Here is a 440,000-nt window from a genome sequence, read left to right on the forward strand (position 1 = left end):
AAACGGAGAAGAAAATTCTTAGCTATGCCCCCTTGCGTCTGAAGCAAAAACTACCCAATTTGGTCAAGCTATATATGCAAGATGTACACGATGAGTTTGATCGCCTGATGAAGATCTATAGCATGAAAAAAATTCTCGTCAAACCGGAAATGGAGCATGAAGATCCGGCAGACTTCCATTTGCCCAAGGCCGACTTTCGTTTCTCTTTGCCGGGGAAGACACAAAACTATCAGAAATACGTGACAAATCGGCGCAGAATTGGGCAGAGACTTTTGATTTTACAGGCACCGGTGAGATATGTCCTCAATTCTACCGAATTGGAATTCCCTGAGCTGTTGATAATCTTTGAGCCTCTGCAGATTACTGTGGGCCAGGCTGCCGCAGTGCAACTTGGCTTGGGTCAACGTGAGTGTATTTCGCATAAAGCTCTGCTTAAGTACTGCCGCACTTCCTTGGACAATTACAGCACTTTTTTGCGTTGGACTTGGTATCCCAAGATTATCAACATCATTCGCAGAATGCACAAGAAGCGAGCAGTTCCATCTAGACTATGGCCCCTGACGTTCCTATGTGTCGAAGGCCTCATCAATCGCCAGTTAAACAATTTGAAGCAACGAACCCTTAGTGAGTTGCTGAGGATTTGCTCGGATGGGCAGAAAATACCGATGCTACGCCTCAACCTCATTTGCTATGACGAGGGAGACGGCATCGATATAAGTCCTAGTTTCGAGGAAATTCAAGACACCTATGTGACCATAGTCAGAGAGATAGCAGAGGTGGGCAATCGCATGGAACCCATACAACCCCAAATAGATCCCTCCACTGTCAATCAAGCCGCTGAATATCTGCGAATAAATCTCAATGAGAATTTCCTCAACGAGTTCATAGAAGACCTAAAGGAAGTTATATATCGAACCTATCAGCCCATACAGGCCTACTTGGAAGCGTATCAGCGCAAATACTATGGTCTTTTTAGTCAGGAAGTAAGTGAGGATTTGGATCGTTTCCTTGCTGAGCCCAAAGCCTTCGAAGACTATTTCAAGAAAATCGACTCCTACTTCGAATACATCAACATGCTGCGCAGTGAGCCCAAACAGGACTTCTTTCTTTTGGCCATAGTGAACAATGAACAGTGTATAAAGCGGCTACGCCAAGTGGCAGATGGTCATATAGCCCGCATAACTGCCGAGATTACCAAGGAGCACATTAAAAACGAGCTATCCATATGTGCCGAGTTCGAAAGCATCAAGGAACGGGCTTTGGAAGTACCCAAAACCACCGAAGAACTTTTGACCAGCTCCGAATACATGATACACGTGAAGAAGGAGAAACTTTTCGAGATGCGCGATCGCATACAATACACCCTCCAAGTGGGCACCAATTTGGTGGAATTGTGCGAGATGTCCTCCTACCATTTTGACCTTACCATCACCACCATCAATTGGTTGAATGGCATCAACGAGATCTGCGATTATAACGCATCACAGCAGGAGAACTACAAAGCCCTGTTTGAGGAACATCTGCAGGAGGTCGTTAAGAAACTGAACGATGACATCGAGGAAATGATTCCCAAAATGGCTGTCATCAACGATATGAGTGATCCGCAAAAATTCAAATCGTACTACATAATGTTGCAGAATTTCATTGATCAATTGAAGACATTCGATGACTACGTGGCTTGGATCAATAAGGAGGAGAAGCTGTTTAAAATACCGCAAACCCAGTATCCGACCATGGATGTTTTGAAAACGTTCGTTTATCCCTTTGCAACACTTATGAAGTGAGTATTTTGTTACCTATGTTTATGTATTAGCATACAACTTTAGTGTGGAGCATGTACTTTTCTTTTTGTTTTGTTGCCTATTTCACACCCTAATGGTGTCAATTTTTGTTGACCACCAAGAACATTTATTACATTCTTAGTAGCCACTTTGTCGAACCACCCATAAAGTAAGTGAACGTTTATTCTATAGTTTATTGGAGTCTGCGGTGAAAATAGTCTATTTTATTTTTTGATACCTAAGAAGAGTGTAGACGAACTCTCTTCCATACTTCAAAATCGATCCCCGAGATTGTTGGGCCGATTTAGGCCAATTTTTGGTTATACCCTTGTAGTAATGTAAAACATTTGGGCTTATGTGTTACAGTACGAATCTGACAAATCTGAATCGTACACGAAGTCGTCCCCTTGGAAGATGGCCCCACTCCCCTTCCAATTAAAGTTTGGCGAAAGCCAAAAATAAACTTTCTAACATTTTGACTCTAAAGATAGACGTTTTATGCTGTGGTCCGAAAAAATTGATATAAAGAAGAAGCCCACGAAATGAAGTCTGGAAATCGGTTTATAAGACAGCTGTAAGGTGGATTTGGATCATATTTCGACTGAACACTACTGGGGCACCGTAGCTTAGGGGTAAGCATGTCCGTCTTTGACGCTAAATACCTAGTGTCAAATCCCGGCCAGAACATCAGAAAAAAATTCCAGCGGTGGTTTTTTCGTTGCGACATATCGGTCGGACTCTGCAATAAGATGAGTTCCCTTATCTTTGAGTTTAGACTTTTATCGGACAGCATTCATTGATTTGAGGGAAATATCCTCTCTGTTCCTTTATGTCATTTCATGGGAAATTTTGCAATTTTAACTACCGCGTATACTTCAATTTATTTTTATTTTAAATCTTGTTGAGTACTTTCGCGAAATATGTCACACAATTGGTTCACTAGTTAAATTAAAGCACCGTGACGAATCTAGAAATGTGTGAAAAGTGATACTAAAGATTGCCCATATTCAAAGCCTATGTCCTCTCTGATCCATAGTTGAAAAGCTATGGGTTTATTAACACCCTCTCTCTTGTGCTTTGGTCCACAAAACACACAAACAGTATCATACAGAAACCATTTATTCAAAAACTTTAAAACACCACTTCCTTTTTAAAAAAGTTCGTCAATTCCAGGCCGAATCTTATATACCCTCCACCATGGATCGCATTTGTCGAGTTCTTTTACCGGCATATCTTCTAAGAAAAAAAGGAGCTATTAGAGCGATATCAAGATATCGTCCGGTTCTGACCACAATTAAATTATATGCTGGAGACCTGTGTAAAATGTCAGCCAATTCGAATAAGAATTGCACCCTTTGGGGGCTCAAGAAGTAAAATAGAGAGATCGATTTATATGGGTGCTGTATCAGGCTATAGACCGATTCAGACCACAATAAACACGAATGTTGATGGTCATGAGAGAATCCGTCGTACAAAATTTCAGGCAAATCGGATAATAATTGCGACCTCTAGAGGCTCAAGCAGTCAAGATCCCAGATCAATTTATATGGCAGCTATATCAGGTTATGAACCGATTTGAACCTTATTTGGTACAGTTGTTGAAAGTCATAGCGAAACATGTCGTGCAAAATTTCATTCCGATCGGATAAGAGTTACACCCTCTAGGTTGAAAGTCATAGCGAAACACGTCGTGCAAAATTTCATTCCGATCGGATAAGAATTGCGCCCTCTAGAGGCTCAAGAAGTCAGGACCCAAGATCGGTTCATATGGGAGCTATATCAGGTACTGGATTGGTGGATTTGGACCTAGTTAAGCACAGTTGTTGGAAGTCATAGCGAAACATGTCGTGCAAAATATCATTCCGATCGGATAAAAATTGCGCCCTCTAGAGGCTCAAGAAGTCAAGACCCAAGATCGGTTTATATGGCAGCTTTATCAGGTTATGGACCGATATGGCCCATTTACAATCCCAACAGACCTGCACTAATAAGAATTATTTGTGCAAAGCGGGTAGCTTTACTCCTACGAAAGTTAGCGTGCTTTCGACCGACAGACGGACGGACATGGCTAGGTCTACCTAAAATGACATGACTATCAAGAACATATATACTTATGGGGTCTCAGACGAGTATTTCGAGTAGTTACAAACAGAATGACGAAATTAGTATACCCCCATCCTATGGTGGAGGATATGAAAATTCTTAGCGGTGGTTTTCCCCTCCTAATGCTGGCAACATTTGTGAGGTACTCTGCCATGTAAAACTTCTCTCCAAAGAGGTGTCGCACTGCGGTACGCCGTTCGGACTCGGCTATAAAAGGGAGGCCACTTATCGTTGAGCTTATACTTGAATCGGACAGCACTCATTGATATGTGAGAAGTTTCCCCCGTTCCTTATTTTAATGAGAAACCTGGACCCCCTTCCTAGTTTACTCCATGAGGGGGTCCATGATTCTGTTTCCACACAAAACGGACCTCAGATTCGAGTTCTGGGGTCAAACCACGTCTGCATACTAAATCTCGAAATTGTACAAAAGTGATATTCAAAACAAATTTAGTTCGTCACTACATGATAGGAATAACCATTAGTCAAATATTGATAAATTTTCAAAAAAATGTAATTTTTTTTAAGAAAGTGGTATTTAAAAGAAATTTCTTAAAATTAAATTTTCGTAGAAATGTTTCCACACAGTTTTAAATATTTCGTTGTTTTTTTTTCAAGATTATGCATCAATTGGCTACGCTACTACAATGTTTGGATGGATGGCCCCTTCGAATACTTAGAACCGAAATTTGTGGAATTTACAACGGACAACTACCTGAAAGAGTTTCAAAAAAACCAAAAGTATTATAGGCAAAAAATAAAACAGGATCTCATAGACAATCCCGTGTGCAAGTTCAAGGTAGGTGGGGCAATTCACGTGAGATGAGATACACAAATTTGTCACATTTATTGACAGGGCCAAACGGAAGATCCTGACCCCAACAATCACCCTGTACCACTGAGGTTGTGCAACAAGATGATTCAATCGATCAAGGATTTCACCACGGGCGTCTTCATTGTCAACAATATGTGTAATCCGGCATTAAGGAAACGCCATTGGAAGGAGATGTCCGAAATTGCCGAATTCGACATTACCCCAGATGCGGGTACAACGTTGAGGAAAATTCTTAACTATAATTTGGACTCGAAACTGGATCAATTCGAAATCATCAGTGTAAGTGCCAACAAGGAGCTGCAACTGTGGAATAGTTTACAGGCCATGATACATGAGTGGGACCAGAGAGTGTTTCCCATTGGGCCGTACAAGGAGACCGATGTACAAATTCTCTCCAACATGGATGATATTCAAGCTCTCTTGGATGATCATATACTGAAAACCCTGTCGATGCGTGGATCGGCTTTCATGAAACCCTGTGAGACCGAAGTGCTGGCCTGGTACGAGAAAATCAAGCGGGTTAATGAGACCCTGGATCAATGGGGCAAAGTACAGTCGAACTTTTTGTATCTTCTGCCCATATTCTCATCCAAGGACATTGTAAGTCAGATGCCCGAGGAGGGACGCCTATTTACAATCGTGGAGCAAACATTTACTCGCAACATGACCATGATCCTGAGGCAACCTTTGGTAATGGAAACAGCTCCTGCGCCCGGCTTGCTTGAGTCCTTGGTCAAGGCGGTCGAGCTATTGGATGACATTACCAATGGTGTCAATAACTATTTGGAAAAGAAGCGTTTGTATTTTCCACGTTTCTTCTTTCTCTCTAATGACGAAATGCTGGAAATCCTTTCGGAGACGAAAGATCCTTTGAGGGTCCTACCGCATTTGAGCAAATGTTTCGAAGGCATCAACAGTTTGGAATTCGATAGGCATAAGAGTGTGCTCTCCATGATCAGTTCAGAGATGGAAGTGGTCAAGTTTGTTGATAACGTTTCCACTGCAGCGGCGGGAGGAAGTGTTGAGAAATGGTTGTTGGGAGTGGAGGCGGAAATGCTGAAAGCTGTCCGCAAACAGATGGAATTATCCTACGAGCACTATCCCACCCTGGAGAGATTTGAGTGGGTCCTGCACTGGCCTCAAATGGTTATCTTGTGCATATCCCAGGTCTATTGGGCCAGTAATGTCCATGCAAATCTACGAAAGTCTCTGAGTGAGCCCCAAGCTCTGGGGAACTTTTTTGACGAGCTCAATACTGATTTGCGACAAATAGTTGATCTCGTCCGTTCGCCCGTCATTAGCAATCTTAATCGCATATCCATAAAATCCCTCATTGTCATTGATGTCCATGCCAAGGATGTGGTGGAGGAACTGATTCGTCTGAAGATTAGCAGCGAGTACGATTTTCAATGGATGTCCCAACTCCGCTACTATTGGGAGGATGATAACAGCTGGGTGAGGATCATCAATGCCACCATACCCTTCGCCAATGAATACTTGGGAAATTCCGATCGCTTGGTGATCACCCCACTAACAGATCGTTGTTATAGGACCCTGGTGGGGGCCTATCAGCTGCACTTGAATGGTGCCCCCGAGGGACCAGCAGGAACGGGAAAAACGGAAACCACCAAGGACTTGGCAAAAGCTTTGGCGGTTCAATGCAAGGTTTTCAATTGCTCCGATGGCCTGGACTACAAAGCCATGGGGAAATTCTTCAAAGGTTTGGCCTCCTGTGGAGCCTGGGCTTGTTTTGATGAATTCAATCGCATCGAATTGGAAGTGTTGTCTGTGGTGGCTCAACAGATCCTTTTGATCATTCAGGCCGTTCGGACCAAAGCTACCAAGTTTGTCTTCGAAAACACTGAACTTACTTTGAACCCGGCCTGCTATGTCTGTATCACCATGAATCCGGGCTATGCTGGACGATCAGAGTTGCCCGACAATCTAAAGGTTCTATTCCGCTCCGTGGCCATGATGGTGCCCGACTATGCCATGATCGGTGAAATTTCTCTATACTCCTATGGCTTTATAGATGCTCGCAAACTGGCCGTCAAAATAGTGACCACCTATCGTTTGTGCTCGGAACAGTTGTCCATGCAGAATCACTACGACTACGGAATGAGGGCCGTCAAAACTGTGCTCTCGGCCTGTGGCAACATTAAAAAGCAGTTTCCCAACGAGGTGGAGGACATTTTATTGTTGCGCTCCCTCATCGATGTGAATTTACCCAAGTTCATGTCTTTTGACATTCCACTCTTTGAGGGCATTATATCGGACATTTTTCCAGGCATACAATTGCCCTCCATTGACTACAGTCTGTTGGAAGCCGAATTCAAGAGCTTCTGCAACGAAATGGATTTGGAACCCGCAACGACTTTTTTGACTAAGGTCATACAAACCTTTGAGATGATCATTGTACGTCATGGCTTTATGCTGGTTGGGGAACCGCTGTCAGGCAAAAGTAAAACGCTCGAGATTTTAGCCAAGATCCTTTCGTCCCTAAAGCTTAAGGCTCCAGACAAGAGTCCCTACTATCAGCATGTGCAAATGGGCATTATGAATCCCAAGTCAATAACAATGAATCAGTTGTACGGCTCCTTCGATCCGGTCTCCTATGAGTGGACAGATGGCTTAGTGGCCCGAGTATTTCGAGAATTTGCTATGTCTCCCACGCCGGACCGGAAATGGGTGAGTAGATGGCTGGATGGACCTTTTCATTGAAAATTTGTTCATTTTGCCATGTTCTCAACAAATGCAGGTTGTATTTGATGGTCCCGTTGATGCAGTATGGATTGAAAATATGAATACAGTCTTGGACGACAATAAGAAGCTGTGCTTAACTTCGGGCGAAGTAATCACCATGACCAAGGAAATGTCAATGATTTTTGAAGTTATGGACCTATCCCAGGCATCTCCGGCAACTGTCTCGCGTTGTGGCATGATTTATATGGAACCCACATCACTCGGTTGGCAAGCTTTCGCCAAGTCTTGGCTGAAGCGTTCGGATAAACGTTGGGCTGAAGAGGAAAATTTTGCCTATGTTTTAGCATTGTTTTCATGGTTATTCGAGCCGGTAAGTAATCAAACGGATAAGCATATCCTACTTAGCATAAATCGTTAGTTTCCGGGTTAGGTTAGAATGGTAGACTCACTCCAACTACGAGCATTTCAGTCCTTTGTGATACCATAGAAGCGAGCCACGACCCCCGCACTGCTAATCCCAACACTTTTCCGATCGACCTTGTTCCTGGGTAATTATGGCAAAACTCAACAAGTTTAATAGACTGACAAAAATGTTTCGTAATTTTAATGATTTAAGCCAAAGATGATCAATTTTTCAACTTTTTAAGAAAACATTCCCTTTGGTGAAAAATATTTTAATTAATGTTAAGGACGGGCTCGCTCCGCTGCGCCTTCATTAGCTCTCTAATATCTTTTAAGGGTGGGGACACTTCGCCCTGAATGCGGATATCGAATTCGTGTCATTGTAGCCTATGACGCTGAACGCATAAAGCCATGACGTACAATCTTGGCGAGAACATCGAACAAAGCGGTGTTTATCTCCTCTTAATGTTGGCGACATTTGCGAGGTACATGCATGGTCATTTAAAAAATTTTCCCCAAAGAGGTGTCGCACTGCGGGACGCCGTTTGGGACTCGGCTATAAAAAAGCTCCCTTATCATTGAGTTTTAACTTGAATCGGAAAGCTTTCATTGATGTGTGAGAATTTGCCCCTTCTCGATTCCTGGTGGTAATGTTCTTCCTTAGGGTAATGTTCTCATTAGAGAAGGAATTGCACCTTAGACATTTCGACTCAAATATGGATATCAAATTCGTGCTGCACTTCCAAATCCCTTTAATTTGAGCCCCATATTGCCATGGCCGATAAATATGAACCCTTTGGAGGATGTTTTGGGGCTGGGGCGGCCACCGGCACTTTGCACTGAAAATAGATATCAAATTCGTTCTTTATTCCCAACGGAAATGAAGTTCAGTTTAGGGGGGGCTTTAGGGCGTACCGTTCTTTTGGGCTCGCTGGGTACTTGGAACCAAATTTTAATACCACATTCGTTTACTGGTATCCTTTCATTTGATACCCTTTCTGTGCCCATCGGACCACTTTGAGTTATGGGTGGCGTTTTTGGAGTAAATGGGAGGGTCCGTCTCCACCCGTTATCTACAAATTAATTGGACAGTCATCTGTGAAGTAAAATAAGAATCAATCAGCGATCAAAATTTGACACGTGGTGGTCATGTGCAATAGCAAATAAGGAAATTTTTAAGGTTTGGCTATTTGGCTCGTTTTCATTACTAAAATCTTACGAATAAGGAAAAAAAAATCTAGGACGATCTGGCCATGTCGGTCCGTCTGTCTGTTGAAATCACGCTACAGTCTTTAAAAATAGAGATATTGAGCTGAAATTTTGCACAGATTCTTTTTTTGTCCATAAGCAAGTTAAGTTCGAAGATGAGCAATATCGGACTATATCTATTGTCCGATGTCGCCTAAATTTGGGACATTTATTGTCCGATGTCGCCTAAATTTGGGACAGTGAGTTGTGTTGAGCCCTTCGACATTCTTCTTTACTTTGGATCAGATCGGTCCAGATTTGGATATAGCTGTCATATAGAACGATATCTCGATTTAAAGTCTTGGCCCCATAAAAGGCGCATTTATAATCCGATTTTTCTGAAATTTGACACAGTGACTTATGTAAGGCTTTTCGACATCCATGTCGTATATGGTTCAGATCGGTTTATTTTTCGATATAGCTACTAAAAAGACCAATATTTTGTTTTACATAATTGAACAATGATTTGTACTTATAAGTATTTGGTCCAAATCGGAATATATTTCGATATATGTAGCTGCTATGGGGCATGAGGTATGGATTTTTCACCGGATTTTGACGAAAGGTGATTTACATATATACCCGAGGTGGTGGGTATCCAAAGTTTTGCCCGGCCGAACTTAACGCCTTATTACTTGTTTTTTTATACCCTCCACCATAGGATGGGGGGTATACTAATTTCGTCATTCTGTTTGTAACTACTCGAAATATTCGTCTGAGACCCCATAAAGTATATAAATTCTTGATCGTCGCGGCATTTTATGTCGATCTAGCCATTTCCGTCCGTCTGTATAGCTGCCATATAAACCGATATTGGGTCTTGACTTCTTGAGCCTCTAAAGGGTGTAATTCTTATCCGATTAGAATAATATTTTGCACGACGTGTTTTGTTATGATATCCAATAACTGTGCCAAGTATTGTTTAAATCGGTTCATAACCTGATATAGCTGTCATATAAACCGATCTCGGGTCTTGACTTCTTGAGCCTCTAAAAGGCGTAATTCTTATCCGATTTGAATGAATTTTTGCACGAAGTTTTTTGTTATGATATCCAACAACTGTACTGAGTATGGTTCAAATCGGTTCATAACCTGATATAGCTGTCATATAAACAGATCTGGGAACTTGACTTCTTGAGCTTCTAGAGGGCGCAATTCCTATCCGATTTAGCTGAAATATTGCATGACGTGTTTTGTTATGACTTCCAACAACAGTATTAAGAATGGTTCAACTCGGTTCATAACCTGCTATAGCTGCCATAAAAACCGATTTGGGATCTTGACTTCTTGAGCCTCTAGAGGTCGCAATTATTATCCGATTTGCCTGAAATTTTGTACGACAGATCCTCTCATGACCATCAACATACGTGTTTATTATGGTCTGAATCGGTCTATAGCCCGATACAGCTACCATATAAATTGGTCTCTCTATTTTACTTCTTAAGCCCCTAAAGGGCGCAATTCTTATTCGAATTGGCTGACATTTTGCACAGGCCTCCAACATATAATTTAATTGTGGTCCAAGCCGGACCATATCTTGATATCGCTCTAATAGCAGAGCAAATCTTTTCTTATATCCTTTTTTGCCTAAGAAGAGATGCCGGGAAAAGAACTCGACAAATGCGATCCATGGTGGAGGGTATATAAAATTCGGCCCGGCCAACCTTAGCACGCTTTTACTTGTTTTTTTTTTTTTTTAATTTTCGCAGAGGCGTGTCTCTTAATTTGTTGTGTGTTGGTGAATCGCAAAGCAAACAAAAATTGGTAGGGGATGGCCTAATCAGAAGGCTCGCGAATAGGGCTTAGGCTCGCTCCAATCTATACATTTCATAAAGATGTCATTTTTGATTGAATTGACATTAAAAAATGACGATTGATTTTCACTTCTTTTAAGTCTTTCGAGGCCGTCATTTGTCGAGAATGTTTTGGGTAGACATGTTTGCCCATATTATAAAATATTTCGTATATCAAAAATATATATGCGTGTATTTCTAAGAACAAAATGTCCAAGCTTAAATCATAATATTAAATGTTGGCCGGATTATTTAGGTAAAACACAAAATGATCCCAAAATTTACACATTTTTGGAAAGCAAAATTCAAATCGAGATTATCGTAAAACCAAAACCAATAAAGATAGCAACCTAGTTTTTCAGTGTTTTGTGAGCAAGTATCTCCTCAAACAAATAAGTATGAATTTTATCCACATTTCTTAACAAAAATACCCAAAATGCCCATGCTAGGGAAGCCCGACCAATGGGCCCCCGGGCCTTGTAGGGCCCTGAAATTTTGCACATAGTTTGGATAACACCTCAGTTATAACCATATTTAACTTCTTGAAGATATCGTTATCCGTTCAAAAATTGCAAACTTATTTCCACCAATTTTTCCCACCCAAAGAGAGTTTAAGTGCTGTAATTTTAATCCCACTTTTTTGTATGTCATCTTTCTGTGCAGCATACTACAGAAGTTAGTCAAATCTAATTTTTCCAGAGAACAGCATAGAATCAATGCAACATTTATATCGACCTTTCTCAGAGACCGCACTATACGAGTTGTTGCAGAAGGATTTTCATCAGATGAGTATACATTGACCACAGGTGTGGCACAAGGCTCGCTCCTTTCCCCTTCCCTTTTTATTGTTTTCATTGACGATCTATTGGGTCAGACTTCGAATCCAGTCTACTCATTTGCTGATGACAGTAGTCTGTGTCATTCATATCCATTCGACCATAAGCCCAGTCCTCAAGAAATTATGAACAGGGGGCGCATTATGGAAGAGACGCTCTCCCAGGATTTGTTGGCAAGGCATATACCCTTGTTCATGTTCTTGGCATGAAGATACAATGTGATGTCCGCTGGTCAAAACCGGTATTCGAAGTGTCCAAAGAAGCATTCAAGTGTTTGGGCTTTGTTAAGTGGTGCAAGAAATATTTAACCTCTTCTGTTCTTTTCAATATCTATACTACCTTCATCAGGCCGAGGATGGAATATAACTCTCATATATGGGCAGAGGGCTCCAAAATCATCCTTGGAGCTACTTGACCGAGTTCAACGGAGAGCGATGGTGTTGATTGGGGACACTAGGGTATCCAACTCTATTGCTTCTTTTGGACATCGTCGGAATGTGGGTAGCGTTGTATTGCTCTATCGTTATTTTCATGGCGCATGTCCCAGGGATATTCGTCATCTTATGGATCGTTAGGATGTTCACCAGGAATACAAGACTTGACAGGAACTTACACCCGTTTGTAATCGATTGGCCAGTCGACGGAACCATGCATTACCGAGATAATTCATTTTTCGCCCGAACCATTCGTATGTGGAACCGACTTGCGGCTTATGTCTTTCCCACCGATATTGACGTTCAGAAATTTAAGACTAATATCAATAAACACTACTCCCTCTTTCCCCCCTCCAACACTTAACTTCCCTAATTGCCAACGCAATACACTGCATATATAGGGGACATCCCCTGCGTGTATTTCTAAGAACAAAATGTCCAAGCTTAAATCATAATATTAAATGTTGGCCGGATTATTTAGGTAAAACACAAAATGATCCCAAAATTTACACATTTTTGGAAAGCAAAATTCAAATCGAGATTATCGTAAAACCAAAACCAATAAAGATAGCAACCTAGTTTTTCAGTGTTTTGTGAGCAAGTATCTCCTCAAACAAATAAGTATGAATTTTATCCACATTTCTTAACAAAAATACCCAAAATGCCCATGCTAGGGAAGCCCGACCAATGGGCCCCCGGGCCTTGTAGGGCCCTGAAATTTTGCACATAGTTTGGATAACACCTCAGTTATAACCATATTTAACTTCTTGAAGATATCGTTATCCGTTCAAAAATTGCAAACTTATTTCCACCAATTTTTCCCACCCAAAGAGAGTTTAAGTGCTGTAATTTTAATCCCACTTTTTTGTATGTCATCTTTCTGTGCAGCATACTACAGAAGTTAGTCAAATCTAATTTTTCCAGAGAACAGCATAGAATCAATGCAACATTTATATCGACCTTTCTCAGAGACCGCACTATACGAGTTGTTGCAGAAGGATTTTCATCAGATGAGTATACATTGACCACAGGTGTGGCACAAGGCTCGCTCCTTTCCCCTTCCCTTTTTATTGTTTTCATTGACGATCTATTGGGTCAGACTTCGAATCCAGTCTACTCATTTGCTGATGACAGTAGTCTGTGTCATTCATATCCATTCGACCATAAGCCCAGTCCTCAAGAAATTATGAACAGGGGGCGCATTATGGAAGAGACGCTCTCCCAGGATTTGTTGGCAAGGCATATACCCTTGTTCATGTTCTTGGCATGAAGATACAATGTGATGTCCGCTGGTCAAAACCGGTATTCGAAGTGTCCAAAGAAGCATTCAAGTGTTTGGGCTTTGTTAAGTGGTGCAAGAAATATTTAACCTCTTCTGTTCTTTTCAATATCTATACTACCTTCATCAGGCCGAGGATGGAATATAACTCTCATATATGGGCAGAGGGCTCCAAAATCATCCTTGGAGCTACTTGACCGAGTTCAACGGAGAGCGATGGTGTTGATTGGGGACACTAGGGTATCCAACTCTATTGCTTCTTTTGGACATCGTCGGAATGTGGGTAGCGTTGTATTGCTCTATCGTTATTTTCATGGCGCATGTCCCAGGGATATTCGTCATCTTATGGATCGTTAGGATGTTCACCAGGAATACAAGACTTGACAGGAACTTACACCCGTTTGTAATCGATTGGCCAGTCGACGGAACCATGCATTACCGAGATAATTCATTTTTCGCCCGAACCATTCGTATGTGGAACCGACTTGCGGCTTATGTCTTTCCCACCGATATTGACGTTCAGAAATTTAAGACTAATATCAATAAACACTACTCCCTCTTTCCCCCCTCCAACACTTAACTTCCCTAATTGCCAACGCAATACACTGCATATATAGGGGACATCCCCTGCGTGTTGGTTACGTGAAAAAAAACATGTCTTCTCTCAATGGTGGCACCTTTGTTCTTCTTTTCCACATAGTGCTTGGACTTCATACGGAAACATTGCAAACAGTATTTGCATCCAGGAGAATATAATCGCCTCCAAACTACATTCGACATTTTCGACATGTGCCTAAGTGAAGCCATAGAGGAAAATCCCGATGATTATCAAAAATATTTGCCCATGTATTTTCAAGCTGCCATCACATTTGGCCTGGTTTGGGGAGTCGCAGGTATTATTGATTCCAGTTCTCGTGAGAAATTTGATAAATTTTATAGAGAAGTAAGTATGTCTCACACACCCCCCTTAAAGATTTTCTTTAATCATTGCTTTTATCACCCATTCGCATGGTTAGCTGTGGACCTCAGAGGAGAGTATACCGGAAACCATTGGGAAAATAGACATATCAATGCCTGCAGAAGGATTACTGGTAGACTATTTCTACATCTTCAAACAGAGGGGATCGTGGCGTTCATGGCAAGATGTTGCCAAACGTCTCGACGTCGAGGAGACTTCCCTGGGGGTTCAAGTGCCCACCATCGATACTGTGCGCTACATGCATTTGCTAAAATTGCACATTGATGTAAGTTCGCTCTTTGGCTAAACTAATAAGAAAGAAATTATCCCAAACTGTTGTTCGACAGCACAAGAAGCGAATTTTATTGGTGGGGCCAACGGGGACGGGTAAAAGTATTTACATCCAAAACTATCTCATGAACAAACTTGACAATGAAACTTGCGAATCGGCTTTTGTTACATTCACCGTCATGATCTCAGCAAATCAAACCCAGGAACTCTTGATATCGAAGGTAAGCAGATAGTAGTTATTTGCATAAAATTAAAGATGGTTTGTTTTGTTGTGCACATTCACACAAATCGAGGAATAAAAACCAAGAGACAGAGATAAAGTGAACCAGTTGACCACTTTATGAAGTGAAGAACTCGGTTTTTTTTAATTCCCTTTGCGGCACTTTATTACATTCTAATCCTATGTTTCTACGATTACTGTGCTGTCTGTTTTGTTAACTTGTAAACAGAATTACTTCAATTTTGCTGCTTTGTCTCCATGACAATCAACGAGTCATCGATATACAGCGATATAAGGAATAAGATCCAGCCAGCCAGCCAGTGTTGTTAAACGACAACACTCACTGCAGTGAACCACGGCTGCCCGTGAAAAGCTCGCCTAACGCTGAGCTTTGGATATTCACCCCATGGGGTTATTGTGCATCCCAAGAGTGACAGGACAAGGAGGAGAGCCATTTGCCGTATTCGTGGTCTCCGAGCCGATGAACAGCCATCACAATTTACCATGGGTGAAGTTAGGAATGTCATCCGTGGCGCCAAATCATCTAAGGCGTTGGGCCCCGACGGAATCTCTACATTGATGTTGAAGAATCTGGATTCATCTGGAGTTGAGTACCTTACTATTGTCCTCAACCTGTCTTTGAACACTCTTATAGTTCCCGATGCCTGGAAAAAGGGCAGAGTTATCACGCTACTGAAACCTGGAAAGGACCCGAGTTTGGGGGAGTCGTATAGACCGATCTCCCTTCTCTCACCTGTGGCAAAGATGCTTGAGGCATTACTCCTCCCGAGCCTCATAGGAGAATTTCCATTCGCCGAGCATCAACATGGATTTCGATGACTGCATATCATTACAATAGCTGTGCATGCCATCACCACACACATTTGCCGTGGCTTCAATCAGCCCAGGCCATGTGGTAGGACGGTCCTCGTGGCACTGGACCTATCGAAGGCATTCGACACGGTCAGTCATGCCAAATTATTTAAGGACATCGCCAACACGTCCCTCCAGCCAGGCTTGAAATGCTGGGTCGCAAATTATCTGTGTGGTCGCCAGTCATTTGTGGAATTTTGGGATAAGAAGTCGAAGCAACGCAGAGTGAAACAGGGATTCCCCAAGGTGGGGTGATATCTCTGGCACTGTTTAACCTCTACCTATCCTCCATTCCACCCCCTCCAAATGGCATGGAGATCGTATCATGTGCGGACGATTGTACGATCATGGCATCAGGCCCCCCACCCATTGATGACATCTGCGATAGGTTGAACGTCTACCTCAACGAACTTGCCTCATATTTCGCTGCAAGAAATCTGTAGATAACTATCACCAAATCTTCAGCCACATTGTTCATTACAAATAAGGCGTGAGGTGAATACTGAGCTCACTGTGATGGTCGATGGAGAAATGATTCCGATCATCAAGTGTCCCAAAATACTTGGCGTCACATTTGACAGCTCTTACACATTCTCCCCACATGCCACAGCAATTTGCGATAAAGTCAAAAGTAGAAACAAGGTCCTCAAGTCACTTGCTGGCAGCACTTGTGGTGCAGACAAAGATACCTTGTTGACCACATACAAAGCAATTGGCCGGTTTGTGGTAAGTTATGACACGCAGCTTCTTCATCCACTCTGACAGCATGACCTAGCCAACGCAGCCGTTGTATTTTGGTGCTTGTAACTATGCTATCGCCGTCATACAGTTCGCAGTTCATACGTCGCCTATATTCTCCATTAACGCAAACTGGTCCATATATCTTACGAAGAATCTTTCTCTCTAATACTCCAAGCACTGCCTCATCTGTTTTTACAAGTACTCATGCTTCAGAACCATAAAACAGAACGGGTAGTATCAGTGTCTAGTATAGTGTAATCTTCGTCTGTCGAGAGGTGGCCTTGTTTCTAAACTGCTTACTTAGTCCAAAGTAGCATCTGTTTGGCAGTATTATTCTTCGCTTTATCTCAAAACTAATGTCATCCGTTTCGGTTGCGGCGGTGCCGAGGTAGATAAAGTTACTGACTCAAAATTGTGGTTCCCAACTTTCTCCATTTTCTTTATCTGCGCGCTTGTATAGGGTGTTTTGGGAGTTGAAACCATCCATTTTGTCTTATTTCCATTTACTGCCAGACCCATTTTCACTGACTCTTTTTCGATTCTTTCAAAGGCAGCAGCTACTACTTTCGGTGACCGACCTATGATGTCGATGTCGTCGGCATAGGCGAGTAGCATGTGTTCTCTTGTGATTAGTGTGCCACATCTATTCACATCTGCATCTCGTATAATCTTCTTCAGCAGGATATTAAAGAGATCACACGATAGGCTGTCTCCTTGATTGAAATCTCGTTTGGTACTATATGGTTCGGAGATATTCTTTCCTATTCTTACTGAGGAACGCGTATCAGCAAGTGTAATCCTGCAGAGTGAATAAAGCTACATAGCTACTATTTATTGATGTAGGAAAAGTTAAGACATCTTAAATCTTAAAGCCGACTCACTTAAAAAATTTTTGACATTGTGATATGACAGATCCTCTAGTGTTTATACAATCTACGACCCCTTGTAGATGATCCAAGCGCCCTTCTGCCTTATTTATACAAGTCAATCGAAATTGCCAAAGGACCTACAATTACATTTTTCATTCTGAGCCCTATAAGCCTTAATTTTTTAGATTAGCTGAAAATTAGTATACAAAGTACGCTAATGTCCTCCACCAGATAATGTCCGGATAAGTCCATAACTAGATATAGCCCCCCGGCCGACACGGAATAGCTATGAGCACCACACAGGCTGGAACTTTGAGCTTCTACTTGTGTGGTGTCCATGTTTGGTTACCACGGGAAGCTTAGCTGAAAGCTACCGGGCGCGTCCACAGGTTGCAGATGGTGGAAAGCTCCGTTTTTATGCGGAGTAGTTGCAAATGCGGCCGCCGGCAGTCGGCGATTTTCGAGAGCAGTCAGGTGGCACTGGCTCTTAATTAAATGCTGAGTGCCAATGATACCTGGGATGACAAGTCGAGTTAATGGCGTCTTCAAATAACCAATGACCAGATCTTAAAGCAAGCGGCTCGCCACAACGAGGGCGATTCCACAAAACCCATGCGGTTGGGGTGCTGTGCCAGTAACCTGCCCCCGGAAAACTATGAGAACTACAATGAGAAACGAAGGAATAGTAAAAACGGTCCCGCCCAACGTTGACGACCCATGCAAATGAACAAACGACCATGATATGCGGATCTTCACCTGGAATGTCCGCATTCTTTAGAGAGAGAGGCTATAGAAAGGAGGTTCCTTATCATTGAGCTTAAAATTGAATCGAACAGCACCCATTGATTTGCGGTAAGCTTGTTGATGCCCTATGTCTAAATGTTTACCAGTTCAGTACTTTTTCCCAGGGTAGTAGAAAGCTGCAATTGCTGAAATTCGGCAAAATCCAATAAAAATACGCAAAAATGCATATAGGGATTTCTGACTATATGTAAAATCATATTGATAGGCCTAATATAGATCACAAATTAAAATAGTATAACAATTAGGCTATTTATAAGCATCAGAAGTCCATTCGGGAGATCGGTCTACGTAAGGGTAATATGTATACCTAGTCCAATACAGTCTCTCATCGAACTAGATCCACCTAGGGGGTATATTCATTTAGTCATTCCGTTTGCAACACATCGAAATATCAATTTCCGACCCTACAAAGTATATATATTTCGGATCGTCGTAAAATTCTAAGACAGTTTCTAAGACAGTGTCTGTGTGTCTCTCCGTCCGTCCGTCCGTCTGTTGTAATCACTCTACAGCCTTCAAAAATGGAGATACTGATCTGAAATTTGGCACAGATACGTCTTTTCGATGCACGCTGGTTAAGTTCTTGAACGGGCCAAATCGGACCATATTTGGATATAGCTGCTATATAGACCGATTTTCCATAGTTGGATATAGCTCCTATATAGACCGATTTTCCGATTAAGGGTATAATGCCCATAAAAACTTTATTTTTCATCCGATTTTGCTGATATTTGAAATAGTGAGTAGTTTATGGCTTTCCGACAACTGGCCCAAATATGGTTCAGATCAGACAATATTTAGATATAGCTGCCATATAGACCGATTTCCCGATAAAGGGTCTGAAGACCATAAAAGCTTTATTTATTACCCGATTTCGCTTAAACAGTAGGTTATTTTAAGCCTCCCGACATCTGACCTGAATTTGGATTAGATCGGTCCATATTTAGATATAGTGGCTATATAGACCGATTTTCCGATAATGGGTCTAATAAAAACTTTATTTTTCATCCGATTTTGCTGAAATTTGAAACAGTGAGTAGTTTATGGCTTTCCGACAACTGACCCAAATATGGTTGAGATCGGATTAAATTTAGATACAGCTGCCACATAGACCGATCTCCCGATAATGGGTCTGAAGCCCACAAAAGCTTTATTTATTGCCCGAAACTTTATTTTTCATCCGATTTTGCTGAAATTGGAAACAGTGAGTAGTTTAAGGCTTTCCGACAACTGACCCAAATATGGGTCAGATCGGACTAAATTTAGATACAGCTGCCATATAGAAGGGTCTGAAACCCATAAAAGCTTTATTTTTACCCGATTTCGTTGAAATTTTTAACAGTGGGTTATTTTAAGCCTCCCGATATTTGACCCAAATATGGTTCAGATCGGACTAAATTTAGATACAGCTACCATATAGACCGATCTCCCTATGAAGGGTCTGAAATAGTGAGTTATTTTTAGCCTCCTGACACCGGATCTTAATATGGTGCAAATGAACTATATTTAGATATAGCCGCCATATAGACCGATCTGCCGATTACGGGTCTGAAGCCAATAAAAGCTTTATTACCTGATTTCGGTGAAATTTGAGACAGTTAGTAGGTTAAGACCTCCCCACATCCGACCTTAATATGGTTCTGATCGGACTATATTTAGATATATCTGCCATATAGACCGATCAGCCGATAAGGGGACTAAAGCCCATAAAAGATTTATTTATTACCAGATTTTACTGTAATTTGAAACAGTGAGTTTTTCTGAGCCTCACGATATCCGACCTTAATATGGTTCAGATCGGTTTATAATTGGATATATCTGCCGAATTTGGGTCCTTAAGTTATCCAATTTTCACCGGATTTTGACGAAAGGTGGTTTACATATATACCCGAGGTGGTGGGTATCCTAAGTTCGGCCCGGCCGAACTTAACGCCATTTTACTTGTTTATATATGTGTATATTTAATTTGGTAGAAAATACAATGGCAATCAGCGAAAAAATGTATCTGTCATGTTTTTCTTTTAAGCTTCAAAAATGGAAACGTGGCATTTATGGACCTCCAAAGGGTAAACAGCTGGTTATTTTCGTGGATGACATGAATATGCCCATCAAAGAGGAGTACGGTGCTCAGCCACCTTTGGAATTATTGAGGCAGTATTTCGATTATGGTCATGTGTACGATTTGAAGGACAGCTCCAAGATCTTTATAAACAATGTGACCATTGTGAGCGCTTGCGGTTTGCCTGGAGGCAGTCGCCAAGATGTGTATGCTCGCTTTTTGAGCCACTTCAATGTCTTCTCGATTGACACATTCAGCGACGACACCATGAATCGTATTTTTGTCAATGTCCTGCTCAATGGCTTTCGTAAGACGGGCCATGGCAGCGATGTCTTTGCCATGGCCAATGCCATTGTCACAGCCACCCAGCAAATTTATAAGCTGGTGCAAGCGGAAATGAGAGCCACACCAGCCAAGAGCCATTACATTTTCAATTTGCGCGACATATCTCGAGTGGTGACCGGCTGCTCGCTTTTGCGCAAGGAGTCGGTGAGTGACAAGAAGATATTCATTCGTTTGTGGTATCACGAGGCTATGCGAGTATTCTACGATCGCTTGATCGATGATGGTGACCGCCAATGGATGTTCACAAAATTGAATGAGTGTGTGCGCATGAATTTCAGAGACAAAACGGAATCGGCCTTTGACAATTACTTTACCGAGTTGGAGACGGGAGAACGCATTTTCACCATGGACGGTGCCAATTGCATATTTTTTGGTGTCTATTTCGACGAAGACTCTGTGGTAGACGAAAGACGCTACGAAGAGATTCCCAATATGGAGACCCTGTACAAATTTGCCGTCAGCAGCCTGGAGGACTATAACTCAACAAGGAGAACTAAAATGGATATTACCCTCTTTACCTTTGCACTGCAGCACTTGAATCGCATCTGCCGCATCATTTCCATAAATGGAGCCAGTGCCCTTCTCATAGGCTTGGGTGGATCGGGGCGTCAGTCATTGACCAAACTGGCCACCAATATGGTGCAGACTTCCTTCTTTCAGCCGGAGATAACTAAGAACTATGGACCCAATGACTGGCATGACGACTTGAAAACTGTTCTTAAGGAGGCTGGCGGAATGGACAAACACACAGTTTTCCTAGTCACGGAGAATCAAATCAAAATGGAGCTGTTCCTGCAAGATATCGACTGTCTGCTGAACCAGGGAGAAGTTCCCAACATCTATGCCATTGACGAAAAGCAGGAGATCTTGGAATTGGTGCGACTGGCTGCCCAAGGGGGCAATCGCAATATTGACATATCTCCCGTGCAGGTCTTTTCATACTTCGTCAATCGTTGCAAGAGAAAGTTGCACATAGTTCTGTGCCTGTCGCCCATCGGTGATAGCCTAAGGACTCGTGTGCGCCTGTACCCTTCGCTAGTAAATTGCTGTACAATCGACTGGTACCAGAGTTGGCCCGAGGAAGCTTTGCAAATGATTGCCAAGATTTCCTTGGAAAAAGTCAATGTACCCACCGAGGAGATAAAACAGTCGATTGTGGAGACTTGCCAATATTTCCACACCACAGCGAGTAATGTGTGTGGGAATTTCTGTGAACTCACCGGCAGACACATCTATCTCACGAATGCTTCATTTTTGGAACTCATTCAATCGTATCAGTCCCTTATGGATCGCAAGCAGAAAGAGGTCATGGGTGCCAAGATGCGTTACATAGGAGGCCTGGACACCTTGGCCAGTGCTGCGGCTGCCATTTCTGTCATGCAAAAAGAGTTGAACGCTTTGCAGCCCAAACTTCTGAGTATGGCCGACAAATCGCGACAGATGATGTTGGAAATCAATACCGAGACCATAGCAGCCCAAGCAGCAGCGGAACAAGTGAAGAAGGACGAGGCCGTGGCCGCTGTGCAGGCAGAAGCGGCTCAGGTACTGAAAGGTGAGTGTGAGAAGGATTTGGCGCAGGCCATTCCGGTGCTGGAAGAAGCTCTGCAGGCCCTCAACACCCTCAAACCTGCCGATATAACGTTGGTCAAGTCTATGAAAAATCCACCCTCTGTCATAAAACTCGTAATGGCAGCCGTGTGTGTTATCAAAGGCATTCCATCCGATCGCATTGCTGACCCGGCCTCCGGCAAAATGGTCAACGACTATTGGGGTCCTAGTAAACGCATACTGGGAGATCTGAATTTCTTGCAAACCCTCAAGGATTTTGATAAGGACAACATAAATGCGGATATCATGAAGAAAATACGCAAGGACTACATACCGCACAAGGATTTCAATCCCAATATTGTGGCGAAGGCTTCAAGTGCCGCCAAAGGACTGTGTCAATGGATTATCGCCATGGACCTGTACGATAATGTGGCCAAAATTGTTGCACCCAAAAAGGCCAAGTTGGCAGCAGCCGAAAAGGAGTATGCCGATACCATGACCTACCTCAATGAGAAAAGGGAGCTAACAGCTGCCTTGGAGGCCAAAGTGGCCAGGCTGAATGAGGACTTGGAAAAGGCCAACATAGAAATGAGGAGAACCCAAGATGAGGCCGATTTGTGCCAGGAAAAATTAACAAGAGCCAAATCCCTCATTGATGGCCTGGGAGGAGAGAAGTCTCGCTGGACCAAAGCGGCTGACAACCTGCAGGTCCTCCATGACCATCTGCCGGGAGACATACTGCTCTCGTGTGGCGTCATAGCCTACCTCTCGGCAGTCAACTTCAAATTCCGTGCACAGTGTGTGGATGATTGGTATGAAAAGTGTGTCCGCCTGCGAATACCTGTTTCAGAAGGTTACACTATAACCAAGGCCTTAGGGGTAGAAATTAAAATACAGCACTGGAACATCAACGGCTTACCCAACGATGTCTTTTCCACCGAAAATGCCATAATATCGGCGAATTCCAGTCGCTACAGCCTCTTCATCGATCCCCAAGGTCAAGCCAATTATTGGATAAAAAACATGGAACGGAAAAACCGTCTCAGTTCCGTGAAATTTAACCAGGCCAATTATATGAAGGTCATAGCCGAATCCATGGAGTATGGTTATCCGGTGATTATCGAAAATGTTCTGGAGGAGCTTGAAGTTCCCCTGGATCCCATACTATTGAGGAGAACCTTTTTACAGGGTGGTCAGAAACACATCAGCCTGGGCGATAACATTGTACCCCTCAACGATAACTTTCGTCTATATATGACCAGCAATCTAAGAAATCCCCACTTCCTTCCGGAAACCTTCAACAAAGTGACCATTATAAACTTTGCTTTGACCCAAAATGCCCTAGAAGATCAGTTGCTGAGCATAGTGGTGGCCAAAGAGAGGCCTGATTTGCAGGAGCTGCGCATGACCCTGACGGCGGAAGCGGCCAAGAATAAAACTGCCCTAATCGAAGCGGAAAACATGATTTTAAAAACCTTGACCACTTCCGAAGGAGACATTCTGGAAAATGAGGGAGCCATCCAAATTCTGGGAGAATCCCAAACCTTGTCCACTGAAATAGCCGCCAAACAGGAGGCTTCCAAGGAGACAACAGCCAAAATTGAAGCATTCCGCCTCAACTATAAACCTGTAGCCATCCACTCCTCCATACTGTACTACTCTATAACGGATATGCCCAACATTGATCCCATGTATCAGTTTTCCCTGAGTTGGTACATCAACTTGTACATGTACTCCATCGAAACGGCCAACAAATCCAAGGAGTTGCCGCGACGCATCAAATTCCTTGTCGATGCTGTAAGCAGGAATCTCTACAACAACGTCTGCCGATCCATATTTGAGAAGGACAAGTTGCTGTTTTCCTTCATACTCTGCGCCCGCATTCTACTGGGCAACAATCAAATTCAAATGAGGCATTTGGCTCATCTACTCACGGCAGCCAAAGAAAGTCGCCAAGGTTCCAGTAATCCTGATTCCTCGTGGATCTCAGAAGGGATTTGGGCCAATGTGGTGCGTTTAGAAGAGTTCCATGAATTGAAAGGCATTGTCGACTCATTCCGCAATAACACGGCAGCTTGGAAGAAAATCTACGACCATGCAGAACCTGAAGTGCAGCCACTGCCGGATGGCTGGCAAAACAAAACGACCCGCTTCGAGAAGATTTTAGTTTTGAAATGTCTAAGGCCCGACAAGGTCTTTTTGGCCATTCGCAACTTTATTTCGGCCGAACTTGGCTCACAGTTCGTAACACCGCCAGAGTTTGACATCAGCAAGTCGTTCACAGAATCAACGGCATTGACGCCCCTCATATTCATTCTGTCGCCTGGAGCCGATCCCTTGGGATCTCTATTGTCGTTTGCCGAAAAAATGGGTCACGATGAAACCTTCCAGAGTATATCGTTAGGTCAAGGCCAAGGTCCCATAGCTCAGCATCTTATCAAAGGGGCCCAAGAAATGGGCTATTGGGTGTGTTTGCAAAATTGCCACTTGGCCGCCTCTTGGATGCCCAAATTGGAATATCTTTGGGAAAACATGGATACATTTAATACCTCACGTAAGTACATAGGCAATGCAAATTTGCCCTTAGTACGTAGGTAGTTTTCTTTTCATTATTCATTTACGGTTAGCGGAAATATGTTTTAAAAATATTTCCGCTAGAAAATGTAATTCAACGATAACTCGGTAGATATGGTCTATATGTAGGGTAAACTAGGGACTAAGCAACTATATATTGGTTGCCCAAAAAGTAATTGCGGATTTTTCATATAGTCGGCGTTGACAAATTTTTTCACAGCTTGTGGCTTTGTAATTGCATTCTTTCTTCTGTCAGTTTTCAGCTGTTACTTTTAGCTTGCTTTAGAAAAAAAGTATAAAAAAAGTATATTTGATTAAAGTTCATTTTAAGTTTTATTAAAAACGCATTTACTTTCTTTAAAAAAAATCCGCAATTACTTTTTGGGCAACACAATATGTCGATACATTGTTGTTGCGCCATATTTGCCTGCGGGGTAGCAATACTCGTCAAGCTTCTGTTGGTGAGCAAGGTTGTTCCGGTCTATAGGACCTATCGTTGCGGCACCAATAACGTGTCCTATCGACCATCATAGGCACTCGATGTGAACTTCCTGAATGTTCACAATACCCAGGCTGTGGTTATAAGGCTTACTACATTGATTTCATTACTATGAATTTTGAGTAAATTCTTAAAAATCATTTACACATACATATTGTGTATGTACTTTTTAGGAACACAATAAGATTTACCGAAGGAGACATGTCGACATTTTATTAAAATTATATTTTTTTTCTGAAAAAGTTTCTATTGTGGTATCACAATGGATAAAAATTGTCTTAGTGATTCTGATTTAAGACTGCCTCTATTACCTAACCTAACCTAGCCAACCTTAACCTTTTTCCTAACCTAACCTAAATTCAGCTAACTAAAAGCTAGAAACAATGCAATCTAAGAAACAATGAAAATCCATCAGGATTTTCAAACCAAATAAAAGAATACGCAAAATAAAAATAATAACAATAATACGAGGGCTGCGATATAAGTTTCTGACGTAGACAACATATTCTCTAGCATAGTCGTACTCAGAACGTTTTGACGTACGACCATCATTAGTGTTGTTTGCAGTGACTTCAATTTGACAAAAAAAAATGGGATTAACTCGTGAACGTTTTCGTGCGACCATTTTTCACAACTTTCGACATGGATTATCACGACAAGATTTAATTGATGAACTTCAATCTTTGTATGGCGACGAAGAACCATCCTATGGCATTGTGAAAAACTGGTATAATGAATTCAGTCGGGGCCGACGCTCGCTCAAATTCAAATCCCGTCGAGGTCGCCCAAAAACGGTCGTTGTATAAACTTATAATGCTAGATCGTCATGTGACATACCATGATATAGACACATATTTGGGCACAATACATTCGATATTCCACGAACGCCTTGTTGTTAAAAAGGTTTGTTCTGCATTGCATTCCGCAAAATTTGTCAATCGCTCAAAAAAAGGCTCGTGTCGATTGGTGCGAAGAAATGTTTGAAAAAATATATTCCCAGTGCTTCATAATACGATTTCAAGATCGTCACAGGTGGCGAATCGTGAATCAAACGAAACCAAACAACAATCGACCCTGTGACTCTTCGAAGTCGAGCCAAATGCAACGAAAGTTGTTCCTGGAAGCAGCAGTTCGAAACAAATGGTCTGCTTTTTCTTTGCCAAAACTGGTCATGTGGTGACTGTTGCGCTTGAACAACATAGGACGGCCAATTCTGAGTGGTACATCACAATTTGATTGCATCAAGTCTTGGAAGAAATTCGCAAAACGAAATTCGCAAAACTAAAACAATGCTAGCTCTCACACATCGGCTCGAACCAGTGCCATTTTAACCAACCAAAACGTTGAATTGATGGGTCATCCGCCGTACAGTCCTTAATGACCTTTTTGTATTCCCGCACCCTAAGATAAAGATGGGTGGTCAATGATCTTTGTCGCCAGATAATTGCGTATCAATCGGAGTGGAAAAAGTGATTCGACAATTGGTATGAGCGCATGCAAAAGTGTAAAAATCATGCTGGAGAAAACTTTGAAAAGCCATAAAACCAATTTTAATGACAAAAATTTGCATTTCCATTATTAGACCAGAAATTTATATAGCGGCCTTCGTAATTCTAAAACGCAAACTGTTTTATCCAAGGCGTATTTATAAGGTGGCCGCATCGGCGAATAGCTACAACAAAGCAACTTTTTATGGGAACTTGATATGTCAAAATTTGTATACAGAGCGAAAAAATTCAATTCGCCGTGACATTAAAAATGCACGGCAAATTTGCTTCGTCCAATTAGAGCAAAAAGAAAGAAGTTTGTTAATATCAGAGTGTCAAGCAAGAAAAAACAAATTATAAAATTTTCAAAATTCCCATTAGCTCCAGAGGCCTGACCCACAAAACCACCAAGATGGCAGGTTTACATAATTTTCACTAGGTTATTGTAGCGATAAAAAAAAGGCTACCAAGGGCAGACCAGGATAGTTCTGGCACAATTGGGCTGGAACTGTTTCCAACATCATAGGTGTGTGTCACATCTGATGTGACACACACCTATTATTTCCAATCCGGTGAAGAAAACTAGGACGTAATGCACGAATATATGGTTTCGGCAGTCTTAAGGATCTATTACACGGTATGTAGTTGTCTTTTGACATGTCAAATTTAGCACATGTTGAGTTGTACATGTCGTGTGATACAAACGAAACTAACATATGAAAATCACTTTTTAAAATAGCACATGTGACTTTTTTCGATTAGAGCGTGTTCTATTCCTTCTGACAAAAACATAAAGGAATCAGCTGTTTTTGCTGTCAGTCGAATGAAAGCAACCCTAAATTATATTGTTTTCACAAATTTATGATTTAACCAGCTTTCTTACAACTTTAGCAATTATTACACATAAAAAAATTAGCTTATGCTCAAACTTTTGTGGTTATGTCATACGAAACTAACATACTGGTGTGATAGCAAAAATGATGAATGGTATGTCAATTAACAATTTTGACAAACATTTTCAATTACATCTATATGCCGTGTAATAGCGCCTTTAGCTGCCAATACGTGGAAGCTTTTCTTTTTGTTGTAAACGTTATAGAGAAGTTGGACTGTAGAGGTAAAATAAAACTCAGTTAATGATATGATGTCGAATCTCTACAAGTAGGTGGTTTTAAGAGGTTAATGACCTTTTCTACTTTTTATACAAGTATATGACATATAGACCGATCCGCCGATTTAGGGTCTTGGGCCCATAAAAGCCACATTTATTATCCGATTATGCTGAAATTTGGGACAGTGAGTTGTGTTATGCTTTGGGCCCATAAAAGGCCCATTCGTTGTCCGATTTTGCCAAAATTTGAGGCAGTGAGTTGTGTTAGGCCCTTCGAAAACCTTATTTAATTAGGCCCAGATCGATTCAGATTTGGATATAGCTGCCATAGCCCGATCGCTCGATTTAAGGTTTTGGGCCCATAAAAGGCCCATTTATTGTCCGATGTTGCCGAAATTTGGGACAGTGAGTTAAGTTACGCCCCTTGACATACTTCTGCAATAAGGCGTAGATTGGTTTAGATTTTGATATAGACCGATCTCTCGATTTAAAGTTTTGGGGCCATAAAAGGCGAATTTATTGTCCGATTTTGCCGAAATTTGACACGGTGACTTATGTTCAAGTTCAAAAAATCCACTTACAGTTTATAGCTCTTTTAAAGTTGTGGTCTCTCCTGACCTCGTACGCTCAACAATGTAAACAAAATATTCGCCTATCCTAGGATTAAATAGTAGCTTAATAAATACTGACTTACGTCTAATTATTAAAGACAAAGGAAATATACTTTGGAAAAGGGATAATAGTGTACCATCTTAACTGGGAGTCATTTGTAAGAAAAATTAAATTCAGTTAGTGGGCAAAATTTCGAGAAAGAATTGTGTCCGCTAAACATAAGACATAAATTTAAAGATTAGATCCCTGTTGTAAAGCACCCGATACAAGAGTTCTTCGATCATGAAATCTATCTTAAATTTTTAGTAATATATTTTTGTTTTTATTTTAATATTTTCTCCTTACAGCATCTTTTCGATTGTGGCTAACAAGTTATCCCACATCGCAATTTCCAGTGGCCCTTTTACAAAATGGGGTAAAAATGACCAATGAACCTCCCACCGGCCTAAAAGAGAATATTATGCGTTCATACAATTCGGAGCCAATCAACGAACCCACATTCTATACAGGTGTGGCCAAACAGGATCGGGCATTCACCCGCTTACTCTTTGGCATATGTTTCTTTCATGCTGTGGTGCAAGAAAGACGTAAATATGGTCCTCTGGGTTGGAATATTGCCTATGGGTTCAATGAGTCCGATCTACAAATCTCTGTGCTACAATTGAGTGTAAGTACCAGACCAAACATACAAATCCCCTGGTGTGAGACAGAGAATGTTTGTTCACATTTCAGATGCTGCTTAACCAATACGATCATGTACCATACGATGCAATTGGATATCTGACGGCGGAATGTAATTACGGTGGTCGTGTTACTGATACTTGGGATCGCCGAGCCATTACCACCATTCTAGCCGATTATGTCAATAACGATGTGGTCACCGATAATCGTTATAAATTTGCTGCCGAAGATCGCTTTACAGTACCACGCAAAACAGAACATCGGGAAATTCTGCGATATGTCAGCGAAAATTATCCCAGCTTAGCAACTCCTGATGCCTATGGCCTGCATGAGAACTCTGGTATCACGCGTGATTTGCAAACTACCAAAACCCTGACGGATGCCATGGTCCTTATACTGGGCAGTGAGGTCACATCAAATGTGGGCGAAGGACACAGTGCTGATCAGCAGTTGTTGGATACAGTGATGCAAATTGTGGCTGGCATGCCGGCCAACATGGATGTTGAGGATGCCAAGAAGAAATACCCTGTGGACTACAATGAGTCCATGAACACTGTCATTAGTCAGGAAATGGAACGTTTTCTAAAGTTGCAACTTGAAATACGCTCATCGTGCCATGACATTGAGAATGCGGTGCATGGCATTATCGTTATGACACCAGAATTGGAGGCTGTTATAAATGCCATCAAATTGAATCGCGTGCCAAGCCAATGGATGAAGAAATCTTATCCAAGTTTAAAGCCATTGGCATCCTATATACAAGATTTCTATAGGAGGTTAAACTGGCTTCATCATTGGTAAGTTATGAATTGAAAACTAATCCAACTACCACACACTGGAATAGCATATTTTCCACCAATGGAATGGGGGATCACTAACATGGTCATTCCCTTTGTAACAATTCGATAACTAACTAACATCCTCATCCTATGGCATTCTAATTCCTTCCAAATAACCCCAATCGATCCAAGTTCCTTCCGATTTACTTCTTCAGCCCGCCTTTATAGACCGCTATTCTGGCTGAACATGGACACACGGAGAAACAGTGAGAACCGTTGCCATAACGTTGGAAGCCATCAATACAACTTGCAACAGATGCACAAAATCATGTGGGAACAGGGTGGCCATTGGTTATTTAGGCACTCAGTGAGACTCTCCGCTCGATACCGCTGATTGTCCGCAACTGCCGTATGAAGCATTCCACTATCCGCAACCTGTGGACGCCCGGTAGCTCGCAACTCAGCTTCTCGTGACCGCAATGAGCACCACACAGATCGGACCTCAATGTTCCAGCCTGTGTGGTGCTCACAGCTATCCCGAACCGGAATAGACAGAGTTGTCGAGCGTGGTTAATTTGGTATTTATATCATAGAGGCGTTTTCGCAATAAATTCGGTTTAAGTACCACATACAAACGTGCGGCCCTTGAAGGCTTCACACCTAATATGGCTGATGAGAAATTGTAACCAAATTAGTGGTTGGTGTGTGTTGCGATCTCTGGCTTTCCTTTTCCATTTGCAAAGAAAATCTCTGATCTTTGAGCTCGAAAGGGAAACATATACAAGTCCTGAAATGAAAGGATTACGAGTAATTGTAAGCTGAATATTCATTAGAATGTCCAGAAGGGGGGAATTTCTCCCCTCTTGTTTAGTTATATTTCGATGGAAAAAAAGAAGACACGTTTATCGGAAAGTTTACGATACACGTGTCTTCTTTTTTTGCCTCCTCTTTCATAATCGGTGCGATTTTTCTTGTTATTTTTAGTTCTGTTTCCCAGTGTCATTCTAGACACCTACCGACAACTTTTGGATTAGTTAACCATAATGTACTATGCTTAACTCTGAAGCATTATTTTAACTTTTCTGACCTGATGAGTTGTTAGCTAACAACAACCTCTGCCAAGGAAATGAGCCTGTTTGTAATTGAGAATGTAATGCCCAATTCTCTGCAATCGAATAAAGGTGTACCACAGGGTTCGATTTTGGGACCACTCTTTTTCTCCATGTACATAAACGACTTATCACCTCGGGTTACATACTCTTCCATACATATCTTATATATAAAATTCAATATGTGTTTGTTTGTTTGTATATTTGTCTGTCGGTTTGTTTGTGTGTTTGTCTGTGTGTTCCTTATAGATTCAGAAACGGCTAAACCGATTACCTTAAAATGTTCGCAGATTGTGTACGTTGGTCTGGAAGGAAACAGGCTATATAATTTTTTGATATGGGAAGTGGGGCGGACCCTCCCCCTTAACCCAAAAGTACTACCCAAAAATAAAAGTGGACCGATCGGGACTATATGGGATTCAAATGAAATGTATTCAAGAGAAGAGTACGAATTTCTTAACAAAAGTTGGGTCCAAGTACCTGGGGGCCGCCCCAGCCCCAAAACCCCTTAAAATAGGTTTATTTGACGATCATGACAATTAAAGATATTCGGGAGTAGATTATGAATATGGTCAGGAACTAGGAATAGGCTTTATAATTTATAGATAACGGAAGGGACGGACCCTCCACCGTTACAAAAAAAACACCTCCCAAAATCTAAAGAGGACCGATAAGGACAATATGGGTATCAAATTAAAATTATGCGGGAGTAGATAACAAATCTGGCAAACAAATTCTTGTCGACATATTGGGGGTCACCTAACCCCACAAAAAGCCCAAAATGGGCACATTAGCCAATCACGAATACATGGGACTCGGTTTGTTTGTTCCATATAGACTGAAAAACGGCAGAACCTATTTTCTTGAAATTTTCGCTTATTGTGTAAGTTGGTCTGGAAGGAAACATAGACTACATAATTTTTCGGTATCGGAAGGGGGACGGACCCTCCCCCTTATGCCAAAAACACAACCCAAAATCAAAAGTGGACCGATTAGGACAGTATACGTATCAAACGAAAGGAATTGGAAAGTAGAATACGAATATATGTCTAAGTATCTCAACCCCAAAACTACCTCAAACAGACATATTGGACGTTCATTTCAATATGGGGTTCAAATGAAAGGTATCCGGGAGTAGATTTCGAATCTCGCATACAAAATCAGATCAAAGTATAGGGGGTCACGCCAACCCCAAAAACACCATTACACACATTATGACTGTATGATACTTGGTTGAACCGATTTTCTTAAAATTTTAACAGATTGTGTAAGTTTGTCTGGAAGGAAATATAGGCTTTATAATTTTTAGATATCGGATGGGGGCGGTCCCTTCCCCTTACGCCCAAAACGCCACACCAAACAAAGTGAACCGATGGGCACAATATGGTTATCAAATCAAAGGTATAGGAGACTATAAAACGGGTATCGTATTAAAATTTTGGTCCAAGTAGCCAGCGGGCCGCCCCAACCCCAAAACTCCTCTAAACAGATATATTCAAAGTTTATGTCAATATAGGACTCAAATGAAAAGTATTAGGCAAGATATTACAAATATGGGATAAAAAATTAGGTCCAAGTAATGGAAGGTCGCACCACCCCCAAATGGGCATATTAGCCGACCATGGCTATATGAGACTCAAATGAAAGGTATTTGGGAGTAGATTACAATATGACATTAAAATTTGCGTTCACGTCGAGGTGTCGCTTTTCCTCCTAAAAATACTTTAAATAGGTTAATTGACCCATTATGACAATATGGGATTCAAATGAAGGGTATTTGAGAGTAGAAAACGAATTTTGGAGCCATGTGATTGGGGGGATATGAAGTTCAGTTTAGGGGTGCTGTAAGGCGTCACCCCAGTTTAGGGGGTGCTGTAGGGCGTCACCCCAGTTTAGGGGGTGCTTTAGGGCGTCACCCCCTAAACCCCTAGAGCTCAAATCAACGGTTTTTGGGGGTAAAGAACGAATTTGATAACTATTTTCAGGGCAAAGTACCGGTGGCCGCCCCGGCCTCTAAACACCCTCCAAACTGTTCATATTTACCGACCAATGGCAATATGGGGCTCAAATTAAATGGATTTGGGAGTTTTGCACGAATTTGATATCCATATTTGAGTCGAAATGTCTGAGCTGCCATCGCTCCCCTAAAAAGCACTTGTCATTACCCTAATTTTCAAAAACACCAGATCTCGGAGATTGGTGATGCGAGTCCTTCGAATTTTGTTTGCATTCTTAGAGTCACCAAGGAGTGTAAGAAGGAGATTAAAGCCCTCTCTGAGGATGGCACAATCCGCATCGTTTGGATGCCGGGCTATAAAGGAGTAAGGGGGAATGAAAGGGCAGACGATTTCACATTGAAGGCCAGAGGACTACTGTCCATAAACTTGGTTAACCCGAAGCAACAACAACAACAGAAGTCCTCTAGTAATTTTCATTGATCGATGTTAAGTACACGTTTGACAATACAAAGTAATTTTCGATATTAAAAACGTCGCATTTTTTTTTTTGCACGACACTGTATGAAATTTAACGTTTTTTTTTGATTAATTAATATTTTTAATGTCACTATTTGTTAATTATTTTTTACCTTTGTTATAAAGGGTGATTTTTTTGAGGTTAGGATTTTCATGCATTAGTATTTGACAGATCACGTGGGATTTCAGACATGGTGTCAAAGAGAAACACATTTCGAACAGAACACTGATTTTGGTAATAAAATTCAATGATTTGCAAGCGTTGCTCGTTAGTAAGTCTATTCATGATGAAATGTCAAAGCATACTCTTTCTCTTTCTCTTCTCTTTCTCTTTGACACCATGTCTGAAATCCCACGTGATCTGTCAAATACTAATGCATGAAAATCCTAACCTCAAAAAAATCACCCTTTATTTTACCTATTTTTATTAGCGTTGATTGGCATCTCACATACTGTAATTGTAAGATCTTTGTTATCTTGTTGTATGTAAAAATACATCTTATCGGCCAATATTAGTAACCAACTCTCCATATACGCTTTTGTGGGTTTTTTTCAGGCACCAACACAATAAACCGTCCACATTTTGGATATCCGGCTTCTTTTTTACGCAAGCATTTCTCACTGGAGCCATGCAAAATTATGCACGCAAATATAAAATACCCATTGATACGTTAACTTTTGACCACCAAGTACTGGACGTGGACGACAAAGACCAACCACCTGCAGATGGCGTCTATGTAAATGGCCTCTTTTTGGAGGGAGCTCGTTGGAATTGGGAAGAGAACGTTATGGACGAGCAACTGCCTAAAGTTCTGATATATCCCATGCCGGCCATATATTTGAGGCCAACAACCATACTGGAACTAAAAGAAGCAGCTCGCTATAAAAGTCCCTTGTACAAGACAGCCGAGCGCAAAGGCACTTTATCCACAACAGGTCACTCGACGAACTATGTGATACCAATATTTTTGAATACAAAAGTCAAGGCTTCTCACTGGGTGAAGCGAAGTGCGGCATTGATATGTCAGACGAGCGACTGAAACAAATTATTTTATTTATGATACATAACATTTTATTAATTCAATGTAATTATTTTATAAATTCATAAATAAATAGATGTATATATTTGTTTTGTTTTCTTCTTCCTATTTCTATGGTTATTATTTTTCATTTCTTTTCTTGTTGCTTGTGATTAACAGATAACCGATTTAAAACTCTAAAAACCTATGTTTCGTATTTTATGAGGGTTCTTTTTTTATCAACTTTGCAGATGACTGCTTTATTTAAAAGAAAAAGGAAAAAAAAACAAGTGATTCCCTACTCGTTTAAGTGCAACAAAAAGGAAATCCATCTTTCGGATGAATGACATCCCTGCAAACCATATATGTATGTATGTATGTATAAGTAATATGTACAGATGAAAGGGTTACGAAAACAAAATTAGAGAAAAAACAAAACAAACTTATTGCCAAGTACAAGTACGCCAGAGCTAAGAAACAAAATTTGAAAGCCAAACTAAAATTTGAAATTCTTTAATCTCATTTAAAATCATACCAAAACAAAACAAAACAGATGCAATGTTGCAATAATATTAATAAAATTATTTAAAAATATGCTAAAAACAATATGGATGCAATGTTTCAAGTTGCCTTAAAGGTCCGTCTCCTCCGGGCCAACCAAAGAAACATAAAAACTTGACATCATTTACATACTATTTCATACAGACTTAGTAACTAAAAATGAGAAAAATTACAGTCTCATGTATTTAATATGTCACCACCTACTCGCCGCTCAGTTAAGCTTTCAATAGCGACATCTATTGAGTAGCACAGTTGAGACGTCGCAAATTGGATACCTCGTCGTCTGAGTCATCATTTTCGCTCTCTAAATCAAGGGGCGATGAGGAATCACTCTCGTCATCGTCATCATCACTGCCATCCTGGCGGTTGGGATCGCGATTGGCGCGATTCCTATTACGATTTCGGTGACGGCACAAGATTTGCCTTATGAAATATTGCAATTGACTATTGTCAAATTCGAGGGCCTCATCCATGACAGTGCGTCGCAAATTGCGACGAACGCATTGCGTCAATTTAGTCAAATCAGGTGGATGCTATAAGTGAACCAAAGTGAAAGAGAAAACCTTAACTCGCTGCATCGTTCCTACATACCTTTTCGGCACTTGGTGTCCATATCTTGATGTGGTGATCAAGACCTGATGTGGCAAGTATGGGGGTAGTTGGATGTGGTTCCAAACAATTAACCTATAAGCATATATTTTAAAGATAAATTATTGTTTGTAAAAATAATTATGGACCGTAGAACAAGACAACAACATAGTAAAGAAAAAAATTAGTGATTAAATAAAATTACATGGCAAGTGATTTTTGCCCCTTTATTGTCCGTATATTCAGAATGGCGGTGATTGATAACACATTGGGTCTTGTGTATAAATTCATATTTCTCGCATTTGGTGTCGGTAATGGCTTCATTCGATTTATTTCGCGCTTTCTCTGAGATCGCACTGTTCGAGTCGTTATAGATGGGTTCTCATCCAATGAGCATAAATTGACTGCAGGTGTACCCAAGGGCTCTGTTCTTTCTCTTTCTCCTTCTCTTTTTTCTTTTTTTCATCAACGATCTGTTGGGTCAGACATCGAATCCGATCTACTCATTAGCGGATGACAGCAATCTCTGTCATTCGTATTCATTCGACCATAGGCCGAGTCTTCAAGAGATTGAGGACAAGAGGCGGGTTATGGGCGATACACTCTGCCAGGATTTGCTGGCCATTTCTGGGTGGGGTCGAATGAATCGGGTAGATTTTAATGCACGGGAGACTCAGTGCTGCTTGTTGTCACACAAACGATTTGCTGGACCATTACGATCATCTTTGTCTATCAACGGTGTAGATGTTCTGGGCATGAAAATACAAAGTGAAGTCCGTTGGAAGTGTCGAAATAAGCATTCAAGTGTTTAGGCTTCCTTAAACGGTGTAAGAATTACTTCATTCCGTCTGATCTATAATCTACACCACTTTCATTAGGCCCAAAATGGAGTACAACTCACATGTATGGGCTGGAGCTTCAAAATTGTAATGGAGCTACTGGACCGTGTACAGAGGAGAGCGATGACGTTGATTACGGATATCCTACACTATTACCTCCCTTCATCATCGTCGCAATGTGGGTTGTTTGGCGCTGTTCTATCGATACTTTCATGGTGTGTGTTCGTCTGATATTCGTTTTCTTATTCCAGATGTAAGAATGTATTGGGTTGCCCAAAAAGTAATTGCGGATTTTTTAAAAGAAAATAAATGCATTTTTAATAAAACTTAGAATGAACTTTAATCAAATATACTTTTTTTTACACTTTTTTTCTAAAGCAAGCTAAAAGTAACACCTGATAACTGACAGAAGAAAGAATGCAATTACGGAGTCACAAGCCGTTGAAAAAAATTGTCAACGCCGACTATATGAAAAATCCGCAATTACTTTTTGGGCAACCCAATATGTCAGGTATACTAGACATTCCAGGAACTCACACCTGTTTGTAATTGATTGGCCAGCGAACCGCACAATGCATTATAGAGAGAATTCTTATTTCGCCCGAATCGTTCGTATGTGGAATCGACTTCCGGCTAATTTTTTTCCACCTACTTTGACATCCAAAGATTTAAGACAATGTCAATACGTGCTGGTAAGGGGATAACCACCGCCAAACATTTTTTCTGATGTTCACGCCGGCATTTGAATCCACTCGTTCGGCGGCGTCATTGGGGGACATGCTAAACTCGGCGCAACGGTGGTCTCCAATTTGAATTTTGATAACAAGTAAAGACTTCCACACACACGCAGCATTGCAAATTGCAAATTTGCTCATGAACTTTCCATTAAAGAACAGGGGCACATATTTCATATATCAATGAGTGTTGTCCGGCTCAAGTTTTAAGCTCAATGATAAGGGGCCTACTTTCTATAGCCGAGTCCGAACGGCGTGCCGCAGTACGACAACTCTCTAGGGAGAAGTTGTTTACATGGCTTAGTAGTACCACACAAATGTCGCCAGCATTAGAAGAGGATAACCACGGCTGGAAAAATGTTTTCATGATGTTCACGCCAGCATTCGAATCGAGGCGTTCAGCATCACAGACGGACCTTCTAAACTTTATTGATATTTTTCCAAGTGAAACTTTCAAAACGATTATTCCTAAAGACAAAGTTCGTTGAAATTTTCATTAAAGACTAAAGACTAGGTTAGGTTAGGTTGAAAACAGGGTGCAGATATTAATCCGCCCCATGCCACTATGGACATACACCTAAGCCAGTAATCGGCTTGTTGTGCGCTCTAAGAACTATAAAGTAACCTCTAAAAAGAAAATTTTAAGTTGTTTTCAATACCACTCCTAAGTTGGTTCATGTCTGGTATTGTGTCTCCACCTAAGTGCCGGTATCTGTTAGACGCGAAAGCCGGGCAATGACAAAGGAAATACTCCAACGTCTCATCATCTTCCCCGCATGCTCTACACATGCTACCACTTGCCGCACCGATTTTACATAAGTGAGCTCGTAGTCCTATGTGTCCCGTTATGATACCAATAGCTATATTGACCACCTTCTTGCTTCCTTTCAGTAATAGCCTCGTCTTCTCACGATCTGGATCCCCCCATAGGATTTTCGGCGTCCTACCGACCGTTTCGCTGTTCCACAATGTTGCATGCGCAACATTATTTTTTCTAAAGACAAAATTTTGATCAGATTTTCTCCAAAGAAAAAAATGTCGATCAAATTTTTCTCGAGACAACATTTTAATGAAATTTTTCTAAAGACAAAATGTCAATAAAATTTTTATAAAGGCAAAATTTTAACTAAACTTTTCCTAAAGACAAAACTTTAATCAAATTTTATCTGAAAACAAATTTTAAATGAAATTTCATAGTTTCAATAAAATTTTTTCTAAAGACAAAATTTCTAAATAATATTTTAATGAAATTTTGCTAGAGCTAAAATTTCAATGATAAAATTTAAAGACAAAATTTTAATGAAATTTTTTCTAAAAAAAAACAAAAAAAAATGTCGATCAAATTTTTCTAAAGACAAAATTTTAATGAAATTTTTCTAAAGACAAAATTTCAATAAAAAGTTTCTAAAGGCAAAATTGTAACTAAACTTTTCCTAAAGACAAAACTTTAATCAAATTTTATCTGAAAACAAACTTTAAATGAAATTTTGTTAAAAACAATGAAATTGTATCTAATGAGATAATTTCAAAAAAAAAAATTTTCTAAAAACAATTTTGTACAGATTGTTTTATTATGCACCTGAACACCTTTGCTGAAGTCCACCAAAGTCGATTAAGATTAAAATATAGCGTTGATACAATGTTATCGCCAAACTAGCACCATTTTTTTACCTTCCTCTGCTCGTTTTATTTCAAAATCGCATTCTACACCCTTGTACCTTTCAATTAATTCAGATACTTGACTTCAAATTAAAATATCCGATTTTTGTTTTTTCGGTTAAAGTTATATAAAAAGGGCCTAAAAAAGTTTGGGCTTAAAACTCTTTCGAGGTTTTGCATTCCTACTTCAAATTTCCAACCCACACACCATGAATGTTTATAGACCTTAAATTGTTCCTTAAATTGCACAAAAAATAAAACAACAATTACGCACACTCGAAATGATTGCGTGTGGAAAAGAGAAAAAAATTAATTAATCGCATGGCAGCCGGTTGTGTGTACCGGATTGACCTGATGGAGTCTTTCAACGGCAAGAGCTGCCGCATCAGTGTACAACACACTGCTACAACAACAACAACCTGATGGATTGTTTCATCGGCAAGGGCTCGGCCGCCTCGGTGTACAATACACTGCTATAACAACAGACGACAAGACAGACAGAAATTAAATACTTACCACACCCGCGGTATCGCCTGGCATAAAATTGAGTATGGCTTCGGTATTTTTATCCCAATAGAATATGTTCCCACAATCACTGCCGCTGATAATGTACTCACAGTTGGGACCGAAGAAATTCACACCTTTGATGGTCTTTTGATTACTGTAATTAAATAAATTTCAAACAATACTCTAATTGATGCGATAATTGGCAAAGATTTAAAGGTCAAACTTACTAATGGCCCTTGTAACAATGGAGATATTCTCCGGATACATAGTTCTTATTGTTAAACAAGTAAATATTCTCTTCGCTATATGAGGCCAAAATCTCGTTACCGGTATTATTGTAGACACAACAAGTGACATTTGGGGTGCAGGCCTAGAATAATAAGAGTGCGTTTAAAGATTTATTGGCAAATTAAGCACATTAAACTTACTTCTTGAATATGTTCGGGGCACATCGTATGGACTGGTTCCTTCATGGATCTTTTATCGTAGACACGGACAAAGCTATCACTACCGCTCACACAAATTTCTGGTGCAAAGGGGTGATGGGAAATACTAAATAAGCGTACAATTTTTGATTTCTTTTTCGTAGACATAACTCGCAGCATGTTAACTTTGTTGTTTTCTTCTCTCAAATCTTTGCTGCAGATGTAACCGTCTTCGCCCACACTTAAGATTTCCCAGGGATTATCGGGACAGATTACCAATTTGTGAATCGGACCTTGATGTATGTATAGATTTGAGGATAGCACTTTGCCTCCTGCCGATGGAACTATCGAACGTCTAACACGGCCGTCTCGTGCTGCTGATATAATATCAAGACAAGCGGACGTTGGCACAAATTTTGACTGGAATATATTGGAGCTATGTCCAGACTTCCAAATATGTTTAACCTTATTTCCTGCCCAGTCCCAGATTATGAGACGAGCATCATCTGACCCAGTAACAAGGAGATCGCCACTCTTATTAAAATTCAAACAGTTAACACACCCATTGTGCTTTCTGAGGACATGTGATAATTTCATACGTTCCACAATATGACGCGAAGCATAAAAACGATTGTTGAAGCCATAGGTGAAACCATTGCGTAGAGATGTTCTACCATCGCCACTAAGTCCGTGTTCACGACGCCTTAGCTCATAAGTAGCATTCCATGTGTATGAAGGTTTCGGTTTATTCAACAGCTTGTTAACTTCTTCGTCTTTCTCCTTTATGCGGGCTGAGTCCGTTGAGTCTGGAGATAAGTAGTCGGGACTTTGTCTATCACCAAATATCGGCGAAAAATCTGTGTCGTCGTCATCATCGCTATCACCATCAGGTGAGCTGAGCTCTGAACTCTCACTTGGACTGCTTATATCTCGAACTTCAACATCAACGCTCTAAAGAAAACAAAATATATAACAATTTTAACAACCGTTATAAATGAAACTTGTATTGCGTTAAATTGACGACCTACAGAAAATGTTTTAACGATAAAATAAGAGAGTAGTCTGCCATTAAACTGTTTGCATCTTTTAATATAGCTCAACATAGTATTAAATTTGTATTAAATACTCCCGTAATGTTTATTAAATTATTATTGTTAATGGATGGCAAAAGTTGCATTTTTAAAGATGTGGTATGTTCCAATTTTAATGGGCCATGTATAGTATGGAAAACATTACAACACAATATATTATATACAATAGCAACATTGTTCAAAAAATTGTTGTCCTTTTCATTTTTTCCATCTTGTTTGGAACTTACTATGACTGTGAACGCACCAGCGTAGTAAGAAAGTCCTTAAAGGGCATCAACAAGTATTCAATAAATCATTTTGTTATTCAAAAGACAAAAATTCGCTAAAAAGGGTTGACCCTTTCTTTTTCTCATTTAGGGTTTTGAGGTAACTTTAGATTTAGATTTAGATTTAGAATATCCAAAACGAATATAAACAAGTTTTAGTGAGTTTTGTGTCAAGCAATCATGGGCTCAACCTATTGCCTAATTCTCCCCCATTAAATTATTATTATGAAATATTTTCTTCATTCAAAACATATATTCTATTCAGAATACCTAGCATACAAAACTTACCACGCTACTGTCTCTGCTTTCAGGAGTGGAGTGGAAAACATGCGAAGGAGATAAACCTTCGGCATCTGTACGAACTTCTTCAGTTTTAGCTGGAGCTGCCTGCGTTGCTGTATCCTGGGCAACCGCTTCTTCCCCGTTCAACGAGTGGGAAGATGAAGCTGAAGAAGACCGATCAGCGGAACGATAATTGCGAGATCGATTACGCTTAAAACTTTTAATCATATTGGAAGAGCAAGGAGTTTCAACCTCCCCAAGTGAATTTGTATTGTCTTCTTTAGTGCCTAGGCTTTCCATACTTTCTTCTTGGGGTATACAGCCACTACTAACAGTTGATATCGTTCCATCCGTTCCATTGATGTTGCTGTCGACAGTCATAATCATATCGGAAGATTCTTCCATCTTAAGACTCATACCACTATCACTAATGTTGTTGTTGTTATTGTTGAGAGCATTATTCTCTCTGTTGTCACATGGACTGGCGGCGAAAAGAGAGCCAAAGGACACAATACAAATATCAACACACAAATCAATAAATAAAAACTGATGAATTTTCAAGGAACCCACCTTTGGGGATCACTGCTACAGCTGGAAGAGGGAATGTCCTTCAATTCGTCATTAGAACGACTGCGCTTAGGTGCCGATATTCCAGAGGCTATCTCATTTTCAGCATTCTCCTCCATCTTCAACGACAGCTGGAAAGTGGCTGGACTATAAAAGTGGCAAGGTAATTTTCCTTTCAACAAACCAAAAACAACGTCACAAAAGAAAAGTTTCAAGCTTTTTCTACGTTGCCTAATGACAGTAACATCAGTCCCAATTATGATTTTAATCGATTTCTCTCAGTACTTTTTTACGGTAAAATCTATTTTATATATTGCAAAAAGATATCTTATTATATGAAGACAATTTAAACGCAATATTAATATTTTAATTAATTTTCTGGTTGTCCAATTGTCAAAAGTTAGTGATTTGACAAATATCGATATAAGCTGATGGACGTCGGCCGCCGATGAATAATATCGAACAAAACCTTAATGGGGACTTTACATGGCACATCATAATGCGTGGTAATTGTAAAGCTGGTAAATTAGTAAATTATAAATTGTATAGTGGATAACATGCGCAGCACTCACACATACTTTAGCAATCTAGTGCTCCCACATGCGCTCTTTTGGTTGAGTTATATAAAAAATTTCTAAAAATCAGCTTATTTATGTCAGTTCCAAAGTTAATTTCAATGAAAATTGGCAATGATGTGGTTTATTATGATTTTAATAAAAGTTTCTCCAATATACGGATTGCAAAATAATTTTTGAACAGTAAACATATTCAAATCATATGTTCTGCGCCCTGAAACACGTTGAAAGTTAAGAGTTGGTTAACTTATTCCATCCGATGCGTGCGTGCATTTGTTGCGTAACTCACACAATACAAACCAACCTATTTTAATATTTTCTGACATGTACACAGGATGCACTTATAATATGGCGAAACAATTAAAGGTGGTTTCATTTGTACAACAACCACAAATCATATGGTGCAATTCGCCATCTTGTCATCAAGCTGATCGACGTTTTGCCAACACACACAAAGAAATTGGTGTACGTGTGCGTACATGGGCAGAGAATATGCGAAAAAGAAGATGACAACAAAGAGAATGCAAACAAAAATTTTACATCTTAATATCGTCAAACCTGGCTGGCTCTTAACAGCTTTTCGCATGAGACCACCTTTTTAAATCCGGCTTGACACATGCCGTAGAAGTGGTACTGGGTTCTATGAGCAAAATAATAGCGATATGCTCTTACATCAGGATAAATTTCGTACAATTTTAATTGCAAATGTAATTAAATGCTCACGAAATGGGCCGAATCAACTCTGCTTCATTACTATTGTCTTCGTTGTGTGTTGTTGTTTGACTTTTTTTTGTGTTCTGACAAAGAAAATGATCGGTCGGATCTTGAAATTATTTAATAGGCATTTTCGCTGTAAATAAAGTCAGTACTAGGCTTAAAAGCGATCATCATTTTGTGTTGCAACACTTGAAGTAGTATTTTTTCGTGTCATAGTAAAGAAATGTTTGACTTTTGCGAGTCGCTTTTTTGACTTCCTTTTACAGAGTTGCATTTTACAGCACGACGCTCCCCAACGCTGTTTAGGCCTTTATGAAATCTGTTTCCTTAAAGGCCTAAACAAAGTGACTGCACATATCGTGTGATAGCATCTTTGCACTTGATGCCTCTTTAAAGTGTCACATGAGCCATCTACTATTCATGTATTGGCTGTGGTTCGATTATAGAACACGTATAATTTTGACATTTCTAATCAGCTGTTTTCATCGAGCCAGAGACCTAGCCGAAAATTCTAAGTTTTGTGAATTTCTAGATTGTAATAATTAAATACCTTAAATTAATATATGGTATCTCGCTCAGCAATATTTTGGTTCAAATAGCATCAATCAACAGTGAGATAAGTTTATACAGAAGCGGGAGTTTGTTTGAGGATTGTGGTGGTTGTAAGTGCGATTGACGTTGAAAATTATTTTATAATTAATTTTTTTCCATCTTGTTTACAATTCAGGAATACTTAAGCCTAAATAGGTGCCGCTAGGCGTCAAGCGTACTATGTACTGTCTACAATGCTTGCTGCCTGTTTTGCTGCTTCCGAAGCCAAACAACAATGCGCTTATGGAAACGCATGTGATGTTCATTGTCTTGTATTTGATAGGATTCTTCTTGGAACGAAAACCATGCACCATATGTAGTCTGGTATTCCTGACGGCTGTCTTTTTAATATGTTACAGTGGAGTTGGCAACTGCATATTTTGGGGCAGCTGTGAAGGCAACCAATGCGAAAATGGCTAAGATAACAAACCAATTGTGATCTATGTATGAAAGAATGAGGAAAGATAAGGAGGGATCTTGACGAAAACTTTCTTACCAGGCATTACTAATTTTTTTTAACAACTGGTAATTTATTCTTGTGTAAGTATAAAACTTTGCATAAAAATTTTAGTCAATTTGTTATTATAAAGTTGTAAACAGCACTGTTTCATTGGTTAGGTAATTGTTGCAGTGTGTTGTTGTAGTTGTAAACACATATTCATGTGGAGGTGGCGATCCTCGTCAATCTCTTGTAGGTGACGGCTCAAATGACCGATCGCCGCGGGAACCATGTGGCCATTAGTTATTTAAAGGCGCCAATAACTCGACCTGTCATATCGAGCATCATAGGCACTCAGTATTTGTGCAAGAGCCGGTGCCGCCCGACCTCTTACTGAGTCCGCGACTGCCGTTGCAGCTACTCCATATGGAGTGTTCCACTATCCGCAACCTGTGGACGCGCCCGGTAGCTCGCAGCTAAGCTTCTCGTGATAACAAAGAACACCACACAGATCGGACCTCAATGTTCCGGGCTGTGTGGTGCTGACAGCTATCCCTTGCTGAGGTTGTACAGTGAGGCAGGCGGCAGTCCTTGCCGATAAAGGGCTGCATCGGGTCAATCCGGTACGTACAACCAGCTGCCATGGGATTGTTTCATTCGTTTTTTAAAAAATTTGTGACAAAATTTTGTATCTAGTTTAAATATGGATACCAGATCCATCTTTGTATGCTTGATACATGCGTACTTATATTATTAACCCTTCATAAATCTAACTTGAGTTAACAGACTCAATTAGATAAGAGTCCATTCGCACTTTTAGCACAATAACAAAAAAACGTAAAAATATTAGAAATGTTGTGTTCACATAAATGTTATTCCAACATCTGAGCAAATGTTGTATGCAGGTTAATGTTATTTGTCTAATTTTGTAGTTATCTAATGTTTTGATAAGATAGGTTGGGTTTTGTGGTATCTCAGTATTTGTTCAAGAGCCTGTGCCGTACGGCCCCTCACTGAGACTCCGCTCGATACTGCTGAGTGTCTGCGACTGGTTTTGCAGCTACTCCGTATGAAGCTTTCCACCATCCGCAACATGTGGACGCGACCGGTAGCTAGCAGCTAATCTTTTCGTAACAGCAATGAACACCACACAAAAATTTTATAATAAATGTTTTCAATGAAACGAGCGGAGTTGATACCTTTGAATTGTGATTTTTTGGTATTGTTGTGTGTTGTACACTGAGGCGTCAGCCCTTGCAGATGAAGGAATCCATCGGGTCAATCCTATACGTACAACCGGCTGCCATGGGATTGATTTTTTTTTGTATTTGAAGAGTAATGTGTTAAAAAGTCCTTAAAATCAATTTGTTCAAGTAATTTTTCAGTGGCTTCAACTGACAATATCCGAAATTACAGTTATATTTATTTAAATTTAAAATTTAATTTATTTAAAATTTATCGCGCAAATTTTTGTTTTTGAATAATCAATTTGTATGAAATTAAAATCGCAATTTCTAAAACAAGTTTATCTAAACACAAATTTTCGCTCAAATTTGCCTAAAAAAATCAAATTATCAAGACAAAATTTTCACGAACATTTTCTTAAGATCTTCAAAAGAAAAAATGTTGAAAATCGAAAAATAGACAGAATATTTTAAAGACAAAATTTCGATGAAAATTTTCCAAAGAAAATTTTTAATTAAATTTTCTCTAAAGAGAAAATTCGATCAAATTCTCTTTATAGGAAAAATGTCGTTGGAATTTCCCTAAAGACAGAAGATATATATTTTTCGAAGCCTTTCCCTCTAGAGGGCAAACGCAAAAAATAGTTCAAAGACAAAATTTTAATGAAAAAAGAAATTGATAGTTATCACAAAATATGGTTAGAAATGAACCATTTATAATAAATAGGTAGTTTTTGGCAAGAACCCGGTTTCTCAAAATCCCGAAAAATTATAATTTTCAAGAAACCGATTAGTATATTCTGCCCAAAAAACCGGTTTTTAAAAACCAAACAAAAACCAAACTGATCACCCTATATACATGTGGTTGTAGTGTGTTGTTTACTGAGGCGGCAGTACTTGCCGATGAAGGACTTCGTCGGGTCAACCCGGTACGCACAACTGGCTACCTCTCTCTCCATCTGAGAGAGAGAGGTTGGTAGTTCACGAAAGCGGCGATTGGTGAATTCTCCGGTCATTCTATCGGCTTTAGTAAAACTGTCAAAGCCATGCTTCCTCTAATTACTACCATGGAGAGAATGTCATAACTCGACCATTAGATCTGGTCGGCCCGGATGGGGCCAACACATTGCATTGCTCTAACTTGACAGTTTCAAACTTGACGGGCCACCATTTCGGGTGCGATCTGTACGTAGCACACTGTAACCGTGTAACCTAATTCTCAGCAATCATTGTATTCTTCTAACTCATAAAATCTGCAATCTTGACACATATACCACATATATGCAAACTCTTTGCTTTTTCTTTTGCTGCTGCACCTATTGCAGCGTGGGAGAAGTTGGAGAGGTCACAATCAATGTTGCGTTTTTGGTAGGTTCCTACCAAAATTGGTAGGTCTTTCATTTTCTTGGTAGGTTGGTAGTCTGACCTCAATTAGGTTTTTCCATCATATACCAAGTAAATTACTGAAAAAAGTCGTCGATAACAACTCAAAATTCGTTTCCTGTAATCGTTAAGACTGCATAAAAGAGAAAACCATGGATGTCGAGGGGCGAAATACTGTTAATTACTGTTAGTGGTCTAACTGCTTCAAATTTAAACGTAACCAGTAAGGAAAGGCAAAATTCGGGCGGTGCCGACTATATAATACCCCATACCACCTAGTGTATGTGTTACTTTATATAAGTAGAACTTATCTCAAAATCTAGTCAGACTTTAATTTGGATACCAATTGAAATAGAAATTAGGACCTTGTAAGATTTTCCTACCATAGGACAAAAGATTTGAATTTCCACATCTTTAAATAGCCATATCCGAGAAAAGATTATATGGGAGATATATCGAAACCTGTGCCAATTTTATTGACATATACTGGGACATGAAATAGAACATCTCACGCCCTATTTTGTAGAGATGTGACCAAAATTGTGGATTTTACTGCCTTTAAAGTCCATATCGGATGAAACGTAGACATTGGAGCTATATATTAATTCGGACCGATTTTAATGAAATTTTGCGCACGTATTGGAACGTCAATTTAAACTTCTCATGCAAAATCGGACGAAAATTGTGGATTAAACAGCCTTAAAAGGCCATATCAGATGAACGATATATTTATATGGGAGCTATATCTTAATCTAGACCAAATTTTTATGAAATTTTGCACACATAGGAAGACGTCAAATAAAGCACCTCATGCAACATTTTATAAAGATCGGAACAAAATTGTGGCTTCTACAGCCTTAAAAGGCCATATCGGATAAAAGTTATATATGGGAGCTATATCTTAATCTGAACCGATTTTTATGAAATTTTGCACACATATGATGACGTTAAATAAAACATCCCATGCTAAATTTTCTTACGATCGGACAAAAGTGTGGCAAAATATATATGGCAGATATATCTAAATCTGATCCGATTTTGATTAAATTTTTTATATACATTGAGACTTCACAAAAACGACTCCACGCCAAATTTGGTGAAGATCGGAACAAAATTGTGGCTTCTACAGCCTTAATAGTTAAAATCGGATGAAAGATATATATGGGAGCTATATCTAAATCTGAACCGATTTTGATGAAATTTTCCAGATATGTTCAAATCAGTAATAAACCGTCCGTGTCAAATTTTGTGCATATCGGTTCAAAATTTGAGCTACTACGGCCATTTAAGTGCAAATCGGCCGATACATATATAAGGGAGCTATATCCAAATCTAGACCGATTTTTATGAAATTTTGCACACATATGGAGATGTCAAATTAAACACCCTATGCCAAATTTTGTAAAGATCGGTAGAAAATTGTGGCTTCTACAGCCTTCAACGGCCATATCGGATGAAAGATGTATATGGGATCTATATCTAAATCCGGACCGATTTTCATGAAATTTTTCACACATATTAGGACGTCAAATAAAACACCTCGCACAAAATATTTTAAAGATCGGACTTAAAATGTGGCTTCTACAGCATTAAAAGTCCATAACGGATGAAAGATATATATGGGAGCTACATCTAAATCTGGACCGATTTTTATGAAACTTCGCACACATATGTAGACCTAAAATAAATACACAATGCCAAATTTTGTAAAAATCGGACGAAAATTGTGGCTTCTACAGCCTTAAAAAGCCATATCGGATGAAAGATATATATGGGAGCTATACCTAAATCTAAACCGATTTGTTTCAAATTCAATAGCGTTTGTTCTTGAGCCAAAAAAGTGACATATGCAAAATTTCGTGACAATCGGAAAACAAATACGACCTGCACTTTGATTAAATCGAATCAGATAGTGATTTTGAGTCGATCGGTATACTTAGCAATGGGTCTAGCTCTTCTCCTTCTTAGCGTTGCAAACAAATGCACAAATCTATAATACCCTGTACCACAGTGGTGGTGTTGGGTATAAAAACGCCGTAAATTCTGATATTGACTGTAACTGGTGCGAATATTAAGGGACTTCTTCCAAACATCGTAAATTCTGGGTAGAAAATTCGGTTTTTGTGCGTTGAATGCCTTCAATTGGTAATCAAAGCTATGTGGCAGCTGCATGCAAATATGGTCAGATATAGTCCATACTCAGATATGGAGGGTAGTAAAGCGAATTTTTGGGCTAAAACATTTAAATCGTTTTTCTTTGAAATCGGGGCAAAACTACGACTACGGATTTTTTATCGGGAGATCGCTATAAAGGGTGCTCTATAAAGATATAGGCCATCTTTGAACGTAAGGCTATAGAGTGATTTCGACAAAATGACGTACGAACATGTCTCGATCCTATATGAATAACTATGACCTAGTACTTTGTGGCGTTGAAAAAATGGCTAACTCTCCAGTGTTGGGTATAAATACATGCCACTTTTTGGCTTGTAAAACATTTGGTAGGTTTTGGTCGGGTTTGGTAGGATTTTTCTTCAAATTTGGTAGGAAATAATTTTCTTGAGTGGCAACACTGATCACAATAATTAATACGAGAACATTAATCAATATCTCATCTTAAAACAAAGGTGGCGAGACATTTCCAAATGTGTATTAATTTGTGTATATGTTTTAACAATCAGTTATCATGTGTCTTTATTTTTTACATACACAATTTAATGAATATTTATATCATTTTTCATGTCTTTTCAGATAAACAGTGTGCCCTCCTTTCCCGACTCAACAAATATTTTAACTTCTCCGAATGTAAAATGAATTGGCTTTCCTTTAATTCTACCAAATATTTAATTTAAGTCGCTTATAACACGTTATAACATAAATATATTAACAAACAAAAACAATACAATGCAAACAATTAACAAATCATGTTCAAGGATTTCCAACAGATTCTATCGCTAAGTAAGGAATCAAAATGCCTGGTACGAGTATTGGCCTTAGATTCATCAATACTTTTAACAGAAACAAAAACGAGAAAAGAGTGGTTGTTTTAATGTAACGAATTACATATAATAATATCAGTAATAGAAAAAAAACAAAATGATTTTCAATTAACGACAGCAAATTCAATTCAAAACAAAATGCTATATATATACATATATTCAATAAGGGCTTTTATGTTTATATATTTATTTATTATAATTCGATCACACATATGTAAATACATGCTAGTTTGTATAATTAATGTTTAATATACTTTTTTTTATTTTACAAGTAGGTAATTATTGTCATTTGTATTATGAAATCAGAGAAACATAGAGAAACAAATTCAAAAATAAAATACATCACACAATAACTATGGAAGATATTTTTTATATTACAACGATTCTTTACAAAAAGCTAAATTTAATTCCGAAAGTGTTAGGACAATTTCCCTAAAACTATATATATATTTTTTATATCCACCATCGTAGGATAGGGGGTATATTCATTTAGTCATTCCGTTTGCAACACATTTAACGATGTCCGTGTGTCTTTTCGTCCGTCTGTTGTAATCACTCTAGAGCCTTCAAAAATTGAAATATTGAGCTGAAATTCGGCACAGATACGTCTTTTTGGTGCACGCTGGTTAAGTTCTTGAACGGGCCAAATCAGACCATATTTGGATATAGCTGCTATATAGACAGATTTTTCGATAAAGGTTCTAAGGCCCATAAAAACTTTTTTCATCCGATTTTGAAACAGTGAGTAGTTTAAGGCTCCCGACATCTGACATAAATATGGATTAGAACGGTACATATTTAGCTGCCATATAGACCGATCTCCCGATAAAAGGTCCGAAGCCCATAAAAGCTTTATTTACTACCTGATTTCGCTTAAATTTAAAACAGTGGGTTATATTAAGCCTCCCGACATCTGACCCAAATATGAGTTAGATCGGACTATATTTAGATATAGCTGTCATATAGACCGATCTGCCGATAAAGGGTTCGAAGCCCATAAAAGCTTTATTTTTTAACCGATTTCGCTAAAATTTTAAACATTGAGTAGGTTAAGACCTCCCAACATCCGACCCTAATATGGTTCAGATCGGACTATATTTAGATATACCTGTCATGTTGACCGATCTTCCGATAAAGGGTCTGAAGAACATTAAAGCTTTATTTATTACCTGATTTCGCTGAAATTTGCAACAGTGGGTTATTTTAAGCCTCCCGACTTTTGACTTAAATATGGATTCGTTCGGCCCATATTTAGACCCAGCTGTCATATAGACAGATCTCCGATAAACGGTCTGAACATCATAAGAGCTTTATTTTTTAACCGAAATTTTAAACAGTGAGTTTTCTTTAGCCTCCTTATACGCGACCTAAATATGGTTCAGATCGGTCAATATTTAGATATAGCTGTCATATAGACTGATCTGCCGATAAGGGGACTGAATCCCATAAAAGCTTTATTTATTACCAGATTTCGATGTAATTTGAAACAGTGAGTTTTTCTGAGCCTTACGATATCCGACCTTCAAATGGCCTAGATCGGTTTGTAATTGGATATATCTGCCAAAGAGACCAATATTTTGTTCTACAAAATTGAATAGTGACATATATATTAAACCACTCAATGTTCATGCCGAATTTGAATGCTTAAGTTATCCAATTTTCATCGGATTGTGACGAAATGGGATTTACATATATATCCGAGGTGGTGGGTATCCAAAGTTCAGCCCCGCCGAACTTAATGTCTTTTTACTTGTTATTTTCACTCATTTCCTTTTTCTTCTCTGTTGAGATGACTCATACGAAATACGTCAGATTTCTAATCGTTGCACCTAGAAGCCTTTTTTTTGGAGAGGAAATAAGAATCTAATGTCTTTGATTCACATTGTAGCCACATATTTACATGTGAAAGTAGCGATACCCGTCAAGGTCTATAGGTGACCAAGATCGATCTGGTCCATGGGATCGATCGCCGCGGGAACATTATCGCCATTGGTAATTTTAAGGCGTCAATAACTGGTCTTGTCATATCGAGGATCACGGGCACTCAGTATTTAATCAAGAGCGGGCGCCTACCGATCTCCCACTGAGATATTCACTCGATGCCGCTAATTGTCCATGGTAAATGCAATCGTGCATGATCGTGATTGAATTAAAATTCTTCGTGAGTGTGTGAAATCATGCTCACGACTCACGATACGCACACGACTCACAAGACACACACGACCAACGAAACACTCACGACTCATGAGACAAAAAAAAGAACACTACATTTTTCGCATGCTCTTAAATCACACGGTATTTTAAAGTATGAATTTGAATACAGATGCATAAAAAGGGAAATAAGTGGTTATGCAGTACGTACGTATGCTCAAATGCTGTATGATTTGAGACACATGGAATAAAAATTTTTATTCGCTTCATGCTTCTCCCGAGTCGTGCGTGAGTACATTTTTTTTCGTGAGTCGTGCATGAACATGATTCGATATAAAAAAGGTTGAGTACCATACGACGCATTAAAATGCATTTTTGCAAACGAATTCCACAAAAGCAACGCGCAAAACTTAAATATTTTGTAACTTTGACGGTTAAACTCGACCTTCATTCTCTGTTGCCATACGTGAAGTAGTGTTTTTGCAGGCATCAAAGTTAAAAATTGTTTGACTTTTGCGCTTTGCTTTTGTGGGATAAGTTTGCAGAGTCGCATTTTTAATGCGCGCGTATAGTCATGGCGAAATAATTATGGTGCAATCCGCCATCTTGTCATCAAGCTGATCGACGTTTTTCCAACACAAACAAAGAATTTTGTTTACGCGTGTGTATACGTGTGCGTACATGAGCAGAGAATATGCGACAAAGAAGATAACAACAAAGAGAATGCCAACAAAAATCTGACATCTAAATCTGTCAAATCTGACCGGCTGTTAACAGCTGCTCGCTTGAGACCATCTTTTTAAATCCGCCTTGACGTATAGTATGCAACTCCATCTAGAGACGTGCGTGAGTAACATTTTTTTTTCCAGTGAGCGGAGTGAAAAATCACTCACGCGTACATCTTTACTCAAAGTTATTCCGAGCCCGGGAAATATTCGGGTTATTTGTACTCCGTTTTATATTTTCTGGAGAAATTCGTTTATTCATATTGGAAGCTTTTTATATTGAAATATCCTATTATTCTGTTTGGGAATGTTGAATAATAAATACCTAGATACTTATACCAATAGTTTTCACAAATCTTTAACTTCCCACAATTTCAGTATCATGACTCACAATTTCTGTAACGGTTTCTGGACTTATTTTCATTAGAACATTTCTTGCACCCTCGCCATATTGCCAATGCCCCTAAATTCTATTTACCAGTCATCCGTTGTCTCCTCAACTTACCGTTCGCCAGCTGACAATGCCCTAGCTCCGTAATTATACCAAAGCAAATCAGAAGAAATAATTCTTATTAACCACAACAGCAGCAGAGCCACTACCACAGAAAACCCACAATCAACGAAACTACACACCGACCATTTGCTCAGTCAAGCAAAACCAAAAGTCAAAATGTCTGCAACAAAAGCAGCAGCAACAATAATAACAACACTCAAAACTTGTCTTACCAATGTGGGGAAGACTGGCAACCAGACAGACAGACATACAAAAAATTAACTTTTACAGAAACTGTCTCATCGTAAAGAATGGAAAATAATGGATAAATAAGGTGGAAGAGACTCTCGTCGACGACTGGTTCGTCATATTTGTTTTGCTGAAACCTGACTCTTAACTTTGCACGAATGGCAACTCTCGCGGTCTTAGAGAATAATGAATAAGCCAAGAGCCAAGCCATCAAAGTGGTTTTGCTGAAAGACTACCCTGCCAATACTACACTCAAAGTAAATTGTGTTATGTGTACGAAGTATCCATTGTGCGTAATTGTTATGTGCATTCAACACCGTAGGTTGGGAGTGTTCAGAACTTCGTCTTCCGTTTGTAACTCGTCGAAATATTGACGCTATTCTTGATCGTCTGGACCTTGATATAACGAAGAGGTAGCATACAGGAAACAACTGAGTACAATTTTTTCTCGCGAAGTGCACCATCTGTCAACGAGTTTTCATAATACTTAGTTGTGTGTGTGCATTATAGCTGAGAACCATATCATAGACACACACAACGAAAAATGGCGCGAACTAGTAATATATTCCTCCAAACATTTGTCTCTGAATTGACACAATTTAGATAAATTTTAAAGACAGTTGGTAGATATATCATGATTTATACATTGCTATCGGCATTCTATCATTCATGTTTCGCTAAATAGTTTCATAACATCGACTCCCTACACGCAAGTGAATGCATGTTAACTTAGCTTCCTATTATCAAGAAAGGCGTGTAGCTCACCTAGGGCAGCCGTCCCTCCCCCAAAACCCACCAAATATATATTTAGACCAACGCCGACAATATGCGACTTAAATGAAAGGTAATTAGGATAAGAAAACGTATCTGATATCCAATTGTTGGACCAAGTGTTAGGGGGACCACCCCAACCCGAAAAACACCCCTAAATCGGACATATTTTCCTACCATGGCAATATGGGACTCAAATTAAAAGTATTTGCGAGTAGAATACGAATCTGATATCCAAATATGGGACCAAGTTTCTGGGGTCCACCCCTTCCCCAAAATACCCCCCAAACAGGACTTATTTACTGACCATGGCAATATGGGGCTTAAATAAAAGTTATTTGAGTGTAGAATACGAATCGGTTACACCAATGTAGAGCCAAATGTTTGGGGGGCCGCCCTTCCCAAAACACCCCCAAAGAGGACAAATTTGCGACCATAGCAATATGGGGCTCAAATGAAAGGTCTTTCGAAGTAAAGTACGAATTTGATATCATTATTCGGGAAAGGGTGTCTATGGGGCCCCCGACCTCCATAACTCAACCCATATAGGACGTATTTGCTGACCATTGCAATATGGGGCTCAAATAAGAGGTATTTTAAATTAGAACAAATCTGATATATATTTTCAGGGCCAAGATACTGAATACCAGCCATACCCAAAACACCCCCAAACCTGTCATGTTTGCCTACTATGGAAATATGGGGCTCAAATGAAAGGTATTTGGGAGTAGACCACGAATTTGATATCAACAGTCAGGACCAACTGCCAAGCGGACGTCCCACCTTCATAACAACCCCCAAATAGGACGTATTTGCTCACCATGATAATTTGTGTATTAAAGGGTGTGGATATTGATAGCTTATAGGGCCAATACCACAAACCGGACATATATGCTGTTTTTTGCAATAAGGGTTTAAATTAAAGAAATTTGAGATTAGAAAACGAATTTGATATGCAATTATGAGGCCAATAGCAATTAATGATATTTGAGAGAGGAGCACGATGGTGATATATTTTCAGTGCTAAGTCTTTGGGAGACCATCCCACTCCCCAAATCAGACATTATAAGAATATTGGGCTGAAATAAATAATTTTAAGAATGGAGAACACCTTACATTCAAACTTAAATTCGTAGACCAATAAAGATCATATGAGATTCAGATAAAGGCACTTATATTTTATATTATTTTCGTAGCATGGAATTTCACTTAAAGCTCTTTAATTGTCGAAAATAAATGTTCAAAGGCAGAGCGGGCACGGTTGAGCTAGTATGAATATAGGTTTTAGTTGGTAAAAAACATTTCATGTAATTATGTTTAAAAAAATTATAATATTTTGTTAAAATTTTTCTTAAAAATTCCGAAGGCAGAGCGGGCACGGTTGAGCTAGTATGAATATAGGATTTAGTTGGTAAAAAACATTTCATGTAATTATGTTTAAAAAAATTATAATATTTTGTTAAAATTTTTCTTAAAAATTCCGATAGCTGAACAGCGCGCATAGAAAAAATTTGCTGAAAATTGCAAACACTGTCTGCTGAATATTAGTAGTCAATTTTGCTGCTCTGCTATTACAGCAGTAGTACTGTAATTTCAGTATAGCAGGATTACTGCTAAAAAGTCTGTTGTTTGCTGAAAATAACTGCTGCTTAATTATGAAGGGGATGTTAGAAGTAAAAATAGAACACGCATGTAAATGTGTGTCTCAGTGGATGTTTATAATCACCACAGAAAGTATACTTTCCATAACTTTTTTTCTTTAAATCTAGATACAAATCACAAAAAATGCGAGTTAGCTCAGCCACATTTCGAATTGTATCCAATGGATGAATCAGGTAGCTTCTTTACAGTAATATTCCACAAACTGAAATTATCTCTTCCAACAAAATTTCTAAAAAATGCCTATTGTAATCAAACAAGTAACAGTCAACCATAAAAAGTAGCATGCAAGTTTTTTTCAGCAGACTTGTGTACTCAAAATAGTAGATTTTGTTAGTTGTGTGGTGTGCGTACTAGCGAATAGTAGACAGCCAGCGCCATTTGATGGCTAGAATTCGCCTCATGCCAATGAAAGAGACAGCCACCTGACACGAACTGACAACTATGGCTACCACCATATCTTTTGTTGTTTGATGATGGAGGCGTATTCAAGCCAAGCCGGCTTGGATTTTTTTAAATTGGATTGATTTAAATTCGGATTTAAATTGGATTTTCACTTAGGTCTTGCGTTTTTGGGGAATCCCAACTAATCCCAACTAATAGCCGACTTGATAGCGTGCTCGCATTGCCAGAGCGGGGGTCGTGAGTTTGTCGATTCCCATCAGAGGCCGTGGTTTTTCGCTACACAGAAAATATAGACCTATATTTGACCGATTAAATGTGGTATTGACCTATGAAAAACTTGTCAAACAAGGTGTTTATTTGCTTTAATAATTTTCGATACACAAATTTCATTTTCTTTTGTATCATGGCAAGCGATTGGTAAACAAGGCACACGTTGAACGAATTAAATTTTAATAGCGTGAATTAAATTGTTATTTAATAGTATAAATTGTACATTGATCAAGTTTATATTGTGTTCCCTTTCGCTTATTGCCAATGGATATCCAAAGTTTTGGAATTCGGCAAGAAATTGACAAATGAGCAGAGATTTTTCCTTGAGCTTAAATCAATCGCATGGTTATGCTTGGCGAATGCATGGCCAATACTGGCAACTTCAGTTTATGGTTGAAGAGCGCCGGTGACACTTGGTACTTGGTTGGAGCGCCAAAGTCAAACCATATAGCGTACTACAAAACATAAATTGAGCGTTTTTTTTTAATGAATGCCACATAAATTAAAAGCTGGAAAAACAACAACCTAGTCGTCATTGCTCAGTGCTCAGTAAATATATCGTTTCCCCAGTCTTGTGGAATAAAAAAAAAATAAATAAAAATCTACCTCAAAAGTAAGTTTCGAATGAATTAATAAAAGTGCAAATAGTGGCGGTGAATCCAATAACAATATCAGCGTCACAAATTAGATCATTTGCGCATGCGCAAACAGACGGCTTCCGCAATATCAGTGGTAATGTGTATGCGTGCGTATGTGTGGTGTATTCCTCAATGGAGAGAAAAAGTGATGAAACGGAAAGTTTTTTGGGTTGTATAGCAAATAAACGCAAAAGGAGTGCAAGTCTAAGATATTGGAATGGCTAGCGGCTCGAATGTTTGCATTTTAGACTTTCGTCTATTTTTGCCAGCCAAAAAACGAGTCATTAATTTAAGAGCAAACACAGAAAAGATGTGAAAAAAGTAAAATTGTTTATGAGTTGAATTCATTCCGGTTTTGTGAACAACATCGAACAACGCTTCTTTGCTACACTTGGCCATTGTGTGTGAAATTTTGTTTCAAGTGGGGCTTACTTACTTCAATTCTCAGTGGCTGGCTGGCTCTTGTGGTTGGCTAGCATCCGCGACTTGTTTTTGTTGTTATCAAAGTGAAGACGAGGAAGAGGGAGCTTGGTGCCTAACAATTTCAGCAAAAACCCAGATTCCGATACGATGCCGTACAACGTAAGAATAATCAATGTTTTAGTCATTCATCGAGTGGACAAGAAAAGAAAATCACACCATTATGCCTGCAATGAATTCTTCCAGGCATTTTCCCTTCGAGAGTTCCCTCACACATATGTGGGCAAAACGAAACTTTCATTTTAGACATTTCGTTGGCTTTTCGTGTGACTGTAATTTTGATTGAGGTGTGGTTACTTTTCTGTGCATTTCAATTAACTCTGCACTCAAGCTTCTGTTCGGTTGGAAGTTTAACTACAAGAGACGCTAGCTTTGAAAAGTTCTGGTCTTTCAATGGAATTTCGTGATTGGCATATTTAATTACAAAAAAAAACGACATTCTCCAATAAAAAAATCGAATGAAACAAGCTCCTAAAAGTGATAGTAAATCGTTTAAAGTAAACATCAGAATGTCTGGAACTTGGATGCGATGGCAAGTGGTTTTGTTCGACCTAATTAATAATCTTCGCAGAAATAGTTTGCTCAAGTTTAATACTAAATGAGTCATGAGAGCAGTTAGTAGTAAATAATAAAAACAGATTCCTTGCTCATATGGAGGTTCATATGGGCAATAACGGAATATACCGATATACATATATATTTGTATTAGGACCAAATAAATCGATCTCCTGCAAAATACCTAAATCATGAATCCTAAGAACCCAACTTTGCTGATATTTGAAACTTTTTACTGTATCCGTTTAAAATCGGTCCCTATTTGAATAAAGCTAATGCACCGATTTCTTGATTCTTATGTAGGTTTCATTCTTGATAAGTTTGACGTTCTGAATCGATCTAGCCATGGCAGTCCATCCCTCTGTCCGCCCGCCAAATGCAAATCACAATAGCGTCTTAACGAATAAAGCAAATATCTTTTAATTTTGTAAATTGCCAAAATCGGCCTATGTAAATATAAATCCCATATAAAGCTAATTCCCAACTCGACTTCTTGATCTCTAGAGGCTCAAGACGCCAAGACCCAATATCGGTTTATATGGCAGCTTTATCAAAACAATGACCGATTTGAACCATACTTCGCGCAGCTGTTGGAAGTGATACCTAAACACCATTCGAAATTTGGATACTAAATTTTTGTTTGTAGGTTGCTATAAGAGAGCACACAACATTTCGCTTAAATCGCACCACTCATCCCCGAGATCTGGCGTTTCTGAAAATTAGGGCAAGGGGGGCGGACGCTCAGGTATCAAAAAATTTAGTACCCTATTTTCACCACGGTATCATTATGCACCATCGGTGAAAATTTCAAGAAAAAAATTTCAAACAAACCTATAAACAACACACAAATTGTTTTTTATATATAAGATTTTTTAGAGATGCGTAAAGACGTATGTAAAGAAGCGAACTAACTAAAAATCTTGCTCACAAAAGTATTGGTCGGTAAATTTGTCACAATGTTAGGATTATATGTTGATCGTATTTAGTTATTTGTATCGTAATTCTTGTTGAATTGAGAAGAGCTGATTTTATAGAGGGAAAACAGGTGTTTTCACTAACTTGGGGAACGAATCGGGTGGCAAAAAGAAAAAGAAGCTAGTGTTCTACGCCGTTATTGTTTAATTTAAAAAGATACAATTTTAAATCACATTTTATACGATTTTTTTTTTAAGATTCAATTAATAAATGATTGAATCAATTAATTTTTCAATAGAAAAATTTCAATCACGATCGTATTTGAAAAAAGTTCAGATTTAATTAAAAAAATGATTGAATCAATTAAATTTTTAGTTGAAAATGACAAACATTTCAATAACAATCAATAAAAAAAATTCAGATCAGACGATCATAATTGAAAAATAAATCTGGATTCAATTAAAAAATGATTGATTCAATTATTTTTTTTTTTTAAATTAAATCTTTAATCGAAAGCATTTTTGTGATAGTTTTTTCTGTGTACATTGTTACGTCGGCATTATGTAGATGACGAAAAAAAACAACAAACTTTCCAGAAATATGGAATATCAGCAAAGTGACACAATTTTCGGCGCCGTCTCTATAAAGTGTAAAATGAGGAAAATATTTTTATATTGAAATAAATCGTAATAGATACCAACCTTAGCAATTCGCGTATAATATTGAAGTTTTGATCCACATGGAGATAATTTAGGCATTACACCTATTATAATATGTCTAAATTATCTCCATGCACATAGTCCTTTAGCCAATCTTGACAATTATAGCTTTAAATGACAGATTAGAGGGAACTCTCCTGTCCCCCTGGCCGCCGTTTTGTCATGCATGTTGGCTTCTTCATTCAAATGATTGACTTATCTGAGTTCTTCGACGCTTTTTTTAATCTTTTTAGGGGCGACACAAGGGACCTAAGGTCCTTGAGTGAAGTCAAAACATATATATTCTAAGTTTAAGAATCATAACAGCAGTAAACACAAAAATCAATTTAAAAAATATTTATGTTGAAGTTTTATTTTTGTAAGGCGAATTCAAAAATGAATTGACATATCATATCAGCTGGGTTGATGCTCCCACCTGATAAATACGCCTGTGTCAATATCATGTTTGATTGGTAAAATTTAAGTCAATACTTTTTCTGTGTTCCTTTATGAATTGTGCAATTCAATTTTTTCTCTTTCGTTCCTGGGGCGAAAAACGTGACATGTTCAAAATTTTATCGTAATCGGACAACTAATGAGACCTCTATCTTGATTTCAAACACAGACATTCTAAATACTAAATAGCATTAGTAAGGGAATAAGCACCGCTGAAAAATTTTGTAATGTTAACGCTGGAATTTGAACCCAGGCGTCATAGGCGGATATGCTAATCTCTACGCCACGGTGGCACATGCATATCAGGAAGTAATTCTTAGCTGATCGGTATACTTAACAATGGGTGATGACAATTTTTCTTCTTAGGCTTAGGGAGTAGAAACAGGCATTGATACAATGATGGACGCACTAACACTGTTGAAAAAACCGAATTGTGTTTTTTGTGGGAGTATCTTTAGCTTTGGCAACATCCGTTTTCTTTTTCGGTAGCTTTCATTCAGATTAGTTTTTACTTTCTTACATTCAATTTAAATTATTTGGATAATGAGTAGCACACATAAATGATGAACAGGGCAGATTTTTTAAATGGGTTGCCTTGTTTACACGCACAATTTTCACATTGGCCCATTGCAAACAATTCTAAGTGGGGATGTTTTCTTTTAGCAGCTAAAATAGCCATGTCCATTGTTCCATGTCGTTGTTTTTCCTAAAGCGCAAAGAGCTTTGTTCAATTTAATAGGCATCTTTGGGGGTATGTTTAGGTTAAATAGTCGCTAATTGCTGAACAATTGCACTGTTTGAATTTTGAATAAATAAGTCATTAAGCAACAGACCCTATTGTCAATTGACCGCATTGTTTAAACTTTCTGTTTGCCCAGTGAAACAAAGATTTGTAAAAGAGGACTGACAAAGTAAACAGTGTTGTTTGAAATAATTTTGTAATTGGTTTTATTAGAATTTTAAAGTAGCACATCTATCTACTAAAGGTGCCATCACACTACATGTTTTTGTCTTGTCTCATATCAAATTTTGTTATTGTCAAAGTTGCACTCATAGTGTGATACAAATGAAACTAACACATGAAAATCACTTTTCACTGTATTATTATTTTTTATACCCTACACCATAGTTAGGGGGTATACTAATTTTGTCATTCTGTTTGTAACACCTCGAGATATGCGCCTGAGACCCCATAAAGTATATATTTTCTTGATCGTCATGTCATTTTAAGTCGATCTAGTCATGTCCGTCCGTCTGTCTGTCGAAAGCACGCTAACTTTCGAAGGAGTAAAGCTAACCGCTTGAAATTTTTATATGGCAAATACTTTTTGTTAGTGTAGATCGGTTGGGATTGTAAATGGGCCAAAAGTCTTGACTTCTTGAGCCTCTAGAGGGAGCAATTCTCGTCCGATTTGACTGAAATTTTGCACGTTGTGTTTAGGTATCACTTCCAACAGCTGCGCGAAGTATGGTTCAAATCGGTCATTGTTTGGATAAAGCTGCCATATAAACCTATATTGGGTCTTGACTTCTTGAGCCTCTAGAGGGCGCAATTCTCGTCCGATTTGACTGAAATTTTGCGCGTAGTGTTTTGGTATCACTTCCAATAGCTGCGCTAAATATGGTTCAAATCGGTTCATAATCTGGTATAGCTGTCAAGCAAACCGATTTTGGAACTTGACTTCTTGAGCTTCTAGAGGGCGCAATTCTCGTCCGATTTGCCTGAAATTTTGCACATAGTATGGGATACCTAGGGGGGGTCGCCCCACCGTAAAACCTACCAAATATATATATACACCAATCACGATAATATGGGACTCCAATTAAAAGTAATTAAGATTATAAATCGTATCTGATATCCAATTGTCGGACCAAGTGTTTGGGGGACCTCCCCAACCCCCAAAACCCCCCTAAATCGGACATATTTACCGACCATGTCAATATGGGACTCAAATGAAAGGTATGTGCGAGTAAAATACGAATCTGATATCCAAATGTGGGACAAAGTTTCAGGGGGTCCACCTCTTCCCCAAAACACCTCCCAAAAAGATTTACGACCATAGCAATATGGTCACGAAACTGATATATATTTTATATTTTCATATATTTTCAAAGCCAAGTCACTAAACGGCCGCCCCATCCCCCGAAACACCTCCCAAACCGTTGATGTTTGCGGAGCTCAAATGAAAGGTATTTGGGGGTAGACCATTGATCTGACATCAACCTTCGGGAGCAACTGTCTAGGGAACGTCCCACCACCATAACAACACCAAGTAGGACGTATTTGCTCACCAAGACAATTTGGGTCTTCAAGACAGTGGAGCTCGATATTCATAGTTTTTAGGGCCCATATCCCAAACCGACCATATTTGCTGGCAATAAGGCGTTTAAGTGAATGGCATTTGAGATTAGAAAACGAATTTGATATCAAATTTTGAGACCAAAGGCAATATGGGGTTCAAATATATGAGAATAGAGCACGTTGCTGATATATTTTCAGGGCTTAGTGATTGGGGGACCACCCCACTCCCCAAAACACCCTTCAATCGGGCATATTTACCGACCAAGTCAATGTGGGGATTAAATGAAAGGAATTGGGGGTAGAGCAAGAATTGGTACCCACTTTCGGGACCAATTTTCTGGGGGTCTACCCCTTTCCCAAAATACCCCACAAACAGCTATTTTTTACTGACCATCGCAATATGGGGCTTAAATAAAGGTATTTGGGAGTAGAATACAAATTTGATATTTAAATGTAGGACCATGGATTTAAGGCATCACCCCTTCCCCAAAACACCCCCCAGATGGTAAACATTTTTCGACCATGCCAATATGTGCCTCAAATGAAAGGTATTTGAGATTAGAAAACGAATTTGATTTTTGTCCCAAACAATTTTGGGACCATGTGTTTGGGGGACGCCTCATGCTGTAAACTCCCCTTAAACCAATGGCAATATGGGGTTTAAATAAATGGTATTTGAGAGAATAGTACGATGCAGATATTTTTTCACCCCGGAAACACCCCTAAATCAGACATCATGAGAATATCGGACTGAAATAAAGCATTTTAAGAATGGAGTACACCTTACATTCAAACTTAAATTCGTAGACCAACAAAGATCATATGGGATTCAGATAAAAGCACATATATTCTTAAACTGTTTGTCAAGCGTTAAACTATTTTCGTAGCATGGTATATCACTTAAAGCTCTTTCATTGTCGAAAATAAATATTCCAAGGAAAATTTTGTTCCATATAAAGTAAAATAAGGCGCAGCGGAGCGGGCCCGGTCCAGCTAGTCTAATATATTTGAAGAAAACAGGATGACGAATGCTCATGTGAGCCACTGTATATGTTGATATCTGAAATAGGTATACCCAAAATATTTTTCAAAATTATTTAAGCCTATTTATATCAAAGTATACAAAGTAAACGCAATTTTTATACCCTCCACCATAGAATGAGGGTATACTAATTTCGTCATTCCGTTTGTAATACATTGAGATATTTATCTGAGACCCAAAATAGTATATATGTGTATATTCTTGATCGTCTTGACATTCTGAGTCGATTTAGTCATGTCCGTGCGTCTGTCTGTCGAAAAGCTTGCTAACTTTCGAACGAGTAATTCTAGGCGCTTGAAATTTTGTGTAGGTCGGTTGGTATTGTAAATGGGCCATACGGGCCCATGGTTTGATAAAGCTGCCGAACCGATCTCAGATCTTGACTTCTTGAGACTCTAGGGGGCGCAATTCTCATACGATTTGTCTGAAATTTAGCATGAGGTGTTTTTTTTTAAGTATGGTACAAAACGGTCTATAATCTGATATAGCTCCCATATAAACCGATCTTCAGATTTGACTTTTTAGGCATACCCTAAAACTCTTGGCTCCAAAATTGGATATCAAATTCGTTTTCTACTTTCAAATACCTTTCATTTGAGTCCCATATTGTCATAATGGGTCAAATAACCCATTTAACGTATCTTTAGGAGGAAAAGCGCCACATAGATTTGAGCGCAAATTTTAATGTCATATTCGTAATATACTCCCTAATACCTTTCATTTGAGTCCCATATTGCCATTGTCGGCTTGGAATTTATGTTTTATGCCATATTTGTAATCTATTGCTTAATACTTTTCATTTGAGTCCCATATTGACATGAATTGACACGAATATATCTGTTTGGAGAAGTTTTGGGGTTGGGGGGAGGGGGGACCGCTGGGTACTTGCAACCAAATTTTAATACTATATTCGTTTTCTGATCTCCAATATCTTTCATTTGATTCTTTTATAGTGCCCATCGGACCACTTTCGGATATGGGTGGCGATTTTGGGGTAAGGGGGAGGGTCCGCCTCCACCCGATATCTAAAAACTATACAGCCTATGTTTCCTCCCAGGCAAAAGTACACAATCTATGAAAATTTTAAGAAAATCGGTTCAGCCATGTATCATATAGTTATAATGGGTCTAATGGCGTTTTTGGGGGTTGGCGTGACCCCCTATACTTTGATCTGATTTTGTATGCCAGATTCGAAATCTACTCCCGAATACCTTTCATTTGAGTCCCATATTCGTGTTCTACTCTCCAATACCTTTTCATTTGATACCTATATTGTCCCGATCGGTTCACTTTTGATTTTGGTTTGTGTTTTGGCATAAGGGGGAGGGTCCGTCCCCCTTCCGATACCGAAAAAATATATAGCCTATGTTTCCTTCCAGACCAACCCACAAAATATGTGAAAATTTCGAGAAAATCGGTTCTGCCGCTTTTCAGTCTATACAGAACTAACAAACCGAGTGCCATATATTCGTGATTGGTTAATGTGCCCATTTTGGGCGTTTTTTTTGGGGGTGGGGTGACCCCCTATACTTCGACATGAATTTGTATGCCAGATTCGTTATCTACTCCTGCATACTTTTCATTTGATACCCATATTGTCCTTATCGGTACACTTTAGATTTTGGGTGGTGTTTTTTTGGTAACCGTGGAGGGTCCGCCCCCTTCCGTTATCAATAAATTATAAAGCCTATTCCTACTTCCTGACCATATTTGTAATCTACTCCCGAATACCTTTCATTGTCATGATCGTCAAATAAAACTATTTTAAGGGGTTTTGGGACTGGGGTGGCCCCCAGGTTCTTGGACCCAACTTTTATTACGAAATACGTACTCTTCTCTTAAATACCTTTCATTTGAATCCCATATTATCTCGATCGGTCCACTTTTATTTTTGGGTAGTACTTTTGTGGCTAGGGGGAGGTTCCGCCCCCATCCCGATATCAAAAAATTATATAGCCTATGTTCCCTCCCTATGTTGGAGGGTATATAAGATTATGCCAAACTTAACGCGCTTTTACTTGTTTTTATTACTCCTTGAGATTTGAAAAATTCCAATATCACCTTTGAAAGGTTCTTCCAATTGGTGTTTTTTTAACTAATATTTCACATGCATTCTTTTTTACAGATGACCTGGCAACACATCTGCACAGGAAACAGGTTGTTCTTTGTACTTTTAGTGGTTTCCTCTGTTGGTATAATTATGGAGACTATGGCAAAAACCGGTAAATATCAATGAAGAAGATGAAATTAATACAACAAGTAAAGCAAACCAAAAAAAAAAACAGAAAAAAAAACAAGCAATAACAACAGTGTTTGGAATATGAGAAAGGGTGTTTCTTATCGCATGGGGACAAAGGAAGACATGCAAATGTCTCCCGACCTTTCAATGTCACAAAAGAAACAACAAGATTGAATATCATTAATCGATACGTGTGTGAGTAATACATTTTCATTGTAGGACCTACGCATGGCAAAGTGGTGGTGTGTTACATATCAACTTGGGCAGTTTATCGGCCAGGACATGGTGCTTATTCCATAGACAATTTCGATGCCAGTCTATGTACACATGCGGTTTATGCTTTTGCGGGATTGGATCCTGATCAATCTGCCATCAAGTCATTGGGTATGGAAGGGTTTGCTTACAACCAATGAGACCATTAAAAATTGATGTTTTTTTCAGATCCTTGGCAGGACCTCAAAGAAGATTATGGAAAAGCCGGCTACGAACGCTTGACTGGTCTCAAACGCACCCATCCCCATTTAAAGGTCAGTTTGGCCATTGGTGGCTGGAATGAGGGTTCCAAGAATTACTCGAGATTGGCTGCTGATCCAATTGCCCGGGGGAAGTTTGTTAAACAAGTCACTTCTTTTATTAGAAAGTACAATTTCGATGGTCTCGACTTGGATTGGGAGTACCCCACACAACGTGATGGCAATCCGATTCTTGATCGCGAGAACTTTGTTCTGCTTTGCAAGGAACTGCGCGAACAATTCAATCCTCACAATTTGTTACTGACATCGGCCATAGGGGCTGCCAAGAATGTTATCGACATGGCCTACGATGTGCGACAGATATCGAGATATTTGGACTTTCTACATATCATGTGTTATGATTACCATGGAAGTTGGGATCGTAAAATTGGCTATAATGCCCCATTAACCGCCCCAAATGGAGATGTCCTGAGTGTGGTAAGTTTTTGGGTATAATTAAATCTTTGGTTTAATTTGGTACGAATTGTTTAATAACCCCATATGAACACCTCTGCTAAATTCCATTAAAATCGGTTCAGACACGATTCACTTTTTTAAATACAGTTTTCCCACAAACTGAGCAAAATTTGGTATGGATCGTTTTTTCCCCCATCTGAATAACCCTAGTAAATGGATAGGTTACGATTCGGATATGGCTCCAATATCGGTTGATTCACACTTATAAGGGTGTAGCAACTAAACAAAAACCAATTACGGGACTAGAGGTTTTTGGAGTGAAATTGGAAATCACCTATCAATGAGTGCAGTCCGATTCAAGTTTAAGCTCAATGGTAAGAGGCTCCTTTTTATAGCCGAGTCCGAACGGCGTGCCGCAGTGCGACACCTCTTCGGAGAGAAGTTTTACGTGGCATATTACCTCACAAATGTTGCCAGCATTAGGAGGGGAAAGCCACCGCTGAAAATGTTTTCTGATGGTCTCGCCAGTATTCGAACCCAGGCGTTCAGGGCCATATGCGGACATGCTAACCTCTGCGCTACGATGACCTCCTGAGGGGGTTTTGAGTATATGCAAATAATGAGGATAAAGGCTTGCATATAAGGGCGTTATTTTTATACCCACCACCCTAGGTTGGACGTTCTTTATCTATCCAGTTGTGTCCGTCCGTCTATCGAAACTACAATGGTGGTCAAACGAATGAAAATATCCGCTTGAAATTTTGTACAGATACTTCTGATTGATGTAGGTCGTTGGGGATGGGAATTGAGCCATATCGCTTCACATTTGCTTACAGCGATTTGGCATATGAAGAACATTTATATACTCCTACACCAACACTAAATCTCGGCCAGATAGGCCCATAAATAGATATAGCCGTCATATAAATCTATTCCCCGATTTCACTTCGTTAGTCCCTAGAAGGCACAATTTTTGTTCGATTTGACCGAAATTTAGTTTGAGAGATCCGTTTATGCCTCCCAACACCCATACTAAGTTCCGCCGTGATAGTCCATAAATAAACGACCCCCTATTTGACTTCTTGAATATCTACAATAAATTTTTTGCTCTCATGTAAAGCGATCACCAACGGACCAACCAAATACACTCCCGCTAGTTTCATAGGTAGATATAGCCCCAATATAAATTCATTTTCCGATTTGACCTCTTAAAAGCCTTTCATTTTTATAGGTTTACGCCCGGCCAAACGCATTTTTTTACTTGTTAATAATATATTTTATTTCTCTACTGTTTTCTCTCGTTCTTTGCAGCAATATACCATAGATTATCTATTGAAATTGGGGGCACCGGCAGAGAAAATCGTTTTGGGTGTACCATTTTATGGGCGAACATTCAAAACTCCCTATGATGGAAATATTGATGATGAAACTGATGGCACTGCCTTTCAGGGGCCTTATACGCGTGAAGATGGCTTCTTGGGGTACAATGAAATTTGCCAGATTTTGAAGAACAAAACTTCTGGCTGGACGACTTTGTGGGATCCGGAAACATCTCAAGTACTGGCCCGTTCCGAAAAGGATGTCTTCACGGGTCTTGTACAGGCTGTTACCTTTGACAACTCCCGCTCCATAGCTAACAAGGTGAAATTCGCCATGGATCGTAAATTGGCTGGCATTATGATTTGGTCTATTGACACCGATGACTTTCTGGGTGAATGTGAAATTGAAGAAGACATCTACGAAGATTACAGGCATTTGAAACATTCCGGTCTGCGTCTTCCCAGCAGGTTACACAACAATTACCCTTTGCTGAGGACCATCAATGAAGCTATGCCGCTAGCCATTGAGGAGATCAAGAATAAACATCACCATCCCGAGGAGATGGAAGATCATGATGACCATCATGTGGAAGACAACGAGATACCCCACGGCTCTGTGGAAGATCGTAAGGGTGAAAGTAATACGGCACTCCGATGCATTCACAATTCACTTTTCACTGTTCTTTTGTTACTTGTTGCTATCGATAGATTTTTCTAAGTAAATGTTTTGCCTTCCTGTAAAACTTGGTTATCATTTGCTTTGGACTTTTCAATCTCATTTAAAATCATTTCATTGTTAATAAGTGATTGAAATTAATGAAATTTTTTGCTCTAATATGTCATCAGTTTAAGATAGTTTTTAAAAAATTCGGATTAGAAATGAAATTCTAATAAAATGTATAAATAGTTTAGTATTAAAGGACCCTAGTAGCATTTGTTTTGTGGGAAAAAGCACAGATACGGTTGATGAAATGATTCTAGATTTGTGGTATTTATTTACACCATAGGCGGATTTTCTCGTTTATTTTAGGTCTGTTCGGGTACTTTTCCAGTAAAAATTTGCAGGAGAGCAAAAGCCATTTTACACTCTTTAAAAAAAATTGCAAGCAAAAGTCCGCGAACGACTTCCAGTAAAAAATTGCAGAAAGCAGCTGATTTTTGTTTTGGTTTTTTATTTATTTGCTCGCTTGGAAAACAGTTTTTTTGGAAGGTATTTTCCTAAAATGAACTTCAATTTATTGGCCCGAGAGTGAAAAGGCTTGAAGGTGAGCCATTTGTATATCCGTGCCGCTGGACAGCCATCACAAATTACCGTGCAATCCCATTGCAGTCGGTTGTACGTACCGTATTGACACAATGGAGTCTTTCGTTGGCCCGATGGAGTATTTCAGTGTACAACATACTGCTACAACAACAACAACCGTGCATCATCTGTGGCGCAAAGTCGCGAAAGCGCTGGTTCCAGACAGAATCTCTACACTGATGATGAAAAATCTGGATCTGCCTGGAGTCGATTACCTTACAACTGTCCTCAGCCTATCTGAACACAATCATAGTACCCGATGTTTGGAAGATGGAGTCTGATCCCGCTATCGAAACCTGAAAAGGACACAAGCAAGGGGGAGTCGTACAGACTGATCTCTCTTCTCTCATCAGTAGCCAAGGCGCATGATGGTCTACTCCTCCCACTCCTTACGTTGGATAATTTCCATTCGACGAGCACCAGCATGCATTTCGAAGGTTGCATAGGAATACAACTGCTTTACATGCCATCACCGTATACAAAAGTACACTTGTCCTGACAAAGATACTTTGGACTAACCATCTAATGCTTTTGGATATTGCTACGACCACTGATGTGAGGCTAAGGTCATGTGACGGCTACGGACACTTTGTTATCATTGAAGATATCTGTATCCGTTCACAATTGACAGACTAATTTGCACTATTTTTTTCTAATCCCACTGTGCGTCACTTGTTTAACTGACCAGCTGGACCCACTCAATCCTATGGCAGCATCTACCCTCCTTAACAAATTCAAAGGAACGGTGTTGGTTTCATCATAGCTCTCCGATGAGAATAATACTATCAAAACACTTAAGAAACCGAAAATTGCTCTATTCTTGGTGTCTGGTCTGATTTTCCAAATAATTCCGCATATTTTGCACTGACATTCTACTTTATTTGGCGAGCTCTCTGTACCTGAACACTAGCTGCTGCCTTGATTCTTCATTAAAAGTAAATAATAGTGAAACAGATGTTATAATTACCAATAAACAATATTTTTATTTTTTACTTACCTCTGCCTTTTTGATACATTTTGGTGTTAGCTTTTGGATTTTCATGTAACGGCTGCTTTTCATAAAACCGCTGACCTTTACAAAACATCTGTTCAAAGTTGCAAATTTCTGCTGGCAAAAAAGTCCCAGTAGAAATTTTCAGGTTCTCTATTTTCTAACTGTCAAAATTTGCTCTCTCTCTCGCGCTCTCTTCGCGAACGACTTCCAATAAAAATTGTGCAAATTTGCACAAAATTTTTGAGTTCCCGAACACAGCTTTTGTACGAAGAAAATGCTTACCAAGCCGTTTATCTTATCCCCTTCTATTATCAACCTCATTCAAAGTACCGTTATTCTTAATTTCTGTGGAAGGGTGTGTGCCGATTGATAGCAGTTGTAAAAATATGACATTAAGTGTGGTGAATAAATTTTGAGTAGCCCAGGGGCTAGTAAAATTTTTGACAGAAGCAAAGCAAATTTTGACACTTATGAAATAGAGTTCCATGTTGCTGGTTTTGAATAGATACGCAGATGTAATTCAATTTACGAGCGGCGATTACTGGCCGCATACACACTCATATTTATTTTTTAATGATTTATTGATGATTTCGATAAAAATATTATATATTTTCACATTCACATTGGAAAATTGATGATAAATGCTACACTGTTGAAATAAATTGGCAAAACAAAAAATTTGAGACATTTGCAACCTCTTGACGGCGTCGGCATCATCAATCATTCGGCTTTTACATGTTAATAAAATTTTGATTCAATAAAATCAAAAAAAGACTTTTATCTGTGAACAATGCCCAAGTATTTAATAGTTTTTATTGCATGTTTACTAAACAATTGTTTTAAGCATCATGGGTAATTTTCAATAAATTGTGTAAATTGTAAACCATAATGATCTTCGCCCTAAAAGGCAAAAAATTTTAAAAAATTAAAAAAAAAAATCGGCAGAGCCTGGCCGGGATTTGAACCTGGACACACGGAGCAACAGCGAGCGAAGCCATCAATACAACTTTCAACAGATGCACAGAATCATGTATACCACGAAAGTAGTGTAATTGCTACAGAAAAAAAGTCTGTCATTATAAAAAAAAAACAACATGCATTGGGAAAAAGTACAGCTAATAGAGCGTGGGTTGTCGAGCGTGGTTAATGTGGTAATTGTATCATAGAGGCGTTTTCGCAATTAATACGATTCAAATACAACATACCAACGCACGGCCCTTGAAGTCATCACACCTAATATGGTGGAAAAGTCTTCTAACCAAAGATGTAACGCGTCCTATAGTGGTTGGTGTGTGTTGCTATCTCCGGCTTTCCTTTTCCATTTGCAATTTCGATCATTGAACTAGTCTCGAAAGAGAAACAAACAAAAATTTTAAAATTTAATGATCTTCGCCCTAACAGGAAAAAAATTTTACGGTATTTAGATGTCAGATTTTTGTTTGCATTCTCTTTGTTGTTGTCTTCTTTCTCACATATTCTCTGCTCATATACGCACACGTATAGACACACTCACACAATTTTCTTTGTGTGAGTTGGCAAAACGTAGATCGGCTTGATGACAAGATGGCGCATTGAACCATATGATTTGTGCTTGTTGTACAAATGAGACCACCTTTGTTTCGCCATGCTCACCACAGGTGATTGCTACCGAATGGGACACGCTAGAAGTTTGAAATTTCTAAAGAAAATATTTATAAGTGCATTGGTAAAAATTTATGTTTAAGGAGCTAGGAAAGTCAACAATTTCCAATTTTTTACTGTGAAATATCTAGCAGTTGGTGAGAATCAACCCACTTTTTAAAAAAAAATTGGAAATTTATAATTTTTTTCGGATTTTTGATGAAAAATGCCACGTGAAGACAAATTTTCGGCTGTGGGGAGCGGAATGTTTATTGAAATGAGATAAGTTGCTAAAAGAAAAGTGGAAATTACAGTGCCGTTAATCATAAATCAAATGGCCTATACCTTGATATAAAACCCTGATTATACTGATCTCCCGATGAGAAATCTTAAGTTCATGAAGTCGTATGTCTGCCCCAATTTCAATGAACAATCGTGATGAGTTTGGATAAATCGATCACCAGATTTATGTGTTTGAGACCAGAAAGGCGCCATTTTCGCCGTTACACCGAGTCGAATGGAACATAAGTTTGGACCAGATTTTGCCATATTATATGCAGTTGCCACAGATTTCTACACAGACTTACGAAATTTAGAAGAGATTCCTTAACACTCTCTAAAGTTATAGTCATTATCAAAACTGGCGCCCTTTTCCTGAAAATTGAAGCAGTGACAGTAACAGTAACATCCATGATATTATTCTACACTCTTAACGAGTACACAGAAACGACATGAGGCGAATTAGTTTTGAGTTATTCCCGGCGATTTTTTCAGTAAATAATTTTACGTATATGTATGATGGAAAAACCTACCAAAAGTTGGTAGGTCAACACTGGTTACGATATAATCTTTGCCCGATTCAGTTGTAGACTTCTATTCGATGATGTAACTATTTATTTGGGAGAACAAAACTCATTTTGGCATAATTTTTATAAATATTTTATATTTTTCTTTTTAATTTTTGTTATTTTTGAATATTAAACAATTTTCACTAGATTTAAATGTATAATTCTTATAATGACGTTTTGTTTTGTTTGTAATAAACACTCAATAAACTTAGTTACATGTTATGTGTATGCATACATTAAAGCCAACTTGTGTATGTGTGTGTTTTATGTGTACGTATGTCTATTGTATTTATATACGATTGAGCCATCATAATACACTATCGTTAATATATTTGTATTTGTATTTGTATTGTTGAAATTTTAGTATGTCCTTCTAATTATTAAATATTTATTGTACGATTACAAATATTAATTAACTATAAATAGAACATAACTACATAAATATATCTCTAAATATTTTTCGGAGTTTTTTTTTTGTTATTTTTAACATTTATATAACTAAATGGACTAAGTTTATGTTTCATATATATGCATGTATAAGTATATAGTTGAGTTCTCCTCGTCATCATTTACATGATCCATGTATATGTTGGTATGTCTTTTGTAAATATCATTGTATTTTTTGTATATAATCTGTGTATGTTCTTTTTTTTATATATAAATATTTGTATATATTTCAAAGTGAGTGTGAAGTGTATGTATATATTGATGAGTCAATTAAAAGAAAAATGTGATTAGGCCTTCATTTGTGAATGGACGATTCATTTGTGACATGCACTCTATAGGTGAACCTATGTACTGAGATGTATGAATGCAATTACTTTAAACATGTATGTATGTATTTACTTATGAATAACGAGTTGGACATAGGATATCATGGAAATAAACGAACTCCGACTTAAACGAATTCGTTTTATGCCCATTATCCTTCATATCTACTGACACTTGAATCTGCAAAAAGGAAACTATTATAAAACAAGTAAGAGCGTGCTAAGTTTGGCCAGGCCGAATCTTATATACCCTCCCTCAATGAGTTCTATGCGAGGTATCGCTTTATATCAAGTTATAGTCCGATTCGGATCATAAATGAATGCTGAACATTGTAGAAGTCATTGTGTAATATTTCAATTCATTCGGATAAGAATTGCGCCATGTAGGGGCTGAAGAAGCAAAATCGGGAGATCGGTTTATATGGGAGTTGTATCAAGCTGTTGATCGATTCAGACCATATTAGACATGTATGTTGAAGGTCATGAGAGAAGCCGTTGTACATAATTTGTTCCAAATCGGATGAGAATTTCGCCCTGTAGAGGCTCAAGAAGTCAAGATCCAAGATCGGTTTATATGGCAGTTCTTTCATGTTAGGTATTGATTTGCGCCATACTTAGCACAGTTATTGGAAAACATAACAAAACACTACGTGCAAAATTTCAGTCAAATCGGATGAGAATTGCGCCCTCTAGAGGCTCAAAAAGTCAAGACCCAAGATCGGTTTATACGGCAACTATGTATATCAAAACATTGACCGATTTGGCCCATTTACAATCCCAACCGACCTACACCAATATAAAGTAAAGCTTTACTCCTTCGAAAATTAGCGTGCTTTCGACAGACGGACGGACGGACGGACATGGCTAGATCGACTTAAAATGACACGACGATCAAGAATATATATATACTTTATGGGGTCTTAGACGCATATTTCGAGGTGTTACAAACAGAATGTCGAAATTAGTATACCCCCATCCTATGGTGGAGGATATAAAAATTTTCATGTTTGATGTTAGGCTTTCATACTATTGTACAACATATGATAACATTGTGGAAGATTTATCATATGGGCCAAAGGCTTAAGCTTACAAGGCAGACAGCAACTGGATAGTTTTAAAACCGGTGACTAAATTTCAGTTTTGCAAATGAATGGGTATTGATGGGATTAAAATGAATACCAAAAATCTTCTTATATATAAAATTCAATTTGTGTTTGTTTGTTTGTTCCGTATAGACTCAAAAACGGCTAATCCGATTACCTTGAAATTTTCACAGATTGTGTAGGTTGTTCTGGAAGGAAATATAATTTTTTGATATCGGGAGGGGGCGGACCCTCCCCCTTACCCCAAAAGTACTACGCAAAAATAAAATTGAACCGATCGGGACAATATGGAATTCAAATGAAAGGTATTCAAGAGTAGAGTACGAATTTCATAATAAAAGTTGGGTCCAAGTACCTGGGGGCCGCCCCAGCACCAAAACCCATTAAAATAGGTTTATTTGACGATAATGACAATATGGGACTCAAATTAAAGGTATTTGGGAGTAGATTACGAATATGATCAGGGTGTAGGCGCGGATGTAGGAATAGGCTTCATACTTTATTGATAACGAAAGGGGGTGGACCCTCCACCGTTACCCCAAAAACACCAGCCAAACTCAAAAGTGGACCGATAAGGACAATATGGGTATCAAATGAAAAGTATGCAGGAGTAGATAACGAATCTGTCATACAAATTCATGTTGAAGAATAGGGGGTCACCCCACCCCCTCAAAAATGCCCAAACTGGGCATATTTGCCAATCACGAATATATGGGACTCGGTTTGATTGTTCCGTATAGACTGAAAAACGGCAGAAGCGATTTTCTCGAAATGTTCGCATATTGTGTAGGTTGGTCTGAAAGGAAACATAGGCTATATAATTTTCGGTATCCCTCCTATCCTTATGCCAATTTGCAGCACGATTTGATATCCATATTTGAGTCGCAATGTCTGAGGTGCCATCCCTCACCTAATGAAAACATTACCACCTGGAATCGAGAAGGGGCAAGTTTAAACTCAATGACAAGTGACCTTTTTTAAAGAAGGCGCAGCGGAGCGGGCTCCGTTCAGCTAGTTATATATAAAATGATCTCTATCTGCGAAGCAAATATTCTGTCGCTAAACGTCATTGAATAGACAAAAATTCGATTAGATGAACTTGGTACTCTCCGCTGAACCGCTCTGTCTTTTTTAAAACACGCGGGACAATTTTTCGATGGTATATCGCATGTAAATCTACTTTTCGATATTACATAAATAAAAAAAAATCAGAACACTTGACTACCAATAAGGAAGTCAAATTTAAACCCACAAATGAATTGAATTTTATTCCCACAATGTACCAATTGGTCTGTGTTTATGGTCTATGGAGTACAGTTGTCTCCAAATTTTGGTGTTAAAAAACAACCTTCTTGTCCTATACGGTATACATGTCCTCTCGGAGTGGTTTTGGGCATGGTCGGCCTCACCTCTCATATAAACTCCGACCTATCCTCTTCGGATTACATGTCATAGATATGAAGGATAATGGGGTGATGCGAAAAACAAAGTAACAAAGTAAGGGAAAACATTTTTGCCAACTTAAACGAAGACCTCATTTCATAATCGGTGGCGATCGCTGTTGCTTGCATCTGACCATTCGCGGTCACTGTTGTCCTTTCTTTCGCGCAGCGAAGGTTTCATGGGAGTTTTAGGCTTATTGGCCGAACGGGCCATGTTTCGTCCCATCTGTAAAGGCCCATTGGAATTGGTAATTTGTTGTGCTTGTTGAGAATCCTGCTGATCGTCGATTACTTCGTAGTGAGCCTCTGTCAGATTTTTCGTCGAACGCCGATGAGCTTCAAGACTTTGTGACTCTGAAGAGTAGGGAGGATACGACGCTACGAAATTGGTAGGCGTGGTCTGACCCTGATTCTGACCCAATTCGGCAAAATCATTCAACTGATTTAGTTTCTGGCCACAAGGCGTCATGGGAGAGAGATCGGTGAATTCAGTCTTTGCCTCGGATTCCACGGAACACATACTCTGGCATGAGGGATCTTTTGGTATATGACCATGGCCATGGTTGGGAGTATTATCTTTATTGGGCCCCCCTAAGATTTTTAGATTCTCCACAAAGCCATCGGTTGTGGCATGAGTACTTTGAGGGAATGGAAGACGACTACGTATGGAATTTTCGCGGGGACCAAAACGCTGTGCCAAATAATCCTCATTAGTGCTGCTGCTACTGCAATTGCTTAGCTGATGCTGGTGATGGTGACCTGCGTGGCCATGAGAGTGTAAGTGATGTGGTTGGGACTGTGCCTGTCCCGGCTGTTGCTGGCTGGTGGGAGGTATTAATGTTCTCTGCGATGCCCGGGTATCTTCATAGTAGTGGTCATTCTTCACGGACATATTGCAGCAGCTGCTAACATCGGCAAAGTAGACTTCCGATTCGGTGGGATCACTGCTTTCGCCCATTTGCTGATCCATATTCTGGAGCCCAACATTGGTAGATTCGCAACTGCTTTGAAATGCCGAGTTCTCAACGCCACATTTAGTGAGCTGTGCCTGCTGCTGCTGCTGATTGGTCAGAATGTCCTCAGCCAATATCTGAGGTTCATGATATTCCTGCTCTTCGGCGCTGCCGGTAGTACCATTGGCAGCAAATACCTGTTGTACATTGACCCGCTGCACACTTTGCGAATTGGGTCCAATACTTTTATTGCCAGGATCCAAACGTTTCTTAATCTTGCGGGTGGGCAAGGTATTGGAGAAACGATCTCTATCTCTTAGGTTACTGCCACAATCGCTGTCCGAAGGTGTGTTCTCATACTCCCCCTTTGACTTAAAGTTACTCACACTGCCCACTGTGGAGGCGGTAGACCGTGCTATAGAATTTTGTTGGCAGCAATTTGAGGCAGCGGGCTGCTCCAAAAATCCTCCACCATTATTAGACTCTGTGATGTTGGCATTAAGGGCTAAGGGGGTGCCGCCAAGCTGGTTGCCACCAACAATGGCCCCATTTGTATTGGCATGATGATGAGGTGGTTGTATGTACTGGTAATATCCCCTCCGGGCTGGACTGTTGGGGTCACTGTACGGCGGCGGAGGACCCCAGACACCATAGGGCAGATTTCCAGGCAAGACATTAAATTGCTGAGTCACAACATTGCCATTGGCCACAGCGGTGACATCTTCGGCCAATGTGTTGGCATTACTATTTGAGAAGCCATATTGCGAATCGGGACTTGAAGGAGTTTGTCGGAATCGTGAATTGGGGTCGGGTGAGCTACGCTGCCACCAGCGATTCCAACTCCAGCCACTTCCTCTGCCACGAGCGGTGGTCATTTCGTGTCTACGGCAAGTATTGGTCATGCCCATTAAATCCTCACCGCCAGGATTGGGCGAATAGAAGTTTCCCGGCGGTTGTGTGGACCAGAAACGAGGCTCACTGCTCTCATCCCAGGGATAAGCTGCCGCCTGCAGGGGTACTTGCCGATGGGCATGACATTGCTCACAACAACGACAACCATGGGGCGCAGCAGCGGTAGCCATATTTTGCGGTGGCATTTGGGGACGAGTATACAAAGAGCGACAACGCAGTTCCAATTGTTCCCAATACATTTTCTTGCGTTCATGGCTGCAAGGATACAAGATTTAATGGCATGAGATTAAGTGTGAGAGAGAGACAGAGTAGAGAGTTATACGATACCTTAACAGTTGGTAGACCAACATGCAACTGAAGACGGCTACAAGAACGCCGGCAACAGATAGACCGAAGATTGCCCTTAAGCAAGAATACAAGGAGCCATGAACGACTCCACAATCTGAAAGCGAGTCAAACACCAGACGCACACCCTCTGATAGAGAAAGGAAACATTAAGAAACCCGTGACCTTAGTCTTACTCCAGCTTACCTTTGTCCACACGGTCCACCTGAGACTCAATCATGTCGGAGTAACAGGTGCAGGTGCGAGTCTTCTGGGCGTATTCACATTCACGCAAAGCTTGCAAGCGGCTCATGTGCAAGACCGTTGTGGTCACTGTGACCAAAGCACAGGTTAGAGCCGAGATGAGGCCGCAGGCCCCAGACAGTTTTATCAGGTAACTGTATCGGTTACGTCTTCGCGCCAGGCTCATCACACAAAGACCGGTGAGTATCAACTAAAATTCAAAAAGTTCTATTTCAGTTTACTCCTTACGCCCTAAACCATTTTCCAATACTTACCAATGTGGCGGGAACAAATGTGGGAACTGTTTCGAAATTACCCACTGTTATTGTGTAAGAGTGTAGCAGGAAATAAACACCCAGAAACAGCAAACCGAGTATGCAAGAGAAGCCTCCGCAAACCAAGCACCAGACCACATACTTTTTTATCACCATACCCGAGCGTCCACGAGCAGCTGTAATTACAAATCCAAAAAAAACATCAGTTATGGACAATCCTTCCATTCCTACAAATCCCATAAATCTAACTTAGAGGATAACCGCCATGCACTGCTGCTGCGTCACGTACTAGACCCCTGTGGTGGGTATTTTGTTGCTGCGGCATCCATTGGCAGGTGGAAGGTGGCATGCTGTACTGCATGAATTGCATTACGGGATATCCATGCATTTTGCCAGACTCGGATTCAGACAGTTTCTAAAAACGCTTCTAAACCCCTTCTTCAAATCACCATAAACTTCATTGTCTTTTCCCACTCTATCACTTGTGACACTTTGTTGCAAAATTTTACACAAAGTTTTCATTCATTTTTATTTCATTTCCTGTATTTTTCTAAATTTTTCCATTCACTCTGTATCTATCCTTCAGTGTTCTGCCGTGGAATTTTTTTTTCGCTGATGGGAATAGTGAAGATACAAAATTCCTACACTCTATTGCGAGAGCATCTCCTTTATCTTTCATCCCCATCGTCCCCCTTAAGGCCAAGGAAGCTTTTAAAGTTGTATTTCTGCCAGTTTGACCTTATGCCCACACATGTCGGAGTACCTTCAGGAAGTCAAAGCTTAATGCTAAGTAAGCTTTCGAAAAGCTCCACTAGTTAACATGGCAATTTGGTTCTAAAGGAGAGCGGCGGGAGGATATACAAATACATGTAGGCCTAGGGACTTGAGTGCGCATGTACGGAAGTGGTGTTTGTTTTCTCTGTTACGTTTCTCTCTATCTTTTTTAATGGAGAGAAACCTAACTTCATAGTTATTGGCGGTGAAATATTTTCTTAAGTCAACCATAGATTATGTGAATGTTTGAGTAATGGCATCCAAAAAATTTGCAGACCAAAGCAAACGCCATTTCTTACAGACCAAAAGTTAAATCTGGGGATCGGTAACAAATATCTTCAAAATCGTATACAACTGGCGCCTACAATGGGTTAGAGATATTAAGATATTAAGTCCAGGATGCACTTAAAGGTGAGGTCATGCGAACAGCTGAGTACAATTTTTTTTGTTTTAATATTGTAGTAAATCTAAATGTCAAAGGCTTGTTAACACAGCCGTGATTTTTACTCTAAAATCTTAAAAAAAAATTCTAGTTGATTCGATATTCCACACATAAGCAACAAAACACACACTTGAAGAAAAAAGTTGTAAAACAAAGTTTATTTCTTAAACCACTTTGACATTTCAATTCACGGCATTTGCCACTCAAGGTAGTTTCGTTGAGGGTAGATTTTTGTCATTGTGATAATGAAACTACCTCTGAATTGTACCAAGTATTAAATCCATCAATATTGGGGATACACATACAAAAAAATGTGTTTCTTGATGGGAACACTGCCTACTGTATTTTTAGTATAAAATGTTTTATCTAAATTATGTTGTTATTGTTGACCTCAGATTTTTATTTTAGCTAATTGCATTCTGTTTTTGCCTTTACCTTGGCCAACTCCAGGATTCACTAACATAAAGTGGATAGGCCCCATGAACATCATTAAGGTTGTCCAATCTGCCGATTGTAAATGCCATCAAGTAGGAGAAAACGTAAACAAAGAATGAATGTAAAAAGAGAACAAGATGACATCCTCAATGCCAAATACTGCCGCAAATTAAAACAGGTAAAAAGGCATTAAGTTCGGCCGGACCGATCTTTGGCAACCCACCACCTCGGGTATATATCACCCTTTTGTCAAAATCCGGTGAAAATTGGATAACTTATGCACCCAAATTCGGCACGGACATTGAGTGGTCTAATAAATATAAGTCACTGTTGAATTTTATATTTTAAATTTCAACAAAATCGGGTAATAAATAAAGCTTTTGTGAGCTTCAGACCCTTAATCGGCATATCGGTCTATATGGCAGCTATATCTAAATACAGTTCGATCTGGACCACATTTAGGTCGGATGTTAGAAGGCGTAAAACTACTCACTGTTTCAAATTTCATCGAAATCGGGTTAAAAATAAAGCTTTTAAGGGCTTCAGAACCCTTATCGGCAGATCGGTCTGTATGGCAGCTATATCTTAATATAGACCGATCCGAATCATATTTGGAACAGATATCGGGAGTGCTAAACTTACTCTCTGTTTCAAATTTCAGCGAAATCGGGTAATAAATAGAGCTTTTATGGGCTTCAGACCCTTTATCGGCAGATCGGTCTATATGGCAGCTATATCTAAATAGAGTCCGATCTGAACCATATTTGGGTCCTATGTTAGGAGGCGTAAAACTACTCACTGTTTAAAATTTCAGCAAAATCGGTTAAACCATTTATCTGGAGATCGGTCTATATGGCAGCTTGATCCATATTTAGGTCAGATATCAGGAGGCTTAAGATAACCCTGTGTTTTAAATTTCAGCGAATTCGGGTAATAAATACAGCTATTATAGGCTTCAGACCCTTTATCGGCTGATCGGTCTATATGGCAGCTATATCTAAATATAGTCCGATCTAAACCATATTTGGGTCCTATGTTAGGCGAAAAACTATTTATTATTTCAAATTTCAGCGAAATCGGTTAAACAATAAAGCTTTTACGGGCTTTAGACCCTTTATCTGGAGATCGGTCTATATGGCAGCTATACCTAAATATAGCCCGATTTGATCCATATTTAGGTCAGATATCAGGAGGCTTACGATAACCCTGAGTTTCAAGTTTCAAATCGGGTAATAAATAAAGCTTTTATTGGCTTCAGACCCTTTTTTGGCCGATCGGTCTATATCTATATATAGTCCGATCTGAACCATTTGGGTCAGATGTCGGGAGGCCTAAAACTACTCACTTTTTTAAATTTCATCCAAATCGGATGAAAAATAAAGCATTTGTGGGCATTATACCCTTTATCGGAAAATCGGTCTATATAGCAGCTATATCCAAATAGGTCCGATTTGATCCGTTCAAGAACTTAACCAGAATGCATCAATAAGACGTATCTGTGCCAAATTTCAGCTCAATATCTCAATTTGTAAGGCTGTAGAGTGATTACAACAAACGGACAGACACACGGACATCGTTAAATCGTCTTAGAATTTTACGACGATTGGAAATATATATACTTTGTAGGGTCGGAAATTGATATTTCGATGTGTGGCAAACGAAATTACTAAATGAATATACCCCCTATCCTACGGTGGTGGGTTTAAAATGGTATGACGGTTGATCGCTTGGCTTAACCTTATTCAGTAAATCCTGGGCCAAATCTTAGGTACAAATTTTGCCCATGAACATTCCACTAAGTAACAGGGGCAAACTTCTCACATATCAATGAGTGTAGTCCGATTCAAGTTTTAAGCTCAAATGATTAGGGGCCTCCTTTTTATAGCCGAGTCCGAACGGCGTGCCGAAGTGCGACACCTCTTTGGAGAGAAGTTATACATGGCATAATACCTCACAAATGCTGCCAGCATTAGGAGGGGAATACCACCGCTGAGAACTTTTTCTGATGGTCTCGCCTGGATTCGTATTCAGCGTCTATTTACACTTTACTCATAGCGAATTATTATAGAAGTCTACTACACTGATAGAAACATGGAAGATTGTTCAAGGTGTGAGCGAAACATGGCTTAAGAACGATAAACACTAATGCAGTTAAAATGTCTGGCTAATCTTCACTAAGAAATGATCACCCTCTTCGTTGCGTTGTTTATTTCGAGAAAACTTTCTGCTAAGGTTGTGTATTCGGGTCTGAACTACGGTGTTGTAGAATGCCAGTTCGTAGAAGTGTTGGTAGAGCGAAAGTGAATATTGTTTGGTGTACTTTATCTTCCAAATGGGGATTTCGAGTTCATTGAATCAGAAATTTCCGATCTACTTGTTGGCGACTCTTATTTTGTTATAATGGGCGACTTTAATAATAACTTATCTGAAGATGCCAAGATGCTTTTTGTGCAATTCTCTACAAACGCACTATGAGGCACTTCATTATTCGTCTTCATTTATTGACTATTTCTTTATATTCTGCCCTGAGCGTTAACGTATTGGAGGTCAATTCATTTCGCCTGATATCTTTAAACATGCTTTCATTTTTATATCTATGCATTTTTTTGTTCCGCGGTATCAGGACTATTATTTATGATTCCTACGACAACCTAAATTATGGTGAAAATTTGTTGTCTGTTGAATACAGCAGATGTTGATATACAGTTGCTCATTGAGACAGTTCATGCTGTTTTTCCAAGGAAGAAAACTAGGTTGTATACCAATAATTGTGATGCTCCTACTGTTCGTCATTATAAATTATTAGCTGATATAGCTTATAGGGCTTATCTTTGGGACAAGAGTCAGTAGAATTGGTCGGCATATTGTAGGGCAAGGAATCAGGCTATGACTGTTAAATGAGTCTCAAACGTAAGTGCCACTCTGCTTTGGTTGATAGAAGTGGGAATCCCAAAATCCTTTGGAATATTATTAGAAATAATGGAATAATCGGGAGTAGGATGTCCAATATTGACGATTTCAACCAAAGATTTGAAAATAACCAGCTGGATGTTATATGTGACATAAGTTATATTTGTCTTCTTTACCGGGTAAAGAAGGTTTTACCTTTAAATTTCTAACCAGTGAGGTCCTAGTTTTTGAATTTTCATCCATAAAATCAAATCCCCCAGAAATTATGGATTTCCTCTTAATTTTACAGAATAGTATTACATTTCATTTCTAGCCATTTTCTTCATCTAGTTAACACTCACATTATAACATGCAGGTTCCCTAATGAATGGAAAACTGATAGGAATAATCCTATAAGTAAAAAAGCCGAATTCCGACGATTATAGGTCCATCATGCTATATTTTGTACGTTTTGGTACTTAAATGTACGAATTTCGAAAAATCACCTTGTCCCCCGATTTATACTGTCAAAGATTATAAGAGCTGTAGGTCAATCTGTTAAGAAAGTGTCATTTTGTACGGTTTAGTACCTTAATGTACGAATTTCAAGAAAGTCTTCTAGTCGGCCCGTATATACTCTGAAGGTTTACCTGCATCCCAAATATCCTAAATGAACGAATTAAAAAAAATCTCCTAGCCTTCAATATATACTGCTAAGGTGTGCCTGCATCCCAAATTTCAGAGCTCCACCCGTAAAGAAAGTACCATTTTGTACGTTTAAGGTACCGAATTTAAAAACAATCTTCTTGTTCCCCGATCTATACTGTCAAGGAGTAACTGCATCCCGGTTTTGAGAACTGTAGCTCAACCTGTTAAGAAAGTACCATTTTGTTATTTTTAGTACTTAATGTACGAATTTCAAAAAATCTTCCAGCCGTCCAATATATTCTGCCAAGTGTCATGGCATCCTAATTTTGAGAGCTTTAGCTCAATCCGTAATAAAAGGTTCCATTTTGTACGTTAAAGTACCTAAATGCACTAATATCAAAAAAATCTCCTAGTCGCCCGATATATACTGCCAAGGTTTTTCTGCATCCTTAATTTCAGAGCTCCATCTCAATCCGTAAAGAAAGTACTATTTTGAACGTTTAAGTTCCTAAATGTTCAAATTTCAAAAAAAAACTCCTTGCACCCGATATATACTATCAAGAAGTAACTGCATCCCGATTTTGAGAACTGTAGCACAATCTGTGAAGAAAGTTCCATATTGCACGTACCCGAATGAACGAATTCGAACAAATTCTTCTGGTCGGCCGAATATACTCTCAAGGTGCACATGTATCCTAAATTTTAGAGCTCTAGCTCAGTTCGGATAGAAAGTGCCAAATGTAACCAATGTAACCCAATTTTGAGAGTTTGAGCTCAAACCGTAATAAAAAGTACAATTTTGTACGTTATAGTACCTAAACGTACTCATTTCAAATTTCAGAGCTCCATCTCCTAAATGTTGTCTTCTTGTTCGCCGATATATACTGTCAAGGAGTAACTGCATCCCGATTTCGAGAACTGTAGCTCAATCTCTTAAGAATGTATCATTTTATACGTTTTAATACATGAATGTACGATTTTGAAAAAATTCTTCTAGTAGGCCAAATATACTGTCAATGTGCACCTGAATCCTAAATGTCAAAATTCTAGCTCTATTTAGTAACTAAATAGACGAAATGTGTGCACATTGAAGAGGGCGAACGGATAGAAATAGAATTTTGAAAATCTGCTTAAAGAATCATGTTGCGTAAAATTGTGGTTGGGAAACAAATGTAGAGAGTTGTTCTCAAAACGACAGAAAACGTACGTTTAGTACCGCATTTGGCACAATTTGGTACTTTTTTTATGGATAGAGTTAGAGCTCTGTAATTTAGCATGTACTTACAACTAGGAAATGTATGAAGGGTGACTAAATGTTCTTTTCAAAATTCGTACATTTTGGTACCAAAAAGGATAAAATAGTGCGAAAGAGCTTTCTTCGTCCACGAGGAAATTATCGTGATCTTGAAAAAATTAATAATATTAGATAACAAATAGTACCGGAAGTGGAAGATAAAGTACTATAGTGCTGTAATTGGTACTATTTGGTACGTTCTTTATGATTGAGCTAAAGCTATTGGGCAATTGGAGATTTTTTCCTAGTTGCCCAATAGTAAGGCACCTACAGAAAGACTCTTTTAGAATCTTGATATTGCACAAGGTTTGTTGAAACTCACCATTGATTGAACCCGACGCCGTTTTAGGTCTGGGTGGTGGGCGTGGAGGTAGAGGTGGCCTTAAGTCGGAATTCGTACCAGGCATGCCATTCGTCTCCTTCAGACAAGCTTCGGTAATGGCTTCCGCATCGCCATCACTGTAAATATCGATGTTATTGGCATTGTGATAGTTCAGATCATCTGCGATTGAGGAACTTTTATGGGAAATGCCGCAAGATGATTTTCTACAAAAACAAAGACAGACAGAAGACATTATTAAGTCTTTGTTTGCGTGGGGCGTTACGACGATTGGCATACTTATTTTTATTGCGTTCACAGCGCTTCACTGTACTACTGTTATTGTCCGATTCGCTGACGGTAATTTCATCTGCGGTCAACATGGCTTCCGACAGAACGAATTGCTTTAGCTGATCTTTTCGATTGGGAGAGGAGTTAATGTCTTCACTATCGGCTGGGGTGGGAATGCCACCACCGCCTGCCCCACATTTACATTCCAAGTCACAGTCACAACTGGAGGCCGATTGGGATTTCAGCATTTTGGGTGAGGAATTATCCAACAAATTGTCCCTCAGTGATTCGGTCATTTTCAGAGCCTGATAGGAGTGATTGAGCAACAACGAGGTCTCTGACTGCGATTTTTGAGGCAAGTCTGTGGTGGTCGTGGCAGTGGGAGGATCCGAACTACTATTGCTGCTCGCCTGGCGATGAACTATAACCGCCGCATCGATACTGTTCTGATGGGAATGCAAACCTCCTCCACCCCCTCGATTTGCCATGACCGCGGCCGTATGAGAGGACTTATTTGGCGATTGCTGCACATGTGGGGGATACTGATGTAGCTGCTGCTGCTGCAGTTGGGCTGTTCCACAGGAACAGCTACATTGGCAGGTGGGTTGTATGGTGGGATTTGCATATTGATTGATGGCCGGCTGCTGGTAATACTGGATGTAGTGGTATTGATGCGAGGGGGGGTAGATAATGTTCTCCACTGTGCTGCTAGCCAGCGAGGGATTGAGAGAGGATCGTTTCAGGGCATTTGGCACATTCATGGGCTTCCGTTCCGCTATAGAGTTTTCAACTTCCATGTTGTACAACAACATTCACAAAGACAAAATAGACTTGGCCTATTTGATTAATACACTTTTAACACGCACATTCGCATTCACACTCACTCATATTTATTTTTTCTACTTTAAATTTTCTCTTTCACAGCGGCGAAATTTTGTAGGGGGGACTATCGAGCGAATGAACGAAACATTTCCTGGAGTTATATTCCGTGTTTGAAATCTCAAATTATGGGAGTTTGTTTTTTTTTTCATCCCAAAGCTGCACACATTTGATGTGGCTGTTGTTGAGTTGTGGGATAGGCTCTAAATGTGATGTGAGTTTGTTGGTTCTTTTGTCCAAGACCACGAAGAGTTGTAGAAAGAGGCTGTTAAACCGGTTTCTCACTCCCTTTGGAAGCGTTTCTTGAAATGACGATAATGAATTGTAAAGCCACAGCGAATTTTAACATATCATCGACGAGTATCTTGGTGGGCTCCTACAACCAACCTCCTCCGTCCGTCGCCTCCTCACAAGCAACGACTTGTCCTCACACTCTTCGTTAGCATTCTTCCCAAGAAGAAAATATGCAAGCCACACATGCACAAGCATTCATTCATTCGCACGCATACACATCACAATTGTTTGTTAGGCGATCCCCTCCACGAAGGAAATAAACAAATAACAAATTATGCAGTAGGTATGTTTTTTTTTTTTTTTTAATTTATTTCATAATTAATGTTAATTGGTTGTGCCATTCATTCATTGATAAACTCCGATGTTGACTAATTTTTCGTATATATTTTTCTTAAGCCATTTGTCACATTCGTCCGATGATCGACGCCTTGTTTGTTATGTATTACATTTTTATGCTCTGCTTTTACTTCTTTCTTACATCCAGAAGATACTTTTTGAGATGAAAACAAAACAAAAGAAAAAAAAACAAGAAAAACGATCGATTCACCGTTTCACGATCACAACACGCCGAGTACACAAACACAACTCTTGGGCAACTGACTTAGCAAACATTCCACCTAACCCAACGACGTAATCGTTCACTCGCTGAGCGCAACACTACGACCATCAATTCTTAATGGTTTACATTCGCTCTGCTCTCTCTCAGTATTTTGAAGATAGTTTGCGATTGCTCTTTGCACTGAAAAAAATAAAAATCGTTTTCAATCACGATACGAGTACGTATAATTGCAATCACATTTTGTTGAAAAAGGTGATTGAAAAGAAATTTCAATTAAAAATAATTACATATTATTTAAAAAAAATATTGAAAATTCCATTTAGTTTTTTAATTGATGCAATTAGAAAAATTATTGAAATTTTCAATTAATTTTTTATTTGTATCAATTATAAGGTTGGCGAAAGACTGTTTGTGTGGGAGTTTTCTCTTACATATAGAAAGTATTTATCACAATTTCGAGCAGGTAGATACTTTCAAAAACGGACGGTCACAAAAATGCTCATGGGTTTAAACAAAAATCCGATTCAATTAAAAAAATAACTTATTGTTCAATTGTAAAGAGATTCAATTTTCAATCACATTTTAAATTTGAAAAATTAATTTTTATACCCTCCACCATAGGATGGGGGTATACTAATTTCGTCATACTGTTTGTAACTACTCGATATATTCGTCTGAGACCCCATAAAGTATATATATTCTTGATCGTCATGACATTTTATGTCGATCTACCAATGTCCGTCCGTCCGTCTGTCTGTCGAAAGCACGCTAACTTTCGAAGGAGTAAAGCTAGCCGCTTGAAATGTTGCACAAATACTAATTAGTGTAGGTCGGTTGGGATTGTAGATGCGCCATAATGGTCCATGTTTTGATATAGCTGCCATATAAACCGATCTTGGATCTTGATTTCTTGAGCCTCTAGAGGGCGCAATTCTTATCCGATAGGAACTAAATTTTGCACCACGTATTTCACTATGACTTCCAATAACTGCTCCAAGTATGGTTCAAATCGATTCATAACCTGATATACCTGCCATATAAACCGATCTTGAGTCTTGACTTCTTGAGCCTCTAGAGGGCGCAATTCTTATCCGATTGGAATGAAATTTTGCACGACGTGTTTCGCTATAACTTCCAACAACTGTGCTAAGTGTGGTTTAAATCGGTCAATATCCTGATATAGCTGCCATATAAACCGATCTTGAATCTTGAGCCACTAGAGGGCGCAATTCTTATCCGATTTGAATGAAATTTAGCACGAAGTATTTTGTTATGACTTCCAACAACTGTGTCAAATAATGTTCGAATCGGTTCATAGCCTGATATAGCTGCCATATAAACCGATCTGGGGTCTTGACTTCTTGAGCTTCTAGAATGCGCAATTCCTACCCGAATTGGCTGAAATATTGCACGACGTGTTTTGTTATGACTTCCAACAACTGTATTAAGAATAGTTCAAATCGGTTCATAACCTGATATAGCTGCCATAAAAACTGATCTGGGGTCTTGACTTCTTGAGCTTCTAGAATGTGCAATTCCTATCCGAATTGGCTGAAATATTGCACGACGTGTTTTGTTATGACTTTCAACAACTGTAATAAGAATAGTTCAAATCGGTTCATAACCTGATATAGCTGCCATATATAAACCTATCTGGGATCTTGACTTCTTGATCCCCCAGAGGTCGCAACTATTATCCGATTTGCCTGAAATTTTGTACAACGGATCCTCTCATGACCATCAATATACGTGTTTATAAGAGTCTGAATCTGTATATAGCCTGCTATAGACAGATATATTGAGCCCCCAAAGGGCGCAATTCTTATTCGAATTGGCTGACATTTTACACAGGTCTCCAACATATAATTTATTTGTGGTCCGAACCGGACCATATCTTGATATCGCTCTTATAGCAGAGCAAATCTTTTTTCTTTTATTCTTTTTTTGCCTAAGAAGAGATGCCGGGAAAAGAACTTGACAAATGCGATCCATGGTGGAGGGTATATAAAATTCGGCCCGGCTGAACTAAGCACGCTTTTACTTGTTTTAATTGAAGATGACAAACACTTCAATCATGATAGCAATTGAAAAAAGGGTTTAAAAAACTATTGAATCAATTTTTTTAATAGCAAATGGTAAAAATTTCAATCACCATCGTAAAGGGTGATTTTTTTGAGGTTAGGATTTTCATGCATTAGTATTTGACAGATCACGTGGGATTTCAGACATGGTGTCAAAGAGAAAGATGCTCAGTATGCTTTGACATTTCATCATGAATAGACTTACTAACGAGCAACGCTTGCAAATCATTGAATTTTATTACCAAAATCAGTGTTCGGTTCGAAATGTGTTCATTCACCGTAACGTTGCGTCCAACAGCATCTTTGAAAAAATACGGCCCAATGATTCCACCAGCGTACAAACCACACCAAACAGTGCATTTTTCGGGATGCATGGGCAGTTCTTGAACGGCTTCTGGTTGCTCTTCACTCCAAATGCGGCAATTTTGCTTATTTACGTAGCCATTCAACCAGAAATGAGCCTCATCGCTGAACGGTGAATGAACACATTTCGAACCGAACACTGATTTTGGTAATAAAATTCAATGATTTGCAAGCGTTGCTCGTTAGTAAGTCTATTCATGATGAAATGTCAAAGCATACTGAGCATCTTTCTCTTTGACACCATGTCTGAAATCCCACGTGATCTGTCAAATACTAATGCATGAAAATCCTAACCTCAAAAAAATCACCCTTTAATTAAGAAAAAATTCAGATTCTATTAAAAAATGATTGAATCAATTAATTTTTAATAGAAAATTGCTTAAATTGAAAAAATGCTGATTTGATAAAAACAATGAAAATTATTTTCAATTAAATGTTTAATTGAAAAAAATTTTGTGATATTTTTTTCTGTATGGAAGAGAATCACTCTTTTAGCTTATTAAAGAGAGCATTGTAAAACAGGCATAGAGCAAGAGTTCAGCATGAAGTTATTCATGCCGCATGGTAATTACGAGGAAAGTATGCAAATTATGCTTGCTATGCACACCTGTTTTGTGGCAGGTAACACAGTAGTTAATATTGACAGCCATCATAACAGTTCCGCTGTGTGGGATTTCCAAAATTTAAAATTCTATTGAACTATTTTTGTTGTAATTAATTTTTTTTGGAGAATAATTTTTTTTTTCGAAAAACCATTTAAAGTTTATAAACATTAAAGAATTCGTTATTTTTAACTAATCAAGCCGCTTTTTAATGCAAATGCAAATTTTGCCCATGAACGTTCCACTAAGGAACAGGGGCAAACTTCTCACATATCAATGAGTGCAGTCCGATTGAAGTTTTAAGCTCAATGATAAGGAGGATCGCTTTTATAGGCGAGTCCGAACGGCGTAACAGCGCGCGACACCTCTTTGGAGAGAAGTTTTACATGGCGTAGTACCTCACAAATGCTGCCAGCATTAGGAGGGAAAAACCACCATTTGAATTTTTTTTTGGTGGACCCGCCAGGATTCGAACCCAGGTGTTTTTTTTCGAAAAACCATTTAAAGTTTTTAAACATTAAAGAATTCGTTATTTTTAACTAATCAAGCCGCTTTTTAATGCAAATGCTAATTTTGCCCATGAACGTTCCACTAAGGAACAGGGGCAAACTTCTCACATCAATGAGTGCAGTCCGATTGAAGTATTAAGCTCAATGATAAGGAGGATCGCTTTTATAGGCGAGTCCGAACGGCGTAACAGCGCGCGACACCTCTTTGGAGAGAAGTTTTACATGGCGTAGTACCTCACAAATGCTGCCAGCATTAGGAGGGAAAAACCACCATTTGAATTTTTTTTTGGTGGACTCGCCAGGATTCGAACCCAGGTGTTCAGCGTCATAGGCGGGCATGCTAACCTCTGCGCTACGGTGGTCTCTAGCCGCTTTTTAATAAGAAATAAAAAAAAGCTGCGCTTTAGAGGACCTGTATATCCTTGTTTCAGTTTCTGAATTTCGATTGGGAATAGGAATTGAGGATAAACTTAAAAAACAATGACATTTTCTGCAAAGATCTTTTTACAAATAGCAAAGAAAAATTCTCAAAGGACAACATTTCAAACCAATTTTCTCAAACAAAAAAAAATATAATATAAAAATTTTTCGAAAGTGACAAAATCAAAAAAAATTTCCCCCTAGAAACAAATTTCAAAGGGAGTTTCTCAAACCAAATTTTCTAAGAGATAAAAATTTTATGGCAATATTTTAAAGAAATTTTCACTCTTCATCTTACCCGTCCTGGTAAGGTCATGCATAGCCTAGATTCCTTTATGAAGGATGGGACGATCGGCCTTCTTTGCATGGTTGAAGGAAAGAGTAGACGAAAACCGGAGGATTGTCGTGAATAAACTTTATTTATCCAAAGACTTTCGGGGCGAGGCAGTACGAGTTAAGGACATGGGCGATGAAGGAATGCTCCTGGAATGCACTGTGAAACAGTCGTTAGGGCTACGAAAATCCTATTCGATCGTGAGAAGACGAGGTTATTACTGAAAGGAACATAGAGGACCGCGAGCGCACTTGTGCAGAATAGGTGGGGCAAGTGAGACGTTGAAACATTTCCAATGTCATTGCTCGGCTTTCGCGATTAATAGACATCGTCTCTTAGGTGGGGATACAATACCAGACTTGAATCAAATTAGGTGTGTGGAATGGCGAACAATTAGGGATTTTGTAAGTACACGGCTTAGCTTAACTTAGATTTTTTTCAAATTTAGTTTCTAGTATTAAGAGCGGGCAACAATCTGATTACTGCCTTATGTCTATAGTAGCATGGGCCGGATAAATATACGCACCCTCTTTTTAACCAACCTAGACCTAATCTGCGTCTCGCCGTTTAAACTCGGCTATTCAAAAGAGGCCCTTACTCATTAATAACAAATAACTTTTTGATATGCGACAAATCTTTTCTCAGGACCAAAAAAATATCCATTCGCTACATTCCCCTATTTTTGCTACCTCGGCATTGTGTTTGAGGGGTCTTAAGCGAATGACACTTGGTATTAGTGTCTCAAAAACTTTCATTTAGGTCTGGTTGAAAAGAGGGTGCAGATATTAATCCGCCCCATGCCACTATGGACATACACCTAAGCCAGTAATCGGCTTGTTGTGCGCTCTAAAAACTAAAAAGTAACCTCTAAAAAGAAAATTTTAAGTTAGGAATTCCGTGCTACTTAACAAATTCTTAATTGTTTTCAATACCACTCCCCTAAGTTGGTTCATGTCTGGTATTGTGGCTCCACCTAAGTGCCTGTATCTGTTAGACGCGAAAGCCGGACAATGACAAAGAAAATGGTCCAACGTCGTATTATCTTCCCCACATGCTATCACTTGCCGCACCGATTTTACATAAGTGAGCTCGTAGTCCTATGTGTTCCGTTATGATACCAATAGCTATACTGACCTCCTTCTTGCTTCCTTTCAGTAATAGCCTCGTCTTCCCACGATCTGGATCCCCCCCATAGGATTTTAGACATCCTACCGACCGTTTCGATGTTCCACAATGTTGCATGCGCATTCATCGCCCACTCCCTTAACTCAGACTGCGTCGACCCGAAAGGCTTCGGGTTGAACAAGTTTATTGACGACAGTCCTCTGGCCTTCACTGCCAAATCGTCGGCCCTTTCATTTTCCCTTACTCCGTTATGGCCCGGCACCCAAACGTTGGGTATTTTTCCATCCTCAGAGATGCCGTTAATCTCCTTCTTACACTGCAAGACTGTTCGTGACCATACCGTCCTGGTTGTTATTGGCCTTATGGCAATTTTACTGTCGGTAATGATGGACACACTCGACATCCTCGCGTTAGCACCACACCATTTCACGCATTCCGTAATCGCCCGGATCTTCGCCTGCAGGACCGTATTATGGTCAGGCAGCCTAAAACAGATCTCAAACCCTGGGTTCTCAATGTAAACCCCCAGGCCCACTCTGTCCTCTAGCTTTAATCGGTGTAACATGATGTTCCATATGGCAATTCTAGGGTTCCGTCAATCCAAGACTATGTGCTTGGCAGCAGTGCCTCACACTCGACCTCAAGGTTCATCTCAGGTATCCGATCGGAAACCTCGTCCCTTTCTTACAGGTTTCCTATCGCCGCCTCGATTATAACGCGATAGTATGAGCTGCTCCCATCCTCAATCCATTCTCACATCGCCTTAAGTTTCATAGCCGCAGTGGCTGCCTCACACTTAATCTGTATGTCAATGGTTCGGATATCTAGAATAGTCTCCAGTGTCCTAGTGGGGGTGGTCCTCATCGCTCCACCTATGCCAAGACAACATGTTCTCTGAACCTAATGTATGGTCCATATGTTGTACTTTTTCTCCATAGCAGTCCACCAAACTACTGAGGCGTAAGTAAGTATTGGTCTAATCAAGTTCCTGTGACTTTCATTTAAGTCCCATATTTCCATGATTGGCATTTACATGTACCCTGTTCGGGTATGGTTTGTGGACAGGACGGCCCCTCAAACATTTAGGCCCGAGTGTGGAAGTGAAATTTGTGCTCTTTTCCTAAATACCCTTCTTTTCAGCCCATATTGCCATTGTCGCTAAATATGTCCTTGGGATGGTTTGGGGTTAAGGTGGTCACCCGAACACTTGAACCTGAAAGTAGATATACGATTCGTGCTCTACTATAAAATACCTTTTATTTGACCCCCACACAACCATATTAAGTAAATAAGTAGTGTTTGACAATGGGGTGGGGACTCTCAGAGACTTTGTCCTCAAAAGTGGATATCAATTTCGTGCACTGCTCCCAAATAGCTTTGCTCTGAGCCCCATATTGTCATGGTCGGCAAATTTTTTTTCGGAATGGGCCGGCAGCCCAAACACTTGGCCCACAATGTGGAATCAGATTAATTTTCTACTTTCAAATGTCATTCATTTGAGTCCCATATAGTTATGATTGGTCCATATATTCGTTTGGCGGGTGTGGGGGTGAAGCGACCCCCTAGGAACCCCAAATTTCGAATAAAATTCTTGTTTGCAGGTTAATTTAAGAGTTCAAATAAAATTTCGCTTTAATAGCCCCATCCTCGTCCGACATCTGGCGTCTGTGAAAATAGTGGAAAGGGAGTGGACCGCTCCTTACAAGTAAAACTGACTACTGTTCAATGAACAGTAGAAAGACTGTACGAACAGTGTTCATACATGAGTATGTTTTCTGTAAGCGAAGCTTAAACCTCAATGGCATAAATGGGCGTTTGGGGCATAATAAATCGAAGGCCATGATTCAACGAATCCTTAGATTTTATGGATCATATCTGATAACATTTTTACAAACATTGTAACAACCTGTAAGTGTTCTGATTATGGGACCGAATCACCTGAAATTTGAAATATTGCCAAATTTATAGTTCGGACCTCGTCAATTTGTAGCACTTTACAAATCCATTCATTCACCTTCAGTGCAGAGTTGCCTCTAGGTGGAGAGGAGAGCTGAAATTTCTTCCATGTGGGTTCTCTGTTCCGGTTTCTTGTGTTTTATTCAACACACTCACCACCTTTGTCTTGAAGAGTGGTGGACACAGTAGTAGAAGCATCGGTTTATTTTTCTGTTGCTTAATTTAACCGTCGGTTAGTTTTTGAAGGAAAAATTTTTTGTTTTGGCCTGCAATGCAACGAAGAGAGGACACTTGTTGGGCCAGGTAGCAAAATCCGTGCCTCGTCCTTTTTCTTTACAGTCCTCTTTAGCAGCATCATTCTCAACCTTTGGCTCATAAGTCCAACCTGTGTTAATGCCCATCCTCCATCTTCTACTTCTACGAACTGCATGTGTTTGTGTTGCTTTTCGGCAATGTGTTGTTGGGTTTTAAGCCAGCATTGATTACCTGTGTGCCCAGCCGCAGCAGTCGCCAGGTATGGATTTTCGACATACACAAGCGTGAGATTTGTAGTGCGCCGCTCTGAAATGTGTTGTTATATGTAGCATTTTTCAATTTGAAACAATCGATTTGTATTCTAATAATGTTTGTTCACTTTTTAATGGCATTAAGGTCTTGCATATTGATAAGGTCTCTCTCTCTGTTTGGAGTTCTTCTTTGGTCGCAAACGAAAGGAACGCCTGCATGTAAATGTAATGCTGTAAATGCTGGGTTGTGAGCCATCGTTAATGGCCATTTTAAGTACATATCAAACCGTTTAAAGACCTTTAAGTGTTCTCCAGAAATCACACCACATAAATACCGCTCGATTCGTTGTCAGTGCTGATAGTAATGCCACATAGAAACATTTCATGGTATTTCCCAGCTTGAGATTAAACAATCACACCCACCACCCGCATCAAGATCAACATGCTGGGAAAATCTTTAAAGCTCTATCTCTCAATAAAATTCAGTTAATCGTAACAGGTGACTGTTTTTATGAGAGATTTCGATTTTCACCTTTAGGTCCATCACATTTCTTATTCAAATTTACCCGAGTGCTGTAATAAACCATAATCATGTCAGCAATATGCTAAACATAACCCATCATAAAGATTTCATATGAAAAAGTGAAAACGGTGCATTTTCATGAAAATGATGTGAGTGAAAGCAATCTCAGATGTATTTAAAAATAAGAGGCAATTCATTTGACAATAGGATGTAAACTTAAACTATTGAATTGAGGTGAACGGGACAAAATTTGTATTCCGTTAAAAGTAAGTTAATGTATATATTGACGAGATGATTTTTAATTACCAATAATAACCAGACTGCTCTTGAGATTTTTTTATACCCTCCACCATAGGATGGGGGTATACTAATTTCGTCATTCTGTTTGTAACAGCACGCTTACTTTCGAATCTCGTCCGATTTGATTGATTGTTTTGATATCACTTCCAACAAATGTGCTAAGTATGGTTCAAATCGGTCTATGTTTTGATATAGCTGCCAAATTAACCGATCCTGGATCTTGACTTCATGAGCATCTAGAGAGCGCAATTCTCGTCCGATTTGACTAAAATTTCCCATGAGGTGTTTTGTTATGGCTTTCAACAGATGTGCTAAGAATAGTTCAAATCGGTCCATAACCTGATATAGTTCCCATATAAACCGATCTTGGGTCTTGACTTCTGGAGCCACTATAGGGCACAATTATTATCCGATTTAGCTGAAATTTTGCATGAGGTGTTCTGTTATGACTTCCAACAACTGTGCTAAGTATGGTTCAAATCGGTCCATGTTTTGATATAGCTTCCATATAAACCGATCTGGGGTCTTGACTTCTTGAGTCACTAGAAGGCGCAATTCTTATCCGATTTGGCTTAAATTTTGCATGAGATGTTTTGTTCTGACTTTCAACAGATGTGCTACGAATAGTTGAAATTGGTCCATAACCTGATATAGCTGCCATATAAACCGACCTGGAATGTTGACTTCTTCAGTCTCTAAAGGGCATTGCGCCCTTTAGGGGCGATTTTAGCTGAAATTTTGTACAACGACTTCTCCCATGAACTTTAACATACGTGTCGAATATGGTCTGAATCGGTTTATAGCCTAATACAGCTTCCCTATAAACCGATCTAACTATTTACTTCTTCAGCCCTAAAGGGTGCCATGCTTACTAGATTTGGCTGAAATTTTACACAATGACTTCTACTATGGTGGCCACCGTAGCGCAGAGGTTAGCATGTCCGCCTATGGCGCTAAACGCCTGGGTTCAAATCCTGGCGAGATCATCAGAAAAAATTTCAATGGTGGTTTTCCCCTCCTAGAAGTGTCGCACAGCGGCACGCCGTTCGGACTCGGCTATAAAAAGGAGGCCCCTTATCATTGAGCTTAAAACTTGAATCCGACTGCACTCATTGTTATGTGAGAAGTTTGCCCCTGTTCCTTAGTGGAATGTTCATGGGCAACATAAGTTGTTTTTTTGTAATTACGTGGGTGGCCGCCCCAAATTGTATACTCCTCAAACTGGACATATTTTAGGATTATGGCAAAAAGGCGCTCAAATCTGTATCTGTTTCATGGCCAAGTGTTTCAGGGACTCCTCACCTCATAAACTCTCCCTAAACCACACATATATACCGACTTTAGCAATATGTAGCTCCAATGTAATTTTCGAGAGTGGAGTATGCTTGTAGTCTTATGTGTCCCGTTATGACACCAAAAGCTATACGTGAACTCCTTCTTACTTCCTTTCAGTAATAGCCTCGTCTTCTCACGATCCGGATCACCCCATAAGATTTTCACTGTTCTACGTTTGTCGCTCTCGCGCTTAAACCGGACTGCGTCGACCCGAGAGGCTTCGGGTTAACGAAGTTTATCGACGGCAGTTCTCTGGCCTTCACTTCCAAATCGTCTGCCCTTTCATTTACCCTTACTACGTTATGGCCCGACACCCGAATTGTGCCATCCGCGGAGAAGGCTTTACACTTCTTACTCTCCTTGGTGACTGCAATAATGCAAAAAAAATTTAAACGAATCGCATCACCAATCTCCAAAATCTGGTGTTTTTTAAAATTAGGGTAATGAGAAGTGCTTTTTAGGGGAGCGAAGGCAGCTCAGACATTTCGACTCAAATACGGATATCAAATTCGTGCAGCACTCTAAAATCCCTTTAATTTGAGCTGCATATTGCCATGGTCGGTAAATATGAACCGTTGGGAGGGTGTTTTGGGGCTGGGGCGGCCACCGGTACGTTGCCCAGAAAATAGATATGAAATTCGTTCTTTACCCCCAAATACCGTTGATTTGAGCTCCAATTTGCCATAGTCGGATATGAAGTTCAATTTAGGGGGTGAAGCCCTAAAGCACCTCCTAAACTGAACCTAATATCCCTCCAAACACTTGGCTCCCAAATTAGATATTGAACTCGTTTTCTATTCTCAAATAGGATTCGTTTGAGTCCCATATTGTCATAGTGGGCCAATTAACCTATTTGACGCATTTTTAGGAGAAAAAACGCCACCTGGACTTGAATGCAAATTTTGATGTCATATTCGTAATCTACTCCCAAATATCTTTCATTTGAGTCTCATATAGCCATGGTCGGCTAATATGCCCATTTTGGGGTATCTGGGGGTGGGGCGACCTCCCATTACTTGGACCTAATTTTGTATACCATAATTGTAATCTAATTCCGAATACTTTTCATTTGAGTCCCATATTGTCGAATATATCGTTTAGGGGAGTTTTGGGGTTGGGGCGGCCCGCTGGGTACTTGGACCAAAATTTTAATACGATATTCGTTTTCTAGTCTCCAATACCTTTGATTTGATAACCATATTGTGCCCATCTGAGCACTTTTGGTTTTGGTTGGCGTTTTTGAGGTAAGGGGGGAGGGACCGCCCCCATCCGATATCTAAAAATTGTATAGCCTATATTTCCTTCCATACAAACTAACACAATCTGTGAAAATTTTAAGAAAATCGGTTCAGCCGTTTTTGATTCTACGGAACAAACAAAAAAAACCGAGTCCCATATAGTCATGATGGGTCATATGCCCATTTAAGGCATTTTTGGGAGGTAGGGTGACCCCCTTCAAACTGATTTTGTATGCCAGATTCGTAATCTATTCCCGAATACCTTTCATTCAAGGCCCATATTGACATGAACGTCTAATATGTCTGTTTGGGGGAATTTTGGGGTTGGGCGGCTCGATGGGTACTTACATCCAAATTTGAATACCATATTCTTTTCTATTTTCCACTACCTTTCATTTGGTACCCAAATTGTCCCAATCGGTCTACTTTTGATTTTGGGTGGTGTTTTTGGGTAAAGGAGGGTCGGCCCCCTTCAGAAATCAACAAATTATAAAGCCTATTTCTCCTTCCTGTCCAATTCGTAATACCTTTCATTTGAGTCCCATATTGTCATGATCGTCCATAAACCCTATTTTAGGGGGCTTTGGGGTTGGGGCGGCCCCCCACCCCAGGTACTTGGACCCAATTTTTAATATGAAATTCGTACTCTACTCCTGAATGACATTCATTTGAGTCCCATATTGTGCCAATCTGTCGACTTTTATTTTTGGATAGTACTTTGGGGTAAGGGGGAGGGTCCGCCCCCCTTCCGATATCAAAAAATTATATCGCCTGTGTTTACTTCCAGACCAACCTAAACAATCTGTTAAAATTTCAAGGTAATCGGTAGCAAGAGTTCAATTCAAGGATTTGCAGTTGTTGGTTGTTTGTAATTTTCTATATGACAAAATTGAAGAGTATACTAAATACTTTCATTATCACAGATGACAATCGTGTTCAAATTATCAGCAGGCATTGCCGCCTTGAAAAACTTAATCCATTAAAAAAAATCACTTAATCAATAATGAAATCTGTATATTGAGATAACTCCAAATGAAAGACATATTTGATTCAATCATAAAAATACAATTTTATTTAAACAACAAAATTTGTTAGGTTTTAACTATATGGTATGGTACTTTCTAAATAGTTTTGGTTTTTTGTTTTATTTTTCTCATTCCGCGAAAACAAATATTTCACGCAAATTTTGAAAATGGCTAAAAGAGCTTTTATTACTTGCCAACACAATATATCTATAAGTAGGTTTGTTTGCCAATTTCTTTTTATTATGAATTGTTTGAGTAGTGTAAGTTGGGTGAGAGACTGACTGACCCACCCATTTTCATTTGTTCTTCTAATTTATAATTTGAGTATCTTGGAGTTGGTTGTAATTGAATTCATATATTTTCAGAGTTTAACGGTGTGATTAATTTGTTTATATCTTGGTTAATTCATATATATTTTTAATTCCGAATCACAACGCTATTACTTTTTTTCTCCAAATAAATGAAAGTGAAAACAAAAGAATATTCTACATAGATAACTATAATTTTGTTTTCAAATTTAATTTTAAGTCTTTTATTGTTTAATATTAGCTGTTAATTTTGGTAAATTTTCAATGAAAGTTGAGCCACTATTTTCCTTTGATTAAACTACAATACAAACTACCGTAACAAACAAACACAAAAAAAATACCGATGAAGAAATTTCGAATTATTTTTGTTGGGAAATTTTTGCTTCGCTGGTACATATTATAACCCAAGGTATTTTCATTTACAGGTAGAGGCAGTTGCCCAACAACAAAAGTATTGAGTGCACTATCTGTCAAAATCAATGATTAGTGTAATTCTGATTTTGTGTGTGTAACTAGTTCGCGCCACTTTTCGTTGCTTGTGTGTGTGTGTGTGGTTCTTAACTATAATACACACAAACAACCAAAACTCTTTGACAGATAAGGCACTTTGCGAGAAAAAATTGTACTCTGCTGTTTACGGTACACTACCTGGTAATTATGTCATGTTATCACCTACGACTCTGAAAATGTGGCGGATATTGTACAATTTAGTCCATATTTGGATAGAGGTTCAATACAGATCTGTAACCGAGGCATATATTTATATATTAAATTGGTTCTAGGTCGCAAACGGTACGCATATAACAGCTCTTTCTAAAGGCCTATCAAACGGCTAGAACAAAGTTTTATGCTCGCATAAATAGCTCATTATTTGTGAATCTATTCAAACATTTTGGATCAATGTATGGAGAACGATTATTACAAATTCTTTAAATTACTAAAATAATTTTGTTTTGAACTTATTCTATATACCAGCAAGCAATGATTTCTATATCAGTATGATTAGTTTTATGATTAATGATGGATGTTCTGTAGTGTGTGTGTGTGTGTAGATGCTCTCATTATAGGCATAATATCTATGTATGTATATTCAAAAACAAAGTATTTCGCATTAAAGACTTGTCTACGTTAGTTAGACTTGGGAGTAACATATCAGGATATGGTGTACGCATGACGTTGGTTGAAAAACGAAGCTTTCGAATTGAACAAAATTTTAAAAAAATAGTTTTCCAAATAGACTTTTTTTAAATGATGGCCAAAAGCCTTTGAATTTTTTCCACATGCAAGAAGTATTGGCATCACATTACATGTAAATTGATCAGTGGTAATATGACAAAAATCAAGTAGATAGGTCTACTCTACAATGGCTGCTTCTCTTCTTCATGTGGCAAACGAATAGGCCCAGTTGATGGTTTCTTTTAAACTTTGGTATTTCTCTTCAGCATTTATTGAGTTCGCTTAAACTTAACTGACATTGAGAAATCAGATTTAGTCAAAGGTTTTAGATCATTGTGATAGAATAATAATGTGAGGAGTCAATAGGTCTAGTGTCAGATTCCAATTCAAGATCCTGAACTGACGGCCAGTTACCAACTGTTACTAAAGGGCTCTAAAAGGGAAGGGATTTTATAACATGATTTTAAAACCAGTAAGGAAAGGCAAAAGTCGGGCCGTGCCGACTATATAATAACCTACACCATCTAGTGTATGTTGTACTTTTTATATGTAGAACTTATCTCGAAATCTAGTCAGACTTTAATTTGGATACCTATTGGAATAGCAATTTAGAACCTTGTAAGATTTTCCTACCATAGAACAAAAGATTTGGATTTCAACATCTTTAAAAGTCCATATCGGGTGAAAGATTATATGGGAGTTATATCGAAACCTGTGCCAATTTTAATGACACATACTGGGACATGAAATAGAACATCTCCAGCCCTTTATTGTAGAGATGTGACCAAAAGTGTGGATTTAACTGCCTTGAAAGTCCATATCGGATGAAATATACACATTGAAGCTATATCTAAGCTAGGACCGATTTAAATGAAATTTTGCGCACGTATTGGAACGTCAATTTAAACGTCTCATGCAATTGTGGACTCTAAAGCCTTAAAAGGCCATATCGGATGAATAATATATGTGGAAGCTATATCTAAATCTAAACCAATTTTTATGAAATTTTGCATATAAAATACCCAACGTAAAGATCGGACGAAAATTGTGGCTTCTACAGCCTTAAAAAGCCATATCGGATGAAAGATATATATGGAAGCTATATCGAAATCTGAACCGATTTTTTCAAAATCAATACCGTTTGTCCTTGGGCCAAAAAAGTGGCATGTGCAAAATTTCGTGACAATCGGACAACAAATACGACCTGCACTTTGATTACAAGAATACATGGACTCACAGACGGACAGACGGACATGGCTAAAAGGAATCAGAAAGTGATTCTGAGTCGACCGGCATACTTATCAATGGGACCAGCTCTTCTCCCTCTTAGCGTTGCAAACAAATGCACAAATCTATAATACCCTGTACCACAGTGTTGGTGTAGGGTATGAGAAGAATATTCTTATTGTGAAATGTTTTTCGTTCTTAATTCAAAGCATTGTTACGTTTCCACAAATGCAACTCCCAAGTCCTTTTGTTTTTTTCTTTTATTAAAATTATGTGCTCTGAATAATTGTTTGTTTTGTGCCTAAACTGTGAAACTCCTAATTTTTGGCAAAGTATCTTTCAAACATTTGTTGCTAGTTGTTTTTTTTTAAGTTTAACATAAATTAGCTGTAATGCTGCAATTTGTAAAGTATGTTAGTAGTTGTTAGTTAGTTGTCAATATTTTCCGTTAATTGGTAGTATATTTCTTTATTCCATCATACTTAGCTAATATCAATAAAATATTCTGTAATATTTACATATATCTAGGGTCCCCTCATTAGGGCAAGGAGGGTCCACATATAATTTTGGATTGGGATACTTGGGGAGGGGGATTGGGGAATTTGAAAAGCTAAAAATACTGTCAATTTTGTAGAGTTTCTTTGAAGAAGGAGTTGGAGGGAGGGGGAGGGGTCTTATCGCTTCTGGCTTTCCTAATAAATTCATTGGACGTTTTTTTGTTATTTGATTTTGTAAAATAATTTCAATGTTTAAATTTTAATTGGCATTTATGTCTTCACGCTGTTGTGAGGTTTGTTGTTGCTGCTGCAGCTGACGCTCTGGCTGCTGTTGTGAATCGAATTCAGGCAAAAGCTGCGTCCAATTAGCATTGATTTTAACTGCTTCGAGATCCTTGCGCAGTTGCTGTAGCTCGGGATTATCACTAATTAATTGGCGCGGACTGGAATCCAATACCTTGGAAACATTCTCCAATTGGTTGGCATAGATGCGCACGCGTTCATTAAGGCTGTCATTACTGGGGTGGTTGTCATAGTGATTACTCATTGTGGCCTATGGATAAATTATAAAAACAATGACAATAACAATATACAATGGTGTGCAGAAATTGTAGAATTGGGAAAATTCAAAGTATCTAAGTTTGTTAGCAAATTTTTGCATCACAAAACTGTCTTCAATATTTAAAACTGTGGTTTCGGCTTACTTAATGTTATCAAAATCAAATGACAAATGCGCCTTCTATGTCGTAAAGAAGACAATTCAAGATAATGGTTTGTTAAAGTCGGAGGCCACGTTAGGGCAGAGGTTAGAATGTCCGCCTATAACGCTGAACACCTGAGGTTAGAATGTCCGCCTATGATGCTGAACACTGACGCTGACGGTTCGAATCCTGGCGAGACCATCAAAGAAAAATTTTCAGCGGTGGTTTTCCCCTGCTAATGCTGGCAACATTTGTGACGTACCATGCCATGTAAAACTTCTCTGCAAAGAGGTGTCGCACTGCGGCACGCCATTCGGACTCGGCTTTAAAATGTAGGCCCATTATCATTGAGCTTTAACTTGAATCGGACTGCACTCATTGATATGTGAGAAGTTTGTCCCTGTTCCTTAGTGGAATGTTCATGGGCAAAATTTGCATTTGGTATGTTAAAGTGGCTTTAATTGGTTTTAAAAAGTCAAAATGTAAAATTTCCGTATTGGGGCTTCATCGAAACACTTTTTTTAAGCAAAAAATTCAAGAAATGGTTTTGGTAGTTAGAAGTTCTATGTAAACTTTCACCCGTCATATCAGGGATATCGGACAACAACGGCCTGTTAATGGAACCCTATGTCCTGCTCCAAAAATGTCTATTCTACTTCTCCACATAAAACGAAGAAACGAATGGCGTAAGATAACGTCAAACCAAGTAATAGATCAATATGCTCGTATATTTCTTTGTTGAAATCCGATGAAAAAGGAGCCTTAAAAAAAACAAGAAGTTTATGGGGTAGATCGATCTATGTGAAATTCTGTTCCGATCGAGACCAAATTCGACAAGAAATAAATACGCAGTTTAGAATACTACACACTGTAGCAAATTGACACGAAATCGGATTCCAAATATACACCTTTATTAGGGATACCGGTCTATAAGGTAGATATAACTAAATATGGTTCGATCTGAACCATGTTCATCAAGGAAGGTAAGGTTAGGGTCTTATACAATTCAATGTATGGTCTATACATTTTTTTGTCTTAAAGACCTTACATCAGGAGATGCCTCTATATGGAGACTACCATAGTGCAGAGGTTAGCATGTCCGCCTATGAAGCTGAACAACTGGGTTAAAATCCTGAACATCAGAACAATTGTTCAGCGATGGCTCCTAATGGCTCCTGGTCGCATTTGTGAGATACTTCGCCATGTTAAAACTTCTCCGCAAAGAGGTGCCGTACTGCGGCATGCCGTTCGGACTCCGCCATTAATAGAAGGACCATTATCATTGAAAGGTCTATACATCTTTTATGGTATTAAGAACTTACATCAGGAGATACCTCTATATGGAGACCACCCTAGTGCCGAGGTTAGCATGTCTGCCTATGAAGCTGAACGCCTTGTTTCGAATCCTGAACATCAGAAACATTTTCAGCGATGTCTCCCAATGGCTCCTGGCAGCATTGTGAGATACTTTGCCATGCTAAAACTTCTCCGCAAAGAGGTTAAAGAATGACAATTATATTGCTTTATTTCTGAAAATCGGACGAACATATATATGGGAGCTATATCCAAATCGGAACCGATTTTTTCCAATTTCAATAGGCTTCGTCTTTAGGCCGAAAAACATGCTTGTACCAAATTTTAAGACGATCGGATGAAAACTGCGTCCTGTACTTTGTACACAAATTAACATAGACAGACGGACGGACAGACAGACAGACGGACATAGCTAAATCGAGTGATTCTGAGTCGATCGGTATACTTATCAATGGGTCTTTCTCTCTTCCTTCGGGGTGTTACAAACAAATGCACAAAGTTTTAATACTCTGTACCACAGTAGTGGTGTAGGGTATAATGATAAAAACGTAGAACCATTTGGAAGGTGATGCGAAATAATCCCGCTTTTTGTGAAGACAATACCGTATGGTATGGGTAATCGCTTTGTTATTGTTTTCACAAAAAATCGGCGTTAATTCGCTATCAATACCTATGAAATCAAGTTTTTTACAAAAATTTTAATAATACCAGTGAACATTGTTCACCAATGGCTCATAAATATTAGCACTTACATTTATTTGTAGAATTCCCTTCATGTACTGTTGCACGCGGGTATCCTTTAATTGGCCATCGGACTGCCACATCTTTAACAAGTTCAAAATGCCACTTATGTCATCGTGATTGTCGACAACCTCGCTGTTCAAGTTCAGATTTAAAGCCGGAAACGGCGGCATTTCCGTGCAGGGCGATAACTTCCGGTAGTTGATGCACAGTGTGCTCAGATTACAGATGTCCTCGGTTAAACGCTGTGCGTATTTGAAGGGTTGATTAAGTTTAGTATTTAGTTTTGTGTTCATTTTAAACTCGTTTTCATTTTTGTTTTGGGGTATAAACTTCAAGAGAGTGTTGTAGTTTAACTACAGGCATATGTATTTCAAATGGTTACGATTATGGTTAGTTGATGTTATTAACAATGGATTAGCTTGGTTGGGTAAATGAGTTGATTTTATTTTTTTTTTATTAAACGTGGTGGATTTCTCATTATTTATTTAATGAAAATAGTGATTTTTTGGTCTATTTTTGTTTTGATTAGCGGTTCATGGTATGGGTGTTGGTGTGTGTTATTTTCAATACAATTTTAGTGAAGATGGTGATGTTGTTGGTAGGCGTTGAGAGTGGTGAGAGTGTAATATAAGGAGAGTTAAAAAAACATACAATTAATGAGTAATGGGTCATGAGTGTGTAGTGGTGCATGCATTGCAATACAATGCAAAGAATTGTAAACATAACGGCAAAATGATAAATTTGTATTTTAATATGATATTGGTGATGATGCGAATTTGGTGTTGATAGATAAGTCATGGGTTTTTAGATGTGTGGTGGGTTGTTTTATAGATTAAACGACCAATTGATTTGTTTGTCCAATGAAGATGAATTAGTGAAGGTATTTGGTTTTAGAGACATGGGTATGGCAATGTATGCATTGCATTAGCGTTTCGTCGATTAGAGATTCACATTCGTGTTCCGATTTCATGGTGATTGTATTGTTAATGATGATGGTGATGATGATGATGACGAGATGATGATGTTGATGGATATGGATATTAAGAAGAGGGGTTATTTTATTGATGATTTTTATTCAATTATTGAATTTGATTGAACACACAATACAACAATGATGAGTTAGTAAGGCGGCTGGGTTTAGCTACTTGACTGTACGAGATGAATTGTTTTGTTTCGTACAAACATTTATTGCGTTATAAAGTTTTTTAGTAATGTTAGCTATTTGTACAGAAATACAACAAGATAATAAAGGATCAAACACCAAACATTAAAAAAAAGTCATGTATATAGCAACAGAGGAAACACAAATCCTATGAAATTTTAAATGTAATTGAGAACTATCAAATACAGTCATTGGCATAAACAATTTGAAAAACTAATTTAAAATAAAATTAAAATTTGCTAATATGACTAAAAGTAGTCATTTCTATTTTTATTCATACTTTATTTCGAATAAGTATTTTGACATTTAATTTTATTATAAGAATAAATAAAATATAATTAATTTTATGATCAAATTAATGGAAAAACCAGTAAGGAAAGGCAGAAGTCGGGCGAAGCCGACTATATAATACTCTACACCTACAATTATAAATTCGGGCAATTTTAAAATATACATTTATATGAGGACTATATCTAAATCTGAACCGACTTTTAAACAGATCGTTTGAAAATGTTTGTTACTATGGCCATATAAGTGCAAATCCGGCGATAAATATATATGGGTGCAACATCCAAATTTGAGCCAATTTTGATGAAATCTCGTCGATAAAAACAATCCGTGCCAAATTTTGTGTAGATCGGTTACAAATTGTATTTATTACAGCCTTATAAGTGTAAGTCGGGCGATACATATATATGGGAGCTTTATCCAAATCTGAACCGATTTTGGTAAAATCTCGCAGATATGTTAAGTTCAGTAGCACAACAATCCGTGCCAAGTTTGGTGCAGATCGGTTAAAAATTAGAGATACTACGTTCATCGGGCGATACATATATATGGGAGCTATATCTAAATCTGACCAGATTTTAATGAAACCTTGTAGATGTATACAGATCAGCAAAACAATCTGTACCAAATTTTGTGCAGATCGGGGGAAAATTGTGGCTACTAATGCCATTTAAGTGCAAATCGGGCGATACATATATATGGGAGCTATATCCAAATAAGAACCGGTTTTGATGGAATTGTGCAGACATGTTAAGATCAGCACGAAAACAATCCATGCCAAATTTTGTGCAGGTCGGTTGAAAATTGTTGTTACTACGGCCATTTAAGTGCAAATCGGGCGATACATATACATGGTAGCTATATCTAAATCTGAAGCGATTTTGATAATATTTTGCAAATATGTTAGGATCAGCAAAAAAACAATTCGTGCCAAATTTTATGCAGATTGGTGGAAAAGTTTAGTTACTACGGTCATTTAAGTGCAAATCGTGCGATACATATATATGGGAGCTATATCCGAACCGATTTTGATGAAATCTTCCAGATATATTATGATCAGTTACAGAACATTTCGTGCCACATTTTGTGCAGATCGGGGGAAAATTGTAGCTACTACGGCCATTTAAGTGCAAATCGGGCGATACATATATATGGGAGCTATATCTGAATCTGAACCGATTTTATAGAAATCATGCAGATATGTTAAGATCAGCAAGGAAACAATCTATGCCAAATTTTGTGCATTGTAGCTACTACGGCCATTTAAGTGCAAATCGGGGGATACATATATATTCGAGAGCTATATCTTAATCTGAACCGATTATTACCTAAATCAATAGCGTTCGTCCTTGGGCCAAAAAAGAGATATGTGCAAAATTTCGTGATGATTGGACAACAAATACGACCTTCACTTTGATTACAAGGATACATGGACTCACAGACGAACATGGCTAAATCGAATCAGAAATTGGTGTAGGGTATACAAATAGAGTGGGTGTGACTTTTGGAGTGGATTTTTCTATAGTTTTATTAAAACAAATTGCGATATTTTATCGTAAGACATCAATTTCCGCCATCGTATCTTCTTATATAAAAGAAAGCGAAACATTTAAATGCACTATGCCAAAATGCCTATGCCCAACATTGGACTGTGGTCGGACTTGTATTAAAAGAGTGGCCAAAAATACATAATTTGGAACGGTGAGTTGTACTATGCCTACCGATGTCCGAACCGAATATGGAGATTCTTTCGTTATAGCTGCCACATAGACCGAACTGACGATTTTTAGCCAACATTTATTACCCGATTTCGCTGAAATTTGGAACGGTGAGTTGTACTAAGCCTACCGAAGTCCAAACCGAATATGGTCCATAGGACTATATTTCGATATAGCTGTCATATAGACCGATCTGCCGATTTGCAATCTAAAGCCCATAGTTGCCGCATTTATTACCCGATTTCGCTGAAATTTGGAACGGTGAGTTGTATTGAGCCTACCGAAGTCCAAACCGAATATGCCATATAGACCGATCTGCCGAGACCATTTTCAGTTGTTCATAGTAATATATCAATATTTTCATGAAAAATTTGCACATTCACAAGGCCAAAACTGCCGGAAGAAGCGTTTCAATGCTTTTGCGATGTACTAGAGAGTTCTTGGATCGAAAATCTCAATGTTTGGCTGTAATAAGCCATAATATCAAAAAAAAAAACGTGACAAAACTCAGAGAAATCGAAATCTGGAGGCTTGATTTTCACTGTAGACATATGGTCTTGTGGAGTGTTTTACTCAGTACAATCTCAAAAATCAGAAACGCGAAGGGCCTATTAAGAGTTTTTTCCATACTAATCGCCCCAACCTAGTATTTGTATAAAAAAATCCGAAACTGAAGGTCTCTCTAGTATTTTGGTCGAAACTTCCAAGGTTGCAAAAAGTTGCAGCTAAAATTTTGCATGTTGCATCGTAAGACCACCATTGACATTGGTGGTCTTCGTCAATAAAGACTTCGAAGGGGAACATAACTAAAAACTTTCTTGAAGTTCAATCATACTGGCGAGATGACATTACAAAACATACAAATAAACTAAGTTGTGAAAAACTTAACATACACAAAACGACATAAAACTCAAGTTGATACCTTTCTTTCACATATCCGTTATAAATTTTGTCAATATAAATTTGATTAATTTTTTATACCCACTACCGAAGGATGGGGGTATGTTCATTTTGTCATTCCGTTTGCAAAACATATATATTCTTGATCAGAGTAAAAATCTAAGACGATGTAGCCATATCCGTCCGTCCGTCCGTATGTTCGAAGATGGGCTACATCGGACTATATCTTGATATAGCCCCCATATAGACCGATCCGCCGATTTAGGGTCTTAGGCCTATAAAAACCAATTGTGCTGAAATTTGGAACTGTGAGTTGTGTTAGGCCCTTCGAAATCCTTCTGCAATATGGCACAGATCGGTCCAGATTTGGATATAGCTGTCATATAGACCGATCTCTCGATTTAAGGTCTTGGGCCCATAAAAGCCGCATTTATTGTCCCATGTCGCCGAAATTTGAGACTGTAACTTGTGTTGGACACTTCAACATTTGTCTTCAATTTGGCTCATATCGGTCTAGATTTGAATATAGCTACATATAGACCGATCTCCTGATTTAAGGTCTTGGGCCCATAAAAGGCGCAATTATTGTCCGATTTCGCCGAAATTTCGGACAGTGAGTTGTGTTAGGCCCTTCGACATTCTTCGTCAATTTGGGCCGAATCGGTCCAGATTTAGATATAGCTGCTATATAGACCGATATCTCGATTTAAAGTCTTGACCCCATAAAAGGCACATTTATAATCCGATTTCACTGAAATTTGACACAGTTACTTATGTTTGGCTTTTCGACGTCCGTATCGTATATGGTTCAGATCGGTTTATTTTTAGATATGGCTACTAAAAACACCAATATTTTGTTATACACAATTGAACAATGACTTGCACTTATTAGTATTTGGTTCAAATCGGAAAATATTTCGATATAGCTGCTGTGGGGCATAAGGTATGCATTTTTCACCGGATTTTGACGAAAGGTGGTTTGCATATATACCCGAGCTAGTGGGTATCCTAAGTTCGGCCCGGCCAAACTTAACGCCTTTTAAATTGTTGGAAAACACTGCAACATTGACTATGTTTAGTTTTGTGTCCATATCGCTATCCGTTCAAAAGGTCTTAAATTATTTCCAAGATTTTTTCGATTTGGTAACACTGTGCGGTGGTCACCTCACATCAAGAAGATGCTTTGTTTAGGTTTTACTTTCCTTTCACCCCTTGAAACATGCAACATAATTTTTTACTATATAAGGTTTGTTTAAGAGAACCAAAGGTTTGTTTAAGAGAACCAAAGATTTGTTTAATACAACCAAAGAAATTTTCCACCGCAAGGAATTTATGTCAGCATTTTCATAACATGATACTAATGAAAGAGAGGAAAGGACAGATGAATTTCGATTCTGGAGCTTTATACAAATGCAAATTGGATGAGAGTAGTTCCCATTTGGTCCGAATAAAGTATTCGTGGAAAATAAACATTTATGAGCCCGGAAACAGTATACGCCAATAACCTCAGAATATAGCGCAAGATAGTTATAATCTTGCAATAATGCTTCAAACCTACTTCGTACAAAATTATAATGCAAACATAAAAAATAATAAAGAAAGTTTTTTTTATGAAATTAAAACGTTTTATTTAAAAAGTTGGCAAAAAATATGTATGTGCATAAATATCCGTAGTAAACAATTATAAGTATTGTACAAATGATAAGAGCAGTATAAATTCTATAGAGACGAAAAAAGTAAAAGAAATCATAATAGCTTACATGGCTAAAGGAAATGATGAGTATCGTCGTTGCATTTTGCAATTATTTTGAAAATGTAAATCTAACAGTTCATAATGTGAAGACAATGAAAATGATGCGCTTAGTGAGTTGAGACCAACGACAGAGATACTATATCTTAAGGACTACCGGTATATGGAGTAGGAAAACGAAAGGAATTTATAGCAAAAAAGAAAATTACAAGAAGTTGCTAAAAATAAAGTCTCCTCTTTAATTACAAAATAAAAAATATCATAAATAACAAAATCACCACCACCCCCCGAGGAGGGTGGGTGGTGCAATGAATGTACTTTAAGGGCGAGGAAAGGAATTCTCGCAACAATCAATCGTTACAATATGTTCACTATTTTCTACTACTTTTAGCCTAAACAGAAAAAAAATCAATGTTATGTCAATGCTCTTGGTTGTGCTTTGTGGCGTAGGTATGAAAGGAATAAAAAAAAACAAAAATACAAACAAGCATTTCTAGGAGAAACATTGCATTTTGTTAAAATCTCACATCGATTTCATTGCGATGTCGTTGAATCTCGGCTTTGGTATTGGACAAGTCATTGTTCTTCAGCATTAATTCCTGGGTGGCATCCATGAGTTCATCCTGCAGCTTAACATTGACATCCTGCAGATCCTTGATCTTCTCCAACATGTCCTCCTTATTCTGTTGCAGTTTGTTTCTGTAGAAGAAGCAAAGCTTAGTTTGCGAATTTGAAAAGAGAAATAGCAAATAGCCTACTTGTCAACAATCAGTTGTTGTATGCAATTGTCATTGTCCAATTGTATGAGACGCAAGACCTTCAATAACTTTGTAATTAGCGTATCCACTTCGATGACCTGATCTACTACAGCCTGAGTGGCTGAATATTCGACCAGAGAAGGCATTTCGGCAACGGAATCATGACAACTGAGCTCATCATTGCAACTGCTATCACTGCAAGGGAAGAACAAATTGACTTGTCACATTTCTCTCAGGCCCTTTGAAACCCTGAAGGGCTACTCACTTGATTGGCAAATTCATTTTGTTGCTATTCAGGGCACCGACTTGTGACTCCACATTCTGGCGGTTGACAATGGCTTGGGACAGATTGTGCAGAGAATCATCTCCGGTGCTGACGTTCATCAATTCCGAAGGTATATCGATCTGTGAGATCATACCAGTGCATGAGGAAACCATATTATGAGAGTGTGAATCGGGCATGTTAACATCCTCCAAGACATTGTCCATCATGAGACAGGGTTCGGTTTCGGAATCCAACATTTCTGTAGAATCAGAATCATCTGCAAAAGAAATAATGCGAAAGAGAGTAAACACATTGAGAATCCAATAACCAAGGGAAGTGCATTCAAATTTCACTGTCTGCTTTTAAGAAACGATAAAAACCCTTACACGGATTTTTAAATCCGAAGAATTTTTCGACTTACCTCCATTATGTTGTTCACTATGTGCGTGTTGTTGATGGTGATGTGATTGTTGCTGCACTGGTTGATGATGCTGTTGTTGGGTATTATTGTTATGACCATTCAAATTGTGATGTGATCCCGCACTGTGACGTTTGTTGTGTCGCACCAACAAACGTTTGCCCGAATGCGTGGTGGCGTTGCGTATGGCACTGATAACAGCTGCAATGAACGATTGATTCCTTTGGGGCGACAAGGAACCATCACTGGCCGAATTCAATTGGAATTGTGAATTGGAAGCTGGGTTAAATTGTAGAGATTGTGGATGAGGCATTACATCATGACCATTGAGCGTCAGTTTCAATGATGTGGATTCGCAATCCAAAGATGTTTCACCGCTAGCATTAATGTTTGCTTGGGCATCGGCTTGGAAGCCAATATCCTAAAACAGAGCGAAGAAGTACAGATTAGCGATCTCTTTTAATGCCAACTAATTCAGAGTTAATAATAAGCCAAAAGTTATATGCCTAGATTTTGTTGTTGTTTTTTTTTTATATAGGTACGTATTTATTTTTAACAAAAACAGACCAATTTTGTGTATTGAAGGGTAGTCTAAATATAGTTATAATTTTAATACAAGAACATATTATGCTACTACTTTCTTCGATTTTGGTTCCCAATGAATGGCATGCAAATTGATTTGATCATATCTTTAATAATTGATTTTTTTCTTTTTGATTTTCTTAGTCTCATTAATTATAGAGCTCCAATTCGGTTCTAATTTCAAGCTTAGAAGAGAACTGCGCTTTGGTTTTAAAGAAACATTTTGAAAAATGCCACCCACCCTACTTAAACGTAAGGTACATTGTCAGTGTAAAACTTGATCATCTTCACTACTGCTTTGCTGCTGGAAAAATATGATAGGAAATACAAATTGATAAATGAATAATTGCATGTAAATATTGAAAAATGTTCTCTTTAAATATTTTACATTGTTTCTTTTTTCCTCTAAACATCAAACGAATAAATCAAATAACAACAAATTTTCATTGAGAGTTTTCATAGCTTTAATTGTTTTGATCATATGTGCAAAATTGTATCCTTTTCATAGATTGTTTCATGTTTAAATATTTAAAGGTATTGAAAATAAATAGACCTCAGAAAAAATACGTTGTTAAGTTCAGCGCTTATAAATTGGAGTTCCAGAGGACTACTACATACCCTTTGAGAAGATAGAAGAAAAGGAAAATAAATTATCCCTAAAAGTATGCTACAAATTATGCTACGCTGAATAAGCTTCACAAGAGGCTTTAAAATGTATTGGGAGGAAAACGAAAAATTTGAATTGAAAGATTCTCAACAGAACCACACTGCTGGAAAAATATGATAGGAAATACAAATTGATAAATGAATAATTGCATGTAAATATTGAAGGTTTTGCTCTTAAAATATTTTACGTTTTTTTTATCTTCTAAACATTAAACGAATAATTCAAATAAAAACATACTTTCATTGAGAGTTTGCGTAGCATAAATTATTTTGATCGTATGTGCAAAATTTTATTTTTTTTCATAGATTATTTCAAATATTTAAAGGTATTGAAAATAAATGAACCTCAGAAAAAATATGTTAAATTGGAGTTCCAGAACACTACTACATATCCTCGTAGACTATAGAAAAAAAGGAAAATAAATTATCCCTTAAAGTATGCTACAAGTTATGCTACACTAAATAAACTTCACAAGAGAGGGGCTTAAAAATGTATTGGGAGGAAAACGAAAAATTTGATTTGAAATATTCTTAACAGAAGCACACTGAGAAGAAATAAAAGAAATGGAAATTATTACGTAATTTTTCAGAACAGTTAGAAAATTTTTATGGGCAATTTCATTGCAAAGGGTGTTACACTTTTACTTAAACATACGCATATGTCTTCTGGCTTTTTTGGGGTAAAGGGTATAGCCTATGTTTCCTACCAGACAAACGTACACAATCTATGAAAATTTTAAGAAAATTGGTTCAGCCATGTCTCATATAGTCATAATGGGTCTAATGGTGTCTTTGAGGGGTGGCGTGACCACCTATACTTCGATCTGATTTTGTATGCCAGATTCGAAATCTACTCCCGAATACCTTTCATTTGAGCCCCATATTGAAATGAACTTCGAATATATCTGTTTAGAGGAGTTTTGGGGTTGGGGTGGCCTAATGGGTACTTAGACTCAAAATTTAATAGCATGTTCGTTTTCTACTCTCCAATACCTTCCATTTGATACCTATATTGTCCCGATCGGTCTATTTTTGATTTTGGGTTGTGTTTTTGGCATAAGGGGGAGGGTCCGTCCCCCTTCCGCTCTTGAAAAATTATATAGACTATGTTTTCTTCCAGACCAACCTGCACAATATGCGAAAATTTCGAGAAAATCGGTTCTGCCGTTTTTCAGTCTATATGGAACAAACAAACCGAGTCCCGTATATCCGTGATTGGCTAATGTGCCCATTTTGGGCGTTTTTGGGGGGGTGGGTTGACCCCCTATACTTAGACATGAATTTCTATGCCAGATTCGTTATCTACTCCCTCATACTTTTCATTTGATACCCATATTGTCCTTATCGGTCCACTTTTGATTTTGGGTGGTGTTTTTAAGGTAACGCTGGAGGGTCCGCTCCCTTCCGATATCAACAAATTATAAAGCCTATTCCTACTTCCTGACCGTATTCGTAATCTACTCCTGAATACCTTTCATTTCAGTCCCATATTGTCATGATCGTCAAATAAACCTATTTTAAGGGGTTTTGGGACCGAGGCGGTCCCCAGGCACTTGGACCCAACTTTTATTATGAAATTCGTACACTATCTTGAATATCTTTCATTTGAATCCCATATTGTCCCGATCGGTCCACTTTTATTTTTGGATAGTACTTTTGGGGTACGGGGGAGGGTCCGCCCCCTTCCCGATATCAAAAAATTCTATAGCCTATGTTTCCTTCCAGACCAACCTAAACAATCTGTGAAAGTTTCAAGGAAATCGGTTCAACCGTTTTTGAGTCTATACGGAACAAACAAACAAACGCAAATTGAATTTTATATAAAGGGTGATTTTTTTGAGGTTAGGATTTTCATGCATTAGTATTTGACAGATCACGTGGGATTTCAGACATGGTGTCAAAGAGAAAGATGCTCAGTATGCTTTGACATTTCATCATGAATAGACTTACTAACGAGCAACGCTTGCAAATCATTGAATTTTATTACCAAAATCAGTGTTCGGTTCGAAATGTGTTCATTCACCGTAACGTTGCGTCCAACAGCATCTTTGAAAAAATACGGTCCAATGATTCCACCAGCGTACAAACCACACCAAACAGTGCATTTTTCGGGATGCATGGGCAGTTCTTGAACGGCTTCTGGTTGCTCTTCACTCCAAATGCGGCAATTTTGCTTATTTACGTAGCCATTCAACCAGAAATGAGCCTCATCGCTGAACAAAATTTGTCAAAATTTGAACACATTTCGAACCGAACACTGATTTTGGTAATAAAATTCAATGATTTGCAAGCGTTGCTCGTTAGTAAGTCTATTCATGATGAAATGTCAAAGCATACTGAGCATCTTTCTCTTTGACACCATGTCTGAAATCCCACGTGATCTGTCAAATACTAATGCATGAAAATCCTAACCTCAAAAAAATCACCCTTTATAAGAAGAAGACGATTTGTGCAATTTCTTCCCTTTAGCGAACCATCAATTCGAAACTTGCGTAATAGACGTAATGTCTATTCGCAACAATTAGCGAAATTTGCAAGCCTTTCAACAATCTTTTGATTGCTAAAAATTTTTAAACCCCGTTTACACTGCTCATTTAGTCGGCTCTCGTCAGCTGATTGTATCAAGGCAAAACAGATGATCGAGCTATTAAATCCGGATTTAAAGAGCAGAGTAAACGGGGTTTTATGTAAACATCATTCAATAGTTTCTGACATGAAACTTAACATAATTTTCTTTCACCTGGTGTATATTTTTCAACGAATGCATATTCTAAGTCAAAATTAATTCAATGATTTGTAAAAGACCCTCGGTACCTGCAAGGTTAGATCAGACCATATTTGGATATAGCTGCCAAGCGGTCTGATCTTCCAAATATCGGTCTTGAATTTATTCTTTATATATGTAAGGATAATACAACAAAAACAAAACAAAGTAATAAATTCAAGAAAAATATTTCGGTCATTTGAATAAAACATCCTAATTTAAATAAGTACAGACATGAAAGTTACAGCCAAATATTATTATAGTATTGAGAACGAAGTTTTTTCAACATATTCCATAAGTAATACTTTTTATCCTGTTTAAGGATCCATTGTCTTATCTTGTTTGATGTAAAATCTTGTAACTTCCTTAGAAAATCGGCTTTTATGCTGAACCAGGATTATTTTCCTCTCAAAGAGTTATTTTCTTATTAAAGAAGACTATTTTCGCGACTTGAAAAATGTTAGTGCCAACAATCCCCATAATCATTATATAATATTTAAATTCGGAGAAAATTGTGGTCACTTTAGGACCTCAACGTTTCGGTGTTAAATCCTTGATTTGACTAGTAAAGCCCTATGAAAAGAAGCACTTTATACCCTCCACCATAGGATGGGGGTGAACAAATTTTGTCGTTCTGTTTGTAACAACTCGAAATATGAGTTTAAGACCCCATAAAGTACATATATTCTTGATCGTCGTGACATTTTAAGTCGAAATAGCCATGTCCGTCCGTCTCTCCCTCTGTCTGTCGAAAGCACGCCAACTTTCGAAGGAGTGAATCTAGGCGCTTGAAATTTTGCTCAAATACTTCTTATCGGGGTAGGTAGGTTGGGATTGTAAATGGGCCAAATCGGTCCATGTTTTGATATAGCTGCCATATAAACCGACCTTGGTTCTTGACTTCTTGAGCCTCTAGAGGGCGCAATTCTCGTCCAATTTGAATGACATTTTGCACGTAGTTTTGATATCACTTCCAACAACTGTGCTAAATATGGTTCAAATCGGTTCATAATCTGGTGTAGTTGTCATATAAACCGTTCCTGGATCTTGACTTCTTGAGCCTCTAGAGGGCGCAATTCTCATCAGATTTGTCTGAAATTTTGCACGTGGTGTTTTGGTATCACTTCCAACATTTGTGCGAAGTATGTTCCAAATCGGCCCATAACCTGGTATAGGTGGCTATAAACCGATCTTGGATCTTAACTTATTGAGCCGCTAGAGGTCGCAATTCTCATCCGGATTGGCTAAAAATTAGCTTGATATAACTCTTCCTTCTACTCCGTTCTTATTCATTATTTTTTGTTTGCCTAAAAAGAGATACTGCGCAAAGAACTCGACAAATGCGATCCATGGTGGAGGGTACATAAGATTCAGCCCGGCCGAACTTAGCACGCTCTTAATTGTTTATGCTGAAATATCCACCGCAAGTCTCCAAAACATGTTTTTGAGTTTGAAAAAGTTCCTCTCTGGCGCCCCTTTATGTCAGAAATAAAAATCAACAGCACCTAAATAGGTAATGACTCCCCATACCATGACAGTACCTTAGTGGCTGTAAAAACGATTTATAAAGTGATTTTTCTTCCGGCGATTACGGGCGTAATAACCCTTTGAAGTAATATTTTAAGGCTCAAAAATATAAACAGTTAGAATCCTCTTGTCCATATCATTTCGACAAGACAAAAAATCGAAGATGATCAAAGGAAAGATGATCTAGGGGTGACTTATCATTTATTACCGGGCGCCTCTTGGCAGGCCCTCAGAGTTGGTCACCTCGCCGTTTCTTCCATTAAATGAATAAATAGACAGATAACTTTTCAAACGAAAAACGGATATTTTAATATGCCTCAAAAACTTGCTGAGCTTGGGAGAAATTTTGGTTGGCACTTTTATAAAAAAAAAAACCTAAGCAATTTCATATATCTACATACCTCCAAATCCTGCTCGGAGATATTATAGGAAAATACCAACTGCTCAACTAGGTTATCCAGGCGAGCATGCAGACCGGACAAGGCTGCAGTGGCGCCAGATACCGAGGCATTCTGCTGCATGGTCAATTCCTTTGATTTGGACTCCATGGCGGTATATTTGGTCTGTAACATGCGGTTCTCTTGCCTACAAGAAGAAAGGACATTATGAACTATCTGTGAATGCTACTCAAATGAACACTGACCTTCTCTGTTCGTTGAGACGCACTAAATGACGACACTCATCACGCAACACTTTGATCTCCTCATCTTTATTGGCCATCTGTTGTTGACATTGCTGGTATTCATTTTCCAGATCCTTCAATGCATCACACATTGCAGCCTTCTCGTGCTGCAAGAAATCTTGCAGTTCATTTGACTCCTGCTCCAGGGCTGTTTTTTCTTGCAGCAAGCATGCTTGTTGCATTATGGACCTTTCCATTTCGGCTTGCAGCGATCTACACAATTTTCGTAGATGACCAACTTCTTGCTGGCGCTCCAGCAGCTCATGTCCACTCAGCTGGATTTGGGATTCCAGCATGAGTAAGCTGTCTTGGTTGCTCTCTCCTTCGTCGGAGGTGGGAGTGCTGATGTCTAGAATTTTTCCATTGCCTGCCACTCGTGCCAGATTCAGTAGTCCCATAACCCTCTCCGTATTCAGGTGTAACTCTCTTTGCATGCCCAGTTTCTCATCACGTTCCCGCTTAAGTTTGGCCATTAGCTCCTGTTCGCGTTGAGCCAGGTGACGTACCTCATCCCTAAGGCGTTCCAATTCCTGATCTCTAATATCGGTTTGGCTCTCTTCATCCTTTTGCTCCACACTGTCCACGGGTCGCGGTGCGGGCGCAACCCCGGCAAAGGCCTTTACCAAATCAGCACTCGTTAAGGCAGTCTGGGAGCCAGTTTCGTGGTAGATCCTGGTTTTGCATACCGCGGGTGGCTGAACTTTGTTTCTGGTGCTCGAAGAGGCGTTCGATGATGACTGCTTAGTCAGGGACATGGAAGCGGCAACTGATTTGCTTTGGGTGGGAGTACTGCTTTGCGAGTTCATGGCGTATGTGGTGGAAAGGCTCTTGCGTGAGGTCATTATAACTGAGGAGGTCATACGGGATTCGCGGCTTATTGAACTGCTTCTCGAATTGCGACCTGTCAAGTCTTCAACACTTTTCTGCTTGCGTCGTCTTGGCATTGTGCCATAGGGACTGGAGGCACTCGACTTAATTTCCATACTGGCCATCATGCTGGAACGCATTTTTAAAGAGCCCAGATCTGGTGTAACCGAGAGGCCTCTACGACTTTGATTAGCTCGTGTGGAGCCCACACCAGGCCAACGGCCATCGTCGGGCGTGCTGGGGGTACGAGCCCGACTTAAAGAGGGGGTACGCTGTATCAGCCGCTGCATGCTCATAGAGGTGGTGCGACTCAATTGGCTGGGTAATGTGTCGGGCTTCTGAGGCCTCTGCGAAGCTGGCGTTGGAGTACGAGATTGTATGCTAGGTTGGCGGAAGGGTGTTAAGCAGCTGTTTGAGGCTTTGGGGTTGGCGTGCATCTTCTCGTTCAGGCGTTCTCTAACTTGCTGGTGATGGCTGCCTTGACTGGGCCTGGGCAAAGAGACTGCCCTCTTCAGACCACTTAAACGTGATTTTGTAGACGGTTGGGGAGCGGTTGTCCCATTAGTCGGACTCTTTGCCGATGTATCCTTAGCAGAGGATTTTCCATTGCTCTTCGTGGCCAGACTCTCATGCATGGAGGGTTCAAACATGGCCACCTTTTTCTTAACATTATTGTGATTTGGCACGCGACGCACAGTCATGCTGGTGGGACCGGCCACCGAACTACTCTCACTGCCATTCTCGCTGCAACACTCATAACTATTTAAGGAGGAACGGCAGCCATTCATCGCTGTCGTCGTCGCCGTGGTGGCCACCATGACACTATTGCCCGATTTCACATCGCAAACGTCCGAGCTGCAACTGATCATACTCGAGTTGCAAGACAAATTGACACCAGGCGTCGGATCATCTAGGCCACCCTGGCTGCTGGCATAGCCGCCGCTTTGGCTGCTTAGAGCCCTCTGTAGAGTGACATTAACATTGCTGGCAATTTCAACACCGCTGTCACTGCCATCGCAGTAGTTGTGCTGGGGATTGTTGTGATTTAAGAGGGACACATCGCCGTCCTCATTGTCCATGTCAACCTCTATGCCATGAATTTGTAGGCCATTCATTTTACTGCCCAGAATATCTTCATAGATGGCTGTGGAGCAGGAATTCTCTAATTTCGTTGAGGAATCCGCTACCAGGCCTTCATGGTGGAAACGGTTCAGATCCCCACTAGAATTGGCAACGCCCAGAACTTTTAAGTGATCCAAGTTACAATCACGCTCGTCTTGACTGAAGAGTATCGCGGACATGTTGTGTGACGCTGATTAGGATGGCTTTGGCTCTTCTGTGGCGACTTCTGGGGTCACTTCAGAACACTGTTTTCATCCGTTGCATCTGGAATGAGAACAAAAATGTGCGAAATTTAAAAATAGTTTTCTATGACTAAAAATACAATTGAAAATGCATAGAGCAAAGTTTCTGTATGCAAACTAATAGTTGCAATTGCAAAATTTTGAAAATGTACAAAAATCACAAAAAGACGAAGAAATGTCATCTTAGAAGATGACAGAAAAAAGTTTTCCGAAAAATACACGCAGAAATGTTTGGCCAAAAGCATCGACGGGAATGTGAAATGTTCAAGTTTAGTTTGTGAATAAAACAACAACAATAGCATTAAGCCGAATCTGTGTATTTCCATGTTTTGCAATGCCATTGTCCTAAGGTCGTATGCTTAATTTATTATGAATGATTCTGACACTCATACGCCACAAGAAATATCAAATAAAAGGCTTTTTTCCAAAGATACAACCTTCTTTTTTTGTTAGGGATAATACACTGTACAAAAGTCAATCTTGGGGAGGGTGGGAAAGATAGGGTAAATGTACTGGGTCAAAAGGATTTGACGTTCTGAGGGCAATTCTTTGAACCCTTCATGTTACATGTAGAAGTCATGAATCGCTGAATCTTTTTTCTAACACAAAAACCACAACCTGGAAAATAATTGGGTGAAGAAACTGGGGGAACGCTACTCTCCTACGTTTCATATTAAAGTTATACTGTGAAGAATGAATTCAATTTTTCTGTCTGTATAAAAAATATGCAGCTCATTGCTCATCAAATGCACACTTGGTCGCGATTTGCAACAAATCAAAATAAACAACAGTAAGGAAAAACTACAACCCGCAATATTAAACACAGAAATGCTCACACACGTTCACATAAATAAATGAAATGACTGTTTTCTGTGCAACCACGCACTTTTCCCCAAAAACATTTAAAGAACTCTCTGATGTTTGCTACAAGCGGTGGCCAAACGTAATGCAAATTGCAAGCATGGCAAATGCGGACGCATATGTTTGGATCTAGAGATGTGCGTGTGAGTTATTTTCCACTCACGCCAACGAGAAAAAAAATTTACTCACACACGACTCTTTTATGTCGACTCACCTTCACACACGCTCACGAGACGAACATTTTACATACGCGCGACAAGACACTCACGAAATACTCACGAAACCCGAGAAAATCACGACTCATGAGAAACTCACGAGAACCCACCAGTCACGGTTAATACATTTGAACGTACGAAAATTAATGCATAAAATGTATTAGCCCTGCATAACCAGTTATTTATTGCTCTCAGCATGCAACATATTTCGTTTTTCGTTATATTTTTAAACTTTTAGCTTAAAACTGATTTAGACTTTTCTCCCGAACCAAACGCATTTTAAATAAAATGTTGACGAAGAAAATGCGAACACATTCGGTTGAAGTGATACTGAGTTCTAAAGCAAAATCGTAGCGACATGTCGCTGCGCCAATACAAATTGCGTTTCAAATTTATTGCCAATGTAATTAAATGCTCACGAACTGAGGACCAATCAACTCTATTTCAAAGATGATGTCTTTTTTGTGCGTTGTTGTTGTTTGAATTTTGTTTGTGTTGTGGTAAAGATCCGTACGATTTCATAATAATTTAACAGGCATTTTCAGCGCGAATGAAGTCAGTATTAGTGTTGGGAGCATGATTTCACTCACTCATGCTCCCGCACGATCACGCTCAACCACGGTCACACACGATCACGTTTAAACCCACGACTCACGTGCTCACCTCTATTTTGCTCATTACAGATTGCATTAGTCGTCATAGATACCGGCAGTCGACCGAAAAAACCAGGAGAGCGTTGTCAAAGAAAGCACTTCAATCAGAGATGGAAAATACAAATTTTGAAATGGTACTAAAAATGTGCCTTTTGGACCGAGGGAGTACTTTTCAGTTTTACATAAACATTTAAAAAAATTTCGAGTGAAGAAATCAAGCCTACTTTGTTTAAAATAAAATTATTTCACGTGGATTGCAAAATGGTTAAGACACCACAATTTGCTTCTTTTGAGCCCATCGATATCCCATTGAGGGGAATGTGGGACGGCACAAAAAGACTTCGCGTAGCCAATTTCAATGGAAATTTCGATAGTATTTGAGCGTTTTAGAGGATCAAAAAGTCAAATACGTTGATCCAAGTATGTACATATATTTAAACATGGGTCGATATTTGCTCACTTTCAATCCCCAAATGACATGCATAACGCAAATTCGACAGTAGAACGGACATGACTAGATCGAATAGCAAATGAATAAATCTTTTTACCGTAGTGGCTTTCGTAGAGTGAGAACTACTCGCCCGTAAAGTTCATATTGAAAAACATCCAAATTGTTTCAACAATTCGTTGAGCTTGAAAAGTACTAAATCGGTCGTGGGTCGAAAATGAACTGAAAAAGTACTTTAGTACTGACTTTTCCATCCCTGCCTCCAATATAGAAGTTCTAGAAAAACAGACGACCAACAATAATTCTATGCACTTAAAGAAGGGAGAGTTGAGTTTACAAATGAGGTGGCGAACACGATCGCCCACAGAAATGTGTAAGGAATGTCCGAGCATTGGCCAACTGGCCGCATGCCCAGCTAAATGTTGTTTGCATTTTGCGGTCAAGTTAGATGATGAGTCGCTAATCATCATTAGGTCAGGTCGTTGATATCTGCATCAATTTTCGCTGCTGATGCTGCAGTGGTGGCGGCATGTTTTGACAATTATCTCAGCGTAGATGAAGAATTAAAGTGAAACACTAACATTTACAACAACAACTCAAACAAAAACAAAGCAGCCCCAAAAAGTGCAAACTAGTGACCGCAAAACAGAAACAGGGCCTAACGTTTAAACAAAAACAAAACACAAAAACAACATTAATAACACCACGGCTACAAGCCAAAAAGGCTGAACTCAATTAGACTGTCTGACGTTCGGTCCAAATGTCTGGCGATGGGACGGTTTCTTGCTATTGTACAACAAAGACTTTGTAAATGGTGGCGGCGGTGTTCCCTTCGCTTTTTATTATGTTTTTTTTGTCGTCTCTGTGTTTTGTTTAGACAAGTCGACTTGAATTTTGTTGAGTCTGAATGACATTAATGGTCGAGTAATGCTTTCCGAAACAGCAGTAGATTCACATAAAGTATGTTTGTGTGTAGCACATGGGTATGTATGTTTGCATCACTTGTGGGTTAGAAAATTTGTTTATCCATAGATATGTCCAGATGTGTGAATGTTTACTGTGGGACCTTTAATACAAAAACAAATTTAAATCAATTGCAATTGTAAACTCTCCAAAGTGAGTGATATTGGAGAGTAGGTGTGTTCTGGGCTCTCCCTCTCTATGCAAATCTTCATTTATTGCAGCAGCTTAAGGCGCTATTACACAGCATGTGGATGTCTTATGATATGTCACATGTAATTAAAAGTGTTTGTCGAAATTGTCAATTTACATACGATTCATCATTTTTGCTATCACACCTGTATGTTATTTACGTATGACATAACCTAAAAATTTTAGCAAAAGCTAATTTTTTATGCGTAAAAATTTTTAAAGTTGTGAGAAAGTTGGTTAAATCAAAAATGTGTGCAAAAATTTAATTTGGGGTTGCTTTCATTCGACTGACAACAATAACAGCTGATTTCTTTATTTTTTAATGGTACTCTACTCGCAATTTTCCATATTGTTTTTGGTTTGGAGATGGAGCGATTCTCTTCAGGCACTTGACCACAAATATTTACGTCAGAGCCTTACCCTTCTCTCAAATAAATATCAAGTGAGTCTCCATTGCCCTACTTGCTCCATAGATAGATTTCATTCTATTTGGCCAAACTTCCAGATACACCCTAATAACTTTTATTTGAGTATCATACACCAAGAGAATTTTTCGTCATAAATGTAATGATCGGGTTTCATAAACTTTTGCTCATACAAATTTTGACAAGTTTTATTTTCTATTAATGACAAGTCATAAATAATAAGAAAATCTTGGGATGAATTTCAATCACTCTCTTACATGGTCCGACCATATTATTACGACTACTGGAAAAATACTTGGTATGCAAAGGAACCCATACGTCTCCTTCTGACGAAATCGTTTTTACTGCCTGTACCCTGCTATAGAAGTAAACTGTTTAGTAACTGTGAATCTGGGACCACTAAACGGTTGGAATCAACTGACAATGCTATTTTAAAATATGTTCATGGATCAAATCGAAACGAGAGTTTCCATAAAATTATCAACGACTAATGCCCTGACCTGTATCAAAAGCTAAAATTTCGGAGAACAATTCGCAGGATATTAATAGAATAGAAACGCAATCCATTTATGAAACTCTTCACCCCTTCAACAATCCAATGAATTGGCAACGCAAATTCATTTAAAAGAGCTAAATTTTTATACCCTCCACCCTAGGATGGGGGTATACTAATTTTGTCATTTTGTTTGTAACACCTCGGACTATGCGTTTATATATTCTTGATTGTCATTTTATGTCAATCTAGCCATGTCCGTCCGTCTGTCGAAAGCACGCTAACTTTCGAAGGAGTAAAGCTAGCCGCTAGAGTAGGTCGGTTGGGATTGTAAATGGCCCAAATTGGTCCATGTTTTGATATAGCTGCCATATAAACTGATCTTGGGTCTTGACTTCTTGAGCCTCTAGAGGGCGCAATTCCAGTCCGATTTGACTTAAATTTTGCACGTAGTGTTTTGGTATCACTTCCACTAAATGTGGAAGTGATACCGGTTCATAATCTGGTCTAGCTGTCATATAAACCGTTCCTGGATCTTGACTTCTTGAGCCAATAGAGCGCGCAATTCTCATTCGATCTGGCAGACATTTTGGTGAAAATCGGTACATAACCTGATATAGCTGCCATATAAACCGATCTGGGATCTTGACTTCTTGAACCTTTAGAGGGCGCAATTCTCATCCGATTTGGCTGAAATTTTGTACCAAGGCTTCTCTCATGACCTTCAACATACGTGTCTAATATAGTCTGATTCAATGAATAGCTTGAAACAGCTCCCATATAAACCTATCTCCCGATTTTGCTTCTTGAGCCCCTATAAGACGCAATTCTTATCCGAATGAAATGAAATATTACACAATGACTTCTACAATATTCAGCATTCATTTATGGTCCGAATCGGACTATAACTTGATATAGCTCCAATAGCATAACAGTTCTTATTCATTATTCTTTGTTTACCTAAAAAAAAATACCAAGCACAGAACTCGACAAATGCGATCAATGGTGGAGGGTATATAAGATTCGGCCCAGCGAATCTTATATACCCTCCATAAGTGTTATAAAAAAATTTCATTGGGATGAAATTACAATATCATCAGCGTTTTTCTTTCCGTGTATTGCTCGGATCGGTCTGCATGTCAGCTAGTGATGGGTGATGTGAATGTATTTGTAGTAGTTTTTTCCTATTGATGAGTTCAGAATCATTTAAAATGATTTCTTCTTTCTTTCAATCTGTTAGATGTTGCAAGGCAGTCCTCCTGGAGCATCATTTAAGAGGGCACACGAGCCTTCTATGGGAAGGCCTTGAAGCGCCTGATAGCAGGCCTGATTTATGCAGGCCTTACTAGTTTTCCCACCGGGTAACGGCTAAACTATGCAGGTTCCACTATATCAACACATCATTATCCCTGCATTTGTCGCATCCAAAAGTGTGAGACAGAGCTATTGCGAGATGGTTTTTAGTTAATATGGCACTATGTTTTGTTTTGTTTTGTTTTGCCGTTGCTTGTTAAGGTAAATTACCAAACTGCTAACGTACATACATACACATGTGTGTACAAACAAACTCAGACACTCGTGGATATTCAGCACTTACACAAATCGCTTACATTCAAATTCATTTTCATGTGCAAAGCTCTCAAGGTACGGAGGGACAGAAACAACAATGAAATCAGGTTGGTGTGCTTTTTCACAAATCGAGTTCATGTCGAGATTAGGTTTTTCTTCTTCAATTGCCATTATTGTGTGATGCGGTAAGTGGCGCTACCTCCTCCCCTCGCTCGCAGCATATTCGCTCAACGTGGTTAAAGGCCAGTCAGTCTGCCAGCCCGCCAGCTAGCCAACAATGGATGATGGTATTGCTCTGTTTTGATTATTTCTATGTTCGAAATCTTCTTATTTTTTCGTACCTACATTAATTACACACATGTTACAACAACAACAACAACAATACAATTATGTGCCTTCATAACACACATAAATAATCATTTGCACACAGTACAAATTTGCCAATACGAAAATCAGATTAAGTTTCCCATAAATAGAAATTCAATTCAAATTTCAGCTAACCTGGGTGGATGGAAGTCGAGTCGTTGGCCACAGTCAGTCATAGTCACAGTTACCGTTTCAGTTGCAGCTGTAGTTGGTGGTCCTATTCCACAATGCATCGATTTGTGGGGAGTCTGATGATGGTGGCGATAATGACTATAACAATGGAGTTTGCGTTCCAGTGGTGGGTGTGGTGCAGGTGGGCCTTCAGATGAGGTTGGTCGACTGACTTTCTTTTCTCTTGTCTGTCACGTGACCGTATGGGGGTGGAGTAAGATTGTCATTCGTTTAATTTGTGTTATTTGGGACAAATGTCATGTGGATGGCTGGATTGGTGTGTTTGTGTTGAATTGGAATATATTTCACTTTTACTACATTTATTTCAAGTCAGGCCAACAACGGTACTTGGTGATGGGAGTAGAAAGCCAACTAATAAGAAGATACATAGTTAGCGAGAGTGCTATTTCGAGAAAGGTGATGTCAGTTGAAATGCTGTCAAATAACCGGACAATGCTATTGGAATTGCGGCCAACTTCGTTTGTAATTTTGAAAATTGTGGTGATTTCATTTTCCAAAGTCAGAAGGAAGTCCACCCGCGCATTTGTATAAAATTTATAGAAATGTTAAAAAATATTATACGATAATAATTAATTTTATATACGCATTAGGTTTCACCCACTGGCCTACAACAGGAAATTTATCATTTGGCCCCTTGCAACCACCTATGCTATGGTAGATTTGTTAGACACACTTTCTTGTAGATAGACACACTTTGTACACAGAAAAAAAACGTTGGCCGAAATTTTATGATTTTTCATTATTTGTATCCGTTTAGCAATGAAAACAAGCCAAAGAATCCAAATTTTAGAATAAAGATACTAACTTTAAATCTAATTTCCCATTAACTAAGAGAAACGAGCATCCTTTTCAGCGACCGCTGATTGATTCTTATTTTACTTCACAGATGACCGACCAGTTATTATTTTTTGAAAAATTCTTTGCTTGAACTTAGCATCTTTACGAAGCACTATCTCTAGTCTGCTTAAATTATGTTGCTAATTTCTTCTTCGAACGTAAATAAAACTGATCGAAAGTATATGGCTGCAATTTGCATCATGTCTTTAAAGTCCTAAAGTTTACCTTATTTATTGGTGATAAAATAAGGAAAAGGTGGTAGAACTAAAAATCAGAAATACGAAGAAATTTCTACCTTATTGCAGCTGTAAATTTGTTCTTGCTTTGCCCGCTAATTGATGTCAAATGACCTAGCGGCAAATGTAAGTGTAATAAAAAACTTGCTCCCATAGATAAAACTCTGCTGACTATTACTGTGTTAAGACGTTTCCTCACTTAAGGTGGATACAAAGTTTGTAGGCTTAGCAAATAAAAAAAAAAATTATTAAAAAATTTTTAAAATTCAAAATATTTAAAAACAAGTAAAAAGGTGTTAAGATCGGCCGGGCCGAACTTTGGATACCAACCACCTCGGATATACATGCGAACCACCTTTCATCAAAATCCGGTGAAAATTGCATACCTTATGTCCCAAAGCAGTTATATCGAAATATGTACCGATTTGGACCAAATACTAATAAGTACAGTAGCTATATCTAAAAATAAACCGATCTGAACCATAGCGACATGAGGTCGAAAATCCTAACATAAGGTCTACATGGCAGCTATATCCAAATCTGGACAGATTTGGGCCAAGTTGCAGAAAAATGTCGAAGAGCCTAACACAAAGTAATCGGACAATAAATGCGCCTTTTATGGGCACAAGACCTTAAATCGAGAGATCGGTGTATATGACAGCTATATCCAAATCTGGGCCAAATTAATGAAGGATATCGAAGGACCTAACACAACTCACTGTACCAAATTTCAGCAGAATCGGATAATAAATGTGGGTTTTATGGGCCTAAGACCCTAAATCGGCGGATCGGTCTATATGGGGGCTATATCAAGATATAGTCCGATATAGCCCATCTTCGAACTTAACCTGCTTATGGACGAAAAAAGAATCTGGTGAAAGTTTCAGCCCAATATGTCTATTTTTAAGACTGTAGCGTGATTTCAACAGACAGACAGACGGACGGACATGTCTAGATCGTCTTAGATTTTTACGCTGATCAAGAATATATATACTTTATAGGGTCGGAAATGGATATTTCGATGTGTTGCAAACGAAATGACAAAATGAATATACTCCCATCCTTCGGTGGTGGGTAAAAAAATGGCTGCGTCTATATAAGTTCTTTAAATTATGAATATAAATATAAAATTTCATAGCTGCCATATAAACCGATCTTGGATCTTGACTTCTTGAGACACTAGAGAGCGCAATCCTTATCCGATTTGGCTGAAATTTGGCATAACGTGTTTTGTTATGACTTCCAAGCTATAGTTCGTTTCGGACCATAAATGAATTGAATGTTGAAGACCATATTAGAACTTATTAATCCATTCAGATAAGAATTGCGCCTAGTAGGGGCTCAAGAAGCATAATCGGGAGATCGGTTTATATGGGAGCTGTATTAGGTTATAGATCGATTCAGACCATATTGGACACGTATGTTGAAAGTCATGGGTGAAGCCGTTGTACAAAATTTCAGCCAAATCGGATAAGAATAGCGCCCTCTAGAGGCTAAAGCAGTCTATTAGGGAGATCGGTTTATATGGGGGCTATATCAGGTTATGGACTGATAAGACTATACTTGGCACAAATGTTGGAAGTCATACCAGAACACTTCACGCAAAATGTCAGCCAAATCGGATAAGAAATGAGCCCTTTAGATGCTCTAGAAGTCAAGACCCAAGGTCGGTTTATATGGCTGCTATATCAGGTTACTAATCGATTTAGACCATACCTGGCACAGTTGTCGGATGTGATACCAAAACACCACGTGCAAAATTTCAACGTATATTGAAAATACAAAATTTCAGTCAAATCGGATAAGAATTACGCCCTCTAGAGGCTCAAGCAGTCTATTCGGGAGTTCGGTTTATATGGCGGCTATGTCAAGTTATGGACTGATATAGACTATAGCTTACACAAATGTTGGAAGTAATACCAAAACACCACGTGCAAACTTCAGCCAAATCGGATAAGAATTGAGCCCTATAGAAGCTCAAGAAGTCAAGACCCAAGATCGGTTTATATGGCAGCTATATCAAAACATGGACCATTTACAATCCCAACTGACCTGCACTAATAAGAAGTATTTGTGCAAAATTTCAAGTAACTAGCATTACTCCTTCAAAAGTTAGCGTGCTTTCGACAGACGGACGGACGGACATAGCTAGATCGACTTAAAATGTCATGACGATCAAGAATATATATATGGGTCTTGGACGCATATTTCAAGGTCTTACAAACGGAATGACGAAATTAGTATACCCCCCATTCTATGGTGGAGGGTATAAAAATCTACCTTAATTTTATTTACATCAACCATCAATAAAGATGTACGTTCGCCCAAACAGCAGGAAATTAATCATTGACCCCTTCCAAAATTTAGTAGTCTGCTATTAAGGTTCCATGCCAACCAGACAAGAAAGGTAGTTAAAAAAATCATCGAATTAATGAACGGAAAAACAGGTATGACAAGCCCAATGACACTTTAATCTAACATGTTTTAACCACCTGCCGCTGAGACACAATTAATTATAACAATAGAATCCTGTCGCAACTGTATAAGCAATGCTACGAACACTGCTTCATCTCAATACAACAACTAACTAATTAATAGCACTTCTTTTTCCATAGAAAGTTTGTAATAGTAGAAAAGAATTTGTTAAGCGTTTGGATGTAAGAAAAGTGCGTTATCTTTAAATTGTTTGAAATCTTAATTTTGGGTTCATTTTTTTCTGTACCCTATACCACTACCATAGTACTATAAGTACTACAACATGGCTTATGAAGAACAGCTACATCTAGTTTTTACCCATCGTCTGGGTACCACTACATGTGGTATGGGTACCATAACAATGATTTAAATTAAACCAGATCCAATTGTCTGTATGTCCATGTAATCTTAAGACAAGATATAGGTCGTTTTCAGGTTCTCATTAAATGATGGCTTCTCCGCATTTTTGGGTCAAGGACGAACTTAATTGGTTTTGAGGGATCACTTCAGATTTAAGGCCTGCAAATGCCATATATCGAAAAAGCTTCATTGTTCAATGTTCTAAAACGAATTGGTATACAATACTATGTATGTTGTAAGAAAGAAATCACTATCTTATACGTTGACGCCGGACTCTCAATACATGTGTTGCTATTCTGTGTCTTTAACTAAGGTACAATGTGGTCTTGTTCCAAAGTCAATTTAGAAGCATTCAACAATATTTGACCTTTATAAAAAAATGTTTGTCTTAGAATTAAAAACACAAAATTAATGATCTAATAAACTTTTATTGAGGAAAAAAAATTTTAATATCAAGTAAACAACTCTTTCACCAAAGTAAATGTTTTCTTAAAATGTTTGAAAACTGAACATCTTTACGTTATCTTTGGCTTCTTAAATGTTTTCTTAAAATGTTTGAAAACTGAACATCTTTACGTTATCTTTGGCTCAAACCGTTTTGTTGGATACTTCCAGAGGTTTAAGCTATTATATAGTAGACCTCCATGGTCTTTAACTTTTCTATTGTTTCTTTGAATTTTTCTAATTTTTAATTTAATTGACTCCAGTGTTTTTTAGAAAACGTTTAGAATATTTAACTTTTCCTTTAGTCTAGAAACCCCTATTTCCGTTTTTTTTCTCAAAAAAGTACGAAGCCCAAAGTCTGTAGTTAAAATTCACGATCACATAATTTAACAAATCAATTTGTGGCTGACACATGTTGCTTTTCTGGAAAAGAGAAAATCCATTCAAAAAGAGACGGACAAAAAAATATAGAAAAAAAAAGAAATTTAATAAAAAAGGCTGTTTGATGTGAGGGTTGTCCAATATCTTGGCGACCGACCACTGCATTCTTGTGCTAAAAACAAAACTAAAACATTGAAGCCTTCATAAGCATGTATGTAAGTTAATGCTTGCACATATTCATACCCTGCAAACATTTTTGATCGCCAAATAATCTTCTGAGTATCTTGTAGATGAGGATTTTTATCGCAGACGTACTGTTTAAGAGTCGTAGATGATTCATCAGTCGTGAGGAGTTGTGTCCTGAAGACGACTCTTGTGGATGAGTGTTCTACGAATCTTTCATATGAGTTGCTAACGAGTAAGAGTGTTAGAAGACCTTAGAATCGCTCAAAAATCGTGTGGACGAGTAACAAATGAGTGTTTCGGAGGATTTATAAAATACTAGCTGGTCCGGTGCGCTTCGCTACAACCTAGAATGTCTTTTTGAAAATGGAATTTTCCTTGAGCATTTTGGAGTTGACGATCTAGATATTCAGGGCTATGGGCTTATTTCAGTTCCACACTAATTTATTTGTTTATTGCATTGGTTATCTTCTTTCTAAATCGTATTACAAACTACCACCTGGGATACAACATGTTCAAAGATCCGCAGATCCTTCTTGTGTCAACTCAAATTTGAGTGCAAAAATTGTACTCTACGACAAAGACCGCTCCCGCAGGGCCGCTCCACCCCAAAAAACAACCCAAAAATAACATATCTACCGATTGGAATAGAGTACGAATATGGTGTAAGAATTTAATCAAATGTGTCTACGGAAACTTCCGAATGCCAAAAACCCCCCAACCCGGGCATGTATGCCCAACATCACAAAATGGGTATCGAATTAAAGGTCTTAGGAATTAGATAATGAATCTGGTATAACATTTAGAACAATGAGTCTGGGGACCGTCCACTCACTAAATACCCCTCATTACGACATATAGATCGTTGGGGACAATATGGAATTTAAAAGGAAAGTCTAGAACAGAAGAGTACGAATCTGATATCTATATATAAACATCCTGTTCTGATATGTATATAAGAACAGATTTCGACACCAATGAAAATCTGTTCTTATATACATATCTGAACTGGATGCTTATATATAGATATCAGATTCTTACTCTACTGTTCTAGACTTTCCTTTTAAATTCCATATTGTCCCCAACGATCTATATGTCGTAATGAGGGGTATTTAGTGAGTGGACGGTCCCCAGACTCATTGTTCTAAATGTTATACCAGATTCATTATCTAATTCCTAAGACCTTTAATTCGATACCCATTTTGTGATGTTGGGCATACATGCCCGGGTTGGGGGGTTTTTGGCATTCGGAAGTTTCCGTAGACACATTTGATTAAATTCTTACACCATATTCGTACTCTATTCCAAGCGGTAGATATGTGATTTTTGGGATGGGGCGGCCCGGCACTTGTTGTCAAATGTTTACATCAAGTTTTATTCTACTCTACTCGGTAAAAATGTCCGTTTGGATGAGTTTTGGGGAGGGTTGTCCCCCCAGGTTATTTGCCCCCAAAGATTTATACCAATTTTGTTTTCCTGGATTACCATAAGGTGGCATGCAAAATTTTGACTAAATCGGTGCACACATCTCGTTTTTGAAAATTGGGGTAAGTGTTCCCCCGGATATCGAAAAATGAAGTACGCTTTTTTCAACGGGGCCCAAAGTCTACCATCTGCGAAAATTTCATGAAAATCGGTTCATCGGTTTTTGAGTCTATACGGAACAGACAAACAAAGCACAATAATTTCATTTGTATAAAATAGGCACTCTTTAAGAGTTGGACTTTGGAGGCCACCATAGCGCAAATGTTAGATTGTCCACCTGGGTTCGAATCCTGGCGAGAACATCAGATACATTTTTCAGCAGAGTTTATCAACTCCTTATGCTGGCGGCACTTTGCCATGTAAAAACTGCTCCACAAAGAGGTGTCGCACTGCCGCACGCCGTTCGGACTCGGTTATAAAAAGGAGGCCCCTTATCACTGAGCTAAAAACTTGAATCAGACTGCACTCATTGATACGTGAGAAGTTTGCCCCTGTTCCTTAATTCATTTGCAAGAGTTGCGCATTACTCGCTTGGACGAGTAACAAAAAAAGGTTTGGGAATATTTATTAAATATTGTTCTGAAAGAATTGCGCCATATTCGCTTGGAAGATCTAAAAATGTTGTTAATCCAAAACGTAAGAACTATGAAATCGTCGCGAAGAATTGCTAAAACTGCCACACGCGCAATAGATTGTCCAATTATATCCTAAACAAGTAAGATCGTGCAATGTTCGGCCGGGCCGATTCTTATATACCCTCCACCATGGATCGCATTTGTCGAGTTCTATGCGCAGTATCTCTTTTTAGGCAAACAAAGAATATTGAATAAGAATATGCTTTGTGTAGTATTTCAGTTCATTCGGATAAGAATTGCACCTTGTAGGGGCTCAAGAAGCAAAATCGCTATTGATCGATTTAGACCATATTAGACACGTATGTTGAAGGTCATGAGAGAAGCCGTTGTACAAAATTTCTTCCAAATTGTATGAGAATTGCGCCCTCTAGAGGTCCTAGAAGTCAAGATCCCAGATAGACGGACGGGCATGGCTAGATCGACTCAAAATGACATGACGACCAAGAATATGTATACTTTATGGGGTCTCAGAAGCATATTTCGAGGTGACGAAATGACGAAATTAGTATACCCCCATCCTATGGTGGAGGGTATAAAAAATGTTTATCGACTGGATATGGAAGAACAGTAAAAATCTTTCGGAAGGTTGTTTTATTCATCGCGGGGATGAATACATTTCCAAAATTATGAAAAATGTTTGTAGGGTATGATAGTTTTTATGTATTTGGTGGAACTCTACACACACATGCGATTCAGTCCACATGTCCACCCGTTTGTCCGTCCTTGCAACTACTTCAGTTGATAAGTGAAACCAGGCACAGTGTCTCCAAAACCATTTTCCAGCATTATCGATTTGAAATAACGCTAAAGCATTTAAAACACCTTGAATGAGACTGTCACTTGAAAGTTTTTCCCATCAAGTCTTTCTATCTGTAGATGACAACGAAGTTCGCTGTTGATAACTTTTTCCATTACATATTTCAAACCACTTCGAACAAATTACAGCCCATTTGGTTGATTCTAAAAATAATTATAATTTGAACAAGTAAGAGCGTGCCAACTTCGGCCGGGCCGAATCTTTTATACCCTCTACCATGGTCACATCTGTCGAGTTCTTTGCGCATTATCTCTTCTTAGGCAAACAAATAATGAATAAGGACGGAGGGGGAGCTATATCAAGTTATAGTCCGATTCGGGGCTCAAGAAGCGAAATCGGGAGATCGGTTTATGTGGGAGCTGTATCAAGCTATAGATCGATTCTGTCCATATTGCACATGTATGTTGAAGGCAATGGGGGGAGTCGTTTGTGCCAAATCGGACGAGAATTGCGCCATCTTGAGGCTCAAGAAGTCAAGTCCCCAGATCAGGGTATTATAACTTAGTGCATTTGTTTGTACCACCCAAAAGGAAGAGAGATAGACCCATTGATAAGTAGACCGATCGACTCAGAATCACTTTCTGATTCGATTTAGCTATGTCCGTCTGTCCATATTAATTTGTGTACAAACTACAGGTCCCAATTTTCATCCGATCGTCTTAAAATTTGGTACAGGCATGTTTTTTGGCCTAGAGACGAAGCCTATTGAAATTGGAAAAAATCGGATCAGATTTGGATATAGCTCCCATATATATGTTCGTGCGATTTGCAGTAATAATGCAATAAAAAGGTAATTTGTTAACCGATTCTCTCGGACTTTGGCAGGAAGAATTTTCTCATGATTCTCGACATTATTGGTGAATTTCTAGAAATCGGTTTAGATTTAGATATAGCTCTCATATATATATCGCCCGATTTTCACTCCTAGAACCATTGCAAGCGCATTTATCGTCCAATCTTCCCAAAATTTTGTACAACACCTTCTTCGACGACTACCACAATATCTGAGAAGTTTGCTTGAAATCGGTTCAGATTTGGATATAGCTCCCATATATATGTTCGTCCGATTTTCAGTAATACTGCAATCAAATGGTCATTTGTTAACCGATTCTCTCGAAATTTGGAAAAAGTGATTTTCTTATGCCTCTCGATATTACTGGTGAATTTCATAGAAATCGGTTCAGATTTGGATATAGCCTTTATATATATGCTCGTCCGATTTGTAGAAATAATGCAATAAAATTGTCATTTGTTAACAGATTCTCTCGAAATTTGGCAGAAGGGATTTTCTTATGACTCTCAACATTACTGGTGAATTTCATAGAAATCGGTTCAGCTTTAGATATAGCTCTCATATATATATCGCCCGATTTTCACTCCTACAGCCATTGCAAGCGCATTTATTAACCAGTGTTCCTAAAACTTTGTACAACGCCTTGCTCGACGACTACCACATTATCTAAGAAGTTTGCTCGACATCAGTTCAGAATTAGTTATAGCTCTCATATACATGTTCGTCAGATTTTGGGCAATTTGCTATAATGTTGTCATTTGTCAACCGTAGTTGTTACAGTTTGAACATATTTGGTCGCCGAGGTCCATCAAAATTGGTTCAGAATTAGATATAGCTCCCACATTATACCTATAGAGTAGGTGTAGGGTATTATACATTGGGCACGGCCGACTTTTGCCCTTACTTACTGGTTTTTATTCTGTTGCATGCAACAAGTCAAACATTTTTGGTCGGTTTGCATTAAACACTGTGCCATAAGTCATCCATCGTCTTGCATGCGTAAAAGCACAAGGCGAGTGAGTAAGCAAATCATGCCGGCGTGCATGTGACAAAAAGTGGAGGGCTTAAAGATTTATTTTCCACTTCGAAAAAGACGACGACTATTTGTTTGGTTTCCTACATTCAGACAAACCACTGAGTGTAGAGAGTCTTCTAAGGCCAGACCATTCAAAACTTTTCCCATCTGCTCCATGACACTTTGGTTGGGCTGTCTCAGTCGTGCGCTACAACACCAAGGCAGACGTAGAATTTTAAAGTGGGTCGGTCATACCGGCTTTTAGCAATCAACACATACACTCACATAGACGACGTGAATTCGCATTTACTGGCTTTTCCTGCATATCGGTAGCAGTTGTTGTCTTTGTTGCTTCAGTGGCAAAATACAACAGCAATTCATATTGGATTTGTCTGTAAGAAGAGGAAGAGGATGGAGAAGCTCTGGAAACAGAAACAGCTTCCAGCAACAGGAAAAAGAAACAAGTCTGCAACATTCACAACTACTCAACAACATGTCCGTCTGTCAGTTAGTCATTCAATCGCTCATCGCTTGTATGACTTTCAAGTTCATGGATACATTCGCCGTCCTCAAAGGAGCAAAATCATGGCAGGGGCTTAAAGCAATAGAGATAAAGGAAGAGAGCGGGGGAGAGGGGGCGAGAACCAGTAGAGAGTCCATACCACTGGGACATGATATACGAAAAGAATGAACACAAAAACAATGTTTCGACGCATAAAGTCAACAACATAATCACCACCAACTAACACAATCGGAACCAGAGCCACGCCACGCCATGCCACACTCTGACTGGAGATTGCATTGTATCGGTTGGCGCAAAGTGGAGTGGAGTTGTACATTCATTATTAACGGCGAGGTGGCATATGCCATAATTTACATATGTACATACATTGGGTGGGGAAAATAGCCTTGCATATTGAATTGGGTCGGATTCCATGTGAGAACATTTTATTTTGACATCACTACAGCTACAATAAGAACGACTATTACGTGAAGGGTGGCAAATATATTTGTATGACTTGCAAACAAAATGGAGACTTGAAATATTCTTAAGGGTAAACAATTTTGTTTAATTATGTCACAATTAGACTGCTAAAGTACAATTAACTAAGCCATCGTACCGTACCTATCAAAACACCCAGGGAACCCTTATAGCCTATCGCATTGGAAATGAACGATCTTGGAAGCATTATACAAGATAATGTCAGGAGCCACAAGTCTTTGTTCAATTTTGAAGAGCAAAATATTGGTCTTTTTGGTAGCCATATTTAAATATAGACTGATCTGAATCACATAAGACACGGATTTGTCAAATTTCGGCGACATCGGACAATAAATGTGCTTTTTATGGGGCCAAAACCTTAAATCGAAAGATCGGTCTATATGACAGCTATATCCAAATCTGGACCGATCTGGCCCAAATTGAAGAAAGTTGTTGAAGCTTAACACAACTCACTATCCCAAATTTCGGCGCCATCGGACAATAAATGTGCATCTTATGGCCACATGACTTTAAATCGAGAGATCGGTCTATACGGTAGCTATATCCAAATCTGGACCAAAATGAAAAAGGATGTCCAGCGGCCTAACAATAACTGCGCCTTTTATGGCCCAAAACCTTAAATCGAGAGATCGGTCTATATGGCAGCTATATCCAAATCTGAACGGATCTGGCCCAAATTGAAGAAGTATGTCCAGTTGCCTAACACAACTCACTGTCCCAATTTTCTGCGAAATCGGACAATAAATACGACTTTTATGGGCACATGACCTTAAATCGAGAGATCGGTCTATATGGCAGCTATATCCAAATCTGGACCGATCTGTGCCATATTGCAGAAAGATGTCGAGGAGCCTAATACAACTCATTGTTCCACATTTCGGTGACATCGAACAATAATCTTAATAAAGCTGCCATATAAACCGATCTCCCGATTAGACTTCTTGAACTTCTAGAGGGCGCAATTCTTATCCGATTTGGCTGAAATTTTGCACATATCGTTTTGGTATGACTTCCAACAGCTGTATGGTCCAAATCAGTTCATATCCTAATAAAGCTGCCATATACACCGATCTCCCGATTAGATTTGTTAAACTTATAGAGGGCGCAATTCTTATCCGAATTGGCTGAGATGTTGCACAACTTTTTCTTGAATGACCTTCAACATATGTGTTAAATATAATTTCGAATCCTGGCGAGAAGATTTAACAAAAATTTCAGAAGTGGTTATCCCCTCCTAATGATCGCGACATTTGTAAGGTACTTTGTCATGTAAAAACTTCTCTCCAAAGAGCACGTCGGCACGCCGTTCGAACTCGTCTATAAAAAGGAGGTATCTTTTCATTGAGCTTTAACTTGAATCGAACAGCACTATTGGCATGAGAGAAGTTTGCCCCTGCTCCTTAATGGAAGGTTCATGGGCAAATTTGCGCAAGCCTTTCACACGACTATTTGTACGTTGAAAAATCCCAGCCTACACGTTGAGCGAAAACCTAATTTTTTAACACCGGAGGAATAGGCCCAAGAAATACAAGTCGTTACGGGAGATGGGTGACTTTCCACTCACTGCTCACGCACGACTCTTTTATGTCAACCCCAGTTCAAGCACGTACATGAGACAAACATTTTACTCACGCACCACTCACGCACCAATATCATGAAACAATAAATGTTTATACCCTCCACCATAGGATGGGGGTATACTATTGTAATTTCGTCATTCTGTTTGTAACACCTCGAAATATGCGTCTGAGACCCCATAAAGTTTATATATTCTTGATCGTCATGTCATTTTAAGTCGATCTAGCCATGTCCATCCGTTCGTCTGTCTGTCGAAAGCACGCTAACATTCAAAGGAGTAAAGGTAGCCGCTTGAAATTTCGCACAAATATTTTTTATTAGTGTAGGTCGGGTGGGATTGTAAATGGGCCAAATCGTTCCATGTTTTGATATAGCTGCCATATAAACCGATCTTGGGTCGTGACTTCTTGAGCTTCTAGAGGGCGCAATTCTCATCCGATTGAAATGAAATTTTGCACGACGTGTTTTTTATGATATCCAACAACTGTGCCAGGTATGGTTCAAATCGGTCCATAACCTGATGTAGCTGTCATATAAACCGATCTTGGGTCTTGAATTCTCGAGCCTCTAGAAGACGCAATTCTCGACCGATTTGACTGAAATTTTCCACATAGTGTCTTGGTATCCCTTCCAACAACTGTGTTAAGAATTATTCAAATCGGTTCATAATCTGGGATAGCTGTCATATAAACCGATCTTGGATCTTGACTTCTTGAGCCAATAGAGCGTGCATTTCTCATCCGATTTGGCTGAAATTTTGCATGAGGTGTTTTGTTATGACTTCCAATAATTGTGCTAAGTATGGCGCAAATCGGTACATAACCTGATATAGCCGCCATATAAACCGATCTGGGATCTTGACTTCTTGAGCCTCTAGAGGGCGCAATTCTCGTCCGATTTGACTGAAATTTTCCTCATAGTGTCTTGGTATCACTTCCAACAACTGTGTTAAGAATGATTCAAATCGGTTCATAATCTGGTATAGCTGTCATATAAACCGATCTTGGATCTTGACTTCTTGAGCAAATAGAGCGTGCATTTCTCATCCGATTTGGCTGAAATTTTGCATGAGGTGTTTTGTTATGACTTCCAATAACTGTGCTAAGTATGGCGCAAATCGGTACATAACCTGATATAGCCGCCATATAATCCGATCTGGGATCTTGACTTCTTGAGCCTCTAGAAGGCGCAATTCTCATCCGATTTGGAAAAAATTTTGTACAACGGCTTCTCTCATCACCTTCAACATACGTGTCTATTATGGTCTAAATCGATCAATAGCTTGATACAGCTTTCATATAAACCTATCTCCCGATCATTAGTTCATTCTTCCGAATGAACTGAAATATTACACAATAACTTCTACAATGTTCAGCATTCATTTATGGTTCGAATCGGACCATAACTTGATATAGCTCCAATAGCATAACAGTTCTTTTTCAATATTCTTTGTTTGCCTAAAAAGAGATACCGCGCATAGAACTCGACAAATGGGATCCAAGGGGGAGGGTATATAAGATTCGGCCCGGCCGAACTTTGCACGCTTTTATTTTCTCGAGAGTCGTGAATGTCTCTTCGTGTTTTCTCGTGAGTCGTGAGCATGATTTCACTCTCTCACGATGAATTTTAATTCCATTACGTCACGCACGATCACATGATTGGATTTGGATTTCACGAATCACGTGACTCACGCTAGAAACGACAACTCGATACGATGATATCCCTTTTCATTGATTAAAAAGAGACAATTTACAGAGCCCTATACATGGGAAAGTGTTTGAAGCTTTGTATTGGGTTGCCCAAAAAGTAATTGCGGATTTTTTAAAAGAAAGTAAATGCATTTTTAATAAAACTTAGAATGAACTTTAATCAAATATACTTTTTTTACACTTTTTTTCTAAAGCAAGCTAAAAGTAACAGCTGATAACTGACAGAAGAAAGAATGCAATTACAGAGTCACAAGCTGTGAAAAAATTTGTCAACGTCGACTATATGAAAAATCCGCAATTACTTTTTGGGCAACCCAATATATAGCCATGTCAATTTAGTACTAAATTGACATGGCGATATAACGCAGGGCGACTGAGTTGTTGCTGGATTAACTTATCAATAATTAATCTATCCTTCAGATAATTATCTAATCAATTTGACCCCTATAAATCTTTACTTTACCGATCCTTAGAAGCAAACCTAAATAATCTTGGTTTAAAATTATCATGGTTTAAAATTAACGCGAAATATCCTTCCCAATTATTACAAGTTTTTATTGTAACATAAGTTTGGATCACCTATTCTTCCGACCCATTCTTATAGTATTTTACAGATGTATGTTTTGTTTTTTTTTATTTTATCCAAGAATACATTCAGATATCGACCATATACGGTATGCCATTAATTTTTGTATTGGGATATTTGCTTTATCAGTAAATAAATAAAAGTTTACCAAGTAGAATACCCCATGGTACGTCCACAAATATTAATTTCAAATTTGTGAGCGAAAATTGTCGTGCGAACAGAGTAACGGCAAAACCGCAAATCCAGCGCTGGATAAACGGAGTGCAGCCAACATGGCTCCGATAAACATGACTAGAAGGAAAGCAAGCATGGGTTGACAGGGGGCAAACAATATGCCTTTAACCAGTGGGTTAAAGCGAAGGGCGTTATATGCAAAATAACCTTTCTCCACCAACACGAAGAAGGGCTTAACTTTGCCGCATAAAATTGTAAATGAGCATTTTATTTATTAAAAAATCATTTCTCATGGTTCTACGTTCACATTGTATATGGGGGAATTGAGTATACATGCAATGGAACTCATTTTTCAGCTACGATGGCCTTTTCACACAAATTGGAGTGTTTTCTGATGGTTCATTACATGCGTTTGTATGCGAAAGGAAAAACATAAAATAAACATTCGCAGCTCTTTATGAAAGTTAAAGGCGGAAATGCATATTTTCCTAATAAACTTTGAAACATGTGCAGCTCTCTACACTGCATTGAGCCCATACGGCACATTAGACACCGCCATAAAGTTCAGAAATTTCAAATGACCACTGAAAAAAAAGGAAAATTATGTGGTTTTTACAGTGGGCTTTTTTTTTTGAATGCAGGTATTAACTAGACTAGTGTGACTAGATTTAAATATTTCCGTTTCAAGACAATCAATGGACAAAGATGATAAAGCTAAGTACCAGTATCTAAAGACAACTTAAATGATTAATGTTACGATTGTTTAATCGTAATCGTATTACAAAAAAATATTTCACCTTTTAACTAATTTCGAAGTAGTGTTCAAATATATCTTTACCGTTACTCTGCTATTGTACGTAGTGTAATTCATAATCAATTTACTTAGATTTAATTTCTGCATCAATTGAGCCAGGTCTGTCTGCTTACCCAAATATTTCGACTAAGAAAGTATGAATTGTAACAAATCCCTTCATTCAGTCAGTTAAAAATGTTAATCGATATTGGACGGCCCATGAATACATCCTCGACCTCAAAATCTCAATTTTTTAGCTTGGCAAACCATCTGCGAGACATGAAGAAGACCTTTCCAACTTCACTATTTTATTCGGATCATCTTGACATTTTAAACAGACGTATTAACGCCCACCGTAGTGCAAAGATTCCAATACAGCCGAGAGCATTAGAAAATTTATCAGCGGTGGATATCGCCCAAAGAGGTGTAGCATGGCGGCACGTTCGGACTCGGCTTTAATAAGTAGGTCACTTATCATTGAGCTTTTATCGGACACCACTCATTGATATGTAAGAATTTTGCCTTGTTTGCCCACGTTCCTAAATGGAATGCAAATGCAAATTTGGCCATGAACATTCCATTAAGGAACTGGGGCAAACTTCTCACAAATCAATGAGTGCTGTCCGATTCAAGTTTTTTAAGCTCAATGATAAGGGGCCTCCTTTTTATAGCCGAGTCCGAAGGGAGTGTCGCAGTGCGACACCTATTGGGGAGACGCTTTTACATGGCAAAGTAAAGTACCTCACAAATGTCGCCAGCATTAGGGGGGGTAACCTCCGCTGAAATTTTTTTTTCTGATGTTGTCGCCACGATTCGAATCCAGGCGTTCAGCGTCATAGGCGGACATGCTAACCTCTGCGCTACGGTGGCCTCCAAGGAATGTTGATGGTCATATTTCCATTTTACGCCCAAATGATGTAAGGGATTAACATAGATAAGTCGAATGTGGTATGGCAAAACCCAAACTAATAATGACACGTTTTTTGCTTGCAGCTGTATGTCACTTGTAATTTTTATAAATACCTGTGCGCTCGCTGAAATCGATGTTGATGATGTTCATATCGAACTCGGACTCGATTCTAAAATTAGATGCTACTGCAACTAGGCTCTGTAAAATGAGAACACAACGAGTTTTACCAAATGGGACAAAATGATACTCAAAAAAAAACCTAAAACCGAGAGATCGGTCTATATGGCAGCTATATCCAAATCTGGACCGATCTGTGCCATATTGGAGAAGTATGTCAAGAGGCTTAACTTAACTTACTGTCCCAAATTTCGACAGTCCAAACTGTCCCAAACAAAACCGAGAGATCGGTCCATATGGCAGCTATATCCAAATCTGGACCAATCTGTGCCATATTGGAGAAGTATGTCAAGGGGCTTAACTTAACTTACTGTCCCAAATTTCGGCGACATCGGACAATAAATGCGCCATTTATGGGCCCAAAACCTTAAATCGAGGAATCGGTCCATATGGCAGCTATATCCAAATCTGGACCAATCTGTGCCATATTGGAGAAGTATGTCAAGGGGCTTAACTTAACTTACTGTCCCAAATTTCGGCGACATCGGACAATAAATGCGCCATTTATGGGCCCAAAACCTTAAATCGAGGAATCGGTCTATATGGCAGCTATATCCAAATCTGATCCGATCTGTTCCAAATTAAATAAAGATTTTAACACAACTAATTGTCCCAAATTCAGCAAAATCGGATAATAAATGTGGCTTTTATGAGCTTTTATTGACGAAGGATGTCGACTGGCCCAACGCAACACACCGTCCCAAATTTCGGCAAAATCGGATAATAAATGCGGCCTTTATGGGCCTAAGACCCTAAATCGGAGGATCGGTCTATATGGCAGATATAACCAAATTTGGACCGACCAAGGCCAAGGATAATGAGAGATCAATCAAAAAGTCCCATGGAGTTTCCTACACCACCACTGTGGTATTATAGATTTGTGCATTTATTTGCAACGCTAAGAAGGAGAAAAGCTAGACCCATCGAAAAGTATACGGATCGGCTTAGAATCACTTCCTGATTCGATTTAGCTATGTGAAAAAATTTGTCAACGCCGACTTTTGAAAAATCCGCAATTACTTTTTGGGCAACCCAATATATATCCATGTATTCTTGTAATCAAGGTACAGATCGCATTTGTTGTCCGATTTTCACAAAATTTTGCTCAAGTGTCTTTTTTGGTCCAAAGACGAACGCTATTGATTTTGAAAAATAATCGGTCCAGATTTAGATATAGCTCCCATATATATCTTTCATCCGAAATGACCTTTTAAAGCTGCAGAAGCCACAATTTTGGTGAGATCTCTACCAAATTTGGTACGAAGTGCTCCTTGTGACGTCCCAATATGTGTGCATAGCTCCCACATATAACTTTCGTCCGATGTGACCTATTAAGGCTGTAGAAGGCACAATTTTGATCCGATTTTTACAAAATTTCGCACGAAGTGCTTTTTGTGACGTCCCAATATGTGTGCAAAATTTCATATAAATCGGTTCAGATTTAGATATAGCTTCCATATATATCTTTCATCCGATATGGTCTTTTAAGGCTGTAGCAGGCACAATTTTGGTCCGAGCTTTACAAAATTTGGCATGGAGCGTTTTATTCAACGTTTTCATATGAGTGCAAAGTTCCATAAAAATCGGTCCAGATTTAGATATAGCTCCCATATATATTTTTCATCCGATATGGCCTTTTAAGGCTGTAAAAGCCACAATTTTGGTCCGATCTTTACAAAATTTGGCATGGGCCGCTTTATTCAACGTCCTCATATGTGTGCAAAGTTCCATAACAATCGGTCCAGATTTAGATATAGCTTCCATATATATTTTTCATCCGATATGGCCTTTTAAGGCTGTAGAAACCACAATTTTGGTTCGATCTCTATAAAATTTTTCCTGAGATGGTTTAATTGACATCCCAATATGTGTGCAAAATTTCATCAAAATCGATTTAGATAAAACTCCCCTATATATATATATCTTTTATGAGTTTCGACTTTTAAGGCTGTAGAAGCGACAATTTTCGTACCATCGTAAGAAAATCGTACCATCTTAAGAAAAAGTTCTATTCGATATTTCAATAGGTATGCAAAATTAAAGTCTGACTACATTTGGATATAAGTGCTATCTATTAAAAGTATTACGTATGCTCGATGGTGTAGGGTATTATATAGTCGGCTCCGCCCGACTTTTGCCTTTCCTTACTGGTTTTTGTTTTTTTTTTTTGGGATAAGAAATGTTTTCAAATCGAGAAATCGACTTCGTTCTTGAGATGGAGCGATATTCACAAAAAAACTTCTCAAAGAGAATAAAATTCCACTAACACCTCCAATGTTGATATAAAATTTCCCTTTAACTGACCAAAGTGTTGACAACACTCTTCGATGTTTTAGCTTCTGTACAAAGGAATTTCTTTAAGTGTTGCTCATGATTCCACTCCATAGCTTTGCTGGAAAATAGTGTATACGGGAATTAAGTTTTTTTACCTTTCAATCTTTTAGCAAATAATTCCCATTCGGCAATCGTTTTCCAACCGGATGGTCGATTTACAAATATGTTCTTGCCAACCATGCCATTGGAGCCAATCAATTTTCATGGCCTACACGGGATCTCCGATAGATTTTGTCTCCAGAGCTGACAGAAATGACTACCCTAGTAAACCAAACATAAATCAATTTTCAATAAAGCCAAAAGGTCAAAGACATGGAAAAAAAGGCAGACTTGAGAATTTTTTTATTTATTTCTTTTTTTTTTCTAAACAACATTGGCAGCTTAACTGAATCTAATTTGTCATTGCGAAAAAGTGACAATTTGCAAATTTATCACCGCATCGTATCCGCACAAATCTGCCTAAAGAAGGAGAGCACAAGTTTACATGGAAAATTACTTTTGTGAGTTCTTGTGCTACCCACGACCAAAGCCCACTGTCGATAGTAGTACAACGTGCCATCATCCTCCATTCTTTATACGAAACAAGTCAACAAAAACAGTCGGCCAACGCAGATGTATTGTGGCACTTCCAATTCCTCAAATTGACGGCAGACCCAGCATACGCTACAAAGTACCACAACACAGCACACACACCACACCATTCGAAATTAGACACATTTGCTTCATGCTGCAGCCAATTAGGGAACAAGTGTATGGAAATAGGAATGGGACTGGCAATGATGATAGTGATGAATGTGGCACGACGATCGACATCAGATTCCCCCTTCCCAATTTGTCCCGCTCCCACATTGAGATGTAGCTGCAATTGGAGGTTCTTCATGCTACACATTTTTCTCTGCTGGTGTTTTATTTCATTTAGGCGGAAAATCATTTGATTTTCAAATAACCAACTCATGCTCTTGGAAATGCATAAAAGCCAGAGCATAATGCACTCACACGGTGGTGGAGCCCTGCCTTGGTTTGTATGCCCGCTTATAAAAAAGGAGTTTTATGTGTTTTGAACTGTTTTTTGTTTTTCTTTTTTCATAATGAAATAAAACGGCTACAATTGGAGAGCAGCATCGGCAGACATTGTCTGTCCATGATTAAACTGCAATAATGGCAAATGAAATGAAGTTTTCAATGTAATATGGTGGTGGTGTACATGCCTACCCTTTTCATATCAAATCTTGCACAATGGGTTAGATTGAGCGGAAAGGGAGAAAATTAATTTCCGGGTCGATATGACAAGTTCTTTCAAATTGCATAATAGATCCATACATAAACGAGTAAAATAGATTCGCTCATGTGTTTCATAAAGTTACAAAATTCCCTCCCATGTGGAGTTGTTCTAATTTTACGAATAGCAGCAGGAGAGTTAACAAATTTAATTTTTAGTTTACCGGGCCAAGTTTTTGTATTCTTTGACTTACCCAATGCATTTATCGCCACTCCTATGGGTGACCACCATAAATGGCCTATTGCGGACGGATTTGAACCAGTCTGCTACGCAGACGGTGTTATAATACTTCTAAGGGGTAAGGATCCGAACGAACTATGCAGAAGGGCCGAAAGGGTTTTGCCTATGAAATATGACTGAGCTGGACCCAGAGGTCTCAATGTTAACCCAGAAAAGACTGAAATATGCCTGTTCACGAGGAAGACGAAGGTGGGCCGCACCACATTGCCTCAATAAAACGATTTCGATATCTGACAAGGTCAAATACTTAGGTGTGATCTTGGACAGGAAACTGAATTGGAAGTGTCACATTCAGGAGCGTACTGAGAAGGCCCACAGATGTTGGGCACTATGTAGATGGGTCGTAGGCTCGAAATGGGACCTGAATCCTAGGATAGTCCACTGGCTCTACAGGAGCGTGATTAGACCAATACTTACTTACGCCTCATTAGTTGACTCCTATGGAAAAAAAAGTGCAACATAAGGACCATACAACGGATTCAGAAAACATGTTGTCTTGGCATAGGCGAGGCGATGAGGACCACGCCCACTAGAGCTCTGGAGACTATTCTAGATATCCGACCAATTGACATACAGATTAAGTGTGGGGCAGCCTATGCGGCTATGAGACTTAAGGCGATGGGAAAATGTTGCGCATGCAACATTGTGGAATAGCGAAACGGTCGGTAGGACGGCGAAAATCCTATGGGGGATCCAGATCGAGAAAAGATGAGGCTATTACTGAAGAAGTTCAGTATAGCTATTGGTATCATAACGGGACACATAGGACTACGAGCTCACTTATGTAAAATCGGTGCGGCAGTGATAGAATTTGTAGGGCGTTCGGGGAAGATGATGAGACGTTGGAGCATTTCCTTTGCCATTGCCCAGCTTTCGCTTTTAACAGATACCGGCGTTTAGGTGGAGACACAATACCAGACATGAACTAACTTGGGGGAGTGGTATTGAAAACAATTAAGGATTTTGTAAGTAGCACGGAATTCCTAGCTTGAAATTTTCTTTTTCGAGGTTACTTTATGGTTTTGAAAGCGCCCAACAAACCGATTACTGGCTTAGGTGTATGTCCATAGTGGCATGGTTCGGATTAATATATGCATCCTCTTTTCAACGTAACCTAACCTATATACAATACAATATGAAGGTGGAGTTATTTCCATTGCATTTGGAATGGTACTGGTTTAAGCAGGGCTAAATAATTTTGAGTGATTACAAAAAACAAATAGGCATCCATAGAGAGATGGCTAGATCGTATGAAAATTTCACGGTGATCAAGAATATATAAATATTTCAATTACAATATGAGTACTCCCCAACCTATGGTGGTAGATATGAAACACGTTCTGTGTCCTTAGGAGATGAAATCGGATAATTGGTTAAGGCTCTACCACACGGCATGTATTGGGTTGCCCAAAAAGTAATTGCGGATTTTTCATATAGTCGGCGTTGACAAATTTTTTCACAGCTTGTGACTCTGTAATTGCATTCTTTCTTCTGTCAGTTATCAGCTCTTAGCTTGCTTTAGAAAAAAAGTGTAAAAAAAGTATATTTGATTAAAGTTCAATCTAAGTTTTATTAAAAATGCATTTACTTTCTTTTAAAAAATCCGCAAATACTTTTTGGGCAACCCAATATATACTTTGTAGGGTCGGAAATCGATATTTCGATGTATTGCAAACGGAATGACTAAATGAATATACCCCTATCCTACGGTGGTGGGTAAAATAAATCCTTACTTCTGCAACATATATTACTTTTAATTATTTTTTATCCCATTGTGCAACATGCACTCAACTTTATTTAGAGTTAATGCCATTTAAAAATGTTGCACTTTGGCATTTTCCCCTTGATATTTCGTAGCCATCGTCGTTGTTTTGGTTGTTGCTGCTGGCGGCATTTGGTTCCTATTTGCTGCCTTTTTCACTTTCAGCTTCAATATTATGTTTAGATTTGAATCTAGAGAGGCTGTTGATACAACCAAGACCAAACCAAGCCCCCAACCAACGAAATGAGGAAAAAATTAAAAAAAATGGTGCATAAAATTCGAGGGATTTCTTGAAAACAAAAAACTAAATTCAAACAGTGCTCTGTCCATTTGGGCATGGGAAGAAGGACGGTCCAAGTGAATAGTGAATGGTTGGGTAGTAGAGGTGACTAGCTAGGTTGTGACTGTAGCAGACTACGACTGTGGTTTTTATTTTTCCTTTTGATTTTCTTTTATGTAGTTTTTTTTTTCAATTTAATTTAATTACAATTGAAACAACGTCTATTAAGAAATATGCTCTCATGTGGGAAGTAGAGTCGCAAAGATAGATTTGTGCAACATGCAACAAGTTTATACTATAGCTCGCGCTGACGCAGTGAAGGCGTTGAAGGGAAAACATAAACTTAAGGTTTGAACAAACATTTGTCGTCGTTGGTCGTGCAACTATGACTGATTAGAAACAACAACAAAACCAATTACAATGTACAATTAAGACAACAATGAAGTGTTACAAATTCGGTAATTATTTCATTCATTTATCACTTGTTCAAATGTCCAATGACAATCTCATGGTTGCTGGAAATTTATGTGTTTTTTTCTTATTTCTTATTATAGCCCCCATATAGATCGATCTGCCTGCCTTAAGGTCTAATAGACCCAAAAAAAAAACACATTTATTATCCGATTCTGCTGAAATTTAGGAGAGTGAGTTGTGTTGGCACACTCGACATCGTACTTCAATTTGGCCCAGATCGATCCAGATTCGGATATAGCTGCCATATAGACCGGTCCCTCGATTTAATGTCTTGGGCCTACAAAAGGTGCATTTATTGTCCGATTTCGCCTAGATTTGGGACTTGTGGGATGGGATTTGTGTTAGGCCCATCGACATTTTTTTCAATTTGGTTCAGATCGGTTCAGGTTTGAATACAGCTGCGATATATACCCATCTACCGATTTAAGGTCTTGGGCCTATAAAAGGTGCATTTATTGCCTGATTTCGCGGAAATTTGGGACAGTCTGTTAAGCCCCTTGACATATTTCTGCCATTTGGTCTAGATCGATTAAGATTTGCATATAGCTGTCATATAGCCCGATCTCTGAATTTAAGGTTTTGGACCCATAAAAAGCGCATTTGGGAGAGTGAGTTGTGTTAGGCTCTTCGACATTTTTCTGCAACTTGGCCCGAATCGGTCCAGATTCGTATATAGCTGCCTTATAGACCTATCTCTCGTAGTAGAGTCTTGGCCCCATAAAAGTCGCTTTTATTATCCGATTTCGCTGAAATTTGACACAGTCACTAATGTTAGGCTTTACGGTTTACATATATACCCGAGGTGATGGGTATCCAATGTTCGGCCCGGTCGATCTTAATGCCGTTTAACTTGTTTTGAAGTGTAACTATCCTACACCAAAGGAGGCATATTATTGTTCTACACTAAATTTTTTTTTGTGCCATATTGTCCATATTCGGCACCATTGCTTCAGAGAAAGGTAAGGTAAGATAGACATTGGGTTGCCCTGGCCCAAGCCCCGAGCCATAAAACACACCTTCTATGGTGTTTCTGTTAGTATTGGGTTGCCCAAAAAGTAATTGTCGGTAATATAGTAGTAATATAGTCGGCGGTGACAAATTTTTTCAACGGCTTGTGACTCTTTAATTGCATTCTTTCTTCTGTCAGTTATCAGCTGTTTCTTTTAGCTTGCTTTAGAAAAAAAAGTGAGCGAAATTTTGTTTACATTTGATTGTTTGGCGTCAATTTTAATATGGGTACCACATGTATTGAAAGAAATTCATTTAACAAACCGAATCAACGCTGTGCACCTTATGCACCTTAAACGCAATGAATTCGATCCGTTTTTAAAACGAATCATAACTGGAGATGAAAAATGGAATGTTTACAATAACGTTAGTCGAAAACGATCATGGTCCAAGCATGGTGAACCAGCTCAAACCACTTCAAAGGCTGATATCCACCAAAAGAAGGTTATGCTGTCTGTTTGGTGGGATTGGTAGGCTGTGGTATATTTTGAGCTGCTTCCAAGGAACCAAACGATTAATTCGGATGTTTACTGTCAACAATTGGACAAATTGAATACAGCCATCAAGGAGAAGCGACCAGAATTGGTCAATCGTAAAGGTGTCATATTCCACCAGGACAACGCTAGACCGCACACATTCTTGGTCACTCGCCAAAAACTGAGTGAGCTTGGCTGGGAACTTTTGATGCATCCACCATATAGCCCTGACCTTGCACCATCAGACTACCATTTATTTCGATCTCTGCAGAACTCCTTGAATGGTAAAACATTCGGCAATGATGAGGCTATAAAATAGCACTTGGTTCAGTTTTTTGCAGATAAAGGCCAGAAGTTCTATGAGCGTGGAATACTAAATTTGCCAGGAAGATGGCAAAAGGTTATCGAACAAAATGGCAATTATATATTTGATTAAAGTTCATTCTAAGTTCTATTAAAAATGCATTTACTTTCTTTTTAAAAATCCGCAATTACTTTTTAGGCAACCCAAAATTTTGAGGGAGTGGGTGTATAAAAAATTCAAGTATTTTTGTTAATTGTTCCTGAAAATTCCATTCTGTCGATCTGTTTAGGTAGCTAAAGGAAATATGGTCTGATTTGTTCGACTTAAAATTCCAACCAGCCCACAATAATATTATAAGCCCGACGTTATAAGTTAGTGTCGAGCTCAGATTACCAGTGAAGGTTGTGTCTTCGGATTTCCTTCAAAGCCTATAGGCTAATATTTCAACATGTTCCGAATGGAATCAGAAAGTTTATAAATTATAAAGTTAATGTTTTAAGTTTCATTTGTTATAAAACAAAATAACACAACCACATACCTCAGCAACAGCTATCCAAATATCCAATATTTTGAGTTCTTCAGTGGATAGGAGAAAATATGTTTATCTGAAAAAATAATTATAAATTTAATTTTAGTTTTCGTTGTAAGGTTAAAAAAATTAATAAAACACCAAGAACAAAAATTGGTACACTCATAGAAAAAAGTTTACAGAAAATAGCAAACACTATCTGCTGAATATTAGTAGTTAATTTTGCTGCTATTGTAGCAGTAGTTCTGCTATTACAGCAAGTAGTACTGCAATTCATAGTAGCAGACTTACTGCTGAAAAGTCTTTTGTTTGCTAAAAATGACTGCTACTTAATAATGAAGGGGATGTTAGAATAAAAAAACAGAAATGGCTACACTCATAGAAAAAAGTTAGCTGAAAATAGCAAACACTGTCTGCTGAATATTAGTAGTTATTTTTGCTGCAACTGTAGCAGTAGTTCTGCTATTACAGCAGTAGTACTGCTATTTCAGAGTAGCAGGCTTGCTGCTGAAAAGTCAGTTGTTTGTTGAAAATGACTGCTGATTAATTACTAAGGGGATGTTAGAATAAATAAAAAACAGAACCCATATGTAAATGTGAATGTTTATAATCACCACTAAATATATACTTTCCATAATCTTTTTTCTTTAAATTTCGATACAAAAGGCCATGCCAGTCATGTGCACATTAGTAGAGCAATAACACAAAATGCGAGCTAGCTCAGCCACATTTCAAAATGGATACCAATGGATGGATCAGGTAGCTTGTTTACAGTAATATTCCACAAATTAAAATCATCTTTTCCAACAAAATTTCTAAAAAATGCTTAAAAAGTAACAGGCAACCATTAAAAGTGGCATACGGTTTTTTTTTTCAGCAGACTTGTGTATTCAAAACAGCGGATTTTGTTAGTTGAAATATCAGTTTGCTAATACAGCAACCCTATGTTTGCTGAAACAGCAGAAATATCTTTTTTCTCACTTTCACCAGACAAAAACTGCTGTTTTAGCAAACATTTTTGCATTTTCCAAAGGGGCAGTTTTATGTGTTACAATCAAATTCACTTCGCAGAACATCCTGTACCATAGTGGTAAGGTACAACAATTATATTTTTTCTCCGTCCAAAGAATGTCGCCCTCATATTCTATTCTAACTCATTGCATTCCTTATCAGCTCTTTATGTTTTGGGAAAACCCAAATTGAATCGATTGAAATAAATTAAAATTAATTTTCTCACACTCAAATCCTTTCGCATTGAAACTCTAATCCCTTTATTGATTTGTTGCGCCTCATTCTTTTCCAATTACCAAAATCCCCACAAACGAATGCATATCACGCAAAAACAACCTTTTTGGTTACCATGGATGGCGGTGGCGATGAAAACCAAAACAACAATAATAAAAGGGAAATAAAAATAAACTTAATAATATTGCACGATTTACTGATAAGACAGAATGAAGAAAATCAAGAAACAAAAAAAAATTCCAAAAGTGATTTTCTGGTTAGAGTTTTCAGATTTACATTTATGACATGCAAATGAATTATGGTCTTGGCTGCTCCGAAGACCCACCATGAGCCAACAGACAACGACAGACGTTCGCCAAGTATGGTCAAATATGTATAGTGAAGGGAATCGATTGAGAATGGGATTTGACATTGCGTGGTTTTGGGTAGTATTGCCTCCCAACACTTAAGCGAATAGCTTGCACGAATGGGATGGGTACGTGATCGGCGAAGATATTTGAATTTGGTTATAATTTAATGGCAACAACAACGATTATAATAAGAACATTAACAACAACAGCAACATTATTAGACATAGAAACAATTCCATGACAATGAATTTTTAAGATTTCTGTCCAAGAAAGGCAAATGACATGAAGCGGTCGAAGTAGAAGGAGGACAATGGCTGCCCTGTCAGCACTTTTTATGTTCCATGGTCTACTATGGCTTTTAATTGGTAACTAGAACGCTTTTGATTGTTATTTAGGCCCATTACAATGTCACACTCATGTCGTGCTGTATATGGGCATTTCCATAACAATAATACAATTCAAATATAATTGCTTACTATGCGCGTGAATTCTCCCTGGATGTCTGGAAATTAAAGAAGGGCTTCATATATCGGATTTAAATTGGACCCTTATATGCTCCAGAAGTGAAATTGGACCATAGGTTTATATGGAAACTATATCAAAAGAGAGATACGTTTTGCTCAGTAACTGTCCCATCTAGCCTACATCAAGAAGAAATATTGTTCAAAACTTCAAACGAGTAGCAAACTTAGTCGATCGGACGTCTAAACTGAATGCCAAAATAAGTTTGTAAAAGTTTTTCCACTTTATCGATGGTATGGTAAGGCCCGCTAAAACTTTTTTTATTGAGAATCACTTCCTGATTCTATTAAGCAAAAATATCAGCTCAGATTAAGATATAGCTTTAGCAGTATTAATTACAGTTCTCTGTCGATCAACACGAATATTGGTACCTATCTAAGAACTTATGTTTTTATACCCACCACCGAAGGATGGGGGTGCATTAATTTTGTCATTACGTTTGCAACACATCGATATATCCATTTCCCACCCTATAAAGTATATATATTCTTGATCAGAGTAAAAATCGAAGACGACCTAGTCATGTACGTCCGTCTGTCTTTTGAAATCAAGCTACAGTCTTTAAAAATAGAGATATTGAGCTGAAACTTTGCACAGATTCTTTTTTTGTCCATAAGCAGGTTTAAAGCAGGTTAAGTTCGAAGATGGGCTATATCGGACTATATCTTGATATAGCCCCCATATAGACCGATCCGCCGATTAAGGGCCTCAGGCTCATAAAAGCCACATTTCTTATCCGATCTCGCCGAAATTTGAGACAGTGAGTTGTGTTAGGCCCTTCGACATCGTTCTTCAAGTTGGCCCAGATCGGTCCAGATTTAGATATAGCTGCCATATAGACCGATCTCTCGATTTAAGGTTTTGGGCCCATAAAAGGCGCATTTATTATCCGATCTCGCCGAAATTTGAGCCAGTGAGTTGTGTTAGGCCAGTCAATATCCTTCTTCAATTTAGCCCAGATAGGTTCAGATTTTGATATAGCTGCCGTATAGACCGATCTCTCGATTTAAGGTCTTAAGCACATAAAAGACGCATTTATTGTCCAATTTCGCCGAAACTTGGGACAGTGAGTTGCGTTAGGTCCTTCAACATTCTTCTTTAATTTGGCTCAGATCAGTCCAGATTTGGATATAGCTGCCATATAGAACGATCTCTCGATATAAGGTTTTTGGCCCATAAAGACGCATTAATTGTCCGATCTCGCTGAAATTTGGGACAGTGGGTTGCGTTAGGCCCTTCGAAATCCCTCTTGAATTTGGCACATATCAGTTCAGATTTGGATATAGCTGCCATATAGATCGATCTCTCGATTTAAAGTCTTAGGCCCATAAAACCCGCATTTATTGTTCAATTTCGCCGAATATTGGGACAGTGAGTTGTGTTAGGCCCCTCGACAGCTCTCTTCAATTTGGCTCAGATCGGTTCAGATTTGAATAAAGCTGCCATATAGAACGATCTCTCCATTTAAAGTCTTGGTCACATAAAAGGCACATTTGTAATTCGATTCCGCTGAAATTTGACACAGTGACTTATGTTAGGCTTTTCGACATCCGTGTCGTTTATGGTTTAGATCAGTCTATATTTGGATATGGCTACCACAAAGACCAATATTTTGTTCTACAAAATTGAACAATGACTTGAACCTCAATATCCGTGTCGAATTTGGTCCAAATCGGACCATATTTCGATAAAGCTGTAATGGAGACATAAATTATGCATTTTTCACCGGATTATGACAAAGGGTGGTTTGTCGCCTTCTTACTTATTTTTCATTAAAATCGTTTTCGATTTTTATTTTTGAGCTAAAACATGCCCAATCCATACATGCTTTTATTTATATGTGTAGTCAACCAAAGTGTCTTCTGGCCGTATTTAACTATTGTGCATTCTTATAGATTTAGCTATACGATGGTATTTTTTAAGATTTTTTAAATCTTCCATCATTTGCTGAATCAGCAACAACTTAGGCCTGCCTCGATTTTGTTGTTGTGGATATGTTTTGTACTACCATGCATTCTAGTGCAACCAACGGACACGGCAATGGGAAACTGTCCATGAGGCATATCTTAAATCGCACAAGCAGCATTTTTACATTACAATTTTGGTATAAAATTAAATTAATTTAGATATACAAAAATCACATATACAACATTATCATATGCAAAAAATTCCCTAGAAGTTGTAATAAAAATCATGGAAGGTCACAAAAATTACGTTTTTGTTTGGTTTGTTTCCAAAAACAGTACTACACTCACAAAAAAAGTTCAAGTTAAAGAAACTAAATTTGTTGAAAGAAATTGCAATGACAGTAAATTTAATTTCAAAATTTCCCAAAAATCAAAAAAGCAAAGATCCAAACATAGAGTAGTGGAAAAATACATAAACTCATAGAAAAAAGTTTGCTGAAAAAAGCAAACACTGTCTGCGGAATATTAGTAGTTAATTTTGCTGCTATTGTAGCAGTAGTTCTGCTATTACCGCAGTTGTACTTCAATTTAGAGTGGCAGGCTTACTGCTGACTTTCTGTTGTTTGCTGAAAATGACTGGTTCACAATTATGAAGGGGATGTTAGAAGAACCAAGTAAAAAGGCATTAAGTTCGGCTGGGCCGAACTTAAGATACCCACCACCTCGGGTATATATGTAAACCCCGCTTCGTCGAAATCCGATGAAAATCCGGCACGGCCATTGAGGGTCTTATAAATATAAGTTACTGTTGAATTTTGTCGGGTAATAAATAAAGCTTTTATGAGTTGCAGACCCTTAATCGGTATATTGGTCTATATGACAGTTATATCTAAATACAGTCCGATCCGAACTATATTTGGGACGGATATCGGGAGACCTAAAACTATACACTGTTTCAAATTTGAGCGAAATCGGTAAAAAATTAAGATTTTATGGGCTTCAGAACCATTTATCGGGAGATCGGTCTATATGACAGCTATATCTAAATATAGTCCGACCGCAACAATATTAAACTCGGATATAGGGAGGCTTAAAATAACTCACTGTTTCAAATTTCAGCGAAATCGGGTAATAAATAAAGCTTTTATAGGCTTCAGACCCTTTATCGGCAGATCGGTTTATATGGCAGCTATATCTCAATATAGTTCGATATGAACCATATTTGGGTCCTATGTTGGGGGGCACAAAACTAATCGCTGTTTGAAATTTCAGCGAAATCGGGTTTTAAATAAAGCTTTAATGGGCTTCAGACCCCTAATCGACAGATCGGGTCCTATTTGGGTCCTGTTTCAAATTTCAGCGAAATCGGTTAAAAAGTTATGCTTTTATGGGCTTCATACCCTTTATTTGGAGATCGATGTATATGACAGCTATATTTGAATATAGTCCTATTTGAACCATATATGGGTCGTATGTTACGAGACCTAAAATTACTCACCTTTTCAAATTTCAGCGAAATCGGTTAAAAAATAAAGCTTTTATAGGCTTCAGATCCTTAATCGGGAAATCGGTCTATATGGCAGCTATATCTAAATATAGTCCGATCTAAACCATTTGGGTCAGATGTCGTGGGATACCTTAAGCTACTCACTGTTTAAAATTTCAGCGAAATCGGATGGAGCATTATGGGCATTAGACCCTTTATTGGCAGATCGGTCTATATAGCAGCTATATCCAAATATAGGCCGATTTGGCCCGTTCAAGAAAAAAAGTATCTGTGGCAAATTTCAGCTCAATATTTCAATTTTTGAAGGATGTAGAGTGATTACAAAAGACGGACGGACAGACACACTGACATCGTTAAATCGTCTTAGAATTTTACGACGATCCGAAGTATATATACTTTGTGAAGTCGGAAATTGATATTTCGATGTGTTGCAAACGGAATGACTAAATGAATATACCCCCAATCCTACGGTGGTGGGTATAAAAATAGTTCCAATATAAAAACTAGCCAAAAAAGTTATGAGACAAGAAGTTCTCATAACTTTTTTGGCTAGTTTTTATACCCTCCACCATAGGATGGGGTATACTAATTTCGTCATTCTATTTGTAACTTCTCTAAATATTCGTCTAAGACCCCATAAAATATATATATTCTTGATCGTCATGATTTTTTAAGTCGAACAAGCCATGCCGTCCGTCCGTCCGTTTGTCTGTCGAAAGCGCTCTAACTTTCGAAGGAGTAAAACTAGCCGCTCGAAATTTTGCACAAATACTTCATATTAGTGTAGGTAAGATGGGATTGTAAATGGGCTACATCGGTCAACGTTTTGATATAGCTGCCTTAAAAACCGATCTGGGATTTTGCCTTCTTGAACCGCTAGAGGGCACATTTCCTATCCGATTTGGCTGAAATTTTGCATGAGGTGTTTTATTATGACTTCCATCAACTGTGCTGAGTATGGTTTAAATCGGTCCATAACCTGATATAGCTGTCATATAAACCTTTTTGGGGTCTTGACTTCTTGAGCGTCTAGAGTGTGCAATTCTTATCCGATTTGGCTGAAATTTGGCACGACGTGTTTTGTTATGACTTCCAACAACTATGTTAAGATGTTAGTTCAAATCGGTCCATAACCTGATATAGCTGCCATATAAACCGATCTGGGGTCTTGACTTCTTGAGCCTCTGCAGGGAGCAATTCCTATCCAATTTGGCTCAAATATTGGATGACGTGTTTTGTTTTGACTTCCGACAACTGTATTAAGAATAGTTCAAATCGGTCCATAGCCTGTTATAGCTGCCATAAAAACCGATCTGGGGTCTTGACTTTCTGAGCCACTAGAGGGCGCAATTATTATCCGATTTAGCTGAAATTTTGCATGAGGTGTGTTCCTTCACTATAAGTGAGTACCCAGCACCTCTGTTAGTTTTTCCACTTTTCGCTTTGGACTTTTTGGTGTTGTAGATTTGTCCCTTATGCATTTTTTACTTTGCTAGATGATTTTTTTTACAAAATTCGCAATGTTTGTGGTCCTTTAAGTGCTCTTGTTCTCGTTTCTTCTGATTTTTTTTTTTAATTTTATTTTTCGATCTTTTCTGTTAAAATGTTGCATTGCTCTGCTAAGCTCGTAACAGGGTGCTGCTAATTGAATGGGTTTGTGTCTCTGCTAGTTAAAGTTAACTTTATCTTCACGGACATTATATTTGAATTTATTTTTAACTTGATTCCATGTGACAAACTAGAAAATACATTCCAAAAAAAATCTTTATCAACATGTTGAAGTACCATAGCGTGAAATGTCTATGAAAGTTATAAAAGTGGAAAAAATGTCTCTACAAATTTGCGGTAATGCCTGGATAACGCCAACGATAATAATATTTGTTTTTTTTTTTGTCATATATGGACTCTAGAAAATATTCCTTTTCATTTCAACACCATGTCGTAAACTATGCGCAAGATTACTTTTATGACTTATCTTCACCATATTCGAGTTCAACGCAACATTTCCTTTCATTTAAGTACCATTATTCACGTTGGTGGGGACGGGAGCCTCCAGTACCAAGCTCCCCCAAAAAAAAACTTTGAATTCCTCTTCCTAGGATTGGGGGCGTGCAAACTATGAAATTTTTTTAACTTTTCCCTCATAAATTGCACTTATGCCGGAATTTTTACAGAAATATTCAGTGGATTGCTTCTAATTATTACGCTTCCTGCTTTTAATAGTTTTTACTGACAAATAAATTTCCTTTTTTGCTAGAGATTGTTCTAGTGACATATTTTTTGAGTGTAAACTTTGCAAGGTGCCTATCGCAAAATTCTGTTAGACAATCACCACCAACTTGGATACCCACTATGCTGCGAAGCATGAAAAAGAGAATGATATCTAGTCATTCTTTTGTTGTTGTTTTCTTGCAGAGTTGAAGCAGCAGTTTAGGAGTTTCGATTGCCTTACTCCTAGCACTGCCTTGTAGCCTAATCTGGTTTCATTTTACCGCAGTATTTCTTGAACTAATTTGGTTTTGTTTTTATCTTCAATTCCAAAAGAATTGTCTCAAGGCATTTTGTTGCTGTGTTTAAATTTCGCTCTTTGCGCTTCGACTAAATTTACACCTCGTTTTGGAAGCGATGAAGTTTTTCGCCCTGGGAATGTTACAGCTGGAAGAATATGCCATTCTCCAATGGTAATCCATCGTATTACATGTGCATATGATAGGACAGAGCACATGTGACGTTGGGCCTATTTTGAGGCCTTTGCTACACTCATAGAAATTTGTTAGTAAAAAAAGCAAAAATGTTTGCTGAAACAGCAGAAAGTCTGCTGAAAATGGTACGGCAGTAATTTGTTGCTAAAACAGCAAACCATTCCTGCTGTTTTCAAATTTTGAAAAGCTAAATATATCAAACATATTACATCTTATTTTTCAATTTTACAACCATGTAAATTAAAATTTTTTAAAATTGTCTAAAATTTGCTTATTTTTGATCGAATTTAAATAACAGCAGACAAAATAACTACTACTGTTTAACAAATGCTTTTGAACAAAAAATTAACGGCCAAAATTCCCATTTTTTTACTAATATATAACAAGTGCCTCAATTTTTGTTTCAAAGTTCAAAAATGTTTAATGGATTTATTCAAAATTTTTCACTTAATATCAGCAGACAGTGTTTGCTGACAATTTGCTAGAAGCCCTCTCTCTTAGATATATGCGCAAAGACAATATTGTTACGCTTTATAAAAATGATTTTTGGTATGTAATTTAAGCGTTTTCCCAATGCCCCTTTTTGAAAAGGCCTCGCATTGCATGTCCCTCGCCGAAGAAGCAATTCCATATACGGTGCAGCGAGATTTTCTTTCTGTCGGCAAATTGTCTGAGATTCAATTGGGGGGACCGCCAACTGACTGGGCGCACTCATACATTTGAATTCTTTTGTGATTGTATGCTATATTTCTCTATTTGTGTTTATTTATAATTTTTCTTTTTATTACAAAAATATAACAACATCCACCGTTTGGAATGCACATCGATGGCGGCGGCTGAGCTTTCACAACACTTCGAATTATTCCAAGTTGCTGTGGTATGGCGAGAGTTTCGTGTGTTCATCATTGGGGGGAATTTGGTGTTGAAGTTGTTTGGAATTTTTCTGTTCTTCTCTTCTTTCGTTTTCTTCCACTTATTTCTGCTTTATGAAAATAATTACGAAAATTGGAAAAAATAGCAAATATTTGGCCAATTTATTAGCAAACAACTAAGCCGCATTTTGTGGAAGCCAATCAAACAATACTTGTGATTGGAAGGGCACTAAATAAACTGGCAACCATAAACCATAATTTAGTATTTAAAAACAGTGGAGGTGGTAATTTCATTTCTGCAGCCATCAATTCCGAAGGAGCTTATGGTTTACCGGCGTTTCATTTAGACTCTAATTGCTAATTTTGCCACAAGTACCCCATTAAGAAACAGAAGGAGGTCTTCCCACTAAACAACCGTACAGATAATTAACAATTTTTTTCTTTGATCGAAGAATTCCCGTAAAGAGTGCGAGCCATTAGAGCGAATCAATTCAAGTTCATTTCACAGAAAACACACAAATTCAATTTTTTTTAAAATTCCAATGTGTAAACATATTTTTTCTAATTTTAAAAGTTAAAGGCACTCCTATTTGTAAGGTGTTAACGTAACCCTTGTTCAATAGTCATTTTCCTAAACCATCAACGACCTTCATTAAAAGATAGTTGTCGCAAAGTTAATAATTTTATATATAAAATTCAATTTGTGTTTGTTTGTATGTTTGTTGCGCGGACCCTCCCCCTTACCCCAAAAGTCCAACCCAAAAATAAAAGTGGACCGATCGGGACAATATGGGATTCAAATTAAAGGTATTCAAGAGTAGAGTACGAATTTCATAATAAAAGTTGGGTTCAAGTACCTAGGGGGTCGCCCAGCCCCAAAACCCCTTAAAATAGGTTTATTTGACAATCATGACAAAATAGGACTGAAATGAAAGTTATTCGAATATGGTCATGAAGTAGCTAGAGGCTTTACAATTTCTCGAAATTCGTCATGCAAAATTTCAGCTAAATCGGGTAATAATTGCGCCCTCTAGTGGCTCAAGAAGTCAGGACCCCAGATCGATTTATATGGCAGCTATATCAGGGGTTGGACCGATTTGAACCATTCTTAATACAGTTATTGGAAGTCGTAACAAAACACGTTGTGCAAAATTTCAGCCCGATCGGATAGGAATTGCTCCCTGTAGAGGCTCAAGAAATCAAGACTCCAGATCGGTTTATATGGCTGCTATATCAAGTTATGGATCGATTTGAACTACTCTTAGCACAGTTGTTGAAAGTAGTAACAAAACACCACGTGCAAAATTACAGTCAAAACGATCGGTTTATATGGCAGCTATATCAAAACGTGGACCGATATAGCCCATTTACAATCCCAACCGACCTACACCAATAAGAAGTATTTGTGCAAAATTTCAAGCGGCTAGCTTTACTTCTTCGAAAGTTAACGTGATATCGACAGACAGACGGACGAACGGACATGGATTGTTGGATTTAAAATGTCATGACGATCAAGAATATGTATACTTTATGTGGTCTTAGACGAATATTTCGAGGAGTTACAAACAGAATGACGAAATTAGTATACCCCCATCCTATGGTGAAGGCTATAAAAATTCAAGTTAATTTCCTTTATTTTTTTTATGTGGCTACTTTTGGAACCGACTGTGAACTCCACTTACCTCAAGGTACTGCTAAATAAAATACCGTTAAGTCCTGATAGTATTGCTGCACCGTAATATATATCTGCTGCAAAGTCTACGATCTAATATAGACAATCCTTTTCATTTTAGCAATTGGCCTTATCCAAATGAATTCGAAAATATTTTAAACGTGGGTTAAAACCATATTTAAAACAATTATTTACAAAATATCATGTCTCCTTCGCACATTAACCTTTCCGAAATCTCAGACATATACTAAATAATCATCTCTAAAGTAGACGAAAAGTGGAAACTTTATCATTTGGATTTCAATTTGCCTGGCTTGACTTACTACCAACCATGGTGACAATAACCCTATTAGTAATTCGATATTTTTGTTCAAACTCAGCGCGACTGCACTGAAGTACTGCCAAGCGTCGCTTATCGGCAGAGAAAAACGTTTTTACGATTGGTCTTTGGTGTCTTTGATCGGCGGCAGTTGGCTCAGTTCACTGGTTGTTGACTAGTTTTTCAATGCTGCCCATCGCCTGCCTTCTGTCCCTTCTGTGCCGCCACCTTAAGGTCACTTGTGGTTTTGTGATGGCGCTTTGGAAAAATGCCGGGTTAAATTAATACTCGTGGTGGCCGGGCCAAGTGGCAATGTAATATGTAATGCACCCACTAGTCTCTCTCCTCACCCACCCCATATCAGCCCCTAAACACATGTTCAACGAACTTAGTTTTATATTTTAGTCTGCATTACAGCGAAAAACGTTAAGTGTCATTGAATCATTTATTCAATATGTAGTAAAAGCGTCATCCGATTATAAAACTACTGCATGCCGGGTATTAATACACAACTAAATAAATGTAATTTCTTGGCATTGAATAATTCAATTAAGCGAAATGAATTGATTTATGTTTTGGACTGATTTCAATTAAAGCCATCATCATCGTAGTTGCATATCATCCATGATGGCCTATCATCGTGATGGATACATTTTCACTTGGCCCACATTGTAGGAAACAGTTTAAACACTCGTAGCCAATTCCTGCAAAGCGTTTTACGTAAAACATTAAAAAAAATGGCAGAAAATTTTGTGAAAAAATTTTGTTGCTATAATGGCTATGTAAAAAAGAAAAGGTTATTGCTTTAATTGTGTTCGATAACTTTTTTTAATATTTTATTGGCTTCTTTGGACTAAATTTTCATCATAAATCAAGAGGCCTAGGTTGTCGCTGACAAACGAAAAACAAGTAAAAAGGCCGGGCCGAACTTTGGATACCCACCATCTCGGGTATATAAGCGAACCACCTTTCGTCAAAATCCTGTGAGAAATGCATACCAAAGCAGCTATATTGAAATATGTTTCGATTTCGACCAAATACTAATAAGTACAAGTCGTTGTTCAATTGTTTATAACAAAATATTGGTCTTTTTAGTAGCTAAATCTAAATATAAACCGATATACGACACGGATGTCGAAAAGCCTAACATAAATCACTGTGTCAAATATCAGTGAAATCGCATAATAAATGCGCCTTTTATGGGGCCAAGACTTTAAATCGAGACATCGGTTTATATGGCAGCTATATTCAAATCTGGATCGATTTGGGCCAAATTGCAGAAAAATGTCGAAGAGCCTTATACAACTCACTGTCCCAAATTTCGTCGATATCGAACTAAAAAAGCGCCTTATATGGCCACAAATCCTTAAATCGAGAGGTCGCTCTATATGGAAGCTATATCCAAATTGAAGACTAATGTCGAAGGGCCTAACACAACTCACTGTCCCAAATTTCGGCCACATCGGACAATAAATGCGCCTTTTATGGGCCCAAAACCTTAAATCGAGACATCGGTCTATATGGCAGCTATATCTGAACCGATCTGTGCCATATTGCAGAAGTATATTGAGGGGCTTAACTTAACTCACTATACCAAATTTCGGCGACATCGGACAATAAATGCGTTTTTTTTTTTTGGGCCCAAAACCTTAAATCGAGAGGTCGGTCTATATAGCAGCTATATCCAAATCTGAACCGATCTGAGCCAAATTGATGAAGAATGTCGAAGGGCCCAAAACAACTAAATTTTAGCAAAATCTGATAATAAATGTGGATTTTATGGGCCTAAATCGGCGGATCGGTCTATATGGGGGCTATATCAAGATATAGTCCGAAATAGCCCATCTTCGAACTTCGAACTGCTTATGGACAAAAAAAGGAATTTGTGCAAAGTTTCAGCTCAATATCTCAATTTTTAAAGACTGTAGAGTGATTTAAACAGACAGACGTACAGACGGACGGACATGGCTAGATCGTCTTAGATTTTTACGCTGATCAAGAATATATGTACCCTATAGGGTCCGAAATGGATATTTCGATGTGTTGCAAACGGAATGACAAACAGAATATACCCCATCCTTCGGTGGTGGGTAAAACAAATCAAAGGATTTTATATTTTGAAAAATGTTAGGTTTAAGTAGCAGTCTGTCAGCAGACCCACTTGGACGTTTTCGTCCATTGTGATACCTCAGGAACAAGAGAAGGAAGATGTCTTCTAGTTCCTTACGTTGAAACATCCAGTTCTTATGTTCTTATGGAAGTCCTTCAGACTGCCAGTGGGACACACACACACAGCAAATGTTCTATAGTCTCTTCTTCCTCGAAGTTCTTACTGCTTCTGCAGAAGTCGTTAATGCAACCTTCAGTCTGTCAACATGTTTTCCAATTTGACAGAGACCCGTCACAATGTCTTTTCTAGTCAGTGACGGCAGAACGATAGACCTTTTGAAGTCTAGATTGCAAATTGCTAATTTTGCCCATGAACATTCCACTAAAGAACAGGGGCAAACTTCTCATATATCAACGAATGCAGTCCGATTAAAGTTTAAGCTCAATGATAAGGGGCCTCCTTTTTATAGCCGAGTCCGAACGGGGTGCCGCAGTGCGACACTTCTTTGGAGAGAAGTTTTACATGGCATAGTACCTGACACATGTTGTCAGCATTAGGAGGGGAAAACCACCACTGAAAATTTTTTCTGATGGTCTCGCCAGGATTCGAACGCAGGCGTTCAGCGTCATAGGCGGACATGCTAACCTCTGCGCTACGGTGGCCTCCTCAAGTCTAGATTAGGTGTTTGAAGTGTTCACAACCCCCCCTTTGCAACCATCTATCATTCCTTGCCCTTTGGGCCTGATCCTAAGATCTAACTTATATGTCGCCAGAGGCATTCCAGTTTGCATGGATATGCCGCAGGACAGTTCCTATCTCGCAAGCTCGTCTGATCTACCCTGCGGTATATCTCTGTGGCCTGGCACCCAGAACAGGTGAATTTTTGACTGTTCAGCCATCTCGTTGAGAGATGGCAGTTTTTAAATTCAAAGAAGATATTTATGTCAATCGTCGTTATCATATTCCCTCTTATTCCAGTTGGCTATGGCGTAGTCGAATGTCGAATTTTAGAAGACGAAAATTCGTTTACATTTTTGGTGTCACATAAACCGAATTCAACTGTGAAATTTGCCGAAAATGATCGATATATAAGTTAATTGCATTCTTAACTACATCGCGCTTGTTTGCCGAGAAAGAATGGAACCTACTTTTATTTTTATACCCTCCTTCATAGGATGGGGGTATACTAATTTCGTCATTCTGTTTGTAACACCTCGAAATATGCGTCTAAGACCCCATAAAGTATATATATTCTTGATCGTCGTGACATTTTAAGTCGATCTAGCTTTGTCCGTCTGTCTGTCGAAAGCACGCTAACTTTTGAAGGAGTAAAGCTAGCCGCTTAAAATTTTGCACAAATACTTTTTTGGTTGGGATTGTAAATGGCCCAAATCGGTTCATGTTTTGTATAGCTGTCATATAAACCGATCTTGGGTCTTGAATTTTGAGCCTCTAGAGGGCGCAATTCTCGTCCTATTTGGCTGAAATTTTGCATGACGTGTTTCGATATGACTTCCAACAACTGTGCCGAGTATGGTTTCTATTGGTCCATAACCTGATAAAGCTGCCATATAAACCGATCTCCCGGTAAAGGGTCTGAAGCCCATAAAAGCTTTATTTATTACCCGATTTCGCCAACATTTGAAACAGTGGGTTATTTTAAGCCTCCCGACAACTGATCTAAATATGGTTCTGATGGGACTATATTTAAATATAGCTGCCATATAGACCGATCTCCCGATAAAGGGTCTGCATACCATAAAATCTTTATTTATTACCCGATTTCGCTGAAATTTTAAACGGTGGGTTATTTTAAGCCTCCTGACATCTCACTTTAATATGATTCAGATCGGACTATATGTAGATATAGCTGTCATATTAACCGATCTGCCGAAAAAGGGTCTGAAGCCCATAAAAGCTTTATTTATTACCCGATTTCGCTAAAACTTGAAACAGGGAGTTGATTAAGGCCTCCCAACATCCAACCTAAATATGTTTCAGATCGTACTATATTTAGATATAGCTGTCATATAGACCGATCTGCTAATAAGGGGACTGAAGCCCATAAAAGTTTTATTCATTGCCCGATTTCGTTGAAATTTGAAATAGTGAGTTTTTCTAAACCTCCCGATATCCTACCTGAATATGGTTCAGATCGGTTTACAATTGGATATATCTGCCAAAAAGACCAATATTTTGTTTTACAAAATTGAATAGTGACATATATATTAGACCACTCAATGTCCGTGCTGGATTTGGGAGCTATGCAATTTTCACCGGATTGTGACGAAAGGGGGTTTACATTTATACCCGAGGTTGTGGTTTTCTATAAATTTTTATAAAAACGGAATATTGCAGTAATATTTTCTTAAATACAATAACATTTTGTCATATTTTGTTATAAGAATTTTATTGATGACTGGTATAATGGCGTTTGACATTTTAAACTTTTTAAATCGATGGTAAATTACATTACCAATATGTCCGTGGCTTCACTCCCACTGTGCCCTTTTAAGTTATATTAACAAGCGCCAACACAAATTTAGTTTGGAAGAATTCAATGGGTGGTTCGTTGGTTGAAAGTCAGCTTGTCTGCCGCTTGACAAATGGACGGAGTTCATAGACTTTTCACTTCTTCTACCTCAAAGCCGACGGTGGTAATGAAGCGTAAAGTTCTTTAGCATTGCGGGACACATGATTATGGCACCATTTTCTTATATCTCAGTCTTCTGTGCTGTTGTACAAAGTTCAGTTCATTTTGCAGTGACTTCACAAAATGTTTTCTAAGTTGATTTGTTTGTTTAGATTATTCGGTATTTATTTGTCAGTTTAGAGGGAATGGGAGTTATTTTTGTTTTTAAAAATATTTTACGGTTACTCTAATGGAGTCAACCATTCGTAACTGACTTTTTTGGTCATCCAACAACAATAGAGACAGGAAATAAAATAAAATTAAAAATTCGAAAAACATTGACTGTTTTTGCTATTGTTTCATGCCCCCTAAGTCAAATGTCTCACACACAACTAATAGACCATAAACTAAATCCTATGAATTTTATGAAAAGGTGGCATTGTTTGGGTGCATGTTCGATTGATTACACATGTCGCCTCATATTTTGTGTTTAATCATCCGATTTTATTGGCTTCCCCAAAAAGTAAAAGAGTTCGTTGAAAATGATTTTGTGGGGAACGGGCACCATCTGTTTGCTCACCTCTGTTGGGGTTAAATTGAATAATTTTTTTGTTTTCGCTTCAATCATTTATCCATAATTGGCGTAATCACTTTACAGCAAATGGGAAGTCATAACATTTATATTAGCCTTTATAGTTGAGGTTGTTTTATTGTTCTAAAATAAATGGGATGCTTAAATCTTTATTGGATGATATGATGAAGATTGATGATGCTTAGGTTAACAGCCCACTCTCAGAAAACTCAGAAAAATTTTAAAACCGTATTTACCCACAACGTGTGGTAAAATAAAATAATATGAAATTTCTGCTTCCATTAGAAGATGGTTCTTTAACATAACATATCAAATCCCATTTAGAACACAACTCACATCAATATTCCATATAGCCACAGTATATATCCTCCTCATTAAACACATGTACATTATTAACCTAGGCAATCTTCTCTAACTTACTTTCACATTTGACAATATATTTGATCATTTAATTAAGGTATTGAACGTCTTTGTAAGCCTCCATAAGTAAATTTGTAAACAAATCCTTGTTAAACTAATACTTAACACAAAATTGTTTACATTCGAGAATTTCAAAACGCAAATTGCTCCCAGGACATTCATAATAATAAAGTGATTCACTTAATTGTGTGTGCGTAGTTAAAGTAAACATAAATTGTTCCAAGTTGTTCTCCTTCTCGTCTCATTACATTTTTTTTGTGTTTTTGGCAACATTTTGCAATTTGTCCTTAATAGAGTATTGCTGTCTGACTAATTACCATAAAACACACAACAAAGAAGCCTTACAACAACAACGACAAATATCAAATAGTATAGACACACATGAGATACTTTCAATTTCTAGTCTACACACAGATATATGTATGAGTTTAACACACACATGTAAATTTGAGACAAAATAATATGTTATAGAGAAGAAGAACATGTTCATTACCACCACTATGTCATGGGGTGTATACTAACACAGAAAAAAATAAAAATCTGTATCAATCACAAAATTAATTGATATAATTAATATTTTAATTGAAACTGCTTCAATCACGGAAATGATAATATCAATCAAAGTTTTTGAAATTATTTTCAATTAAAAAAATTGCATATTCAATTAAAACAAGTAAAAAGGCGTTAAGTTCAGCCGGGCCGACCTTTTGTCAAAATCCGGTGAAAAAAATCATACCTTATGTCCCATAGCAGCTATATCGAAAAATGTTCCGATTTCGACCAAATACTAATAAGTACAGGTCATTGCTCAATTGTGTATAACAAAATATTGGTCTTTTAAGTAGCTTTATCTAAAAATAAACCAATCTGAACCATATACGACAAGGATATCGATAAGAAAACCTTAAATCGAGAGTTCGGTCTATATAACAGCTATATCCAAATCTGGACTGATCTGTGCCGTTTTGCAGAAGTATGTCGAGGGGGTAAACTTTACTCACTGTCCCAAATTTCGGCGACATCAGACAATAAATGCGCCTTTTATGGGCCCAAAACCTTAAGTCGAGAGATCGGTCCATTAGCAGTTATATACAAATGTGGACCGATCTGGGCCAAATTGAAGAAGGCTGTCGAAAGGCCAAACACAACTCACTGTCCAAATTTCAGCAAAATCGGATAATAAATGTGGCTTTTATGGGCCTAAGACCCTAAATCGGCGGATCGGTCTATAAGACAGCTATATCCAAATCTGGACCGATCTGTGCCATATTGCAGAAGTATGTCAAGGGGCTTAACCTAACTCACTATCGGACAATAAATGAGCCTTTTATGGGCCCAACATCTTAAATCGAGAGATGGGTCTATATGGCAGCTATATCCAAATCTGAACCGATCGAGGCCAAATTGATGAAGGATGTCGAAGGGCCTAACACAACTCACTGTTCCAAATTTCAGTTAAATCTGATTACAAATGTGGCTTTTATGGGCCTAAGATCCTAAATCGGCGGATCGGTCTACATGGGGGCTATATCAAGATATAGACCGATGTAGCTATATTTTCTATCTTAACCTGCATATGGACAAAAAAATCTGTGCAAAGTTTCAGCCCAATATCTCTATGCTTAAAGTAGCTTGATTTCAACAGACAGACGGACGTATATGGCTAGATCGTCTTAGATTTTTATGCTGATCAAGAATATATATACTTTATAGGGTCGGAAATGGATATTTCGATGTGTTGCAAACGGAATGATAAAATGAATATACCCCTAACCTTCGGTGGTAGATATATAAATGATTGACATTTTTCTTAAATTTTCAATTAACTTTTTTATTTGATCCAATTAAAGATTGAAATTATTTTTTTTTATTTTTTAATTGATGCAATTAAAAAAATATTTAAAATTTACGATATTGCCAATTAATTTTTAATTGGTTCAATTACAAATTTTATTGAAAATATGCAAATGTTATATTAAAAAAGCGTGCTATTTGGGGACCCCGTCGATTTCGATGCAACATGGTTCACATATGTAAAATTTCGGGAACACGAATTGGAGGTTTATGTTTTGGTGCATGATCCCTCCTTAGAAACAAAACACCTCAGTGGATTTTTCTAAAGATGGAACGGAAAACAATGTTTCCCAAAGTAGCGAGGCAGAAACTTTATGAAGTGCAATCATTGGGGAAGTAAACCCAACAGATAATAGCTGTTATGCCATTAGTATACATTTAAGAGATACAATTTTCAATTGCTTTATATACATATCTCCAATCTTTACGATTTAATTAAAAAAATTGAAATTAAAAAAAAAAATTCAATCAAGGCAGTAAAAAAAGTTCGAATTCAATTAAAAAATCACTTAATCAATTAATTTTTTAATTGAACATGACCAAAGTTTCAATAACGATCGTAATTAAAAAAAAAAGTTCAGATTCAATTAAAAAACATTATTGAATCAATTAATTTTTTAATTGAAAATTGTCTAAATTTGAATTACGATCGTAATTGAAAAAAATCTGTATTTAATTAAAAAATGGTTGATTAAATAAGTTTTTTAATTGGAAATATTTTTATTTTTAATTGAAAAAATTTTCGTTATATTTTTTTCTGTGAATGTCGTTTTTAACATCTTGATATATCTTTCCCATAAAGTATATATGTATGTATATATATAGGTAGTACATAGGAGGTTTTATTTTGGTATTCACAGAAAAAAAATATATTTTGAGACAAACGATCGGATGTTTATTTTATATAAAGAGGAAGGAAGGTATGCCGTTAATAAAAAAAGTGACATCAGCCAAATGGCCCATACGACTATGAAATTTTTCATAATCAAATCGACGCTGGGCTGTTGGCGTAAACCCTATCTTTCATGTGGCCCCAAAGAAAGAAGTCAAAAGGTGCTAAATCAGAATATCTTGGTGGCCAGTTGTGATAACCTCTTTCAGACATAACACTAACCTCTTTCAGACACTATTGAAAGAAAATGTTATCGAGATCAATACAAATGCAAATTTTGCCCTTGAGCATTTCACTAAGGAACCGGGGCAAGGTATTGATCTCGATGTTGTCCAGATCAATGCCTTCCAACTCCGACCATAAAAAATCATTGATCATTTGTTAACACCTCAAAATAAGCGTGTGAGACCCCATAAAGTGTTATATTCATGTCATTTTAAGTAGATCTAGCCATGTCCGCCCGTCCGTCTGTCTGTCGAAAGCACGCTTACTTTCGAAGGGGTAAAGCTAGCCGCTTAAATTTTGCACAAATACTTTATATTAGTGTAGGTCGGTTGGGATTGTAAATGGGCCAAATCGGTCCATGTTTTGTATAGCTGCCATATAAACCGATCTTTGGTCTTGACTTCTTGAGCCTCCAGAGGGCTCAATTCTCGCCCGATTTGATTGAAATTTTGCACGTAGTATTTTGTTATGACTTTCAATAACTGTGCTAAGTATGACGCAAATCGGTACATAACCTGATATAGCTGCCATATAAACCGATCTGGGAACTTGACTTCTTAAGCCTCTAGAGGGCGTAATTCTCATTCGATTTGGAAGAAATTTTGTACAACGGCTTCTCTCATGACCTTCAACATACGTTTATAATATAGTCTGAATCGATCAATAGCTTGATACAGCTCCCATTTAAAACGATCTCCCAATTTTGCTTCTTGAGCCCCTACAAGGGGCAATTCATATCCGCAACCCAGCATAATTACTTGCTCCCAAATCGCAAATATTCGATTGAAGCAAACGCATCACAACCATTACACTGTCTATTCCAAATTTTAATTCTCTCTTATATTCCAATATGGCAATATTTTGTTACACAATGTATAAAAAATATGTTTATAATTTTTAAATTACATTTTAATATTTAATTGTTTCAATAACACGACTTTCGTTTCAACTGAGCTAATCACATGTTTTGAGTTGTTGCCGTGTTTATTAGTTGCCTGTGTTTTAAGGTATTTCGGGAACTATCTAACGTCTTTAATAGCTTCTTGATGTTGAAAATTTGCTATTACAAAAGTTAAGTAATACTCATTGAAATACAATCCTTTTGCAAAAATATGGAAATATGATCACGCAAAGTTTTGACGTTATAAGAAAGGCCAGAGAGACGAAACCAGCAACCATCCAGGCTGTCCGTCAGCAAGCCAGCCAACCAGTCATCCAGTTAAAAGATATGTCTTCTTCGTTGCACATGAAAGCCATGTGGTTGAATGGAAATGATGAGCGCCATCTTACACCGTCTTGCTCGCTCGCCTGAACGTTTGAATGGCTTTAAATGCGCTCAAGATACACTTCATGCATTTCCATACAGAGCAAAAATGTAAGTTAATGGCTAAATTGGATTTTTAATGTTGCGCGAATAAAATTGTAAACATTGTAAAGTTGGAGCTCCACCAACGCCCCAGCAAGCTTACCAACATCGTCATCATTGAGGTTTCGTATCGAATTTCCACAACTACTTCTCCTCCGCTGGCCTAAGACCAAACAATGTCTCGTTAAAATATCCTTCTTTAATTCGCATTGCATGGACGATTGGTTTTATTGCGAGAGAAATGAAACCACAATTGCAAATACTTGTAGGCTTTAAGACGACCACAGACTATAAACTCGTCCATAACTATTTCTAACAGTGTATGCTTCATTAATCACCCCATTGCAAATAGTATCGCCATGCAGATACTCGTATATAAATAGTTAATGCAAATATTTAAAATAAACCACGTCGATTTTCTTTGTTAAACTTCAGTATGCAGAACATCAGGGTATGATGCATGGCAGATTTCTTGGGGGTAAAGTTTTCATTTCCAGCTGTGATTTGAAACCAGATAAAAACCACAAATACGCAAGATGGCACAAAGAAGTTTTAAAGTTTCTTATAAATAAATAATTATCTGTGGAACTTACAGAAGTTTGTAATTAATACATAGAAAAAATAACCACCGACTACCGGGGTGGGGTATTTCTATTGTTTTGTCAGTTTCGTTTATCCAACGCCATAAAAGGTGGTGAAATACCAGACACGTCACTCAGTTTGTAATCCAATCAACATAACTAGTGAACTAAGTGATCCAACTTAACGAACTAGTCCAGTGAGCCGAATAGAAGAAGCTGTCCAGCACTAGTAAATATATTCTTGATTGCCTTAACATTTAAAATTCATCCAGCCACGATCGTTCGTCGGTCTGCCGGTCGGAATCACAATTACTTACAAAAGTATTGAGTTTTATGTATGAAATTAAGCAGAGACTTCCTATGATGTTGGTCGTTGGGAATTGCAATTACCTATCACCCGCCTTGACTTGGATAGTGTTGAATATTCTCAAATTTGTTTATACATCTTGATTTATAGTTTTGGCCTTCAAATTCAATCGAGTTTAGGAAGAAGTGAGATAGTCACACAAAAAGAATTATCATACGACATGTATTTTCCATTTAAGCTGCACAACTTAGCATCATGCTGACATATAAGAATAAACATGCAGATACATAAGCATAAACATAAACAAGTAAACGAGCGTTATGTGAGACCGAGTCGAATCATATGTACCCCCATCATGGATTAAATTCGCCATGTTCTTCCTTGGACTATATATAGGTATAAGATAAACTAAACAAGTAAAAAGACATTAAGTTCGGCCGGACCGAACTATGTATACCTACCACCTCGGGTATATATGTAAACCACCTTTCGTCAGCTATATCCAAATATAGACCGATCTGAACCATATAGGACATAGGTGTCGAAACGCCTTACACAAGTCACTGTGACAAATTTCAGCGAAATCGGATTATAAATTTGATTGTTACGATGATCAATAATATATGTACTTTATAGGGTCAGAAATGGATATTCCGAAATGAATATACCTTCATCCTTCGGTGGAGGGAATAAAATCAAAATAGGGTAATGGTTGCAACCTCCAAAAGAACTCAAACAGGGCGATCGGTGTATGTTTCTACACCCACCACCGAAGGATGGAGGTATATTCATTTTGTCATTCCGTTTGCAACACATGAAATATCCATTTCCGACCCTATAAAGTATATATATTCTTGATCAGCGTAAAAATCTAAGACGATCTAGCAATGTCCGTCCATCTGTCTGTTGAAATCACGCTACAGTCTTTAAAAATAGAGATATTGAGCTGAAACTTTGCACAGATTCTTTTTTTTGCCCATAAGCAGGTTTAGTTCGGAGATGGGCTATATCGGACTATATCTTGACATAGCCCCCATATAGACCGATCCGCCGATTTAGGGTCTTAGGCCCATAAAACCCATATTTATTATCAGATTTTGCTGAAATTTGGGACAGTGAGTTGTGTTAGGCCCTTCGATATATTTCTTGAATTTGGACCAGATCGGCCCAGATTTGGATACAGCTGCCATATAGACCGATCCGCCGATTTTGGGTCTTAGGCCCATAAAAGCCACGTTTATTATCCGATTTTGGCGAAATATCGGACAGTGAGTTGTGTTAGGCCATTCGAAATATTTCTTGAATTTCGACCAGATCGGCCCAGATTTGGATATAGCTGTCATGTAGACCGATCACTCGATTTAAGGTTTTGGGCCTATAAAAGGCGCATTTATTGTCCAATGTCGCCGAAATTTGGGACAGTGAGTTGCATTAAGCCCTTTAATATTCTTCTCCAATTTAGTTCAGATCAGTCCAGATTTGGATATAGCTGCCATATAGACCGATCACTCGATTTAGGGTCTTAGACCCATAAAAGGCGCATTTGTTCTCCGATGTCGATGAAATTTGGGACAGTGAGTTGTGTTAGGTCATTCGATATATTTCTTGAATGTCGACCAGATCGGCCCAGATTTGGATATAGCTGCCATATAGACCGATCTCTCGATTTAAGGTTTTGGGCCCATAAAAGGCGCATTTATTGTCCGATGTCCCCGAAATTTGGGACATTGAGTTGCGTTAGGCCCTCCGACAACTTTCTGCAATTTCACTTAGATCGGTTGAGATTTGGATATAGCTGCCATATAGACCGATCTCTCGATTTAAGATCTTAGGCCTATTAAAGGCGCATTTATTCTCCGATGTCGCCGAAATTTTGGACAGAGAGTTGTGTTAGGCCCTTTGATATTCCTCCCCAATTTGGCCCAAATCGGTCCAGATTTGGATATAGGTGCCAATAAACCGATCTCTTGATTTAAAGTTTTAGTCCCATAAAAAGCGTATTTATTGTCCGATGCCGCCGAAATTTGGGACAGTGAGTTTTGTTAGGCCCTAATATTCTTCTCCAATTTGGCTCAGATCGGTTCAGATTTGGATATAGCTGCCATATAGACCGATCTCTCGATTTAAGGTTTTGGGCCCATAAAAGGCGCATTTATTGTCCGATGTCCCCGAAATTTGGGACATTGAGTTGCGTTAGGCCCTCCGACAACTTTCTGCAATTTCACTTAGATCGGTTGAGATTTGGATATAGCTGCCATATAGACCGATCTCTCGATTTAAGATCTTAGGCCTATTAAAGGCGCATTTATTCTCCGATGTCGCCGAAATTTTGGACAGAGAGTTGTGTTAGGCCCTTTGATATTCCTCCCCAATTTGGCCCAAATCGGTCCAGATTTGGATATAGGTGCCAATAAACCGATCTCTTGATTTAAAGTTTTAGTCCCATAAAAAGCGTATTTATTGTTCGATGCCGCCGAAATTTGGGACAGTGAGTTTTGTTAGGCCCTTAATATTCTTCTCCAATTTGGCTCAGATCGGTTCAGATTTGGATATAGCTGCCATACAGACCGATGTCTCCATTTAAGGTTTTGGGCCCATAAAAAGCGCAATTATTGTCCGATGTCGCCAAAATAGATTTGGAGGAGTTCTAGACTCAGACTGGACAAATTTTCGTTGTATTATTTTAAGATGAGAACGAAATTGGTTTGAAGTCCTTTTCGCTCAACTGCAGGGCAATTATATTACTGAAGCATAAGCTAATTTAACATAAGATTGTAAAGCTAAAACAAGGTTTTAATTTGGTTCAAATCAAATTCATTACGCGCCACTACTCCTTAAATGCATGCCGTATCTTGGGCATTATTCACATGACACAATGTCGATCACATCCTCATTGGAGTGAATCTGAGTTATGGCTGGTTGGTCTTTGTGATCTCAGATTTTGGGCTTTAATTCAAGTTTCTTGCCGGATATGCTAATGAGTAAATAATACAAATGAACACAATAACAATGATGATTTGGAATATTTGCCATTATTTTTAATTGTCTTTAAAATTTGTTTTAGTCAGGGACGGAAAACGAATAGCGTGAGTATTTTGGAAATATAAGATAACAAAAACAAATATTTTTTTATTAAGAATTAGTAAATTTTTAGCTACTCGTGGTAGGGCTAAAATTACACAGATAAAAATAATTTAGAAAAAAAACAACTTTGGTCGAAAAAACAACTACGAAAGTTGTTAATTTTCCTGCAACAATTTATTTTGATTCTCAACGACCCAAACCACAAATTTGCTGTTGAAAGGCACTCTTTGCAAGCCAACATATAACAACAACAATAATATATCCGTATACAAGGCAAAAAACCTTTTAACCAGCCAACGCATGTGCTTTGTTCGGGTGGTGGTGTTTTTGTTCTGCTCGCCCTGCTTTGTCTCATTCGTTTTACTGCTGCTCTCGGGTTTTCCTCTGATAATTTAATTTTAATAAATTTGGTCTTGAACTCATAATCTTCTTTATGATGAAATAAATCGTGCAGTACTTCTGCACGGTAATAAGTGACTCAATTAATTAAATTAAAAAAAAAATTAAAAACTCCTCTAAAAACTTTTTTCATATTTTTCTTATGCCGAAATTTCTAAAATAAGTTTAATGAAAAAAAAAATAAATTTTTTTTTGTCCGACCGGGGGACTCGAGCCTGGGAGTTTTGTGCTCTGCATGGTAGTACGCCTATTTCTACAACTACCTCAACTAAAGAACTTGTTGAAAGTCAACCAAATTTCAAAAATTTTGTCTATCCAGCCTCTTGTAGAGACTTATTTACCTACTACTTCAACACAGAAAGTCTTCGATTTAAAGCTAAAATTCGTTGAGAATTGTTTCACATAAAAATTTTGTAGTTATCGATATATAGTCCAAATTTTGTAGTTGGTTTTTTCTACGAGCTATTTTTTTCTGTGTATGTTTCATTTATCCAATTAAAAAAGAATCTTTTAATTTTATAAATTAAAATGTGCAAAAAAAAAAACAAATAAGTTTGTCAACCGACCTCTATCACCATGAAGTATTTGCGCAAAGATATATAGGAATAGATTTATTCTTTCCGTGGCGCCAAGGTAAGCATGTCCGCCTATGACGCTAAACGCCTGGGTTCGGATTATGCAGTAAACACTAGCAAACTTTTCAGCGGTGGTTACCCCCTCATAATGCAAACTATATTTGTGAAGTACCCTGACATGTTAATAACATAACAGTCATGGAAAAACTTCTGCCCAAAGAGGTGTGCCCTGCGGCATGCCGTTTGGACTCGTCAATAAAAAGAAGATCCCTTTTTAATGTGCTTCATCAAGGTGGTCTTACGCGAACAGCTGTTAACAGTCGGCCAGGTTTGACGGTATAAAGAGGTCAGATTTTTGTTTGTTTGTTTCTCTTGGTTGTCATCTTTTTTCTCGCATGTCTTCTGCTCATTTAGGAACACGTGTACACACACACATACAAATTTCTTTGTGTGTGTTGGCAAAACGTCAATCAGCTTGTTGACAAGATGACGGATTGCACCATATGATTTGTGGTTATTGTACAAATGAGACCACCTTTAGTTGTTTCGCCATGGTGCTTCAACTTGAATCGGACACCACTCATTTATATGTGAGAAGTTTGTCCCCTGTTTTAAGTTTCCAAAATGCAGTAACTATTAGAGCAGCTCCCTACTTCTGATGAGTCCCTTAGACGGTATAAGATTCACTTTTGGATATTTCCTCGTCCTGAGGCCAAATTACCGCATACGTCATCGAGTGCGCTTTCGTTTCGAATGAAATTTCATCTCGTGCTTAATGAGTGTTGTACCATTCGCGTTCTTAAATTTCGAAAATTCCCGTTCAATAAATAGATAAATAGATAATTCACAATAGAAAGATTTCGAATGATTTTACTCGTTCACGTATGCGGTAATTTTTTTTCCTGATTATTCACTTCTGCTTAGGCTCGGTTTGCTTTTGAATAACAAATTACCTTTTACTCGACGATACCAAATACAACGAGAAGGCACGTTCCAAATATCACTCACTTATCTCTCCACATATCGGCAAGCAATCATTGATAAAAACAAATGACTTGGTTCACATCTGATGATACTTATTCTTAAGTATTGTTGTACGGAAATATTGAAAGTTTGTTGGTTATAGTCGATTTCTAAAATATTCTAATGTTCTTAAAATGATTTCCTTAGTTGGATTAGTAAAGGTATCAAGTTTTATGCTAAGGTATAAAACGTTTGTACCCCATTTTTGAGAACTGAATATCATTTTAAGAAAAATTGCTAAAGATAATGTCCATCAATTTCTAATTCCCATCTCTGTCGTACAAAGTCATGTCGATCCGGTCATTAATTTAATTTATTCCTTTACATACTCGTACTTATTTTAGCAATTATAAACGTATACGGACCATATACTCTTTTTTTTAAATTAATTTTTGAGATAAAATAACAATTTACAAAACCAAAGCAAACCAAACAGGAATTAAGACATAAATCATCATTATAAAGATTTTGCCGATGTTTGAGCACATTCGAAATGTGTACCTGGGACGTAATATCCACTCTATACAAGATTCAACTCATTGACAGTCAAAACGATTCTGCTCTTTTGAAGGTCGAACTGTTGTAATCCCTACTTTCCCAAAATTGCAAAAGAACTGCTAGGGGATATTAAATGCTTTCCATATCTCATGTGGATTGGCTATCATATCGCAAATTCAAACCATCAACATTGACATTTTAACAACACTCTAAGTTGCTGCCTTTGTTGTTTCATTCATTCAATACCACACACTTGGCGTTTTTATCATTTCGGTATGCGCTAAGGCACTTGATGTCGATTTGCTTATCTTTTAGTACGAATTTTATGTAAATACGACTATGATAAGTGAGTGGTGCACTGCTAATCAAACAAGTGGAAGAGAACCTCTTCCCTCCATCCGCAAACACTTTTGAAATTGAAAACATTGGCTTACCGCGTAATTTCTCTTCCAATGGTAACGAACAAGTGAAAAAAAAACAACAAAAAATTTATATAACCGCCCAGCGATACATTTGCAGTGTCAGTCACGTGAAATATCATAAAACGAAATTTGCAGTTCAGTGATATTTCGTTTCTAAACCCTCCACCATAGGAGGGGGGTATACTAATTTCGTCTTTCTGACCTTAAACATACGTCTCAAATATGGTCTGAATCGATCAATAGCTTGATACAGCTCCAATATAAACCGATCTCCCGGTTTTGCTTTTTTAGCCCCTACAAGGCGCAATTCTTATCCGAATGAACTAAAAATTACACAATGACTTCTACCATGTTCAGCATCCTTTTATGGTCCGAATCGGTCTATAACTTGATATAGCTCCAATAGCATAACAGTCCTTATTCATTATTCTTTGTTTACCTAAAAAGAGATACCGCGTATAGAACTCGACAAATGCGATCCATGGTGGAGGGTATATAAGATTCGGCCCGGCCGAACTTAGCACGCTCTTACTTGTTTTATTTATTTTTTTACAAAATGGTTGTTGATGTATACGGTGCATTTGTTTTAGACAATCATAAATCAATATATCAGGGGTATAAATTATGGAGATTAAAACTGAACCCATAACTTTTACATAAAATTTAATTAACAGAGAAACTTCTAGAGCTCAAAAATTACAAATTGGCCGGGCGCCTCTCTTAATTTCAATAGCACAGAGCAAAGTAATACAATGTAACTTAATCGGACCTTAAAAAGTTAAAGTCAGAAAAGTGTGTACATGGAATTTTTATTAATCTATACAATCTACTAACTAGTCATCCCATTTGCACCACCTCGAAATATTGCTATAATAACCTAAAATGACATTCAGAACCAATCCGATCATATCTCATAAAACTATCCACTCAAAACTCTCTCAGATTTGCCTTGTTGAATCCGAAATACTACAACTACTTAATTTCCCATGAACATTCCATTAAAGAACAGGGATACTTCTCTCATATCAAATGAGTACAGTCCGATTAAAGTTTAAGCTCAATGATAAGGGACTTCCATTTTTATGCCGAGTTCGACCGACGTGCCGCATAGCGACACCACTTGGTAGAGAAGTTTTAACATGACAGGATAGCCAGCATTGATAAGGGGATAACCACCGCTGAACAAATTTTTGATGTTCACGCCAGGATTTGAACCCAGACGTTCGGCGTCATAGGCGGACATGCTAACCTAAGTGCCTCTAGTCCGAAATCGACGATTTTTTGTGGACTTCTGTTCTAACACACCACATTTATATCAACTAAATGGTGAAAGTGGAGTATAATATTTAGCCCGGAACAATGCGGGGCTCAAATGCAAGGTTGTTCAAAGAAGAGTGCAAATCGTATATTACAATTTACGATTTATCCTCAAATACATCTGTTCGAAAATTTCATAAGACGCAAAAAAGTATTTGGGGTAGAGTACTGAGCTGACATCAGTATTTGTTATTCTATATATATTTGGATTCCGTGAGGAGTTTCCATGCTACTTCTCCCATCGGACGCCTATCCGGTTGGTGGAAAGGGGAATAGGAGAAAATAGATATGACGGGTATTGCAGAAATAAAAAAATGCAGATGAACCAAAAAGTTAGCACAAGCAGGGGGTGTCCCGCTTGCACGGATACGAAGGAAACGTGCAATAGGGTCGGTAGCGGATGAACCAAAGGAATGGCCAACGATGGCACTTGTAGATCTTCAGAAGATTTACCATAAAAACAACCCGGCCTAGAGGGTTGCTGGCAGCCTCAGCACCTGATACGATTACAAAAAACATCAAGCAATAATGGAACTGACACCCCCGATGACGACCTATGGATTCAAAACACGGTTTATGATTGGAACATGGAAAATGAAAAATATTTTTTTTAAATTTGCTGCATAACGGGGTTTTATGTCGCTAACATAATTTTTTGCGGTCACGCTGTAAGGCTAGCAGTTTCAGCATCCTATAACATTAAAGTACAGTTAGCATTTTTGATCCGTTTTTTATACGTACCACAGAAGGATGGGTATATTCATTTTGTTATTCCATTTGCAAAACATCGAAATATCCATTTTCGACCCTATAAAGCATATATATTCTTGATCAGCGTAAAAATCTGAGACGATCTAGCCATGTCCGTCCGTCTGTCTGTTGAAATCACGCTACATTCTTTAAAAATGGAGATATTGAGCTTCGACGTCCATCTTCAATTTGGCTCAGATCGGTCCAGATTTGGATATAGCTGCCATAGAGAGCGATCTCTTAATTTAAGGTTTGGGGCCCATAAAAGTCGCATTTATTGTCCGATTAGGCCATAATTTGGGACGGTGAGTTATTTTAGGCCCTTCGACGCTCATCTTCAATTTGGCTCAGATCTGTCCAGATTTGGATATAGCTGCTATATAGACTAATCTCTCGATTTAAGGTCTTGGGCCTATTTATTGTCCGATTTAGCGAAAATTAGGGACAGTGAGTTGTGATTGGCCCTTCGACATCTTTCTGCAATATGGCACAGATCGAATCAGATTTGGATATAGCTGTTATATAGACCGATCTCTCGATTTAAGGTCTTGGGCCCATAAAGGCGCAGTTATTGTCCGATTTCGCCGAAATTTGGGACAGTGAGTTGCGTTTGGCCCTCCGACAACTTTCTGCAATATGGCCCACATCAGTCCAGATTTAGATATAGCTACCATATAGACCGATCTCTCGATTTAAGGTTTTGGCTCCATAATCCGATTTCGCTGAAATTTGACACATCCGTATCGTACATGGTTCAGATCGGTCTATATTTGGATATGGCTACCAAAAAGACCAATATTTTGTTCTACAAAATTGAACAATGACTTGTACTTAGTTACCACTCAATGTCCGTGTCGAATTTCGTCCAAATCGGACCATTTTTCGGGATAGCTGCTATGGTGCCATAAATTATACACTTTTCACCGAATTATGATGAAAGATGGTTTACATATATACCCGAGGTGGTGGGTATCCAAAGTTCGGCCCGGCCGAATTTAACGCCTTTTTACTTGTATTGTTTTACATTTAAACTGTAGGGCGATTTTTTAAGAGCTATAGGAAAGATTTTCAAAAAAAAACATAAAATTCAGAAAAATTCATGAAATCTTTAATTGAATCGATAGTGCGGTCCATATAATTTAATGTTTGAAGATTATTTCATGCATATGTTGACGGTGACTGCGCCTCAAATGGTCCATCTGCTTAGTCCAATTGTGGCATACTCTTTCCAACATTTCGGCTGGTATCTTACGAATAAATGCTTCAATGTTGTCTTCCGAATTTGGTTAAATTTTGATTGCAAATGCAAATTCCAAATTTGAATTTCCCGTGAACATTTCACTAAGGAACAGGGGCAAACTTCTCACATATCAATGAGTGCAGTCCGATTCAAGTTTAAGCTCAATGATAAGGGGCCTTCTTTTTATAGCCGAATCCGAACGGCGTGCCACAGTGCGACCCCTCTTTGGAGAGAAGTTTTATTGGCATATCATTTCACAAATGTTGCCAGCATTAGAAGGGGAAAACCACCGCTGAAAATTTTTTCTGATGGTCTTGCCAGGATTCGAACCCAGGCGTTCAGCGTCATAGGCGCACATTCTAACCTCTGCGCTACGGTGGCCTCCAAAATTTGGATTAAAACAAGGTAAAATAAAAATTTTTAGTATGTAGTATGTTTTAGTATGTTTGTAACAGAGATTTTGAATTTGAATTTTAGATTTTGTAACAGAGATGATTAAATCTATTCTTCTTAGTCATATCAAACATAGCTTTAATGCAATTAGAAAAATGTTTTTTAAACACGTTGTTTGTCAGCCATACAATAATCGCATAATTAAAAACTTTGTTACTTCACTTTGTATTGGATAAATAGATCCATGTAAGAAACCCTCCGCCTTTTACATTTTTCCCTATTTACCTGGGCTGTGCTGTTAAGCACCATGCACATGTGCCGTCAGCAAAAAGGTGTCAGTAACACCCACACACAGTTAAAATCTAAAAACCATGTAAGCTCTTCCCGTGACGCACAAACATATGACAACGCTCAGTCTGATGTACGCTTTTTTCAAGAAAGGTCGTGGCCGGTAGCAAGAAACAAAATAAAAAATGCAAAAATATGAAATAAATTGGGTGAGTAACGACATCCATCTCTTCTCTCTGTTCATATAATATTTTCCCATCTTGTCTCAGAATATAATTACAGGAAGAAACGTCCTGAAATTTGGGTAAGCAATAGCAATTAAAAAAACAATAATTTTTCTGTTGTTTGACTGATCTTTATTGAACTTTGTTTGCAGGAACTTTTAAAATTGAAATGCGATTTACGATTTGTTCAGCGATGGAATATTTTAACGCAAATGATTTTGGAAAGGATTTATACTACTAACTACAGAGGACGTACACCTTTGATGGTAAGTATTAGATTGAAAACTAAAAACTACGTATCAATACTCAACACTTTCATTTCTCGTTTAACAGTCAATAAAATATTGCATATATGGCGTAAGGGACCTTCTGGGAAAATATGGTGCTCCTATAAGACATATTTAGAAGTTCTTCCAAAGCCATTGAAAACTAAATGTGTTAACGTTTTTATTTTAATAGTTAATATATACGAAACTTATATTCCCAATGTGCAAATTTTAAGTGTTTGTAATGACATAAATTAACATAAAACCAAGGATTAAAATGGGAATAAATAATACATCTACTATTAAATGAATTATTTCATGCGCATTGGTTAAATCTGAACGGAATAGAAGCCTAGATTTTGCCAACATTTTGTTCAGATGTTTTACCATACAACAAATGGTATTTTTTTCCCTGAATTGTGTTGATTTCAGTTCAACATATCTTTCACGATTGTTCATCATATACACTGTTTAAGAATATTTTAGTTTCATTTATTTAACGTTGAACAATGACGAAGTTCATTTGACGTAATTATATTTTGGATCTATATTAGAACTATTGGTAGATCCCATGGCAGCCGATTGTACGTACCGGATTGACCCGATGAAGTCCTTCATCGGCAAGGGCTGCCGCTCAGAGTACAATACACTGCTAAAACAACAACAACAACTATTGATTGGTAATTAGTATAAGTTAAGATATCAACTCATCACTTTGCAAGCAAGATTTAGTCTTAGTTGATGGTATTGTTTCCAAACCTGAGCCAATTGATATATAGCATGTAAAATTGTTATTTCATTCGATTATTCGTTTTTTATATTATTTATTAACAAAATAGATATTTAAAAAAAATGTCTTTATTTTCTTATTTTATATTATTTATTGTTTAGATATTTAGTATCATACTTTCTGCGCTCTATGTATGTATATATATTTTACTTCTATCTTGGTCTAATTTCATATTTCTAATGCTTTTGCAAATATGCAGCTTTATTACCTATTCCTTTGTTCATTTGCTTTTTTTTTTTTGAACAGTCAAAGTTCTTAAAAGATCGATTGATTAAAAAACAAAAGAAGAATACAAAAAACTGGTTCAAATTTGGGTTTAAATGCTTTTTGACACATCAAATATAGGGTAGAGACATATGCTTCACGTTTTTAACGATCGCTTTATGCAAATGATAGAAAATTATGCTCGGAGACATATCAACAATGAAACTACACACAAAAAAAATAAAACGTTAGGAATATCTTTAGAACTATCAAATCTGTTTTATTGGGGAAGTACTATTTTTATAGTAACTGCGTCGAGGAAGAAGAGACTACAGAACATCTGTTGTGTGTGTGTCCCGCACTGGCAGTCAGAAGGAGTTCCACTTTAGTTTTCTTTGAAAAGTTGCCTGATTTAGCGGATGTGAACACTCGCAAGTTGTTAGAGTTTTTAAAGCGATCTGGATGGTTCAACGGTAGGAACTAGAAGGTATCTTCCTTCTCCTGTTTCTGTGGTATCACAATCACAGCTACATATATCAAAGCATGGACCGATTTGATCCATTTGCCATCCAAACAGACCTACACTCATAAGAAGTATTTTTGCAAAATTTCAAACGCCTACACGCAAAATAATACAACGTTTAAGACATTTTTACGAGAAAAAAAATACTTTTATTACGAAGTTTTTCCTTTATGTTAACTATACAACATTTCGCTTCAGCATATCAATTGTTACCCATAAACGTAAAGGGTGATTTTTATGAGCTATAGTAGTTTTTCAAAAAAAAAAAAACAACACATAAAATTCAGAAAAATGTATGAAATCTTTTTGGGAATCAACGGTACGGTCCATATAATTTAATCTTTGAAGATTATTTCTTGCAAATGTTGACCGCCACTGCGCCTCAAATGGTCCATCCGCTTAGTCCATTTTTGGCGTACTCTTTCAACATTTCGGTCTATATCTCAGGAATAAATGCTTCAATCTTGTCTTCCAATGCGTCGATTGAAGTGGGTTTATCTTTATAGACATGAGTATTGACATAGCCCATAAAAATAGTCTAAAGCGTTAAATTTTACGATCTAGGCGGCCAATTGACCAGTTCCGAATGTTCACCGAACTCGACTCTCAATAAGTCCATTGTTCACGTGCTGTGGGGCATGTGGCACCGTCTTGTTGAAACCACATATCATGCATTTTGGGCAAAAAAGTTGGATATCATCTCACGGAAACGCTCACCATTCACAGTTACGCTACGATTCGCATCATCTTTGAAGAAGTACGGTTCAATGATGCCACCAGCCCATAAACAGCACCAAACTGTGACTTTTTCTGAATGCATTGGTAACTCGTACAATGTTTCTGTCTGCTCTTCACTCCAAAATTGACAATTCTGCTTTTTTACCTACCCATTGAGCCAAAAATTAGCTTCGTCATAAAATGGAAGAAGTGCGCGATGAACTTACTCAACAGAGCACGCTTTTTGATAATAAAATTCAATGATTTGCAAGCGTTCTTCAATTCATGGTTAAATTATAGACCAAACTGAAGATGTTTGGCAGTGAAACAAAACACGAAACGTGTGTGAGCTGTTTACACTAGTGTTGCCAAAAAGATAATAGCTAAAAAATCACCCTTTAGTAATATTGAATGTAACTAACTTTGTAAAAGTACATTTCTTTTGTTGTAAAACCATAAACTCTTTAATAGCAAATGTGTTTCGATAGCCGCAACGATTAATAATTGTTCTATTGTGTCTCTCCTACTAGAGGGAGAGAGAAAAGGGCTGAGTAATTAACTGTATAGACCAGCGATGAATAAAAGATGAGGGGCGAATGGTAAACTCGGAAATTGACATATTTGAAAGTTTCGCCGTATGAATGATGGAAGAATTTTAATGTAATTGTGTATAACATCGAAATAGATCCCAATATGTTCTGGAAGAGTTTGAATCTACTTATATCTACTTATAATTGGTAAATTTGAGTTAGAATTGTGTTACAACATTAAATTAAACCTGATAGCCTTTTCAATATTCACAATCTATAAATCTAAGTTCGGCCGGGCCGAATCTTATATACCCTCCACCATGGATCTCATTTGTATGCGCAGTATCTCTTTTTAGGCAAACAATGAATAAGAACTGTTATGCTATTGGAACGATATCATGTTATAGTCCGATTCGGACCATAAATGAATGTTGAACATTGTAAAAGTTATTGTGTAATATTTCAGCTCATTCAGATAAGAATTGCGCCTTGTAAGGGGTCAAGAAGAGAAATCGGGGAATCGGTTTATATGGGAGCTGTATCAAGCTTTTGATCGATTCAGACCATATTAGACACGTATGTTGAAGGTCATGAGAGAGGCCGTTATACAAAATGTCTTCCAAATAGGATGAGTACTGCGCCCTCTAGAGGCTTAAAAAGTCAAGATCCCGGATCGGGTTATATAGCAGCTATATCAGGTTATGTACCGATTTGCGCCATACTTAACACAGTTATTGGAAGTCATAATAAAACACCTCATGCAAAATTTCAGCCAAATCGAATCAGTATTGGGCGCTCTATTGGCTCAAAAATCAAGATCCAAGATCGGTTTATATGACAGCTATACCAAATTATGAACCGATTTGAATCACACTAAACACAGTTGTTAGAAGTGATACCAAAATACTACGTGTAAAATTTCAAATCGGATAAGAATTGCGCCCTCTAGAGGCTCAAGAAGTTAAGACCCAAGATCGGTTTATATGGCAGCTACATCAAAACATGGACCGATTTGAATCATACTAAACACAATTGTTGGAAGAGATACCAACAACACTACGCGCAAAATTTCAGTCAAATCGGATAAGAATTGCGCCCTCTAGAGGCTCAAGAAATCAAGACCCAAGATCGGTTTATAGGGCAGCTATATCAAAACATGGACCGATTTGAATCATACCTAGCGCAGTTGTGATACCAAAACATCACGTGCAAAATTTCAGTCAAATCGGACGAGAATTGCGCCCTCTAGAGGCTCAAGAAGTCAAGACCCAAACATAAACCGATTTGGACCATTTACAATCCCAACCCACCTACACTAATAAAAAGTATTTGTGCAAAATTTCAAGCGGCTAGCTTTACTCCTTCGAAAGTTTGCATGCTTTCGACAGACAAACGGACAGACATGGCTAAATCGACTTAAAATGTCATGGCGATCAAGAATATATAAACTTTACGGGGTCTCAGACGGAATGACAGACGGAAACAGAATGACGAAATTAGTATACCCCCATCCTCCCTATGGTGGAGGGTATAAAAAGAATATACATACACATAAGAATGACGTTAAATTAATTTATAAGTAAAGAAAAACTAGTTGACGCCCGAAAAACGTTTTATGTATCAAGAATTGTTAGTGTTAAAAAAAACTTAATATTTGCCACAAATTCTTGCAAGAATTTATCGCAAAAACATATACTTTTATCGTAACCAAAATCCAACGTTTTTCAGAAAAGAAGTTTACTTGGCGAAATTTTATTTTATGTGAAACGAATTATTTTTTGCGTGTACCTTTACGCCTTCGAAAGTTAGCGTGCTTTCGACTGACAGACGGACGGACATGGCTAGATGGACTTAAAATATCATGACGATCTTGAAGCATTACGAACGGAGTGACGAAATTAGTATACCCCAATCCTATGGTAGAGGGTACAAAAAGTAGTGTAGCTTACATACCGACATGGGCCGTTATTTTCGTTAAATTGAAATAATTACGTTGACTGGGTGGGTTTAGAAAGGGATATTGCAACTAAAGTCATATACAAAAAAATTTTAAAGAAACAAATCACCATTCCTCAAAATTTCTTGCACTAGTGAAAGAAACCAGCCTCAGTTTTCCTAGCCTGTACTCACTCATTTTTTGCTGCAAAAGCTTGTGAGACAGGGTCTTCCCAAACATCCATGGGGAATCATTACTCTGCCTTTTTAGGTCATATTAAATGTTAGCCATTGACTCATCTCCTAAATTTTCCATGAACATTCCATAAAGGAAAAGGGGATACTGCTCTCATATCAATGAGTGCAGTCCGATTAATGTTAAAGCTTAATGATAAGGAGCCTCCTTTCATATGCCGAGTCCGAACGGCGTGCGGCATGCGACACCACTTGGTAGAGAAGTTTTAACATGGCAGGATACCTTACAAATGTAGCCAGCATTAGTAAGGGGATAACTACCGCTGAAGTTTTCATTGATGTTCACGCCAGAATTTGAACCCAGGCGTTCGGCGTCATAGGCGGACATGCTAATCGCTGCGCCACAGTGGCCTCCAGCCATTGACTCAACTCTCACCTCTTTTCGGGACTCAGCCATAATTCATTTTAATATTAAGAAAATGTAAGAAGAAAACAATATTCATAGATGGGGGATGTTCTAGGTTAATAAAATAGTCCAACAATTTCTAGAACCCTCCCCATTTTAGGGAGTCAGTTGAACACAATGGAAAATGATGATATCTCTCACAAGACAAAACATGACATCTTTTTTGCTCCCTTCCAGATATTTAATAACAATGAAAAGAAGAGCACACGTTGCTTGATTAGTGTTCGAAACAAACTTCAATGGAAATTGAATGAGTTGTCATTAGACGAAAAATTCTGGTGATAAGATACTGAAAGGGAGCCGAAATGTTGTGGGGTACATACACAGCACCACCGCACAATGACGTTAGCAAAGAACTAGGGAGTAGCACAACACACAACAACATCGACGACGACGACGACGACGGCAGCTTCATAATCAAAATGGGGATGAATTGGGAGGAAACTGCAGGTGGATAGACACAATTTGCCCAAAATATCACCACCATGCAGGACAAAATAGAAATTTATATAAACCCAATGCAGGTTCATAATGGTAGGTGAAATGGTACTGGGCAGACATGATTTCGTTCGTATTTCACCAACCCTCACCACCCACCTCTGACAACACTGTGGGTTTTTTCAATCCCTTTTATTGCGACGTTCGTTCTTTGTGGCAGAGGACTGCAGCTTCCACTGATAAGTATTCAAAACATTGTGGCAACTCTCTGTGTACTCAGATGAGGGTCGTTCGTTCTTCATTGCATATTTTTTTCCCTACCGCCGTGGCAGCACATTGCAAAAACAACAATAATGCATGCCACTTTTATGCTGCTAAAGCATTGAACAATTATCACATACACGCGTTCGCTCACACATACAGATTGTGTGTGTGTGTACGATGGGTCAGGCTGGCAGGCGGCAATGTGTGGCGCACATACACTGTTAGTTAAACACGCATCACCATTCTGGCTTTCATTATTCGAGAGGGTCTGAGCAAGCGAGCGAGTCCCAAACAAAGGGAACAAAACCGACAGCTGCTTGTAGAAACGTCAGGATATGAATAAAATACTCTTAGAGGCTGTTGCTGTTGGCTGCTGATCCTGAACTTGATCCTGCATGCGGGCAACACATGCACAAAGCGACATAAAACACTTATTTGTTGTTGGGTCAATCCGTATAACCGGCTGCCATGGGTTTGAAACACTAATTTCCCTTCTACTTGCTCAAGACGACTAAATATCCTGCACACGACCCTGTTGGTCGCCAAAGAAATAGTTAAGCGACTGTGTTGGTCCCCATTATTATAGCAAAAGATTGCTTACTTTTTTGTTTGTTATTCCTTTTTTATTGCAGTGGACTTCCTTTGATATTGCTTTTCTTCCTTTTCTTCTTCGGTTAAATGACACAGGCACACACACACACACATTAACACGCAGTGTCTCTAGAGGGAAAAATCAATTTTCGCCTATAACAATTTTTTTTCACTTCTTTAGATTTCTGTATCAGCAAATTTCGAATTTTAGTTCTATGCCCACTTGCAATTATTATTTATTTCTTTTGTCGCCTTGGATGCACTTTCTTTTCAGAACTTTTACCAATTATTGTTTACAAACAAATAAATATATTAATTGCTTCCGCAAAAGAAAACATTCACTCTACACCCCCGAAAAATGGACGAGTTGCCGAATTGTCATATCCGCTTCCGTTTGTTAAATCGGGAATTCATAACGAATTCATTTATATTTTCCGAATAACCACAATATAACACTAAAAAAACAAATAAACCGTGAAGAAACACAATCGACAAATAGTTAAAATGTTAGCTGCGTTGGTTGTTCTGTTGTTCTACAAAAAAAAAAACCGCGCGGCGAGTTGTCCGTATGTTGTTCGTTCTTTCGTTGTCCCGACTACTTTAACAACGACGATGGTCTTCAATTGAGTTACTTCATATACTTTCTCACACTGGAGTTTAAACGCAACCAAAGAGACAGCAGTCAACGTCGACGAAAATCAAGAGCGGCAAAGCGTCACTAGAATTAGTGAGTTATGAAATCTGTTGATTTTAAAATGTATGAAAAGAATAAGTGGCATTGGCTGATGACCTTTAATAATTATAAAATATACGATTAAATCGCTGCTTGTACAACCGGTGAAGAGCGGAAAAAAAGAGAAACTCTGACGTATTGTTAATGTTTGTCTGTACTAATTTTTGGTTATTTATCCACCGCCAAATCGCCTGTAGCCGTACATTTCCATATCACATAAAACGCTTGACTCTTTGATTGGGTGTGCACTCCTCTTTTTCACCATTTTGTGGTGAAAATTACCTTGTTTAACTGTGGTGAGTATTTGGATTATATAAAAGTAGGTCTGTTCGTAAAAGTTTTTCAAGTTAATTTGTTTAATTTTTAATTTAAAAACAAGTAAAAACGGGCTAAAATTAACTCAGTTTTAATACTAAATGCCCATGAACATTCCATTAGGGAACAGGGGATACTTCCCTCACACCAATGAGTACAGTTCGATTAAAGTTTAAGCTCAATGATAAGGGGCCAGGATTCACTAATAGAAGGTTAGATCAAGATATATTCATTTACAGGTAGTGGCAGCCCAACAACAAAATATTGAGTGCCCTATCTGTCAAAATCAGTGATTAGTGCAACTCTGATTTTGATTATGTTGCGCCATTTTTCGTTGTTTGTGTGTGTTATGGTTCTTAACTTGAATGCACACACACAACCAAAACTCGTTGCACTTCGCGAGAAACATTGTACTCAGCTGCTTACGTTACATTACCTGGTAATTATGTCATGCGTTAGGCCCCATGAACATTATTAAGGATGTCAAATCTGCCGATTGTAAAGGTCATCATATAGGAGAAAACATAAACAAAGAATGAATGTTAAACCAGAACAAGTTGACATCCTCAATGCCAAGTATTACCAAACATTAAAAAAAAATTGTATGTCGGCTGGTCGCTTGGCTTAACCTTATTCAGTGGATCCCGGTAAGGGGCCTTATTTTATATTATCCACTCTTAAAGGCTGGTGCTATCTGTTCTTTTTTCGCGACTTAAAATCAATATTTTATAGCGATTACTTTTTGAGATAATCGTGTTGAAGCAAAAAACTTGATTTCATTCAGCAATTCATTGAGTAATGAGGAAATGTTCTACTAGATCAAATAAGTTTTTTTTTGGTTCGACAATTATTGCCTAAAAAAACGGGAATAAATACTAATTTTCGTCACGAAAAGCGATCATAATCCAGCCTTCAGAAATCAAAACAGGTAGTAATTGATGCGTCTATTGGGTATGATTCTTATGGGGTCTATTAAAAATATGAACATTTGGTCGAGATTTGGTGTGATTGTTAGAGGGAATAACTGTACATGTAACAAATTTTAGTCATATCGTTTATTTCGACTATTTCGTTTTTGACTTTCTTGTTAGCTTTGTTTTGTTAATAAACTTGTGTTTTTCGACAGTTTTCATGTTCCTCCAATTCTTTTTTCTCCTCTCTTGGGTAAGTCAAAAGGCGGATTTAAAAGTTGGTCTCATTTGTACAATATCCACAAGACATTTGGTTCAATCCGTCATCAAGATGTCATATCTGAAATTACATTGTTCCGCAACACAACCAGAGAAACTTGCGTACGTGCATCTTACGTATAGGTCAAATTAAGCCGCCATTAGACATGTCATATGTTATTTCAAATATAGCAACTCTGCAAGTTGTAAACATCGTGTGAAACATACGATAATTTAACATGACAAATGGATTTTGAAATAAATTTGCAACTTTTTCGATTAAATCGAGCTTTGATTTCATCGAAAATTCATGTAAATACATGTCTATAAAAAAAGTACAATACATATGAGAATACATACCGTTTAGAGCGCACTCTATTCGTATTGGACGCACATAAAGCAAGTCTTATGAGTAAAGAAACACAGTACCAGCCATTACTTATGAAAAAATCTTCATAAAAATAATATGTTTTCATTGAGATTTTTGTAGTGTTTCCAAAAAAGTATCCGTGAAAAATGTGTGGCGGATTCTTAAATCCGCCTTGGTACCAACCATAAAGGCTGGTACTATATTCGGTTTTCGCGGTGAAACTCCATATACAAAAATGAGCGGAAAATAACAAAACCCCCAAAAACAGCAAAACCACTGTCGCTGCGCTACAGGTCGTTTTTTTACTTAAAATAAACGCGATCGCCATACTTTTATTGTAACTAAGTGTTTGTTAGCGTTAGTGATCTTGCCCACATTTATTTACTCGAGGTGGGAAAAAAAGATTATTTGTGGATGCATAAATAAGAAACTATTTGTATAAAAGTATAAATAAATATACTTCTAAAATAAATAAATAACAAACTATTGTAATAAATCTGTACGAAGAAATAACGATTGTGAAAGAAATTTGAGTACGATCCACACACTCACATTTGTGTGCATGCATGTACGAAAGCAGCTGATAAATTGCTTGGTGCCATATTATTTTTTATATGTAAATGGCAACATTTTGTTCAAAGAATCCCAAAAAAATCAAATGTGGTAACCTTGTCAAACCACTGAAAGAACGATTAAGGGAAATTTTCCCCCAAAAAAACGCAGTACCAGCCTTAACTTGTAAAATTTTAATAAAATAGTTATTTTATCATTGTTATTTATGTAGTGTTTCAAAAAAGTAAGCTCGAAAAACATGTGTTTTAAACGGTTAAAAAGGGACATAGTACCAGCTATTAATGCGGGAATGTCCTACTGAATGAAATCAAAACGTTTATTTGCTTTAAAATCGATTATCAAAAAACGAAAAGTGAACATAGTATCAGGCTTTATATGGAAAGTGACAATTAACAGAATAAACTCTTTAACCTATCCCTAAACTGCTTACAACAGCCGAAATAAATGGTTCTATATTAAAATATAACGTTCAAACAAATAGCGAAACAGTAATAAAACTGGTTTTATGTGACGTATGGCAATACGTTGTTACGTCGTTACGTATGTTATGTTCCATACTAATTAAGTTTTTATTCATTGGTTGAGTTGGCAACACACATTAAATTCTATTTTTAGCATTTACTTGGTATGGCAATGCTTAGTGCCACAGCAGATGTATTTTGCACGGGTAACCCATATCAACGTTTTGTTCCACGTCCATCGACTGGAAGGTTGGCATCTTCTGTAATCGCGCTTCTGCGAGGTCTGATTGTGGGATGTTCTGAGGCTGGGGGTCCTGTGTGGTGGATTTCCTCATGTTGACGGAACGTCCGCACTAAGCTTGCCGTCAATATGGGTGCCATGGAGGAGTCCGAGGCATTCAGGTTGGCTAAGGAGGGGTGTACCGGGCCAGGGGTGAAAACCAGCAGCCAAGAGTCCCCGCGGTAAGCAGTAGTGGGATAGCGTACCTGAGTAAGGTGCCATCACCAGCTCAGCCAATACGGTTGGACCACAATCTTTTTTGTTGGAAAAATAAAATATTTATTTTTTATTATCTAACTATCCACAGTAACAGGAGTTCAAACCTCAGCTGGTGAAAAGAGTTTTTTTATGTTCTAATTTATTGTATTTATTTTTGTTGCTCCTTCAGGTTGCGGCTGTGTAACCGCATAACTGTAGTGTAAATAAACCCACTGTATATAAACATCGGAGAACTTCTAATCAAACCAAAAATATGAATATAGTTTTTGAAAATAATTAATGTGATAATATATAACCAGTCAGTTTTCCAATATAACTTGGCAAATAGCCATCATCCAACTATCTAACTGAAAATTTAAATAGACAATGTTCAGAGCTGCTGAGATTTTAACCCGCGTCACTTATACTTGCACTAAATGGGAGTAGTAAATGGCCATCACCAGCTCAGCCAATACGGTTGTACCACAATCTCTGTTGTTGGAAAAATTAAATATTTTTTTAGTTAATATCCACATAGTAATCTAACTATCCACAGTTACTATCTGCTCTGGTGAACAAAAGTTTTTTTTGTTCTAATTTCGTTTTTTGCCTTTTCTCACACAATCGCAACCGCATAACTGTAGTGTAAATGAACCCCGCTGTATATAAACATCAGAGTATAATCAAACCAAAAATATGCTTTAGTTTTTGAAAATAATTAATGTGAAAATATATAACCAGTCAGAATTCTAAAATAATTTGGCATATAACCATCATATCGAATAAAAATGGTATAACTGAAAAATAAAATAGACAATTTTCAGAGCTGCTGGGATTTGAACCCGCGTCACTTGCAGTTGGACTAAACGTGAGAAGTAAATGTATGTCGTATAGGCATTATAAGATTGCATGTAAAATCATAGCAAAAAACTGAAGTTTTAAACCAAAAAGATTGTGGTCCAATCGTATTGGCTGAGCTGGTGATGGCACCTTACTCAGGTACGCTATCCCACTACTGCTTACCGCGGGGACTCTTGGCTGCTGGTTTTCACCCCTGGCCCGGTACACCCCTCCTTAGCCAACCTGAATGCCTCGGACTCCTCCATGGCACCCATATTGACGGCAAGCTTAGTGCGGACGTTCCGTCAACATGAGGAAATCCACCACACAGGACCCCCAGCCTCAGAACATCCCACAATCAGACCTCGCAGAAGCGCGATTACAGAAGATGCTAACCTTCCAGTCGATGACTGTGGAACAAAACGTTGATATGGGTTACCCATTCAAATTACATCTGCTATGGCATTAATTATTTTCAAAAACAATAAACTTTTATTTTTGTTTGATTCGAAGTTTTTACTCCGATGTTTATATACAGTGGGTTTATTTACACTACAGTTATGCGGTTACGCAGTCCCAACCTGAAGAAAAAGCAAAAAAAAAGAAACTAAAACATAAAAAACAACTCTTCACCAGCTGGGGTTTGAACTCCTGTTACTGTGGATAGGTAGATAACAAAAAAAAAAAGAATAATTTATTTTTCCAACAAAAAAGATTGTGGTCCAACCGTATTGGCTGAGCTGGTGATGGCACCTTACTCAGGTACGCTATCCCACTACTGCTTGCCGCGGGGACTCTTGGCTGCTGGTTTTCACCCCTGGCCCGGTACACCCCTCCTTAGCCAGCCTGAATGCCTCGGACTCCTCCATGGCACCCATATTGACGGCAAGCTTAGTGCGGACGTTCCGTCAACATGAGGAAATCCACCACACAGGACCCCCAGCCTCAGAACATCCCACAATCAGACCTCGCAGAAGCGCGATTACAGAAGATGCCAACCTTCCAGTTAGCAATGTTAACGCAATTCATAATATTAAGCTACACTGAAGGAGCGGCCACTAAAATCTAAAGCAAGTAACAAAAACAGCAGAAGTAAGATAAACTCTGAAGTGTCCCCACTTTTATTTATAGGTAGGTACCTATGTGTGCTATATATTTATTTACATTGTCATAAATTCATTGATTCTGCTGATTCACGTAAAATTGAAAATGAGAACTAAGCTAAAAATAGGGTTTTGTGGGCCTAAGCATTGGGCCATAGCTGCAACGGCAGTCGCGACAATCAGAGCTATCGAGCGCAGAGTCTGAACGAGAGGTCAGGCTGCACTAGCTTTTGCATAAATACTAAGTGTCTAAGATGCTCGTTATGACAAGGCGGTTTATTGGGGCCTGAAATTACAAATGGCCAGCCACCCTGTTCCCTCGGCTATCGGTCCTTTGAACCAGAACGAGCTTGCTCACCTACAGGAGCTTGACAAGGATCACCACTTCCACATGGAAATATGGATACAACAACAAAAAGAGCGACTTACGGCTTTACACATAAACAGACTGGTCTCAATATTCGTGGCCAAAGAAGAAGCCGTTCGACACTCGAAGTGCTACTTTAATAAAATTCCCATTTTAACTTCTAGGAACTTACTATGTATTATTCATATTTTTATCACAATACCTTTCCAGTTTCTTCGTATTTGTATGCGATCCCATAAAAAATGGAAGGGAAAAGGAAAAACCATCGTTCATGCTTTTGGTTAGTTTTATTCCTAACTCCTGTTAAAAATGTAGGAGTCGAGTTTTTGATGCCGGAGTCGGAGTCTGGTCCGGAGTTGAGCACGCTTACCCCGACTCCGGCTTAATAATCCGACTTAGACTCCGCAGCCCTGATTGAAATAGTGCGTTGTGTCTTCATCCCTAATTCCCTTGCTAGTTATTTTAAATATACTGATTCAAGAACTCTGCGTCTTGGCGTCAAGTGGTATTGGTTGAACAAACGAGCAAGTGTTGTGAGGTCTCAGGTAACAAGCGGGCATCAATTCTAGCAGTAGGAATTGAATTGAATGTATCTGACACCACGTGGTTGAGCCAGAACTACTTTAATTTGCCGATAGAAGTTAATCTCTTCAGATGCTTTAACTGGCGATTAGTCTCCAAAAACGGAATTCACATGGAAGCTGTTCGCCGCTTCCCATTGCGCTGCTTGATCTATGGCCTGTTGTAGCACTGAACATCTCGCTATAGATCATATAAAAATGTTACTTTGTTTTCTTTCTTGAAAAAAAAAAAACACAATATTCACAATTATTTATGTATATATATATTAATATATATTGTTTATTATGTATTTCTGCTAGGATTAAAAGTTTTTTGTCATCTTAAGGAAAAAACGAATAGCGAAACTTAATATGAATATCCTCTAGGATTGTGTTCACTTACATTTAATACTAACTTCACCTAAATACGTAAACATTATAATGGAAGTGTAATGAATTAAGTGATCAATGCATCTATTTATTCCTTCCTCTGTGTACTTCTCCTGTTTTCTTTGCTGTGTATGGTTGTGGGTGTGTGTGTTGTGTGTTATACTGCTTATGTTAAATACAAGCGATGATAATCGTTGGCACCAAACGCACAATTACACTTGGGACACTTGCGCTGTCGTGTCTCATAACGAGTACGCAGGCAATCGTAACAGAAGACGTGAAAGCATTTCGAGAGCACGGCATCTTTGCGTTTAACTTTACACGAAGGACAAGTGAGCGTCTCTTTATATTCTCGAATCTCTTCCAGCATAACCTCATCAATGGTGGTGCCAGCCATCTCAATTTTCTTCATGCGTTCCGCCTTCCGCTTGAATTGAGCCAGTTCCTCCTGCAGACGTTTGGTTTTATAGGCCTCTGCTTCCAGAGAGCTGGTCTTCTCAGCCACCACCTGTTGAGCCTCTTTCATTTGGGCATGGTACTTTTCTAAATGTAGCTTGAGATCGGCCGCCGACTGGGCGGACTCTATGGCTTTGCGTTTATGCATTTCCATTGCTTGCTGCCGCAGCACCAGTTCCTTTTCTATTGACGCCACGGTGGCTTGCAGACTACGCTCTTTCTCTTCTAGCTTACGTAACACTATATGCATTGCTTCTATCTGTGTATCTCTAGTGGCCATTTGATCTTCCAGTATTTGCTTTTCTTCTCTGAGCAGCTTGTGCATTTGGTTGGCTTTTATACGCTCGGACATAAGCTTGAAATTTGCATCATCTTTCTCCCGCAGTTGCTGAATGAGTCTTGAGTTCTGTTCCTGCATATCTTCGAAGGCTTGGCCTGTGACTTCCATCTCATTAAGCAGCGCTTCTTCCTCATGAGATCCCACAAAAGGACGAGCATAATTTGGACCCCCAGGACCCCAATTGTTGTCCGGTGGTTTCTGACTGGCAACTTGCTTTTGAAGTTCATACTTTTGTTCTTCAAGTTGCTTGATTTTTCGCAAAGCTTCCTCATCTGCCAATTTCTTACGCTCTTCGCGTTTGCTTTCCTGAATTTTCTTTAGCTGCTGCCGCAGATCTTCTATTTCTGATCTCAATTTCTTCTCTGTTGCCATTAACTGCACTTTGTCTCGTTGATCCTTCGAGACACCTTTGTACATGTCGAGCAACAGCTTCATTTCCTTTTGATCGTTTAGAGCTTTTCTGTATTTGGAAACAGACAAAATGAGTAACTACTAAATTTTTTTTTGCTTTTTCATTGGTACTTACTTTAGTTGTGCTTTCAAGTCTCGCACCATTTCGGACTCTTGCACTTTGACTTCTTTTGCTTTTTGAACATCCTTGGCATCTTTTTCCTGCTTAACAGCCCCGGCTCCACCCGCTCCTGTGGGGGTTGAACCTGCAGCAGTAGCGGCCGCCTGTTCTTTCTTTTCGGGTCCACCTGGTGATGACTGCTCCTTCTTGATGCCCTCTTTTTGGTCTTTCGATATGTCATCATCCATTGTTTCATCTTCAGATTTTACGGGAGCGCTTCCCTCATCTTTAACGCTTTGACCCTCGCTCAAGGCCGTCGTACTGCCAACGGCGCCACTCGATGTACCCGGATATTCCTCTTTAACAGCAGAGCATCCTTCTTGTTTAACGTCATCGCCATTTGTGCCCTGGCTGGGAGTACTTTGTTGTTTATTTCCCTCCAATTTTGCTACTGCCTCCTCTAACTCTCTACGCAATTTTACATTGTCTGCAGATGCATCTTTGTACTTACGTTTATAGCGATAACCCTCGCCCTTCAACTGGGCATTGTGATTCTGTAAGGAAGTTATAAGATGTCGCATTTCCCGATTGATAGGTGCCGTCTGTTCATTAGCAGCCATATTTTGCTCATACTCTATGCGTAAAGCCTCATATTCTTTACGAATTTGAGCTAGGACATCTTCCATTTGAATCATTTCACTGCGCACCTTTTTCTGGGCAATCAACTCTTCACTTTCCATTACTTCGATTTGTCGCAGATGTTGATTCTTGCTGGTTTGCAATTGGTTTCTAGTTTCATCCAACATCGTCTTGATTTGCATGGACTCATTGTAAAGTACAGAAAATTGGGATTGCAGACATTTGTATTCCGTAGTTTCCACAATAACAGATTCCGGCAATTGACGAATCTATAAAAGGTAACATAAATTAAAATAAAATAAATATTTAAACCAATATGTATACCTCTACTATATATAATTGTATTGAATGTGCCTTTGCATAGGAAAGACTAAATTCTTTCAGCTATGTCCCAGACTATTTTGCCTTGTTCTAAGTTGTTGCGCCAAAAGCCTTCTAAATATAAAGCTTAGCAGTATGTTGTATACTATATGATAATGATGAACCCGTCCAATCGAACCCCCATGGTAAAAAGATATATATCATCGGATTAAACACTTTTCTCCTAAGGACACAACAAACAAGGAACGATAAAAATCTGACGTGTAGGCTGACCATACCATTGCGTTACAATGACATTCGTGAACTATTCACCCTTATACCCGTTGTCGAAGGCCAAAAATCGGAATAAGGGGAGGTTGTCTGCCTTTCCCTACACAATGAAATACTACTTCTACTACTGAGAAGTTCCATTCGGGGATGAGTATATATGGGTCCAATATAAATTATTCCAAATTCCCATGAAATCTTATAAAACATCATGGCACTAATAATATATAGTTCCATGTAGCCCATCATCAAAATTGCCAACTTGTACGTTGATACCTATTTATTTTGAGACCGTAGCTTGTTACACCATTCTGATCATTGCTAAATCTTACAAGATTTTGACGGCAGTCCAGAACATATAGGGCCAGAGATGAATATCTTGTATTGATGATGATTGATGTGATTATATAAAAGGAATGACAAAGTTAATCTTATCCACAATCCCATTGTGGTGGGTACAAAAATAACACTTTCCCTTGAAATGTTTGCCATAAATCATTTTTAACGATTCTAGCATTAAAATGCGAATGTTAATTTTGATGTGAAGGAATACTGATATTCACTTGCATTTATAAATGTAAAAATTAACTGCCCGGCACGGGATATCTGTGAGCACCATACATGCTGGAACTTTGAGATCCGATCTATGTGGTGCTCATAGCTGTCAGGATAAGCTTAACTGCGAGCAACCCGACTCGTCCACAGGGTGCGGATAGTGGAATGCTTCATCCGGAGTAGCTGTAACTGCATTGGCGGACAATCAGCGGTATCGAGCGGAAAGTCTCAGTGAGAGGTCGGGCGCCACCAGCTCTTGCACAAATACTGAGTGCCTATGATGTTCGATATCACAAGGCGAGTCATTGGCGACCTTAAATAACAAATGACCACCGTGTTTCCGTAACGAGCTTGCCCAGCTACAGGAGATTGACAAGGATCGCCACCTCCACATGCAAATGTGGCTACAACGACATTAACTGTCATCAGAAAAGAAATAATTTTTGTGAAATTTAACTCTAAAAGTGGGCTTTCGTTTGTCTATGTTTAAGTCTAACGCCTTCCTTATGAAATATAAAAAATAAATCTAATTAATAAAAAAATCTAAAATAAAATAAATACAGGTAAAAAAATTATTAAAAAAGTAAAATGTTCTTTACATAGTCCTTTGTTTTGTTAACTTACATCCATCTTGAGTTTCTCAACCTCCTTTAGGGTCTCCCTATGGGTGGCATGTAGCTTATCCAGTTCCTGCAAACGATTGTTTGCCAATTCTCGATACTCTTCTAGTTCCTTTTGCAAATCTTCCACCTGATGGCTACTGACGTGGGTATGTCCAGACCCTTTCGACGTAGAGGAACTTTTATTGGGATCGCCATGCATTTGGTGGTATGCCTTTAACTTCTCTATAGCTTCCGCTAAGTGATTTTCCAACTTATCGTTACGACAATGAATTTTCTCCAAATCGTATTGAAGTTCATCTATCTGATTTTTTAATTCGGCATTTTCAGTCTCCTTTGCAGTTAAAGCATCCTGGTACTCTTTCATTTTCAATGACATTGTATGGAATTTTTCATGTAGCGACGTATTGAGATTTTGTAAATTGCGATTCTCGGTCATAATCTCAATGTGGTTTTGTTTGAGGGTTTCCTCGATGTTGGGCAAAGTGTTATTAGTTGAGGAATCGGTTTGGGATTCTTCGCCGGCACTTTCGCCTGATGTCCCAGCACCAGCTGGCGCCGTCGATGGGACTTCGCCCTTTAGAGCCATTGTGATTTTTTCATTTCTTTGCATTACGCGGTCAATGACTTGCACAACTTTGGCTACAGCTCGCTTTGATACCTGTACACGATTGGCCAATTTATCGTCCAGCTCCTCTTTGTCCCACGTAGACAACTGAGTTAAGAACGAAGTCGTGACCTCATTTTCATTGCGATTCTCCAATTCATCTGCCGTTTCGGCATCAAACCTTTGAAGTAAGACACGTATGTCCTCATTCAACTGATTCCAATAGCGATTTACAACATTGAGGACAGCATCGTCTTGCGTCTGCCTCTTCTCTAGCTGTTCAATGCGATGCCTCAGTTCGGCCTCGGTGCGCATACGTTGCTCTATACGCTGAGCCAATTTCTTGTTTTGAAATTCCAAAACCTTTATGTCCATCTCTTCCAAAGTGGACACAGGTCCTATCAAATGAGGCTCGAAATGAACCTTCTTAATTGGTGGCTGGCCAAGATTCGTGTTGGCAGAGGCACCACCACCTCCGCTGTTGTCGTCAGCAGCGCGTTTAGACATGTTGCTGGATAAAAATACAAAATGTTTCGTAAACTACAATGTGTAAAAGCAAAGAGTTTAATGCATTTGTAAATTTAAAGTTCCAAAATTGTGCATAATTGTTTTTTTTTTAATGATAATTGAATTGTGTTTTACTTACATTTCCAACAAGCCGACAAAAAATATGTATAAGATTATGTCGATTTTTTTTGGATAAAAATCGAAAATGCAAATAGCAATACCATTTGACGATTTATCGATTTTTTCACTCTCAGAAAAAAAATCGATCCGAGAGGTTACCACTGTTTTAAAAAACCGCAGAACACAGATTTTTTTCTTGACCCATTTTAGACAAGTGTTGCGTGTTATTATATTAGACATGACATAATTACCAGTTAGTGTATCGTAAAACAGTACAATTTTTTCTCGCAAAGTGCACTCACTATCTGTCAACGAGTTTTGGTTGTGTATGTGTGTGTGTATTATAGTTTAGAACCATGACACACACAAACAACGAAAAATGGCGCAAACATACTCAAAATCATAGTTGCACTAATCACTGATTTTGACTGATGTGCGATCAATATTTAGTTGTTGGGCAACTGCCACTATCTGTAAATGAATATACCTTGTTTAGACAATTAATGAACAAGTGCAAATTGAAAAGATGGACGAAGCAAATTAAGGGAAGAGAACATTTTAAAAGAACTGTGAATGAACAATGTATATCTGATTACATAGTTTTCGACCGATTGTAGAAATATTTTTACTTTATATATTTTTTTATTATATTTACTTGTGTTTTTCTACAGTTATTATTATGGCGAAATAATTAAAGGTGGTCTCATTTGTACAACAATCATAAATCACATGCTGCCATCCGCCATCTTGCCATCAAGCTGATCGACGTTTTACCAACACACACAAAAAAAATTTGTGTGTATACGTGTGTGTACATGAACAGATAATATTCGAGAAAGAAAGATGACAACAAAGAGAATGCAAACAAAAATCTGACATCCTAATACCGTCAAACCTATCCGGCTGTTAACAGCTGTTCGAGAGACCACCTTTTTAGTGCTCGGAATCGACTTCGAAGTTGGAGTCGAGAACTTTTCCCGTAGTCGGAATCTGCAGCACTGTTAAGAAAAAGACCATTTTAGATATTGCTTCCGATTTAAGGTCTTACGCCCATCAAAGGCGCATAAATCAACTGATTTTGCTCGACATCCGCGAGGATAGATTCTCTAAAGTGTCATCATTAATGAGAATTTGGGTTTTGGTTACCATATAGACATTATTCATTATTCATTATGGTTCATTGCATGTCCATTAATTGTCTTACAACGTTCATTAGAAGTAGTTTCAGGAATTTTTCTATTTCTTAAGAAATTGAAACGAATCATGAATATTGTGGTGAAATTTGTGTACAATGTTCGTCTTCATGACAATATTTCGAGATATGTTAATGATGACATTCTAAGCTGATTTAGCGATGTCTGTCTGTTTTCCAAAACGCAATTTAACTTTCAAACAAGTACTGCAATAGGTCGGTTAGCATATTAATGGTTTGATTCGGTCCACGTTTGAATATAGCTCTCCTATAAAACGATTTGGCTCCTGAGTACCTGGAGAGCCCAATTTTTATCCGACTTGTCAGAAGTATGACATGTTGTGTTCTGTCATGATATAGTACATCCGTGTCAAGTATGGTCAAAATCGATCTATAAACGATCATCAAATTTTACTGTTAAAGCCCAAGTCTTATACGATTTGGCTATAAATAATTTCGTATTTTAAATTTTATTATGATTTAAAACCCGTGCACTAAGTATGGTCGAAATCGGACTTGAATATGAAATAACTCCTATATGAACATCTGGTAGGCGCAATTCTTATCCGACTTGCAATGTTCATACGAATGTTTATATGTATGGTCTAAATAGGTACATAACGTGATTTAATTGCTTCTTGAGACCCTTTAAAACGCAATACTTATCAGATTTGGGTAAAATTTTGTATATATTGGGTTGCCCAAAAAGTAATTGCGGATTTTTTAAAAGAAAGTCAATGGATTTTTAATAGAACTTAGAATGAACTTTAATCAAATATACATTTTTTACACTTTTTTTCTAAAGCAAGCTAAAAGTAACAGCTGATAACTGACAGAAGAAATAATGCAATTACAGAGTCACAAGCTGTGAAAAAATTTGTCAACGCCGACTATATGAAAAACCCGCAATTACTTTTTGGGCAACCCAATAGATATCTTTAATGACGTTAAAGTAAGCTCCGTATAAGGCGATTTTTGGCAAGTAAATAAACCTTGATTGCCATCACAATTGACACATTGAACATTGGAAAAAGATGACAACATATCATGGCAGAAAATGTGTTCAGTAAATAAAAGAGTAAGTGTTGAGTAATCGATTGCAAATTTTAACATTTATTATTTTTTTTGTCCATCCACTGACCATCATTAAAAATCTAATGAGTGCGTGCTATGGGATTATTTAAAACGATTGGTATTTTAATGCCTGACGTATTGTCATGCAATCCACCTCATCAATTTTAATCGAATTTGCCTTAATGTTAATTTCCTCTTCCTGCATAACTTGGACGTGCATCAAGTAACGCAATGATGCCTTATTCTCCTGCACCTTATTGTTTAATTTGCATAGAGAAGCCTTCAAAGCTTCCAACTCGTGGTAGAGAGCATCTTGAACTTCGTCACAAGTCAACTCAACGCCAGGACGTGTAGCACGATTGCCCAAGCGAGCCAAACACAATTGTTGAGCTCTATTCTTATCACACAGCTCCTTGTCGAGCATTTGAAGATTCTGTTGTACTTCATGGATGTGGTTCATGGTGTCACTATGCTTGTTCTCCAAACAATTCTTCACATGTCTCTGCTCTGCGATGCGTCGAGCAAAGGCTTCGTTGGTGCGATCTGTTTGATTTTGCATATCCTCGCAGACTTGTTTAAGTAACAAATCGACATAGGCTCTTAGTTGAGCAGCGGAGTTCAACTCCCTGGCATTATTTTCCAAATTTTTGTAAGTTGTATGTTGCCATTCACTCAGAGAATATTGGCTAAAAATGGAGAAGAAAATTATAAAAAGTATTAATTTCACGGCTTTCCTGCACTCATAGAAAAAAGTCTGCTGAAAATAGCAAACACTGTCTGCTGACTGTTAGTAGTTAATTTTTCTGCTATTACAGCAGTAGTTCTACTATAACAGCAATAGTTATAAAATGAAAATGAATGGGTTTATTAGAAGAAATAAAATGAAAGAGATTTTTGGAAAGAAAATGGGAAAAGGGTTCGGGTTGCACACCCACACTGCACACACACTGATGTTATCCTTTTGTTGTTATAGCAGTGTGTTGTAAACCGAGGAGGCAGCCCTTGTAGATGAAGGATTCCATCGGGTCATTCCGGCACGTACAACCGGCTTCTATGTTGATGTTGTTTATTGCACACGCTGCTTGTAAAGGGTGATTTTTTTGAGGTTAGGATTTTCATGCATTAGTATTTGACAGATCACGTGGGATTTCAGACATGGTGTCAAAGAGAAAGATGCTCAGTATGCTTTGACATTTCATCATGAATAGACTTACTAACGAGCAACGCTTGCAAATCATTGAATTTTATTACCAAAATCAGTGTTCGGTTCGAAATGTGTTCATTCACCGTTCAGCGATGAGGCTCATTTCTGGTTGAATGGCTACGTAAATAAGCAAAATTGCCGCATTTGGAGTGAATGATTTGCAAGCGTTGCTCGTTAGTAAGTCTATTCATGATGAAATGTCAAAGCATACTGAGCATCTTTCTCTTTGACACCATGTCTGAAATCCCACGTGATCTGTCAAATACTAATGCATGAAAATCCTAACCTCAAAAAAATCACCCTATAAAAGAGTTTTGAGTACAGGCGCATGTGCGCTAGAGCTGACAAACTATCGATAATCGCAACATTAGATGTTTTCAATAGTTTTAATAATAAATATCGATAGTATCGATACTATCGTTATTTTCCCATTTTCTATATTTCAAACGAAAATGAGAACTAAAAATCAGGAGATCGATTTATATAGAAGTATCAATATCAATGCACCAAAGACCAAATAAAACCGTGAATAATAAAATCGGTTGGAAGTCTTGCGAGAAATCATTATACAAAATGTTAGCCTTATCGGATCTATAGCCGCAATGCATCTTAAAGGATACATTTAGTGTCGCATCGCCTATTTTTGTTTAATTTTGCAAAACATTTAACTTTTCCGATAATATCTATCGGAAAAATATCAATCGATATTCAGTCAAAAAAAATATCGATAGTGCCATCGATATTTCGCCAGTTCTAATGTGCGCTTCGTTTTATGTCACAGTAAAAGAGTCACCGTTATTGTAAACAATACGCAGCACACATGCGTCATAAGCATCTAGTAGGTATGAAGCGGCATTCCCCTGTTGAGAATGCCTTTGCAATGATGTTGTTCTTCTTTACTGAACACGAGAGATGGATTAGTGTTGATGTTGTGTTAAAAGGCAAAATATCAGAAAATCCAAACAAGTCGGTTTCCTCGCAGAAACGCGTTGGTAGTCAAAAAAAAATGCTGTCACAAACACATTTAAGGAAGTTTCTTGAATGAAATGTTGACCTGCGCAAATGTGTGTTTCTGAAGGAAGTTCTTGATTGAGGTATTGACCAGTAGGCAAATGGAGATGTGTGCTTCAGTGCCTGGTTTTTTCATAAAATATCGATATAAGTAGAAATGAGCTACAGAGCCAGTAGCCACAACAGTGTGGGCATTAGTAGAGCAATAAAACTAACGAGAAAATGTTCACCACCTTTCGAAATGAATACCAACGGGTGCAATATATGTGTATCTAGGATCTGTTGATCAGGTAAATTCTTTTCAGTAATATTGCATAAATTAGAATATTCTCTCCCAACATAATTTGTTGTTGTAGTTGTAGCAGTTTATTGAGTTCTATCTTTCGTTTGCCTGATTCTGTTGAATATTCAGATCCAGGAACTCTGGGGCTAAGATGGGGTGCCTCCAGAGAGTCTGAGTTGTGTGGGTGAGGCTGGGCATTTTAACAGGTGACGTGAGGTCCCTGTTCACATTTGGGACATATGCCCTACACGTCGCCATTAATCCCTGCTCTGTAGGAGTTAAGGTGACTGCATCTACCTGATGGTAATTAAGCTATAACTACTCTGGTTTTCTTCAGGTGCAATGGGAGGCGGTCATTCTCCAAGGACTTCATTCACCCAGTAGTTATTAACCACAACCGTTACCATGTCTATATGAATGTTATCTAGTTCCACTTGACTAGAGGTAGCGCTGAACCTCACGCTCTATATCATGTGGGTCTACCTAAAGGCTTCTGGGCGGTGGATACCTATTCATGAGATGATGATTTGAATGGTCTCTGCGATAACAGCCCAAAAGGTGCTGCTTAGTCAGCTTGTATTACCGTCTTCGCACGGGTAGGATCTTTGTCGCCTGATGGAAGTGGTACATATGAGAAATGAGGAGACAGCCCGTCGCAGTTCGAAGAGCGGAATTCTGACATATCTGAATATTATTCTGACATATCTGAATATTATACTGCGTGTCACAGAGCGGACGAGACCACATCGGCGCTGCATAACTTACCACAGATCGGGCAATTGCTTTGTACGTGTTCAATAAGGTTTCTTTGTCAGCACTCCTAGTGCTGCCGTCAAATGATTTGAGGACTTTGTTTCTACTTTTGGGGCATAGGTAGAGGTTAAACAGTGCCGGAGATATCACCCAGCCTTGGAAACTCCAAGTTTCACCGACGGTGCTTCGACTTCTTATCCCTAAATTCCACAAATTGCCGCAAAGATAATTCGCGACCCAGTATTTCAGTCCTGGTTGGAGGGACGTGTTTGCGATGTCCTCAAATAGTTTGGCATGGTTGATCGTTTCGAATACCTTCGATAGGTCTAATGCCACGTGCACCGTCCTATCACATGGCCTGGGCTAGTTGAAGCCACGGAAAATGTGTGCGGTGATGGCATGCAAAGCAGTTGTTGTGCTATGCAGTCTTCGAAATCCATGCTGATGCTCGACTCGATTTGTAAAAAATGCCCAAAGAAATCAAAACACACGACCAGTCGTAAAATGCAAACAAAAATAATAGCAAATAAAAAGCAAAATCTTTTTTCATTTCATCATATTTCTTTTCAATCTTTTTCCAATATTTCAGCAAATTTTTGTATTTAATACAGCAGATCAGCTAATTTTGTTAGTTGATATAGCCATATGTATTGATAAAACTGGAGCACTATGTTTGCTAAAACAGCAGCACTATGTTTGCTGCAAAGAAAAACTGTTTTTGCAGCACATTTTTGTTGCTTTGAATAACAAATTTCGTTGAGTGTGAAACGATATGTAAGACCATTTGAGAAGGTGATACATATTTAGGTATTTTTTTGTACATAAAAGCCCCTTTCGTTTAGATTACGGAGCCTGTTCAATCGAAAGGATGCGTTTGTGATCCCATTGCCAAACTGTTGTTTTAGAATACGCCTATGACTATAGACATTATTCTCTGTCTACTTTCTCTAAGTTTAGAATTGTTAGAAATTTCAAACTTGCAGCAAAATTTTTCTTCTTTTTTACAATGGTTTTGAGAATTTTATTGAGAACTTACCAATGATGATGAGCCAGTTCGCCACCACCCACATCTCGTTGGTTTCCTCTTAAGGTCAAATTTTTCTCATCGATTAATAGAGACCGATCCTTTTGCGCCAGATCTTTGTCTAACAAATACATGGTGGCCCGCAATTTTCGCAATTGCTCATTGGTTTCTTTCAGAGCTTTGTCCATCAGACACTGGCAGCCTTTGATAACCTTCAATTCGCAGCGTAGAGAGCGATCGACCTCATCCTCGCAAAGATCTACACCAAGACGGCCCTCGCGTAATACCAAGCAGCGTTGACAAATGGCCAACGATTTCTCCTTAAGAAATCCGATGGCATTCAAAATCCGCATGCGGTATGTATTCAAAGCTTCATCCTCCAGCAGAGCAGTTTTTTTCTGCTTATTCAGTTCGTCTAGAAGGAAACGAATTTCGCTCGCTCTTTCCCGCATCTGATGTTCAACCTCTCGTTGCCAATTCCGGGTGGTATCATTGACATCATCCATCACACGACGCGATTCCCTGAAATGGGCATGGCTTGAAAGGATATTCAGGAAGTCTAAATTTCAACTTACTCCATTATGCGTTCGGCCATTCGTTCCTGATCACATGTTATGCGAAGCTTGACCTTATTATTGAAGTCCCAATCTTCATCGGAATATTTGGGTGGTAATCTGGCCATCGGGCCAAGGCTGGTCCCGGTCAAGTGCAGACCGTTCATACGCTTTGCCCTCATATTGTTCAACATTATGGCCAAGTGTCTGCTTTTCCAAAATTTCTGTACAATGCCAGCGAATATGCGATGTTTTCTTCACGAACGTCTTCTCTCCAATCCGGAAGAATCAAAACTCAATTCGATTGTTAGTTTTCAATTCATAATGTCACCATAACTACCTGCCCCGTATCAAAGGAACCAATCCAAAAACAGAACAGTGGAGCATGGTTGTGTCGGTGGGTGCTGGCCAATTTACATTCCTTTTTTGAGGGTGGTTTGATTGGATTGTAGGCGCAAAGAATAGCTATAACTACAAACATACATATGAAAATGTTTGCAACATTTTCTTAACCTCTTTCGAACTGAGCATAAGTTGGGCCATAGGGACCTATTTATAGTAAGCGAAAACTCTTGGCATACGAATCAATTAGAAAATGTCGTCAAAGTGTTCCATAAACATTGAGTGTAAAAATTGCCCTATTCGACTGATTAAAGGAGACCACCGTAGCGCAGAGGTTAGCATGTCCGCCTATGACGCTGAATACCTGGGTTCGAATCCTAGCGAGACTATCAGAAAAGTTTTTCAGCGGTGGTGTTCCCCTCCTAATGCTGGCAACATTTGTGAGGTACTATGCCATATAAAACTACTCTCCAAAAAAGATGTGGCACTGCAGCACGCCGTTCGGACTCGGCTTTAAAAAAGAGGCCCCTTATCATTGAGCTTTAACTTGAATCGGACTGCACTCATTGATATGTGAGAAGTTTGCCCCTGTTCCTTAGTGGAACGTTCATGGGCAAAATTCGTATTACATTCCGTTAAAGAACAGAAAAAATTGCATTCAGCTGTTTACGGTACACTACCTGCCACAAAAAATAGTCTTAAGGCGTTAAATCGCACGATCTATGCGGCCAATTGACCCGTTCCGAACTTGAAATAAAATGTTCACCGAACTCGCCCCTCAATAAGGCCATTGTTAGGCGTGCTGGGCGGCATGTGGCACCTTCTTGTTGAAACCACATGTCATGCAAGTCAAGCTCTTGCATTTCGGGCGAAAAAAGTTGGATATCATCTCACGATAGCGCTCACCCATGACATATTCATTTACAGGTAGTGGCAGTTGCCCAACAACAAAATGTTGAGTGCACTATCTGTTCGCGCCATTTTCGTTGTTTGTGTGTTTTGGTTCTTAACTATAATACACATACACAACCAAAACACGTCGACAGATAGTGCACTTCGCGAGAAAAAAATTGTACTCAGATTTTTACGGTACACTATCTGGTAATTATGTCATGGCGCTCACCATTCACTGTTACGTTACGATTCGCGTCATCTTTGAAGAAGAATTTGCAAGCGTAATTCGTTTGTAAGACGATTTAGAGTTAAATTATAGAACTAACTGTAGATGTTTGACAGTGAAACAAAACACGACGACAGTGAAACACAACAACGTGTGTGAGCTGTTTAAACTAATGTTGTCAAAAAGATAATAGCTAAAAATCACCCTCTAAATTGTATTAGATTTGGAATATTATCCATATGCCACAGAAAGGGGCAGATAGATTGGAAAATGTCTTTACATAGGTATCTTTTTGTAGAGCCTACCCGGTAGTTATTCAAGGTCCTGGTAAGTCATCTTTGCTACCAATCTATCGAGTCTAAGCCACACCAATGCCAATTTGTGAATATGTTTTCACGACGAAGAGTACAGATATTGAAATGTGGCACTTATAGTACTTTTTTCAAAAATTTGGTCTACTGTCCACAATGGGTTAAAGTGTTATTGATCATACAACATAACTTTTTGTTGGTTGCCAGGATAGATTATGATTTGTTTATGCTGCCATACCTGTATCGTTATGGTTATGCAGCTATTGTGCCTTGAATTCTCATTAATCGGGTGACATGCGGCGATTTATGTTTCATGGTAAAATGTGAGTGAACAATGTATTGTACATTCCATACATTTCATTGAGAGCGTAAGCGAACTATAATAGAGTTTAGCAAAATGTTAGCGAATGCTGATGTGATTTTCCGTTATAGTATATTTGAACGGACTTCAATGAAGTTTTCTTAGGTAACAATATCACATTAAGACATTTTGATCGCGTCAGTTCTTAGTTTGAAGGAGAGGTTGGTTAGGTTTCAGTATATTGGCATTTTTGCCCTCTGCTAGCATTGTTAGATTTTATATACTATCATTTATTTGTAGCGGAAAATGTATAAGACATGTGATATGGTGTTTAATCCACTTTTGCAATAAACGCATTATTCATGTTTTCCTTTTTCTCCCCAACATGCGCCATATTTATGTGTTGGTACTGAATAAATAATATAAAAGAGTTAGAGAAGCCAGTAAATAATCTAATCATATCCACATTTTTGTATAGATATAAACTTTTTTTTTTTTTAAATTTTTACAATATAATATGGTTAAATATTTATTTATTAAGCTTATAGTAAATATAAACATAATAGCATTGGCTAGTAACCATCAGCTAGAGTAAATAATTTGAAATCATAATAAGGCATTCATACTTTAAATTCCGCAACTTGTGGAAATTCCAACGAAATTGGCATCCCTTAAAGTTAACAATAGGTCGTATCGGATTAAGCTATTGGAAACATTTTCACGAAAGAAATTTTTTAATAAAATAACACCTTATAGTTATTCTAAATACAAATTATGTATATACCTTAGTTATTCTTGACGTTAATGTATGAACCCCAAAGGGGGTTGATGGAGTTATTGACCAAAAATATGAGATTGTTATCAGAATTTTTTTTTTGTAAAAGTTTGCCCCTGAGTTTAAATAGCGATAACGCCCAAATGGGCCATATCGATTCATATTTGGATTTAGCTCCATTGTAAATAATTCCACGGGTGTGACTTAACTCATTAACGCCTGACCCTCGATTTCCTTGTCCCACTTTAATGTAGTTTCATACATTCATTATTTAAAGCTGTTCGTGAGTTTTTAATACAACCCAATGTGTGAAAAACTACACAAACAACCACTCAAAAATAAACACCGATATTCGATGGTTATATTTACCCCCGCTAAATTTGTGTACCCACCACCGAAGGATGGGGGTATATTCATTTTGTCATCCCGTTTGCAACACATCGAAATATACATTTCCGACCCTATAAATATATATATATATAAAGATATTGTGGGCTGAAACTTTGCACAGATTTTTTTTTTCGTCCATAGGCAGGTTAAGTTCTAAAATAGGCTATATCGAACTATATCTTGATATAGCCACCATATAGACCGATCCGCCGATTGAGGGTCTTTGGCCTTTAAAAGTTACATTTATTATCCGATTTTGCTGAAATTTGGGACAGTGAGTTGTGTTAGGCCCTTCGACATCCCTCTTTAATTTGCTCCAGATCGGTCCAGATTTGAATATAGCTGCCATATAGACCGATCTCTCGATTTAAGGTCTTGCGCCCATAAAAGGCGCATTTATTGTCCGATGTCGCCGAAATTTGGGACAGTGAGTTGTGTTAGGCCACTCGACATCCTTCGTTAATTTTGTCCAGATCGGTCCAGATTCGAATATAGCTGCTATATAGACCGATCTCTCGATTTAAGGTTTTGGGCCCATAAAAGGCGCAGTTATTGCCCGATGTCGCCGAAATTTGAGAGAGTGAGTTGTGTTGGAAAGTTCGATATCCTTCTTCAATTCGGCTCAGATCGGTCCAGATTTGGATATAGCTGCTGTATAGACCGATCTCTCGATTTAAGGTTTTGGTCCCTTGACGCCTTTTTACTTCTTTTAATATAGAAACCAGCGAGTGCAGCAAGACACTAAAACGGCTTTTCTACCCATTCGGCGTTAAAGCGCTTCTACGTATAGAAAACATTGGAATATAACAAAGCTCTGATAGGATAGGGTGTTTCGGTCTCTGCTATTAAAGTTATGCAGACAAGGGAATTAGTACTTCAATTTTGTATAAGATTTCCATAAGGTTTTATCCTCTCATCTCCTGGAAGAGCCAAAAATGATAACGTCATTACGACCTAATGTTCAAATATATGCTTTTATTACGCCAATATTGAGGTAAAATTTGTACACATAGTATATGAAATACTATTGGGTTGCCCAAAAAGTAATTGCGGATTTTTCATATAGTCGGCGTTGACAAATTTTTTCACAGCTTGTGACTCTGTAATTGCATTCTTTCTTCTGTCAGTTATCAGCTGTTACTTTTAGCTTGCTTTAGAAAAAAAGTGTAAAAAAAGTATATTTGATTAAAGTTCATTCTAAGTTTTATTAAAAATGCATTTACTTTCTTTTAAAAAATCCGCAATTACTTTTTGGGCAACCCAATATAAACATTATGAATGAACATGGTATGAAAAGAATAATCATAGTCGATAGCAATAAATAATTTGAATATTAAGCAGGAAAAAACTTTTGTAATGTCTATTTCAAGGACAATACATTTTGTTTCATTTAGTATGCAACCCAATAATATAGATAAATCACAACCAACTACGTAATTGGTCCTATTTTTAATTTTAAACAGCTTTCGAGCAGCATATAGGGATACGTATAACCTCCAAGTTTTTTCCTTTCGATCCCAATAACCAATATCTATACGAAATATTATGGGGCGTTTTTTGGGGACGTTTTTGGCACACCATTTCAGATCCCATTAAGCAATACCTATACGAAATGTTATGGGGACGTTTTTGGCACACCATTTCAGAGCCCATGGGTTTATGTTTTTGTGCAAGTACATATAAATAATAAGATGTGATAGTGTGTGTGTATTTTTCCACCACTGGTCTAAAATCAAAATTCCGCGTTCAAAAATTCATAATATTAGAACCAATACTAGAACCCTTGACATAATTAGTAGTGTACCGAAAACAGCTGAGTAAAATTTTTCTCGTGTCTGTCAACGAGTTTTGGTTGTGTATGTGTGTGTATTATAGTTAAGAACCATACACACAAACAACGAAAAATGGTGCGAACTTGTAACATACTTAAAATCAGAGTTGCATTTCGCTCCTGAAAAAAAAATTTCGTATCTTGGAATAGGTACTACCTATTAAAATTTTAAAGCCTTTTTGGAGTAGACTCAAAATGGACTCCAAATACCCAATAGCTGCGGTGGAAGCGTCAGACAGCGACAGTATCAATTAAACAGTCATCGCAGCCGAATCGAGAGATGTGGGTTGCGCGATGACGGCAGAAGTGAGCGATGGCTTTGCTAAGCTCTCAAGCAAACCGAGAAAGCGATCCGGGGCACGACGAAGGAGACAGAGGCGTATGTATCGGCAGCGCAAACGGGAGAAAGTGCAGGATGCTGGAAGCGATAGATGCATTCATCAAGGGCAAGCAAAAAAAACAAGGTTTGGTCGCAGAGAAGTGGCAGATCTTCCACTGAGAGAAGAAGGAGGAGAGAAGAAGGAGGAAGGAACTCTCCTTGTGCTTTGCATTGATCAAGTATCCCTGACAAGTTTGGCTAAAACTAAAGACATGGCCCACTACGGGAGCAAGGCTGTCTTTTTCAAGATTGGGAAGTCTAGGATAGGAATTTATTATTTATGAAAACGGCCAGCAAATGGTGCTAATTTTCCAACATAGCATAAACGGGCGCAGCAGAGCGGGCCGGGCTCGGCTAGTTTTTTATAAAATATGTTAGCATTTTTAAGAAGAAAATAAAGTGAGTCTCAATAAAGAAAACTTCAATCGATTAGATTTTTTGCTTAGATACATTTTTATTTTTCAATCAATTTCTTAATTGGATTTTTTTTTGGTGAATCTGTAAACTGTGTATATTTTGACTGATTATTTTTGGACATCTCACATCTACGAAACGATTGCCTTACTTACAACAATTGTATAACTCAAAATCAAAACAATAAGGATAACGAAATATTGGTTCATGAAATTGCATTTATTTCGGATTTGTATGTGGCTTTTTGCAGTTCTTGAATTTGTTTTGGTTTCTATCGATAATGTCCTCAATAACATGGAGTACAATCGTTCTGGCTTGTTTGAATTCATTTGTTTTGCTAAATTTCTTACATATTGGTGTTTTTTTTCGAAGAGTTTCTATTGGTTTTTCTTAGCTTCGTTTTATTTTCGTTTACTTTAAGGGGATGGGGGGGGGCTTCTCTAATTTTCGAGTCGTTTGTTTTTATTTTTTATAAATTAGGCAGTGTATATTTTTTTATCATTTGTTGTTTTTTTGTTACAATTTCATATTTTTGTCAGTTTTAGATTTCTTAATCAGTTCATTTCAGTTTGTTACGGCTTCAAAATGTGTCGATGCATTAAAAATGAAATTAACAAATAACACAAAAATTCACACAAAAAATATGATTTTATCTGGCGAAATACATTTTAGAGACTATTTTAAACCAAAAAAATATGTTGTTGTTCTGGTTGTTGTTGTTGTTATACTAAATTGTTCTATTTTGTTGATTTTGAGGTAATTTTTTTTCTTGTTATTTTAATCAGTAGTTTGCTTCTTCAGTATGTTGCAGCATTCGTTAAGGTGTTTTTAATATTTTTTTTTTACTTTTTTCAAGTTCCGGGCTTTAATTTTATATTTTTCGTTTTGTTTTGTTTCGTTTTTTTTCACTTTGTTTAAATCTTATAACATTGTAAAAAAGTAGTTCAGTCGCTTTAGCTTTTATATATAAAAACAAAAAAACAAAAAAAAAGACTTGCATTTTTTTTTGTATGGCCAAAACAACTGTTCGGGGAATGAAATGACATGCGGATTTGAATGAAAAATATCTATGTATATTGCTTTGGATTTTGTATTGTGTTGCTTCCAGTGTCAGGGTATAAGGTACGCAAGCTGAAGTTTTGTTTTGTTAAGTTTTTTATTGTAAAAAAATAAAAATATAGGTATTTTGTGTTTAAATGTCAACATAAATTTTTGTGCAAAGGCCTGGTTATGTTCCCGTGAATATACCGTAAATGTAGGAAAACGTGTCAGCTGTTTTGTTTTACTTTATGAAAACACATGCAACGATTAACGAACGTTTGTCGACCGTAACCGGAAAGTAGAATTCAGCAAGATATTGGGTTGCCCAAAAAGTAATTGCGGATTTTTTAAAAGAAAGTAAATGCATTTTTAATAAAACTTAGAATGAACTTTAATCAAATATACTTTTTTTTACAATTTTTTTCTAAAGCAAGCTAAAAGTAACAGCTGATAACTGACAGAAGAAAGAATGCAATTACAGAGTCACAAGCTGTGAAAAAATTTTTCAATACCGACTATATGAAAAATCCGCAATTACTTTTTGGGCAACCCAATATATTCATTTACAGGTAATGACAGTTGTCCAATGGAGTGCACTATCTGTCAAAATCAGTGATTGGTGCAACTCTGATTTTTGTGTATGTAACTATTGGGTTGCCCAAAAAGTAATTGCGGATTTTTCATATAGTCGGCGTTGACAAATTTTTTCACAGCTTGTGACTCTGTAATTGCATTCTTTCTTCTGTCAGTTATCAGCTGTTACTTTTAGCTTGCTTTAGAAAAAAAGTGTAAAAAAAGTATATTTGATTAAAGTTCATTCTAAGTTTTATTAAAAATGCATTTACTTTCTTTTAAAAAATCCGCAATTACTTTTTGGGCAACCCAATAGTTCGCGCCTTTTTTCGTTGGTTGTGTGTGGACATTTATGATAACAAGAAGACATGAGGGTGTAAGCGCCAATATGGCGCTGTCGTGTCGGCTATCCATTTTAGCACTATGTCGTGAAACTGGGGTCTATTCAGGGATTCCACATACTGCGCCAGGCGCTTCGACCTCACTGTACTAGAGCCCACGGCTTGAGGGCCGCCATATACGCATATTGATTTAGACCCGGCACGGGATGATTATAAGCACCACATCAGTTGAAACTCTGAGCTCCAAATTGTTTGTCATTACGAGAAACTCAACCGAGAGCTAATGGGCGAGTCCACAGGTTGCGGTTAGTGAAAGGCTTCGCATACGGAGTAGCTACAATTGCAGTCGCGGACAATCAGCGGTATCAAAGGAAGAGTCTCCGTGAGAGGCCGGGCGGCAACGGCTCTTGCGTAAATACTGAGTTCTTGTGATACTCGATGTGACAAGGCAATCTATTGGCGTCTTTTAATAACCAATGGCAATAACTTTCCCGCGACGATCGGTGACCGGAACGGGTTTGATGAGAATCGAGGTAGCGATGCAAATGTGGCTACAACATCAGCAACAACAACTGATTTCGAAAACTGTGAATCCATTCCCAGAATTTCTTTTGCGTCTATCGTCATGGCACATAGCTCTGCCTGAAATGTTGAGTGTGTCCTGAAACCCTCCTCAGTCTGCCCATCGCATTCATAGTGTCCAGAAGGGCCGTATTCTGTCTACCTATGCGGCTCAGAGCGGTGACTGTCGACCCATCTCCTCGTTGTTAAATGCCTTCATAGTGTCCAGAAGGGAAACTTGGCCGTAATCTGTCTACCGCGGCTCAGAGCGGTGACTGTCGACCCATCTCCTCGTTGTGAAATGCCCTCTCAATATTAGAGAAGAACGCCATCGCGTACTCTTTCAGTTGGAAAGACGTCTCCACTGCGTGGAGGGCCGTCTTCTCCGCCCTGCCCTTGTTCTTCGACGTCAGACCCCTCTCACCTTCAAGTCTTTTTGGTTAAAACAATTGTTTTGATTAAAATGTCATATGATACGTTTTGTAATGAGCATTATTGCCTCGTTACATTTACGATTCATTTGTTCAACATTTACGAGAGCATAAACAGGCCTTAAGCCCTAATAACCCAGTACGAATCACTAGATTGGCATTTTCCTCACAAAAAAAAGAAACATTTCCAAATATCAATTCGACTCCAAAGAATGATATGAAGACGACACAGGATTCTTTTTCAAGTAAATTTTTGTACCCTGCACCACTTATGGAGGCCACCGTAGCTCAAAGGTTAGCATCTCCGCATATGACTCTGAACGATTGGGTTCGATTCATGGCGAGGACATCAGAAAAATCTTTCAGCGGTGGTTATGACCTCCTAATGCTGTCGACATTTGTGAGGAACTATGCCGTTTGAAAAAATGGTATGACAGCCATGTAAAAACTTCTCTGCAAAGAGGTGTCGCACTGCGGCACGCCGTTTGCACTCGGCTATGAAAAGGAGGTCCTTTATCATTGGGCTTAAACTTAAATAGGACACCACTCATTGATATGTGAGATGCTTGACCGATGTTCCTTCAAATTTAAGCTCAATGATAAGAGACCTCTTTTTTATAGCCGTGTCCGAACGGCTTACCGCATTGCAACCGACACCTCTTTGAGGAGAAGTTTTTACATTGCATAGCATCCATGTCGAAACAAAATTAAGGAGTTCTCATTTGTACAACAATCACAAATCATATGGTACAATCCGCCATCTCTTCAACAAGATGTAATTTCAAAATTGACATTGTTCTCAACACAACCAATGAAACTTCCTTCCCATCGTGTGTGTACGTGTGCAAGTAAAATGCGAGAAAGAGAAACACAAACAAAGAGAACGTGCAAAAAGAATGTGGTGGTTTGTTATGAATATAAACACAGAACTGACATCTCAATACCGTCAAACTGACCGGCTGTTTTCAGCTGTTCGCGTGAGATCACTTTTATTTATCCACCTTGCATAGTACCTCACAGATAAGAATTTCTTCAGATGGTATGGTCAGCGGTGAACGCTCTCGAATCAAAATGAATGCTTTTAATTATCGGTAAAATCTTATTCTCGGTAAAACATTTTGCAAACTGCTTTGGAGCCGTGGGCGCTCAAAAATTTTCTTCAGTTTACCATGGACGTACCAACAAGACTCGCCACCGTCACTGAAGCACATATAAACCAAGAATGGCAAAAAACCACGTTTCGCACTTCATTTCGTCTACACAGTGGATTTTTTAATCGCCAGATGACAATCCGATGGACTTTTCGGTTTGGCCCTTTTTAGAGAGGACAAGGAAAGGTCTAAACAAGAAGAACGTCCTAAGTTAGGCCGGGCCGAATATACCCTCCATCATGGATGGCGTTTGTCAAATTCTTTGCCCGGTATCTCTTTATAAGTAAAACAACTAAAAAGGCGTTAAGTTCGGCCCAGCCGAACTTTGGAAAGAACTATTGGAAAGAATCTCTCCGAACCAAACGAGGTTCCAGACAAGGAGGCAGCCTATAGTGTGATCTATTAAATATCCTGCTGGAGAAGATTATATGAGATGCAGATGTGAACAGATATGGCACACTACTTTCAAGATAACACATGCTACTCGCCTATGCCGACGACATCGACACCATAGTTCGGTCACCGGCAGTAGTAACTGCTGCCTTTGAAAGAATCGACAGGGAGTCAGTGAAAATGGGTCTGGCAGTTAATGGAGATAAGACGAAATGGATGGTTTCAACTACCAGAACACCTTGTACAACCGAGCAGATAAAGAAAATGGAGAAAATTGGGAACCACAACTTTGAGATAGTCAGTAACTTTATCCACCTCGGCACCGCCGTAACCGAAGCGAATGACACCAGTTGTAAGATTAAGCGAAGAATAATACTGGCAAACAGATGCTACTTTGGACTAAGTAAACAGTTTAGAAACAAGGCCACCTCTCGACAGACGAAGATTACACTATACTAGACACTGATACTACCCGTGCTGTTTTATGGTTCTGAAGCATGGGTACTTGTAAAGCAGATGAGACAGTGCTTGGAGTATTTCAGAGAAAGATTCTTCGTAAAATATATGGACCAGTTTGCGTTAATGGAGAATATAGGCGATGTATGAACCACGAGCTGTATGAGCTGTATGACGACGATAGCATAGTTATACGCATCAAAATACAACGGCTGCGTTGGCTAGGTCATGTTGTCAGAATGGATGAAGAAGCTCCAGCAAAGAAGTCTTTTGAAAGCAAACACGTTCGTACACGCAAACCAGGAAGACCAAAAGCCCGATGGAAAGATCAAGTGGGGGGAGACCCTTCGAAACTTGATGTCAGAGATTTTAGAATGAGCGCAGAAGATAGAGGCGCTTGGAACACTATTCTACATTCGGCTAGTTGTTGTTGTTGTTGTAGCAGTTTATTGTTTACTATCTTTCGTCTGCTTGATTCTGCGACTAAGATGGGGTGCGTCCACAGGGATCTGGGTCTGAGTCGAGTGGGTCTGACCAGGCAGTTAAACAGGTGACGTTTATCGTTCGTTTCCTGGTTACAATCGGGGCATACATCTAGCACGTCGGCATCAATCCTTGCTCTGTAGGAGTTGAGGCGGCTGCATCTGCCGGAACGTAATTGAGCCAGAACTACTCTGGTTTGCCGGGGGAGGTCAATTTCTTCAGGTGCAATGGGAGGCGATCGTTCGTTTACCGCATCTGCTACCGGGTCTTTCTGAATGTTGTTTAGACCTGCTTGATCTAGAGGTTCTCTCTTGTAGCGCTGAACCTCACGCTCTAGATCATGTAGATCTACCTTAAGGCTTCTGGGCGGTGGATATCTATCTACTAGATGATGTTTTCGATGGTCTGTGCGATAAGAACCCAAAAGGTATTGCTTAGACAGCATGTAGTTATGTCTTCGCACTGGTAGGATCTTTGTCTCCTGGTGGAGGTGGTCCACATGAGAACTGAGCGGACAGCCCATCGCAGTTCGGAGGGCGGCATTCTGACAGATCTGAATATTATTCCACTACGTGTCGGCTAGTGGAATGCAAATATTCTGTCAGAGCCAATTAAAGAGGAAAGAAAGAAGACCAAACACTAAATAGAGAAGAGTGCAAATGAAAATTTGCCCATGAACATTTCATTAAGGAACAGGGGCAAACTTCTCACATATCAATGAGTGCAGTCCGATTCAAGTTTTTAAGCTCAATGATAAGGGGGCTCCTTTTTATAGCCGAGTCCGAACGGCGTGCCGCAGTGCGACACCTCTTTTGAGGAGAAGTTTTTACATGGCAAAGTATCTCACAAATGTCGCCAGCATTAGGAGGGGCAAACCACCTGTGAAAATTTAATGATGGTCTCGCCAGGATTCGAGCGCAGAAGATTGAGGCGCTTGGAACAATATTCTATGTTCGGCAAGTGGAACAAATGTTCTGTCAGAGCCAATTAAAGAGAAAAGAAAGAAGACCAAACACTAAATAGAGAAGAGTGCAAATGCAAATTTGCCCATGAACATTTCATTAATGAACTGGGGCAAACTTCTCACATATCAATGAGTGCAGTCCGATTCAAGTTTTAAGCTCAATGATAAGGAGCCTCCTTTTTATAGCCGAGTCCGAACGGCTGCCGCAGTGCGACACCTCTTTTGAGGAGAAGATTTTACATGACAAATGTCGCCAGCATAAGGAGGGGATAACCACCTGTGAAAATTTAATGATGGTCTAGCCAGGATTCCAACCCAGGCGTTCAGCGTCATAGGCGGACATGCTCTGCGCTACGGTGTAATTGTAGAAATTTGTTGCGTTCGTCCATGGAATCGCAGAAAATGATTTTGTTCGTCAACCTATGGCTATTTCCATATTGTTTTACAAATAACAACTGACTGAAGATTCACCTTTTGTACAACGTGACTGGACATCTTAAGTAACCATGGCTCACAATCTTACCAAACGCAAGAGAGGAAAAAAAGGGCAAATAAAAAGCAATGTTTGTATTTTTCGTGTGTGTTTTTATAATAACAAAAAATTTAAGATAGAAAGTTTTTTTTTTCGAAAATTAAAACAAAAGTAAATGTAAAAAAAGATCATTAACGAAGAGAAATGTTACAAGAAAAAAGTATTTATGGTAGGTATGGTTGTTTCACTTATGTTTCTTTTTTTCTGTTTTTGTTATTTAAATATTTGTAAATATTTTAAAAAACAAATGTTCAAGTAGTTCTTTTTTACAGAAAATAATTTGTTTGTGTACATTTACAAAATTGTATTTTGTTTCATTTCTGCTGCTTTTCTTTTTCGCATTACTGACTTATAAGATAATAAATGTTTACTTTATTTTCAGTTTGAATTGTTTTAACAATGGACACAATATATAACATAAAAGTTAATTAAAAAAAAAAAAGTAAACAAAACATTTTCGAAATTGTATATTCTGTTGTTTCTCCCCTCTCTTTACTTCGCTACAATATAAATATTCTCACTTAACGTACAAGGATGAATAAAGGGCTGTTCTGTTTAGAATTGAAAATGTTGGTTGTTGTTGGTTTGTTTGTTGTATTTAGTTAAGAAAATTTTACTATGTTTTGCTTTTTTGTTTTGTTTTGTTTTGTTTTTATCATTACTATTAAATGTAGTTTAGTTTATGTAGTTCTTGTTTATTACTAGTATAAGTGTTTGTGTGTCTGTGTATGTGTATGTGGTATGCAAGGTTATTTTGTTGTTGTTGGTTTATTATACAAGTGATATTTCATTAAAGTTAACAGCAGTTTAGGAGCTTTTTTGTTGGTTTGTTTGTTTTATTTTTGGTAATGTAAATAACTATGAGGAGTTTCCATTTGTAAGTGTGTGTGTGTGTGGCAATTATTACACGCGAACCGACGCATGCGCCTTTCGCCTTGTTAATTTCATGCGAACATGTACAACATCGAATGGGTTGACGACACCTCAAAAGAATCTTCCATTACTCGGCCAGCTTTTACATTTCGTTTCTCATGCTCTGATTTCCATAAATTTTGGATTTTTCCGTTTTTTTTTTTTTTGTTTTTAATTTTTCTTTTTAAATAATAATAACATTAACATTCTGTTCTATTTTTTTCCACTTTTTGCCTAAACGCCACACTCAATCGTTAATCAATCAATTTCTTTTATTATTATCATTATATAAATATTTTGAATACGTTTTGTTTAGTTTTTGTGGTTGGGGGGGGGACTGTTTGTTTTGACGGGGATTTCTTAATTCGTAAAATTTCTTTCTGATAATAGTTAACATTACTTTTAGTATAATTTGTTTTTGTTTTTCTTGTTTTGTTTTGTTTTCTTCTCCTATATAATATGGTCGATTAGCATTTCAAACGCTTTTATGTTTCATGTGTTCTTCCTTCTCTGGGATCTTCTTTAGCTTTTTTCTCTCACCTCTAACCCTTGCCTTTGATAATGTTATGATGGCTGCCGTTTTTGCGGCTTTGGTTGTTATTGGCTGTTGTTGTGGTTGTTGTTGTTGTTGCAGTAGTAGTAGTTGTTGTTGTTGTTTTTGCAGTGGAGTTGCAGTTGCAGCTGCCTTTATGCTCGCACTACGACATGGAGACCCCTTGCACATCCATCATCTCGTCTTGGGGCGATGGACGTGGCGGGAAAGCCTGCAGATGTGGTGGTGTCGCTCTGGCATACATGCCTCTGGCATGGGCCGCTGCAGCCATGGGAAATTGTAAGCGATAGGAACCATCATGTGCTTGTCTTGGATTGCGTCGGGGCGAACGGGCCGGCATACGGTTAGCTCTATGCATTTCTTCCAATATAGATGGCGCCACATATGTAAAACCCTGTAAAGATTCACAAACAATTCCATTAAATTAATCATCTCAGTCAACACAATTCATTTGCTTTTAAAAGCAAATCCACGTTCACGGCTAGCCGCCTTTTTTTCTTTTTGGTGAATTGCCTTGAGAGTTAACAGTCTGCTTGTCTGTCTGTCTACAGCTGGGGTTAGGGTCTTTTATTGTTTGTTTCGATTTACGAATTAATTCAAGGTTTACGCTTGACTGAAACCTCGTGCACGTAGTATTGACTGCTGTTTGGAAGTTATTTTGAACAAACACTTTTTTTTTATCAATTATTTATGAACTTTAGAGTTCGGACAACAATCAGAAATACGGAATATCAATTAATTGTGTTTTTCTTTACTGTTTTTTACAGATCCCTATTCATGGTTAAAACAAAAACCAAAAACATCAAAAAAAAGAAAAATTTCCAATAAAATCATGACAATTCCCTTAATTAAAATTTCATTAAAATTTTTTTCTTGTTATGTTCACTAGCTGAAACTCATTTCCGATATGTGGGAGGTTTCGTCCACTTTGTGATGGCAAGGAATCAAATTTCCTAGCTTTAATCACAAGAACCTAACACACCTCACTGTCCCAAATTTTGGCAAAATCGGACAATAAATGCGCCTTTTATGGGCCCAAAACCTTAAATCGAGAGATCGGTCTATATGGCAGCTATATGCAAATCTTGATCGTTCTAGGTCAAATGGCAGAAATATGTCGAGGGGCTTAAATTAACTCATTGTCCCAAATTTCGACTACATTAGACAATAAATGGGCCCTTTATGGGCCCAAAACCTTAAATCGAGAGATCGGTCTATATGGCAGTTATATGTAAATCTTGATCGATCTAGGCCAAATGGCAGAAATATGTCGAGGGGCTTAACTTAACCATTGTCCCAAATTTCGACTACATTGGACAATAAATGGGACCTTTATGGGCCCAAAACCTTAAATCCAGAGATCGGTCTATATGGCAGCTATATCCAAATCTGGGCCGATCTAGGCAAATTAAAAAAAATATGTCGAAGAGCCTAACACAACTCACTGTCCCAAATTTCGGCGAAATCGGACAATAAATACGTCGTTTATGGGCCCAAAACCTTAAATCGAGAGATCGGTCTATATGGCAGCTATATGCAAATTTTGATCGATCTGAAACAAATTGAAGAAAGATGTCGAAGAGCCTAACACAACTCCCTGTCCCAAATTTTGGCAAAATCGGACAATAAATGGGTCTTTTATGGGCCCAAGACCTTAAATCTAGAGATCGGTCTATAGGCAGCTATATCCAAATCTGGTCCGATTTGAGCCAAATTGTGGAAGAATGTTGAATGCCTAATACAACTCACTGTTCCAAATTTCGGCGACATCAAACAATAAACGCGCCTTTTATGGGCCCAAGACCTTAAATCTAGAGATCGGCCTATAAGCTATATCCAAATCGGAACCGATCGGGGCGAAATTGAAGAAGGATGTCGAAGGGCCTAACACAACTCACTGTCCCAAATTTCAGCAAAATCTGATAATGTGGCTTTTATGAGCCCAAAGCCCTAAATCGGCGGATCGCTATATATGGGGGCTATATCAATATTTAGTCCGATATATCCCATCTTCGAACTTAACCTGCTTATGGACAAAGCAAAGAATCTGTGCAAAGTTTCAGCTCAATATCTCTATTTTTAAAGGCTGTAGCGTGATTTCAACAGACAGACGGATGGACATGGCTAGATCGTCTTAGATTTTTACGCTGATCAAGAATATATATACTTTATAGGGTCGGAAATGGATATATCGATGTGTTGCAAACGTAATGACAAAATGAATATACCTTCGATGGAGAGTATAAAAAAATATACATTTATATGCGGGAAAGTCTTGTCTTAGTTTTTTATTTAAATTTTTGAGATTAGTATACAAAAAAAAATTGGTCTAAACTTGATATTTATAGAAATTAAGAAGAAATTGCACAAAGACTATGCCAAACGGAGTAAATTGCTGCCCACCTGTAATATTTTATTTTGTGCACATCATTTGATCTATTTTTAAAATTATTACATTGCTTACGAAAAAATTCGCACGACTGCAAATTGATGGAGATAAACCCATATGGTAAGCAACATGAAATCTTTCTCCACCCTCGATACGATGAATATACCGTGCAAATGGCTTTACATAAAGCCAAAACTTGTTGCGTACCTTGCCTGCTCAGCCAGATGACAATAATTTGTCGTTGGTGTAAACGCAATGAAATTAAATTTTTATTTCCACCAGCACTCCCCGCTAACAAACAGCAGTAAGCCTAACGCATAGCAAATGTCTTTATTACGAGTATCTGTGCTAAACCTGAATCGTTATAACAACAGACCAGAGGAAGACTAAAAACAAATGTGGACAATGAAGGAATTTACATAATGTCACGATATCATAAAGCGTTACAAGCTCCAACAACAATTGGCAACGAGCTTTAATCCAAGCCCAGTGGCTATCAAGCATATTCCCGAAATTTATAAACAAAAGAATTATTTGTGTTTTCTCTGTTATTGCGAACAGCAGGGAGAGAGTGAGAGAGAGAGCAAACAGCAATTTTTTGTATCGAAACCGAAGCAATGTGTTTTTACATTGACAATTCGCCGAATTCGAGTAGACATCCCATATAATTAGCTATGGAAACAAAAATTTTGACGAAATTTTCCATCAAAATCACATCTGATACTTTAAGAGTATCCCAGCTTAAAATTTAGAAAAAGAAAAAAATTTGCTGACAAGGCAGACATTCATTGACTGATATCTTCTTTTGTATTCGTCTTTTTACACCCTCCACCATAGGATGGGGGTATACTAATTTCGTCATTCTGTTTGTAACTACTCGAAATATTCGTCTGAGACCCCATAACGTATATATATTCTTGATCGTCGTGACATTTTATGTCGATCTAGCCATGTCCGTCCGTCTGTCCATCGGTACGTCCGTCTGTCTGTCGAAATCACGCTAACATTCGAAGGAGTAAAGCTCACCGCTTGAAATTTTACACACATACTTCTTATTAGTGTAGGTCGGCTGGGATTGCAAATATGCCATATAAACCGATCTTGGGTCTTGACTTCTTGAGCCTCTAGAGGGCGAAATTCTTATCCGATTGGAATAAAATGTTGCACGCCGTGTTTTGTTATGATATCCAACAACTGTGCCAAGTATGGTTCAAATCGGTCCATAACCTGATATAGCTGCCATATAAACCGATCTTGGGTTTTGACTTCTTGAGCCTCTAGAGGGCGCAATTCTTATGCGATTGGTATGAAATTTTGCACGACGTGTTTCGGTTCAAATCGGTCAATATCCTGATATAGTTGCCATATAAACCGACAAATACTTCTTATTAGTGTAGGTCGGTTGGGATTGTAAATGAGCCATATCGGTCTATGTTTTGATATAGCTGCCATATAAACCGATCTTGGGTCTTGACTTCTTGAGCCTCTAGAAGGAGCAATTCTTATCCGATTGGAATGAAAAGTTGCACGACGTGTTTTGTTATGATATCCAACAACTGTGCCAAGTATGGTTCAAATCGGTGCATAACCTGATATAGCTGCCATATAAACCGATCTTGAATCTTGACTTCTGGAGCCACTAGAGAGCGCAATTCTTGACTTTCGAAGGAGTAAAGCTAGCCGCTTGAAATTTTGCACAAATACTTTTTATTAGTGTAAGTTGGTAGTGTTGGGATTCTAAATGGGCCATATCGGTCATGTTTGGATATAGCTGTCGTATAAACCGATCTGGGGACTTGACTTCTTGAGCTTTTAGATGGCGCAATTCCTATCCGATTTGGCTGAAATTTTGCATGACGTATTTTATTTTATTTTTATTTATTTCAATAACTGTGTCAAATAAGGTTCAAATCGGTTCATAACCTGATATAGCTGCCTTTAAAACCGATCTGGGATCTTGACTTCTTGAGCCTCTAGAGGTCGCAATTATTATCCGATTTGCCTGAAATTTTGTATGACGGATCCTCTCATGACCATCAACATACGTGCTTACTATGGTCTGAATCGGTCTATAGCCTGATACAGCCCCTATATAAATCGATCTCTCTATTTTACTTCTTAATCCCCAAAGGGCGCAATTCTTATTCGAATTGGCTGACATTTTACACAGATCTCCAACATATAATTTAATTGTGGTCCGAACCGCACCATATCTTGACATCGCTCTAATAGCAGAGCAAATCTTTTCTTTTATCCTTTGTTGGCCTAAGAAAAGATGCCGGGAAAAGAACTCGACAATGCGATCCACGGTGGAGGGTATATAAGATAATCGGGAGATCTGTTTGTATGGGAGATATATTACAATTCAGCCCGTATTTGCGCCGCCTCAGGACTCAAGAAGTGCAATGAGGAGATCCGTGTATATGGGGTTCTTGACCGATTCAGGTCATTCTTGGCATTGTGCAAAATTTCAGCCAAATCGGATAAGCTTGCTCCATAGAGGCTCAAGAAGAACATTCGGGAGATCGGTTTATATGGGAGCTATATCAAAACATGGAGCGATATGGCCCATTTCAAGCACCTAGCTTTACTTCTTTGAAAGTTTGCGTGCTTTCCACCGACAGACAGGCCGACGGACGGACAAGGCAAGATCGACTTAAAATATCATGGCGATCAATATTTTGATGCGTTACAAACGGAATGACGAAGTTAGTATAAACCCATCCTATGGTGGAGGGTATACAAATTATCTGAATAACCACTTACATTTCCCTTTTTCCAATGTAAAAATGGCATAAACAACACACAGAGCGAAGTAAGTTCCCTTATTATGCTATATCAACTGATGTGTTGACCGATTCGGCGAATGAATGTCTTGAGTTTATAAAATACTCATTTTTAAACCAATTTCGACGAAAACTGGAAAGGTAGTATATTCAGGTGTTGAATATCCAAAGGATGGAAAGAATGGAGGCCACCGTAGTGCAGAGGTTAGCATGTCCGCCTATGACGCTGAACACCTGGGTTCGAACCCTGGCGAGACCAGAAATAATTTTTAACGGTGGTTTTCCCCTCCTAATGCTGGCAACATTTGTGAGGTACTATGCCATGTAAAACTTCTCTCCAAAGAGGTGTCGCACTGCGCCACGCCGTTCGGGCTCGTCTATAAAAAGGAGGCCCCTTACCATTGAGCTTAAAACTTGAATCGGACTGTACTCATTGGTATGCGAGAAGTTTTTGTTTTGTAAATCCAAATTTCAATTGATTAATGAAATAATCTATCAAGTACTTGAATTACTTTATTCGATGTTATAAATTCTTTAATGCAACAAACGTTGCTTATCTTTGTTATTCAATATTATTTCGAACAAACACCGAATAATGCATTTTCGAATATTCGGCGGTATTGTTATTCATGTGAGAAGACCTAGCGTCACTATAGTTGTCGTACTTTAAGTCTTTGGGGGGAAAATATACCTAATGTAAATAGCTTAGAAGAAAATTTGCCATCAAACCTTACAACAAGCATGAGCTCCACTTCACGATTTGTTTGCTTTCAAATACAAAGAGAGGTTCATGGCTAATAAAGTCGGATTCATCACTTCAGTCGCGTATTTGTTTCCAAAGTGGTCGGTAGTAACAGTGCGCATGCGCAACGGCTCCTCTTAGCATACACAATAACGGATTAACTACTCATTGATAAACGGCAATATACGCGTACAAATAGCGCAGAGAAAGAAAGAAATCAAAATAGCCTCTCCATCTCCATGCACAAACATTGAAAAAGTGAATAAACCAGCATGTGCTTCATCGGCTTTCTTGATTCCAGCTGTGGTGTGGGGCATTAAGCGCCCATACCTCAAAATATTTTGTTAATACAATAGTTTGTGTGTGTGTGTGTACTGCCTGTGGCCAAAGAGAGTTGCAGAGTTTTAATAACACTCTCTACTTCTTCTTCTTGCCATTCTGAGCTAAGAAAAAGAGGTCGACTACGAACGTGAGTTTAAGAATACGTTACAGTCATGCTGGAAAACTTTCCAAAATACGGAACGAGCCCACATGGAAAATAAACAAGAGATATACACTTAGCACACAATTGCTATTTTTCTGTTTTGCTTCAATTGATGAGGGTTTGGGCCACAAACGTGTTTTGCGTTGAAAGTGCAATTTCTTTCGATACCAAACCAAGATCTGCTATCGCCACACCTTTTGTGTTGACGACGGACGGTCAAGCGGCACTAACAGTGACCAACTTGAAATTCATTGATCCCCTATGATAAAGTCTTTCGTTTTTATAAAACTACTATTTGTTTGATGACTTTCAGAAATTAAAGAAGAAGCGGCACAACCATTTATTCGGCCAAGTAGGCATCATTATGACATTCCGCTGTCATTATGTAATCTAATACAATCCAGAGCATTGTTTTTGAATACCCCTGACAAAGAAAGCAACAACAGCGAAAAACAACAAAATTATAAAAATATATGTAAAGAAACTCAAACAGGTGGCGTGTGTGTTAAAAAAAAATAAATAGCATAAAAAATATACATATGTGAATGAAACTGAAAAAACTATAAATATTTTATTTGTGAATTCCTCCTCCAAAGCAAATGCCTTACTAAAAAATCATGTCCACTTCAAAAGACTGCACTTGCCAAGAGCGCCACCCATGTGACGGCGGTGGTGGTGGTAGTTTTCCAGTATTTTCCAACAGGCGGCCCAGAGTGTGTGACGTCGGTACCCCAAGAAACAACAGTTGGATGCTTTGCTGGTGTTTAATAGCTGCACAAATATTTATTGCCAATATAGGCTGTTCGGCTCAGCCGATCGGCAATGACATAGCATACCGGCAGACAAATACTATAAACGTGCCCCACGTCCGAGAAATGGATGTGCAACTCTCTGGCGAAGACTTTGAAGAAAATGTCAATCAAGCAACACCGCAAAATCAAGGACGTCGCCAGTATGCATCGCTTCCAGACATTAATAAAGAAGTAGGTATGATTTGGTATCCAAACTCCAACTGCAAACGAAACACTAGCACCAGCACTAGCGCTAGCCGAGACAGCAAATGGTCACATTAGGTGACCGAAAATGTATATGGGATACCCAAATTTGCCATACAACACAAAAGTTGTCTACAATGCGTGAAAGTGAAATTTCGCTTTATGTTTATGTTTTTGTTATTATTTTCATTTTCGTTTCATACTTTTTTGCATGACTCGATTTCCACAAAATACAGAGAGTTGGTATTTCGGGGTTTTTGCGGTAATGTGTTCGTTGAAACTCAATAGCATCATCAACATAAGCGACGCCACATAAACTTAGCCTAAATTCAAATCTAATAGACAAATAAAATGGAGGATTACCCTCATGAATCAAACTCAAATGGTAATAGGACAGGTTTTGAAAGCCTTCTCGTTAAAACACTGAATTTTGTTTATGCTTATTTTGAATATACATATATGTATGCACATAAAGACCTCACTAAAGATTAAAATACGCATGTGCGCGAATAGCGAATAATGAAAGATGGATAGCCTTTAAAATATCTCATGTTGCACTCAATTCATAGAAACAAACTGTCTTTATAACCCAACCACTGGCTGCATACGATACCATGACACATTTCACATCAAAAGACGGCCAAGGAGTGTGTGTGCATGTGTATGTGTGTGTGCGTGTGTCTTAAGTTAAACTTCAAGTGAATAGTAAAATGCAAACTTATCATATAATCAGCGCAAAATTAATTTTGATCACATCCATCTGCCATGGCACATTTTGCGAGCTGCTGTTAGAGTCAATTAGGCAGTTTTCTTGGCTAATGCCAAAAATTGAGCAAAATTTCAAGTGGGTTTTCGAAAACACTTCCTTCACTGAAATGCCGTTTGAAACAAATGGTTAACAACGCGATTATTACAAAGGATGGGCGATTAAAGGCATATGAGATGCTTTTCAATAGTGGTAAAATAATTTTTTTTTTTCAAAATTGGTCAATTTTGGGACAATCCTCTTCTTTACTCACACGACCATTCCGGTTGTCGTTATTGTTGTGGCATGTGGAAGTATCGATCCTCGATCTAGCCATGTCGTTCGTCAGTCTGTTAAAATCACGCTACAGTCTTTAAAAATAGAGATATTGAGCTGAAATTTGCACTGATTCTTTTTTTGTCCATAAAGGTGGTCTATATCGGACTATAACCTCATATAGCCCCCATATAGACCGATCCGCCGATTTAGGGTCTAAGGTCCATAAAAGCCACATTAATTATCCGATTTTGATGACATTTTGGGCAGGGAGTTGTGTTAGGCCCTTCGATATCCTTCTTCAATTTGGTCCAGATCGGTCCAGATTTGGATAAAACTGCCATATAGACCGATCTCTCGATTTGAGGTTTTGGGCCGATAAAAGGCGCATTTGTTGACCGACGTTTCCGAAATTTGGGAGAGTGAGTTAAGTTAAGCCCCTCGGCATACTTTTACAATATGGCCCAGATCGGTGCAGATTTGAATAAAGCTGCCATATAGACCGAACTCCCGATAGAAGGTTTTGGGGCCGTAAAAGGCGCATTTATTGTCCGATTTCGCCGAAATTTGGGACAGTGAGTTGTGTCAGGCCGTTCAACATTTTTCTGAATCTTTGCGCAAATCAGTCCAGATTTGGATATAGCTTTCATATATCAGATTTTCAGTAATATTGCCATAAAATGGTCTTTCGTTAACCGATTCTCTCGAAATTTGGCAGAAATCGCCCGATTTCAACTTCAAGAGTCACAGAGAGTGCATTTATTGACTTGCCATCTTGCCAACATTTTGCAAAACGCTTTCCTCGATGACTGCCACAATATCTGAGAAGTTTGCCCGAAATCGGTTCAGATTAAGATATAGCTCCCATATATATTTTAGTCCGATTTTGAAAAATATAGCAAGAAAGTGCTCATTTTATAACCAATTCTCTCGAAATTTTGCAGGAAGAATTTTTATATGACTCTAGATATTACTAATGAATTTCATTGAAATCGGTCGAGATTTAGATATAGCTGTCATATATGTATAACGCTAGACTTTCACGCCCAGAGCCACTGCAAGCGCATTGTTTCACCAATCTTGTCAAACGCTTTCCTCGACGACTACCAAATTATCTGAGAAATTTGCTCGAAATCGGTTCAGAATTAGGTATAGCTCCCATATATAAGTTCGTCAGATTTTTATTTATTTAATACAATGTAATTTACAACAATGTTGTAATTTTTCAACCGTAGATATTACAGTTTGAACATAATTGCTCGAAATTTTATAGGGATTGTTTAATAACGCTTCTGAAAAACATCCGCCGAGGTCTATCAAAATTGGATCAGAATTGGATATAGCTCTCACATTGTACTTATAGGGTAGGTGTAGGGTACCGTCACCGCCCGACTTTTGTTCTTCCTTACTGGTTTTACAATTAAATGGTGACCAGTAAGCGATTTAAAAAAACATTTTTTATGAAATTTAAAATTTAAAGGAACGATATGGCGGAAGTGCGCCTAATATAGATGAATCTGTTTCATTTTCAACATAAATTGAACGGGCACATTGTTAAGATTTGTCTCAATCAGTTGTAAAAGTAAAAATATTTGTCCCGTTAACGTATCATCTGCTGCTGCTTTTTACCTGCCACTTCTGCTTTTTAGACGCATTTTCAATTTTTTCCATTATTGTTAGTAAACAAGTGATAGCATGTGTAGGACAAGCGGGGAAGATGATCAGACATTGGAGCATTTCCTTTCTTATATGCACTAATGGGTTCTTGAGCCTCTAGAGGGCGCAATTCTCGTCCGATTTGACTGAAATTTTGCAAGTAGTGTTTTGGTGTCACTTGTAAAAACTGTGTTACGTATGATTTAAATCGGTTCATAATCTGGTGTAGCTGTGATATAAACCGATCTTGGACTTGACTTCTTGAGCTCATATAGCGCGCAATTATCACCCGATTTGAAATTTTGCATGAGGTGTTTTGTTATGACTTCTAATAACTGTGCTAAGTATGGCACAAATCGGTACATAACCTGATATATCTGCCATATAAACCGATATGGGATCTTGACTTCTTAAGCCTCTAGGGGGCGCAATTCTCATCCGATTTGGCACAAATTTGGTACAACGCCTTCTCTCATGACAATCAACATACGTGTCTAATATGGTCTGAATTTGATACAGCTCCCATATAAACCGATCTCCCGATTTTGCTTCTTGAGCCCCTACAAAGCGCAATCCATATCCGAATGAACTGAAATATTACACAATGACTTCTACAATGTTCAGCATTCATTTATGGTCCGAATCGGACTATAACTTGATATAGCCCCAAAGGCACAACAGTTCTTATTAAATATTCTTTGTTTGCCTAAGAAGAGCTACTGTGCATAGAACTCGACAAATGCGATCCAAGATTCGGCCCGTCCGAACTTAGCACGCTCTTACTTGTTAGTTTATATTAAGTTATTATGTGTTCATTATGGAGCAGTTTTGCACGAATTGTTATTGCAAGTAGTTCGCGTACTTCGCGAGCAAAATTTTGAGTTTGGTAATTGAGAGCTTGCAATTTTATACTGGAGGTTTTTTCCCAGCATAAATTTGCAGCATCGAACATCTGTTTCATGAAACATCTGTTTTATGAAAACCAGCTCACGAAAATTTTCAACGGATTTGCATGAAATTTGGTCTGGAGTGTTATACTACTTATCTGAAAGCATCTTATCAGTCGGCAGTCGTGGAGTTTCAGCGGTATCGAGGGGAGAGTCTCAGTAAAAGGTCGGTCGGCACCGGCTCTTGCATAAATACTGCCCCTGGTGCTCGATATGACAAAGCGAGTTATTGGTGCCTTCAAATAACCAATGGCCACCTTGTTCCGCGGCGATCGGTCCTTTGCACCGAAACGAGCTTGCTCACCTACAGGGGCTTAATGAGAATCGCCACCCCAACATGAGAATGCGGCTACAACAACAACATTATCTAACTCGTTTCAGATTTGGATATAGTTCCCATTATATAGTTTTCAACCTACAGAAACAGTCCAATGCTACTATCTTTATATGGGAGATATATCTAAATCTGAAGCGATTTTGATGAAATTTAGCAGAGGTTTCCAGATGAGTAGTAAAACACTTTGAGCGAAACATATACATATATGGGACCTATATCTAAATCTGAACCTATTTTCACCAAAATTAACAAAATCGTTTGAATAACAAATGCTACCTGTAACTTGATAACAAAACGCGGATTAGTGCCCAGACAGCCATGGCTAAATCGAACTGGGAAGTAATTCAGAGTCGAGCGAAACACTATTAACTGCCAAAATAGTTCTAGTTCTAGTTGTAACTTGGGTTCAGTAAAAGGTTCAGACGAATAAACAATGCAAACTTGGAAATAATTCATCAGCTGTGGCAAATATAACAAAGTTGTCTGACTTAAGGCTCTATTACACGGCATGTAGTTGTCTTATGACATGTCATATTTACCACACGTTGAGTTGTACATTTCGTGTGATACAGACGAAACTAACATATGAAAATCACTTTTCAAAATAGCACATGTAAATTTTTTCGATTAGAGCATGCTCTATTCCTTCTGACAAAAACATAAAGAAATCATCTGTTTTTGTTGTCAGTCGAATGAAAGTAACCCCAAATTAAATTGTTTTCACAAAATTTATTATTAAACTAGCTTTCTCAAAAATTTAACAATTTTTACGCAAAAAAAATCATCTTTTGCTCAAATTTTAGGCTATGTCATACGAAAAAATAACATACAGGTGTGATAACAAAATGTATGAATCGTATGTAAATTGACAATTTTGACAAACATTTTTAATGATATGTGAATACAAAAAGTGACATATCATAAAACATGTACATGCCGTGTAATAGCGCCTTTACGGCTTTTTCATGAAGCTGAGAGACTTATGGGTCGATTATGGATAGCAACCAACGTTCAGTTGAGTGATTGTCTGACAATGCAACCAAAATAAAAAATTGTATTGCGTTGCCCAAAAAGTAATTGCGGATTTTATTAAAAGAAAGTAAATGCATTTTTGATAAAACTTAGAATGAACTTTAATCAAATATACTTTTTTTAAACTTTTTTTCTAAAGCAAGCTAAAAGTAACAGCTGATAACTGACAGAAGAAAGAATGCAATTACAGAGTCATAAGCTGTGAAAAAAATTGTCAACGCCGACTACATGAAAAATCCGCAATTACTTTTTGGGCAACCCAATAGCTGCTATATATTGGGTTGCCCAACAAGTAATTGCGGATTTTCATATAGTCGGCGTTGACAAATTTTTTCACAGCTTGTGACTCTGTAATTGCATTTTTTCTTCTGTCAGTTATCAGCTGTGACATTTAGCTTGTTTTAGAAAAAAAGTGTAAAAAAAGTAAATTTGATTAAAGTTCATTCTAAGTTTTATTAAAAATGCATTTACTTTCTTTTAAAAAATCCGCAATTACTTTTTGGGCAACCCAATAGACTGATTTTCCAAAAAAGGGTCTAATGCCCATTAAAGCCTTATTTTTCTCCCGATTTTGCTGAAATTTGAAACAGTGAGTAGTTTAAGGCTTCCCGACAACTGACCGAAATATGGTTCGGATCGGATTATATTTAGATATAGCTACCACATAAACCGATCACCCGATAAAGGGTCTGAAGATCATAAAAGCTTCATTTATTACCCGATTTCGCTGAAATTTGCAACAAGGAGTTATTTTAAGCCTCCCGACATCTGACCTAAATATGGTTCCAATCGGATTATATTTAGATTTAACTGCCATATAGACCGATCTCCCGAAAAGGGGTCTGAAGGCCATAAAAGCTTTATTTCGCTGAAATTTGGAATAGTGGGCTGTTTTAAGTCTCTCTACATCCGACAAAAATATGGTACAGATCGGACTATATGTAGATATAGCTGCCATATTGACCGATCTGCTGATAAAGTGTCTGAAGCCCATAAAAGCTCTATTTATTATCCAATTTAGTTGAAATTTTAAACAGTGGCTAGTTTTAGGTCTCCCGACGTTCGTCCCAAATATGGTTTGTATCGGACAATATTTAGATATAGCTTCCATACAGAGCGATCTGCCGAAAAAGGGTCTGAAGCCCATAAAAGCTTTATTTTTATCCAATTTCGCTGAAATTTTAAATACAAAATTCAACAGTGACTTATATTGATTAGACCACTTAATGTCCGTGCCGAATTTGGGAGCATAAGTTATCCAATTTTCAGCAGATTGTGGCGAAAGGGGGTTTACATATACACCCGAGGTGGTGGGTATCCAAAGTTCGGCCCGGCCGCACTTTATGCATTTTTACTTGTTTTTCTTCGTTTATTATTCATTTTTTCTTTGCTTTAAAATCTTCTCACACTATCAACTATTCTTCGGAAGTGCCCGGGCTTCATTTGCGTTTGCCTCCATTGTTGAAAGTTGCCAATACGGATGACAAATTTGTCAACTGACAATGCAAGAGAACTAAGGTTTCCATTCATAATCACCCAACACATGCCCTGCGCAGAGGTTAGAATGTCCGCCGATGACGCTGGACGCTTGGGTTCGAATCCTGGCGAGACCATCAGAAAAATATGTTCAGCGGTGGTTTTCCCCTCCTAATGCTGGCAACATTTGTGAGGTACTATGCCATGTAAAAATTCTCTCCAAGAGGTGTCGCACTGCGGCACGACGTTCGGACTCCGCCCCGTCCCATTATCATTGGGCTTAAACTTAAATCGCACTGCACTCATTGATAGGTGAGAAGTTTGTCCCTGTTCCTTAGTGGAATGTTCATGGGCAAAATTTGCAATAATGTTCTGAAATAGGACATACCATTGGGTGGATATCCAATTCTTGTAAACAAATATGGCTCTTTTTTTCTTAGCATAGTGCTGCAATTTAGTCCTTACAGTGTCATTTAATTTTGCTGTCAACATTTGATATGATCTGCTGGTTTGAGCAGATGAATGTTCTCTTAGGCATGAAATCGGAAACGTAAAATTTTAGCAAAAATTCATTTTTATCGCAACTGATTTGATGAATACATACATACATATCTTAAATGTTAATTTCTTTGTGGTTTTATAAACACAGCCGCATGTTATTTGTTAAAAAAAACCCCCGACTACAACGCTAAAACTTTCTTTTTGTTTTCATTGTCCCATTGCATGACAAAAGTGGAGCGTCTTATTAAACAATGGGCTCCAGTTGTGTGGTTGGCACCGGAAGAGAAATTTATGCCACTGGGAGTAGAGGAATTTTTGGCACATGTTCATCCCGAAAATAAAGATGCGAAATTTACACCTGGCGTGCCCTTCGGAGATAATTCGGAGAAATCGTATTTGGTAACCAATGCGGAGATAGGTAAGGATAAACAAGCATTGAGTTAAGGATGCAATGTAAGTTGTGATTTTATATTCCAAACTTTACAGATCAGCTATTGGAAAATGAAACGTCATTTATTTATGGACGCAACCCTAACGTATCACCTGTGCCTATATATGCTGTAGTTACACTATGTAGTACTGAACAACCCTTGCCCTTGCCACAAGGTCACCGTGAGCATTCGGCAAATACCGCAATCATACATCGTCCGCAATCCATACAAATGCAGAATTATCCCCAGCCTCAGGTTCAAATTGCTCCAGTTATGGAACACAGATTTATGGTTCCACAACTTGAATTAACAAAGGCTACGAGAGGGCCTTATATCCCGGTAACCTTGGATCCACAAGATCAACTGAATAATACTGTAAGACGCTCTTCCCGTCTATATCCAGGATTTCAAAGAGTGAAACGAGACATGAACCAACCATATGCTCAAAATATACCAACGCCACCACCTCGTCTACCATATGCTCCATTTGAGTTGGTGATGGGAGAAAGTGCTCCGGCATCCGAAATGATAATACCAACGAGTGGACCCATGCCCGTTGATAGCACGGAACCTGAGGCGGGCGAAAATGAACACACCAAAAATTTCATTGCCAATCTGTCGGATAATGTCAAATTCAGCATACCTAACAACGAGCAGGAGAATTTTTTGACCAACGAAAATGCGAAACAAACATTCACTTATAAAGAAGGTACTCCGATTCCATCGTTTCACGTGACTTACTGGATGTTTTATCCCTATAGCCAGGGCAAGAATATGTGCACTCTAAAATTGGGGCCATTTGGTCGGATACCCTTCCCTGCTGTATATGGATACTGTTTGGGGCGAAAAAAGGATATCGGAAGTCATATTGGCGATTGGGAACACATGACTTTATACTTTACAGGCGCCGCAGAACCTGAAGCTATGTATGTGTCCGCCCATGATGCGGGAGCTTTTTACACATACAATCACCTAACCGGCTCTTTCGAATTCAAACGACAAGAAACTAGGAAAGGCATATTGCAGAGACCAAATTTTCCAAAAACGGTTACAACCTTCAACGACCATCCGGTACTTTTTGCAGCAAAGGTAGAAGGCCACAGCATATGAATATCCGAATTTCGTACAATAAATAATTTGTCTTCTTAGGGCTCGCATGGTCTGTGGACAGCACCCGGAAAACATCGATTCGTTAAAGTGGCTCGACTATACGATATAAATGGATTTGGAACTCCATGGAACACTTGGAAGAGTGTTACAATAACATATGAAAATCTAAAGTCATATGGTAAGGAAATATATAACAAAGCTTTACTAATTTATAAATGGCTCATGGCTATGCATATTTGTTTTTAGGACGATCGTTGGCTCCCACTTGGCTTTCGTTCAAAGGCAAGTGGGGCAATCCAAAGAGTAAGTGTCATCCTCTAAGGCGTATTGGACTGAATTTTTGCGAATTCACAGATGGGCCCACCGGCATACCTTTAAAAGAACCACACTTTCAGTGTGGCCAATCCTATAGACGATAAGGAAAAGCGGCGCGCAATGGGCTCATCTGCAGTATTCTATGTTTTGTATTACATTTTTGTTGTATTTATTTGTTAATTACGATAGCTTATCCATGTCATAAATCGATTTTGGAAAAGTTGCCAAAATAAAAATGTTACTGAGTAGATTTTAATTGAATGTTTTTTTTCTTATCCATAATATGATGTAAAAAAGATGACGAATATTCGACAAACATTCCAACGAAATGAGCAGCTAATGAAATTCTACGGTTACTTTGTTCATAAATAAATCATAAAAAATAATTATTATTCATAATCTTAACATTATGAAATGAATAATCAAGCTCGTGGTTGTTAATAAACTTGTGTCCCAACACGGCATAGCTGTGAGCACCAGACAGCTTGGACCATTGAACTCCAATTTGTGTGGTGTTCATTGCCGTCACAAGAAGCTGCGAGCTACCGGCCGCCTCCGCAAGTTGCGGATAGCGGAATGCTCCATACGGAGTAGCTGCAACGGCAGTCGAGGACTTTCAGCGGACGGGCGGCACCGGCTCTTGCATAAATACTGAGTGCCTATGATGCTCAATATGACAAAGCGTGTTATTGGTGCCTTTAAATAACCAATGACCACTCTGTCCCCGCGGCGATTTGCGGCTAACCTACAGGAGCTTGATGAGGATCGCCATCTTCACATGAAAATGTGGCTACAACGACAACAAAAAACTTGTGCCATAATCTTATATTATTGGGTTGCCCAAAAAGTAATTGCGGATTTTTCATATAGTCGGCGTTGACAAATTTGGCAAAAATTGTCGATGGGTATTCTAATTACGCCTGGTTTTAAAAAGGGCATTGTGCCTGCTTCAAATCAAATTGGAGGTCATTTCCGGAGACCTGTTTGGTAACAGCCTTCAAGGAATATCGGCAAGTCACAAATGAATTCTTTCCGATTTTGCATTGTTTATTCATCCTTAGCACCACAGGAATATAACAATCCAATCTAAACCTTTAATTAAATTGTTTTTCTTTTAGCGAAATGATTATGTTCTCAATTATCCCGATTGCACGAAGTGTTTTCGCGCACATTATTTGAAAAAAGGAGGAGTTTAATTTTTTTTTTTAATAAATAACAAACGAGTCTAAAGGTTCATACTTCCTTGCAAATATTAAGTGGAAAATAAGACAAATTGTTTTCCCAAGATGGGGTGATATCTCTGGCACATTTTAACCTCGACCTATCCTCCATTCCACCCCCTCCAGACGGCATAGAGATCTTATCATATGCGGGCGATTGTACGTCCGCATGGCATCAGGCCCCCCACCCATTGTTGACATCTGCGATAGGTTGAACGTCTACCTCAACGAACTTACCTCATGTTTCGCTGCAAGAATTCCGAAGATATCTGCCATCAAATCTTCAGCCACATTGTTCACTACAAATACGCGTGAGGTGAATACTGAGCTGACTGTGATGGTCGATGGAGAAATGATTCCGACCATTAATAGTCAAAAGTAGAAACATGGTCCTCAAGTCACTTGCCGACAGCTCTTGGGGTGCTGACAAAGAAACCTTGTTGACTACGTACAAAGCGCAATTGGCCGGTCTGTGGTAAGTTATGCAGCGCCAGTGTGGTCTCGTCAACTTTGTGACACGCAATGGAATAATATTCAGATCTGTCAGAATGCCGCCATCCGAACTGCGAAGGATTGTCTCCTCATTTCTCATACCAGTGCGAAGACATAACTCGATACATGATGTCTAAGCAATACCTTTTGGGCTGTTATCGCAGAGACCATCCAAATCATCATCTTATGGATAGATATCTACCGCCCAGAAGCCTTAAGGTAGAGATCTACATGATCTACAGCGTGAGGTTCAACGCTACAAGAGAGAACCTCTAGATCAAGCGGCATATCAAACAGGTCTAGACGACATTCATCATGCAGACACGGTAGCAGATGCGGTAAATAGCTACCGGGTGAATGTTGTCCGCCTCCCATTGCACCTGAAGAAATTGACCTCCCACGGCAGAACGCACTGTGGAGCCCACAAAGGAGCATTATCGTCATATTTTACTTTATTATTTCCGTAAAGGAAAAAACGCGGAGCAGGTTTCTAAAAAGTTACGAGATGTGTATGGTGATATAGCCTTAAAAGGAAGACAGTGTAAAAATTGGTTTCGCAAATTCCGTTCTGGAGATTTTTCACTTAAAGATGAGCCACGTTCAGGTCGGCCAATTGAAGTTGATGATGACCAAATCAAAGCATTAATCGAATTGGATCGTCATGTAACTGAGCGTGAGATAGGAGAGAAGTTAAATATACCAAAATCAACCGTTCATTATCACATAAAAAGTATTGGACTGGTGAAAAAGCTTGATATTTGGGTACCACATGTATTGAAAGAAATTCATTTAACAAACCGAATCAATGCTTGTGGTATGCACCTTAAACGCAATGAATTCGATCCGTTTTTAAAACGAATCATAACTGGAAATGAAAAATGGATTGTTTACAACGAGAATTGATCAATCGTAAAGGTGTCATATTCCACCAGGACAACGCTAGACCGCACACATCTTTGGTCACTCGCCAAAAACTGAGTGAGCTTGGCTAGGAACATTTGATGCATCCACCATATAGCCCTGACCTTGCACCATCAGACTACCATTTATTTCGATCTTTGCAGAACTCCTTAAATGGTAAAACTTTCGGCAATGATGAGGCTATAAAATCGCACTTGGTTCAGTTTTTTGCAGATAAAGGCCAGAAGTTCTATGAGCGTGGAATACTAAATTAGCCAGGAAGATGGCAAAAGGTTATCGAACAAAATGGCAATTATAGATTTGATTAAAGTTCATTCTAAGTTTTATTAAAAATGCATTTACTTTCTTTTAAAAAAATCCGCAATTACTTATTGGGCAACCCAATATATAACTTTAACTGCTGAATTTCCCTTCAAAAGAAGATTATTTATGGCATAATTAGCGCCTCAAGTTGTTGTTATTCTTGTTGTAGCCACATTTGTATGTGGAGGGTAGTGATCCTCGTCAAGCTGATACCGGTCCATGGGACCGATCGCCGACGGCATTGGTTATATAAAGGCACCAATACCTCGCCTTGTCATATCGAGTATCACAGGCACTCAGTTTAAAGCAAAAGGCGGTGCCGTCCGGGCTCTCATTGAGACTTCCCACTCGATTTCGCTGATTGTCGGCGACTGCAATTGCAGCTACTCCGTCTACGAAGCATTCTACTACCCGCCACCTATGGACGTGCCCGGTAGCTCTTAGCTGAGCTTCTGGTAATGACGATGAACACCACACATATCGGAGCCCAGAGTTCCAACCCGTGTGGTGCCACAGTCATCCCATTCCGGAACCCATAGTGGAAAGCGTGCGCAGGTTGTGTGCTCGATTCCCACCACAAACGTTGCCTTTTCACTATTGTCGTATACAAATGAGTCTGCAACGAATTGCCACGTATTGTAGATTATCGTGACATCAAAAGCAAGTAAGAGCGTGCTAAGTTCGGCCGGGCCGAATCTTATATACCCTCCACCATGGTCGCATCTGTTGAGTTCTTTGTGCAGTATCTCTTTTTAGACAAACAAAGAATAATGAATAAGGACGGAGGAGGAGCTATATCAAGTTTTAGTCCGATTCAGGGCTCAAGAAGCAAAATCGGGAGATCGGTTTATATGGGAGCTGTATCAAGCTGAAGGCCATGGGAGGAGCCGTTGTACAAAATTTGTGCCAAATCGGATGAGAATTGCGCTCTCTAGAGGCTCAGGAAATCAAGATCCCAGATAGGTTTATATGGCAGCTATATCAGAATATGAACCAATTTCGAAGTGATATCAAACAACTATGTGCAAAATTTCTGTCAAACCGGATAAGAATTGCGCCTTCTAAAAGCTCAAGTCAAGTCAAGACCCAAGATCGGTTTATATGGCAGCTACATCAGATTATGAACCGATTTGAACCATACTTAACACAGTTGTTGGAAGTTGTTGATATCGATACTATATGTGCAAAATTTCGGTCAAATCGGACGAGAATTTCGCCCTCTAGAGGCTCAAGAAGACAAGACCCAAAATCGGTTTATATGACAGCTATATCAAAACATGGACCGATTTGGCCCATATACAATCCCAACCGACCTACACTAATAAGAAGTATTTGTGCAAAATTTCAAGCGGCTAGCTTTACTCCTTCGAAAGTTGGCGCGCTTTCGACAGACGGACGGACGGACAGACATGGCTAGTTCGACGCGAGGTCAAATCGGACGAGAATTTCGCCCTCTAGAGGCTCAAGAAGTCAAGACCCAAGATCGGTTTATATGACAGCTATATAAAAACATGCACCGATTTGGCCCATTTACAATCTCAACCGACCTACACTTATAAGAAGTATTTTTGCAAAATTTCAAGTGGCTAGCTTTACTCCTTCGAAAGTTAGCGCGCTTTCGACAGACGGACGGACGGACAGACATGGCTAGTTCGACTTAAAATGTCACGAATATCAAGAATATATATACTTTATGGGGTCTTAGACGCATATTTCGAGATGTTACAAACAGAATGACGAAATAAGTATACCCCCCATCCTATGGTGGAGGGTATAAAAATGTTGACAAGCACTAGCCCAATTAATTTTCTAATTAATACATGGAAATAATAGTTAAATGTGAATCTCGTTTTCCGACATCTTAAAGACCACTTATGACCCCTTAAATTAGGAAATATATAAATATGTATTGGGTTGCCCAAAAAGTAATTGCGGATTTTTTAAAATAAAGTAAATGCATTTTTAATAAAACTTAGAATGAACTTTAATCAAATATACTTTTTTTACACTTTTTTCTAAAGCAGGCTAAAAGTAACAGCTGAAAACTGACAGAAGAAAAAATGCAATTACAGAGTCACAAGCTGTGAAAAAATTTGTCAACACCGACTATATGAAAAATCCGCAATTACTTTTTGGGCAACCATATTATATGTTATATATAAGTCATAATAACCTCAATATGTTTGCAAATTAATTTGCAATAAATACACAAAAAATAAAAAAAAATAATAAGTTATTACTTACTTGGAAAATTAAATTGACACTTTCACTAAGAGTTGTTTCATCTGGTGAATCTACGGGTATTTCTTTTGTAAATCGGGTATCAAATTGTGACACATCATCTTCGCTACGCTGTTATTAGAAGATAAAGAGACATGAAGTGAATTTTTGATGGACACATCTTTGTGAAATATTGTAGTATAAGATACATACCAACAATGGTTTAATTGGAGGATCTAAACGTCTAGCCAGTACATCATCCCAATTGACATGTTTGAAGAAGGGATGTGCTTGAACGGCCGCAGCATCTTCTGGACCACTACCTAAACGTTGTGACTCCTGACGTTTCATCAAACGGCGTACTAAATCTCTAGCTTCAGGAGTTAAATAGCCTGGCAGATTTAATTTGGCTTTAAGAATAGTTTCTATAGTCTTTTTGCGATCGTCAGCAGTGAAGGGGGGCTAAAAAAAAAGTAAAAAAAAAATGTTTTTTGTGTTTGTATATAAATTTGAAGGTTAGAAGAACTTACAAGGCCAGTTAACATATCGAACATAAGAGCACCTAGTGACCACCAATCTACCGCTTTACCATGGCCTCTGCGCGTCAGGATTTCCGGTGCCCTACAATTGCAATGGAAAATGTTTATGTTTTTTCGTTTCATTATTCTCTGCCTTTGGCTTTTCTTACATATATTCGATTGTGCCACAGAACGTGTGTGTCACAATGCCCTCTTGAATATGTTCCTTGCATAGACCGAAATCTGTTAGTTTAACGTGACCCTGGGCATCTAATAAAATGTTTTCAGGCTTCAAGTCACGATATATAATCCCTAGTTTATGCAAATGGCCCAACGCCATTATAATTTCACTTAAATAAAAGCTGAAATGGAATTCATTGTTGAAAGGGTTATTCTTCTTGTTCGTCATGTTTGCTTCATTCTCAAGTAGCTCACCATGTGGTATCTTCCAGGAATATACCTTCACGTTCTAAATGCATAAATAATTCGCCACCGCTTAAATATTCTAAAATCAAATATAATTTGCCATCTGTTTGGAAAGCATATACTAATTCTACAATGAATGGATGTTTGACAGCTTCTAAGATGTTACGCTCGGCACGAGTGTGTGCCGTATCTTTTTGATTTGTGACTATGGAGGCCTTCTTCAACACTTTCATGGCAAAGTATTTATTAGCATCGCGTCCTGACGTTTTACGCACCTGAAATACATAAAGAAGAGTAGTAACAATTATTCCATAATCGAGACAATGGTCAATCATATGAGAGTGAATTACCTGGAACACTTTGCCGTAGCCACCTTTGCCCAAAACTTTTTTTAGTTCGAAATCTTTTGGTCCTAGTTTTATTTTGCCCGGATTCACATTTTCTTCGGAAAGTTGTATGGTTTCCTGCCCTTCAGTTCTGAAAAATAAAAATAATAAAAATTTTACTTCAATAAGGAGCAGCTATAAAATATTTTATTCTCAATGTTCTTTATTAAAATTGTTATAAGAAAGTAGCTTTAACATCTATGTAGATAATCTTGCAATTTATGTTTATATGGGCCATCTGATGACTACAAATTACATTTAATCACAATAAAATCAATGTTGCCTGTGTCGACCGAAACCAGTTAAGAGTTGTAATTAAATATTCTGTATTTTTAACGCTGAAACATTGATCGCAAACCCCATTTAAAGTTCTCGGACCCTTCTTGCATGCCACAAATACAACAAATACAGGCCAATGAGGTCATTAATTAGGTATAGTGCCCATATAAACCAGCCTCCAAACGTTGGAGTAATGTGGTAAGGTTATACACGGCTGCATTGATCCCATGCCGCCAGCAGTAGTGAAAGAAAAACCACCTAGGTTAACATTCAGGCAACCGGTAACAATACTGTGGCAGCCGGTTGTACGTACCGGATGGACCCGATGGAGTCCTTCATCGGCAAGGGCTGTCGCCTCAGTGTATAACACACTATCCGGTGAAAATTGGATAACTTAAGCAAATTCGGCACGGACATTAAGTGGTCTAATATATATGTCACTATTAAATTTTGTAGAACAAAATATTGATCTTTTGGAGGCTCAGAAAAACTCACTTTTTCAAATTTCAGTGAAATCGGGTAAAAAATAAAGCTTTTATGGGCATCAGACCCCTTATCGGCAGATCGGACTATACGGCAGCTATATCTAAACGTAGTCCGATCAGAACCATATAGGTCAGATTTAGGTTAACCTTCTGACTGTTCCAAATTTCAGCGAAATCGAATAAAAAATAACGTTTTTATGGCCTTCAGACCCTTTATCGGGAGATCGGTCTGTATGGCAGCTATCCACTCCGAACCATATTTAGGTCAGATGTCGGAAGGCTTTAAATAACCCACTGTTTCAAATTTCAGCGAAATCGGGTGATAAATAAAGCTTTAATGGGCTTCAGACTCTTTATCGGCAGATCGGTCTATATGACAGCTATACCTAATATAGTCCGATCTGATCCATATTTAGGTAAGATGTTGAGAGGCTTAAAATAACCCACTATTGCAAATTTCAGCGAAATCGGGAAATAAAGCTTTTATGGTCCTCAGACCCTTTATCGAGAGATCAGTCTATATGGCAACTATATCTAAATATAAATCCGGATCTGCACCATATTTGGGTTAGTTGTCGGGAAGTCTTAAACTACTCACTGTTTCAAATTTCAGTGAAATCGGATAAAAAATAAAGCATTTATGGCATTAGACCCTTCATCAGCAGATCGGACTATATAGCAGCTATATCCAAGTATGGTCCAATTTGACCCGTTCAAAAACTTAACCAGCGTGCATCAAAAAGACGCTTCTGTGCCAAATTTTAGCTCAATATCTTAATTTTTGAAGGCTCTAGAGTGATTACAACAGACGGACGGACAGACACACGGACGGATCGTCTTAGAACTTTTGGTGTTGATTTAGTTATATGTTTATATATTTTCTCGCTGCCGGACTGCCAAAACACCACACATACTGGAACTTTGGGCTCCGATCTGTGTGGTGATCATAGTTACCACTAGAAGTTCAGCTGAGAGCTACCAGGTGCGTCCACAGGCTGCGGATAGTGGAATACTTCATATACGGAGTAACGGTAACTGCAGTCGCGGACAATCACCACTATCGAGTGGGAAGTCTCAGTAAGAGACAGGGCGGCACCAGCTCTTGCTTAAATACTGAGTGCGTATGATGCTCGATATGACAAGGCGAGTTTTTGGCGCCTTTAAATAACCAGTGGCCATCACGTTCCTGCAGCGATCGGTCCTGTGGATCGGAACGAGCTTACTCATCTTTAGCCCAAAACACCCCTCCAAACCGAAACCAAATTTACCAACCCTGATTATAAAGGGCTCAAAAAAAGCCTATATGGGAGAGGAGCAAGAATTGCATATCGACATTAGATATCCACGAAACGACTGAAGGGCCGGGAATTATTTATCGACCATGGCCATGGTCATAGGGCTCAAATAAAACGTACAAAAAGTAAAAGAAGACCCAGAGGAGCGTGCCGGTTTAGCTAGTAAAATTAAAAAACTTAAATTGCAGATTTGCGGATGGTGGCTGCTTTTGGCCAGTAATGTCCCCCGTTCCGCTCTAATATCCTATTTTAGCGGTATGGTGTTATGTGGTAGCGATTCTATCCAATCGCTGTAGAACCACTTCCTAATCAAAAGATTTTCAATGGGATGTAGTTTTGATTTCTTTAATTGATTTTATGCTAGTAATCTTTTCCTAATTTCTCATTCGGATCAAGTACAATGTCCCTACGTTTCATTTTAATTTTCAGCAACCCCCTGAGTGTTTCGAGTTTCGTGACTGCGAAAATATTGATTGGGTTGGCTTGGTTGGCTTGGTTGTCTTTTTGTAAGATTTCGGCGCCAGGGATGTTGACACTTAATGCTCACTAGTTTCCTCTCTCCTTGATAGTTTGTTCTCTTTTATTCCCACAGTCAAGAAAAGGATACGTGAGCGTAATGACAGGTGGACGAAATCTAGGGAGATGCTAGGTCTCTAAAGGATTTGTCTTATTCTGCATTCCTATCTTGTAGATCTCATGAGAATTGGAGGACGTATTGCAAGTAAAGAAATACGGCGAAGTCCGTAATTCGACAAATAAAACGGAACCATTTTTTTTTTTACTTTTTTGGGGTCTCGATGCGACTGGTATGTGGAATGTCCTCAAACATTCTGGATGTGTTGGTGATGATAACTTCAAAGCTGACTTTGATGTAAACACACAATAAAAGTTCTCAATTTCCAAGTGATGGAGAGACTTACACTTCCCGAATCCCAGGATAGTCCACTGGCTCTACAGGAACGTGATTAGACCAATATTCACTTACGTCTCAGTAGTTTGGTGGATTGCCATGGAGAAAAAGTGCAACATAAGGACCATACAACAGGTTCAGAGAACATGTTGTCTTGGCAACAGAGGAGCGATGAGGACCACGCCCACTAGGGCACTGGAGACTATTCTAGATAGCCGACCCTTTGACATACAGATTAAGTGTGAGGCAACCACTGCGGCTATAAGACTTAAGGCGATGGGAGAATGGATTGAGGATGGGAGCAGCTCATACCATCGCGGTATAATCGAAGCGACGATAGGAAAACTGGAGGAAGGGAAGAGATTTTCGATAGGATACCTGAGATGAACCTTGAAGTCGAGTGCGTGGCATTGCTGCCATCGGCACAGTCTTCGATTAACGGAACCCTAGTATTGCCATCTGGAAGATCATGTTACACGGACAGAGTGGCCCTGGGGTCTACATTGAGAACCCAGGGACTGAGATCTGCTTTAGACTGCCTGACCATAATACGAATCTGCAAGCGGAGATTCGGGCGATCACGGAATGCGTGAGGTGGTGTGGTGCGAACGCGAGGACGTCGAGTGTGAACATCTTTACCGACAGTAAAATTGCCATAAGGCCAAAAACAACCAGGACGGTAAGGTCACGAACAGTCTTGCAGTGTAAGAAGGAGATAACGCCTTCTCTGAGTATGACAAAATCCGCATCGTTTGGGTGCCGGGCCATAATGGAGTTAGGGGAAATGAAAGGGCAGACGATTTGGCGGTGAAGGCCTGAGGACTGCCGACAATAAACTTGGTTAACCCGAAGCCTTTCGGGTCGACGCATTCCGAGTTAAGGGAGTGGGCGACGAATGTGCATACAACATTGTGGAACAGCGAAACGGTCGGTAGGATGGCGAAAATCCTATGGGGAGATCTAGATCGTGAGAATACGAGGCTATTACAAAAAGGAAGGAGATCATTATAGTTATTGGTATCACAAAGGGACACATAGGACTACGAGCTTACTTATGTAAAATCGTTACGGCAAGAGATAGCATGTGTAGGGCATGCGTGGAAGATGATGAGACGTTGGAGCATTTCCTTTGTCATTGCCCGGCTTTCGCGTCTAACAGATACCAGCACTTAGGTCGAGACACAATACCAGGCATGAACCAACAGGGGAGTGGTATTAAAAACAATTAAGAATTCCATCTGGACTAGAATTAAGAGTTATCTTTAGTGACCTTAAATTTTTAAGTACTACGTTTTCGCCAATTCCAGTCACGTCTATAAAAGCTGAATTGCTGATTGTGTATGGATATGTTCTACATAAATAACATGCGACCATCTATTATTCGTTGCCCTTTGGGCCTGATCCTGAAGATTTGACTTATATGACACTAGAGGCATATGCACAGATTTCAGTTCCCCAGTAATGTGTTACTTGGCAGTTCCTATTTTCGCAAGGTCGTCTCTTCTAAAATTCCCTGGTATATCTCTGTGGCCTGGCAACCAGAACAGGGGTATATTGAAACGTTCAACCATCTCGTTGAGAGATGTTCAGCAATCGTCGTTATGACATCCCTTCCACCACTTCCTTAATTTCAAAGATCTCCGCTTGATACACACTACAATGGTCGGCTAATCTTCTTGATATGACGTAGTTCTTCACAGTACACCCCAAAGACCACCTAGTTGTCTATGAAGTTTGGATTCATCCGTATAGAAGAACTTCTATTGTTTCATATCGTATCCGTATTGTAAATTTGTCAACTGACAACGCAAAATAGCTAAGGTCGCCAAGAATAGTCAACTCATGGGCATATCAAGCCCATGGCAGCCCGGAATGGCCCGGCGGAGTATTTCATCGCCAAGGGCTGGCGTCCCAGTGTACGACACACTACTACAATAATAACAACGTAAACTTATCGCGACGCCACAGTCAATTCCAAAAATATAACAAAGGCCTTAACTAATACTGTTGATGTCTACATTTTGTTGTTGGTGTTGTTGTAGTAGCGGAGGCCACCGTAGCGCAGAGGTTAGCATGTCCGCCTATGACGCTGAACGCCTGGGTTCGAAACCCGGCGAGACCATCAGAAAAAATTTTCAGCGGTTGTTTTCCCCTCCTAATGCTGGCAACATTTGTGAGGTACTATGTCATGTAAAGCTTCTCACCAAAGAGGTGTAGCACCGCGGCACGCCTTTCGGACTCGGCTATAAAAAGGAGGCCCCTTATCATTGAGCTTAAACTTGAATCGCACTGCACTCATTGATATGTGAGAAGTTTGCCCCTGTTCCTTAGTGGAATTTGCATTTGCATTTGCATTTTTGTTGTTGTTGCAGCAATGTGTTGTATACCGAGGCGGCAGCCCATAGACACCATCGGGCTAATCCGGTACGTACAACCAGCTGCCATGGGATTGACGTCAACATTTTTGAAAAGTTCTGCAAAACTTCTATTAAATGACATTTGACTTGGATTAAGACAGAAGACCTCCTTTAAAATCGAGTAGAACAGAAGAATATAGGCGTCTTATGAACCAAGAGCTATGTGACAACGGTTGCGTTTACTAGGTCATGTTGTCAAAATGGATGAAGAAGCTTCAGCAAAGAAGTCTTTTAGGCGACCATAAAAGAAAACGCAAAGGGGGGAAGACCAAAACTCCCCTACTGCCACTACAACAACCAATCCCATGGCAGCCGGTTGTATGTACCGGATTGACCCGAGGAATTCCTTCATCGGCAAGGGCTGACGCCCCAGGTATCACACACTGCTACTACAACAACCAAAACTCTGCAATACCTTGGCAGCCGTTTGTGCGTACCGGATTGACCTGAGGGCTGCCGCTTTGGTGCACAACACACTGCTACAGCAACAACCAAAAACCAAGTGGAGAGCGACATTTCGAAACTGCATGTCATAGATTGGAGAAGAAGCGCAAAGATCGAGACGCTTGGACATCTTTTTAACGTTCGGCTAGAGGAATACATTTTCTGTAATGGCAATTTAAGGTAAGAACGTAAGTAAAGAACGAGACTCAGCTTTTTCTTCAATTTCATCAGAATTGTAATTTTGGCCAAAGGAACATTGAAGGGCCCCCAGAACAAAATGATACAGTTAAGAGCTGATGGGAGAATGAAATTTAATCTACAAAATATGAATTTATGTAGAAAAAATTAGAACGTTAACACTTAAAACACATTCCTACTCATACTAGAAACAAGTATTTCGTTTATTTACCCCTTGTCTAACTAATATTAACACTTGCTCGTGTACTTACTCATGTTGTAAATTAATGCTTAATTCCGGTTCTAGATCAACCTGAAATGAAAACAAACAAAAAAGACCACAAATGTATTAGCAAATATATTTATAGGTAGTATTGTAGATAAATGCATGACCATAAATACTCCACTGAGTAGAGCGATAAAAATATTCCAGTATTTCTTTCCCATTTGAACAAAATGTCTGATGGCGTCAAGAATATTCAGCGCGGCCGCAGATGCACTGCTGAAATGTCCATTTTTGCGAATTTGCAGAATGCCAACGACATTGTCGGTCTGAAATATAATGTCATTAGTCGGTCCATGTTCAATTGCGACGAATCCGTACAGGGCATCACAACAGTTCAACTTCAATACTCGTGCGTTATATTAAACATTGTTAGATGATGCCCCACCAATCGGTACACATGGTAAAATTTATGTTATCATATTTTATTGTAATAGTTGTCCGACTGACTATAGTCTTAAAATTACAACAATCAACTTATTTTTATGATTTACTGTTTATTATATATTTTATTACAAAACTACCTTCAACCGACAATGGCCATAAATAAGATTGACAAACTATTTCAGGCAAAAGTAAGTGAACCCCCATGGGTTTGCCACTTTCAAAAAGATAAACACAGCTCTAATTAACATTGTGATTATAATTTATATAGTCTACAGTCTTGATGCGTACATACAGACCAAAAATAAAACATCTATGTATTGGATTGCACAAAAAGTAATTGCGGATTTTTCATATAGTCGGCGTTGACAAATTTTTTCACAGCTTGTGACTCTGTTATTGCATTCTTTCTTCTGTCAGTTATCAGCTGTTACTTTTAGCTTGCTTTAGAAAAAAAGTGTAAAAAAAGTATATTTGATTAAAGTTCATTCTAAGCTTCATAAAAAATGCATTTACTTTCTTTTAAAAAATCCGCAATTACTTCTTGGGCAACCCAATACATACGAGGGCTGCTATATAAGTATTAGGTGTTTTTCAAATATTCTCCGCTTAAACAAATTCTCTAAGCACTTCTTCCACTCCGATTGAGACAACTCTACAACATGGTTATTGAACGCTTCAACAGCATATTCGGGAAACCAAAAATCATTGATGACGCATTTTTATCTTAATGTGCGGGAAGAAAAAAAATCAATGGGTGCCATTGATTCAGGACTGTATGGCGGATGACCCATCAATTTGATGTTTTGGCCGGTCAAAATGCGCTGGTTTGAGACGATGCTTGAGAGCTCGCATTGTCATACAGAACAATGATTCTTCTTCTCTTGCTTGTTTTTCGAATTTTTTTGTTGATAGTTTTGGCCTGTAACACCATTGAGATTTTCGATCCGATTCTAAGACACAATAGTTAATAACTCTCTCGTATCTCGCAAAAGCATTGGAACGCTCCTTCAGTCAGTTTTACCATTGTGAAAGAGCAAATTTTTAATGAAAATATTTATATATTGGGTTGCCCAAAAAGTAATTGCGGATTTTTTAAAAGAAATTAAATGCATGCATAAACTTAGAATGAACTTTAATCAAATATACTTTTTTTCTAAAGCAAGCTAAAAGTAACAGCTGATAACTGGCAGAAGAAAGAATGCAATTACAAAGTCACAAGCTGTGAAAAAATTTGTCAACGCCGACTACAGCGGTCAAAAAAAGTATTCATCATTCAATGTTTTTTTTTAATAAGTCTACAAAAGACAATTGGAATAAAAACATATTAAACTAATGATGCAGTAGTGCTTGTGTGATATATATGTACACAATTTCATTGTTTTTAAAGAAAAAAATAGTATTTATTGGAACAAAAAGGGCCATTTTACAGCTGAACACAAAAAATTAAACAAAAAAGTATTCATCATTGCAAAAAAAACAAAAAAATAAATAACATAATTTAAAAAAATTAATACTTTGTTATTCGACCACCGCGTCTTATAACTTCTTTTAAACGGTTTGACATCGATTGGACTAATTTAGCGGTTATATTTTGGTCTATATTAGTCCATTTCTCCATTATCACCTGTTGCATTTGACTCTTGCTCGAAAAATTGCGCGTTCTCAATTTGCGTTCGAGATGTTCCCAAAGATGTTCAATTGGGTTCAAGTCGGGACTTTGAGGAGGAGTTTTAATGACTTTGGGGCAGTTATACAGCATCCACATCTTGGTATTTAAAGCAGAATGTTTGGGGTCATTATCTTGATAATATTGAAAGTTATTACTAAGCCCAAGTTTTACAGCACTATCTTTTAAATTCCTCTTTAAAATGTCAATGTAATACTTATGATCCATTACTCCATTAATAATTTCAAGATTTCCCGCTCCTGAAGCCGCCATACACCCCCAAACCATTAAACCACCTCCACCATGTTTTACAGTAGCAACTGTGTTTCGTTCTTCAAGCTCTGTATTTGGTTTTCTGTACACTATGACCTTTCCATCGCACCCAAAAAGATTAAACTTGCTCTCGTCTGCAAAAATGACTGTTTTCCAAAATGATTCGGGCTGTTTTACATAAATTTTTGCGAAGTTTAGCCTTTTCACTCGGTTTATTTTATTTATAAAGGGCTTCTTACGTGCAGTTCTTCCTCTGTAACTATGCCTTTTGAGTGTATTTCGAATTGTTTGTGTAGTAACTTCCTTCCCTAAATATTCCATAGTGTTTTTACGAAGAATGGTCGCATTTGTCTTCGGAGTTTTCTGAACTTGCCGCACTAGCCAACGCACATCTCCAACTGAAAGTGCTTTTGGTCGACCAGATCTTGGTTTATTGTCAACAGTTTTCGTTTCTGTCCACTTTGTGATGATGGATTGTATAGTAGATCGTGGTCTATTTAATATTTCACTGATAGTTTTTTGAGTTAAACCATTCCTGTGGTGTTTTATTATCAAAACTTTTACCTCATCAGAAACCTCGTTTTGCTTACGACCCATTTTGACAAAAACTATATTTTCAATGAAATTAAATATTTGCTGTCAAGGGCAAAGCCTCCTTTACTAAATAAAACAGAAAAGGGGGATTCCCAAATAATATTTGAATTTGACTTTGATGATAGCACATCAATGATGAATACTTTTTTTGTTCTGTTTTTGGTGTTATTATATAAAATTGCATTTTTTGCGCTAATTAAATTTATTTTTTGAATTTATTTTAAAACATATTACGAAAAATAAACTATTGCATAAAACTGCATTATTTGTTTACTTTAAATTTTCTTCAATTACCCAAAATAAGTGAATTTATTATCAATTTTGCTAATGATGAATACTTTTTTTGACCGCTGTATATGAAAAATCCGCAATTACTTTTTGGGCAACCCAGTATTACTATGAACAACTAAAAATGGTATACAATGCCATGGCAGCCGGTTGTACGTACCGGATTGACCCGATGAATTCCTTCATCGGCAAGGGCTGCCGCCTCAGTATACCACATACTGGTACTACAACAGCTACTACAACAACAAAAATGGTATTTTATCAATACTTTCACAAAAAATTTGCACTTCCACAAGGCAAAAATTTTTGTCGTAGTATTGGATCGTAAACCTCAATGGTTTGCCTGTTTCAGGCCAAAATATAAAAAAAAAAAACATGACAAAAGTTAGAGAAAAAAGTCAAAATCTGGAGGCTCGATTTTCACAGAAACCGTTAACATTTTTTTTCCTTCTATATTAATCGCCCCAGCCCAAACTACACGGTCGATTGTTGTTTTGCTTCGAGCCCACGATTCGCCACCTGTAACGATCTTGAAAACTTATTTTGAACCATCAATATCGTTTTTTTTTTAACTTTCTTTGCAATCGCCGTCAACCTTTTTTCAGCGATTCTCACGGCAAAACAAATCTCTTTTTACGCAAGGTGTTCATGCAATATCAAATGCATGCTAGTGGAAAATATGCCCAAGAATGCCACTATCTCACGGTATGTCAAATGACGAACTTACAATCCCATGGCAGCCGGCTGTACGTACCGGATTGACCCGATGGAGTCCTTCATCGGCAATGACTGCCGCCTCAGCGTGCAACACACAGCTACAACAACAATAGCGAACTTGCATTATAAGTTCACGCACGGCAACAATGTTCTCTGATACAACGGCGTTTTTGGACAACCTTCGCGGAATTCGACTATGAGCGAGAGTCGGCCACGACTGAAATCATTCTACCAGTTTTTCACAATGCTATAGAATGGCGCTTAATCAACACACTCTTATCGCGCTAATCCACGCCGAAAGTTTGTGAAAAATGTTTCCGAGTTAATTCCATTTTTTTTTTGTCAAAATAATTGTTTCAAGTCACTATAAACAACACAAATGATGACCGTACGTCCAAACGTTCCTCTTACGATTTTGCTGGAAAATGTCAAATTTTCCAATGGAAATGTCAGATAGCACCATGGCAACACTTGGTGAGGCCTAGGCATAGAAAAATTCTGAAGTAGCCCTCGAAAAATGTCATAAATAGGAAAAATGCAACGGTTAAATGGCCAAGGTCAGAAACTTATATAGCAGCCCTCGTAATATGTCATCAATAGGAAAATGCAATAGTTATATGGAAACCTAGGCATAGAATATGAACAAATATAAAGATGAATGAAAAGTCAGCTTGAAAGGAATAAGAGACCAGTAAAATCATCGTCTATCGATATTTCCTTAAAATAAGATTTTTGAGGCATTCACAAAACAAGGAAAATAAGGGTCAGCGGGAAGACTTGTCGATCCAAAATAAATGTTGTATGCTTCGAATTTTAGCAAAATGATAAAAAAATCCTTTATTTGAAGCCATGTCCATACAGTGCAACAATTCGTAGAGAAGGGGTTTTGCATGACTAAGGGACTCACAGATGTCGCCAACATAAGTGAGGGAATAACCATCGTTACAAATTTAGAAACTAGAAGAACGAAACCTGTACTACTAATATTGTGAAATATATGAAAATTCGTAAAGATGTAGAACGTTAACAGATCCTTGCTTGAAAACAATAAAAACTACAAAAACTAGAGAGTGGTCATTTTGTGGTTTGTTGTGTTCTATCTCTCGTCCGCTTGATTCTGCTGAGTGTCCAGACCCAGGAACTCTGCGACTAAGATGGGGTGCATCCACAGGGATCTGGGTCTGAGTCAAGTGGGTCTGGCTGGGCAGTTAAACAGGTGTATCGTGTGTGCCTGGTTACTATCGGGACATACATCTTGCACGTCGGCATCAACCCTTGCTCGGTAGGAGATGAGGCGGCTGCATCTGCCGTAAAATATTTGAGCCAGAACTACTCTGTTTTGCCGGGGGAAGACAATTTCTTCAGGTACAATGGGAGGCGGTCGTTCTCCAAGGACAACATTCACCTGGTAGCTATTTACCGCATCTGCTACCTTGTCTGCATGAATGTCGTCTAGACCTGTTTGATATGCCGCTTGATCTAGAGGTTCTCTTTTGTAGCGTTGAACCTTACGCTCTAGATCATGTAGATCTACCTTAAGGCTTCTGGGCGGTGGAAATCTATCCGCAAGATGATGATTTGGATGGTCTCTCCGATAACAGCCCAAAAGATATTGCTTAGACAGCATGTAGTTATGTCTTCGCACTGGTAGGATCTTTGTCTCCTGATGGAGGTGGTCCACATGAGAACTGAGGATCAGAAAATTATTCCACTGCTTATCACAAAGCTGACAAGACCACACTGGCGCTGAAAAACTTACCACAGGCCGTGCAATTGCTTTGTACGTGGTCAACAAGGTTTCTTTGTCTATACCCCAAGTGCTGGCGGCAAGTGACTTGAGGACCTTGTTTCTATTTTTGACTTTATCGCAAATTGCTGTGGCATGTGGGGAGAATGCGTAAGAGCTGTCAAAATACTCACACCCGTTTGTAATTGATTGGCCAGTCGACCAAACCAAGACTAATATCATCCCTCTTTCCCCCCTCCAATCCCTTAAATTTCCTAGTTGCCACCGCAATGCACTGCATATATATGGGACATACCGCGCGTGTTGGTTACGTGAAAATAAATTTTGCTGAAATTTTGCATATAGTGTTGTGTAATGACTTCCAACAACTGTGCCAAATAGGGTAAAAATCGGTCTATAACCTGATATAGCTTCCATATAAACCGATCTTCCGATTTGACTTCTTGAGCCCCTGGCAGCCTCTATTTTCATCCGATTTGTCTGAAATTTTGCACATAGTGTTCTGTCACGACTTCCAACAACTGTGTCAGGTACGGTCTAAATCGGTCTATAACCTGATATAGCTCCCATATAAATCGATCTTCCGATTTGACTTCTTGATACCATGACCGTACTATCGTCCGCATATGATACGATCTCTATGCCGTCTGGAGGGGGTGGAATTGAGGATAGGTAGATGATGACTGGCGACCACACAGATAATTCGCAACCCAGCGTTTCAGGCCTGGCTGGCGGGACGTGTTGGCGATGTCCGCAAATAGTTTGGCATGGCTGAACGTGTCGAATGCCTTCGATGGGTCCAGTGCCAGGAGGACCGTCCTATCACATGGTCTGGGCTGATTGAAGCCACGGCAAATGTGTGCGGTGATGGCATGCAAAGCAGTTGTTGTGCTATGCAGTCTTCGAAATCCATATTAATGCTCGGCGAATGGAAATTCTCCTACGAGGCTCGGGAGGAGTAACGCCTCAAGCGTCTTTGCTACTGGTGAGAGAAGGGAGATCGGTCTGTGCGACTCCCCCAAACTCGGGTCCTTTCCAGACTTCAGTAGCGGGATCACTCTGCCCATTTTCCTGACATCGGGAACTATAAGAGTGTTCAAAGACAGGTTGAGCACAGTAGTAAGGTACTCAACTCCAGGTAAATAGATGATTTGGAGCCACTTGGATGTTTGACATTCGTAACTTCGCCCACGGTAAATTGTGATGGCTGTCCATCGGCTCGGAGACCACGGATACCGCGAATGGCTGTCCTCTTTCCTCTGTCACTTTCGGGATGCACAACCTGGCGCATCTCTACGGATCCATCACGGTTACATCGCCAAAAGTGACTAAGGCTGTGATTGATGTCCATCGGCTCAGAGTCCACGGATACGGCGAATAGCTCTCCTCCTTGCCCTGTCACTATCGGGATGCACAATAAATTGACGGTTAAAAGACCTGGCGCATCTCTTCGGATCAGTCGCGGTTACGTCGCCAAAAGTGACTGAGGTCCTGCCATCCCGTCTACCGGGGTTCGAGAGTGACTTAACAGTAGACCACAGGCGTAGAGTACGAATTTCATAATAAATGTTGGGTCCAAGTACCTGTGGGACGCCGCAGCCCCAAAAAACCCTAAAATAGGTTTATTTGACGATCAAGACAATATGGGACTCAAATGAAAGGTATTCGGGAGTAGATTACGAATATGGTCAGGAAGGAGAAATAGACTTTATAATTTGTTGATTTCGGAAGGGGGTGGACCCTCTCCCTTATGCCACAAACACAACCCAACCTCAAAGGTGGATCTATCGGGACAATATATTGTAGGTATCAAATGAAAGGTATTGGAGAGTAGAATACGAATATGGTATTAAAATTTGAGTCAAAGTACCCATCGGGCCGCCCCAAACACAAAACTCTCTCAAACAGACATAATGGATGTTCATTTCAATATGGGGCTCAAATGAAAGGTATTCGGGAGTAGATTTCAAATCTGGCATACCAAATCAGATCAAAGTATAGGGGGTCACACCACTCCCTCAAAAACGCCTTTAGACCCATTATGACAATATAAGTCTTAGCTGAACCGATTTTCTTAAAATTTTCATAGATTGTGTGCAAGGAAACATAGGCTATATAATTTTTAGTTATCGTGTGGAGGCGGACCCTCCCCCTTACCCCAAAAACGCCACCCATATCCGAAAGTAATTCGATGGGCACAATAAGGGTATCAAGTGAAAGATATTGGAGACCAGAAAACGAATTTGGTATTAAAGTTTGGGTCCAAGTACACAGCGGGCTCCCCCAACCCCAAAACTCCTCTAAACAGATATATTCGAAGTTCATGTCAATATGGGACTCAAATGAAAAGTACTAAGCTGTAGATTACAAATATGGCATTAAACTTTAGGTCCAAGTAATGGGAGGTCGCCCACCCCCAAATACCCCCAAATGAGCATATTAGCCGACCATGGCTATATGGGACTCAAATGAAAGGTATTTGGGAGAAGATTACGAATATGACATTGAAATTTGCGTTAAGTTCAAGGTGGCGTTTTTCCTCCTAAAAATACGTCACATGGGTTATTTGACCCATTATGACAATATGGGACTCAAATGAAAAGTACTAGGCAGTAGATTACAAATATGGCATAAAACATTAGGTCCAAGTAATGGGAGGTCGCCCACCCCCAAATGGGGATATTAGCCGACCATGGCTATATGGGACTCAAATGAAAGGTATTTGAGAGTAGAAAACGAATTTGATATCCAATTTTAGAGCCAAGTGTTTTGGGGTACACCCTAAAGCACCCCCTAAACTGAACTTAATTTCCTTTGGGAATAAAGAACGATTTTATATCTATTTTCAGTGCAAAGAAAACACCCTCCAACGGTTCACATTTACCGGCCATGGCAATATGGGGCTCAAATAAAAGATATTTGGAAGTGCAGCACGAATTTGATATCCATATTTGAATCGACATGTCTGAGGTGCCATACCTCCCCTAATGAGAACATTACCCTAAGGAAGAACATAACGACCAAGAACCGAGAAGGGGCAAATTCTCACACATAAATGAGTGCTTTCCGATTCAAGTTTAAACTCAATGATAAGGGACCTTTTTTATAGCTGAGTCGAACCGCGTCCCGCAGTGCGACACCTCTTTGGAGAAAATTTTTTAAATGACCATGCATGGCATTGTACCTAGCAAATGTCGCCAACATTAAGAGGGGATAAACACAGCTTTGTCCAATGTTCTCGCCAGCGTCATAGGCTACAATGGCAAGAATTCGATATCCGCATTCAAGGCGAAGTGTCCCCACCTAAAAAGGGTATTAGAGAGTTAAAGAAGGCGCAGCGGAGCGAGACCGGTTCGGCTATACCTTCTATATAAATCGATCTCCCAATTTTAATTCAGGGGAAACTGAACATAATCTTTGAGTATCTGCTAATCAATAAAAAAAAAACTTTCAATTGTTATGCATGTTAGAGAGTACATAAGATTCGGCTTAGTAAAATTTAACCTGATTTCTTTCGCTTGTTAAAGGCTGTAGAGCGATAACTACAGACGCAGGGACGGATGGATATGCGTACATCACTCAATCGTATTACAATAGAATTTTACAACGATGGAGAATATATACTCAATGGAGAATATATACTCGATGGAGAATATATTCAAATGGAATGACAAAATGGCAACCAACTTTGAGGCCAATGCCAACAAATTTATATTAACTTTGTGTTCCCTCAGCCTTTTGCAATTTCCAAGTTGTGCTTAACAACTTTAGAAAGCGTGGCAAAAAATTCCAATCTAGGTTTTTGTTACCTTTTTCTGTAGGAAATCTATGACAAATTCATATTCGTATTATTAGCACCGGTCAAAAGAGAATATAAACAACATTATCAGAGGAAATAAAAGGGAATGAATTAAAAACAATTTCTTATCAATTATTGCCCATCAAAAATGCTTCATGTTCCACAGAGACGGAAAACTCTGATAAGATTCTAAGCATTGGAGAGGCAGCAAAATACAATACAAATTTGTTAATAGCTCTTCATATTTGTAAATATTTTAACAAAATACAGATTTGCGAGAGGTGCTATAACAAATTAAATTAGTCGTGTAGTCGTAGTATGGACAACAACTAACAGAAACCCTCATATTTAACTCCATGTGTGCACACTTTACCTATTCTAATCGTACTTAAAATGACATTTGCAGTTAAGCACATATTACGTTGACTGTGCCGACTCGTATTGATAGCAAAATGTAGATTTCTGTTTTTTAACTACCGTTGGAGAAGCTGATGCTTGAAAGTGGCGGCGGGGGTGGTGGTGGTAGAGGTGGTGGTGGTGCCGCTGCTTCTGCCGTCTGTCCATACGTAATCAAATTTGTTTTATTTATATTTATAATAAGCACCCCAACATCACATCAAACATGCTAATACACCCAGACACACTTGTTCATCAATACTCAGCGCTAAGCAGAGTATCAACACCTCAGCTGAACAAATTGATAGGCCGATTTGATAGGGCCGTCTTATCAGCAAGCGAAAGGATTCAAATATTGTAGATATTAATTTAGCTCTGTTCGAACAAATGTGTTCTCATATGATAAAACACATAAAATGGTAATTATTTCGTGGGAAAATAAAACAACATTTGTAGTACATAGTACTGATTTATAAGCAACTCCCATTGCCTCAGATGGATTGATTACCATGTGCAAAATTTGACAGAGAATTAAAAAAAAAAATCCACAAAGTAATATGTCGACCGGTAGTTTCCTGCAAAAAAAAGCTGTTATCGATCATAGTTTTATGATGAGTGATATGAGGCTTAAGATGAGTGATAGGTGGCTGCCAGCCAGATGGATATAACCAAGTACGCATTTCATTGTATTTGGGAGACAATAGTTGTCTAATTCGATATGTTTATATATGGCAAACTTAAAATATAGACATACTTATGATTAATAATCTAACATTTAATAAAAGAAATGTTTGAACTCCTACTGTGGCGCAGGATACTACGACTTATTCCTTTTGCTTTGTAACATCCAGACATAAGAGAGATGGACTCATTGATAGTTATACCGATCGAATCAGAATCACTATCTGATTCGAGCCATGTCGATCGATCTATGTCCGCCTGTCTGTCCCTGTTAAATTGTAATCAAAATACAGAACGAATTTTTCATTCACTCATCTTGAAAATTGGCACAGACTTCTTTTTTGGGCCAGAGACGAAATCTATTGGACTTAGAAGAGATCGTTTTAGACACAGCTCCCACATATACTTATGCTTGTGGTAATTTGTTAACAGATCTTCAGGAAATTTGGCAGGCAGGATTCTCTTATGACTTTTCAATTATCACGAAGTTTCATAGAAATCGATTCAGATTTAGATATAGCTCCCGTATATATGCATCGCCCAATATTCACTTCTGAAACCATTGGAATCGCATTTATAAAAGACCTTTTCAAAACTTTGCTCAATGAAATCGGTTAAGATTTGGATATAGCTCCCGTTTATGAAGAAAAATATTTTAAAAATGATCTTGGACTACAGGAAAAAGTAAAAAACTCAGCTACGGCTACATAATATTGGTTTTGATTCTAATGCACCTATATATATGAAGGAAAATTTAACTTCAACGAATTTTAAAAACCTTAAAAAACGTCTAATTTATTTCAACTGCCTACTCATATCGTGGTTTGATCTATATAAAGTCAGAAGTAAATTCTAATCTCGTTTCGATAGAAAATATTGAATCAGTTTTTTTCAGGCAGCAGCTAATGAGAATAATTACATTTAATATTAAACTAACCGAACGAGGCCCGCTCCGCTGCGCCTTCTTTAGATCTCTAATATCTTATCGAATTCGTTCCATTGTAGCCAATGACGCTGAACGCTTTCGAATCCTGGAGAAAACATCGGACAAAGCGGTGATTATCCCCTCTTAATGTTGGCGACACTTGCGAGGTAAAATTTTCCCAAAGAGGTGTCGCATTGCGGGACGCCGTTCGGACTTAGCTATAAAAAAAAGGTCCATTATCATTGAAATTGAACTTGAATCGGAAAGCACTCATTGATGTTTGCTTTCTCGGTTCCTGCTGGTGATGTTCTTCCTTAAGGTAATGTTCTCAATACGGGAGGGATGGCACCTCAGACATTTCGACTCAAATATGGATATCAAAATCGTGCTGCACTTCCAAATCCCATTAATTTTAGCCCCATATTGCCTTGGCCGGTAAACATGAACCGTTTGGAGCCGTTTTGGGGCTGGGGAGGCCACCGCCACTTTGCACTGAAAATAGATTTAAAACTCGTTCTTTATTCCCAACGCAAATGAAACTATGTTTAGGGGGTACCCCAAAACACTTGTCTCCAAAATTGGATATCAAATTCGTTTTCTACTCTCGAATACCTTTCAATTGAGTCCCATATTGTCATGATTGTCAAATAAAACTATTTTAAGGGGTTTTGGGGCTGGTACTTGGACTCGTACTCCCAGGTACTTGGACCCATTTGACGCATCTTTAGGAGGAAAATCGCCACCTAGACTTGAACGCAAATTTTAATGTCATATTCATAATCTACTCCCAAATACCTTTCATTTGAGTCCCATATAGCCATGGTCGGCTAATATGCCCATTTGGGGGTGGGCAACCTCCCATTACTAAAGTTTTATGCCAGATTTGTAATCTACTTCCTAATAATTTTCATTTATTTATTTATTTCATTTCATGCAATGCGAAGCCATCAGGCGTATAAATAATTACACTATGCATAAGACGTACTTTTTCTAACATAAGTTAAAAAACTACTCAATTAAGGGGGTTTGAGTCCTATATTGACATGAATTTCGAATATATCTGTTTAGAGAAGTTTTGGGGTTGGGGGCCGCTGGGTACTTGTACCAATACCTTTCATTTGATACCCTAATTGTGCCCATCGGACCACTTTCGGATATGGGTGGCGTTTTTGGGGTAAGGGGGAGGGTCCGCCTCCACTCGATATCTAAAATTATAGATATCAGACAAACGTACACAATCTATGAAAATTTTAAGAAAATCGGTTCAGCCAAGTATCATATGGTCATAATGGGTCTAATGGCGTTTTTGAGGGGTGGCATGATCCCCCAAAACTTCGATCTAATTTTATATGCCAGATTCGAAATCTACTCCCGAATTACCTTTCATTTGAGCCCCATATGGAAATGAACGTCCAATATGTCTGTTTGGGGGAGTTTTGGGGTTGGGTCGGCCCGATGGGTACTTAGACTCAAATTTTAATACCATATCCGTATTCTACTCTCCATTTGATTCATTTGATACCTATATTGTCCCGATCGGTCCACTTTTGATTTTGGGTTGTGTTTTTGGCATAATGGGGAGGGTCCGTCCCCCTTCCGATACCGAAATATTATATAGCCTATGTTTCCTTGATTTTGGGCGGTGTTTTTGGGATAACGGTAGAGGGCACGCCCCCTTCCGTTATCAATAATATATAAAGCCTATTCCTACTTCCTGACCATATTCGTAATCTACTCCCGAGTCATTTGAGTCCCATATCGTCATTATTGTCAAATAAACCTATTTTAAGGGGTTTTGGGGCTGGTACTTGGACTCGTACTCTACTCTTGAATACCTTTCATTTGAATTCCATATTGTCCCAATCGGTCCACTTTTATTTTTGGGAAGTACGTTTGGGGTAAGGGGGAGGGCTTGTCTGTATAGACATGAGCGGGCTTGTCTGTATAGATATGAACTGTAACATAGCCCCACAATAGACTAAAGGCGTTAAATCGCACAATCTAGTCGGCCAATTGACCGGTCCCGAACGTGAAATAAAATGTCCAACGAACTCGCCTCTCAATAAGTCATTTTTACGCATGCTGTGTGGCATGTGGCACCGTCTTGTTGAAACCACATGTCAAAAAAAGTTGGATATCATCTCACGCTAGCGCTCACCTTTCCCAGTTACGTTACGATTCGCACCATCTTTGAAAAAGTACGGTCAAATGATGACCCAACAGTTTTATTTCCCATACATCTGTTTGAGCATATTTTCATTTTGTATTTGGGTTGTAATTTCCTGGAACCAAACTTCATACCGCCTATATTGCCATGGTCGGTAAATAAGTCCTTGGGGGTATTTTGGGGTAGGGAATGAATCAATTCCGCGCTCCACTTTCAAATACCTTTCATTTGAGACCCATATTGTCATGAAGATGGGACAATATATGCTGTTGCTGAATGAATGCAAGTCAAAAGCAACAAACTAATGGATGCAAAACAAACGTAAATGGTTTTATGCTGTTCTCTTTTATAAACCTCTAATAAACAATCAAATTCTGTGAGCTTAGAAAGTATATGAGGTCGTTCCGGTGCATAGGGGAACATCTTACATTCTTCTTCAACCTAACCTAACCGCTATATATGATAAAACACTTTTCAGATTTTGAAAATGAGCCCTTTAAAAACCTTTCAGGGTCTTTATCCTGAAACCCCGAGGAACACAATATGGGAAGTATATGTAACCTTTTGAAAATTACGAATGTGCAAAAGTAGTTTCAATAGAGATCAGGAAAGGTCTTTCGAAAAGGACGAAGTATCTTTAAATTGATTTGCCTTGAGTATTTGAAACCAAAAAATACTTTTGTAGAGATGTAGAAGTTAGTCTGGTAACTCAAAAGCCGTCAAGTCAAAAATTGCAAATTTATCAATGAACATTCCATTTGTTCCAGGCACTTCTGAATTGCATTCAAAAAACAATGCTTCAAACTTTAAAGCATAGGTCTGAATATTGGGACCTTTCGCGCGAGTTATGTAAAGTTGCTATCACACGATAAGTATTTGCAAATCTGAAAGTTATACACATCGTGTGATGCACACGAAAAATTTAAATGAAAAATGGATTATTAATTTACTTCGACTAAATAAAGCTCTTATTTCAAAGAACATACATGTAGACAGACACATGTCTACAAAAAAAAGGAATACATATGAGAAAACATACCGATAAGACCATGCTCTATTCGTATTTGGCGTACATAAGGAACGTCTTATGAATGCATCACATATGTTACGCACATATAGGGTGATAACAGCTTAAGTTTCAATTATAGTTATCCCATGGTTCGAATACATTTCAACACGATTCATAAAGGCTCTATTGATGCGCTATTACACAGCATGTAAATGTTTTATGACATGTCACATTTTGCATTCACATGTAATTGCAGATATTAGTCAAAATTGTCAATTTACATACAATTCATCATTTTTGCTTTCACACCTGTATGTTATTTTCGTATGACATAACCTTAAAATTTGATCAAAAACTGATTTGTTTAAGTTTTTTTGCCTGTTAGGGCGAAGATCATTAAATTTTACAATCTTTGTTTTTTTCTCTTTTGAGGCGAGCTCAATGATCGGAGATGCAAATGGAAAAGGAAAGCCAAAGGTAGCAACACACACACCAACCACTATGGGACGCGTTTGGTTAGAAAACTTGGTTAGAAGTCTCCTAACACCAACCCATAGTGGTTGGTGTTTGTTCCCGTTTTTTTATACATCATAATAGTCGAAGTTGCGATAAAGCTGGTTTAATCATAAATTTTTGAAAACAAAAAATTTGGGGTTGCTTCCATTCGACTGTCAACAAAAACAGCTGATTTCTTTGTGTTTTTGTCAGAAGGAATAGAGCACGCTCTAGCTTTAATCGAAAAAAAAAACAAATGAAAATCACTTTTCAAAATAGCACAAGTGACGAGTTTTGCAGAAGCTGTGACTACCTCGAGGAAGAAAGACTATAGAACATCTGATGTGTGTGTGTCCCGCACTGGCAGACAAAAGGAGTTCCACTTTAGGTTCTCATTTCTTTGAGAACTTGTCTGATTTAGCGGATGTAAACTTTCACAAGTTTTTGGGGGTTTTAAAGCGATCTGGATGGTTCAGCGGTAGGAACTAGAAGGCATATTTCTTCTCCTGTTCCTGTGGCATCACAATGGACAATACCGTCCAAGTGAGTTTGATATTAGATCGTCACTTAAACTTGAATCCAACCTACACTACGGATGACAACTGTCAAATGAAACTGACAATGTCAGTTGCTAAAAAATTGATTTTTTCGTCAACCATTATTTTACCGTTCCTTTTTTGGTTCTGACAAGAACAAAGAAATCAGCTGTTTTCGCCGCCAATAACATACAGGTGTGATAGTAAAAAAATGACGAATCGCATGTATTTTTTTGGCAAACATTTTTAATTACATGTGAATACAAAAAGTGGCATGTCATAGGACAACTACATGCCGTATAATAGAGCCTTACGTAGGATAACTATATTTCAATGAAATGAGATGCTTCTGGAAGCCGAATCAATAGCTGAAACTCTAAAAAATGTCTTTGGTTTAGTTAAGGAATGTTTTTAAAGTTCTCATCCGGGTTGAAACCAAGATGACAATGCCCACGTCGGTTTCCCAATAAATCAGTAATGTCAATTGTCTATTGACTCTAATCTATACTTATCTGAAAATGATGGAGTTTTGACCGTTTGACTCAATAATATATGTTTGGGGTTTACGTTTTTTTAACCAAAACAAACCACTTACAATAAAAGAAAAACATTCTCAGCATTGGGATTGTAAACAATTAGGTATGTATGGTTTGGCTGCATTTGTTTTCCTTGCTTGCAAGAGTACCATTGCATATGCACGTTTTACGTTTGTCAATCATTGTGTAATATTCCACTACAATGTGAGTGAAACAACTTACTGAATCAGATCGTTCTATACTACCAAAGCGTCTAAATGGCATTCTCTCATTGAATATTTGATTGAAAATTGTTTTACAACTGATGAAAATCCATCCCACCAAATGCACACACCGAAAGAATGCACATTCTATAATTCTTATGCGAATGCCTGACATTCACAAAGTGATCAAGTTTTTTCCGCTGTTACTTTTTAGTGGTCCGTCTACTAAAGAGCGTGTGCTATGCGTCGACGTCGTCGTCATTGTCGTTGTCGCGGTCACCGTCTTTGTCGCAGCAGAGAGGTAGATTATTATTGTACAAAATACGTAATTAAGAAACGACAGAGCAGCGTGCTTTTCTTAGCATGTCTTCTTGGTCTTGTTACAATTGTTGGCTGGCTTGTGCGGGTGGCAGAATGGGGAGTGGATATGTTATTGTTTTGTAGGTACTTACATCGTCCAATTCAATTTTGTCATCATCCGAGTCGCGGGGATTTTCGTCCTCGTGGAGTTCGAGAACAAAGAGTTCATTGGGGTCACTCACGTCAGCCATTTGTTACACTGCACTGCACTTGCACCAAATATTTTGAGTGAGCAAAATAACGTGGAAGCGATGATAGCAGCTCAGCAGTAATGAACCTCGCCGTGAATCGGCGTGGTATTGGTGATGAAACAAAGCACAACACACAACACCAATCGCCCTCAACAAAGAAATTTTGAAATTCTCGCAACGACTATCGTTCTCCTCCTCCTCCTCGCCTACTTCTTCCACAATGTTTTTCTTGTTGTTGTTGTTGGCTACTTTATTTCAATGCCAGTCACCACAGTGAGTGATCCAATCCAAAAACAACTGAATTTTTATTATTTCCGATTTTCTATTTTCTTTTAATGCGTGCGTGCGCAACTAAAAAGACCAGACTTCAAGACCTTGAGGTGTCTCATCAGAATGTCTCTGTCTTTTAAAATGCATCGACGACGACTTTGTCTGAAGATAAGCAGCACCAGATGTCCACAAATGACTTCCACAATGTCTACGAAATTACGTGTTGGCCAGTCTTTGTCCAATTAATAGCACTGGATGATGAATGAATGTCCCGGAGCAGCGCTCGTGGCTCGTGGCAGACAACAGACACTTAGACACACAATACACACACAAAAAGCCAAGAATATGGTTGTCCCACTATGGATTGACTTGCTCAGCGATTTGTTTTCTCCGTACTTAGGCAAGAAGTAAATTTGGACTCCTTGGCCAATACTTGCATGCGTTTGTCGACTTAACGTTTGTTTTTTCCAAGATTCCGAGAAAAAATATTTTGTGTTGTTGGTTGTTGTAAATCACGAACACGAAACACGAGGAGATTGTATTGTTGCCAGACCTATTTACCATCTGCATTGCAAAACAAATCCCAAAAAATTCACATAAATCACCTGTCTCATGAAAAACATTCAGAATAAAGTTTTTTTTTTGTTGTGAGCAGAATACTAAACATTTATGAGATTTTTAGTAAAATATTAATAAATATGCAACTTTTGAAATCTCACAATTTGATATAAACACAAAAGGAGCAATAACAAAAACCAAAATTGGAATGGGGAAAATTTCGCATGGCTGGTAGCACTACACTTATTTTCGATATTTATCGAATATTCACAGGACAATCGAAACACAAATTAATCGATACTCAAAAATATGGGACGTTTACATGTTTTACAAGAAATTCGGATTAAAGGATGGTATGCACCACAAACGAAAGTTTCGTTGCCATAAAAAATGCATTGACATATCCACAGACAGTAAACAAACCCCGACTCTTTTAAGAAGCACCAAGTACAAGGGTGAGAAATAACGAAGAAAATTAAGAGAACTTCAACAGAACTGTGTATGAACAATGAACCTGATTTAGCTAGTTTTCATTCGATTGTGGACACTTTTCGCTTTTAAGGTTGGTACTATATTCGTTTTTTGCGATATTTTTCGCCGATTACATTTTTTAGATAATAGATTTTAAATTTCATTCACCGAGACATGCTCTCTTTACCTACGGTACAATTTTATTAAAATTTTTATTTAATCATTGATATTTGTGGGTTTTCAGGGGTGAAAAACGAACATAGTACCAGCCTTAAACTTGCATTATTTTTACAAAAAATTTTTTAACTTTCTTGTTAGCTTTTTTTAATTAACTTGTGTTTTTCCACCGTTTTTATGTTCCCCCAATTCTTTTTTCTCTCCTCTCTTAAGGCTGGTACTACTTTTTTTTTGGGGAAAAATTTCCTTAAATCTTTCTTTCGGTGGTTTGACAAAGTTACCATTTTTGATTTTTTTTGTTGGTTTCTTTGGCCAAAATGTTGTCATTTCCATACATATATATAATACAGTCGTCGGCGTACAAGATTATCTGCGAATTTCAACTGGGAAATCATAGAGGAGAATATTAAATAAAAAAGGCGCTAGAACATTCCCCTTAGGATCTTCACGCTTTCTCTGAGAATGGCAAAATCTTCAATGCCACAACGGAGTAAGGGGGAATGAAAGGGCAGACGATTTAGCGGTGAAGGCCAGAGGACTGCTGTCAATAAACTTGGTTAAACCAAAGCCTTTCGGGACGACGTAGTCCAAGTTAAGGGCGTGGGCGAGAAATGCGCATGCAACCCTGTGGAACAGCGATACGGGCAGTAGGACGACGAAAATCTTATGGGGAGATCCAGATCGTCAGAAGACGAGGCTATTACTGAAAGGAAGCAAGAAGGAGGTCAGTATAGCTATTGGTATCATTGGACACATAGGACTACGAGCTCATTATGTAAAATCGGTGCAGCAAGTGATAGCATGTGTAAGGCATGCGGGGATGATGAGACGTTAAAGCAATTTCTTTGTCATTGCCAGGCTTTCGGTGGACGGATTTAACAAGGTGGTCTCACGCGAACAGCTGTTAACAGCCGGCCAGATTTAACGGTATTAAAATGTCAGATTTTTGTTAGCATTCTCTTTGTCGACATCTTTCTTGCACGTATACACACACGCACACAAATTTCTCTTTGTATGTTGGCAAACCGTCGATCAGCTTGATTGATGGCGGATTGCACCATATGATTTGTGGTTGTTGTACAAATGAGACCACCTTTAATTATTTCGCCATGATATAGTACCAGCCTTGAAATGGAAAACTAGTCGTTTGTTCAAAACAGCTTTAGTCTGAACGTGGTATTAGTTTACTCACAGCTTAAAACTAAGTTTGTATTGGCTACTACAATAATTCCGGCTTTATGGCCTTTTCGAGATATAAGTTCTAAATCCTGTATTTTTTGCAGGTTTTACGATACAAAAATAAATCCGATTTTTGCAGGATTTATTTTTAAATCCCAAATAAATCCGATTTCATGGCTGAATAGTCGATAAAAAGTTCCAAAATATGCGATTGTGTATGAATGTGTGTAATATGCATATTAATGTATACGCATGTACGCTTGTATATGTCATTTAAATCCCCAAAAACCCAGTGTAAACGGACAGGATTTGTTTTTGGATTAAGTTATATAAATCATAAAAATTTTAATGTAAATCATGGCGAAACAATTAAAGGTGGTCTTAATTGTAAAACAACCAAAAATCATATGGTGCAATCCGGCATTTTATCATTAAACTGATCTACGTTTTGCCAGCACACACAAAAAAAATTGTGTGCGTACATGAGCAGAGAATATGTGAGAAACAAGGTAACAACAAAGAGAACACAAACAAAAATCTGACATCTTTTACCGGCAAACCTGGCCGGCTGTTAACAGCTGTTAATGTGAGACCACTTTTTTTAAATCCGCCTTGAATGTAAACGTGCTTTAATATTCTGGCGCCAGTAGCTGAAAACGATTGATATTTCCGTACTTTCTGCACTTTTTTATGTTTGTGTCACCCTGTATTACTGCCATCATCTGTGTTATCGATGGTAACTTCTCGCAGGTTTGAATTGATATAATTTGGCACACCACCATATCTAGACTTCATAATCGTTTATTCGATTAAACTTTTAAAGTCTAATAATCGATTAGTTGAATTTTCGACTTTTATATGAGACACCGGATTCATATAACCCTCCACTACTCCACTAATAAACAAATAATATATTTTTTTTTATCTGTGAGAAAGATAAAGCAAAGTATATTAAATTGAACGAATTCGGACGAAAATTTTCAACATGGAAGAGATTACACCTGTTAATGACAATGATTTAAAAGATTTGAAAGAGCGCATGAATTTGATTGCCCAAGCTGACCCCAAACAGTACCACAACGATTTCTCCCTAAAGCGTTTTCTGAGAGCCTTCAAAACAGTTGACGATGCATTCCAGGTAAAAGCCTATAAGCAAGTGTTAAAGTATACTATTGTCGAACTCATGTCTCCGATTTTAGGCCATATTGAAGACTAACAAATGGCGAGAGCAATATGGTGTGGAGACATTGGACAGTGTCGCCGCTTTGGAGCAATATAAGGACAAAGCCAGAGTTCTACGCCATAGGGACTGCTTTGGACGACCAGTTGTATATATACCAGCCAAGAACCATAATTCCAGCGAGCGTGATATTGATGAGATGACAAAGTTTATTGTCAAGTGTCTGGAAGAAGCATGCAAGAAATGCTTCGAAGAAGTCACGGACAGACTTTGCATTGTTTTTGATTTGGCCGAGTTTAATATCAATTGCATGGACATGCAGTTGGTCAAAAATTTGATATGGCTGCTGAGCAAACACTATCCCGAACGTCTCGGAGTGTGCCTCATTATCAACTCCCCCGGAATATTCTCCACAGTTTGGCCGCTAATAAGACAGTTAATTGACGACAATACCGCCAAAAAGGTGGTCTTTGTTAACGACGAAACTGAGTTATGTAAATATCTTATACCTGACATCCTGCCCACCGACATGTAAAAATGTCACGACGGATCGATACATACAAACAAGGCCATTGTTTTCTTATCAAAATCAATGGGCAAACAAATGTACCTTACAAAGATGCTATAGAAAATTTACTCAGTCGGTCCTAATAAGTGAAAACATTCCTTACAAATGATCCATATGTCCATAATCTTAGTTAAAAAAAAAAAATAGAAGCTGTGTGTAGTACTAACATAGTGGACTGTAGTATGTATATGTACCTTGGGTATTGATTTCAAAAATGTATTGTAAATGTGTATTATTTTTGCGAATGTGTCTTTATCATACATGTAATTACGTATTGTCTATGTATTATATGAAATTTTTATGTTTGCCAGCTGTTACAATGTTTTCGTTCAGTTCTGAACATGAAACCCCACGTTTCAAGGAAGAAAATGTAATTGTGTAAACTTGTAGTAACAACCATATACAATATATATACCTACCTACCTACCTACCTACTAAACGCTAAGCGGGATGATGTTAATAAATGTAAATCTAACCAAATATACATATATATATATATATATATATATGTATGTACGAGTATGTGCTAGTTGTGTATTTGATTTGGTTCTTTTATGGTTATAGCAAAATTTGTTATCATAACCAAAAGTGACTAATATGACGTGTCATAGCTTTAAAATTGACGAATGGTTTGAGCAGACCATGCAATCAGATATCACATAAACATGTATTGTGCTTGGCCTATAGATTCAGTAGAATTATGATTGTACGTACGTTGGTGGTGAAGGGTTTTCATATTTATTTTGATTCTCAAAACAGAATAATTTCACTGAGTAATGCTGCATGTTGTGCACTTCATGGGTCGAAGTGAAAGCGGTGGGGTGGTGGATAGTAAATAAATCTAAAATGTTTGTTGATTCAATCTTTCGAAAGTACGTGGGGGCTAAAGCTACAGGTCAATTATGAGGAATATACAGTTACAAAAGAAAAATGGCTCTGCCAGTGGTGTGATATATGTGTCCTGTTTTTCTTGAGTCTGGTTATTTATTTTTTTTACTCATAAAAAGCCGATTACTGGCTTAGGTGTATGTCCATAGTGGCATGGGGCGGATTAATATCTGCACCCTCTTTTCGACCTAACCTAACCTACTCATAAAACATTTTTCCCCTTCCTTAGAACATTGTTGTGGTCATTAAAGCCCAAATGAGTCGGTTATATTTGTATATTTTTGTTTTTTACGTTAGTTGCCCCAAAGCGGGTTGATCGAGCCAAGAAGAAGAGATTGTTTCTGTGAACATTGAAGAATGAAATTATTATACCACACCACTGGTGGGCGCGTTTCAATAATGTCTATAGAGAAAGCTAGTGTCGTATCTCTACGTAGATCATAAGAGATGAACCTGCTCGTAATTACGTTTCAAACAAGTCCAATTATCCAATAGTGACGAGCTTTGCCTAACTACCACAACAATTCATCCACCCAAGTGTGAGTGTTGGTTGAGTGAAACGAACTTTTTGTTTTATTTTTAGAATCAGACGAAAAATGCTCGTAGTAATTGGAAAATATACAAAAGGAGACGAAATGCTTTAAATAAAGCTTCGACAAAATTTTACTCTGGAATAAATTTCGAAAATTGGCCAATATATAAAAGTGAGGATAAAATCTTCCACTCATTAAACTCCTCAAATAAAAAGCCAATAGGACATTGAAATGAAAAGGTATTTGGGAAGTAGAATACGAGTCTATCAAACCTATTTGGGGGAAAACAAAAGGGCAGCACAAGCAAAAATTTAATAATAGGTGATTTGTGTGGCAACAAGACATTGGTATGTTGCGCTGTAGTACACTTCGTGTCAGCTACCCTGTAGTTCACAATGGTATAGCTGTCAGCTAGAAATGACAGCTATTTGTTAATTTCTCTTTGGAGATGAGCTAAATGATCGAAAATTTTATACAATGGAAAAGTAAAAGCCACAGGAGATACACCACATCAACCATGATTTGATACATTTCGGCCCCTTGGTAAGAGGGGTCATCATCAGAAATCTGAGGACTTCAAAGGTCTTACATTGCTTTATTGTATTTATCTCGAAGAAATTGCGAAAGAACCTCTATGACATGCATGCAACACACTAACTAGTCCCTACACTTTGCCCTACTGGCTGTGTCACTTTTTCAATGCATGGGTGTTTGTGTTTATTTTATTGCAGCGTGGATTTCTTTTCCATATCCTAAAATTGTTTTCCCACGGTAAACACATTGTTTTTGTGCATGATATTTCTTTTATTAAGGGCTCGATATATTTTCAAGCCACCAAAAGCATTTGTCTCTGAGTTTAGTTTAAAAGAGAGTCATTCGTGATGCAGTTCAAGTGTAATAGTTGGATTGCGTTATATTGGGCTGGAAAATCACACCGGGTTTTGTTTTCGAACTCAAACATTTCAAAGTAAACAAAATTTTAGAAATAATGGTACTGGTAGCGTTGTAAAAAACATCAACAAGACAGATAGGTCGGCGAGTGTAGGCTTGAATTCAATGAAATCCAGTTCGTGAAGGCAATCAAATGGCTACAAATTTGAAAATATCCCGTGGAAGGATGCAGCATATATATGGAAAAAAGAGGCCAAGCCTCACAATATTCAAAAGGCTACCGGGTGCCTTTGTCTTACACCAGGACAAAAAGAAAATTATTCTCGAAGAAGCAAAGGCGCTGCTGCGCTTGCACGAACGTGTTGAATGCACCAATTCATAAACTCCGGCCGCCCAAAGTAATTTCTCCGCATCAGTGACGAACAATTCCATCAAGACAATTTCAATACAATAACCAAAATATTAATTAATAAACTTTACGACGAAATAAAACGCAAACTAAACAGCACTTATGGCAACCCTACAACGAATGAAGCAACCAAACGATATTGTAGCTTCAAATACATCCCTGGATTAACAGATAACAAAAGCTTAAGAACTTTAATGAACAAAACAGACAACATAAAATATGCGTAACAAACAAACAAAACAAAATATTTTCCAACGTCAAAACTCCAATCGACAAACAACAACAAAGCAATAGAATGTAAGGGAACTGACGAACCAAGCTGTGACTTAGTATATATAGGAAACTAACGCTGCAAACAAGACTGGGAGAACACAGAGCTGACATTGAAAAAGGAACACAGAAAATAGCTTTGGCGCAACATATTTTGAAAATAGAACATAGGGCAGACTTAGAAAATGTCAAAATATAAGATAAAGAAAACAAAGAGAGAAAGAAATACACTTTAGAAAGCTTAAGAATACAACAAAAAAATAGATAGGACGATGAACTTGAAAGAGGACTAAAACAATATTAGTATAAGTTACTGAGTTGCAATAAAAAGGGAACTGACGAACCAAGCTGTGACTTAGTATATATAGGAAACGAACGCTGCAAACAAGAATGGGAGAACACAGAGCTGACATTGAAAAAGGAACACAGAAAACAGCTTTGGCGCAACATATTTTGAAAAGAGGACATAGGGCAGACTTAGAAAATGTCAAAATATAAGATAAAGAAAACAAAGAGAGAAAGAAATACACTTTAGAAAGCTTAAGAATACAACAAAAAAATAGATAGGACGATGAACTTGAAAGAGGACTAAAACAATATTAGTATAAGTTACCGAGTTGCAATAAAAAGATCTGCGATATTAAAATTTAAGTTGTCTCCAATGTTGTTTTGTAAGTTAGTTATATTTTCATAAAGATTTGAAATAAATGTAATGTTTTAATTAAATAGACGTATCCTCTGAAGATGTCAACAAAAATTTACGAAACGTTGGGACAAATGAATTAAAAAGGAATTTTTACGGAACTTAGGTTAAAGAGTTTAAGATAAAATTAAATTTTTTTTTTAGGCTAACGACTTAAAAGTTGCAATTGGGCACAATTAATTCTAGTTTAATGTGATGGCAGGATTGTGTTGGTGAAGAAAATTAGCCGTAACTCAAATTGCGTTGCCATTTGACAAATTTGCATTACGAATGGCAACTTTCAACTGAAGTTGCCAGTGGCAGTTGCTAAAAATGGGATTTTTCGGCAACCGCTTTTTTAGTTACTTTTGTTAGTTAATAAGCAGTGAAATTAAAAGGAAATATTTTTTTTTGCCCAAATTGTTCATTTGCTTGTTTATTACAAATGTGTTGGTTAAAATACATACAAATTAACAACTCTTGGTGTTAGAAACATTAGAGGCAATCGCAAATGCAGCCAGGGATGTGCGCTTGCAAAAAAACATTACCGCGAACTTCCGAAGAATTGTTGATAGTGTGAAAAGATTTTAAAGCAAAGAAAAAAAATGAAACTGCCGGGAAAGGTAAATTCATTAACAGATAGGAGCAGTTGGCCAACAACAAAAAAAAAAAACCGAGGACACTATCTGTCAAAATCAGTGTTTGGTGCAACTCAGATATGGGTATGTAACTAGCTCACGTCATTTTTCGTTGTTTGTGTGTGTTATGGCTCTTAACTGTAATGCACACACACAATCGAACGTTATGAAAAGTAATTGGCAGATAGAGTACTCCGCGAAATAGACCTGTACTCGAATGATACTAAATGAATTTATCTTGCTGGCGGGTAATAAAAGAAGAAAATAGGATTCACATGCCGTCGGCCACCGCCAGGAGTGTTATTTCGCTGAAACAATTTTTAAAATACACCACTAGTTATTGTGGTTGTGTGTTGTACACTGAGGCCGCAGCCCTTACCGATGAGGGACTCCATCCCGGTATGGTATAACTGCACACAGGCTGAAACTTTGAGCTTCGATCTGTGTGGTATTCATTGTTTTCAAAAGAATCTTAGCTGGGAGTTACCGTCCACAGGTTGCGGATAGTGGAATGCTCCATACGAAAAAGCTGCAATTGCAGTTTCGGACAATCAGCGGTATCGAGCGGAGAGTCTCAATGAGAGGCCGAGTTAAATAACCAATGACCATCATGTTCCCGTGGCGATCACATAGTCATGTTGTTTTGCAATATGGTTTTGGGTGGCATGGCATGGTTCTTTAAAAATTATGCACATGCACAAATGTTTTTAATAAAATTTCCACAAAGTCGCCTCAAAGAAAGATTATGATTGGCATATATTTTCAACATTTATTTTATAGATTGATTTTGTTGTTGTTTTTGTTTTTATTGTATAGCATTCTGAATAATAGTGGTATTGAATATTTTGTATACGCCATTGTTTTTGGGAAAGACTCTAAAGGACTCGGTTTGTTCTTATAATGCATGTAAAATACAATAACCAGGTAAACTGAATATCAGAGGGGGGGCGTTGACACTATGTTGCATGTAATATGTATGTATAATAATTTGATATAAAAATTTGTTTTTAAATCATTGAATTACACAGTGGAAAAAAAATCTAATTACTTGTATACCGGAAAAGAACATACGAGGAGTTAAGCAATAACATTTGGGAGAAAATTTAAAGCTAATTTTTAATTAAAAAGACTATATAAAATATAATTGCATGTTGCAAAGCCATTGTTCCATGTCGAAGCGAATGTTTCTTTGAAAGAAAGAAAAGTTGTCGACAGTTCGATAATTTCGAGAGTTAAAATCAAAAATATCCTTATGTACAGTGCAAAAAAGAAAAGAATCCAACCGAATAGTGGAGAACTTTGCAGGTAGGATTTTTGTTTGCCTCGAAAGTGAAGGAAGTTAACAATTTCATAGCACCTTAAAAACAGTATTGACGATGATCTTGTTAACCAAAAAGATTTATAGGACATGGAATGACCGTTGGCTCAGAGATTATTTTTTGTTTCAGAAACATTGACATTTTTTTTTCATCTATTTAACTTTTTGTTTGCTAGGTCGTAGGTATATGTGTGGTGTTTGTATTTAAATCTGCAATTAAACACATTTTCAGTAGGTCGATGTAATACATTTTCGTCTATTCTTTTGCATTTTCTCAATGTTCTCCTTTATGGGAGTTCGGGTCTTGAAACCTTTATAGATGGATCTAATGGTGAGGACAGTGGCTATAAACTGATTGATCGATATCTCCCAGCAGTCGTCGTAGGCATCAGAACTGTTGTTACTGCTGGAGTTTTTGCTGGCCTTTTGGCTTGTGGACGTTGTCGTTTCTCCTCGAGCTTGTCGCAACTCCTCTTCTAGATCCAGAAAAAGTTTTGTTGTGCTGGGCGGTTCACAGGGTGTTGTGGGGTTACCATTCGAATCGGGCTAGAAATATATAATTGGAAAATGTTCAATCAACTAAAACAATGAAGGATGTGTTGTTACCTCTTCATTCGCAGCCAGGTTCAATTGAGTAAAACTTTCGAGGCTGGAATCCCTTTTTAAATTGCAATTGCCTAGTTCCAGAAGGTTTTCATCTGTATGGTAGAAACGCATTATTGTCTATTTGAGTAATGTGCAAACACCACACATCTATACTTACAGGCCATGGTCATATCACTGTCTGTTTTTCCAAGTATTTCATGTATACTCCTCCAGAGTATTTGGAAATTGGCTTTTTTCATATTGGGTATGTTTCTCTGGTGCGAACCACCACCATCTGGCTGATCCAGAAGAGCCCGTAAACTCCCAAGACTTTTGGTATCTGTATTGGAGTCTGTGCGTTCCATTTTTCCAACATTTGAGGGCAAACACAAATCACTTATTTGAGAGAAATTCGATATGGTCTCGACATTCAGCTGAGGAGGTGTCACTTTGGCCACACCTAGATCCGAAATATCCGAGAAGGTGTCAATGGACTCGAAGCGACCCTGCTGTTGCAAGGGCGAGAGGGCCGCCGCTGCGGATCCATTGTGCGAACTTGCTCCGCCGCCCACTGTGGCAGCGCCATTGCCACCCATACCTCCGCTTACGCCGGGTATGCTTATTTCATCTTCCGACAGATCAACGTAAAATGTCGAGGTTCTGGCATTTACCGCCATTGAAGATGCATTCGAGTTACCAGATGTGTTATTGGGTGGCCGCAAAATGTCCATGAAAGTGCTTCCCGATATACCCACCATCGAGTGCAACCTTTGCGTGGCTGTTATTAAGGCATAATCGTTCTCATCGAAGTTGTTGTCCGTAGGAGAAGGCAGTGCTTCAATGGATTCGGAAGCTTCTTCCTCAAAGAAGTCCTCCGCCTCTATGGCCTCCTCAGCATCGTCTTTAGTTTTGGTTTTGGGCTTACGAACTTGTTCGATCTCAACCTTGGACAAAAGAGGCGGTAAATGCAGGATATATAGGAGTTTGAGTTTCTCAGTGTATTTGGTGGAGCACACCAAACCCAAGGCATTTATAAATTGTGCAAATTCCAGGGTGCCGGTGCTCTTCTTATCTGTCAGCTGAAAAGTAATGAATTGTACTACTCAACTCTCACTAAGAAGGGAGGTCAAACCTACTCTGAATAGCTTTTCGGCCAGATCCACAGTCACACAGGTATTCCAGGGTGTAAGTTCGTAAAAGAGTACTCGGAATGTGTCGAAATCTACACCGTAGGCCTCGGAACGGCTGCAATTGCCTTCACTGAAACCCAGCCGGTGGTGGGAGGGAGAAGCGGACGGCAACAAAATGGGAGATTCTCCCACCTGTGCTTGCAATTTCTGTAAATGGGCTTTGCGAAAGGCCATCTTCTCTTCGCGTATAATACCCAACAGAAGTCGCAGTTCGTCCTTTTCGAAGTAAGGATTCCCCGCATGGAACTTGACAATCGTGTTCTCGTTATCCAAATCAAACTTGCGCATTGTCAAACGACGATGCTTATTTCGCAGCTCCTCAATTTTTTGCAAGGTTATGTCTCCAAATTTCGTATAGGCTTCATGGATCAGAGTTTGAACTGTCTGTGTGCGTCTACACTTTCCCTTTTCATAATGCGGCGGGGAAGGATAATCTGGATTGTAGATTCCTTGTAAGAATTTCGACAGCAATATCATAGATTCACCATCATCATGGCAGTCCAAAAGTAGGTCCCTATTCCATTCGAGAATTTGTAAAGCAACTATGAAAATAATCTTAGCGCCATCCACGAAGAAACAATCAATGATGTGCAGAGAGCTTTCATATGAAATCACACTGATGAATATCGTAAGGAACCAGGATATTGTGATCATTTTGATTGTGCCCAAGTTATCCAAATGCTCGTGTAGCTCGGGCAAATACATCTTAATCAGTTCATTGAGGACCCGTTGATCGATCTAAACAGTGACACACAAAGCCAAGGAAACTAAATACCGCAATACCCATGCAAATATCACAATGACTCACCTGGGCTCCGACCACATTACCCTTGTAGTAATCGGGAACTAGACTTTCGCACAAGCTGGCTAGCAGCCAAAAGGCATTTTCCTCATCGCAAAACAGCAAAAATACAGAGGTTATTATATTCAGGCCCTGTGTATAACCCACCTGGGGATTGCGCAAAGCGTACGCCTGCAGAACCCGCTTCAATGCACCCAGGCCCTCTTCACTCTGAAAGGCAGCGTGTTCGGGCAGGGAGCGTTTTAAGTCTCGCTCAATTTCATCATGAGTCCCTGATTGCTTAATACAGGCGGCCTTTTCCACCAAGTCCTCATACAAACCCGGATGCATATCCCTCTCGTGTATGGCACCCGAAAATATCAACCAGATTTCCTGACGCAGTTTATCCGGTATACCATCGACTATAAGATTGATCACATCTGTCGTACGGAACATGGAAATGCCGCGCCCATAATCCCGAAAATGTGATTCCCAACGGGATAGTTTCTGGTCTTGTTGTTGTTGCATTGCCGTTGAAAACTGCGTTTTGAATGTATTGATCAATGCTGACTGCTTGGTCCACGATATATCGTATTTTGGGCGTTCACGATTATTGGGACTAATAGAAAGTGACATCAGAGGTAAATTTTGTTAGGAAAACTCGAAATCTTTGATAAAACATACAATTCGTGCATAATGATAGAATTCAAATACAATAGTTTATAGTGCTAAGTATGTGGGAGTAATTTTTAATAGTTCATTGAGCCGGATAAACCACGTCAATGCTTTTGCAAAGATCAGAACTTTGTGGCTAACTCATTCTTTTACACCCAACGACATTCGTTGCTTATTGGCTAAGACTGGGAGCTAAGAACTGGAATTGTTATATGGTTGTGAAATTTTCGCAGAGTCGACAGAAATAAAATGTGGCGTTTAAAAATATTGTACGTTACGTCTATGGCTTGGGTAGAACACAGCATATTTCCCAGCTGCAAATTCCTTTTGGTCAACATGAGAGCCTTGCACTATCTGCACAGGATTATCACTACACGCAAAACAAATTATCATTGCCAAAGAGTTACACTTGCAAGGTCTAACAGAGGGAGAAAATACCCTTAAGACGGAAAAGCCTTGTTTTGGACTGGCACCATACGTCTCCGAAGTACCTCTACCACTCGACATACAGGGTGGCAAGCGTAAGCTAGAAAACTATTGATTGGGAACTTATCATGACTGGATAAAATCTTTTAATAACTCAATGTCCAATATAAATTTGCCAAAGCAAATTTTTTGCTAAGAACATTCCCTTAAGGAACAGGGGCAAATTTCTCACATATCAATCAATGAGTGTTGCCCCTTTTTTATTGACGAGTCCGAACGATGTGCCGCAGTGCGACACCTCTTTGCAAAGAAGTTTTCATGACCATCGCTGAAAATTTTTTTCAGCGTTTAGCATCATAGTCGGACATGGTGCGCTACGGTGGCCTACGGTATTATTTATTTTCTTTCAATTATTGACCATTTAAACTCCTATTTTTATACCACCACCTCCGTAGGAACAACATCGACGTAAAATTCTAAGACGATTTAACGACGTCCGTGTGTCTGTCCGTCCGTCTGTGGACGGACTCTAGACCCTTCAAAATATGAGATATTGATGATATTTTTGATGCATGCTGGTTAAGTTCTTTAACGGGCCAAATCGGACCGTATTTGGATATAGCTGCTATATAGACCGATTTTCCGATAAAGGGTCTAATGCCCTTAAAGACTTTATTTTTCATCCGATTTTGCTGAAATTTGAAACAGAGAGTAGCTTAAGGCTTCCCGACCCACTGACCCAAATATGGTTCAGATAGGACTATATTTAGATACAGCTACCATATAGACCGATCTCCCGATAAAGGGTCTGAAGACCATAAAAGCTTTATTTGCAACAGTGGGTTCTTTTAAGGCTCCCGACATCTAACCTAATATGGATTAGATCGGTCCATATTTAGATATAGCTGGCATACAGAACCGATCTGCCGATAAGGGGTCTGAAGCCAATAAAAGCTTTATTTCGTAACCGATTTCGCTGAAATTTGAAACAGTTAGTAGGTTAAGACCTCCCAACATCCGACCTAAATATGGTTCTGAATGGGGACTGAAACCTATAAAAGCTTTATTTATTACCCGATTTCGCTTAAATTTGAAACAGTGAGTTTTTTTGAGCTTCACGATGTCCGACCTTAATATGGTTCAGATCGGTTTATAATTGGATATATCTGCCAAAAAGATCAATATTTTGTTCTACAAAATTGAATAGTGACATATATATTCGACCATTCAATGTCCGTGACAAATTTGGGTGCTTAAGTTATCCAATTTTTAACGGACTGTGACGAAATGGGGCTTACATATACACCCGAGGTTGTGGGTATCCAAAGTTCGGTCCGGCCGAACTTAATGACTTTTTTAACTTGTTCTCTTTTAGAAATTTTTCACAAATCTATTCAATCACGGCTGTAATCTAAAAATTTCCTCGTTTTTATGAAAGTGAATTGTGTGTTTTTTCGGTTATGTACATTTTTTCATTATATTGGGTTGCCCAAAAAGTAATTGCGGATTTTTCATATAGTCGGCGTTGACAAATTTTTTCACAGCTTGTGACTCTGTAATTGCATTCTTTCTTCTGTCAGTTATCAGCTGTTACTTTTAGCTTGCTTTAGAAAAAAAGTGTAAAAAAAGTATATTTGATTAAAGTTCATTCTAAGTTTTATTAAAAATGCATTTACTTTCTTTTAAAAAATCCGCAATTACTTTTTGGGCAACCCAATATAAAATCCAATAGATTAAGACCGATTTATAACAAATCAAAATTTACCATCTTGTTTGTACTTACACATGAAATTTGGATAGTAGACTTGTGATTTTTGTTATTAAAACATCACGATCCACAATTTGAGCAAACACAAAGGGTACATTCTCGGACGATGTTATAACAATTTGATTTTCGTAACGATGACCACCATCGTCTTTCTTCTCAACACTCTGAAAAAGGTCATAAAACAAAAACACATAGTAATTCTAAAATTTTCTTGCCCGCATTTTTTTGTATGATATTTAACTAAACCTACCTTGATCACTTTCAGGGGTATAACGACACTGACGAATCCTCTGGTATCACTGGCAAAACAAAAGAAATTGGTTGACAGATATATATTGCCGGGTACATAGCGTTTTGCATATGGCGTCCATAAATTTGCTGTATTGAAGAAAACAAAAATTCAATTAGTTTCCAAACCAAAAAAACAGCAAAAAAAAACTTAAAAAATATTTCTAGGTGTTACGGTAGACCTAACAAGGTTCTCAAATGTATAATAATCTGGCAACTACACACACGCTGATTCGAGTTGCTGTCATCAACCAAGGCTGACTTTCAAAATGTTAGTTGCTTTGTATTCGAACATAGTGTCACGATACTAAATTTTTATATTGTATATTATTTCAAAATTTATCGGTAAAAAAGGTTTTGAAGTAACAAAAAAGCAAGCATTGTTGATGCCTTAACTATTTTGTTTTTGCACATACAATGGATAACAAAAGACGAAGAAAAATGGTTGGGTAAGAAATTATTTGATTTTTTTTTACATATTTTATGAAAATAAACTATGTATTGCATTCAGTATGTTTCATATCGTACACGTAAACAAGGTCCACCCTCTTTAGGATAATTTCATCGTCCTAACTAATTAACCTTTTTGTTTTTTCATCAATCTTTTTATTAATCGACCATGTCGCAAGAACATAAAAGAAGGAAAAATATTTTTGAAGGAACATCCATTCTCTGAATAATGGAGGCTTTTAATCATATGCCCATCTATATCCGTACATGCTCAAAAACTAACAAAAACCTTACCTAATTCAGAATCATGTAAGAGGAAACGGGTAAAGGAGTGCTAAGTTAGGCCGGGCCGAATTTTATATATCCTCCACCATGGATCGCATTTGTCGAGTTCTTTTCCCGGCATCTCTTCTTAGGCAAAACAAAAAGATATAAGAAAAAGATTTGCTCTGCTATTAGAGCGATATTAAGATATGGTCCGGATTGGACCAGATTATTAAATTATAAATTATATTAAATTATATGTTGGAGACCTGTGTAAAATGTCAGCCAATTCGAATAAAAATTGCGCCCTTTGGGGGCTCATTGCGCACTCTAGAGGCTCAAGAAGTCAAGACCCAAGATCGGTTTATATGACAGCTATATCAGGTTATGGACCGATTTGAACCATACTTGGCAGTTATTGGATATCATAACAAAACACGTCGTGCAAAATTTCATTCCAATCGGATAAGTATTGCGAACTCTAGAGGCTCAAGAAGTCAAGACCCAAGATCGGTATGTATGACAGCTATATCAGGTTATCAACCGATTTGAGCCATACTTGGCACAGTTCATCTTATGGTGGAGGGTATAAAAATATGATTACCTCTTTGTGCTCAAGGGTAAATAAAACGTTTTTGTGTTAAAAAAATAAGATATCCATTATTCCGGCTATCGAAGGCGTAGTCGAATTTCGACACTTTTACAGTATTAATAAACTTTTCGACGAAATAAAACGCAAACTAAACAGCACTTATGGCAACCCTACAACGAATGAAGAAACCAAACGATATTGCAACTTCAAATACATCCCTGGATTAACAGATAACAAAAGCTTAAGAACTTTAATGAACAAAACAAACAACATAAAATATGCATACAGAGCGAATCAAACAAACAACAAAATATTCTCCAACGTCAAAACCAAAGAGCGTAAGATAATCAAGAGAGAGTTTCTGCTTTGTCTTCCCCGTACCGTAAAATAACTCGCGTTAAAGATACAACATTTTTATTGTATTCCAATTGGATTCACATTGAGGGCTGCAACATTTTCGGGTTATTCTGTTTTGATTCGAGCTTTCGTTCGAACATTTTTTCGTATTTTGCTTTGTTTCTTTGCAACCGAAAGTTGCAATAAAGGAAAAACGAAATATCGTGAGCAATTCAAATATGTTGTGTCTTTAAATTTTGTCACTCGTCATCACGTATTGCCCTCTAACGCCAGCTCTTATCTTTCTTACGCTCTTTGGTCGAAACTCCAATCGACAAACAACAACAAAGCAATGTTGTTTACGAAATAGAATGTAAGGAAATAGACGAACAACGCTGTTGACTTAGTATATGTAGGAAACGAACGCTGCAAACAAGAATGGGAGAACACAGAGCTGACATTGAAAAAGGAACACAGAAAACAGCTTTGGCACAACATAATTTAAAAAGTGGACATAGGGCAGACTTAGAAAATGCCAAAATATTAGATAAAGAAACGAGATACACTTTAGAAAGCTAAAGAATAGAACAAAAAATAGATAGGACGATGATCTTGAAAGGGGACACAAACAATATTAGTACAAATTTCCATGTTGCAATATAAAGATCTGTGATGTTAAAATTTAAATATAATTAATGTCGTGTTGTTAATGAATGTGCTTTTGACAAAAAAATTCATGTGAATATATCCTAATCCATTGTAAGTTAATTATATTTTCATGAAGATTTGAAATTAATGTAATGTTTTAAATAAAAAGACGTATCCCCTGAAGATGCCAACAAAAATTGACGAAACGTTGGGACAAATAAAGAGCTTAAGATAAAATTTAATAAAACGATATTATGGTGGGTCTACTAATTGTGCCCAGAATTACAACAAAAAAAGTAGTACTAAAAATTAAAATGAACAAGTAAGAGCGTGTTAAGTTCGGCCGGGCCGAATCTTATATACCCTCCACCATGAATCGCATTTATCCAGTTCTTTGCACGTTATCTCTTTTTACACAAACAAAGAATAATGAATAAGAACTGTTATGCTATTGGAGCTATATGAAATTGTAGTCCGGTTCGGACCATAAATGAATTGAATGCTGAACATTGTAGAAGTCATTGTGTAATATTTCAGTTCATTCAGATAAGAATTGCACCTTGTAGGGGCTCAAGAAGTAAAATCGGAAGATCGGTTTATATGGGAGCTGTATTGATTCAGACCATATTTCACATGTATATTGAAGGTCTTGGGAGAAGCCGTTGTACAAAATTTAAACCAAATTGGTTAATAACTGCGCCCTCTAGAGGCTCAAAAAGTCAAGATCCAAGATCGGTTTATATGGCAGCTATATCAGGTTATGTACCGATTTGCACCAAACTAAACACAGTTGTTAGAAGTCATAACAAAACATCTCATGCAAAATGTTATCCAAATCGGATGAGAATTGCACCCTCTAGCGGTTCATGAAGTCAAGATAGCCTGAAGTCTTGCGGCTCGATGCAGTCCGAGTTAATGGCATGGGCGACAAATGCGCATGTAACCCTGTGGAAGAGCGAAACGGTCGGTAGGATGGCGAAAATCCAATGGGGAGGTCCATATCGTGAGAAGACGAGGCTATTACTCAAAGGAAGTAAGAAGATGGTCAGTATAGCTTTCGGTATCATAAAGGGACACATAGGACTACGAGCTCACTTATGTAAAATCGGTGCAGCAGTGATAGCATATGGCGGGGAGATGATGAGACGTTTGAGCATTTCCTTTGTCATTACCCGGCTTTCGCGTCGAACAAATACAGGCGCTTAGGTGGAGACACAATATCAAACAAGAACCAACTTAGGGGCGTGGCATGGCAAACAAGGATCTTGGAGGTAGCACGGAATAAAATTTTCTTCGGTTAGAGTTTACTTTATAGTTTTTAGAGCGCACAAAAAGCCGATTACTGGCTTAGATGTATGTCCATAGTTGCATGGGGCGAATTAATATCTGCACCCTCTTTTCAACCTAACCCTAATTTTTTTCGTCTTTAATATTTTGAAAGATTCACATAGCACTAGCCCTAATTTGCAATATGTGAAATTCTGTTTGGCCAACCTTTTATTGTTCCATCTATTATTTCCGTTTGTGGCAATCGAAAGAACATGCGATACTCTTCGGATTTTTGACGGGCAGTCAGGTCACGGCATAAAATCGGTTTTTTCGATGAGTTCCGTCCAAATCGGTGCAATAGCGAGGACTCATGATCAATAATGGGGCTATCGGGATCCTAAAGAACAAAAGGAAACTGATACTCAACGCTTTGAACTGCTATCGAAGAGAGATACCTGAATAATGCGTTGAATGGCCATTTTATTCAATTGCTCGATCAGCTCATAGGCCTCCACATGGCCTGACAAGACGATGAAATTATATTGCATTTTATTGTTCGTCTTCAAGAATATGGTATTGCCATAACGAGACAGCTCTTCCAATTCGGTAAATCGTATGCTTATCTTGGTCTCTTGGCCCAGCATGTAGGAATAAAAGCTCACATGATTTAGGGAGATATACAAATGACCTTGACGGGGTATTTTATTCTTGATGTATCTGCAAAGAAAGGTGTTTATCAATAGCCAGTTTTAATGTTGACAGACCCCATCATGGTTGATGCAAACACTTACGTGCAGGTATAGTAATTCACCAATTGTTCCTCCTCAGGCATATTGAAATATTGTCGAAATTTCGATTGATTGATTTTAAAGTCAGCTGAATCGCCCGACTCATCTTGGTTATTTTGAGTGTATAACGACTTTATTTTGCAGATGGTGAAGTTTGTTATCTCTTCTTCGCATTCCATTTCCTCGTTTAAGACTTTGAAAAGATTTTTCGACAACCAGTCCCAATCTTTGTATATCTCTTCTTCGGTGACCCCAATTGCAATTTCTGTAAGGAATTAATTGTTGTAATTATTTTAAACTTTTTGTTTCCATTTCCAAGCAAAATGGTGTTGATCGACAAGGTTAACAAACTCTTTGTTCATTATTAGTTATGTTTAATGCAATTAATAGAGGCCATCACCAGTACCCCAGAGTAGTTGTGCGTCTAGTCACAGCAGTGTTTTGTCTTATCAAACTGGAACACCCTGCACATGGCAGAGGGGCCAGCAATGCGTACAATGAAATTGAAATAAGGAAATGCTTAGCAAATAAATTGTGCAATTGAAAAAGATTTGCTGTAAAGGCCATTCGTGTTGTTTCCGAGAAAAGTCTATAGCTGCGATGGGCACACTAATGCAGTTGCACACTACTTCCAAATCCATGTACAATAGATAGACAATAAGAAGTCAAATCTGAAGTGACCTACTTCAATAGGAATGATTTAGGCAAACTTTGGAGCTATAAGCTTTTTTCTTTCGTAAGATATCATGCATTCGAATAACGGACGGATATGTTTAGATCGACTTGGAACGTCATACCCATACATTTTTTTGATACCTAAAAGGCTCTTAGATCAATATTTGGGGGAGTTACAAAGACAATGGTAGGAGTTACAAAGACAATGGTAGGAGCATAAAACATGTAAGGTATAGGAATTCTGAACTGAAAAAACTTGCCATCAATAAATGATAACATGGAGCTGCATTCGTCTAAAAAGTCTATACAATGCAATCGCCAGATACGTGGTGTAATAACATTTAAGGAAAACAAGAAAGAAGCCATAAAGTTCGGCTTTGGATACCCACCACCTCGGGTATATATGTAAACCCCCTTTCGTCACAATCCGGTGAATATTGGATAACTTTAGCACCCAAATTCGGCACGGACATTGAGTGGTCTTATACATAAAAATCAATTTGTGTTTGTTAGTTTGTGTGTTCCTTATAGACTCAGAAACGGCTGAACCGATTTTCTTGAAATTTACACAGATGGTGCATAATAATCCCGTGGTGAAAATAGGGTACTACATTTTTTGATATCATATGCCCATTTAGGAAGTTTTTAGGGGATGGGGTGACCCCCTACACTTCGATCTGATTTTGTATGCCAGATTCGTGATTTTTGGGCTAACAGGAAGGGTCCACCCCCCTCCCGATATCAAAAAATTATACAGCCATGTTTCCTTCCAGACCAACCTACACAATCTGTGAAAATTTCAACATAATCGGTTCAGCCGTTTTTGAGTCTATACGAAACTAAAACGTAGACGTATCTGATATCATCATTAGGGGCCAACTGTCTAGCGGACGTCCCACCACCATAACAAACCCTAAATAGGACGTATTTGCTCTCCATGACAATTTGGGTCTTAAAGTGAGTGGAACTAAATATTCATAGTTTTTAGGGTCAATACCCCAAACCGGACATATTGCTGACTTTTGCAATAAGGAGTTTAAATGAGATTAGAAAACGAATTTGATATCCAATTTTGAGGGCAATGGCAATAGGGGTTCAAATAAATGATATATAGATATATGAGAATAGAGCACGTTGCTGATATATTTTCCGGGCTTAGTGTTTGGGAGACCATCCCAATCCCCAAAACACCCATGTCAATGTGGAGCTTAAATGAAAGGTATTGGGGGGTAGAGCAAGAATTTATACCCATACCCCACAAACAGCAATTTTTTAGGGACCATCGTAATATGGGGCTCAAATAAAGGTATTTGGGAGTAGAGTACGAATTTGATATCCAAATGTAGGACCATGTATTTAGGGCATCACCCCTTCCCCAAAACACCCCCCAAAGGGTAAATATTTTTCGACCATGCCTATATGTGGTTCAAATGAAAGGTGTTTGAGATTAGAAAACGAATTTGATAACCTATTTTAGGGCCATGTGTTTGGCGGACGCCTCATCCTGTAAACTCCTCTTAAGCCAATGGCAATAAGGGGAATTAAATAAATGGTATTTGAGAGACGAGCACGATGCTGATATTTTTTCGGGCCAAGTATCTGGGGACCATCTCTCCCTCGAAAACACCACTAAATCAGACATCATGAGAATATCGAGCTGAAATGAAGTATTTTAAGAATGGATCCAAACTTAAATTCGTAGACCAATAAAGATCATATGGGATTCAGATAAAGGCACTTATATTGTTAAACTCTTAGACAAGTTAGCATGGTATTTCACTAAAAGATCTTTAATTGTCGAAAATAAATATTCCAAGGAAACTTTTGTTCCATATAAAGTAAAAGAACGCGCAGCGGAGGAGGGCCCGGGTCAGCTAGTATAAGATCTTTTTCAATCGACCCATAATTCCGCCTTGTAGAGTTTCTTTGGGTGTCCCCAAATTTGGATATGACCTTCGTATTTTACTTCCAAACGCCTTTTATTTGCGTCCCATATTGTCCCGGATGACCAATATGGCTCTACTGGTGACCACTGTACTTTCAAAGACTATAAATTTGTTGTCCAGTATTGTCCCGGTCGGCCAATACTTCTCTTGGGCGGTTTGCTCAAGGGTGGGACTCCCCTCTGATACTTACCCCTACTTTTAAACAACCGATTCGTACTCTACTTACAAATATAAAACGTTTCAGTATAATAACTTACACATTTTTTGCAATTATTGCTTAATTTGTTTGAGGTATTTGTGTCGGGCGAAAATAATTTAAGTGCCCTTCGCTGTCACGAAAACTAAAATGGCACTTACATTAACATTTTGTTGTTGTTGTAAAATCATAACGATAAACTAGAAGCTAAAATCATCCGGTAGGAAATGTCAATAGTAAATCTATACTGACTTTCAATTGACTTTGTCACCAGAACTACAGATAAATTGTACTGTACGACACGGGATAGCTGTGAGCACCACCCAGGGTGGAACATTGAGGTCCGATTTGTGTGGTGTTTATTGCTGTCGCCAGAAGTTTAGCTGCGTCCACAGGTTGTGGATAGTGGAATGCTCCATACGGAGTAGCTGCAACGGCAGTCGCGGACAATCAGCGGTATCGAGCGTAGAGTCTCAGGGAGAGGTCGGGCGGCACCGGCTCTTGTGGCAAATACTGAGTTCCTATGATTTTCGATATAACAAGGAGAGCTATTGGTACTTTGGACCGAAAAGAGCTTGCTCACCTACAGGAGCTTGACGAGGATCGCCACGTCAAAATTAAAAGGTAAGAGGGGTGCCAGCAATGATACCTTAGGAACATCACTCCTTAGAGGCAAAGTTGTAGAGCAAATAAATTGCATTCACAGATCCTTATGCCTCCCTTTCTTTGGTGCAGGGTAAGGAACAAAAAAAATAGAAATGGTTTTGTTTAGCGGATCCTTTCTTTGGAGAACAACTAGGAGTAAAAGAACGCATTTAATAAAAAATCCGCAAATTGGTAGTACTGCAATCCCGCAGCTATTGTTCTCAATAGCTTGTATGATTCATTGACAAATAATTGTACAAAATAAACACAAAGCAATAAAATATGAATTACACTGGGCCATTTTGTTTTCATTTATCAATAATGATTACACACACACACACACACACATATGTGCATATCCCTAAAGCAGATGTAGCAGATATGCGTTGCAAAGTTTTGCATTTCAAATGACTTTATCGTTTTGATTGTTAACGAGTTCTTACCATAAAACACTTCAGAGTTGGGCGTCTGGTGTACAATGCGGTATGGTGCGGGTTTGGTATCGAACACACTGTCAAAGGTGTTCACCAGCAAAGATCCAAAGCCACGTGTTTCGCCATGTCCACGCCGCTTTTGTAGGACGAAATATTTGGAGCGTTTTTCGACAATCCTGAAAATAAATAAAACTGTAAATTGTAATATCATCTAAAATTTGATTAAAACAAGTAAAAGCGTGTAAAAGTTCGGCCGGGCCGAATCTAATATACCCTCCACCATGGATCGCATTTGTCGAGTTCTTTTCCCGGCATCTCTTCTTAGGCAAAAAAGGATATAAGAAAAGATTTGCTCTGCTATTAGAGCGATATCAAGATATGGTCCGGTTTGGACCACAATTAAATTATATATTAGAGACCTGTGTAAAATGTCACCCAATTCGAATAAGAGTTGAGCCCTTTGGGGGCTCAAGAAGTAAAATAGAGAGATCGATTTATATGGGGGCTGTACCAGGCTATAGACCGATTCAGTCCATAATAAACACATATATTGATGGTCAATATAGGATCCGTCATACAAAATTTCAGGCAAATCGGATAATAATAGCGACCTCTAGAAGCTCAAGAAGTCAAGTCCCAAGGTCTGTTAATATGGCAGCTATATCAGGTTATGAACCGATTGAAACCTTATTTGACACAGCTGTTGAAAGTAAAAATACAATGCGTAATGCAAAATTTCAGCCAAATCGGATAGGAATTGCGCCCTCTAGAAGCTCAAGAAGTCAAGTCCCAAGGCCTGTTAATATGGCAGCTATATCAGGTTATGAACCGATTTGAACCATACTTGGCACAGTTATTGGATATCATAACATTGGTTATCGTGCACAAATTCATTCAAATCGGATAAGAATTGCGCACTCTATAGGCTCAAGAAGTCAAGACCCAAGATCGGTTTATATGGCAACTATATCAAAACATGGACCGATTTAAACCATACTCAGCACAGTTGTTGGAAGTCATAGTAATACATCTCATGCAAAATGTTAGCCAAATCGGATAAGAATTGCGCCATCTAGCGGCTAAAGAAGTCAAGATCCCAGATCGGTTTATATGGCAGCTATATCAAAACATGGACCGATATGGCCCATTAACAATCCCAACCGACCTACACAATCCCATGGCAGCCGGTTGTACGTACCGGATTGACCCGATGGAGATCTTCATCGGCAAGGGCTGCCGCCTCAGTGTATAACACCCTGCTACAACAACAACAACAACCTACACTAATAAGAAGTATTTGTGCAGAATTTCAAGCTGCTAGCTTTACTCCTTCGTAAGTTAGCGTGCTTTCGACAGACGGACGGACATGGCTAGATTGACATAAATAGTCATGACGATCAAGAATATATATACTTTATGGGGTCTCAGACGAATATTTCGAGTAGTTACAAACAAATCTTTGGGCAGACAAAACGGTTAAACCAATCATGGAATTTTGCACGACAGTCATCCTTGGTGCGAAGGGGCAAGCTAAGGCCTACGAAAATGAGAAGTTCATTTTGTGATTGTAGCTTCTAAGTCATTACGATATGCATAATGACCAAGATAGCCTTCAGTGGTGCAGGAGATATGACAATTCTTGCTAATGAAAGGGCAGATGAAGTGGCCAAATATGCTTTAAAACTATACTAAGCTCTCCGGATAATCAATACTTTAAACTTGTAGAGTAAATCCAATACTTTTTACGGAAAATTAAATGTGACCCTACCAGATCCTAGTACATTCCCCACCCCAAAAGAGGCGATTGCATTCTTGAGGCAGAACATCGTGGACAAGAATAAAGAAATCTTAACAAAAAAAATTTAAATTGTACAACTAGCGAACGCACTTATTACTCTGGAATATTATGAACCTTTTTGGTATGCGTAGGAACAGCAAGCATTTGTTTTATTCCAGGTACATGGTTGTAGCTAAATGCTGACCAACTTATAAATTTGCATGCAAATTTGTTCGATATACATAATTTAATGGAAACAAATTTTTATCCGCCTCTTATGTCACTTAGATATATATCCATAATGTCTGGATTGAGATACACCACCTGCCGACGTCTAGGTGCAGGTTGTATATGCGGCAGACGTAGGCCTCTCATAACGTTAATGCCTTTTGTATTTTCATCATCATTTGTTTCCCGATGGTCCCTTCTTTTACGTTTTGCTGTCGCTTGATGGCTTGTAGTTGGTTCATTACTATCCTCAGTGGAGAAAGAGGACGCATGTTGAACCTGTTGAATTGTAACTGAAGGTAGGCCATCTATTAGACTCAGCAGGGAATCATCTCCAGTGCTCTCTTTCGATGCTGAAGGCGATGAAACATCTGACAGCGATTTGGAATTCTTCAGCTGCAGCGCCCTTTGATACTTTACGTTGTACATGTATTCCATATGATTCCTGCAATCCTTGCATACTTTTTCGGCACTACGAAAATCTGGAAAAATTTTCTTTACGAAACTAATATGGCGTGGATTTGTTATGAGAACACCAGGAGATTTTAAAGCATGATGTCCTAGAGGACATGCCATGCCTTTGAATGACATTGGGTTTTTTTGTCTTAAAAAAGCGACGAAAATTGTTGATACTATATATGATAGGTACATATGTAGTATCTTTTGAATGTTACGCCAGGAGCGACTACTTTCAAAAATACATATAAATCAAATTATGACATGTCTATTGCATTGAGATCTGCACAGTGGTTTCGGTTTGGACTCTTCTCATATGTAAAATTGGTTCAAATTTTGCATTTTGACTACTGTTATGACTTTCGACCAATCAATCTCATCTTAATTAAATCCCATTGCAGATGGTTGCACGCATGACATAATGACCAGGTTGTGTACCGTAAACAGCTGAGTACAATTTTTTCTCGCTGAGTACACTATATGTTAACGAGTTTTGGTTGTGTGTGTGTATTATAGTTAAGAGCCATAACACATCAAAAACAACGAAAAATGGAGCGAACAAGTAACACACACAAAATCAGAGTTGCACTAATCACTGATTTTGACAGATAGTGCACTCAATATTTTGTTGTTGGGCAACTGCCACTACCTGTAAATGAATATATCTTGGTTGCACGTATCGGATTGATAAAATGGATTACTTCATCAGTAAGGGCTGCCACCTCAGTGTAGAACACACTGTTGCAACAACAACAAGTTTATATAAAGAACTTATAGATAGCGCAGTTCGTTGTGTGATTACAACCACATTTCCTTATGAGGAGACAGCGATCATCGTCAAGCTCCAAGGTTAGCAAGCTCGTTGCGGTCCATGGAACCGATCGCCGCGGGAACGTCATAAATATTGGTTATTTAAAGGCGACAATAACACGCCCTGTCATATCAATGAAAAACTTTAACAAAATATTCTAATCTACGTTAACATATGTATTTACGGCAAATTTGCTGCACCAAAACAATCCTGCCATCATACTACTCTAGGATTAATTGTGCCTAATTGCTACTTTTGAGTCATAAGCCTCAAAAAAAAAAAAACATTTTAGTTTTTCACACACATTTCATTTACAATTTTTTTATATGCATTTTGACAGTTGACGTGAGAAACGGAATAGAGTAGCAACCCACAATGATTTATGGTGTGATGCACAAACATCTGATGTGTTGAGTTCGCCAACAAAAGCTGGTTGTGATTTTCCATCCAAATATGAAGCAATCCCACAATCAGCGTTACCGTTGGACATTTTCAAATAGTGGCACAAAAAGTGTCATTTCTAAAAAAAAAGAGGCATTTTATTTTTTGACGAACAGACTTCGCAAAATCTACGATCTACAGAACATGTATTTGCAGGCTTTAGAATAAATGTTTAGACGAGTTGTGGTGGTGGGTATTTAAATACTTAAGTGATATATTTCACAAACATAAAAAAACCTTTTTTTTTGTTTTGTCCAGTTGCTCTCGTTCAGCTCAAAAATTTTAAATTTTCGAAAAATTTAACATTTATATGCGATTTGTTGGACGACAAGCAATACATAATCGCTACACAGTTGTATTTTTGAACAAGTGGCACAAATAGATGGCGCAAAATGTTAAAAGTATGACATTTAGTATAGAAATGAAAAAGTGGCACGCAAGTAGCATCGTCCGAAAAAAATTTCAAATTTGATATTAAAGTGGCACAACGGTAACGCTGCCCACAATAACTTCAAACTCTCTTTTAAAATAAACTTAGAATTAAACGATCTTTGTGGCTTGTAAACAATATAAGCTGTCATTAAAACATATGTGTATCGTAAAGCTGTCATTTCAAGTTATGGATGGTACTATGTTCGTTTTCACCGTTGAAAACCCATGTTTTTATGGTTACTTTTTTTAAACACTACACATATAGCAATGATCAAATAACAATTTTGTTAAAATTTTACCATAAGTACCAGTTTTAAAATGTAAACCCCCCTAGGGACCAAAAAAACCCCTTGGGGAGAAGTAGTCCAACCTAGGCAATATGGTTATCAAATGAAAGGTATTAATTAGTAGATTACTAATAGGGTCCAAAATTTTGACCCGGGAAGGACCTACGGCGTCTTGAGTGTTTGGAACCTTCTTAAACCTAGGCAATATGGGTATTAAATTAAAGGTATGAACGAGAAAATTACGAATATGCAGGAAATTAAACTCTTGAAGGATTATAAATTAAAACAAATACACATTTACAAAAAAATTACAAATTTCTCAAAAAAGTCGCGCTTTTTTTTACAAAAAAACTTTGCAAGACAAATAGTTTTGTTTAAAAACTTTTGCTATTTCCCACTGTTGGACATATGAAGGAGGAGAAAATTTCAAAACCGTCCGAAGGACGGCAAATTTTTCCCACTTTGGAAGGAAAATAGAGTTTTATTTAAAATAACAATTTCATAAATTTTCCAAATAGGGTAAAAATTCTCAAGACCCCATAGGTCATTCCTGAGTCAAAAACCATATGATTGCATTTTCGTAATCTACTAATCAATACTTTAAAATCGGGCTTTATTTACAAAAAAGCTTTGCAAGCAAATAGTTTTATTTAAAATACTTTTGCTATTTCCCACCGTTGGACATATAAAGGAGGAGAAAATCTTAAACACGACCGAAGGACTGCAATTTTTTCCAACATCGAAAGGCAAATAGAGTTTTATTTAAAATAACAATTTAGTGAATTTTCCAAATAGGGGTTAAAATTCTCAAGACCCCATAGGTCCTTCCCGAGTCAAAAACATATTCGTAATCTACTAATCAATATTTTTCATTTGATAACCATATTGCGTAGGTTGGACTCTATCCCCCCCAAGGGGTTTTTTTGGCCTTAGGGGTCCACAGCCCCGAGCCCCAAAAACGGACTTCATATTCGGGTTCCTGGGGTCAAAATTAGGGGGTAGGCAAAAAATTAGATTTTTTTCGCGAACTACCCCGTAAAATACAGTTTTGCCCGAACATAGTACCAGCCTTTAGACAGATATACAAGTGTACAACTTAGTAACACTTCACGTCATCTACCCTGTAGGGAATTTGTTGAGACCAAAGAAAAACTTTTTTTTGGTGGAGCTATAAAAAAATGGTAACAATAAATCTCTGTGTGTAAACGATACTTAAGAAAACAAGTCTTTTGTTTTCTTCTACATATAATAGAAGATGCAAAATCAACAAAAAAAATACAGCTTTTTATACATATTTCATTAAAACGAAATAAAGTACCCAGGGGAATTCCCATATTTGCTTTTTGCATAATTATGAAATATTTTATCTGCCAATTGCAATCGCCAGGAACTATATTTTTAATCAGTGTTTAATTAAATCAATTAAATACTTATTGTCGTGAGCACGCACACACACACACACATTCGCTGTACTATCACAAATGATATATAGTATTTTTACGCCCAAAAATGTTTTATTAACTTACCAAAATGCAGAAGGCATTAAAAGTTCTTTCGGTTCTATCCACATTTTTGCATGTATATCTCTTTACTGTGGTATCAATGGGAGAAATGAACTGTTCGTAGTACCCCCACACAAAGGGCAACTTGGAGTCTTAGATTTTTTTTGTTGTTAAATTAAACCTTTTCACGCAGCACACACTTTAACACACACTTTTGCAGAACAATTTAATATTCTTCTCTTAGCAAATTTCTAGATTAGATTTTAATGTTTCCTTTCAATCATACCAGAAAAAAAACACTTATGGACATGGATAGTTGTAGTTGTGAATTGAGAGGCAATTGTAATAATGGTTTTGCCTACTTAATGTTTTTGCTTTGAACATATTTTTGTTCTGAACCTCAATAGGGTTTTTCTCAATGTCTCAATGAGTTTTAATCGAAGAATAAAGAAGAATCCTTTAATCCTTTTTTGAGATTTTCAATTGCGTTGCGTTGTAAATTCCACCGTACAATATGATGATTATTTTCACTCTGGTTGGTTGTGGAATCTAGTATCGCACTGGGCTGCCACACTTTTCATTCTTTGTGGTTAAATACCCGAAAAATCATCCAACCCAAACTTCTCAAATATCCGTATAATGCATACTATATAACGACTTTATCCGATTTGGTTTAGGCTATCCGAGGATAGCTAAATCTAACGATCCTCAGCATATGATAGTCATTTATAAGGCCAGATGTTTATGGCAAAACCAAGTACTAACCAGACAATGTCAAAAATATATGTACATATAACTAAGAGAACAGATCTTGCGTACAAAAGAAAAAGTAAATCAGACCTGTAAGTCGCCACATTTCTCGTTGGAAAGTGATAAAAAATTATTTAAAATTTTATCGAATGCGATGAAATAAGAAATATGGCAACACTCCTATCTTCCACATTCCACCTATATATTTTTTTTGTTTGTTTTCATTTTGTTTTTATGTCATCAGCTGGTTTTTTGTCATCAGTTGTGAATGGCTATATATGGTTGCCAAATGTCATGTACTGAATTGCAGACCAGTTATGTGTTTGAGGCTCTTTACATTTAATAATTAATCGAAGGATTGCCAAGATATAATAATTTCAGGATTCACTGAATAAGGTTAAGCCAAGCGATCAGCCGATATACTTTTTTTTTTAATATTTGACAGTACTTGGCATTGAGGATGTCAACTTGTTCTCTTTTTACATTCATTCTTTGTTTACGTTTTCTCCTATATGATGACATTTTCAATCGTCAGATTTGACATCCTTAATGATGTTTATGGGGCCTATCCACTTTATGTTTTTACATGTGACCTAACCTTCTATTAGTGAATCCTGTAATAATTTATTGACAAAACAAAATATTGAGTGCACTATCTGTCAAAACCAGTGATTAGGCGACTCTGATCATGTGTATGTTACTAGATCGCGCCATTTTTCGTTGTTTGTGTGTGTATTATCTATACAATACACACGCACACAACCAAAACTCTTTGACAGATAGTGCACTTCACGAGAAAAAATTGTACTCAGCTGTTTACGGTACACTACCTGGTAATTATGTCATATATGGACACAAGATATATTCATGTACAGGTAGTGGCAGTTACCCAACAACAAAATATTGAGTGCACTTTCTGTCAAAATCAGTGATTAGTGCAACTCTGATTTTGAGTATGTTACTAGTTAGCGCCATTTTTCGTTGTTTTTGATGTGTTATGGTTCTAAACTATAATACACAGACACAACCAGAACTCTTTGACAGATAGTGCACTTCGCGAGAAAAATTATACTCTGCTGTTTACGGTACACTACCTGGTAATTATGTCATATATGGACATGAGCTTTAACATAGCCCCACAAAAACTAGTCTGAAGGCTTAAAATCGCACGATTTAGCGGCCAATTGACCGGTCCCGAATGTGAAATAAAATGTTCAAAAGACGCAGTGGAAGACAACATTGTAGCATTTATTCGTGAGATACCAGCCGAAATGTTGGAAAGAGTATGGTAAAATTGGACTAAGCAGATGGACCATTTGAGGCGCAGTCACGGTAAACATTTGCACGAAATAATCTTCAAACATTAAATTATATGGACCGTACTATCAATTCAAATAAAGAAGTCATGCATTCTTCTGGATTTTATGTGTTTTTTTTGCAAAACTTTCCTATAGCTCTTAAAAAATCGCCCTTTATAAGAACGCCAAAGGAAATGGGCGTTGTGTCCCCATGTCAGGGCCTTATTACCGCTATATGGGCGGTCTTTACGTCCAATTTCATTTTAGGCTATATGTCCGCGGTATCGGTGGTCATAACGCGCAAAATTGATTTTCGGCCTTATGGCCGTCGTAATATAAAATCAAGCATGGACGAATTTAACATATTTTGAACAAAAATGATAAACCAAATTATTGGGTTGCCCAAAAAGTAATTGCGGATTTTTCATATAGTCGGCGTTGACAAATTTTTTCACAGCTTGTGACTCTGTAATTGCATTCTTTCTTCTTTCAGTTATCAGCTGTTACTTTTAGCTTGCTTTAGAAAAAAAGAGTAAAAAAGTATATTTGATTAAAGTTCATTCTAAGTTTTATTAAAAATGCATTTATTGGGTTGCCCAAAAAGTAATTGCGGATTTTTATCAAATCAAATCAATCAAATATACTTTTTTACACTTTTTTTCTAAAGCAAGCTAAAAGTAACAGCTGATAACTGACAGAAGAATGAATGCAATTACAGAGTCACAAGCTGTGAAAAAATTTTTCAACGCCGACTATATGAAAAATCCGCAATTACTTTTTGGGCAACCCAATACTTTCTTTAAAAATACTCAATTACTTATTTGACTAATCTGAGTCATGGCGAAAGAATTAAAGGTGGTTTAATTTGTACAACAACCACAAATCATATGGGACAATTGCCATCAAGCTGATCCACCAACACACACAAAGAAATTTGTGTACATGTGTGTATACGTATGCAAGTGATAACATGTGTAGGGCATGCGGGGAAGATGATGAGACGTGTGAGCATTTCCTTTGTCATTGCCCGGTTTTCGCGTCCAACAGATACCGGTAGTTAGGTGGAGACACAATATCAGACATGAACCAACTTAGGGGAGTGGTATTGGAAATAATTAAGGATTTTGTAAGTAGCACGGAAAAAAAGTTCTTTTTAGAGGTTACTTTATAGTTTTTAGAGCGCACAACAAGCCGATTGCTGGCTTAGGTGTATGTCCATAGTGGCATGGGGCGGATTAATATCTGCACCCTCTTTTCAACCTAACCTAATATAGCTGCCATATAAGTCGGTCTCCCAATTTGACTTTCTGAGCCTCTGGAGGGCGCAATTATTACTCGAATTGTCTGCAATTTTGGAGGTGGTATTTTTCTATGACTTCTAATGTGGCTGCGTGACAAGTACGGTCTATAACGGTCAATAACTTGACAATGCGATCCATGGGAGAGGGTAAACAAGATTCGGCCCGGCCGAACTTTGCACGCTTTTACTTGTTTTAACTTAAAATAGGCCTCAGTCCGTCAAATTTCCCTGCACTTGTTTCAACTTTTCCAAAACGATCGATGTACATTTGAATTATTTGTAAAAAAAATTCAATTCGAATTAAAGAAGAAAAAAATAAGTGAAACAATTTTGCAAACTTTTTAAATTAAGGCATATGTCTACCTATTTTGAGTCCAAACAAGAGAAACAAAATTTAACAAAATGTATAAAAAATTTGTTCCACTTAATTCAACAAAAAGTCCAACGAAAAATCCGTATGAAGTGCGCACATTTATGGGTGAGCCACTACAAGCTCCACGTCCCGAGTGGCGATCTGAAAACTGCGGATCCGAGAGTATGTGCAGGGGGCTAAATCAAAATTCAGTCATTGGCAAAGTTTTGACATTGGAAGAAGAAGTACGAAAATTCCACCATAGACCTCAGCCAAATGCATTCGCCAGACGTGGCCACAGCAAGTGCAAAAAAGACGATTCCCTTCTAGCCTGTGTTGTGCCACAAAGAAGTCCAGAACATTTGAAACTTCACGCAAGATTGCGTGAAAACTATCTAAAAGCGCAAAGTGTTATGAGTGAATACTCGCATGCCCATGATATGAATGGCATTTATTCGCACCATTCAGCTGCGATCAAATTGGATAGCCCTCCTGGTGGTTCAGAGGACGATAATGAAGGCGATGGAGATAATGTTAACTGCCACCTGGAATTGGCAAGTCCAGAATGTAGTAGGGAAATGTTTTATGTGCCCACACCGAGAATTGTAAGTAGCCTTTGTTTATGTTTTCCCATTGTCCAGAAAATGTTGGTCTGAAATCATATTTGGGAGTAGAGTACACATTTCGAATCAGAATCAACCCAACGAACGTATAAGGACCAGGACAATATTGGACTCTAAAAAAAGAGTTTGGGAGTAGATTAGAAATGAGAATAAGGTTGGGCAATGTGAAATAGAAATGACGGGTATTTGGGATAAGAGTATTGGTTTAGTGTTAGTGAATGAATTTGTATTGTCCTTTTTGGGCATTCTCTAGGACATGGCTTTTTTGTATTGTTGGTTGGCATTATCTAGTTTCGGCAGTTCCAATTCTGAATCTGGCTGAAGGTCACATTGGATGCTTGTGGCTGATACAAAATTTTGTTTCGATTAAGATTTTCAATAAAATGACATTTATTCTCCGTGTATTCATTTCATATCCTTATGAGTTAAAATACGAACTTATCAATTATTCATTCAATCATTTCATCAACATAATGAAAACAAAAAAGGCGTAACTCTTACAATAAGGCTTTATCATTACTTACATACTATAACTATAATAAATACATCACGTTTAAGTAGAAAAGTTGTGGTGGTGGGAAGGTGTGTGTGTGTGTGGTTAAGTATTACTACTGTGGGAATGTGTACTAAAAGCAAAGAGTGATGCTTCGCTAAGGCTTCATTCACTCAATCAACACAATATCATCGATGTCGGGATAGACGATATCTCCAGAGACATCTACGTCTGCTGGATCCATACCATTAGCAGTTGATGTCGCCAGCGACAATTGCTTGTAGGCACCTTCGGCGGCTTGAGTTTGCATGTGGACCCCCAGTTGGGAGATTAGCTCCAAGGCTTTAACATCCGAATTGAGTAAGGCAAACTGGTGGATGACAGCTAAATGGGGGAATATGCTGTGCAAAAGGGCAGCAGAGCCCGCAGTCATCATGGAAAATTCCTGGCTGGAAGTGTCTGCTTTTTTAGCCAAGTACGTCTCATCGTCTGGATTCTGAACCTTAGATCCTGTTTCAGTACTGTCTGCATTGGGCGTATTTATTTCAATCACTTCTTCATCACTGTGCTTTTCTTTGGTGTCATTTGTGTCTTCCTCATCATCGTCTTCGGATATTTCAAACTCGTCTATGCTGTTGTTGTCATTATCTTTTCCGGATGCCAGTATTTCGATTCGGGGTTTTATTAACTCATTTGGAGGTCCCAGAAGCGAATCATTTGCGGATGAGGTGATGGCTGATATTTCCTTTTGCATAAAACTTGGCAAAGAGTCCTTGTACTCGATAATAATGTCTTCAACGGACAATTCTCCAGCCACAGTGCCCACACCATTGCCGGCCCCCAGATCCTCATCATTGTACTTGTATTTGCCTCGGAAACGGTTCAGCCACCTATAGGATGGTCGAAACGCAGGCAAATTTAAAATGGCCGCCATTTTCACGGCAGTGTCCTTTAACGTTTCATTGGTTATACTTTTGCGTAGGCGCATTTGACGGCACCTCTCCACCCACTGATGCAAAATGAAACTGATGGCACTCATTTCAAATTTACGACGTTTTCGTGTCATCTCTTCGATGATTATCGAAGCATCGGCCTCACTTAGGGTTGCCAGTTGCTGCATGAGCTCCTGTTTGCGTTCAAGTATGCGACGTATTTGAGTGGCACAGCAATGGAACATTTTGGCCAAACTATTCCGCGAGATATTCGTATCATCATAGTAGCGTATCACGGCAATTTTCTCATAGAAGGTAAGAATGTTGCGTTCATTGCGTCTTTTGGGCTGGAATGTGAAAAGAAAGTAAAAATGTGAAAAAAGTTTGAACTGAAAATGCATCTCAACCTTTTCCAAGAAAAGGCCAGAATTTCTGTAAGTTTTTGAGCCTAAATTGAAAGCAAATCATTTGGAAAATGTGAGTGACATATATGGGACTGCTATTATTAATAGGTAGGTATTCCTCAGAACATAGTTCAAATATGTTTTGCTCTGAGGAACTCTATGTGATAGTGTCATTAGTAATACCAACAAATGGCAAAGCCTTTCATATTTCTCCCGTTTTAGGGATAGACGATTCCCCAGATAGTTTGTCTCGCATATTACTATCACATTAATGCTTCTCTCCCATATTGTCTCTATCGACTTAGAGTCTAAACCCAATCAAAGATTCAAGAGTCAGCGTCAAGTTGTTGTTTATATGGGAATGCAAAAAACCACCGCGACCAAAGTCACAGTCTAGCGTCATGACGCTGAAATAGAATCTATTATATTTTGGCAGCGTCACTCTCAATGTTCTCTTCTCATTGCATATTTCTCACCGAAAATGTTGCCACATTTTCATGAAAATTCGCTACGTTGACAACAACTTGCATAGAATTTTACTAAAAGTATGGTAACCTAACATGAAAAAATTTGCATAGAGCGTGGGTCGAATGATAGCAATCTCCTATGGTGAGATGTAAAAATGACGTAGGGCGTCGTGAGAAAAAATTGACAAATTTTGACGTTTATCAAAAATCAAAAGTAAACCAGATGTGCGCGCCACATAATAATACAGGGAAAAGTCAGAAAATAATAATTGTTTGCGTAACGAAAATTTTTCAAAAATATTTTCCATTACTGCGAACCTTGCAATATGGAGATATGGATATGGAGATATGGATATGGAGATGTTTTTACATGAAAATGATGAACAAAACTCATGCCAGGTAAACAAACTATTGACGCCGTTATGGAAAAATAACTAAACGGCGGAACCATCATTTCAATAAACTACAAACACAAAATTCAAGATACATTCATTTACAGGTAGTGGCAGCTGCCCAACAACAAAATATTGAGTGCACTATCAGTCAAAATCAGTGATTAGTGCAACTCTGATTATGAGTATGTTTCTAGTTTGCGCCATTTTTCGATGTTTGTGTGTGTCATGGTTCTTACTTAACTTATTTTATGCGAAATAAGTCATTTAAATTTAGTGACGTCTGCCCACAATGTAGGCGGCTAAGTAAAGCCGCACGCAAGATGGTGACCAAAACGCAAATGAATTTACAATTACTGACATGGGACTTTGCTCTGTGAAACGTCAAAATTTACTGTGCTGTCAAAAATCTTACTAGTACCTGGACTACTCAAAAATTATTCACCACACTTAACATCATATTTTTACCACCCCTGCAACCTTGCTACCATTCGACACACAGCCTGAGACACACATTTAGATATGTGCTATATTTTTTTCTACTAACATCCCCTTCATAATGAAGCAGCAGTCATTTTCAGCAAACAACATACTTTTCAGCAGTAAGCCTGCTACTCTGAAATTGCAGTACTACTGCTGTAATAGCAGAACTACTGATACAATAGCAGCAAAATAAACTGCTAATATTCAGCAGACAGTGTTTGCTATTTTCATCAAACTTTTTTCTATGAGTGTATAAAATGAGAGTCAAAATATCGTTGATAATTAGGAAATTGACTTTGGCACAAGACACAGTGCAGCAAGATATATTCATTTACAGGTAGGTGCAGTTGCCCAACAACAAAGTATTGAGTGCACTATCTGTCAAAATCAGTGATAAGGGCAACTCTGATTTTGTGTATGTTAGTTGTTCGCGGCATTTTTCGTACACAGCCTGGTAATGATGTCATGCTATTTACCGCAGTGGCAACAGGTACAGGTACACAATAAATCAATTACGGAACTAGTTTGTTGGAATACGCGGAAGTACAGCTTCCAGGGTAAATTTGTTACTCCAATAACAAACCCATGTTAAATTCAGCAGTTGTTTACAATGAAAATAAACAAAAGTGAAACTAGTCCAGATTGCTTTGGAACTAGTGAACAAATAGGTTTGGAACTGGTAGCCTGGACTACTGGGTATAGCGAAGAAGGCCTGATATGCATTCGCATAAAATGCGAAGTTGGCAGTTCTAAGCTCGCGCAACACTCGCACACCCGTAAGTATATTGGCCGCATATACAATAGAGATGTTCTATGTAATGCCTATAGAGATTGCTGGGCGAGTCATCGGTCTTGTAAGCCAAGATCTATGCGATTACGACAGCCGCAATTGGAATCAGCGTTGAATTGGTAGACATTAAAACGGAAGCGCTCATCCTCGCTGGGTGAACCGGTCAGGTCTTTGTATACGCGATATTTGTCAAACTACCAAAACTAGTAGAGGGATCGATAATGGAAAGGTCGTGGTTTGGATTGGAAGTCTATACATGGATGCCATATTACCAAAATTATATGGCCTATTGACGCCCAGAGAAGGAGGGATGAATTGCTTGCTGTCGATAATAGGTCACTGAGCACTTTGGCAGGAATCATAAACGGGCACTGTGGCGGGGCACATGTCACACAAATATCTATGAGAGGTCCAGTGCTAGACACACACCAAATAAACTCTTAAGTGGGTGGACGATTTATCTATGATTTTCCTTATTTAACAATGAAAACGAGCCAACGAACCAAAACTTTAAAATAAAGATGCTATCTTTAAATTTAATTGCCTAATTACTTACGGAAAAGATCTTTCGTTTCCAATTTCAATCGCTCATAGATTCTTATTTTTCTTCACAGGCGACTGTCCAATTATTATTTTTAGAAAAATTCTTTTTTTAAACTTAACATCTTCACAAAAAAAAAATCATCAAAAGACGCACCTTTTTCTAAGGCTTATTGCTTACTAACTACACTGCATGACATAATTACCAGGTAGTGTACCGTAAACAGCTGAGCACAATTTTTTTCGCGAATCTGTTAACGAGTTTTGGGTGTGTGTGTGTGTGTATTATATTTAAGAATCATAACACACAAATAATGAACAATGGCGCGAACTAGTAACATATACAAATTCAAGGATGCACTAATCACTGATCTTGACAGATAATGCCCTCAATATTTTCTTGTTGGGCAACTGCCACTACCTGTTAATGAATATATCTTGTTATAAACTCTCCCCCATGAATCGTATTTGTCGAGTTCTTTTCCCGGTATCTCTTTTTTAGCCAAACAAAGAATAAAAGAAAAGAATTGCTATTCTATTGGAGCTATATCAAGTTATGGCCCGATTGCGATCGAATCGTATAAGAACTGAACCCTTTAGGGGTTAGAAGTAAATTGGGAAGATCGGTTTATGGGCGAGCTGTATCAGGCTATAGACCGATTCAGACCATATTTGTACAAAATCGCCAAATCGGATAATAATTGCGCCCTCTAGAGGCTCAAGAAGTCAAGATCTCAGATCAGTTTATATGACAGCTTTATCAGGTTATTAACCGATTTGAAGCATATTTGGCACAATTGTTCGAAGTCATAACAAAACAAGACATGCAAAATTTCAGCCAAATCGGATAAGAATTGCACCCCCTATTGGCTCAGGAAGTCAGGATATGTTTATATGGATATAGACCGATTCGAACCATACTTTGCACAGCTGTACTTTCGCAAAGGCTATATATTTCACAAACGCTTTTTCTTGTATGGTCTATGGTCTGGTCTTATATTCCATCCATTTGCAGTCGGCATAGGAAAGCTCACTTGCTTACTCTTCACAACCCGTTTTAAAGAGACATGCATGCAATACAATTGCATGCTTTTCAATGAGTACCTCTTTTCTTTCTTTGCCAGCTTGTCTCAAAAACGACGGACAATAGTTGTGAAATTCGCTTTGCAGTTGATTTGCGTAACAAGTATTTATTTACACGCCTACACATGCAGACGTTAGTACAGCCACACACGAAAGTGCACTTAAGAGTTAATTTTTACATGTGTATGAGTGTTTGATTTGAATAAGCAGCGAATGTGCCATAACGACTAGTCTTAATAGCACGCTTTTCCATTAGTTTGTGTGTGCCTGTGTCAGCTTCAGCATAAGGGTTAATATGTATGCATATGCATACGTATGTGCGTGTGTTAGTTGAAGAAAAAGTCTTATTGCCATAAGAACAGTGGAAAGTGTGTTTCAAAAATCATTCAATTCATTTTTACTTTTTCGCAGAGAAGCATCAGATTACAAAGTGGCTAGTATAGCGAACTTGTTGAAGGTTATAATTGCTATAATACAATAGTACATGTGTAATAATAATATGTAAAACAGGAGTTTTGCCTACTGAAAATGGGAAAGCAGACATTACTGCTGTATTAGCAAACGTTTCGGTCAGCTAAATCAGCAAACTAAATCTGCTGTTTTAAGTACAAAAATCTGCGGAAAAAATGTTTTCCTATTTTTTCCCTTTGCCTGTTATTTATTATACCCACCACCGGAGGATAGGGGCTATATTCATTCACTCATTCCGTTTGCAACACATCGAAATATCAATTTCCGACCCTACAAAGTATATATATTTCGGATCGTGTGTCTGTCCGTCCGTCTGTTGTAATCGCTCTAGAGTCTTCAAAAATTTAAATATTGAGCTGAAATTTGGCACATATACGTATTTTGGATGCACGCTTAATTTCTAGAACGGGCCAAATCGCACCATATTTGGATATAGCTGCTTTATAGACTGATTTTTCGATAAAGGGTCTAATGCCCAAAAAACTTATTTTTCATCCGATTTTGCTGAAATTTGAAACAGTGAGTAGTTTAAGGCTTCCCGATAACTAACATGAATATGGTTAAGATCGGACTATATTTAGATATAGCTACCATATTGACCGGTTTCCTGATAAAGGGTCTAAAGATCATAAATGCTTTATTTATTACCCGATTTCGTTGAAATTTGCAACAGTGGGTTATTTTAAGCCTCCCAACATCTGACGTAAATTTGGATTAGATCGGTCCAAATTTAGACATAGCTGCCATATAGACCGATCTTCCGATAAAAGTTCTGAAGCCCATAAAAACCTTTATTTAGTACCCGATTTCGCTGAAATTAAAAAAAAAACAGTTGGCTATTTAAAGCCTCCCGACATCTAACGTAAATATGGTTCAGATCGGACTATATTTAGATATACATCTCCTGATAAAGGGTCTGAAGACCATAAAAGCTTTATTTATTACCCGATTTTGCTGAAATTTGCAACAGTGGGTTATTTTAAACCTCCCGTCATCTGACGTAAATTATATCGGTCCAAATTCAGACATAGCTGCCATTAGACCGATCTCCCGATAAAGGTTCTGAAGCCCATAAAAGTTATTACCCGATTTCGCTGAAGTAAAAAAAAAATGTTGATTATTTTAAGCCTCCCGACATCTGAAGTAAATATGGTACAGATCGGACTATATTTAGATATAGCTGTCATATAGACCGATCTGCCGATAAAGGGCCTGAAGGCCATAGAAGCTTTATTTTCTAACCGATTTCGCTAAAATTTGAAACAGTGAGTTATTTGTAGCCTTCTGACACCGGGCCTTAATATGGTTCAGTTCGGACTATATGTAGATATAGCTACCATATAGACCGATCTGCCGATAAGAGGTCTGAAGCCATTAAAAGCTTTATTAATTACCCGATTTCGCTGAAATTTGAAACAGTGAGTAGGTTCAGACCTCCCAACATCCGACCTAAATATGGTTCTGATAGTACTATATTTAGATATAGCTGCCATATAGACCAATCTGCCGCTAAGGGGACTGAAGCCCATAAAAGCTTTATTTATTACCCGAATTCGCTAAAATTTGAAATAGTGAGTTTTTCTGAGCCTCACGATATCCGACCTTAATATGGTTCCGATCGGTTTATAATTGGATATATAGTGAGATATATATTAGACCACTCCATGCCCGTGCCGAATTTGGGTGCATAAGTTATCCAATTTTCACCGGATTGTGACGAAATGTGGTTTTACATATATACCCGAGGTGGTGAGTATCCAAATTTCGGCCCGGCCGAACTTAATGCCTTTTAAGATTGTTTTGATTACCTTAGGCATTTTGTTGGCAGAGATATTTTAATTTGTGGAATGTTACTGTAAAGAAGCTATCCATGGACACACATTTCAAAATGCGACTAAGCTCGCTCGCATTATTTTTTATATATACACTCGTAGCAAAAAGTTTGCTGAAAATAACAAGTCATTAACGAAAACAGCTGATTTAAATCATTTCGATTATCGTTTGAAGTAACGACTGGACACCAAAATCGTCTGTTATCGCTTTTTAACTAAACGATTTTTGTTCCAATAATTTACAGAATCCCACTACAGTAGTGGAAAAGAAAAGTTAACGAACTTGGTATTCAGTAGCCACTTTTAACGATATTCGAAGTTTTTAAAATCCGCTGTTTTCGCTAACCAATAGAAAATCGTCAAATACACGACGGCCAATTATTTGGTGTTTACTTAACGGGGACAAATAAAAATTATTATTTACACTAGCTTTGGAGTATTTTTCTCTTGTTTTAGTAATAAGACAATAGCATAATCGTTAGTGCTCGCTTTGCTCGTTTTTTGTCGCTAAATTTAACTTAACGATTTTCGTTATAAGTTGCAGAATTGCAACTCTACCCTAAAATACGAATAGCTTGAAATGCTTTTTATTTTAATTTAAAAACACCAAAAATGTAAGTAAAATTTACACAATTATTTAGGAAAAGTGCTATCAATACCAATTAATTCATAAAAAACTTTTGCGGCTTTTTTCATATAACGAAAAGCAAGTGTGTGGTGATCTCTGGGTTTCCTTTTCCATTGCTCGTCTCGAAAGAGAAACACATGAACAATTGTGAAATAAAATTCGCCCTAACAGGCAAATAGAAAAAACTTTAAGAAAGAAAAGCAAGGTTATTAATTGATTGTGCACACATATCCGAAATATTTGAAGAAAAATACTTAAAAGCCACTGTAAATAATTATTTTTTCTTCTCGTTAAAGTAAACACCAACAAATTTTCCGTCTTTCGGAAAAACGATTTTCTATGTATTAACAAAAACAGCTGATTTGTATGATGCCGATAATCGTTAAAAGTGGCTACTGAATACCAAAATCGTTATTACTTTTCCTTTTATCACTTTTTAACTCAATGATTTTCGTTGTCTCCTCCTAGACTACTGCGTATGAATATTCGTACAGAATACACGTGTACACTCGTATATTTCAACACACAACAGCTGACTGTCATATAAATGATCACAAACGCAGTATAAACGATATGGATTTGTTAGTTTTATTTATACTTCTCAAATACTACACTGATAGAAAAATGACGGTACTTTGCCAATACCGCCTGGTATTATTTTATTCGCGTCATTGGCAAAGATTTTTAATACTACTTGGTATCAATTCAATACTAGACAAAGGAGGCTATTAAGAATTGACAGCGTCACATTTGTATTCTTGTCATCGCACCTGAAGTGTTGTTGAGCTTTGTACTTAAGATATTGACGCTATTATAAAATATTTGTTTTGTACATATAAATTACATGTTTTAATACAATTTGAGTGCCTAGAAACCTGTTTAAGTACTCGAAAGCGGTGAAAAATAGAAATAGTACAAATTCTATGGACATGCCACATCAAGAACATGACAGCCTCTTGTTTGGAAAACGATGCATATGGAAACCACTTCTTAGAATCAATAGATATGGACACAATTGCTGAATACAAAGAACTGAGGTTGGTCACGGTGAAACATTACCTTTTGTAGTTATTAACATAAATAATCGAAAATTAGATTAAAACAAGTAAAAGTGTGCTTAGTTCGGCCGGGCCGAATCTTATATACCCTCCACCATCGATTGCATTTGTCGAGTTCTTTTCCCGGCATCTCTTCTTAGGCAAAAAAGGATATAAGAAAAGATTTGCTCTGCAATTAAATTATATGTTAGAGACCTGTGTAAAATGTCAGCCAATTCGAATAAGAATTGCACCCTTTGGGGCCTCAAGAAGTAAAATAGAGAGAGAGATTTAAATGGGAGCTGTATCGGGCTATAGACCGATTCAGACCATAATAAACACGTATGTTGATGGTCATGAGAGAATCCGACGTACAAAATTTCAGGCAAATCGGATAATAATTGCGACCTCTAGAGGCTCAAGAATCAAGATCCCAGATCAGTTTATATGGCAGCTGTATCAAGTTATGAACCGATTTGAACCTTTGAAACAGTTGTTGAAAGTCATAATAAAATACGTCATGCAAAATTTCAGCCAAATCGGATAGGAATTGCGTCCTGTAGAAGCTCAAGAAGTCAAGTTCCCAGATCTGTTTATATGAAAGCTATATCAGGTTATGAACCAATTTGAACCATACTTGGCACAGTTGTTGGATATCATAACAAAATACTACGTGCAAAATTTCATTCCGATGGGATAAGAATTGCGCACTCTAGAGGCTCAAGAAGTCAAGACCCAAGATCGGTTTATATGAAAGCTATATCAGGTAATGGATCGATTTGAACCATACTTTGCACAGTTATTGGATATAATAACAAAACACGTCGTGCAAAAGTTCATTAAAATCGGATAAGAATTGCGCCCTCTAGAGGCTCAAGAAGTCAAGACCCAAGATCGGTTTATATGGCAGCTATATCAGGTTATCATCCGATTTGAACCACACTTGGCACAGTTGTTGGATACCATACCAAAACACGTCGTGTAAAATTTCATTCCAATCGGATAAGAATTGCGCACTCTAGAGGCTCAAGAAGTCAAGACCCAAGATCGGTTTATATGGTAGCTATATCAAAACGTGGACAGATATGGGCCATTTACAATACCAACCGACCTACACTAATAAGAACTTTGTGCAAAACTTCACGCGGCTAGCTTTACTCCTTCGGAAGTTAGCGTGCTTTCGACAGACAGACGGACGGACATGGCTAGATCAACATAAAATGTCGCGACGATCAAGAATATATATACTTTATGGGGTCTCAGACGAATATTTCGAGTAGTTACAAACAGAATGACGAAATTAGTATACCCCCCATCCTATGGTGGAGGGTATACAAATTTTACTCAGCTGTTTGCATGACCTCACCTTCAACTCCGTTTACACTGCTCTTTAAATCCGGATTTAATGGCTCGATCATCTGTTTTTCCCTTTTTAAAATCAGCTGACGAGGGCCTTAAATCCGGATTTAATGAGCAGTGTAAACGGGGTTTTACAAGTGCATCCTGATGTCCGCCTTTGACGTAGAACGCCTGGACTCAAATCTCGCGAAAAAAACAGCGGTGGTTACCCCTTCCTAATGTTGGGTATACTTGCAAGGTATTTACATTACCACTAAAGTGGTGTCGCTCTGCGGCAAGCCGTTCGGTCTCGGAGGGTTCCTATCATTGAGCTTAAACTTGTATTAGACAACATTCATTGATATAAGAAAAGTATGCCCAGCATGCAAATTTGCATTTGTTCTTAATATGTACCCAACATTCTAATAATGCGAAAAAATATATCAGTTATTTTTACAAACGTAGCAGTACATTGAATTATTTAGACAATTTCTTACATTTACTACTATTTATAATTATGTACCTTTTTTGTTGGCAACTCTGTAGAGGTAGCCCCTGCAGCAGTTGTTGTTGATCCATTCGAAGCATTTGAATTTGCACCTGATGATCTTCTGGAATTAACGGTTTGTTCTGTAGTCGGTTTCATTTTGCTCTCTTTCATTTGCCTTAGTGTATACAACTCTGGCTACGGAGACGGGAGAGCGGTGATATGATTTTAAATGTCACCAATGCCACTTGATGTGTTTGCTGTTATGTGTGGGATGCGAAACGACTGTGTTGTTGTTACCACTACAACAAAAAGTTGCAGACAATGTGTTTTTTTTATTCTCCTTAGGCTTAAGTAGAGGTAGAAATTGTTGTGTTTTCTTATCCCCACACGCTAGCCAAACGGTACAGCATATGGACGAGGTATTGCGCTAATGTGTTAGTGACTATGCATTCAAATACAGCGATGCATGTGTGTGAGCGAGTGAGTCGAAATTATGTTTGTGGGTTCTCCAGGAGATGCAAAACATTCAGCAGCGCAACAACAGAAACGATAAAAAATATCCAACAACAAATAAATGTTAGCCTTTATTGCGTTCTTATTTTACGCCGAGTGATGATGGGCGAGCTTTCTTTGTTACCATGAAAAAGCAGAGTTGTACAATATCGTTGCTACGTACGGTTGGTTGGTTGCTCTGAACCTATGGCACAACGGCGGCAGCGGCAGCAGCACCACCAGTTTGTGTTGGATATATGGAAATGTCTTTGTTATCTGTCAATTTCAGCCAAATATTGTAGTTGAATCGTTTTTTATTGGCATTACAGCTCACTGCGATTTTGTCACGAATATTCTTTGTGGCATTTCACGCTTTGGCTGTAGATTGGGCTCGCTTGTTTTTAGAATTATAATTGTTTTTCTGTTTTTCAAAATAATATGCTTACACTTCGGTCGTTGTGTGCTTATATGCTGAGTAACACTTTAATACTAAACAGCAGCACACACAATACCATAATACCCGTACGTTGTTCGCACGTTTGCTGCTCCGTATGGAATAAAAACGGTATAAAGTGTCATTGTGTTAGTGTTGTTGTGTACGTCGTATGTACGTTCGTCCATACGGCAATGAATGTTTTGTTCTCCAATGCTTTGTTGGCTGGCTGGCTGGCTGTTATTTTGTGTTATTTTCACTGCTGCTGCTGCTGCTTCTAATAGAAAGAAGAGCGTGTTGCAATACATGTGTGTGAGTGCCACAATGTGAGGGTGTGTTTGTGCGAATGACTGTTGTGCTACAATAACAAACAACCACATACACTTACTAAGAACTCACAACAGCTGAGAACAACACAGACCGTGCGGATAAGGGGGGATAGTTATTCAACTTATCTGTTTTTTTTTTGCCGTGTTTAGTATCAACTCACTAAATAACATCTTTTCAAAACACTTACTAATGCGAAAATGATACTATCCCAGATGACCATGTGATGAGCATAAAGCCAAAACAGAATCTTCACTCACCAAAAATAGATCTGGTATTCTCATCCCGGCTCAATCATATGTTAAGAGGTTTTTTGTGGTACTCTATCCAACACTTTGCATGAAGAGTGGTGTATCGTTATTCCTCATTGCTTTTGTATTTCATGCTATGAGGATGGAGAAGCAAAGTCTAAGGGACTAACGAAAAGAAAACAGGTGATTGTGATGTTTGTTCTCACTATCTGACTGTCACCAAGCACTGTTACAAATGAGAGGGTTTGTGTATAGAAGAAGAACTGAGAGAACTTGAATAAGCTAACTTTGACTAACTAAAATTGTGTTGGTGCGGATGAACCAGTGGCATATGTTAGTATCCCATGCTGTACAAGACAATTGGTTACGAGGTTTTTTTTACCTACATAAAGCACATTCAAACTAGTGCATATTCAATGGCTTGCTGAATATGCACTAGTTCTGGTAATCTTAACCTTATGATACTTCCCCGAAAGTTTCAAACAATTCCATACGAGCACCTTTAAACAAGGAACATTGTCCAATTCACTACAAGTAAAAGCGCGCTAAAATCGGCCTGATGTGGACTGCCTTACAATGGATCCTGCTAAAAATTAATACAATTTTAGCATATAGGGGCTCAATATATAACATCGGTTGACTGTTTTATATGGGAGCTACATCGATTCATGCACCCACCTGAGCGCTTTTTGCTATGAGTTTTGTACGACACACTTAACGTGCCATTTTTCAGAAAGTAGTCAAATCGTTTTATATGAGGTCTTTACCTATTGATGGACCCATCAGGGCTAAAGTTGGTGTGGGAGTTGTGGGACATAAATGTACATTTAGGGTGGATCAATTTATAAGGTTTTTTACGGGTGTTCGCGATAAAATTTTGTTTTTGGACCAATATTAAACAACTTTGCGATTTTGTCTCTAAATTCCGAAAGCTCGAACTTGATTTTAGACGGATGGTGTCTTGGACATAAGTTCTTAGAATTTGCCGATAAGTTATTAAATTTCAGCCGATTAGGGCAAAAATGAAGCTCTTCAAAGGGCTCAAGAAGTCAAATTCGTTTGATTACTACCCTGATTTCTACAGACGGACGGACATGGCGAAATCGATTTAGATTGTCATGACGTGCGGGAATAAATACAAACATATACATTTGTACATAAGTATATGTTACTTTCCTTAGCCCACCGTCGCGCAGAGGTTAGCATGTCCGCCTATGACGCTGAACGCCTGGGTTCGAATCCTGGCGACACCATCAGAAAAAATTTTCAGCGGTGGCTTTCCCCTCCTAATGCTGGCAACATTTGTGAGGTCGCACTGTGGCACACGGTTCGGACTCGGCTATAAAAAGGAGGCCCCTTAGCATTGAGCTTAAACTTAAATCGGACTGCAGGTGAGAAGTTTGTCCCTGTTGCTTAGTGGAATGTTCATGGGCAAAATTTGAAAAATTTGCAATATGTAGAGCGTAACCTTCACTGAAAAAAATTTTGTCCGAATTTTAAAGATTCGAGCCAAAGATTAGCAAACTTAGTTTAAAGATGATAAATTGTCCAACTTTTTAAGGAAACATTCTTTTTGCTGATTTTCCTTCATATTAAGGGGTTTTTTTTTATTTTAAATAGTAGATTAATAAATCCTTGTCTTTGCGCCTTTTTATTAGAACAAAAATCTAAAATTAAGTTCAAAATATGGTTGAAAGTTAGGAAATTGACCTTGGGATAAAATAACAGTGAACCGTAGTTAAAGAGCGGCTTCAAATATTTAATATTTCATAGGTTAATAAAAAAATGAATTTTTCCAAAAAATGGTAATCGGACAGTCATCAATGAATGGGGCCAAGACCTTAAATCGAGATATCGGTCTACATGGCAGCTATATCCAAATATGGGCCGATTTGGGCCAAGTTGCAGAAAAATTTCGAAGAGCCTAACACAAAGCACTGTCCCAAAATTCTGCGAAATCGTACAATAAATGCGTCTTTTATGGACCCAAAACCTTAAATCGGTCTATATGGCAGTTATATTCAAATCTGGACCAAATTGAAGAAGGACTTCGAATAACCTATCTTAACCCACTGTCTCAAATTTCAGCGACACCCGACAATAAATGCGCCTTTTATGGGCCCAAAACCTAAAACCGAGAGATCGGTCTATATGTCAGCTATATCCAAATCTGGACCGATTTGTGCCAAATTGCAGATGTATGTCAAGGCGCTTAACGGTCCCAAATTTCGGCGGCATCGGACAATAAATGCGTCTTTTATGGGCGCAAAACCTTAAATAGAGAAAACGGTCTATATGGGAGCTATATCCAAATCTGAACCGATCAGGGCCAAATTGAAGAAAGATGTCGAAGGGCCTAAGACAACTCACCGTCCCCAATGTCAGCAAAATCGGATGATAAATGTGGCTTTTATGGGTCTAAGACCCTAAATCGGAGAATCGGTCTATATGGCAGCTATATCGAAATCTGAACCGATCTGAGCCAAATTGACCAAGGATGTCGAAGGGCCTAACACAACTCACTGTCTCCAATTTCAGCAAAATCGGATAATAAATGTGGCTTTTATGGGCCTAAGACACCAAATCGTAGGATCGGTCTATATGGCAGATATACCCAAAACTGGACCGATCTGAGCAAAATTGACGAAGGATGTCGAAGGGCCTAACACAACTCACTGTCCCAAATTTCAGCAAAATCGGATAATAAATGTGGCTTTTATGCCCCTAAGACCCTAAATCGATGGATTGGTCTATATGGGAGCTATACCAAGATATAGGCCGATATATTCCATCTTCGTACTTAACCTGCTTATGGACAAAAAAAAGAATCTGTGCAAAGTTTCAGTTCAAGATCTCCATTTTTAAAGACTGTTTCGTGTTTTCAACAGACCGACGGACGGATGGTCTTAGATTTTTACGCTGATCAAGAATTTATATACTTTATAAAGTCGGAAATGGATGTTTCGATGTGTTGCAAACGGAATGACAAAATGAATATACCCCCATCCTTCGGCGGTGGGTATAAATACATATATGTGTATCAAATTGTTGTCTTTCAGAAATTTATCTCAAAATTCGTGGGGCTACCGTAACTTAGAGACTAGACTTTATTGAAATTGTTTATTAACGGGGATTTCCTTCCTATCTGACTACCTTGCCTCACCTTACCTACTTGCCATTATTTTACTTCAGTGCAAAAATAAATAAGCAATTGGAATAATTGTTGCACATCTTGGAGTTATTGTGCATCTTTTATCGCTATATAAAGGCAGTCAAAATTATAGCAGTGAACAATAAAAAAAGGAACATAATGGCATAAGAACACACATTCCTTTAAATCTATGAAAATATATTTTATATTTTTAAAACAAATTATAATGTTTTTTTAGTTAAAATGTTTTATTATTTTGCGCTGCTGTTTTTTTGACCGCAGCTGTATATACCCTCCACCATGGATTGCATTTGAGACGTTGTGGACCGATATGGATCGGACTTGTCGTGACTATTAGAAGTCATAAAAAACCAGCCTCTACAGGCTTAAGAAGTCAAATCGGGCGATCGGTTTATATGGTAGCTACATCAGGTTACTAGTACGGCTTTACAGGTAGTGGCAGTTGCCCAACAACAAAATATTGAATGCACTATCTGTCAAAATCAGTGATTAGTGCAACGCTGATTTTGAGTATGTTACTAGTCCGTGCCATTTCTTGTTGTTTGTGTGTGTTATGTTTTTTAACTATAATGCACACACACACAACCAAAACTTGTTGATAGATAGTGCACTTCGCGAGCAAAAATTGTATTCAGCTGTTTACGGTACATTATCTGGTTCATACGGGACCAAATTTGCACATAGCTGTCGTATAGACTGATTCTCCAATATTGGTTCTTAAGCTCGAATAATGCTTTTTTATTATCCGATTTGGATCAGTGATTTACATTAGGTTGCTATCTATACTAAATATGGCCCAGATGGGTCAAACGTTAGACGCTTTGTAATCCGATGACCCAATTTAAGGTCTTAAACTCATAATTTTTTTTTTAAGTTCGAAGAGGAATTTTTGCCTTAAGCCACTGAAGTGATCATATCGGAAGATCCGTTTATATAAGAATTGTTAAGGACATAACGTGCTAATTATGAGATTCAAAAAGTCAAATATGAAAATCGTCTTATATATGATCTATATCTAAACAAACACCCGATTTAGCCTTTTCAGAATTTCGAACAATCTACTTCAAATTTAGTCATGGAAAATTTAGAAAGGAAGATGATAATATACTTTCAACACACAGACTGACATCGCTAGACGTACTAAAGCTGCTATTACACGATCAGACATGTCATTTGTAATTTCAACAAGTAAAAGCGTGCTAAGTTCGGCCGGGCCGAATCTTATATACCCTCCACCATGGATCGCATTTGTCGAGTTCTTTTCCCGACATCTCTTCTTAGTCAAAAAAAGAAAATTGTAATTATCTCCAAACCTGTGTACAATTTCAGCCAATTCGAATAAGAATTGCGCCCTTTGGGAGCTCATGAAGTAAAATAGAAAGAGCGGTCTATATGGGAGCTGTATCGGGCTATAGACCGATGCAGACCATAAAAAACACGTATGTTGATGGTCATGAGAGGGTTCGTCGTACAAAATTTCAGACAGTAATTGCGACCTCTAGTGGCTCAAGAAGTCAAAATCCCAGTCCGGTTTATATGGTAGCTATATAAGGTTATAGACTTATTTGAACCATATTTGGCACAGTTGTTGGAAATCATGACAAAACACGTCATGCAAAATTTCAGCCAAATTGGATAACAATTGCACGCTCTAGTGGCTCAAGAAGTCAAGACCCCAGATCGGTTTATATGACAGCTATATCAGGTTATGGACCGATTTGAGCCATAATTGGCACAGTTGTTGGAAGTCATAGCGAAACACGTCGTGCAAAATTTCTTTCCAATCGGATAAGAATTGCGCCCTCTAGAGGCTCTAGACGTCAAGATCCCAGATCGGTTTATTATTACTTGTCACAGTTGTTAACTTTGACGCTTGAAAGCGAGCGTCATTCAGTGCTGCCACACGTGAAGTAGTGTTTTTAGACGTCAAAAGTAAAAATTATTTAACTTCCTAAAGTTGAGATTTTCTGATATTTGTTTGCAGAGTTGCATTTTTCAATGCAATGCTCCTCATTGCAGAAAATGACAGCTTATATGATCGGGTAATAGTAGTTTAAGCACGTGGCGATTAAATAAGTAAGTATGAGTGTATATACATATATGTGCATACATACATATATAGTCACTTTCAGTTTTCAAAATGCAACAGAGGAGAAGCCTTAAACTATTATCTTTAAATGTTTTCGCAGTATCAAAATAAGATTTTAAGCGTTTGTCTGATAGAAAGACTAGTCCCCGATTAAATATTAAAATTACTTTCTGTTGATGTAAATTCATTTTCCTGTGGTATAACAATGCAATTAAATGTATTAGTGGAATAAAGGTAGGATTGTTTTTTAATTTGATGTTATTCCTGCATGTAAGGTGACGATATACGTATGTAATATGTTGATTACGTAATTGCTGCAGTCCTGTGAATTAATTGTATGAGGTTATGAATGAGTCTTTTTTATGCCCACTACCGTCGGATAGGGGGTATATTCATTTAGTCATTCCATTTGCAACACATCGAAATATCAATTTTCGACCCTGCAAAGTATATATATATTCGCAAAATTCTAAGACGATTTAACGATGTCCGTGTGTCTGTCCGTCTGTTGTAATCACTCTAGAGCCTTCAAAAATTTACATATTGAGCTGAAATATGGCACAGATACGTCTTTTTGATGCACGCTGGTTAAGTTATTGAACGGGCCAAATCGGACCATATTTAGATATAGCTGCCATATGGACCGATCTCCCGATAAAGGGTCTGAAGGCCATTAAAGCTTTATTTATTACCCGATTTCGCTGAATTTTAAAACAGTTGGTTATTTTAAGCCTCCCGACATCTGACCCAAATATGGATCGGACTATATTTAGATATAGCTGTCATATAGATTGATCTGCCAATAAAGGGTCTGAAGTTCATAGAAGCTTTATTTTTTAACCGATTTCGCAAAAATTTTAAACAGTGAGTTGCTTTTATGATTCAATTTGGACTATATTTAGATATAGCTATCACATAGACCGTTCTGCCGATAAGGGGTCTGAACCCAATAAAAGCTTTATTACCCGATTTAGATGAATTTTGAGACAGTCAGTAGGTTAAGACCTCCCAACTGAAATATGGTTCTGATCGGACTACATTTAGATATAGCTGTCATATAGATTGATCTGCCGATAAAGGGTCTGAAGCTCATAGAAGCTTTATTTTTTAACCGATTTCGCAAAAATTTTAAACAGTGAGTTGCTTTTATGATTCAGTTTGGACTATATTTAGATATAGCTATCATAAAGACCGTTCTGCCGATAAGGGGTCTGAACCCAATAAAAGCTTTATTTATTACCCGATTTCACTGAAATTTGAAACAGTGAGTAGGTTAAGATCTCCCAACATCCAACCTAAATATGGTTCTGATCGGACTATGTTTAGATGTAGCTGTCATGTAGACCGATCTGCCAATTAAGGGTCTGAAGCCCATAGAAGATTTATTTTTTAACCGATTTGGCTAAAATTTGAAAGATTGACTTGTTTTTAGTCTCCTGACACCCGACCTAAATATGGTTCAGTTCGGACTATATTTAGATATAGCTACCATGTAAACCGATCTGCCGATAAGGGGGTCTGAACCCAATAAAAGCTTTATTTATTACCCGATTTCGGTGAAATTAAAGACAGTGAGTAGGTAAAGACCTCCCAACTGAAATATGGTTCTGATCGGACTATATTTAGATATAGCTGCCATATAGACCGATCTGCCGATAAGGGGACTGAAGCCCATTAAAGCTTTATTTATTACCCGATTTCGCTAAAATTTTAAACAGTGAGTTTTTCTGAGCCTCACGATATCCGAACTTAATATGGTTCAGATCGGTTTATAATTGGATATATCTGCCAAAAGAACAAAATTTTGTTCTACAAAATTGAATAGTGAGATATATATTAGACCACTCAATGTCCGTGCCGAATTTGGGTGCTTAAGTTATCCAATTTTCACCGGATTGTGACGAAATGGGGTACACAAATGTATATATCCGAGGTGGTGGGTATCCAAAGTTTGGCCCGGCCGAACTAAATGCATTTTTACTTGTTTTATTTTAATAACTCAATCATTTAGTTTGCCAGTGCGAACTGTTATTAGCCTATTTTCATGCATATATCAGAATTTTTCGATTCTTCCAAATAGTTGCAATAGTTTTCCAAAAGATGCAGTAGTCAATCCGTTGGCATTTCATTTGTCCAATATTTATGACATTTCTTTATAAATGAACAAAAGTAGAATTGCTATTATTCATTGTTATATTAGTTGCTGTTTCAAACAATCGCTCAACTGCCCCCGTCCCCGTCCCCACCCCCAAACCCATATCAATGGCCGGTGCTTATTTTTGCTCTGTTATACAAAGAGAAATATGACTTGATTCACTGCTGGCCGGTCAGTGCGGCTGCTGCTGTTGTTGGTGTTTATGATGACTACATTTCTACTTATCATACATGTTTTCATTTGTAGTACAAACATACATACTACCAATATGTACATATATACATACGTTTATATCTATTCACGTGTCGATTTGTATGCACATATATGCACCTGTTTATGCGAGTTTCACTGCCGTTGGTACCTTCTCCAAAACATTACCTTTGTTGTTGTTATTGTTTTGAATTCATATGCTGTTTTTTGCATTCTGTTGTGTGTTTTTTTATTGTCTTCGATAAACACAAGACCACTCTCCACATACTCTCTGTGTCTATGTGCTATAGACCCGTTTAACTATTATTTCTCATTGCTCCGCAGTTGCACTTTTAACATTGGGGGTGGGGATTTGCATTGTTTACACGTGGCGCAGAGAGCTAATAACAAAAGGGAGTATGCAATAGTTGTTGAATGTTAAGCTTGGTTTAAAAAATCGATGGAGATGGTTTCGATTGTGCTCTGTGAAGTGATACATTCTTATGATGCTAAGTCTTTTATTTTTGTTTGATTGACCTTGTTTATATTTAGAAAACTGCAAAGGGACTTAAGTGAAAGAACCTTTATGTTGGGAAAATTATTGCGTCTTTTTCCTTTTATCTTTTGCAGTAAAAAATTGAAATTTGTATACCCTACACTATCAATGTGGTACAGGGTATTATAAATTTGTGCATATGTTTGCAACGCAAAGAAGGAGAAGAGCTAGACCCATCGATAAGTATACCGAACAGCTTACAATCACTGATCACCTGATTCAATGATGGACGGACGTCAGTCTGTCCATGTATTCTTGCGATTAAGGTACAGGTCGCATTTATTGTCCGATTGACACAACATTTTGCACAAGACATATTAACCCAGGTAGTGTACAGTAAACAGCTGAGTGCAATTTTTTCTGCACTCTGGTCGGTCGCTACTGTGGTATTACAATAGATTGCCACTATCCTCCTAACTCTATTGATTAATCAACTAATCGAAATTTTATTTTGTTTGGGATATAGGATAGATGGGAGTATACTAATTTGCGTCTTAGAGCCCATAAAGTATATATATTCTTGATCGTCATCTCATTTTAAGTCGTTCTAGTCATGTCCGTCCGTCCGTCTGTCTGTCGAAAGCACGCTAACTTTCGAAGGAGTAAAGCTAGCCGCTTGAAATTTTGCACAAATACTTTTTATTAGAGTAGGTCAGTTGGTATTGTAAATGGGTCAAATCGGTCCATGTTTTGATATAGCTGCCATATAAACCGATCTTGGGTCTTGATTTCTTGAGCCTGTAGATGGCGCAATTCTCGTCCGATTTTATTGAAATTTTGCACGTAGTGTTTTGGTAGCACTTCCAACAACTGTGCTTAGTATAGTTGAAATCGGTTCATAACCTGATATAGATGCCATACGAACCGATCTCGGGCCTTGACTTCTTCAGCGGTTAGAGGGCGCAATTTTTTATTCGATTTGGCTGTAATTCTGAATGTGGTGTTTTGGTATCATTTCCAACAACTGTGCTAAGAATGGTTCAAATCGGTTCATAACCTGGTATAACTGCCATACAAACCGATCTTGGATCCAGAGTTCTTAAGCAGCTAGAGGGCGCAGTTCTTATCCGATTTGGCTGAAATTTTGCTGTTGGTATTACTTCCGACAACTGTGCTAAGTATGGCGGTAGATCGGTACATAACCTGATATAGCTGCCATATAAACCGATCTGGGATATTGACTTCTTGAGCATCTAGAGGGCGAAATACTAGTCCGATTTGGCGGAAATTTTGTACAATGGCTTTTCCCATGCTTGTTCAATATGGTCTGAGTCGATCTATATCTGGATACAGCTCCCATAAAAACCGATCTCCCGATTTTCCTTCTTGAGCCCCTATAAAGCTCATTCTTATCCGAATGCCCCGAAATATTACACGATGACTTCTACAATGTTCAGCATTCAAATTATTTATGGTCCGAATCGGACTATAATTTGATATAGCTCGAATAGCATAACAGTTCTTATTCATTATTTGCCTAAAAAGAGATACTTCGCAAAGAACTCGATAAACGTGATCCATGGTAAAGGATATATAAGATTCGGTCCGGCCGAACTCTGCAAGCTCTTACTTGTTTTTTTTTTATCAAAAAGCGGCTCAAGCTATGTGTAATCTACACTTCTTGGAAAATCGGGCCTTGTATCAAGGGTAACAAAGTGTCCGTGGCCGCCGCATGACCAAAAAGAAAGCTCCCTTAGCCTCGCAGAAATGGTCGCCGTAATTTGTCTAGCCTCAATGTCCAGGGGCATTGGGTGTAGCATTAAATTCAGTACATCAGACGGTATCGTCCTCAGTGCAGCTGTGATGCACAAACTAGCCAACCTTTAGATCCGGCTGAGTACTAACCGAGTAGGTGGACTTTTGAAGCGCCGTCCACCAGACTACAACACCATATAGCACTATAGGTCTGGCAACTGCAGTAAATACCCAGTGCATGACATGCGGTTTAAACCCCCAACTTTTGCTTATGGCTTTCTTGCAGGTGTATAGGGCAAGAGTTGCTTTTCTTGCCCCTTTCCAAAATGTTGGATTTGAAGTTCAATTGACTTTCCAGAAAAAGTATTTGTGCAAAATTTCAAGCGGGTAGCTTTACTCATGCAAAATTTAGCGTGCTTTTGACAGACGGACAGACACGGCTAGGTCGACTTAAAATGACATGACGATCAAGAATATATATTCTTTATGGGATCTCAGGCGCATATGTCAAGGTGTTACAAACAGAATGACGAAATTAGTATACCCCCATCCTATGGTGGAGGGTATAAAAAGGCCGTGCCCACCTTGGATACCAACCACCATGGATATACATATTACATATCCTATTGCATATCATATATATTCTTATCTACTATATTCATAGTTATATCCAAATGTGAATCGATCTTGGCCATATTTATTTTGGTTATAGACCAGATCGGTCTATATGTCAACTATATCCAAACATGGTTCCGTCTGGATTATATGCGTTTAGAATGCTGATGGGCCTTAATAATCTCACTGGTTTGAGTTTCAGCGAAATCAAGAAATGCGCATATTATGGGCTTAAAAGCCTGTGCTCTCTTATAGTACCCTAAAAATAAAAATTTGGTATACAAATTTCGGATAGGGTATCTAGGGGGGCCGCCCCACCCTAAAACCAACCAAATATACATTTAGACCAATCACGCCAATATGGGACTCAAATTAAAGGTATTTAGGATAAGAAAACGTTTCTGATATCCAATTGTCGGACCAAATGTTTGGGGGACAACCCCAACCCCCAAAACACCCCTAAATCGGACATATTTACCGACCATGGCAATATGGGGTCAAATGAAAAGTATTTGCGAGTAGAATACGAATCTGATATCCAAATGTGGAACCAAGTTTCTAGGGGTCCACCCCTTCCCCAAAACAACCCCCAAACAGGACTTATTTTCTGGCCTTGGCAATATGGGGCTTAGATAAAAGGCATTTAAGTGTAGAATACGTATCTGATATCCAATTGTGGTGCCAAGTGTTTGGGAGGCCGCCCATCTCCGAGAACATCTCCCAAAGAAGACAAATTTACGGCCATAGCATCAATGTTCGGGAAAAGTGTCTATAGGGCCACCCCACACCCATAATCAATGTTCGGAAAAATTGTCTATGGGGCCACCCCACCCCCATAACACCACCCAAATAGGAAGTATTTGCTGATCATTGCAATATGAGGCTCAAATAAGAAGTATTTTAGAGAAGAACACGAATCTGATGTATATTTTCAAACCGAACATTTTTGATGACTATGGAAAAATGAAGCTCAAATGAAGGGTATTTGGGAGTAGACCATAAATCTGACATCAACATACGGGAGCAACTGTCTAGGGGACGTCCCACCACCATAACAACCCCCAAGTAGGACATATTTGCTCACCAAGATAATTTGGGTCTTCAAGACAGCGGAGCTCGATATTCATATTGTTTAATTTTACCCCAAGCCGGACATATTTGCTGGCTTTTTCAATAAGGGGTTAAGGTGAATGGTATTTGAGATTTGAAAACGAATTTGATATCCAATTTTGAGGCCAATGGCAATATGGGGTTCAAATATATGAGAATAGAGCAAGTTGCTGATATATTTTCAGGGCCCCTAAATCGCGTATATTTACCGACCATGTCAATGTGGGGCTTAAATGAAAGGATTTGGGGGGTGAAGCAAGAATTGATACCCACTTTCGGGACCAATTATCTGGTGGTCTACCCCTTTCTCAAAATTTCCCACAAACAGCAATTTTTTACTGACCATCGCAATATGCGTCTCAAATAATGGTATTTGGGAGTAGAATACGAATTTGATATGCAAATGTAGGACCATGTATTTAAGGCATCACCCCTTCCCTTAAACACCCCCCAAAGGGTAAAAATTTTTCGACCATGCCAAAATTTGGCTCCAATGAAAGGTATTTGAGGTTATAAAACGAATTTGATAACCAATTTTGGGGCCAATGGCAATATGGGGTTCAAATATATGAGAATAGAGCACGTTGCCGATATCTTTTCAGGGCCCCTAAATCGGGTATATTTACCGACCATGTCAATGTGGGGGGAGGAGTTGGGATATAAAGCAAGAATTGATACCCATTTTCGGGACCAATTTTCTGGGGTCTACCCCTTTCCCAAAATACCCCACAAATAGCAATTTTTTACTGACCATCGCAATATGCGGCTCAAATAATGGTATTTGGGAGTAGAATACGAATATGATATCCAAATGTAGGACCATGTATTTAAGGCATCATCGCTTTCCTTAAACACCCCCAAAGGGTAAACATTTTTCGACCATGCCAAAATGTGGCTCAAATGAAAGGTATTTGAGATTAGCAAACGAATTTGATAACCAATTTTGGGGTTATGGGTTTGGAGGACTAGAATACGAATATGACATCCAAATGTAGGACCATGCATTTAAGGTATCACCCCTCTTCCAAAACACCCCCCAAAGGGTAACAATTTTTCGACCATGCCAATATGTGGCTCAAATGAAAGGTATTTGAGATTTAATTTTGGGGCCATGTGGTTGGGGGGACGCCTCATTCAGTAAACTCCCCCCAAAACCAATGGCAATATGGGGTTTAAATATACGATATTTGGGAGAAGAGCACGATGCTGATATTTTTCAGGGCCAAATGTCTGGGGGACCACCTCACCCCCGAAAACACCCCTAAATCAGACATAATGAGAATATCGGGCTGAAATAAAGTATTTTAAGAATGGAGTACACCTTACACCCAAACTTAAATTCGTAGACCAATAAAGATCATGTGGGATTCGGATAAAAGCACTTATTTTGTTAAACTGTTTGTCAAGCGATATACTATTTTCGTAGCATGGTATTTCACTAAAAGCTTTTTAATTGTCGAAAATAAATATTCCAAGGAAATTTTTGTTCCATATAAAGTAAAAGAAGGCGCAGTGGAGCGGGCCCGGTCCAGCTCTTATATATCTATATAGAATCATAGAACCCTCAAGGCAGTAGGGAAGGCTTGCAAACACCTGTAGAAAGTTAATTGAAATGGATGCGACATCAAGGAAATGATGATGTCCCTGTTGCCAGCTCTAATGCTAAACCACATCATTTCCTTGATGTCGCATCCATTTCAATTAACTTTCTAGAGGTGTTTGCAAGCCTTCCCTACTGCCTTGAGGGTTCTATGGGTGTAGTGCGTTGAAATTTACAATTTACAAATTTATCTTTTCACGTAATGACCCACATTCCTTTAAATGATTACCAATCCTTATTCTTCCCCATCAGTAACATTACGCTTTTGTTTTATGGCAATCTTGACCCAATCAATAGTTTTGATTCTTGAAACTAAAATAATAAATTACGACTTACATTCAACAGATCCATGTACTCACATTCAAGTGTTGACACATGTTCACCCATACATACACATGTATATGTGTATGTTTCCCGTTCGTACAAATTTGGTTATTCAGTCTCAAATGATTTGCACAAACAAAAACTGAACAGATAGCACGCATACAGATCCTCTTGTCTATTTACACATTACACGTTTCAGCTATGGCACAACGGCGTGCTCTTATGCTCATCTAAAGTGTGCATGTGTATGGGCAAGCCAACAGCACACCCATACTTACGCTGTGCCCCCGAGCAGAGTGAGCGAATGGCGCTATAAAGCATTTGGGCCACAATAAATATCTGGAATGTTGTATGTTCCCGCCTGCATGTGTGTGTGTTTGCATGTGTAGAAACGACGGAATAAAAGCGGCGAAGACAAAGCACAAGTCGAACTGACTAAAACTGGAAAAAAGGTTACTAAACTTGTATGTGGTCTACTCTGCTCTGTAGATGTGGTACCTCAGCAGCAGCAATTGTTCTCACTCTTTCTTCTTCTCGAAGTTAATAATACGCGCTCATAATGACTGAACGTGTATTGCTTGCCTGTGTGTGGGTGGCAGAGAGAGTGGGAGAGAGAGAGTAAATCTATTCATATATGCATATGTCAACAGCTCAACTGGCATGAGATAACTAGGGTGTACCAGAATTCGTTACCAATAACTGTCGGTAACTAACCACTACCACCACCATAGGATGGGGGGCATTTTAAATACGTTTTATAAAGCAAAATATTTTTAACTTAATACTATTAAGTTAAAAATTTTCAATAAATTTTCTCTAAACTAAAATATGTTTTCTAAAGCTACATTTTAATTAATTTCAATAAAATTACCTTTAAAGAAATATTTCAATCTAAATTTTGTTTGTGGTGGTTTTCCTAAAACAAATAAGGTTTTAATTTCATTTCATTGCATCAAAATCAGCCGTTTTCCCTCGATGAATTTAATGGCTTTGGCAATAATATTGCTATTTATCTGCTGCCGGTTGGGACACCCTATTATAAATTGCCACACCATGACATTTTGCATTCAATGAATAGCAAATAAAGAACACAAAAGCAACAAGCAGATGTGGGTAGAGAAGCCATGAATGCACTCGCCCTGGCTGGCTTACTTAGTACGTGAAAGCGAAGCAATGAACTACACTCGAGACTTGTCGTAGACTCTCACACGCAAATGAAGTATTTGCACGAGGAATGGCACACACTCTTGCGTACATACATATGCACGGTGTATTCAGATGTAGTACAACCTTTCGAACATGTACGTGGGTATATCACAAATGTTTTTGCCCATTACTCCCGTAATCTTATCAATCGCGTGTACAACTGTACGCTGTACTGGGCCAATGTGAATGTATGTGCGGCGAAGAGTATGATACTTTGTATACCATCCAAGTATATCGCTCTATGTTTATGGTATGAATGAATGTGCTCGTATTTATATGGTACACGTAAGCTCCATGATGCATATGAGCACTTACACGTGTGCACATACGTATGTATGCATGCTTTCTTGCGCTAATACTTTTGGACATTGGGACAGATCTGGTGTATTGTGGTTAACAAGTTAAGCCCAATGAGGTTAGAGGGGCAAATGAAAAATTAATATTAGTATGATCAACACCAGTGCTTTTAGGCCAATTTGCCCACATTCAATGTGAAGATTTTTACTGTAGAATGTTTTACTAATCTCTGCCGGCGCGCCGTTTTTTTTATTTTCATACTCTCCACCATAGGATGGGGGTATACTAAGTTCGTCATTCTGTTTGTAACACCTCGAAATAGGCGTCTAAGACCCTATAAAGTATATGTATTCTTGATCGTCATGACATTTTAAGTCGATCCAGCCATGTCCGTCCGTTCGTCCGTTCGTTTGTCTGTCGAAAGCACGCTAACTTTCGAAGGAGTAAATTTAGCCGCATGAAATTTTGCACAAACACTTCTTATTAATATAGGTCGGTTGGGATTGTAAATGGACCATATCGGCCAATAGCTGACATATAAACCGATCTTGGTCTTGACTTGTTGACACAAACAGGCTGACTTCGTGAGCCTCTAGAGGGCGCAATTCTTATCCGATTGGAATGAAATTTTGCACAAAGTATTTTATTATGATATCCAACAACTGTGCCAAGTATGGTTTAAATCGGTCAATAACCTTATATAGCTGTCATATAAACCGATCTGGGGTCTTGACTTCTTGAGCTTCTAGAGGGCGCAATTCTTATTCGAATTTTTTTGCATGAAGTATTTTATTATGACTTTTAATAACTGTGCCTAATGAGGTTCAAATCGGTTCATTACCTGATATAGGATGATTGGAATGAAATTTTACACGACGTGTTTCGCTATGATTTCCAACAACTGTGCCAAGTATGGTTTAAATCGGTCCATAACCTGATATAGCTGTCATTTAAACCGATCTGGGGACTTGACTTCTTGAGCTTCTAGAGGGCGCTATTCCTATCCGATTTGATTGAAATTTTGCATGACGTATTTTATTATGATATCCAACAATCGTGCCAAATAACGTTCGAATCGGATGAAAACCTGATATATCTGTCATATAAACCGATTTTGGGTCTTGACTTCTTGAGCCTCTTGAGGGCGCAATTCTTACCCGATTGGAATGACCGACCTCTCGATTTAATTTCGTACGAAGTATTTTATTATGATATCCAACAACTGTGCCAAGTATGGTTCAAATCGTTCAATAACCTTATACAGCTCTCATATAAACCGATCTGGGCACTTGATTTCTTGAGCAATTCCATTTCTATTTGGCTAAAATGTATTGTATTGACGTATTTAATGTGACTTTCAACAAATGTGCCAAAAAGGGTTCAAATCGGTTCATAACCTGATATAGCTGCCTTTTAAACCGATCTGGGATCTTGACTTCTTGAGCCTCTAGAGGTCGTAAATATTATCCGATTTGCCTGAAATTCTGTACGACGGGTGCTCTCATGACCATCAACATACGTGTTTATTCGAATTGGCTGACAATTTACACAGGTCTCCAACATATAATTTAATTGTGATCCGAACTGGACCATATCTTGATATCGCTCTAATAGCAGAGCAAATCTTTTCTTTTATCCTTTATTTTATATATATAAATATAAAATATAAAAGGGTATATGAGATTCGGTCCGGCCGAACTTAGAACGCTTTTACTTGTTTTCATCCTATTTCGATGAGATTTGGCACAGCGATTTCTGGTACCGCTCTAGACCTTTTTGTTGAATATCGTCCAGATCGGACCTTAGTTGGATATAGCTGCCATATTGACCGATCTCTCGATTTAAGGTCTAAGGCCCATAGAAGACGCATTTATTGTCCAATTTTGCTGAAATTTGGGACAGTGTGTTGTGTTAGGCCAGTCGACATCCTAATTTAATTTAGCTTAGAACGGTCCAGATTTTGATATAGCTGCCACATAGACCGATCTCTCGATTAAAGGTCTTGGGCCCATAAAAGGCGCATTTATTGTTTGATGTCGACAAAATTTTGGACAGTGATTTGTGTTAGGCCCTTCGACAATTTTTTTTAATTTGGCTCAGATCGGTCAAGATTTGGGTATAGCTGCCATATAGACCGATATATCGATTAAAGGTCTTGGGCCCATAAAAGGCGCATTAATTATCCGATTTCGCCGAAATTTGAGACAGTGAGTTATGTTAGCCCCTTCAACCTTATTTTGTTATTTGGCTCACATCGGTCCAGATTTAAATATATAGCTGCCATATAGACCGATAAAAGCCGCATTTTTTGTCCGATTTCGCCGAAATTTGGGACAGTGAGTTGCATTAGGTTCTTCAACAACTTTCTGCAATTTGGATCAGATCGGTCCATATTTGGATATAGCTCCCATATAGACCGACCTCTCGATTTAAGATTTTGGGCGCATAAAAGACACATTTTTTGTCCGATTTCGCCGAAATTTGGGACAGTGAGTTGTGTTAGGGCCTTCGACGGCCCTCTTCGATTTGGCCCAGATCAGTTCAGATTTGAATATAGCTGCCACATAGACCGTTCTCTCGATTTTAAGTCTTGGCGCCATAAAGCACATTTATTATCCGATTTCGCTGAAATACGACACAGTGACTTATGTCAAGCTTTTCGACATCCGTGTCGTGTATGGTTCGATCGGTCTTTATTTGGATATGGCTTCCAAAAAGATAAAAATTTTGTTCTACAAGATTGAACAATGACTTGTACTTATTAGACCTTTCAATATCCCTGTCGAAATTGGTACAAACCGAACCACATCCCGATAAAGCTGCTATGGGGATATACATTATGCATTTTTAGTCGGATTTTGACGAAAGGTGGTTAACATATATACCCAAGGTGGTGGGTATCCAAAGTTCGGCCTTTTTACTTGTTTTTCTCTCTCCTTAGATTTTAGGTTACAAAAAGAAGACAATTTATAAGTAATTACAACGTTTTGATAAGTGTCCCTATACTTTTTCCAAGTGAATTCACAGAAAAAGTCATCATAGCAAGCATCCATGAACCAAATGAGATTAAAGATCAAATTTAAGTTCGCCGTTCAAAGGCTCAGCCGAATGTTCAGGCTCAGCCTTATACAGAAGTAACCATGTTTTCTTACCCCTCTCTTATTCTTAGTAACGATTGTCCCTATTTTTTTCCACCACAGTATATACTTTACGGACTGTAGATCAATATTTGAAGGTGTTACAAACGGAATGACTAGATTAGTATACCCCCCATCCTATAGTGGTGGGTCTGAAAATGGGGAAAGGGTATTTTTGTTGATAAAACAGCAAACATTTACATCTACTGTTTCCAGTTAACTGCATTCTAATTAAGTTACTCATCTTTAAATGATACGTACCCAATATAGCGTACAATTTTCCACAGTCAATTGAAGTTTATGTTTAACTACTATTTTGCCGCCTTGAACTTTCAAATAAGTTCCAGCCTCTGATTTACGCACACACTTGTCTATTTGAATCTCTAATAACACTGTGCGGGTGGATGGGTGGTTGGTTGCGTGCGTGCGTATTTGGTGATGTGAAATAATAATAAAAAGCTCTCGTTTACTCGTTTCGTTTGAGTTTGCTATGCCACCGCGAGCGATGCGTGTTCTCAGTAGAACGACCGACACCACATCATCATCGGTATCACTTAAACCACATTTCTACACTCGTACTGTGCGCAATTGATGGATGTGCGCTTTGGAGGGGGGGGGATCCATGCATGTGTTGGTGTGTGTTTTGGGGATGGTGATGGGTCGTCGATGGCGATGCCGAGCAGTCAGACGACGACAATGCCAAAACAGTGGCATAACAACTAGCCGTTCGTTGTAGCTGCTATCACTAAGTGTGTGGTGCGCTATCTTCAAGTGAGCATACGAAAGCTCCATAAATACCAGCTTAAATATGTGGCTGATTTACCTGCTTGTATGCTAGCATTGGTTGCTGTTTGTTTAGATAATTCCGATAGTTAGTCGCACCACATACACACACACACACACACACATACATGCACACCCAGCAGCATATTGACATTTTGCTGGGGTTTTTACCAGTCGCAGTGGCTACGTAATAGCTTCTGTGGTAATGTTGTTGTCACAACTGATTTGTCATCTTATGTGTGTTCGTTCTGTTTATGCCAGCATGACATAAGCTCTTCCAACAGTTTAAGGATATTTTGGAGAATATTGGAGTTTTCTGACAGACTACTGAAAAGTATCATCATTTACATTTGTAGTAGCAGGTGAAGAAAAGCAAAAGTCGGCCACAGCCGACTATATAATAGCCTACAGACTGCTGACTTGTTAAATTTTTTTATGATCTAAACAAAGTAGTGGCTATAAAGTGCATATCGGATAAAAGTTATAAATGGGAGCTAATTGTAAAACTAAGCGGATTTCGATTAAATGTTTGCGCACAAATTGAGACCTCAAATCAAATATTTCAGGCAAGATTTTGCGTGTTTGAGGCCCGGATCAAACATCTTATGCAACATTTTGTAGGAATCGGACCCAAATAGTGGTTACTACAGTTATAACAGAGCATATCGAATGAAACGGCCAGCCATTAGACACATTGTAGCCGTGTACAACAAAAGATATCTCTTGTAAAGAAGTTATGACATTGCTCTTCTCTAGCTACGAACAAATAAAGGCGTGCTAAAGCTGCTATTACACCAACAGACATGTCATATGTAATTTCAACAAGTAAGAGCGTGCTAAGTTCGGCCGGGCCGCATCTTATATACCCTCCACCATGGATCGCATTTGTCGAGTTCTATGCGCGGTATCTCTTTTTGGGCAAAGAAAGGATATTGAATAAGAATTGTTATGCTATTGGAGCTATATCAAGTTATAGTCCGAATCGGACCATAAATGAATGCTGAACATTGTAGAAGTCATTGTCCAATATTTCAATTCATTCGGATAAGAATTGCGCCTTGTAGGGGCTCGAGAAGCAAAATCGGGAGATAGGTTTATATGGGAGCTGTATCAAGCTATTGATCGATTCAGACCATATTAGACACGTATGTTGAAGGTCATGAGAGAAGCCGTTGTATAAAATTTCTGCCAAATCGGATGAGAATTGCGCCCTCTAGAGGCTCAAGAAGTCAAAATCCCAGATCGGTTTATATGGCAGCTATATCAGGTTATAGACCGATTTGTACCATACTTAGCACAGTTATTGGAAGTTATAACAAAACACCTAACGCAAAATTTCAGTCAAATCGGACGAGAATTGCGCCCTCCAGAGGCTTAAGAAGTCAAGACCCAAGATCGGTTTATATGACAGCTATATCAAAACATGGACCGATTTGAATCATACTTAACACAGTTGTTGAAAGCGATACCAAAACACCACGTGCAAAATTTCAGTCCAATCGGACGAGAATTGCGCCCTCTGGAGGCTCAGGAAGTCAAGACCCAAGATCGGTTTATATGGCAGCTATATCAAAACATTGACCGATTAGGCCCATTTACAATCCCAACCGACCTACACGAATAAAAAGTATTTGTGCAAAATTTCAAGCGGTTAGCTTTACTCCTTCGAAAGTTAGCGTGCTTTCGACAGACAGACGGACGGACGGACAGACGGACGGACATGGCTAGATCGACTTAAAATGACATGACGATCTAGAATATATATACTTTATGGGGTCTCAGAAGCATATTTCGAGGTTTTACAAACAGAATGACGAAATTAGTATACGCCCATCCCATCCCCCATGGAGCGTATAAAAATAACAGCGTTGAAAGTTGTACACATCGTGTGATACATACCAACATTTTAATTTGACAAATAGATTTCGGAATAAATTTGCCACTTTAACCATTAAATAGAGCTTTTATTTCTTCGAACATGCGAGTACATGCAGACACATATCAATGGAAAAAGTAACAAACATATAAGAATACATATCGATTAGAGCGCGCTTTGTTCATATTTTTCGTACACTCAACGAAATTTGTCATTCAAAACAGCAAAAATGTCTGCTAAAACAACAGTTTTTGTTTGCTGAAAAAGGAAAAGCAGACATTACTGTTGTTTCAGCAAACCTAGTGCTGCTGATTTAGCAAACATATCCTAATGCAAGTTCAGCAGACAATATCTGCTGTTTTAAACACAAAAGTCTGCTAAAATATTGAAAATTTTTAAAAAGAATTTTCCATTTTTGGGGTACCTACCACAACATCATTTGTTCCTTGCTGTCCCTGGATCACTAGTACAACAAGAGCACTTGCGTGCAATGCAAAAACAACGTTTTGTCCCTTGCTTTCTATCTCTTGCTGTAGGGTGTTGTTGTTTGTGCTTTGAAACCCCTTTCTTATAGATTTTTTCATTGTTGGGTGTAGTTGGTTGAAACCCTTTTTTATATCGCTATCACTTGAATATTGTTTTGTTTTACACACCACGCGTGTTCTGGTCGCCTGATACTACCGATCACGTGTTTTAGGTACTTTTTTTCTGGTTACGATCAAACAAATAAAAAATCTTCTCATTTAGTTTACTCTCCTTGCATTATAAATTCAGCAGCAGTAATTTTCAGCAAATAAAAGACTTTAGCTATGACAGCAGGACTACTGCGGTAATAGCAGTATAATTAACTACTAACAGTCAGCAGACAGTGTTTGCTGCCATCAGTAGGTTCTTTCTATGTGCGCATGTTAGACAAGACTTATGAATACAGAAAGTGACAGTGCATATCACAAGTCTTATCGTGTAATAGCAGCTTAAGGCTCTACACTGCGCTGGGAATTAGAATCTGCATTTGAGAATTAGTTGAGACAACATTGTATTTGAATCGTTTTGTTGAGCTGCCACTCGATTCTTTGGCGAAATCATCTTTTTCCTTTGCTCTACAAAGAATTGGCAAACGACGGCAAATGACGTTGTATGGAATGTAGATTTTCATGGAATCCATATTATATACTGATGTACTATTCTTTAAAAATCAAAAAATAGACCATGTGATTATGCCGTTGACCAAAAATGTTTGCCTCACATGTAACATCCTTGCATTTTGCTTTGCTTCCAACTTGTAATTAATTAAAACTTTAATTAGGATACCAGCTCGAGTTACTGCCTCTCAGTGCGCTCTCTAACCTGAGGAACAGGACAAAAGAGTATTTAATCCTTAGTTACGGCCATGAGCGAGCATACACACAGGGGACACTTTGTGCCTTGACCATATTTTCCTAAGGAAATAAACATCAGCACCCCCCACACACATTCGCATGAGAATGAATTAATGCATGCGTGTGTGTGTGTGTGTGCACACACATCTTAGAGTGCTCTGAGTGTTTATGGTAGTTAGTCATGGAATGGAATGCACTTCAGGTGTCAGCATGTGACCGGTTTTGTGTTATTGTGCGAGTCAGCTCGCTGCCTCAGCTAATGGAGAGGAACGACAGAGTGCAAGGCAAGATAAATAAAACGTGATGATAAGGAACGAACCAAACGAACAAATGAAAGAATGAGGAAAGCAAACGAAAACAAGTCGCATACAAATGCGATGTTGCGATTACACCACTGTTTGTTTGCATGCGTTTGTACAAATGTTTGTGCATTGGTCGTCGCCAACGTCGTAGTCGTTGTTGTTTATAAGTCGCATAAATGTTGTACTTTATGCCATACTTGGACTTTGGCTTGTGAGTGAGCGTGTGTGTGTGTGTGTGTGTGTGCGTGTTAGTGACTATATTTGCGGCAGCATTGCGTGGGAAGGGTGCATTGGCTATGGCTTTGTTTTCTCTGAAACAAGACTAAGGAGAACCAAGTTTGTCAATGAGACTGACCCTTAGGAGGGCGGAAGGGTTTTTGGGTTGGCTGTTGTTGTTAGGCTTGCATGGTACAATGAAGGAAACCATAGAAACCAATGTGGGCCATGTGGCCCAGACATGTTTACAAACGAATCTGAATGGCAACGAACATAAATACAATCACACATTCAATGTTGGCGTACATATATGTAATTGTATTTTCATATTAAGGTGGCGCAAAGCAAGTTAAAACAAGTAAAAGCGTGCCGAGTTCGGCCGGGCCGAATCTTATGTACCCTCCACCATGGATCGCATTTGTCACGGTATCTCCTTTTAGGCAAACAAAGAACAAATAGAATAAGAAGTGTTATGCTATTGGAGCTATATCAAGTTATAGTCCGATTCGGACCATAAATGAATGCTGAACATTGTAAAGGTCATTGTGCGATATTTCAGTTCATTCGGATAAGATTAACGCCTTGTAGAGGCTTAAGAAGCAAAATCGGGACATAGGTTTATATGGGAGTTGTATCAAGCTATTGATCGATTCAGACTATATTAGACACAAGGTCATGAGAGAAACCGTTTTACAAAATTTCTGCCAAATCGGATAAGAATTGCGCCCTCTAGAGGCTCAAGAAGTCAAAATCCCAAATCGGTTTATATGGCAGCTATATCAGGTTATATACCGATTTGGACCATACTTCGCACAAAGGTTGGAAGTGATAACAAAACATCTCATGCTAAATTTCAGCCAAATCGGATAAGAGTGGCGCCTTCTAAAAGCTCAAGAAGTCAAGACCCAAGATCGGTTTATATGGCAGATATATTAGGTTATGTACCGATTTAAACCATATTGAGCACAGTTGTTTAAAGTGATACCAAAACACAACGTGCAGAATTTCAGTTAAATTGGATGAGAATTGCGCCCTCTAGAGGCTCAAGAAGTCAACACCCAAGATCGGTTTATATGGCAGCTATATCAAAACATGGACCGATTTGGCCCGTTTACAATCCCAGCCGACCTACACCAATAGGAAGTATTTGTGCAAAATTTCAAGCGGCTAGCTTTACTCCTTCAAATGTTAGCGTGCTTTCGACAGACAGACGGACGGACATGGTTAGTTCGACTAAAAATGTCACGACGATCAAGAATATATATACTTTATGGGGTCTTAGACACATATTTCGAGGTGTTACAAACAAAATGACGAAATTAGTACACCCCCATCCTATGGTGGAGGGTATTAAAATCCATGTTCATACTAAACGTTAGGATGTATGCAACATGTGAGAACACGGTTTCAATCACAAAATAAACACCCATCACTGAACAAAATCGGATTAAGATTTAGCTCCCATATATATCTTTTATCCGATATGCCATCTTTAGGCTCTGGTAGCCACAAGTTTGGCCCGATCTTTACAAAATGGTTTTTTCGGAAAAACTTCTTAGAATTGTATGTAGTTTACGTTTTTGCTATACGAGTTTTAATTTTTTTAAAAATCTAAGACGATATAGTCATGTCCGTCCGGCTGTCTGTTGAAGTCATGCTCCAATGAGATATTAGGCTGAAACTTTGCACATATTCTTCTTTTTTGTCCATAGGCAGCATGGGCTATATCGGATTTGAGGTCTTAGGACAATTAAAGCCGCGTTTCTTATCCGATTTCGATAAAATTTGGAACAGCGATTATTATCCGATATATCTGACATGTGTAGCAATCTCCCGATTTAAGTTCTTGGACCCAGCGACTATTACCCGATTTCGCTGAAATTTGGCAAAGTGAGCTGTATAAGGTTCTTGGACTGTATCTGAGCCGAAAATCCTTTGGGCGATAAGAACTTTCGACTCCTTTAAGCCGCCAGGCCCTGATGATGTATCACCGGTTGAATTACAAGCTGTGTCTGATAGACTAGTACCCTGGCTTAGAGAGATATACTCTGCTTGTATCAGAATGTCATTATACCTGTGGGATGGAGGGACACGAAGGTCATTTTCATTCCGAAAGCAGGAAAACTCTACCACACGAAGGCGAAAGATTTTCATCCTATTAGTCTGTCATCCTTTATGCTGAAGACTTTTGCGAGGTTGATAGAAACATATCTTTGGGCAAAGATCCCTGGAGATCGCCTGTCTCGGCAGCAGCATGCATATAGTAAAGGCAAAGAGCCCTTCACGACCTAGTCGGCTACACAGAGGGTTCTTACAATGGTAGCATTTCTTGACATTGAAGTTGTTTTCAATAATGTAAAACCGATGGCAATCATGAAGGAGTTGGAGTTTCTACGCATCAACTCTACCGTAACAAGTTTATAAATAACTTAGATGCATTCGGGCAGGCTTGGGATCTGTGGATCTAAAAAGATGGGTCAGCAGAGGAACACCTCAAGGAGGTGTACTGTCTCCGCTACTTTGGAATATAACCATTCGCAATATATTATTGTCTCTAGAAGAAAAAGGCGTGAAAGTGGTCACGTATGCTGATGAAGTGGCGGTTAGGGAAAAGTTTCCCACCACTCTAGGAGATATACTTCAGGAAGCTCTACGTGCAACAGCAAAGTGGGCTATCGAAAGTGGTATTGGTATTAATCCGTGCAAGACAGAAGTAGTTCTTTTCAGCGGGAGATACAAGTTACCTGTCTCCCTGGGGTGGAGAGAATGTTCCATTTACAGAAAGCGCAAAATACTTGGGTGTTTTGCTGGACAGGAAATTTAACTTTAAATCCAACATTTTGAATAAGGCAAGAAAGGCCACTCTTGCCCTATACACCTGCAAGAGAGCCATTGGCTAAAGTTGGGGGTTTAGACCGCGTGTCTTGCATTGGCTATATACTGCAGTTGTCAGACCTATAATGCTATATGGTGTTGTGGTCTGATGGACGGCGCTTCAAAAGTCCTCCTACTGGTCAATACTTAAACGAATCCAAAGGATGGCTTGTCTATGCATCACAGCCGCACTGAGGACGACACCATCTGATGCACTGCATTTAATGCAACATCTTATGCCTCTGGACATTGTGACGAGACAAATTGCAGCGACCACTGCCGTGAGGTTAAGGGAGCTTTTTCATTGGTCATGTGGGGCTATGCACACTGCGTTATCCTTGATACAATATCCGATGTTCCAGGCAGTGTGGATTACACCCTACCTGAGCCGCTTTTTGATAAAAAGTACTGTACCACTATTCCTGATAGAATCGATTGGAACTACGATATCCCTGGCAATCGGACATATTTACCGGCCTTGGCAATATGGGACTCAAATGAGAGGTATTTGAGAGTAGAATACGAATTTCTATACGAGTAGAATACAAATGTGGGACAAAGTTTCTGGGGCTCCATCCCTTCTCTAAAGCACCAAATAGGACTTATTTACTGACCCTGGCAATATGGGGCTCAAATTAAAGGTATTTAAATGTAGAATGCGAATCTGATATCCAAATGAGGGACCAAAAACAACCCACAAAGAGGACAAATTTACTACATTAGCAATATGGGGCTCAAATGAAAGGTCTTTGGGAGTAAAGCACGAATCTGATATAGGACGTATATAGGACGATATCTGATATAGGATGTATTTGCTGACCATTCCAATATGGGGCTGTAATCACTGAACGACCCCATCCCCCAAAACTCCCCCGAAACAGGTCATGTTTGCCGACTATGGAAATAAATGAAAGGTATTTGGGAGTAGAGCACGAATCTGACATCAACATTCGGAACCAACTGCCTAGGGGAGGTCCCACCCACATAACAACGCCCCAATTTTGGGTCTTAAAGGGTGTGGTTGCTCACCATGACAATTTTGGGTTTTAAAGGGAGTGGATCTCGATAAGGGGCATTTGAGATTAGAAAGCTATTTGAGATTAGAAAACGAAATTGATATCCAATTTTTAAGCCAATGGCAATATGTTCAAATAAATGATATTTGAGATTAGAGCACAAAGCTGATACATTTCAGGGCTGAGTGTTTGGGGGACCACCCCACTCCCCAAAACACCCCTAAATCGGACATATTTACCAACCACGTCAATGTGGGGCTCAAATGAAGAGTATTGGGGGTCTACCCCTTCCCTAAAACACCCCACAAAACGCAATATGAATAAGAATACGAATCTGATATCCAAATGTGGGACCATGTCTTTGGGGCACTGTCCCTTTCCCAAAACACCCCTCAAAGAGTAAAAATTTCGGGGCGAAATGTTTGAGAACGTCTCATCCCATAAACTCCCCTTAAACCAATGGGAATATGGGGTTTAAATAAATGGTAATTGAGAGTAGAGCACGATGCTGGGATTCTTTTCAGGGCCAAGAGTCTAAGGGACCACCTCACCTCCGAAAACACCCCTAAGTCGGACATTATGACAATATCGTCGAAAATAAATATTCAAAGGATAATTTTGTTCCATATAAGGTAAAAGAAGGCGCATCGGAGCGGGCCCGGTTCAGCTAGTCTGCCATATAAGCCGATCCTGGATCATGGATTCTTGAGCCTCTAGCCTTTTACTATGGTCTCCAACATTCAAATCAAGTATGGTCCGAATCGGTCCATAGCCTATTATATTGGAGCTACAGCTTAGTAATTCCTACCCATTATCCTTTGTTTGCCCATAAAGAGATAGCACTCAAAGAACTTGACAAATACGATCCACGGTGCAGGGTATATAAGATTTGATCCGGCCGAACTTTATATGTTTCTTTCTATTTTTCCCGCAATTCCAGCTTGAAATAAAACGCCCAAAAAGTGGCATATTTGTGAACGAAAGTCAAGCGCCAGATTTTAATGCCAGTGACGGAACTCCCTTTAGCCACTATAACCCCAGGGTATTGCAAGAACAATTTGATGCCCAGAATCTTGAAAAGATTGACGTGATACCTGGCAGCAACAAACGCGATCTGTGGACATGGAATTTGGGAGTGCAGCGAAGAGAACGTGAATTGGATCGGCGTTTTATAGAAGCAGCAGTGCCTAAATTCGGTAAAGTTGACTTACAGATAAGAAAAAAATTTGATTTTATTACTCTATGTTATTTTATGTTCGACAGATTGTGATGACATTGAATTGACAGTTTATAGTATACCTCAAGATTTGGAGAAGACTTTCAGCGCAAGAATTTTATTTGGCACCAAGGCCCTACAACCAGAGCCTGAACCTAGACGACAAAGGTAAGCCTTTATAGGCAACTCGTAGGTCAACTATTTCAATAGCCATATAAACCCACATACTATTGTATATATTGGGTTGCCCAAAAAGTAATTGCGGATCATATAGTCGGCGTTGACAAATTTTTTCACAGCTTGTGACTCTGTAATTGCATTCTTTCTTCTGTCAGTTATCAGCTTTTACTTTTAGCTTGCTTTAGAAAAAAAAGTGTAAAAAAGTATATTTGATTAAAGTTCATTCTAAGTTTTATTAAAAATGCATTTACTTTCTTTTAAAAAATCCGCAATTACTTTTTGGGCAACCCAATATATACATATATATTTACAGTGGCAGAAAAAAGAATAGGGACACTTTGCTATTTCGCGCACTTTAATTAGTTTTCTTAAATCTTTTATTATTTGATGTTAAATAAACAAAAATTTTTTTTTACTTAATTGGTTCTAGCTAAAGAACGTAAAAACTCAAAATTAATATCAACAAAATAAAAAAAAAAAATTATTTACACTTGAACCTCGATTATCCGGGCCTCTATTAACCGGTTACCCCTGTTAACCGGCATGCTGTGCTTTTGATTTGGAACTTCTATTAACCATCCGCACCATTGACATACGGATTAAGTTTGAGGCCGCCACTGCGGCTATGAGACTTAAGGCGATGGGAGAATGGATTGAGGATGGGAGCAGCTCATACCATCGCGGTATAGTCGGGGCGACGATAGGAAACCTGGAAGGAAGGAAAAAGGTTTCCGATCGGATATCTGAGATGACACTTGAGTTCGAGTGCGAGGCACTGCTGACGGAACCCTAGTATTGTCATCTGGAAAATCATGGTATACGGATGGATCAAAGCTAGAGGACTGAGTGGGCCTGTTTTTTTTAGACTGCCTGACCATAATACGGAGGATACCGTAGCGTAGAGGTTAGCATGTCCGCCTATGACGCTGAACGCCTGGGTTCTAATCCTGGCGAGACCATCGGCTCAACCGATTTTCTTGAAATTTTCACAGATGGTGCATAATGATCCCATGGCGAAAATAGGGTACTACATTTTTTGATATCTAAAGGGGGGGGGGGGAGGGGTGGACCCTCCCCCTTACCCTAATTTTCAGAAACGCCAGATCTCGGTGGTGGGTGGTGCGATTTAAGAGAAATTTTGTGCGATCTCTTAAAGTAACCTTAAAAATAAAAATTTGGTATCCAAATTTCGGATGGAGTACCTAGGGGGGCAGCCCCACCCCCATAACCTACCAAATATATATATAGACCAATCATGACAATATGGGGCTCAAATGAAAGGTATTTAAGAGTAGAAAACGTATCTGCTATCCAATTGTCGGACTAAGTGTTTGGGGGACCACCCCAACCCCCAAAACACCCCTAAATCGGACATATTTACCGAAAGCTAGAGGACAGAGTGGGCCGGGGGTCTACATTGAGAATCCAAGGACTGAGATCTGCTTTAGACTGCCTGACCATAATACGTAGGCCACCGCAGCGTAGAGGTTAGCATGTCCACCTATGACGCTGAACGCCTGGGTTCTAATCCTGGCGAGACCATCATAAAAAAATTTCAGCGGTGGTTTTTCCCTCCTAATGCTGGCAACATTTGTAAGGTACTATGCCATGTAAAACTTCTCTCCAAAGAGGTGTCGCACTGCGGCGCGCCGTTCGGACTCGGCTATAAAAAGGAGGCCCCTTATCATTGAGCTTAAACTTGAATCGGACTGCACTCATTGATATGTGAGATACGGTCCTGCAGATGGAGACCCGGGGCTATCACGAAATGCGTGAGGTGGTGTGGTGCTAACGCGAGGACATCGACTGTGAACATCTTTCCGGGCAGTAAAATGGCCATAAGGACAATAACAACCAGTACGGTAAGATCGCGAACAATCTTGGCATCTAAGAAGGAGATTAACGCCATCTCTGATAATGGCACAATCCGCATCGTTTGGGTGCCGGGCCTTAACGGAGTAAGTGGGAATGAAAGGCCAGACGATTTGGTGGTGAAGGCCAGAGGACTGCCGTCAATAAACTTGGCTAACCCGAAGCCTTTCGGGTCGACGCAGTCCGAGTTAAGGGAGTGGGCGGGGAATGCGCATGTAAAGCTGTGGAACAGCGACGCAGTCGGTAGGATTGCGAAAATCCTATGGTGTGATCCGGATCACGATCCGAAAGGACGAGGCTATTACTAAAAGGAAGTAAGAAGGAGGTCAAAATAGCCTTTGGTGTCATAACGGGACATATAGAACTAATAGCTCACTTTTTGGCATAAGTGATATCGGTGCGGCAAGTGATAGCATAGCGTGGGGAAAATGAGTCGGAGCATTTCCTATGTCATTGACCCGCTTTCGCGGCTAAAAGACAACGGTACTTAGATGGGAACACAATACCAGACCAACTTAGGGGCATGGCATGGAAAACAATAAGGGATTTTGTAAGTAGCACCGAATTCCTAACTTAGATTTTTTCTGGGGGTATATTCATTTTGTCATTCCGTTTGCAACACATCGAAATATCCATTTCCGACCCTATGTTCCGTAAAAATCTTAGACGATCTAGACATGTCCGTCAGTCTGTCTGTTAAAATCTCGCTACAGTCTTTAAAAATAGAGATATTGACCTGAAACTTTGCACAATTTCCTTTTTTGTCTATAATCAAATTAAGTTCGAAGATGGGCTATATTGGACTATATCTTGATATTACCCCCCTATATAGACCGATCCGCCGATTTAGGGTCTTAGGTCCATAAAAGCCACATTTATTATCCGATTTTGCTGAAATTTAGGACGGTGAGTTGTGTTAGGCCCTTCGACATCTTTCTTCAATTTCGCCCAGATCGATTCAGATTTGGATATAGCTGCCATATAGACCGATCTCTAGATTTAAGGTCTTGGGCCCATAAAAGGCGCATTTATTATCCGATGTTGCTGAAATTTGACACAGTGTGTTGTGTTAGGACCTTCGACAACCTTGGTCAATTTGGCTCAGATCGGTTCAGATCTGGATATAGCTGCCATATAGACCGATTTCTTGATTTAAGGTTTTGGGCACATAAAAAGCGCATTTATTGTCCGATGTCGATGAAATTTGGGACAGTGAGTTAAGTTAAGCTCCTTGACATACTTCTGCAATATGGTACAGATCGGTCTAGATTTGGATATAGCTGTCATATAGGCCGATCTCCCGATAAAGGGTCTGAAGACCAAAAAATTTCTAAAATAAATTCTAAAAAATGCCTAAAGTAATCAAAACAGTAACAAGTAACAGGCAACCATCAAAAGAAGCATACAACATTTTTTTTCAGAAGACTTTTGTACTCAAAACAGCAGATTTTGTTAGTTGAAATAGCAGTAAGAAATGCTTGCTAATACAGCAGCCCTGTGTTTGCTGAAACAGCAGTAATGTCTGCTTTGCCATTTTTAGCAGAAAAAAAACTGCTGTTTTAGCAAACATTTTTGCTGTTTTTAATAACAAATTTGGTTGAGTGTAATACGTAGTGCTGGCGCACTGTTTAATCACAAAGTTTAGTCAAGTTTCCTTCGAACTAGGGTACCACACATTGTGCCACAATTCATTTTCATTTTAAGAGTTTCGGTGTCGCACTTTGCTTTTTTGAAAACATTTGGCACTTAGTAAACGCTATGTGCTACTATTTTTTCTACCACTGTAAATTTTATATTTTTATGGGAAAAATAAAATGGCTCAAAATCTTTGAATTATTTCATCTAATCTGTCCTTTGATTGATAGGACTTCAAATCACTCCTTTAAAAAAATTTCCTTTTTAACTAACAGACAATTGTTTTTGCCCTTCCCTGTTGACATTTTCCAGAAGCTTCAATCGCCCCCTAGAAATGGCTTGTCTGTATGCGGCTTTTGTGGAAAGTTTTCGTCTTAATGCCGACTTCTGGAGTAGCGAAACTATGGACAACATCCTGAAGATGGGAGAGAAGCTACTGGCAAAGAGTCACAAATTGAATTACAAGAGCATGGACAACGACTATGATATATTGCCACAGATTGCTGAGAGACAGGCCGAAATTGGTCTTAAAACCCATTTTTGTGGCCCCTTGAAAAGTGAGCCCAACATCTACAAGGCCCTCACATTGTACTTCTCCAAATACAATGCTTGCGTCTTGTGTTCGAAGAACTTGTATTTGCTGATCTGGAAGAGATGCCGCAATGTTTTTGATATTTTCGATCCAAATGGTCGAGGCGAAAATTGCGAAAGGAATTTCGAGAGAGGGAAATGCGCCCATATTTCCACCAACTTTGTGGAGCATTTGGTGCATCTCATTGTGAACCTTAGCCAAACAGATATGGAAGGTGACTTCAAATTGTACCAAATTTTGTTGGTTAGTTTCGGCAAACTGCTGCAATCTGTAGCCAAGAAGCCTTTTGCCAAGAATGTGCACAAAATTTGGACAGTGGTAAATGAGAGTTTTGCCCTGATTCCCGGTTGTAATAATGGGCTCTTTCAACCCAGCTCTGCACTGGTCCCCAACCCTTCGATGCTTATCTCTGTTATGGCCATCCTGTACTCCCTGATCGAAAGACCGAATGTGTGGAAACCCGACACCATAGATGAGTTGATACGTCTGGGTACAGCCTACCACAAGAGTTTGCGAAGGAAACTAAAACTGAAGGATAATCAGCATGTTCACATTACCGATTTGCCAGACAAGTACGTTCTAGGGACCTATAAGGCGTCCTTGAAAAAGGATCCCTTCTTCTATAATGGCACCTTGAGTGAATATTGCCAAAAGTTTAGTGATTCTCTGCTGAGTTGTGGTCTGAGTGAGCTATTCCATGAGAATTGGGAAGCCGCTTTGATACAAATCGACAACTCCGTGTTGTCCGTGTGGAGGGACAATGAACTTTTCTATGTCTACGATGCGTTTCGCCGAGGCAAAGTTGGTCAAGTATTGGACCCCGATGACTACATGTCCAAAGGAGTGGCGGTTTTGCAAATGCATTCAAGCTTTGACTCATTGCTGAGGGTGCTTTGCGAGAAGGCCTTGCACATGCGACGAGGTGGCAAATTCTTCATTCATGCCATTAATGTGGGCTGCATCAAGCCCCTTATGGATGGTAAGCCTAGAAAGTTAAGGTATCCGAAATTGAAACTGACTCCGCAGGCCCATATGGGAGGGGAGGCAACAAACGATGAAGATGCAGAGGGAGACAGGGAGGATGACACAAAGGCCAGCAAAAAGATGGAAAAGTCGAAAAAGGACAAAAAGAAGATGCTGAAGGTATGCAGCATAGAGTCATTGAAAGAGCACGAACGACTGCCAGCATATGACAATGTCGATGTTGTGGAGGGCTTGGTGGACGATGTTGTGGGAAATATTATTTGCCTTTTCCCAGAACCAACGGTGGCCAGACCAAAATTATACAAATCGGCCACCCAAGTCCTGCTGAGATCCGATAAGGAATACTTGGAACAATTGAAATATATGGTGCAACATGACCAAGACTATGACAATGTGAATGCCTCCTTTCCAACAGAGAAGCCAGAAGATGAATTGCCTACAGTGACTTTGGAACAAGAACTGACCATCGCGAGCAATTTCAATGGCCTATCGGATGGAGCTTGGGTGATTTTTGGCTCCACAGCTTTGCCTCGTCGCGTTGAAGAGCAGACTAAGGTCAGAGGTCTGATATCGGCTGTGGTAGCAGTTGCCTTGACGTCGCGCTATAATATTTCCACCTGGAACAGTGCCTTGATAGATTATGCCCTCAATGCTACGGAGACTTTTGGCAACGATTTCCAGGTCTACCAATACACCCTGGGTATGGTGTTGTCGGGGAAGATTCCGTCTCTAAGCTTGGGCCGAAGAAACTACCGGTTCAAGGTGCAGAAAGTCTTCAAATCGGATTTGGAAAAAACTTTGCGACAGGCTCTGCTCGAAAACTTGGTCGAATACAATCGCCTTTTGGTTATATGCCAACGTTTTAGCTGTACGATTGTCAAACGCTACAATTTCCTATACATGTTTGTGGGTTACCCTGTAAATTCGGTGGGTTACCGTCATTGCAAGGGCAAGGGACCAGCCTGTCTTCTGCGATTTGCAGAGCTGGATACCCTGATAAGACGCATAGAGTATGGCTGCAATCCCCAGGGTTGTGATGTCACCAACTATGTGGTGATGCCATTGAAGGTGTACGACATCACTTCCGACAATTTCAGTCGCTACAGGCAATGGCCCGCCAAGATGGAGCAGCGTATGTACGAGGAGGCTCTGCATGAGCGCAAACGTCTAGATGAGAGCAAAAAGTCAAAATTAGAGTTTCTGGAAAGTGAACTGCAGAAGGAAACAGAAAGACTAGAAGACTTTAGAAACAGCAAGACATCAAGACGGTCCAAGAAAACAAATCTGCAAGCATATCATGTTGAAACCGTTGAATCTGATGCCAAGACCGCCGATGTTTCAGAGCAGCAAGACCATGAGTCCAGTCAAACTGTTATACCAGAGGGCTATGTGCGAAACTCATCCAAACATACGATTGCTGGAAAATCGACCAAAGCTTCTAGCCATGAATGTCCGCCACCTCGTCCCCTACTTTATGGCTATAGGCTGCGAGAAAAGGATTATCTGTATAAAATCCAAGGATCAAAGTTCCTACAGCGTCGTGCAGAGTGTCTTCTGGATGAAGTTAAACCCTGTTTCTTTGCCAGCACCTTGGCTATACTCTATGCCATTGTACGACCTCACAACCAATGGACTTCACAGCGTGTGGACCAAGTCATTGATTCGGCTCTGATTTTAAGCGACCATATAGAGAACGCTTCGGCTTCGTTTGAGAAGATCATAAAACATGTCAGCGTGGACGACTACACTTTTGACATATGGATCAAGACATTTGAGCCCAAAGGCCTTGTAGGAAACCTGGCGCAGAATCTCGAAAGGGCCACTAAGCTGAGAAAGCAAATGCTGCTACATACTGCCAATTGCACCTATGCCGTTTACAAAGATGATTATTATCATCTATTCGATCCATATCCTTCCATGGAAATTCTTGATAATATACCTGGGGGTGGTGCCTCGAAACCCCATAGGGACGTAGTACTTAAGGAGATAAGGCGCTATGGAGAACGTAATACAGCTTCTTGGATATTATTTGCTGATGCCGAATCTATGGTGCATTACATGGATCAACGCTGTTGCAGTGCGACATGGAAGGAAGAGGGCGATTACTCATATATGGTAGGTGTGATCAGTCACTAATGTAGTCACAAGAAGAGTTGACATATTTTTTGGCGTTACAACTACTACATCAAGAGTAGGACTTAAAGTCACTGGGCTTCCCATTTACCTTTAGGACAGCACCATATACACCAATCCCATGGCATCGTCAAGGGCTGACGCCTCAGTGCACAACACACTTCTACAACAACAACCACATACACAGACAGTTCTTTAGACAATTTTTAACGAAAAGTTTTCAAAATATAAACTCAGGCCCATTCCTTATCTCAAACACCACACCACAGGTCTTTACGAGGGTACTAACAGATGGGATAGATGAAGATATTTAGTTGATTTGGCATGACAGCGGGGATAATAATGGAAAATTTATAATTGCAGAAAATTCCATTGAAATTTCGTCTTCAATGAAGAATTCACGAACATTTTGTGTTTGGAAAACTTCAGAGATATTTTCTTCATTGAGCCTTTTATACCTTCCGTCATAGGATAGGGGTATACTAAGCTGCTCATTTCGTTTGTAACATCTCGAAATATCAATCTGCGACCCTATATTATTGATCGTCATGACATTCTAAGTAGATCTGGCCAAGTTCGTGCGTCCCTGTGTGCAAATCACGATGGCGTCTTAACCGCAACCTATTTTGATTGAAATATTGCACAGATACTTCTTATCGATGTAGGTCTTTTCTTAACTTCGCACCCTGAAGAGTATGAAGTTAATGGGTAATTCTCATCACTGCATCATTTCAGTATCCTTGTCGGATTCTGCTCCAAGCACCGTCTGCTCTCGAGCCTCGATGCTTCCAGCATCTTAATTGGAAACTTTGAGAAAGGCATTAGTCAGAAGTCGATTCCACATACTAATGGTTCGGCCGAAACATGAATTTTCTCGGTCAAGTGGGTTTGTGTGAGTTTGTATTCCAAGTGAACACCTTAATCTCAGGAATAAGAAGACGGATATCCTCGGAACACACGCCATGGAGGAAGTACAATGCTGCCCACACTCTGACGATGTTCAAGAGAAGCAATAGAATTGGATTTCCTACAGTCCCCAATCAACAACATTCAAGGATGACTTTGGAGTTCCTCCCCATAAATGAGAGTTATATTCCATCCTCGGCTTCCTTAAGGCAGCATAGACATTAATTGTAGTATAATATAATTGAAATACTAAGTATAATTGAAAATTGAAATACTTCTTGCATCGCTTAAGAAAACCCAAACACTTGAATGCTTCCTACGACATTCAGACATCACACTTTTCTTTATACCCAGAAATTCAAGATCATCTGAATGCTCAATGTCTATACCGTCGATAGATAGTAACGATTGCCCTTATGGCAATTTTACTGTCCGGAAAGATGTTTACACTCGACGTCCTGGCGTTAGCACCACACCACTTCACGCATTCCATGATCGCCCGGGACTCCGCCTGCAGGGCCGTATTATGGTCAGGCAGTCTAAAACGCATGTCAGTCCCTGGGTTTTCAATGTAAACCCCCAGGCTCACTCTGTCCTCTAGCTTTGATCCATCCGTGTAACATCATCTTCCAGATGGCAATACTAAGGTTCCGCCAATCCAAGACTGTGCCGATGGCAGCAGTGCGTCGCACTTGACTTTAAGATTCATCTCAGGTATCCGATCGGAAACCCCTCCCCATCCTTCTAGGTTTCCTATCGTCGCCTCGATTATACCGCGATGGTATGAGCTGCTCCCACCCTCAATCCATTCTCCCATCGCCTTAAGTCTCATAGCCGCAGTGGCTGCCTCACACTTAATCTGTATGTCACACATTTCGAGCCTACGGCCCCTCTACATAGTGCCCAACATATGTGAGCCTTCTCAGTACGCTTCTGAATGTGACACTTCCAATTCATTTTCCCATCCAGGATCACACCCAAGTATTTGACCTTGTCAGATATCGAGATCGTCTTATTGAGGAAACGTGGTGCGTTAAATTGACCCACTTTTGTCTTCCCCGTGAATAGGCATATTTCAGTCTTCTCTGGGTTAACATTGAGACCTTTGGGTCTAGCTCAGTCATATGCCTTTCGGCCCTTCTGCATAGTTAAGTATGGTTCAATTCGGCCTATGTTTTGATATAGCTGCCATATAAACCGATCTTAGGTCTTGACTCCTTGAGCCTCTAGAGGGCGCAATTCTCATCCGATTTGACTGACATTTTGCACGTGGTGTTCTGGTATCACTTCCGACTATTATTCAAATCGGTTCATATCCTGGTAAAACTGCCATATAAACCGATCTTGGATTTTGACTTTTTGAGCCTCTAGAGAGTGCAATTCTCATCCGATTTGACTGAAATTTTGCACGTGGTGTTTTGGATTTGGTATGGTTCAATTTGGTCCATGTTTTGATATAGCTGCCATATAAACCGAACTGGGATCTTGACTTCTTGAGCCTCTAGAGGGCGCAATTCTCATCCGATTTGACTGACATTTTGCACGTGGTGTTCTGGTATCACTTCCAACAACTATGCTAAGTATTACTCAAATCGGTTCATAATCTGGTAAAGCTGCCATCAAAACCGATCTTGGATCTTGACTTCTTGAGCCGCTAGAGGGCGCAATTCTCATCCGATTTGACTGACATTTTGCACGTAGTGGTCTGGTATTACTTCCAACAGCTATGATAAGTATTATTCAAATCGCTTCATATCCTGGTAAAACTGCTATATATAGCAATCTTGGATCTTGATTTCTTGAGCCGCTAGAGGGCGCAATTCTCATGCGATTTGCAAGAGGTGTTTTATTATGACTTCCTAAAACTGTGCTCTCAATATTGTGGGAATATTGGTCCCCAATCCTTTATTATCTCTGTTATGGTCATTCTATGACCGAATGACAACATTTCTACCAAGGTATTCATATTAGTCAACTTTCAAGTGGAACTCATTGTAAAGAGCTAAAATTATAGGGTCTCGACATTCAACTATTCTAGGGCGGAACGATTGCAACTCAGCCAACAATTTGCTTATATCTCATATCTTCTAAATCATCCTTCTACTTCTTCTTCTTCTCCTCCCATGCAGGTTGTTGATGTTATCTCGTATAAGAAATCTCCACTAACGGCAAATGTTCTTCAATTGCTTACCGGCAGTGAGGGTGTCTGCAATGTCCCCGGTGAAGAGGAGACAGGAATTTGTGCCCACAACGAAACCATTGCATGGTTGGAACATTGCCTGCCCATCTGGAGCCGACTGAACAAAAGAAACTCTGCGGGTATTTATCGAGGCATGATGGCATCCAAGTTCAAAAACTACGACATTGAGATTGAGAATCGTCTTTGGTCTCTGTGGGCCAATTTGCATCCTCAGGCTGCTGTCTTTGATGAGAGTAGCCGGGGCAAACAGTATTTAGCGTGCTGTGTTGTGTCATTGTGTGCTGTACGCCTTTTCCGTTTGGTCGATTGGAGTGCCCAACTCTTGGATTCCATTGTAATCAATGGTGATGCCTATCATCGTCAAAGTGTCCAAGACATTGCCACAACTGACTACGAAATAATGGCGGAGGATCTTGACACCGAATATATGTTGGACAACGTGAGATTCTCCATTCATCTGGAACCGGTGTGTTATGGAAAACTCTATGGCCGTCCTCATTTCAATCGTCTGAATTTGGCCCAGGCCCTGATGTACTTCTTTGGCAACCATCGATTTGGACTGCTGCAATGTTCCCGGAAGTGTCTGGCTTTTGGTTATATTCCTGCTCATGATGGAGGTTATTTCATGTTCGATTGCCAGGGTCGTGATCGTCCCTTGTTTCCCAGTGGTCAGGGAGCGGCGTATGTTTTGCGCACAAAGTATTTGGAAATTTTACTCTATTGCATGGTGGTAACCCTGAATATTCCCTTCTACAATGTCGAATTTACTTTGCACACGGTGGAAACCTTCGCCGATAATGAATCTGTTGCAGAAGACACAGTTGGCAATTAGGCAGGCATCAAGGTGGAAAATAAAACTCAAATGTTGGCCAGTATTAAATTTGGATCAGTTTGGAAAATTTTATATATATTTAATAAAAAAACAAAATCGAAAATCGGATAAAAAGTTCTTTAATTGCTTCATCCGCTTGGCATTTATGGGTTGCCCAAAAAGTAATTGCGGATTTTTCATATAGTCGGCGTTGACAAATTTTTTCACAGCTTGTGACTCTGTAATTGGATTCTTTCTTCTGTCAGTTATCAGCTGTTACTTTTAGCTTGCTTTAGAAAAAAAGTGTAAAAAATGTATATTTGATTAAAGTTGATTCTAAGTCTTATTAAAAATGCATTCACTTTCTTTTAAAAAATCCGCAATTACTTTTTGGGCAACCCAATAGATTCGCGAATAGCGTCATCGGATTTTGTACATATTTTAGATCGGATTTTGTACATATTTACAGACTGCAACTTTGAGCTCCGACTTGTGAGGTGTTCATCCTTATCACGAAAAGCTTTGCTGAAAGCTACCGGGCTACCACAGGTTGCGGATAGTTTTTAGGCGAAGTAGCTGCAAATGCGGCCTCGAGGAGTCAGGTGGCACTGGCTCTTGATTAAATACTGAGTGCCAATGATACTCGAGATGACAAGGCGAGTTATTGGCGCCTTCAAATAACCAACATCAGCGTCTGTTTCCAAGCTGGAGGCGAGTGTCGAATCTTGGAGCAAGCGGCTCGCCACAACGAGGGATACATGTGAGATCCCACAAAACCCAGGCGGCTGAGGTGCTGGGCCAGTAACTCGCCGCCGGAAAACTATAAGAGTTACTATGAGAAACAAAGGAATGGTAAAAACGGACTCCCCTGACGTTGACGACCCATGCAAACGAAAAAAGGGAACATGATTTGCTGATCTGCACCTGGACTGTCCGCACTCTCTAAAGAGAAGGTGCAGTATACGCGGTTGTGGATATATTGGAGAAGTACAAGGCAGATATTGCCAAAATGCGATGGACTGGGAATGACGTCACAGCAACACCAAATGGTGACGAACTATGCTATAGCTGCCATAATACGAGACATGAAGTTGGCTGTGGATTTGTGGTTAGTCGGAGACTGAAACACCCTGTCTCAAGCTTTACTTCGGTGGATGAGAAACTAGCCACAATCCGCATAAAAGCCAAATTCAGCCTTATTTGTGCCCATGTGCCCAACGGAAGACAGAGACGAGCAGACCAAGGATATTTTCTACAAGCACGTAGAGAAAGAATATGAGCGCTGCCCCGCCCATGATATTAAAATCGTTCTGGGAGATTTTAATGCGCAGATAGGGAAGGAAGATATCTTTGGTCCAACAATGGGAGAGTTTAGCCTCCACGGGATAACGTAATGGATTGAGGCTGATGGATTTCGCCGCGGCAAAAAAACATGGTAATGAGCAGCACCAGATTTCAACATAAAAATATTTACAAAGCCACATGGCTATCACCCGATCAAAACACGAGGAACCAAATTGATCATGTTGTGATAGATGGAAGGCATTCATCCAGCGTGTTAGATGTATGATTGATCCGTCAGGCGAATATAGATTCGGATCATTACCTTGTAGCAAAGGTTCGCACCCGTTTGAACATGGGGAGGAAAGTACGGTCTGACACTGCACGGAAGCTGGACATTGAAAAGCTGCAAACACAACAGATGGCAACGGCACACTTCACTCAACTAACCCAACTACTTGATGAAAGCACTCCTTGATCCAATGATATAATGACGCAGTGGGTACCGTATTTGGGTACCGGACCAGGAGTGGCGAGATGCTACTGAAGCCAAGAATGCGGCATATAGAGCAACCCTGCAATCAGTAGCAACGCTCCAGATGAAAGAGAATTATCGGGAGAAAAGGAGAGAGGAGAAATGTCTATTCCTCAGAAAGAAAAAGGAAATGGAAAGACGTGAGTGTGAGCGAATACAGGAGTCAGAATGATGTCCGAAAACTCTACCAAAGAATTAAACATCAAACCAATGGCATTGGTGCAGACACATACTCCTGCAGAGAAAAAGAAGCAAATCTGTTATCTGACACAGATAGGGTGCTGAGGATATGGAAATAACATTTTACCCAACTGCTAGGACACTAGCGATGGTGGCGAGCAGAATACCGCAGAACCAATTCCTGATGATGTTATAGAATGTTTATCTCCTAGTCAGAATGAGGTCCAAGTAGCAATGACTCGACTGAAGAACAATAAGCCAGCAGGATCCGACGGGTTACACGCTGAACTATTAAAGACCGGAGGCGTCACTCTGATAAGGCGTATGCATCAGCTTATCTGCGCAATCTGGCTAGAAGAACGTATATGATGATGATAGGAACCTCAGAATACTATGTCCCGTACACAAGAAAGGAGACAAGAAGGAATGTGCTAACTACTGAGGAATAAGTCTCCTCCCCATTGCATACCAGATACTCTTGAGCGTACTGTGTGAAAGATTAAAACCTAAAGTCAATGAGATAATTAAGCCCCATCAATGCGGCTTTAGAGCTGGTTTATCCACCCTAGATCAGATATTCAGACTGCGCCAAATCCTGGAAAAGACCAGAGAAGGACAAATCAACACCTACCACCATTGTTGACTACCTAGCCGCTTTCGATAGCCTTATACGTTCAAAGGTAGTTCAAGCCGTGTCTGAGTTTGGTATCCCTGCACAGGATGGCACTTGCTGATACGCGTTCCTCAGTAAGAATAGGAACGAATCTCTCGGAACCATTTAATATCAAACGAGGTTTCAGACAAAAAGACAGCCTATCGTTTGATCTCTTTAATATCCTGCTGGAGAAGATTATACGAGATGCAGATGTGAATAGATATGGCACACTACTCACAAGAGAACACATGCTACTCGCCTATATCGACGATATCGGTATCATAGGTCGGTCACCGGAAGTACGTACTGCAGCCTTTGAAAGAATCGAAAGAGAGTCAGTGAAAATGGGTCTGGCAGTAAATGGAGATAAGACGAAATGGATGGTTTCAACTCCCAAAACGCCTTGCACAACCGAGCAGATGAAGAACATGGAGAAAGTTGGGAACCACAACTTTGAGATAGTCAGTAACTTTATCTACCTCGGCACCGCCGTAACCGAAACGAATCACACCAGTTTTGAGATAAAGCAAAGAACAATACTGGCAAGCAGATGCTACTTTGGACTAAGTAAGCAGTTTAGAAACAAGGCCTCCTCTCGACAGACGAAGATTACACAAGACACTGATACTATCCGTGTTGTTATATGGTTCGGAGGCATGGGTACTTGTGAAAGCAGACGGGGCAGTGCTTGGAGTATTTGAGAGAAAGATTCTTCGTAAAATATATGGACCAGTTTGCGTTAATGAAGAATATTGCAAATTGCAAATTTTGCCCATGAACATTCCACTAAGGAACGGGGGCAAACTTCCCACATATCAATGAGTGCAGTCCGGTTCAAGTTCAAGCTCAATGATAAGGCCATGGAAAACCTCTCTCTTTAAAGGTTTTAAACCTCTCTCTTTGGAGAGAAGTTTTACAGGGCATAGTACCTCACAAATGTTGCCATCATTAGGAGGCGAAAACAACCGCTGACATTTTTTTCTGATGGTCTAGCCAGGTTTCGAACCCAGACGTTCAGCGTCATAGGCGGACATGTTAACCTCTGCGCCACGGTGGGGAGAATATAGGATTCGAAAAGGTGTCGGAGGTCCCTTCTCTTTGAGCTTAAGCCTGAATCGGACAGCCCAACTTGCTATGTGAGAAGTTTTCTCCTCATATAGGTCCGAGGTTTGGAACACTGAATAAAAGCCAAAGCCTTAAAACACAACTTACGGCCATCGTGGATCATGAAGTAGCATGGCCACTTACGACACTCAACAATTTGGTGTCTTGAGGACATGAAGGACATAGTTTCCGTTCGATTTGGCTGAAATTTTGAACGTGATATTCTATTATGACTTCCAAAATCTATGACAAGTTTGGTTCAAAACGTTCCATAATATAATACAGCCCCTATATAAACCGCATAGATCGCATGGGTGACAAGTATAGACCGATTATTCAGTTTGAATCCCTGTACTGGCATATGGTATATGAGTTTCCATAAAAGAAAATGGTTTTTGTTGTAGTAGCCACATGTGGAGCATGTGTTGGTAGCGATCCTCGTCAACCTGCTATAGGTAAGCAAGCTAATTCCGTTCCATGGGATTGATCGCCGTGGAAGCGTTATGGCACCAATAACTTATCTTGTCATATCGACCATCATGCGTTCTCAGAACTTGAGCAAGAGCCCAATCTCTCACTGATATTCTCGACACGATACCGCTTACGCATACGAAGCATCCCACTATCCGACGTCTGTGGACGCACCCGGTAGATCTCTGCTAAGTTTCTCGTGATAACGGTGAACATCACACCCATCGGAGCTTCCAGTTCCAGCCTGTGTGCTGCTTATAGTTATCCCGAGCCGGAGAAACAAAACGTTCGGGTAAATTGCCGAACATGATTTATGCTGCTGGGTTTAGAAGATTCCGCCCGGGCGGAATAAACGTATTTTTATTTGCTTTTGCTATCCCTAGAGTGAAGAAGTCTTGAAAATCATCTGTTACGATGTTGCCTTATCTTTTTTTATACCCTCTACCATAGGATGGCTAGCCATGTCCGTCTGTCCATTTGTCCGTCCGTCCGTTCGTCTGTCTGTCGAAAGCACGCTAACTTTCGAAGGAGTAAAGCTAAGAGCTTGAAATTTCGCAAATACTTCTTATTAGTGTAGGTCGGTTCGGATTGTAAATGGGTCATATCGGTCCATGTTTTGATAAAGCTGCCATATAAACCGATCTTGGGTCTTGACTTCTTGAGCCGCTAAAGGGCGCAATTCTGTTCCGATTTGACCGAAATTTTGCAGGTGGTGTTTTGGTATCACTTCCAACCACTGCGCTAAGTATGGTTCAAATCGGTCCATGTTTTGATATAGCTGCCATATAAACCGATCTTGGGTCTTGACTTCTTGAGCCTCTAGAGGGCGCAATTCTCAACCGAATTTTTGCACGAAGTATTTTCTTATGATATTCAACAAACTGTGACAAGTATGGTTCAAATCGGTTCATAACCTGATATAGTTGCCATATAAGCCGATCTGGGATCTTGACTTCTTGAGCCTGTAGTTTTGTATTAATTCTTAAGCGAATATAGAACCTTTTTTATACCCACCACCGAAGGATGGGGGTATATTCATTTTGTCATTCCGTTTGCAACACATCGAAATATCCATTTCCGACCCTATAAAGTATATATATTCTTGATCAGCGTAAAAATCTAAGACGATCTAGACATGTCCGTCCGTCTGTCCGTCTGTCTGTTGAAATCACGCTACAGCCTTTAAAAATAGAGATATTGAGCTGAAACTTTGCACAGATTCTTTTTTTGTCCATAAGCAGGTTAAGTTCGAAGATGGGCTATATCGGACTATATCTTGATATAGCCCCCATATAGACCGATCGGCCGATTTAGGGTCTTAGGCCAATAAAAGCCACATTTATTATCCGATTTTGCTGAAATTTGGGACAGTGAGTTTTGTTAGACCCTTCAACATCCTCCGTGAATTTGGCTCAGATCGGTCCAGATTTGGATATAGCTGCCATATAGATCGATCATCCGATTTAGGGTCTAAGTCCCATAAAAGCCACATTTATTATCCGATTTTGCTGAAATTTGGGACAGTGAGTTGTGTTAGGCCCTTCGACATCCTCCGTGAATTTGGCTCAGATCGGTCCAGATTTGGATATAGCTGCCATATAGACCGATCATCCGATTTAGGGTCTAAGTCCCATAAAAGCCAGATTTATTATCCGATTTCGCTGCAATTTGGGACAATGAGTTGCGTTAGGCCCTTCGACATCCTCCGTCAATTTGGCTCAGATCGGTCCAGATTAGGATATAGCTGCCATATAGACCGATATGCCAATTTAGGGTCTTAGGCCCATAAAAGCCACATTTATTATCCGATTTTGCTGAAATTTGAGACAGTGAGTTGTGTTAGGACCTTCGACATCTTCCGTGAATTTGGCTCAGATCGGTCCAGATTTGGATATAGCTGACATATAGACCGATCATCCGATTTAGGGTCTAAGTCCCATAAAAGCCACATTTATTATCCGATCTTGCTGAAATTTGGGACAGTGAGTTGTGTTATGTCTTTCGACATCTTTCTTCAATTTGGCCCAGATCGGTTCAGATTTGGATATAGCTGCCATATAGACCGATTTCTTGATTTATGGTTTTGGGCCCATAAAATGCTTATATATTATCCGATGTCGCCAAAATTTGGGACAGTAAGTAAAACCCCTTGACATACTTCTGCAATATCGCACAGATCGGTTCAGATTTGGATATAGCTGCCATATAGACCGATATCTACGTTTTAGCTTTTGGGGCCATAAAAGACGCATTTATTGTCCTATGTCGCTGAAATTTGAGACAGTGAGTTTGGTTAGGCTCTTCGAAGTCCTTCTTATATTTTGCCCAGATCGGTCGAGATTTGAATATAGCTGCCATATAGACCGATATCGCGATTTAAGGTCTTGGCCCCATAAAAGGCGCATTTATAATCCGATTTCACTGAAATTTGGCACAGTGACTTATGTTAGGCTTCGACATCCGTGTCGTATATGGTTCAGATCGGTTTATTTTTAGATATAGCTAGTGTACTTTTAGTATTTGGTCCAAATCGGAACATATTTTGATATAACTGACATGGGACATAAGGTATGAAATTTCCACCGAATTTTGATGAAAGGTGGTTTACATATATTCCCGAGGTGGTGGGTATCCAAAGTTCGGCCCGGCCGATCTTAACGCCTTTTTACTTGTTTTTTGAAAAATTCTTTTAATACTTCTATTTTGTTAGGTCTACAATTACAACAAATATTCATATAACAACGGTGTCTATTCTAAAGCCATGCCGAGTGCCTCATTTAATGGCGATAACGGAAACGTCTCAAATCATCGTTGGCGGTTTTGTAATGATAGCCATCGCTTCGCAATACATGAGCCGGTTCGGCAGGAGCAACAGGTTGCATCTGTGAATGTGCGCTGTTGTCGGCATTGGTGGGCTCCAAGGTAATCATGTTTTGCTGTTCCATTTGGGAAATTGCATTCATCATGTCATTCATCTGTTCCTCACGGTACATCTGGTGCATTTGCTGTTCACGCACCAGTTGCTCCTGGTATTGCTGGTAGGTGGGCTGGGGCATGGGCGATGGTGGGGGCAACATCACGTCCATGGGTGGCAGATATTGCTTCTCGGGCATATTGGGTGCTAGATATTGGCTCTGGGGTGGCGAGAGATACTCTTGCTCGGGCATGGAAACGGGAGGAGGCAGGTAGCGACCAGCTGGCACAGAGGTTGGAGGCAAATAACGATTTCTGGGCATAGTTGTGGGCTCGGGAGCCGACAATGTGGTGCTTTCGTAGGCATCCTGCTCTGTGGTGGTGGTGGTGGTGGACATAGGCATGGTAGTAGTCATTGGTTCGGTAGTCTCTTCCTTCATTGCTGTGTATGTGGTGGTGTCGGGGGCAACCAAATCTGTGGTGGTTCTTAGCACTTCTGTTGTGGTCGAGGGCACGTCAGTGGTGGTTGTCATTTCAGGATGCACAGGCGGCAGATAATTTCTCATGGGCATTTCGTATGGGACCTGTTGCGAGCGTGGCTGCTGGGTCGTGGGTGGTTGGAGATTTTCAATTTCATGGGATGGTGGCAGATAACGAGTCCTGAGCTCTGGCATGGGCTCAATGTGAGTGGACATTGATTGAACACCGTAGATGGGTTGGCCATCCTTGACAATTTCAATCTGTGTGGGCAATTCAATGACTTCATGTTTCTCGATGGTAGTCTCAACGCGTTCATTTGTCGGTCTTTGGTTGCGTGGCTGTTCATGTTGATGTTGATGGTTATGGCTTTCCTGGCCATGGCTGTGATGGTGTAGCTGATGCTGATGATTGGGTGGTAAATAACGATTGCCTAAATGGGAGACATCGGCGCAGGCAGCAGCAATGATTGCCAATGAAACTAACAGTATTTTCTGAAAAAACAAAAACAAGAAAATATCTCAGAAGACTGCAACTGTTTACAGTTTCAATAAGTGAAGAGTTGATAGGTAAACTCTAACGCAGTAACAAGGCTAAATAATATGCGCAACTTTTGCATTAATTAGGTGATTAACACCCCGTTGAATGAATGAACAACATTTTATGAAATGGAAAAATAAAGATACACCAATCCCATGGCAGCCGGTTGTACTCACCAGATTGACCCCATGAAGCCCTTCAAGGCAAGGGCTGCAAGCACACTGCTACTATTACAACAACGACAAATATACACCATAGCAAATGTGATTTGACGCGTCACGTCCCCTTGGATTATTGACTCATATTTATGATGTTCTTGTCAGGAATTGATTATGGGAGTTTGATTTCATAGACATGATAATCTCTGTGCCAATGAGTCTTAAGTTTAAAAAGTGCGGCTAGCTGTACTCAAGCGGCTAGCTGTACTCCATCGAAAGTTAGCGTGCTTTCGACAGACACACTGGCGGATGAAATCGGTCCATAACCTGATATAGCTGTCATATAAACCTATCTGGGTTCTTGACTTCTTGAGCGTCTAGAGGGCGCAATTTCTAACCGATTTAAGCTGTGGCTTCCAACAACTGTGCTAAGTATGGTTCAAATCGGTCCATAACCTGATATAGCTGCCATATAAACCGATCTGGGATCTTAACTTCTTGAGCCTTCTGAGGGCGTAATTATCATCCTATTTGGCTGAAATTTTGTACGTATCAAAAATGGTCTGAATCGGTCTTTAGCCTGATACAGCTCCCATACAAACCGATCTGCCTATATCACTTTTTAAGCCCCTAAAGGGCGTAATTCTTACTCATATTGTCTTAAATTTTACACCATGACTTTTACTATGGTCTCCAACATTCAATTTAGTTATGGTCCGAATCGGCTCATAACTTGGTATAGCTCCATTATTATAGCAATTCTTTTCTTTTATCCTTTGTTTGCCTAAAAAGAGATACCGGGAAAAGAACTCGACAAATGCGATCTATAGTGGAGTATGTAAGATTCGGCCTGACCAAAATTTGGGCGACATCGGGCAAAAAATGCGCCTATTATTGGAACAAAACCTTAAATCGAGAGATCGGTCTATATGGTAGCTATATTACAATCTGGACCGATCTCAGCCAAATTGAGGAAGGATGTCAAAGGTTCTAACACAACTCACTGTCCCAAATTTCGGCGACATCGGCCAATAAATGCGACTTTTATGGGCTCAAAACCGTAGATCGAGCGATCGTTCTATATGGCAGCTATATCCAAATCTATACCTGCCATATTGCAGAAGTATGTCGAGGGTCTTAACTTAACTCACTGTCCCAAATTTCGGCGACATCGGACAATAAATGCGCCTTTTATGGGCCCAAAGCCTAAAATCAAGATATCGGTCTATATGGCCGCTATATCTAAATCTAGACCGATCTGGGCCAAATAGTAGAAATATGTCGAGTGGCCTAACATAACTCTCTGTCCCAAATTTCAGCAAAATTGGATAATAAATGTGGCTTTTATGGGCCTAAAACCCTAAATCGGCGGATCGGAATAAAACATTGTTTTTGAATTCAAAATTGAAAAGTAATACGCACACTCATTGCCACTTATGAAATGAAATATATTCCGATTAGCACATTTTATCCTTTTTTTCGATGGTGTAGAAAAGTCTTATTTACAATGGATGTATTTTGATTTATTTGATTTACAATATATAATCAACTAGCCGAACCGGGCCCGCTCCGCTGCGCCTTCTTTAACTCTCTAATAACATTTTAGGGTGGGGACACTTCGCCCTGAATACGGATATCGAATTCGTGCCATTATAGCCTATGACGCTGAACGCGTTCGAATCCTGGCGAGAACACGGACAAAGCGGTGCGTAGTCCCTCTTAAAGTTGGAGACATTTGCGAGGCACAATGCCCCGCACGGTCATTTAAAAAATTTTAACTAAAGAAAATTGCATTGCGTGATCTCCTTTACTCGATCTGATTTTGTATGCCAGATTAAAAATCTACTCCCGAATACTTTTCATTTAAGCCCCATATTGAAATTAACGTCCAATATGTCTGTTTGAGGGAGCTTTAGGGTTGGGGCGGCCCGATGGGTCCATAGACTCAAATTTAAATACAACATTCGTATTCTTCTCTCCAATACCTTCCATTTGCTACCTATAATGTCCCGATCGGTTCACTTTTGATTTTGGGTTGTGTTTTTGGTATAATGGGGAGGGTCCGTCCCCCTTCCGATACCGAAAACTTATATAGCCTATGTTTCCTTCCAGACCAACCTACACAATATGCGAACATTTCGAGAAAATCGGTTCTGCCGTTTTTTTAGTCTATATGGAACAAACAAACCGAGTCCCATATATTCGTGATTGGCTAATTGTCCATTTTGGGCGTTTTTGTGGAGGGTGGGGTGACCCCCTATACTTCGACATGAATTTGTATTTCACATTATTTATCTACTCCCGCATACTTTTCATTTAATACCCATATTGTCCTTATCGGTCCACTTTTGATTTTGGGTTATGTTTTTGCCATAAGGGGGAGGGTCCGTCCCCCTTCCGATACCGAAAAATTATATAGCCTATGTTTCCTTCCAGACCACCCTACACAATATGAGAAAATGTCGAGAAAATCGGTTCTGCCGTTTTTGAGTCTGTACGGAACAAACAAACCGAGTCCCATTTATCCGTTATTGGCTAATGTGCCGATTTTGGGCGTTTTTATGGGGATGGGGTGACCCCTATGCTTCGACATGAATTTGTATTTCAGATTATTTATCTACTCCCGCATACTTTTCATTTGATTTTTGTGGTAACGGTGGAGGGTCCGCCCCCTCCGTTATCAATAAATTATAAAGCCTGTTCCTACTAATGTTCGTAATCTACTCCCGAATACTTTTCATTTGAATCCCATATTGTCATGATCATCAAATAAACCTATTTTAAGGTGTTATGGGGCTGGGGCGGCGCCCCAGGTACTTTGACCCAACTTTTATTATGAAATTTGTACTCTACTCTTGAATACTTTTCATTTGATACCTATATTATCCCGATCGGTCCACTTTTGATTTTGGGTTGTGTTTTTGGCATAAGGGGGAGGGTCCGTCCCCCTTCCGATACCGAAAAATTATATAGCCTATGTTTCCCTTCCGACCAACCTACACAAAATGCGAAAATTTCGAGAAAATCGGTTCTGCCGTTTTTCAGTCGATATGTCCCATATCGCCATTATCGTCAAATAAACCTATTTTAAGGGGTTTTGGGGCTGGGGCGGCGCCCCAGGTACTTGGACCCAACTTTTATTATGAAATTCGTACTCTACTCTTGAATACATTTCATTTTAATCCTATATTATTCCGATCGGTCGACTTTTATTTTTGGGCAGTACTTTTGGGGTAAGGAGGAGGGTCCGCCCCCCTCCCGATATCAAAAAATTATATAGCCTATGGTTTCATCCGGACCAACCTACACAATCTGTGAAAATTTCAAGACTTGGAACTCCAAAAAGTAGCAATACTTATTTGAGCGATTTGCTGACTGTTGAAGCCAATTCCACAAGAATGAATTGTTTTAAGTATCTTTATCTTTATTTTCTCTCCCGTGGATTAACTTATTTTGATCGACTTGGCAACCCTTTAATAAAGCCTTTACTCATATAAAGAGGGGCCATAAAGATCAAATTTCCAATTCGCCTTCTCATAATTCTATCCATTTTTACCTTTCTTGCACCGCTATTAAATCAGCATCAACTTGAGAAACTTGTGGATTGCATATAAACCGTATCAATTGGAATCTGACCTGTGGCTTTTTATTTCATTCATATTTTACACTACGGGAGCATCGTTATAACCTACAGCCGCCTCACAGCTAATTACTACCCAACTTGAACAATGGCACTATTTTCTCTATTTTTTTTGTCGATTGGTATATTCCAATTATTTTGAGATTTACTTCAATCTAAACATCACTTTGTTAACCCTAAAGCTGGCATTAATCTGATGACAGGTTGATCCAGGTTTTGAGGTATCTATCCACCAACACTTTTCACTGATTGCAACTTACCATTTTGTTAAGAATTGTATATCCGTATCCGTATTTTGCGATTGGCGCAAAGCGATAAGCTGGCTCTGTTACTACGTGAGCTATGTAATGGAAACTGTTGGTGGCTAAAGAACTCCGCGAAGTATTTATACGACAACATTAAAAAATAACATTTTGCTCCTACTGTTGGCCGTAGGCAAACAATATGGCATAGAAGTGGAGCCAGAGGCAGAGAAGCGGGCGGAAGAAGAAGACGAAACAAACATGCCTGAGGAGGCCTTCGGAATGATCGAACACAAGTATCAATGCCTCCCTCCCTCGTCAAAACCCCATCACAGATGACATCGAAGAATCCAATTGACTCTTATTTTCAAGTGGCCAAGCACCAAATTTAACAATTCCAATACCATTCAATGGAGACAATGGTCGTCAACGAAAAAAAAAACAAAAAAAAAAAAAAACAGAACAACTTGGCATAGTTAAAACCTCTCTCGTACAACACAAACAACAAATCGTAGCTTAGTTTAAAATACCCATTTGTTGCTGTTGCTGCTGTTGTTGTTGTTCTTGTTGTGGCAGTCAAAATAATGAATTATTAAATAATTGTTGTAATACTCCCCGCCCCCCCCCCCCCCCCAACCTCTACCATCGTCTCATTCTGGCAAGTCTCTGTTTTGTTTTGCTTCCATGTACCCCATTTCGATAGAGATTTCAATTCCTATTCCGTTTTTAGTTTCAGTTTCAAATGTAATTGTCAAATTGTTTTGTCTACATTTGCTGCCCCCCACCCCTCCCCACAAATTTGAACACCTAAAGTGCGTTGAGGTAAAAAACAATTCTCCCACTTCATAGTGCTGACTCATTGGCCCCCCAACCTGATCATTGTTCTGTCATGCCATGGGTATTGTGTTTGGACTGCCGTTATTATTCTGCACTGCGGTTCATTCATTAAAGCTATCAAGTAGTCCATCCACGAACAATGGGAGAGATTTTGCTGTTTTAAAGTTGTGCACAGAATATTTACATAGGTATTGATCAAATATCGGAGGCCACCGTAGCGCAGAGGTTAGCATGTCCGCCTATGACGCTGAACGCCTGCGTTCGAATCCTGGCGAGACTATTGGCTAAAGAAAGCAGCGCCTTCTGTAACTCTCTAATATCTTTTTAGGGTGGGGACACTTCGCCCTGAATGCGGAAATCGAATTCGTTCCATTGTAGCCTATGACGTTGAACGCGTTCGAATCCTGACGAGAACATCGGACAAAGCGGTGTTTATCCCCTCTTAATGTTGGCGATATTTGCGAGGTACAATGCCATGCATGGTCATTTAAACAATTTTCCCCAAAGAAAACTGCACTGCGTGACCCCTATACTTCGATCTGATGTTGTATGCCAGATTCGAAATCTACTCCCGAATACCTAACATCTGAGCCCCATATTGTAATGAAAGTCCAATATGTCTGTTTGGGGGAGTTTTAGGGTGGGGGCGGCCCGATGGGTAGTTAGACTCAAATTTTAATACAATATTCGTATTCTTCTCTCCAATACCTTTAATTAAATACCTATATTGTCCCGATCGACCCACTTTTGATTTTGGGTTGTGTTTTTGGCATAAGGGGGAGGGTCCGTCCCCCCTTCCGATACCGAAAAATTATATAGCCTATATTTCCTTCCAGAGCAACCTACACAAAATGAGAAAATCGGTCCTGGCCTTTTTCAGTCTATCCGCGATTGGCTAATGTGCCCATTTTGGGCGTTTTTGTGAGGATGGGGTGACCCCCTATACTTCGACATGAATTTGTATGCCAGATTCGTTATCTACTCCCGCATACTTTTCATTTGATACCCATATTATGCTTATCGGCCCACTTTTGATTTTGGGTGGTGTTTTTGGGGTAACGGTGGAGGACGGACGCCCCTTCCGTTATCAATAAATTATAAAGCGTCTTCGTACTACTATTCGTAATCTACTCCCGAATACCTTTCATTTGAGTCCCATATTGTTATGATCGTCAAATAAACCTATTTAAAGGGGTTTTGGGGTTGGGGCGGCGCCTCAGGTATTTGGACCCATCTTTTATTATGAAATTCGTACTCTACTCTTGAATACCTTTCATTTCAATTCCATATTGTCCCGATCGGTCGATTTTTATGTTTGGGTATACCCTATACCACTACTGTGGCTGCGATGATGATGATGATGACATCGCTCGACTTTTTTTTTCAACCGATTTGCACAAATTTTGTATGGAATGTTTTATTACCCAACTGAAAGCCTCTGCTAAATTTCATCGAAATCTGTACACAACCTCCGTATTTGGTTTATTGTGGTTTTACTCTATAATGGGATGGGAGAATGAATTGGGGATGGGAGCAGCTCATACCATCGCGGTATAATCGAAGCGACGATAGGAAACCTGGAAGGAAGGGAAAAGGTTTCCGATCGGATACCTGTGATGAATCTTGAAGTCGAGTGCGAGGCACTGCTGCCAGAGGCTTAGTCTTAAAATGACGGAACCCTAGTATTGCTATATGGAAGATCATGTTACACGGATGGATTAAAGCTAGAGGACAATGTGGGCGAGGGGGTTTATATTGAGAACCCAGGGACTGAGATCTGTTTTAGACTGCCTGACCATAATACGGTCCTGCAAGCGGAGATCCGAGCGATCACGGAATGCGTCAAGTGGTGTAGTGCTATAGCGAGAACGTCGAGTATGAACATCTTTACCGACAGTAAAATGGCCATAAGGGCAATAACAGCCAGGTCGGTAAGATCACGAACAGTCTGCAGTGTAAGAAGGAAATTAACGATTTCACTGAGGATGGGAAAATCCACATCGTTTGTGTGAAATGGAAGGGCAGACGATTTGACGGTGAAGGCCAAAGGACTGCCGTCAATAAACTTGGTTGACCCGAAGCCTTTCGGATCGACGCAGTCCGAGTTAAGGGAGTGGGCGACGAATGCGCATGCAACATTTTGGAACAGTTATAACACCATGTACCGCAGTAATGATGACGGTGATTACACTGCATCTCTCAAAGGTGTTCTCTTTGACATTTCCCCCCACTGTGGTGAATATGTTGTGATTTTCAATACAAGATGTATCACTGATAAAAAATAAACTCGTTGTTATTGTTGTTTGTTGCTGCTGTTTGTGTGTGCATTACAAAAGCGGTTTCTCATGATGTTGTTTTTAGTTTTGCCCCCCATTCAATTGCGTTTGTCAATTAGTCTTACCTTTTGACGAGTGCTGGGGTATTCAAATGATGCGTTAATTACTGTTGTATGGTGAGTATGAATGTCTGTCTGTACTTTCGTCGTCTAACACCCTATGGCTGGTGTGTACTATAACATGTTTTCTAGGGGTGAAGGTGAGATTTAGGTGTTAGGAATTTTTGTTAAAAGTTACTAAGAAGAACTCGTGTAACACTACTACTAAGAACTCGTGTAACAATCGAAAGACTTACCAGTAAGGAAGAGCAAAAGTCGGGCTGTGCCGACTGTATAATACGCTACTCCTACTCTATAAGTTCAATATGGGAGCTGTATCTAATTCCGAACTAATTTTGATGGACTTCCGTGGATGTTTTCAGATGGGTTATTAAACAATCGGTAGCACATCTGTAATACCTACGGTTGACAAATGACAACATTATTGCAAATTACCCAAAATATGACGAACTTATAAATGGGAGCTATATCTAAATCTGAACCGATTTCGAGCAAACTTCTTAGATATTGCAGTAGTCGTCGAGAAAAGAGTTGTGCAAAATTTTGGCAAGATTGGTAAATAAATCAAATTTTGAGAGAATCGGTTAACAAATGAGCACTTTTTGGCAATATTTCTCAAAATCGAACGAACATATGTATGGAAGCTATATCCTAATCTGAACCGATTTGGAGCAAACTTCTCAGATTTTGTAGTAGCCGTGAAGGAAAGCGATGTGAAAAATGTTGGCATGATTGGTCAATAAATGGGCTTGGCGTGACTCTAGAAGTTAAAATCGGCCGATATATATATATATATATATATATATATATATGTGAGAGCTATATATAAATCTAAACTGATTTCCATGACATTCACTGGAGAAAATCATTCACTAGAACAATTCAAGAGAAAATCCTTCTTGCCAAATTTCGACAGAATCGGTTGACAAATGACATTTTATTGCATTATTACTGCAAATCGGACGAACATATATATGGGAGCTATATCCAGATCTGAACCGATTTTGATGAAACCCTGCACATATGTAAAGAGCAATAACAAAACAGTCCGTGCCAAATTTTGTGCAGATCGGTAGAAAATTTTAGCTACTACGACCAATTAAATGCAAATCGGGCGTTACATATATATGGGTGCTATATTTAAATCTAAACCTATTTTGATGAAATCCTGCAAATATGTTAAGATCAGTAACAAAACAATCCATGCCAAATTTTGTGCAGATCGGTTGAAATTTTTAGCTTCTACGACCATTTAGGTGCAACTCGGGCTATACATATATATGGGAGCTATATCTAAATCTGAACCGATTTTGATGAAATCCTGCAAATATGTTAAGATCAGTAACAAAACAATCCATGGCAAATTTTGCGCTGATCGGTTGAAAATTGTAGCTACTACGACCATTTAAATGCAAATCGGGCGATACATATATATGGGAGCTACATCTAAATCTGAACCGATTTTTATCAAAATCAATAGTGTTCGTCCTTGGGCCAAAAAAGTGATATGTGCAAAATTTCGCGATGATTGGGCAACAACTACGAACCGCACTTCGATTACAAGAATACATGGACTCACAGACGGACATGGCTAAATCGTATCAGAAAGTGATTCTGAATTGATCGGTATACTTATCAATGGGTCTAGCTCTTCTCTTTCTTAGCGTTGCAAACAAATGTACAAATCTTTAATACCCTGTTGTTGTTGTTGTTGTAGCAGTGTGTTGTACACTGAGGCGGCAGCCCTTGCCGATGAAGGACTTCATCGGGTCCATCCGGTACGTACAACCGGCTGCCATGGGTTTGTTAATACCCTATACCACAGTGGTGGTGCAGTGTATAAAAAGGCGTAAAAGTGATCGCGTATGCTGATGACGTGGCAATTGCGGTTAGGGGAAAGTTTCCCAGTACTCTAAAAAATATACTTCAGGAAGCTCTACGCGCAGCAGCAAAGTGGGCTACCGAAAGTGGTTTGGGTACAAAACCGTGCAAGACAGAAGTAGTTCTTTTCAGCAGGAGATACAAGTTGCCTACAGTGAAACCTGTCTCCTTATAATAACTGGATTTTAGCTGGACAGAAAATTCAACTTCAAATCCAACATTTTGGAAAGGACAAGAAAGACCACTCTTCCCTATACACCTACAAGAGAGCCATTGGCAAAAGATGGGGATTTAGACCGTGTGCCATGCATTATGGCGTTGTGGTCTGGTGGACGGCGCTTCAAAAGTCCACCTACTGCTCAATACTTAAGCGGATCCAAAGGATGGCTTGTTTATGCATCACAGCCGCACTGATGCACTGAATTTAATGCTACATCTTATTCCTCTGGACATTGTGGCAGCGACCACTGCCGTGAGGTTAAGGGAGCTTTCTCATTGGTCATGTGGCGGCTACGGACACTGTGTTATCCTTGATATATTATTCGATGTTGCAGGCAGTGTGGATTACATCCTACCTGAGCCGTTTTTTTAAAAAAAATTACTGTACCACTATTCCTGACAGAACCGATTGGAACTACGATATCCCTGGTAACAGAAGTAACATAGAAGTCTATACGGATGGTTCCAAACTAAACGACCAGGTGGGCTTTGGGGTGTACTCTAAAAATCTAGAACTGGTCTACTGAAAAGTTTACCCGACCACTGCAGTGTGTATGAAGCGGAGATCCTTGCAATTAAGGAAGTGGTGGAATGGTTATGATATAATTTCATTACGACTACGACAATTTTTCTCAGACAGCCAGGCAGCCATTAAATCCCTGGAGAATGTATTTCTGAACACAAAAACCGCCCTCACTATCGCAGATCTCTCAACGAGATGGCTGAACAGTTCAAAACTCACCTGTTCTGGGTGCCGGGTGCCATAGAGATATCCCAGGGAATTCTAAAGCAGACGAGCTTGCGAGACTAGGAACTACCTTACACATTCCAGGGATACTGGAATCTGCGGGTATGCCTCTAGCGACATGTAAGCTAAGTTTTCAGGATAAGGCCCGAAGGACAACGAATGATAGATGGTCACAAAGAGGGGGCTGTGAGCATTCCAAAACCTCATCTAGACTTGAAAAGGTCTACTGCTCATTGGAAGAGGTCTACTGCTTATTGGATAGATAGATAGCATTCAAAAACTATGTGGCCTAATCTAGACTTGAAGAGGTCTACTGCTCATTGGATAGAACATACCTCTCAATCATTGTGTCAATCATGACAGTTCACTGTCTAATCGGAAAACATGCTGACAGACTGAAGGTTGCCAGAACGACTTTTGCAGAAGCTGTGAGGACATCGAAGAAGAAGAGTCTATAGAACACCTTCTGTGTGTATGTCCCGCACTAGCAGTTAGAGGGAGTTCTACTTTAGGTTCTCATTTCTTTGAGAACCTGTCTGATTAAGCGGATGTGAACATTCGCAAGTTATTGGGCTTTTTAAATCGATCTGGATTGTTCAACGGTAGGAACTAGAAGGCATCTTCCTTCTTCTGTTCCTGTGGTATCACAATGGACGAAAACGTCTAAGTGAGTTGGAGGCTACCGTAGCGCAGAGGTTAGCATGTCCGTCATGACGCTGAACGCCTGGGTTCGAATCCTGGCGAGACCATCAGATAAAGTTTTCAGCGGTGGTTTTCCCCTCCTAATGCTGGCAACATTTGTGAGGTACTATGCCATGTTAAACTTCTCTCCAAAGAGGTGTCGCACCGCGGCATGCCGTTCGGACTCGGCTATAAAACGGAGGCCCCTTATCATTGAACTTAAGACTTGAATCGGACTGCACTCATTGATATGTGAGAAGTTTGCCCCTGTTCCTTAGTGGAATGTTCATGGGCAAAATTTGCAATTTGAGACTGCCATTAGACTGCCACTTAAACCAAACCTAACCTATACCACGGGATGGATCAAGTAGTTTCTTTTTAGTAATATTTCACAAATATAAATCAAAAAATTTCTAAAGAAATTCTTTAAAAAATGCCTGAAGTGATCTCAAAACAAATAACAGGCAAACAGATTTTTGTAGTTTTAACAACAGATTTTATTTGCTGATTTAGCTGACTAATAAAGCAGCTCTATGTTTGCTGAAACAGCATTACAGCAGACAAAAACTGCTGTTTTAGCAAACATTTTTGTTGTTTTGAATAACAAATTTGGTTGAGAGTAGTTTTTGACAGAATTGAAAAATCATTAGGAAATCGTCCAATTATTTTCAACTTTTGTGAGTTTATGAATATGGCAACACTGTTGCATAGGTTAGAACCAAGGTGTATTTAAAAAGGTGGTCTCACGCGAACAGCTGAAAACACAGTCGGCCAGTTTGACAGTATTAAGATGTCAATTCTATGTTTACGTTCGCAGCAAATCACCCCATTTGTGCACGTTCTCTTTGTTTGTGTTTCTCTTTCTCTCATTTTAACTGCACACGTACAAACACGCAAGTTTCTTTAGTTGTGTTGAGAGCAGTGTCATCGCTAAAATGACATCTTGATGACGAGATGACGCATTGCACCATATGATTAGTGCTTGTTGTACAAATGAGACCATCTGTAATTGTTTCGCCATTGGTTAGATCGTGCCCGCACAACAGAAAATATCTGAGTTCCAATCTTGGTGAGGGTATCAAAAACATTTTTTAACTGTTATTCTCCCTCACTAACACATACTGGCGGCATTTGTGAATATCTTAACGTGAATATCCTTTTATCAAAAGCCGGCAGTTCCTTCGTCCAGTTTCGGTGGACGTTAGCTGCAGCATTCCGAGTTTAAAGTAAGGGATAAGTCATGATCCCATAATTCATTCAGGATTCCGCCAGTCTCAGCTACACACCTATATCGAGTGTCTCGGAGTACAGCCCCAATCCATCCATGACTACATGTTGAAGCTGTCAGAGAACACAGGGGTTTCACCATCCTAAAACCCAATGTCCGTCTCCAAATCCTCATTGCCTATCTTGCATCGGTCTCAGTGCCAGGTAGTCTGAGACCATATAAAGGGTGATTTTTAGCTATTGTCGTTTTGGTAAGTTTTATGGGCTGGTGGTATCATTGGCCCGTACTTCTTCAAAGATGATGCGTATCGTAACGTAACTGTAAATGGTGAGCGCTATCGTGAGATGATATCCAACTTTTTTTTGACATATGCTTTCAACAAGACGGTGCCATATGCCACACAGCACGTGTAACAATGGTCTTATTCAGAGGCAAGTTTGGTGAACATTTTATTTCACGTTCGGGATCGGTCAATTTGGCCGCTGATCGTGCGATTTAACGCCTTTAGACTATTTTTTGTGGGGCTATGCCTCTAGCTCATGTCTATACAGACAAGCCCGCTTCGATTGACGCATTGGAAGATAATGTTGAAGCATTGGCCAAATCGGTCCATGTTTTGATATAGCTGCCATATAAACCGATCTTGGGTCTTGACCTCTTGAGCCTCTAGAGGGCGTAATTCTCATCCGATTTTATTGAAATTTTGCACGTAGTGTTTCGGTAGCACTTTCAACAACTGCGCCAAGTATGGTTTAAATCGGTCCATATTTTGATATAGCTGCCATATAAACCGATCCGGGGTCTTGACTTCTTGAGCCTCTAGAGGGCGCAATTCTCGTCCGATTTGACTGAAATTTCGGACATAGTGTTTTGATATCACTTCCAACAACAGTGCTAAGTATGGTTGACATCGGTCTATAACTTGATATAGCGGCCATATAAACCGATCTTGGATCTTGACTTCTTGAGCCAATAGAGCGCCCAATTCTCAACCGATTTGGCTGAAATTTTGCATAAGGTGTTTTGTTTTGACTTCCAATAACTGTGCTAAATATGGCGTAAATCGGTTCATAACCTGTTACAGCTGCCATATAAACCGATCTGGAATCTTGACTTCTTGAACCTCTAGAGGGCGCAATTCTCATCCGATTTGGCTGAAATTTTGTACAACGGCATCTCTCATGACCTTAATCGATCGATCAATAGCTTGATACAGCTCCCATATAAACCTATCTCCCGATTTTGCTTCTTGAGCCCCTACAAGGCGCAATTCTTCTCCGAATGAACTGAAATTTAACACAATGACCTCTACAATGTTCAGCATTCATGTATGGTCCGAATCGGACTTACAACAACAAATCAGAGCTCAGGTCATTGACTTCACATTAATTGCTGTACGATTTCAATGACTTAAGGTCCATCATACTTCAGTCAAAGTGTCTCAAACGGTATGCCAAGTTATGTGGAGACGCTCATATAGTAGGCAATACAGGAACTGTGTTGGCATAGGTCTTAAGTGTGGGCCAATACAGATGCTGCTTGAAGTGTCAAATACAGATATCAGTTAACGGGAATGTTTATCTTGTTATCAGTTTCCGTTTAGCCTTCCATTGTCATGTGGCTGCTTAAACAAATTTGATGGTTTTTTTTTTTGTACAGAGCTGGCAAGAAGTATCTCCGGCCATAGACATTGGGTGGCTGTTGATGGAGCATAACCCCCACCTCCTGCACATACACATGCGCGATTGTTCTGGATGTTGGATGTTATGGTGTGCCCGCACAAACATTTTAAAGTGCTCACTTGGCCATTAAATATTTGACATTTTTAAGTGAATTATGGCCATAATAGCAGTAATCTTGTCATTTGTTATTGGGCCCAAAATGAGCGTCTAAGCACTGCGATAGTTTCCATTCTTCCATTATCTTAGCGAGCAAACGTTTGAGATCCATTTAGGTGGGTAATTGTTTCATCTTTGGAATTAGAGTAGCCGCAGAATCGCTTCAATGGTGATTCATGTTGGAGGTGCTTGAGGCAAGGTCCTATTGAGCGGCTGTTTAAAGTTCATTGCGGAAGGGGGAGGGGGGCATGCGTATCTAACTGAGTTTTAGTTGTTCGAGTTAAAACAAGCGCGCTTGCCGTCGTTTTTCGCAAATTGCAAATACGCTCAAGGTTTTTATGTCCATTTCTGTTTGTTGGTACTTAAGTATCCCCCCCCCCACCCCCATGCATGAGGGGTTTTGTACTTGTGATTTGTTTGTTGGTCAAGCAACACACAAACGTTTATAATGTGCTTGGGTTTCTGGTAATGCGATTGGTTTTGTGTAGTGTTTTCTTGTCCATATGACAAATGGCTATAAAAGCATTTTGAAACTGCCACCAGAAATCATTTGTTTTTCACAGAGCCATTCATCGATGAATGGTCGGAAGAACACACACAAGGGGCTCCATGCTGTGCTATGGTGACAAAATGTCTGCGGCACACTCGAGTTGCTGTTATTTAAAAACTGGTTGTGGTTTTGTGACGTTTTTGCAGCTAACAGTGAATGAGAAATATTGAATTGCTCATTATTTTGAATAGAAATTTGGAGTAGTTTTTTAAAAACTACTCCATTTTTGCGAGTTCTTCCCCCGGTATCACTTTTTAGGCCTACAAAGGCCAAAATTAATACTTCTAAGGGGTAAGGATCCGAACCAGTTATGCAGAAGGGCCGAAATGGCCTTGCATATAGCATACGACTGGGCTAGAACAAGGGGTTTCAATGTTTACCCAGAGAAGACTGAGATCTGCCTGTTCACGAGGAAGGCGAAGGTGGGCGAATTTAACGCACCACGTTTCCTCAATAAGACGATCTCGATATCTGACACAATCAAATACTTAGGTGTGATCTTGGACAGGAAACTGAATGGGAAGTGTCACATTCAGGAGCTTGCTGAGAAGGCTCACAGATGTTGGGCACTATGTAGACGGGCCGTTGGCTCGAAATGGGGCCTGAATCCTAGGATAGGATACAGGAGCGTGATTAGACCAATACTTACTTACGCCTCAGTAGTTTGGTGGACTGCCATGGAGAAAAAGTGCAACATAAGGACCATACAACAGGTTCAGAGAACATGTTGTCCTGTCATAGGCGGAGTGATGAGGACCACGCCCACTAGGGCACTGGAGACTATTCTAGATATCCATTGACATTGACATACAGATTAAGTGTGAGGCAGCCACTGCGGCTATGAGACTTAAGGCGATGGGAGAATGGATTAAGGATGGGAGCCACTCATACCATCGCGGTATAATCGAGGCGACGATGGGAAACCTGGAAGAATGGGGAGGGGTTTCCGATCGGATACCTGAGATGAACCTTAAAGTCGAGTGCGACGCACTGCTGCCATCAGCACAGTCTGGAAGATCATGTTACACGGATGGATCAAAGCTAGAGGACAAAGTGGCCCTGGGGGTATACATTGAGAGCACAGGGACTGAGATCTGTTTTAGACTGCCTGACCATATTACGGTCCTGCAGGCGGAGATCCGGGCGATCACGGAATGCGTGAAGTGGTGTGGTGCTAACACGAGGACGTCGAGTGTGAACATCTTTACCGACAGTAAAATTGCCAAACGAGCAATAACAACCAGGACGGTAAGGTCACGAACAGTCTTGCAGTGTAAGAAGGAGATTAACGCCTTCTCTGTGGATGGGAAAATTCGCATCGTTTGGATGCCCGACCATAACGGAGTAAGGGGCAATGAAAGGGCACACGATTTGGCGCTGAAGGCCAGAGGACAGCCGTCAATAAACTTGGTTAACTCGAAGCCTCTCGGGTCGACGCAGTCCGAGTTAAGGGAGTGGACGGCGAATGCGCATGCAACATTTTGGAACAGCGAAACGGTCGGTAGGACGGTGAAAATCCTATGGGGGGATCCAGATCGTGAGAAGACAAGGCAATTACCGAAAGAATACAAGAAGGAGGTCTGTATAGCTATTGGTATCATAACGGGACACATAGGACTACGAGCTCACTGATGTAAAATCGCTGCGGCAAGTGATAGCATGTGTGTGGCAAGCGGGGAAGATGATGAGACGTTGAAGCATTTCCTTTGTCATTGCCCGGCTTTCGAGTCTAAAAGACACCGCTACTTAAGTGGGGACACAACACCAGATCAGCGCAGGGGCGTGGCATGGAAAGTTTTCGATTAGGGATTTTGTAAGTAGCACCGATTTTCTAACTTAAAATTTAGAGCGCACAACAAGCCTAATCGACTTGTTGTTTGGCTTAGGTGTTTGTCCATAGTGGCATGAGACGGATTAATATCTGCACCCTATTTTCAAACTAACCTAACCATATAAGGTTATAATAAAACACCTGATCTAAAATTTCAGCTAAATCGGATAAGAATTGCGCCCTTGAGAGGGTCAAGAAGTCAAGATTCGGTTTATATGGCAGCTATATCAAAACATGGACCGATATGGCCCATTTAATACAATCCCAACCGACCTACACTGATAAGAAGTATTTGTGCAAAATTTCAAGCGGCTAACTTTACTCCTTCAAAAGTTAGCGGGCTTTCGACAGACAGACGGACGGAAGGACACGGCCAGATCGACTTAAAATGTCATGACGATTAAGAATATACATACTTTATGGGGTCTTAGACGAATATTTCGAGGAGTTACAAACAGAATGACGAAATAGGTATACCCCCATGGTCATGAACGTCGTATTAGGAACCAGCGTGGATATTTCTCTTATATTAATGATGGCTGTCGATGCAAGTTTTGGGTCAATGGTAGGGGATCTCCTTTCAGCTGTAGAGAGAAGTTTTACCTAGCTGAACTACTCACAAATTTTGCCAGCACTTGGTTACCACAGTTGAAAATAAGTTGCTGATATTCTTGCCAAACATGGCACATATTTATGGCCACAGTGCGTATGTAGACAAACATGTTAACCTATGGGCTATATTGGAATAAATATCACATGCCATGGATATGGGAGGGAAACTAATGTATAAACTTTTTATACCCACCACCGTAGGATAGGGGGTATATTCATTTAGTCCTTCCGTTTGCAACACATCGAAATATCAATTTCGGACCCTACAAAGTACATATTTTTCGGATCGTCGTAATATTCCAAGACGATTTAACGATGTGCATGTGTCAGTCTATCCGTCTGTCCGTCCGTCTGTTATAATCACTCTACAGGCTTCAAAAGTTGAGATATGGAGCTAAAAGTTGGCACAGACACGTCTTTTTGATGCACGCTGGTTAAGTTGTTGAACCGGCCAAATCGGATCATATTTGGATATAGCTGCCACATAGACCGATCTGCCGATAAAGGGTCTGAAGCCCATAAAAGCTTTATTTTTTAACCGATTTCGCTGTAATTTGAACCTACCAACATCTGACCCAAATATGGTTCAGATCGGACTATATTTAGATATAGCTGCTATATAGACCGATCTGCCGATAAAGGGTTTGAAGCCCATTGCAAATTGCAAATTTTTTCCATGAACATTCCACTAGGAACAAAGGCAAACTTCTAACATATCAATGAGTGCAGTCCGATTAAAGTTTAAGATCAATGATAAGGGGCCTGCTTTTTATAGCCGAGTCCGAACGGCGTGCCGCAGTGCGACACCTCTTTGGAGAGAAGTTTAACATGGCATAGTATCTCACAAATGTTGCCAGCATTAGCAGGGGAAAACCACCGCTGAAAAATTGTTTCTGATGGTTTCGCCAGGATTTGAACCCAGGCGTTCAGCGTCATAGGCGGACATGCTAACCTCTGCGCTACGTTGGCCTCCCATAAGCGCTTTATTTTTATCCGATTTCGCTGAATTTTAAAGCAGTGAGTAGTTTTAGGCCTACCAACATCTGACCCAAATATGGTTCAGATCGGACTGTATTAAGATATAGCTGCCATATCTGACCGGTCTCCCGATAAAGGGTCTGAAGCCCACAAAAGCATTTTTTTTATCCAATTTCACTGAAATTTGAAACAGTGAGTAGTTTTAGGCCACCCGCCTTCTGACCCAAATATGGTAAAAACAGGACTGTTCTTATGTACGATGTACATTATGCGTATCTCGTCAAACTCTTTCTCTAGACTATTAAATCATGCAAATCGATTTAGTAGACCAAAAGTTATGGCCCCCAGAAGGTTGGAGAAGTCAAAAGTGGTCAACTTTGACACCCTGTATCTCACTCTGTATTGAAGATATGGACCCACGGCAGTACTTTCCTGAAACAGATAAAAAGTTATGGACTTATTTCCAATTTTTTATCCCGTTTAGCCCACTGTGCATCGGATTAATGAAAACTACATGTAGTTGTGGATAAAAGCAAATAATGGGGTATTATACTGTGGGAGTGTTATATGGGAAAGCCAAAAACATATTTAATGGTAAAACTGTCTTAAGGCCTTTCTATGTAGTGTTATATGGACATCCGGATGTTAGATGTTCTACATAAGCCTGCATTGGTAAAATTATCCTTAACTTCGCTGTTCTGGATAGATGCAATTTTCTTACAAATTTCATTGTACTGTACAATACAGTACTAAAATAAAACACAGCTATGATGCTAGTATAACCGCATGTACTCTAATATTAATAGCTTTATGAGTTGGAAGCATAATGATGATTTTGTTATGTCCCATGATGGGTTATAGTTCTTGGAAGAGCGGACTTCATTTGGATAAATAATAAACATGTAATAGGCATTCAATAGTTGTGGTGGTTTAGAAGAAGAGTACACACGATTTTTGACTGTACTGTATCTATATTGATTTTTATGAAGCGCCTAAAAGTATGCTAAATATTTTTATATAGCATTATGGCCTAATCATGTATATGATATATGATGCTCTAAAATAAATTAAAATTCATGTTAATAAGGTTCAATTTATATACCAAATTACTTCACGATATTTTGTAAGCAGTCCATGGTACCTTCAACCACTTTAAGAAGAGATTGAACATGCAAATCGATAGTTTCAAACAATAACATAGAACTGGCCAGGCTAAAAAACAGAATAACAACTAGAACAACCCATTATTGAATGTAGCAGAACATAAATACTTACACTAAATTTGGCATTCGGAATGTTATAACATAGTATAACTATTGCATAGATCGAAATGAACATTTTTGATCTAATGGGATATTTATGGATCAAACGCCACTCCTGATGTGATGCCAATTTAGCATATGGGGCACTTACGCAATATGTATTCTCATACGTTTTTTCAAATGTGGCAACACGGAAAGTTGTACACATTGTGTGATACGTTCGAATAATTAACCCATTTCTGACAGGTGTTGCGCTTTCGCATCCGTGACTTGGCTAACATTTATATCTATGTATTGGTTGTATGTTACTAACATTATTGAAAGAACAATTTTTACGAATTGCTCTGACTCTACAGGGTAATATAGAGAGAATTTTCAAAAATAAAAAGAGAAATATGTCATAATATTAATTTTGGTACATTTTGAAGACCACTAGAAGTAGGGAACATTTAAAAATAAAAATATATTTCTTTACAATTTTAATTTTATTGTTAAATATAGTGTCTGTCCTATCTTTTCTTTCCAACCCCAATTTAAGATTTTTCTATTTAATGTAGTAGTCTCGGGAGCAAGGACGTCAATAATTCTAATTTCATGTATCCATATTACATTTTACCTTTTATGCTAAAGCCAGGCGCTGAAACTACCTAATATGTTATTGCGATAATACATTATAGTCATAAGTTTTCTTTATTATGTTTCTAATTCTACTTCAATGTTTAAAAAAAGACTCAATAAATATAAACTTCTAAAAAAAAACTTTCCAACCCCAACTTCTCAGAAACTGTACGACGTAGAAACATCGAGTGTAGTTGTTTTATAAGGGAATCGAAAGCTTCTTACATGTAAGGTTTCAAAGCGATTGCATCACAAGAAGGGTGAGAAATTTCACTGTGAGAAATTTCAGCAAAATTGGATAATAAATGTGGTTTTTATGTGCCTAAGACCCTATATCGGAGGATCGGTCTAAATGGCAGCTATATCCAAATCTGGACCGATCTAAGCAAAATTGACGAAGGAAGTCGAAGGGCCTAACACATCTCACTGTCCCAAATCTCAGCAAAATCGGATAATAAATGTGGCTTTTATGGGCCTAAATCGGGGGATCGGTCTATATGGGGGCTATATCAAGATATAGTCCGATATAGCCCATCTTTGAACCTTACCTGCTTATGGACAAAAAAAGTGCAAAGTTTCGGCTTAATATCTTTTTTGTAGCGTAGACAGACGGACGGACATCTCTAGATCGTCTTTGATTTTTACGCTGATCAAGAATATCTGTACTTTATAGGGTCGGAAATGGATATTTCGATGTTTTGCAAACGGATTGACAAAATGAATGTACCCCCATCCTTCGGTGGTGCGTGTAATAAACAATCCGAAACTTAACTTCCTTCCTTCCGAAACATCCTTTACGAAAGATTGCGCTTATAGAGGGCGCAAATTTCATCCGATTAGGCTTATATTTTGTACAATGATTTCTCACATGACTTACAACAGACTTTATTAATTTTGGTTTTATTTGATCTGTGCATTGATATTGCTTCTATATAAATCGATCTCCCGATTTTTACTTCCCATTTTCGTTTAAAATATATGTGATGGGAATTTAAAGATAGCACCGTTACTATCGATGTGTTGCTATTATCGATAGTTTGCCAGCTCTAAAGCAGAGTTTACATGGCACATCATAATCCTACTCATCGTGTGTACGTGTTGATTACAGCTTTTGCCTAAAACGGCACATCGATTTGGTATTTTCTTTGATTTGTTTTATTTGTTCATACATTACTTCTCATTTCTTAACCTTATTTGTCACAGAATGTGTTTTTCAATATCTGTCACTTAATGATTACACATTTCTTTGTAAACGGTAATCGATAGACGTCATTCATCGAAAAAAAAAAAAAATTAAATGATTTTGATATTTCAGCCATGACTGATGGTTAGGTTTACATGTGACGAATGCACCTCTGTTTTCACCACTACTATTACAATGACCATACATCAGATGTGTCATGTAATCTCAGCATAACACACGATGAGTACGATCGTGATGTGCCGTCTAAAAGGGTCATTAGGAGTCAAATTTGAAATAATGACAATTGAATACAAATTTTATTTATTTTCTGTCTTTTGAAATGGAAAATTTATAACAAAAATATTTTTTTGATTGAAATATTGGAACATTTTATTATGTTATTTCAAAATCGTATAAGGAATTTTTTGACATGAAAGCTATGCCAAAGCTTTTGAGTATTTCCAAAACTGGCTCAGGGATGTTAATCGATGTAAGGTAAGCAGTTATCATAACTTGACTTGAAACAAATCCCAAAAAATGTGAATATTCTCTGCAGGAAAACAAAATCGTTGGGCGAAGCCAGGAAACCCAAAGCTGTGCAAAAGGAATGCTCTGTGATTTTTATGGGAAGTAAACAGAAATGAAATAAACAAAAAGGATGTTTTCTTTGAAACGCATTTAGAAATTTAACATAGATACATAGAAATTCTACATAGGCAGTGGCTTTTATATGGTTTTTATTTTTATTTCATTCATAGCGAATTCTATCTTAAACGAGATAATTATCCTTAGATTGTTATGTTATCCATAAATACTCGTACAATAAACTATTCATAAAATTCTATTTGGGGCTTTTCTTTTTCTTTGATATTCTTTCACTTGCATTTTGAGGACATTTCCATAATGGTGGCTGTGGCAACATAAGCAGTTACCACTTTCAGTAGTTTCCTTTTGAAAAATCCCAACCGGAAGTTAAATTTCCCTTTGTCCATTATTGCTTTGAATCTGGAAGAAAAGGACCTACCACCAGGCGCAGGTAAATCATTTAAGAAATGTTAGTTAGTTCTTTTGAAAATTCAAGAGGGCTCAATGACCTGGAGTATTTTTCAAAATCCATTTTCGGTTAAAAAATTTTAGAAACTATTAAAAATTCGTTTCTCTTTGAATGACGTAGAAATCAAAACTGTTTACAGCTCCGAATTGTTTTTTAAAATTCGAAAAGTGTCAACACCAGTGGACACCAAAGATGCTTCTCATATTAAGGCTGTAGTTGATTATTTGAAAAACTTATACAAAACTCAATTTGATGATGATATATCTACCATATTCCATGTAAAACCTTTCAGCCAAAGAGTCCATACATAAGGCTTCAAATCTAGTAGAGAATGGCAAAAATTCTAATGGTTCTTTAATGCGATATTTGTGAGTACCATCCCAAATTATTTGCACTCAGAAAAATCGTAAAAGTCGTTTTCAATCATGAAATTAATTGATCTAATTAATTGTTTTAATTGAAGCTGCCTTAATTACGAAAGTAATAATAACAATCACCGTTTTTAAAAGTTAAACTAAAAGAATTGCATATTCAATTAAAAAAATGATTAATTATTTAATTGGATCAATTAAAACAAGTAAGAGCGTGCTAAGTTCGGCCGGGCCGAATCTTTTATACCCTCCACCATGGTCGCATCTGTTGAGTTCTTTGCGCAGTATCTGTTTTTAGGCAAACAAAGTATAATTGATAAGGACGGCGGAGCAGCTATATCAAGTTATAGTCCGATTCGGGGCTCAAGAAGCGAAATCGGGAGATCGGTTTATACGGGAGCTGTATAAGCTATAGATCGATTTTGACCATATTGCACACGTATGTTGAAGGTCATGAGAGAAGCCGTTGTACAAAATTTCTTCCAAATCGGATGAGAATTGCGCCCTCTAGAGGCTCAAGAAGTCAAGACCCAAGATCGGTTTATATGGCAGCTATATCAGGTTATGGACCGATTAGAACCATACTTCGCACAGTTGTTGGAAGTAATATCAAAATACTATGTCCGAAATTTCTATATGGCAGCTATATCCAAATCTGGACCGATCTTAGCCAAATTGAAGAAGAATGTCGAAGGGCCCAACACAACTCAATGTCTCAAATTTCGGCGACATCGGACAATAAATACGCCTTTTATGGGCCCAAAACCTTAAATCGAGAGATCGGTCTATATGGCAGCTATATTCAAACCTGGAACGATCTGAGCCAAATTGAAGAAGGACATCGAAGAGCCAAACTAAACTCGCTGTCTCCAATTTCAGCGATATCGGACAATAAATGCGCCTTTTATGGCCCCAAAACCTAAAACTGAGAGTTCGGTCTATATGGCAGCTATATCCAAATCTGCACCGTTCTGCACCATATTGCAGAAGTATATCAAGGGGCTTAACTTAACTCACTGTCTCAAATTTCAGCAAAATTGGATTATAAATGTGGCTTTTATGGGCCTAAGACTCTTAATCGGCGGATCGGTCTATATGGCAGCTATAACCAAATCTGGACCGATCTGGGCCAAATTAATGAAAAATGCCGAAGGGTCTAACACAACTCACTGTCCCAAATTTCAGCGAAATCGGATAATAAATGTGACTTTTATGGACCTAACTTACTTTCTTTTAAAAAATCCGCAATTCCTTTTTGGGCAACCCAATACAAGATATAGTCCGATATAGCCCATCTTCCAACTTAACCTGTTTATAAAAAAAAAAGAATTTGTGCAGAGTTTCAGCTCAATATCTCTATTTTTAAAGACAGAAGGACGGACATGGCTAGATCGTCTTAGATTTTTCTGTTATTGAAAAAATAATTCATATTCAATTAAAATTTAATTTAATTTAATTTCTTAATTGAAAAAGATTTTATTTTTTTGGCGACTATTTTTTTCTGTGCAAGGAGTTCCCACTCGTCCTTTGAAGAACTTAAACTAAATTAAATTAGCACCAATTGATATGAAGGCAGGAGAAACTTACAGCTCAAACTTGGTGTTTATATAAAAAATTTCTTTTTTAAGATACTTCTGGGTAAGCTTCTTTGTTATGACCTTATTTTTCTAGTTTTTAAAGCTATTGAATTAAAAGTTCTTGTTGTGCAAACTCCTTCCACTTTAGTTGAGCTTTGAGACAAATCGGAGCCACCATTCTGTGAATCATTGTCAATTGGATTGAATGTGAAATTAAAACATTTCTGAGGTTAAAATGTTCACCCCTTTTGAATGAGTGGATCCAGTATTTTTTTCTTAATGGTTTAAATTAATTGTGAGTGTTCTGTTTTCACCATTGAATCAAACTCAGTCCTCAATTAAAGTATTTGGTTCTGCTATTTTAAATCGAATAGAGCTCTACCATTTGTTTGGATGCTGCGATCAATTAAATTTGAAGACAAACTTTTTCTAAAGATTAAAATTGGCAAAAGACAGCATTTTGTGTACACTACTTTGTGGTGTAACTCCACAGTGAAAATTGTTGACATTTGGCGGAGGGTTTTTGTTTCATAACAAACTAGCCGAACCGGGCCCGCTCCGCTGGGCCTTCTTTAACTCTCTAATATCTTTTTGGGGTGGGGACACTTTGCCCTCAATGCGAATATCGAATTCGTGCCATTGTAGCCTATGACGCTGAACGCGTTCGAATCCTGGCGAGAACATCGAACAAAGCGGTGTTTATCCCCTCTTAATGTTGGCGACAAGGTACAATGCCATGCATGGTCATATAAAAAATTTTCCCCAAAGAGGTGTCGCACTGCGGGACGCCGTTCAGACTCGGCTATAAAAAAGGTCCCTTATCATTGAGTTTAAACTTGAATCGGAAAGCATTCATTGATGTGTGAGAATTTGCCCCTTCTCGATTCCTGGTGGTAATGTTCTTCCTTAGGGTAATGTTCTCACTAGGGGAGGGTTGGCACCTCAGACATTTCGACTCAAACATGGATACCAATGGATATCGTGCTGCACTTCCAAATCCCTTTAATTTGAGTCCCATATTGCTATAACCGGTAATTATGAACCGTTTGGAGGGTGTTTTGGGGCTGGGGCGGCCACCGGCACTTTGCACTGAAAGTAGATATCAAATTCGTTATTTACCCCCAAATACCGTTGATTTGAGCTTAAATTTGCCATAGTCGGATATGAAGTTCAGTTTAGGGAACTTAATATCTCTCCAAACACTTGGCTCCCAAATTAGATATCGAATTCGTGTTCTACTCTCAAATACTTTTCATTTGAGTCCCATATTATCATAATGGGCCAAATAACCCATTTGACGTATCTTTAGGAGGAAAAGTGCCACATTGACTTGAACGCAAATTTTAATGTCATATTGAGTCCCATATAGCCATGGTCGGCTAATATGCCCATTTGGGCGTGTAAGGGGGTGGGCGACCTCACATTACTTGGACCTAATGTTTTATGCCGTATTTGTAATGTACTGCCTAATACTTTTCATTCAAATCCCATATTGACATGAACTTCGAATACATCTGTTTAGAGGAGTTTTGGGGTTGGAGGGGGCCCCGCTGGGTACTTGGACCCATATTTTAATACACTATTCATTTTCTGGTCTCCAATACCTTTCATTTGATACCCTTATTGCGCCGATCGGACCACTTCCGAATATGGGTGGCGTTTTTGGGGTAAGGGGGAGAATCCGCCTGCAACCTGCAAGGCGTGCTAGGTTCGGTCGGGCTGAATCTTTTATACCCTCCACCATGGATCGCATTTGTCGAGTTCTTTTCCCGGCATCTCTTCTTAGGCAAAAAAGGATATAAGAAAAGATTTGCTCTGCTATTAGAGCGATATCAAAACCGGACCATATGGTTTGGACCACAATTAAATTATATATTGGAGACCTGTGTAAAATGTCAGCCAATTCGAATAAGAATTGCGCCCTTTGGGGGCTCAAGAAGTAAAATAGAGATATCGATTTATATGGGAGCTGTATCAGGCTATAGACCGATTCAGACCATAATAAACACGTATGTTGATGGTCATGAGAAGATCCGTCGCACAAAGTTTCATTCAAATCGGATAAGAATTGCGCCCCCTAGAGGCTCAAGAAGTCAAGATCCCAGATCGATTTATATGGCAGCTATATCAAGTTATGAACCGATTTGAACCATACTTGGCAGATTTGTTGGATATCATAACAAGACACGTCGGCAAAATTTCATTCTAATCGGACATGAATTGAGCCCTCTAGAGGCTCAAGCAGTCAAGACCCAAGACTGTTTATATGACAGCTATATCAGGTTATGGACCGATTTGAACCATACTTAACACAGTTGTTGGAAGTCATAGCGAAACTCGTCGTGCAAAATTTCAGACAAATCGGACATGAATTGCGCCCCCTAGAAGCTCAAGAAGTCAAGACACCAGATCGGTTTATATCGAAACACGTCGTGCAAAATTTAAGCCAAATCGGATAAGAATTGCGCTCTCTAGTGGCTCAAGAAGTCAAGATCCAAGATCGGTTTATATGGCAGCTATATCAGGTTATGGACCGATTTGAACCGTATTTAGCACAGTTGTTGGAAGTCATAGCGAAATTCGTCGTGCAACATTTCAGCCAAATCGGGTAGGAATTGCACCCTCTAGAAGCTCAAGAAGTCAAGACTCCAGATCGGTTTATATGGCAGCTATATCAAAACATGAACCGATTACAACCATACTAAGCACAGTTGTTGGAAGTGATACTAAAACACGTCGTGCACAATTTCAGACAAATCGGATAAGAATTGCGCCCTCTAGTGGCTCAAGAAGTCAAGATCCAAGATCGGTTTATATGGCAGCCATATCAGGTTATGAACCGATTTGAACCGTATTTAGCACAGTTGTTGGAAGTGATACCAAAACACCGCGTGCAAAAATTTAGTCAAATCAGACGAGAATTGCGCCCTGTAGAGGCTCAAGAAGTCAAATCGTGAGATCGGTTTAATGGGAGCTATATCAGGTTATAGACCGATTTGGGCTGTACTTGTGCCAAATTTCTGCCAAATCGTACAAAAAATGTGGCTTCCAGGGGCCCAAGAAGTCAAACCGGGTGATCGGTTTATATGGGAGCTATATCTAAATCTTAACCGATAATGGCCCATTTGCAATCCCCAACGACCTACACCAATGTTAAGTATCTGTGCAAGATACTCAAGAATATATATTCTTTATGGGGTTTTAGACGAATATTTGGAGGTGTGACAAACGGAATGACTAGATTAGTATATCCCCTTCCTATAGTGGTGGGTATAAAAATGGAGTGTATGCGTTACTCTTTTTGCAACAAAAACAGTTAACAGGAGCAGTTATTACTCCGAAGTCATATCTCCACTCTCAATAGATTTCCAATGGGATATGCCTGTACTTTGGTCACAAAATTAAAACCAAACCAAGATATTGTATGACAATCGCCATTTTCACAATCGGACAAATCATCTGGGCCATAGCAGTGTAGGGTGTAAGTATTTAGCACAAAGCTTGCTTTTACGACTTATTCTACAAACATTGTGACACAATTTCTCTGTTCTATTGAAAAGCCATCAGTTAAGAGTGCCAAACAAATGTTTTGCAATGAAGAAAAGCTGAATCTTACAATTAACAACAATTAAAATGGTGCGTAAATCATATTCTTCGACACAACCTCCACACTAGTCCAAGTGCTGAAATCGTGATGAAGGAGCTCCATTAATTCATGGCTACCAGTAGGGAGTATGACTATTGTGCCGAAGTCGAAACGAGGCGTATGCGCAATTAATATAAATGAATTTATTTCCAATGACCTCCAACAGTGGGTGGCAGAGGGGGGTTTTACTAAATTGATCGAATATCATGATGACGATAATTAAGCAAGAGGGCGTACCACGCATGCAAATTTTCTTTCCAACTCATCAATAAAATGTAGATTTTTTTTTTTAGTATGGAATACAAAATGGAAATTTTTTATATGAATCACACAACTTTCGGAATGCGATATTGCCTTATTAAATGAAATACAGTAATGTGTGTCGGGTGATTAATTACACTCAAAAAAAAAAAAAAATCTCATTGGGTAAATAAGAAGACAAATTATCTTTAGAGGCATTTGTCTTGTATAAATAGTAATGATCTTTGTTGAAGGCATGTTTTGAACGTCACGCACTAAATTTCCGCCAAATTTGGCAAAGTGCTTCTAAACAGAAAATAAAATCAAAATCGTTTCAATCACGAAATTAATTGATCCAATTAATTTTTTTTAAAAAGGCCGAACTTTGGATACCCACCACCTCGGGTATATATGTAAACCACCTTTCTTCAAAATCCTGTGAGAATTGCATACCTTATGACCCATAGCAGTTTTATCGAAATATGATACAATTTGGACCAAATACTAACGAGTACAAGTCATTGTTCAATATGTATAAGAACATATTGGTCTTTTTAGTAGCTATATCTAAAAATAAACCGATCTGAGCCATATATTGTACATGGATGTCGAAAAGCCTAACCAACCAACCAAGCCTGTGCCAAGTATCAGTTAAATTGGACAATTTTATGGCCCCAAAACCTAAAACCGAGAGATCGGTCTATATGGCAGCTATATTCAAATCTGCACCGATCTGTGCCATAATGCAGAAGTATGTCAGGGGGTTTAATTTAACTCATTGTCCCAAATTTCGGCGACATAGTACAATAATTGTGGCTATTATGGACCTAAGACCCTAAATCGGAGGATCGGTCTATATGGCAGCTATATCCAAATCTGGACCTATCTAGGCCAAATTAACGAAGGATGTCGAAGGGCCCAACATAACTCACCGTCCCAAATTTCAGCAAAATCGTATAATAAATGTGGCTTTTATGGGCCTAAAACCCTGAATCGGAGGATCGGTCTATATGTCAGTTATATCTAAATATAGTCCGATCTGAAACATATTCGGATCTTATATTGGGACGCCTTCAACTACCCACTGTTTCAATTTTTAGCGAAATCGGTTAAAAAATAAAGCTTTTATGGGCTTCAGATCTCTTATTGGGAGATCGGTCTATATGGCAGCTATATCTAAATATAGTCCGACCTGAACTATATTTGGGTCAGATGTTGGTAGGCCTAAAACTACTCACTGTTTTAAATTTCAGCGAAATCGGAAAAAAATAAAGATTTTATGGGCTTCAGACCCTTCATCTTCAGATCGGTCTATATGGCAGCTATATCTAAATATAGTGCGATCTAAACCATATTTTGGTCAGCTATCGAATTTTAAATTTTCTGCAAAATCAGATAAAAAATTAAGTTTTTATGGGCATTAGACCCTTTATCAGAAAATCGGTTTATATAGCAGCTATATCCAAATATGGTCCGATTTGGCCCAATATCTCAATTTTTCAGCTCAATATCTCAATTTTTGATGCCTGTAAAGTGATTACAACAGACGGACGGACAGACGGCCAGACACACGGACATTGTTAAATCGTCTTAGAATTTTACGATGATCCGAAATATACATATATACTTTGTGGGGTCGGAAATTGATATTTCGATGTGTTGCAAACGGAATGACTAAATGAATATACCCCCTATCCTATGGTCGTGGGTACTTGGCACAGTTATTGGATATCATAACAAAACACGTCGTGCAAAATTTCAATCAAATCGGACGAGAATTACGCCCTCTAGAGGCTCAAGAAGTCAAGACCCAAGATCGTGCAGACGGACAGATGGACGGACATGGCTAGATCGACTTAAAATGACATGACGATCAAGATTATACGTATTATATGTATATACTTTACGGGGTCTCAGAGGAATATTTCGAAGAGTTACAAACAGCAAAATGACGAAATTAGTATACCCCCATCCCATGGTGAAGGGTATAAAAATATTTTCATTTTTGTTTTCATATGAAAACATGCTGACAAAATGTCTTTTTTTGTATTTACCCAAAACAAGAATCAGAAATGCTATGAAAACTTATAAAAACTTTTCATTTTGTGTTTTCATTAAAGGAGAGTTGAGCCCCTGTTCTATAGCACTACTCGAAAGAATTATTTCAAAAGTCAAGCTAATATGGAATTCCAATAATTCTTTCAAAAAAAACACCAACTGCAGCCAACATCATAGCATTTGAGAAAATATTGCATTACCCTGCAATGGCCTTACTTACGCCTAGCCTATTTGGCCGGCCTAGTCGGCCTGGTGGCAATAATTTTTATTTAATGTTTATTTTTGTTTTTTTTTTGTTGTTGTTGTTGTTGTTGTTGGTGTTTTTCCTTCTTTTCAAACATATGGGCATAAATTCATTACTTTATATTATGACAATATTATGTCAAGGTTTTGAGTTCATTCATTATTTTATGCGACAGCAAACATAGAGGCGCGCAAACCGACAGACATAAGTTTTAGCCTCGCATATGGTTGGCCATTTTCCTCTCTGGGCTCTCAGCTGAGGGGGGAGGTGTTAAAATGGATGATGGTCGGAATCGAGTGACCAAAGAAATAGACACGCTTTGCTAAAGACAACATTAACATTTCATAGATTCGACATTGTGTTGGCCAGCCACGCCAATGCGAGTGCGTGCCTCCTTCCTACCGGATCAACTGCCCATACGGATGTACACATTCCATTTGACAGGAGAGTGAGTGGCTGCGTACTTGACGTCATGTTTCGAAGCTGTTCGAGTTTTGTCGGCATAAATGAAAAAAAGCCAATGGATGAGCGAAGGCAGACAGACAGACAGACGGACGGACGGACGGGTAATATGCGATTTGTTTGTTTTTACCACCAATATTGGCTATCAGTGATAAATTGGCTAATATGTCCATTATTGACCAGCTGGCTGGCGAGCGTGGTGGCCCAGTTGATGAGATGTTCAAATTGAAAATTGGAAAACGCCGCCTTCCTTCCTCCGCTGGTTTGTTTGTTTGACGTGCAAATTTTGGGCCTACTGAAGATGGATCATTCCGCTTTGTACTTGGCGCACGATGACAACAACGATAAATTAGCATTTTTATTGCCACATACATTGCGAGCATTATGGATTAGTTAATGAAAGAAATATGGATTACAGCGCGATGATATTGCGACCGCTTACCCATTACAAATTGTGTTTTTGTCCATGTCGATATCAATGCCATTTGCATTACCTGGGAGTGGAAGGTGTGCTCTGACGATGACTATAACTGGATTCAAAGTTGCGGGAATTGGCTTGACACAGAGGATTTGAATGTCTTTGATTGAGATTCAATCTAAATCGAAATTAATTAGCCAAAGTGCTTTAATGAGGTTTATTGTTGGTATATTACACACCAGCATAACATTTTGTATAAATTTTTGTTTTTAATACAAGAAAATAAGTTTTTTAATGCTTTAGGAGGGATAGGTTCCTGGGTTGAAATCCTGACCTGAAAAAGAAAAACAAGTAAAAGCGTGTTAAGTTCGGCCGGGCCAAATCTTATATACCCTCCACCATTGATTGCATTTGTCGAATTCTTTTCCCGGCATTTCTTCTTAGGCAAAACAAGATCCCAGATCGGGTTTTATGGCAGCTATATCTGGTTATGAACCGATTTGAACCTTATTTGGCACAGTTGTTGAAAGTCATAATAAAATACGTCATGCTAAATTTCAGATAGGAATTGCGACCTCTAGAGGCTCAAGAAGTCAAGTCCCCAGATCGGTTTATACGGCAGCTATATCAGGTTGTGAACAGATTTGAAGCATACTTGGCACAGTTATTAGATATCATAACAAAACACGTCGTGGAAAATTTCATTCCAATCGGATAAGAATTGCGCCCTCTAGAGGCTCAAGGTGTCAAGACCCAAGATCGGTTTATATGACAGCTATACCAGGTTATTGACCGATTTGAAACATACTTGGCACAGTTGTTGGATATCATAACAAAACACGTCGTGCAAAATTTCATTCCCATCGGATAAGAATTGCGCACTCTAGAGGCTCAAGAAGTCAAGACCCAAGATCGGTTTATATGGCAGCTATATCAGGTTATGAACCGATTTGAAGCATACTTGGCACAGTTATTGGATATCATAACAAAACACGTCATGGAAAATTTCATTCCAATCGGATAAGAATTGCGCCCTCTAGAGGTTCAAGAAGTCAAGACCCAAGATCGGTTTATACGGCAGCTATAACATATCATGGACCGATATGGTCCATTTACAAACTCAACCGACCTACACAAATAAGAAGTATTTGTGCAAAATTTCATGCGGCTAGTTTTACTTCTTCGAAAGTTAGCGTGCTTTCGACAGACAGACAGACGGACGGACAGACGGACGGACGGACAGACGGACGGACGGACAGACGGACGGACATGGCTAGATCGACATAAAATGTCACGACGATCAAGAATACTTTGTGGGGGTCTCAGACGAATATTTCGAGTAGTTACAAACAGAATGACGAAACTAGTACACCCCTATCCTATGGTGGAGGGTATAATAAAGATTCATTCACTGATTTTCTCACTTTTACCAAATTTGAAACACTGTACCTTGCATGGAGATTTGGGCCTATGTGCTTGCTTTTATGCTCCCCATGTTATATTGTCGCACTCATGCCAGCCAAGCTTTTGGCATCACTTGTGCAAAAATAAAGTGATGAACAAGTCCGTCGTCCTCTATTTGCCAATGACTAATGGAAGTCTGATATTAAATTTTATTGAAGCTCTATGTGATGTCATTCTGAACTTTTGCAAGCATATGCATGACGCCACGTGAGCAACTATTGCCCAGAGACATTCATATTTCGTCATTATTGTTGGGTTACGTTCAAGTGCTGGATTTTCACCTACCGCATTAAATCGTAAGCAGATGCAACAGACGTGCAATGATCACTTTCCTGTACAAATAACTGCTGGCTCCAAATCAAATTTGCCATTACAACCCAGCATCGTCCAGCTTCCAGTCGCAGTGGTGGGGAGGGAGGAGGGACAATAATCGATGAATAAAAGCAACAAAAGAACCATTGAATGAGTTGTAAATTTGCATACTCGGAGTATTTGAGTAATTGAACGTACTACGACGGGTGTACAACTGTGGCTACCTCGCCGACTAATGGATGGAACGGTCGTCATCGCTGTAACCGTTACATTCATGTCATTATTTTCAACGGTGACAACAACAAGAGTTGCACGATTTAAACAGTCGCACAGTGATGCAAGTTGTCAACATGTGAGATATTGAAGAAATATACCACCGAAGAAGATGCATAAAGTTGGGAGAAAACAAGAATTCTAAGTCTTTCATACAAGAATGTGAATTAAATTGATGGCGACATTGCAATTTGCCCATGAACATACCTCTAAGGAACAGGGGCAAACTTCTCACATATAAATGAGTGCATTCCGATTCAAGTTTTAAGCTCAATGATAAGGGGCCTCCTCTTTATAGAAGAGTCTGAACGGCGTGCCGAAGTGCGATACCTCTTTGGAGAGAAGTTTTACATGGCATAGTAACTCACAAATGAAAATTTTTTCTCATAGTTTCGCCAGGATTCGAATCCAGGCATTCAGCGTCATAGGCGGACATGCCAGCCTCTGCGCTACGGTGGCCTTAATGTTGACATAGAGTTGTTTTTAGTGATTCTGTGTATTACAATGGGCTACTAAACATGGGCTACTGTTTTTTGAAATGATACATGTACCCAATTAAAATGCTTTTTTTTGGCAAAAAATTTACATTGACTACTAGGTATAAAAAATGGTTTAATGTAGTTTCCAAATGCCCCTTGTCCTTATATCATATATAAAATTCAATTTGTGTTTGTTTGTTTGTTCCGTATAGACTCAAAAACGGCTGAACCGATTACCTTCAAATTTTCACAGATGTATGTATGTTGGTCTGGAAGGAAACATAGGCTATATCATTTTGTTGATATCGGGAAGGGGCGGACCCTCCCCCTTACGCCAAAAGTACTACCCAAAAATAAAAGTGGAAATATCGGGACAATATGGGGTGCAAATGAAAGGTATTCAAGAGAAGAGTGCCTATTTCGTTATAAAAGTTGGGTCCAAGTACCTGGGGGAAAGGGAGACGGGCTCTCCCTTATGCCAAAACACAACCCAAAATCAAAAGTTGACCGATCGGGACAATAGAGGTATCAAATGAAATTTATTGGAGAGTAGAATACGAATATGGTATTCAAATTTGAGTCTAGGTACCCATTGGGCCTGGGCCGCCCAAAACCCAAATCTCCCCCAAACAGACATATTGGACGGTCATTTCAATATGGGGCTCAAATAAAAAGTATTGAAGACCAGAAAATGAATATGGTATTAAAATTTGGATCCAAGTACCCAACGGGCCTCCGCAAAACTTCTCTAAGCAGATATATTCGAAGTTCATGTCAATATGGGACTCAAATGGAAAGTATTAGGCAGTAGATTACAAAAATGGCATAAAACATTAGGTCCAAGTAATGGGAGGTCGCCCACCCCTAAATACCCCCAAATGGGCATTTTAGCCGACCATGGCTATATGGGACTCAAATGAAAGGTATCCGCGAGTAGATTGCGAATATGACATTAAATTTACGTTCAAGTCTAGGTGGCACTTTTCCTCCTAAAGATACGTCAAATGGGTTATTTGACCCATTATGAAAGATATTTGAGAGTAGAAGACGAATTTAATATCCAATTTTGAAGCCAAGTGGTTTGGGGTACGCCCTAAAGCACCCCATAAACTGAAATTCATTTCCGTTGGGAATAAAGAACGAATTTGATATCTATTTTCAGTGCAAAGTGCTGGTTGCCGCCCCAGCCCCAAAGCACCCTCCAAACGGTTCATAATTACCGGTCATGGCAATATGGGGCTTAAATTAAAGGGATTTGGAAGTGCAGCACGAATATCCATATTTGAGTCGAAATGTCTGAGGTGCCATCCCTCCCCTAATGAGAATATTACCCTAAGGAAGAAGATTGCCACAAGGAATCGAGAAGAGACAAATTCTCACACATCAATGAAAGCTTTCCGATTCAATTTGTAGTTCAATGATAAGGGACCTTTTTTTTAGCCGAGTCCGAACGGCGTCCCGCAGTGCTACACCTCTTTGGGAAAATTTTTTAAATGACCAAGCATGGCATTGTACCTCGCAAATGTCGCCAACATTAAGAGGAGATAAGGACCGTTTTGTCCGATGTTCTCGCCAGGATTCGAACGCCTTGAGCGTCATAGGCTACAATGAAACGAATACGATTTCCGCATTCAGGGCGAAGTGTCCCCACCCTTAAAAGATATTAGAGAGTTAAAGAAGGCGCAGCGGAGCGGGCCCGGTTCGGCTAGATTCCTATATTAATCTCTAAGTGACCCTATAGCCTAAAGTACACCATTTGCGCAGCTCCAAGTAGGATGTTTGTGGTTTCGATTCGCTTCAAACGCTTTATTATAACCTCCACTATAGGATGGGGGTATACTAATTTCGTCATTCTGTTTGTAACACCTCGAAATATGCGTCTGAGACCTCATAAAGTATATAAGTCGATCTAGCCATGCCCGTCCGTCTGTCCGTCCGTCTGTCCGTCCGTCCATCTGTATGCAATTTTCACCGGATTTCAATGAAAGGTGGTTTACCCGAGGTGGTGGGTATCCAAAGTTCGGCCCGGGCAAATTTAATACCTTTTTACTCGTTTTACAATTTGTTCACTTTGAAGTTTTTGAGTTCGTCAACAGTGGCCGGTTGTGAGTTTCGCACTAAATATAACGCAATCATACACAAATGCTTGAACTTCATTACAAATAACTTTCTTTTTCAATGAACTCAGAAGCTAATGCTTCTGGTGGCATGCAAACAATATAATATTTCATCAATAAAACAATAATGTGTGGTTTATCATTACCAGTCGGACAGATGTACCAGTGTGAACTTGGTAAAACTTTTTGTCAGCTATCCTGTAGTGTTAGTAGGAATGCAATTTTCCATCCCATCTGAAACATGAGTAGCAAGTTTTAAAAGATTTGAAATAATATTTGCCCTTGCAACAATTATTTTTCAATATGCAGAAAACACATTTCTCCCATTTAAATATCCACAAGATTTGTAGTTTTTATAGTCGAAAAATTTGCCACATTTAATTGCACTGTTTGTTCGCATGTAAACATTGAACAGAGACATCATAAATGATTAAAATAATTGAATATTTCAATTGCATGTGTAATTTTCGCAAGAAAGTCAAATACAGCTCACCATTCAAAGAAACCAACCGAACGAATGGAATGATAAACTCAAATGTATAGACATGGCTGATGCCAGAGATGGGAGAGAAATGCCTTAAAAAGAAAAAAAACTAAATTTTGGTTCAAAAGTAGTTTTTGTTAAAAAAAAATTGTTTACCTTAATCACAGACAGCGTTCACCTTAATCAAAGATACGGTTATGGTCGACCAGTAACCAACTCAACGACATCTTACAATCCACTTGTCTTATGGTAGACCTCTTAATCGATGATAACAAATTCAATATCCTTGTGTGAACTTAGCGTAAAGTCCCAACTTATATACGAAACTTTCATTGCGTTTAACAAACTTGCCATCTCTGCTATTAACAGCCTATAACAATTTGTAACCCAATTTATTCTCAATGACTAAGCCAAAAGAGTATTGTACATATTTGGCTTGAATAAACAATACGGGGAACATGATTTCATATTGGCTAAAATAAACTGTGCAAAAAACCAAAACCAAAAACCCAAACTGTTGTAATGAATAATCACGTTTTTGATGGGAACGATTTGTGAGTGGCCAAAGTCAAAAATCCATGCCTTTCATTTAAATGTCTAGACTATGGCGAGGTGCCCCATCAACCGCTGTGGCAAGGAAACGGATATGACATTTAAAGCAAATTATCGTTTGAAAAGATAAATTTACCGATTACCGACGCTAAGCCTTGGCAAGTTTTTGAGGATCTTTATCTACCACCAACCATCTGCACGCAAAAAAATAATTCGCTGGGTATAAAAGAAATTTTTGTCAAGCTAACTTCTTTTGTCGTAAGCAAATACAATTTGTTTCGGTTTCAATGAAATCATTTCATTTCATAAAATCAAATTCATCATAAACTTGAAATATTTAGATACTTGTATACCCTCCACCATAGGATGGGGGTATACTAATTTCGTCTAACTGTCGTCATAACATTTTAAGTCAAACTAGCCATGTCCGTCCGTCTGACCGTCCCTCCGTCCGCCCGTCTGTCTATCGAGAGCACGCTAACTTTCGAAGGAGTAAAGCTAGCCGCTTGAAATTTTGTATAAATACTTCTTATTAGTGTAGGTCGGTTGGGATTGTAAATGGGCTATATCCACGTTTTGATATAGCTGTCATATAAACCGATCTGGGATCTTAACTTCTTGAGCCGCTAGAGGGCGCAATTCTAATCTGATTTGATTGAAATTTTGCATGAGGTGTTTTATTATGACTTCCAATAACTGTGTTAAGAATATTTCAAATCGGTCCATAACCTTATATAGCTGCCATATAAACCGATCTGGGGTCTTGACTTCTTGAGCCACTAGAGAACGCAATTATTATCCGATTTGGCTGAAATTTTGCATGAGGTGTTTTGTTATGACTTCCAACAATTGTATTAAAAATGGTTTAAATCGGTCTATAACCTGATATAGCTGCCATATAAACCGATCTGGGGTCTTGACTTCTTGAGCCTCTAGAGGGCGCAATTCTCATCCGATTAGACTGAAATTTTGCACGAGGTGTTTTATTATGACTTCCAACAACTGTTTTAAGAATAGTTCAAATCGGTCCATAACCTGATATAGCTGCCATATTAATCGATCTGGGGTCTTGACTTCTTGAGCCACTAGAGGGCGCAATTATTATCCGATTTGGCAGAAATTTTCCACGAAGTATTTTGTTATGATATGTTACAACTGTGCTTAACTAGGTTCAAATCAATCAGTAACCTGATATAGCTGTCATATAAACCGATCTGGGGTCTTGACTTCTTGAGCCACTAGAGGGCGCAATTATTATCCGTTTTAGCTGAAACTTTGCGTGAGGTGTTTTGTTATAACTTTCAGCAACTGTGCTAAGAATAGTTCCAATCGGTTCATAACTTGATATAGCTGCCATATAAACCGATATGGGACCTCGACTTCTTGAGCCTCCAAAGGCCGCAGGTATTATTCGATTTGGCTGAAATTTTGTATAATGGCTTCTCTCATGACGTTTAACATATGTGTCGCATATGACATAAATTGGTTTATAACCTAATGCAGCTCCCCTATAAACCGATCTCCCTATTTTACTTCTTCAGCCCCTAAAGTGCGCAATTCTTATTAGATTTGAGTGAAATTTTACACAATGACTTCTACTTTGGTCTCCAATATGCAGTTCAATTATGGTCCGAAATGAACCATAACTTGAAATTGTTCCAATTACATAGCAATTCTTTTCTTTTATCCTTTGTTTGCCTAAAAAGAGATGCGTGGCAAGAGCTGGATCCATGGTGGAGGGTATATAAGATTCGGCCCGGCCGAATTTAGGACGCTTTTACTTGTTCTACCTAAAACAAATTTTGAAATGTAGCACTTTCCGCGTTCCTACCAGTACTGACTATGACTTGGCTGATCATCACCATCAAAAATGTGAGCTTACGCCTTTATACGTTCACGCGCTCACGCACAATGGCAAATGAGAGAGACACAAGATACGAACAAGTCAAACGAATCATCTTTTCGTGTAACATAACCTCTTTTGCTGTAAACAAATCCTTTTTCAATAAAAGGAAGTTTTGAGTTTTCGCTTTAAAGACCCTTTCCATTGCCGCAGAATATGCTAAAGGTTTTAAACAAAGTGACTTTTATATCAAAAAATGACATAAGTACGACCAATGTTTAACAGTAACGAGAAACGTTAAACAGTTACAACAAAAATAATACTTCCCCAACAAAAGAGACTTGTTTGCACCCAAACGTTTTTTTTACGTGTGGTCGCAAGCTTATCTTGCGGCATTGACAAAAATTGCTTTGAACGAGGGTGATTGAATGACTACCAAGTTGACCCACTGACTGAGCTAAGGCATTGCAATGAGCTACGCATGCGCTGTGGGCGCTCTGTTGCAAAAGCCAGATCAGTATCAATTGGCAAGGAGGCATGTATTTGATTTAATTGCTTTTTGTTGTTAAACACTCATTTAAATTTGTTGCCATTAATTGGTTACACTTCAATTGTTCTCAGGCCACACACCTCACCGTGCTGGCGTGGTCTCAGTCAGTTTCCTTTATGCCAAGTCCAGCGTTGATTTATACAGTTTTCGCGATACTGAGTGTCTGTTGACGGTTTAATTCGTAGTGCCTGATGGCTGTATTTCTCTCGCTCAATTAAAGTGAGATTTATTGCATGATAACATGTCGTACATCAAACACTTAATTCGTATAACAAGGTAGTATTGGCTATTTTACATGTAAATCGGTTACTTTCTTTGAATTTTAAAATCAAATAAAGATAAATAAAAATATTAACGTGTCACGGATTTAAAGGAAAACTTAAAAATGTTATAAGAAAAAACAAGTAAAAAGGCATTAAGTTCGGCCGGGCAGAACTTTGGATACCCACCACCTCGGGTATATATGAAAACCCCCTTTTGTCACAATCCGGTGAAAATTGGATAACTTATGTACCCAAATTCGGCACGGACACTGAGTGGTCTAATAAATATAAGTCGCTGTTGAATTTTGTATTTCAAATTTCAACAAAACTGGGTAATAACTAAAGCTTTTATGGGCTTCATACTCTTTATCGGGAGATCGGTCTATATGGCAGCTATTTCTAAATATAGTCCGACCTCAACCATATTAAGCTCGGTTATCGGGAGGCTCAAAATACCTCACTGTTTCAAATTTCAGCGAAATCGGATAAAAGATAAAGCTTTATGGGCTTCAGACCCTTTATTTGGAGATAAGTCTATATGGCAGCTATATCTAAATATAATCCGATTTGATCCATAGTCTCAAAACCGGCTGAACCGATTTTCTTGAAATTTCCACAGATGGTGCATACCGATCCCCTGGTGAAAATAGGGTACTACATTTGTTGATAACTCAAGGGGGGGTGGGGGTGGGGGACTCTCCCCCTTACCTTAATTTTCAGAAACGCCAGACCTCGGTGATGGGTGGTGCGATTTAAGCGAAATTTTGTGTGCGCTCTTAAAGTAAAAAATTAAACATTTGGTATCCAAATTACGGATGGGGTACCTTGGGGGGAAGTCATAATAAAACACCTCATGCAAAATTTCAGCCATATCGGATAAGAATTGTGGCCTCTAGCGGCTCAAGAAGTCAAGATCCTCGATCGGTTTCCTTGGCAGCTATATGAAAACGAGGACCGATATAGCCCATTTACAATCCCAACCGACCTACACTAATGAGAAGTAATTGTGCAAAATTTCAGGCGGCTAGCTTTACTCCTTCGAAAGTTAGCGTGCTTTCGACAGGCGGACGGACATGGCAAGTTCGACTTAAAGTATCATGCCGATCAAGAATATATATACTTTATGGGGTCTTAGACGAATATTACGAGGAGTTACAGAAATAACAGAATGATGAAACAAGTATACCCCCATTCTATGGTGGAGGGTATAAACACAAACATTTTTGTCAGTTCAGCAGCATTACGTCTTCAATAATTTAGCAGACTTTTATAGCTAGAACAGCAGATTTTGTTAGTTGGTATAGCAGACCGAACTGTTTGCTAAAACAGCCGCCTTATGTTTGCTGATACAGCAGTTAAATCTTTGCAAATTTTGCCCATGAACATTCCACTAAGGAACAGGGGCAAACTTCTCACATATCAATGAGTGCAGTCCGATTCAAGTTTTAAGCTCAATGATAGGGGGCCTCCCTTTTATAGCCGAGTCCGAACGGCGATCCGCAGTGCGACACCTCTTTGGAGAGAAGTTTTACATGGCATAGTACCTCACAAATGTTGCCAGTATTAGGAGGGGAAAACCACAGCTGAAAATTTTTTCTGATGGTCTCGCCAGGATTCGAACCCAGGCGTTCAGCGTCATAGGCGAACATGCTAACCTCTGCGCTACGGTGGCCTCCACAGCAGTTATATCTGCTTTCCCATTTTCAGTTGACAAAATGCTGTTTTAGCAAAACTGTTTGCTACAATTTGAATAACAAATTTCGTTCAGAGTAGGATGTTATCGTATTGACATTCTTTGTTGATATAGAATGGGCATGTCCGTCTTTCGAAATCACTTTAGCGGGCGAACAATAAAAGATATCTACTTGAAATTTTCCTTAAATTTTTTTGTTATAGACATTTCTCGTTGGGATTTGAATGGGAAATCTTTTAATATTGGACGAATTACCCAAAAAGTTGCATAAAAAACCTAATAAAAATCTTTTATTTTACTTCACTTCTTGGGTACTTAGTTTTGCACTAGAAATTTTTTTATGTCACATATCTGTGCTAATGTTTGGTGACAGCGTATAAAAAAAAAACGATTATTAAAAAAAATCATACGCAACATAGAAGCAATAAAATCTTAATTTGCTGATGGTGGTGTTGGTGGTGGTGGTGGGTCCATTAGCAGTCGAGAATTGCTTATTCTATCCAAACAAAAGTACATGAGAGCTGCAGAATAGCCAGCGCACTCGATGTGCGTAAAGATGTCAAATAGGCCGCATTTGTTGATCTTGGGATTTGTTCGGCGTCGTAGAGTAGAGACTGTGATTTGGACGGGATTGGTGCTGGATTTGAAGGAAAATTTATTATTTATACAAATAGCCAGATGAATTGGAAAACTATTTAAATCTACTCCTACCACTCCAAGCAAAACAAAAAACAACAACAACAAACAAAAACGAATCATACGCAAATGATAATAGTTTATTATTCTAGAAATACGCTCGCGACGCACGCTGCCCGTCGTCATGTTCGATGATTCACCCACTGCCTGCTTGGTGGGTTAATGCAGATATAAAAAAAATGTTTATTTAAGCATGGTACAGAATAATACGAATGTGTCCACCATGATGCAGTGAGTGGCAGGAGAATGAATATACATTCTCAAATTTATAGTATTTTAAAGAAATTGGCATGAATCGGACCATGCGATTTTGTTTTAAAGAAATAAAAAGTTTCAAAAAATTTATGGCCAATGCAAACTGACGTTAGCGTGAAAGCAGGCAGCGCCAAATACCAAATAGCCACTGTGGCAGCCATCGTTATTCAAAATTATCTCTTTAGCAACATGTTGCGTCAACACATGTTGCCAAAGAACTATTGGGTGTCCAAGCAGTTAATTACAATTTGAATCGCCCTTCCCATTATAAAACGTTTTTTTGAATTTTTATTGCCCATTTAATATAAAAATTTCAAAAAAAAACAGACAAAAGATCCAAAGTGTCAACTTTGTTAATGATGTGCCGCTGCCGATTGAAATTTTAATTCGACCATGACCTACAGCCTTATGTTGAAATGATGCGTGACATCCATAGACAGGGACAGTTGTCACAGCTAGAACATAGAACGAATTCGAATTAAATCAAATTAACGCCAGCACAACACCAGAATTCCCAACCATCACATAGTGGTGTTATAACGTATTGAACATTCATTCATTCGTTCGTTTGTCTGTCCGTCCGTCCGTGCATTCCCTGCCTCAGCCCAGTGCCCAGTGACTTAATTATGTCTAGCCAATTTGGGGCGTAGGGCAGAAGAGAATTCATCAAATGACACCGGAATGTCTGAATGTTCGATGTGTGTTAAATAATTAGAGTAATGCCGTTGCGTTCACAACTTGACATACTGACTGACCAAATTTACGGCGCGTTGTTTCTACGGAAAACGAATGGTAACGTGCTAAATTTGTCAAGAATTATGACAAGGTCAATACAATGTAACCCAATTTTATTTCTTTATTGTTATTTATGTTATCACAACTGTAATTACCAGTCACTAGTTAAGAAGGAATTTTTTAACAATTTTCATTTGACTACATTGAAATGGCGTGTAAATGTCCAAAATAGATATTCCGAAATAAATAAAAACTATAATTAGGTGACCCAAGCGACCACCAACATGTCAAATCCATTGCTATTCTGTTCTTATCATGCCACAATTTTTAAAATAAAGAAGTTGATTGTTTTTTTTTTTGGCACAGCTTTAGCTTTGGTTGGCCATAACAGATCATTTGTTCATCTAACTGAGCTTAGAATAGATTTGCAAGCGCCTCGATCTTCTGCGCTGCTTCTCTATCCGAGTTTTGGTCTTTTCTTTTTAGTCATTCTATTATGGTCATCTTCATTGAACTTGTTAGCTGGAGCTTCTCCATTTATTCTAAAGTTGGAGAAGGGGAGAGTGGTCAACTTTGACAACCTTTATCTCACCCTGTATTAAAGATATAGACTAACAACGCAATTTTCCTGAAACTTTATCTCCTCCTCTAAAAATGTCTAGAAAACTTTTTACAGCTCAACAGGTAAAAAGTTGTGACCTTATTTCCAATTTTTTTCCCGTTTGTCCCACTGTGCGTCGGCAGACAGCTGATACAGTTCGTGGTTCATATGGCACCTATATTCACCATGAACGTAGGAAGGCTTATATAATTTACCAGAATCCCTCTCTCAAACAGTCCAAGTACTGCCTCATCTGATATCACAAATTCCCCAGCTTCGGTGCCATATAACAGCTTGGGTAGTATCAGTGTCTAGTATAGTGTCATTTTCGATCCATATGGCGGTAATGTCTGGTCTGAACTATTCCAATACATCCGTCAAGGCGCACAATGCATTGATACCGAAATGGAGATACTTTTTGCCATTGAAGTGGGCTGAAATTTCAGCATTTTTCAAGATTGCCTATATAAGGAGGCTCTATGCTATACGTAGGGGCTCCAGAAACTGTGTCAAAAGCACTCCCCATGTTGACGAACAGAAGGCATAGGTGTGTATTAAGTTCTGCATACTGTTTAATGATGCCCCGCAAGGAGTTAATGTGGTCGCCACAAGAACGCTCTGGCCGGAAGCCTGTCTGTTTCTTCCGCAGAATAGAGTCGAGTGTTGGCGAAATTTGCTGAAGCAGATTTTACAATGTGTGGGGTCACCCATTTTTGCTTGTGCCAATGATTCCTTTCTTCCATACTGTGGGGATAGCATTCGACTCCCAGGCCTCTCGGGTTTTTGCGGTGATTGATTGAGTAAACATTGAACTTTATGGCAATACAATTGGGTTGCTTGCTTATTCACTTAAATTCAAATTTCCAAATCTCAATATGCAGCTAAACCTCAATTATTTAAATACATGCTGCTCAGCACAGCAAGACAAATGGATTAATCAATCGAATAAAGATTTATCTAACCACCCCTGTTGATTCAATTTGAATGATTTAATAATTGAAATTGAAGTGATAATTTGCCAAGACCCATCAAGTGCTGGGATATTCTCTCACTTCCTCTAATGATGATGAGATGATGAAATTTTAAAAACTTTCAATAATGACCAATCATGAGTAAATATCAAAAAAAAGCAACATCTTCAATTCAACCATGAAAATTCATAATTAAGGTAAGGGTGGGAAATATATTCGAGGGAAGCTTTCCCAAGGCCATTTGATTAATTCTGAATTTATATAACATGATTCATATTGGTTTTTTATTTGTTTTATTCTTAATTGGTTTGAAACAAACATTAAATAAACTTCCGCTTTTCATAAAAGTGACTACAATGAATTTTAATTTGTTTTCGGTCTAACCGACAAATGTCAATTCATTTATCAATTAAGTCTGCACAACGTTTTCTTCAAATGTTGCAAACAATTTAAATATCACAATGCAAAATTCAATCCATCATCGTTAGAAGCACCCTAAACATAGGACACGATACTCTTGGTTTAATGTTCCATTATATCTCCTTTTGGAAAAGAGTGAATATTGCTTTAAAAAAATTACAAAATTCTACAAAAATTAATTAAGGTTTCGTGCCACCGTACTACAGAGTTCAGATAATAACTCCATCATTCCGGATTTAAAACCTTGAAATATTGGTCTAAGCATGGTATATATATTGTTGATTGTCGTGACGATCTATGCGTGCAACTGTCGAAACTTTCGATCGTATGCGGCTTAGTACTCAAAATTTTCCCCAAATAAAGGGTGATTTTTTTGAGGTTAGGATTTTCATGCATTAGTATTTGACAGATCACGTGGGATTTCAGACATGGTGTCAAAGAGAAAGATGCTCAGTATGCTTTGACATTTCATCATGAATAGACTTACTAACGAGCAACGCTTGCAAATCATTTTCAGTGAATGGGCCCTAGAAAAGTTGGCAGAAAATCCGCTTTTTTATCGACAAATTTTGTTCAGCGATGAGGCTCATTTCTGGTTGAATGGCTACGTAAATAAGCAAAATTGCCGCATTTGGAGTGAAGAGCAACCAGAAGCCGTTCAAGAACTGCCCATGCATCCCGAAAAATGCACTGTTTGGTGTGGTTTGTACGCTGGTGGAATCATTGGACCGTATTTTTTCAAAGATGCTGTTGGACGCAACGTTACGGTGAATGAACACATTTCGAACCGAACACTGATTTTGGTAATAAAATTCAATGATTTGCAAGCGTTGCTCGTTAGTAAGTCTATTCATGATGAAATGTCAAAGCATACTGAGCATCTTTCTCTTTGACACCATGTCTGAAATCCCACGTGATCTGTCAAAAACTAATGCATGAAAATCCTAACCTCAAAAAAATCACCCTTTACTTCTTATTAGCTTAGATCCGTTCCGGATTAGGTCGAATGGGTTCCGATTTCACAAATTCAGCATCTGGATGGCAAAATTCTTAAATGACTTGGGTATTCTTCGTGGTCCAGTACGCGCAAAAAAATAATTCGTTTCACATAAAGTAATGATCTGTTGAAGTCGTTATGCTATATTAACAAGTAAGACAGTGCTAAGTTTGGCCGGGACGAATATTATATACCCTCCACCATTGATCGCATTTGTCGAATTCTATGCGCGGTATCTCTTATTAGACAAACATAGAATATTGAATAAGAACTATTATGCTATTGGAGCTATATCAAGTTATAGTCCAATTCGGACCATAAATGAGTGCTGAACATTGTAGAAGTCTTTGTGTAATATTTCAGTTCATTCGGATAAGAATTGCGCCTTGTAGGGGCTTAAGAAGCAAAATCGGGAGATAGGTTTGTATGGGAGATGTATCAAGCTATTGATCGATTCAGACCACATTAGACACGTATGTTGAAGGTCATGAGAGAAGCCGTTGTATAAAATTTCAGCCAAATCGGATGAGAATTGCGCCCTCCAGAGGATGAAGAAGTCAAGATCACAGATCGGTTTATATGGCAGTTATATCAGCTTATATACTGATTTACGCCATACTTAGCATAGTTATTGGAAGTCATAACAAAACACCTCATGCAAAATTTTAGCCAAATCGGATGAGAATTGCGCGCTCTATTGGCTCAAGAAGTCAAGATACAAGATCGGTTTATATGACTGCTATAACAGATCGGTTTATATGGCAGCTATATCAAAACATGAACCAATTTGAACCATACTTAGCGTAGTTGTTGAAAGTGCTACCAAAAAACTACGTGCAAAATTTCAGTTAAATCGGACTAGAATTGCGCCCTCTAGAGACTCAAGAAGTCAAGACCCAAGATCGGTTTATATGGCAGCTATATCAAAACATGAACCGATTTAAGTGCTACGAAATCACTACGTGCAAAATTTCAATAAAAACGGACGAGAATTGCGCCCTCTAGAGGCTCAAGAAGTCAACACCCAAAACCCAAGATCGGTTTATATGCCAGCTATATCAAAACATGGACCGATGTAAACCACACTTAGCATAGTTTTTGGAACTGATGGACTCCATGCTAAATTTCAGCCAAATCGGATATGAATTGCGCCCTCTAGAGGCTCACGAATTCAAGACCCAAGATCGGTTTATATGGCGGCTATATCAAAACATGAACCGATTCGACCTATTTACAATACCAACTGACCTACACTAATAAAAAGTATTTGTGCAAAATATCAAGCGGCTAGCTTTACTCCTTCGAAAGTTAGCGTGCTATTGACAGACAGACGGACGGACGGACGGACATGGCTAGTTCGACTTAAAATGTCATGACGATTAAATATATATATATACTTTATGGGGTCTTAGACGAATATTTCGAGGAGTTACAAACAGAATGACGAAATTACTATTCCCCCATCCTATGGTGGAGGGTATACGACACGGATGTCGACAAGCCTAACACAACGCACTGTCCCAAATCTCGGCGAAATCGGACTATGGGCTCAAAACCTTAAATCGAGAGATCGATCTATTTGCCAGCTATATTCAAATCTGCACCGATCTGATCCAAATTAACGAAGGATGTCGAAGAGCCTTACGCAACTCATTGTCTCAAATTTTGGCAAAATCGGACAATAAATGTGGCTTTAATGGGCCTAAGACCCTTAATCGGAGGATCGGTCTATATATGGCAGCTATATTCAAATCTGCACCGATCGTAACCAAATTGAAGAAGGATGTCGAAAAGCCTAACACAACCCACTGTCCCAAATTTCAGCTAAGGATAAGGATAATAAATATGGCTTTTATGCGCATAAGACCCTAAATCGGCGGATCGGTCTATATGGGGGCTTTATCAAGATATAGTCCGATATAGCCCATCTTCGCACTTAACCTGCTTATGGACAAAACAGGAATCTGTGCAAAGAATATCTCCATTTTTAAAGACTGTAGCGTGAGTTGATATGGTTTAGCCCAGAGACTTTGTTCCGGGTCGTCCATGGCTGATGAATTAAGGCAATATGAATCTGGCCATTGCTGATTTTCTCCATCCGAGCGTGTGTAGCAGTCTCGCTCCGGTGGAGGTTTATCTGGATTACCTCAATCATTGGTCCTCCAGTAAATGGGCATCTTGGGAGTAGGTGATGAGCCCATCGTCTGCTCCCTGTTCTTTAGACTGCATTGATTTTCCTGTCACAGCACTGCGTGATGTCATCGTTTTAGTCTAGTCTTCGGACTTTTTATAAAGTCGGTAAGGGTTCCATCGTTGGGTCCCTGTTCGTTAAGCCTTTTGAATGTATAATTTTTAGGGATTTTTAAATGTTATCATAATTTTCTTTCAAGTCCATGGAAAATGGATGGATGGCAGTGTTTAGTCGATTCGATGTTTTTGGTATGCATGGATGACATTGTCTATTAAGGAAATGATGTACCATTCTCCATGGCATAGTTAAGTGGTCCAAAGCGTGATTGCATGTGAGCTAGTCGACTAGAATGCGATGTTGGGTCGCTGTTGATGGTGTTGATATTCATTTATCATTTTTAATCAATTTCATTTATAAACAATTTCATTCAATTCCCATGCCATACAAACTTTTATGGGGTTCTTTTTTTTAACTGCAAAAATGATATCATCTCTTTGCTCGTCCTCTGTCGTAATGGCTTGCCGGCTAGCAGTAGTGGGTCAGTAGTGGTTATTTGTGTGTGCGTGTGTGTGTGTGTGTGTGTGTGCGACTGGCATCTTTCATTCATCTCCCATCCAAGACGAGACTGACTATTCATTCATTTTTTTTCTTTCATTCATCAACTCTTTTCAGTTTTGGCATTCATTTCACTTGGCTTGCATTAAGGTCGCCAATGAAACAAAAATTGGCGATCACATTCTGGTAGCTCCTTCTGTCTCTGGGTTTGTACCATTGGTCAAACATCACGTTCTTTGTGTTCTTGGAACACACGCAGTTTTGAACTGCTTTATTTTTATTTTTATAGTTATTTTATAGTGTGTTTGCTTTTTTGTTCGCATTATTGTAACAGGAAATACAATCCCATATAGAAATGTTGCATGTGTTTTTTTTTTTTTTTTTTTTTTTTTTTATTATTTAATTGTTATTAAATGCTGATGGACTGATGTTAGTTTTTTTGTTTTTTTATTATTGTTAATCATTAAACAAATAAACAATGATGGCAGCTAAAAAATACATTTGATGATATTTTCCCTCGTTTGAATGGATGATGGCTATGGCCTGTGATAACATAACGGGTGGTGGGGGGGATAATGATTATGATGATGGTGCTAACAATGTTGGAATCGTAAAAATCTTGAAACAAAAGAATTTTCACAATTCATAAACCGAGAAGCATCTTTGGCGAATGTTATGATCCAACATTTTGGTATGTGGCAAAGATTTCATTTTATCGCCCATTTCAATTCGCTTTCAAGAGAACAATGGCCAAGGTCAAAATTGTAAAATGCTAAGGCTGTGGCCATTTGAATAATCCAACAAACATGTTTACGTTTATTTCTCTCTCGAAACTAGTTTAATAAAAGGAAAACCAGAGATCACAACAACACCAACCACGCTTCGTCCTGGGCTAGGGAACTTATTTAACCATATTAGGTGTGAAGGCTTCAAGGCTCATACTTTGGTAGGTATAAAATTTCGATTGAATCAAGGCATAGATGACGTTAAAATGATTTTTGGAGGTAAAACATACCAGAATCTTCTCATGAAGTCAGAGATGATCCTTAAAATTACATAAAATAGATTGTACTTTGCCAATTCAACAATAGCTGGAATGTTACGAGGGTTGCCTTTTATATTTCGGAATAAGAGAACACATAAACAAAGATTATAATTTGTAATTTATTCATTTAAACCCCCAGAACAAGAATATAATATGTCAGATATATCTAAATATAGGCCGAACTGAACTATATTTGGGTCAGATGTTGATAGGCTTAAAACTGCTCATTGTTTCAAACTTCAGCGAAATCGGTTAAAAAATAAAGCTTTTTTGGGCTTCAGACCCTTTATTGGCAGATCGGTCTATATGACAGCTATATCTAAATATAGGCCGATCTGAACTATATTTGGGTCAGATGTTTGTAGGCCTAAAACTGCTCATTGTTTCAAACTTCAGCGAAATCGGTTAAAAAATAAAGCTTTTTTGGTCTTCAGACCCTTTATCGGCAGATCGGTCTATATGGCAGCTATATCTAAATATAGGCCGATCTGTACTTTATTTGGGTCAGAAGTTGGTAGGCCTAAAGGTACTCACTGTTTTAAATTTCAGCGAAATCGGTTAAAAAATAAAGCTTTTATGGGCTTCAGACCCTTTATCGGCAGATCGGTCTATATGGCAGCTATATCTAAAAAGCCGACCTCAACCATATTTGGGTCCTACGTTAGGAGGCCTAAAGCTACCCACTGTTTCAAATTTCAGCAAAATCGGATGAAAAATTAAGTTTTTATGGGCATTAGACCCTTTATCGGCAGATCGGTCTATATAGCAGCTATATCCAAATATGGTCCTATTTGGCCCGTTCTAGAAATCAGCTAAATGTCTCAATTTTTGAAGCCTGCAGAGTCATTACAACAGACCGACGGACCGACACACGGACATCGTTTAATCGTCTTAGAATTTTACGATGATTCGAAATATATATACTTTGTAGGGTCGGAAATTCATATATCGATGTGTTGCAAACGGACTGACTAAATGAATATACCCCCTATCCTACGGTGGTGTATTAAAAAAAAACAATCATATGTGGCTTTGTAGATTTGAATTTAAAAGAAACACGTAAGAGCGTGTTAAGTTCGGCCGAGTCGAATCTTATATACCCTTCATCATGGCTCGCATTTGTAGAGTTCTTTGCGAAGTGTCTCTTTTTAGGCAAACCGTGAATATTGAATAAGAACTCTTATGCTATTGGAGCTATGTCAAGTTATAGTCCGATTCGGACCATAAATGATTGCTGAACATTGTGGAAGTCTTTGTGTAATATTTCAGTTCATTCGGATAAGAATTGCACCTTGTAGGGGCTCAAGCAAAGTCGATAGATCGGTTTATATGGGAGCTGTATCAAGCTATTGATCGATTCAGGCCATATTGGGCACGTATGTTGAAGGTCATGAGAGAAGCCGTTGTACAAAAGTTCTGCCAAATCGGGTGACAATTGCGCCCTCTAGAGGCTCAAGAAGTCAAGATCCCAGATCGGTTTATATGGCAGCTATACCAGGTTATGAACTGATGTCAACCATACTTGACACAGTTGTTGGAAGTCATAACGAAAAACATCATGCAAAATTTCAGCCAAATCGGATGAGAATTGCGTCCTCTAGAGGCTCAAGAAGTCAAGATCCAAAATTGGTTTATATGGTAGTTATGCCAGTTTATGAACCGATCTGAATCATACTTTACACAGTTGTTGGAAGTGACACCAAAACCCTAAGTGCAAATTTCCAGTCAAATCGGATGAGAATTGCGCCCTATAGAGGCTCTAGAAATGAAGACCCAAGATCGGTGTATATGGCAGCTATATCAAAACATGGACCGATTTGAACCATACTTAGAACAGTTGTTGGAAGTGATGCTAAAACACCATGGGCAAATGTTTAGCCAAATTGCATGAGAATAGCGCCTCTAGAGGCTCAAGAATCCAAAACCCCAAATCGGTTTATATGGCAGCTATACCAGGTTATGAACCGATTTGAACCATACTTAGCACAGTTGTTGGAAGTGATACCAAAACACCAGGTGCAACATTTCAGTCAAATCGGACGAGAATTGCGCCCTCTATAGGCTCAAGAAGTCAAGACCCAAGATCGGTTTATATGGCAGCTATATCAAAACATTGACTGATTTGGCTCTCTTACAATCCCAACTGACCTACACTAATAAAAGGTATTTGCGCAAAATTTCAAGCGCCTTGTTTTACTCCTTTGGAAGTTAGCGTGCTTTTGACAGACAGACAGACGGACGGACGGACATGGCTAGATCGATACAAAATGTCATGACGATCAAGAATATATTTTATGGGGTCTTAGACGCATATTTCGCGGTGTTACAAACAGAATGACGAAATTAGTATTCCCCTATCGTATGGTGGAGGCTATAAAAATAAGTTTTGTTTCACATGAAAATTCGAAAAAGATATGACAGAAAATTACACTTAAGAGCCAATTCTGTGGCAGGTATGCGAATCGAATAATGGTCACTTTTTGCCCTTGAAACATATTTAAGATAAGTGCGAAAATCGCTTTGCTGCCACCAAAGAGAGAACTACTGCATCAAGATTTTCAAACTATGTCGGCACTGTTCTTCCTTTTAATCAATTTTACTATTCAATTGCCTTTCTGGCTATTTCATACCCTCTTTATGAGTAGCGCCAACGCAAAGTCGACCATGAGGTTGAATTTTGCAAAATTCTACAACAATTAGGTGACACTTAAAAATTGGCACTAGCACGCTTGCTTTCTATTTATTTCACTTAAAATGTTCACAAATATCCGCTCAAGAATAATAAATGACGACATCTGATGAATGATGCAAAATAAATGGCAAAAATGCATCTCGCCGCAGTGATGGTTAATTAGAATGAAAAGCACTCGGTCTAAGATGGCGAACAATTATTTAAATAAACAAAAATTATGAATATCGCCTTTAATTTTCGGAATTTTCCCATTGCCATTCTATAGAGGGTACTGCAGCAGATGAAAAGGAAATTGCAAAGAATTTGAAAAATTTGATGTTTGTGTCAGTGTGCAGACAGGCATTTCGGATGAAAGTGATGCACCTCACCCAGAAGTCATTGTGACAATTAATGATTGTGACGATCATGATGAAGATGTTGTGTGATGATGTGATGATATCCATCTCTCACTGCTCACCTAATTGAGATTTCGCATATAATGGGGAGCTTCCCCTAATGATAGCGATAATGATAATGATTATGGTAATTTAGCTGTCTTATGAAATCGAAAAGAAAACAGAATAGAATCTGTTGATGTCAATGCAGCAACAGAACCTACATCTGAAGCTGCGTACAGTTTTTCTTGGTTTGTCTTTGCCATTTCTTCCGTAGTGGTTGGCCTTTGTATTTTTTACAGTCTATTTGTTGTCAATCATAGAAGAAAGAAAGTGAAATTTATTTATAATGATGATGGATCGGCTGTTAGACAAATCATGGGACTTGTTTCAATACCATTTCAATAAAATTCAATGGATACAAAAACATGAATGGGGACAGTTAGGAGCGAAATAATGGTGACACGAAACGAACAAAATCGAAAATGATTAAATTCTGCATGAAATTTGGTGATCGAGTTTCAAATACTCGTGAAACAAATTTGAATTCTCTAAGGCAAAAAAGGTTTAATGATGAAAAAATGTGGCGGCTAGCATATATCATAAAACTGAGTCTTAACATATGGAAGAGAACAGCTAGTTTGAAGGGGTTGAAACTTGTGTTGGTGTTGTGCTTACATCATAGACATTCCATAGAGGGCCAATGTATGGACCACGAAGCCTTCACACCTAACATGGTTGTGAAAGTCTTCTAACCAAAGAGGTGTGATGGCTTCAAGGGCCCTGCGTAGATATGTTATATTTGAATCGTATTAATAGCGAAAACGCATCTATTATACAATTACCACATTAACCACACTCGACAACCCTGTCGATTAGCTGTACTTTTCCCAATGCATGTATTTTTGTGTAATGACAGACACTTTGTCTGTGACAAATTACACTTCTTCCGTACTATACATGATTTTGTTCATTTGTTGGAAGTTGTCTTGATGGCTTTGAACGCTAAGGCAACGACAATGGCTCTCGCTGTTGCTCCGTGTGTCCAGGTTCGAATCCTGGCCGGGCTCTGCCGAATTTCGGCGATTGAAATACATCATACCAACGCACGGCCCTTGAAGCCATCACACCTAATATGGTTGAAAAGTCTGCTAACCAAAGACGAAACGTGTCCCATAGTGGTTGGTGTGTGTTGCAATCTTTGGCCTTCTCGAAAGAGAAACAAACAAAAATTTTGTCAAAATTTTTTATTTATACTAGCTGACCAAACAAAATACTTTTTGTCACTAAATTTTTCTTTTATTGGAACCGAGAAACGTTTCGCTTCAACAAATAAAACGTAGCTGTAACTAACTTCGTTTATTGTAAACTCTTTAGTAGCTTCGCCTACGGTAAAATAACCCTAAAGAACCTTTCTTTTGTTGTAAAATCGAAACCTTTCTAATTGCAAAAGTGCTTTGATTGGCGCAAACGATTGTTCGTGTACCGGAGAACCAATAATTATCGAAGCAGGCTCATGGGCATGAAAATAATTGCAATTGGGTGCTCGCCACTGCTATAGGCACATTTTCACACACAATATTGTTCTTGTTTGTTTCAACTGTGCGGAGAGCAATCAATATATTCAGCAACAACAACTGCAGATGGTAAACTCGGAAAGTGCACATTTTTAAAAATTTCGCCAAAGTCCAAAAACTTTGAAGAATGAATGATGAAAATCATCAGAGCAACACACAAATGGCTGCTAGGTACAAAAAAAAAAACAACAAGAATTAAGAATGAATTGAATTTTCTCACATATCAATGAGTGCAGTCCGATTCCAGTTTAAGCTCAATGATAAGGGGCTTCCTTTTTATAGCCGAGTCCGAACGGCGTGCCACAGTGCGACACCTCTTTGGAGAGGAGTTTTACATAGTACCTCATAAATGTTGCCAGCAATAGGAAGGGAAAAAGATTTTAAAAAGATTTATGAAAATTTGTAGAATATAAAATACGTCTTGTTGATTTTTAATTATTTTTTGTAAAAATTAAAGAAAAAGGATTTTCAAAAAAATGTGGTAAAATTAAATGTTTAATGCCTATTGTTAATCTTGGACAATTCCGGCATACTTTCTCCTTCTTTTAAATACTTTGAAAGCAAGCCGTCGATGCTGACAAATCTATTCTCGTTTATTTGGTAAACCGCAATCCAATTTTATTTGTTTGCTATGGATCAGATGTAGGGCCAATGATTAGCCATAAATTTACCTATGGAGAAATGGGGGTGGCATTTTCCATTTTCTTTTGATCACAAAACGAATGTTTTAGCAGCATGTGGAAAACAAATAATTTATGTTGCCCTGTCCCAAATCGTTAACGAGTTTCATTAGCAAATATACAAATAGCACATAAGAGTGGTCAAAAATAGATTTTGTATACAAAAAATAGTATGAAATAAAAAGAAAACTTGTTGGACGTGCGTGTGCCTTTGTGACTAATTTCTTGAATGAATAGTTTATGGCATTATAGAATTTTGACAATTGGTACATTTGTGAAGATAAAAATGTAGTGTCGGAGTTAACAGGTGGTTAGTCCTAATGGAGGGCCTTTTTATTTTGTGGTGAATAAGTATAAAATTGATTCTAGGCCAAGTTGATAGCGTGCACGGATTACCAGTACGGGGGTCGTGGGTTCAATACCCACCAGAGTCCTTTGTCTCTACTGTGGTATTACAATGAACATTGAAAACATTGTCTAAGTGAGTCTGTATTTAAACACCAAAAAAAGGAAGAAAGAATATGACATGTTAGAAATCTAGGCGTTGTTTATTAATTAGATGTTTGAGGGCGAATTTGCATTTGGAGCAAGTGAAGTTTCTTTCGATCTTTACAAATTTGCCGTTTCAAATCCTTAATACTTTTTATACTCACCACCGAAAGACGGGGGTATATTCACTTTGTTATTTAATTTGCAACAAATACCCTTGACATCCCTATGGTCAAAATAGGACCATATTTCGATATAGCTGCTATGTATTTATAAATGTTGTATTTTCACTCAATTTTAATAAAGTGTGGTGAATATATACATTCGAGATGGTGGGTATCCAAAGTTCATCTAGGCCGAACTTAACGCGGTTTTACCAGTTAATTTTATTTAGGCTCTAGGATTCAAGCCTACCTTTATATTGTTTAGGGACGACGTCCGGATCGTGATTCACAAATAGAAGGTTAGGTCACTTGCGAAAACAAAGTGATTGAAAATGTCAGAAAACGTAAACAAAGAATGAATGTAAAAAGAGACCAAGTTGACATTCCCAATGCCAAGTAGTGCCAAAAATAAAAAAACAAATGTTGTCCTATGTTTGCAGGAACGAAATTGCTTAAACTTGGAGTGGAGCGGTTTCAAAATCTCAAAATCAAAATCCTACAACATAAAAATCTTTAAAATACACTTTCTTTTAGTTTACGTACTTGTTATTTTGGCAAATTTAAATCATTAAATTAACATGAGATAACTTTAGAGTTAACCTTCGTTAAAACGTTATCGAAAACATATTGGAGAACAAATTTGTATCAATATTACAAAGTTTCGTCTGAAAGTCAAACAAGTAAGAACGAGCTGAGTGCGGTAGGGCCGAATGTTATATACCATCCATCATTGATAGCATTTGTTAAGGTCTTTTTATAGTCAGAAACTAAAGAGGATCAAGGTTTAGCCACCCCCAGAGAATCTGTAGTCCCCAGAATTTTCATAAATAATGTATTTTTTTTATTAACATACACTTATTTTCTTTTACACAATAAATAATTAATATTCCACTGTTAAATTTTCATTCAAAAAGTGAACAGGAATGAAGAAAAATTCTTAAAAATATGCGACCGATAAAAATTATTACATTTTACTGACAAAGTGCAAACAACATTTTAAAAATTCAGCAATAAAAAAGTTGTCAAGTTTAATTTTAGGACATTTTTGTCGAAAATTGGGACAAAATTTATCACTTGTTCTTGGTGGCGCAGAGGTTAACATGTCTAACTATGACGCTGAACGCCAACGTTTGAATCGTGGCGAGAACATCAGAAACAATTTCCAGTGGTGATTATCCGCTTCTAATGCTGGCGACATTTGTGAGATACAATGGAGTGTACAGGGACAAATTTACATTACTTGGCGATTTGATGTAGGCAATTTTTTGAAATGGATGTTTGAACTCAGAGTTGTTGTATTTGTCTCAATAATAACACTTGCTAAATGTCTTCTTGAAAAATTGGATTTTAAAATCTATACCATGAGATGGATTACTTGAATTTCGGCATTCCGTTTGTTACACCTCTAAATATTGGAGTAATACCCTAATGAATTCCCAATCGTCATGACATTTAAAGTGTCTTTGTATCTGTAGAAATCACACATTTTTTTATCAAGTACAACTAGCAGCTCCAAATATTGCCCAAAGTACATCTTATTTAAGTAAATCAGTTGAAATGAGCCAAATCCGAATCGATCTTTCCATTTATTCTTCTCTGCTGTACTATACTGAACTCAAATCAAATCTTCTCTGCTGTACTCTACTGTGGTCAACTCTACTTAACTCAACTCCACTCTCCGGAACAGTACTCTACTCTATTCTACTCTATTCTACTCTACTCTAATCTACTCTACTCTACTCTACTCTACTCTACTCTAATCTACTCTACTCTACTCTACTCTACTCTACTCTACTCTACTCTACTCTACTCTACTCTACTCTACTCTACTCTACTCTACTCTACTCTACTCTACTCTACTCTACTCTACTCTACTCTACTCTACTCTACTCTACTCTACTCTACTCTACTCTACTCTACTCTACTCTACTCTACTCTACTCTACTCTACTCTACTCTACTCTACTCTACTCTACTCTACTCTACTCTACTCTACTCTACTCTACTCTACTCTACTCTACTCTACTCTACTCTACTCTACTCTACTCTACTCTACTCTACTCTACTCTACTCTACTCTACTCTACTCTACTCTACTCTACTCTACTCTACTCTACTCTACTCTACTCTACTCTACTCTACTCTACTCTACTCTACTCTACTCTACTCTACTCTACTCTACTCTACTCTACTCTACTCTACTCTACTCTACTCTACTCTACTCTACTCTACTCTACTCTACTCTACTCTACTCTACTCTACTCTACTCTACTCTACTCTACTCTACTCTACTCTACTCTACTCTACTCTACTCTACTCTACTCTACTCTACTCTACTCTACTCTACTCTACTCTACTCTACTCTACTCTACTCTACTCTACTCTACTCTACTCTACTCTACTCTACTCTACTCTACTCTACTCTACTCTACTCTACTCTACTCTACTCTACTCTACTCTACTCTACTCTACTCTACTCTACTCTACTCTACTCTACTCTACTCTACTTTCCCCTACTCTACTCTACGATATTTAATGTCGATCTAGCCATGTCCGTCCGTCCGTCTGTCCGTCCGTCTGTCCGTCCGTCCGTCTGTTCGTCCGTCCATCCGTCCGTCCGTCTGTCCGTCCGTCCGTCTGTCACGCTAACTTCCGAAGGAGTAAAGCTAGCCTCTTCGAATTTTGTACAAATACTTCTTATTAGTGTAGGTCGGTTGGTATTCTAAATGGGCCATATCGGTCCATGTTTTGATATAGCTGCCACATAAACCGATCTTGGGTCTTGACTTCTTGATCTTCTAGAGGGCCCAATTCCTATCCGATTTGGCTGAAATTTTGCATGACGTATTTTGTTCGTACTCTCAACAACTGTGTCAAATAAGGTTCAAAGCGGTTCATAACCTGATATAGCTGCTATTTAAACCGATCTGGGATCTTGACTTCTTGAACCTCTAGAGGTCTCAATTATTATCCGATTTGCCTCAAATTTTGTACGACGGATTCGCTCATGACCATCAACATACGTGTTTATTATGGTCTGAATCGGTCTATAGCTCGATACAGCTCCCATATAAATCGATCTCTCTATTTTACTTCTTGAACCCCCAAAGGGCGCAATTCTTATTCGAATTGGCTGACATTTTACACAGGTCTCCAACTTATAATTTAATTGTGGTCCAAACCGGACCATATCTTGATATCGCTCTAATAGCAGAGAAAATCTTTTCTAATATCCTTTTTTGCCTAAGAAGAGATGCCGGGAAAAGAACTCGACAAATGCGATTCATGGTGGAGGGTATATAAGATTCGGCCCGGCCGAACTTAGCACGCTTTTACTTATTAACTTTCAGATCTTTGTTTCGATTACCATAAGCATCATAATATTATTTAGGGAAATATCAGCTTTAAGTAAGAATTGTTAGAATGTTTTTTTAAATAACATATGTCCATCATATTATCCATCTATCCTCCATTTTAGAGATATTAATTAAACAATTTTTTATTTGCCCCATATTAAACTAATATGGCATACATATGAGTCAAATAGTCATCATTGGGGAGACAATATTGGAATTAGTTGTTGACTTTCAGTGTTGTATGTTAATGTCAATGCAAATTTGACAATTTGCAAGCTCATAAAATGAAATTATTCCAGAGAAATTCAACAAATTGGCTCCTCTAATTTGGCCGAGTGCCAATAAATTTAAAAGAATAACTCTACATTGACCTTTTTCGGGCAACATTGTGGCGCAAGTACTGGAGATTATTCATAGACTAGCTGAAGGATGTTTGCATTCAATTAAGGCATAATTTACAGCTTCTATTTAAAATACACTTCTGGTAAAAATGTCATAAATTTGTTTGTTAATGAATTTATGGATAATTACATTTCGTATTTCTGCACTTGGCCACTGTTATTGGGGCTCCGGCTGCTGCTGTTGTTTGTTTTTAATTGAAATATTTCGAAAAATTCCACATGTTTTGTTGCTTTGCAACTTATGAATGTTTTAATAAATGCTCAAATAATAACAATCGTAAGTATTTAGTTTTAAAACATGTGCAACTATCTAATATCATAAGGACTGTTCCGGAACTTAGCCCTCGAAGAGGCAACAACGTGTAGTGTGATGTACATCATACAATGCTTGCAGGTAATGTGGATTGAGACAATCTTTCTTTCTCTACACCGAATGGATGTAGGATGTGGCGAAAGGATATCCATTATCAATTCATCACCAGCTTTAGCGTTTGTTCGTTGTAGCCAGTCATCTTTGAAATTTCGTTGTGACCAGAAAATTCGAATTTATCATAGGCTATAAAAAGATGGCCCCTTATCACTGAGCTTAAACTTGAATCGGTCAGCACTTATTGATATGTGAGAAGAATGTCTCCTGTTCCTTTATGGTATATTTATGGCAAAGATTGCAAGTAGACTTTGGTACTTACTCTGAGTCTACTCAGGTTAGTCCTTACAAATTCCATATCAAGTGAACTATTGCAAATAGACTAAGCAGACAGACATCATAGGTTTTGCTTCAATGATCCCATTTTGAATGTTTTTGGTAATTTTAGAAAGAAAAATGTGCTCACAAGTGCTTTGCCTGCCATGGTGGTGGAGGAGAGTGAGAAACGTTGGAATCAATTTGCATTGCCCCCTTTTCCAGTACAATTTCTCCATGTATGGGTACGATATGTTGGCACTCTGGGCTGTGCATGGAACAAGTTTTGGTTAATTTCGCACCGATTACTTCGGAACATGTACCACATGTGTGGTTTCTTCTCCTCTGCCCTCTGGCATATCGCCGAAAATGGATACGCATGAACACTTTCATTGTACTTTTTCTTGTAGTCGAATAGGGTATTTAGTGTTCCTATCTGAATAATTTCTTTTTTTTTTTAAATTTAGAAGATTGCATGTAGGTGGTGGAGGGGCGCTATGCTGATTGGCATAACTTTTTTTCAGCGATGTTGTTGCACGCGCCATAATTTTGTAGTTTTTTATTGTGGGCCATTGTTGGTTTTCTTTTTTAATATCGAATTTAGCCGTTCGCATTCACTGGTGTACATTTGTAGTTCCAGCAATTCGTACGCAAACATGTGGTATGCAAGATTTTCAGCCGAACGCATAAACAGGCCTACGATACATGTGCGAATATAAGAAAGCAAGTGAAAATCGTTGGTTGAGTGGACTATGTTTTACTCTACACAAACTGTTGAATTTGGGAAAGGGGCGGTGTCCCAGAGACATGGTCCCACATTTGGACATCAGATTCATATTCTACTCTGAAATACCTTTAATTGAGCATCATATTGCGATGGTCAGTAAATAATTATTGTTTGTGGGAAATTTTAGGGTAGGGTTAGACCCCCAATTCCTTTCATTTGAGCCCCACATTGACGTGGTTGGTAAATATGCCCGATTTAGGGGTGTTTTGGGGAGTGGGGTGGTCCCCCCCATACACTTGGGCCTTACAATATATCAGCATCGTGCTCTACTCTTAAATATCATTTATTTGAAGCTCACATAGCGATTGGCCTTTCTAATCTCGAATACCTTTCATTTAAACCCCATATTGCAAAAGTCAGCTAATATGTCCGGTTTAGGGTATGGGCCCTAAAAGCTATCAATATCGAGATTCACTCCCTTTAAGACCCAAAATTGTCATGGTGAGCAAATACCTCCTATTTGGGCGTTGTTGTGGGGGTGGGACGTCCCCTAGGGAGTTGTCCCCGAATATTGATATCAGATTCGGGGTCTACTCCCTAATACCTTTCATTTGAGCCCCATATTTCCATGGTCGGCAAACATGACCAGTTTGGAGGGTGTTTTGGGGGATGGGGCGGCCGATCTGTGACTTTGCCCTGAAAATATATATCAGATTCGTGTTCTACTCTAAAATACTTCTTATTACAGTTCCATATTGAAATGGTCAGCAAATACGTCCTATATGGGTGGTGTTATGGGGGGTGGGGTGGCCCCATATACACATTTTCCCGAATATTGATATCAGATTTGTTCATTACTCCCAAAGACCTAGCATTTGAGCCCCATATTGCTATGGCCGTAAATTTGTCCTTTTTGAGGGTTGTTTTTGGGGAGGGGCTACCTACCGAACACTTGGTCCCACATTGGTATACAGATTCGTATTCTGCACTCAAATACCTTTCATTTAAGCCCCATATTGCCATGGTTGGTAAATATGTCCGATTTTGAGGTGTTTTGGGGGTTGGGGTGGTCCCCCAAACACTTGGTCCGACAAATGGATATCAGATTCATTTTCTAATCATAAATACCTCTCATTTGAGTCCCATATTGTCGTGATTGGTATATATATATATTTGGTAGGTTTTGGGGGAGGGGCGCCCCCCCTAGGTACCCCATCCGAGATTTGAATACCAAACTTTTGTTTGTAGGTTGCTGTAAGAGAGCATACAAAATTTCGCTTAAATCACACGGCGTTTCTAAAAATTCGGGTAGGGGGAGAGTCCGCCTCCCCTTCAGATATCAAAAAATTTAGTACCCTATTTTCATCACGAGATCTTTGTGCACCATCTGTGAAAATTTCAAGAAAATCGGTGCAGCCGTTTCTGTGTCTATAAGGAGCACACAAACAAACACAAATTGATTTTTATATATAAGAACATAAAGAAAACAAATCGGAAAATGAGAGAGAGGCTACTAGAGGTCAAAGAGGACCAATTAAGAAATCCACTTCTAAAGGAGGCTTAATTTCTTGGTCCTGGTCCTGCTACGGAACAGGTGGATAAATTGTGTGCCCCATGGCATAAATATAAGGGAGAAAGTGGCACAGGGCACGCCACAGGGGGACATAAATGACCTATTACGGATGCTGACTGAGGAGGGATTTGAACTCGTATGCTGCACAGGCCATGTTATAATACTTCTAAGGGCTAAGGATCCGAACGAGCTATGCAGAAGGGCCGAAAGGGTCTTTCATATGGCATATGACTGGGCTTGACCCAGAGGTCCAATGCTAACCCAGAGACGACTGATATATGCCGGTTGACGAGGAAGATGAAGCTGGGCCAATTTGAAGCACCACGTTTCACGATTTCGATATCTGACAAGGTCAAATACTTAGGTGTGATCTTGGACAGGAAACTGAATTGGAAGTGTCACATTCAGGAGCGTACTAAAAAGGCTCACAGATGTTGGGCACTATGTAGACGGGCCGTTGGCTCGAATTGGGGCCTGAATCCTAGGACAGTCCACTGGCTCTACAGGAGCCCAATACTTACTTACGCCTCAGTAGTTTGGTGAACTGTTATGGAGAAAAAGTGCAACATAAGGACCATACAATAGATTCAGAGAACATGTTGTCTTGGCATAGGCGGGGCGATGAGGATCACGCCCACTAGGGCACTGGAGACTATTCCAGATATCCGACCCATTGACATACAGATTAAGTATGAGGCAGCCACTACGGCTGTGAAACTTAAGGCGATGGGAGAATAGATTGAGGATAGAGGAGAGCAGCTCATACCATCGCGATATAATCTATGCGCCGATAGGAAACCTGGAAGGAAGGGAAGAAGTTTTCGATGGGATATCTGAGATGAACCTAGAAGTCGAGTGCGAGGCACTGCTGCCATCGGCACAGTCTTGGAATGACGGAACCCTAGTATTGCCATCTGGAAGATCATGTTACACGGATGGATCAAAGCTAGAGGACAGAGTGGGCCTGGGGGTCTAAATTGAGAACACAGGGTCTGATGTCTGTTTTGATCCTTAATACGGTCCTGCAGGCGGAGATCCGGTCGAACACGAAAAGCATGAAGTGGTGTGGTACTAAAGCGTGGACGTCGAGTGTGAACATCTTTACCGACAGTTAACAAGCCATAAGGGCAATAACAACAAGGACGGTAAGGTCAAGAACACGTACGCCTTCTCTGAGGATGGCAAAATCCGCATCGTTTGGGTGCCGGGCCATAACGCAGTAAGGGGAAATGAAAGGTCAGACGATTTGGCGGTGAAGGCCAGAGGACTGCCGTCAATAAACTTGGTTAACCCGAAGCCTTTCGGATCGATGCAGTCCGAGTTAACGGAGTGGCTGACGAATGCGCATGTAACCCTGTGGAAGAGCGAAACGGTCAGTAGTAGGGAGGTCCAGATCGTGAGACGACGAGGCTATTACTAAAAGGAAGTAAGAAGAAGGTCAGTATAGCTTTCGGCATCATAATGGGACACCTAGGATTGCGAGCTCACTTATGTAAAATCGGTGCGGCAAATGATAGCATGTGTGGGGTATGCGGGGAAGATGATGAGACGTTGAAACATTTCTTTTGTCATTGCCTGGCTTTCGCGTCCAACAGATACCGGTACTTAGGTGGAGACATAATATCAGACATGAACCAACTTAGGGGAGTGGCATTGAAAACAATTAAGGATTTTGTAAGCAGCACCGATTTTCTAAGTTAAAATTTTCTTTTTAGAGGTTACTTTTAGTTTTTAGAGCGCACAGCAAGCCGGGCGGATTAATATCTGCACCCTCTTTTCAAACTAGCCTAACCTAAGCTTGTTCAAAAATGAACCGATATGAGCCAATTTCAAACCCCAACGACCTTCGTCGAAACGTCCATGCGAATTTCCAGCCTAATTCCTTTAAACGCTTTCCTGATTTCCAAGTATGGTTGGATGAATATGCATGATTAGATCGATTTTTACTGCAGACAATCAATAATACAGGGGCACAGATTGAGGTTTTACAAAAGCAATGACAAGATTACAAACCAAACGACAAGATAAGTACGCCCCCTTGAACAATGGAGCGCCACATAATAAAGTACTTGGAGCACCAACATATGAAAATGGCAACAGTTACTGTAGCGTTCCAACATTTGAAATTCTTCAAAACTGAATGTAAATATCTTTAATGACTTGTTTCTAGGCTCTACATATTTCATGTTTTTTTTTTGTTTGTTCTTTGATTTGTGCAAAAATTTAAATTTGAAAAGTGTGTTTATTTCTCCAAAAAAATATAATCATTTTAGGTCAAGTTACAATGGAAAGATAAATTTATAGTAAACAATATGCAGGGGAAAAGTAGCTGGCAAGAATAGAAATAGAAATCACAACTGGCCGTGGTCCAAGATAGAATAGTTCCTAAGAGGTGTGGCATGACCATATGACTTGGGTAAAACAGGTAAAAAAAAGTAACACAAAGGGTGTGTGTGCCAATTGACAACAATTCACTATGGTGAGATGCAGAAATGCTGTGGTGGATATCTTTTTCCACTGGAGAGAAAAAAATGGTAACTTTTCTTACTTTACCTTAATTGGCTATGCCAGAACATTTATTCCACTAGCCCAACGCAGAATAGCGTTCTAAGCGCCGCAATCCTTGACACCAAGTTTTGAGGTGTCTCCCACCACTTGATATTTCCATCGGGCTCTTGGTCTTCCCGGTTTGCGTGTACCAACGTGTTTGCCTTCAAAAGACTTCTTTGCTGGAGCTTCTTCATCCATTCAGACAACATGACCTAGCCAACTCAACCGTTGTATTTTGATGCGTGTAACTATGCTATCGACGTCATACAGCTCGTGGTTCATACGTCGCCTATATTCTCCATTAACACAATCTGCTTCATATATTTAAGGAAGAATCTTTCTCTCAAATACTTCAAGTACTGCCTCATCTGCTTTCACAAGTACCCATGCTTCAGAACCATATAACAGCACGGGCAGTATCAATATCTTGTATAGTGTAGTCATTGTCTGTCGAGAGGTAGCTTTGTTTCTAAACTGCTTACTTAGTCCAAAGTAGCATCTATTTGCCAGTAGTATTCTTCGCTTTATCTCAAAACTGGAGGCCACCGTAACGCAGAGGTTAGCATGTCTGCCTATGACGCTGAACGCCTGGCTTCGAATCCTGGCTAGACCATCAGAAACAATTTTCAGCGGTGGTTTTCCCCTCCTAATGCTGGCAACATTTGTGAGGAACTATGCCATGTAAAACTTCTCTTCAAAGAGGTGTCGCACTGCGGCACTCCGTGTGGACTCGGCTATAAAAAGGAGGCCCCTTATCATTGAGCTTAAAACTTGAATCGGACTGCACTCATTGATATGTAAGAAGTTTGCCCCCGTTCCTTAGTGGACTGTTCATGGATAAAATTAGCTTTTTTTATCTCAAAACTGGTGTCATTCGTTTCGCTTACAGCGGTGCTGAGGTACATAAAGTTGCTGGCTATCTCAAATTTGTGGTTCCCAACTTTCTCCAGTTGAAACCATCCATTTTGTCTTATCTCCATTTACGGCCAGACCCATTTTCACTGACTCTCTTTGACCGACTGGGGGGGAGCGAATCCTCCCCCTTACCCTAATTTTCAGAAACGCCAGATCTCGGAGATGGGTGGTGCGATTTGTTATTTCCAGTTTTGCTTGCCTCTTAGCCAGGATCATTTTTATGACGTATTTATTTTCCTTCGTGACGAGATAACCCAAAAATAAAAGTGAACCGATCGGGATAATATGGGATTCAAATGAAAGGTATTCAAGAGAAGAGTACGCATTTCGTAATAAAAGTTGGTTCCAAGTACCTAGCGGCGCCGCCCCAACCCCAAAATCCATTAAAATAGGTTTATTTGACAATCATGACAATATGGGACTCAAATGAAAGGTAATTGGGAGTAGATTGTGAATATGGTAAGACATTAGGAATAGGCTTTATAATTTATTGATAACGGAAGGGGGCGGACCCTCCACCGTTACCCCAAAAACACCACCCAAAATCAAAAGTGGACCGATAGGGACCGAATATGGGTATCAAATGAAAAGTATGCGGGAGTAGATAAATAATCTAAAATACAAATTCATGTCGAAGTGTAGGAGGTCACCCCATCCCCACAAAAACGCCCAAAATGGGCACATTATTCAATCATGGATATATAGGTCTCCGTTTGTTTGTTCCGTATAGACTGAAAAACGGCAGAACCGATTTTCTTGAAATTTTCGCATATTGTGTAGTAGGTTGGTCTGGAAGGAAACGTAGGCTATATAATTTTTCTGTAGCGGAAGGGGGATGGACCCTCCCCCTTAGCCAAAAACACAACCCAAGATCAAAAGTGGGCCGATCGGGACAATATGGGTATCAAATGAAAGGTATTGGAGAGAAGAATACGAATGTTGAGTCTAAGTATCCATCGGGCCGCTCCAACCCTAAAACTCCCTCAAACAGACATATTGTACGTTCATTTCAATATGGGGCTTAAATGAAAGGTATTCGGGAGTAGATTTCGAATCTCGCATAAAAGATCATATAGAACTATAGGGGGTCATGCCACGCCTCCAAAACGCCATTAGACCCATTATGACTATATGATACTTGCCTGAACCGATTTTCTTTGTGTGTAAGTTTGTCTGAAAGGAAAGATAGGCTATATAATTTTTAGATATCGGATGGAGACGGACCCTCCCCCTTTCCCCAAAAACGGCACCCATATCCTAAAGTGGTCCGAGGAAACAAAAAGGATATCAAATGAAAGGTTTGGAGGCCAGAAAACGAATATGGTATTAAAATTTGGGGCCAAGTACCCGGCGGGCCCCTTCTCCAACCCCAAAACTCCTCTAAACAGATATCTTCGAAGTTCATGTCAATATGGGACTCAAATGAAAAGTATTAGGCAGTAGATTGCAAATATGCCATAAAACATAAATTCCAAGTTATGGGAGGTCGCCCACCCCCCAAACACCCCCAAATGGGCATATTAGCCGACCTTGGCTATATGGGACTCAAATGAAAGGTATTAGGGAGTTGATTACGAATATAACCTTAAAATTTGCGTTAAAGTCTAGATGGCGATTCTCCTCCTAAACACACCTCAAATGAATTATTTGACCCATTATGACAATATGGGACTCATATGAAAGGTATTTGAGAGTAGAAAACGAATTTGGAGCCAAGTGTTTTAGGGTACTCCCTAAAGCACCCCCTAAACTGAACTTCATTTCCGTTGGGGATAAAGAACAAAATTCCGCCCTAGCCCCAAAGCACACTGCAAGTGGTTCATATTTACCGGTCATGGCAATATGGGGCTTAAATTAAAGGGATTTGGGAAGTGCAGCACGAATTTGATATCCATATTTGAGTCGAAATGTCTGAGGTGTCATTACCAGCAGGAATCGAAAAGGGGCAAATTCTCACATATCAATGAGTGCTTTAAAGTCAATGATAAGAGACCTTTTTTATAGCCGAGTCCGCACTGCGTCCCGCAGTGCCACACCTCTTTGGGGAATTTTTTTTTAAATGACCATCCATGGCATAGTAATGTCTTCAACATTAAGAGGGAATAAAAACCTCTTTGTCCGATGTTCTTGCCAGAACTCGAACGCGTTCAGCGTTATAGGCAACAACGGCACGAATTCGATATCCGCATTCAGGGTGAAGTGTTCCCACCTTAAAAACATATTAGAGAGTTAAAGAAGGCGCAGCGGAGCGGGTCCGGTTCGGCTAGTGTCATATATATTAGACCACTCAATGTCCGTGCCGAATTTGGGTGCTTAAGTGATCCAAATTTCACCGGATTCTGATGAAAGGTGGTTTAGGTATATATTCGAGGTGGTGGGTATCCAAAGTTCGGCCCGGCCGAACCTAATGCCTTTTTACTGTTATCATTTCCCAGAAGTGTTCGATAATTAAGCTGGTCCTTAAACAGAAATGGACAATTTGTATATGTTTTCGTTGAACATCGTTGGGAATTGGAATAAGATTCGGGACACCCTAGTGTGTTTGCATAGCATACATAATATCAATAATAGGTTAAAATTGCCTTGTGCGAATAATCAATGTTAGAAAAGTTTTAGTTGCTTAAATTTTCTTCACAGGTTGCATTCCTAAGTCTTCGCAATCGATTTGTGAATATCAATTGCAAATGTCTATTCAAATTAAATAAACTGTTACGAATTTGCCTTTTGATAGGCTTTAATGCATTACTGATTGCCACGCTTCCATTGGAACATGAGGTCATAAAACACTTTATTTGGATGCGGCACTTTATGTGGAGCCCAATTAGTTTTTATTGAATTGTGCATCTTTTTTAAGAGTCTAATGAACATTAAATGTGTAGAAAAAAAATTGCAAACCACTCCTGAATACGAAATGTTGTGATCGGTTTCCAATTGCAGGCGTAGATGTCGATGAATACCAAATCAAAAACAAAAAATCGCGTTCTCTGTTCGAACCAAGTTGCAATTGAATCGAATGTTAAATGCATTCGAGTTGATTGATGAGAAACGATTAACGGCTGCAGTTAGATGCGCAAACATTCGAGAAATGCATGTTTAACAGCAACCATTATTGAGTTGTCATATTAGCATTAATCTCTTACACCGTCGCATGGTGTGGTAAATGTGTTTTTTTTTGTACCACTACCAGACATTTCTGAAAGCAGAAAAAAAAATCATAAATATGTCAGTTTTAAATGTCTCATTCGCAGAACGGCTAGCGAATGCACATGGGTGTGGGTGGAAAAAATGTTTAGGTATGGACATTAAAAAGCCCCCAAACTTTTGGGACAATTCCCATGCGATTTATTTCAAGTCTGTTGTTGTTGTTGTTAATATTTTTATCAATTGCTAAATGTCTGCTTTAAGGCCATGCGAGTTATTCACTCGAAGCTATTAACAAAGCATTCGATTTAATTGATATTTCCTTGCTTGGCACTGCGCCGCTTGAGATGGAACACCTTTGAGAAGCGCATTGCGTCTTCCCACCAGCCAAAGAAGAGTTGTGATGGTGATGTTGATGTTGATGTTGATATCGGCGGCACCCAATATCCATCCATCCAACCGTCATGAGACATGATATCATCGCCTTGTTTTATTATTCTAATTATGTCTGAAGATGCTGCGAACATCTTCGCGAAGGAAAACAATTTAATTTGGAATCGAGCAGTGCCAGCAGGTGGTGGCGGATTCTAATGCGGCTCAATGAACATTTCTGTTCGTTGGCGATGAAATTGAAAGTTTTATTTTTGTGCCAACATCCAACGCCGTAGACAGACATTACCAGCCAGGCGCAATGGCACTCTCCAGACATCAGCAGACGCATTTGAAGCCAGTGGGTGGCTGTTGAGATAAGACAGCCATCGCTAATGGTGCTAGACTTGGGAACAAGTATTGCTCTCGAATACGATGCGAATGCGATTATGAAGCACGTCGCGGCATGGTGCCTTCGCCGCTGTGCGTTACCCAGTGCACGATTGTTGGAAATTTATTAAAATTTAATTCGGATCAAGTTGGGGTGGCATCAGTGGCAAATTAATTGTAGTAACGCACAAAATATGCATAAAGTTATGGCAGACTACAAGCCTACAATGACAACAACAACAACAACAAGTTGAATTGTGCAAAAAACACCTGTCTGTTGGGGGAAAACCAAAGTCAACATGAATTCAATTACAATTACGCGGCAATACAAATCAGTGTAGCATGTGTTGTTGTCTGTAGCAAAGAATTGTAAAGTTGTCAACTTTTAGTTGATGTAGAGAATATGTAAATGCGAGAGAATCTTTGCATACCTGATATATCAAAGTAGCATATGGCACCCATTACTCACTAGTGAAAGGACATTAGTATTGAGATTTTTGTCTGGATTAGTGTCAGTAATGGCTTCGTTAGATTTATTTCGAGCTTTCTCAGAGATCGCACTATTCGAGTCGTTATAGATGGGTTCTCATCCAATGAGCACAAAATGAACGCAGGTGTACCCCAGGGCTGTGTTCTTTCTCCTTCTCTTTTTCTAATTTTCATCAACGATCTGTTGGGTTAGACATCGAATCCGATCTACTCATCATTTGCGGATGACAGTGATCTCTGTCATTCATACTCATTCGACCATTGGCCAAGTCTGCGAGAGATTGAAGACAAGAGGCGAGTTATGGACGATACACTTTGCCAGGATTTGCTGGCCATTTCTGAGTGGGGTCGAATGAATCGAGTAGATTTCAGTGCACGGAAGACTCAGTGCTGCTTGTTGTCACACAAACGATTCGCTAACCCAGTACGATAATCTTTGTCTATCAACTGTATAAAGGTGGAGCAATCAAAAGCTCTTGATGCTCTGGGCATGAAAATACAAAGTGATGTTCGTCGAAAGAAGCATTCAAGTGTTTAGGCTTCCTTAAACGGTGTAAGAATTAATTCACTCCGTCTGATCTTCTTAACATCTACACCAGTTTCATAAGACCGAAAATGGAGTACAACTCACATGTATGGGCTGGAGCTTCAAAATCATCCCTGGAGCTACTGGACCGTGTGCAGAAGAGAGTGATGGCGTTGATTCGGGACAGTGGGGTATTCAACTCTATTGCCCCCCTTCATCATCGTCGCAATGTGGGTTGTTTGGCGCTGTTCTATCGGTACTTTCATGGTGTGTGCTCATCTGATATTAGTCTTCTTATTCCTCTTGTTGTAGTTGTAGTAGCAGTGTGTGGTATACTGAGGCGGTAGCCCTTGCCGATGAAGGAATTCATCGGGTCAATCCGGTATGTACAACCGGCTGCCATGGGATTGTCTTCTTATTCCTGATGTAAGGATGTATTTCAGGGATAGTAGACATTCCAGGAACTCACACCCGTTTGTAATTGATTGGCCAGCGGACCCCACAATGCATTATAAAGAGAAATTCTTATTTCGCCCGAACCGTTCGTATGTGGAATCGACTTCCGGGTAATGTTTATCCCACCCACTTTGACATCCAAGGGTTTAAGATAAATGTCAATAAGCACTACATTCTTGTTATCTGGCGTCAGATAGCATACTGAGAAATGGTGAGAATATGGAGCCGATTGACACCCCTACGAAAGGGTGGTGAGGATTACTTTGAACCAATCCCATAGAGTATACCGCCCAGCCATAATGAGGTAAGAAAGTCTGTATTTTTCAGTATTTTATACAAATACTGAATAATAAAAATTTTCTATGTTGCAAGATTTGAGACTTTTTTATACCCTCCACCACAGGATGAGGGTATACTACAATAATTTCGTCATTCTGTTTGTAACACCTCGAAATATGTGTCTAAGACCCCATAAAGTATATATATTCTGTGATTTTAAGTCGATCTAGCCATGTACGTCCGTCGGTCTGTCTGTCTGTCTGTCGAAAGCACGCTAACTTTCGAAATTTTGAAATTTTGCACAAATACTTTTTATTAGTGTAGGTCGGTTGGTATTGTAAATGGGCCACATCGGTCCATGTTTTGATATAGCTGCCATATAAACCGATCTTGGGTCTTGACTTCCTGAAACACTAGAGGCGCAATTTTTGCACGTGGTAGTCGAAATCGGTTCATAACCTGATATAGCTGCCATATAAACCGATCTTGGGTCTTGACTTCTTCAGCTTTTAGGGGGCGAAATTGTTATCCGATTTGGCTGTAATTTTGCATATGGTGTTTTGGTATCATTTCCAACAAGTATGGTTTAAATCGGTCAATAGCCTGGTATAGCTGCCATATGAACCGATCTTGGGTCTTGATTTCTTAAGCCTCTAGAGGGCACAATTCTTATCCGATTTTATTGAAATTTTGCTCGTAGTGTTTTGGTATCACATCCAACAACTGCGATAAGTATGGTTAAAATCGGTCCATGTTTTGATATAGCTGCCATATAAACCGATCTTGGGTCTTGACTTTTTTAGCCTCTAGAGGGCGTAATTCTCATCCGATTTGGCTGAAATTGTGCATGCGGTGTTTTGTGATGACTTCCAATAACTACGCTAAGTATGGTTTTAATCAGTCCATGTTTTGATATAGCTGCCATATAAACCGATCTTGGGTCTTGACTTCTTTAGCCTCTAGAGGGCGCAATTCTCGTCCGATTTCGCTGAAATTTTGCACGTAGTGTTTTGGTATCACTTCCAACAACTGCGCTAAGTATGGTTAAAATCGGTCCATGTTTTGATATAGCTGCCATAGAAACCGATCTTGGGTCTTGACTTCTTTAGCCTCTAGAGGGCGTAATTCTCATCCGATTTGGCTGAAATTGTGCATGCGGTGTTTTGTGATGACTTCCAATAACTACGCTAAGTATGGTTTTAATCAGTCCATGTTTTGATATAGCTGCCATATGAACCGATCTTGGGTCTTGACTTCTTTAGCCTCTAGAGGGCGCAATTCTCGTCCGATTTCGCTGAAATTTTGCACGTAGTGTTTTGGTAACACTTTCAACAACTATGTTAAGTATGGTTTACATCGGTCCATGTTTTGATATAGCTGCCATATAAACCGATCTTGGATCTTGACTTCTTGAGCCAATAGAGCGCGCAATTCTCATCCGATATGACTGAAATTTTGCGTTAGGTGTTTTGTTATGACTTCCAATAACTGTGCTAAGTATGGCGTAAATCGGTATATAAGCTGATAAAACTGCCATATAAACCGATCTTGGATCTTGACTTCTTGAGCCAATAGAGCGCGCAATTCTCATCCGATTTGGCTGAAATTTTGTACAACGGTTTCTCTCATTACCTTCAACATACGTGTCTAATATGGTCTGAATCGATCAATAGCTTGATTCAGCTCCCATATGAACCTATATCCCGATTTTGCTTCTTGAGCCCCTACAAGATGCAATTCTTATCCGAATGAACTGAAATATTACACAATGACTTCTACAATGTTCGGGATTCATTTATGGTCCGAATCGGCCTATAACTTGATATAGCTCCAATAGCATAACAGTTCTTATTCAATATTTTAAGTTTGTCTAAAAAGAGATAACGCGCATAGAACTCGACAAAAGCGATCTATTGTGGAGGGTATATAAGATTCGGCCCGGCCGAACTTAGCACGCTCTTACTTGTTTAATTTGGGACTTATTTTGTTTTTATTAAGGACCTAGTTCATTAGGACTTATTGTATTTCATTGGGGGTTATTGCGTAAA

General features: G+C 38.8%; 16 protein-coding genes and 4 long non-coding RNA genes across 26 annotated transcripts in view; 9 read left to right on the plus strand and 11 right to left on the minus strand.

The window, feature by feature from the left end:
* Positions 1-34,573, plus strand: part of LOC106090183 (dynein axonemal heavy chain 12) — a 37,369-nt gene extending 2,796 nt beyond the window's left edge. Inside the window, exons 2-12 of the mRNA XM_013256294.2 lie at positions 12-1,780; positions 4,503-4,683; positions 4,741-7,407; positions 7,478-7,792; positions 14,115-14,357; positions 14,431-14,658; positions 14,720-14,884; positions 20,197-24,676; positions 28,753-29,072; positions 29,138-29,883; positions 34,005-34,573. Of these exons, the coding sequence (XP_013111748.2) occupies positions 12-1,780; positions 4,503-4,683; positions 4,741-7,407; positions 7,478-7,792; positions 14,115-14,357; positions 14,431-14,658; positions 14,720-14,884; positions 20,197-24,676; positions 28,753-29,072; positions 29,138-29,883; positions 34,005-34,488 (11,598 nt within the window). The 3' untranslated portion in view covers positions 34,489-34,573. The remainder of the gene's footprint in view (positions 1-11; positions 1,781-4,502; positions 4,684-4,740; positions 7,408-7,477; positions 7,793-14,114; positions 14,358-14,430; positions 14,659-14,719; positions 14,885-20,196; positions 24,677-28,752; positions 29,073-29,137; positions 29,884-34,004) is intronic.
* A 391-nt stretch (positions 34,574-34,964) lies between these two features.
* Positions 34,965-42,394, minus strand: LOC106090189 (DDB1- and CUL4-associated factor 8). The gene is made up of 7 exons (XM_013256307.2): positions 41,990-42,394; positions 41,426-41,900; positions 39,784-40,731; positions 39,583-39,725; positions 39,365-39,509; positions 35,620-35,712; positions 34,965-35,561 (listed from the first exon to the last, which is right to left on the minus strand). Exons 1-7 carry the CDS (start codon positions 42,103-42,105, stop codon positions 35,265-35,267), a joined length of 2,217 nt encoding a protein of 738 aa, XP_013111761.2. The 5' UTR covers positions 42,106-42,394; the 3' UTR covers positions 34,965-35,264.
* Positions 42,395-43,757: 1,363 nt separating this feature from the next.
* On the plus strand, positions 43,758-50,116 carry LOC106089877 (bladder cancer-associated protein). The gene is made up of 3 exons (XM_013255871.2): positions 43,758-43,940; positions 44,006-44,409; positions 49,627-50,116. Exon 2 carries the CDS (start codon positions 44,050-44,052, stop codon positions 44,287-44,289), a length of 240 nt encoding a protein of 79 aa, XP_013111325.1. The 5' UTR covers positions 43,758-43,940; positions 44,006-44,049; the 3' UTR covers positions 44,290-44,409; positions 49,627-50,116.
* A 6,856-nt stretch (positions 50,117-56,972) lies between these two features.
* Positions 56,973-69,036, plus strand: LOC106090550 (probable chitinase 2). 2 transcript variants are annotated; one of them, XM_013256795.2, is made up of 5 exons: positions 56,973-57,210; positions 65,809-65,905; positions 66,142-66,306; positions 66,364-66,872; positions 68,163-69,036. In XM_013256795.2, the coding sequence occupies exons 2-5, from the start codon at positions 65,809-65,811 to the stop codon at positions 68,886-68,888; spliced, it is 1,497 nt and encodes a 498-aa protein (XP_013112249.1). In that variant the 5' UTR covers positions 56,973-57,210; the 3' UTR covers positions 68,889-69,036. The 2 variants fall into 2 exon arrangements, with proteins under 2 accessions (XP_013112249.1, XP_013112241.1); XM_013256787.2 differs by lacking the exon at positions 56,973-57,210 and adding an exon at positions 57,506-57,817.
* A 7,088-nt stretch (positions 69,037-76,124) lies between these two features.
* Positions 76,125-87,889, minus strand: LOC106090383 (uncharacterized). 2 transcript variants are annotated; one of them, XM_013256554.2, is made up of 6 exons: positions 86,059-87,889; positions 85,762-85,985; positions 78,958-79,133; positions 78,647-78,893; positions 78,443-78,590; positions 76,125-78,370 (listed from the first exon to the last, which is right to left on the minus strand). In XM_013256554.2, the coding sequence occupies exons 1-6, from the start codon at positions 86,859-86,861 to the stop codon at positions 76,348-76,350; spliced, it is 3,621 nt and encodes a 1,206-aa protein (XP_013112008.2). In that variant the 5' UTR covers positions 86,862-87,889; the 3' UTR covers positions 76,125-76,347. The 2 variants fall into 2 exon arrangements, with proteins under 2 accessions (XP_013112008.2, XP_059226986.1); XM_059371003.1 differs by lacking the exons at positions 85,762-85,985; positions 86,059-87,889 and adding an exon at positions 79,207-80,126.
* Positions 87,890-103,257: 15,368 nt separating this feature from the next.
* LOC106090429 (uncharacterized) lies at positions 103,258-193,352 on the minus strand. The gene is made up of 10 exons (XM_059360992.1): positions 192,645-193,352; positions 153,437-153,503; positions 119,507-121,798; positions 119,265-119,448; positions 113,328-113,745; positions 112,907-113,183; positions 112,642-112,836; positions 112,411-112,582; positions 106,074-106,307; positions 103,258-103,859 (listed from the first exon to the last, which is right to left on the minus strand). Exons 3-10 carry the CDS (start codon positions 121,711-121,713, stop codon positions 103,566-103,568), a joined length of 3,981 nt encoding a protein of 1,326 aa, XP_059216975.1. The 5' UTR covers positions 121,714-121,798; positions 153,437-153,503; positions 192,645-193,352; the 3' UTR covers positions 103,258-103,565.
* LOC106089906 (uncharacterized) lies at positions 185,630-186,221 on the plus strand. Its single transcript, XR_001221719.2, has 4 exons — positions 185,630-185,700; positions 185,761-185,795; positions 185,868-185,981; positions 186,049-186,221. It is a non-coding gene; the product is annotated as an uncharacterized LOC106089906 (long non-coding RNA).
* On the plus strand, positions 193,328-242,763 carry LOC106095522 (uncharacterized). Of its 3 annotated transcripts, XM_059360997.1 has the most exons (6): positions 232,233-232,671; positions 233,000-233,673; positions 240,884-241,069; positions 241,138-242,171; positions 242,232-242,370; positions 242,439-242,763. In XM_059360997.1, the coding sequence occupies exons 2-6, from the start codon at positions 233,304-233,306 to the stop codon at positions 242,609-242,611; spliced, it is 1,902 nt and encodes a 633-aa protein (XP_059216980.1). In that variant the 5' UTR covers positions 232,233-232,671; positions 233,000-233,303; the 3' UTR covers positions 242,612-242,763. The 3 variants fall into 3 exon arrangements, with proteins under 3 accessions (XP_059216981.1, XP_059216980.1, XP_059216979.1); XM_059360998.1 differs by lacking the exons at positions 232,233-232,671; positions 233,000-233,673 and adding an exon at positions 193,328-193,361; XM_059360996.1 differs by lacking the exon at positions 232,233-232,671 and having other exon boundaries at positions 232,847-233,673.
* On the minus strand, positions 199,893-205,026 carry LOC106090454 (E3 ubiquitin-protein ligase Bre1). 2 transcript variants are annotated; one of them, XM_013256637.2, is made up of 4 exons: positions 204,956-205,026; positions 203,707-204,820; positions 201,316-202,208; positions 199,893-201,249 (listed from the first exon to the last, which is right to left on the minus strand). In XM_013256637.2, the coding sequence occupies exons 2-4, from the start codon at positions 204,814-204,816 to the stop codon at positions 200,160-200,162; spliced, it is 3,093 nt and encodes a 1,030-aa protein (XP_013112091.1). In that variant the 5' UTR covers positions 204,817-204,820; positions 204,956-205,026; the 3' UTR covers positions 199,893-200,159. The 2 variants fall into 2 exon arrangements, with proteins under 2 accessions (XP_013112091.1, XP_013112099.1); XM_013256645.2 differs by having other exon boundaries at positions 203,707-204,849; positions 204,956-204,971.
* Positions 207,214-212,332, minus strand: LOC106089743 (tektin-1). Its single transcript, XM_059360999.1, has 3 exons — positions 212,053-212,332; positions 211,490-211,999; positions 207,214-207,888 (listed from the first exon to the last, which is right to left on the minus strand). The coding sequence occupies exons 1-3, from the start codon at positions 212,223-212,225 to the stop codon at positions 207,309-207,311; spliced, it is 1,263 nt and encodes a 420-aa protein (XP_059216982.1). The 5' UTR covers positions 212,226-212,332; the 3' UTR covers positions 207,214-207,308.
* On the minus strand, positions 217,910-273,056 carry LOC106090153 (ribosomal protein S6 kinase beta-1). The gene is made up of 9 exons (XM_013256254.2): positions 272,155-273,056; positions 255,273-255,313; positions 248,958-249,084; positions 248,617-248,882; positions 248,352-248,543; positions 248,194-248,284; positions 247,877-248,125; positions 247,688-247,795; positions 217,910-226,679 (listed from the first exon to the last, which is right to left on the minus strand). Exons 1-9 carry the CDS (start codon positions 272,251-272,253, stop codon positions 226,431-226,433), a joined length of 1,422 nt encoding a protein of 473 aa, XP_013111708.1. The 5' UTR covers positions 272,254-273,056; the 3' UTR covers positions 217,910-226,430.
* Positions 273,057-275,752: 2,696 nt separating this feature from the next.
* LOC106089845 (uncharacterized) lies at positions 275,753-277,162 on the plus strand. The gene is made up of 2 exons (XM_013255843.2): positions 275,753-276,046; positions 276,108-277,162. Exons 1-2 carry the CDS (start codon positions 275,894-275,896, stop codon positions 276,621-276,623), a joined length of 669 nt encoding a protein of 222 aa, XP_013111297.1. The 5' UTR covers positions 275,753-275,893; the 3' UTR covers positions 276,624-277,162.
* A 4,554-nt stretch (positions 277,163-281,716) lies between these two features.
* Positions 281,717-302,714, minus strand: LOC106090171 (TBC1 domain family member 8). Its single transcript, XM_013256276.2, has 12 exons — positions 302,200-302,714; positions 296,251-296,417; positions 292,349-292,610; positions 292,013-292,274; positions 291,783-291,954; positions 287,961-288,088; positions 287,726-287,874; positions 284,869-285,460; positions 284,007-284,798; positions 283,049-283,949; positions 282,892-282,983; positions 281,717-282,831 (listed from the first exon to the last, which is right to left on the minus strand). Exons 1-12 carry the CDS (start codon positions 302,241-302,243, stop codon positions 282,514-282,516), a joined length of 3,879 nt encoding a protein of 1,292 aa, XP_013111730.2. The 5' UTR covers positions 302,244-302,714; the 3' UTR covers positions 281,717-282,513.
* LOC106090182 (uncharacterized) lies at positions 295,352-296,102 on the plus strand. Its single transcript, XR_001221770.2, has 2 exons — positions 295,352-295,786; positions 295,898-296,102. It is a non-coding gene; the product is annotated as an uncharacterized LOC106090182 (long non-coding RNA).
* LOC131994284 (uncharacterized) lies at positions 298,176-298,920 on the minus strand. The gene has a single exon (XM_059361001.1). The coding sequence runs from the start codon at positions 298,895-298,897 to the stop codon at positions 298,283-298,285; it is 615 nt and encodes a 204-aa protein (XP_059216984.1). The 5' UTR covers positions 298,898-298,920; the 3' UTR covers positions 298,176-298,282.
* Positions 302,715-305,814: 3,100 nt separating the features above from the next.
* On the plus strand, positions 305,815-358,625 carry LOC106090394 (uncharacterized). Its single transcript, XM_013256563.2, has 5 exons — positions 305,815-306,480; positions 346,913-347,168; positions 347,236-347,356; positions 351,188-354,566; positions 357,620-358,625. The coding sequence occupies exons 1-5, from the start codon at positions 305,926-305,928 to the stop codon at positions 358,520-358,522; spliced, it is 5,214 nt and encodes a 1,737-aa protein (XP_013112017.2). The 5' UTR covers positions 305,815-305,925; the 3' UTR covers positions 358,523-358,625.
* On the minus strand, positions 306,865-333,260 carry LOC106090405 (uncharacterized). 2 transcript variants are annotated; one of them, XM_013256581.2, is made up of 2 exons: positions 332,922-333,260; positions 306,865-308,270 (listed from the first exon to the last, which is right to left on the minus strand). In XM_013256581.2, exons 1-2 carry the CDS (start codon positions 333,045-333,047, stop codon positions 307,161-307,163), a joined length of 1,236 nt encoding a protein of 411 aa, XP_013112035.2. In that variant the 5' UTR covers positions 333,048-333,260; the 3' UTR covers positions 306,865-307,160. The 2 variants fall into 2 exon arrangements, with proteins under 2 accessions (XP_013112035.2, XP_013112028.2); XM_013256574.2 differs by lacking the exon at positions 332,922-333,260 and adding an exon at positions 317,912-319,068.
* Positions 358,626-365,445: 6,820 nt separating the features above from the next.
* LOC106089923 (uncharacterized) lies at positions 365,446-370,890 on the minus strand. Its single transcript, XM_013255916.2, has 2 exons — positions 370,716-370,890; positions 365,446-366,611 (listed from the first exon to the last, which is right to left on the minus strand). Exons 1-2 carry the CDS (start codon positions 370,716-370,718, stop codon positions 365,505-365,507), a joined length of 1,110 nt encoding a protein of 369 aa, XP_013111370.2. The 5' UTR covers positions 370,719-370,890; the 3' UTR covers positions 365,446-365,504.
* A 16,837-nt stretch (positions 370,891-387,727) lies between these two features.
* On the plus strand, positions 387,728-388,402 carry LOC106089931 (uncharacterized). The gene is made up of 2 exons (XR_001221726.2): positions 387,728-388,053; positions 388,115-388,402. It is a non-coding gene; the product is annotated as an uncharacterized LOC106089931 (long non-coding RNA).
* Positions 388,279-388,741, minus strand: LOC106089936 (uncharacterized). The gene is made up of 2 exons (XR_001221728.2): positions 388,653-388,741; positions 388,279-388,578 (listed from the first exon to the last, which is right to left on the minus strand). It is a non-coding gene; the product is annotated as an uncharacterized LOC106089936 (long non-coding RNA).
* Between the last annotated feature and the right edge of the window lie 51,259 nt (positions 388,742-440,000).

This window comes from Stomoxys calcitrans, chromosome 1 (genome assembly GCF_963082655.1).
Source record: "Stomoxys calcitrans chromosome 1, idStoCalc2.1, whole genome shotgun sequence".
Taxonomy (NCBI): Eukaryota; Metazoa; Arthropoda; class Insecta; order Diptera; family Muscidae; genus Stomoxys; species Stomoxys calcitrans.

Excerpts from the sequence above, each read along its gene's own strand:
- LOC106095522 (XM_059360997.1), top strand. The coding sequence starts at position 233,304 with ATGTCCACTTCAAAAGACTGCACTTGCCAAGAGCGCCACCCATGTGAC. Across the intron at positions 233,674-240,883 it reads AGACATTAATAAAGAAGTAG|TGGAGCGTCTTATTAAACAA; the intron begins GTATGATTTGGT and ends GCATGACAAAAG. Across the intron at positions 241,070-241,137 it reads GGTAACCAATGCGGAGATAG|ATCAGCTATTGGAAAATGAA; the intron begins GTAAGGATAAAC and ends CAAACTTTACAG.
- LOC106090394 (XM_013256563.2), top strand. The coding sequence starts at position 305,926 with ATGTATAAAAAATTTGTTCCACTTAATTCAACAAAAAGTCCAACGAAA. Across the intron at positions 347,169-347,235 it reads AGCAGCAGTGCCTAAATTCG|ATTGTGATGACATTGAATTG; the intron begins GTAAAGTTGACT and ends TATGTTCGACAG. Across the intron at positions 354,567-357,619 it reads AGGGCGATTACTCATATATG|GTTGTTGATGTTATCTCGTA; the intron begins GTAGGTGTGATC and ends CCTCCCATGCAG.
- LOC106089845 (XM_013255843.2), top strand. The coding sequence starts at position 275,894 with ATGGAAGAGATTACACCTGTTAATGACAATGATTTAAAAGATTTGAAA. Across the intron at positions 276,047-276,107 it reads CAGTTGACGATGCATTCCAG|GCCATATTGAAGACTAACAA; the intron begins GTAAAAGCCTAT and ends CTCCGATTTTAG.
- LOC131994284 (XM_059361001.1), bottom strand. The coding sequence starts at position 298,897 with ATGTACCTATCATATATAGTATCAACAATTTTCGTCGCTTTTTTAAGA.
- LOC106089877 (XM_013255871.2), top strand. The coding sequence starts at position 44,050 with ATGTACTGTCTACAATGCTTGCTGCCTGTTTTGCTGCTTCCGAAGCCA.
- LOC106090171 (XM_013256276.2), bottom strand. The coding sequence starts at position 302,243 with ATGTGGATAGAACCGAAAGAACTTTTAATGCCTTCTGCATTTTG. Across the intron at positions 292,611-296,250 it reads CAACTCTGAAGTGTTTTATG|AAATTGCAATTGGGGTCACC; the intron begins GTAAGAACTCGT and ends AATTCCTTACAG. Across the intron at positions 287,875-287,960 it reads TACCCCTGAAAGTGATCAAG|AGTGTTGAGAAGAAAGACGA; the intron begins GTAGGTTTAGTT and ends GACCTTTTTCAG.
- LOC106090550 (XM_013256787.2), top strand. Across the intron at positions 65,906-66,141 it reads GGAGACTATGGCAAAAACCG|GACCTACGCATGGCAAAGTG; the intron begins GTAAATATCAAT and ends TTTTCATTGTAG. Across the intron at positions 66,873-68,162 it reads ATGGAGATGTCCTGAGTGTG|CAATATACCATAGATTATCT; the intron begins GTAAGTTTTTGG and ends CGTTCTTTGCAG.
- LOC106090189 (XM_013256307.2), bottom strand. The coding sequence starts at position 42,105 with ATGGAGGAGAATGCTGAAAATGAGATAGCCTCTGGAATATCGGCACCT. Across the intron at positions 35,713-39,364 it reads CAGGCGATACCGCGGGTGTG|GTTAATTGTTTGGAACCACA; the intron begins GTAAGTATTTAA and ends ATATGCTTATAG. Across the intron at positions 35,562-35,619 it reads GGACACCAAGTGCCGAAAAG|CATCCACCTGATTTGACTAA; the intron begins GTATGTAGGAAC and ends GTTCACTTATAG.
- LOC106090429 (XM_059360992.1), bottom strand. The coding sequence starts at position 121,713 with ATGTCCGCGATACTCTTCAGTCAAGACGAGCGTGATTGTAACTTGGAT. Across the intron at positions 113,746-119,264 it reads TCTCCGAGCAGGATTTGGAG|GATATTGGCTTCCAAGCCGA; the intron begins GTATGTAGATAT and ends GCTCTGTTTTAG. Across the intron at positions 112,583-112,641 it reads CAACAACTGATTGTTGACAA|AAACAAACTGCAACAGAATA; the intron begins GTAGGCTATTTG and ends CTTCTTCTACAG.
- LOC106090383 (XM_013256554.2), bottom strand. The coding sequence starts at position 86,861 with ATGTTGTTGTACAACATGGAAGTTGAAAACTCTATAGCGGAACGGAAG. Across the intron at positions 78,894-78,957 it reads CATTTGTTCCCGCCACATTG|TTGATACTCACCGGTCTTTG; the intron begins GTAAGTATTGGA and ends TTTGAATTTTAG. Across the intron at positions 78,591-78,646 it reads GGTGGACCGTGTGGACAAAG|AGGGTGTGCGTCTGGTGTTT; the intron begins GTAAGCTGGAGT and ends TTTCTCTATCAG.
- LOC106090153 (XM_013256254.2), bottom strand. The coding sequence starts at position 272,253 with ATGGCTGACGTGAGTGACCCCAATGAACTCTTTGTTCTCGAACTCCAC. Across the intron at positions 249,085-255,272 it reads AGCATTAATTTACAACATGA|AACTGAAGGGCAGGAAACCA; the intron begins GTAAGTACACGA and ends TTTATTTTTCAG. Across the intron at positions 247,796-247,876 it reads CTCCAATTAAACCATTGTTG|CGTAGCGAAGATGATGTGTC; the intron begins GTATGTATCTTA and ends TTCTAATAACAG.
- LOC106090454 (XM_013256637.2), bottom strand. The coding sequence starts at position 204,816 with ATGTCTAAACGCGCTGCTGACGACAACAGCGGAGGTGGTGGTGCCTCT. Across the intron at positions 202,209-203,706 it reads TTGAGAAACTCAAGATGGAT|ATTCGTCAATTGCCGGAATC; the intron begins GTAAGTTAACAA and ends TACCTTTTATAG. Across the intron at positions 201,250-201,315 it reads GACTTGAAAGCACAACTAAA|AAAAGCTCTAAACGATCAAA; the intron begins GTAAGTACCAAT and ends TTCCAAATACAG.
- LOC106089743 (XM_059360999.1), bottom strand. The coding sequence starts at position 212,225 with ATGTTGAACAATATGAGGGCAAAGCGTATGAACGGTCTGCACTTGACC. Across the intron at positions 212,000-212,052 it reads ATGGCCGAACGCATAATGGA|GGAATCGCGTCGTGTGATGG; the intron begins GTAAGTTGAAAT and ends TGCCCATTTCAG. Across the intron at positions 207,889-211,489 it reads GAACTGGCTCATCATCATTG|CCAATATTCTCTGAGTGAAT; the intron begins GTAAGTTCTCAA and ends CTCCATTTTTAG.
- LOC106090405 (XM_013256574.2), bottom strand. The coding sequence starts at position 318,049 with ATGAAAGAGAGCAAAATGAAACCGACTACAGAACAAACCGTTAATTCC. Across the intron at positions 308,271-317,911 it reads CAGAGTTGCCAACAAAAAAG|CCCAAAAGACGCAATGAACG; the intron begins GTACATAATTAT and ends TTCACATTCCAG.